General features: G+C 39.1%; 3 protein-coding genes and 1 long non-coding RNA gene across 8 annotated transcripts in view; 2 read left to right on the plus strand and 2 right to left on the minus strand.

The window, feature by feature from the left end:
- Positions 1-40,295: 40,295 nt before the first annotated feature.
- PDK4 (pyruvate dehydrogenase kinase 4) lies at positions 40,296-52,960 on the minus strand. Its single transcript, XM_008526347.2, has 11 exons — positions 52,494-52,960; positions 51,354-51,495; positions 50,083-50,154; positions 49,147-49,331; positions 48,914-49,000; positions 48,377-48,454; positions 46,518-46,594; positions 44,632-44,730; positions 44,321-44,431; positions 43,904-44,017; positions 40,296-42,508 (listed from the first exon to the last, which is right to left on the minus strand). Exons 1-11 carry the CDS (start codon positions 52,621-52,623, stop codon positions 42,365-42,367), a joined length of 1,239 nt encoding a protein of 412 aa, XP_008524569.1. The 5' UTR covers positions 52,624-52,960; the 3' UTR covers positions 40,296-42,364.
- Positions 52,961-188,676: 135,716 nt separating this feature from the next.
- Positions 188,677-471,237, plus strand: DYNC1I1 (dynein cytoplasmic 1 intermediate chain 1). Of its 4 annotated transcripts, none has more exons than XM_070615670.1 (17): positions 188,677-188,943; positions 218,629-218,745; positions 225,352-225,466; positions 228,149-228,290; positions 240,081-240,140; positions 258,892-259,007; positions 356,421-356,510; positions 362,614-362,776; positions 365,028-365,127; positions 372,439-372,564; positions 406,713-406,859; positions 410,830-410,943; positions 413,445-413,578; positions 417,263-417,407; positions 449,537-449,677; positions 453,814-453,939; positions 470,298-471,237. In XM_070615670.1, the coding sequence occupies exons 2-17, from the start codon at positions 218,638-218,640 to the stop codon at positions 470,406-470,408; spliced, it is 1,938 nt and encodes a 645-aa protein (XP_070471771.1). In that variant the 5' UTR covers positions 188,677-188,943; positions 218,629-218,637; the 3' UTR covers positions 470,409-471,237. The 4 variants fall into 4 exon arrangements, with proteins under 4 accessions (XP_070471771.1, XP_070471770.1, XP_070471767.1 ...); XM_070615666.1 differs by having other exon boundaries at positions 188,728-188,943; positions 228,200-228,290; XM_070615669.1 differs by lacking the exon at positions 240,081-240,140 and having other exon boundaries at positions 188,705-188,943; positions 228,200-228,290.
- Positions 377,968-381,070, plus strand: LOC139082790 (uncharacterized). Its single transcript, XR_011539033.1, has 2 exons — positions 377,968-379,739; positions 380,660-381,070. It is a non-coding gene; the product is annotated as an uncharacterized lncRNA (long non-coding RNA).
- Positions 471,238-494,780: 23,543 nt separating the features above from the next.
- SLC25A13 (solute carrier family 25 member 13) overlaps positions 494,781-576,716 on the minus strand; it is a 195,349-nt gene continuing 113,413 nt past the window's right edge. Inside the window, exons 6-18 of one of the 2 annotated variants that reach the window (XM_070615671.1) lie at positions 574,291-574,437; positions 572,298-572,436; positions 571,433-571,526; positions 571,140-571,224; positions 567,345-567,429; positions 566,692-566,850; positions 553,832-553,884; positions 552,371-552,451; positions 526,013-526,153; positions 506,377-506,515; positions 496,643-496,801; positions 496,458-496,548; positions 494,781-495,928 (exon numbers count right to left, since the gene is read on the minus strand). In XM_070615671.1, the coding sequence (XP_070471772.1) occupies positions 495,742-495,928; positions 496,458-496,548; positions 496,643-496,801; positions 506,377-506,515; positions 526,013-526,153; positions 552,371-552,451; positions 553,832-553,884; positions 566,692-566,850; positions 567,345-567,429; positions 571,140-571,224; positions 571,433-571,526; positions 572,298-572,436; positions 574,291-574,437 (1,560 nt within the window). In that variant the 3' untranslated portion in view covers positions 494,781-495,741. The remainder of the gene's footprint in view (positions 495,929-496,457; positions 496,549-496,642; positions 496,802-506,376; positions 506,516-526,012; positions 526,154-552,370; positions 552,452-553,831; positions 553,885-566,691; positions 566,851-567,344; positions 567,430-571,139; positions 571,225-571,432; positions 571,527-572,297; positions 572,437-574,290; positions 574,438-576,716) is intronic. The other variant, XM_070615672.1, reaches the window with a different exon arrangement.

A 576,716-nucleotide genomic window follows, 5' to 3' on the forward strand; every position in this document is an offset into this window, starting at 1 on the left:
CCTTGGGCTATTCATTCATGTCATTTATTTATTCAGTAAATATTTACTGAGCCCTATTACGTGCCAAGCATTACATGAGGTGACAGAAATTTCCCTGCCCTGGTAGCATTGCGTTAATTATTCTTTGAGCTTCACTTTCCTAAGGCATAAGACTATGTATCTTGCGGAGTTGTGTGGAATTCATATACACTATATGTGTGATAAGATACAGAGTGGAACTTTTCTTATTGTCTCAGAACTGGCAACTTGGCTTCAAAGTTGGGAACAAACAGATGATAATTAGAGGATAAACAGATGATTGGGATTTATTAAGTGGCAAATTCCTTCTGCTGCCCCAGTTTTCAGTCTCTACTCACTAATCTAATCTTGAGGGAACTATTGAATTGTAAATCTTCAGCCTCAGAAAGAGTTCCATGTTTTTTCCTTCCACTCTTGGGAAGTGCCCCTTCTAAAATAAGCCAATGGGGTGTTCTAAGAGAATGACTTGTAGAGATTCGGGGGAGGGGTTCCAGCAAGAAGTTGAGCCCGGAATCTCATTTTTCAGTTGGATACCTACCTGTGCCATGGATTTGCTGAACTGCCCTTTGTGCCTATTTGAGCAACGGGAAAGAGATTTAGGGAGAGAACTCAGGGTAGAGAAAATGAGTGGTAGGGGAACAGGGCACACTCCCATTGTCTGGTAGAAGAAAGTTGCTTGAGTCTTGTGGACACCATGGAAGGCTTGAACTATTGAGATGGAACCCCCACCCTTAACTGTGACTCGCTAAGAGAAGAGACCCCAGGAGCGAAAGTCTGTAGGGTGGATTATGTGGGGCTGGGAGCTGAGGGAGATTGGAGCTGCTTTCCTATGAGAGGTGGCCACGCAGTGAAGAGGCCTTCCAAAGAATCATCAGGTGTCTCTCAAGAGGTGCAGCATTGGGGTGGGTGGCTGCCATGGGTGAGGGCAGAGATCACAACAGCACCTGGTAAGTAAAACCCTTTCTGCTCCCTTTGCGAATTCTGTCTCCCTGTCCTCAACAGGAAGAGGGACCTAGAAGATATGAGTCAGGGATCATGGAGAGAAACTTTCTCTCCTTGCCTCCATCCATGCCTCACGCCTGTTCCTGGGTCTAGGGGAGGAGATGGATATTTAAATTGGGTGAAAAACTGAAGTGGACAGCACTGGATTATATCTTTTACAACCTGAAATGGTCAGAAAACTGGCATCTGCTGGAGTTGCCATAAAATCTTGGGTAGGGGAGATTTGATGAAGCATGTTTTAAAGCAATGATTGGAGAAAAATAAAACCTTATGGAGTTTGAACCCTGCTGAGTTCACAGTGTTCAATAAACTGCTGACAAGCGCAAAGTGCTTAGCAAACAGTAGGAGCTACACAAATGGAAGATGTTATTATTCCTAGTCACCTAAAGGGAATAAACATTCAGAAAATGTCTATGTATGTTGCAATATCAAAGTGCAAGTAAGATGTTTCGATTTGTGTTTTTGGTTTAGGAGAAAGCATAATGGGTTCATTGTGTCTTCAGGTTTCCATTTTCCTCATGAGGAGCTTCTCAGAATTTTTTCTGAGCTGTTTCACTACATTTCTTTGCTGTTCTAGGCATTTGCCTTCTTTGTCATTTTGTAGATCCCTATCCCCAGGGATTGAGGAGATCATAAAGGTCATTTATTTTCACCTCCAATTTACTTGAAGATAAAATACTATTTAATTATTGATAAAATACTTTCAGTTCTTAAAAACAATGTATCTTGTGTAGATGTGTTAGCAAATCAATTTCCGCAGGCTCATTACGCAAGGAGTAGACCAAGAGTCCCACTGTGGTGAAGCAGAAAGGAGAGGACGTTGGACTTGGCGCAGAGGAGCCAGATGACTCCCAGCAATGTGATATTTCATGTGTTATTTAACCCCGTTTAGCATCCATTTCCTCAGCTGTAAAATGGGGCATTTGACAAGCACCACACTGAGCAATTGTGAAGATGAAGCGAGATGATTATGTAAAGCATGTGCGCAGTGTTAGCACAGATGATGCTCAAGAAACAGCTCTTTTCCCTTTTCCAAGGTTGCAGGGACAGAAGATGCCCCCAGGAAGAAGAGGTAAGGCGTAGGTCAGAAGAGAGCCACTGGGGTGGGGAGCATCAGAAAAATGCACTGAACATTCATTGGCACACCCAACTGACTAGAGCTGGTGGTCATTTATGTGGCATTGTTAAGAAGAGACACAGAAAATCATGACATATTGGAGCAGAATCACATATGGGTGTTTTTGTATTTATTTCATAATGTATTGATATCATGGTATTAATATCCATGCTTTATTTAAAAACAGTGTTCAGAATTCTGAAAATTTTAAAAAATCATTGAAACTACATATTTGGTATATTTCACATGTAAAATATATAAACATATTACGTAACATTGAATGAAACAACTTTCAAAAACATAAATATTAAACATATATTATCTTTCTAATTTGAATTAACAGCAGGGGAAAAAACAATAAAAATAAGTATACAAACTAAACGTAACATCAAGTGAAGAAAATTAATCCTGAATATTGAAAATGAATTAAATTATTTGATTTTTTTGCCAGTATGATCTTAAGAAAAATGTATATCAATGGTGTTATCTTTTATGGTGAACCTAGTTTGGGGGCAAATTTTTCCAGCCACTAGAAAAGTTTTTTCATATTTTATACTAGTCAGAGGAATAGTGAAGAGATAAATATAAACTAAATCCAAATATCTTTCTCTGGATCTTTTATTTACAAATAATCTCATCTCCGTGTGATAATATAAAGATAACCTTTTACAAATTTTATTTTTATTGAAGACTTCAATATTGACAGTGGGCTAGTTTTTGTTACTAATGCTCAGCAGTCAGTTTGCAAGGTGCCTGGTTCTTAGTTTCTGCTATGAAACAACCTTTGTTCAAACAAACAAAATGAGTCAATCAGCTAGATAAGGGGTTTCCACCATTAAACATGGATTGTTTTCCCTATCAATCTGATCCCATTCGAAGTGCTGAGATCTTGAGTTGAAGATTGAGTCTTTGTTCCTCATACTTTTCTTTTAGGGAGGCTCTCATTCTTTACCTATTTAAGGAAAGCTAAAAGGAAAAAAAAATACTTTCAAGAAGTGGAACTGGAGTGAGTGTTTCAGTGTTTTTTTATTTACTAGCCCCGAAACTTTGAGAGATCATAAGGCCTCTCTGTTTTTTTTTTTTAAAGATTTAATTTTTTTCCTTTTTCTCCCCAAAGCCCCCCAGTACATAGTTGTATATTCTTCGTTGTGAATCCTTCTAGTTGTGGCACGTGGGACGCTGCCTCAGCTTGGTTTGATGAGCAGTGCCATGTTCGCGCCCAGGATTCGAACCAACAAAACACTGGGCCGCCTGCAACGGTGTGTGCAAACTTAACCACTCGGCCACGGGGCCAGCCCCATAAGGCCTCTCTTTTAATGCTGAATTTAACTCTCTGGGTACTTCTCAAAGCATAAATAATTCAGATTTCAGATTTTTAAACTACTGAAATAACGATAGCACACCAACAAAAATCCTGGTGCTTTGGTACTTAACAGTGAAGCATGAGGTCAAGAATGTCGAAGGCTGACACTGTAATCACTAATTAAAATCATCTTGCCCAGGGGCTGGCCCAGTGGTAAGCGGTTAAGTTCGCATGTTCTGCTTCTTGGTGGCCCGGGGTTTGCCGGTTCAGATCCCAGGTGTGGACATGGCACCACTTGTCAAGCCATGCTGTGGTAGGTATCCCACGTATAAAGTAGAGGAAGATGGGCACGGATGTTAGCTCAGGACCAGGCTTCCTCAGCAAAAAAGAGGAGGACTGGCAGTACTTAGCTCAGGGCTAATCTTCCTCCAAAAAAAAATCATCTTCCCTAGAAAGTTTTCCTCCATTAAGCTACTTTAGTGTCTAGGTTCCATTTTTAGAAGTCCATGTTGATTTAAGACAACTGTTATAGGATATCCTTAAATATATGAATACATCCAAGGTATTCTCCCTTTAGTCGTTAATAACTTGGCATAAATTGTTTATCAGCCACGTAGTCAAGAATAGGAACCAGAAGATGCCTATTGTTTTTTGAGGCTGAGGAGGAGAAAGAGAACTACATGCAAGGAGGATAACTACAGCTGTAGGGGAGGATCCAGCAAGGGAGTACAGTAGATTGTTCCTGGAAAGCCTGGGGTTGACTCAGGAAGGTAACGTGGGCTTGGAAGAAATGCTGATGGAGGTGGGGCAGGGGCCAGAGGATAGACAGACACCTCATCTCCACCACCACATCTGCACTGGATACTCTCTTCTTCTTTTTTTTTGTTTTTTGAGGAAGATTAGCCCCGAGCTAACATCCAGTGCCAATCCCCCTCTTTTTGCTGAGGAAGATTGGCCCTGAGCTAACATCCATGCCCATCTTCCTCCACTTTATATGTGGGACGCCTGTCATAGCCTGGCCTCCTGAGCGGTGCATAGGTCTGCACCCAGGATCCGAACCAGTGAACCCCAGGGGCCGAAGCAGAACATGGGAACTTAACTGCTGCACCACTGGGCTGGCCCCTGGATATTCTCTTCTTGAACAGCCCTTGAATTAAGTTCGACCAAGAAGATATATCTTAAAAAAGAGACAGCCCATGTTCTTAACAACTTGAGGAAGGGGGAAGATCATACATAGGATGTGCAAAATAAGTGAAGAAAAGCACAAGTTAATATAGTCACAGAAAATACTCAGGAAAAAAATAGAGTGAATGAGGTGAGATAAGAAGAAATGAAATGATTAGTGAAGTATGGAGTCCTATGGAGAGAGATATTTTGAGCCGGATTTTGAGGAGAAGTTGGATGTGGGTTGATAAAGAGTCAATGTCTTTCCACACTGAGAGAATGCTATGTGCAAAGGTATTGTCTTAGCCTGGGTTCCTGAGAAGAGAGTCTGATTTTAATTTTATGAGCGCATGCTGTCTTGTGGAGTGCAATCCTAGAGAAGCAAGAGTGAGGAAGAAGGAGGGATAGAAACAAATGAAAGATCGTGTTACTGAGCTTTACTTACAAGAAATTAGAAAGCTTGCTCAGTAAGACAGAATATCTCCAGAGGGACTTCATAAATTCACAGTCCTTTGGTGGAAAGAAGAGTGAATAATCTATCTACTGACTTCTTTCTGTCTCCAGTTTCTTATCTCCGGTTAGCCCAGGTGTTAACTGTCCCATCTTCCCTCCAGACAGCTGCTGGGATTGGACTTAGTCACTGGAGCTGCTGTGCTTTCTGCCATTACCACAGTGATGGAAGCCAGGTCAAAACCTAACCTTTTTTCCCTAAAATTTGCGGGGGAGACTGAGATAACCAGAGTGTTAAACAATGTCTTCAGGGTGTTATGACCATTGGAACAGCATGAGTCTGTCAATCATTGCTGGCCTGCTCTTATGAGGAATCAGGGCAAGCAGCACTCTTGGATGGTGGTCAGGTGAATCCTAGTGGCCCTGAGGAGGCTTATGAGGTAGGTCTATACAGGGATGAAAATGGATAGGGAAAAACTAAACATGTCTAGAGGAAATGGAGCCTAGACAAATGTGTGACTTAGTGTATCACTTGGGTGACAGTCCATGAAGGGCCAAAATCTAGGATTTCATAGGTCGATTTGAGTGAATTTGAAATTTGTGCCCAATTTGTTGTGCTTCTTATGGCTAATATTATGGTTTTGCCTTTTCAATAATCTTTTGAACCTCCTTCCTAAACTTCAGAGGCTGGAGCTGAAAGTAACACTTTTCAGACTCCAGTGCACTGGAATTCTGGAAATGTTTCAGGTTCTGCCAAAGAGATGCACTCATGAGAAACCTGAATTCAGAACTGAAGCAAGTGGGGAAAGAGGCTTAAGATGCAATTGTAGCAGCCGCTGGGTGTGTAGTGTGTAGCCATGAGGACACTTCCTATCACGGCAGAGCCTACAGCACCCAGGTGGCCCGATTGTTTGGTGTGGCTCTGGAGATTTCTCCTGGATGCTCAACCTAGAGGCTGCTTTTCTCTCTCAATTAATTTGTAAGCCTTGTAATGCTCTATTTAAGAAAAAAACTACGTTCTTTTGCTTAAACCAGCTGGAGTGAATCCTGTTGTGAGGAAATGACTATTGACATACTTATAATATTTTTTAAGTCGTTAGGAGAGAAAGAGAGAGGAAGAGAGAAAGAAAGCGAGAGAGAGAGAGAGAGAGAGATGGGGGCCGGGGAGATATCACACTGACAGGTAGAGATTCAACATATGAATCTGGGGGTCACACAAATATTCAGTCCTTGACACACAGACAGAAAAAGAGATTAATTCTGGCTCTTAGGTACTGTGCAATTCAGTGTCCATAGTGATTAAATCTGTCGCTTTCAGCACCTGCTCATATAGATACTACCCATGAAGAAACACAGGACCTTGAAGGTATCTAAATGCATTTGACTCCTCAATCAACATCTGACATTAAGAGAACCTTAATAAAATGTGCACCGTCCCTGGTACTTGAGACTGAAGCTACGTGAAAGAAGCAAAAGTAATGCTTATGACAACTAACCATTTAAAATCATCTTTATTAACATTCCGGGGGCAAATCTTTATTTTTCTCATCAAAAGCAAGGATGATTATTTGCAAAAATCTCAACCAATAGTAAACTTCATACAGACCCATACTGAAATAATTAAAAAGATATGAATTATTTTCTAGATCCTTTTTATTCAAAGCACGGCTCCTGGATCAGAGCCACTAGCACTACCTGAGAAATTGTTAGAAATTCAGTTCCTGGCCCCACCCCCAGCTACTGAAACAGAAATCTACATTTTAACAATGTTCTGGTGCATAGATCCCCACCTGGGATCGGAACCGGCAAACCCCAGGCCACTGAAGCGGAACCTACGAACTTAACCTCTGGGCCACAAGGCTGGCTCCTCAAAATCCCATTCTTGATATTACAAAATTGTTCATTGAGCTACTTGTTGAAATGATTCCACTCAGCATGTAAATGTGTTATGGCAAATGTCCATTAAGGATCAGCAAATTCTTATGTGTGTGTGTCTCTATCGATGCTACTGTTACGTGGGTTATGTGTTACGTGGCTTATTAATTTAGTCAATGTTTCTTGTTAGCATAAGGACCCTGATTTTATCCAGTGGTATTTCTTGTGCTTCCTAAAGTGATAAATAGTCCCTATTTTTCCTTATTTGTTCTTGCAGCTAATTGTTTTATTCATCTTTTTTGTTGTTTTTCAGTCTCCATTGATGGGTTATCATTTAGGGATTCTCAAAAGCTTTCTGACATACCCTGCTAGGTTGTTCCGGCAGACCCAATGCTCATTTCTCCATTCTTCCTTGCTTACAGAACCATGATTTGGTTCAGTGTCAATCTTTTTAACCCTAGTCTAAGCAAATCATGATGATCTATTTACCTTTACCATATACTCAATTTCCTATCCTCATTTATAACCAAGGGTGGCAATGTGATTGAAATCTGACCAAAAGGGATAAGCTGGAGGCTTATGAGAAAGTCTTTGCTACCCTGTAAAAACAACAGACATGAAAAGGCAGCTCACTGGCCCCTGTGATTCCTTCTTTCAGCTCAAACAGACAGGAGACCTGGTGCTGTGAGAGCCATCTTGAAACCGTGAAGTGATAAAAATAAGGAACCGAAAAAGTCAACTTGCTGAGAATGGTAGAGAAGAAGAGTAGAAAGAGCTCAGTTCCTAATGACAAGATGGAATCACCAGGCTATTTCCAGAGTTCAGGGTATGGAAAAACAAAGCAAAACAAAAAAGAAAAGAAAGCAAAAACTACTCCTCGCCTTTGCAAACCTATCTATTTACAGATATTGTTAATCTACTTTATTGGTATTTGCTATTGAAAGTATTCCTAGCTGGTATGTAAGAAGGGCTTATTAGAGTCCAAGAATTACTCTGTAAGTTCGAGTGGTTTTAGCACGAAGTAGTGAGGCCACATACAATGGTAGAGACCTGGATTCCATATTGACCTCTATTCCTCTTAGCTGTGCAAAATCGCAAACCTTGCTGTACAGCAACTTTGGCTCCTCTATGTACAAGGTAAGTGTCTACTTTTCTGGCAAAAAAGAGGAAAATGAGCTAAGTTCTAGAGATTTTCCTTTATGTAAGTATAGAGATTTCCTAAAACTTTCTAGGAAGTCAGATGTTTTCCTAGCTGCTGTTTCCTATAAATTAGGTTTAATTATGGTCTCTTCCCAATAGCATATTTTTGATGAATACAGTGATTTTTCTTTCGCTTTTGAGGATTAAAAAGATTAAGGCTTTAACAAGATTTTCTTTTGAAGCAATGACCTTCTTTTTCAAGGTAAACAAAATCTTATGCTGAATTAAGATCAATTTCCTTATACTGTATTTTAAATAAAGGATTAAAGAAAAGTCACATGTAGGTCCTGTGAGGAAAATAGGAACGTTACAAGAGAAATATTGAATTAACATTCATAGTATTTTAGGTCTGGTAGATTTGAGGCAAAATTTGGCGCAGACTTTTCAAGCTGGTGGGCTTTGATAGTCCATAGATATCCAGCAAATGATTTTATTCCACTCAATGTTTTCAAAAATCGGAATTTGTTGCCAGCAATTCCTCCGTTCCTATTCCACCTTACACTGCTCCCACACTTGGATTTGCTCCACATCAGAAGCACTGAACTCTTTTGGCGCTAAAGTTGAACTACAGAGAGTGGTGAGGTCAGTGACGGTGGGTGTTAAGGGCTGAGTTGTGTCCCCCCAAAAGATGTTGAAGGCCTAACTCCAAGTACCTATGAATGTCACCTTATTTGGAAAGAAGGTCTTTGCAGATGATTACATTAAGAAGTCGTTAGAGTGAGTCCTAATCCAATAAGACTGCGTCCTTATAAAAACAGGAAGTGTGAACATAGAAACAGAGGGAAGACAATGTGAAGACATAGAGATAATGCCATCTATAAGCCCGGAAAACCCCAAGGAGGCAAGGGACAGAATCTCCCTCACATCCCTCAGAAAGAATCAACATTTCTGACACCATGATTTTGGACTTCTAGCTTTCAGAACTGTGAGACAATCAGTTTTTGTTGCTGAAGCCACCAAATTGTGGTACCTTCTTACAGCAGACCCGGAAACTCCTACAGTGGGGGAGAACTTTCATGGTTATATTCTGAGAGAGAGTTCCAGAGCAGTGCGGCATGGAACCCAGTGCTTAAAAGCTGAAGTCAAAGCAGTCATAGTATTTTTTAATATTAATCTTTAAAAAATATATTTGTAGGAACTGAGCTAGAAAGCAAATCTGAGTGACAGCAAACATACTCAAAATTTCAAACATGTCTTCCCTTTACTGCAATTCCTTACTCCTGAACTGACGTGTTACACCTGGATTCATCCTGAAGAATATGTTTTTCTGATGTCCACCTCATCAGCCTGCCAGTCACTCCCTGATAACTTTGAGTCTTTCTTAAATGTAAAGCTCAAAAGTTATTTTACTTTAAATATTAAAATATCTATTTTAATATTTATAGATACATGCTTTAATATTTCTTTAACCCTAATTTCCCTAGGCTTCTGCTGCCCCTACATATAACATGTTTGAAGCTCACCTAAACTCAAATTGGACCTCCACAACCTTAGCAAAACTCTTCTAGAAAGATCTATAACTTACCTTAATAATCTGCTCCAGTGTATCATTTACCATAAGAAAATTCTGTTTGGGTTCCCCTTGAAACCATAGTTCAAAACAAATGTATTTGTTCTTGCATTATCTTTAGTAGAGATAAAAACTACGTGATAAGATAAAACTTTGCCTATTGAGGGAAAAAGTTTTAAGTTATTCACTAGTCTTCACTAAATAATGCTAGTAATTCTAATCTTAGAGATTTTAGCTTTTAACTTTTAGCCATTTGGATTTTTAAGGAGGGATCCCTCATCGGTTTCTCCATGTTAAGATATAAATCACCAAACTGGAAATGAATTTTTAATGTATCAAGTAAAAATGACTAGTGTGCACGTTGAAAGGAAAACTTCGCACAATAAAATTTCTAAATAGAAGTTGCAGTCCCCGTACACTGAGTTCCTCAGATTAAGAGAGCATAGCAATTCTTTAATATTCCTTTTAAAAAGAAAGGACAAAGACATGGTGAAACTATTTTGCTTGCCATATCAACATTCCTTTGAAAGGAAAGAAAGAAAATGATACATTGCTGAGAGTTCTTCAATTTAGCTCTACAAAGACATAAAAATGTTTTGACTTTCGAAGGTACTTTTACAGAGCTGTACAACTGCCTGTCTCCTCTCCAGACTATCCTGGATGCAAATACAGTTCTAATTTTTATAGAATGCTACTTTGATCATTCAGCTCCTTGGTCAAGTGGATTATGGCTTCCCACTCTGTGTCAGGTCATGTCTACACTTTTCAAGATCCTTGATAATCTGTATCCACCTGGTCTATCCCAAATTTTGTTTCATATCTTCCTATCATAAAATTATTGCTTTTATTTTGTTGCCTTTTTTTCTCTAGTCAACTCCAACACATATGGGGTTACACACACAATACTCACTCAAAACACACACACACACACACACACATGCACTATACATATTTTGATCCTGAGATTTTTACTTACATTTTTTCTCTTTTCTGCTATCTGTTGATATCTTTTTCTCCTAGCTAGATTCTAAACTTCTTTAAAATCTCCATTTCCTTCTAGGAAGTATCATCTCCTTCTATGAAGCTCCCCTGATGACTTCACCTACATTATCTATCCATTGTCGTATCCCTGATACTTATTCAGTATGACACTATCTGGCTCTTGGTTAAATACCATTTTATAGTGCTTTCTAATTTTTGCTATGAGCACATAGGTTGTGTTATAATTCTTTTCCTTTTTTGTATTTTTTGAGGAAGATTAGCCCTGAGATAACATCCACTAACAATACTCCCCTTTTTGCTGAGGAAGACTGTGCCTGAGCTAACATCCGTGCCCATCTTCCTCTACTTTATATGTGGGACGCCTACCACAGCATGGCTTGACAAGCGGTGCATAGGTCTGCACCCGGAATCTGAACCAGTGAACCCCAGGCCGCCAAAGTGGAACGGGCGAACTTAACTGCAGTGCCACTGGGCTGGCCCCTCCATTTTTTTTTACGCTTCAACTTTTTAATCTATAAATGGAAATAACATCTACCTTGCTTAACTGTTTTTTTTTAATTGCAGTAACATTGGATTATAATATTATATAGCTTTCAGGTGTACATCATAATATATTTCGAATTCTGTGTAGATTACATCATGTTCACCACCCAAAGACTAATTATAATTAGGCACATGTGAGCCTAATGACCCCTTTCGCCCTCCTCCCTCCCGCCTTTCCTTCTGGTGATCACCAATCCAATCTCTGTTGCTATGTGTTTGTTTGTGGTTGTGTTTATCTTCCATTTATGAGCGAGATCATATAGTATTTGCCTTTCTCCCCCTGACATTTCACTTAGCATAATACCCTCCAGGTCCATCCATGTTGTCACAAATGGCTGGATTTCATCATTTCTTATGGCTGAGTAGTATTCCATCGTGTATAAATACCACATCTTCTTTATCCATTTGTCCCTTCATGGGCACTTAGGTTGCTTCCAAGTCTTGGCTATTGTGAATAATGCTGCAATGAACATAGGGGTGCATGTATCTTTATGCTTTTGTGTTTTCAAGTTCTTTGGGTAAATACCAAGCAGTGGGATAGCTGGATCATATGGTAGATCTATCCTTAATTTTCTGAGGAGACTCTGTGCTGTTTTCCGTAGTGGCTGCACCAGTTGGCACTCCCACCAGCAGTGTACGAGGGTTCCCTTCTCTCCACATCCTCTTCAACATTTGTTGTCTCCTGTCTTGTTAATTATAGCCGTTCTGAGTGGAGTGAGGTGATACCTCATTGTAGTTTTGATTTGCATTTCCCTGATAGTTAATGATGTTGAACATGTTTCATGTGCCTTCTGGCCGTCCGTATATCATCTTTGGAGAAATCTCTGTTCGGATCTTTTGCCCATCTTTTAATTGAGTTGTTGGTTTTATTGTTGTTGAGATGTTTGAGCTCTTTGTATATTTTGTTCATTGTGGCATTATACACAATAGCCAAGATGTGGAAGCAACCTAGGTGCCCATCAAGGGATAAATGGATAAAGAAGATGTGGTATTTATACACGTTGGACTACTACTCAGCCATAAGAAATGATGAAATCCGGCCATTTGTGACAACATGGATGGACCTTGAGGGTATTATGCTGAGTGAAATAAGTCAGAGGGAGAAAGTCAATTACCATATGATCTCACTCATAAGTAGAAGATAAAAACGACAATAAAAAACACACATAGCATTGGAGATTGGATGCTATATCTTGTCAAATGCTTTCTCTGCATCTATTGAGATGATCATGTGATTTTTATTCTTCATTTTGTTAATGTGGTGTATCACGTTGATTGATTTGTGGATGTTGAACCAGCCCTGTATCCCTGGAATAAAACCCACTTGATCATGATGTATGATCTTTTTAATGTATTGTTGTATTCAATTTGCTAGTATTTTGTTGAGGACTTTTACATCTATGTTCATCAGTGATATTGGTCTGTAATTTTCTTTTTTTGTGTTGTCCTTGTCTGGTTTTGGTATCAAGATAATGTTGGCTTTGTGGAATGAGCTAGGAAGCCTCCTTTCCTCTTCAATTTTTTGGAACAGTTTGAGAAGGATAAGTATTATCTTCTTTGAATGTTTGGCAGAATTCACCAGAGAAGCCATCTGGTCCTGGACTTTTATTTTTGGGGAGGTTTTTCTTTTTTGGAGGGGGAGAAGATTAACCCTGAGCTAACATCTGTCACCAATCCTCCTCTTTGTGCTGAGGAAGACTGGCCCTGAGCTAACATCTGTGCCCATCTTCCTCTACTTTATATGTGGAATGCCTGCCGCAGCATGGCTTGCCAAGTGGTGCATAGGTCCTCACCTGGGATCCAAACTAGCAAACACTGGGCGCCAAAGCAGAATGTGCAAACTTAACTGCTCTGCTACCAGACCAGCCCCTTATTTTTTGAGAGGTTTTTGATTATTGTTTCTATCTCCTTACTGGCGATTGGTCTATTCAAATTCTCTACTTCTTCTTGATCCAGTTTTGGAAGGTTGTATGATTCTAAGAATTTATCTGTTTCTTCTAGATTATCCAATTTCTTGGCATATAACTTTTCACCGTATTCTCTATAATCTTTTGTATTTCTGAGGTGTCTGTTGTAATTTCTCCTCTTTCATTTCTAATTTTATTTATTTGAGCCTTCTTTCTTTTTTTCCTGGTGAGTCTAGCTAAGGGTTTGTCAATTTCGTTTATCTTTTCAAAGAACCAGCTCTTGGTTCCATTAATTTTTTCTTGTTTTTTAGTCTCTATTTTGTTTTATTTCTGCTCTGATTTTTATTATTTCCTTCCTTCTGCTGATTTGGGGCTCTGTTTGTTCTTCTTTTTCCAGTTCCTTTAGGTGCACTGTTAGATTGTTTATATGGGATTTTTATTGTTTGTTGAGGTAGGCCTGAATTGCTATAAACTTCCCTCTTAGAACTGCTTTTGCTGTATCTCATAGATTTTGGCATGTCATATTTTCATTTTCACTTGTCTTGAGGTAGTTTTTGACTTCTCCTTTGATTTCTTCATTGACCCAATCGTTGTTCAGTAGCATTTTGTTTGATCTCCACATTTTTGTGGCTTTTCTGATTTTCTTCCTGTAGTTGATTTCTAGTTTTATACCTTTGTGGTCAGAAAAGATGCTTGGTATTATTTCAATCCTCTTAAATTTATTGAAACTTGTTTTGCGGCCTAATACGTGATCAATCCTGGAGAATGTTCCATGTGCATTTGAAAAGGATGTGTATTCTGTGGTTTTTGGGTGGAATGTTCTGTATGTATCTACTAAGTCCATCTGGTCTAATGTGTCATTTAAGGCCATGTTTCCTTATTGATCTTTCTTTGGGTGATCTATTCGTTGGTGTAAGTAGAGTGTTAAAGTCCCCTACTATATTGTGCAACTGTCTATTTCTCCTTTTATGTCTGTTAATAATTGCTTTATATATTTAGGTACTCCTATGTTGGGTGTATAGATATTTACAAGTGTTACATCTTCTTGTTGGTTTGTTCCCTTTACCATTAGGTAGTGCCCTTTTTGTCTCTTGTTACAGTTTTTGTTTTAAATTCTATTTTGTTTGATATAAGTATTGATACCCCTACTTTCTTTCCTATGCTATTTGCGTGGAGTATCTTTATCTATCTTTTCACTTTCAGTTTGTAAGTGTCTTTAGGTCTGAAATGTGTCTGTCGTATGCAGCATATATATGGATCTCATTTTTCTATCCAATTGGCCACCCTATGTCTTTTGATTGGAGCATTTAGTCCATTGACATTTAAAGTAACTATTCATAAATATGTATTTATTGCCATTTTCTTACTTTTTTTCTGGGTGTTTTGGTAGTTCTTCTCTGTTCCTTTCTTCTTCTCTTGTTCTCTTACTTTGTGTTTTGATGGCTTTCTTTAGCAATATGTTTGATTTCTTTCCTCTTACTTGTTTGTTTACTTATTACAGATTTCTGGTTTGTGATTACCATGACGCTCCTATATAAGATTCTACATATATAGCAATCTGTATTGAGTTGATAGTCTCTTTAGCTTGACCTCTTTATAAAAGCACTCCCCCTTTTCTCCCCTCCTCTCACATTTTATGTTTTTGAAATCATATCTAATCTCTCATTTTGTGTGTGTCTATCCATTACCCTCTTATCTTTGAAATAGGTAATATTAATACTTTTGTCTTTTAACCTACATGTTATCTTCGTAGGTGGTTGATCTGCTACCTTTATTGTATTTTTGCCTTTACCAGTGATTTTATTGCCTGGTGTGTTGTGGGGTTTTTTAAGATAATTTTCTTATCCCTATTTGTGGTTTTCTCTTTTCCACTTAACTAAGTCCCTTCAGCATTTCTTGTAAAACTGGTTTCTTAGTGATAAACTCTTTTAATTTTTGCTTGTTTTGGAAAGTCTTTATCTCTCCTTCCATTCTGAATGATAACTTTGCTGGATAGAGTATTCTTGGCTGTAGATTTTTTCCTTTAAGCACTTTAAATACATCATGCCACTCTCTTCAAACCTGTAGGGCTTTGGCTGAGAAGTCTGCCAATAGTTTGTGGGCTTTCCTTTGTATGTCACTTGTTGCCCTTTTCTCGCTGCTCTTAGGATTCTCTGTTTATCTTTAATTTTGGACATTTTAATTATAATGTGTCTTGGTCTGGGTCTGTTGGTGTTCATCTTGATTGGTGCTGTCTGTGCTTCCTGTACTTGGATGTCTCTTTCCTTCCTTAGGTTAGGAAAGTTTTCAGCTATTATTTCTTTAAATAGATTCTCTGCCCCTTTGTCTCTCTCTTCTCCTTCTGGGACACCTATAATATGAATGTTAGTGCACTTGATATTGTCCCAGAGTTCCCTTAGACTGTTCTCATGCTGTCTAATTCTTTTTTCGTTTATCTGTTCAGCTTGGGTGATTTCCTGTAGTCTTTCTTCCAGCTCACTGATCCATTCTACTCTGTCATCTACTCTGCTATTGAGTCGCTGTAGTGAATTTTTCATTTCCAGTACTGTATTCTTCATTTCTGATTGGTTCTTTTTTTATATTTTCCAATTGTTTGTTGATGTTCTCGCTGTGTTCATCCCGTCTTCCCTGAATATCAGTGAGCATCCTTATGAGTTTTTGTTTGAGCTCTTTGTCAGGTAGATTGCTTATTTCTGTTTCATTGAGTTCTTTTTCTGGAGTTTTGTCCTGTTCCCTTGCTTGGAATATATTACTTTGCCTCCTCATTATTCCTTTTTCTCTGTGCTTATATCTGTGTATTAGGTGGGTCAGCTATGTCTCTTGATCTTGGAGAACTGGCCTTATGTAAGAGATGCCTTTTGAGGCCCAGCAGTGTGCTCGTTATCAGCCGAAATGATCCAGGAGTGACACCTGTGTGGGCTACTCATGTCCTTCTGCTGTGGGAGGGTTGCTCTTACTGCAGATACCCAGGCAGTCTAGTCTTTTCCTCCCTGGCTGGCTGTTTGTAAATCACATTTGGGGAGTCCCAGCACCATTGGCTACAAGGCCTAATAGCACACTCCTGTTTTAGTTTTTTTGTTAATTGAGTATGTAGCCAGTGTAGCTGGTTGCTAGGCTCAGGGGCTTACCATTGCTGTAGGCCTCAGGCCTGCAAGGCTTAAGTCAGCTCTCTTAGGATTGCACCTGAGTGGGGCTAGCCCTAAGCACAGGAGCACTCAATTGTTTCAGGCTTTGGAAGGTGGGGCCAATCCTCTTTGTGGCTGTTTGTGAAACACAGGTCTTCTGCCACTGATAAGCTCCACCCCCCCACCAGTTCACACACACCGTCAACACAGCCCTGGTCTGCCCAAACTTCCTGACCCCCTGGAGCATACCCAGGCACCCCACTGCAGAGGCCCTCACCTCTCCACCAACACCCCCCACAGTTCACCTTGTCCTCACACGGGCCCTGCCCACAGAGGTGGACTCAATTGCCTGCCTGTAGAGGATCAAGGCACCCAGTCTATGCAGGCAGACAAGTAGCCTGAGAGCTTGCTGTTGGGTGGGGCTGGCTCCTGCCCTGGTTCAGCTGGGTTAAATCTGCACTCTAGCGGGTGTGGCAGACCCCTGGGCTATCAGGCCAGGGTAAGAACTTCAATGATGTCTGCCAGCGTCTATGTCACCACACCTGTGCTAGGTCACAGCAATGGTGGCCACCAATGTCTCAGTCTCTGGAGAGGTCTCACCTCTCACTGAGATGCACCCAGAGCCTACCAAGTGAGTCTCTTTTCACCAAAGGACTGTGCAGCTTTCTTTTTGGTGATTTTATGTTGCTCTCTGAGACAGGTGAATTTGTGCATGGGTCCTTTAAGAGCCAGGGTTTTTTGGCTTTTATCCCATAGCTTTTCCAAGAATATTCCCCCATTGCAGTTAGTAGCCAGTGAAGGCACATACTAGAACACTCATCTCAGTTGTGCTGAGTCTGAAGCATGCTTATAGTGGTAATGTGCCCCCACTAAGGTCGCCACTTCTCCAGGGAAGGCTGTGTACCTTAGGGTATCTCCCTCCTGGCCAGCTGTGAAGCTCTGCTGCTCACTATGGTGGATTTTTTTTTCTCTCCAGAAGGAATTTCTTCCTCTTCTACCTCAGTCAAGACTGTCCCTTGTTGTGGGAGTTCTTTTTATCCAGTTTTCAATTCTCTCTTCAGGGTAATTTTTCCAAGAATAGTTGTAACCTGGTTGTGTTTGTGGGAAGGAGTGAGTTCAGAGTCTGCCTATGGTGCCATCTTGACGAGATCTCTTTTTTCAGTTTGCTTGTGGTTTTTGGGGTATTATTTTATTTATCGAAGTATAGTTGATATATAAAATTGTATTAGTTTTAGGTGTGCAACTTAGTGATTTGACATTTAATTATATTATAAGATGATTACCCTGATAAGACTAGCTACCATCTGTCATCATGTAAAGTTATTACAAGATCATTGACTATGTTCCCTATGCTGTACATTACATCCCTATGGCATTTATTTTATAACTGGAAGATTGTACCTTTTAATTCCCTTCACTTGTTTTGACCTTGCCTCCTCTCCTTTCCTTTCTGGCAACCACCAGTTTGTTCTCTGCATCTATGAGTCTATTTCTGTTTTGTTTTAGTTTGTTTTTTTCTTTTTTTCAGATACCACCTATAAGTGAAATCATATCGTATTCTTCTTTCTCTGTCTGGCTTATTTCACTTAGCATAATACCTTCTTGATCCATCCATGTTGTTGCAAATGGGAGAATTTCATTTTTTTATGGCTTAATAATATTCCATTGTATATAAAATATATATACCACATCTTCTTTATCCATTAATCTAACAATGGACGCTTACATTACTTTCATATCTTGTTTATTGTAACTAATGCTGTAATGAACATGGGGTGCAGATATTTTTTCAAATTAGTATTTTTGAATACTTAGAGGTGGTATTGCTAGATCATATGGTAGTTCTATTTTTAATTTTTTGAGGAACCTCCATATTGTTTTCCATAGTGGTTGTATCAATTTACATTCCTACTAACAGTATACAATGGTTCTCTTTTCTCCACAACCTCATCAAAACTTGTTATTTTTTATCTTTTTGGTAATAGCCATTCTTATTGATGTGAGGTGATATCTCATTGTGGTTTTGATTTGCAATTCCCTGATGATTAGTGATGTTGAGAATCTTTTCATGTGCTTGTTGGCCATCTGTATATCATCTTTGGAAAAATGTCTACTTAGTTCCTATGCTCATTTTTTTAATCAAGTTCTTGTTCTGATATTGAGTTGTAGAAAGTCCTTATATATTTTGGATATTAATTTCTTATCAGATATCTGATTTTCAAATATCTTCTCCCATTTGGTAGGTTGCCTTTTTGTTTGGTTGATGGTTTCCTTTGCTATGCAAGTTTGATGTAGTCCCATTTGTTTATTTTTACTTTTGTTTTCCTTGCCTGGGGAGACATATCCCAAAAAATATTACTAAGACCAATGTCAAAGAGCATGCTGCCTATGTTTTCTTCTAAGAGTTTTATGGTTTCAGGTCTTACATTCAAACCTTTAATGCGTTTTTAATTTAAATTTGTATATGGTCTAAGATAGTGGTCCTGTTTCATTCATGAGTTCATTTCTGGGCTTTCTATTATGACATTGATCTATGTGTCTGTTTTCATGTCAGTATCATACTGTTTTGATTACTATAGCTTTGTAGTATAGTTTGAAATCAGGGAGCATGATACCTCCAGCTTTGTTCTTCTTTCTCAAGATTGCTTTTGCTATTTGGGGTCTTTTGTGGTTTCATACAAATTTTAGGATTGTTTTCTCTAGTTCTGTGGAAAATGCCATTGGTATTTTGATAGAGATTGCACTGAATTTGTAGATTGCTTTGGTATTATGGACGTTTTAACAATATTAATTCTTCCAATCCATGAGGATAGTATGTCTTTTCATTTATTTGTATCATCTTCCATTTTTTTCATGAATGTCTTATAGTTTTCAGAGTATAGGTCTTTCATCTTTTTGGTTAAAGTTATTTCTAAGTATTTTATTCTTTTTGATGCAGTTATAAATGGGATTACTTTCTTAATTTCTCTTTTTAATAGCTTGTTATTAGTGTATAGAAATGCAACTAATTTCTGTATATTAATTTTGTATCCTGCAACTTTACTGAATTCATTTATTACTTCAAATATTTTTTGGTGGAGTCTTTAGGGTTTTCTATATTTAGTATCAAATCATCTGCAAATAGCAACAGTTTTACTTCATCCTTTCCAATTTGGATGCCTTTTATTTCTTTTTGTTGCCTAGTTGCTGTGGCTAGGACTTCCAATACTATATTGAATAAAAGTGGTGATAGTGGGCATCCTTGTCTTGTTCCTGATCTTAGAGGAAAAGCTTTCATCTTTTCATCGTTGATTATGATATTAGCTGTGGTCTTGTCATATATGACCTTTATTATGTCAAGATAAGTTCCCTCTATACCCATTTTGTTGAGTTTTTATCATAAATGGGTGTTGAATTTTGTCAAATGCTTTTTCTGCTCCTGTTGAGATGATCACGATTTTTATCCTTTGTGTTGTTAATGTGGTGTATCACATTGATTGGTGTTGAACCATCCTTTATCTCTGAGATAAATCCCACTTGATTATGGTATATGGTCATTTGATGCATTGTTGGATTTGGTTTGCTAATATTTTGTTGAGGATTTTTGGATCTATGTTCATCAGATATATTGGTCTGTGATTTTCTTTTCATGTAGTGTCCTTGTCTGGCTTTGGTAATGCTGAGGGTAATGCTGGCCTCATAAAATGAGTTTGGAAGCATTCCTTCCTCTTTAATTTTTTTGAATAATTTGAGGGATATTAACTTTTCTTTAAATGTTTGAGAGAGTTCACCTGTGAAGCTCTCTGGTCCTGGACTTTTGTTTTTTAGTTTTGAAATTACTGATTCAATTTCATTACCAGTAATCGATCTAGACATATTTTCTATTTCTTCATAATTCAGTCTGGAAGATTTCTTCTAAGTTGTCCAAATTTGTTGATGCATAATTGTTTATGGTAGTCCTTGTGATTCTTCATATTTCTATGGTATCAGTTGTAACTTCTCTTTCATTTCTGATTTTTCTTTTTAAAGATTGGCACTTGTGCTAACATCTGTTGCCAATCTTGTTTTCTTCTTCTTCTCCCTAAAGTCCCCCAGTACATAGTTGTATATTCTAGTTGTGAGTGCCTCTGGCTGTACTATATGGGATGCTGCCTCAACTTGATCTGATGAGCGGTGCCATGTCTGTGCCCAGGATCTGAACAGGTGAAACCTGGGCTGCCAAAGGGGAGCACATGAACTTAACCACTTGGCCATGGGGTCTGCCCCCTCATTTCCGATTTTATTTATTTGGGCCCTCTTTTTCTCTTGATGAATCTGGCTAAAGGTTTATCAATCTTGTTTATCTTTTCAAAGAACCAGTTCTTTAGTTTCATTGATCTTTTCTATTGTTTTTTAGTCTCTATTTCATTTAGTCCCACTCTGATCTTTATTATTTCCTTCCTTCTACTAACTTTCGTCTTTGTCATTCTTTTTTTCTAGTTCCTTTAGGTGTAAAGTTAGATTGTTTATTTGAGATTTTTCTTGTTTCTTGATGTAGGCCTGGATCACTGTGAATTTTCCTCTTAGAACTGCTTTTGCTGCATCCCACAGATTTTGGAAAGTTGTGTTTCCATTTTCACTTGTCTCAAGGTATTTTTTTATTTCTTCTTTGATTTCTTCATTGACCCATTTGTTGTTTAGTAGCATGTTGTTTAGCCTACATGTGTTTGTGTTTTTTCCAGTTTTCTTCTTGCAATTGACTTCTAGTTTCATGCTATTGTGGTTGGGAAAGCTGCTTGATGTGATTTCAATCTTCTTAAATCTATTAAGACTTGTTTTGTGGCCTAACATGTGATCTATCCTCTAGAATGTTTCATGTGCACAAAAGAAACTATATTCTACAGTTTTGGGAAAGAATATTCTGCATACATCTATTAAGTCCAACTGGTCTAGTATGTCACTTAGGGCCAACGTTTCCTTATTGACTTTCTGTCTGGATGATCTATCCTCTGATGTAAGTGGGCTGTTAAAGTCTACTACTATTATTGTATTCTATTACTGTCAATTTCTCCCTTTATGTCTGTTAATATTTGCTTTATATATTTAAGTGCCCCATTTTGGGTGCATAAATATTTATGAATGTTATATCTTCTAAGATTGACTACTTTATCATTATGTAATGCCCTTCTTTGTCTTTTGTTACAGTCTTTGTTTCAAAATCTATTTTGCCTGATGATCTATTGTATGTTTTTGGTTTGCAGTTGCCATCAGGTTCATATATAACAATCTATATATATAGCAGCCTATTTTAAGTTGAAAGTTGCTTAGTTTGAATGAATTATAAAGGTTCTATATTTGGACTTTTCCCTCCCACATTTTATCTTTTTGACATCATATTTTACACCTTTTTATTTTGTGTATCCCTTATCTACTTATTGTAGTTGATTTTACTACTTTTGCCTTTTAACCTTTATATTAGTTTTAAAAGTGATTGATCTACTACCTTTACTATATAATTGTTTTTACCAGTGAGATTTCCTCTTTCATATCTTTTCTTATTTCTAATTTTGGCCTTTTTTTTCTGCTTAAAGAAGTCCCTTTAACATTTCTTGTAAGGCCAGTTTATGGGTGATGAACTTCTTTAGTTTTTTCTTCTCTAGGAAACTCTTTATTTCTCCTTCAATTCTGAAGGATAACCTTGTCAGGAAGAGTATCTCAGTTGTAAGTTTTTTCTTTTTAGTGCTTTGAATATAAGCCATTTCCTTCTGACCTGTGAAGTTTCTGCTGAAACATCAGCTCGTAGCCTTATGGGGGTTTCCTTGTACATGACTAGTTGTTTTACTCTTGCTGCTTTTAAGATGCTCTCTTTATCTTTAACTTTTGACATTTTAATTATAAACTATCTTGGTGTGGATCTTCTTTAGTTCATCTTATTTGGGACTCTGTGTTCATCCCAGACCTGGATATCTGTTTCCTTCCCCAGGTTAGGGAAGTTTTCTGCCATTATTTCTTCAAATAGGTTTTCTACTCCTTTCTCTCTTTTTTCTCCTTCTGGGACCCCTATAATGAGAATGTTAGCACACTTGATTTTGTCCCAGAGGTCCCTTAAATTATACTCACTTTTTAACATTCCTTTTTTTTCTTTTTGCTGTTCTGATTTGGGGATTTCTACTATTTTGTCTCCAGCTTGCTGATCTGTACTTTTGTATCATCTAATCTGTTGTGGGCTCCTCCTTGTATATTTTTTCATTTCAGTTGTGTATTCTTCATCTCTGATTGGTTCTTTCTTATATTTTCTAAATTTTGTTGAATTTATCACTGTATTTATCCATTCTTCTCCCACATTCAGTGAGCATCCTTATGACCATTACTTTGAACTCCTAATCAGGTAGATTACTTATCTCCATATCATGAGATCTTTTTCTGAGGTTTTGTTTTATTCCTTCATTTGGAGTATATTTCTTTGTTTTTTCATTTTGCTTGGCTCTCTGTTTATTTCTATGTATTAGGGGAAACTGCTACCTCTCTCAGTCTTGAAGGAGTGGCCTTGTGTAGGTGATGATCCTTCTCATTCAACCCTTTCTTAGTTCTTGGTTGTCTCTCAAACCTTTGTGGCTATCTACACCTTCTGATTTATTTTTTATTGCCCCTGTTGTTGAAGGTGCATCAAGAGCTGTCAGTGCTCCAAAGGGAGGAATCTCATTTAGTACCTAGTTTCAGACTGATTGGAAGCCAGCCCCTCAGGCAGCAGATTTTAAAGTATGCAAATATATATAGTCCTGTGGGGCCTCAATCATAATCCCTGCTGGCTTCCAGACCAGGAGATCTAGAGGTGTCCCCTGAGTGATAATTGCAAATATCTAGGCTCCTGATGACTGTATAAGCTTTTTTCTGGAGAGTTTCATTGAGCTATAGCGAGGCCAAGGAGTGCAATGTTGGTGTCTCCCTGCTCATATTCCCTAGGAACACCTCCTTAGCCTCTAGATATGTGGGAACCTGAAGCATGTCCCTCAGGGTGAAGCTCCAAGCTAAATGAAGAGGTCTTTTTCACAGGGTTGTTTTTTGGTCTTGTTGTCTGTACAGTGTGCTGGGCTGGTGGCCTGAGATGAACTGTCTTTCTGATTGTTACAGTCCTGCTGAGCTCAGGAACACCAGCCCCTTTGGCCACCGGGGCCAGCAATCAAGGGGTGTCCCCTGTGTGCATTGCATGTGCAGCTGGCTTTAGCTAGGCAGTTCGAGAGTGTGTGTGTGTGTGGGGTGGGGGGTGACTTGAATGCATGCACCAGTGGGCTTCAGCAGTGCAGCAAGAGAGTGCCTTGTCTCTGAGCTTGTGTCAGTTTTAGGCTGAGAGAGGGAAAATGTCATGACTGCTCATGCTCAACCAGGTGGCAAGGGTTTTAGGCTAGGAGTCAGGTCATGCCACTACTGCTCACTCTCCAGCCCCAGCCAGAGGGAGGAGTGTTGCAGCCACCTGTGCTCTCAGATTTTAGCTAGGAAACAATAGAATGCTGCATAGGTTCATGCCAGCCTGCTCCAGCCAGACTGCAGGGGTGTGCTGCAACTACAGGGTTTCTCTGGGTTCAGCAAAGTGGGCAGTGGGATAGTGCCAGAGTTGCTGGCCCCAGCATCTGAGCTCACTGGCTGGTACTGGCAGGTTAAGTGGGTAGAACAACAACAGCGTCCACCACGGACTCCGTCCTGGGGAGTGTTTTCACCATCCCCTGCCCCTCCAGCCAAAGCTTTTAGAATAACAAATAATTTTCCTTCACATATAGTCTTGGCACTTTTCAAGCTGCATTATTTCCCTGGATGTCTGGGCAATGAGACTACATGCAGGTCCTTTAAGAAAGGAATCTCAGTTTCCTATAGCACTTTGGGACCGTTGGCCATCAGCTCAGTTCGTTTTTAATCCAGATGTTTTGGGGGCTCTTCTCTAGTAAAGATCCCAGGGGCTGGGGCACCTGATGTGGGGTGCAAACCCTAGCTCCTCCAGGAGAAGCACCCATATGATGAGATCCCCCCTGTTGTGTGCCACCACACCTGGAGGGGTGGTATTGGCAGCATTTATCTGCCTCTCCTACCCATTTTGATGTGGTCCTTTTAATCCTTTATTGTGGAGTAGATGTTCAGATAGCTCTCAGTTTCTTTTCAGAGGGAATTAATCCATAAGTAGCTGTATAGTTGTTGTGGCCATGGGAGAAGCTAAGTTCAGGCTCTTCCTGCAGTCCCCCATGAACACCTTCAGCTGTGTTATAATTTTTAAGCTTCCTTTGCATCTCTCACAGTCCTAGGCACTTGCTGGAGCCTAATAAACAAACATTCCATTTCAACAGCCCCTTTCCACCTCTCTGTAGCATGCTGCAGCAATGACTTGAAGCAAAGCATTCATATATGAGGAACCCTAGTTGCCAAAATGCCTACCAATTCCCTTCTGCTAGGTAGGCAGTCAGGCCCACTGGCAGCCACCATAGCCATCACCACCCCCAGGGATCAAGAAGAGAAGAAATAATCTCCCCCACCTTTGTATCTTTAATAATGCATTAGCTTTATAAAATAATAATTATTCATATCCTTATTCTCCTCTGTCATCCTTTAATGCAAAACCTTCAATTTATCATGTTCTGTGTTCTGACCTTAATACTACTCAGCTCTTTTGACACTATCATTCCTTTCCCTTCTTTTCCAAGCTCTTTCATTGTGTTGTCTGAAACTCAGCCCAACACACTGACTAACTGAACATTCCTTTACTTCTTTACATTCATATAAACTTGAGTATTTCCAAATTACTTTTCCTAAAGGTCTCATAACACAGATACCTCAGGGTTAGAATGCTGGGTGCATGGTTCATCTCCTTCTTATTTCCCAATGGCACAGCTCCACCCTTTCATGAAAAAGCCCTATATCTTTGCTGCTTATATGCCATTCTCTTTTTTTTTCTCTCTTCTGTCAATCTCTGGGAAACCCCTCTCTGTCATTATAAGGACATGCTCATTATATTCCTCTCCACCATAAATCTAGCATCATGTTATCCCAAACATAACTTATAATCTTCATTCTCATTCTTAGAACTTCCAAAGATTCTATTCCATTCATTCTTATTTCGGAAATGGTTCCATCATTCAGTTGGATGTATAAGCCAGATTCCCTGAGTGGGAAACAAACAGGGCACCACATCACCTGCCTATGGTTGTCAGACTGTGGTGACGATGTGTTGCTGTGCTGCTGAAAGCTATGCCACCAGTATTTCAGATACCAGCAGGATCACCCATGGTGGACAGTTTTCAGCAGAGATTCCAGACTAAGAGTCTAGAAAGAAGAACCTGGCCACCCACTCTGAAAAACTCCCTATTCTCATCAATTGATTTATTTGTCTGTCTTGATGCCAAAACCACATGGTCTTTACTATTATAGCTTTGTAATAAGTCAAAGTCAAATACTGTTAGTCCTTTAAATGTGTTCTCCTTTTTCAAGTTTGTTTTGGCTATTTTAGATCCCTTGTATTTCCATGTGAATTGTACTTGTCAATTTTCACTAAAAAGCTTACTAGAATTTTGATTAGGGTTGCACTGAATCTATAGATCAATTTGGAGAGAATTGACTCCTTAAAAATATATAGGTTTTTGAGCTATAAACATATCTCTCTGTTTATTTGGGTCATGTTTATTTTATCTCAGCAATGTTTTATAGTTTTCAATGTACAGATCTTGTACATTTTTTCATCAAAGTTATCCTGAAGTAGTTTGTATTTCTTGATGCTATTTAAACTGTATTTTTAAAAATTTTAATTTCTGATTGTTCATTGACCATAGAAATACAATTGATCTTTATATGTTGATTTTGTTTTCTGCAACATTGTTAAACTCACTTATTAGTTCCAAAAGATTTATTTTGTAGATTCCATTGGGTTTCCTATATACATAATCATGTCATCTGTGAAGAAAGACAGTTTTATTTCTTCCTTTCCAATTGTATGCCCTTTTAATGTTTTTTGTGATGCATTGCACTGGTAGGAGCACACAGCACCATATTAAATAGAAGTGGTAAAAGTACACCTCCTAGCCTTCCTCCTGATCTTAAGTCCTTTCAATTTTAACTCCTAAATAGCCATTGAATCCTTCATTTTCCTCCATAGTTATCACTGCTATCCTATTTCAAGTCACCATATTCTGTCATCAGGAGCACTTTAAACTAACCTCCTAATGCTTCGCCTGGCCCAGCTCCAATTCCTTCTCTGTGGTGCAGCCAGGGTGCTATCTTCCAAACTCAAAATGGATCATGTCATTCTCCCTCCTTAAAACCCATAAATGGATTCCTATTGCTTTTCTGGTAAAGACCATTGCTGAATTTGGTCAACTCAGCCACATAGGATTGGGTCTCTGCTTAAAATGTCTCAGGCTCCCATCCTGCCCTACTTTGCATTTTAGCCACACTGTCCACAGTTAAGTACCTCTGAGTTACCGCGATTCTTCCTAATTCTACCTCAGATGTGTGCTCTCCCCTTATACCAGGAACACTTTCCCCAAGCCCTGCTTTTCCTGGTTAACTTCTGTTCATACGTTCTTAGGGAAGCCTTCCCTGGCCACCAATGACTAGGTTAGGAGCCCCTTCAGGCAAGATCAGAGAAAAGTGCACTTTTTGCTTTGTAGCTAAAGGCAGAAAAATATATTAACAATGTTTGTGTTACTCTTATGTCTATAGGGATTTCTCACCCTGTCTCAATCCAGAACATGGTCAAACTTCTGGGACTTTTATATTGCTGAATTAAGAGGGGAGTTACCAGGCTGGAGAACTTAAGCTTCCTCTAGTTTTATTTTATTTTGTGTTAAGTAGACTCTTTTGTTTAGGGCAATTTTATGTTCACAGCAAAATTGAGAGGAAGGTACAGAGAGTTCCGGTATTTTATTTTTTAAGTAACCTTTTTATGTTGCAGTGTTTTAGATTTACAGAAAGGTTTTGAGGTGCACACCTAGTTCCCATACCTCACACTCAGTTTCTCCCCAGTTATGAACATTTTACATTATTACGGTACATTCCTCACCACTGAACCGATGTTAATATATTGGTACATTATTACTAACTAAAATCCGATTACAAACGAAGATTTTGAGGCCAGCCTGGTGGCACGGTGGTCAAGTTCGTGTGCTCCACTTTGGTGGCCTGGGGTTCACGGGTTCGTATTCCAGGTGTGGACCTATACACTGCTGATTAAGCCATCCTGTGATGGTGTCCCACATGGAAGATAGAGGAAGATTGGCACAGATGTTAACTCAGGGCCAATCTTCCTCACCAAAAAGAAGAAGAAGAAGAAGAAGAAAGAAAGTAAGTAAGATTTGGGTGCTAGGAGTGCTCATTGCTATTGGAGTGGCATTAATTCTAGGCCCTCATAGCTGACTGAGCAAGGAAATATGTGTGTATACTCACATGTATCTATTGACACATATATGAATATTTCTATATGTATCCATCTGTATCTATATTACACTAATTATGAGTTCATATTTCTGTCTTCAACTCTAATCCTAATTTTCTTCCCTTGCTTATCTGTAACTTCCTACAGCAACAGTGAGAAATGTCTCCCACCATCTGTCATCCATTTACTCAATTGTTTAATTTCACTGGACACGTAGAGTGGTTTCAGAATTGAAATAACTTTATCACCTAGAGTGCAGTGCTTATATTCCATTCTTTTTGCCTTTGGTCTTACAGACTCTCCTCATATCCAAAGTCATGTAGGTCAGCACCTTTTCCTCCACCCTCTTCAGTGAGGTTGTTCCAGACATTAGTAATGCAGTTAGATTCTTCTGTCATATTCTGCATTCCATCCTGGGATTCCTCTGACCTTCTAAATGATTTTTTAAATTTGCCTACAATAAAGATCCACTCTTTGTGTTATAAAGTTCTATGGTCTTTGCCAAATGCATTGTCATGTGTCCATCATTACACTATCATACAAAGTAGTTTCATTACCCTAAAAAGTCCTGTGCTTCACTTATTCAACTCTCCCTGCCCTCACCCCCAAATCCCTGGCAATCACTGATCTGTTTACTGTCTCTAAAGTTTTGCCTTTTACAGATGTCATCTAAATAGAACCATATAGTATGCTGACTTTTCAAACTGACTTCTTTCACTTTGCGATATGCATTTGAGTCATCCACGTCTTGAGAACTCACTCCTTTTCACTGCTTAGTAGTATTCCATCTTATAAATGTACCACAGTTTGTTTATTCATTCACCTATTGAAAGACATTTTGGCAACTTTCAATTTTTGGCAGTCATCAATAAAGCTGTTATAAACATTCACAAACAGGTTTTTGTGCAGCCATAGTTTTCAAATCAGTTGGTTTAATACCTAGGAGCATGATTGCTGGATCATATGGTTAGATTATGTTTAGCTTTGTAAGAAATTGCTCTCTGTCTTTCAAAGTGACTGTACCATGAGAGGTGCTGTTGCTCTACATTGTTGTCAGCACATAGTATTGTCAGTGTTTTGGACTTTAGCCATTCTAATAAGCATACAGTGGTATCTTATTTTAATTTGCATTTCCCTCATGACAAATAATGTTGAGTATCTTTTCATATGCTTATTTGTCATTTGTGTATCTTCTTTGATGAAGTGTCTGTTCATGTATGTTACCTATTTTTAAATGTATTTGTTTTCTTATTATTGAATTTTAAGGGTTCCTTGTATATTTTGAATTTAAGTCCTTTATCAAATATGTGTTTTGCAAGCACACTCTTCCAGTCTATGACGTCTTTTCTTTCTCTTAACATTGTCTTGCACAGAACCAAAGTTTTAATTTTAATAAAGTCTGGCTTTTCAGTTTTATTCCTTCAGAGGTCATATTTTTTGTGTTATATTTAAAAACTCACCACCAAACCCAAGGCCACCAAGATTTTCTTTTATGTTTTCTTTTAAAAATATTTACAATTTTGTGTTTTACATTTAGGTCTATGATCCACTTTGAATTATTTTTTGTGAAAGGCATAAGATCTGTGTCTTAGTTAATCTTGGGGTTTTTTTTTGCATATAGATGTTTAATTATTCCAGCATTAATTGTTGAAAAGACTATCTTTTCTCCATGGAATTGCTTTTACACATTTGTCAAAAATCAGTTAATATATTTATTTGGGTCTGTTTTGAGGGCTCTCTATTATCAATTGATGTGTGTGTCTGTGCTTTTACCAATATCACACTGTCTTGCTTACTGTAGCTTTAGAGTCTTACAGTCTTGAAATCAAGTAGTATAAGTCCTTCAACTTTGTTCTTCTTCAATCAGTTGATATGATTACATGAGTTTTTCTTCTTTAGTGTGTTGGTATGGTAGATGACATTGATTGATTTTTGAGTGTTGTACCAGCTTTGCATGCCTAGAGAGTATCTCACTTGGCTGTGGTTATAGTTCTTTTTATACGTGATTGAATACAACTTGGTAATATTTTATTGATGATCTTTGCATTTATATTCATGACAGATATTAGACTGTTTTCTTTTCTTATAATGCTTTTGTCTCGTTTTGGTTATAGGTTAATACTGCTCTCACAGAATGAATTAGAAAGAGTTCCCTCTGCTTCTAACTTATGAAAGAGGTTGTTTGACAATTGATGCTGTTTTTTTCTTAGGTGTTTGGTGGAATGCACTAGTAAAATCATGTGCACTTGGTGCATTCTTTTTTGAAAAGTTATTAAGTAGGTTGTTAATTATCCAATTTCTTTACTGGATGTAGAGCTATCAGATTATCTATTTCAACTAGTATGAATTTTGGTAATTTTTGTCTTTCAAAGAATTGGTCAATTTCCTCTTAGTTATCAAATTTGATGGCATAGTGTTGTTTCCTCCTGTTGTTTTCCATTTAAGAAATATTTGACTATTGATTTGACTTATGTGGCACTGTACCAGAGTTGGGTATGGTGGAAACAAGAACTGAAGTTTCTGAGATAGAAACAGCTGACTTCTTGGCCAGATTCAGTAGAGGTAGACAATTCTTGAGTGACTAAACATTTGTACCTAGGAAATTGCTATGAGATCACTAGCAAAGATGTCCAAGTTCAAGCTTTGCATAGCAGGCACAGATCTCTTCCATCCAAAATTCTCTCTCTTTTACAGTCATCAGTCTGTAAAAGGTTTGGAAAGCAGATAGAACAGCAGTTACTTGTGTAATCCAAAGGCCTAAGGGCTGTAGTTGACTGTTTTGGAATGTGAAAGACTCCTGGATCATTGTACAACCCTAAAGAAATAGGAACTCATAATGATTTGGGATAAAATTTGACATAGTATTGGGACTTAGAGCAAGTTAAATTTGATTTGGAAGAGTGGAATAATGTTATATTTCTTGAATTTCTTATGATGCAAAATTTGTACACACTATACACTGATCAATATATAATTATATTTTTATTTGTGTTATTTTAAAACCAATCTCTGTATTTGCCCACTATATGCTAAGCCCCATGAGAATAGAGACCAGTTTTGCTTTTGATTACCATTGTATTCCCAGAGCCTAGCTTTGTATTTGGCACATGATGGACACCTAACCAGTGTTAATTGAATTTATTTATAAAGAATGAATGATTGATGACTTCAGTGTCTAGTAGACTCTGTTGCAATCAGTTCTTCACAATACTCTAAACTTTATTGTCTCTTTTTACTTTTATCTTACCTACTGGATGAATCCACACCTTAGATAAGTGTTACTTTTCATGCTTTCCCTGCCTGCTTGTAGACGAGGGGTCAGAAAACTACAGTCCAGTCAAGGAGCTAAGAAAAGTTTTTACATTTTTAAAGAGTTGTTAAAAAGCCAAGAAAAATATGTGAAAAAGACCACATATGGTGCACAAAGCCTAAAATATTTGCTATCTGGCCTTTTACAAAAATAATAAAAATTTGCTGACCTCTAATTCAGACTATTGAGTACATAATGGGGAAAATCACACAATTGAGCAGATTAATCAACAACCACTCTCGTCTCCCCACTGAACCAACTATATGTTCTCTTACCAGCTTATCCTCCTACTCTCTGACATTATTTCCAAGCTATTCTCTGTCCTCAAACCTCTGATCCTCTCATCTTTCCCCTTCTCTACAGATAAGTTTTATAGCCAAAAATATGATCTATCTACAACTCAAAGCATTTCCTCTTGTTATAATGGAGAACATGTTTCTCTCCCTAGCTAGTAAACGTCCCTCCACCTGTGCTCTGACCTCATCCTTTCCTGCTGGAGTGGACATATTGATGAGGATTATTTGGGGCTGGTTACTTTTGAAAGCTGCAGACAGGAAAGAGACTCTGAAAGGTGGAATTTGCTTGCCCTTTGATGAGAGACATTTCCATTTGTGAAGGAAGTCTCCATCTGTGGGAGTGCCTCCCTCTCTGCACCAGGAAGAAGGGGGTATGAACTTATCTCTAGAAACTCTTAATGGAGACGACTGTGCTTGTCTGGTAACCTCATGTAACTGACCCCTCCTCCCCCCAATATCCTTCTTTGTCTTTAGCTGAAGATGATATTTAAGGAGGTGGCTTCAGCCATTTACTTAATCTGATCTGATTCTTATCTAAAGTTATAGGACCACCCAATAACCAGACCCCATCTGCAGTGATACCATTTTAATGACTTTTTTCTACATATTCTTTCCTTTGTCTTGTAAAGAGATAACTCACATACCTATGCCTTAAATTTAGCCCTACCCTCAATCCATGTTGGCAGCAGCTCTTACTGCCCATGGGTCCTGTCCCTCTGCTGTTCCATACTATTCCCTAAATAAAAGAGCACTACTGCCAGACCTTGAGAGTCCAAGAAATCTTTCTTTCGACTCCTTGGCTCACTAAGCCTGCATCAATATGACTTGGTTTGCTACCATCCTTTTCTTTGGGATGTTATCCATGTTATCCTGCTCCATCTATCTGGTTCAAATTGGGCCCACTGTCACCACACTCCCATTCTTCTAGCCCCATGGGGAGGCACATGAGCCAGCTTAGGCAATTCAAATATTCCACCCTCATCTTTACAATGATTGATTTCAAAAAAGGTGTCTGACCAAAGCTGGGCCTGGTCTCTTTCCTGGGGAAGATGGCGCTATCTTTTCCTCTTGAAGGGCCTCTCTGAAGAGCAAATACCAGAAGGAAGTGAAGAAGCACCACATGAAGTTCTGGAGAAGGACATTCCAAGGCAGAAGAGACCTGCAAAGGTGGGAACAAATGTGGCCAACTCAAGAAGCAGCAAGAAAGCCAGTGTGGCTGGAGTGGAAAGAGTCAGGGGAGAGTGCTGGGGATGAGTCTGAAGAGGGAGACGTGGGTTAGATCTTGAAAACAGCAAAGAGTTTTGATTTTATTCCAAGAAAAGTGGGAAAGAATTGTCGGGTTTTTGCTAGCAAGAAATGTGATCTGATTTACATCATTGACTCCACTATCCTTCTTGAAATACTCTCTCTTCTTGGATTCTTCTGATTTTTCCTCTTAACTTTGTGACTACTGCTTGTCAGTCTCACTCAAAGCCTCCTACTCAACCACTAACTACAAGTCCTTTTTGGTTTCTATCCCTCCTCTTTTCATTCCGAACTTTTTCTCAGACCCACACCCCTGGGGCTTCTGTGGCCATCTTTACTCTGACACTCCCAAGTTTAGATCCTGAGCAAGGTCTCTCTTCTGAGTTTTAGCTTTCACCTATGTGATTGCCTCTTTGACATGCCCACCTAGATGTTTCTTAAGCACTTCAAAACCAACATGAAAGTAACTGATTTTAAACCTCCGCCCTGAAACCTGCCTCTCCTCAGGGTATCGGCCTCTCAGTGAATGGGACAACTATCCACCCATGTGCTCAGATTATTGCAATACTCTTTCCCAACTTTTCTTTCTTATCTAGTCAATTACCAAACTCTGTTTAGTCTAGTTCTCATACATTTCTCAAATCTGGCTGCATTTCTTTATTCTCACTTTATTCCACAAGTGTACTGCTGCTAACTGCCCCCTACCTCTACAGATTTTTCTCTCTGTTTTCTCTCAAATCCACTCTACACAATGTAGCTCCAAGTGACTTTTTACAGTAACCAGAAATCATGCCACTATCCCCACCTAAATGCTTTTCACGACCTGTTGTTGACAGACTATAAAAGAAATGTTTGAGGCTTACTAGGCCTTTCACGGTTTGGTCTCTACTAATGTCTCCAATGTCGTCACCTGCCAATTTCACTTCTATTCCAGATTTCAGCACAGTCCTTCTTTCATTTCACTGAAACCACCAATTAGTTATCTGCCTTAATCACCCCACTGGCTGCACCCTTGGTGCTGCACTCCCCTCACCCCACCACCACTAGCTCTGCTTTTTGCCAGACTGCCTCTAATTTCTTCTCCACGCCTCAGGCTAAATGTCATTCTTCTGGGATGTCTTCCATGACTCACCTCTCTCCCACCACAGAGTAGATTAGGTCTTTTTTTGCCCTTCTAGATCACTTTGAGTGTCTCATTTGTGCTGGTCATTATCCTCATAATTGTCAAAGAGTGAATATTTTATGTCTCTGCATAGTTAGGGCTCTTGGGGCAAATTTTGCTGCGACTTGGGTTAAAGGGCATATCTTGAAACTTAAAGATAACTGAATAGATAGTAAGAGACATGCTTACCTTGAGAGGAGAGATGATAAGATCGGGAACCACGGAGTTGTTTTGGAATGAGACCTTGTGTGAAGTTCATTTCAGAGAAACTTGTCTTATGTCTCCCCTGGAAGCATGTATTTACATTCCAAAGAGTAACTCAGGATCCTTCCTATTCTCTCTCAAAGGTGAATTTGTGTATATTAGGGAGCAAAGTTTTCTCTTACTATCTCACGAGGGGAAAGAGGGGAACAGCCATCCCTCTTCTACATAAACTCTCAGATTCTTTTGGGGCTCTTCACCTATAGTACAGATCCCGGTATGTGTAAGGTGACATCTGGCTCTAATTCTATCATCTGAAAAGGGAGGAAGATTGGGGCCAGGGGAGCTGATGCAGTTCTTACTACAAGTACAAATAGTTCATCCCTACCCCAGAAGTCTTGTGTCTAACTCTCAGGATAATATTTGCAACTATAGATACTAAAACCTATCAATATTTACAAATTTAATTTCTATGTTCACAAATAAACTATAATGTCCTCGAGCATAGGAATCCTTGTGATTCATCATGGTATTCCTAGTGCCTGGCAGCATGCGGTGCTTAAGAAATCTTTGTTGATTGCTTGTTGAATAAATAAGTGAATTGCCTCATGCCTGAGGAATGGTTAAGTGTCATTTAGTAGAAAGTGAGGGCTGGCCTAACAATTCAAAGCTTTTGATGGCTCTGCAAGTAGATGGGTCTTCTGGTAACATTGTCTGAAGAAATCCAGGAGCCTGCAGCTGATCAGTTAGGCTCAGTGCTGATGAGACCAGGGGCAGTGTCGCTCTCCCCTGTAGATGAGTTATGGGTTATTCATTTGCATGACCTCAGAAGTCACCCTGATTTGCTGCTGTGCTGGGTGTATTCCTCGACGAGGGACTGTTTCCTCAGAGCAAAGGCTCTGGAGTATACAACACCTGGAATCAAATCCCAGCTCTGTCCCTTAATAGAGGCAACTTGCTAGCCTTCTTTGTGGCTCAGTTTCTTATCAGTAAAATGGTTGGATAATAATGTGACAGATGTTGTGAGGATAAAAAAGTCCATTTATGCAAAGGAGTTACTAATATAATGGGTTGTTGTGAGGGAAAAAATGAATTAATTAATGTAAAATCCTTAGAAAAATACCCGCCACATAATAAATTCTATAGACTTTATTTTCCTATTTAATATTCAATTTAAAAAGGGTTCAGAGAGAGAAGAAAGAAGTCTACTGAAACCAATTTCTATTCTAATACATGAAATAAATATTTTTGGCCAATGACAGATACAGTTTCAGAAAATCAAGTCAACATTATAACCTATAGATTATCTTCGGTTAGGAAATCATTTCCTCAACTTCAGTGGCAAGTTTTATCCCTAAAATAATTTCCCCCAAATTAGTGTGTGGTAAGTAAAACCTGCCCAGAGCTATCTGGCTTATGTAAAAATAGGAATCACATCTGACTCTATACAAAATGCAGGATATATTTTCAGTTCCAAACAAAGAACTATTGTCAGACATTCTAGGGAAAAAAAATTAGAAAATATTTTCTACTTCCCAAAATGCCAGGAAAGTGTTTTCAAAGGGTTTTTCAAAAACTATATTTTATGCTTTTTTTTTTTATTTGGAGATCTGCTTTCTCAAGATGAAATGTGATATTTAGAAGGGGAAGGAGGTGGCCTAGCAAAAAACTGAAGCCTAATTGTCACTCTAATGGTTTAAGTCTCTCTTCATCAATTTGACAAACAACTATGGAGAGTGTGCTTGGGGCACAGCGCTGTGTTAGGCCTTTGATGTGTTTATTTATAATGTGTAGCAAGCTGACTTCTCCTCGGTGTTCAGGGAGGCGCAGCCTTATGCAGGGCTCTCAAAGGGACCTGGAAGAGTTAATAGCTCTCATGAGGTAACGCATGGCACCACCATCCACCCAGTTTTTGGTTGGACGGCATTACCAAAGAGGTCAAAGTCTGGGTTTGATCCCTGCCTAAACAGCTTTCAGACTTGCTCAGCAGTTTCAAGTCACAGACTATACTTTGACCTGAAAATCTAACCCCAGGGTCATAATCGGACAAAAGAACCTTATTATGAGAGCAAATTTGTTGCTATCATTGATATTGCATGCTCATACTGTATGACTTCATATCTGAAGGACAGTACTTTATTTTTATTGCTATCAACTCATTTGTATAGGAACTTAATATAAGGATCCAGTATCTAATACTTAAATAACATTATTGATAAAATAGCTAAAATCTATATAAATTTTATTATGTGCCTAGGACTGTAATAAATGCTTTACATATATTAACTCACTTTAATTTTCACAGCATCCCCATAAGGAAGATACTATAATACTATCTGTATTTCACAGATCAGAAAACTGAGGCAGAGAGAAGTTATGCAACTTCTCATGGCTGTTAAGTAGCAGAAGTGGGATGAAAATCTAATCAGTCTGGTTCCAGAGTCTACATCCCTGGCCACTCTGACACTTGGGTGAAAACCCACTGTTTTCACTCATCAACAAATATACCACAAATGCTCTATCTTATTTATTTGAATATTAAATTAATTTCTCACAAGAAAACTGTGCTGATTGCTTCATTGTATTTTGTAAATAAACTGACAGTGAAACACATAATCTTAAGATTTAGTCAACAGAACTCTTTTGATCCTTTTACTGTCCTGGCAAATGGCTCCTTGATGCCCCAGGTACCACATCCAGACATTGAAACTATCGCCAGTTGAGCTCCAACTTACCTTTCCCACCTTCTCTCCAGACACTTTCTTCATGGTCTTATTTTCACTTCCTCCACATAAATTGTCCTCTTTCCATCTAGTCACTTTAGCTTGAAATCACCTTTCCCTCTTTAACTTTGTACAGCAATTAATGTCAGTGCATTTGCCTGGCTATGTGTGTTAGGAATTATGACATCTCCTTTGTTGTTGACTGTTATTAAAATCTTTGGTCATGATTTAACTTCTTATGCATTTGTGTCTCTTTAACTCTTCAGAGGATCCTAAGCTCTTTGAAGGCAAATGCCTAGTTTTAAAGCTAAAATAAAAGGTTTAAGTTAGTTTATATGTCTATGTTACAGCCATGATCCATCTGGAAGTAAACATGGATCCTTCTCAGATTAAGAAGAAATGCTGAGAGGCATTAAAAATATTAACATGAGTGGTTTTAGATCAATAGAATAATCGTTCAAATAGGAGTAGTTCTGTTGCTTTTCATCGTCTTCCTTCCCAACTCATCAGAAATATACTAATCCAGAAATATTTTTTGATGTCTACCGTACATGAGACAGGCTTAACATCATGGTGTTTATACAGGTCTGTGTAATTCATGGTCCTGGATGGCAGGGAACACACAATCTAGTTGGGTTTCTGGATTTTATATCTCTCTACAACATTTAACTAACAACCTTAGGTATTATGTGATAAATACTAAAATGGTCCTGACCATGTGAGAATTTAGAGGAGGAAGTTGAGAGAAGAGGGCACTTTGGACTGGGATGCTCAGTCCATGGAGGTGGGATTTGAGTTGAGTCTAGAAGGTTGAGCAGCATTTAGGGAAAAAAAGAGAAAAGAGAAAGGGCCTTTCAGGTAGGCATATTTACAATGAACAAAAGGAAATATGTTTGTTGTATATTTAGAAGATAATATACTGAGTAGTGATGGAAGATGTAAGTTGTAAGGTTGGTCATGTAGGTTGGATTGTAGAAAGCTATGAATATCAAATTCTTAGGCACTGGGAAGCCACTAAAGGATTTTGAGCTTGACAGCAATATTATGAGAAGCCTAGTTTGGACTGAAGAGAGATTGGGAGCAGGGTATTCAGTAAAGAATTGTTAGAAAATATAGATTCAAAGCCTTCAGAATTAGAAGTGCCTTCCTTAAACAGCTAGATCTCATTTAGGTAGAAGAGAAAACTCGGACTCAAAGAGAGAAAAAGAATTACCTAAGAACATGGCATAAGGTTTTTGTTTTTGTTCTCAAATTATTTTTATTTCACTTTCAGATTACAAATCTATAATTTCAAACAAACTTTGTTATGCTTAAAAATGAATGTGAAGAAAAAGACTGAGTTAAGGGCAATTGTATCAAATATCAAGGTATATGTGGGGGCTAGAAACACATTAAAGGGCATAGTTTTAATGGAATTGATAAAAAACTCAAGACTTTGCCATTCAATAGATTATTTGTCTTAGATATTAAAGCATCCTTTTATATTTATGGAAAACAGTATGCTAGTAAATAATTCCCAGCTATATTGCATTATTTGACAATCAGTCCTGTGTTATTTTCACTACATTAAATGGTAGCAGTAAACATGAAAATGATGTCTGATAATCCGTTGATAAATTTTATTATTTTGTTGCTGGATTTATCACTAAGACAGCTCACATCATTTTCACATCATTTAGTAGATTCAACATGTTTTCAAGGCTACTGACATTTCTGTTGATTTTGAGTGGCTTTTAATGTTTATTTGCACTAGGGTAGGAACTGAAAAATCTCATTAAAAGACAGTTGCTCATTTCCATTAAGGGATCATGAAATATGGATGGTAATATTTTTTATCTGAGTCCAAGGTGAACAAGAAGGAAGAACATCATAAAATCTGAAACACTGACGTATTTGCTCAAGAAATTTTCTTAGTAGTAATAACTTTTACTCATTATTTAATTTCTTTTGAAATCTGTGATAATTTCCAATGGCCAAAGGCCACCAATATAGAGCAACATTAAGCAAAGATCAGTTGCAATTTAACTGGTTTGGAAAAGTATTCCCGAGTTTATGCAATGTTGTAAAACTTCTTAAGTATCAGTTAAAGCATAAAATCTTATAAAATTTGATGTACATTTATTTAACATAGAGTTCCAATCTGCCATTAATGCAGGAATGGTGTTCTACAGGCAGAAGGTTGTTTATGTGTTTATTCATGTATTTATCTAGGGAGTGTTTATTGAGTGCCTAAGTATCTGTGATGTAAGGTAAAAAGTGAAAAACCCAAAAGAAGGGATGTGTGGACAGAATGCTAATGGAGATAGAATCCTACTGCTCTAAGTATCCATGGTGGGGGCTTAGGGGCTTCTTACATAAGCTCCTGTGAAATTATGAAAGTCCTCAGTTCTTCCACCAAGAGAGACCAAAGTGACCTGGGGATTCCATGTACATTTGCAGTGTGGGTACACAACTAAGTGTAAGCGCAGTACCTTAAAGTGCAGTAGGAGAATAAGGAAATTATCAAGGTCAATGCCCAAGCTACTGGCTCACAATGATCTCTCTCTCTGCACATGTCACGTCATTGTAGTGAAGATCAAATACTCTTACTATTTTTATGCAAATTTGAAATTTGGAAGAAATGGTATAAAGATAGTTTTGATGAAAATTCAGCTCACTTTGTTGAACTTGAAAATTGGTATTCTTTGGAGTACACTGACTTGAGTTAAAGATGTAGGTGTGCATACATGAAGAATTGTGGGACTTGAAGTTTTGCAGCTTCTGTGAAAACGTAGATGAAGATGATGAGCCTGGGGAGCGCACTAACTCCCCGCCCTCAAAGCAGCTTAATCCATGGAAATTGTACAGCAAAATCTGATGTGTGTGTACGTTCCCACGTGTGTATGCTTGTGTGTGTGTGTGCACGCACTTCTTTTAGACACATGGTGCAATACCTCCCTAACAGAAGAAGAAATGAACATAGTCAAGTAAAGGAGAGTGTCACTGATGAAGGGCTTTCCTATAGCTTCTTCAGGGCCTAATGCCTTGGGTTGATGGCATTTTTGATTCAAATATGATTATCCTGTCAAGATTTTAGAATTTAATTATGGCAAACTCATTCCACTAATTTTATTTTATTCTAATTTCCCCTTTCTTTCTTCCTTCCTTCTTTCCTCCTTTCTTCCTTCCCTTGCTCCCTTCTTTTTTTTTTATTTGCAAAATCTTGCCCATGAAGGCATTCTGGAGGTGGGCAAAGCATAGTCTAAAGATTAAGTATGATTAAAGTAGTTAAGAAAGACAGTGTGAAGATAGCAAAGATAAAACATGTCACCACTCAATTTGGTAATTTCTATCCAATTATTACTGACACATTTAATCCAGAAGTTGTTTGGGAACCCAAGTTATCTAAGTAATTATTTTGGTACTCTATTTGTTACTCAAATGTAAATACAGTCACTAAGTGAAACTTTAAAGTAAATTTACCCAAAAAATGTAGAGAACATATGCATTGCAAAAATGATTATTGAATATATTTATGCAGATAAACACACATTGTACTATGTGTTATTGAGGCATACATGAAAAGCATAGGACAATCAGAAATTTCTGGACTGCTGTAAAGTACTTATCTGTTATTTAAACATTAAGATGTTAACTTGCTTTCCATCCTTTTAAAAGTCTATACCAAATATGTAGATAAGTTAGACTTGAATGTAAAGGGAAGAAAAATTTTATCTCAAATTCTTCTTAGTACTTTGCCAGTAATTTGAGTAAAGAAGTTTAAAAGACAACGTCTACCATTATAATAAAAAATATTTATTATAAAAATTATCACATTTCTTTGTACATAGCTTGGAGATAAAAACACAATTTATACATTAATAATTTAAATGTGCCTGAACATTCAGTATCTGTCCACTAGAATCCTAAAGCTCTTCACAGATTTTGCAAATACCAATGTAGACGGTTTCTATTTTACAGAACTCCATTTACATAGCTGATGTTATTGAGATACCAACTTTTCTTTTTCTCTAGTGTTTTAAAGATAGTTCACAGTGTTTGGGTTAATTAATCAACTGCTTTAAATCTTTGGTAAATACAAGTATTTACACGCAAAAAAGTTTAAATTTGAGTAAAAACTGAAAAGTCAAATAACCTATTGCAAATAGTTTTGTGTAATCAATTAATGGATGAGCCAGAGTCCCACCATCAAGAAAAGTCACTGTCTAGGACTTCTGAAATCCACAACAAGCAATTTGAGGCTTCTCTGGCCACTACCAGAAGCATCACAACACCAGGCCGTGATAAAATTAAACACAAACGTTAAATTCAATATATAGACAGGACTGATTATCCTACAATGCAGACAATTCTAATTTTTTCTGTACTCCCGTCTAATTATTAATTTGAAATAGATGAGTTCATTATCTCACAAAAGCCTATTATCTTGCAAGAGCGAGAGAGTCATTCAAAGAAGACATACTGTTTTGAAAGACACCAATTCATCCTCTTGCCAATAATTTATCCATGAAAATATGGATCATTTCTTGAAGTAATTTGTGGGGAATATAGCAAGATGCCTGCCTTCTGCTTCTCTCCCTCTCTTCTTCCTTCTTCTTTCATTCCTTCCGCTTTCCTTCTTTTGTTTTCCCATTCCTTCTCTAAGAGTAATGTGCTAGACTGGCCTGTCAACCTGCATATTATTCCTCAACTTCCCAAAAGTTGCATAGACATTACAGCTTTCATTCATCAGCTCTCAATCTCAATGATTCACAAATGAAAGCATCCTGGCATGAAACCTCTTGCTCCCAGGCTGTTTTTCAAAAATACTCCAAGAAGTATTTAAATTCTAATGTTCTTCAGCCATTTGATAATTAGGAATTTTCTTTACAGACATGTTAATGCTGGAGTGTAGCAAATATAATTAAATATATAAAAACACATCTTTTTAAGCCTAGAAAATGGATGCCTTTAGATTACCACCACTGTAAGGTAGAGAAAGGTCCTTTCTACTGAGTTAGGTTTTAAATGCATGATTTCTTTTCCTAACATTGGTTTTTCCAATTTATAGACAAAACAAGGTGAGAGATATTTTTTCTATCATTTTGGCAATTCCTCTCTCCCTACAACCACAGCTTTCTGAATTCAGTGCATATTTTAAAATTCACCAAGACTAGGCACCTGGCAATCAGTGTTCACGTATCATGTGAAGTGTGAACAGGAAAAGCAGCATAATAAAGGCACTTTATTTATCAGAAGAGGCTTTCTTCTGAGTTTTTACATAGGCCCAATGCCTTGGCTGCAACTTCGAATAAAACGTTTTGACTCCTTCCTCCTCATTCAAACGGAATGTTCCTTTAATCACCAGCTTTTCCTCCCTAAAGTGCACAGATATATACAGGATGTACATTTCTAACCATATAGTGCAAACCAAGTCCCCATCCTTTGACTGTCGGAAAATACAGCTATACTGACACTTGATATTCAATAAATATCAGTATCTTATGATACCAACCAGAGGCCTAAAATATCAGTCTATTGAAACTGCTACTGTACATCTTCATTTCACTCCTTTTCTCATTCTTTTTGATAAACAAATGGAAAACAGGCTTATTTCTTCTTCAGGATTTGATATAAACTTGAGTTATTCTAAGTTAAAGAATAAAGAGGCAGCCATCTGTAAATCCCGCAATATGCTCTCCTGGGTCATAGAAACGAGCTGTTCCTCTTCTCATCAATGTACTGATCAAGGAGATTTTGCTGCTGTTTGTTTTCGAGGAGACAAAAGTACACACGCAAACATTCAGGAAGCAGCACTGGCATGGACCCACTTTGATCCCTTAAAGTGTCCAGTGTGCCCCTCTTTACATGGCCACTTTTTCCTTCGCCAGGTTCCTTGGTTCCTTGCTTGGGACACACCAGTCGTCAGCCTCACTACTCATCTGATAATGTTTGAAGGCTGATTTGTTAAAGACTGGGAGTTTTTCCACAGACTCAGAAGACAAAGCCTGAAAGAAGAGGAAGAGAAAAAAAATCAAACCAAAGAAATTATTCATGGCATAATTTGTACTTGAAGTGATTACTCAAAATAAACTCAGAGGTTAAGCATTCAAACATTCAAATATATTCTTTTAATTGATTTAGTAATAAGAGCACATCAGAGCCCAAAACATGCTAGGCATTGTGTAAAAGAAAACTAAAAAATAAATATTATCTCCACCCTATAGGGGTTGAAATAGTACACACAGGATTCTAAATTAGGGGACAGAATTTGCATTCAACATTTGCACATGTCCCTTGTTTGGATATTGCTGATACGATGGAGTTGAATAGCAGAGCTGTTCTTTGTATCTTTGCTAAAGAGAGAATCCTAATCTGATACTATTAATGTATTAAAATCTGATATTATAAATCTATAATCTATCAATATTTCTCAATACTTTGAAGACTTTTGCTTATTTAAGAATCGAATACATTAACTATTTCAGATGGTCAAAGGCCATTTGGCAAATTCCTTTGCACAAAATGGGAGTCTAGAAGCTTAATGTTCTAGTTCCTAATATCTGTAAATATATTTTCAGTCAAAATAGTTGACAAATGAATAACAGAATCAGGACAGTGACCTTAACAAATAAACTGAGGCTGTACCAGAAATAAAAAAAAAGGTAAAACATGCACCAAATTTTAAAGTTGAAACAGGAAATTCTAAATGGGTTTCCTTTCCCCGGATTTCTAAAAAGGTCAGCTTAAGGTCTTGAGTATCTTGATAGCAGTTATTTTTCTAGGCTAGAATATTATTAGCATATATTCCCCACAAGTTTAAATAAAACAAAAGTACAGCTATTCTCACAGATGCCAAAAGCAGTTGCCTTAAAAAATTCACTGGAGGGCTGGCCCCGTGGCCGAGTGGTTAAGTTCGCGCGCTCCGCTGCAGGCGGCCCAGTGTTTCGTTGGTTCGAATCCTGGGCGCGGACATGACACTGCTCATCAAGCCACGCTGGGGCAGCGTCCCACATACCACAACTAGAAGGACCCACAATGAAGAATATACAACTATGTACCGGGGGGGCTTTGAGGAGAAAAAGGAAAAAAGAAAATCTTAAAAAAATATATATAAAAAAAAAAAATTCACTGGAGCTTCTCCTGACTCAGAAACTAATATGCTTCTTGAGAAACAGTTTTGCCACTGGAGGCAGGTAGCCTTGCACCACTTCCTTTCTGGTAAGTTACCATATTAAATATTAAATTGTATATCTACGCACACCATCAGAAAACAGACTGACTTGTGTTCATTATTTGCATTAACTCAGTTTGGGGTATTCGCTGTGGACCATAGAACTCAGGGCTGTAAGAGAAGCAATCTTTCCAGAAATAGGGTTTTTTCTATTGAATTTAAAGGTTACCTTTAAGTAGATGATAGCATCTGTTCCATATCCCGACAAAGAGTAGAGATTCAGATCTCCTTGAAAGTACTTGGCATAGAGACGAGAAATTGGCAAGCCATAACCAAAACCAGCCTAGAGGGGAAAGACCAGTTATTGGTAAAGAGGTGGACACGATCGTTGGAATACAAAATATAGGAAGGAGTTATTATTTTCCCTGATACTGATGTCCTAGAACCTAGATAAATATTTTCTGCTTCCATTCAGAGACTCTGTAGAATTGTTTCACCATTTTTAGCTTGCTTTATCGTTCTTTCTCACAGCCTCCATGCCCAATTTAACTAAATTGATTAACTTGCCTAAATACTTTCTTGTAATCTTTCCTCTACATTTAGAACTAGGCGGCTGGGATGAATTTAGCTATATAATTGGTCTTACCAAAGGAGCATTCCGGGAATTATCCATCACAGGCGTTGGTGCCGTGGAGTATGTGTAACTAAAGAGGCGGTCAATGATCCTCAGGGGAACACCACCTCCTCTGTCTGAAATCTTAAACAAAAAAACAAGTCATTAGAGCTACATATTAAAAACAACGTGAATTTGTCTACATAAAAATGTCTTTCCTTCATTTAAAAGTCACCCGGTATACATGACTTTTGATCTTCTGCTCAAAGCAGAGAGCTTTACTATTACTGACTCTTTTTTAATTCTCTCAAGAAAGACTCGAAAGAAAAACAGAGAATGGTTACCTTAATTGTAAGATCTTCGTTTCCCAAGACAACAATCACCTCAATTGGTGTCAGGGAAGGCCAATTTTCCTGGTGTTCAACTGTTGCCCTCATTGCATTCTAAAGAAAACAAAACCATAGGAATTCAATGGCGGAAGGCGGAGGGACAATAAATAACTGTTTTTTATGTTTAAAATCAAAGCAGCATGGAGGGCAATTCAACGTTCCTATTTTTTCAAGTTCGTAGTAAAACAGCTCTGCAAATAGCCATTTATGAATGCGTCATCCAGGATGTATAATGAAAAATATTCATTTACCATGTAATATAGCTCCTGGGAGTAATGTCTAATGGGAAAACAATTCTGCTGGCTGTCAAGTTCTTATTTGTAAGCTTAATTTAAATGTAGAAATTGGTCGTTATAGTCCATTTCCTGGCTCTCTCTTTTCTGTCCTTCTATTACATTTTACATCCAAGCACTAAAGACTATTACATAACAAATGAACAGTGAATCATTGAACCAATTTATTGGCTTTTATAAAATTTGCGGGAAAAGGCTGTTACTATTTAAAAGGATAGCAAATAATTCTAAATTAAATTTCAATTTGCATTTTATTATCATCTTAGCTTTTACCAATGATGGCAAAATAACTCCATGAGTTGGACTATTCAATTAAAAAATAAATCAAATCCACAAAAAAGTATCGTTTGTTCTTTAACAGAGAAGAAAATTCAAACACGTTTTCAGACAACTTGATGAATCTCATACAAAGTTTTGGTTTATTTCACCCATTTTCCTCTCTAACCTTCTTCTGGTAGGTTATCTGCTTTCTGGTTTCTGTATAATATTAAGTACTAATCATTAGCTGAAGTGAAATAAAACAGATCAGACGTTTTTGGTACAATCAATACCTCTTTGCACTAACATTAGAATATGTTAGGAAACAGTAAGTTTTGAGAAAGTTTTATCAGAATTAGAGGTAGATTTCACTTTTTTTACACTTCTCCTCTCCAGTCCAGGAGACTCTTGGGAAGCATCATAAAGTTTCAGGTGTTTTTCTATCTTTTGGTGTAAGTGCAGAGTTTTAGTTTGGTCTGAGAGTCCAGGACAGGGTTTCATTCTTAGCACCCATGTACCCCAGATCAGTAACATCCACATCCTCTAAGAGCTTGTTAGAAATGCAAATTCTCAGACCTAGAGTATCAAAGTCTCTGGGGCAGAGCCTAAGAATCTGCATTTTAACATGCCTTCCAGGTGATTCTAATGCACACTGAAGTTTGAGAAGCACTGCCCTACAGTCTTGCTACAGAAAAGTGTGGCCTGTGGTCCAGTAGCATCACCTTTTGGCTTATTAGAAATTCAAAATCTCAAGCCCTACTCCTGAACTACTGAATCAGAATTTGCATTTTAACAAAACCCCCAGCTGATTCATATGCACATTAAAGCAGATCATTGAAGGAACCTACAGTCCTCCAAGTATATTATAGACTCAGGTTAGGGCCCTGCCACCTACAGTAATTCTGGACTTGAACCTCTGGATTTGGAGTTGGATCTGCCTGTGGGGGTGGAGGTAACAACGCCTCATGGCCTGAAGCATCCATCCCGTGACCTTCCTTAACGAATGCATGAATGACTAGTGCTTTGTTGCACACTTGAAAAATAATGGGAACAGGGAACACCGAGACATCATGAATCGTACTGTGCATTCTCAAATTTGTGTTGATGCTACAAAGAACTGCATGTACCCTTTCAAACATTAACTGTAGCTTCTTTCTGTTAGAAGCACAGAAGTGTGCTTGGGAGAAGATAGTAAGGCTCCTGTTCAGTGGGAAATAATGAAGGAAAATAAAAGTAACCAAGGAACATTTTTTAAAAAAACTAAATTGCAACTATTTTGCAGTGTCATACCTTGAACAGTTCAAAGAGCATATGATGAAGGTGAGAGGGGACGTACACAATGTGAATTGGTTGGCCTGGAAATTTCCCTAGAACAAATTAAACCCACTTAGAATTGGTAAACAAACATATCATTAAAATAAACTTCCATATCTATTTGATTAACATTTTTGACTTAAACAGTACTGGAATACCCCTCATCCTCCTCGCTCCAAAATTCTACCCTAGAATCTACCTCTTAAAGAGTGAACGCAACTGGCTGATTTTCAGAATGCTACTACCATTGCTACCTAGTGCTCTGTGATTAATTTTTGCATTTCTCTACAAATGTACAAACTCAAATGAAGTGGCCAACAAGAGTGCTCTAAACTAGATTAGATGGGCTATTTGTTTCTATTTCCAAAACTTTTGTACTGGACAACTTCAGAGTTAAAATTATATGCATTTTAAGAAGGAAGAAAAAATAAATATAGTGTTTATAGTGTAACATCAAAATTAATGCTAGCTATAACTTTCATATTTTTAATGTATGGGGAAAATACATCTAATTATTCTTGATTTCTATGACCCAAACATTATAGGCTAAACATGCTTAAATTTCACCAAACGGCTAAAGAAAACAGAAACAAAAACCTCATAATACTGTTTGAAAAGAAAAATAAAAGTATTATTCTTTTGTGTCCCAGGCGTTGGCCAAGTTTGAATCAGAGAACACAAGGTCTGGCACAATTCCCTCTTTATTTTATCAGAGTTCAAGCAGTCTATCTACAAGTATTATGCAACCACGCTGTTATTGCTTAGAGATGTTTTTCAATCTTTATTTGTACTTCTATTTTAGTTTAACAATTAATTATATTTGCATCTTCCCAATCCATGAGTTAGGCTACTCTCAACTTGAGCAACTTAATTTTAACTTTCATCACCAACAAACATTATTCCTGAATAACTATTACTTGGAATAGATGTTTACTTTGAATTGAAAGGAGAATGTTATTCCAATTGAAGTACACTGTCTGGCTTTGAGACGCAACTGTGGGAGAAGATAAAAATAGTGCCTTGCATTCATCATATAATCACTTCAGTCCATGTGGGAAGACTTCATCTTTTCATACACCCTAGAGTTGAAGCTATTGAAGTACGCTCTGCTTTCAGAACAGTGGTACATACTGACAGTATAATTTTTAAAAACTTTTGGTAAGAACATTTAACATGAAATCTATCCTCTTAAATACTTAAGTGTACAATATAGTATTGTTAACTATAGGCATGATGGTGTACAGCAGATCTCTAGAACTTATTCACCGTGAATAACTGAAATTTTACACTCATTGAATAGCAACTCCTCATTTTCCCCTCCCCCTAGGCTCTGGCAACCACCATTCGACTCTATGCTTCTATGAGTCTATTTTAGATACCTCATAGAAGAGGAATCACACAATATTTGTCCTTCTGTGACTGGTTTACGTCTTACAGTATAATTTAAGGTATTTTTCTTTCCAGGTCTTATGAGTGACCTCTTAAGGCGGAGAGCTCCACTACCAAGTGGTTTCTCCTGCTTCTGGCCTCCCTATCCCCTATATTCTGTAGTAAGCAAACTTTCTTTCATTTAAGATATTGGAACTTAGGTGCTCCACTAAATCCCAAATTATTTGTTTAAACCATTCTTCTTTATGAATCGTCATTAGCAACTAAATATGCTCAATTGGAACTTTCCAGTTGAGATAAAGAGAACTTTGGCTTCAAAAAGAAATTGTGTGCAAGTTCAGAAGGGAAAAAAGGAACACAAAAGGTGCTTTGTATTTACAAGAAGCAATCATACTGTGAGAACACTGAATTTTCCATAGATTAAAACATATTAATTTATAGCTTACCATTCACTTGAGTGAGCTTTAATTCTGGAGATGTTAAATAATACTGATCACAAAGCATCTTTGAACACTCAAAGGCATCTGGAATAGAAAATTTTTTTAATAATGATGAAATGAATTTATGCCAAGTAAAATTTTCAAGTGATCTTCAGTGTGTATACTACCCTTAATCTAAAATATTCATTAGAGTACAGGTTTATGAATATGAAAAAAAGCTTTTAAAATATTTTATTGAAGAAAAAGTTAAGACAGTGTTTAAGTTATAGCTGTAGCAATGGAAATATGCACACTTCAGAGATCAAATACAATATATAAGAATACAGCACATTAGCCGTTGATGTTTGGATTTTTTCTTTAATATTATAAATGAACGCTTAAACCGCTGACTCTCAAAAGCAAAGGACCTTCATGACACTATTTATAAAAATATAAATGGAACACTCTGAATACAAATTCATTCACAAAGTCACCCCAACTATAGATATATCAATCATATAGTGTATATTTTCAATAAGGCAAATGCAGAAATCTAAAAATTACCTTGGACCACTGCTGACACGTCACAGTTTGGATCAATGCTTCCAATGTGGGTTGGGTTTCCTGTCTGTGAGTCACTAAATATAAGAACTGTTGAAAAATAAAAAGAAAAAATACTGTTATAGAAATCACAATAAGAAAGAACGTGACCCACCGAACAGCGAAACATCTAGTTTGAGTATGGCTTATATTCTACACTCGTGTCTGGATAACACGACCATGATGAGCTAACTTACTGTGCTGGTTCATCAGCATCCGAGTAGAAATACGGTTCATGTAAAATCGATCCAAGAAATACTGAAGATTTTGATTGGTGACTGGGTCAACTGTACAGCCATCTTTATACTCTATGATTCCTTGCGCCATTGTAGGAACTACATTATGGTGTCTGTTTCGAACTTTGATGAGAGTATCTACAAAACTAATCCAAAATATGTTTACAGTTAGTGAAAGTTCAAGTAAGTTTCATTCACATACATTCCTTAGATTACTTCAAAGAAGGCCAAAGCTTTTTCTAAGTATCCATTTAAACAAATCAAATGATAAAATGTTTGGATGAAGCCTTATTAAGGCTCTCATCAGTCTCTTTGACTATAGTAGAAGAGATCATTTCATAAACAGATTTATTTTCCTTTTAGCTTACATGTTAAAATACCAGCTCTATGACTGGTGTATTCATTCTAGGTGTTCAATAAGCCTTCTCTTTAAAAAAATAGTAATTAAAAATAATTAAAATTGAAAATGACTCTAGAATGCCATGGTGAAAAAAACTTTCCAAATTTCTTGTCAGATTCAGGAAATATTCTTATTTCTTATTCTTACAGACAGAAACTGTCAGTTACTCTGAAAGGAAATGTTTAGTCTCCAATGCATTAATATGAGGTAATAGTAAATCCTCCTACAAATCTAATCACTGGACCAAATTTACAGTAAAGATAGATTTCCTTAAAAAAAAAGTCCTCTACCCTTGTTCCTACTCAGCATCATTTTTCAATGCCATAATTGATTATCACCTTTAAGAAAGCAACAAGACAGAACTTGTCATTTCTAAGGGGGTAGTTATTTATTATTCAGGGTTGGAAGCTCCTTTAATTTAGGTCTAAAAAATATCTTAGGAGTATGTCTGGAAATAGCCAAAGTTTTAGACACTCAGTCTAATTCACAGAACTTACTCTGACAATGCTTTCTGGTCCTCTGGGCTTTTCTCATGGAATTCCACCAAATCCATCAGGCTCTGGATATACCTGCAAAGCAATAGGTGTGCTTTAAGTTTGAAAATTAAATAGTCAGATCCAAGTGGCTGAAAACAGACTGCCTTTTTAAAATGATTTGAAAAGATAAAGCATTATGTTTAAAATGACAAATTTCCTCCAAGACATTTGGAAAACAATATATCTAAAAAAAAGGAAAGATGCAACTTTAACCCTCAACTTTCTAACTTAAAATTTATGTTTAACTATTCCAGAGCAATATTCAGTTTTATTTGGCAAATGTTTTCATTTTTTATAGCAAAAGTATTTAGAAATTTTTAAGAAAGATTTCATATTTCTTTCTACTTCATTCATTCATGTGTGGGTAGAAGTCTCGAAAGCAGCAGTAAAGACTATGGATTGAATGTGTGTTTCAGATTGTCATTGTTTAATGGGTATGGAATGCATATATTTCTTGAATCAATGAACAAAACGCTGTATAGTCAGCAGATTAGGGTGAGGCTCTGGTGCATATCTGCTGCAGTGCATATCCTGGCTCTATTCTCTGAAAATCTGCTCTTGTGGGTCATCTACCCTCTCTAAGCTTCAGCACCCTTATTTGTTAAATGAGATGATAAAACTGAAACTGAGTGCTGGCTGTGTGCCAGGTACTGTTCTAAGTGCTTTTTTTACCTCTTACTTCAGTCACTTACACTCAAATATCCCTTGGAGGCATATACTTTATTCCCCTCAATAAGAGAAGGGGGAATTGAGGCATAGAGAATTGAAGACACTTGCCAAGGATTCCACAGCTAGGAAAAGGCAGAGGCAGGATTTGAACCCACAGCCTGCTCTGTTAATTTGCTTGTTAGTAACACAAATTAGGGCCTCTCTAAATAGTACTCATTTGTATTGATTTCTAGGGTAGGATTCCTTTTGAAATATGAAACTGTCTTTTATTATTTAAAATACAAAACTAAAATTGCAAGTGTCAATTATTTCTCATATTTCCTCTAGAAGTAAAAATTGTATTGTGAAAGTATGTACTTTTTCAGAGTAAAAAATGTCTGTTTATAGCCTTATAACTGCCCTTATGATGACTTACTCTAAGTTAATAAAACATTCTTTACATCTTTCAAAAGCATTTACTGTTCAGACCACCTGTTTTCCAATTATGTTAATATATTATAAGAATTCATACTCAGATAACTGTCTTGAAACTAGAGACTGGTTTAGAACGCTTCACCACTTACCAGCTTTTAACTAATTGCACTGAAGATGTATTCACTAATGGATCAGGGAGAATATCAATTTCCTTCAGGATATTGGCTAGCCTCACAGGCAATTCTTGTCGCAAAAATGCAAAAGAAGTTTTTTCACATGCGTTTTCGGAACCTGTGATAAATAACATTTATTTAGTTTTTGGAAAAAAAGTATGTCTAAATGATATTTGAATAGAATTACTCATCCAATACTGAACACATGCACATACATTATAAAATTACATTTCACCATCAGTTGGATTACTGCTTATAGATAATTCAGGACTAAGTATTTTCGTCTTCATTGTCTCTTTCTTTCTTTTTTCTTTTAAAGTGACCAATATGAGAATTCTTATTTTCTCTTTTTGAAAAGGATTCACTTCCAAGAAGTCAGAATATCCTACAGCTCTCAGTACTTATAAGAGAGTGCAGAATTCAGTCAACACCACAATGTCAATGAGATAATATCGTTCACAGAGTTCTAGATCTGAAATTGGAGGGGGCATAAGCGAGTGGGATGGGAGCCATGATGTTTCTAGACTAGTGATAAATTACATCACATTTAAATCCTTCAAATTTTCTTTATAAGATTACTACAGAAAGTTTGTAAATATTTTCAGCAGTAATGCAAACATATGGAAAACTATAATGGTAAAGAAACAAAGAAATTTGTTAGGAATGCAGAGATGTACCCTGTGGACGGGTGGAGAGTGGCTAAGGGATAAAACCTTAATTAATTTGAGGCTACTTTATAGCACTAGGAATTTTCTTCAAGGAGTATTATGCCATGAAGGAGGGGACAAAGTTTCTAGTTCATTGTTAAATGGTGACTGAAGGCAAAAAGTATTTTGACCGCATGCTTTGGACAGAAAGAGGAGGAAAGGTGAGCTCAAACCATCCAGCCTCAGCGAGGCTGTAAGTGGCCTTGATCTGTTGGCAAAAACTGTCAGAAAGAAGGCAGATCCAGGAAAAGGCAAGGTGCGCTGGCCTCGAGGCCCCAGGGTTCAGCACGAAAGCGGATCTCAGTTGTCTTAAGCCAAGAGCCCAGGCCTCCCTGCACTGGGGCACAAAGTTATGCCAACTCCCCAGCCCCAAACCCCTCACCCCGCCCGGCCCTACGTCCCCGCTCACCGAAGTCCAGCAGCTGCTTCATGGACAGCGGGGACGGGCTGTAGCGCGAGAAATGCTCGACCTCGCGGGGGACCAGACCGGCGCCGCTCAGCGAGCCGGCGCCGCGCATCACGAAGCGGGCCGCCTTCATCTCGATGCCCACGTCTCTGGCAGGGGCTGCGTCTGACTTGAGGGGAGAAAGCCGCGGGGAGCAGAACCTGGGATCGACGAGAGGCGGAGCGCACAGATGTGCTGGCGGGCTCGAGCACCCTGCCCTGCGCTGAGCTTCGGGGGGCCTTCGGGGCGGAGGAGCCCGGCAGTGAGTCGCAGGGGCAGTGAATGGCTCTAGAATCAAATTCGCGTCTTGCCACCACCGGCCGCCTCCCGCGGCTTTATTTGTTTCCCCGCACCTCCCCCCCGCCCCCCCCCCCCCCCCCCCCCCCCCCCCCGGCCAACTCCAGCGGGGAGGAGTCAGTGGGACGTACAGTCCCGTCCTGAACTTGGGGCCGCGCCAATCAGCTCAGATAAAGAACTGTGGGCCCCTCCCCCGGCCGCGGGCCCCGCGGTGAGGCTTGGCACCAGTGCCCGAGACTGTGAGGTACGGTAAGGAGGTAGGAGGAAGCCAAAGCGGACATCTAGAGGTACGTGGGCTCAAGACCAGCCATTTGGGACAGGGCCCGGTATCGCGTGGGCTGGGGTCCCGCCCAGACTCGTCCTTGTTTACGAGTACAGGCTGTTTCAATGTCACGCATTCCCGGCCAGAAACTATTTCCAAGAATCGGGGCTCCGGGATGTAATTGGTCCTTGCTCAGAGCGGGGCTTTTACAGTAACCAATAAGTGCGTCCAAAAGTATGGGTTTCTCTCCCATTGGACAACGAAAGGAGTAAATCGCCCAAAGAGCTCTTCCAGCATTTTCTCCAGGAGAGAACACCACATGTCAGGAACTAGAAGTTCCTTTTGCTGAGACTTGAGGTACTGCCCAAAATACATTTACCTTTTCTTGTGGTGATAAAAGGCCATCAATTTGTTTCTCTCCAGTAATGTGAATGTGTATTCTCTCCATTAGGTTTAACTCTGTTAATTAAAAATGAAATTTAAAAGGGATCCATTTGTCAGTTTGACTCCCCTTTTTCTCCCTTCAAGTAATTTGCTCACTCTGTTCCCTTTGTACAAAATGTCCTTAATCCAAAGCTTTGCCTAAGACATTCAGTTCTCCCCGTAAATGTCGGGCACAAACTGTGCTGTGGGAGATCTTTCCTGACTGCCTCTGCCTTCTCCTCCTTCCAAGTATGGCTTTTGACACTATGACGTTACAGTGTATTGTAGTTCTTTATGTTCTTATATTGTCCCTCTCTGAGCCCCCTCCTCTGAAAAAGATCAGGGTTGGGACCATATCTGATGCATCTTGTGATTTATACCCTGCATTGTTGCTGCTCAAGCTTAAAGAGTTGTGGAAACATGGAGGAAAGTTCCAAATTGCATCTCCACTTGGAGATAGGTGGGGTTTTTTTGGAAGAAGATCAGCCCTGAGCTAACATCCACCACCAATCCTCCTCTTTTTGCTGAGGAAGATGGGCCCTGAGCTAACATCCGTGCCCATTTTCCTCTACTTTATATGTGGGACACTGCCACAGCATGGCTTGCCAAGCGTTTCATAGGTCCGCACCTGGGATCCCAACTGGGAACCCTGGGCCGCTAAGGTGCAACGTGTGAACTTAACCACTGCGCTACCTGCTGGCCCCTTGGAGATAGGTTTTCGTGCCACTATGATGTACTTGTTTGTACTCTGAATCCTTTATTATTTACATAGCTGTGAATTTGCGTAACTTGATGAAGCAAAAACAAAACAAAAAATGTATTCAAGAAGCCAAAAGACAAAATAAAACTCTGTCTCTTGAAGCAAGTAAATTTAAGGTAAAAAGCCCTTCTTTTTCGTGGATTACATCCTAAGAACAGAAGTAGAAGAAAAACATGCATTTATTTTTCTTACCGTGTGTGTATGATCTGGAATAGGCAAAAATATGTCTTATAAAGAATTATACTCTTTAATTTTCAGAGGAAAGGTGATGGAAATGATGCATTACAGGCAGGTCTAATTTAGGAAAGCCCCATTGAGTGCTGACCTGGCTTACCCAGAACTACTCCCTGTGTGTTGGAGGATGATTAAAGATCAGTTGAAGTCATTTGATGTTCACAGAGATGGCTAAGGGCTGAATGTGAACTGAGGTCACCAAACTTTTTGTCTCCATGTCATCTCATTCAATAATATTTACCAAGTTCCTTTCACAGTACATTACATTCTTCTATGTCATTTCTCTATGATGGGGCCTGTTATAATTGGCAACGATTATGATAGCTGGGCTGGAATAGCCAGGTCAAGTTGTTTAGCCAGTTGGCTAAGACACTATGTGTTACCATGATTAGAGAGTGACCTAGAAAGAGAGTGACACTTCTACTCTCAGAATGACCACAATCTTGGAGGTGATCTAGTTGCTACAGAAGTAAAGCAAAGGTAATTATTTGAGGGAAATGGGTATGGACAAATCTGTGCATTCATTTGAATAAAGGTAAACCGTGAGAGAGGACTATCAAATGATTCAGTGCTAATGGGTCAGGGAGGGGGGCAGGTACTGAAGTTTGCCCCTTGTACACAATGTTAAACACAGCATCCCTGCTTGAGGCTACTGATTCCTGAAATTTTCATGCGTGCTTACCTAGCATTAAATGAATTCTGTCCAGCTTGCCTGGCAAAATCTAATACCATAAGGCTGCTAGAGCTTTAAGAATGCAAGTCTCACTTTTGTCAGAGGGCTGGGCGTGTCCAATTTGACAAAATGCATCAAGACCCTTAAAGAAATGTCTATTCAATTTTTCCACCTCTAGGGACATATTCCACGGAAGGAGTTTAAAATATACATAACAGGAACTTCAAAAGCAATGATGGAAAGATGAACAAATTTGACTGCAGAATATTTAAAGTTAAAAAATGAACAACACAGTTGGAGAAAATATTTACAAAATATGTAACAGACAAATGATTATTTAAGAAATAGCTGTTTCTATAGGGAACAAAATACTCATGATCTGTTCCCTCATGGAGATTATAGACTTGTGGGGAAAACAGGCATTACGCAAGAAAAGGACAGTAAGCGTATGCATTAAATTAAGACTAGGGCTATGAGGAAAATGCACCTGAAGGATATAATCGTCTGGAACTACCTTAGATTTGGTGGGCAAGGAAGGTCTCTCTGAGAAAGTGACTATTATAAGAAATGGAGCAGCCTTCTTTTGGGAATGAGAAGGGAATATTGGGGAGGAGATTGGGAAAAGCAAGGCCTAAATCTCTATTTGTTTTTTAGAGGATACTAGGTGCCCAGAGCTGGACTAGACACCTTCGTGGATGCAAACACATCTTCTCTCAAGTACGTCAGACTAATAGTTGGTGATGGGAAACAATGGTCAATTATTATATTTTTAATTTACGAGACTTTCATTTAATCCTCAGGGCAAAAAGCTTACAATTAAATGCATGTAAAAACAGTTCATAAGAGAGATTTGATCAATTTGTCATGTGGGTGGTGATAGTTACAGTGCTGAACGGTGGTGATGTTAATGGTGCTCACGGGTATTTGGAGGAAGAGCTATGTTGGGGATTCAGGAATGCTTCCTCTGAGAACTGGCTTTTGCGATGACCTTAAAATGATGAGCAAGATTTTAGCAAATTATTGGTAGACAGTGAGGAAGGATGTCTAAGACTGAGCAAAAATCCAGAAGTAGGAGCGAGGGATATAGTGGAGAAATAATGACTAATTTAGCCTGGAGTACCCGATGGGAGGAGCAAATGGAACGTTAGGGTTATATCATGAAAGCTTTCGATGCTAGTAAGAGGACTTTTAGATTCTTGGAGCAGGCAACATGGAACTGTTGAAGCCATGTTGAAGCTACTATGATGGGTGCTGGGGACATAAAGATGAAAAAGGCATAGTCCCTGTCTTCAAAGATGGAAGAAAGACATGTAAATAATCCAAAGAAAAAAGCAGTTAGGAAAGACTTCCTTGGAGGAGGTGACATGTCTGAGTTGTAAAGGTTGAACAAAGGTTCATAGGCAGACAAAGAGGAAAGGTGTTGGGGCAATGGGGAGAGAGCATTGAAAGGGCCATTTTGTTAGTAAGATCTCTAGGCTTTGTCAAAGCCGAGAAGGAAGGCAAAAAAAAGTTCTCTGATGTTCTAAGCCTGTGCTACTGGGTGGGGATGATTTCATTAACAGAAGCAGGGAAGTTAAAAAGAGCCAGAAGAAAATGGTAAGTTGACTGAGGAGGGAACACAAATGATGAGTTTGTGTGAGAACACTTTGAATTAATGAGAAACCACCAGGGAAACAGTCATGGCTGTAATTATGAGTGAAGGGAGGGTGAGAACTCAAGGGCTATTAAGCCATTGCTGGGAAATGAAGCTAGATGGTGAGACTCTCTCCCCAGTTTCTTCACACAAGGGCCCCTCTCCTGTTAGCCTACAGCTACATCTCGCCTCTGTCCATGCACAACGCTTCCCTCTGGAGCAGTCCTTCCTTTCATTCTTGGCCTCTTTATTCTTATCAAGGCCCCAGTCCTTCCCCTCACTAAAGCAACACCAAAGCAAAAAGGTTTTTTTTTGCACCTGTAGCTCCAATGTTATCCGAAAAAACCAAGTGAATCCTAAAGCTAACACATCTTGACTTTTTGTGGTAAGACAAGAAGAATTTTTGTCTCAGCTTCAAATACAAGTTTAGCATTCTTTTTCCCCAAAGAAATTTCTCAATTGTGTTTCATGTTTGCTTTTAAAAACAAAGCAATAAGCGAAGGTGAGCAAAGGAAATGAAAAATAAGGAAGAAAACCAACAGCGTCATAAACACATAGAAACATGCCTAAACTAATGAGTGAGTAGGAAAGGAAAAAGTAAAAAGATAATTAGACATCATTGTTCTACCATTAGATTGGCAAGTAACAAAAAAGGCTAATAACATCTCATGTTGGCAAGTCCTGGGGAAATGAGCCCTCTACTCTACTATTTGTGGGAGTGTAAAATTGGCAAAAATGTTTTGGAAGGCAATTGATGAAATCCATAAAAATTTTAAGAATAGTTACGTGATGTTTTAGCCATTCCACTTCTAGAAACTTATTCTACAGTTTTGCCAACAGAGAGCCTAAAGATATGTACAAGATTGTTCATTGCAGTATTACCTGTAAGAACAATAATTTGAAAACAAACAGCTTGGGGAAATGAATAAATAACTAATACATGCATGCACTAAAATCCTTGGTGTCAGTTGGAAGGAGTGCAGTTAGCTGACAGCGTCCCACTGCAGCACCTTTGGGATCCACACGGCATTTGAACCAAGGTGACTCTCCTCCCAAGCAGCCCCCAGTGATGGATAAGCACCTGGGGCTAGCTATTTCTCCTCAATGTGAAACTCTGCCAATGGGAATTCTTTGCTCTGAGGACCTCTCCTTGTTGGCTGAGGCTTTGTCAAATTTCAATGTGGTCTGAGTCCGTCCCTGCTCCATTCTGCTTCCCATGCTCCCTTTCCTTTCACAGGTATCATATATGCACCACAGTCTGAAAGCTTTCCCGACCCCATACTGCGTTCTCCCCCTTAGTCTCCCACAGGTCATTTCTCAGCCAACCCAGCTGAGAGCTCCAGAGTAAACATTTCCCATTAAAACAGTCCTATGCTGGGCAGAGACAGAGGTCATTTCCCTGGTCCTTGAATGAGTAACTGTGATTTATATGCTTGGCAATTGGCATTTAGAATAATCCCACATTAGGTCCTTGGCCTTTGGGGTTAGAGCTGTCACAGTGGGGAAGGCCAAGTATAAGCCTCTGAAACTGCCTCTAAGATAACAATACAAAGCAATATGGCATCCTGGTGGGAATGATGGAGATCAATTCCATCCTTATACGTATCTCAAGGGTGGTAGTTCCATCATATCTCCATTGAATTCATGGGGAAACTGGATGGTTTCTTGTGAATGACTATAGATTACTATAAATAAATGAAGTAGTATCCCTTATGGAAACTGCTTTGCTGGACGTGGTCTTTTTCCTAGAGCAGATTGTTATGGTCCCAGGTACGTGTTATACAGCCACTGATTTAGTAAATGTATGTTTTTGTTTCTACCAAAAAAACCCAAAAACCACCCCAAATCTTCTGCACTCCTGTCTCAGCATTTGCTTACCAGAGGACCTAGACTGACACTGTCTATATGTTAGAATATGGCCCTCTATATTTTATTAATTGTAAAAAGCATGTCACAGACCAATGTGTATACAGTATGGTCCAATTTTTCTTTAAGAAAGAAAGAAAAAGTAAAACTGTTTATGTGAATATGGGTTGATATATGCATGGTAGATTCTGGAAAGGAACACCGCCAAACACTCAATCATAGTGTTTGAGATGTGTGGAGGGAGGAACTCTCACTTCTTATTTTAATACCTCCTTATTATATTCTCCATGGTGCATGGCTCAGTGCTTTATACTAAAGCCAGTAATAGTTCTTGACCAAATGAACAGTGTATACATTGCTCTGGGAAAGGTTGTTCTCTGTCACTTATTTGTCCTTATGTTTTTCCTTGTCCCATGGGATTATGGGATGAAACATCAGTGGATTGAGCCAGCTAGGAACTAGACCACTGCTATTGCTAACTGTGCCACTGATAGTTCCAGTGGTCCTGTATGACTCCATTTTGCCTGAATGCAAAGGATTGGGAGGGTAAAGTGAAGATAGCGTTTCTAGAAATAAATGCTGAGCAATGAGTGATAATGGTCCAGCCATGGTTATCTTGGCCTACTGCCACTGGATTGAAAGGTTGATCTGGGGCTCTGAAGAACGGTATAATCCTGGACAACTTCAAAAGCCAGGTGGATGAATTATCTAACTCTCTGTCCTCATATTTCCTTGAACTCCTTGATCCCAATGACCTTGACACCCATTGCATTTCTGTTACCCACTCCTGTGGCCACTTCGCATGCCTGATTATCAGTCAGGACTGTCTTACCTCTGAAAACATGAAGGCTAGTGATTCCCTTCTCCTTGATCCCAACCCACTGTCTCCTCTTTTTCCATTGGCTCATTCCCACTCTCTCTCTAACCCTGTTGTGGCATTCATAAAGATCTTCTGGCCTTGGCTATCCCTTTTGCTAATGATATATCATTCATCTTCTGTTTTCCGTTTCTTCCCTATCCAACCTAGATTCCTTGCTTCCTTACTTCCTTCATTCTCACCTTTATCCCTTTCTTCTTCTTTTGCTGCTCTTACTATTAACCAAGGAACAAGCATCTTTACTTCCCTGTGAGATATTTTTCCCGTCTACCATAACACTGCAGGAGATAATAAGTGCTCAGGCCTTTTCGCAGCCTTGTGTTCCTGGTGGGATCCCTCTCCCCCAGCTGCCGTAACACATTTAGGTGCAGGAGTGAACAGTGGACATTTGGTTCCACATAGTGCTGCTAAATGGTTCTCTGGATTCTATATTGTACTGTTGGACCTCAGGGTCTACCTGGACCAGATTTATCATGCCTCAAGTCCTGATTTAACTCAGGTACCACTTGACATTTCTTCCCTTCAGTTCCATCTTTGACTAGTCTCTTCTCCAGGTTGTTTTGTGTGTCTCCTAACCTGACCTAGTCTCTCACTCTTTGCTCTTCTTCCAAACACTTCCATTTTGCCTTCTGGAACTCAGCATTTGTCTTCAAATTTCCTACATTCCCAATTTCTTCTCTGAATATTCCCTTTATATTCTTGCTACAACTTGAAGACACCATGTCTCAATGCAACCTCTTAAGTGGATGTGGCTTTTCCCTTCAACGCAAAATATTTCATGGCCTGAAGGCAAGATGGGTGTCCTCCTCCTTCCAAACCTTGTTTGTTACCTTTCAGCACTCAAAACATCACTCCTTCATTCTCCTTTACAATCACAGGACCTTTGAAGACAAGGCATCAGACGATACCACCAACTACCTTTGTGGAGAACCTGGCTGCTACCTTGCCAGTATGATTCCTGTCATCATTCTTGTTGGTTTCAACAGTACTGTGGATGATCCATCTACACTTTCACCCCTCAATTCATCAATCTCTTTACTTTATTAAAATCTATCTACAGCCCACCTCAGGTAGAACTTGTCTTGACAAATAATACCACCAGATCCAAAATATCACAAGCAAGTATCCCACTCCCCGCAGACCACTTCCTATGCTCCTGGAGTATTTGACTCAACTATTATCTCAAGTACAGTACCTCAGACTCACTGAGACTCCCATTTTGCCTTCCTTATTGTTCTTATGTCTTCTCTTCTCCTCTCACCCAGTGTGGTCTCCAGGGTCCAACACCATAATTATACTCTTAGGGAAACTCCTGACTCACTCTCTCTCTGTTTCACTCACTGAGTGAACCAATCCTAGTTAAGCCATTCAAAATATAGAGAGTGGGTACAAATTTCAGTCCATAAATGCCAAATGTGAAAGTGCCAACATTTTTTTTTTTTTTTTGCCTTCCTGTAAGTCAGTTTAATGTCTATTATAAGGCCCTTTGGTTAATGTGAGATTTTACCATTCTTTCCTTCAGGGCCGCATCCATGTTCCCAGGAGCTCATATAGGCCCAAGGTATCAGGGCAGATGGACATCTAGTGCTTGGTGTCATCTAGCCATGATAGCTTCCATTAAGATGTTTCTCATTAAATCAGGTCCTAGATTATTGGTTCATGCAAATTGCTGCTCCATCGTCCCTCATTCTCATCCAAAAGACCTCTTTGGGTCTGGTTCTTTTACTGTGGCCTCTGTTTGCTCTTGGGTACATGAGCAGCATTTCATTCTGCTGTTCCTGAAATGTACTGCACGGTAGTCTCACACCCCATCCTCCTCAGTGACCCTCTGTCGTGACTGTACCACACTGGCCTACAGGAAGCTCTAGAAGGTTGATTCAGTCCTGTCTGCCTAATCCCTCATGCAGCCATTTCTACTCTTGCCATGTTTTGGGTCTTGGTGCAGAAAATGAGTTTCAAAGACCAAGGCCTTGAAGGAATTTGGAGCATAGTAAATGTGCAATAAATCACATCAAGGTTCCCACTATTACCTCTCAAACTAGAAGAGATTCTCCGGTTTTGGGGGTGCAGAAGAGAATAAAAGTTGAGAGAAACTTGACAACAGCTCAAATGAATCCTAAGAGGGGCTTAGTGGAAGGATCCTAGAAACCATACATAGGTTTTTGTGGATCTGAGAAAGAAAAACAAAACATGTATCTCTATTCCTTAGTAAAGCAGAGCTCCCAAACTTGTGTAAGTATTTTTGGCTCTTTTTGTGAGTCATGGTCCAACTGCCCAAATGAGAGAGGGGGTCATGGGATAATAAAAATGTTGGTGGAAAACATACATGGATAATATTTTGAGTATTATATGCACAAACATATGCATAAACATATGTATAAAGAAAACACCTCAGAACGTCCATAATGGTTATTTTTGGGTGGCAGAATTATTTTTATTTGCCTTTTTGGTGCTTTTCCAAATGTTAAACAATGAAACATGTTACTTCTTAATTATAGGGAAAATAAATGTTGTTTCAAAAGTTAAAATGAAAATAGGTGTAGAAAAAGAAAAGGCAGAAGAATTTGGCAGATATCTGTTCAAAATAGGCTTTTGACCAAATTGGAAGGCAGAATGGGGACAAGGAATTGGGTCTGTCACTCTCCTGCCTTCTACTTCTAACCCCCTTGGACATCTGTTCCAAGAGGCTTGGAGATTCCAGACCTGAGGAGCCAGCAGTCAGCTCTTTCTCTCCCTTATCATTCCTTTCCATTGTCTTCTGTGCACTGGTATTGAGCTGCTGTCAGCTGAAACTTTGCTTCCAGTTCTGTGACTTGTTCCTTTTCTCTGATTGCTGATCATTGTCTGAATTTCCTAAGACTATCACCAAACAGGACATGTCTTCTCCCCCTAACCCCCACACACCCACACCACAGAGTCCAAATAGAAATCTTTTACTTGGAAAACTCTAAGTTTTGCTAAAGTCCAGCCTTGGTTTGTGTAGCACTGACTGGCTGCCTTAGACAAACTTTTCTGATGTTCTAGATAATGTAAGGAACACAATCAGGCACCAGGTCATCAGGGAGACAAATTTTAGGTCACTTCCTTTTTTGATCTCTCTGCTTAACCCAGTGCAGAGGGTGGTCAAAACTGTATCAACATCTCACTGAATAGCCACTTAAAAATAGGAAAATTTAATCAGTTATACAAACACTCTTTTAGTCCCTGGTTAATTCAATCCATTCATTTGTATTGGCCTATTAGTAATGTGCAATGCATTATATACGTATATGCTTAGCAGGAAAAGGACAGACACCCAGATGTCAAACTAAAATTTTCTGTTTTTGAAAATACTAGTTTAAGAAAGTACATGTTGCGCAAGCAGGTAGTCCCTCCCTCTCCAAGTGTGGCTGACACCACCAATAATAGATCATAACATCCTTAGGATTCTTCTCAACACAGCACTCTAGAGATCAGAGAATCAGTGAATCAGTTTTGGGAGATGCAACGGCTTGTTGTTCCTGGGCTGGGGGTCCGAGCAGCCTCCACATTTTGGCCTGCAGCACCCCTGCCCCCGCCCTCCCCTTTCCATTTGGAAGAAATGCCCCTTAATGAGACTGTCAAAGGCATGATGAAAATCATTCATTTAATCCAGCACTTTCACTTGCAGAGGAAAAACTGAGGCAGAGGAGACAATAAGTCACCTAAGTCACATAGCTGGTAGGAAACATGGGTTTTCTAAACGTCAGCTTAAACAGAAATCTTTGCACACTCTTCTGGGGCTTGAGAATCTGAAGGTTTTTTAAACCTTTCTGACACTTTAGAACTAAGACTGGCTGTTTGTCCTCTTGGCCAAAACCAGGCAACTGTGTGAAACTGAGTTTGAAAACAAACCAAAAAGATGCTGGAAACTCAACAGTTTGTTTCTTCAAGGACACTGATTTTTTTTTTTTCTAGTCTCCACTCATGTCTAGAGCATTGGTTAGACTTTGCCAGAGAGAAAACTAGACCGTCGTTAGCTTTAACAGTAATAACACAGACACACACCCCTTTCCTGTTTTGGTCCTTCTGTTTTGGAAATAAATTTATGGATCCGGCACTGCTGAGCTTGGGCAGCATGTTTATGTTCTTGATTGATGCAAGGGGCCTGGCTGCGTTTCAACAGTCAGTGCTGAGTGCAAAGAGGAAAGGTGTGGGGCTCCCCATCTTTCTTCTTCCTTTTACCCCTTTTACAGTAGGCTTCTCCCACCTCTTCTTTCAACAAATAGGCACCTCAAAATGCACTGTGTTTTGGAGCAAAGGGATTGTTTTCCTTTGCTACGGCACTAATTCATAGATTCATTTCTTGCTTAAAAATAAAGATCAAGCTACTCTCTGTCACACACAATTTTCATCAACATTGTGTTGGAAGGAAGAAACATAACCCATTTTGTTGAAGCTAAGCAGATGCCTGGCCTCTCTCTGGCTAAGTGGGTGAGAGGTCAGTCCCACCCCCACAGCCTGGGCTGCACTGCCTGGCTGCCTGGCGCTGGAGTCAACAAGGGGAAGTTTAGTAGGTGAAGGGTCACTGCCGTGGAGCAGCAGTCACTTTCCGTGCATCAGCTCTCAGGCATCTAGTTTCTGTTCATGGAAATAAAGCTCACTAGAGGAAAGGTCACACGGACAAAGATGGCTCTGAAATAACCCGTGCCTTCCTTGACACGGTGTCCAAGGCAAGAGGCCAAGTGGTCAGGCCTCTTGGCCTTTGGGAATTCTCCTGGTCAAGTGGGAAAAGATGTAAAAGTGCTTTAAAGATCATCCTGTACTGAATATGGCAAAATGATAAACAACTTGTTGATTGGCAAATTTATATCATGTAGAATAACTTTACAAGGAGAGATTCTTTTAAAAAGTGTATTGTGAAGCTGGCCTGGTAGTGTAGTGGTTCAGTTTGCGTGCTCTGCTCCGGGGGCCCAGGGTTTGCAGGTTCGGATCCTGGGTGCAGACTGAGCACCGCTGGTCAAGCCATGCTGAGGCGGCATCCCACATAAAATACAGGAAGATTGGCGTAGAGTTAGCTCAGGGCCAGTCTTCCTCACACACACACAAAAAGTGTATTGCAATAATGGGTTTTCTTATTAGTTGCTTTCGACTAGAACAATGGTTTCTAATCCTGGCCACACATGAGAATTACCTGGAGAACTTTTGCATATGACTGATGCTTGGCACCAATTGAATCAGAATCTCTAGCTTGGGGATCCAGACATCTGCGTTTTTATAGAGCATCTCAGGTGGCTCTAATGTGCAGCATTGCTTTAGAATCTTTAAAACATTGCCGCCTGAAATGACTTCAGATTAGGAGAGAAATTCTCCATGTTCTAGAGCAGTGGTTTTTAGATTGTGGGTTGTGACCAATGAATTGGTCATGAAATCAGTTTAATGGGTCACAACCTGCATTAAATGAAATAGAATAAAGAAAAAAAGCATGCTTTCATAAGTGAGATTGATTGGGGGGTCAAACTTTTTGTTTCAGATCCATCTGGATTATGATTTAAGAAGACCACTATTCTAGATTCTAGGAATAAAAACTTTGCTGCCCTGGGCCCCTGCAGAATTGTTCTAATTCAAAGCAGTTGTTGGCTTTTTAAACAATTTTGCTGTTTCCACAGGATGCTATGGCTGAGAATTGGGAAGCTTGCCACAATATTATTTTGAAAAGTGCTGTGCAAACAGTGTTCCTCCTGCATGATTCCCAGAGTTAGTTCACTATGAGCACCTCCTCTTGAAACATCAGGGATGTAAAGCGAGGTCATGACCAAAATCCCGAGGTGAATTATGAAATTTGAGTGAGAAAGAAGTCGATTGCTGCACGGGAGCTTGCCCAGTGGGAGCTCCACTCTAAGAAAACTGAGCCAGCTCAGAAGAAACAATGATTACCCTCTGACCTGTGGTGTTATGGGTGGTGAACAGGCTGTCACCAACAATGTCTAAATCAGCCAAATGGTAGGATTCATACTCTGAGAGGAAGCGGTGTCTCCACTGGAGCTGCTGAGCAGCAGAAGAGAGGACCTTCTAGTTGTTATTAAGGAAGGCACTGTAGGGGAAGAAGACATTTCCTCTACCCACCGTGGGTTCTTCTGGCTGGAGAACGAATTAAATTCGCATGAGACAGAATAGCAGGAGAAAATTAAACAAAGCTTTATAACATGTATACATGGGAGAGGCTCACACAACCTGAGCAACTCGCCAAAATGGCTGAAGCTACCACCTTAAATATCATCTTCAGCTAACGATAAAGGAGGATGTTGGGGGTGGAGGGGGAGGCGATCATGGGAGATTACCACACGAGCACAGTAAACAAATGCAGATTTAAGTCCTTCCCTTTGGCATTGATTAAGAGTTTCTAGAGATAAGGTCATCCCCGCCTTCTTCCTGGTACAGAAAGGGAGACACCTTTACAGATGGCGATTTCCTTTACAATGTAAATGTCTCCTAACAAAGAGCAAGCAAGTTCCACTCCTCAGAGCCTCCTTCCCGACTGCAGTTTATTAAGAGTAGCCAGCCCCAAATAATCCTCATGCCAAAGAGACATATCTTGAGGTGGTCAATGCCAGTCCCCCACAGCACCCAGAAATTTTATGGAGAGAATGGTGATGAAGGGCCCCAATTTTTGGATGACCTCTCCTTCCCAGTCCCTTAATGTCCCTTCTTCTTTCTTATTTTTCTTTTAATTTTCTTTCAAATGAATGCTTCTGGATTATGCTACTTCCTTGGCTGCTAATGGACACTATGTTTCAGGGTGGGAACAGTTGGAGAATCTATACCTTATATGAATTTGAAAAGAAGTGGGAGGCCACAGAGTTATTAGGCATATACATGAAGTCTCTGAATGATTGAGATTTTCACGTTTTATCTTGATATTTTGACACAACGCTTAAGGAAACCCTTATATTTTTTCTGCCTCTACATTGAGGAGGAAGAATTAATATGAGGTACTCTGTCCTTCAGAGAAAGCTGTCTAATGGTTTAATCTGCTAGTTTCAAAATTTTGATTTATGAAAGAATTGCTCAAAACCAGTAACTAGTAGTGTTTGCCCCTCTTTCTCAAGAAAGGAAGATTTGCTATCTTCTGGCAACCAAAGGAATAATTAAAGCTAATTTCTCTGTGGATCTTGGAAAAAGTGGCAACAAATAATGGATTTGTCCTTCAAAAAATGTTTGAAGCAAACATCTTATCAGTCACTTATCAGCTACAAATCTGTTTAAGGCAGTGTCAGACTAGCCATGGGCGATTTTTCTCATTAAAGTAGTGTTTAAACTGTTGTTTCCAGATGACATAGGAGACGTATCAGACAAACGACACCTGCAAGAAGAATTGGTAAAGTATTGATTTTTCCTCAGTCAAAAAGTTTACTAAGCAGATGAAAAATAATTTGCCTTCACAGTGACATTTTCCTAAGGTCTTGCTAGTAGTCAAAGGCTTTGTTTCTCCTTAAACACTCAAACTTTAATTACCAGAAAAAGTTGGCACCAAAACCATTAGCATCAAAACCAAGGACATGTTTGTAAATTAGAGGTCATATCAGAAAAATTAATTCTTTTAAGTTTGAATGGATTTTTTTATCTTGTCTCCATCTCTCCCCACAACCTCCTCCTTCTCCACATGACCATACTTTCCTGTGTTCACATTAATTCTATTAACAAAAATGAGTAGATTTGGAGATCTTAATAAATTTTACATTTCCATAACTGAGATTGTTCAGTTGAAAAAGGCAGCAGTATTTTATAACAGATAAGGATGGGTTGAAGGAACGGAGATCTTGGGTCCATGTTTATTTTGATATGCACTCATTGAGAGTCCCTGAAAAAAAATCAGTTGATCTCCCTAGGTCCCAGTTTCCATGTAGAAAAAGATTAAATGATGTTGTAGATGACCTGTAAGGTGCATTCTATTCCTCAAATCTCCTTGTTTGTTCATTATTGATTTTAAAGTTTTCACTGAATGAGTCTAAGTAATTGTTGCCTTTCCCACATTGAGAAAGAATCTTTGATAAGAGTTCATTTAGTACAAACTCTTTCTCTGAGCAGGGACATCCTTACGGTGTCCCAGACGCTGTCTCATTGCTACTAGTTCTGTTCTCTGGAAGAACTCAACATAACTCCAGCCAGGGCCAGGCACGTGATTTTGGTTTAACTCATTGACTGTTCTCTAATGGGGTTTTGAATCTTGAGTGAGTGCTGTAACTGCAAGAACCTGGGGGCAGGGGCTGGTCATTCATCATTAGTGACAGTGTTGGAGGTGTGTGCACCAGATTTCTCCTGTATCTTACTCCTGTTGGGGTTCTGGCTACCCTGTCCCAGAGCTCCCTCCATACTTTCTGAACCTGACCCTTCCAGATCCTGTGGATTTTGTGAACAAATTTTCATTCTGGTTAAGATAGTCCTAGTTAGGTACAATCACAGCTTTTAAAAATAGGCCTATGGCCCAGTGGCGCAGCGGTTAAGTTCGCACGTTCCACTTCTCAGTGGCCTGGGGTTCGCCAGTTTGGATCCCAGGTGCGGACATGGGGCCGCTTAGCAAAAGCCATGCTGTGGTAGGCATCCTACATATAAAGTAGAGGAAGATGGGCACGGATGTTAGCTCAGGACTAATCTTCCTCAGCAAAAAGAGGAGGATTGGCAGCAGTTAGCTCAGGGCTAATCTTCCTCAAAAAATAAATAAATAAATAAATAAATAAATAAATAAAACTAGGCCTAGAAGCTGGCAATCAAGATGCCTGAATGACATTTATGAAATTTCCCCATGTATTCAGAGGCAAATACTATTATCCCTGTGTATTTTTTTCCCCCAGATTTTGAACACTCATCCTTGGACGTCGTTCCCAGACCTTTCACCGTCTTGTGATCTACAGTGGTACTTATCTACAATGCTCTTTTACTTCTTATTTCTTGGCACCATTCTCTTAACAGTGGAGACTACAGCTGAATTGGCTTTTGATGCCACAACATTATACTTTTGGTTGAGTTTATTATCAACTAAAATGCCAAAGCAAGCTCTCCTCTGTCCCCTACAAAACATATGCACTCAACTAATTGATTCTTCAAACCCAAAGGAGATTTTTACAAAACAATTTCATCAATCTTGCCTATCCAGATCTTAGTGAATTCAAATTCTATAGTGTTGCCTATCTTAAAAAAAAAGTTTGTATCATCTGGAAATTTGACAATCTTGTTTTTGCCATTTGGCCAAATTGTTTATAAGGATAGAGTCAAGGACCAAGATCTTTGGAAGAACCCTAGAAAAATGATTTTGGAAGAAAATGGAAAGGAACAGCAACTTTGCAAGTTGCTGCTGGAAAAAGAGTACCGTGCTCAAATACATGTGCAAAATGCTACATACTAAATTGCTCTCTTTTGAGATTTAAAATACATATTGGTGATTAAAAACTCTAAGACACTTCCTTCCAGATTGAAATTGATCAACTAATTTAGCGTTTCCCAAACTGTATTCCACTAGGAATTCCTTGATCAAATAAGTTAAGAAAGGCTGGCATAAGTAGATATTTATTTACTGTAGGACTTTCAGAACCATATTTATGGTAATGTATAATGTGAATCTATAGATAGAATATTCGATCTTTCTGCAGTCTATTGGACCAGCTAGAGACTTTTTTTTTTCACAGAGCATTTTTCAAGACTGATGTGATAAATTTGGTAAACTCTGCCTGCGAATATTTTGGGGCTGTGGTGGTGATCTTGGCTCCATGTCTGCCTAGCTTTCCAATTTCAAATTCTGTGAATTGATCTGATAAACAACACACCTATGCCAGTGCTATGAAAAAACATTAAGACTACTTTTTGAAAGAAGCTAATTTTTAAAAATCAACTTCATTGAGTTAAAATCAACTTTATTATTATTTACATACAATAAAATGTGATCTTTTTACGTGTACATTTTTAGAGTTTTGACAAATGTATACATCTGTGCAACCACCATCACAGTTAAGATATAGAACATTTCCATCACCCCTAAAATTTCCTTCGTGTCCTTTTGCAGTCAGTTTCCTCTGACCCCGGCCCCAGGCAACCACTGATCTGCTTATCACTTATAGAGGGGATTTCCTTTTTTCTAGAATCTCATATAAATGATACCATACAGCATGTACTTTTGTGCCTGGCTTATTTTTCTCAGCATGTTTTTGAGATTCATCCATGTTGTTGTATGTATGAATAGTTCATTCATTTTATTACTGATTAGCATTCCACCCTATGGATACAACACTACTTGTTTATCCATTCACCTGTGATGGGCAGTAGGACTGTTTCTAGTTTTTGGCTATTGTAAATAAAGCTTTTATGAACATTGTATACAAGTTTGTGTGTGCTATCAGCAGTATATGAGAGTTTTTCCACATCCTTACCATCACTTGGTATGGGTCCTCTTTTTCACTTTACCCATTCTAGTGGGTATGAAGAGATATCTCACTGTGGTTTTAATTTGTACTTCTCTAATGACTAATGGTGCTGAGTACCTTTTCATGTGATATTGGCCATTTATGTATCCTCTTTTGTGAAGTTCCTGTTCACATCTTTTGTCTAGTTAAAAACTGGGTTGTTTGCCTTCTTATTATTGCTGTCTGAGAGTTCTTTCTATGTTCTTTATGTGTCCTTTTCCAGGTACATATGACGTGATACATACATATGTCATATATGTTATATTTACACATACAGATATATATTGGATACATATACACATAATATTTTGGATATACATTAAATATTTTCTTCCAATCTGTGATCTGCCTTTTCATTTCTTAAATGGTGTCTTTCTAAGAGCAAAAGCTTTGAATTTTGATGAAATCCAATTTTTCAATTTTTTTTTAGTATTCTTGGTTTGCTAGCCTCTCTCAGGAATTTTTGCCTATACCATGATCATAAAGGAAGAAGTGGGTTTTCTCCTTGTATTCTTGTGTTGGCTCATTTCAGCCATTCTGCTAAGGCTCCCCCCGCACCCCTCAATTCCCTTCCTTTCCCTTTCTTTCCACAGACTCGTCATGAGTTGGCTGGAAAAGAGAGTAAGCTTCCAGTGCTTGGGAGTCCACATCAATTAATGTGACAGGAACATGATTAGACTGATTTAAAAAGAACACAGAAAACATTTGTAACATAAAACCTTATGCCAGAAGAATACTCTGATCTTTCCTAACCACTCTATTAAATAAGGCTTCTCAAGTTACTCTCTATCACATCACCTTGACAGTTTTTTTAAGACAAACTTATCTTTGACTATCTTGTTTATTTGTGTACCTGTTTCTCATCTGACCTCCACATTAGACTGTAAGCTTTTCTTTCTTATTCACAGGTGATGAATGAATGGACGAGCCAGTAGAGGCCAGCTTGCAATGTGGCTAACAGTATTCACATCAATTTAGGGTTTGTGGCTCTACCAGTCTCTGGAAGACTTCCTTTTCTGTCACTTTCACCCACTACATTTGTAAATTACTATAGGGGTTAGGGCTTAGCATGGAATTGCTAAGCCCGATTCCTTTAAGGAGGCAATCTCTCTCTTTCCCCACTTTAATGAGAACTAGGATTCTCTGAAACTTCTCTGTTCACTGTTTGGTGGATAAGAGATAATTCAGGATGGAGTAATGGGGGAATTACTAAGCAGATTACTTCTTTCTGTAATTTCCTCTCTAGCCTTTTAGATGAGTAATTAGCAACAGAATACTGGTTTTCTTAGATTGTTGCCTGGTAGCATAAACTTGGTTAAAGCAGTCCTGCTGGCATTCCAGAAAAAGGTTTCTTTTACTGGTGTTTATCATACAGCTGCTGAAATTCACACTGGGTGAAACTTGGCGTGACAGCTCTCAGCTCAGTTGCAATTTAGAAGAAAACAGATTCTGTTTTGCTTAAATTGTTTTCAATTGACTGGGTAAGAATAAATTAAAGGTTCTTGTAGGTAATAGCTTCTGAATTCAATTAAAAATATCATCAGGCAGCTGCTTTTTTTCCCCTGAAAGTACAGAAATGATTTTGAGCTACTTAATTGATTTTCTTATGAAGTTTTTTGACTGACAGATTTAGCTTAATTCTTCATCAATGTTTTTCACTCATGCCAATATAGGAATAGAAAATTGGAGTCAGAAAAAAATTCTAATGATTCTGCTACGGTAAGAATCTCAGAGCTCTAAAATCTTAAAGGTCAGTCAATCCATCTCTTTATTTGTTCATTCATTCAAACATTGATTCATTGATCAAAAACATTTATCTCTTAATTTGGGCCAGGTTCACTGCACAAGCTTTTAATACTTAGCACACTTGGGATCTTTTGTTTACAAATGACCCCAGTTTGCTAGCCTGTAAGTTTCAAGCAGGCTAGGGCCATGTCTGTTTTATTTACTGCTGGATAATAAGTACCAAGAATAGTGGATGGTGCATAGTAGACTTTCAATAAGCATTTGGTGGAAGGAAGGAAGAAAGAAAGGAAAGAGAGAAGGAAGGGTGGAAGGAAGGAAGGAAGGAGGGGAGGAAAGAAGGAAGGGAAAACAGGAAGTCAGCAAGGGCAGGAGATTATGAGATGTTCTGTGCACTGCACTGCTTGGGTAGGAGGAGGCTGGGAACACACATACCCAGAGGCTGAAGTTATCCAAACTCTTCTCTTCTTTGTTCAGTACAGGTCAAGGGAGATTCCAGATGTTTTCCCTCTTAGCCATGTAGCAAATCATGCTTTCTAAATCAAAAAGGAAATTTGTTGGGTGTCACACTATGTCATAGAGGGTCAAGCTGTATTCTTCATATGTGAGAGGACAGTAGCTGTGTATATTTTTCTCTAGCTGGTGGTAAGGGATCTAGACTCCAGGAATGGGAGCCTGGAATCCTATTCTATCTCCACCTACAATTCAGTGTGAGACTGTGGGCAACTTGCCTAGTCTCCCTGTGTCTCTGTTTTCTCACCTTACAAAATGAGGATAGTGATGACAGGAATATTTGCTTCACTGAATTTTGTGAGGCTTAAATGTGCATCTATGTGAATGCACTTGACAAAAATGAAAGTAACGTGTGCTGATTCTGTGAGGAAGAATTGAAACAGTTCTGCCTCCTTCAACCCCAAAAAGACTGTATCTAATTGACAGAAGGAAGCATTGTGAAAGAAGCTAAACCCAAAGTTGTACTTATTATGTGATTTTATTTATCTCAATATCAAAACCAGGCAAAACTAACCTTTAGTGCTAGCAGTCAAGATATGAGCGGTGGAAGGAGTTTGCATGAGGGGCTTTTGGGGTGCTGGTAGCTTCTATTTCTTCACCTGGTTGGTGGTTACCTGGGTAGTTATATGTGATAATTAATTGACCTGTACGTTTATGTTTTGCATCTTTCTTTGTGCACGTTGTGCTTCAATAAAAAAGTTTAAAATATAATACAGAAAATGATTTTTAAAAATTTAACCACGTAGATATAACCACGGTTAATATTTTGGTTTCTCCTCTTCTAATTTTTTTTTCTTTTTATAAACAGGTACATCTCCATAGACATTGACCTTCTCCCCCTGCCAAAACAAAACCTCACCAAAACATTTATAAATATAGAGACACACAGGTACACACAGGTTTTATATTTTTATATAAAAACAGGATTTTGCTACATATATAGTACATATACATAGTTTTGTAACATGTTTTTAAAAAATGAGTATGAAAATGGTTTTGGTATTTTCCCTAATTACTAAAAATGCTCTGTAAAAATATAAATAATACAGAATGTATGCAAAGAAGGAAGTACAATTTACTTTTAACCTCACTACTCAGAGAAAAATGGTCTTACGAATTTTGTAACAGATAAGACATCATCAGTCTTTTCCAAAGTACCTTAACAAAATAGAGTATCTGATTTTGTTTTTCAGATCCAATTCTTCAAATTACTGTAGTAAAGATGTTGTTTTAAAAAAATAGAAAGCTCTTTCTGTGGGACCTAATGGGGTGTCTGCATCTTGGTCCGGTCAACAAGGCATGCCTGAATTGACTCTTGGCTTTATAGGTTCCCAAGGTTAATAAGTTAACAAGCATCCGAGAATCAAATTCTAAAGACTCCAACTTGCCAGACACAAACTTGTATCTAAAATACCAAACATGCTTTCACCTTTGCACCTGCTGGAACCTTCTGCCTGGAACTCTCTTTCTCCGGTTACCTGTGTGACTTTCTCCCTCTTCATTCAGGTATCTACTTGAATGTCACTTTAGTGGCAGTCTTCCCTGACCATACCCCACTGCTCTGACACTGTGAATCCCCTCTTTTATGTTTCCTGTCAGCAGTGACCATTATCTGACATTATCTTAAGCGTTGGATTTGAGAATATTAGTCATTAGATTTTAGTCATTAGTTATTTAGAATATTAGTCATTAGTCGTTAGATTTAGCATATTAGGCCTCTTTGTTTTGTTCACTCATGTCTGGCACACAGTATACAGTTAATCAGTTTTTTTGAATGAATGAAGTGTCTTCCCAAATGTGACACAACAAGTTAATTGCCCTCTTTGCTCATTTTCTACCTCTAGCAAAGTTTTTTGGCAAATGTGATCAAGAACAGGAGGTATTGTATTGCCGTAATGGTATCGCCATGAAGGATGCACTGATTGATAATGTAGGCTTTTGTTCTGTTGATGTGACTTTAGAGACACCTTAGTCTACCAGTTACCAACTTGGGGCTCATGAGGCAAGAAAGATTCTTGGAGCTCTTCTTAATATTTCAAAAAGGCTAATGAAACCCATACAGTTGTCCTTAATAAAGGTATAGGGGAAAACTAAGATAGGTAAACTAGAGATTGTAAAACTTTCTCAGGTCACAGTGATTTGGCAATTTTTTCATAGCATTCCCAGGCCAAAAAAAATTCCTAGCAGTTCTGTTTATTAAATATTTACATTCACACAACTTGATAGTAATAGTTTATGTGGTATCTGAGAGCTGTTGCTGTTTCCCTGAAAAATTTAAAATATCCTGCAGTATTCTTGTGAATTGGCTGCAGTACTGTGGTGTGCCTTGGCACACAGTTTGGGAATCATTGAGCTGAGCAGAGCTTCTAAACAGTGTGTGTTTATCTTATTACTAAGACCAAGTTACTATAATTTCAGTTTAATTTGGCCATTGAGGACATCATAGGAAATTCTGGGACAAGAGTGCTGAGCCAAATGCAGCTCTTAGAGCACAGGTCAAGTAGTTAGAGTGTTTGACTTGAATGGGTTGAATCCTGCCACTGTGACAGTCAATATTAAGCAAACAAGAGTTCTATGTTCTAAGGGACTAGATTCTTACTTAATCTTATTTATTAGTAGTCTTACAGTCCTGATAGCAATTGATGTGATTTCATAATACTATCATAAACTTTGCTGCTAATAAATCATTTTCTATCTGGATTAACATTCACCAAAAAATCATGATAGTATGCCATGACGAATAGTCTATTATTGCTTGCTATAAATGCAGCTTATTTGGTAGACAAAATCTTTTAAAGACTCTGCTGATACGGGGGTGGCACAGGTGAAGTAAATTTTTAAAAGTCACACTGGTGGTAAAAAGTTTGGGAACAATTGCTCTAGTCCTTTGGTTAGATGGAATGCATCTTAGTTTGGTTAGTGAAGCATTTATAAGTTCACTTTAGGGAGAGAAAAAGGGTAGAGCCTATCTGTGCAGACGACTATCTGATTTCATTGTGTGATTTTGATGAGGAGTACTGTCAGAGGGTGACATTTTTTGATTCTCCTCTCAGACTTTGGATTCCAGATTCTTATACACTTAAACCAACTTCTGTTGTGGGCACTTGTGCTTGAGGGTGTGGGGATGGTTTGAAGCAATAATTAATTCCCTATAGTATGAGTTTGTGGCTTTGCTTATTTTCATTTGTAAGACCGAATAATGGAAAAGATAGCTTATGCTTCCCTTCTCATTTTTATGCTGTAATAACGATTACAGCAGAAATTAATGAAATAGATAGGAGACAAACAAAATAGAAAAATCAATGAAATACAAAATTGATCTTTGAAAAATGAACAAAACTGGCAAAACTTAGGCTAGATTAACAAAGCAAAAAAAGAGACAACTCAACTTATCAAAATCAGGAATGAAAGTGGGGACATGACTACTAGCCTTACAGAAATAAAAAAGAATTGAAAGGAAATAATGTGAACATTTGTGTGCCAATAAATTAGATAATTTAGATAAAATGGACCCACTCTTAGAAAGGCACAAGCTACCAAACTGACTCAATAAGAAATGTAAAATCTGAATAGACCTATGACAAGAAAATAAATTTAATCAGTAATAAAAAAAACTGTGGTTACTAACTGTCCAGGCCTGGACAGTTTCACTAGTGAATTCAACCGTACATTTAAAAAATTAATGCCAATTCTTTATAAGCTCTTCTAAAAAAATGGAAGAAGAGGGGAAATTCCCAACTCATTCTATCAGACTCTTATTATGCTGATACCAAATCCAGAGAAAAACGTCGGAAGAAAGGAAAACTATGGACGAATATCTCTTAAGAAATAGATGCAAGTCCTCAACAAAATGGTAGCAAACAGAATCCAGCGACATATGAAAAGCATTATACACCTTGACCCAGTGGGATTAATGCAAGTTGGTTTTTACACCCCCAAGTCAATTAATGTAATGCACCATGCTAATAGAATAAAGGACAAAATCCCAAGTGATCTTTGAATAGATGCAGCAGAACCGTTTGACAAAATGCAATATCCTTTCATGATAAAGACAGTTAAAATATTAGGAATAGAAGGGAACTTTCTCAACTCCAGAAAGGGCATCGAGGCAAAGTCCATAGCTAACTTCACACTTAATGATGAAAGACTGAATGCTTTCCCCTAAAATCAGGAACAAGACAAAGATGTCTGCTCATCATTTCTAGTCCACATTGTGCTGAAGTTTCCAGCCAGTGCATTTAACTAAGAGAGTGAAATAAAAGGCATGGAGATTAGAGAGGGAGAAGTAAAACTGTCTCTATTTGTAGATGACATGATCTTGTGTTTAGAAAACCCTGAGGAATCCACTAAGAAAACTATTAGAAATAGTAAGTTCGTCAAGATTTCAGAATACAAGATCGATGTACAAAAATCAATTGTCTTTCTATACACCAGCAATGAATAATCTTAAAATTAAATTTAAAAAATTTTATTTACAATAGCATAAAAAAGAATAAAATACTTAGGATAAGTGTTACAGAAGAAGTGTAAAGTTTATACTTTGCAACCTATAAAACATTGTTGAAAACAATTAATGAAGACTAAAATAAATGGAAAGACATCCTACGTGCATGGTCACAAGACTCACTGTTTGCAAAATGGTGATACTCCCCAAATAAATCCACAGAGTCAGTGCAGTCCCTATCAACCTCCCACCTGTAAACAATACAGTCACTTTGGAAAACAATCTAGAAATTCCTCAAAAGGTTAAACACGGGCTGGCCCCGTGGCCGAGTGGTTAAGTTCCCGTGCTCCACTGCAGGCGGCCCAGTGTTTCGTTGGTTCGAATCCTGGGCGTGGACATGGCACTGCTCATCAAACCACGCTGAGGCAGCGTCCCACATGCCACAACTAGAATGACCCACAACGAAGAATATACAACTATGTACCGGGGGGCTTTGGGGAGACAAAGGAAAAAAATAAAATCTTAAAAAAAAAAAAAGGTTAAACACATAGTTACCTTATGACCCACAATTCCATTCATAAGTATATATCCAAGAGAAATAAAAATATGTCTACACAGAAAAATTGTACATGAATGATTGTGGCAGCCAAAAAGCAGAGTAAAACCAAATGTCCACCAACTAATGAATGGATAAGTAATGTGTGGGATAATGACACAATGGACCATTATTTGGCAATAAAAAGGAATGAAGTACTGACATATGTGACAACATGATGAATCTTGAAAACATTATATTAAATGAAAGAAGCCATTCAGAAAAGAACACATGTTTTATGATTCATATGAAAGGTCCAGAATAGGAAAACCCATAGAGACAGATGTAGATGTTATCTAGGGTGAGGAGAAATTTGGGGGTGATAGCTTAAAAGTACATGGATTCTTTTGGAGTAATGAAAGTGTGATAAAATTGTGCTAATGTTCACACAACCCTGTGAATATACTAAAAGTGCTGAATTGTACACTTTATTTATTTATTCTTCTTAAAGATTGGCATCTGAACTATAACATCTGTTGTCAATCTTCTTTTCTTCCTCTTCTTCTTCTTCTCCTCAAAGCCCCCTGGTACATAGTTGTATATTCTAGTTATGAGTGCCTCTGGTTGTGCTATGTGGAACACCATCTCAGCATGGCCTGATGGGCAGTGCCATGTCTGTGCCTGGGATTCTAAGCAGTAAAACCCTGGGCCACTGAAGCGGAGGGCACAAACTTAACTACTCGGCCATGGGGCTGGCCCTGAATTGTATACTTTAAATGAGTGAATTGTATGGTATGTGAATTACATCTTAATAAAATTTCTATAAAAAAGGACAATAATGTATTAACAGTAGACTACACTCATTGAAGAGGAAATTGGTGAATTGGAAGACAGATCTGAGAAAAATCACTCTGAATGCAGCACAAAAACATCAAGAAATAGAGAATATGAAAGAGATATATAGTTTGAGAATCTCTGTCATATGTCTAGTGAAGTTCCAGAAAGAGAGGATATAAAGAAGTAGAGGAAAATAAGATATTGAAAGGAATCATCGCTAAGTATTTTCCATAATTTGAGATATATCAAAAGCTAAGTCTGAAGGAGCTCATGTTGAAATTGCAGAATAGGCAAAAAGGAAACCTTAAATACTAACCAAGAAAAAAGTAATATTGCTTACAAAGGAATGATATTTGGGCTGATAGACAATTCCGTTCAGCATCAATAGACATAAAACAATGAAACATCTTTAAAGTGCTGAGGGAAAATAAAGTTTTACCTGAAACTTTATATCCATTTAACCTACCATTAAAGAATTAAAATAGAGACATTTCAAGAGTAAATTTTACTACCTATAGATCTTTGCTTTACAAACTACTAGTTGATGTAATTCAGTCACAAGGAAACTAAACCTAGAAGAAAGCTTTGGAGTCAAGAAGCAAAGAAATTTTAAGCATGCTGAATAAAGTAAGAATGCTGCTGAGCTCCACCCAACCACTGTATATTTCATGTCAAGGTATTGAATAATATGATCAAACTTGATGTTGAACAGATCTGGGGTCTTAGGTTATATTAAGAATCCTTTTCTGGCTTGAAAAGACTGAATTTTTCCAGGTGAAACTGAGATATACTTTAAATGTTCTTCGGGTGTGTGTGTGTGTGTGTGTGTGTCTTGGGGGGAGAAGCATGTCCAGTTTGCTGACAAGTTTTCCCTCTTCCACTCAGGGAATTTGTGGTTGACAGAAGAACCAATGATTGACATGCAGCCATCAGGGCTCTCAGTCCTGTTTATTCCTATGGTTCTTTATCCCCTCCCTCCATTATCCAGGTCTTACACTTCGCTCCTCTCCCTCCCCTTCCCTGCCTTCTATCCCTCGAGGTAGTGACTTCTTCACTGATTGCTAGATCCTGAGTGAGGAGCCAAAAACCTATTCAGTATGTGAATATTGGGGAACCATTTGACGGTTAGTTGCATCTAATGTAGAGTCATTGACAACTATTAAACATGGATTTTTGCATCTATTTAAAATCATAGTATGTTCAATATGTAGCTCGAATATGAGATGAAATGGCCAAATGTTTGCCAGACTTTAGAGAAGCAGATCTCCTGTAAATTACACAATGTATGTAGCTCAAAGGCTCAGAGAATACATGGGTCATTGCTCTTCTGATATTAATATGATACTGCTAAGTACCTCTTCATACCATCCACCAAGTTCTCCTGCAATTCCCTTTCAGGAAAACCCACTCAACCAGGGTTCAAGAGGGGCCTCACTGGATGGTGAGTATTGATACAGTGAAGTGTTGTTCTTGCCTCAGTGACCTAAGATATTGCCTCGAGCCTCATCCTCTTCTTCAGGTCACACTGTTTACTTTCCCTTTTATCTTGTGAGGGACTACTGCTTTCATAGCACACCCCATTCTGAGCATTGACGTCAATGATCTGATGGCTTCCATACAGTTGGCGGAGATCAGCTCTCAGCTCTATCACTCATCCGCTTGAACAATCACAAACAGAAAACCAAGCAGACCCCTTTCCTCTCTTGTGCTATATTTATTCTTGGCACTCTACTGAGACTTGGCAACAGCCAGTGGAACGAGGAGATATTTGTTTGGATTAGGTCAACAGTCATCCTCTGAGATTTTCATCTACCTTGTTTGTTATGGTGCAGTAGTCTCTGTTCCAACATTCCATTTGAATCATGAATGGCTTGGATAAATCCATCTTGATAAATGACATGGAGAGCTGAGTCAGTGGTATTTACTTACTTTTCAAATTCATATTTAAATCAATCATTATTAATAAAATGGCATTGATATATGCCTCCCTTTATCATTATTTTTTTTAGTTAATAGAATATAGATGCAAACTCTCAAAGAATTCCAGTTTCCCTGAACTATCTAGAGATGTGTAAATACATGGATGCTTAGAAAGACCATTCTCACTGCTCTTATAGTTTCAGTTATTCTGAAGGTGTTATTCTTTTTTTGTGTGATGTACTACTTTTTTTAAAAGAAAAAGGTTAGGGAAATGGGGTATACTCTGCAGAATGAATCTAGGCTCCTGTTAGTAAAGTTCCTGTGTAGATCTCTAACCATACTTTGTATTTTAACTTTCTTGTTTTGTCTCTTTAAAAATATAGTTTTCCTATCTCAGCTATTCAGACTCTTTCATGAGTTCTAGTGCCTTTGCAATATACCCCTCATTCCAACATCACATCATCCACCTCACCTTACTGCACAGCACTTCACGGATTTTAACCTCTGGCATCTACTTTGGTCTTCACAACAATCCTGTGAAGTAGGCACATAGATATTGTGTGCTTTTCCATTTTACCTGTAGTGTGAAACATTTTTATTCCTATTAGTGTAATTGTAATAAAATTAGTTATGCTTCAAGAATTTCACGATGCCCGGTGAAATACCAGGAGAAATGGTAAGGTGTTATAAAAACAGCTTGAGGAATTTCTGGCTGAAGAGTCAGAGCCACCCTGCATGAACAGTGAAATAAACCTGGAACCAAGTTGATGAGAAAGAGGGTGGATGTGGTAACTTCCACAAAAACCTGGAGCTTTTGTTTTATGGAAAGCCATAAAACAATGCCATTTTTGGCTTCTTGGCCTCTTCCATGTTTTTCACGCATGCTTCTCAGGCCACATGTTGATCTTTAATTACATTCTTTTCCTCCGTCCTGCCCCCGCCTCCACCTCCCAAAAATTGTGTGTGTTATTTTTTTAAAAATTTACCTACATAAAACATTTGAGATATCAGGTGTGGAGGAGTTTGAGTACTATATAAGTCAGGGCAAGTAACTGCTAGCTGCTTTAACAGCAAACTTCAAAATCTCATTTGCTTAATACAACAAAGAATTGTTTCTTACTCTTGTCACAGTCAAATGCAGGCCAGGAAGATTTTCTCCAGTGATATCTCAGAGATCCAGATTGCTTCAATATTGCAACAAAGCTGTCTTAAAAATTCTTTGCTTTCAGTTTAACTGATGAAAGCAAGAGAGAGTGAGAGAGAGAGAATGTGGAGAATTCACAGTGGCTCATGACTACCCTGGACACGGAGAAGTACATCATTCACACCACATTCCATTGGCCAGAACTAGTTATGAGGCCCCAAGTAACTAAAATGCTTGGAAATGAAGAGGAGCATATAGAGTGTTTGGTGAGTACTAATTATCACTGCAATGAATATACAGAATGATTTTGATTTCTAGAAAATTATAGCTGAAAAAATTTTAGAGAACGTCTAGTCTAGTCTATTTCCTTATCGAATAGAGGTTAGAGAGGTTGAATGGCTTGGTCAGAATTGCATGTCCAAGAAGTGGTAGAGTGAAGAGGTTCTGTCATAATAATTAGTATTTATTACACTCTCATTATGTGCCAGGCACTGTGCTAACACATCTGTGTGCCTCAAGTCCCTGGAACCTCACACTAACTCAATGAGACAGACACTGTTCTTGTCTTCATTTTACAGATGAGAAAATTAAAGCTTAGAGAAGACAGGTAAAGCATCTAAGGTCACACAGTCAACAAATGGCAGAAAGGAGATTCAAACACAGACTGCTTATCATCAAAATGCCAGCAAGCAATCTATTGCTTGATGGTCACTTTTTGCTCTGGTCCCCAAATTCTCCTTCTGATCATACAAACAGACTTCATGGCTTTGGGGTTAAATATAAAAGTCCTCATCAAAGAATGATGCTATAGGAACTTTAAGACTGAAACAGCTCTAATATCCTTACTTGTCTAGAAGACAGGTTGAAGTCACTTGTGAGAGCAGAGAGAAAGCGATGGCATAAGCATAGGCAGATTGCACTGGTTTACCATGGTGAAATTTGCCCCAAGCAGGAACAAGATTTTTCTTGTAAAGCATATGAGTACTTTGTGTCACATGAGAAGTTGCCAAGACAAAGCACCAAGTAACAAACATTAACTTAAACCTGCAACTTCTGAAATTATGACATAAAATTAACCATCCATTTATTTAACTAAAATGACTGCATGCTTGATCAAATTTACTAAACTAGGTTGTTTTAGACCCAGCTTGCAATTGGAGTCCACCAAATATGGAAGACATGGGCCCACATAGTTCTAAAACATGTGGACATTGGCCAGGTAAAATATGAGATAATTAACTGAGTACCAGTCCAAATAAGTGTTTTGGAGGAAAAATAAGTTTCTACTGTCTAGTCTTGATGAGGTCTCCTGGGGAATGAAGCATACCCTCCAGGAAATATTAGTACAATTGCCATCAGGAGAACTGATAGGAGTTTCAACTCTTGGTACTAATTTGTTAAGTCCCTTACTTTCTTCAGAAATGTCTGTTTGTTTGTTTTTTCCCCTGTTAAATGGGGTGATTGTTCTAAGAGTCCAATGACATGATACGTTAAAGAACTTTAAAAATCATTCCATATTCATATAAACTCTACCATTAACATGACAAGTGAGATCTAAAAATTCAGTTGTGTAACATGTGGTCATTTTATTGCATGATTAATAAAATGCAGGAAGTTCCAGGGTCCAAGTGTGCCATCTACATCTGTCGAGAATCTTCTGAAGTTTAAAGTTGTGATGTATCCCAGTTAGTTGGCCAGTTTAGGTCAAGAGAATATTCAGGATTCAGGGATCCATCTTCCTCTCCCTGCATTCCCTAAATGGTTTGAGATTGTTTACTTTTTTCCCTTCTAGCTTTTTCTCTTTTTCTCCCACCTAAATAAACTTCAGCTTTTCCTCATTGAGAAGGGGCTGATCAGAGGATGGAGGTCCTTGCCAGTCATGTTATATCACCTTATGGGGGGATTTCCATTGTATGTCTTTAGAGAGGTTAAAGAAGTTACCCATGGTCAATGTGTAATGGAATAGAGAAACATTTGGTCTCCTGATTGTTCTTAGGGAAATCTCTGCATTTATTTGAGGAAATAAAATAAAATACATTGGTACATTGTAATCCATGTTATGCATGAAGTAAGAAGAGGAATTGGCATTGCTGCAGAGGGGATAGTGTGGCTTGGGGAGAGGAGTAGGGTGGAGAAAACACAAAAAGGAGAAATCAAGAAAAGAGAAAGAAGCTGTGCGCTGGGCTCTTAGTAATCTCCAGATCATCAGTGTATGCACAAATCCAAATGTATACTTGAAATCATTGCATTTCTTGTGGAAATCTGGGAAGAGGATGAATTCTGAATCTGGATTTCTACTTGGCTAATATGAAAAGAGCATAGATGAACACAGGCATATAGGCCCCCTCTGGCATCCGAGTTACTTGTGAAAGGGCTCAATACTACTTAGTAAGACAGTTACTCATATCCAGGTTACTTAATATATGTACTAAAATTTCTGTGAAATGGTCTCAATTTAACATCAACTTTTGAATCTGGGTCCATATAATCCATAGAAAGCTAAATTTATGTCTTGTGTTTGATCTAACACTAGAATATGGTGAAGTTTTGAGACTTAGGGCTGAAAATAACACTTTCCTTAAATTCTTTTAGATTGGAAACTAAGCCAAAATCCATGACTGGTTCTTCCACTGCACATAAATAAGCAGGGCTCTGCTGAGTAGCATCTTGGAAATTTTAGAATTCTTCACATGAAATTGAAACTGCAGAGAATGCCATTTTATGGAAATAAATCCACCCCATGGCCATTACGTGTAAATTTTCTACTTTGTTCTCAAGTCATAACAGGAATATTATTTTCAACCTTTCATCTACATGTAGTTGATATGTGGAACAAAAGCTCACTTTACTGGCATATTAAAATATTTATTATCTAGGTTATTAAAACATTACCCAAAACCAGTGGTTTCTGGCTTTGTCCAACACCCCCTGAAAGATATCACACAGTCTCATCAGTAACAGTGGCTTCCTAAAGCAAGACACTCCCTTAGGGAATGGGGCAGGGAGGGGAAGCAAGAGAGGGCACCTGTCCATTTGTAAGAAATCTGTGAGGAGCATATCAAAATTTCCAGGGCTTTGTGTGCAGTTAGAAAGAGCTCGTCTTGCTCATCTTGAGGATCTGACTGTTATGTGTTGAATTGTGCCCCCCCCCCACCTCAAATTCATGCGTTAAAGTCCTAACTCCTCATGACCTCAGAATGTGACCTTATTTGAAGATGGGGTCTTGACAGGGGTAATCAAGTTAAAATGAGATCGTTAGTGTGGACCCTAATTCAATATGACTGGTCTCCTTATAAAAAGGGAAAATTAGAAGACGGAGGTAAGACAATGTGAAGATATAAGGAGAAGGCCGTGGGAACATGAAAATGGTCATCTACAAACCAGGGAGAGGTGTCTGGGACAGATCCCTCCCTCACAGCCCTCAGAAGGAACCAACTCTGCCAACGTCTTAGTTTTGAACTTCTAGCCTCCAGAACTGGGAGACAATAAATTTTTGTTGTTTAAGCCACCCAGTCCATGGTGCTTTGTTACGGCAGCCCTAACAAATGAAAACACAGACCTTCCATCACTGAGAAAGACAAGAGGTACAAAGCTAACCATGTTTCCGTATCATAACTCTGAGACTGGGAACCTGCTGGAAGGTAAATCATGGAATTTGTTCTAGGTGACTGAAATCCAATGGGTAGGCTTTACTAGGACTAAAGAAAACAAATTACTAAAATATGCTCTTAACCAAACCATTCATTTTATTACAAAAATAATACAATTGTAATATTCTGTTACTCCAATTCTGGTATTTTTCTCTACAAATTTTTATTTATTGAGAATTTATATTCCTAATCAGAATTTATATTCTGAATTTTTATTCAGAATACCACCACCTGATAAATAAATGTTGTGATTTTTGTGTTTACTCTTTGTTCTGATCTCGGTGCATACTTCATTTCTCTTAGATGTCATCATAATATAGAAGCAATTTTGTAGTTTGATTTTCCCCTTTAACAGAAGTTCTCAACCAGGAACGTTTTCCCCACCCCCACGCACAGCCTGGCACTTTCAGCAGTGTCTGAAGACATTTTTGGTTGCCACAGCTGAGCCATCTAGTGGGTAGAGACCAACGCAGGACAGTCCTCCACCCCCTTAACAGTGATCTGGCCTGAAATGTCAACAGTGCTGAGGTTGAGAAACCTTGCCTTCTAATAAAGGTATCAGAAATGTTTTCCATGGTGTTGGTATATAGTCTTCATAATCTTTACTTTTATGGCTGCAAAATATTCCATTGAATTGATGTGTTATAATATGTTTAACCAATAAATGTGTGATGTGTTATTCAGATGGTTTCGAACTTTTCACTATTATAAATAATGGTGCAAGTATCTTTTTATTTATATAGCTTTTTAGATGGTATTGAAGAAAAATTCCAATAGTGCAATTTAGATTAAAGGCTATGAATAAGCCAAATATCAGTTATTTCACTTAATATTTCACTTATTACTGAGAAACTGCTGTAAGCTTCACTTGCATATATATATGTGTATATGCTTTCCTTTCTATGGAAACGCTTTCGTTTTTCTCATTCCGGGCTGCCTCAAGACTCAGTAATCTTATCAGAATTTGTCTGTTTCCTAAGACCATTAATTACTAATTACTTCACTTTAGAAGTTACCTTCGCCTGCTTTTCACCGCTTCAATCCTGTAATCATCACTGTTCCTTGGTTCTGAGCAGCCTTTCTCAGAATGGAACCAGAGAACGTCTGCTTCATCCCTGTGCTCTCCTACCTCACTCATAAAGTCAAGAGATAACTTACCACAAGTTATCACAAGCTAACTTCCTAAAGGGGCTTCTCCCTTTGCCTTTGAAATGGTGTAAAGATTATTTTACATTACAAAAGAATAAGACAATAAGCTATAAAGAGGTGAAATTCTTAAGAGCGTATTAAAAAGTGAATAGGTTATTAGGTCAAGAGAAACAAATGAGGACTTCATCCTTTATTTATGCTACTCAAGACTACTCTCCAGTCACTTGGATGTTCATTCCTTCAAAGATAAGACAAATAGTTAAAGATGATAAAAGCTGATTCTCCCATGGCCCCGAGAAACAAAAGACCACTTCACACCCTGTCTCCATTCTCAGACACTCCTAACTAGGTGGAAGATTGTGATGCCAGCTTCCCGGGCAGGTGGTACCCAGCACCACAGTGAAAATATATCCTTCTCAGTGCCGTAATGAAACGGGGATGCAGATAGCTGCTAAATGATGAACATGAGACTGAACAAAGGTGGAGTGATCAAACAGAAGAAACTCGCCTTCACCGGCCAGATGGAGGGGCATTATTCTAATCATAAGACTTGGAATTGGAGTGTTGTAGATATTTGCTACCTATTTGCCTTGCCCTCATCACAACTGTCCACTGAGGTATATCATAATTACTTACTTTTGACCCTCTAACTCCCATTTCCATGAACTTCTAGAAACCAGGCAGCAACATCAGAGAACAAACCTCAAGTCTTGATTGTCCTGAGGCACCTCAGATCCCTCCTTTTTGTTTTAAAGCGTAAGGAGGACAGGACACTCATTAACAGCCAGAATTTCCAAGAGGGCAGGGACAATGTCGGTAAATCTGACATCAGGTTCTATCAAAACTATCTCATATAACTCACAAAAATAAGTGCCAAGTGTAAAAATAAGTCAATATACTAAATAGGAATAAATATAAAGGTAGCTCTAAAGTAAAATTAAAAGATACATGGAAAGTTCTGTTTACTTTAAATTGTCAGTAATAAAACTAAGTGCAAATATTTCAAACATCTATAGATTATTTTTAAAATGCAAACATGAAATAATTAGAGATTAAATTAATCTACATGACAATATTTTATGTCATGCAATGAAGAGGTGTAAAGGACAATTTGTCATGCCATATGTTTAAATCCTTTCTGGATTTCTTGAGGGAGAGACTATAAAAGAATCATAACAACGTAAAAATCAAATTATTTTATTTATAAAACTGACTCATTTCACTAGTTGTGGTATAGTTTACTAGGCCTGGTTTTCCCCTCAAAGAGCTTGCATGCAGGTATTTCATTTTGGGAAGCAGTCCCAAGAATAAGGAGCAGAAGACAGTGGAGAGAGAAGGAGGGCAAGAGGGAAAATTGACACCAGGGTGCATTCTTGAGTTGGTCACTGCTGTAGGCAACTGGGATTCTCTGACAAGCAGTGTAGACTGTGCCTCAGAGTGGGCCACCCGGGGGATGGAAAAGAGGGCAGTTAGTTCTTATCCACTGGCTCCCATCCCCCATTGGTCAAGAGTTGCCCTAAAGGCACAAGCTCTCTTGTGCTTCCAGGCTGCACATGTGAGGGAGTGTGACAGATTCCCAAAGGGTCCTTCAAGAGAGTGACAGAAAAGCCCTACCTCAGAAAGCAAGAGACAAGTGGTGAAGTTAATCTGAAGTGTTATCAGGATGCACCTGCAAGCAGAGGCACTGGCGGCAGCAATGTCTGTAGTGAAAGGTGAGCTAAGAGGAAGAGACAGGGCACAGAGGTGTCCATTACATCTCACATGCCAGTTCCAACTGACCCCTAGTGGCTGCCAGGAGTCTGGTTTTGAGATGAATCCAGGAGCTGATTCTGGACTTATCAGCAAAGAACCCAGTGTCTGCGAGGTTCATCCTCGTTTTATGTCATCTGTCTATAGAGAGTCATAACTTTGTCTCCTTGCTTCCATTGCTTCTTTGAAAGCAATGAAGTTGAGGAGGATTGTGGTTAGTGGAGCAGCCAGAAACCAACGTGACTTAGCTGCAAATGCTCTCCTCACAGGAATGTTTGAATACCACTATAAGACATAAAATAGAACAAGGGTCTTTTGTCCTAGCCTAACAAAACAAGTCTTCTGTTAGTTGGATTGTCAGAGAACAACCAGTTCCTTTGGATTTGTTTGCTTTGGACTGAAGAGAGTAGACCATAAGAATATGGCAATGAGCTTTTTTCCACATAAATGTCATTATAAGGTGAAATGATATTGACTTTTTAAAGAGAAAAAAAGAAGTTTGTATGTTATACGTAATTGATAGGTGTCTGAGTCTTCTAGTGTTCTGGGAACATGTCTTGCTTCAGCTCCTTCCCCATGCCATGCAGCTTTAGGAAGGTCAGCTCCTTCTCTAATGCTTGTAGGGCTCCTGGAATGGGAGAAGTGTACATTCTTCTGGTTGCCATTTGTCATCTGTCCCTCAGAACTCCCGGCCTTGCCTCAGTCACCCATACATGTTTTTCATCACTCTTGCTGCCTGCTCTCTCCTTTCTTCATCTTTGTCCCAAATGTGCATAAGCTACCCTCTCCTTCATTCCCAAGGTAAATATACCACAAAGCAGCTATTGTCACCGGATTTTAATAAAGATTTGGGGATAATAGAGGGATCATAGCAGAGGTGAAGAAGCTAATTGGATGGCTGATTTCAATATTTCTGAAGAACTTGGCCAATCCATACACACAGGAATCCATTAGGGGCCATCTTTCTCTTCAGATGCTAATGCCTCAGGTTGCTGGGGTCTGCAATTTCCCGTCTTCCCACTTCCTCACATTTCCTGGGGTCCTTAATACTTTATTCTCCTCTAGCTGCCAGGGAACAAGCCAAGAATCCCTGTAACTTTATTAAGCAACACAATTTAGCTCCTGCTTTTTCTCAAGTTCTTTCTTCCAGACATGCCCACGGGTGGTTCTCTAACAGAATCACAATAAGACCCAGAAACAAATCTTCCCAAATAAAAGTGATAAGTCCTGCTCCTCATTCAGAACACAGCTCCAGCATGTCTACTTAAAAAAAAAAAAAGCAATTTTATTTTCCTCGTATGTAAACAAAAGTCCAATTCCCCAAAATAGGCTTGAAGCTAGTTTAAGTTGGAAACTTAAGGAGTTCCAGTTAAAGAGCTGACATTCCAGAGAAAGGTCAGCAGTTTGGATGGCCACAGAGGCTGAGGCTGGTAGAAACAGACTTTTTAATGGAGGAATATTTAAATTCCTCTCCAAGCCAGAACAGAGGAAAGGCATAAGGACTTTTCCCCCTAGAGTACTGAAGAGAACCAAGCACCAGAAATGACAATTGTGATGTCTTCACTGATGAATCTTGTATTTTTAGAGATGTCATGTGCAGTGAAATAGTAGACATTTTAGAATAAACAAATAATAAATATTTACTAGAATTAATAAATTGATATTTAACCAAGTAAAAGGGTGAATAGAAGAACCAGAGAACAGTATTATTATTAATTAAAATTCTTGAGTTGTGAACTAAGACATTAAACCTTTTACATTGGGATTAGAAAGTCCAGTTATTTCCCTAAGTCTGCTTTTCGCTCTAACTTCAGATGGAATAAACCCCCCTGGTGTGGGAGGTAGAATTTGTGGGGATTTATTTCTTCTCAAGTTGGAGGGCATTTGGAAAAAGCAGACTTTTGTCATTAATGCTCAAAAGCATCCAGGCAATTTTTTTGGCAAAGCTGATGATTAATAAAAGAGATTATTAGTAACAGAGGAAGGAACTACCTGTCCTACCAAACATAAAATCAAAGCACTCTTTGGTGCCCTGAGTAGGGAATCATGTTTAAGCCAAGTGACACTCCGCAGCCCAAACCATAATGCATGTGCTGAAATTAATTTTAGCTATAAAGTAAACCTAGGCAGCTGCAAGCAAGTATCTACTGTATTAGAACACTTCTCCAGTCCTCAGTGAGAGGGCAACTAGGAAGAAAAATTGTCTTGAAAAAGTTATTCTGAAACTAGATTAGCTTCCCATTCAAGAAATACAATTGTATTCCCTTCAAAGTAATTTTCCAAGTCAACTATATTTATAGAACTCTTCATAGTACTTTGAAATGACACACTCTTCTATAGAGTTCTCTCAGGAAATTGATTTTTATTCTTCAAACACCAAGTTTGCATCCAGCATAGCCAGGAACTCAGGGGCAGATATCTTTGTGAGGAGCATTTTGCTCTGTCATTCCTAAGAACTAGCAGAGATGGCTCAAGCTAAGAAGCGTGGGTTTGGGATTGGGTCATGCGATGGGCATCAGCTCCACAGTAGGCCCTTTTTGCCAATCTCAGCCATTCTGAAAATGGGATGTGCTTGGCTCCTTACAGATAAAACCCCCTCACCTTTGCAACTGAGACGTGTAGACACCTGCACAGTTGTGTCAAGCAAATTCTGTGCCTTTGATTGTTCCCATCCACATGTTATTTCTCAAGCCCTCACACATCATATAAAATGCCATCTGTAGAAACTTTTGCTAGCACAGGTTACTCCAGGTTTCAAGCCTGCCTTCCATCCTGATGACTAGGACTCTGCCTGGCCTTGTTCTGGATGATGTGGCTGGCCAGCATCTAGCTTTTGTCCAGCATCTTGCTTCACAGAACTTTCCCTCTGTTCTGTGTAATATAGCCCCAGGTTAAGTAATATTCTATCCCCTTGCCACGATGAGTTCCCCAGACACTACACCCTAGAGCTCCTGAACATTCCTTTCTCAGAGGAGAGAATGATTACTTTAGCCTGGTTAGAATATTTAAGAAGCCAAAGCCAGCTCTGCATCTGTCAGCCTTGCTGTGATCTTGTGGACTCTTGCTTTGAATATGTGATTAATACTGTGACTTATGCCACAGTTCCACCACCTAATTCCCCATCTTATGTCTGTCAACTACATCTGGGTCAGAATCCTTATCTCGATTACCCATCTGCTACCCACGTTCCTCTGGGACTGACTGGCGGGACTCCTTTCCAGTCTCCTTTCCAGTGAATAGATATTTGTCTTTGAGTAGAAGCCCCATATCTGAATCACTGATGCCATGATCAGACCAACCTAAGGCCAGTTTCCTTCCTGCTTGGTGCTTCCTCCTTAGTTTACCATAGCCAGCCCCATGTAGCTATTGACTACTATTTCTTCTCTTTGCCCTCCTGCCTCAGCTCATGCTGATGGCCTATCAGTGTAACTACACCTTCTCCTTGTCCCCAGAGTCTCTCCACTTCCATGTCCTAGCCATGTCTGATCTTGCTTTTTTAATAACAAATCAACATCCAGTAACAATAATATTATGTAAGCTTTGTTGAACACTTTGCAAGTGTCAATACTGGGCTCATTATCTCTAAGTCTCATGACATCCCCAAGGTAGGTCTCATTACCCTATTTTATAGATGAGAAAAATGAGTCTTGGAGACTATAAAACTAGAAGGTAGTGGAGCCAGAATCAGGCTGGAGTCTGGCATCAAAACCCAAGCCCCTCTATGTTACCAAATTGCCTTCCTTTGAGAAGAGCTGCAGTATATTATCTTTATTCGTCACCAGTATTATTATCTTCATTTACAGATAAATATACTGAGACTTACAGAGCTCAGGATTGAGGAAGCCAGTACACAAGCCAAATTTGACTCTGAAAACTTTGTTCTTTCCACTACAGGATACTGTCTTCTGTGATGGCACTACTTTATAAGTTGTGTATTTGCTTTGTAAACACTCATGTTTCCGCATGCAACCAGTTTAAGTGCCCTATAATAAAGTCTCTTGTTATTGTATCTGATTTATGGCTTTCTCCCCTTCTGCCTCCTTCTCAGCTTCCCCTTCCACTTGTCCTTGGAATGATTCATCTTTCCTTCTTCTCTTCAGCAGGCATAGATTGTCCCTGAGGATGCTTATAGAATTTAAAATATCAGCCAGAATGCCAGCTTTAAATTACAGTGAGGAATGGAGCTATCAAGCTCTCTGGTGACTCATGTTTGTTGATCGGTACCCGCTCTCCCTGTGGGCAAATTGATGTGGGATGTAAAATTTATAATTGGGAGATGGGTTGGCAAAAGAAGAATTGGAACAAGAGAAGTGAGATGAGGTGACTGGGTGTGACAGGCTACAGTGGTCTGATGCATTCATTTCTGCATTTGGGATTTTGCTCCCATAGGATTCAGCTGATTGGATCCTTTGACCAGAGCACAGACTCTCTCAGATTGTGCTAATGCAGAGTGTTGAAAAGTTGTTATTATGCTTGAGATACTTAAACAACTTTTAAGAATTTAAAAACTGAGACCCATGCAAAAATATTTATGGAACATGTGTAAGATGTAAGGGATAAATACAATGAACATTCACTTATCCACTGTCCAGTCCAGAAACAGGACATGACCAACAATATTAAAGTTTCTTGTGTGTCCCTTTCTTACCTCATTCCATTTTCTGTCTCAGATAACTATGCTCCAGCATTTTGTGTTTATAATTTCATTTCTTCCTATAATAGCATTACCTTTTCCTTGAATCGCTCAACAACATATTAGCTTTATATGAAACGGATCATACCATATATATTTTTAATAAAATTTTTTAAAATTCATGTTGTTTTGTGTAGCTGAAATCTGTTAAATTTTACTAGTGCACAGTAATCCATGGCAGTAACACACAACTTATTTGTTGGTCCTATTGTTGATGGGCATTTGGGTCATTTAGAATTTGTTGAGATAATAAATAGTGCTACTATATACTTTCTCGGGTATTTCTCTTGCTGCATATGCACGTGGATTTCCAGGAGTGGAATTCCTGGGTCATGGGGTATTGATACTCATGTCAGCGGTATAAAATCCATCCTTTTCCCACATCCTCACCAGCATGTAATGTTGCCAGACTTTATCTTCCATTTGGGGTGTGATATTATCTCATTATATTTTGAATTTACATTTCAGCATTTCTAATAAAGTTGAGCATCTTTTCCTGTGTTTATGTCCACTTATGATTATTCATCTGTGAAATTCTCATTCAAGATTTTGCCCCTTTTTGTCGAATTGTTTTCTCTCTTTTAATTCATTTGCAGGAAATGTTTTTATTTTTGTTTGATTTTTAAACATATTTTGGATATTAATCTTTTTCAGTTTTGTGTGTTAAAAATCTCTTCTCATAGCTTGTGTATTTTCTTTTAACTATTTTTATGTCTTTTGAATTAAATCATAGAATTTAACTTTTCCTTTATGGTTTTTGTATTTTAAGAAATCCTTCCCTATATGGAGATCAAAAGAATATTCTATGTTGTTAGCTTTGCCTTTCTCATCTAAAACTTAATTTAATGGATTGGTTTTTAAACATAGTGTATGGTAGGGATATGATTTTATATTTTCACCCGTGGATACTCAAGTGTGCCAGGATAATTTATTGCAAAGAACATTCTTTCTCCAATGACCTCTACATACCTTTGGTCATATATCAAAGATCCACATTTGAGTGGATCACTTTTTGGACTTTCTGTTGTGTTTCATTTGACTATCCCATGATAGAGCCCCTTGGTCTTAACTATTAGAGCATTATAATAATTCTATGTGATAAAGTAAGCACTCCTTTTTCTTTTTCTTCTTCTTGGGCCCTTGCTCTTCCATATACATTTTTAAATCAGCTTGTCAAGTGCCACAAAATACCTACTGGGATTTTGATGGGAAAAACATTGAAATTACAGGTCAGTTTGGGAAGGATTGGTGTTTCTATGATGTCAAGTCTTCTTATCCATGTATACGATGTGTATACATATGTTTATGTAGGTTTTCTTTGTCTTTCAATAAAGTTTTATAATTTTTTTCATGACGATCTTGAACAATTTTCTTATATTTATTCCTATACATTTTATAAGTTTGATGTTATTGTAAATATATTTTTTAAACTTCATTTTATGTTTGTTGAAATTTATTTTTGTATATTGAGGTTTATATCCTACAACTATGCTAAATTACCTTATTAATTTTAATAATTTATTTGTAGCTCCTTTTGGATTTCCCACATAAAGTTTACATCCACAAGTAATGATGTGTGATGATATGTAATGACAGCTTTCTTTCCAATCCTCATACCGTTTATTACTTTTTCCTGCTTGATTACTGGCTAAGCCTTCCAGTACAATATTACACACATGGTGGTAGCAGATACACTTGTCTTGTTCATAACCTCAAAAGGAATGCTTTAAATATTTTACTGTTAAATATAATGCTGGATGTAGGCTTTCTGTAGCTACCCTTTCTCAATTTAAGGAAGGCCTCTTTTATTTCTAATTTATTTTCTTTTAATTTAGAAAAGGATGTGGAATTTTATCAATTGCTCTTTCTATTTCTATTGAGATGATTATACAATTTCTCCTTTTGTCAGTCAATATGGTGATATATGTTAATTTATTTCTTACATAAAATCAGACTTGCACTGCTGGGGTCAACCAAATGATGCATTATCTTAAAACATACATACACACACACACAAACTTCTGGATTCTGTTTCTTAAGTTTCTAATTTTGTGTCTGTGTTCATGAGCAAGATTGATCTGCAATTTTGTTCTCATGTTTCACTGGGTTTTGTATCAAAGTTACACTAGCCTAGTAAAGCTAGCTAGTAATATTCCCACTTTCTATACACTGAGATAGCTGTGTGAGATTGGAGTTATTTTTCCTTGAATGTTTGAAGACTTATTTTTTCCTTGACTATTTGTTGGAAATTGCTGGCAACACTGTCTGTAAAAAGTAGTGTCTGAAAAAAATTCTTAACTTCTGATTCAATTTCCCTTATGGTTATATGACTTTAAATTTTCCATTTCTTCCTAAATAAATTTTGACGTCATATTTTTTTCTAGAGGTTTATCCATTTCATTTGAGTTTTCAAATGCATCATGTAAAGTTGTTCATAATACCTACTTGTTACCTTTTTAATCTTTGAAGCATCGTTGATTGTTTTATTCCTAATCTTGCTGATTAGTGTCTTCTCACATTTTCAAAAATTTATCTTCAGAGATGTTTGTCCATTTTATTTCTTCTGTCAAAGAAGCTTGGTTTGTTTTTTACTTTGGTATTTTTCTAGGAAATTTTTCTATTCTCTTATAAAATCATTTCCTCTGTCAAGTGATGGCATTCAGGATTTGATGTTATACTGGACGCTTGAAAAATCACCTTTTCTCTCGAAAGTACTTTAAATGCTTCTTAAGTATAAATTTAGTTAAAATTTCACTAGGAAAAATAATTATGAAACCATTTTAATTGAGGATTTAGGATATTAAATGTTCCCTTGTACAGTGTTAGGCAGGATGCTCATACAAACCTTTCACTCCTTTACCTCTATAAGCTTTTGCAGACAGGCCTGAACAGGTTGGTTTTCAAATCCTCTAAGCAATCCAACATTACGAAACACAGCAACCATCAGCAAAGGACAAACAGAACCCTGGATATTTCAGCCAGGAGGCAAAGATGAAGAGTGGGATTAGGTCTGAAGGTCATAGAATCTGTGTTTCCAACCTTGTTTTGCATTGCATTCCTGCATTATCCCTGCTAGCTAAACAGAATCATATATTGGCATCCACGCAGGACCTGCACTTGCTTGCTTTGCTTCAGTTCTGTCCTCTGCTTGGAATTCTTTACCAATATCTCTTTTGCCCAAAACATACCTATCATGAAAATATATGATGGACACCTGTCAGGATTTCTGCCTACCCTACACCCCTCCTTCTTTGAGTTCCTTTCACTCTCTGGCCACAGTAGAGGCTTCTGCTGCTTTATTTGTTATAAACGACCCCTCTACCTTTACAGTTGCTAATATGGCCAGAATTGATACCTGATCAAAGTTGAGATACTCAGATCCTCTCTTCTGGTTATTTGGAACTGGGATTCAGAAGTTTTAGTGAGTTTCTGATGATCCCCCTTGGACCTAGATGATGTAGGCTTTGGGGCTGAGAATGTCATTCTGTAGGAACCATGCTCAGAAGTAGAGAAAGCCATTCTATAAATAGTAGTAAAGGTAGATGAAAAAGGAAAAGCAAAGATCATAGACCTTGTGATTCTGAAGGGGTAGATATAGTAACCCTTGTTCCATTTGGCACGAGATTCCCAGTTCCAGTCCCTCACTAGGCATTAGCTGTACTTTCCATACTTAAGTTCCAGGAACTACCCTTGTATCTTTATAGTAAACCACCCCCCCCCCCCCCGCCGCTCCCTTTTCTTTCTTTCTTTCTTTTTTGCTTTGGCAGGTCAGGTGAGATTCTGTTTCTTGCAACCAAAAGAAATTTGATAAAGACCTCTCCTCTATGAAGTCATTCTTTATTTCTCCTGCTAAAGAAAAATCTTTCCATAAATGGCTACTCAACTTTATTCCTCCACCCACTCATAATATATCATGTTTATAAAACAGCACTCCTACACTGCTACTTTGTATTTTTCAGTTTTAGACTTATACACTGACTTCCTGATAAGGAAGATGATGACTTTCCTCTTTTACTGTCCTCTCTTCTCTTTCTTTCTTTTTCTTTTTTAAATTTATTTGTTGACTCATAGCAAAATGTGACAGTTTCACATTTGTAAAAAGCATCCTAATCAAACTCTTTTCATTCTGTCTATGGTTCCTGTCTTCTGGAATTTCTATTCATGGGATGCTGGTCTGCCCAAAGCCTCCTCAGCCCATCTTTGAGATAACTTGAATGCTAATGCACAAGCAGAAGCAGACTCAGACTTCTCTATTTACCAAAGCTATTGAGGCCAGTCATTTGGATTACTGGTCTATCTTCTATAATGGAAACCATTTGACTCCATTCTTAATAATTATCTTATTTTCCAAGTCAATCTTTTTTACTGTCGTGGTAAGAACACATAACATGAGATCTACTCTCCTAACAAATGTTTAAGTGTAGAACACAGTAATGTACAGTCATGTTAACTATAAGCACAATGCTGTGCAGCGGATCTCTAGAACTTATTCATCTTGCATGACTGAAACCTTGTATTTATTTTTGTTTTCAGATTAGCCCGGAACTAATATCTGTTGCCAACCTTCCTCTTTTTTTCTGTTCCTACTCAAAGCCCCAGTACATAGTTGCCTATCCTAGCTGTAAGTCATTCTAGTTCTTCAATGTGGGATGCCGCAGCACAGCCTGATGAGCAGTGCGTAGGTCTGCACCCAGGATCCGAACCCAGGAACCCTGGGCCACTGAAGTGGAGCATGCGAACTTAATCACTTGGCCATGGGGCCGGCCCCACAAACCTTATATTTGTTGAACAACTCCCCATTTCCCCCTTCTCCTAGATCCTGTCAACCACCATTCACTCTCTGCTTCTACGAGTTTGACTATTTTAGATACTTTGTATAAATGAGATCTTGCAGTATTTGTCCTTCTGTGACAGGCTTCTTTCACTAAGCATAATGTCCACCAGGTTCATCAATGTTGCTGCAAATGGCAGGACCTCTTTCTCTTTTTACGGCTGAATAATATTTCATTGTATATACATATACATATATATACATATGTATATACCACATTTTCTTTGTGTGTGTGTGTGTGTGTGTGTGTGTGTGAAGACTGGCCCTGAGCTAACATCTGTGCCAATCTTCTATTTTATATATGGGACGCCACCACAGCATGGCTTGATGAGCAGCGTGTAGTTCTACACCCTGCATCCAAATCTGTGCACCCTGGGCCACTCAAGCAGAGTGCACAAACTTAACCAGTATACCATCGGGCCAGCCCCAACACATTTCTTTATCCATTCATCTGTCAATAGACACTTAGGTTGTTTCCACATTTTGGCTATTGTCAATAGCTGCAATGTGTTCTCCCTCTTCGTTTTCCCCTTCTTCTACTTTGGTTATGTCATAGTTTTGGTTAGATCATTGTTCTATATTTACATTTTAAAATATATGTAAATATTGTAATAGTTGAACTACATGCTGTAGAGTGACTGTATTTCCTTTCTTTGTTTTGTTTCCCTAAGGTTAATAATTGTTTTTTAAAAAATTTCCTTACTTTTATATGCACCTATTATTAATTCAGCCACAAATTTTCTCACAGAACTTTAAAACTCTGCTAAATATGGCTAACATATCAGCTACTCTGTAAGTCCGTTTTTCTTTCTTGGCAATGTCCCAGTGAAGCCTCGTCTCTTCCCCTTCCATCTGCACAACTGTTGTCGTGAAATTTTCCTTCATCTCTCTCCTGTCTGTAATTTTATTGTTTCCTTGGTATCAAGTTTTCTTCATTCTTGGTTTTCTCTCTGATAGTTTGCAGAATATTCTCTTTAACTACAGTGTTCAAAAGTTTCATGATAATGTGCCTAAATATGGATTTTTTCATCCATTATGCAGGATGAGTCTTTTCAATCTGCTAAATCATGACCTTCGCTTTTGGAAATTTTATCCTATTACTTCTTTGATAGTGCCTTCTTTTCCTTTTTCTCTGTTCTTTCATGGATTTCCTAGTAATTCAAGTTTGGATCTTGTGAACTGATCCTATAGTTTTCCTTTCTCTCTGTTTTCTACCCCTTTATCTTCTACTTCAGCTTTCTCAGAGACATCCTCATCTTTATCCTCCAACACTTTTATTGAATTTTTAAAACTTTCTGTTCTCTCCATCTTTTTGGAATTTCCATGGCTTCTTTTTTATTTATTGAGGGTTCCTTTTTATAGTATCTTATTCTTATTTCATGGGTTAATATTTTCTCTTAGCTAAGAATATTGCTTATAGTTGGGTTTTTGTGTACAGATGTGTAGTATAAGTGTGAAGTGTTTTTGTATATAATTCTTCTTAGTTGAGATTTCCCTAATCTATCTGATGATCCTGCATTTATGTATTCAGGAGCATGTTACTAAAAAGCTGATTGATGATTAGAAGTTCTGTGTGAGGGGAAAGGCTTGCTGACTAATGGGCCACTTAGGGTGATTAAGCAAAAACTTGACTGTGTTTTGAGAGCATACCTCAAATTTTCTCTTGGGCTGGTCAGTTCTTCCAGGGAGAAATCTCCCAATTTCCTGCTTGGGGGTATAAACCTGATTGGCAATATTCTGGTAGAAATACAAGATTTCCCTGAAAACTTCTGTTTTCCATTTCAGAGCCTTATTCTTGCCTTCAGTTATACCTGGAGTTTCATATTCAGAGCCTTCTGCTCTTTCTCACGAAAGTGAGAGCCTTCTGCTGAGGTGGGGAACAAAGGAATTTGGGTTTTGGAAGCCCATCGTTTTTTATGCAATCCTTCAACCACTTCTTCTGTTTTCAGTCCTCCACACCCAGGCTCATTTTTTATCTGCATTCTCTTTTTATTATTGAGTTATAAGGCTTCTTTTTATGTTCTAGATATGAGTCCCTTATCAGATATGATTTGAAAATATTTTCTCTCATTCTGTAGGTTGTCTTTTCACTTCCTTGATGAGGTTATTTGAGGCAGAAAAGTTTAATTTTGATAAAGACCAATTAGCTATTTTTTCTTTTTTGTTGCTTGTGCTTTTTTGTCATATCTAAGAATCCATTACCAAAACCAAGGTCATGAAAATTTACACTTAACATCTATCTTTCTTCTAAGAGTTTTGTGGTTTTGGCTCTTACACTTATGTCTTTGACCCATTTTGAGTGAATTTTTTTATGTAGTGTAAGGTAAGGGTCGCACTTCATTCTTTTGCATCCAGGTGTCTCTGCACCATTTGTTGGAAAGACGATTCTTTCCCCATTGAATAGTCTTTGTTGAAAATCAGTTGGTCATAGATAGGCTTATTTCTGGGCTAACTTAGTTCTATCCCATTGATCTTTATTTCTATACTTATGCCAATGCACACCGTCTTGATTATTGCTTTGTACTAAGTTTTGAAATCGGGAATTGCTAGCCCTCCTACTTTGTTCTTCTTTTTCAAGATTGTTTTGGCTATTCTGGGGCCCTTGAATTTCATATGAATTTTAATATGAGCTTGTCAATTTCTGCAAAGAAGCCAGGTAGAATTCTGATAGATTGCATTGAATTTGTAGATCAATTTAGAGAGTTCCTCAACTCCCTCTTCCATTTCCTCCATGAAATGTCTCTTGTCTAGGGTGATATTTATGCCTCATTTCATAAGATATTTTGGAATGAAGATAGAAAAAAATCAAGTTCTGTGGCTGCAAAATGTAAAATCTTTGTACAGAGGAGAAAACTGTAGAAACAGGAAGATACATATTTCAAAAAATCTCATTTTATAAATTAAAAAGATATTATTACATGATATTTTTCCAGAATCTTCAGTTATTCCTAGGGACCAGAATATGCAGCACAAAATTTGAAACAGAGAAATTACCATACTTAAGATATACAAATCCTTTTCTTTTGGGGGGGGGTGGGAAATAAAAGCTTTATATACGGAAGGAGGACATAGGTAGTTTATAATTCAGTTTATCTTCTGAATGAAGATTAAATAAAATTTAAAATTTTCTTTCCACTGGAGTGGAATCCTAGAAACTCCATAAAGCTTGGCAAAAGGAATAATTTTCAAGAGGTAGTAAATATTATTATTTACACTAATATTGTTGCTTGTGATAACAGTAACATCATTATTTACATAACCATTTTACACTTTACAAACTAAGTTTACATCCATTATCTCTCTTCATTATATCTCTTCTCTATCTATTTTAAATTAATTTTATTTCGCCACCACAACAAGTAGGCCCTTTTGTGTTGATGTCACTAAACTTCTGTAAATGAGTGTTTGGAGCTTTGTCTTTTGTTTGACCTCTAGTATCCCAGCATGTGGAGCAAGAGTTATTAACCTATTTTGTGCCATGGACTCTTTAGCAGCATGAGACGGACTGCTAATCAGAAAAATATATTTAAATGCATAAAGTAAAACACACAGGATTGCAAAGAACACCAATTATATTCAAATATAGCTATTAAAATATTAAAAATTATATTTGCAGTATAGTAATATATGAGTGCAAACCTAGAAAATTATCTTTAAACATGTCTCATATTGCTGGTTGAAGCACACTATTCAAATCTTTGCCAATTTCTTACCCTTTCCCTTTTTGTTAAGGTACAGACAAATTTTGCACTAAATAACTATTGTTTATTAACTAGGACAACACTTAGTGTTGCCTGAGGATTTCAGAATCCAAATTCAAGTTTAAAATCAGGATGGCCTTGATTGAGATAAAGAAAAATGAAAGGGAGGCAAGGGGCTAGTGGGCAAGAAACAAAATAATCAAAAATAAATTTAAACCTTTTCCCAGAGGCCTTTATGGACAGTGCTTAAAAGACACAGAAAATGCTGAAATTTGGAATAGATCATGTTTTCCAGGCAAAAACTTAATTCCAATTGGAATTCACTTACAAACAAGCAAAGAAATTAACTGAAGAAGTGTAATTTTGTTGTATTAAGACTCTGAAATTAAGTGTGTCATTGAGAACATTATGAAGGATGTCTTTGTAGGGTCAGGATTAGAACCTGCATGTGACATTAACAGATAAATAAAATTTTGTTTTGCTTCCCATCCTTCCCATGTGTGTGAATACATACATTAATCAACAGAGGACTTTTGAAAATGTGACTTCAAGGAAGCATTGAGTGGGGTTTCCTGACCAAACACATGAACCCTGCCAATTTATCCTTTGACCTTTATAATTTCGTTCCTTTGGATCCTGAAGGTTTTTAAAAAAACTGCCATTTTCCAGACTTTAAGTGTCCTAGGAAGCATTGTCTAAGCACTATCATTAGTTATCATATAAATACTGGTGGAATAATTGATAGGTAGCTGACAGCTAGATTCTAAGAGATAGCAGAGAAAAGTCTGATAGGAAAGATACAGGACATGTCTGTATTCAGATAACTTGGACCAAATTCCTGGCTGCACTCCTTTCTCTGAGCATCAGTTTCTCAATCTTTGAAGGGGTATTGATTATAATGTCTGCCGTACATATATTATAAGGATGTTATGTAAAATTGCACTGTAATTAATAAATGCTACCATGTTCTTCAACGCTTTTGTGTGAATCAAAGAGCCAAGAAGATGAGTAAGAGGTCAAGTGAAAAAGAATTTAATTTTTTATGATTTTGCCCAACATTGGCCTGCAGGGCCAATTTGGGGCTCAAAAGTGCAAGAGATATTTAAGATATAATTTCTACAGGAAGTTTACACTTGGAGTGTGTCACTTTAAATTTATCCACCCATCTAACCAACCACCAGCAAACAGTTACCAAGCACCCATTCCATGCCAGATACGAAAAGAGCAGAGACTGATGAAAAACCTGTCACACTCCCACCTCCCTCGTCTAGTTTTAGGAGCCCCAGAGTTATACATTATCCTCATTTATTGAGTTTTCTTCCATTCAACACTTTCAAACACTATTTCTCAAAATGTACAGGCCCCTAACTGAAGAGATCCTTCTCTGTCGAAAAGCTTACGGTTTCTTCAAGTCAGGAAGGAGACAATATTTGCTAAAGAATCTAGAAAATTATCTGACCAATTATAAATTCTTAACGCATGCATACATGCATTATTTATTTATTTATTTGGTGGGAGTGCCATGGAAAGCAGTATGAGTATGTGACATGTGGAGGGAGGTATGGCAATGTGGCAGGAGGCATCCAGATTATTGGGAAATCATTAAAAATGAACAACTGATACTTTTCATTTCAGAGCATCTTAAGGTGCCTACACAAAGGTTACAGTAAAATTATCAAAATCAAATTAATTTCAGTTACAGAAAAAAATCCAGTGAATGCCACATGCTGCTGTTAGATGGCTATTTCAAAACCAAATGTATGAGCATAATACATTACTTTTTTTTTTTTTTTTTGGTGAAGAAGATTGGCCCTGAGTTAACATCTGTTACCAATCTTCCTCTTTTTGTGTGAGAAAGATTGCCACTGAGCTAACGTCCGCACCAATCTTCCTCTGCTTTGTATGTGGGACACTACCACTGCATAGCTTGATGAGTGGTGTGTAGGTTGTCCCCTGGGATTTGAACCGGTAAACCCCAGGCTGCCCAAGCAGAGTCTGTGAACTTAACCACTACACCACCAGGCCAGCCCCAATACATTAGAATTTTGTGCAGTTTGAAGAATACCGTTTTTATGTTTTCTTCTTGTCTCTCCTTTCCCTTTTCACATTACCTCCACCTAGTCACAAACTCCATTGGAGAAGGTGAGAAACAAAAATTTAATAAAGCAACATAATCGGTGGAATGTTTCTTGTCTGCCTTTTGCATAATCAGAAATGTTAGAAAGAGAGCTGTAGTAGGAATCATAAAATTTCTGTGAGCTCGGACAAGTCACTTAACCCCTCTCACTGTCTGTAAAAATGGCAGTAAATGTAATTTGCCTACCTACCGCATGAAGCTGTTGTGAAAATCAAATAAAATCATCCATGAGAAGGCTCTGTTTCTGTTTTGTTTTTTTACCAAAAAAGTGTCATACAAGTGTAAGATATTACTATTTTATCATTGGTTTGATTGATATCATCTGTGCTTCTTGGTCTGCTATGTTGTTCAATGTATATCTTACTCATTGTGCACCTTTTAGAAGCTGCTCCACAGAATAAAAATAGATCTTCTTTTATTGATCGTTACATCTAACTGTCTAGTGGAAATGCAGTACCATGTATGCTGGAGACACCATCATCACACGGAGGACAGAGTGGCGTAGCCTTGTTATAAAGAGTGTCACTGTTCACAGATTACCTGAGGATCCAACCTGCCTTCTGCCTGCAGAATGATTTACCATGCATGCTGTAATGGGAGATTACAATGCTGCAATCAGAGAACAGAGCTCCCACTTGCATTACAGAATAGGTCATACATAATTCTGTTCACAGGGCGCACCATTTTCCCTTAATGGTCTGAATAATAGTAGCAGAACAGCAAAAGAAAGTATTTGGGGAAATAAAGCCAACCTTTTATTAAGTGATGCATAGCACTCACGGTTCCTAAAGTATTCTTTGTTCTCATTACATTGTTATCTTTCTGTGAGAGAAATTAACAACAGTAATACCTTATGGATGCATGCTATATTGCACCTCATAGAGTTTTTATGAAATATACTTTAATCCCTACAGCATCTTAATAAAGTAAGAAGTGCATAGTCTCATTTTAATTTTATAGAAAGGAAGAAAAGGTTAAAAAAAATAGGTTAAAGACTTGCTCAAGATTATACACCTCATTGGTAGTAACTGTGAATCAAACTCAGGTCGTTGATTCAGTGTTTTTGTTTTGACTTTTCCCCAGCAAACATGCTTTATAAGCTTACGCAACACTGCAACCATCCTGGATGGCCATTAACTATACATCTGAGAGCTCTTCTGGTTTGAAATAGAGCAGATGCTAGAGTTTCTCCACCAATAGTACAACCAAACCCATACAATCCTAAGCAAATTAAAAGGAAAGTAACCACAACATTGCACAAAAATGAAAACATCGCCATAAATATTTTTAAAAATTATTCCGTCAAAAAGCAAGATTCTTGATTTCCTAGTTGGATACATATCAGTTCATTGAGAAAAGTATCAAGTTGTATTCATGTTTTTCAGCTTATTGCTTAATTATTCCTGTTCTGCAGGTGGTACAAAATGTACTCATTTTAAGAGGGAGAGTTGCAAAGGTTGGCACTGAGCTCAAGGTACATTCTTTGTTTCCCTGGTGATAAAAAGCTGTAAGGACAGCTCTGTGAAGTGAAGTAGCCAATTCAGCAAATGGAGGAGGATTTTTCCTTTCAGCTCAGCGTCTTTATTACAGGTACTGCTAAGGAAATCTTGGCGGAGTCCCATTCATATTTATCTGTGAACTCTGTCCTTCATTACACAAGAGGGCAAAGAGGAGACATTGTTTTTATGACATCAGAGAAGTCCTTGTTAATGGACTTCCATGCTTATGTAATACAAAGCAGTTCTAACTAACAATGGACATGGCAGAGAGGATTCTTGTGAAAACAGTACATTAGGCATCAAAATACATTGTCCCCAGGGGCTGGCCTGGTGGCAGAGTGGTTAAGTTCATGCACTCCACTTTGGCAGCCCAGGGTTCAGAGGTTTGGAGCCCAGGTGCAGACCTACACACCATTCATCAAGTTGTGCTGTGGCAGTGTCCCACATACAATATAGAGGAAGTTTGGCACAGATGTTAGCTCAGCGACAATCTTCCTCACCCAAAAAAAAGAAAAAAAGAAAGACACATTGTCTTCACTTTCACATTATGCTGCATTCACACAGCATAAGTAAGATCGAGACCTGGAAATTATCTAGCTAATGTGATCAATGTTAATGGACAATCTGGTTAATTTGGCTTTTAAAAGTAGATTTTTAGCAACAAGAAGTGAAATGCCAAGAGAGCTCTTAAATGAATTTCCTTTAATTTTTAAGTTAAATTGCAGTTCCTGACTTTATTTTCCAATTACCACATGATGTTTTCAATAGTATTGTTGCAATAATAACACTTTGTTCTTAAAGAGTCCCTTGCATTCAATTAGTTCAAAGTAGATTTGGGTACATGTAGCTTATCAGTTTCCATTGAGCCTTATGAAGTGAGTATGAGCTGCAAACATGGGTAATTCTGCTACTTTTGCTATGCTTATTCTTCTCTGAATTCCAGCCATAGTGATTTCTGATTTCCTTGGGCAATTTCACTTACTGTATGTGTATATGAATGTACACTGACAATACTTCATACATTTAGGGGAGTAAAATTTCAATTCTCCTTATTCTGAAAGTATTAAATTAGACTTATCTTCCTTCATTGTTGGACTGTATTGCTTATTTTTGTCAAAATGTTCCTTCACTCATTTAAGTGAATACTTATTATGCACGTGTTAATTTTACATAAAGCACTGAGCTAGGTTTTAGGTCAACTCAAATGAAATTGCCAATTTTGACCTATCAAAGCTTCAATCTCATATGATTCAATCTGATATATAAGAGATTCTATGGGTATTAGAAAAAAAGGCTAGGGTGAAGACGGAAGATATTTTTAGAGGTAGCAACATTTAGAATTCGACCTAGCATGATTAGATTTCAAGAGAGATACATGAAGGAGATTATTCCAGAATGCAAATGGAATGTACAAGAGTATAGAAATAGAAAAATATACAGTGTTTTCAGAGATTTGCAAGTTGTCGAGTTGGCCTAATGCCTATGTATAGTGGGGTACAAGCCTGAAAAGAAAGCCTAGAAGAAGATCATGTAGGGCTCACATGACAACTGGTTAAGGAGTCTGGGCTTTTTTGATTGAGAAATGTAAACCCATGAAGCGTTTCGTAAAAAGGGCATTCACTACTGGAGGAAATGCCCAGAATGGGCCAGAGGTGGAAGATTACAGAGAAAGGGAGCCCAGGTAAAAGTTAGCAATGGCTCGATGAGACGTGACCAAGTTGGACGATAGCAAGCCTGTGGGAGAACTGTGAGGCACTGCTTACACAGGATGAAGAAGAATCAATTGTGACTTTACATATTGAGAACGATGCCTGGGAAAATAGTGTTGTTTCACAGATGAATATGACAGGAGGAACTGGTTCATGAGAAAAGATTCTGACTTGAGGGTGCAGGCAAATACATCCACATGGAAATGTCCAACTCAGAGTAGAAGACAGGAATGTAGCAATCAACCCATGCCAGTGGATGTCACCAAACCAAGGGAGAACATACACAAATAGAAAAGAATACAAGGATGGAAACCTGGATAATAGCAAGTTTTCAGGGTAAGAGGGGAGCTAAAGGATATGGGAGGATCCAGAAGACATGAAGGAGACTTCTATTTCTGTGATGAAGGCGGATCAATTTGTTGGGACCAATCCCTCGCTGAACCATGCATTCTGTATCAAATACCAAAACCTCCCACAACTAAAAGTTCTGCATCAAATAATAATAATAAAAAGATCTTAAAGGCATCAAAGAGCTGATAAGAAAGTAAGCAACTATGAAGCCTAAGAGGAAAATGAAGGCTCAGAAATTCGATGCTATTGTCCTCAGGGCCTTTGCCAATTTCTGAAAACTTGAACTTTCTTTTTTGACTTTGGATATTATTTCTTTTAAATTTTTTTATTTCAGTAACATTGGGTTATAACATTATATAGCTTTCAGATGTACATAGTAATATATTTCAAATTCTGTGTAGATAATATCATGTTCACCACCCAAAAACTAATTACAGTCCATCACCACCCATGTGAGCCTAATCCCCCCTTTTGCCCTCCCCCTGCCCCCCTTGCCCTAAGGTAACCACCAACCCAATCTCTGTTGCTATGTCAAACTTGAACTTTGATTTTCGCATCAAGTTCCAGGGCATACTCAATGGAAGGGAGTCAACTAGGACCCCTCCCCACGTTAAGCTGAGATTCCAAAGGACTGCAGCATTGTGGTAAGGATGACAAGAGATAAACTCATCCCCCTACACCACCTAAAATAACCCCAAGTGTCTGTATTGGTGCTGAGCAGAGCAGAGGAAAAATAAAATCTTTCCCTTAGAAGCTGTGTTTACAAACTGGTCCTAGTGAAAATTTGCAGTCCACATTCATATCATTTAAGTAGTTGAAAAAATATCAAGCCCATGAATTTAATTTTAATCTAAATTGGTCTTAGACTAGTAATGCCTCTAGGCTCCTGACATAAATACAAATAAAAATGCTTTCTGAAAGAAGGTAGCTTTATTCAAGGCATCAAAATTCTCCACAAATAATGTTTCAAGGACAATATGCAGCCCACAGTGTAGAATCACAAAGTATATAAGAAAACAAGGTACTATACATAAGTAAAGGTGGAAAAATAGCAGAAACAGAACTATAAGACAACAGATGAGAATTATCAGAAAATATTCTACAAGAATTATGTTTTATAAGTTTAAATAAATGAAGTAAAAGCTTGCACATACTTGCAGGGAATAAGAAACTACAAAAAAATTAGCATAGTAGATTTTTTAAAGAATCAAATATGGCTTTTAGAATAGAAATTATAATAGCATCTATTAAAAAGTAAATGGACAGGTCTTCTAGGCAGAGCAAAATGGCGGGGTGAGCTGACCCGGGATTCTCTCCCCTCCAAAATACAACAAAGGATTGGAAAAACTGAATTTCAGAGAATAAATCTAATGCCAACACATTAGAGACCTACAATACCAAGAAGGCAGAGACCATAAACCTGCTGATGGCCTCAGAGGCGCTGGAATGGTAGGAGAGCAAGTGGCTCCCTCCTCTAGAGTCTGTGATCCCTGCTGCGCTGGTTGGGAAGGAGCGGTGGAGGGGCTGCGTGACCGGGGGATCATCCAGGACTCCTGCTGCTGGTTCAGTGGAAACCCGCTAGGGGGGAAAGCTTCGGTGCACAGGGACCCCATAAACCCAGGGCCTCAGGAGACCAGAGAACAGAACTGATCTGAATCCAGATCGGCTGCAAGAATAGCAGCCCCTCCCTCGTGGAAAAGCGCACTGGGTGCCGCCATCTTGCCCGAAGGCGAGAGCTCAGAACACGTGGCTCTCGACCCCCATCTAGTGGCAACAGGCTGTAACTGCAACCAAATTCTACCACCATGTGGAAAAAATGCTCCTCTACCATCCAGCAATTTATAAAAGTCCCAGACCAGAAGGAAAACAATAAAAACATAGAATTAAGTCCTGAGGACTTGGAATTAGGTAAACTAAGTGATAATGAGTTCAGAGCAGCTATAATAAAAAAACTCAATGAGGGACAGAGAAAGATAGAGAAACAAGCCAATGAGTTCTGGAGTTACTTCACAAAAGAGATTGAAATTATAAAGAAGAATCAAACAGAATTACTCGAGATGAAAAACACAATGGACCAGACAAAACAGAATACGGATTCCCTGAATGCCCATGTAGACACCATAGAAGAGCAAATTAACATAATTGAAGATAGACAGGCTGAATGGCTCCAGACAGAGGAAGAAAGAGAACTATGAATTAAAAAAAAAACGAGGAAAATCTCCGAGAGATAGTGGATTCAATGAGGAGTAAGAATTTAAGGATCATAGGAATTCCCGAGAACGTGGAAAAGGAAAATGGAGCAGAAAGTGTACTTAACGAAATTATTGAAGAGAACTTCCCAAATCTGGGATTGACAGAGAAATGTGTGTAGAGGAAGCTTTCAGATCTCCTAGATTTGTCAATGTAAAAAGACCTACTGCAAGGCACGTAGTAGTACAATTGGCAAGAAGGAAAGATAAAGAAAGAATACTCAGGGAAGTAAGAAAAAAGAAAAGAATAACCTATCAAAGGAGCTCCTATCAGACTTTCAGTGGATTTCTCTACAGAAACCTTACAAGCTAGGAGAGAATGGAGTGACATAATCAAAGCTTTAAAAGATAAAAATCTTCAGCCAAGAATACTCTATCCAGCAAGAATTTCCTTCAGATATGAGGGAGAAATTAAATCTTTTCTAGACAAGCAAAAGTTAAGGGAATTTGTAACTAAAAGCCCTCCACTACAAGAAATCCTCAAGAAGGCTCTCATACCTGAAAAAAGAAAAAAGGGAGAAAGGGGTCACAATCCACAAACTAGGGAGACCGATGGATAGAACCAGAACAGGATAGCAAATATTCAACTATAGCATTAGGGTAAAGGTAAGGAAACTACCAAAGCAAGGACGATCTTATCACTGTAACTACAAATTCATAACATGAGTTGGAATAAGAAATGAAAATAATTATTTAGGAGGGGAAGAGCAAAGGGTCTAAATCAGTATTGGCCAAGTAAGTAAGAGACCACCAGAGAATAGATTATATTATACACGAGATTCTAAATACAAACTTCAGGGTAGACACTAAAATAAAATACAGAACAGAGTCACAAATCATAAATAAGGAAAAATCTAAGAAACCCAGCATAAGAAATTGCAGTATTAAATGGGTAGGCTAAAGCACACAGGAAAAGAAACACAGGAAAACAAGATAATGAGCGACAGATTGACAGCATTAAGTCCACATGCATCAATAATCACTCTCAATGTAAACGGATTGAACTCTCCAATAAAAAGACACAGAGTGGCAAAATGGATTAAAGAACAAGATCCAACAATTTGTTGCCTCCAGGAAACACACCTCAGCCCCAAGGACAAACACAGGCTCAGAGTGAAGGGGTGGAGGACAATACTTCAAGCTAATAGCAAGCAAAAAAAGGCAGGTGTTGCAATTCTCATATCAGACCAAGTGGATTTCAAAATAAGACAGGTAAAGAGAGACACAGAGGGACAATATATAATGATCAAAGGGACACTTCATCAAGAAGAAATAACACTTATAAATATCTATGCACCCAACACAGGAGCACCAAGATTCATAAAGCAACTATTAACAGACCTAAAGGAAGATGTTAAAAACAACACAATAATAGTAGGGGACCTCAACACCCCACTCACATCAATTGACAGATCATCCAGACAGAAAATCAACAAGGAAATAGTGGAGCTGAATGAAAAACTAAAACAATTGGACTTAATAGACATATATAGATCACTTCACCCTAAAACAGCTGAATACACATTCTTCTCAAGTGCACATGGAACATTCTCAAGGATAGACCATATGTTGGGAAACAAGGCAAGCCTCTACAAATTAAAAAAAATTGAAATAATAACAAGCATCTTCTCCCATCATAATGCTATAAGGCTAGAAATTAATTACAAGAAGAAAGCTGAGAAAGGCACAAAGATGTGGAGACTAAACAACACACTACTGAACAAGCAATGGATCATTGAAGAAATTAAAGAAGAAATAAAAAAATACCTGGAAACAAATGAAAATGGTAGCATGCCATACCAACTCATATGGGATACAGCAAAAGCTGTATTAAGAGGAAAATTCATCACAATACAGGCACATCATAACAAACAAGAAAAATCCCAAATAAGCAATTTTAAATTACACCTAACTGAACTAGAGAAAAAAGAACACATAAAGCCCAAAGTCAGCAGAAGGAGAGAAATAATAAAAATCAGAGCAGAAATAAATACTATTGAAACGAAAAAGGCAGTAGAAAGGATCAATGAAACAAAGAGCTGGTTTTTTGAGAAGATAAATAAAATTGACAAACCCCTAGCCAGACTTACAAAGAAAAAAAGGGAGAAAGCTCAAATAAACAAAATCAGAAGTGAAAGAGGAGAAATAACAACAGACTCTGCAGAAATACAATGGATTATAAGAGAATACTACGAAAAACTATATGCCAACAGAATGGATAACCTAGAGGAAATGGATAAATTCTTGGACTCCTACAATCTCCCAAAGCTCACGCAAGAAGAGGCAGACAGTTTGAACAGACCAATCACAAGGAAAGAGATTGAAACAGCAATCAAAAACATCCCAAAGAATAAAACCCCAGGACCAGATGGCTTTCTTGGGGAATTCTACCAAACTTTCAGAGAGGATTAAATACCTATCCTTTTCAAACTATTCCAAAAAATTAGGGAAGATGGCACACTTCCTAACACATTCTACGAGGCCAACATCATGCTGATACCAAAACCTGACAAGGACACCACGAAAAAAGACAGCTACAGGCCAATATCATTGATGAACATAGATGCAAAAATTCTAAACAAAATTTGGCAACCAGAATTCAGCAATTCATCAAAAGGATCATACATCATGATCAGATGGGATTCATACCAGGGACACAGGGATGGTTCAACATCCGCAAATCAATCAACGTGATACACCACATCAACAAACTGAGGAATAAAAACCACATGATCATCTCAATAGATGCAGAGAAGGCATTTGACAAGATCCAACAGCCATTTATGATAAAAACTCTGAACAAAATGGGCATAGAAGGAAACTACGGCAACATAATAAAGGCCATATATGACAAACCCATAGCCAACATCATACTCAATGGGCAAAAACTGAACGCCATCCCCCTGAAAACAGGAACGAGACAAGGATGCCCTCTATTGCCACTCTTATTTGACATAGTACTGGAGGTCCTGGCCAGAGCAATCAGGCAAGAAAAAGGAATAAAAGGAATCCAAATAGGGAGGGAAGAAGTGAAACCCTCGCTGTTTGCAGACGACATAATCTTATACATAGAAAACCCCAAAGAATCCATTGGAAAGCTCTTAGAAGTAATCGCAACTACAGCAAAGTTGCAGGGTACAAAATCAATTTGCATAAATCAGTAGCATTTTTATACTCTAATAACGAACTAACAGAAAAAGAACTCAAGAACACAATACCATTCACAATCACAACAAAAAGGATAAAATACCTTGGGGTAAATTTAACTAAGGAAGTGAAGGACCTATATAATGAAAATTACAAGGCCTTTCTGAGAGAATTGGATGACGACCTAAGTCATAATATTTGCTAAGACGAAGGGTTCTTATCTATAGAACATCTTAGCAGGATGACCTTGCTAAGGACTACTTAGTAAAGAAACTCACATAAGTTTCGTAACGCTCTGTAGTATATAATGAAGATATTTCATAACTTAAGCACTCCTCTTGCTATGTGAGGTAAGCCTGCCAAACCTTATCTGAAATCTCATCTATTATTCTGGGTCATAAGGTACATATCTGATGTGGGGAGAAGGGACGCATGAAGCTGCCTTTGATGTCCCAGACCTCTGTCTGCTTTGTCCGTGCCTCTTGGTTGCCCGTGTCCAGAAATTATTAATAAAGTTTGTTACTGCGTAAGCACTCTTCGAGAGAGTCTGATTTGACGATCTGATCTTGTGTATTGGCCCACTCATGAAATCAGTAAAGGGAGTTTTTAAATTAAATGCATGGAGTATAGAGTACTTTATTCTGTTGAACCACATGGGTAGACTAAGGTGAAATGAAACACGCAGCAAATTATTAGCCCTCAGAAATGATTCTGTGACATTCTAGGATCTGTGAATATCTGTGTTAACTCTGCTATAAAACCAATATGTATGATATAGTATAACAACTTAAGAAAATACTCCAAAAAAAGATTGTAAGAACATATGCCAAAATATTAGAAGGTATCTGTGGGTAGTGACATATGGGGTAATACTCATTTTTTTCCTTTATCTATTTTCCCAAAATATTTTATAATTGCAGGCATATTTCCTTTTATAAATCATAAAAGATAAACTCTAAAAACTATAATCAATCTTGTTTGATACAAATTTACTGCAGTTATGTTAAAAAGATACCCAGCAAAAAGACTGAACAGAAATACACCATATGTTACCTAAGATTTTCTTGAAATTGTTGTGATTTGAATGATTTATTTATATTTTTCTGTTTCTAAAATTTCTATAATGAGCATGAATTATCTTTGTAATGAAAAAAAGCTATTTTTTATGAGAGAGTTTGCAATATGAAATTGATTTTGAACAGGGCATTTCTCCCTTCCTGTCTGCCCCACTTCCACACACTCATTCCTATAAAATAATAATGTTTAACATGCATAGAAAAAGTGCAAAGCTCATAGACTTCAGCATTAAGAATTAATGACCTCAAAGACACCAATGCTTTTTTGTTCCTACCAGATTCTCTAAAAATGTTGTTGATTCTATAATCCTATATATTTATTTAATCCTACCTATACATATTTTAATTTTGGCTATTTGCAACAATGAAGAAATCAGTCTAAGAATTTAAAAAATATCTTCTTCATCACCATCTTCAGAATAGACACTTTCTTTAACCGTTGTGGTCAGTGTTGAAGAAATGTGACATTTCCACTTTGCAGCTCCAAAAATATAAGGCAGAGTCTCCCCTCTCTTGTCTTCCATCTTGCTCTAAGCTCTACAGCAACTTCCTGGGAATAGTCGGTCCTATGCTTATGTTTGTTTTCTTGAATAGCAGTTTCAAGGAAATGGCTCAGGAATAAACTGAAACATTCAGTCTAGCACCAGAGCCAAGAGCATAGACTGAAACCCATGCACTCATATAGCTTTGCTCGGTTTCATGGATACAGACTAACCTTAGCTGGCATCTGCTTGAAAAGACAATGGAGCTTCATAAATCTATCACTATTCATTTAATCAATAAATAATTCCTAGCAACAAATATGGGGTGGGAGGATTCAGAAATGTTCAGTGGTGAATAAGACCAACTCAGTCCCAGAGATACCTGAATCTTACATTTTAGTGATATGGGGACACATTAAAGAAATAATCACAAAATTAAGTATATATTTATAACCTGTGATAATGGACCACAAAGGGCCCTATAGAAAAACAGTATAGGAGGATCTGGTGTAGGTTGGAGAGTCAAGAAGGCCTCTTTGTAAATGACATTTAATTGAAGCTGGAGGTATGTGTAGGAGCAGAGTGAATGTTTGAGTTCGAGAGAAGAAGATAGAAGAAAGCCATGAGGAAAGAAACTGTGTGGAGTATTGGAAAATGCGTAGGAGGCCAGAGTGGTTGAACCAAGTAAGTGAAGGAGCCTGGAATGGAGGACAGTCTAAGTGTCCAGAAACTCAGAGACTTTGGAATTTTTATCCAAGAGCAATGGAAATTAACTCAAGGATGTTGAGCAGGGGGATAACCCTCTTGGAGGAATAAGTAAAAATGAACGCCATCTTCATGTTCAAAGTACCCTCATGTCAGAATTGAAACACTAGGTTCCATCTCTTTGAGGACATAGTCTGTACAAACTTTAGCATTAAAATTTGAGTCCGTGGAATCAATTACTTCTTGTAGCATAGTGGTTAAGACTTCAGGCTTTGAAGTCAGACTGTCCTGCCTCTGCCCTTTCCTAGGTGCATGACTCTAGGTAAGCTTTTAAATATGTAAATGGGGATAATAATTTGTTGTTGTGAGAACTAAATGAATAATGCATATCAAAGGTGAACAAGGTGTCTGGTACATAGTAATTCATCAAAAATAATAGCTATTATTTCCTGACTCACTGCCATAGGAAAAGAATAAAATCATCACACTGTAGATCTTTGTGCTCCTTACATAAGATAACGCTGGATGCACATTTTATGAGTTAAATTGTACTCAGTGTTTTCAGAGTAATGAGCCAAATACATTAACTGTTCTGAAAACAGATGAAGCCAGACTATTTCAACTAAATATAGAGCTAATTGGAGTCTAGACTCTATCTGCTGATAGGGCTTAGGGAAGCATAATGAGAATCATCATGCCATCATAGAATAATACGCAAGGCTAAAACAAATCGGAAATTTCACAACACAGACAAAAAACAACTAATTTTATTGATGTCAGAAATACATTATTAGCTGAATCTTCTTACGATCTTATGATGTTTGTTTCATGTTGTAACAGCTTCCGAATAGTATAATCAATTATGCCTTTCTGTTTTGCTACTGAAACCATTTCTTTCCTCCACAAATAGCTTGGTAAAAAGTGTCAGATAAAACTCTTTTTCTCTAGTTTTATAATATGCCTTAGAAGCACTCATTCTTTGATGTAGTTGAGGATAGAGATGAAAGGCCCTTATAGGCACTTTTTAGTCAAAGCCAGAGAAATATTTTCTATAGGAAACATATGTATTGGCTATTTTGCCTGGTATCAAGGCCTGACTACATATTTGCATATTATTAGTGGAGCAATCCATGTGACCAGGAAAGCTCCAATATTATTGGATAATACACACGCAAATAAATGTGCAATGCCAATGTGTTGCATGGAAAGGAGAAAAGGACAGGCTATAAAATGTTGGTCTCTGTTCAGCCTCAAGACAGAGAACCAGATATACATGTTAGAACTGCAGGGCTCCTGTTCATTTCCAGCGGTGAGGGAGGAAGTGATAGGACGTCACCAATGCTAAGACTGTCTTCATTTTACACTTTAGGGTCAGGGTGCAGTCCAGGGTCTGGAACATAAAACAAAACTGTGAAGCAAATGAAACAACTGAATTTCATTAGGGCTAAGCTTGGAAACCGATTAGTGTAGGGAACACAGTGCAGGTTCGCAAATATCACCAATCACTACCCATCCATAGTTAATTTCTCACTAGTCCTTGGTAAAATGAGAAATAGAAAGACAGTATAGTGAATTTTCATAAGATAAATTCTCTAGGGGATTTTATTCTCAATTTGTGTCCTTCTGCTCTTGCTTACATAGCATAGTGATGGCAGAAGATGATTTTTTAAAATTAATGTTCTTTACCTGGCAAGATAGAAATTTGATAAGATTATGTCAATTTGCAAAATATTTAAATATTGATTTATTTGTTTATTTAATCTGTGAAATGCAAAAGTCTAGGATCCACTGGTATTGTTTACTGAGAACATTCAGCAATGATGTCCAGGAAGAAAGGAGTCAAAATGGGCCCTTTTGCCAAAGTCTAGGGCCCCCATAAAATCAGACTGTTAAGATACATAAAAATACATATCTAAAAAGGGGCTGAGTGGCCAGGGCACTTTGGACACCAAGGAAAGTTGCTTTTTACCAACTGCTATAGAGGTCTTTCCATATTTTAGCAACTGGTATGGCCTTATAGTTGGCTGACTATTATCCCTAGGTATTTAGAACCGAGACAAGTCCCCAAAATACTAGCAGGGAGAATGCCTGAAGGCTTTAATGAGCTGGCCTTAAAATTAGGTATGACTTCCTTTCCTAGCCTAAGTTTGGTGAACTAATCTTTAATCTTGAGCCTTACCTGTTTCTAAAGAGAGGTCTGGCTTGAGTTTGAACTAATTCCTACTCTGGAAGATACCATGAAAGCCAGTTTGATTCCATGATTTTCAGGCTTGTCCTTTGAATGATTACCCTTACCACAGATCTAAACCTCCAAATAGAATCTGCCTTTGTACATTACCAAGAAGGCCAGCTCAGCTTCTCCATTCAGCTTCTTCTCCAAGTACATTAGGATTGACCTCATGGTTAACAGCAAATAATCTTTTCAATGAATCTTGTTGCTCTTTATTTCTAGAGGAAAAAGGGAAGGCACAGGGAGAATATGATCTGTCTCAGAGCCATTGGGATATAGCAAGACAATAAAGAGACTCCTGGGTCCCCAATTCCCAATGTTTATACTTTCTCCAACCAAGATTACTTGTATATTTAACTCCTTCTCACTCTTCTCAGAACTGTTCACCCTGTAGGACTCATCTTTGAAATAAACCACTATAATTATTCAACTTATGTCCTGAGAAAAATGCCCTTTTCTGCACCAATAACATAACATTCTAGAAATTGTACTTATAATCTTTAAAAAGGGAATCAATAATATTTAATTTACAATCAAATTTCAATGGTCTTTTATTGTTCTATGGTTGCTGGGTTGGAAACATTCATGGTCTCTTCAAGGAATTATAATGTACTTATAAGACACTTTAATATCCTCAGATAAAATGTGTTATATTAATGCATTATAATTAAAATGCATTATTAGGGAGTCTGTATTTGTTTTTGCTATATTTAACATTTTTAATTTGCAGCATATTGCTATCTCTAATTGCTCTTTCTCAGAATGAATATGATACTTGTGTACATCATCTTTTTTTAATAGGAAAGGAATGGAAATTCAGACTAGTTTAGGCCACACAAATTAAAGATAAAAGCCATGTGTGAGATACGTCTGCTTCTGGCAATAAGGTAACACTAGAAGACCTGAAAACGCTTTGGCACGCTGCATACTTGATCCAAAGAAAGGAAATGAAGTCCTTAGGTTCCAGAAATATAGTGGGAATGGAAGACCAGAGCACTAAGGGTGTGAGCTGATGCTGCAACAGAGTGTGTGGTGAGTGAGGGCCTCACTTTTGGTAAACCAGAAGTCTGGCTTTCATATCCTCAAGGGGACAATAGACAAAGGATTGGACCTGTTACGGACTGAACATTTGTGTCCCCCGGAAATTCGTATGTTGAAGCTCTAACCCCCAATATGATGGTATTTGGAGATGGGGCATTTGGAGGTATTTATGGTTAGATGAGGTTATGAGGATCAGGCCTTGGTTTAATGGTTAGTGCCCTTATAAGAAGAGACACAAGAGAACTCACGTTCTCTCTCTCTCCCTGCTGTACAAAGACACAGTAAGAAAGTGGCCATCTGCAAGCCAGAAGGGAGCCTTCGCCAGAACCCAACCATACTGACACCATGATCTCGCACTTCCAGGCTCCTCAACTGAGAAAAAATGAATTTCTGTTGTTTAAGCCACGTGACCTATGGTATTTTGTTATGGCAGCCTGAGCAGACTAATACAGGGCCCAAATGAGGAAGAAAGTTGGAACTGTTTCCCACATAAAGCTGATGGCCTGAAAGGACTACACCTTCAGTGAAAAGGTGGACTAAGAAATAAATTTGTTCCCCAGCAAGAGAGACAACAGATATGTTTATATACGTTTCTGCCTGGGTTCTGGGTAGAGAATTAACAACAAATAAGTTGTTCCCGATAATTTAATACCACAGATTTGTGCCTCAAACAGATTCAGGGTTTGAACTTAGCCTACCCAAGTAGGTTAAACCCTCAACTCCGGGTTTAGAAATTAATATAATAATTGGCCCTAAGCCAAAAATACCCTCAACTTCTGCCCCAAACCAAGTACTCTGGAGGGATAGTCCCACAATGCAGGCCATATGGAGTTCTTATAGGAAACAATAGTCATGCTGAAGAAGAGAGCTCATGATAAAAAATTACAAACCACACAAGGAACACGTTCACTGAGTGAGAGTGAGAAAAAAACAGCAGAATTATCAACCCAAAACTTAAGATAGTGGAATGAAAATCTGAAGTAAAATATAAATTATGTTTAAAATCATTAAGACACGATCTAACTGAAACCCCAAGAAGGAACAAGAAAATATGAAAAAGAAATAGTAGGCACATCAGAAAAAAGAACAGGAAAGAAAAATATACTAGATAATTTTTTTAATTGATGAATGAACAGTAGATTAGACATTCAAAGAACTAGCGAACTAGAAGTTCTCATTGAAGATATCAGATAGAATTCAGCACTGGGAAATTATGAGATAGAAAAGGGAGCAGATTATGGTTTAAGAAACATGGAATGAAGAATCAGAAGGTCCCCACACCCTTAATAGGAGTTCTGGAAGGAAAGAATAGAAAAAATGGGGGAGAAGCACTCTTGACAGGCTGTGAGAATTTTCCAGAAGTGACAAAACAGATGAACCCATACAATCAAGACACATGATTTCCAAGGATGACAAATAAAAAGAAATCTACACCTAAATACACCACAGTGAAGCTATAAAACCTAAAATTTTAAAAGCAACAACAAACAAAAGACACTTAATCAACAAAGGCACAACAATTGGACAAAATCCAAAAAGTTGTAAACAGCAAAAACAAAGACCAGAAAACAGTCAAATAATACACTCAAAGTGCTAAGGGAAAGTAACTATCAACCTAGATTTGTACGCTCAGCTAAATTGTTATTTGAGAATGTGTCTCAAGCAAAGAACTAGAAATTTCATTGCTCAAAGACCCTTGCTAAAAATAACTACTAAATGATATACTTCATAAGGAAGGAAATTGAAATCATGCAGAAGGAGTAGGATAAAAGACAGCGATGAGCAATCACGTTCATAAACATGTGGATATATCTAAGCATTAGCAACGACAATAGTGACAATTTGAGGATATAAAAACAAAATGAAACAAAAATACTAGAAAACTATAGAATGTAAAAAAATCAAATTTGGAGTTAAAGCATTCTAAAATCCTTCTAATTTTCAGGAAGGAGTAAACTATTGATTGAGTTTAGACATTATGTTAAGGATTTGTGTTAAAACTTTAAAGATACCACTAAAGAGAGAGAAATAGAATGTAAAATTTTAAAAAATTGTTGTCCATTGATTAATTTCAAATACAATAATTTTAATAATATCTTATATTACGTTTTGTTGTTGTCAATCTTTCCTTTTTTTATTGAGGTAACATTGGTTTAAAACAGTATATAAGTTTCAGGAGTACAACATTATAATTTGATATCTATGTACATTATTTGTGCTCACCACCAAAATCTAGTTTCCATTCATCACCATATAATTGGCCCTCTTTACCCATCTCGTCCTCCCTCCACCCCCATCCCCTCTGGTAACCACCAGTCTGTTGTCTGCTTCCATGAGTTTGTTTTTGTTTGTCTTGTTTGTTTGTTTTCTTTTGTTTTTTATATTCCATATATGAGTGAAATAATATAGTATTTGTCTTTCCCCATCTGACTTATTTCACTTACCGTAATATCCTCAAGATCCTAGAATGTATAACTTTTGAACTAGGGGCAGTGATCGATAAAGAAAACTATCAATTAAGTAGAATCCTGAAAAAGAAACAAAAAAATATGCTAAATAGAATGCATAAGATGTCATAAATCAATCCATGTATATCCATAATGATAATAATCTAAATAAACTTAGTTCACTGTTTAAAAAATAGAATTAGAATGGATTTTTTAAAAATCAGCTCTACTACTTAGGAGAGATATATTCAAAACATGACACAAAAAAGTTAAAACCTAAGGGGATGGAAAAGTCACTCTGGAAAAATGCTAACCAAAAGAAAGCTGGTACAGCTAAAACCTGTCTGATGAAATAGTCTTTAAATAAAATTTAAAATGTTTGTATTAGGGGAAAAGCACACGATACAGTGATAAGGAACAAAATCACCAAGGAGATACAAAAATTCTAAACTTAAAAATAATAAACCCAAAATAATAAAAACAATTGACAAAATTACAATGAAAATTTGACAAACCCATAATCACATTGTAAGACTTTAATACAGTTCCTTCCGTAATTCATGAATCAAGCAAATAAAAAACTGCAAAGATTTAGACTATGTTTCAGGAAAATTAACGTTTGATTTAATATACTTAAGTAAAATCTTATACCCAATGGTTAAAGAACACACATTCTTTTTTAATACATATACATCATTTACAAAAACTAACCACACAATGGTTCCAAAACAAGTCTGAAGAAACACCCGTGGATCTCTTCCCACATCTGCAGTCCTGGCAAGTACAGCTCAGCTCCTGCCTGAACCAGTGAACGATGATGGGGGCTCTGGGGACCTGGCATGGCCTGGAGCGCCTGCTGGGTCTCTACTTCCTCTCCCAACACACCATCAAAAACAGATTTCTAAATGATTTATGGGTCAACGAAGAGATTATTATATCAGACCTGTGGGTTGGAGCTAACACAGTCTGGAAATGCATCAATTATATACGTTAGGGAAAAAAGATTGAAAATTAAGAATCAGTGTAATTTAAGAAGTTAGGGAAAGGAGTATTTACAAATGAGCCGGCAATACAGGAAAGATGAACTTCCCTTGTTTTGTAAATTTGTGGTACCCCTAACTGATAACTAGAAGTACCTGACCCACCCTTGCACTGCTTAGCAGTTAAGCGCTACGTCAGACTCTTCAAATTCTGATCCTATTACTTATGAGCTGTATGGCCATGGGCACAGTGTTTGACTTCCATGGGCCTCCATTTTCTCATCTGCAAAATGGGAACCATAAAACACAGGAACTCTCATCATCCCGGTATGTATTATTCAAGCTTTTATAGGGAAATAAAACATCATAATATGAAAATATTGACTAACAAATTGGCCTCTTCAATTGACACCCCACTCAAGTGCCTTGATCCTGTCTATCAATGTTTGTATTGGTCAGATTCTCACTGAATGTTGGAACTTTCTTCATTTCAGATAATAGTAATGACCATTAAGAATATAATGCAGGGGCCGGCTCTGTGGCCGAGTGGTTAAGTTCACGCGCTCTGCTGCGGTGGCCCAGGGAAAGCAGAAAAAAACAAAAAAAAGATTGGCAAACAGTTTTTTCCAAGTGCCAATCTTTAAAAAAAAAAAAAAGAATACAATGCAAATGATTGTAAAACAAAAAATGCAAATGGCATAAATGTTGCAGGATGTCATGAAGTCAATAAAAGTGGAAAACTATTTGAATTACACACAGCCATTGACAAATATTTGAAGAGTTAAATATGTTAACACTCATGAAAAAAATCAACCAGAACAATGACATGATAGGCATTTCAAAGGAGAATAATTTTGATATCAAAGTTCTGAGGAAATTCATGAAGAACTCAAATAATTTTGCAAAATCAGTCCTCTTTATGATCACATTGAAAATAGAAATGTAAGTGAAGAATATCGCACTATGCAATCCTTGGAAAAAATATGCCCCTCCCTAAAAAAAAACCCACTTTGAATTATTCTTTATTATTTTTAAGAATTAGCACAAAGTTGCAATCATAATATATATGTGTTGTTAATGAAAGATAAACTAAAAGTTTGTCATAATGTTAATAATTTTTTAAAGATGATGTTCTAATCAAACATATTCCCCCAGTAATTTACCATGAAATCATGGATTCCATTTCAAGGGGGATCTTTTGACTAGTCTTTCCTAGCATCAATTATATTCTAATAAGAAGGACCTCATGAACCTATATATGGGGTTATTGGGAACATTAGTGAGATAATTTATGTAATTAAAATGTGCCTGGCCCAGAATAAGCATTTAATAAATATTAGCAGTTAATCATCCTGTTTTAAGTCATAGATCTAAAACTTAAAAAGACCTCCGTACAAACTCTAAATGTACTTTTCCAACATTGTTGCCCAAACTGATCCTTCATAAACTCCAGATCTTGTCCAAATTAAACTCTTCTCCATCATCCACACATCTCCAACAGTCCACCTCATGATCTTTCTTTGCCCCAAATGTCTTTTCTGAAATCTGCACATCCAGATTCTTCAAGATTCGACTTAAACATAACTTCCTACTAAGTTCTTCTCTAGCACTCCAGTTGGGAATAATTCCTTCTTTCCTTGTATTCGCTATTTCATAGTAAAATGTATAAGTATGGTGGCACTTATCACATTTTCCTCAAAAAGGGTTATTTATGTCTTGTTTTCCTTTTTAAATTGCAGTCTCTATTAAGAGCAGGTCCCATTTTTGAGTTATGTGATTGTCCTCATAACACCTTGCACTTTGATTGACATATTATATCCATTCATCCACCCATTCATTTATCTTTACGGAATGCCAAAAATAGTTTTTAATTACTGTGTATTCATTGAGTTAATGAATTCAAGATAGGGCAGTTTATTAAGTGAGCGTAACAGGAAGTTTTCTTTTGGCTTGCCTGCAAGATCTCCTCCCAATCTTTTCTAAACTATGAGAACATACAGGATCCTGGATGTGTGCTGTTCCAGAGATGTGCTTGAGCGAGTAGCATGTGTTATTCATTACATCACACACAACCTTTTCAAGTTTACAATCAATCTGGCTTAGAAGGCTGGTGTCATTTAAAGAGTACAGCAGTATGCCGGAAGGAGAGACAATCGAAGCTGGCTACAGTCCGTGAATCCAAATTCCCTATTTAAAGGTCCAAACATGAAGAAGTAGGATGTACTAAACACATCATTTTCCTTCCAAGTGATTGAAAAGGGACGGTACATTGAAGCTTTGTTGGGTTTCAATGCACTGATTTTCTCACTATGCATTTTTCTCAGGTTTGTCAGGTACTTAAGAGTCTATTTCAAGCTACCTGCAGACTCTTTTTCTCATGTTTCCTAAAACTATTTGTGATTAAGTCACCCACATTGTCTTCCAGGCTCTAATGATTCTCTTCCTGCTAAACCTGGTTTTTTCTTTACTTTATTCTGTTTCTCACATCTTTCTTTTCCCATGCACTGCTTGCTTTTGGTATCCCCATCAATTTTTCGGTTTCTCGAGTCTCTGTGTACATTCTCATATTTGCTCACCTATCTGTTTACTCATTCAGCATACAGTTACTGGGCACCTTCCAGAGTCAAACAGTGCTCTGGTCAGAGGCAAGGTCCCTACACTTAGGGAGACTGCAGTCTAAAGTGGTATAGGAGATGGGAAATGTAAGGTTACATGACGTAATGAGCAAGCACAGAATACCACCATGCATGTAATCATCTAGGGATAGCTATCAAAATACTGAAGAAGTACATTAATTATGGAGTAAAATTGATAGTTAAGGATTCTTGGAAGAAATTAGTATTAAACTGGGATTTTAAATCAACAATGGGCAAAAAGAAGAATTCCATGTGCACCAAGTAGAATAGCAAAGGTGGAAGGATGTTAATTGCAAAGAGGCCTGATAAGGGCAGTATTTTTCAGTGCTGTCTATGGACCAACTGCATAATGATCCTCTAGAATGTTTTAAAAATCACAGATATGTGGACTTGACCTCCAAATCTATTGAGCTGCAATCTCTGGGAGTAGGTAAAAATCTATCTTTACCAAGGACCTCAAGTAATTTATAGGCATGGCAAAGTTAAAAAGCATTATGCAGTGATAAGAGAGCATGGACAGGTAACAGGCGTGTTGACTTGACTGACATAAATGAAAAGGGTATGTAAGTAAAAGGGTAGCTGGGGATGCCCCTGACCATTATTAATATTATTTCATTTCTTATATTGTTTCCAGTTGAGAGGTGGATATTAACATTTTGGTGGGCCTAGAAGGTGCCAGGCATGGTGGTAGCTATTCTCCAAATGAAATCAAATTCATTTTTCAAAACAGTTAATCCATCTTCTACGTTTCTACACCTGGGCTGCCGAGTACTGTTAGAGAAAACCATATAACCATGCAGATTGGTTTCACTACCAGTAGGTGGTCTTTGCCCTCATTTAAACCCTCAGTGTTGCCTGACCATCTTATATTTCTCTAGTCATCCTTTTTCATTCTTTATCACAGCTTACAAACTTTCTCCATTCTCCTCAAACACCCTACTGTACTACCTCTATTCTAATTTTTTTGTTTTTGTTTACTAGATTATCAGTTCATTCTGAAAGGATGTAACTCAGGAACTGCCAGATGGAAGAGATGCATAGGGCAAGATATGTGAGAAGGGGTGTGGAGTTTGCATGCTCTCTGAGCCCACCACTCTTCCCAGATCTCCACATGTTCACCAACCTGGAAGCTCAATCCTAGTTCTTAGTAGATAAACTCATGACTACTTCACTGAGAGAAGGAAACTCTGAAGATAGGACCCCTCAACTTCTTCCTGCCCTCCTTACAAAATAGCTGTATCTTCCCCCAGTCTCATTACCCACCTGTTCTCCTGCCTGGAGTTAACCCCTTCAAACTGAGGTTTAGGACAGCAGCAGCAGACTTGTTAGAAATGCAGAACCTCAGACCCCACACAGACCTACTGAGTCAGAATTTGCACTTTGACAAGATTATCAAAAGTTTGAGAAGCTCGGCTCAAAAAAGGAAGCCCACCCCTCCCTGCCTCTTCAGCTGCCTGGCTTCATCAATTTTTCCTGTGTCTTCTCTAATTGCAAACTCTCTCTTTCTGTTGGGACCTCTCATAACTTTTAATCACGTTTTAGTCGCTCCCATTGTAAATCAATGAACATTCGAATCATTTTTTTAAAACTGCACTGTGACCTCTTGTCCCCAGGTAGAGAATGTCGGATGCTCTTTTCCTCTACCAAGCCAAAATCTTCAAAGACTTTCTCATATTCTGTTTCTATTTTGCTCCCATTTTTCAACCCACTTTTAAAAGATACAATTAGTTGTCCCCATAATCCAGTTGCCCCATTTTCCATGGTAATAACACTCCAATATTTAGCTGGGCACCAGAATGCCTAGAATAGAGATTATATTTCCCAGTTTCCCTTGCGCTTCTGTGCATCCGTGTGTCTAGGTTCTGACTGATGGGATGCTAATGGAAATGATATGTGCATCTTTGGAGGAATGTTCTAAAAAGGAGACAGTATGCCCTTCTTATTTTTTATCTCCTTCCTGCTGGTGGAATGTGGATAAAATGGCTCAAAAACTGTAAGCTGACTTGGACCATGAGATAAATTTGGGAATGGAAATCACGTATGATAAGGGAACAGGATAGAAGGCTCTGGGGGAATTGAAACAATGGAATTCAATTCCAGACTGAACTGACTATCCACAGACTTCTTGGACTTGAATGAGAAATATACTTCTGTTTCATTTAAGCCATTGCTATTGAAGGCTTTTAGCATGAGAATCCTAACTAATATTCTACAGCAATCTGACAATCCTCCTTCATTCTGGATGGTGTTCAAGCTATCAGTGACATATTTTTGCTACTTCTCAAGGCACATAACACTGCTGACCACTCTTCTTCTTTTAATTTTTGGGAGTTGTTTTTGGTGAAGAAGAGTGACCCTGAGCTAACATCTGTGCCAATCTTCCTCTATTTTGTATGTGGGACTTTGCCACAGCATGGCTTAACAAACAGTGTATAGGTCTGCACCCAGGATCTGAACCTGCAAATCCCAGGCCGTCAAAGCGGAGCTCACAAACTTAACCACTATGCCTCTGGGCTGGCCCCACTCTTCTTCTTTTAAATACTCTCTTCTTTGGACTTCCATGATGCCATACTGCCCAGGTTTTTATCCAAACTCTCCTCTGCTTCTACTTATTCTGTAAGCTAGAGCTCTCAACCATGCTGGATGTTACATCACCTGGGAAGCTTTGAAAAAATGCTGATGCCTGGGCCCCAGCCCCAGAGATTCTGATTTAATTGGTCTAGGGGATAAGGTCCCGGAATCACTATTCTTTACAAGCTCCCCAGTGCCTCTACCATGTAATCGTGGTTCACAGCCATCGCCTAAAATATTGTTGGGCCCAAGGCCATCATAGACTCTAGACTCATATTTTGCTCTGCACATTCATCCTGACAATATTATCTGCTCCTAGTTTCAGTTAGCATCTACATGCTGATGACTTTCAAACTGGTGTCTCCTAGATCTCTCTCTTGAGCTTCAGACCTGTATGTGTAACAGCCAATTAGATAGCTCCAATGGTTATGCCATTGACATCTCATGATTATCATATGCATTTTTTTATCATTTCTCTCCATTCCCTCTAAAAATTTTTGTTCCTCTTTCTGTGTTTACTATCTGTGTGAATAGCACCACTATCCACACAGCTGTAAGAGCTAGAAATTTCTGCTTTTTCCCCAAAACCCCTCATTCCTTCAGTGTCTCAGTCTAATCAATTATTATACTTAGTTTCTACATTTTAATGTTTCTCACATTCATTCCTTTCTCCCCATCTCGACTGCCATTTCCTGGTTGAAATGACCATTATTTCTTGCCTATCCTAATTTCTCTACAGAGTCTTGCTTCCTTCCAGTCTTTTCTCTGCACAACAGCTGGAGTGAAGATTTTAAGACACACATCCATTCACAACACTTCTTTGCTTAGAACCCTTCAGGACTTCCCCTCTGCTTTGGGATGGAAGCCAAACGCTTTTGCCAGGCCCACGAGATCCTTCATAATATGCCCCTGCAAATATACCCCTTCATAATATACTCTTATAATTACCTCTCCAAATTCATGGCTCGTTATTCCTCCCCACCCTTATGCTACTGTATAGGTATAGGGAACTGTTGGTAGGTTCTCAAATTTCTGTTCTTCCCTGCACCCACCTCTAGTTGGACAAAATGTCCTGCTTTCTTATCTGGTTGACCAAATAGTTCCTAAACTTCCCTGAGTGCAGGGAATTGTGTCTTGATCACTATCTGTACATGAAGGCTTTTACCCAACATCTGGGATATAGTCGACTCTACAACAAATATTATTGTCAATCTACTATGTTCCAAATGTCACGGAATTTATATTATTATTTTAATATAATTAAACAATTAATATGACTCAGATTATGAAATTCAAATGTTCAGTAACATACTATGTTAAACAAACTGTGAGGAAGTAAGCACCCTCATACATTGCTGATGAAATATGAGTTGGTTGCAATGTTTATGAAGGGCAATGTGGAACTATTTGTTAAAATAAAAAATGTGGAACCTTTTGCCCCAGCAAATTCCCTTCTTGAAATTTGTTCTAAAAATGTACTTACACATGTGAAAAATGTCCTATGTATAAGATTAGTCATTACAGTACTGTATACAACAATAAGAGATATGAATCAACCTCTTGAGAGATATGAATAAGTCCATCAAAAAGTTAAATGAAGGAGGCCAGCCCAGGGGCGCAGAGGTTAAGTTCTCATGTTCCACTTTGGTGGCCCGGGGTTCGCCGGTTTGGATCCTGGGTGTAACCTACATACTGCTTGTCAAGCCATGCTGTGGTAGGCATCTCACATAAAATAGAGGAAGACGGGCATGGATGTTAGCTCAGGGCCAGTCTTCCTCAGCAAAAAGAGGAGGATTGGTGGCAGATGTTAGCTCAGAGCTGATCTTCCTAGGGAAAAAAAAAAGAAGTTAAATGAAGTATGGTATATCCATATGGTAAAATACTATAAAGATGTTAAAAAAAGATTCAAGAATTTTTATTTTGACATATATTATTCCTAAGATATGTTGTTTTGTGAACCAATTAATGTTATGCTACCACTTGTATAAAAACAGAAGAATATATATTCATATGTATGTAAATCTCTGGAAGGACATGCAAGAAACTAATGAGTCATTACATATTTGTGGAGCAGACATGGGAACTTAGCAGATGGAGGACAAGTTTGGAAAGGAGAATTTATTTTTTTACTGAATATCCCTTTATTCTTTTTATTTTGGAGCCATATAAATGAATTACTTATTCAAAAATTTGATAAATTCATTAAAAAAAATAATAGAGTTCTAACTAATTCATTAGAACCAAGCATGCGTGTAGGGATCCTGGCACTGAACTGTTCTTGACCTATATTGACCTATCAGGCTTCTTCCACCTTCTAGAATTTCTGGTCTATTGCAGTTCTGAAAGATCAGAGCTGCGTGCTCAAAAGAAATATTCCATGATCAAAGTGGCCCCTACAGGACAAATTGAGAATTTTTTGTTACTTCGTTCCCTCCTTTAAAGGCAGAAGAGTTTAGAACATATGGTTGGAGATTGTGACCATAAGTTTCCCTTTGCTATTGCTAGAATTAAAAGCCTAGATCTGACCAAGAATGCCTATCGCCTAGATTTACCAGTTTTGAAGACTAGGTTGTCTCCCTGTGGAAAGAGGGTGAGTGATTTTTAAATTTTTCTGTAGACATGAGCATTTCTTAAGATGTGTATATGAGAAGAAGGATAAGCATGGAAACTGCATATCCACTTCAGTACTCATTCATTTTCCTTTAGGTTGTACAACTGTAATTCTCCTCAAGAAAGCCCTAACCCTAATATCTGAACCTTACCCCAATCCTCAATCCACATAGTGTGGGTAAAGTTGACTCTATCCCTGGCTCAATAAGAGAGACAATAAATGGAGAGATGCTTAACCTCACTTAAAATAGGGAAATAAAAATAAAACCACACTGGCATACCATTTTTTAACTATTAGAATTGCAAATATCCAATATCTTGATAACTCACTATACTGACCAACTTATGGAGTAAGAGGAATTATCATACTTTGCTGGTAAGAGTGTGAAGATGGTACAATCTGTGTGGTAGATAATTTGGAAATCTTTATAAAAATTACAAATACATTTACTTTTTAGCTCAACAATGTCACTTCTAGGATTTATTCTACAGATAACTGTACATGTGCATATAAAATGAAGGAATATTTATTCATTACAGCATTATTTGTAACAGTAAAACATCACTGTAAACGTCTATCAATAAGGGTCTGGACAAATGAAAAATTATGGTATATCCGTATAAGGGAATATGTAAAGCTGTAAAAAAAAAAAAAAAACTGAGGAATTTCTTTTTGTGCTAATAGAACATAACTTTCAAACACATCGTTAAGAGAAAATTTTTTTTTTGGTGAGGAAATTTGGCCCTGAGCTAACATCTGCTGCCAATCTTCCTCTTTTTGCTTGAGGAAAACTGTCCCTGAGCTACCACCTGTGGCAATCTTTCTCTACTTTGTATGTGGGACACTGCCACAGCATGGCTTGATGAGCAGTGTGTAGGTCCACACCTGGGATCCCAGCCTGCAAACCCGGGCTGCCTAAGTGGAGCACATGAACTTACCCACTACGCCACTGGGCTGGCCCCATGAAATATTTTAACATACAGATTTTTGTGTAAAATATTTGTATAAAAGTAGAGGGACAAAGAAAATATCATCATATTTGCTTGTATGTGTATGAATATTTTAGGAAAGATGGAAAAGAAGCTCAGAGGAGTAATTATCCATGGAGTTGGGCTGGGACATGAGATTTAAAGCATAAGACTGAGAGAGAGAATTTTCACTGTATACCTTTTATTTTACCGTGTTTTTAAATTTTTGGAACTACATAAACTCTTCACAAGTATTTTCAATGTATATTTTTTAAAAAGAAAGATACAATAACAACGGTGGGGTTCTAGAATTCTGAGTTATATGTGGAATGCTGGTGTGGAAATAGCCGCATAAATTGAACAAGGAGGCTTTCTTCCATCTTCTAGAATTTCAAAAAGATTTGTGCTACGCAGCTGAAAAGAGATATCCCGTGGCAATGGTGGCACCTACAGGACACATTGAGAATCTTCTGTTTGGTCCTTTTCCTATTTTTATTTTTCTGAGAGTTGGCCGTAGGGCATGAGATACGAGAAGGTGGTGATTGCTTTTCTATGGGAGTTCCTAGACAAACGCATTTTGCTAATCGCTGTGGAATTACTGTCAGATACACCTACGTACAAATACTTTCCCTATCATTTACTGTCTATGTAGCTCTAGGCAAAGGCATTTATATCTTTTAAAAGCCATAGTTTCTTTACTTGTAAAATGTCGATGGTATCTACCTTATCGTATTGTTGCTTACTAACATTTTAAGTGAATTGTGTCGCCTAAGGAATACCAGTGCTGCCCCCACAAAATGGCCTGTGATCGCTCAATGCCTCTGGCAACCCCAGTCCTCCGAAGCTGCGTCAGTAGACGTGAGATGCTAAATAAATGCAGCCCACAGAAAGGGCTATGAGCATGCGTCCTGGGGCTTCCGGGTCAGCAAGTGAAAGCAGACAGGGCAGAGAAAGAGAGAGAAAGAGAAAGCAAACAGGGCTGGAGAGCATCGTTTGAACCTTGTATCCAGGCGTACCGGAAGCTCTGAATTCATCCTTGAATTTTCAGTTGTAAAGACAGTAAATCCCCTTTTCTAAAGCCAGATCAAGGGAGGTTTTTTTGCTTGCAATTGAAAGGCCCCTAACCATTTCTAATGCTGCATATTAAAAGTCACTCAACCTTGCTCACAGTAAAACTATGAATTAAAACTGAGATAGCATTTCCCACCTATTATATTGACAAAAAATAAAATTAAAATTGATCACAGACTACGTTGGCCAAACTATGGGGAAATATATTTTACTGGTGAGAGTGTGAACTAACTATCCCTAAAGAAGGCAAATGAGACATATTTGTTAAATTGCAAATACATGTATCCTTTGACCTGGCAATTACGCGTTTGTGTGATTTGTCCCACAGATTATACAGACATGCAAAATGAGGCATAGTCACGGTGATTCAGTGCAGCGTTGTTTGGAAGCTCAAACAATAGGAATCAACCCAACTGTTCATCACTGGGGGAATTGGTTTCGTTCACACGTGGACGACTCTAAATCCCTTATAAGGAATGAATTTCTTCAGGAACTGATAATGGAAAGGTCTCCATAATATGTAGCTATGTAGAGAAAAAGGGAAGGAACAGGGCAATGCGAATAGCTGGCTATTTCTGGCTTAAAAAGGCATGGGGGAAGGAATCTCTGATCATATTTGGTTGCATAGGTATTAAAATCTCTAGAAGAATGGAAAAAATGAATTACCATCGTAAAGGCTATGTAGAGGAAATTGGTGAATAAGGGACAGAACAGAGGGATATTTTTTCAAATAAGACCTTTTTTGTACATTCTAATTTTTAAACTCTGTAACTGTATAACCTATTCAAAGTGAACTAAATAAAATTTCAGGAGAAAAGAGTCCTAACTTGAATGATGCAGCTATGAAACTCTGAACTCATGAGTGGGGGTCCTTAGACTGAATTGTATGTAGACTGACCCCATCTTCTAGAATTTCTGATCCTTTCCAGCCTTGAGAGATCAGGCCGCAGAGCTGGAAAGAAATATCTTGTGGTTACAGCGGCACCTACAGGGTAAACTGAGAACATTTCAGTTTGATTCTTTGTGCTTTCCATGGGGAGATGGGAGGCGGCATCTGAGGAGTTTGGCAGGGCATAGATGAGGAATGGAGAGTTTCCCCATTTGAGTTGCTAGTTATTGCAAACATTATTTTTCATATAAACAGATTGGAGATTTAGATCTTAGAGCTAAACACCTCTGGTTACAAATGTGGCTTTGTCATTCACTCTTTGTTGTTCCCCAGCTATGTGGCTTTAGGTAAAGGAACTTAACAGTTTTGAGCTATAGTGTCTATTCTTGTAAAAGGTGAAATATGCTATCCATATTGTAGGTTCATGCTTCACAGTGTTTTAAGAGACTTATCTTGCTAGAGAAACCCCAAATCTGGCAAACAACAACCTGTAATTATTCAACCCTAAGGCAATCCTGAATACCCCAAGTCCACTCCAACATGAAGAGAGCTGCTATGCTAAAGAGACACAGCCCCCAGAAGGGGCCTGCCTGTCCATAACCTCTGGCTCAGAGGGACCATAGAAGATACAGGACAAAGGAGATCCTCCGGAGAACAGACCAGAGCAGCCAGGTTGGCTAAAGAACTCACATCACCACCAGGTCAGGGATGCCTTGCTCCTCCTGTCCTGTGTGTCATGGAAAGTGCTGTGGACCAGAGACCATGTTGTGCTGTTTCCCATTTTCCTCCTTACCAAAGGGATGTTTTTTATAATTATCCTGTTTTTTCTCTGTCCCTTCATGTGCACATTATGGTTATATAGGTTCCAGTGGCTGGAACTTTGGCTTCATTGCAGTTGAGGCATGGGTGTTTTTTAAGAATTACGTGAGACTAGAAGGATATGTGTGTGGATGTTGAGCTGTCAAAGGCGTGGGTTACAGCACAAATCTGTGGTCTTCTCCAGCCAGGGCTTATCACACTACTTTGATCTTTCACTGGATAGCCGGAATCCCGAACTGTCACCCAATCCATCTAAGTTTGGGGGATTGTGACTTTATCATACTACTCAGGCCTGGCCAAGCAGAGCGCTGCCTCCCCTGTTCAGTGCAGTCAGTGAGAATGAGGGCAAGCAGAGGCTGTCTGAGGATCGGACCAAGATGGGAGGAAGCTGGAGCAAGAGAGTGAGAGGGAGAGTGAGTGAGCAACTGAGCAAGATAGAGAGAGAGAAAAAGAGAAAGCGAGAGAGAAATCACAGGCCTTGGTGACACTTAAACCTTTGGATTAAGTCCCATTGGAAATTCTGCATCTACCTCCAGACTTTTTAATCATGAGAAAACAAGCGTCTTGCTTATGGTATGGAGTGGGACTCACTATCATTTGAAATCAAAAAGATTCTAACTCATTCAGATGGCTTTTAAACCAAAAGATGCTCAAACTCACTAAGTAATAACGGATAGAAAAAATAAAATTGAAAGACCATTTTATTTTACTCTCAGATTAATTGGCAAAAATTCAAAACACACTGTGTTGACCAAACTGTGGGGAAACAGTTTCATACATGGCTGGCCAGAGCCTAAGCCAGTACAAGCCCTGTGGAGGGCAATTTGGAAATACCTATAAACATTGCAAATGTAAGCATCCCCAAATACTTTCAGATATATTTACACATATGCAAAATGAACTATATGCAAGGCTTATTAATTTAGCATGTTTTTAAAAGCAAAAATTCAGCTTACATGTTCATCAATAGAAAACTGAGACCATACATTTACTTGTAGCCATACAATGGGAACATTCTGAAGCTATTAAAAAATGAGAAAAATTTTGATGGACTGATATACAAAGATTTCCAAGATATAGTGTTTTATGGAATAATAAAGATAGAGAGAAAATGTTATTGTACACTATCATCCAAAATAAAAGAAGGCAGTTTTTTAAAAAAATGGTCTTGAATATGAATAAAAAGCACTCTGGAAGAAACTAGTAACATTGGTATGAACTTGATAAAACGGAAATTTTTTTCACTATATTCTTTTTGTAGTTTTTATTTGTTTTTGAACCATAGAAACACCTTACCTATTCAAACATTAAATAAGTTAAAAATTGAAAATGTTCTAACTAGTACCTAGGAGCTACCGAACAATAAAACAGGTTATAGATGATGGCGTTAAAGGGCATGAATTGGATGAGCCAGCTTCTTACATCTTCTAGAATGTCTGGTCTGTTGCAGCCCTGCAAGATGCATGCTGCAAACGAGAAATAGATATTCTATGATGAGGGTGGCACCTGCAGGACAAAGTGAAAATTTTTCTTTCTTTTTTTTTTTTTTTTGTCTGACAGAGGAATTTAGTAGGGCATGGAGGAGGGGTCGTGAGCAAGAATTTCCCACTAGTGTTGCTAGATATGAAAGGTTTTGCTAATAATAATAGAGATGTTGCAAACAAAACTATTTTTATATAAGGTACACAGGGAAGCAGTGTGGAATGGAGAGGTAAAGGTGGACACCTCTGGTTATAAATATTCGCTTTCTCACTCCCCAGTTGCATGGCTTGAGGCAAAGCCACTTAACATTTCTGAGCTGTAGAATCTACACTTATTAAATGAGGATAATAATACTTAACTTCCAGGGTTGTTGTCTTCTCATGTTTTAAGGGAGATTCACAGCTAGGGAAACCTTAAACCCAACAAATAGTAGCCTGCAATTGTTCAATCTTTGAGGCTATTCCAGGCCCCCAAACCTACTCCTTCAGGAAGTGAGATGTTAAACAGATGCAACCCATAGAAAGAGCATCCTCACAGAAGCTCCCTATCTCAAATGGGGCCATGGAAGATAAAGAGGAGAGAGAACCTTCCAGGGTGCCCACATCATATGAATAATGAGCTCCCTTCACCTCAGGGTCAGGTGCCTTGGTAATTGTGCGAGGTCAGTGACCACTGTGTGCTGTTTCTCCTCCTTTTTTCCAAATGAAAGGTTTTATTTCAATTAATATTATCACTCCTATAAGTGTATAATGTGAGGTATGGTTTTCATTTAATTGTAGTTTGCTGGACTATGCGAATCCTTATTAGGACTCAACCGAGAAAAATACTCTTCACCTAGAGATTCCGGATTGGAGCAATAACTATTTATGAGTTTGGGATTGTTTACTCCATCTCCTTCTGGGATGTGGATGAGCACAGTTTTTATTGTGAGTAGTATTCCTGCGTTATGTTGACATGGACATCTTTCAAGACATTTGCGTGAGTAGAAAGGTATATGACCCTGTGACTCAGTCCTGGGCAAATGGAGCAATACATCCCCCTGTCTGCAGTGATGGTTCAAGGACAGGCACCTAACACAATTGAAATCCGTGAAAGTCAGGGCTGGGTCTTTGTGTCAAACTAGGAACTGTGAAGATGAAAGCCTCGTGCTGCTTTGGGCCACTACAAAATGTGCGTCTATCTGAGAATAGAGCCAAGCAAAGAGAAAGTAGAGCAAGAGAGAGACAGAGACTGATAGGGAGCAGAGGTGGGCTTGATGACATCCCTTGAGTCCTTGGATCATAGTGTGTTTCTAGATATACTCACTGACTTTTCATTTATGTAAATCTTATTTCTTCTCTGTTGCTTAAACCAGATTACGTTGAGTTTTCTACCATTTGTAATTGAATGAGTTCTTATTAATTTATATAAAAAGATGTTACACTCCCTCATAAAAAAGAAAAATACGTAATAAAACTACACAGAGATGACATTTCTTACCTACCCTATTGAGAAAAATCCAAATGTATGATAACACGTGGTTGGACAAGCTGTGGGGTAAAATACATTTACATACAAGACCAAAGGGAATGTAAATTTCTACGATCCTAAGTAGGGGAAGCTTGGAAATTTTATAAAAATTACAAATGCCTCTACCTTTGACCCAGAAAGTTTGCTTCTATAAATTCAGTGTAGATATATATTTGTACCAGAGAAAGACCAGTGTTCTGGTTATTCTCTCTTTGCTTCTCCACTCCATTTCCATTTTCGGTCCTTTTTGTGTCATACTTTGTGGTCCAGGAGGCTGAACTCTATCAACTGCATCGCACAAGCTCCTCTGCCCTCTGACTTCTTTTTAGGTTGGGTTAATGCAGAGGTGAGTCATCAGCAGGAAATTGCAAGGGGAAGGAAAAGAGAGATCAAGATATTTATTCCACTGACTCCTGCCTTGGCAAGTGTGATTATGGAAGAGATTTTGTTTCTCTATCACCACAGCTAATGTCAAATGGCCCCTTCCGTGGCTACAGATTCTAACACCAATTCTTCCTCATTGTTCCTGCAGGCCAAATGCTGATAAAAGATTTATCCTGCAGCTAATCCCTGAGTATTCATCATCCATTCTCAGTTCCCTTAACCGAACTCATCTGTGATGGTTAATTTTATGTTACAACTTGCCTGGGCCATGCAGTGCCCAGATATTTGGTCAAACATTATTTTGGGTCTTTCTGTGAAGATGTTTTTGGATGAAACTGACATTTAATCAGTTGGCTGAGTAAAGCAGATTGCCCTCCATAGTGTGAGTGAACTTCATCCAACCAGCTGAAGGCATGAGCAGAACAAAAGGCTGACCCTCTACCCTGGATAAGAGACAATTCTCCTACTGAGGTCTTCAAACTGGAAGATCATCTCTTCCTGGTTCCACAGCAGCTACTGAACTTCAACCTTAAGCTGGGACTTTGGGTTTGCAGATTTTGGATTTGCCAGCCTCCGTAATCGGGTGAGCCAACTCCTTATGATAAATCTCTCTCTATATATATCCTACCTATTGGTTCTGTTTCTCTGGAGAACCCTGACTAATACACCATCCCTCTTAAACTATTTCTTTCATTAAATTCTCTTCAGTTAAACCCCTTGAAATGCCACTTGTTTCCTGTGGGAGCCCTGACTGATGTAGTAATTCATATGAAGAATGACCCAAGGAAACAAACACTCAAAATGGAATTCTGGGATTCTGTTGCCCATATCTTTGATAAGTTCACAGATATCCTCTGCCAGGGGGAAGGAGGATACTAATAATCCATAGCATGTAGCAATATCATGATTACTCAAGTTACCACTGGTGCAAAATGCAGTAGAAGTGGATGGCAAGGCATGATCAAATTACTATGGCTCTTAATTGCTCTGGCAACAATGGTGATTACAATTTGTGGCCTGGCTGCTCCTGATTGCACTGCAGAACTTATGAAAAGGAAAAAAATATTTAAGCCTAAATACTTGAACTTTCAACTCAAGGAGCAAGAAGAGAATGAAAAAACCTCAACGGTAGCTTTAAAAAAATTCTTATGCAGAGGGCACACGTGGCTGAAAATTAGGTCCAAAGGCTAACTGTATGTGTTGCAGAGAAACATTTGAAAGGTCAACCTCTCCAGATATCATATGCCAGTTAAGGCACTAGTTAATGAGGGTGAGATCCTGAGAGTTGTAATGGGAACACTGGGTAACTATACATGAGGCTAAGAAATTTGAACGCTGAAATCTGGCTGAATCTTCCTTGCCTGAGTAAGCAGACCATCCTTTACCCATCTTTCCCATGGGAAATTGACTTCCCCTTCATAACTTTCCTTTGTTGGCTTAACCTAGGACAGTCACCTCATAAGGGGAGCCACTGTTTCCCCCACTCAGCCTCACCATCCCTTATTTACCTCCAGACTCATAATGAGAGTTAAACACCAGCATAGCCCAAAGGTAGAAGTTCAAGGTCTTCTCTGGGAGGAGATAAAGTTTACTCTGAAGAAGTAAACTTGCCCATCTGTATTGGCAGGAGTCTAGGGAACAAACACGAACATTGATTCTAAGTGTGTTAGGTGAAACATAAAGTTGTATCAGGGAAAATGTATTGATATGAATCCTCACAAAGGATTTGTGGTTTAATGTGTTAGCTAGTGCATCTGGATGTGGTTACCTGAAGCTTGGGCACTGGGCCTACAGTTAAGGAGGCTGTCATGCTGGAAGTTTTTGAGCAAGCTGTATGGGGCAGACTTGGAAGACTTACGTTGATAGGAATGTTGAAATGGATCTATCTATACATAGGTTGCATAGCCAACTCCCATCCCAATTGATAACCAGCAAGAGGACCAGAAGACATTTTATTTATCAAGGCATGAAGGGAGCACCAGCATCCTTAAAAAGCACTATTAAAAAAGCTAGATTTAGTAGGTATGTGATAATAACGGGATTCGCCTCCATAGAATTGGTCCTGATTTCACTGCGAATGAGAGGATCCTGGAATGGTAGGTGCCACGTGGCTTTGCTTGACCGTCAGAGATAAAATGAGAGTGATTATTTTAATAAGTCACAGGGTCCAGGTGGTAATCAGAGTATTTTGACTCATGGTTCCATTAAATTGACATTATACTAATTGGAGCTGGTAAACAGGAAGTAGCAAGCACTATGGGTGCCTTAGTAAGATACGTGCTTGCCACACAGTAGGAGATAAACCCTGTGAAAGCACAGAACCCTGCTCTATTGATGAAGTTTCTAGGGGCTCAATGGTCCGGGCATCTGTGTGAGAGAGAAGTTGCTACACCTGGCGAGTTCATTACAAATATAAGGACAGTGTATAATGAGCTTCTGTGGAACGTAGAGCCAAGATATTCCATGTTTGGCTGCATCGCCCCTTTATTGGGTAACTCATAAGACAACTAGTTTTATTGGAACCTAGAGCAAGAGATGGTGAAGGCCGGTGGCATACTGGTAAATGTTTAACAATCAGTTCTGTAGAAAGGCAAAAAAGCCTGATTTGTAGCATTTGCTACCTTTTATTGTATAAGCACGCCCATCCTGGTTAGTTCCAAGCTAACGATGTGACATCAACTAACTCACAAAAGTCCTGAAAATTTAACGGTCAGTTCTCGTCAGCCAGTATGAGCTCTATCCAGCACACCATGGATCAAGGCTAAGGTGCAACTGCCTTACTCTTAGGGCTTATGGCCCAGCAGATCCAGTGGAACTTGACAATGGCAGATATGGATGCTATATGAATGTTTTGCAAGCCCAACATCACAAGGCAGATCTGGAGGGTTTTAAACTAAAGCTTATTTGGTAAGTACCTGTTATCCATTTTAGAAGCATTCCTGTCTTGCAACTGGACCCTGGTTAACATTGAATTTCTGACCACAGGACATCAAGACACTATGTGATCCAAACTTCTCACTCATAACCATTCTCTACTCGTCTTTGCTTTACTCTGAGCCCCAGCACTTAACTTTAGAGAGTGCATCACCCAGTCTTCTTGGCCCTCTGGCTTCCATTTGGGACTAAGTAATGCAGGGAGACCAGAATAATGCAGACCTATGCAGGAGGAGAGAGAGGCCAGGGACTTAGGCTTGCCTTCCCTCACTCCCTCCTTGCCTAACTGTGATTCTGGCAATGGCTGTATTCCTCTCTGGTCATAGCTCCTGGCACAGAAGCCATCTTCCACAGCTCCAGTTCATGTGAGCCTCTTTGTGCCCTTTCACTTCAAGCCTAGGGATGGTAAAATCACCCTCTTCAGATTTTAGCTAATCTCTGATCTTTACCACCCGTCATGGATTCCCTTAATCTTGCCCATCTCTCTGTAAATAATTGCTTCAATATACTCTCTTCAGTTAAACCCTTTTGAATATACTCTCTGTTTCCTGCAGGACTCTGGTGGATGTGGTGACTAATGTAAAGAATTATTCATTGCAACTCCATTTGCAACAAGCAGTAGAGGGAAGTGCTCAGGAGCACAGGTTTGGGGACAGAGTGCCTACATTTGGCTCCTGGCTCCGTACTCACAGTTTTGTGATGATAGACAAGTTATTTATCCTCCCTGTGTCTCAGATTATTCATCTGTAAAATGGAAGTAACAACTGAATTTAATTGGTTGTAGTGAGGATTATGTGAGCTAATATAAATAAAGCACTTAGAAAAATGCTCTAAGTGCAAGATGAGTGATAGGGTGGTAAGCAGAATTTCTAAAAAATAAGGAGATTATCTGGGTGGGTCTGATCCAATCATATTTCTTCTTAAAATCAGAGAGCCTTCTCCTGCTGATGGCAGAAAGGGAAGTCAGAGAGATTCCAAGTGTAAGAAGGACTTGATGCAGTGCCCTTGCTGGTTGGAAGATAAAGGGGCTGTGTGAGAGGAACACAGGCTGCCTCTGGGGTCAGAGAGTGGCTCCTGGCTGAAAGCCAGCAGGGAAACAGGAACCTCAGTCCCACAACCCCATGGAACTGAATTCTGCCAACAACCTGAATGAGACTAGAAGCAGAGCCTCCAGATAAAAGCCTAACTGGGCCAACAACTTAACTTCATCCTTACTGGTTCCTGAGCAGGGAACCCAGTCAAACTCACCTGGACTTCTGATCTACAGAACCGTGGAATAATAAATGGGATTGTTTAAGCCACTAGGTTTGTAGTGATTTGTTATGCCAGCAGTAGAAAACTAATATAGATTGCTATGTTTTATTATTATTAATAAATAATAATAATGAAATTGGAATTGACATAAACGTCCATCAATAAGTAATTATACATTCATGCAATGGAATACTATGCAGTTGTTTAGGAAACGTAAGGAAGTTCTTTATGCATTGCTTTAGAAAGCTCTCATATAGATTTTTGTGTGGGGAAAAAACAAAGTACAGAATAGTCTGTATAATATGCTTCCATTTTTGTAATAAAGGGAGGCAAGATGATGTATTTATATTTTTATGTATATATGCATTAAAACTCTCCGGAATGATATGGGAGGCTAATAACTGTGGTTACCTGTTTTGAAGGGTCATGAATAAGAACTGGGCAGATGGGAATAGCAGTGGGAGGGAAATTATTATATACCTTTTAGTATTTTCTGATCTTTGCATCATGTAAATATTCTCTATTCAAAAAATTAGAAATGCTTTTTTAAAAAAGGAAAAATATAATCTTAATATATATATTGCAGCTACAAAACTCAAACACACGAGTGGGTTTACCCATATGAACCATCAGCTAAATAATTTGGCTTCTTTTATCTTCTGGAATTTCTGGTCTAGCACAGCCCTGAGAGATCAGAGCAGAAGAGCAATAAGGAGATGCTCTATGGTTATGGTGGCACCTGCAGGACAAACTGAGAATCTTTGTTAGTTGATTTCAGTTTTTCCTGAGACGTGTATCAGAAGGAGTGAATATTGAGTCCCTACTAGAATAGCTAAGCAGGAATGTCTTACCAACAACTGATGAAATTGTGCCAAAGACAGATTTACACAGGTCCCACTGGGTAGGAGGGCTGAGTGGTGAGATCAGTGTAGGTTGCGTAGCTTCGTACATTTGGCTTCACATTTTCTCCTGTCACTTTGGGTAAATGAACTGTAACCTCTCTGAGCATTAGTTTCTTCACCTATTAGTTTCTTCATAGGCACAAACCTTCCCCGTTTGCAGAGTTGGTGTGATATTATAAAGAGTACACCTAATGTGCTGAATTTGGGGCCCAGCACAGTGGTTTTTCAGTAACCAGTAGCCAGCATCTTCTTGTGCTCTACGTATCCTTCAGCATCGCTGCACTCCCAAGGCTGATGGCTGTTTCAGCCCAACCCCCACCTTGATGCATGTTCAGCTTTTCTCAACTTTCTGCAAGTAAACTCCTCACATGGAGCACAATTTAGCTTTTGTGAATCTCTTAATATCAAATCCCAGCATAGCCCCATCTCCCCACTCTTCTCTGTGCTCATGATTGGGGGCCATTTTTCAAAACTCTTGGTGACTCAAGGGAACATATCACAAATTATGTTTATACCTTTTTTAACTGAACTGACACTAACATGTATTTATTCACATAATGACATGACATTTTCTCCTCCGGGATGGTGATTAAACTTGAGCCTGACCTTTCCCCACCTTCAGAACATAAAAGTTCTTCTGAGTCTCTGTTGGCCTTATGCATATATGCACAGCATTACATTTCTAGAGTGATATGCTCCTATATGTGTATAAGACTAAAGCTAAATAGAATTTGAGGTCAAGAGCTGAAAGAAATTCATTAGTAATTTTAAACCATGAATAAATTTAAAAGGTTTTGTAACTCAGTGAAAGGAATATTTACTGGGGTAACCAACTAGGCAGGAATGATTATTTAGAGAAAATAAACATGGAGTTATGTTTAAGCCTAAAATAGAAGGAAGGTTTATTCTCTGTTCCCATAATGTATGGAACAACAAGTGAAGAGAAAACTAGACTGTAAGAGGATGTGATGACTACGATTCAAAGTAGTGCAGGATCTAGACAGAATTAGGAAAAAACAAGGGAAGAAAGAACCCTGTGCTTCCAAGCAGATGGCGCTGCACATCGTAAATATTGTGATGAAGACAATGACCAGGGGGTTCTGGGCTGGTCAAATGACACTCTGCTGGGACATTTCAACAATCTGGATGACAGGAATTACAGAGAGTGACTAGTTATGATTACTAAAAATTCTATGCCGTAGTGGCCATAAGATAGGCTCAACTACAGAATAATGAATACATAATATGGCAAGAATAGTGGTAATATGTAATATTGATAATTACAAAATATTGCTAAAGAATTCAGACATCAGGTTGGAGAATTATAAACCACATGACAATATATGGATATATGGATGTCATATTGATATTACTAAACCAAAGCTAAAAACAAAGGGTGGGTTGACATTCAGATACCAGGAAGGTCATAGGCCAGAGACAGTCTTCACTGAAATGGATATTTACAGTATGGGAAATTGAATGGCCAACTCCAAACAACAGTTTAAAAGCTAAATTACAAAAAGATTATAGAAAAGCAAAACAATACTGACTAAACTAGAAGAATTATCATGGGCATAATGCACAAATATAAGACAAATTGTTGTTCAGATAAGTTTAGATGAAAGGAAGATTAGAATATTTACAAGGCAAGATCTCTCTAGGAAAAAAATTACAATTACGGAAGCAACTGAAAGTACAGGTGGGATGTAATGATGTCCCAGTTGAGAAAAACACAATTAGGAGATGGTTAGACTACTGAAAGATATGGAGAAGACTAATGCATACCAGAGTGGAATTGAGAGAAATAGAGAAAAAAAAGCATATCAAGAAATCTAATAGAAAAGAAAAAAAAAAAGAAATATCCCTCATTTATTATGGACATGAAAAGCATTATATCCATCTTGTGGACAGGCAACTTCCAAGAGTTAGAACAATAGACCACATAGGGACAAATGACCTTCATGGAGCCCCAAACCAAAGAATCTCGACCATTCCAACAAAAACAGAAAAAGAATGGACTGTCACAACCAAAAAGAACAGAGAAAAACTCTGACCAAAAATCAGAGAAAACCTGGAGCTCCAAACTAGAAATTTGGCATTCTTTTATCTTCCCAGATCAGAAGATTTTCTCTATATTATCTATTAAAATGTAATTGAATTGAAAATGTTAGGATTACTAGATACAGGATCACATATATCAATAGTTTCAGGAAAGATGCCCAAGTACATATAAAGGAAATAGAAATTTAAGATTTAAGATGTTAGGAAGAACCACATCAATAGGAGTCCTGGTAAAATGAGAGTTATGATCAGCTAGTTGCTTTATCAGAATTTATGAAGTATCCTTGATACCAAACTCTGAGTGAATCATTGGAATAGAGATAATCTAAAAGTTACAAGATATTGGAGAAAATAAAATCGATTTAACAGTATATGTTTCTATTGTAGAGGAAAACTTGGCACAGATGACATTACTCACGTGGCTTGTGAAATGTCGCATCTTTATTCCCTTGGATGACGTTTACTCTTGAAAGTTTTGTAGAATTTATTTGGTGTTTTTATTGTGGGAAATTTTATTATAACTTTGATTTTTTTTCTTTAATGTGTGTAGATGAGCTATTTAGATTTTCTTAAGTCAGTTTTGGTAAGTAGTATTTTTCTAGAAATTCACTCATTTCATCTAGGTTTTCAAGTTCATTGGCATAAAATTGCTGTTGAGGTGGCAGTAGAAGTGGCAGCTCAGTAGTTCCTTTTGAAATAACTATAGATTCACAAGAAGTTGCAAAAATAGTGCCAAAACGTCCTGTGTACCCTTCATCTGACTTCCCCCAATGCTAATATTGTACAATATGTTGACTAGGAAGTTGACATTGGCACAATTCTATTGACTAGATACAGACTTTACTTGGATTCCACCAGTCTTTACATGCACTGATTTTTTGCATGTGTGTATAGTTCTATGAAATTTTGTCGTTTGTCTGGATTCAGGTAGCTGCCATCACTATCAAGATATGGAATTGTTCGATCAACACGAAGGCTCTCCTTTGTGCTGCACTTTTATAGTCATACCCTCTCACCATGTATCTCCCTGACCCCTGACAACCACTGATCTGTTCTCCATCTCTATAATTATGTCATTTCAAAATTATGTAAGTGGAGTCATATGGTATGTAATCCTTAGATATTGGCTTTTCTTCACTCAGCATGGTTAATGACATTGAACGTCTCTTTATATGCTTATTTGAAACCCGTATTCCCTCTTTGGTTAGGTGTCTGCTTCAATCTTTCGCATTGTTCAATCTAATTGTGTTGTTTGTGTTCTTACCGTTAAACTCAGAGAGTTCTCTACATCTTTTAGATACAAGTCCTTTGTCAGATATGTGATTTGCAAATATACTTTCCCAATCTGTGGCTTGTCTCTTTAACCTCTTAGCATGGCTTTTCACAGAGCAAAAGTTTCTAATTTTGATGAAGTCCAGTTTATCGGTTTGTCTTTTATGAATTGTACTTTTGATGTCATGTCTAAGAAATCTTTGCTTAGCCCTAGGTCACAAAGATTTTTTCTGAAAGTTTTCTTCTGAAAATATTATAGTTTTACATTTTACATGTAGACTTATGTTCCATTTTGAGTTAATTTTGACATGGTGTTAGGTTTACATCAAAGTTTATTTTTCTTGCTGTGAATGTCCAATTATTCCAGCACCATGTGTTAGAAATACTATCCTTCTAATGGTTAAGTTCACGTGCTCTGCTTCGGCGGCCTAGGATTTCGCCGGTTCAGACCCTGGGTGCAGACATGGCACCACTCATCAAGCCATGCTGAGATGGCATCCCACAAAGCACAACCAGAAGGATCTACAACTAGAATATAAAACTATGTACTGGGGGGCTTTGTCGAGAAGAAGAAAAAAACAACAAAAAAAAGATTGGCTATAGACACTGGCTTAGGTGCAAATCTTTAAAAAACAAAACAAAAAAACTATCCTCCTTCATTAAATTGCTTTTGCACCTTTGTCAAACATCTGCTGGCCATCCATCTGTAGGTCTATTTCTGTGCTCTCTATTCTGTTCCATTGATCCATGTATCTTTATCTCCATAAACCTGTCTTGATTATTGCAGCTATATAGCAAGTCTTAAAACAAAGTGGTCTGACTCCTCCAACTTTATTCTTCTTTTTCAAAAACATTTTAGTCTATTTTATTGGCCATTCCATATGAATTTTAGATTAAGATGGACTATATCTACAAAAAAAATTACAAGAATTTTGACATGAATTGCATCAAATCCATAGACAAATTTAGGAAGAACTGATATTTTTACTATGTCAAGGCTTCCAATTTATGAGCATAGTGTTTCTCTCCATTTTATTGGTGTTTCTTTTACTTATTTTATCAACATTTTGTACTTTGCAGCACATAGCTTTGTAAATCTTTTGTCAGACTTATGCCTGGTATTTCATTCTTTGAGAGATTTTAATTAGTTTTGTCTTTTTAATTTTGGTTCCCAATTGTTCGTTATCAGTATATAGAAATATGATTGGATTTTGGGTGTTGACCTTGTACCCAGTGATCCTGCTAAACTCACTTCTTAGTTCTAGGGTGTGTTTTTGAGGGTGGGGTATTTTTTAATGTAGACTAGGGCTCTAAAGACTATGGCCTGTGTGACAAATTCAGGCCATTGTCTAGTTTTGTAATTAAACCCTCTTAAGAATATGTTAATTTGTTTATGTTTTGCCTGTGGCTGCTTTCATACTAGAATAGCAAAGTTGAATAGTTGTGACGGAGACCATAGTGCCTACAAAGCTGAAAATATTTACCATCTAGCCTCTTTCAGAAGAAGGTGGCTGACAACTGAGGTGGACAATCGTATCCTATGCATATAGGGACAATTTTGATTCTTCCTTTACTATCTGTCTGGCTTTGATATCCTTTTCTTGCCTTATTGCACTGCCTAGGACTTTGGCACTATGTTGAATAGGAGTGGTAAGAGTGAGCATTCTCTCCTCATTCTTAATTTTAGAGGGAAAGCATTTAGTTGTTCACCATTAACTGTGATGTTAGCTGTAGATTTTTGTAGACACTCTTTATGAGGTTGAGGAAATGCCCCTTTCTTCCTAGTTTTCTGAGAGTTTCATCATGAATGGGTCTTGAACATTTTTTCAATGCTTTTCTGTGACAATTTTTATAATTGTGGATTTTCTTCTTTACCTGTTAATATGTTGAATTACATTGATTTTCAAATATTGAGCTAGCCTTTTATTTCTGAAATTGAATCTCACTTAGTTGTGACATGTAATTCTTACATACATAAACTATACATATCCTATAAATACGTATCTTATATACATAATTCATGTATATTACTGGATATAATTTACTAATATTTTGTTGAGGATTTTTGTGTTTGTAGTTTTCTTATTTTGTCCCAGCTGTCTAAGTCTGGTTTGAGGGTAATACTAGCATCATAAAATGAGTTGGGAGATGTGTCCTCCTCTTTTATTTTCCGGAAACGATTGCACAGACTTGGTGTTAATTCTTGTTTAAATGTTAGGGAGAAATGTCCACTGAAACCCTCTTGGCCTGCAGGTTTCTTTTTCCTTAATTTCTAAATCAATTTAATTGGTAATTATGGGACTATTCAGATTATCTGTTTCATCTTTGGTGAGTTTTGATAGGCTGTGGTTTCCCAGGAATTAATTCATTTCGTCTAAGTGGTCAAATTTATGTGTATACAGTTAATGGTAGTGTTCCCTTCATATCCTTTTAGTATCTGCAGACTTTGTAGTGATATTCCTTTTTCCATGCCTGATATTGGTAATTTGCGTCTTCTCTCTTTTTTTCTGTGTCAGTCCTTTTAGAAGTTTGTCAATTCCCTTGGTATTTTAAAGCAACTAGCTTTTGATTTGATCAGTTGATATTCTCTATTGTTTCCTGTTTTCAATCCATTGATTTCTATTGTTTTAATTATTTCCTTCTTTCTGCTCGCTTTAAGTTAATTTTCTTCTTCCTTTCTAGCTTCCTGAGGTGAAAGCTAAGGTTATTGATTTGAGGTTTTTCTTTTTTTCTAATATTAACATTTAGTGCTAAAAATTTCCTTCTAAGCACTATTTAGCTGCATCTCACACATTCATTCTGATATATTTATATTTATTTTAATTTTTATTTAGTTCAATGTAATTTTATATTTCCCTTTGGAGTTCTTCTTTGTCTCATGGATGATTTAGAAGTGTGTGGTTAAATTTGCAACTATTTGATGATATTTCTATTTTCTTTCTAATTGATTTCTAGTTTGATTCCATTTTGGCCAGAGAACATATTTTGTATGATTTCAGTTCTTTTAACTTTGTTGAGGCTTGTTTTAAGACCAAAGGTATGGTCTTGGTGAATATTCATGTGCAACTGAAAAGAATTTCTATTCTTCTGTTGTTGGGTGGAAGGTACTATAAATATTAATTAGGTCCTATTGATTGATAGTATTTCTTTAGTTCTGCTATATCCTTGCTGATTTTCTTTCTGTTAGTTATATCAATCACTGAGAGAAGAGTGTTGAAGTCTCCAGTTGTAGTTGTAAATTTGTCTATTTCTCTTTTTTAGTTCTGTTGGATTTTGCTTCATATATTTTGAAGCTTGGTTGTGTGCTGTATATACATTGAGAATTGTGATGTCTTTTTGGTGGATTAACCCTTGCTATTATGTAATGTACTGCTTCTTTCTTCTTTGCTCTGAAGTAGACTGTACCTGATATTAATATAGCCACTCCCTTTTTTATTTGCATTTGAATGGTATACTTTTTCTACCCTTTAGATTACTTTTTTCTACCCTCTAGATTACTTTTAATCTAGCAACATCATTATATTTAAAATGAATTTCCCTCTATTAGCATATAGTTTGGTCATAGCTTTTATCCATTCTGTTAATATATTATTTAATTATATATGTACATATTAGTCAGTATTATGATGTGCTTTCAATTGCCTAATAATAATAATTTTTAAAACTCATAAGGAGAATGAGATTCTATTATATTTATCCATTCCATTGCTCTTTCTTTATTCCTAATGTTCTAGGTTTCTTTCTATTATTATTTCCTTTCTGTGGAATAACTTACTTAAGCAATTTTTTAAGTCAGGTCTGCTGACAACAAATTCTTTTATTTTTTTCTTCATCTTAGAATGTCCTCATTTTACCTTTATTCTTAAAAGATATTTTTGCTGGATATAGAATTCTGGATTGATAGCACTTTTCTTCCAATTGAATATATTTTTCCACTCTCTTCTGACCCCTATGGTTTCTGTTGAGAATTTCACTGTTATTTGAATTGTGTTGTTTCTCTCTGGATCTTTTAGGATTTTTTTCTTTCTGTTTAGTTTTCAGAAGTTTGATTATGATGTGGCTGGGAATGGACTTTTTTGAGTTTATCTTGTTTGTGGTTCTCTTAGTTTCTTGAGTCTGTAGTTTATGTCTATCATCAGTTTGGGGAATATTTTTCACCATTTCTGGTTCAAAAACTTTTTCAGCCCCACCAGCTCTCCACTCTTCTTCTGGGACTCTGATGACACAAATGTCGTATCTTATGTTATTGTCCCATAGATACCTAAGGTTCTGTTCATTTTTTTTTCAATTGTCTTTTTGCCTGTTGTTCAGACTATGTAATTCCTACTGATCTGTCTTCAAGTTTACTGAAGATTTTTACATCTATGCGTATAAGAGATATTGGTCTGTAATTTCCCTGTTTCATAATGTTTGTCTACTTTGGTATTAGAAAATGTTGGCCTTAAAAAATGTTAGAAAGTATTCCTTTGCTTCTATCTTCTGAAAGAGATTGTATTAGTGTAATTTCTTTCTTAAATGTTTGATAGAATTCACCAGTGAACCTATCTATCCCTGGTGCTTTCTCTTTTGGAAGGTGATCAATTCTGATTCAATTTCTTTAATAGGTATACACCTATTTAGATTGTCTATTTCTTCTTGTGTGAGTTTTGGCAGTTTGTAGCTTTCAAAGAATTCATCCCTTTCATCTAGGCTATCACATTTATGGGAATAGACTTGTTCATAGTATTCTTTTGTTATCCTTTCAGTGTCAATGCAATCTGTAGCAGTCTCCTCTTTCATTCTAATATTAGTAATTTGTGTCCTTTCTCCTTTTTCTTAGCAAAGCTGGCCAGAAGCTTGCCAATTTCATTGAACTTTTCAAAGAGCCAGCTATTTGTTTGTTTTCTCTATAGTTTTCGTGTTTTCAATTTCATTGATTTCTATTCTAATTTTAAATTACTTCTTTTTTCTTCTTATTTTGTATTTAATTTGCTCCTCTTTTTCTTAAATATACAGCCAGATTTAGAACTCTAATTTTGTAATATGATGATATGTAAGCCATTTAACTGTAGAATAAAGGTTAAAGGAAAAGAGTATTAAGAACAACCATAGCTACTATAATTTGTTGATGAATACACAATATAAAAAGTAAATTGTGACATCAAAAACACAAAAGAGGAAGGAAGAAAAGGGTATTTTTTGTATAAAATTGAAGTTAAGGTGCTATCACAGTAAAACAGACTGTTATTCTATAAGGTGTTTTATGTAAGCATCATGATAACCACAAAGCAAAAACTTATAGTAGATTCACAAAAGATCAAGAGAAAGGAATCAGAGCATATCATTATGGGAACTCACCAATTCACAAAAGTAAGCAGAAGAGAGGAAAAAGACACAATGAAATTACAAAACAACCAGAAAGCAAGTAATAATATGTCATTAGTAAGTCTTCATTTATCTTACCTATAATAACTCTAAACATAATCTAATCAAAAGGCACAAAGTGGCTGAATGGATTGACAAACAAGCCCAACTATAAGCTGCCTATAAGAGACTCATTTCAGCTTTAAAGACACACTGTAGGCTCAAAGTGAAGGGGTACAAAAAGATTGTCCATGTAAGTGGAAAACAAAAGAAAGTGGAGGTAGCTATACTTATACGACAGAAAATAGACTTTAAGCCAAAAATGATAAGAAGAAGCAAAGGAGGTCGTTATATAGTGATAAAGGAGTTAATTCATGTAGAAGATATAAAAATTGTAAACATATATGCACCCACCATTGGAGCACCTAAATATGTTAAGCAAATACTAACAGATCTAACAGAGAAAGAGACAGTAATACAATAGCAGTAGGAGACCTTGATGTCTCACTTTTAGCAATGGACAGGTCATCCAGACAGAAAATCAATAAGAAAACATTGGACTTGAACTATATTTCACACCAAGTGGACCAAACACACATACACAGAGCATGTCACCCAACAGCAGTAGAATACACATTCTTCTCAAGTGCACATGGAACATTCTCCAAGATAGATCATACAACAGGTCACAAAACAAGTCTTAAGAAATTTAAGAATATTGATAACCAAGTATCTTTTCTGACCAAAATGGTATAAAAATAGAAATCAATAAGAAGAAGAAAACTGAAAAATTCACAAATATGTGGAAATTAAACAACACACTCCTAAACAAACAATGAGTCAAAGAAAACAATCAGAAGGAAGTCAAAAAAATATCTTGAAACAAACAAAATGGAGACACAAATTATCAAAACCTATAGCATGTGCCAAAAGCAGTATTAAGCGGGAAGTTTATAGTGATAAATGACTACATTAAGAAAAAATGAAGGATCTCAAATAAATAACCTAACTTTATACCTCAAGGAACTATAAAAGAAGAATAAAGTAAGCCCAAATTAGCAGAAGGGAGGAAGTGTCAAAGATCAGAGCAGAAATAAGTGAAATAGAGATCAGAAAAAGAAATAGAAAAGATCAACAAAATTAAGAGCTGGTTTTTTTGAAAAGGTAAACAAAATTAACAAACTTCTATCCAGACTAAGAAAAAAAGAGAGAAGGCTCAAATAAATAAAGTGAAAAATGAGAGAGGAGACGTTATAACTGATACCACAGAAATACAGAGGGTCATAAGAGACTACAATGAACAATTATAAACCAACAAATTGGATAACTTAGAAGAAATGGATAAATTCTTAGAAACGTACAACCTACCAAGACTAAATCATGAAGAAATAGAAAAATCTGAACAATAACAAGTAAGGAGACTGAATCTGTAATGAAAAAAAAACTCCCAACAAAGAAAAGCTCAGAACCAAATAGTTTCCCTAGTAAATTGTACCAAACATTTAAAGAAGAATTAATATCAATCTGCTCAAACTCATCCGTAAAATTGAAGAGAATAGAATACTCCTAAACTTATTTTACAAGGCCAGCATTACCCCAACACCAAAACCAGATAAGGACACTACAAAAGAGAGAAAACTACAGGCCAATATCTCTGATGAATGCAGATTTAAAAATTCTCAACAAAATAGTAAGAAGTTAAATTCAATAGCACATTCAAAGGATCATACACCATGATCAAGTAGAATTTATCCCTGGAGTGCAAGGATGGTTCAACATACACAAATCAATAAATGTGATACACCCCATTAATAGAATGAAAGATAAAAATCATAAGATATCTCAATAAATGCAGAAAAAGTATTTGAAAAAATATAACATCTTTTCATGATAAAAACTCTCAACAAATTGGGAATAGAAAGAACATAGCTCAAAGTAATAAAGGCCATAAATGACAAGGCCACAGCTAACATCATACTCAACAGTGAAAGTTTGAAAAAGCTTTTCCTCTAAGATTAGGAACAAGAGAAGGATGTCCACTCTCACCACACTTATTCAACATAGTACTAGATGTCCTAGCCAGAGCAATCAAGCGAGTTAAAGAAATAAAAGGCATCGAAATTGGAAAGGAAGTAGTAAAATTGTCTTTATTTGCAGATGGCATGAACTTATATAGAGAAAAATCCTAAAGACTCCATCAAAAAACTCCTCAACCATTCACAGAAATTAACTTGAAATGGATTACAGATTTAAACATAAGACCTGAAACAACAAAACTCCTAGAAGAAAACAGGAAAAAGCTCCTTGACATTGGTCTTGGCAACAAATTTTTAGGTATGACTCCAAAAGCACAAGCAACAAAAGCAAAAATCAACAAGTGGGACTAGATAAAGCTAAAAGCTTCTTCACAGCAAAAGAAACCAGCAACAAAATGGAGAGGCAATCAATGAAATGGAGAAAATATTTGCAAACCGTATGTCTGATAAGGGGTTAATATCTAAAATGTATAAAGAACTCATACTACTCAATAACAAAGAACCAAATAATCCAATTATAAAATGATCAGAGGAGCCAAAAGGATGATCTCCAAAGAAGATGTCCAAAAGGCCAAAATGTACATGAAAAGATGCCCAACAACACTAATCATCAGGGAAATGCAAATAAAACCACGAGATATCATCTCACACCTCCACGAGTGGCTATCATCAAGAAGACAAGAGATAAAAAGTGTTGGTGAGGATGTGGAGAAAAGGGAGCCTTTGTTCACTGTTGGTGAGAGTATAAATTTGTTCAGTCGATGGAAAACAGTATGGAAGTTTCTCAAAAAATTTACAATAGATCTACCGTATGATCCAGGAATGCCACTTCTGGGTACATATCCAAAGGAAATGAAAATAGGATATTGAAAATATATCTGCCCTCCCATGTTTACTTGAGCACTATTTGCAATAGCCCAGATATGGAAACAACTTAAGTGTTCAGCAATAGATGAATGGGTAAAGAAGATGTGGTTCATATATACAATGGAATATTATTAGCCACAAAAAAGAAGGAAATCTTGCCATTTGTGACAACATGGATGGACCTTGAGGGTTTTTGTAAGTGAGAAGTCAGACAGAGAAAGACCAATACTGTATGATATCACTTATATGTGGAATCTACAAAAGCCAAACTAGTATAAATAGAAAGTAGAATGGTGATTATCGGGGGTTAAGGGGTGGAGGAGTTGGGGAGGTGTTGGTCAAAGGGTAAAAACTGGCAGGTAGGGGCTGACTCTGTGGCCGAGTGGTTAAGTTTGCGTGCTCCACTGCAGGCAGCCCAGTGTTTCGTTGGTTCGAATCCTGGGCACGGACATGGCACTGCTCATCAAACCACGCTGAGGCAGCGTCCCACATGCCACAACTAGAAGGCCCCACAACGAAGAATATACAACTGTGCACTGGGGGGCTTTGGGGAGAAAAAGGAAAAAAATAAAATCTTAAAAAAGAAAACGAACCAAAAAAAAACTGGCAGGTAGATGAATAAGTTTTGGAGATCTAATGCACAACATTGTGGTTATAGTCAACAATACTGTATTATATGTTTCAAAATTGTAGAAATATCTTATTTGTTCTTACTGTAAAATGATAATTATGTGATGTGATGGAGGTGTTAGCTAACACTACAGTGGTAATCATATTGCAATATATAAATGCATTAAATCAACACATTGTTGCACACCTTAAGCTTACACAAAGTTATATGTCAATTATATCTCTAATTCAAAAATGAGAAAAAAAAAGAAATAGACCCAGGCTTACACATTCAGCTGATTTTTTTGATAAAGATTTCAAAACAATTCAATGGAGAAAGCATAGTCTTTTCAGTAAATCATGATGGAACAATTGGACATCATATATAGAGAGGAGAAAAAAAGAAAGAACTTTGACTTATACCTTGTACCATATACAAAAATCAACTCAAAATGGAGGCCAGCCTGGTGGTCTAGTGGTTAAGTTTGTGTGTTTCACTTTGGCGGCCCAGGGTTCACATGTTTGGATCCTCGGCACAGACCTACACACTGCTCATCAAGCCATACTGTGGCAGCATGCCATACACAAAATAGAGGAAGATTGCCATGGGTTCTAGCTCAGCAAAAATCTTCCTCAAGCAAAAAGAGGAAGATTGGCAACAGATGTTAGCTCAGGGCCAATCTTCCTCACCAAAAATAAATAAATAAATAAATAAATAAATAAATAAATAAATAAATAAATAACTCAAAATGGATTGCAGACCTATGTGAAACCTAAAGCTATAAAACCTGTAGAAGAAAAGATTAGCTAAATTTTTTGTATTCTTGAATTACACAGAGATTTTTTCAACATGCTACATGAAAAGCATCATCTGTAAGAGAAAAAATTGATTAATTGAACTTCATGACAATTTAAAACTTCTGCTATCTGAAAGGGCTTGTTAGCTGATTTCAAGAATTGTTATAAAGCTATGATAATCAAAATAGCATGGTACTTGTGCAAGAGTAGATAAATAGATCAATGGGACAGTATAGAGCAAGAGTTTGCAAACTTTTCTTAAGGGGCCACGTAAGTTAAATGTTTTAGGCTTAGTGACCAAGAACCAAAATTGAAGCTCTTATGTAGGTATTTACATAACCATTTGGAATGAGGCCATTTAAAAACATAAAAGTCATTCTTAGCCTACGGACACTTAAAATATAGGTGGTCATTCAGATTTGGCCCACAGGCCGTAGTTTGCCAACCCCTGATATAAAGAGCAGAGAAATAAACCCACATACATATGGACAACCGACTTTTTTTTTTCCCACAAAGGCAGAAAGGCAATGCGGTGGAGAAAGAATAGCCTTTTAAACAAATGGTGCTGAAACAGTTGGCTATCTATATGCAAAATCATGAACTTAGATCCATATCTCACACAAATACAAAAATTAACTCAGAAAAGATCATAGATCTAAAGGTAAAACTTAAAAGTATAAAACTATGAAAAGAAAACATAGAAGAAAATCTTTGTGACCTTGGATTAGGCAAAATTTTCTTAGATAAGATATCAAGAGCATAATCCATTAAAGAACATAGTAATAAATTGGACTTCTCCAAAATAAAAATCCTTCCACCCTTTAAAAAGTAAAGACAACGAAAAGACAGTCTTAAGAGTAGGAGAAAATATTTGCAAAACGTATATCTGAGGAAGGACTTGTATCCAGAATATATAAATAACTCTCAAAACTCAACAATAAGAAAAAATTAACCTGATAGAAATGGCAAAATATTTTAACAGAAACTTCACCAAATATGATACATGAATAGTAAATAAGCACATAAACAGATGCTCAGTATCATTAGTCATTGGGTAAATACAAATTAAAATTACCATGAGATACCACTACACATCTATTAGAATGACTAAAATTAAGAAGACTGTCCAATCCAAGTGTTGCCAGTTACATGGAGGAACTGAAACTCCCACACAGTGCTGGTGGGAATTTTGAGAAAGAGTTTGACAGTATCCAAAACACTTAAATATTCACCTCCCATGTGATCTAGCCATTCTCTTTTCCTCAAAAGAAAAGAAATATATGTTTATACAAAGACTTGTATACAAATGTTCACTGCAGCTTTATTTGTAATAACCAAAACTGGAAAACAAACCAAATGTCTCAACAGGGGAATGGATAAATTGTAACATATCCATACAATGGAATACTGCTCAGCAATAAAACAGAATGAGTTATTGATAGATCTCAAAATGATCATGCTTGAAGAAAGAAGGCAGAAAAAAAAGTATGTACCATATGATGCTATATATATAAAATTCTAGAAAATGCGAAATAATCTATAGCGACAGTGTGTCCATATTGCAGTGCAATCTGTAGCAGTTAGTGTAATCTGTAGCAATAATGGTTGCTTGGGTGTGGGGAAGCAGGCAGGAGTGGGAAGGAGGGATTAAAAAGGAAAAGAAGATTTTTGAGGATGATGAATATGTTCACTTTCTTGATGGAGATGTTTAACGAGTATGTACATGTATCAAAACTTATCAAATTGTAAATTTAAATATGTGCAGTTTACTCTATGTCACTTTTACCTCAAGTAAGTTGTTTAAAAATTCTGCTCTCCAAAAGACATGGTTAAGCACACATCATAGATTGGGGGAAAATATTTGCAACAAGTACACATTCATGTGCTGCATAATGACATTTTGGTCAACAATGAGCCACATATATGACGGTGATTTCATAAGATTGGTACCAAATAGCCTAGGTGTGTAGTAGGCTATACCATCTGGGTTTGTGTAAGTACATTCTATGACGTTCACATAACGACAAAATCACCTAATGACGAATTTCTCAGAATGTATCTCCATCGTTAAGCAACGTGTGACTGTATAATCACTTCTACTTCCAGAGAGATAGAGTAGATATACTTTCTTCTATTTCTCCAATAAGGATAACTAAAAATCCTAAACAGTAAACATAAAAGAACCTAGAAGACTCTGAAAGGTGGAAAGAAGAATGCAGATAAGCCAGGGACCTTGAGACCTGAGGAACAACACAGTAGAGTTCCCTGGGTTTTTGGTTTTTGTTTTTTGTTTGCCTTATACCTTGCAGACTCAGAGATAAAGAGATAGTAAGCCAGAAACTCCCATGGGAGCAGGCAAAAATAGCCACACTAAAAGCCTGCTCTCTCTAGCTAAGAACCAGAAAAGGAGCAAACTAGCAAGACAAGAAACTTTTAGACAATAGCTACTCTGCCCCAGCCAAACACCACAGAAAAATACTGTAAATCCACTTCTATTCATGCCAGCAAAGGCCAAGAGGGAGCATAGACTTCTACCCTGGAGAAGCTGTAACAAGACCCTCAACACACCCACCAAAGTGACGTCAGAGAAGGCCAAGCAGAGAGCTGGCACTTTCATTCCCGCAAGTCTGTAATGAAGCCCCCTCCACCATGGTGTCAATGGACTTCCACTGCCACCTGGGAATAAGAAGGCACCCTTCTCCTCCTCCATTGTGGTGTCAGAGGAGGCCTGGCAGTGAGTCAGGACCTTCACATTGCCCAGTGGTAACAAAGCCAACTCCACCACAGCATCAGTGAAGGCCACAGGGGGAGCTGGAACGCTTGCTACTGCCCAGCAGTAACTATAAGCACTTGTGGGTGATTTGAGTGAGTAACCTGTATTTCTACCTCCATGTTGCGGTAATGAGTCATCCCCCACCCTCCTGATGAAGTAATGTCAGAAAAAAGCCAGTTAATACAGATGGTTTAAATGAGATCCAGGATCTCATAATTTAATATGAAAGTGTTCTGGTTTAAATAGAAAATCTCTTGTCATGCAAGAATCAGGAAAATCTCAAACCAAATGAAAAGAAGACAATAAATAGGTGTCAACACCAATATGACAGTAGTGTTAAAATTGTCTGAAAAAGCTTTTAAAGAAGCCATGATAAAAATGCTTCAATAAGCAATCATGAGCCTTCTTAAGATAAATTTTAAAAAATAGGAAGCTTTGGGGCTGGCCCAATGGCGCAGCGGTTAAGTTTGCACGTTCTGCTTCTCGGCCGCCCGAGGTTCACCAGTTCGGATCCTGGGTGCGGACATGGCACTGCTTGGCAAAAGCCATGCTGTAGTAGGCGTCCCACATCTAAAAATAGAGGAAGATGGGCACGGATGTTAGCTCAGGGCCAGTCTTCCTCAGCAAAAAGAGGAAGATTGGCAGTAGTTAGCTCAGGGCTGATCTTCCTCAAAAACAAACAAACAAAAATAAATAGAAAGCTTCAGGAAAGAAATAGAAAGTCTCAGCAAAGAAATAGAAGATGCTAAGAAGAGGCATTTTATAATATCAGAACTAAAAAATGCAATACTGAAATAAAAAGCTCAGTGGATGAACTTGACACCAGAATGGAGGGGAGAGAGGAAAGAATCTGTGAATTGAAAATAGAACAATTGAAATTAACCCAACTAAATAAAAGAGAAAAATGGTCTGAAACAAATGAACAAAGCCAAAACCTGTGGGACTATAAGAAAAGAGTTAACATTTCTGTCAATAGAGTTCCATATGGAGAAGATAAAGAGGACAGGGTTAAAAAAAGTACTTAAAGAAACAATGGCTGAAAAAATCCCAAATTTGGCAAGAAACATAAATCTATAGATTCAAGAAGTTCAGTGAACCCCAAATAGGATAAACCCTAAAGAAAGCCACACCAATGCACATCATAAATAAAATTCTAAAAACTAGAGACAAAGAAAAATATCTTGAAAACAGCCAGAGAATAGTGATACCATATCTATAGGAGGAAAACAATCCAAATGGTAGCAAATTTTTCATCAGAAACTGTGGAGGCCAGAAGGAAGTGACATCATATTTTTCAAGTGCTGAAAGAAAAGAATTTCTAACCCCAAATTTTATATCAAGCAAAAATATCCTTCAAATGAAGAGGAAATCAAGACATTCTCAAAAGAAGGAAAACTGAAAGGATTTGCCACCAGCAAACCTATCCTAAAAGAAAAGATAAATTAATTTCTCTAAATAGAAAGGAGATGATGGAAAAAAACCTTGAAACATCAGGAAAGGGGAAAAAACGTGGTAAGCAAATATATGGGAAAATATAATAGGCGTTCCTTTTCCACTTGAGTTTTCTAAATTATGTTCAATGGTTAAAGGAAAAATTATAACACTGTCTGATATGTACAATATAACACTCTAGGTACAGAAAACATTTTAAAAATTACATTATAAATGGGAGAGAAAAAAGGAACACAAAAGGAGGTAAGGTTTCTATACTTCACTTGAACTAGTAAAATAATGACATCAGTACACTATGAAGGGTTTTGTATGTATAACATAATATCTAGAAGAACTACTTCAAAAAGTATACAAAAAAGATGCACTCAAAAATAATGACAAATAAAATAGAATTCTAAAAATTTTTCTGCTTATCCACAGAAAGGCCGGGACAAAATAGAGAAATAAAAACAGAAAGAAGAAAAAAAGGAAATAAAAAATAAACTGCAGACTTTAACCTCAACATATCAATAATTACATTGTGTAAATAGTATAAATATATCAATTAACAGACAGAAATTGGAAGTGTGGACTATAAAACATGACCCACTGTAGTCCGTCTACAAAAAACTCCAAGTATAATGATACAGACCAGTTGAAGGCAAAAACTTGGCAGAAGATGTATTATGCAAACATTAATCAAAGGAAAACAGGAATGGTTATATACAGTATAATACCAGATAAAGTAGACTTCAGAGCAAAGAACATTACCAGAGATGGAGGGGGCAGTTACATAGCCATAAAAGGGTCAACCCACTAAAAAGAGATCCAAATGGGTATGCACCAGACAACAGCGCTGAAAAATATATGAAACAGAAACTGACAGAACTCAAAGGAGAAATAGACAAATCCACAATTATAGTTGGAGACTGTAATACCCCTTTCTCAACAACTGATAGAACAACTAGGCAGAAAAATCAACAGGATATAGAACTCAACTCCACCATCAACTAACAGGATCTAATGGACATTTAAAGAGCACTCTATGCAACAAAAGCAGAATACAAATTGTTTCAAATGCCCATGGAATATATACCAAGATAGACCATATCCTGACTCATCAAACTTCATTTATAGCACTAAACGCATACATTATAAAGTAGAAAAAATTCTTAAGTCAATGATCTAAGCTCCCTCCTCAAGAAGTTAGAAAATAAAAGGAGAAAAATAAACCCAAACAAGCAGAAGAAAGGAAGTAATAAAGAGCAGAAATCAGTAAAATTGAAAAAAACAATAGAGAAAATGAAACAAAAGTAGCAACTATTAATACGTGAAACAACTTGGATAAATGTCCAGAGAATTATACAAAGTGAAAAAAAGCAAATCCCAAAAGTTTATATAATATATTACTTCATTTGTATAACATTATTGAAATGACAAAACTTTAGAAATGAAGAACAGATTAGCTGTCATCAGGGGTTAAGCAGAGGGTACAGGCAAGGGGGAAGGAGATGTGGCTATGAAAGAGCAATATGAAGGACCCCTTTGCTGATGGAAATGTTCCATATTTTGACTGTATCAGTCTCAGTATCCTGGTTACTATATTATACTATAGTTTTGCAAGACATTATAATAGGGGGAAATTGAGTAAAGGACACGTAGGTTCTCTATCACTTTTTTTACAACTGCATGTGAATCTACAATGATGTAAAAATGAAAAGTTTAACTAAAAGTCGTATATAATCACAATTCTCAAAACTCAATAGTAGTTAAACAAATTCCCCAATCAAAAATGATTAAAAGATTTGAATATACAGTTCACCAAGAAAAGATTAAAAGTACATGAAAAAAGGTTCAGCATCATTAGTCCTCAGGGAAGTACAAATTAAAAGCACAAGGAGATACCACTGCACTTACCAGAATGGCTAAAATTTGAAAAATGACAATACCCACACGTTGAGGAGGAGTGAGAGCAACTTGGAGTCTCACGACTGTTGGTGAGAATGCAAAATGGCACAGCCACTTTGGAAAACATTTTAGTAGTTTATTATAAAGTTTAATATCCTTGTCATAAAACTCAACAATCCTACTCATGTGCACACAAAAATTAATCATGAATCTTCATAACAGTTTAATTTACAGACACCAAAAAACTGGAAACAACCCAAATATCCTTCAGTTTGTGACTGGATAATCAAACCATGTTCCATCCATACAATGGGATACTACGCAGCAATAAAAAGAAAAATACAACAATGTGGATGTATCTCAAAGGCATTATGGTAAGTGAAAAAAGTTTACTAAAAAAATTACAGTAGGGGCCGGCCCGGTGGCACAGTGGTTAAGTTCGCACCTTCCGCTTTGTTGGCCCGGGGTTCACCGGTTCGGATCCCGGGTGCGGATACAGCGCCGCTTGGCACACCATGCTGTGGTAGGCATCCCACGTATGAAGTAGAGGAAGATGGGCATGGATGTTAGCCCAGGGTCAGTCTCCCTCAGCAAAAAGAGGAGGATTGGCAGCAGATGTTAGCTCAGGGCTAATCTTCCTCAAAAAAAAAAAAAGCTACAGTACTCTATGATTCCATTTACATGACATTTTTGAGAAGGCAAAACTGTGGGAACAGAAAAATTAGCAGTTGTAGAGGCTGGATGTGGGAAGAGGTTTGACCACAAAGTGACACAAGGGAATTTTGGGGGTGGTGGAACTGTCCTACATCTTGACTAAGGTAGTGGTTACACGAGTGTAGGCATTTGTCACGTTGATGGATTTTCGAATTCACCCTTCCAACTGAGGGTTTATTCCATTGGGGTCCCAGTGCGATCCCATCTGAATTTCCATGTTTTGGAGGTCTAAATTTCCATGTTTTTCTTCCTACTCTACTGTCCTGTGAGACCACCAGAGAGAAAGCTAGGGGTCACCATAATTCTAAGATGCCCTTTGAGCAGTCTATAGCCTCTGAATTCCTCACCTCTTTGATTACTCTGTTCATTCCTTTTTGTCCACTGAAATTTTCTACTTTCCCGCCTTCACTTAAAAAAATTTCAACTTCCTATTTCAGGAAATTAACTTTCCTGAACTAAAAATCTGTTTTTAAATATTTTATCTAGAATTTTTAGGGTTTTTTTTCTAAGAAGTGATTTCTTCTTTTTTAAAAACCATTCTGTTATATTTAGTCCTTCCACATTGTTGTTAAGTAGGATGCATTTAGTCTCATGTGGCATAACTGAAACAGCTGAGGATTAAAAACCATGAGACAGGAATGCTAACCTTGACTCTGCTCTTTACTAGCTATGTGACCCCAGACAATTTGTCTCCTTTCTGTGTCTCTTTTTTCCCCACTTAGGAATGAAGAAAATGGACTAAATGATCTCTAAGTCATCTTCACTAAAAAGGTGCAGTATTTTAATATTATAGTAATTGGAACGATGGCTGGCCTAGGAATTTGGAGTCCTAAGTTTTAGATTCGGCTCTCTTACTTCCTAGCTTTCTGTTTTTAGCCACATCGCTTCACTTCCTGAGTCTTCATTTCTTCATCTGTGAAATGAAAGTGAATAATATGCCATTGTATATATATGCCACATTTTCTTTATCCATTCATCCCTCAAGGGATACTTAGGTTGTTTCTAGGTCTCGGCTGTTGTAAATAACGCTGCAGTGAGCACGGGAGTGCAGACATCTCGTTGAGATCCTGATTTCACTTGCTTTGCTTATATACCCAGAAGTGGGATTGCTGGATGATATGGTAGCTCTATTTTTAATTTTCTGAGGAACTTCCCTTCTGTTCCCGTAGTGGCTACACCAATTTCATTCCCGTCAAGAGCACACAAGGATTCCCTTTCCTCTACGTCTTCACCAGCTCTTGTTATCTCTTGTCTTTTTGATAATAACCATTTACGGCTATATGGATGAACCTGGAAAACATTATAAGTGAAATAAGCCAGACACAGAAAGACAAAGACTGTATGATGTCACTTATATACAGAATCTAAAAACGTTGAACTTATAGAGCCAGAGGGTAAAACAGTTGTTGCCAGGAGGTGGGGGAAATGGGGTGATGTTCGTCACAGGGCACAAATTTTTGTTATGAGATGATAAGTCTGGAGATCTTATGTCCATCACGGTGAGTACAGTTAATAGTACTGTATTGTATACTTGAAATTTACTATGAGTAGACCTTAAGTGTTCTCACTTCACAAAAGGTAACTATGTAAGGTGATGGATGTGTTAATTAATTTGATTGTGTTAATTAACTTGATCACAATATATATGTATATTAAATCATCACATTATACACTTAAAAAAAATCACAATGTACAACCTAAATATACACAATTTTTATTAGCTCATACCTGAATCATACCTCAATAAAGCTAGAAAAAATAAAAATAAATTTAAAAAAATGAAAGTGATAATATTTACCTCACAGAATTGTTGAGAAAACCAAATTCAATATTATTTATAAAAGTGCTTGGTATATAAAAGGTGAGTAATAAGTCTTAGGAGGATCCAAGAATACGGAATTAAATGATCTCTAAGTTTCTTTAGTGTTTCAAACGTCTATGTGTCAACCAAAGTCAGCCCTTAAAAGTGAAAAAAAAAAGTTTTTGCTGCAATTCTAACATGAGCTCTCTAGAGGTCTCCATCACCAAACAAATCAGCACAGGCTGTGGCCTTTCAGGAACTGAATCAATTAATGTCTTCAAATTCAACATTCTCCAAAGAGATTTTTTTTGGCTATTTTGAGGCTACATCATTTGATTTTTCAGATCGTATCAACCTTTTCTCATTCAGGTTACTGAAGAAGAATCTTCTCCTAATGCTCACTAGCAACTTTGGACTGAGAATAGATAAGATACTATTTATAATCGTATTACGATTTTTTTTAAAGGTGAGTTTAATTGTTTCTCTCTCACTCCTTCTATTTCAAAAACCACTAACCCCAGGTAGTATTATCCTATTCCTTTTACTTCAAAAACCATTAACCCCATGTATTATTCTATTATTTTCAAAACTCAGGTTACCTGTCAAAATGAACGACCAAACAAGAAAATGGAAGGAAGGTAGTGGAAGAAAGAAGAAAAAAAAAGAAAAAAAAAATCCCAAGGCAATGTTTTTCTTACCCACTGTTACCCACAGTAAGCTGTGTATTTCAGGCTGTGCCAGAGGCACCCACATGCGTTTATCTAAAACAAACGTTTCACAAAGCAAAAGTTATCCTTACAAAGTGAGGTGCACTTTTCTATTTTCTATTCTATTCTATTCTTTTTGATTGTGCCTTTGACACACTAGTTAATTTTATGAACCACTGAGGGATGTCACCAGTGGTTTGAAAAATGCTACCTTAATGGGATGCAAAAACTAAAAAGAGGTAGTTTGGTCTAGAATACAATATGTACTGACTGACCTCAAAAGACTTTGTGAAGTGACAGGTGCAAGAGGTTAACAATCTGAACAAAGTGATTCCATTTCAACAAAGTATGTGAGTACACATATATACATATTTATTTAAAGAGTTTCAGGAGGATGCTGGGCTGGACTGTGCTTTCTTTTCCAATCCAGGTTAGAGTTGGCCAAAAGAGAACTTGTATAAGATTTGGAAGTCAGAAGTAAAACAGCAGCTATTACTCTCAGAAGGTCACCATAGTCACATATGGTGATGGACACTGGATCAAAGCTCCCTATCCATCTGGTCTTTCTAATCTTTGGCCCTGATGTCCAGTAGCAGCCTGGGGCTCCTCAGAAAACGCTTGGCTGTGGATCTACAGAGAGGAAGTTATGCAGAGGGAATAGCTTCCACTAGCTCCTGCTCCAGAGCCCACATTGCTGGTTGGACACACACGGCTTCCCAGCTTTTCCTGCAAGCTCCCGGACTTGACTCCCTTCCAGACTTTCACTTCCCCACCTCCAGCAGTTTTGTAAGGTTTAATTCCTACAGTGAATGGCTTCTTTCCATCATCTTCACCATGGTTCTTCTTCCCTGACTGAACCCTGAATGGTACAGATAAATATAAATTAGTTGACAGTAGCTACATCTTAAGAGGAGAATAAAAGTGATGGGAAATATAAAGGCAGACGTAGACTTTTCTTTGTAAGACGCCTAAATCATGTAAAGTTTTACAATAGGGTGCATTCATATATTACTTATATGATCAAAAGAAAGATGGAAGGAAAAGGAAAAAGATGCTGTTAAGATACCAAAGCGTGCTCAGACACAGAAAAGTGCACAGTAGAAAATAAACTGCCATTTTCCAAACATTCTAGAATGGGTGTAAGAGACTTTTACATTCATAAGTGACTATAAAAGTGGTAGTGAACAAAAAGGCAACTGTTCTAGACATTTTAAAAGTCCAATATCATGAGGACAAGTGAAAACACTGCTGGAGCAGCACTTAGACCTCAAGGTGCATCGAGTCACCTGGGAAGCACATTTAAAAGTTGCTTCTGATTCAGTGGGCCTGGGCAGGGCCTGACATTCTGCATTTCAAACCCACTTCCAGGTGATATTGACAATACTGATTTGTGGACCATGCTTTGATTAGCAAAGGTCAGGAAAACCAGTATGACATAAAATTCAATGCTGTGTGAACTTATATTGGATATTGTTTCAAGTGGGGGAGAAAGCAATAAAAGTCACTTGGAGGACAATTAGGAAAATAGAATGTGGACTAGGTATCAGAAGATATTATAAAATTGATATTAATTTTTAGGTAGGATAATGTTATTGTGGTTATTTGGGAGAATGTTAGTCTTAGGAAAGGCATCCTGAAGTATATCAGGTAACATATAAGACACGTGCAAAGTTCTATGATTGCATAGATAAATTTCTCTGCTGTCAGTAAAATATGTATATATGCATATGTAGAGTAATTTATAATTTAGTAATTCTTTTGCTTGGAAAATACAGATAGGTGAAGAAATGCAGACAGAGAGTGGTGAGCAAATAGCCCCAAATTACCAGCAGTAGAGGTGCGACATGATGTGCTAGTTTGGAAATGACCATGTTGAACTTTCCCTGAGCCTGTGCTCCTGGAAAATTGCAATGGTTGAGAAATCTTCTCATCCTCTTGTGTTCCAGGAAAAGGCTTGCTGCAAAGAATCAAGAATCATCCTTCCCTCATATGACTTAAATACGACGCGCAGATGATCCCCTTGGTTACTTAGGACAAAGACAGACACAGACCCGTCCCCACCCCCCACCAAATTCCTATTTGTCATAAAAGGTTAGCTGAAATATCCACTAACTTACCCTGAGCAAACTTCAGGCAGGTTTCTCTCCTTCCCGCAGAGCACAGAACTTTGGCCGCAGAGGTTAAGCAAGCATTAGAAGGTGGAATGAGTCCTCCTTAACAACCCCTCTGGATCACTGACCTCAAAGAAAGACATTTCCTGTTCAACTGGCTGATCATGCCACCTGCTCATCCCACTCCTCACTTCTGGTTTACTCCTCCCCGTAAAACGAAAGTCCTCTGCCTCATCATTGAGATGCTCATAGATCTTACGGTCGGGAGCTTTGTCCTCCCTATTGCAAAGTCTTCCTCTCCTTTCACAATAGTCTTTTTGAATAAAGTCTCTGCTTACTTAAGTCCAAATTTGTTTTTTATTTGACAGAAGTGTAAAGTGGGAGAGAGACGCTGCTCTGCACAAGTAAGAAGTGAGGGAGACAAGGAGGCGCGGGCAGGGAGTTGCTGGGTCAGGGAAATCTTGAAGCAAGGACACAGGAGTCCCAGAAACCAAGTGCTACAAGGGAGAAGGACCCTGAGTGGGACCCTGATCACTGCTTAGGTGGCTGGGCTTTGTGACTCTGCAGTATAACCTCAAAAATTACCTTGTGCTTGGTGTGACTGGATCCATCTGAAAGGTGGTAAATGGGCTGATTTGCAGCAAGCTGGGCTTTGGGCTGAATGAATCAGTGGACAGTGGCTGTTAACAATGCCCATAGCTACTAGTTATTGAACTCCTAGATGTGCCAGGAGCTGAAAAATGAACTTCACACAACTTATTTTATGCACATACAGCTCTGAAAAATCAGCCTCATTCTCCGTATTTTACACCTGATGAACATGTCTCTGAGGCTGTTAAATGCCTTTGTTGAACAACACAACTAGTGAGTGGGAAGCGCTTACCTGCATGTCCTACATGAAACATGCCTTTGTTTGCAGTATTTCCATCAGCGCTTATTCAAACTTCTTTGTCTAGCAATTCTGGTGGGTAACCCATGGTCGCCCTCCTTAAGCCATGCCCCATTAGCTCTTCTGCTCAGCAAGGGTAAATAAATCAATAAGTTCTCAGTTTGTCCTGCAGGTGCCACTCTCACCATGAGACAGGTCTTTTGAGATCTCAGGACTCATCTCGCAGTATTGTAATTGATTAGAAATTCTCAAAGAAGAAAAAAGACTGATCCTGTACTTCATGCAACCTAGATTTCAGGAGCATGACTCTTGCACATGGATTTAGAGTTCCTTAGCTCCAGTGAATTAGTTAGAATTTTTCCTTTTATGTTTTCATTTTTAAGGCATTTCCTGTATTTTTGAATAGATAATATATTTACATGATTCTTAAATTGAAAAGTGTAAAAACGTACAGTGGAAGATCTCTCTTCCCCCACTGTCACTCATCTGTCAAATTTTTATGCCCCAAATAGAAAAGCTACTATTACTATCTTCTTGTGTATCTTCCCTGAGCAATTTTAGGCATATATAAGCACATATAAGTGTATATTACTTTGCCATATTGTTTTACACATATATTATAAAAGCTGTTCTGCAGTTTCTCCAAATTAATATATTTATAAGTCTTCATTTTTAAACAACTTCATGGAATTCCATTTTATGGCTGTATTATAATTCATTTAATCAATTCTCTATATTTTAGGCTGATTTGAATCTTTGCCATTAAATAATAATACTGATAATAATAATAATAATAGCAAGCACTTACTCTAGCTCTGGCACTATTTGCAACACTTTACTTATGTTAACCCATTTAGGCCAAACCACAGCCCTATAAAGTACATATTTTTATTATCACCATTTTATAGATGAAGAAGTGGAAGCAAAGGAAGGTCAGAAGATTGGCCCATGTTTCCCTGACCAGTAAGTGACGGATCCAGGATAAGGAGAAGACAAAGGGGGTTCGCAATACTGGGGAATTGGAGCCCAGTAAATCTTCAGATGAGGGCAGGGCTGGGAAGGGGAGGCAGTAGGGCACCTCCCACCACCACACAGGAGAGGACAAGCTACCTTCCAAAGGTGATGTTCCCGTAGGCAAGGGACTCCAGCTCTTAGGACCCAGCCTGTGGTCTGGACCTAGATGTGCTTGGTTGCGTCAAAGAAGAAGGACAAATAAGAGCCTATTCTTTGGGATTCAAAGTAGCATCCTGGGATTCAAAGTAGAAGAACAAAAAACAGAATGCCTCAGAGGGTCCAGGGAGATCTCATCCATAAACAGATAGGGATGCTGTTGGAAAATGTATGCCAGGCACTAGCAGCCACTCTCATTAAGGACACCACCTTTATACCATTATCCCTATCTTCTACTCCATGCCAGGGCCCATGCCTCTGTGTGGCCCAGGTTTCTCCTCTGCCGTGTCCCACTACCAACCTTAATTACTCTGGTATCTAGTTCCATGACTGTCTTAGCCTTTTCAGGCTACTATAATAAAAATACCACTGACTGGGAGGTTTAAACAGCAAAGAGTTATTTCTCACAGTTCTGGAGGATGGGAAGTCCAAGAACAAGGTGCTGGCAAATTTGGTGTCTGGTGAGAGCTGGCTTCCTTGTTCACAGACAGCCTTCTTCTCTCATGTCCTCTTGTGGAAGGAGGGAGAGAGCTCTCCAAGGTCTCTTTTAAAGGGCACTAATTGCTCTCACAAGAGTTGCACCCTCATGACTTAACCACTTCACAGAGGTCCACTTCCTAATACCATGACATTGGGGGCTTAGATTTCAACATATGAATTCTGGAGGGACAAACATTCAGTCCATAGCAATGGCCCTTCCAGCACCTTGAACCCTTGCCTTCTTGACCCCACTAACCTCCCTTATGCCACCCCAGCGGAACTGGTGCTAGGATGTATGGCACCTTTGTGTGAATTAGAAAGAGTCACAACTGGATGCATTATAGATCTGGGATCCAGAAAAAGAAAGCCTTTTCTCTTCGTCCCATTGGGTCTTCATTTTTATAGAGTGAACACGAGAATAACTTCGACTCCGGCCTCTTCTTACATGTGCAGCCTGGCGGCACCTTGCCTCAGGCCTTCCCATCACACCTAATTGTTTCCTGCCCTAGGGCTTTTTTATTGATGCTGTGTTGTGGGAAGGTGCTGGGAAACTGTTGGATCCTCATGCATGCATAACTCAAAAGTGGAAGTAACCTTCACTAATGTGAGATGGGAATGAACAGATAAATGTTTCTTTATTTTCCTACGCATATAGTCCTGAATTGCATTTTAGCCAGCAAATTTTATTCATTTTCTGTTGGTACTGTAACAAATTGCCACAAATTCAGTGACTTAAAACATGAACTTCTTGTCTCAAGCTCCGTAGGTCACGAGTCCAGGCTGGCTTGATGAGCTTCTCTGCTCTGGGTTTCACAAGACCAAAATCAAGGTGTCTGCTGATCAAGACTCTTCTCTGGATGCTCTGGGATTCAATCATGAATTCAATCACGAGCTCATTCAAGTTGTTGGAAGAATCCAGTTCCTCATGGCCGTAGGACCAAAGTTCTCATTTCTTTGCAGGCTGTCAGTTGGAGGATGCCTTTAGCTCCTAGGGGCCTCTCTCCAGTCCTTGCATGTGGGCCCTTACATTTCAGAGATGGTAATAGCATGTCGAATCCTTCTCACGCTTAGAATCTCTCTGACTTCTCCTTTTGCCCCATCTCTAACCTCTTCTCTTCTGTTTCCAGCCGAGAAATTTCTCTGCCTCTAAGGGCACATGTGATTAGAATAGGTCCACCTGCATAACCCAAAATAATCTCCCTATTTTAAGATCAACTGATTAGTAACCTTAACTACATCTGGAAAGTCCTTTCATAGTAGTACCTAGATTGGTGTTTGGTTGAATAACCAGGGGGTGGGTATCTTGGGGGAACAGATTTAGAATTCTGACTGTCACATAACCAGTCATCCATAGTGGTTACTAACTTGATAATCCATCTTTGTATTAGTCCTCTATCCTTACCTGTTTTGCTCTCACTATCTCTCACTTTTGCTTCCTAGATCATACTCCCAGTGAAGTACTGGCATTTAAGCTTTGTCTCAGATTCTGTATATTAGGGATCCAGTGTACGGTACTAGCAGCGGCCCTTGAAAGCTGGCCTTCAGGATGGGATTCTGCAACTGGTTCGCTCACAAGTCAGATGGCAAGAAGGAAGCCATTCATGGAGTTATGTAGCATGGTGATAACCTCTGTCATGCAGTGCATTTCAATTACTAAGGTTCTCATCTGTGGTTTAATGGAGTCAGATGCAGGTGAAAGGTAAGATTTGGGGGTTATACTTTGGTTTTAGCACTTGAATGGTGGTGAAATAATGATAACCGTATGTATGGTGGAGAGGACTTTTTCTCATTTCTTTAAATTGAGATTTTTATTTTGAGGTCACTATAGATTCACATGAAGTAAGAAATACAGAGAGATCCCATGTACACTTTACTCCTCAATGGTAATATCTTATAAAGTAGCCAAAATACTGACATTGATACCGTCAAGTTACAGAAAATCCATCACCACAGGGATACCTCGTGTTGCTCTCTTACAGTCACACGCACTTCTCTCCCTCACTCACAGACTCCTTATCTCCTGGCAACCACTAATCTGTTCTCCATTTCTCTAATTTTGTCATTTCAAGAATGTTACATAAATGGAATCATGCAGTACATAAAATTTGGGACTGTTTTTTCACTTAGCATAATTATCCAGAGAGTCATCTGAGCTGCTGTGCATGTCAATAGTCTGTTTCTTTTCATTGCTAAGTAGTATTCTGTTGCTAAGTATTCCATTCCGTTCCATTTTTGTCGCCTTTGTCACATTCCCTAATAAGGTGTTGGCAGATAAGCCTTTTCCTCAGGCTCTGCTTTCTGGCAAACCCAGGCTAAGACAGGTGTTACTGAGTGGTACCCTCTTCTGGTTGTTACCATAATCTCAGAACATATTCCGTGTACTCATGCCCACAGTCATTTAGAAGGTTGGTAGAAGCAGGGAAGCTGTGGAGGGGCTTCAGACATTAATTTAGATTGTCCTTGGTAATTCTTTGGGGCCCAAAGAATATAGAGAATTATTAAAGGTAAACCTATAATCTAGGAGAAAAGCTATATGAATTTATAGAATAGGGCACCATAATGGGGCATATGTTTTAGAAAAATTACCCTGAGATAAATGATTTAAGAGCTCATATTTAGAAATTCTTAATTAAAGACAGAAAGTTCATTTCATGGAATGCTTAGGAGGAGATAATCATCATGGTATGCGTGGACTCCAGAGAAATTAGGATTTGGTGAGTATTGTGAACTGAACAAAAGTTTCATCAATAAATTGTACTTTAAATTCAGAATATTGTAGACTGTCTGGCTAGGATCTGTGATTTTATGTCGGATAATCATGAATGCGGAGAATAACAAGAAGAGAGATAATCCTGTCTGGTAGAATTTTTCCAGTCTTAAGAGAGTGACCTAGGGTATTTCCAAGGTCCAGCTACCTTTTAACAGCAGGAGGGGATATGAACTATTTGAAAGTTCTGATGTCCTCAGAAGGGCTTTGGAGGAGCCTGAGTATATAGACTTCTGAAGGAGGCAGGGCTGGAACTGAGCTGGTTAAGGGTTGGCACTTCTGCAACTTTGTGACGTATGAGGAACACATTGTTTCTCAACAGGGGATAAGCCCAGAGCCAGAAAGCATTTCTGATTTTAGAGTATTGAGGGCCTCGAGATCCTTCAGAGAGAAAGCTGGAAGAAGCCTGGGAGCAGCCATGCTGAGCATTTGCATTATATATTGAATTTTCTCGACCCTAATAATATTTCACACAAATGCCAACTTGGAAGGCTTGAAGTGGTATTATAACAGGAGTACCCTCAAGTAAAGAAACGTATGGAATTAGCTAGACTGATTCAGTCTGACAATTAGATCTGTTACCACGTTCATAAATTAAAATTCTTAGATGTGAAGAAGGATATGGTAGTTAAACTTTAAGTTGTATATAAACTGCAGTACTCTTTATAGTGTAGACCTATATCAAACCACCACCAATGTCCTTACCAGTACTAAATTGGGCATCAATAAGCAGCAGTGAATAGTAGCTCTAGAAACTGTACTTTTTGCTTTTACGATTGGTCTAGGCTGAGAAATAAAAATGTAGATGCTCTCTTACATTGCCAGGTTCAAACCTCTGATACTATCTCTACTGAGGGAATGCTTGCCATTTGGGATGGGAAAAGGCCCGCATCCTGAAGACTGTACTATCTTTCAGCAGTCATAAATTAAGTAACCTAAAACTCTCAGAGTCATCCTAAATGAGAGTGGAAAGTGTGGGAAACAGCCCAGTGGAAAGATTCAAGGTGACAGAAAGTAGCAGAGTCTTCAAGTGGGGAAAGGATGTCTTCTCTAAAGGCCAGAACCTTACTCTGGGAATGGCAGAAATTAACGCTAATTAGTTCAGGTTTCTAGAAGGTACTGCAATGTCTCATCAATGGGCTGTGAAAGGAGCTACTACTTTCTCAGCAATATCACCCCAGGGTATATGGAAATGCGTGAAGATTTACCTCTGAACTCTGGCTAAGCTAAGGAGAAAAGAAATTCATTACAAAGCTATTTTGTAGCTCACAGATTTGACAGGAAAGTTAAAGACTGGCTCATAAATGGGTAGGATTTCAGCACAAGTGGGAAGCAGACAACATATCCACGGTCCTGCCACAGGAAGAGTCTGTTAGGATCCAACTGTGGTGTCTGGGTGCCATACTGACTCACCACTGAATTTTCTCTAACCTTCTCTGTCTTTGTGTTTCTTCCTCCACATTCAAAAATCCTAGATAAGGAAGGAAACTTCGGGTATTCTTTAGGTTTCATAGTGGGATAAAGTCTCTGCCTCTTACAAAGACATATGTGCTGTGAGTTTTATTTTTTTAAAAGAAATATAAATGGGGTTTATTTGCCAGGCAGTCAGAGATCCTGGCAAATGACAGTTCTCTATCACTCCATTGCTGCCCAGTATCCCACATGCATTATCCCTCCCAAAATTGTACTCTACTGGAAAAGCTTGTGAAGTATTGGCGTTATTTCTTATTTATTTATTTATTTATTTATTTTTGCTGAGGAAGATTCGCCCTGAGCTAACATCTGTTGCCAATCTTCCTCTTTTTTTGCTTGAGGAAGATTAGTCTTAAGAAAACATCCATGCCAGTCTTCCTCTATTTTGTGTGTCGGATGCTGTCACAGCATGGCTGACGAGTGGTGTAGGTCCACGCCCAGGATCCGAACTCGTGAACCTGGGCCATCAAGGTGGAGCGTTGGAACTTCACTACACCATAGGGCTGGCCCCCTTCTTACTTAGTTTTAAAAAAATAAAACTTGTTTGTGTATCTTTCAGAGCCTGGAGTTTTCTTCTTGGGAAGGTTTTATATTAAAGATTTAGTTTCTTTAATATTAGTCTGCATTATAGAAATTGTGAATACTTGATTATTATAGGTCTATTTAGATATCTATTTCTTCTGTAGGTTTTGATAAGTGATATTTTCTACAGGTATATCCATACCATCTACATTTTCATATTTATTGGCATAAAATTGTTTATAATATCTTAATATATTCTTACTTTCAACGCCTGGAAGATCTCTAGTGAGACACACCCCTTTCAGCCTTGATATTCTTATGCTTGTGATTCTCTCTTATCTTGATTAGTCCTGTTAGATGTTTCTCAGTTTTCAACAAACCAATATTTTTTCTTTTGCTGATTTTCAGTATCAGAAAGCTTGTCATCTGCTTCATTAATTTCTGCCCTCATTTTTCTTATTTCCTTCCTTGTGCTTCTTTGAGTTTATTTTACAGGTTTTTATCTTAACTTCCTGACACTTCTCGTTTCATCTGTGACATATAAAGAGCTTGGAAGTCATTATTCTTGTCCTTACATCAAGAAAAAGGACACAGAAGGTTGAACCACACTAACCACCAACTTAACCTAATTAACAATTTCTACTAAACTCCAACCAACAATAGCAAAACATGCATTCTTTTCAAATGCACATGGAATTTACAAAGAAAGACCACATGCTGGCCCACAAAACAAATCTCAATACATTTAAAAGGATTGAAGTAGTTTAGATATCTTCTAATTTATGGATTATCAAAAAAATCTAAGACTAGACTTCATTACCCAAAACGTCTCCAAATCCAAAAAACTGCAGTATTTCTCTATTCAGAGAAAAAGACAAATTCATAATGCTACTAAGAAGCTATTTCTCTAGTCTCCTTTTCATCATCTTACAGTTGCACCAGCTTTCCTGCAAACTCTGTTTATGACAAGAGAACAAAATAATTTCACTCCCATATATCACTAAATTAAAAAACTTCAAGAAGCTTAAAGGTTGCCTGGTTCTCTAGGACTACGTAACACTGAAAACCAAGCACCTGCTCACACAGCAACAGTGCCAATATCTCAAGTAGGCATACCTGACTGCTAGGAGACAGCCCTGACAAGAAACAAATTAGAATCTGCGTTACCAAATAGAGACTGAAGTGCCATCTGTTAGGCGGAAGCTTCCTACTCCTGAGAAGGCTGATGGGGGAGGGGAAACCTGGCTTCAGGACACTGACACCAACATCCATGACAGAATTAATAGACTCTGAGGGAGGCCAAAGAAGAGCCTCTCTCACCTCCATGAGAAGTTAGGAGATGAATGTTACAGAGGAGCAAGATAAGAGGGATGTGGTGGGGGAGTGGTCATCAATCTTCAACCTTGGATAGGCATGGTGTAACTACCACCCCAACAAAGAAAGAGGCCAGGCCTCCTCCATAGATTAAAATTTCATGCTGTTAAAATGTAAGCTTGTTGGACCTAATCAGTGTGATGCAGAAAACACTAAGAAATAGGTTGGAAAGGGTTGAAAAGGTGAAAAGGATGGTTGGGGATGGGGGGTGGTTCAGATTCTGAAGTGGAAGACAAAGGACAGCTCCCTGTAGGGGCAAGAGGAAATATAGCCCAGACCTTATCTGACCCAAGCTAAGCTGGAGAAGCCTATGGAGATCACCCTGCACCCTTTATTTCTAAACATTCAGTAGGACTTAAGGCAGAGGAAGAAAAGGAAAAGTCCTTTTTTTCTTTTCTTCTTCTTCTTCTTCTTTTTTTTTCAGCATGACAAATAAAAATGGCAAGTAATAGGATATATTGGAGTATATGAGGAAGCCATTTTGTGTAAACCTAATTTGGCCTGACCTTGTCTTTCCAAAAGGGCCTGACCGAGGCCATTGAGCATGCATTGTATATCTGCTTTAGAGATTCCCTATGGCAAGAGCAAAAGGCCCTTGAGATAAAGGTGCAACTGCTCTCCCCCTCCCAACGTTGGCATCTCCTTAAAGATTAAGCATCTTTCTCTAGGCTGGGAACCGATTGCAGCGCTCATCTGTGACCGCCCAGCCTGAGGCAACACACCTGCCACCCTGCGGCGTTCACTGAGACAGCAGACCTATCTGCCGTTTCCATCAATCGCTGTGCTGACAGAGCAGCCTCGTGACTATTGTAAAAGGGACATTTCAATTATATGTGAAACATACTCTTTGAGGGTATATAACCACCCTATGTACCCCCACTTCTTTGGAGTGCTCTGTTCCTTTGTGGAAAGACTCTCCCGGGTTATAATCCTAAAATTTAAGCTCAGAATAAACTCACCCAAATTTTCGTTTATAGATTGGTTATGGATTATTTTCGTCCACAAGCAAAACCATGAACAAGAGTTACACTAAGAGGAGGTCACTGTGGCAGGATGAAGACATTGATTTTTCTTGGACACTCCATTTGCAGTGCTTCACCCAGCAGCCTCCCCCCTACCAGAACGGATCTGGATGAATCCAAATGATTAACACCCTGCTTTGCTAAAGGAAGCAGATTCTGGGGAAAGGTGTCAAAAAGGTAAAAAATTACAGATTGCCGATTGGGGCAGGGTAGGAGAGATTTTCCCCAAGGATTATGAAGGCTTGGGCATACGGATAGCCTTGTCAGCCTGGACAGATGGACATAAATATTCCAAGGACAAATTGAAGAGAGTAAAGGAGCCACTTCCAAACCCCTGCACTACTCTGGATTCATTTTGTGCTGGAGGATGTGGCTCTCTTCTGAAATACGAAATATTTCTTTACATTCTGTGTGTGTGCTTGACAACCAAACAGCAAGGCTGTGTAATAACTGACTGTACCAGCCCTACTTCCGCTATGAAGGATGTTGTACTGGGCTCGCTACTAAACATCCCCCAGAAAGATAATGAACATGCATATCCTTGAGAGTGTATGAGATTGTCTGTTTATCTACCTCCTGCCATCCTACATCCTACACTCAGTATTATTTTTTCCAAAACAAGTTATTGATCCTATTTTTGGATACTTAAAAATAGGATCAAGAATATCGAGAACTTTACCAAAGTCCAGATTGGGGTACTAAGGGGATGTGACAGAGACAGTTGGCTGTCCGCCAGACTTGGCTCTCCCTTTCCTGGAGAGGCTCCTGGAGGCTCTACTAGAGACGACGTTTCCCCGCCCCAATTTTAGCAGGGTGGTCATGTGACCAAGTTCTTCTCAGTGAGGCGTGCGTAGAAGTGATCTCTGCTGCTTCAGCATCTGGACCATGAGACAGTGGGCTTGCACACCCGTTTTCCACTTCCTGCAAGCTATACACGCCTTGCCTGTGATCTGGCTTCCACCACGCAGATGAAGACCTGGCTCTGACAAAGTAACAGGGTGCAAGGAGGCTGAGTCTCTGAGTGAGCACCGTGAGCAGAGCTACCTGCACCCGCCAGCCTGGATGCCCACTGCAGGGATCTAACAAGAAAATAGTACGCTTCCACTGTCTTTAAACAACCATATTTTGGAACCAATTGGTTACACTGCCTCAGCCTTTGACCAAGCTTATAAAGCAGATTTTAGTAAAAAGTAGAATGTCTTGGCAGGTGGGAGTTTTACTTTCCTCTGATTTTCCTTTCATAAATTAATAACTTAAATGATTACTTTTTTCAGTTTAACAAGGGCATTACAATTTTTTCATAGTTAGAAACTGAGTAGACCACTTTTGTGAACCACGAGGTCAATTCTTATCAAATCACAGAACCATCAAATTATATAAGTTTGCTTCTGGAAGTGATAAAATAAGTGCAGTGCCCTCGTTGAGGAAGTGACCTAGCCAAGGTCTCAAAAACATGTATTACAGTGTCATTACCTTCCTACCTGCCCCTACCAAGTGATGTACGAGCAGAAGCGCGCGCACACACACACACACGCACATTCACACACAGGAAGGAAAGGCCCTATTTAGGATTCTTAAGGAGAAAGGTCAAAACCAGAAACAGAAAGTCAAAGCTTATCACATAAATGAAAAGAATGAAAACTGAAAAAAGAAATGCAGACTTGAAGTTAAAAGAAGCCGTCTCCTAAGAGGTCATTTTTAAAGGGTTTATTTTCCCCTGACTCCAGAGACTCTAAGCACATTCTCCACTGGCTTTGTAATGGTTAATCATTTACAGCCAGTCTCATGCAATTTGCTGCTAGAATTGATAGGTTTTTCTTCCTTACCACCCACTGCTACAAAAAAGTCCATTAAAATTATTGGCAAGGCTGATCATGTTTAGGGTTCAGAGAATTCCTCATGATTTTGAATACCTCCATTGGTAGGAACAACAAACTTCAGCACTGGTGCCTGGTTAAAAGCTTAAAAGGGCCAGTGTGTAGCAAAGGCTGCAGGTGGAGTTAGATAGAGGGGGGAGGGCAGCTGCACGTGGCATATAGAGACGGTAGTGGGAAGCCAGAGACGCAGCTAACCATAGCCCTCAACATGGCTGCCTCAGGGACAGGAGCAGGTGGCAGAGAGAAAACAGCTGGGAACAAGTGAGGGGGAGGCCTCTGAGGATGTGACTGTTATTATATCCTGCTCATTTTGCCCTACCACTCGTATTTATTGTCTTACATTTAATGTGCTGGTTAGTACCATCAACTCCCCCGGTTTTGGTTTCTAAAGAGATGATTATCAGGACGTGCGTGCATGTGTGTGTGTTACTCTAGAGTAGCTTTTACAAACCCTCCTTCTGACATGGAATATTATTCTCTTATTTTCTTCCTTTCGGTATCTCTTGAAGTAATTATGTTTTCCCACCGCCTTTTTGTGCAGCTTTCTTCCTTTAACACCAACAGTTGAACAGCTGCTACTATTTGTCTTACTCTCCATCCTCCAACATCACAAGTAGAGAACTAAAAACAGAACAAAAACCGAATATTCCTGGGGAACTGAAAATCTATAAGAACACAATTCTAAATAATACATTGTTCACAAGATTTAATAATACTCTTCACTATGCATGTGACATTTTTCTAATGCTTCATAAACGCTAACTCATTTAATTCTCAGGGCAACCCGGTGAGGTAGTGTTGGTTCACAAACTTGGAAGCTTCTGGATGAAATCTGAAACTGGCCTCTGTACATGGAGTGCCTGGGAGAGACCAAAGAAGGAGGCAGACCACTCCAGATGGGTAGGTGGCGGGTTTCATAAGCAAGGGAACTATATATGAGGTTTGTCTTGGGTGAGTGCAAGATGAATAGATCTCTGTACCTGCCTGGCAGCATCTTAAAAAAGGCCTTATTGTGGTTCAGTCCCGTATACTGTCGCCATGGTCTCAATGAACCTTGTTCTCTTAAGGTTGTGTCCTTGAAATGGCTCCTGCTAACAGAATAGTGGGCAGAACATACATTCCAAGGATGGAGGGGGAGGGTAAGGAGCCTCCAATTGCCCCAGTCCAGCTTGCAGGTCAACATCCTCTTGAAGACCTCCTCCAACAGGTAGGTATTATTAATATCCTCCTTTTACAAATGAAGAACCCGAGGCACAGAGAAGTTAAGTAACTAGCTCAAGGTTAAGTAAATATTATCTGAGTAGATATCCTGGCCCAAATTCTAATTCTTTTTTTTATACTATAAAAATATAATCATTTCTTATTTGGTGGTTTCACATCTTAGATCAATATAGACGTAATTCCTAACTACAGCTATTTTCCACATCATGATGCGTGAAATAGCAGGCCATACATATCTACCCCTTTCCTCTCTTGAGAGAAAAAGAAATAATTCTTGCATAACTGAATAGCATCATTATTTCTTTTTCTTAAAACTTTTTATTAAGATTATGATAGTTTACAACCTTGTGAAATTTCAGTTGTACATAATTGTTAGTCATGTTGTAGTTGTACCACTTCACCATTTGTGCCCTCCCCCCCCCGCCTTTTCCCTGGTAACCACCAATCAGTTCTCTTTGTCTCTATGTTTAACTTCCACCTATGAGTGGAGTCATACAGAGTTCGTCTTTCTCTATCTGACTTATTTCACTTAACATAATACCCTCAAGGTCCATCCATGTTGTTGTGAATGGGATGATTTTATCCTTTTTTATGGCTGAGTAGTATTCCATTGTATATATATACCATATCTTCTTTATCCAATCATCAGTTGATGGGCACTTAGGTTGCTTCCACATCTTGGCTATTGTAAATAATGCTGCAATGAACATAGGGGTGCATGGGACTTTTGGAATTGCTGATTTCAAGTTCTTTGGATAGATACCCAGTAGTGGGATGGCTGGGTCATAAGGCATTTCTATTTTTAATTTTTTGAGAAATCTCCGTACTGTTTTCCATAGTGGCTGCACCAGTTTGCATTCCCACCAACAGTGTATGAGGGTTCCTTTTTCTCCACAACCTCTCCAACATTTGTCACTTTTTGTTTTGGTTATTTTGCCATTCTAACAGGTGTAAGGTGATATCTTAGTGTAGTTTTGATTTGCATTTCCCTGATGATTAGTGATGATGAGCATCTTTTTATGTGCCTATTGGCCATCTGTATATCTTCTTTGGAGAAATGTCTGTTCATGTCCCCTGCCCATTTTCTGATCGGGTTGTTTGACTTTTTGTTGTTGAACTGTGTGAGTTCTTTATATATTATGGAGATTAACTCTTTGTCAGATAAATAACTTGTAAATATTTTTTCCCAACTAGTGGGTTGTGTTTTTTGTTTCAACCCTGTTTTCCCTTGCCTTGAAGAAGCTCTTTAGCCTGATGAAGTCCCAATTGTTTATTCTTTCTATTGTTTCCCTTGTCTGAGGAGTTATGGTGTCTGAAAAGATCCTTTTGATACCCATGTCAAAGAGTGTACTGCCTATATTCTCTTCTAGAAGACTTATTGTTTCAGGTCTAATCTTTAGGTCTTTGATCCATTTTGAGCTTATTTTTGTGAATGATGAAAAAGAATTGTCACTTTTCATTCTTTTACATGTGGCTTTCCCAGCACCATATGTTGAAGAGACTTTCTTTTCTCCATTGTATGCCCTCAGCTCCTTTGTCGAAGATTAGTTGTCCAAAGATGTGTGGTTTTATTTCTGGGCTTTCAATTCTGTTCCATTGATTTGTGCACCTATTTTTGTGCCAGTACCATGCTGTTTTGATTATTGTAGCTTTGTAGTATGCTTTGAAGTCAGGCATTGTGATGCCTCCGGCTTTGTTCTTCTTTTTCAGGATTGCTTTAGCAATTCTGGGTCTTTTGTTGCCCCATGTGAATTTTAGGATTCTTTGTTCAATTTCTGTAAAGAATGTCATTGGGATTCTGATTGAGATAGCCCAAAATCTAATTCTGAGAAGTCTGTGTGCAAAATCTGGTTAATAGCAGACTGAATGAAACCCCAAAGTTAGATATGCATGGTCGTATAGCAAGTGAAGCACTAGGATTCTGGCTTCAAACATCCTGATCTAGAGTCCAGGAATTACTCTTTACAAGCTGTGCGAGCTTGAGCAAGTTACTTGACTCTCTGTCTCAGCTTCCCCTTGCATCAGTCATGGGGATAATGATGATGATATCTAACAGATGGGAAAGAGCTTAGCACATAGTAGGAAGCTGCATCCCTGGTACCCAGCACATAGTTGGTGCTTAAAAAAATATTTGTTAAATGTCGGTTGTTATAATAGAAGAACATATGTTGACAAGAGTAGCAAAATTGTCATTTATTAAAGCTAGACCCAACTGCCTTTCTATTCTTTCAAAAGCCTCTCATTTTGCTAAGACTTCAGGTGTACTATGGATGGATCATATCCATAAAGCATAAACCATACTGATATGGCTTTATGATGATGTTACAACCAGTAAAAAAATAGGTCCCCCTTGCTCTCTTCTCCTGCCACTCTGGCATGCTCACTTACAGGATATCCAAAGGTTTAAAGAATAATTGGCAATTTGTGAACGGTGGTTAAAATATTGATTTCCCCCATTTTTTTCCTGCCTTAAATAATGTTTGTTGATAAATTATGCCTGATAGAATATTTGTAGAACAAAAATCTGTATCTGATTTGAAGAAAATGGCTCAAAAAATAGAGTCTGATTTTGACTTTAGGCACTGTAGAAGGAGGTGGCTATGATTTCACACAGAAAAAAAAAGGTAATCCAAGGAGCTGTGAAATTCTAAGGGCCACTGAGGCTATGTATCTAGTAAATTCACGAACAGGACACTTTTAGGAGTTGAGTGAATATGTCAACTCTAAGTTATGGCTTCATGCATGGATAAAATTCTTTGAATTCCATTGGAAAATAATTCTTTAAAAATAATCATTAATGTTTGAAAATAAAAGCAAACCATATGCTTCCCAAGGAGATGGGAATATTTTAAAACTGTTAGTAAGCCAATTAACATTGAACCAAGGTTCAAAATATTTAAAGTAATACATGACAGGAGCACTTTATCTTACATTAGGGCTAATCTTAGAGTTTACTGACTCCTTCTCTCTCTTTTTTCTTTTGTTTTATTTCTGTTTCTTTGGAGCTTTTTCAAAACTTCCAACTTCTTTGGAACTTTCTCTCTCTTTCCTCAACTCTACTGTAGAAATGAAACAAAACATATTCTTATTTGTTGGTTTTGTTGAACAAAAGTTGGATTTTTATTAATCTGTTGACCTGAAATGTTTCAAAATGATTACTCAAAATACACATATTGGGGCTGGCCCCGTGGCGGAGTGGTTAAGTTCTCGTGCTCCGTTGCAGGTGGCCCAGTGTTTCGTTGGTTCGAATCCTGGGCACGGACATGGCACTGCTCATCAAGCCACGCTGGGACAGCGTCCCATATGCCACAACTAGAAGGACCCACAACGAAGAATATACAACTATGTACCGGGGGGCTTTGGGGAGAAAAAGGAAAAAAAAAAATCTTTAAAAAAAAAAAGTAGAGAAGATAATTATAAAAAAATACACATATTTATTTGTATTTGTAGTTCTTTTACTGTAAAGAAAAAACAAAGATTTTCAGACTTTTAATGGTGGTTAATCATCCCATTTAACATGATCTTGTATGACCTTATTCTTGTTTGACAAGTTAGAATGTTAAAAAACTATTTGAGTAGTTCAGCAATTTATCTCTGTCAACATGAGCCTTTAGTGAGGGGAGAAGTTTGATTTAAAACCATGACATAGTATTAAAGATGTCAAAATAATGAAAGAAATACAATAGCTTTAGGCAGCTTATGATATTTTATCTTCTATTACTTTTAGTCCATATGGTAACAAAACCTTAACCAGAAAAAGTATTTAAAAAAGAGACTGTTAAATATAATTTCACAAACAAAAGATGAAAAATTAAAGTTGAAGTTTAAAAATACCCAGAAAAAAGTTTTATTCACTACTGTTATTAAATAGTTTCACGTAAAGTGAGAAAAGCAAAGCAAAAAACGACCTCAAGGCCCAATGACAAATGGACATATGGCTAACTTTTAAAAATATTTATGAATCATCTCTATCAACTTCAGACCATTATTCAAAATTTGAATACACATACACATATATTTGCAACGAGTTCAATCTAAAATATCAATTAGGAAATCTTTCAAAATATGGTAGACACATCCAAGAGGCAAAGAAACAGTCCAAGGGAAACTTAAGATCTTGTTTTTATAGAAAAGCATCAGAATATTAATGGCTTTCTCGTGTGTTAATTGGTTTTCATGCTAAAATCTTAAATGTACAGATAATCTCTTTCCATAAACTATTTAAACTTATATTTTACAGGAAGGCCATATTTCTAGAAATAATTTGGTCAATAATGTGAGTTGTACCACCCTGTGGGTTTGCAAACTGGCCCCTTCACACGGAGGGTAAGGAGAGACTGAAGAAAGAGACAGACCACTCCAGAAGTAGGTGCCAGGTTTCATAAGCAAGGGAATTTATATACAGGCTTATCTTGGGCTGCTGAAAGACAAATAGATCTGCACACCCACCTGCCAGAATCTTATACGTTTACACAGAAGCCTTGACCAGGTTCGATCATGTATCCAGTCCAGATGGCCTCAACAACACATTGCTCCCTCAAGGCTGCATCCTTGAAAACAGCTCCCACTGTGGGAACAGTGGGCAGAACGTACATTCTGGGGACTGAGGAGGGAGAGAGGAGCCTTGGAATGCCAGGGTCCAGCTTGAGGGTCAACCAGAGGACACGTCCTCTCAATGACCTCCTCCAACATACACTTCACAAAGAATTTCATCTGAATACTTAGCAAATGTAGGAGAACAAGGACCTGGAGGCTGCAAGGGCACCGCTGGCCATATGGCTCTATCCTCTCATCACTAGTATGAAGGGCACCTCCCTGGAGGATAGACAGGGGCAGCATATATTTCTAGTTGCAGAGAAGACTGTAGCATATCATAATAAGATCCCTGGGGAGAGAATCCTCCATGGCTCGTCGCATCTCAATGGAACCAGAGTGGCGCAATAACACCTAAGTGATATGTGCTGGAAGTGGTGTGCAGGAAGAGCACGATACTTGGTATATACCCAGGAAATTACAGGGCACAATCATCTTCTTTCAGCCTGGTTCCATCTTTATCCTGACTCCCCTTCTAACAAGGATGTACAGCACTTCATCTATCCACAGCTTATTGTTTCTAATGTCTAAAATTTATATCATAGGGCCGGCCCGGTGGCACATTCCGCTTTTCGGCGGCCTGGGGTTCGCTGGTTCGGATCTCAGGTGTAGACATGGCACCGCTTGGCAAAAGCCATGCTGTGGTCGGCATCCCACGTACAAAGTAGTGGAAGATGGGCATGCATGTTAGCTCAGGGCCAGTCTTCCTCAGCAAAGAGAGGAGGATTGGCAGTAGTTAGCTCAGGGCTAATCTTCCTCAAAATAAATAAATAAATAAATAAAATAAAATATATACCATAACCACTGCCAAGTGATAAGACTTACTGTATGTTTAGGGAGTTTTGAAAGGAAGAAGCTTATAATATACATTACTATTGTTTTTAAGTGACTTAACGCTGTTCCTGGAATATCCCTGGTATCTTACAGGCTTGTTGGAACGCATAGTGCATATTCATCATAGAACAGTTAGAAAATAAGGGTAAGCTCAAAAGAAAAAACATTCATAATCTAATCACCCAACATAGCCACCATTAACATTTTTGTGTAATCTTTCAGTCTTTTTTCTATGCATATCCACATAACAATAACAATGTCTAACATTCATTTAGTGTTTACTTGATGCCAATCACTATGCCAGGTTCTTTATAAGCATTATCTCATTTAATCCTTATTGCAGTCTTAAGAGATGGGTGCTATAATGCACATTTTACAAATGAAGATATTGAGGCTTCAAGGGTTTAAGTAATTTGCACAGAATTACAGAGTGAGTGGCTCATAGGAACTAGTTTTAACTCAGCTCTGCCTGACTCCAGAGTCTGTGTTCTTAACCTCGATGTAATAATATTTCTGATTTATACATTCCCTCAATACTAGAAAATTGTTATTTTATTCAAACTGTTTTATAATTCTTCTTGAAGTATAACTCTACAATGAAGTAAGCATGAGAAGGAAGAGAAGTGAGAAACATATAATATATAAAATTTGTATACTAAAACATAAATTTAAATTTCACTTCTCAAATAGTCAAATGATATTAAGAGTTGGTACATGAGAAATAACAAATAATGAAGCCCCACAAAGAAAAATGCTCAGGCTTGCTGGTTAAAGGCACACACACAGTACCAACGTATATATTTTCTAATTACCTATAAATAAATACAGATGACTTTTTCATAGTGTTGGGAGAGCTATAGCAGACAGAGCTATTAAGATCAATCTTTCCGATGAGCAGTTACAAGGACTACGAAATATATTTCTAGGAAATAATCTACAGGAGTAATTTACCAAAAATGTGGTTTAATTTCTTTTGGCAAGGTAGGTTTATGTGATTCCTAGAAATATAAATTTGAAATAATAGGTAACGAGGCAGAACACAAAGAAGGATATAGACACTGATTTCACAGCTGGGAAAAATAAAGATCTATATTTAGACACTGATGGAAAGTGAATTTAAAACAACAAAAATAATTTATATTTTATAAGCATTGGATTTTTCCCCATAAATTTAAGTGCTTAAAATGTTTTTTTCAAGATCTAAAGATTTTTATTTTTGCTGTCTAGATATTTTCATGGTTGCATTTTATTACTGATTGTTAAAAACATATGCATTTTGGTTTAGCATCATCCTCGAAAGAAAAGCTGATCAAAGGAAATGTAAGGAGGAGGGGGAGGGGCAAAGACACAAGGAGGCAAAGGTGAAGGGGGTAGAAATATGGGTGATCATAACACAATTATATTACAAATATATGTAATTATAGTATAATTGGAGCTGCATTTGGAAGTTATCCAAAAAAATTTAGAAAAACCTAAAATTATACAGCAGACATTTCTGAATATATTCTTCCAAAACTGAAGGCAAATTTTGTGTGTGTGTATTTATTTACTGCATATTTTTTGCACCTACTATATGGAAACATAGGCAACGTTCCTTAATGAAAATTGTCCAGAAGACAAAAAGCAGGAGTTGCTTTAGACGTTAGGGTCATTGATTTTCCCACAAGTCACTCTTTGATTTCTAATAAATCTTCACACACTAATAATGAACCTTTCTCTGGACATCTATTATTGTTTTGATTTGGCACAAACAGACCAGCTTCAGTCACATAATAGAAAAATACATAAAACATATCCCACCTGAGATATAGCCCACACAAAACCATATAGGACATTGGGCAGTGGTTCAAATTAGTTTCTTCACCGGTTTTTATTCTGAGCATGATGTGGAGCACATGCCATCCTAAGTAGAGAATATATTGAAGCATTTTTTTTTTCTTGGGGCCCCTTACACGTTTAATAGCTGATTTGGTTGGCTCACATTTCTTTTCTTTGGTTGTTGAGGTCTTGCAGCACTGAGGTGAATTTTCAGTTTGATTTCTTGCAACCAAGACATAATGAACTGGGGAATAACCTCTAGAGCAGATTCGGGCAGATGTGCAGGGATCTGGTGTGTAAGAGTGTTGCTGGAACCTGTGTGAACCGGGGCTCTAGAAAAGTCAGTCGGACCAGGGAACCAGCTGTGGAGCCAGCCTGCATCCAGCACTGATGAACGATAGGTACGCGGAGGCAGAAGAATCTCTGTCTTGAAGCTAGTAGCGACCTCAAGGCCTGAGTGGTCCCTGAAGTCTAGTAAAGTCACAGATTAGACACTGAACTTAGAGGGTACAAAGCTCTACTTTTTGGACTTTTCATGTGGACTGGTTTAATAATAGCACACTACAGTTAACATTTACTGAAGGTTTCTAATTATATGCTGGGGGCTGTGGCAAGCGCTTCACAGGGATTCACTCACTGAGATATCACAGGAGACAAGTATCTTTATTGCCCCCTGTTGACTTCTAGGAGGCTTGAATCTCAGAGGAGTCCAGTAATGTGTGGAAATATACAAACCCAGTAAGCAGTAGACTGAAGTTCACACCCACAGAGTCTGACTCCAGAGCAGGGGGAATTCGCCCACCATTGTCTCTGGAGAGCTCTAAAGCAACTTTCTAATGGCCAGCAAGTTAGGAATTTGCCCAGTATGTTTCTTGGTAGCCATTTAATCTCTTCTTGAAGACCTTCTTCCAAACTTTGGGGAAGTAACCAGATTAAGAAGTGAAACAGGTATCTTTGCAATCAGCAGTTTATACTTTGTAGGGTATACATGGGAACTCTCTGCACTTTCTGCACAATTTTTTTGTAAACCTAGAATGCTCTAAAAAGAAAATGTCTATCAATAGAAATAAGGTCTATACCTCTTTTTCTGCCTGCTCTCTAACTCCATTCTCAAATGTGTATCACCATCTGTCAAAATTTGTATCTAACTATACACATACTGCCAGAGCCTCTTCAATAAGGCCTTCTGGATCTTAAAGATTCCCAATTGGAATGGATTTTCCTCTTCTTGATCTCCCATGGCAATGTCTTTGATTATTCTACTTTTCCCTGTCTGCTTGGTATTAAAGCTAGTTTTATCTTTTCATTAGATTTTGAGTCTCTGGAATATAGAACCCTTTCACTTCTTATTTATTTCCAGTCCCATACCCAATGTCTGTACTATGCCTGGGTACATGATAATGAAAATAATTATAACTACTTTTTATTGAGGGCTCAACTTGTGCCGGGCATATATTACAAGTTTTTCATGGGGAATACAGCTTACAAATTCAGGTCTTCTTAAACCTGGCCTGGATTCTTATAATGAACTTTGAACTGGTCTCTGCTTGTTCTAATCTTCTATCCATAGAACTATCTCCCCCTCCAGCCCTCTGATGACTCTTCCAAAGTGTCATTTCCTGCTCAAACATCTGTAATGGTGGTAGTCCATTTGTGCTCTTCTGCCTCCCTTAAGGACCCAGTCTGCTCCTCCATGAGTCTGTCATGCTCCAAAAAGCTGGCCCACTCGACATTTGCTGAGTACACGTTGTGCTTTCTCTTCTCTGGAGCTTTGTTTACACCTGAAACTGTTGTCCCCTCTTCATGTCTACTGTTAAAAGCTCTATCTATCCATTTCACGTATTATCCATATTCATAATTTTAATTTCCTCCTACCATCTCCGCCACTCCAACCATATGGGCTCTTATATGAGTTCTTTTAATGCACATTGTACTGCTTTGGCCATTTCCTTATTGTTTGCCTTTAATTACATGTTGCCTTTACCTCTCCTTCCACCTTCAACTGGATTTTAATCTCTTTATAAAAAGGATTATAATCTCCTAAATTTTGGACCATCTGAAACTCCTAGCACAATGCTTTGCAGGTATTGAGCATGTAACAACCCTATATTGGAGAGACAGTAATACCAGGTGGTAACTTTCCAGCTGCAAAGTCAGGTAGACGGGGATTCCATCTCAGCTAGATCATTCAGCAGCCGTGGAACTTGGGTGAGGTCATTAACTTCTTTGAGACTCAGATTCCTTTTCTATGGCCATGGCATTGTAACTACTATGTAGTCTTACTGAAAAATTTAAAAGAAAAATTTATGTAGAGTTTGACGTATATTACACAGAAGTGGCAAATATTTGTTTCATAGAGTTTTTCTGCTGGAATATCTTGAATTCCTTCTATCTAAACACATTTCACCTCTCTTTTCAAGCCATACTTATGGTCCCAATAATTTGCCATGAAGGCAAAATTGGAACAATGATAGCCATTTTATAGACAGGCATGATATTGTATTACAATCAGAACTATATTTATTTTGAAATTACTGTAGTGCTTGTTGACTAAATAGATTCATAAATATTTAATGAACACCTATTATGCATCAAACGCTGTTGTAGGTATTGGAGATACAGCGGAGAATAAGATACAGTCCTTGTCCTCTACTTTCATTCAAATGTGTAAGATGTCTCCACAGATATTCAAGAAACATGATGAAAAACTTACCTATAAAATGGTGCCAAACCTGCATTGATTAGAATCTCAAACTCCATTTCTGGGCCTTAAAACTTACCCGTATGGGAAGCTTTGGGGTAGTTCAAGAACGGTTATTAAAAGCTAGGACTTTAAAAAGCTTAAAAGCTAGGATTCTAAGAAATAATGGTGTGGAGGCAAGCTACATATATTTTCCTTATGGGAAAAGATAGGGATAAGTCAGACCTATAAGTCCTGGTGTGTAGTAGATGGATCTGAGCTTTCTCTATTTCTATTTAAATGACCTTAAAGTAGTTGTCTGGGAGTGAAAGTTGCTTAACGTTGGCATGTCAGCAGGAGCGCCCAAAACACTGAAGCTCTTCTGTTTGCCGCAACTTAGGAGTGAGTCCTGCCGACTTCAGAGAGCTAGACGGATCGACCTCCCTAGGTCCTCTGCCGGACACCAGCCTCTGGGCCGGCGCCACACCCTCCCTGCGAGACAGCGTGCGGGAGAGCGGGAGCGGAGGGCCCTCCCGCGGGAGGGGCGCGGGGCGTGGAGGGCGTGGGCCGGGGGCGGGGCGAGCCCCGCAGACTTGGTGCTTCGGGGGAGCTGTCAGTGTCAGGCTCGGGCAGAGAGAGGAAGTGATCGCGCCCGGAGGAGCGCGAGCCGAGCGGCCGGCGCAGCGTGAGACAGCACATCCTGCGCGCGCCGCCCGGGCCCGCCGCCCCCGGGAGCCGCTGGAGCGCCGCCGCCGCCGCCACCCGGGAGCAGCCGCCGCGCTCGCGGAGCCCAGGTCCGCCGCCGCCGCCGCCGCCGCCGCCGGGCGCGTCCAGGTAAACAGGAGGGCTGTCGCGACCCCGGCCGCCGCCTCCGCGGCCCTCCTCACCCCTCCACGCCCCGCTGGCGTCCTCGCCGGGACCCGGGCAGCAGTGCGGCCGCTGCATTGCAGCCGGACCCCTGCCTCGGCCCCTTCCCCAGGCTCCTGCCTGCTCCGCCGCTCCCCGAGGCGGCCAGAGCCCCCCAGCGGCAGCCCCCTGCGGCGGCTCCCTCGGCAGAGCCGACAGGCGAGGGCAGAGGAGGAGGGGTCGTGGTGTCATCACCTTGTCGTCCACCTTGTGGACTGGGAGGGGCGTCCCCGTGCGACCCCCCTCGGTCTTCTGGGGAGCCGAAGGCTAGCGGCAGTGCAGTTCGCACTCCTCTGGGCCACCAGCTGACGGCCCCGCGGGGAGGGGGAGCGGCAGAGGGAGGGGAGAGGATGCTGTTTGATTACATTTTCAGCTGTCTGCAAAGCTCTTAGATGCTGTTGCTACCCGCCAAGTCGGAGGGAGCGAATGCACTTCCAGCAGGGCATTAATTAAACACTCGCGCAAGAAGATGCCAGTTTCTCTCACTGCTGCAAAAAAAGTGTGGTTGGGGGATGTGTTTTCGTAAACACCTTCCCGGCCGCGTGGCTCTCCTTCCCCCACTCCCACTCCGGAATCGCTCTGGCCTTATAAATCTGTGCGTCGTCATCATAAGGCAGTGATCCTGGCAGCACTGATGGGAACTGAGTGTGCGGGAGTCTCATGACTTGTACCTCGGCTAATAAGGTTGAACAGAACGCCAGGATCAGGACAGGAAATTACTTAGCAAATCAGAGACTCAACAAAAATGAATATATTCGTTCTCCTGGTCTCTACCACATCTAGGTAAGGGGCAGGAGAAGTAGCCAGCCATTTTCTTGCCTGGAATGCCTTTCAAGTGGGCATTGTAGACTTACTGTAGTTGAGGGTTGTGAAAAATTGCTTCCAAATATTTCAGATTAGCAGAAAGCATAGCAAACGGTAAGGCAACTGTAACTGCAGAAGACATCATGTGGCTAATGTTAGCACGGATATGGGTAACTGTCTGTGAACGTATTTTCATTGTGTAAATTATGGAGAAAGACTTTGATCAGTGCTAGTAAACTTGAAATGGAGCATTCAGAACAAGTTGCATCTTGAGGGTACAAATGGGAAGGTGATTAATACTTCCTCTGATTATTTCAAATGCCGTATTTTCTCCAGAAGTTTTAGTGTGGAAAAAAAGGGCCCAAACTCTGCTCTTGTGATCGTGTTTCTAAATAAAATAAAATCAGACATTCCTACCACTAAGGCATCAGTTGTTCTCTTCATAGGAACAAATTCTCCAATATTTCTTAAGTTCTGAAAATCCAGTGCTCCAAGAGCCATTTCTCTCAAAACTCTTCTAGCACTGTTGTTGGGATGTTTGGACAATATGATTGGGAGCTCAGTGCAGGCTTTTTCTAGCCTGTCCAGCTCTGCACCTAGTTTTTGGCCCGGGACATCTCCCATCTCCCTCTTTTTCTTCCTTATCTCAGGCCTCATGCACTGATGCATTGGCTTCCTCTCCCCTTGGACCTCAGGGATGCTGCAGCCTCTGCTGTACAGTGCCCAGGAACAGAGGGATGGCTCAGCCCCTCCCCACACCCAGCTTTTCCTCTTCTCCCACTGAAAACATGTCTCAAAGCTCTTTTGGTGTCAAAAGTCTACATCTTTAGGTATAATCACCACTAGGGATATGGGCAGAGAAATAAACTCAAGCCACAAGAAAATAGGGCAGAGTTCTTACAGTGGTGGTCCCTGGTCCCTACTTTCTGACTAACTTCTGAGATGGTAAGAGAAAGTCACCCAGCATTTCTGTCATCATGTTTTATGTCTCAGATGGGGCTCTGTTAACTTTGTTCCCACCGCTCCTCCTTTCCCAAACACTCCTTCCTGAGTCTACATTTCATAAATAAGCCTTTCCTTCGACTCAAGTGCTGAGTCAAGTAATTATTGGGAATCCATCCTGAGTGCTGCTTTGTCTATACTCAGAACAGCCATGTAGACCAGTCTTGTAAAATAAATGCCAAGTCTTTAAACCCAGCTATTCTCTTAGCACAGACTGTGTGCACAGCATTCATCCACGGTTAGGTACCTAAATGGTCCACTCATTCTCTCCGGTCACCCTGTTTCTTTCTGTCACTTAACCTAGCATCAGATGAAAAGGTCACACAAATCTGTTGCAAACATAATCATCATTTTGTTCTCCCTACACTTTGCATCACCAAATAAAACAAGGTTGATAATATCTTGAGCACTTTAGCAGTGCTTGATACATTTGCTAAATGTATTATGTTACACTTACTAAATGTATGACATTACTAAAACTGAGCACTTGACCAGGCATTGTATTTTGAACTACTTTTCCATGTTAATACTTCTTTAATCCTCACAAAAATCTTATGAGGTATATATTGTTTGTAATCCTGTTTGACAGATGAGGAAACAAAGACACAAAGATGTCAAGTAACTTTCCGATAATGCCTCAGTTCATAAATTGTAAAGCCAGTTCATAAATTTGAACCTGGCAGTCTGAATCTTTTCTTCCGTACTACCGAACAATTTTGTTGGTTAATTTTCATATATTGACTACTAGGCTCTTTTCTTATGTTATCTCATTTTAATCTTTATATTAATCCTTTGAAGGCAACATTATTGTCCGTATTTTACAGATGATGAGACTGAGTTAAGTGACATACTCAAGGTCATAGTTAATAAACGGCAGAGGCAGGAGTCAAATTAGGTCTGTCTGATGACTCTGAACACAGAACTCATCCATTCTAGTTAGAGTCTTCTGTGAGAAACAAAGAAGGCTGAGCATGTCTTTCTTTCAGGTTTGCTGCCCGATTTCCCCATTAGCCAGTCTTATTTCCTTTAAGGCTCAAGTGTCGCCATACAGTTTGCCAGCTGATTGGCAGCTGTGGATGCTGTGGAATACTCGAAGTAGGACCATAGCTCTTTTGAGATCAAATATTGCCTTGGTTCTGTCTCCTCAATGAAACCAGCTAATTCCCCATAATAATTTGCGGATCTCGAATGCTGTATAAAGTTGTTCCCTTGATTGGGGATCCCTTTTACCAGAAACTATTGTGGCTTCTACATCCCCGAGAAAATGTAAGAAAATATGTTCCTTTGAGAACTTCCCCAGGACAATGAACTTCCATGGTTTACTTCTTTTAAGAATTAACTAAAGTTAATTCAACTCTTATTTTATTTCTTTGAAATGTATAAACGTTTGCTCAGATCCATGTAACAATTATTCCTCTTGACTGGGAACTTTTCATCGATATCCTGGACTTAGTTCCTTTGCTTCCTCTCTGCGGGAAGCCTGACACCAGAATGTCAGAGTGAAGCTTGCATTGTAACATAGACACCGCTGCGCGTGTCCCAACCCTGAGGAACCCACATGTTCATAAAGTATCTCCTGATTCTTTGTTACAGGAAGCTTCTTGAACATGAGCCATAGGTACTGTGGAGGGCAGGCATGTGGTAGTTTTCAGGTGGTGAATGAACCCGATAAAATTGATGCAAAATTTTATGCATTTGTGCATAAATGCAGCTTTCTAGGGAAAAACAGGGTATTTGTGACTACAAAGAGATTAAGAACCACTGGTTTAAGCACACTGTTTAGGAAAGAGGGGAGGCCACTTTGCAGAAATGTGTTGAAAACAAGGCAAAACTATGCTGCCAGAACCAGCCAAGTAAAAATGCTCTTGGCTCTCAGGACATTGTGGCATTTCGCTACTGAGGCACGCCCAGGTGCAGGTACAACACACACTGATGGACGCTGCAACCAAGTGAGGTCTCCAGCAGTGGCAGGCAGCCCTAACACTACTTACCATTCGTTGGACGCTTAACTCTGTTTGTATTCAGGGTTTCTCAGATCATCCCAACATTCCTGTAAGGTTGACTTGTTTTTTTAAAGGTTGGCCCTGAGCTAACATCTGTTGTCAATCTTTTTTTTTTTTCTTCTCCTCCTCCCCAAAGCTCCCCAGTACATAGTTGTATATCCAAGTAGTAGATTCTTCTAGCTCTACCCTGTGGGGCACTGCCTCAGCATGGCTTGATGAGCGGTGCTAGGTCTGCACCCAGGATCTGAACCAGTGAAACCCTGGGCCGCCGAAGTGGAGTGCGCAAACTTAGCCACTCAGCCACGGGGCTGGCCGGCCCCAAGGTTGACATTTTTATTTTCATTTGATAAACAAGGAATCTGATGCTTGGAAGCATTAATCCACTTGGTCAAGGCCACATGAGGCCAGTTAGTAGAAGGGCTGGATTTCAAATGCAGGTCGGCCCGATTCCAAAGTCTGTTTATTCTCTTCCCATCATATCTCCTTGTTTCTCTATGTGGGATGCCAAAAAGTACTGTTTAGTGTAGCTTTTTATTGTGCCAGGACAGACAGTCCCTCAAGAACAGGCTCACACACTGATAGGAAAAGCCTAAATGTGTTATCGGAGGGGAACAAGAAAAGTAGAGATCTCTCAGCGTGGTGGAGGAGACGCAGGCACTGCTTCCCTCGAGGTGATTCTAACACACATTTGATTCTAAAGTGTCACTGGGTATCTTGCTGAGCACCAAATGCATAACAATCTACAACTGAGATGGCCTGGAAAGTTGATTTTGCAAAAGTGGCTGCAAGTCAAGACTTTATTCATCACAAAGATGAATTTACTTCAAAGCTGATTTTGAAGCTGGTCAGTGTTCTGGGGTTTACCTGATACAATGGCTGCGTCGTGATCTGCCATACCAACCTGGTAGGAAATCGTGGGGGGGGCTCTGCCTCCCAGATGACCTGCGTGCCCTTTAGTTTTTAGTTCACATCAACCCTGAGATCCTCTCGAGCAGCTGGTCTTGCTTCCGGAATATTACTTAATCCCTTATATTTTTATGCACACCCATATTCTTGCTCTACTTCTATAGAAAAACCTATTGTTTCATTTTGGGTTACAGACCTGCTAATGCCATCAGTGTGGCAAACACACAAAGCAGAAATTTATGTTGGAGTCAAAGGCATTCTTTACAAGGAAAGTAATGAGCCTCAGGCCCTGTACGATGCTTGCGCTGGATCAACAGGTGCCCCTGGGAACAGACGCAGGGTACTTCATTATGCTTCAGTGGGTTTTCCTCTCTTATAAACTCTAAGGATTTTTTAATATCCTGCTGCCCCCTCACCCCTACACATTTTAGGTTGGCATCTGACAGTTTTCATCGTAAATTTAAAGAATCACAATGAATGTGATTCCCAGAATTATAAACTTTGATATTTAAAAATAAAATGATGACATCATTCTTTGAATCCAGTTAAAATCTAAATACTACACCAACCTCTATTTTAAAAGTACCTGAAGAAGTTCTTCAACAAAAGGGTATTTTTATATCTTGTGGTCAAGCATGATGATAAGATTCTAAGATTTGGGGTGTCATTTTTTTTTTCCTGATAATGTGGAAGAAGGGCTTTTGTGAAAAATGGAGGTGGGAAAGCAGGCCCTGAATGATTCTACAACTACAGGCACGTTCTCTGGCAGGTCAGTTTTGGAAAGCATCCAGACGGAAGCTCTGGATCTGGACATTACTGTCATTAGCTCTTGCCGTGCCTGTGCACTCTTTAGAAAGCCTTCATGGATGCCAGCAGCACACGGTGCCAGTTTGAGGAGCATGCATTTATCTAGCACAGGTGCTGCGTGTTACTGTCTTTGTGGGGCAGTGCTAGGAGTCAGGTCCATGGGCTTCAGTCTGTGTGGCTCAAACTCAAGGTGGGCAGGGCCAGAAGGAACCACAGAGCCTCTGGTCCCATCTTCTGCCCTCAGGCAGGTGACTGTGTGGATAGCTGTCTTTCCTCTATTTAGTGATTTACAGGAAGAGATTGGCCGATTCCAGTGTGTTTTTAGATGAGTGTTTCTCAGCCAGGAGTGATTGTCCTCCTCAGGGGACATGTGGCAATGTCTGGAAATATTTTGGGTTATCACTTTTAGGGAGAGAGGATGGCCACAGGCATCTAGTGGGTAGAGGTCAGGGCTGCCGCTGAACATCCTATAATGCACAGGACAGCCCCCAATGGCAAAGAATTATCCCATCCAAAATAATGCCAAAGTTAAGAAAGTCTGCTTTAGATTTCTGATTTTCTATTGAAATCTTCTCTGCTCTAATTTAAGTCTATTTCTTTGTTTGGTGGTTTACAAGATAATAAGAGCACAGCATCTAAGAGGCAGCATAAAGTAATGGAAAGAAGCAGCCGGATATCCCACTTATTGCCTGTGTGAACCTCAGTTTCTTCATCTGTAAAATGGAGATAAAGACACCTTGCTTGCAAAGTTGTTGTGAGGATTATAGATAATGAAAGAGTACAGGGTTCAGTACGTGGTACATACTCAAGGCATGGAAGATGCTTTTTATTATCCAACAAGAATTATATCACTCTCTAGCTGTCTCTTTTCAGTGATGTGCGTGATCTTGCCCTCCATGGAAGTAAAGATATGTTTTGAAAAATGTTTTTCTTGAATTATACTGACTTATGTACTTGCCTTCTTCCCCTTCTAGACTCTAGACTCCCTGAGGCATCCTTTCATCTTCCAACAGAGTCTTACACCTGGTAGATCTCAACAAGCTTTTGTTGACCTGAAATATTAGCCAGAATAATTCCACTTAGTTTTACCTTTATTTAAAGATTTAATCCTTTCCTTTTGGATCATTTTAATGTGTTTAGTAAAAAACATTCGCTTCCTGAAATGTAGCCCCCATTGCACGTCTGGCCCAATGTGAAGGTGGGCTTGGTAATGCCTAGACTTCTGGAAGCCTTGCCTTCCTGAATCAGGATCTCAGCGAGCATTTCTGCTGGGGGAAGGGAAGTCTTGAGGAGGACAACCTTTCATTCTAGAAGTGACAGGCAGGATGGTTGAGTCCTCTGGTTTCCTCTATGAGCCCCTTGGGCTAATTCTTTTGATCTGGCTTCTATCTGACACTCTCTGCTGAGCAGTAACGATGCTTTAGTTCCTTTCTCATGGGAGGAGGGGAAATTTTGATTCATTGGTCAGATTTCTGTTTTATACTAATGTCCAGAGTGAAGCCAAGAGTAATGTGTGTATTTTAAATAGCACTAATGAATAAATGATGACACAATATTTTATATCCTTTGCCTACAATCAGTTTCCCTTTTAGAATCCAGATTTTCTACTCTAACCCAAAATACTACCCATTTCTTTGTTTAACAAGCTGAAGATTTTAGTAATTGAAATGGAAAGAAGTCCTCTCCTTTTGAAAGTAGTTTAGATGCTGTAATGCACATATGGAAGCCTTTAAAAGTTTATTGAGTTGTTGAGTGTTACAGTGAGCCCATGTATAGAGGGTGACCACGGGATTCTGTCTCAGAATCAGCTTGTGGAATTTCAGTAGTTGGTGAGTTTGGGTGGCTGAAAGGGTGGCGGGCCCTGTGGGGAATGTGTGTTTTGACAGTGTCCCCTTTTAAAATGACAGCACATCTCCTGTTTCACCATCTGCCCCATTAGTATAGAAATTGCAAGGGGTTGTGGGAATTGGTGTGTGTTTTGTGGAAGAAAGAATAACAAAAAAACTTCTCTGCCTGTTTCCTTGGAAAGTGTGACTTTGTTCACTTTCAGGAGGTATAGGTTACCGCTGACTCCGAAAGAGGATCCTCCCTCTTTGAATGCTTTCAGGCTCTGAGGAAAGTGAGAATCTCTTTACATAAGTTAAAACGCCAAACTAAATCTCCCGATGCAAAGATGGACCACCCAGGGACATGTAAAGCCCCTGGGCTGAGGTCTTGAATACAGATTTTCTTGCTTCTTCTTTTAAGCTTTTTAATATTTTTCCAGTGCTGCTGAAAAGTAATTGGCATATCAAGCAACGATGAAATCCCGTCTCCTTTGCCGTAGATTTTAAAGAGAGGAACAGTACTCATTTCCCTTGAGAGCCCCTTGTTTTTCAAAATAAAGAAATATGAATTCCTAAAATTTAAAGGCCCACAAGTTGTAGATTTTAGTTTAAAGAGATAGAAAAGTCAGGTTACAAGACAGTCACAGGGAGAAGGAAGATACTGTCTTCAGATGTTCTCTTTCCCTGGTAACTTCTGCCCAGACAGAGACATTTACCTTGGTAAACTGGGCAGAACTTTGCTTCTGGGGATGGGCCAGGGTATTGGAAACATCACCCCGTAACATTGTCAGCAGCACCACTGCCTTCCCAAACCCTGGGAAGGGAGATCAGGGCGACACACAGAAAGAGTGTTTTCTAAGTTCTCTGGGGAGAATTCAGAATGAAAGTTGCTTTAACCAGGCCATATGTTCTGGTGACCGTGTAGTTAATAGTGACACTTAGTGCTTTCTTAGTCTTTACACCTGTTAAAGAAAAAGTTATTCATGACACTTGTTAAAGAAATGGTAAGGCAGGCTTTATTAGGGGGACTGTCGTGGTAGATGTAGGGACCACTGTAATGGAGTTTTGCAATAGGAGGGAGAGGTTGGGTTCAACTCTGAATACAGCAAGGAAAAGTGGGAATGTGCAGCCAAGGAGCAGGGCGGGGTCAGCGGATGGAAAGTTACTAAGAGGAAACATCAGGGGTCAGTGAAGAGATTCAGACTAAACTGATCTAACTGGATTCTTGCTGAAGGCAGGCCAGGTTAATCAGATATCACTTGGGAGAGGGCAGGGGATGAAGGACTTTATCAGATATCGGTAGTCAGCTGTGGAAGGTGGGATATTCTGGTGAAACTGACTTAGCAGGACTCTTACTAAAATTGATCTGTTGAGAACATGCTCATGGATGGGGCCTAGTTGAAAAAGAGCTTGGGGGAGCCTGACTGGAGTTGGGTCACAGGAGAAATCTTTGTCACACAGTGATGCTTCGGTGGGGATGATAAAGGAGAGGTACTTGCAGTTGCCAACACTAAATCAAGGAGGGTGAAGAGCAACCAGAATGCTGGATCATCTGAGTGGGTTTGGGCCATGGGAGTGTATTGATCAGGTTGGGCTGTGTCATGATGCAATAATAAACAAGTCCCAAACCCCAGGAGAGTGACACAACAAAAGATTTTTCTCACTCAGGTTCATGTCCAGTGTGGGTCAACGAGGGGCTCTGTTTACCATATTCACTCAGAGACCCCTGCGGAGAGAGCCTTCGTCTTGATGTATCCTGCCCCGATCTCTCACAGTACATTGGCCAAAGCAAATCAAATGGCCTTGCCTGACTACAAAGGAGTTGCTAAATATAGTGCTGGACGAGGGGAACAGGAATTTTCGTGATTAATCCAAATGACTATGGAGGGAGGGATTTACCTGAGTTCTGTGTATTCCTGCTGTTAACCACAGTTTCCAAAAGGCATCTCTAGGAAGCTAACTGAGATGCAACCACATGTGTAGTGGTTTCAAGATCCAACTTTTGTAGCACCTGAAAGAATGCCCATTTTGAATACAAAGTGCATTTGACGACTTGAACATCATGAGTAATAGTAGTGTTCTGAAATTAGTGATCTTAAAAATATAGATTTTACTGATAATGAATAAAAGAAATATGTGTAGGGGTGAATATTAGCTTCCTTGAGTAGTTTTTCAATTCTAGTCAAGAACATTTATTTCATATTTACAGGGTGCCAGCCATGAGCAAGACTGAGTGCTTCCAGGGCACATGAAGATGAACAAGGTCCAGATCTTAGGGACTGATGTGTAATCAGGGAAAAATAGACGTATGGTTACATGTTATCACATATATCACATGGTTATCACAGAAGGTAAAATGTGATAAAACCTAATAGAAGTGTAACAGGGTACAATGGGGGTTCAAACAAGGGAAATGATTATCAATTAAGTGAATAATCACTTCCTTGAATTTGCAGGCTGACCAGACATCAAGGCTAACCAGGCAAAACCATTTGTATTAATGTTGTATCTCCATCTTCCTCTTTTGTTCTTGGGCCTGATTTGATTCCAGAACAAATCATAACAGAGATTAAGAGGTAGTGGGAGAACATGACCTCCAGAGCTGGGTTTCCAATCCCAGTGTCACCACTTAACTAGCTATGTGACTGTGACAAGTTACTGTGTCTCCTTGTAGCTTGTTTTCTTCATCTGTAAAACAGGAGTAATAATAACAGTACCGCTTCCTATGTTGTGGTGAGAAATGAAAGAATAAATCCCACTTAATTTTCCATTTCTTATAGGATTTAAATTTTTTCCCTTGGATCATTTTGATGTGTTTAGTACAAACATTGACTTCCTGAAACGTGTTACCTGTTGGGTGTCTGGGCCCAAAATGAATGTGGGCTTGGTAATTCCTAGGATTCTGGAAGCCTTGCCTTCCCAAATCAGGATCACGTTGAGCATTTCTGTCTGCGCCCAATAGAGCAGTGCCGGCCTCAGGGTAAGTACATTGTAAGGGCCAGATGGTCACTTAGCATTTTCCTGGCTGGTGAGGCAACCTTAGTCTAGAGACCTCTAGAGTTTCAAGTTGGCCTCTGTTCTGATCTTGGAATTCAGGTCTGCTGAGGACACATTTCCTAGCCCCAGTACTCTTACATCTAGCCCCAGCACTCCAAAGTCATGTTAAATTAAAATCTAATGTGGTATAAATCTGTTGTGGCTAAATCATGGAGGCATTCTGTTTGTCTGAGTCCAGAAAGTTAAAAGCTCTGTGTACTTGGGATCAGCACCACAGGCTAAGGTTTGATGAGCTAGAGTCTGGTTATGATGGAAGGGAGGCCATGTGGCTCTTCTTTGGCTCTCCCCCGCCCCTACCACTCCTTGAATGCAAGGTAGGATGAACTTGAGGTGATGCTGCAGAGAGCTTGTGGGTAGTAAGCGGGTGAAGGGGTGGGCGTGAGGACTCTGTCTTTGGCAAATGGGTATGAGGACACTTATCTCTTATAGCCCAAACTTCTAAGAAAAAGGAGAGTTTGTATCAATACAATGGAGAAACGTTGGTTGATTCAAGCTATTCAAAAAATAAATTGGGCTGCCTTTAAAGTGGTAAGTTCCCAATGCCCAGGAGAGTTCAAGCATGCCACCACCAAGTCAGGATTGTTATAAAAGGATTATTGCACCAATGAGAGGTCAGATTAGAATTTGGTAATCTCTACATTATTTTTTCTCCAAATTTAAAGTCTGTGATTTTATGGACTAGAGAAAGCCTTGCATCACTCTTACCTCTGGCCAGGTTCTGCCATTCACTTGAGGCCGGCATAGGTAAGAGGGCACGTGCCAAACTAGAAAAATAAATGTGACAGTCTATGTCTACTTCCTTTCCCATGTAACTGTTGAAGTTGTACTCTTTCGTTCATTCATTCAATAAACACTCTTTAAACTCCTGCCCGACACTGGGAATGCTATAGCAGTGTTGGGCCAGGCTGAAGGAAATTTAACAGCTTGTGAGAGCCATTACAAACAAACAAACAAAAAATGCTTGCATCTAACTTCCCTCCAAACTGGCCACGTCATCATGCAGTTGAGGGCTCATTCGTTCATTTGTTCATTGAGTGATCTCTTAATGTGCACCAGTGATATTCGAATTCTGATCCGTCCTGCCAACAGCAGAGGCTAGACAAATATGTTGTTTCAAAGGCCTGTGCCAGAAACTTCAAGTCTCCTATTCTTTTTACATTGCAAAGAACAGAAAACTGCGAGATTACTTGGAGGACAGAGTTCCCACCCTGAATGCTTATCTTATGCAAAGGATTTGTTACAAGTGCTAAATTACCTATTTTGAGCTCTTAATTTCTCTCTTTTTCATTATATTCAGCAAAGGGGTGATATGTAAGAGGAGTGTTAATTCTAGTTGTTTGCATTGCTTAATTCATTTGAATAGATTGGATTGGTTTAATGTGGAAATAATTGGATTTTTTTTCAAGACCCTTACATGTTTTGAAAATAAATAGCTTTCTTCCGAAGTGAGGCAGGACCAACCAGCAGAAACAGTTAACCTGAGTTATGACCTGAGAGTGTAGCACCAAACATACACCTTTCCAGCCTGTACCCCATTGCACCCCTGCTACCTTGAACCCATTTGACCATACACTACAGTCCGGTTGAACTGTTTGTCATTTCCCAAACACAGGCTGCCACCTCTTGTCTCTGTCATTTCACTCAAGCTCACTCTTCTCCACAGGAAATGCTTCTCCAGTTCACATCCTACCCACATTTCCATGGCTGGCTCTTGTGGCCCCTCCTTCATGAAGCCCACTGCATGCTCCAGTTCCTGCATGCTCTCTTTCTGCTTTAAACCTTTATCATGTACTTATCCCATCCTCCCTTGCAATGGTGCTAGTGTTTTCAGACCCTACCATATTACAAGCTTTTTGAGACAGATGTTATCTTAATCATTTGTGTAAGTCTGACAGCACCCAGAACAGCACTTAGCACTTTGTAGGGGCTCAGTAAGCACTCATTAAATTGCATTAACATAAAGATAAATTTAGTATTGAGGAGCCAACTACTTGGGTTCCCTGGCTCTTAGTAAATTAGAAAAGTTGGTTGATGAGTGTGCCTCTCCCTCCTTTATGAGGGTATGGAGGACCTTACTCAGATATCCGAGGTATTCTCATATCTCCTTCCCTCAGGTAAGTCATCCCACCTTCCCTCCCTTCTGCCCACTGCTCCCTTCCTGCAAAGAGTCACTGTGCAGCAGGGGCTGGAGCACTGGGGAGAAGCACGTTCTGATCTGCTAAAGGAATTTGGGGTTAGGTGACTGTATGTTCATATGTGTGTGGATACACTCATGTGCTTAGAACTTGAACAGGTGACACTCTTGGGCATCAACATTCTTATCTGTAGTCAGCTGTCATATTGCAGCTGTGGCGACAGAGATGCGATCGGGGCCAGCCAGCAGTCTGCTATACAGATAGGCAGGATTAAGGTCTGAATCTTAGTTTTGAGGGTCTAGATATTAGATTATTCTTAAGTAGCCAAAATTCTCTAGCAACTTATTGGTGAATTCACACAACCCAATGCAAGTGTATGTCTTATATTGGGCCACAAACATTAAATGCCAACTTGCTGACTTGCCAGGAGAAACCTAACTTCCCATGGGATCACAGTGCCCTTGCTTATAGGTCAGTATTTTGAACTCTTCTGAGAACTTAGGTTATTTGGGGCTTTGTATCAGAGGTCTGAGCTGGGCACAGTTGGGACTGTACTAGCCTGATGGCATTAAGGGTAACCCTAAAGACTAACTCCAGAAGTAACATGGGCACTGAAAAATCAAGCAGGTGATCCAATTATGTAATAAATTCAAAATGGCCAGGAAGGGAGGCAGAATCTAGGTGTGGCAGTAATATGGCAATTGAGGACACCAGATCCCAGCAAAAGGGTTGAGAGGGTGGGTGAGGGAGCAGACCTAGGAGAATCCCAAAGCCCATGGAGCTTTGACCATTTTTATAGAGAACTAGGCTGAGGGAAGAGGAAGGGGCTCACTCAGGCACATTTTGAAGCCAGATTTGTTCATTCACTCGACAAACATTTATTGAGTATCTACTCTATACCAGTCACTATTCTAAGTATTGGCAATATATCCGTGAACAATATGGACAAAATCTCTGCCTTCAATGGAGCTTAAATTCTAGGAGGTGGGACAAACAATCAGAAATACTGAAATCTGTTATAGAACATGTTAGGTGAAGAAAAATAAGGCAGTGGAAAAGACCTGCTAATGCAGGTGCAGTGGGGAGAGTCGTTTGCCCTTTTAAAATAGGGTGGTCAAGGAAGGCCTCAATAAGAGGAAATTTCAACTGAGTTTTGAAGAAGCAAGTCATTCAGATATTTAGGGAAAAAAGTCTCTGAGGTGGGACTGTACCTGACGTGTTTGAGGTACAGCAAGGAAGCGTGTCTGGAGATGAGATCAGAAAAGTAATGGGGCTGGATCATGCGGGGCCACGGAGGCCAGTGTAGGACTTTGTCTTTTACTCTGAGATGGGAGCCATTGGAGAACTTTCTATAGAGAAATGACATGATTTGACTTGTGTTTTAAAGAATTACTGTTGCAGCTGAGAATAGACTGCAAGGGGGGCCAAGGGTAGAAATGAGGAGACCATTCAGGAGGCTTTTGCAATAATACAGATGAGAGATGATGGTGGCTTGGACAGGGTGATGGCAGGGGAGGTGGGGAAAAGTAGACAGATCCTGGAAATACTTGGAAAGTAGAGCATGAATAATTTGCTAACAGATCAGATGTAACAGAAACCAGGGATGACTCCAAGATGTTTGGCCTGAGTTAACTGGGATGCTGGAGTTGCCTTTAACTGAAGTGTGGGAGACTGAAGGTTGGATGTTCGTGGAGCCAGAGCATGGGGAGCAGTTGTCACAGCTGATGTTTCAAGATGGTGACTCTCCTAACAGATGTACAAGAAAGATGACGTCAGCTGGTCAGGCCGTCCTTTTCCCTGCACACAAAACCTGAAAAATTCACACCCCTTTTTTTGTCATTTCAGACTCCACTCTCCTTTAATTATAACAGTTTTTATAGTTGTTCACTACTAATTATGTGGTGGTTTTCCATTACATTTGGTCAATCCTAGCTGTGGTGTTTTGGTATTGTTGTCATCGTTTTGAAGTGGGAGATGTCGTGTGTTTTAAGATAAGGTCTATCTAGTTTAACTCTCAGAAAGTGATCATGCTATATTTCCATTACTTCCAAGTTTTTGGATAGTACCTACTATCCTCATCTCCCACCACCCCCTAATGTTGTCACTCAAATTGGGCAAATCACTTTTGTGTCTCCACTCTGCTACTTCCCGGGGCTGTGATTGGGTGGCAAAGCTTTAAATGCAGTGTTGTTCAATCAAGGAATGGTCAGGATTGGGGACAGCCTAACCAGAGTAGCAAAGGAGATGGATGTGTTCACGTAAGTTACTACTTACTTTGGATAATTTGTTACTCCTTAGCATGGTCTTGAAAATTGAAATGTAATTCTTCTTTCACTTCAATTCTTTCTGCCAAAATTGGTTTTCTTCCAAAGCTAATATATACAAGCCTATATCCTATTTTCACTCAAAGAGACAGATGGTTGAAACTGACTCTAGCTACATTTCTTTTTCAGTCTTGTTAAAAAATACACATGATTATCAGGAGAGTTTAAGCCTTTTAGGACTGGTTGAGAAATCTGTTCTGAATGCTACCTCATACCACTGAGTTATCCATTCATATACAGAATGCTGTGTGCTGGGCCAGGCTAGGGACCTTGCAGCCAAGCTTTTCAGATGGGTATTTGCTTTCTAAAAGGAATATAAAGGTTGTGCTGACGGGACAAATAGCAAATACCCAAATCCTAGGGTCAGTCAGCATTTTTGCTGACATGGGCTGCAGGAAATATATCATGGTCCTGCATTTTCTGGCAGTATTGATTTTCTACACCCTTATGGGCATACCAGGTAGCTGGAAAAGCACGTTAATCTTTGTAATTACATCCGCCTTGATGTGGTTGTGCCTTGAAGTATCCAGGGATTTATTTTGTGTTTTTTTCATTTTCTTTCTCTGGTAGGTTTAAACATAGAGCTGAGTTTGTTTTGGTCATTTACAGTAGAGCTTCCTGACCAGTGCTCTGCAAATGGATTATAGGTTACATGTATGCCCGAATGTTACCCTTTTTGCCCTCAGTGTAGTCAGAGCCCAGGTCAGTCTCCTGTGGTAGTGAACAGCTTTCTCTGTTCGCCCCAGCATGCTGTGCAAATATCATCGTGATCTATGGGTGTCATGTAATGCAAAATGTTGCCTGAGAAAGGACAAAGGTAGAGATAAATTTATAATTTAAAATTTACCAATTTTAGAATTGATGTACCCCAAGGTATTTCAAACTCTTTTAACTTCAACTAACAATAACAAATACTATTTAAACAAAACAACAAATATATGTATATCCAAAACAAGTTCTGTGAAACAATAGTTGCCCTTTCCATGTGCAGTGCATTTTAACAGTTCTAATCTGTCAATCACAAATATTGCTACTTGTGATACTAACTAACTTGATTTTGTAACTCACCAGTGGGTTGCAGCCCATGTTTAGAAAGACTGGTGTAGTGTGTATTACAAGCTAGGAATACATGATCTGGTCTCGTACTTGCTCAAATCCTTCCGTGTTTCCCTGTTGCTCACAAAGTTCAGACCCCTTTAAAGTATGGCCTAGCAGACCTTTGGCTGGAGGGCGACCAACCTGTCCAGGTTTGCCTGGGATTTTCCTGGTTTTAGCATTGGAAATCCTGCATCCAGAGAACCCCTTCACTTCTGTGCAAACTGGGATGGTCAGTCACCCAGCCTTTGGGATCTGATCTCTGGCTGCGTTTTCATCATCTTCCTCCATCTTCTTTGGTACTCAGTGCTCCATCAATATCAAATTACTTGTCCCACAGACTGTCCCTTCTCTTTCCTACCTCACCACCTTTGTCCATGCTTCCCTCTGCCTGGGATGCTATCTTCAGGTCTGATCTTCCTCCATGATGGTTTGTTAAGTCACCCACTCTGAGGAGCCTTCTCAGTGCCTTCTGGTGAGCACAGTAGTGTTCAGACTGCTTTGATTTATGGGATCTTTGGTAGCTCTTTGTTTTTCTCAGCTGTCTTCTTCTTCATCACCTGTAGAACAAACATGAGAAGGAAAGCTGCTGACATGAAGTGGGTGACTATGGCAAAGAAAGAATACAAAGGAAATGGAATAAACCAATATAAATGCTAAGGCCAATAGAGTGGGGTAAGGGAAGATGAGAAAAACGAAATACAGACATATGCACTGGTTAGGAGCAAGTGCTCCGGAGACTTGGGTTTGAATCTTGGCTTTTCATATGTCAAAGTTGTTGATTTGGGTATGAGTATAGAGCATGATGTTAGCAGGTCCCTTCTCTACATGTGTTTCTCTGCTCATCATAACTTCAACAGGAACTGCTGGTCCTTAAAATTAGGTAGGCTTAATTACAAATTCACAAGTATTTTGTAGTTAATTTGGGAGGATATTGAATTAAGTGGTTTTAAGATGTTGAGATATCTTAACATATTTTTAGAAGATTAAAACAAATCGACTATGTGAATATATTACTGATTTATATTGAGAAAATCTATTTTTATTTTATTGTTTAAGCATTAAAATTTTTCCTTTCCTTATTTTTGTTAATGTGCCTTGATTTTATCTCCTTTAGTATGATAGTTTAAATTTGCTCTTATTTGTGAGTCACAAAAAGGGCAGTTTGAATTTGCCTGTGTTCTTGATCAGGATAGAGGGCTCGCTTTAGGCAGGCCTGCTGTCCAGGGCTGACTTGATTTAACTTTGCTGCACAGAAAATCTGGCCCCTTTATAGAGAGAGCAGGCCTGGGACTCAGAGTCAAAGCTAAAAGTGGTCTTGTCTGAAGATTTGCTTGTTATCAGTCATTTTAAAGATCAGTCCCACAGGTTACCTGAGAGTTGTTTATTTTTAGACATGTTCATTTCTCATCTTAGCAACTCAGAGAAACAGCTTCAAGTGCAATAAATAGGTGGCTCTGTTCCAAAGCACTGATATTTTTATATCACTTTTAAAGAGAAAGCCCAGCTATCAGCATGATGATTTATCCTCAAGACATTTTGCACAGTAGATTCTAGATTGCTGAACTTGGTTGAGATAAACAAATTTGGTTGGTTGAGATAAACAATAGAGGCTGTCAATTATAAAGTGAACGGATTTTGCTAAATAATCCTTTTAGAGTCAGAAAACCAAGATTAAAAATGTAAACCAGGCAGGGAAAAATTATATGGTAGTGATTTAGGAAAAGATAGTTCAATGGATGAGGCAATGCTAGGATTACATGTTTTTTGCACATTTGTACTAATGGGTAAAACCATCAATTCCCACCCATGGGAATGGAAATAGATTGCATAATAAGAAAAGACGTCTCTGAGTTTGGTCATTTAAAAGCTTAGTGCACCAACATAATTTGTTGATAATTGGAAAATTCCTGACAGTGAAATTGTAGAAGATTTCACATTTCTATCTAATGGTTGTTTAGTAGTTCAAGAGACATTTCCCGAGTCCTCGCTCCCAGGCACTAGAAGTACAGAGATAGATTAGACCTAGTCCTTCCCTTTGAGGAGATTTCATCATAAAAGGAGGGAAGAATCACGTCAACAGAACATAGCCATGCAGTGAGGTACGTGTTCCAGCAGACATGCACAGGGTTCTCTAGGGCCAACAGGGAGGCATGCTCGGCCCAGGCTTGATGCCCTAGGAGGCCTTTCTGAAGGGGATGTGATTGAGCTGAGACAGAGAATAGGACTCATCAGGTAATGAATGGTGAGAAGAGCATTTCTGGAATTTGCAACGGTACAAAGGAAGGAAACAGCTTGATATATGCCAGTACCATGTGAATTAGGGAATGGAGGGATATGTGGATGGAGAGATGAGCAAGAAGAGCATTTATGTGCTTTGATAGGGAGTTGGGACAAATTTAGCAACTAAAAGGGAGTCACTGATGTGTTTTAGCAGGGGAATGTACTCATCAGGTTTGAGTGATGGAAGGCTCACACTGACAGTGTGGAGGATGTCGAGGATCAGTAGGGAGCAAGGTTAGCATGGAGACAAGAAGATCGGTTCAGAGAGTACTGCAGTGCTCAGATAAGCAATGTGAAGCCTGGCATTGGGCAGTGTGAATGGACATGGCTAGGCAAGGGCAAGCTTGGAAGTATTAGGTGGTAAAATTGAGAGGACTGGTGAAAATTGACTGGGAGGGTGTGGTGACTTCAAGGATTCTGGGGCTGATCAAGGAAAAGACAGGGCCACAGGTGGCAGCATTGCATGACATGCTTTATTGTGTGGTACTTGCATAGTATTGCGTGAGATGGGAGGTCTCTTACAGCAGGGGACCTTCCAGAGACAACAGCATGGGGCCACCACCCACGAAGGGAAGAGGGAATCAGAGAGCGAGGCCTTGTGTCTAAGTGATGCGGCAAGGCTCCCCGCTGGCTCTGGGTGAGAGAGCTCCAAAGGGCGGTGGCTTAAGGTCTCTTCTAGCCACAGGGTTTGTCTTATCTATAGTAGCAGATATTGGGTGCAGATTTGCAGGGTATGCAAAGCAGGTGGGCTCTAACTGGCTAAAAATATGCTTATTTGACCTATATTTAAAGCAACTGGATGGGTAGAAATTTGGTTTTGGCGCTGGAGAGCTTTGAGCTAATGGTCCTAGCCTGATGTGAAGAAGTAAACAACATGGGTGCCAATACACAGGGGCTGTCTTTAATCAATTTATATAACAGCAAGTGTTTATGGACTGCCCACTGTGTGCCCAATATGAGGCTGAGGAGCTACTGTGCAAGTTCCAAAGGAAGCTTATTGCATCACTGTCTGTGAAGAAGTCGTGCCTTTCCACGCGCTCCTTGAGAGTGCCCGTTTAGATGGAGAAGCTTCTTTCTCTTTGCCTCTAGGAGCACACGTGGGTAATCTCATACTATAAAAGGTGTGATGTGGTGGCCTTCTTTATTTGGCTTCTTTACCTCACACCTGGCTCAGGTGTAGCAAGTGCTAAATCCTTCCCGTCTGTTTTGGCCCAAGGTCAGATGTTTCTGTACGATCCTTTGTGCGAGGCCTCACTTCATTCTTCACTCCACTTTTCCTTGTGGTATTCCCCAGAGGCCTCCTGTCTCCTTTCTTCTGATTCTGCTTTCCAGTTCTTTTTCTGCCCTAATTCTTAGGAACTCAATGCCAAAATACTGCCCTCTAGTTGTCTACACTGTTCCATCTTTGGTTTTATGCACTTTCAAGGATACTGCTTGAAATGCTTATTTCCTGAGGACTCTTGATATCATCTAAGTGTTTTCTGGGGGAAGATACTTGAAGATATGAATGACTGCTTTCTCTTAATTGAGGAACAATTCCTTTTCCTAAGAGAAGTATGTTGAGTCTCTAAATTGGTGAAATGCACTGTAGGGGTCAGAAATAACTCAAAATTGTCCAGAACTTTTTGGCGAAGATGACAATGGCTTGTGTGTCCTTTAAGTTTTAAGGGCTCTCATCGCTAGTCTGTTAACTAGATGAGAGGGCAGATACTGTATGGATTGATTTTTCTCTCTAGCATAATGGGCCTCTGTGCTGAGTGCTTGAGAGTCTATCCTGTTTAATGTGCTGCAATTGCCAATGCTCGAGTTACAGCTTCAGCAGTACAGCTTGGGTAGCTCAGAATCAGGAAGCAGTGAAAGTAGGACTAGAGACAATATGCAGACACAACAATCTTAAATATAGCTCACACATCCAACAAGAGAGATACTGAAGGCTTAATTTAAAAATATTGCCTGATTTCCTAGTCAAGAACTAACCCAATATGAATAAAATTAAGAGGAGCCTGGAAAAATCAACATAGGTGTTTAACTGTATTCTGTACTGAGATTTTTTTCTCCCCTCAAACGTTAGTTCTCTATTGACATAAATAGGTCTTTCATATGCAGATGAAACTCTTTCAGGGCTTGTGACTCCCCAGTAGAACTGTATTGGCTTTGGTGGTGAGGTCGGAATTTCAGAGGTGAAGCCTTTTCTCCTGGTGTCAGCTCTCCCGTGCAATTTACGTTTACTGCCACCAGGTGGTGAGAGAGAGTGATTGCAAGATTGGACTGGAAGCAGACTGATCAGGATCCACCGTGAAAGCCTTTTGTTTAAGAGCTTTCTTTTGACTAAAAAGAGTAAAATCTTGAATAAGTAAACACTGAACGAGAAGATTATTTAGTAAAAGTATTCAAGGATAAGGAGATCTGGTGTTTCCGGTTCTGACCCCTCCACTTAATGGTTGCGAACTTAGATAAGTGCATCTCAGTTTCCTTATTTATGGGTAAAATACTGGTACTGGCTTATATAATCTTTGGAGTTCTTGTCCTGTAACAAACATGTTTAACTGTAATTGTTAATACAGCAAAATTAAAAGAACACAAGAATAACTTTTCACGTAACAGAGAAGTATCCATTTTATTAACAACCGTCAAAGGCCCGTTTTTGTGTGTGTGTGTAGAGCGGGAGAAGAAGAATGGGGGCTGAGAGGATTCTCAGTTTGTTTGGCAGAGGCGAGTGAGAAATGAGAAATCTTCCACATGTAGTTTTATAGAACCTTTTCTTCAATACCTCACTCTTTCCCCAACTCCAGTTTTCCTTATGCCAGATCCAGAAATCTTAGATCTTCCTGGTATTTCTAAATCATTACAGTTATATATTTCTAAATCATTATAGTTTCTTACTCAATCTGAATTTTCTGTGTGCAATGATTTTACTGCTGTGTCTTTTGCTTTTTCTTTCCTGCAAAAGAAAGAGCTCTAAGCCCCTCTGGTAAGATTACTTATCTAAACACTTAGCAAAATTTTGTTAAGTAAACGTCTCTATAGGCTTTAGTATCAACTCCGTCTTATCAGAAGTAGGTTAAGTGTGGTTTGAGGATCCCTGGGCATGCCAAGACGTGTTCAGGGATCTGTCAGGTCAAAACTATTTTCTTAATGATGCTTAAATGTTATTTGTCTTTTTCACCGTATTGACATTTGCAATGATGGTATGAAAGCAATGGTGGGTAAGACTGCCAGTACTTTAGCAAGAATTGGGACAGTGGCACCAAACTATGCTAGTAATGGCATCAAACTTCACTGCCACACACCCGCAGTTTAAAAAAACAATTTCACTTAAGAATGTCCTTCATGAAGCAGAAAAAAATATTAATTATATCAAGTCTGTACCCTTGAACATGTCTTTACTAAGTGGCAAATGGGAACACGTTTAAGGCACTTCTGCTGCCAACCAAAGTTCAGTGGTTGCCTCGAGGAGAGCATTTGTGCAATATTTTGAGTCTTGAGCTGACCTAGCTGTCTTTTTTCATGAAACACTATTTTTTATTTGAAAGGACAATTCATGGAAAACTATAGTTATTCAGTCTTGGGTATTTAGCAGAAATTTTCTCAAAAATTAATGCATGGGCTTGTCACTTCAAGAACACAGTTGACAATATTTGTTGCTAATGATAAAATTTGAGCTTTCAAGCAAAAATTGGAACTTTGGAAAACTTATGTCTGCACCATGAGCTTTACCATACTGAAAGACTTTTCTGAAGAGTATAGTAGTGATATTATGAAATTCTGTTTTTGGATATTGTACAGTAAAATGTGTCAGCGTTTGAGAAGTCTGCATAATTTTCTAAATAACCAAGGCATGATGTTTTAAAATCCTGCATGGATAGTCTTAGGTGCAGTGGCATGATGGATAAAATCGTACATACATAAAAGGTTCATTCGAACTTTGAGATAGACCAGTGGATTTTAATGTAGCAGCGTGCAAAAAGTTCATTGATTGATGTGGCTTCATATTCACATTGCAACTGAACTTTAAGAAACTGTCATTTGTTGATTTTGGTGTCATATCGAAGAATATCCAGTTACCTCAAGAGGCTATTCAAATACTACTCCTTTTTCAGAATATATATTTACGTGAGACCAGATTTTCTCACATGCTAAATAGCATATCCCAGCAGACTGACTGCAGAAACAGCTATAAGAATCCACTTGAATTCTATTAAGCTGGATATTGAAGAGATATGTGAAAATGTAGAAGAATTACGCTCTTCTTGCTGTTATTTTTGTCTTGGAAAGTATGGCTATTTTTTCATAAAAATTTTATGTTAACAAGTAAGAAGTTTATTGTTGTTATTTTAAAATGAATTATTAAATAAATATTTAAAGTTTTATCAGTTTTAATTTTTAATGTGGTTAATGTTAATAGATGTAGCCCATATAAACAAAGGCTCCTTGAGGTCACTGATAATTTTAAGAGTATCAAGGGATGCTGAGACCAAACATTTGAGAACTGCTCATCTAAAGTCTAAGTAGACAAAGCCAGGGTGCCTTCCTACTATGAGACAGATTTTATTTAAAATTTGTTTTCACATTGTACTGACAGCTGTAAAAATTTAGCACGTAACCCTCCCACATCTTTCACCAGCCATCTCCTTCCTGAAACTTCTATAACCCTCTTTTTGTTGACAGTGAGATGTAGGTGTAAAAATGGGCTAATGATTGTGGTCCATGTCATTCCTTGGCCTCCCATCCAAGTGAAAGGAGGCAGCTGTATTGTCTGAGAAGCAGGCAGGTGAACTGAGGTTGTGAAAGATCAGATTTCTTGTGCGTACCTAGTGGCAGATGAAAAGTTCAATAGCTGATAGTGAAGAGCTGACAAGAGCAATTGTTTCCAGGCAGGAAAAGAGAATTTGTTTCTGGGTATTTTTTTCAGTGAGTCTGGCAACAGCTGGGCAATGATTTAAATCTCCTAGAATTCTGACTTTAAGCTTAAAAATACATTTACATATGCCAGCATTAGAAATGGAATTTCCAGCTGCTGCCAACTTAGACAACTGAGAGGAAATAGAGATCTATATTGTTCAAAAGCTAAGCCTCAGGAGGGTCTATTACTTGGCAGCTGTGTAAACAGGACTAAGCCCTTTGTTTCGCCTCTGTTAGATACTTGCTTCTAAACAGGACCAAACCATGCCATGACAGTATGTACAGAAATGAAAATGTAGACAGTAGGTCTCATTGTTGGGTTCAAGAAAAGCTGCACATTTTCCTTTCTTTATGGATGTCTGTGGACATAGGAAACGTGAAGATGATGCAAGGTTAACTGAGAAGACAAGGGCAGGTGTGAAAATGACTTTTGTTTCTTTATTCCTCAGTGTCCATGTTTTTTTCTCTCAGGTTTTCCTCCTTCCTTCGTCTCCCCCATTCTTTCCTCTAAGATTAAGACTTAGGCCCATGAACCACTTCTATGATGGAAAAGCAGCAGTGACCCTCCTTGTAACTAACTTAACTAAAGAGGAAACCATTTCTCCCTGTGCCTCTCCATCCTCTGGAGGAAGTGGGTAAGGTTGGGGAAGATGCCTACCTGGGACAGCTTGATATGTAATTCCTATGTTCAACAGAAACTTGAGAAGAATTTTACTACTAATAAGTGACCACACTTAATTTTTTACAATATTTTTTTCTTTGAGCCACACCTTTTTTTAACCATATGCCTTCTATTTTATAACCCATTTAGACTGAGAAGCTCCTTCTGTTCGCTGTGAGGTACGTTAAAATCTCGAGGAGCACAGATTGGGTTTTCTCTCTCTGCTTGTATTGCCATTGAATCAGTAACATGCTATACTTAATGTATTTCTCACTGTAACTTTTTTTATGTCTTATTTATTTATTTTATTGAGGTATAATTGATACACAACATTATTTTAGTTTCAAGTTTACAACATAATGATCTGATGTTTGTATATATTGCAAAATGATCACTGCAATGTCTAGTTACCATTTGTCACCCTACATAGTTACAGAATTTTTTTTTTCTTGTGATGAGAACTTTTAAGACCTACTCTCTGAGTAACTTTCAAATATGCAATCCGGTATTATTAACTATAGTTGCCATACTGTGCATGCATCCCCATGATGTATACATTTTATAACTGAAAGTTTGTACACTTTGACTCTCTTTACCCATTTTACCTATCCCCTACCCCCACTTCTGGTGACCACCAGTCTGTTCTCTCTATCTATGAGCTTGGGTGGTTTTTTTCTTTTTAGGTTTAGATCATTTTTAAGTGATTATACTGAACTCTGATGACTTCAGTTATTGAATTAGGGTAGAAGTAGTGAAGGGGGAAAGACTTGCAGGGTGAAAAATAACAGTAATAATAATAATAGTAGAAAAAGAGGAGGAGGAGGAAGTGGGGGTGGGGAGAAAGAGGAGGACGAAGAGAAACAATTTTCTTAGCTGTTTAATATACGCCAGGCACGATTCTAAGCTCTTTATTTATATTGAGTTGCTTACTTGGATCAAAAGGATGGTAGTTTACTGGGATCAGAGATGGACTGAAACAAAAGTTGTGAGAACTGGGACATTGGGAAGATGGGGGGAGATGAGTTGTGAAACAAAGGGATAAAGGGTAAACCAGGGATAAAAGGAGAAATCAGAAGTAGGGAGTTGAAATTTGAAAAAAGTTATGGGGGTTGGGGATTGGTGTGTGGAATCCACGGTGAATGGAGTAGGTGATTTGAATTTTGGGATATCTGTTGTCAGGTGGGGGTAATTTGGAAGACAAGGAAAGAAAGGAGGTGAAATGGAATCGTGCTCAGTGAGAATAAAATTGGAGAATTTGCAGGAGAGCAAGAGCTCAGGATGCAGACGTCAGAGGAGGTAGGAGGCATGAACTGGGCAAATTAAGGTGGGTTGTAAGAGAGTGCGGGCAAGAGGAATCCCACCAATGGAACACTAATTCAGAATACGGGTCTCTGCTATGAGGAGAGGTGAGCAGGCATCATAAACATTCATCAACTGACCCTGGAAGGGATGGAGCTGGGGTGAGCCTGAGCTGTAATTATTCCTAAGCCAGGGTAGAGTTAAGCCATGATTGGCTGGTGGGTGGTTGATGATCAGACAGGGAGGAGTAGGTTGATGACCAGACAGGCAGGAGACTTACACTCAGAGGCACTTTGGATTTATCTACTTTACTCCTTACCATTTTTACATGAAAGAGACCAACTTTTTATGTGTATGAAGTAAGTGGGCAATAATTAGCAGCAGGTGGCTCTGACTCTTATTTTCTAAACTGAGAGCATCAGAATAGCCTTTGCAGTGACCTACATTAGCCACAGGAAGCTCTATAACTCATGTTCCCCATGCTTTGCTCCTCAATTTGCTTTGTTTGATGTCCAGGGAGATTTAGTGGGTCAGACTGGCAAACCCCTTGGGAAAGCCTGTGGAGTTCAGTGCTGCCTCTGCATTTAATGCCACCATTTCAGCCATGTCACTATGTGTAGAGGCCCATTCATTTACTCTAATGGGTACTTTCCAAACCCTTTATGAGGCATTCTCTTGAGATTTCTTATTCTCCTAGGGGTTGATGCAAAGTGTCTATTTTGGAGTAGATCCAAAAAATCAATAAGTGGAACGTACTCTACAGCTGTCTTTTACCATTGTGGCTCTGCTACTTTTAAAAAGCGAAGTGTGTTATTTGAAACATCACAACTTAATATATATATTTGAAAGTTTCCTTGGTGTTTTTTTTGTTTATTTCAAAAATATTGGCTCTATGGCTTGTAACACAAACTTAAATGACCAACATTGTCAGACATATTTATCAGTTGTTGGAAGAACTTTGCCCTTTGCAGAAACATACTGAGAATACACCTTACTTCTCTCTTGTGAATGAACTTCTTCATGAGAAAATCACAACAAATACAGGTTGTTCTCATTACATGCTTTGCTCCTTCGTGACAGCAATATATAGCTGAAGTTGTGCCAGGCCCTTTTGATAGACTGGGGAAAGGTAGGAAAAAATTGAGGAAATGTGGAGGAGAGGGAACCTTTTCAGAGTTTTCTGCCTGCTTTCAGCATGGAATGACACAATTATTGCTTTAACAGTGATTTTTCTGATTGGACGTTTCCTTTTTTAGTGAATATTTTCCCTTATATTATTTTTGAAAAATCGTGTCTTAACATTGAATGTCAGCAAAGAATATACTGTCAACCTAATGAAGAGCCCCCTTCTTACATGAGCCCTCTCCAATACCCTTGGAAGGATCCTAGAAATGTGTTCACATGGTCATTTAGTTTTTGACAGAAGAAAAATGTCAAAAACATAAATCAGATTGGCCCCCATTGGGGAAGAGTATATGTAACTTCTCAGATGGCTTCTGGAATTAGGTTGTTATTTTCTCCTGCCAGGATTTTTGCTCATTGGTGTTGAAAATTATTGGCAAACAGTATTTTAGTGATAAACTTGACTTTTGTCAGTTCTATGGCTTCTCTTTAAAAAGAAAATCAGAAGGTCTAACTGCTTAGATTCATATTCTTCCATGTCAGCTGTCAGGTGGAGCTGAGGAGAGCTGCCTCCTTCAAGAATGATGTTTCTTCCCTGGCTGGCCTCAGTCACTGCTTTGCTCCCTCGTGTTATCTGCCTGGTTCCTGTGGGACTTTGAATTTGTGACTCAGGTTTAAACAGTCCTTTCTAAGTGGATGACTCTGAACTCTATCCACAGCTCCAGTCCCCATCCAACTTCTCATCCTGTCTGTAGTATTGTACCTATGCATTCTTTCTTCCCAGAAGTCCCGTTGACGTCCAAATTATGACATGCTGGAAGTTTTTGCATTGTCTCCTCCTTTGCCTTCTCTTCCCAACTTCACTGCCATCCTCTTTACTCTCTCAAAGTTGAATTGTTACTGAATCTTTCTCTTTTGCTTCCATATCTAAAGGCTACCAAGAGTTATTTCTTCCTTCTTGACTGTGCTTTTGTTAGTCCACATTCCGTACATTCTGTCTCTACAGTCACCCGCCATCCCAGTGCAGGTGCAGTCGATCCAGATAGATGGTGGCACCAGCCTCCCAGCAGCTTGCCTTATTTCTAGTTTCTGCTTCTATCTGTTTTCTAGGCAGGGACAAGAATAGGCTTAAGCAAATTCCGTTTTCATTTTGTCACTTCCCCTTTTAGAAAGCTGCTATGATTTCCCATCCTTCAGTATACCAAGTGGAACTCACTTTTCTGTTTTCCAAAGGCTTCACCAATTGCCTCCACATATGCATTCTTACCAACTAATGTTTATATTTCTTGACTTCATTTCATTCACATCTCTTGTACTCAGCCTGCTGGTTCCCTCTTCGACAGGTCTTTGCTTAGCCGTATCTTTGCTTCCTTTGTTAGTTCCTGACCTCATTTGATATCCAGTTCAAATTCCACCCCTTGCTCAAAGCTCACAGTCACCCACCCAAGTACCAGATCTTGGTTATTCTTTTGCTCTGCATTCCTTCTGAACTTGTACATTGGGGATCAGCAGAGTGTAGTAGTTCAGAGCATGAACATGCTTGAATTTAGGTTCTGCCAGGTATTGACTATGCAGTTGTAGGTATTGCTGAGCCTCCTTTATCTGCATTGCAAAAAAGACATTAATATTAATACCAGTCTCCTTGTGTTGTTGTGATTAAATGCAAAAATAAATGTAAAGTGACTGGCATTCAGTAATCAATATACCAATATCTTAGAGAACATCTCTGGCCACACCACCATGCCCACAAAGTTGCGTTATACACTCCTTGAAGGAAAGAATTTGGTTTTGCTCGTATTTGTACTCTGATGTCTAGGAGACTGCTTAGCACAGATTAAATATTCAACAAATATTTGTTGAAAAATTAAGACACAGTGTGGCCCTGAATGGCAGAGATTGATTATTGTGGTTATTGTTGTTATTATTTCACAAATCTTTGCCATTACACTGTGAGCAGGAATATGCATAGTAGAAACAGTACACTTCCCAACTGTGTATTCATCTGAAAGTGTGTCTTAGGATGACTATAGGGTCTTGATTACCTTCTAAAGACAATGGCAGGAAGTTTAAGGGATTTTCATTATTTTGTATTTTTTGGTTCTTTTTTGCCTTCACTCTATCATCTACTTAGGGATACATTATATGTTTATCATAGTTGCAGACAAATAACATGCAAATGAATACTCATGACATATGTGGTTAGTTTTGGGTTTTGTTTTTTTTACTTTATTTTAGGAATTTAGATCAGAAGGAATTCTTTATTTCTCAATGTTTCAATTTTCTTAGTTTCTAGTTGGGAACATAAAAGAGACAAATATAGTCATTGGTAATTGGTGAAAGTCTTCTCCAAACTCATTTTATTTGAAAATATTTCCCTCACCATTAACATTAAAATTAAATCTCATTCTTTGGGGCTGGCTTGGTGGTGCAGCAGTTAAGTGTGCACATTCCGCCTCAGGTGGCCTGGGGTTCACCAGTTTGGATCCTGCATGCAGGCCTACGCACCACTTGGCAAAAACCATGCTGTGGCAGACGTCCCACATATAAAGTAGAGGAAGATGGGCACGGATGTTAGCTCAGGGCCAGTCTTCCTCAGAAAAAAAGAAAGAAAGAAAGAAATTAAATCTCATTCAGATAAATTTTCCCAAGAACTTGCTATGGTGTTATCTTCTATTTTATTTGTTCACAAGCATCTTTTGCTTTGAAAAGGGGAAGTGCAAGGATAAGCAATATTGCATTCAGTATGCAAATGAAAGTTTTATAGAAATAGGGTTTTACTGGAGATGAAATTAATTGTGACAGTTCAGGAGGAGTTTTACAGAAAAAGAAGATTAACATGTTATGTCTTCAGTGGCTGTCTTCCCTGATGTATATAATGAAATGAAATCTCTATGTGCTCAAGCTTAGTGGAGGAATGTTTTTTGAGTCCATAGAAATTTAAGCAAGTTATGTCTCTAAGGGTTTATGACAGCGTATTTTCTTTTCTCAGTATGATGAGAAATTGGTCCATTATCATCTAAATTGGAAGTCATGATGATGGTTCTTTTTTGACTCTCTTATTTATTTTTTGTTTGTTTGTTAAAACAACTTCTACAGAAAATGAGTTGCTTGTTCTGAAGTAGGTTGCTATTATTCTTCAGACCAAAATAGACTATAATGTGATGTTTCTTCAAGTATTTATGTGTACCTAAAAGGCGATGATTTCATATAGCATGAGACCAGATGTAACTTAATTTGTTTCTTTGATTCTTTGACATAGGCTAACTAATGCAACTTGTTATTGCCAAAAAGTCATACTTTCAAGCTAGATTCCTTTTGAATGATTCTTGCAATGCTAATACAAAAAGGTTATTTTTATATATTCACTTTTTTTTCTTTTCCTCCAAGGAAACCAACATGTCTGACAAAAGTGACTTAAAAGCTGAGCTAGAGCGCAAAAAGCAGCGCTTAGCACAGATAAGAGAAGAGAAGAAACGGAAGGAAGAGGAGAGGAAAAGGAAAGAGGTAAATCCTGAGTGCTGGGGTGTTGTGGGAAAAAAGGAAAATCAGTTGTTTCTGAGGGGCTGGTCACATGGATAAAGAGATCCTCTAAAAGCATCCTTTTATGACACCTGAATAAAATGAGTGGATATCTACATACTTGGAGTGATAAGGTCATTGCCATCTGCTATGTGCTGGTCAGGCACCACCTAAATGGCACATAGCACTTGGTTCAGAGGTCCCCAAACCCACGTTCATCCCAAACTGGAATAGAATCCTGAAAGTGGTCTCTGCTATCTCTATTGTTAGAAATTCCTTAACTTTTCTGTCTCAATTTCCTACCCTTAATATAGGCGTAGTAATATGTTTATTTTGTGGGGTTATGAGGATTAAAAGAGTTAATCTTTTAAGCACTTAGTAGTACCTCGGCTATAGTTGATGCTTAATGTGTTAATTTTAAGAAAAAGTTTTTTAAAAAACTACCAGCCAGAATATTTTAGGAGAAAAATAGAAAATGATGCCAATGGATTTCCATGGTTTCCTATGTGGTTTATATTTTTCAGGTAAATAAGAATCCTAGGTCTGGTGAGGGGAAAGCTTCATTTCCCTCCCTTGTTGAGAGGGTGGATGGTGTAATAGTCTCTGGTCCATGGACATAGAATTATGACGTATTAAAGCCAGAAGAGATTCTAGAGACCTTCCATCAAAACCCCTCTTTATGCCAACAAAGCATCGGAAACCCAGAGGTGAAATATAGCTTTTCTGCCTGTCAGACCCAGGATCCAGGACTCGATTCCCAATTCAGTGTCTTGCTGTCATATCATGTTTTCTTCTACTATCTCAATCCAATAAATAATTTATTTTTAATTCTCCAATTTGTTGTGGAAATATAGAAATAGCTCACATCTTGTACAAAAACCAGATTCCAAAGATAGTTTTGAATAGTTTTCTAAGAAGGAAACTTTGCATATTGTGATATGCTTGTGTGTATTTTATAGAAACCAGAACTGCTTCCCTACTCAGAGTTTTTCTTTAAGGAAAAAGAGAATGTATTTTGATGCCTTACAATCTAAATATGTGTGTTTCATACTATAAGGGGGGGGGGACCAAAGTAACAGGTTTATAGCAATTATTTTCCAACAAAGTAAAGCATAATTGCAGTTGCATTTTCGCCTTCTGGCGTCTTGCATCTCTCCGTTCCATTACACTTTGATTGATGCTGTGGTTTATGTGTCCTTGTCAGGACACATAATGTTTTTGCCTTAGAGATCTTTGCTGTTCTATATGCAGCCTTTAAGTGAAGTGGAGGTGAGAACTGACAAGGAATGGTTATTCATTTCCATGCAAAGCCAAAAAAAGCATTAAGTTGTTATGCTTCCTTTCCTTCAAATGTCAACACTTACTGTAGTTTTAAAGCACCTGTTATCCTTTACTAATAACCAGTTTCCTTTTAAACTGACATTCTAATATCCAACTTGAATTTCATAGAATTACCACAAGATGCGATGTGATATGGGAAATTTGGTTCCAAATTATGCTGTCTGCTTCATCTTTGTCATTTTACACATTTGGGGGGAAATTACAGGCAAACAAGACTGATCGAAATAGGCCACCCTTTTTGCTTCTAAACCAAGCAGCTTTGCCTGATGGAGATTTGGCTTGTTACACAGCAGACAGACCCTGGGAGACTGGGGGCGGCAGGGGGTGGGGAATGTGGAACACCCGGACTCTAGACATTTCTGGGCCTCTACCTAATTCAGAATTAAAGTCGCATAGTCTTAGTTTCTTCATTTCTGACCTGACAGAGTGATTTAAGCCTGTGATATCCTGACCCTGCTCCATGGAATCCCATGGCAATGCAGAGTTCTAGTCTCTCATCTCAAAGTTTTTTATTCAAAAGACTCAAATGGGGCCAGATTTTGGGATCCACTGGACTACTCATCTTTGAGGTCTCTCCTGGCTTTCAGTCCTGACTCTCTGCAACCCATCTCCCCCCAAAAGATCTTTCCTCAGTTCAGTCTAAGCACCTTTTGTAGACTGCAATGGCTTGGTTTGTTTTGAGCACCCAGCGCTATAAAACACAGGGCAGTAAACTCAGCCATTATGGGCAGAGGCTTTTGAGTGGAACGTGGCTGGGAAACCTGGCTCTGCCCTTCGCAGAATGGCCTTGAGAGAGTATGGGACCTCTCTGAACCTGTTTTCCCGTCTGTAAAACGGGGAAAAGAGTGGTGCCTTCCTCGCGGAGTTCTGTGAGGATCAAAGGAAGTACTGTGGAACAGAGAAAGACACAAAGGAACTGGTCAGTAAGAAACAGCTGTTATTCTGCACCTGAGACTGGCTCCCAGGGTGGGAGAATGTGGCCCCTTAGAACGGCTACTTAGGTTTGTCAGGATCACTACCAGAAGGCCATTTTCCAAAAATGCCCCATTGTTGGAAGGGTTTTATAATTTAATGTCCTTAGTTTCCTAGGATTATAGCATTGTGTAGCTGAAAGAAACCTGGAAGTAAACTATTCTGATCCCTCTTTTTCAAATGCTGTTAGGCCCCAGAGTTCTAAGCCTTCCAGGTAGCCCCCTTTATCTCCAGTCACAGGAAGGACCCCGCTCTTCCAGCCAGTTATCCAAAGCAGAAACCTGCAGTCATTCTTTTACCACCCACTTCCCCAACTTACAATGATCATCAAGTCCTGGACAGACACATCAGCACTCTCTTTTCTCCCCCATTAAATCCACATTCCAGCCAGACTTAGCTACATATCGCGTTATGGGCCACAGTCTCTCTTGACGGGGAGTTTATGAATGTTCCCTTCCCTCTGCTTTCACTATTCTGTTAACTATGTGTCTGTCAGTTCTCATCTCAAATGTCGCTTCCCCCAGAAAGCCTTCTCTGATATCTTTCTCCACCCATAACTAGGTTAGTCTTGCACCCTATCCTTGACCTTGTCAAACTATTTCGCACCATTTACCTCTTCACTTGTCTTTCTCTCCTAATAGAGTGCAAGCTTTTGAAGACACAGTTATATGTTTTTCATTACTGAGTCAATGTCTAGCACAGATCCTGCCATGTAGTGGGCCTGCAATAAAGGATTATAGAATGAATGAATGAGTGAAAGAGTGAACACATGAACTAGTTAGGGCATGTCTAAGATGCTGGTCACAGACACCCTTTCCAAGAATCTGTAATTCTTTTCTGCAAATTTCCTTGGAAGATTCTGACTCTGAGTCTATCAGATGCTCCAGTCAACTGGCTACTGTCATTGACTCCTGAGTTTAAGATTTTCTAGTTTTTGTATTGTTTATAGAGAGTTAGAAATAGCCTTAACCTTATAGGTTTGATTTTTAACTTTATTTAGGCTTATATTTTAAATAAAACAAATTTAGAATAAAAAGGAAACAAAATGCTCTTTACTGTTAATCTGAGTGAGTGTTTTTGCTGGGGCTGAAAACTAGGGGGAATTAGGACCACCCAGGTTGATTGTCTCTACAGAATCCAGAAAACTGTGTACATGTATAAAATTACCACTCTCTGCTCCTTTGGATGTGAACTGCTTTTTGGTTGTGGTATTATGGATGAAATCTGATTATAAAATAAATATAGTGGCCACTATTTAAGACACAGACCCAATTTCATGAAAAATTGGCTTTAATGCAATGAGGTGTGCTTAATGGGGCCACCCTGAAGTTTCGTCCTGTTCTTGGCCTTCTGCCGAATTGCTGCAAGGTAGGATGGACAGAGGTTTCCTGGCCTGTCCTCACTTGTTCCTCTAATAACCATGGAACCATCTTTGGAAAAGTGAGTGACAGTTCTCAGCTGACAGGTTTTCTTTCTTTGATTATCCTCTCTGGGTCTCGGCTGTGACTACTCTTCACAAACAGAAATACCACTTGCTAGGAAAGACACCTAGCATCGTTTTAATTACTAGTACTGCAAAATCCCTCCTTATTGAATCGTTAAACTGTATTAGGATTCTGTAGTATTTACATGGGGAAAATAACAAGTTCCCTGTCTAGTACACTTGGTGTAACTGTCTTGGATGAGGTAACACTTTGTTTAGTTTAAGGTGCTAATTAGTAACAGGTAGGAACCCCTTTCATTTCCAACAAGCCCCAGTTACCTAATTTTGCATTTTTCATGGTCAACTTTGAGTGTTGATAGCTTTCCTAAGCTTCTGTTATGTCTAGGTGGACATTTGTCCTTATTAATATATGTCATTATATTGCCTGTTTCCTTAAGAATTAAAAAAGACGTAAGGCAGAGAATGAATTACAGAGGCACCTCATACTGTGGGCATGAAATTTTGGAGGTGGAGTTCAGGTGCACTATTTTTGCGCAATATCTGGTTATGCATGTTGATGTATAATTTACCTGCTAGTCTGTTTCTTGACTGCTTAATGATTGAAGTTAGAATACATTGAAAAATAACGAACAGATTCTGTGTCTTTCTGCATAGAACCTGCATGACAGAAAGTTTTAGAAAATGTGCCCTAAGTTATTTGAAAGGATAAGATTAGGCAGGTCTTTTTCTGTTCACTCTATTGAAGCTCCACTAGAACTCAGTTTCCTTACCGCTGGCACTCTGTTGTCCTTCAATAAGTTTTTGTTGAAAGAATGAGGAAAGGTTAAATATCTTTTTGTTGTTGCTAGACTGTAGAAATGGCTTTGTTGTGAGCAGTGGGTCACTGGAAGTTTAGGTGACTCCTTCCAACAGGGATGTTGTAAAGGGGTTTCCTGATGGGGTACAGTCGGTGGAAATTGGCCTGAGTGATGTGTAATTCTAAGATTCTATAGCTGTGGAATAGCAGTTACCAAAGGCAGATATTCCTTCATTCATGCAACACATGTTTTATTGAGCATCTACTATGTGTCAGGCCGTGATCTAGATGTCAGGAAATAGTGGTGAACAAAATAAACATGGATCTCCTCTCCATAAAGCTGACAGTCCAGTTACGGCTTAACTCGTCACGTAAAACCCTACTACTCCACATGGCTCCCTAGGGGGAATTTTGCTTATGTTAGTTTCTTCATTTGTATTTCAGCTGCTGCTATGGTAATTCTCTTTTCTTTCGTGTCTCCTCTTTTCCTTCCATCCTTCTTTTAACTTTACGATATGTGGATGTTAATGGAGATCCTCATTCTGCTGGTTTCATTTTTCTCATCTTGGTTCTATCTTTCCCTCTGTTGTACGCATAAACTTTGGAACTTGTTTTAGTAGCTTAAATGTTAAAATTGGAAAAGAACGTGAACTTTGCTCTCTTCACTGAAAGAGATTAAACTGCCATTTCAGAATTTTGGGTTACGTGAGAGTGCCTGAAATCCTCTAGTACTCTCTAATGGTTCTTATCAACCCCCATCACGGCAGTTTTCCCTCTAATGACAGATACACGTCAAAAATATGAGTGCGTATTAAGCCCAAGGAGAATAGTAACAGAAGTGTCAAGCCTAGAACTATGTGCATTTTACTTAGAATCAGTGTGTAGGTTACCATCTGGGAGTGAGTCAAAAGTTGCATGAACTCTGTCTGCTTTAGACGCCATGAAGTAAATTATGCTTCACTGCTTTGAAATGTACTCTGCGCTGCTGAAGGAGGTAATATGCCTCTTAGGGTGCCCAACTTGTCCCTGGGGAGGAAGGTATGTCTGTTAACTGGATAATTGGTTTTTGACAAGCTTTAAGAGAGCTTCGCTTCTGCAATCTCACAAAGCTTTGTCGTGAGGTAGCTTGCACACCAAATAGGACGTTATCATGTTTCAGATGTGAGGCAAATGTCTCAAGTAGAAAGTGTGTTCTGAAAGAAACCTGAATGTTTAACTCCCCCAGGATCCCACCACAGACCTTCTTTAACCCTTATTTTGACTTGTCACCATCCTGTAAAAACACAAACTGGGCTTAGGATCTGACTCTAAGAGGCTCACGCAAGATGTATTTTTTTAATAGAATTTGGGAAAAGAACTTCTCCTAAATGATGTTTTGTTCTATATTTCTCTACACAATAATTTTCTCCTTTGAATTAATATGTATAATGGAAACCTTTGGAAATCAAAATTAAGTAACAGCACTTACACAATATTGTTCAGATGCCTTAGTAAACATTTTAACATGATTTATTTTAAACTATGGTAAACTTAGGTTACTGATAGAAGTAGTGTATTCTACACTTACAGATTTTCATATCTAATTTAATTTTTGAGCCAGACTCCAGTAATTCCGTGTTTGCATAGTCCCAAACATGGGGCATGAATGTTACAAACATACACACATCAGGCACTGATAGTATGTCTTTCCAGAAGGGACAAAGAGGTCTAAAAAAGCAGGCATAATTTTTTAAAAAATCCATATCCCAGTTAGAAATATTTTGCCCTTGATGGTTTCTTCCAAACCTGGGTGAGAGAAACTTTCATACGGTGTGATAGAGGCAGGAAAAAGCCTTCATCCAAAAGAGAAAGCACTGAGTTAGTAATTATTAAATGGAGCAGTTCCAGTGTTTCTTCATCCTTTGTACACATGATTATATCTATTGAGGGCTTTTGCCTGGTCTTCGCTGCTGTGCATTTACCATTTTCAGTTTCAGTCGGGAAAAGCATGCATTTAGTTCTGTTGTTAACTTTTCTTACTGGTGTCAACTTTTTTTAGGCTGATATGCAGCAGAAGAAAGAACCTGTTCAGGATGACTCTGACCTGGATCGCAAACGCCGAGAGACAGAAGCTCTGCTGCAAAGCATTGGTATATCGCCGGAGCCCCCACTAGGTACTTAAAAGTGCTTCCTGTGACTCTTTCCTTGCATGGGATATACCATGTCCAGCGTTTACTGTTCTTTTACGTCTTTTTTTTTTTTTTTTTAATTTTTTTAAACAATTCTGTGGCTTATGGTTCAGGTGTATTTATTTTTGGAATTGAGGGGGCTGGAAGGAGACAGGAGGACAGGTTGTGAAGTTAGCAGTTTGCTGCTTACTGACTGATTATATGGTCAACCTTCTCCAATGTGTTACTATTAGATTATTTTATCCTTGTTAAATGAGTTGCCAGATGGTAAATACAGGAAATCTTGGAATTTTTTCTTAAATTTTCTTCATTTTCATTGCTGAATCCCAGCCTCTCTCTGCCAACCTAAATACTGTGAATCTGGTTATGAACTTCATAACCACCACAGGCATAGAGTTACTCCATGATGAAAATAGAATACTCAGTGAGAAACTTGAAGGAAAACTTACAATGGTGACAAATTAGCAGCTAATTAACAAGTTTATTTGACTTTGTTGTATATCTTGCTTTCATCGCTAACTGGCATTTTCACTGCAATACCCCTCCTCCAACTCATTCATTCCTAGTTAATTGTCATGATCTCATTTTATGACTAGGGTTTGGATATTAAACTGTTTTATTTGTGCTGAAAGTAACTTGTACATAATGTGTTTATTCTGCCACTTAACTATATATCTCTCATGTGATAAGTTATTTTATTTTTCTTTATCCACTTGCTTTCCATACGTTTCAGAGTAATCCTAAGGTGTCTGTAAAACTACATGATATCCAATATAGTAAAAAAAAAAACTTAAAAATAATACATATAAATAAATACAATATCAGATCTCTTTTTAAAAATGGTTTGTTTTCTTTTAATTCCATCATTGACTTTTATCTTAAAATAAATTTTCATTTATTTCCATAGTCACTTAAACTAAGAATAAAAATGATCCCATGTACAATAAAATGATAAATATTTATATCAATATAAATAAGAAAAAAAGCAACATATAATAAGCCTTCAAATTATTAAGTAATACTGGATAGAGTTTAATACATACACACAAAACTAAAACACTATGAAAAAGCATTTTATACTCAACTTCAATTTGTAGTAGGTAAATCATATGTAACACAATGATATAATAAGCCCCAATAAGATATTGATTGCTTTGTTTAGCTTCTTTATGCTATGGAAGATGTAAACTATGGGAGATGCGGCGATGGACCTTCTTTGAGGAGATTGACAAACTTATTTGTACTTAGTTGACAGGGATATAAATTAGATACTTTGCAATCAATTATATCTTTTGCTTCAAAATAGCCTTTGAAATTCTGGTGCAATGTGAACACTAGTTAAACACAACAGCAGTGTGTCCTATTCTCCCCTACCCTACATAACGTCCGCAATTAAACTGTAAGAACAAATCAGTTCAATATCCCTAAACCGTGACCAAATTCTGACCTATCCCTGCATCCCTGCCAAGGGGCCCCTGCAAGGGTGGACCGCATTTTCAATTTTCATCCGTCTCTCTGACTTACCCTCCAACTTCCTGCAGAGGATAATCAGTGAATTAATTGTAGGACCACATGAAAATTCCTAGTTTCTTGACAGATATGCCATTGTGTTATAGGATTTGGACAAAATAGTTAAACCCTTTACCCTATTAGATAAATAAAAGGAAATTGCACATGATTGAAACCAAATGGGAATCTACACTTATGTATTGAAGTTTCTTTCTGCCCATCTGGCTTCTTTGGCATGTGTGATATTGAGAACCCGTTGAACTGGTCTGGCCTGGAGCCATCTTGGCTATTTGGTGCAGCTTCTATCTGAAGGACATTTGGCTTGTATCTGAAGGATAGAGAAAAAATACATTTACATTTCCTTTAGCTTTTTTCTTTTACTATTCTTGCTCTGAGATTTTCAGCTCGCGCTGACCTCAATCTTTGAACTTGTTTCTCCTGTCATCAGAATGCAGTTTACTTATGTGCACCTGGCAGCACCTTCTAGAGCTGCCAGAGGCAAAGGAACACAAGTCCCAAACACAGTAAACAGCACAATGGGATGAAACTATTAATTAAATGTAAAAATAAAGCAGCCTGGCATTTTCCCTTGTTTTGAAAGAGATTTTTAAATTACCAGGTTCAACATTTACCCTTTCCCTATGTGTCACTTAGTCTCTCATAGCAAATGCAATTTGTACTCCACGGGCCGTAGATTTCCCTCCAAATGCAGACTTAAAACAGACTTGGTGACTCTCCTTGAATATTTGAAATTATTCAGAATCACTTATTTCATACAATCTTTGAAAGTTTTATAGACACCCCATTTTATTTTTTAATAGGTCACATCTATACTAACAAAGTAAAGTGGAAAATTAGAATTATCTAGATAGTTCATACTAGAGAGATGTTTGACTTGAATTATCTAGATAACTATTTTGATTCTCCATTCTATTTTGTTAAGGTGGACATGGCCTTAGAATCCCTAAGTTAATTCTATCTAAATTCATTTCAAGTTTTAATTTCCAAAATATGAAAAATTCACTTGACTTTCTTTTTTTCTTTCCTTTTTTTTCTTTTTTTTTTTTTTTACTTGTCCCATCTCAATCTCTCCTGGCCATAAAACCATTTTAATTTGGGCCCGTTTGTTTTGATTTGTCTGACACTGCTCTTCTCCAGTGCAGCCACTGCATTTTTTAACATGGGATACCTGTTATTTTCATTATTTAGTCCCAACCCCTATGTCTCCCTCCTCGAAATCAGTGAGCACTCCCAGTGAAGCTGGAAGCCAAGACTCAGGCGACCTGGGACCATTAACAAGGTAAGAACTGTCCCTTTATAAGGCCACGGTGGGATGTCAATAATACAAAGAAACAAAGGCCTGAAAAGCCATACCACTCCCATGTACGCTGTTAAATGTGTGGCATCTGCATGTAGACTCAGTCATTTGATGTTTCAGTTTATAGTGGCTTGCTGTTTTTAGTGGCATAGCAATGCTTTTGAACACTAGAAATGATAAACTTATTTATCATCCGTCCTTGAATAGACTAATTTAGTACCAGGTGTCTTGTTTGACAAACACAAAGATGTCCATTAGCTTAGGCCTAAAAGAAAGCAGAGAAGGACTGAAGACAAATGGAATCTACATCCTGCTTCTCATTATTCTACTTAGGTTTTGGTTTCCATGAAAGTGTTTGTGAGTAGAATGCCGAGATGTTCTAGCCCTAAATTTAATTTTTCAAGTGTCCTGTTTATTTTCTTAATAGAGTTGACTAATTTGAGAACTCAGTCCCCAAAGTGCTTTTATTATTATTATTACTAATGATTATGATCATCAGGGTTGAAGGCTGTTTTGTGAGTTAATTGCCAAATTTTTATTACACTATGTCTATTCAAAGATTATGTAACTTCTGAAAGCAGATACAGACATTCTCTAATTTGATCACTGAAGGGGTATCCAAAAGATAAAGATCTGAAGAGGGCAAAGAAAAGGCTCATTAATATGCACAGAGGAGGCACGATAAGTTTCTTAATCCAGTTACCTTCACCGGGACTCCCACATGCGGGTGCCCATAGGCAGGCGATATAAATAAGTGGTAAGTGGCAACCGGTTAGCAAGCACCCATTTATAAAGGCCAGATGGTCTCCTCGCAGCTCAGGCTGGTTGAGTTTATGTGGGAATATGGACCCAGTTTTTTCACATCTTTCAATTTTTCTCAAGAAGCTAAAAACTGAAGTATTTATGCAATAATCTTCTAAATGTTAAATGTTAACAACTTTATTAAAAGTAGTTGTGGGCCAGATTTGGCTTATAAGCTGGCACTTTGTGATCTCTGTGTGAGACTCTGACTTAAAAAAAAAACAAACATAAAATACTTTAATAAAGCTTCAAATAAAAGAAGAAACAATCATCCGCAGCACTGCTGTTCTAATAAAGCAGCCTTTGCCTTGTCTATGTACCTTTCAATCCTTATCTACCTGTGTACTTATCTTGCTCCCATATGTGTTACTGGGGGAGGGGTACAAAATTTTGCATTTTTCTTCTTTTTACTTAACACATTATCATAAGCATTATCTTCTGAAAGTACATTGTTTCCATATAGGTCTAGGCAATTTTGATAGAAAAAAATACGGAAATGAGAATAGTCTAGTATTAGCCTGAGCTGTAGGGTTTTTTGCTTTCTGAAACTAAAATGTAAGACTGGAATTATCTCACCCCTATCTGCCTGTTGGTGTGTTTCAGACTTGAGTATTTTATTTTGATAGGGCCTTTTGAAACCAGTGGACACTGCTTTCAATTTGAGAAAAATGAAAGTAGAGGTTTTTGTGGGCACCAGGCTGGTTTATTTTAGCAAATCGCCTTTGTGATTTGGGGCAGCACACGTCTTCTCTCATCTTTTGCTTTGAACACTTCAAAAGGTCTTCGAGAGGGAAAAAAGGTAATAATAACACAGTTATGTAAGATCTGACATTTATACAAGAGCTGGCACAATATAGTCACGTTCCTTAGGGGGTCCATCGGCCTATCGTTAAGTTAATATGTTTGCCTGTTCCTATACAATGCTGGTGTTGTGTCATTAGTGCTTAGCTTCCAGGGGTGCTGTCGGCAGCGTTAAATTCTTTTACCGACTTCACAGCTGATGAGCCCTTTGAAAACCTTCCGGAGAAAGCTGACCTACACCGTTAGCACTCTGGGACAGCAGCAATTATTCCTTCTCAGAACACATCACTCTTCATGTCTTCCCCCTTCTCACATGATTTATTTTTTAACTTAATGAATCACTTTGAAAGAGGTGCTGTCCACTCCCACCGCACACAAGTTCCAACCAGTGTCAGTTCTTTATAGGAATGTTCTCGCAAGAATAGGCAACTGGAAGTCAATGAGTAAATCCCTTGCTAAGTGCAGGTTTCATAGGAATACAAGAAAACTGGCATTGAGGAAATGATTTTCAGAAAAACTGAGCACAAAGTTTGCTTGAGGAGAAGGCATTAGGAATCACTACCCAAGTTTATGTTTTTGCTTCCATAAAATAGATATGAGAGTTAAATTTCAGAAGAAGGTTATATTTCAGTTTTCAAAACTCCACTTGGAATGTCTTTTTCCGTAGAAGAAACATCTTTGAAAACAATTACTATTAACTTTACACTTCATAAAATGTGAGACTGGGAAAAGAGCTTGGTAATTCCTAAGAAAACTCTATAGTCATAAATTTGCCTATTTGTGTGGAATTTGGACTCTTCAAAAAATGGAAAAATCTTTCAGAAGATAACTTAGGAATCAAATTAACACATCTGATCCTACCAAGAGGTGCACATAAATTCTGTCGTTCATCTGCCAAAATTTCAAACCAAAACTAAAATTTTCTTCACAGAGCAAAAATTGGCAAACATTTCTTATGTAATCCTTGTAAGTGGCTTAAGCTGAAAGTTGGCATACTTAATATACCTTATTATAAAGAAAAGGTAATAATGGTGGTTTCAAAAGTCAAATATAACAAAAATTCCTCTTATTGATTTTCTAAGAGTGGTTGAATAAATTGTTAAAGATGAGTGAATAGAGAGTAGAAATATATAATAATTTTTCAGTTGTATTAATATGACAATTTTTTTTCACTTAAAGTATCACAATTTGTTTTGAAAGTTCTGTTTCTGTTGTTATAGCCTACTTCTAGTTTACAATTTACATCTGTGGTATTTTTCTCTTTCTCTTAATCAGTTTTGGTAGAACCGATTAATCATTCCTCAGTTAATCATATTGAGCAAAGAATGAGCTGCTGGATTTAAAAAAAGCAATTTTATTAAGAAGACATTTGAAAGACTAGTTTTACTTAGAGAGGAAAAGTCTCAAGTATATGCAACTGGCATCTAACACAGTATTAAGAGGAGACTATGCTATGATTAATTAGGACTGATTCAGAAATTCAAGGATATTTTAGTATAGGAAAAAGTGTTACCATAATTCAACAAATAAAAAAGTCAAAGAGGGAAAAGTAATCATTACAGTATGTACTTAAATAATACTTGAGAAATTTAAACATCTATTCCCATATTTTAAAATTTAGTAAACAAGGAATAGAAATATTTTTTCTCACTATGATAAAGAATATTAATCTCAAACCAACATCCTACATCTTTCATACACAGGAGTGAATCATGTAGTACTTTATAGCCCTTAAAGAGGAATGACTTATATTTCGTTGAATACATTTCTCTCTTCCTCAGGAAATGACTTCCTTAGGAAGTACCTTGAGGGCAGGGAGTAGGTGACATTTGATTTGTATCCATAGAATAGGTATTTGATAAATGTTTGCTGAATGAATCAACTATCATCCTATATTTGGTGGATGAGGACACTGAGTCACAGAGAGAATAAGTACTTTTCTCAAGTTCACACATAGCTACACTTGCAACCTAGGCGTGTTGATACAAATTTCCACAGTCTATACCTGTCCCTTACATGATATCTAATAACAATTGATATAAGTGATACACAACCTACTCCGTAAGGTTATTGCAAGGATTAAACAAATTAATACCTGTCAAACACTTGAAAAGAAGTCTGGCATATATTAATTATATGTGAGTTTTAGCTTATTATTGTTTTCACACTTTGATTTAGCCACATTTATCCAATGGTAAGAGATCTTTTTAGATTCGCTCATAAAATATGTTGGTGTCATTTTCGAATTTGATAAGCATGCCTATACCATCATCCAAGTAACTATGTAAAAATGTTGAACATGACAAGTCCATGTCCCTGGAGAACACTTTCTGGGTTGCCCACTCCTTATTCCCTAACCTTCAGAGATTCAACCAGAAATGAATCTAAGCGATCATCGTTCAGCCCACATTTATTCTTCTCATTCACATAGATAGCTCACAAGGGACTTTGCACTAGAACTCTTCTCGTGTGTAGCTGACATTCCTTAGAGTTCTCAGTGACAATGCTAAATTAGAGGCGGTACCAGCCTGCAGAAACCTAGGAAAGTGTAATGACCTCATAAGGTCCGTCTGGACATCAGGCCACAGGCTACACCCTGTCCCAAACCTGATTCAAGGAAGAAAACTTTCAAAATGATTACGGAGATAAAGTATGTCTCAGTGTGATCACATGCTGTGCAATCTCCTATTATAATAAGAACACGTATCCCATAACATTCTTAACAAAATAGTCAGAAGGGCAAATTTCTGCTGTTTGTATTTGGTGAGAAGTGGCATGGGGGTGGCGGTGTAACAAAATTAATTTATATCTTCTTTTTTGACCATCTATGGTCTTAACACCATCATTAAGTTCTACTTTCCAATTGATCAGTACATTCAAGTCCTCCCACATTTTATTTTTAATAATATCTTATTATTACAGAAGCAATACCAGTGCATGTTATATAGTTAGAAATCATAGACAAGAAAAATAAGAAAAAGATCATATTCCTACCACCAGAGACTAGCATGCTTAACACCTTGTATTCTTTTACACAATATATGTATCATATATATGATAAATGATCTTATACTGTACGAACTGTTTAACTTTCTTTTCTAATCAAATATTTCTATTTTCCTATTTCAATACATTTTCATCTTATCTAATATCTTCAAATTTCCCCAGTTGCCTCCAACATAATCCCATTGTATTTAAAATCGTTGCCTGTCCTCTAAGCTATCAGCATCTATTAATCAAAACCCTTATATCCATAGATTTTCTCTAGGGAGCGATGTCCCCAAGGGGACCTAAATGCAGTAGAGGAAGAAATGTCTTCTGAAGCACTTAGAAGGAGAATTCGGGGACAAAGGGACAGCTGTCTGCAGATCCCCCACTGTTCAGTTTGAACATTAGGCCTCCATATAGTTAATATTAAGTTTCATGTTGACAGAATACTGTGGTAAAATTCAGATACTTGATAAGCTCTGCCTTTCCCTGATCTATTGCCTACTGAACTCTCAAATAAGGAAATTAGAATAATTTGTTTGTGGTCAACTTGTGCTGGCTGCACCTGGTCACCACTTTTCTCAGTGATCTCAGGAGAGGAAAATGTGCTTAGGGGCCACCTGGGCCTAATGCCCAACAGAAAACCCTCAGGACTTTCATCTTTATCCACAACTGCATTTCCTAGGATTCTCTGAAACTACCTCAGCTTCAAAGGACTTTTAATCCTTTTTTGGTGAAAATATCACCGTCTTCTAAGGTGCTCTGGTGAATGAGAAGCTAAACGGAAGACATTAAGGAAGTTTTAGTAAAGGTGTAAAGGACAATAAAATAATGCAAAACCTTGGAGAAAATTTAATAAGACCATTATAATTTTGTATATACAAAATTCTTTAAATTATCATTATGTAAAGAGAAGTTGACAGGATGCTACTAGCTAATTGGACTTCAGGGAGACTGAAATCAGTGATTCAAGGCTGGTTAAAAGTAGTCTCTTTGGAATTTGAAATAAAATGTATACTACAGGGTTTTCTCTTTATGTAGCACATTAAGTGATTAAACGTTTTTGATATCTTATTACCCTGTCTTCAGGAGAGCGTACTGAATGTTCCCATATGGTTATAGTAACACATAAGCGTCTGTTTTAGCAAAGGCTTGCTGAGTTTTCTTCTAGAGAAACTGCTTGCTTGACAGCAGATTCTCTGTGTAAGATTTGGGGGAAACATGTCCTTGCTTTGTGATGGGAATCTTAACATTTCTTTTTGAATCCAACTCAGATGGACTTCCTCTGTGGCTTAGTGCGGCCCATATTGGAGCTCCATGTTAGGACTTTGATGTTAGCCAGCAAGGGAAGATTTCTACGCAGTAAATTAAGAAAAAGGCTTTTTAGAAGGAGCCTGATATAAGTATGTATTGCACTGTTCCAATTTTATTCCTGACAGAAAATCTTCATCATCATCATTGCCAGTCCTAAGTAAGGAAATAATTGAGACTGGGGAGGAAAACATTAACTCATTATTTAAATGCCATCCTTAATTAATTGACATCATGTTAATGACTGTGACAGATTGAGTGATATGATGGATTTTAAAATGTCCTTACTATTCAGTGTATTACTTTTGGAAATGGCACTTAGAAAAATAGATATTTAGGGATGACATTGACTGGAGATTTTCTGTTTGGCACTTTGCTCACATTGGCCCCAACTGTTTTCTTTATCTGATTAGTGACTAGTAATTTGTTTGACAGAGAAGACATGTGAAACAAGAGTCCAGAGAACCTGTGTGACTCAGAGGAGCTCTGTATTCTGCCTTTGAGCTGTCTCTTCATCTTAGAGAGAAAGAAGAAATGTGAAAAGTTGAGTTCCAATGCAATTGATTCAGGGACTAAGTTGCTAAGTCCATTTGATAGAGAAGAAAGCTGGACTTCTTTTGATTCTCAGCACAAACCAGCATTATGGTCAGCATTTTCAAGATAGGCTTTCCTTCTTCAATGTGGAAATGAGTCTGAATACTCTCCTGGGACCATGTGGTGACATCATGCTGGACAAGACTGAGTTGCTTGTAAGTGTCTTGGTAGGAATTAAGGGAGTCAGGCAGACATGCCCTGATTCATTGCTTCATTTTTTAATAAAGAATGTAAAAACAATTTCTTTGGGAATCAACTTGCCCTCACACTTCATACCCATCTGCAGAAAAGGCAAGTAAAGACCATTCATTCATCTGTGTGTTCAATAAATAGTTGTGTGTCTTATAAATTTATTGTTGTGTCTTACACACAATAAATGCCAGATCTGCAAGGACTATAAAGGTAAGAAATTCTTACTTCTGAAGAGCCTGCTTCTAGTAAATTGACACATTTAATTTGAAGCCATCTAAGGAAATGTTGCTATTTAGTTACGGCTCTCAAATATTTGTACTCATAAAGATGAACAATAATATCCTAAACCATTATTCCCAAACCATCTATAATTAATTCATAGTATATTCATATGGGACAAGTGATTTTGATTTATTACTACGTTACCTGGAGTCTTCACACATATTAGGTACTTGGTAAAGATGTTTATTGACTTGTGAGTGTATGCACGTGCATGCATAGCTGGCAAAAAACTGCATGGTTGGGTATAGCATGAGTGGAAGGATGGGGATGCAGGTAAAAGAAAGGTAGTTTAAGGTCTCTGGGCAAGTTTCCCAAAATTGGACTTTAGGGGAACTACAGGCAGAGGTTATGGGATGACTGAGGTACCAGGCGAGGACTTCGTCACAGAAACAAGGCAGAAATCCAATTACTGGGCTTAGGGCAAAAAATCAGAGTGGGACTAACAGTGTGTTTGACTTGATGCTGAGGCCCTTGGCTTTTGTAACCAGGTCAAATGGAATCTGATCTTTTCAAGATTTTGGAGGGTGCCTTCCTACTCTGGTTTTCAAAGGATAATGAAAGTACAATCCAGTTCCTGGCTAGCTTGTACAGAATAAATACTCATTGAAAGGAAATGATAACTATCATTATTATTAATCTTTATTATGGCATTTATTAATTTTTTCAGCTAATATTGATTGCAACTTTAAACTGTGCCAGGCCCTGGGCAAGTGACAAGAAGTACTTTTTTCCTTGTGTACCTTATCAGTATATCATTAGGTATATATATTCATTTGTCTCGTTCCTTTACTAAAATGTAAGATTCTTAAGTTTCAAGTCCCATGTCCCACAGCATACCTATGGTGCCACTTAGATGGCATGTTTTACTTTCTGCCTTGTTCAACTAAACTATTTATATATGTTTTATCTCCCCATAAGAGTTGTAGGTTCCTTGAGAATTCTTTTAATCCACTATCACAGAATTTTACATGTCAGGTCCTTAATAGTTGTTTATTGAATAAGTAATGAATTTTCTAATCAAAAATACTCTTTACCTGCATGCATTGATTGGTCCATTCCAGAAATGACTGAAAACCAGAACTAATTACTATAGTAAACAGGGTGATTTCTCTAAGAAAATATTTTGCGATAGTATATCACGTTCACATATATTTACTTAACAATTTCACTACTTCTTTCATTTTAAAAGTAAACTACTTGGTAAGATTTCAAACTGCCCAAGAAGCTGTGAGGAAACCATCAGTTCATTTTCAATGATGCAGTAACTTGATGATAAGATGTTTGGAAAGTACGACCTATGTCAATTGGTTAAATAAAAGTATACCAATCGGAGAAGAGAAAGATGAAAGGTGGTTTAATAATCATTCAATGTGTTAAAATATCAGGCAGAAAAGAGCTTTAAAGGGCCTCTAGACTGCCTCCTCATCTTGCTGAGAACAGAGGAGCCTTTCCTGGTGACGCATAGTGGAGCCTCGCCCGGGACACAGCCCCCACCGCCCAGGCAGGGCTCTCTCCAAGAGGTTGCTATTTATGGAAGCTTTTCTGCAAGTTTGTACAGGAAGAATTCAGTGAATGTTTAATACACATTCCTAGGCTACATTAAGAAACACAAACAACCTTTGCCCATTTAATGTATTGGCTTCAAGTTCTTTTTCAAAGAAAAATTGCATTCTGTGCAAGTCTGACCACCCCACAGATAATAACGAGAAAAATCAAAAGAAAATAAAACTAGCACACTTGATAGCATCCTTGGCTTAACTCCTTACCCCACTGCTCATTACTGATGATAACTGTGATTTCTTTTACTGAGTAATCCATATGTGACTGGGGGGCAAGACTGTTGTGGGTTAGTTACATAGACCACAGGTGTTCTGAGTAAATGCAAACTCCAGACTGCTAAGGTGTGGACGTCTGAAGTGAGTGATTCCGATGGAATCATCATTTTTACTTGTTAAGGATACAGTGAGTTCAGGTGAGCTGTCAGGCGACAGAACAGCTGGACCACCTGGGAGCTGCTGCATCCTTCACCTGCCCTGGACAAGTGGAAAAGGTTGATAAAGCTTGTCTCATCAGAAACCTCAAAGCAAATTGAAGGCAAAGTAGGGGATCCCACTCCTTACAAGGGAATGCTTCTCACAGTCTGCCAGAGCAGAGGCTGCTGTTCTGTCTGCAGCCAAAGAAATGACCGTAAAGATAAAAGATCCTCAGAGATATGTGAACAGCAGTATGAATCACTGGGACGGAATCCATTACTTGTACCATTCGAAACAAGGTGAAGGAATCAGTGTCCAGAACCAGGAAGGGCTGCTTACCTTGAGCGGAGAATGAGCCCACAGCAGTGGTTCTCACCCCTGGCTGCACATTAAAATCACCTGGAGAGTTTTCAAAACCACCGATGCTTGGGTCTCACCCCACACGTTCAGATTTAATTGTTCTGACAGTGACCTGGGCCTTAGGCCAGGTTTGAGTTAATCACATGGTTAAATGCTGGCATATTTGAGGATCAATGATGCTTTCTGCCTGCTGATTAATGAAAGCAGTAGTCTAGCCCAGTCATTCTCCAAAGGTGGTTCCAGGGTCAGCTGTAAGCATTACCTGGGAACTCATTAGAATACAAATTCTCGGGCCCCACCCAAAATCTACTGAATCAGAATTTCTGAGGTTAGAGATGAGCATTTTGTATTTTAGTAAGGCTTCCCGGTCATTCTGATCACACCAGTTTGAGAACCACTGATCTAAGTCAAGACTGTGCTACTCAAAGTGTGGTCTGCACACTGGCTGCATCAGTATCCCCTGGAGCCTGTCAGAAATGCCACAGATCTACTGAATCAGAATCCGCATTTTAACAATATTCCCAGGCATCTATATGTGCATTAAAGTTTGAGAAGTACTGGTCTAAGAAACAGTGGCCAATTAGGGTTCTCATTGGACTTCACTTGTCATCTTTTGGAGCCTTCAGATAAGAAGAGAAGAACGCAGCCAGAGCTAATAAGGGAAGCTATGAAACTGCATTCTGATACCTCTGCAGGAGCAGCTTGTGTGGGATCCGTCACATAGGTAGGGTATTGACTCACAGAAACATTGGTGGTAGGTGTAGTGGATGTGGCAGTAGAACAGCTACTGTTGGTCAGGTAGTGACTCTGTGCTTTATAGGAATGATTGCATGTAATCCCTCTAGAAAACCAGAGATCATCCATCCAACCATTCATTCCTTCAACTAATATTGTAGCCTATGAGCACGTATGCCAGGCTCAGTTCTAGGCAAATCCCTGTAATCTAGGAATATAGCTGCTCCTACCATTATGAGGTTTTAGTCCAGGTCAACAAACAATAATAATAAACTGACGTATAATAAAATCATAGGTAAAGATAAGTGCTGTGAAGAAAGTAAAGCAGGAAAAGGAAAGGGGATGAAGAGTGACTTGAGATAGGGTGGTGAAAGGAAAGCTTCTCTGAGCAGGTGACATTTGAACCAAGACATGGACAAAGCAAAGGCGTGAGTTACACAGGTCTTTGGGGAAAGAACATCAAGGAGGACAGAGGACACAAGAAGGACACCGTGAAGGAGGAGGACAGTGGTTAGAGATAAGTTTGGAAGATAGCTGCAGGCCAGGTCATAAATTGTGTCATAAGTCATGGTAAATCTTTACGGACAAGGAAACTGAGCAGGGCTTCTGAAACTTTAAGATGCCCGTGAATCGCCTGGGACCTTATTAAACCGTAGTGTAGAGTCAGTGAGTCTGGGGTACCACCCAAGTCTCTGCATTTCCAACAAACTCCCAAAAGATGCTGATGCTTCTAGTCTGTGGGCCATGCTTAGAGTAAGCAAAAGGGAACTGGGGTTGAGAATGTAAGTGACATGCCCAGTGTCACACAGCTGGTAAGTCTCAGAGGCAAGATTTGAATCTCAGATGCCTGACTCTGAAGTCCCTGCTGTCTGTCAGTTGCCTACCAGACAGCCTCATGCCTGATTCACCTGTAACCACTTATGGGCAGGAAATTGACAGGGCCTGCCTGAGAAAGGTCCTTGCGTGCACTCTGTTTATAGAAGAGCTGTTCGTCCTCTTTTATTGTGAAGAGGAATAACAAGGGAAATTGAATGCCTTGGTAACTGTTTCTGCTTTGTGCTGTCTCTTGTGAAACATTTAAAAGATATAAGGTATCCCTGGCATCTCAGACAAATGATATTGTTGGTGACCATCTTGTGTGTAATATATAAATAAAAAAATACCAAAATACCCATGAGCCATGAAATCTAATGCATTATATTTGCAGTAACTGACCCAAAGAAGCCAGGTATTCACTGGGCCCTGCCGTCATGCTCCATCTGGCCCGACCTCCCCAGATGCTCCTGCATGTTTGCATTTGGTTCTTTCTCTTCACCGCTTGGGAGATGCTTGGTGCTACCAGATGTGGCTGGGCGCTGGGGTGTCAGTGATACGTGAAGCAGTTTACATGCTCAAATCAGTCAGGCTTCTGTACAAAACAAAATAAAACAAAAATGGATCGGGTGGTACGGAGTTTGAATATTTGGCTCTGGGCTTCCTTCTGTGAATACAACCGTGGCTTCCAATATCAAACAGATGTTCAAAGGAAAGGATGGCTTCTTGCTTTCTCTTGTCACTTGATATTCGTGGGTCTTCCTTGCACCTGGGGGTGGAAGGGAGGTGAAGAAGTGGGGAGATGTTCCATGTATGTGTTGTATATGCCATTGCCTTGATGAATGACTTGGTTTGGTTTGGTTTGTTTCCCTCCCCTTTTGTTAATTCTCTGTGTTCTTTTTCCTTTGTGCTGCACGATTAGGACCCTGCAGTGGGACACAGACCCCTCAGTGCTCCAGCTGCAGTCAGACTCAGAACTTGGGTATATGTCTGCTCTTTTGTTCTTCCTTTTATTATTTCTTTGCTACGGTTGTGTTGAAATGCTGGAGCTCTTGTTGCTCTTGTTTTTCCCCCCTTTTGTTGAACTTCCAGTTTAATAAGTTTATTTCCTTCTGTTAGCTTTCCTTCGAAAGTTAAGCTTTGAAGAAAGTTTCTCTTTGTGGAAAATACCACAAAAAGATGACTTTTAATCTCCCCTTCTTAGTTCCTATTATTGCAAAACAACACTCCGCCAAACAAAGATACAAACACATACTCACACCTTCGAGGTGGGGCACACAAGTTCTATGATGGGAGATACGTTTGACTTTGTCCTAACCATCCTCCCCCTTTACTAACAAGTTGCATTAGGTTAATTTTTGTCTAAAATCAGTATTAAAATGTTGTCTTGTTTGTTTTCTTTCCTTATCACTTTTTTGGGGGCTACAATAAGCATTTAATATGAATGAAGTTTGAGCATATAAAGATTCCTGTTAAAGAAAAAGCAAACTTGTTGACTTCCTCAATATTAAGAAATCTCAAATATTTAATGATGGGTAATGTCTCCTACAGCCTAAACATCATTTTTGTTCAGATGGAAATTTATTGTCACGGGTTAAAAGATAGCTTCAGAATTGAAAAATTCGTCCACAAAGAATAAAAGACACAGGCATATCCTAGAAACTTAGTTCTATTTCTCTTATAGGATTGGCGTTAGCTGTTGTCACACGTGAGACATTTATTTCCAGTGGGGTGCTTGTACTAGCTCGTGTGCAAGCTCAGGAGAGCTGACTGTGTGCTTCTCATCCCAATTTTGCCTTCAGTGAAATCAGCTTAAAATCAGCCAGGGTGGCAGTATTTACACCACAAAAATTGGCAAATGCTACATACCAGGGCTTGCTCCTTTTCCCTTAGGCCAGTTATTAAACATTTACCAACATGTCACTAGGTACCTCAATATGTGAACAGAAAATCTTATTACAGTATTGTTTTTTCTTTCTGCAAAAAGCCAATGAATCCCAAAGTGGGCGTTTATTTATTTATCTTTATTTTGAATTCCTGATATTCCAGGCATGTATCTGTGGGTTTCTATCAATTTCAGTGCCTGTAGCTATACAAGATGGTTGGAGGGTTGTAAGGTTAGATGCTATCTGCTCGAGTCCCTTTTTATACGCAAAAGTTCTTGACAGAAGCAGCAATACTAAACCAAGGAAATATCCTAACACCTCAGGTAATTGACAGACTATTTTTTTAACGTTACTAAATTCTTGGCTATTTAGTTATATAGTTCATTCTATGTGATATTTCAATTTGTATTATTTAAGTAACCAACAAATATGGTTTAAATCAGGCAGAGAAACAATGAATATACAGTATGTTATGCTCAGGGGAACTTCAGAGTGCAGCTCTTCAATATATCATTGTGCTTAAAAAAAATGAAGATGGAACTGGCAGAGACTCTACGCTATCTATGCACTTAAATTAACAGATTTTTAGACAGATTGTGGCATTGCTAAATTACATTTGCTCATGTGGAACAGTTAGGAATTTTTCCATTTATATCTGTTTTCTAAGCAAAAACCCGGTCGACTATGTAGATTACAACATGTGTCTTATTCTAGGGAGATGGCATATCTGTGGCTCCCATCTTGCCTGCCACAGTTTACTTCAGAGTGGACCCAGTGAGTCAGAGAGAGGAGAAGATGAGACTGTTCACTGAGAGGTTTATCTCAGAGAGTTTGGAAGGAACATTCTGAGAATACTTGAGAGAGGAGATTTTATTTTATTGTATTTTAGCCATGTTACAATTTCAAGCATTGATTTAATGAAAATCTTCTCTTTTTGATAGTCCTTATGTGCAGAGCAGTCTTTCTGTCATACATAATTTTATGAAATATACCTCAGGCAACAAGATTTTTCTAGGGACAATTTTATTTCCTCTTCTTGATGCTTGGCATGGGATTGACCGTAGCCCATAGCTGCTTCTATCACTTGATTTTTTTTTAAATGGCTTTATTGAAGCATAATTGACATTAAAAAAAAAAAAAAACAACTGCATTCATTGAAAGTATTCAAATTGATAAGTTTTTTGTGTTTTTTCCTGAGGAAGATTCGCCCTGAGCTAACATCTGTGCCAATCCTCCTCTGTTTTCTTGTGGGTGGGACACCTCCACAGCATGGCTGGTGAGTGGAGTAGGTCCATGCCAGGCATCCAAACCCACAGATCCGGGCTGCTGAAGTGGAGTGTGCAGAACTTTAACCACTTGGCCACAGGGCCAGGCCCCAAATTGATAAGTTTTGACAGGTACACACATCCATGAAACCATCATCACAATCAAGATAATGACTATATTCATCATCCCCCAAAGTTTCCTCATGCCCTGTTGTACTCCTCACTCTTGCTTTTCCCCAGCCCCCCAAATAATTGGTCTGCTTTCTGTCACTATACATGAGCTTACATTTCCTAGAATGTTACATAAATGAAATCATGCAGGTACTCTTTGGACTGACTTCTTGCACCCAGAATAATTATTTTGTGATACATTCGTTCATGGTAGGTGTGTATCAATAGTTCATTCCTCTTTATAGCTGAGTGGTATTCCCTTGTATGGACATACCACCGTTTGTTTATCTGGTCACTTTTTGAGGTACACTGAGTTGTTTCCAGTTTTTACCCATTACAAATAAAACTGCAATGAACATTCATGTACAAATCTTTTTATGGACATATGCTTTCATTGCTTTTGGGTAAATACCATGAAGTAGAATAACTGAATCATAGAGTAAATGTGCGTTTAACTTAAAAAGCTGTCAAACTGTCTTCAAAGTGGTTTTATCATTATACAGTCTCACCAGCAGTGTATGAGAGCCTCAGTTTCTCCACATTCTTGGCAATACTTAGTTTGGACTTAAAAAAATATTATTATTATTTTTTTTTAATGAATAGAGCTCTTCTTTTTAATTTGATGAGCAGGGAACTTTCCAACTCTAGCCTTCTCTTTACAATCTGTCTTCAATTTGCAAAATTTTTCAGACATAAAACTATTTAATGGATTTTTTTGGATTCGCTAATTCTCTAGTCATCATGGGTTATTGTGAAATTCAACGTATACCATTTAATAGATTTCAATCTCCTTTTCTCATTTGTACAATTACATTTACTAGTTTGATATTAGAAAATAATTAGATGCCATCTCACCTTAGTCCTCCTTAAATAATATACAATTGCAGCTGTTAGACTGCTTTTAAAAAAAATTATTATTTTTTAACCATTATTAAAGAAGTGTGATAATATCTCATGGTGGTTTATTTATTTATTTATTTTTTAAGATTTTATTTTTCCTTTTTCTCCCCAAAGCCCCCCAGTAGATAGTTGTATGTTTTTTTTAGTTGTGGGTCCTTCTAGTTGTGGCATGTGGGATGCCACCTCAGCATGGCTTGATGAGTGCTGCCATGTCCTCGCCCAGGATCCGAACCAGTGAAACCCTGGGCCGCTGAAGCGGAGTGTGTGAACTTAACTACTTGGTCATGGGGCCGGCCCCTCTCATGGTGGTTTTAGTTTGAATTTCGTTAGTGACTAATGATGTTGACTATCTCTTTATGTGCTTATTTGCCATTTGATTATTTTCTCTGATAAAATGTCTGCTTAAATCTTTTGCCCTTAATGTTTTTGAATTGGGCTGTTGGTTTTCTCATTATTTTGGAGTTTTGAGAATTCTTTATATATTCAGGATACAATCCCTTATCTGATATGTAATTTGTAAATATTTTCTGCAAATCTGTGACTTGTACTTTTCATTTTCTTAGCAGTGTTTTTAGGACACTTTTAGTTTTGACAAATTCCAGTTTACAGATTTGTTCTTTTATGGATCATGCTTTTGTTGAAGTAATCTGTATATCTGTATATTTTGTTGAAGTTATCTGTATATTCCCTTATCATCTTTTAAATATCTGCAAAATCTGTAGATATAATCACCTCTCTCATTACTGATATTGGCAAATTTTGTCTTCTTTTTCTCCTCATAAGAGGTTTATCAATTTTATTGTTCTTCTCAAAGAACCAGCATTTGGTTTCATTGATTTTCTCTATTTTTCTATTTCATTGATTTCTACTCAGATCTTAATTTTTTCTCTTCTTCTGCTTACTTTGTGTTTAATTTTTCTTTTTCTACTTTCTTAAAGTGGAAGCAGAGGTCATTGACTTGAGACCTTTCTTCATTTCTAATATAGGTGTGTTGTGCATAAATTCCCCTTAATTACTGTTTAGCAGCATCTTGAAAATTTTGACATATTTTTTGTCATTTTCATTCAGGTCAAAATACTTTGTAATTTCCCTTTCTATTTCATCTAACTAAGTTATTTGGAAGTGTGTTATTTAGTTTCCAAATATTTGGGCATTTTCCGGAGTTTTTTTTCTTATTGATTTCTAATTTAATTCTATTGTGGTTAGAGAATGTACATTGTATTATTTGTACCCTTTTAAATTTGTTGAGATTTATTTTATGGTCCATGGTGTGATGTGTCTTAGTGATTGCCTTATGTGCCCTGAAAAGCCTGTTGTTGGGTGAAATGTTCTATAAATGTCAATTAGGTCAAGTTGGTTGATTGTGTTGTTCAAATATTCTATATCCATTACTGATTTTCTCTTTTTTGGTTCTATCAATTATTAGGAGAGAGATGTTGAAGTTTCCAACTATAATTTTAGTGTTTCTATTTTTCCTTGCAATTCTATCAGGTTTTGCTTTACATATTTTGAAATTTTGTTATTAAGTGCATAAATATTTAGGATTCTTATGTCTTTTTTGATGAATATATCCCTTTATCATTATGAAATGACCGTCTTTATCCCTGGTAATATATTTTGTTCTGAAATCTCCTTTGTCTAATATAAATATAGCCACTCCAGCTTTCTTTTACTGGTGTTAGCACCATATAATCTTTTTCCATCCTTTTACTTTTTAACCTGTTTGTCTCTTTACATTTAAAGTGCATTTCTTATTGGCAGCATATAATTGGGTCCTTTAATGTTTTCAAAACCAAAGATATAATAAAGACTTTTAAGACATAAAAAGCTGAAAGAATGCCTTATCAGAAGGCCTTCAGTATAAGAAACATTGAGGGATATCCACCAGGCAGAAGTGTTTTTCTTTCAGTACTTTAAAAGTGTTGCTTCATTGTCTTCTCTCTTGCATTATTTATGACCAGAAATTTGCTGTCATACTTGTCTTTATTCTTCTGTATGTAACGTCTTTTTTGGGCTACTTTTACAATGTTCTCTTTTTGTGAGAACATTTGTAATAGTCTTGTAATAGTATAGAAATAATGTAATAGTATCTCATGGTGTTTAATTTGGATTTTCTGCCTTGATCTTCCTGGACTCTCAGCTCTGTCTCCTCAACTTAGAGAGTCTGCCAGATTTCATCTGGGTTCCCTCCCTGTGCCATGGTCTGGAAACTCTCTTAATGAAGTAAGCTGGGGAAATTGTAGGGCTCATCTTTGTTTCTCCTCTCTCATGTATCACTGTCCTTCATTGCCTGACCTCCAGTGTCCTACAAACTGTTGTTTCATTCCAACTGCTATCCAATTTTTGGTTGTTTCAGGCCAAGGGTAAGGCTGGTCACTATTACTCCATCTTGACTGGAAGCACAAATGTTGTGTCACTTTATTCTGGTTTATATGTTAACTATGTGGTCAGCAAAGCAAATGGCAACATAGAGAAGTAAGGGAGATGATGTGGCATTCAGCAAAAGAATAGCTTCAAGAAAACTGCAAATAAAAAAGTGCGACTCAGCTTGTTTATTACCAGGCAACTACTCGTGAAAGAACCAAAATCTTAGGCTATTATAATAGATTAATGAATTGAAGATGGTAGAAGTGAAAAATGAAATAAAATAGGATAAAAAGAGTAAGTTAGAAGATCACAGGATAGAAAAAGCCTGTTTAGACTGGGAAGTGAATAAATGTCTCATTGAAATTTGGGGTTGCAATGGGCAAATTTCAGGATGGATTATATTTTAAATGCTTTTTGTTGTCTTATGAAGGAAACATACTCCCATGAGATCACCTGTCTTAGGGAGAGGTGCTGAGTCAGTATAAGGGCAGTGGGGCTGGGAGGGAGGCAGAGATTCTCAATGATGAGCAGACGTCAACAAGTAATGAGGGTATTCTGTGTCCCCTCAGTCCCAATTGTTAAACCCAATAACGTGTAGCAATGTTTAATGGCTTCTGATTTCATTGAAGCCTCACAATTATATTTCCACTATGTATTAGTAAATTAAACTTTTAATAGTGTTTTTTAAAATATTTGGAAGCAAAGTGAGAAGGAAGAAAAAATGAAGCTGTGAGCAAGGATTTGGCTGCTGCTTCCCTGAAGGAGGAACTTAGAGGTTATTTCAGTCCTTGAGAGACCTTGTTAGAAGGTTGGGACCTCCTCTTTCTCTCAACTTTCTCTTCATTCTCGGCTGAAAGAGAAGGTGAGTATTACTCCAGAATCCACCAGGCAGCATCCCCATCTGCTGTGGTGAAATAGAGAGATCACTCTGTCAAGAATAGAAGTGACACCAACTAGACACTAGAAAAACATATTTTTCAAGATGGCAGTATGTGTTAGAGAAAATCTAGCCAGGCAGTTCTAGAGGTCTTTTCATGTTTTGAAGTTGTTTCCATTTGCCCAACAGAACAGCAATAACCTCATTTCCTTTGATGAAGTAACCCTCTTTTGGCTTATTCTCCAAGTTTTGTCAAATGTTCTTATGCATTATGTTTAGATCTCTAGTTTGAATTAATCATTAAGGTTTCTCATGTGTCAATGCCTGGTGTTTTCTTGAGAATGATGTGCTTTGTGTCCTTGAGCAAACTGACAACCTCTGAGTCTTCAGTAACACCTGAGCTCACTTTCTACAGAAACTGAAGTATGGAACAGCATCTTGTAACGTGTGTGTGTGTATCAAAAGGTAATAGTAAAATGCTTTTTTGGAATCTGTAAATATAGAATGAATTCTAACCCGTGAAAAACTTCAAATAATTGTTTTGAACAGATCCAATCAAAATTTTGTCACGAGAGGGAGAAAGCACTTTGCCCACCTCTTATAATTCTCATGTATTCAGTCCCCAAACATTTCTTGAGAAGTTGCCAACTGCCAGTCTCTGTTCTCTGCCCTCATGAATCTTGAGAAAGCAATTATGGGATGTTTTCTGTTCCACACTAGCAACCTGATTTTCAAAAAACAATGTTCCTTTTTTATTCCACTTCAGAAGAATAAATATGGCCAGTTGGTAAGGATGTGTGCTTATACTTTGGTACTCAGTGACTTGAATAATTCCATAATTTTATAGTTTTATGTTACAAGTTCTGTAGAAGGTTGTTAATAAACATTAAGTCAATAAAAGGCCATTCATATAAAATTTTTATATCATCATTGTTGTTTGTGTGTAATATCGAAGGAAACACACTTCTGTACCTTGTGTTCTTAGAATTCTGAACTCTCGCTTTCTGTTGTACAACGGGCGCTTGTTAGCAGGTCCTCCACCAATACTGCCAACCTTCATTAAAACCATGACTGTTTTGACTCTTCTTTCATCCCAGAAATTTGCAAGATTTGCTTGTGTTATGCAATTCAAGGCAAACCCTTCGGCTATGCCTGTTGACTGAGCCAGACTTGACATTTGCTTCTGTTCGGGAAAAATGCTTTAGCTGCCAAACTAATCTCTCTGCACAGTAAGAAGCAAATATCATGGAAACAAAATAAGTACTTTCTCAAGTGATGTTTTAAATGTGAACATAGAAAATGGAAATTCATCCTTCTTGAAGTAATCAGAAAAGGTCAGCCATCAAGCTGCTTCTCTGTCCTTGGAGGAAAACACCCACTCTGAACATCAATGATAAATTGAATGTACGGAGGGGGCTGCAATGCCAGGGTCACTTCCTCTCTGTCATGCCCCATCCTCCTCTTTCCTCCATGTTGTGTCCCATTCCCAGCTCTAGGAATCAGTCCTTAGGTGTCACACCTTGATACCTCATTATGCTAGAGTACAGTGTTTGGAAAACAAATGAACCTTTTGTTATTTTTTAAAACTTCTTTCATATCCTGTGAGCTTCTATACCCTTGGTTCCTATATTCTCTTTTTCTATGGATGCAGCATTTTCTCATGTGATTCTCAGTGCGTGGCTCCCAGGGCCACATTTTCTGTTTGTCCTCTTTTCTGAGCTTTGGTCTTACATCTCATGCAATTGGAAAACCCCTCACACAAACTCATCCACTGAGGTATTCATTTTTACCCCAAAGCAGATCTTTCTCTGGATTCCCCTACATCTTCTAGTTACACCACTCGCTTTTCTTCCGTAAGGCATAAAGCCTTGAAATAATCTCCAGTCTATTCCTTTCTCTTCACCCTCCATATCAAGTAAACTGCTAAGGTCTACCCTTAATTCTTTTCCAGAGTCACCAAACTAGAGCATTTCCTTTTCATTTCCAGGCCCATGACCACTGAGTGCTTTCTTGTCACCCCCCAGACCAAGTTTCTGCATCTGTTAGACTGTTCGTCACAAATCCAGTAATCATTCCTCTGGCTGCCCGCTTTGAATTAATCCTTTGCCTGGATCCTCTGTTTGGTTACTGAACCCACACACCCTTTGCTTATAGATCCTTCCTGAATTCCTCCTTTTCTCTACACTTAGCTTCTAGGGTCCTTCCTATACATAGCCTCTGGTCCCTCATTGTTCCAAGAGGAAGATTTAGAGTCCATTCTTCACATAGTTGCTATACTGACATATTTTAAATGTCTCTTTGCAGCTGTTGATTTCTTACTAACTTTGAGTAATTCCTCACTGTCTACAGCTTAAAGTCCAAGTTGTTTAGCCTGAGAGTTAAAGCCCTCAAATCATCTGGCCTCTATGTACCTCTCTAAATGTTTCCCCCATTGCTCTTCAACTTAAAACTTCTATTCTGAAAAACTGGTCTTTCAGGCATAAAGTGTGAACTCAGAATCGAGATCTTTGCATATGCAGGGCCACCTCCCCAGAACACCCTTCTCGCCCCTTTCCACTTGACTGAGTCCTCCTATCCTTCAAGACTCACATTAGGCCTTCTATTCTTAGTGAAACTTGCTTCATTTACCCGAACACATAGTAATCTACCCATTATACTCTCCTGTCCCACCTTTTATGTGAATCACTCATATTGGCTCTTATTATTTGCTACCTTTCATGCTTATTAGCCTTTTGATGTATATGTTTGATCTCCCCATTCTCTCTGTGTTGGAAAGATCTGGCATAGTGCCATGCTTCAAAAATTGTTTATGGTTGCTGATAATGATGTTGGCTGAAGTAGTTACTTTGTCAGTTGTCAAGGACACTGTCTGTACCCACATAAGATTTTTGAACAAGAAAGAAAATGGCACAATTATCATTCTCACGGACTTAGGGGGCTCTTCTTTAAGAAATCTTAAGGAATTTTACAAGCAGCAGTAGGAAAAAAATCTTTGACAACACAATTAATGTATCTTGGGGATGAAATACTCACATGCAAATAAGCAGGAACAAAACCCAGCAGGACTGAGTCTGGGGCCAATGCAGACATTCTTTTCTTCCCTGGCCTTGACCTACTTTGGCATCCGGCCCAATAACTCCTTGTCTCTGACAACATCTGTTCCTGGTTTTATCTGCTTGACTTCCAGGTCCCTTCCCTGCTTCACAGACTGCCCATTATTGCAATGACCCCTTTTGGTTTCCTAGCTTCTGAGTGCCACACACTGGCTTCTGACACAAGCTGCTGACTCTGCCGCCTTATCTACCCTCGCGCCTCTCCTTCCACTAGGTCTAAGCAATATATCCTCAGCATTATAATTTCCAGTCATCAAACATTCTGAGGCTGCTATTCAAAGATCGTTATTGAGAGTCTTTTGTGATTCACAATTTGTAAAATTTGAAGAGTTTCCTAAATGCCTGCGGTATATTTTTATTCTGGCTTTTCTGTGTCTTCACACTGTGACATTAAAAAATAAAAACCCTGCAAAGGTCAGACTCAGTCTTTCTTGCAGCTTTACCTCCCAATATTGGTGATGGGTCAGCAAATCAATCATCCACTCTGATCTAAGTGTGTCTTGGAGGATTAGCTGATAGCGTCTGTGAAATTCTTATGGCAGCCATCTTGCTTAAAGTTTCAGTTGTTTGAAGCCAGTTCTGATATTGTTGAGTTCCTTTATGAGTTCAATAGAGATAGTACAGCAATATTTATGCAGTTTTCTTCACTGATCTTGGATATGAAATAAAGAACATCAACTTTTGCTGTATATAATTCACTGTGGTCTGAAATTAGAGCATCAGAATATGAGTTGTATCATATCTGACTCAGGGAGAATTTGATGATGCTCATGCCAGTGATGGAAGGCATGCTCAGGTGCTCTGAGAGCTTTTGTGAGCCCTGGGAAGCTTTTAAGTGATGAGGGCCTTCCTCTTGAATCCATCTGTCCACAGTCAGATTTGGCTACTGCTTGGAACCAATGGGCATCAACAAAGATCAGTATTCATGACAAAGACTTCCTCTGCTTCCCTGCTCATCTTGCCTCTGAACATTAAGAAAAATTATGCATGGAGCAACTGGATATCCACATGCAAAAGAATGAAGGTGGACCCTACCTTACACCGTATACAAAATTAACTCAGAATAGATCAAAGATCTAAATATAAGAGCTAAAACTATAAAAACTCTTAGGAGAAAACATAGGTGTAAATAAATCTTTGTGACCTTGGATTTGGCAATGGTTTCTTAGACATGACACCAAAAGCCCAAGCGGCAAATGAAAAAATCGATCAGTTGGTCTTCAATAAAATTGAACGCTTTCGTGCTTCAAAATACACTATCAAGAAAGTGAAAAGGCAACCCACAGAATGGGAGAAAATATTTGCAAATCATATATCTGATAAGGGTCTGGTATCCAGATTATATAAAAAATCTCTTACAAACTAACAATAAAAAGACAATCCAATTTTAAAATGGGCAAAGAATTTGAATAGGCATTTCTTCAACGAAAGCATACAAATAGCCAATAAACCCATGAATAGATTCTCAACGTTGTTAGCCGTCAGGGAAATACAGCTCAAAATCACAATGAGATACCACTTTCTACTCACTAGGATGGCTATAGTAAAAAAGACAGATAATAGTAAGTGTTGATAAGGATGTGGAGAAATTGGAACCCTTGTACACTGCGAGGGAGAATGTAAAATGGTGCAGCTGCTTTGGAAAACAGTTTGGCATATCCTCAAAAGGCTAAACATAGAATTAACGTGTGACCCAGAAATTCTGCTCCTAGGTATATACCAATTCCAGGAGAATTCAATTCAATTCCAAGAGAATTGAAACCCACATATATATAAAAACTTGTACATGAATGTTCATAGTGACAATATTCATAATAGACAAAAGTGGAAACAACCCAAATGTCCACCAACTGGTGAAGGGATTAAAAGTAAGTGTTATATCCATGCAATGGAATATTATTCATCAATAAAAAGTAATGACATTCTGATACATGCTGTTACATGGATGAACCTTACAAACGTTAAACTAAGTGAAAGAAGAGAGACAGAGAAGACATAGTGTATTATTCCTTTTGAAGGGAGAGAGGGAGGGGTGGTTGGGGAGTGACTGCCAATGGGTACAGGATTTCTTTTAGGGATAATGAAAAAGTTGCATACTTATATAGCAGTGAGGCAACACAGCTTTGTGAATATGCTAAAACTCTCTAAATTGTGTACCTTAAAGAATTTTATAGTATGTGTATTTTATTTCAATAAAATAAATTAAGGCAACCTAGACCTTAAGTCTGTCATCAAAGAGCTCTGCTTCCCCTTGCCATCCATAATCAACCCTTCATCACCCAGATCCTTGACATGTCAAAATTATTTTTCCCATTTAAATTTTTTACTTTTATTCTTAAAGGAAACTAGATAGTAGTTTCTGTGAAATCTAGTGGGTTGTTGTTAGTGTTCCATATGTAGGCACAACACAGTGACTCTCTATGTTTGTGTCCCAGATGCAATGGCTTTAGAAGCTGAAGTTCTGTAGTTTATGACTTTGAAAGGAATGGAGATCTTTTAAAAAAATAGGGACAAAGCCAGGATATCCTGCTTTGGTAGATAACTCCATGCTTTACAAGCATTTATTGTTTATAGTATTAAAAATAATGCTTAAAAGTATTAGTCACATTTTTCAGTAAGGTTCTTCTTGAAATTTTCTTCATCTTTGAAATGGGAGAAGAGCCACATAGTGTATATTTAGTAGAATTCCAATGGCAATGTGCATGTTTCTCATGCTGTTAATGATAGGACAGAATCCTTTTATTTAAGAGTAAGTCTGGGGCCAGCCTGGTGGTGCAGCGGTTAAGTGTGCATGTTCCGCTTTGGTGGCCCAGGGTTCGCTGATTCGGGTCCCAGGTGTGAACATGGCACCGTGTGGCAAAAGCCATGCTGTGGTAGGCGTCCCACGTATAAAGTAGAGGAAGATGGGCACGATGTTAGCTCAGGGCCAGTCTTCCTTAGAAAAAAGAGGAGGATTGGCAGATGTTAGCTCAGTGCTAATCTTCCTCAGAAAAAAAAAAGGGTAAGTCTGCATAACCCTAACTTTCTTCAGCTTTGGTAGATATTATAAACCATGCTTAAGTCACACTTTGGGCTTCATCTTCCTTGGATAATGAAACTTTGTTAGTAGCCAGCAAAGCCGTGCTAACCTTATTGTGAGTGGATAGACAAAGACATCTCAACTGAACCAGAAACAGAAGTGGAATGGGGCAGTGATTCATGCAAGAGAGTAGTTTTCTTCTTGTGATTCATAATGTCCAACCAAGGACAAAGGGACAGAACCTGGGCACATTGGACTTATGCTGGTGGTGAACTGGACATCTTTATACCCCAAACATTGGCAAATAACCTTCTCAAACTTCAGATAGCTTCAATTTTTATTCTTTAATGAGATCTGATATTTCTTTCCAGTAGAAACATTTCAACTTTGGTGCAATATGGCTTTGCTCAGCTAGCTTGCTCTGCCAAGTTGACAGGACCAGGTGGAGAGGAAGCTCTAGGACTTTTAGTTGGAAGTCCAACCCTAGCCCTGGGGAGATGTGAGCCCCGTGCCACTTTAGGACCATACCAAGTTAGCTTGTGAGGGATCCGTGGTTTCATTGCCCAACATCTCTGGCATCCCCTGCCTGACTTTTTAGTTTTGGATCTAGGATCAACTCTTGCACTGGTGTCTTAATATTTTATACACTGCAACATCCTTTGTCTGACTCTCATCCTCTCACTCATCTTTGTTCATCTCTGCACCTGGCCCATCTCATAGAGCTCCAAAGGCTTGGTCCAGAGACGTCTCCCTGTGCAGTGGGACTAAGGCCTCATCCTCCAGCATTTGGCTGCAGGGTGGGGAGGCCCAAGTGAATCTGGTTAAACAGTGAAGTCTGTCTCTACATTGTAATATTTCTAAGTCAGTAGTACCCAGCCTTTAGTGAGCATCAGAATCACCGGAGAGGGGGGAGGGGAAGCACGGGGAAGGCAGGGTATTAAAACACAGATTGCTGGACCTACCCCCAGAATTTCTGGTTCAGTAGGTTTGGGGTGGGGCCTTTGAGTTTGCATTCTAACCTGTCCCCAGGTAGTGGCGTTGCTGCTGGTCAGGGGCCACACTTTGGGAACCACTGCTCTAGGACTTCTCCCATTTAGGTTTTCTCTATGTTTGTTAATTGTGGTCACAATACATCCAAATATGTGAGACTTTATTGTACTTCTTAAGTGATTTTGAATTGTTTTCTTACAATTATTTAGAACGTGATATAAATTTAATGCAACATATTTAAAACTTTATTAGAGCTTTTTTTTTAGAATAAATTACCAAGGCAAAAATACACAATAAGATTTAATAGTAATGCCATATCCACCATGGCATAGATCATTGAAATCTCAATGCACATTTCTGTATCATACCTTCTGCCTTTTCCTCCTTCTATTCTTCTCTTCTTCCCTCCTTTCCTTCTTTAAACATTTATTTAGTGCCTGTTCTGTATACTGAGCTAAACCCCAGGGTACAGAGATAAATCAGTTGGGAGTAAATAAGTAAGGTTGCAGACAAGTCAGACATGAAAAGAGAACAGTGACGTGTAACAGGGGCTGCTGGAAGTATCTGTGTGTCCAGTATTGAGGGGATGAGCTTTGCAGGAGGTAGGTAGGATGGCGGGTAAGGTACCCCAGAGTCCAAACTGAGGAGCCAGCATGGAATTTATAGCCAAATTAGAGGGAAAAGGAATTCTAGTAGCATTAACATTATAATGTATTTTTTTTTCCTCCTTTGCTAAGTAGTTTAATTTGCATCTTTGAATTCAAAAATTATGAGCCAGTAAGACCTTGAACAACAGTGAAAAACAAGATGCTCAATGTTCATACTTTTAAAGAAAATAACTACTGGGGCTGGCCCAGTGGTGCAGCAGTTAAGTTTGCACGTTCCACTTCGGCCCAGGGTTCGCTGGTTTGGATCCCGAGTGCGGACATGGCACCTCTAGTTCAAGCCATGCTGTGGTAGGCGTCCGACATGTAAAGTAGAGGAAGATGGACACGGATGTTAGCTCAGGGCCAGTCTTCCTCAGCAAAAAGAGGAGGATTGGCAGCAGATGTTAGGTCAGGGCTAATCTTCCTCAAAAAAAAAAAAAAAGAAAAGAACTACTGTATACTTTATCTCTTAGACATAGTTATATACAGCTGATAAAACTGTAGAAACATTTTAGGGAAGTTGAAAAAGGCCTCTATCACAGGGTTGTATAAATGGATGGATTCTGGGTCCGCTGAGACGTGCAGACCCTACGACTGGTCGGGAGAGACTCAGAAGTGAGAACTCAGTTGGAGAATACACCAAGAGGCAGGTCTTTGCTGTGGAAGGGCGCCACCTGCTGGCCAGCCTTTCTGAACTGGCTAGGGCTGGGTGCAATTGTGTATTACTCACCTTGGAAAACATGATCCTTCCATTATGTCCTAATAATCTAGGCTAGCTACTTCTCAAGAATCCTTTCTATTCTATAAAATGAACACATGTGTTTGGACTTCTACTATATTAGGTTGTAAGAATGTGCCTCAGTGAGCAGATGGTCATAAGGCATTAGGAAAAAAGCAGGAGAACAAGGTCAACAAAGCCCAGTTTTTAAGTACATGGCCCTTAGACTTACTGTTGGACAGAACCAGGGCCTGTCTCTGTAACTTACTAGCTTTGTGATTTTGAGCAAATTACTTAGCATCGCTGAGCTTTCATTTTCTCATCTGTAAAATTGGAATATGATATAAAATTTTAATGAGGATAAAATAAGGTAAAAATAAACAAAAACTGAGATAATGAAAAGTGTTTTGCGTATTATAAGTACACGATTACTAAAACAACAGCAAAAAAGCCACAAAGAATCAAAGCATTTGATATAAATGTAGCTTAATCCATCTGGAGATTGCATGAAAAGATATAGTAACCTGCCAGTACACCCTAAGAAGTGTTACAAGGAGTTGCTTTAAAATTATAAATCATTTCAGACAGATTTACCCTCAGGCCAGGAGAACCACAAGTTTATCAGTGCGTCAGTCAGTCAGTACACTGGGGGAATCACATGATCGAGGCTCAGCTCTTGTTTATTTTTGATGGCTTGGGTTGAGTTGAAGCCATGAACTTGCAAACACAGCATCAGTGAGGAAATGGCCAAAAGTTTTCAATAATCATTGAGAAAAGAAAACATTTTGTTTAGTGGGATAAACTCACTTATTTAAGCTAAATTCTGAAATCTGAGAAGTTTCGTGGTGATGATACATTTAGTTAAAGGAAAAGCAGATGCCCTGTCCCAGGCAGCCGTAACCTTTCCGTGTGCTCGTACAAAGAAGCTAGAGTGTGATAATTGTGTTTTATTGGCAGAGGTAATCTTCGAATCTACTATCTTAAAGAATCTTTAATGTAGAAACATTCATAACTCTGCCTTCTCTGATTTTTTAAAACATATATAAGCATTATTATAATGAGTCAAAAAGATCAGTTAGAGATGCTAGAGCCAGGAACTGCTTAGTATGTGCCAGACATTAAGTGCTTACGAGTACTAGCTTGATTTAATCTTCACAAGAACTGAATGATACGTACCCATTTTACAGATAAGAAACATGAGGCTTAAAGGGATTTGTCACTTGTCCTAAGCTTTCATCTATCATTCGGCTGGTGAGTGACGAAGCAGAGATTTGAACCCAAATTTCTGTTTCTGTATGAGTACATGACTTAACCATTATGTTATACTGTCTCACCAGTCGGTTTCGATTTGCCATGGTAGATTATCACTTTACAGATCAGCTTCCTATTGCCCAATGCCTGCTGCTGGTCACCCAACAAGATAGATCTGCAGCTTTTGTCCTGTCAGCAAGATGCCCTGGCATCCCTGCCTGCAGATGTAGATACCTCTTAATGGGAGTGTGGAGATCTCTGGGCCTCACACAGATGCCCAAGGACATGTAAGGTCCAGGGTGATCTCTCTTTGCCAGGAGTGACCCTGATTTGAAGTGGTGGGGTGCATTACCAGTCCATGTTTCTTTTCTGTCTCTTTGCCTGTGATGAACACTGACCCCTTGGGGCCTCAGAAAGATGCTCTGGGCTATTCAACAGTGGGAGGGGCTTTGCCCCAAGCACCCTGGGGTGTCTATTCATGTTTTCCTCTTTAGATACTTCAAGAAAGACCCATTTCTGGAAGTAAGACGTCCTTCTCTGACCCGAGAAGGCTTTAAAATAATACCTGAATTTCTTACTTTGAGACTTTGAGCCTTTGGTAATTTGGTTTGGTAATTTTGTTTCTAGTACACTTTGTGTGTTTTCCCCTAAGTCTGTGTAAGAAGGTTGCACGGAAATGCTGGGGACCCAGCCTGACCTTTCTTTACATTCTGGTCCAGACTTCTGAGTGCATGAGGCCCATGCAGCCCAGGCCTGTGTGGAGCTTGGGCTCCAAGCTGGTTGGGCTGCAGAGTTGCCTGGCTAGGCCTGTTCTCTAAACCTGCCTGGGTTTGTTTGTATCTACTTCATGCACATCTTAGATCTCTCTTTAATTGTTTTAGCAATTCATAGAAAAGAAAAAATTTTTGTTTTCCTAGAATGCTTGGGAGATTGTACATGGAAATTGATAGCTGTTGTATGCATTTTCTTTCATTTTATTAGTAGTAGTACTAAAAAAAAAATACAATGAGGCTGTGCCATCTGCTGGTAATCATTGAAAGTGATGATATGAATAGGTGTGCTTCTACTTCTTTATTTCAGAATAAATATTCTGAAAGGACTCTTTACGTGGTCAGTTTGGGGAGTCCAAAATCCCAATGTGGGATTTTGCCTAAATCGTTATTTCATCTTTCTCTCTTTTTCTATCTCAGAGACACACACATACTCTATGCCTGGAAAATTTTAGAAAATATAGTAGAATATGTCCAACACTATTCTAAATCTGTATATTAAAAGTAGTGTTCCAGAAATATTTTAAGATATACGTATATGTATATAATATATGTGGTATATGTACTATATTTGTAATATAATGTAATATCTATACATAATACATATAATATGGTACATCTACGTTACCCGTAACAATCCTAATAATAAGTAGTAGTAATATCTCCATTTTACAAATGAGGAAACTGAGGCACAGAGAGGTCAGGTAACTTGTTCGAGATCACACACAGCTGTTAAGTGGTGGGACTCAAGTGACGAGCTTAACCACCAGACTTTGACTCTTCCATGATTGGAAGTTTCCTGGATGACTCAGGAGGCACTTCAGATTTGGGGGGTAACAGAACTCACCGTTGAGAACCTTGGGTAGGAGTTTGGCTTGGTGGAAAAAGCACTGGACCAGGACTGAGGCTGACAGTATTTTAGTGCTGGCTCCACCTTTATGAGCTGTATATACTTGCATGTCTCTCAAACTGAATCTCACTTTCCTCGTCTGTAAAATGGAGATGACGGTGACATCAGCCCATAAGCTTCACAGAGGAGTTGTGAAGACAGATGATAGAATGAATGTGAAAGACACTTGAAAACACTTCAAGTGCTCCATAAATATTCTGAAAGGACTCTTTACGTGATCAGTTTGGGAAGTCCAAGCTAAGATTTCATCACTCTCAGTCGAGTATCTTCCTCACTCATCTGTGCTGTATCATCAATGTGTCTTTAAAAAAATTCGCATGCTGATCTGTGTCAGTTCCTTTTCGGGAGAAGTGAGAAGTGTTACCCCTCTCCCCTTGGAATGTGATCCTCTCGCTGATGTCACAGAGAGCGTTTTGCTCCACTAGGGAATCGTCTCTCTTTTTTTCACATTTAAGAAGCATTGCTTTTCTTTTGTCCTTCTCACCTAAGAGACTAGAATCCTGTATTGCAAGTGAAAATTGCCTTTATAAATTTTAATGAAGCAAAATCACACATACTAGAATGAAAGAGGTCTTATCTGAGCTGGACCAAGCCTTTGTTTTACAGATAGAGACGCCGAGGGTCAGCATGAGGGACCTGTCTATATCACCAACAGATTTAGGCCAAAGTGAGGCAAGAACCCAAGTGTCCCAATTTCCTGCCCAGGGCCAGTTCTCCTCCATGACCCTGCCCCTTGTGCTGGGAAGCCAAGGGTGTTTGGGGTTTGTTTGAGTCCTTTGTTTTATTACTGATAGCTCTTCTACAAGGAATGCCTTCCCTCTCTAAGCATTTGTCCTCTGTTACTTACAGACGAAGACTGCATAAGCTGGGCGTGTCGAAGGTGACCCAGGTGGATTTCCTGCCCAGGGAAGTGGTGTCCTACTCCAAGGAGACCCAGACTCCTCTGGCTACACATCAGTCTGAAGGTGAACTATGTCTTTCGTTTACTTTCCACATTATCTCTGGAGAAATCGGCAGGGAGTCACGTCCTTCCTGTTGATTTCATATCTTACCATAAGAGATTTCACAGGATACAAACGTAATGACACACCGAAGGCTTAAGTAAGGCTCCTTCAGCTCTGATTTTGAAAGCCCTGGAGAGGGAACCCAGTGGTATTCCTACAAAGGACCTATGAACTTAAAAAGCGATAACTTAGTGAGGTCACACTTTGTCAAAACTGTGTGAGGAGGGGGGAAAATCATCAAAGGGTGATGTAATAGAAACTTTTCAGAATTTTGTCAATAAGAAGAGTGTGTACATTAGGATTCATCATTTGCAGGTGTCAGCAAACTATAGCACACCACCTGTTCCTCAAAATAAAGTGTTTTAGCGTAGAACCACACCCAACCATTTCTGTCTATATGGCTGCTTTCCTGCTACAGTGGTAGGGTTGAGTAGTTGTGACAGAGAACTTATGGCTCACATAGCCTAAAATCTTTACTGTAATCTGGTGCTTTATAGAAAAATTTTGCTGACCTCTGATACTCTTTGCCAATTCAGATGACAGCACACTAGAGTTTCTTACCATAATTTTAAAAGATTTTCTGTGCAAGCTCCACATAGGTGAATGGGAATTGAACTCCATGCCTCCATCCTGCATACCAGAAAACATCAAGTGGAAAATTAACATGCAAATCCCAGTGAATCAAAAAAATACACTAATACGTTGAAGCTGATAAATCGGAATGCTTCCTAGACGTCAAAAATTACGCCAAAGCAGAAGAGAGATATGTGTGCACTTAGAATAGAGTAAGTGAAGGTTGCGTTGTTAGAGAATAGCATTATTGTTATAGCTAAGAAACTTCTCTTTTTTAGCTTATGTTATTTTATTGTTTGATGTGGTGAGGAAGATGGTAGAATTCTGGGTTCATTGTCGTTATGCAGGAAATATTGAACACAAGCCATGGGAAGGAAACATGATTTTCATTCCCTGCTTGGTTTACAGCAGATACATAATCAGTGCAGTTTGGTTTGTGCAAGCTACAGAGATTTTCAGTTTGGGTTCTAAATACATGATGTCAGAAGCAAAGGGAAGTGTGATTCCCGGAAGTAGAGCGCTGCCTGCAGGCCTCGGAAACCTTTCCCGGGCGGTGCTGGCTGCTGCGACAATTCTTTGGCGGCAGGGCCTCCATTTTTCAAGTCTGATGTTGAAACGAGTTTTAGACGCAAACAAGGAGCACCCTCTGGTGGTGAAAGTTTAAACCAACCACTCCAACCAACCTGAGAGCTGTGTATTACTGTGGCAGAAAACACAAAGTTAGAAAAGCCTGTGGGAGTTCACTAGTCTGTCCTTGGGCCTCCAGGCAGATCAGGAAGATCATTAAAAACCAACCTTGCCTCCCAACCCAAACATTTGTTTGAGTTAATTTGCTGCCAGAGGTATTTCCAGAGCTGTAGCCTGAGGTATGTTTATTCAGCCCCAAATTTGACCCATAACATAAAGTTATACAACTGAAATAGGAGAAGGAGTGAATTATTTTTTGAAAATGTGTCGACTTAAGATATTGGAAATGGTACAGAAATATTTACAAGGTAAGATAAATAAAGGATGAAAAGGCATCAACTCTAAACTTTTAAACGGGAACACATCAAAAGGAAAAGCTTATGCATTCCATTTTATGACTGCAAAGAGAGCTTGGGAGCCCTCATTATGCTGTGGTCCAAGCAGCAGGAAAGAAGGAATTTATTTCTCAGCTATTGGCAGAAGTTCTTTCTGTTTTGTTAACAAGACTTCTAGAGTTTTTTGCGGTGATGGGTGTTTCTACGGTTCAAATTCCACAATACAGATTTGAACTCAAAGCTTGCTACTGTAGCTCTAGACATTAAAGCAATTCCTCATGGGTTTAGGCAGGAAGAACTTTAGATTTGGGTTCAGCAAATTGTCCTCTCACTACAGGCGATTCCTTGACCTCTGGCTGCCCAGAGCCGCCCAGCTGTCTGGCTGTCGAGGTGCCTGGTGCTTGCCTTTCACCTGCGTGTGAAGGGAGCTGGCAGAGGGAGAGCTGGGAGGTGGCAGCAGGCAGTCAGCAGCAAGGGTCTACCAAACAGCAGGTTTGAGTTGGCTTCCAATATGGGGCTTGAGCCATGGCAATGTTTTCATGACAGCTGCAGCCATTCGGAGGCAGGAAACAATGAACTACTGGGTTTTATGATACATTGTGGCTCTTGGATGGATAATATTTAAAGCTGTGGTGGATATAAGATCCATTTTAGCTCATTTTTGCCCATAGTGTATGAAGGAATGCTGATTATTTTTTAAGTCATTATTTGACTATGGAGACTGTAAGAATATTCAAACTAATGATCTCAGAGCACTGATCTGTTCTACAGCTAATGGAGTTCTAGTGCATTCTGTTTTTCACATGTTCCCACTTTACTCTATAAAATAAAGGGGAAGGTACTTCAGATTTGCCCAAGCTTAAGCCTCTTTTCTCCACTATGTAATTTAATGAACAGTCTCTTAATTTGTGATCATAATGACTTGTTATGAGAAACACTCCAGAGAATGAGTTAAACCAGGAAGATTTAGAAATGACGTCTGCATGAATACTGTTTTTTCACTACAAGTTGAGACCTTTCCTGTCTGCTTAGGTCATCAGTTGCAGAGAAATGTGGCTGAGAATAAGAAACAGTGATTTGGGGAGTAAGATGTCTCTACCCCCAAAACATTTGAAGCACATGCTTTTTATTCTGAAGTGGTAAGAAAGGAGAAAATTATAGTTTCCTGCCAAATTCCCTCTGCCTCACTTTCCTGTTATTATTGTCTCCCTGGACTGACCGTGAGGTCCTGAGGTTAGTTAGGAAGCCAATCTTCTGTGTATTTATTATAGCGGATAAGTGATGGCTCATAATAGCCACCCAACAAATGCTGTGCAATGACAAAGATCTTGGAAACTGCAAGTTCTATAATGATCCCTGGGAGAATGTGAATTTCTTAACTTCCTGGAAAGATGTAAGCCAACTGGAGGGAGTAGGAGGAAACATACAACCTGTTGATAGTTTTGAAGAGTTCTCTGATCTTTGTCTCCTCTTCATGATGCCTTATAAACAGGGACTTAGTGGCCTCAGGTTGGCCACCCCGCTCCCTCGTCTTCCCTCCAATGCCTTGTCTGTTATATCCAAGAAAGACCAATCTGCTTTCATTTTCCAAGGTGCCGCACAGCCTCATGCCTCCATATGCTTGCACATACTGTCTCCCTGCCTGGAATGCCATCTCTCCTTTTTGCCTTCCTTCAGGACCACAATCAAGGGTCAGCTCCTTGGTAATTTGAATTCTGGTTGACATCACTCCTCCTACTGCGAGCAGCGTCCATTTTCCCCTTATCACGCTGAATTTATTATTTAAATGTCTACCTTTTAGACTGTGATCTCCTTGAGGGAAGGGTGTGTGTTCTTTACCTCCATGCCCAACACAGTGCCTGGCACAAAGAAAGGGGTCAATAGATATCAATGGAAGAAATGAAGAATGAGATGATTCTAGAGGAATAAGAAAGAAAGAAGAGAAAATGTTTATTATAATTTGGGGAGGATGGAATATGACCCATACAGTAAGGCTACATGGGTCTTATGGAGTTTTTAAGGAAAAGGCATGACAGTGAGATTGTGTGGAGAGGGGACAACTTCAGTGTTTCTATTTCAGTCCCCAGGCTGGTGTAGACATTAACTACCGTGAACGTGACACAGTCATGAGAACTGAAGGTGAAAATCACTGGGGCAGCCTGGGTTGGCCCAGGGTAGAGCACAGCAGTGATCAGGTTTTTACTGTGCAGAGATACTATTTAAAGGACTTTGAGTTTGGAACTGGGGTTCAGGAATGTGGCTAAGGAAGGCTCTTGGTTCATCTTTGCATTTTTTAAAAACTATTTTTTTGGTTTGTTAAGGAAAATCTACCTTGGCTTCCCATCTTCTCTAGTATATCCTCAGCACAGAAGCTGAAAATAGGGAGAGAGTTGCCCAGATAGTCTAGTCTAGCACTGTCCAATAGAAACATAATGAGCCATTATTAATTTTAATAATATGTTTTATTTAACCCAATATGTTAATACCATTATCATTTCAACATGTAATCAATATAAAAAGTATCAGTGAGCTGTTGTACATTTTTTATATTAAATCTTCAAACTCTGGTTTGTATTTCATACTTACAGCATATCCTAATGCAAACACTAAATTTTCATTGGAAATGCTTGAACTGTGAGAAGATTTCATAAAATTTACAATGAAAAAATAGATTCATATACCACTGTCATTCCAAACATATTTAAAAGCTTTTCAATAATTTAATCAAATACTTGTTTTTACATTTAAACTTAAATTAATTGAAGTTACACAAAAGTAAAAATACAGTTCCTTAGTTGCATTAGCCACATCTCATGTGCTCAATAGCTGCATGGAGCTAGTGGCTCCTGTATTGGACAGCTCAGGTCTACAACAACCCGTCATTACACAGGTGCAGAGGCTGAGACCAACAAAGCCAGCCTTATCTTCACTTCCCCATGGCTGGACAGAGGGGTTTGGGTGAGAAGACCTCCCTGACCTCCTTGTTAGTTATCTGCAACTCTGCTGCTCCCTCCTCCCTCTCCTTCTATGTGAAGTGGTGAGAGATCAGAATTACGATTTGGGTTCTAAACTACTGACAGCTGAGTTCTAAATCTTCTACACCTTGTGGCCTCAGGAGCATAATTCTTTGATACAAAATTGCCGAATAAAGTCATTCTACAGAGAATCTAAGTGGAAATATTTATTTGGAACCTCAAATCTGAAATCAGGCAGTTCTTAGTGATATAATTTCCTGATGGAAGCCAATCCTAAAACACCTGGAGATGACTTGGGAGAAAACAGGCTTTGGTGTTATAACCTTGCCTCAAGCTCTTCAACTGGACCTTACACTTTTTCTCTGAACTTATTATTTTAAGAACAGCCATGTGTTTAGTGACAAACCATGGTAGCATTGGGATGCAAATTAAAAATCCCTAGTGAAAATGATACACACTAATCTTGTTTTTAGCTTCTGTTCCTTAGGTAAGAACTGACACTATTCGAGAGAGATATTGATATCTGCCATGTTTGCTTCCTTCAAATATCCCTGCTATTTCCCTCTGACACTTGATTAAAGTGCAAATCCTCTTTTAGAACAAACTGCAGAGCCTCCAGGCTCGTTGTTAACAAGGTCAGGGATTGAGGGATCCTCTCTTGGGATATTAGTTTTCTTTAACAATATTAATCTCATATCATCTTGGCAAGTCTCTTCGTGAAAGACAAAAAAATGATGAGTTATCTGAAGAACATAGGCATTTCAGACGTTATTTTTTAAATATTATTTATATTGAATAGTCAAAATTTTGTGGTTAAAAAAAGATAATTCTTTTCCCTATCTCTGAACCACCTTCTCAGCTATGGGTCAGGAGAGCTTTGATGGTTTCGTTCTTGATTTAGATTAGATATTAGAATAGATATTGGCTTAGATGCAAGCCAGTCTTCATATTCTAAAGGAGAAGCCTCATGCTAAAAGTTAACATGGTTTTTAAAGCACCTAATGAGAGTCCATAGATGGTACTATCAAATCTTGGTCAGATAAACTCATTTATCCAAAACACTCCTTCCAGTGAAAAACAGAAGGGTGCTAAGTGACAACTAAAAATGAAACCAGAAATGTAATAAAAAAGACAAAATGCAGAGCAGGACTTGGTACCAGCAGACACTGTCTTATTTCCTATACTTCTGTAATCTATAGGTCAATGAAGGAGGAGGGACATTGAGAAGAATGGCCCTAGAGCATCGTGTGAACTTTAGATTCAAAATAAGATTACATCTGGGTTACAGTATTGTACTGGAAAATGAACATTATATCTTAGGAAGATAGTCTGGGAAGTTCCTGTTTGACTGAGTTAGCCACTTAATTAACCAGCATATCGCTTTCTCTAGGTCAAAGGTTAATGTGCTTTGTTAAATTTCTGGAGTTCAGAAGTAAAAGATTTTCCATGAAATAAAACATTGGTCCTTGAGGGTATTATACTGAGTGAAATTAGTCAGAGGGAGAAAGTCAAATACCTATGATCTCACTCGTAAGTAGAAGATAAAAACAATGACAAACAAACACATAGCAATGGAGATTGGATGGGTGGTTACTATAGGGGAAGGGAGCAGGAGGGCAAAAGGGGTGATTAGGCTCACATGTGAGGGGATGGGCTATAATTAGTTTTTTGGTGGTAAACATGATGTAATCACAGAATTTGAAATATAATGTACATCTGAAAGCTATGTAATGTTATAATCCAATATTACTGCAATTAAAAAATTAAAAATTAAAAAATAAATTAAAAAATTTTTTTAAAAGTATGGAGGAAAAAAAAGAAACATTGTCCTTTTAATGTTGTTATGGTGGATCCATCCCTTTAGTATTTCATACAACCTGAAGGTACCTTAAAGAGCCTCTTCATTGCGGGAAGTTGAATAATGAAACTCAACTGAGGCTAAGGGCCTGGAAGCTCATGTTAAGAACACAAAAGCAGTTCTGAGATTTTTTTTTCTGACTCCAAGGCTCCCACATTGCAGGTAGATGGTCTAAGTACACTTCACTGAAAAAAATACCTAATATACAAATTATAGACCTGATATCAAGTAAATATGTAACCGTAGATCACTAATTGCTTCTCCCAGGTCCATTTACCAATCCAATCCCTTTGATCCCTCAAGGCATCCCCTCTCATAAGTCCTCATTCCTGATAATGGACATTAATTCTATGTATCACTAGTGCCTAGCATGGTGCTTAATATGTGGTGTGGGAATGGATGGATGATCTGGCTCAGCTCATAGGGTAACCTCAACTGTCTGCCTCATGAGCCAGATGATGGAAGAAATAAAGGAGAGGTAGGTCAAAGGGTAGGAGGTGGGAAGTGGTGTTCTAGAATTCATAGTTTCAAACACTAGAAACGATGGTTAATTTAAATTGGAAAGAGCTTGAATGGAAGGCTATTCTGTAACTCACAGAATCAACATGAAGATTGAAAAAGTAGGTTCAGAAATCAAGAGAAGCTAATTATTAAAAAGAGCCAAAACCCATAACATAGGAGATTTTCAGTAAGTATGTGACCAGTGAACCTAGGGGAGGCCTGACAAGCAGGGGGGAAAGTCCAAAATAAGTCGTCAAGCTAGTGAAAAGAAGTTGATTTCCCCCTCCATGATAGAAAAGGTCCAAAGTGATCAACCTGGGTGATTCTTCTTTCAAGATATGGTCCAACAGTGGGGGTTTAGGTTCATCTCTGGTTGGGCTGTAGTCAAGGCAGCCTGAGTCAAGGCAACCTAGTTCTTGTAATAGCCTCTATTCTTGCCACCGTAGACTCTTTATGAGCCCCCTGAGGAGCACTTGTGCAGCTGGACACAGCAGAATGACTGGCCTTATAGAACATATCATCTCTTCCACCTGATTATTAAGAGCCTCCTTCACAGTGCATAACTTTTGACTGTACATAAATAAATATTGTGTCACCCTAAATCTATTTTGAAAGGTCCCTCCAAATACCTCTTCCATAAATCTTTTGCCACTTATATCCTCTAATTGTGACCATCAGTCAAGACATTAGTCATTTCTCATGGGTTGTTTTAGACAGTCTTCTCTTATACAATCTATTCTTCCAACTAAAGTGGGCAATAAGATGTGCTAAGCAAAGCTCTTTTCATCCAAGTGGAATTGTAACGGTTTTCCTCCTCCACTGAACTTCAGACCTACCCCTAAATGGGGTTGTACTTTCAGTCATCCATTTCTGAATTGTGCCAGCATATCACTTACAATTTCCCAGAGTCCAGGTTCAAATGCTTTCTCTTAAGACAGACACAGGGCATTTCTCATTAGGCTGGAGGAGGAGTGACAGTGTAGCAGAAGTAAGAACACTGGGGAGTGTGAGCAACTGACTCATGGAGATTGTTTGGTACAACCCAGTAATTAACACTTGCCCGTGCTGATGAGGTAACAGTGGAGCCATTTGACTTTATGGCTAGATGGATCAGATAACACTCCAATTCATAATGCATGGTCACCTGGTACCTCATGGTCAGACTTTTATCTCTTCTTGGGCCCGGTGGCAATCCAACACTTGTCTCTTAAAAGGATAGTAATGAAGAGACTACACTATTACTCTAAAATCTAAGGACCTCTTCTGTGATTCCCTTTTAGAGCTATTTGTTTGATTTGCCACAGACACTTTGAGCATCATTGGATCGTCCAGACCATGATTTCTAAGTAATATAGCCACTTAAAAGTAGAAGCCTTTTGAGTCACCTGGTAAATGAAATGAATAAGTACATGCAAATGTTGAATATGTTGCCTACAAAAGCCAGAATGACCCATAAAGCAGTAAGACTCTTAGAATTAGAGAAACAGGTATTTGCCTTATACATTGGAGTTTACCATATCACTGGCCCCACAGAAACTTTCCTGAAATAGCAGCTCCTATATTTTCAAAAATTTTTCCCCATTCTCTAGTCTACATATGTCTTAACAAGGTGTTGAAAGTACCAGTCCAACTTACTCTCCAGATCCTGCTGGCGTGATGTCCTGTGTTGAAGGTGAGATGATCAGGTCTATATATAGAGTCAGAGAGCTGGTCCAGATCTGATGTAAGATGACGAAGATGCAAAGAGAAATGAGATGGGTCTTCTTTGGCTGCCAAGCAAAGCTTAGTGTAGAATGTGGTGTAGGGATACTCCCAGGCCTCCATATTCTCCCCTATATTCAATTTTCCATTATTTATTGGTCAGCACAGTTGCTTTCACATGAGTGTGACCTGCTGAGGCTGGCCATTCAATGGACTTTATTTAGGAACCCACAGAATTTAAAATTTATGTTTGATTTTTGTAGACATTTATCCCAACCAGAGAAATTCCCTGGGTCTATGTTGTGAGCTAAAATATAGAGGTTTGAGCTTGTCATCTATTGTTTAAGCTGTCCAGTCCTGTTAGAAGCGGCTACCTCATCCTAGCATCTTTAAATGCTTCATGCCATTCACACTATTCAATGGCAGTGACAATTTGATCCTTTAAATCTTTCTTTTCAATGGACACTTCAGTAAAGAAGACCAGAGAAGAAAAATTATCTAGCTTTTTTTTTTATGGCTGACAGGTTCCCATTTCTGAACTCTCACTGAATTTTCATTTTCTTTAGCCCGTATTAGGGCAAATAACCAACACCAGTTCCCCAGGCGACTATCTTCTGACACCAATTTCTGTACCAGTTTGGGTTCATGGTTGCCAACAATAGAAATTAACTCTGGTTAACTTACACTGAAAAGGGATTTATTGGAAAGATATAAGATACTTGATAGAATTGAAAAAGTCAGAGAATTAGGTCAGAAATAGAAAGAAATAAGACAGCCCTAATCCCTAATGTGACTTTATTTGTAAATAGGGCTTTTAGGAGGTAAAGTTAAATGAGATCAGCAGGGTAGAATCCTAATCTGATAGGATTGGTGGCCTTATAGGAGGAGGAAGAGAGAAAGATCTGTCTTTCTCCGTGTGCATGCACTGAGGGAAGGCCATGTGAGGACACAGTGAGGAGGCGTCTGCAAGCCAGGAAGATCGCTCTCACGAGAAACTCAATCAGCTGGTAACTTGATCTTGGACTTCCCAGCTTCTAGAACTGTGAGAAATAAATTTCTGTTGTTTAAGCCGCTCAGTCTATGGTATTTTGCTGTGGCAGCCTAAGCCAACTGAGACAGCAGCTAACACAGGAAGGTCATGCCGCTGAACCTGTTCAGCCGGATAAGAAGATCTGAGCTCTGGACTTCCTATCACTAGCCATTCACTGTTATGCTCAGGGTTAAAACTCTGTAGTCACTGCTGCCTCGAGAACCTCTACTTCTCCCTCTTCTTTTGCAGTGTTCCCTCGGGACTTAAAGCGTAGTAATGAGGTCTGCCAGTTGGGCCTAGGTTACATGCCCTGCATTAGCTGTGAGGGGCCAGGCAGAGGAATAACTGCCCTAGCCCAGCTCCCGTAACGTTAGGGAGGCCATGGCTCCACTTTGTTGTCTTTCAGTATACTCCCCTCTAACAAAGGGTGTTTGGATGCTGGACAGCCAAAAATACATACTTTAAAAATGCCCACTGTAGTGTGAGAAGAAAAAAGGGGTGGTATAGAGAAAAGTTATATTTATTATGTGCCCAGCACACTTATATTCCTTACTGCACTTGTATGCTGCTACAGAATTTACTCACCTTATAAATCAGAAGTGCAGAGAGAACGCAGCTCCTTTATTTTGTCTTCAGCTGTCTATTATATAACTGGCTGTTAGGGTAAAATGCAGAAAATGTACAAAATAAACTACCTGATTCAGTCTCTTATTTTAAATAGTCTCAGCTGGCGTGTTCAGTTAAAATTGGGTGGAAATGCTCAAACTCTCATAGACCCTCACTCTCACCTGCTTTTCTCCCTAAAATCATGGCCAACAGTAGAGGGGAGAGAGGTGAGGTTTACATGATTTCATGGTCTTGGTGGAGTGGGGAGGGGTAAGAGGGCCTGTGGCCTTGTGCCAGTCCTTGACAGTCTGCTGGCTGACTGTTGCTGCTCTCCGACGTGACGTTCTTTGCCCACCTGGGCACTAGCACCCAGTGCTGCAGCATGCAGCTGGTGAACTTGATCTGCTTTTTCGGCTTGGCAAGTCCCTAGGGAGCATGGGCCATCTCCCTCTTGATGACTTGGTCTCCTCTCAGGTTTCATTGTCTCAAACCATGAGTCAACTCCCTGTCCTCTATCTAGCCTCTGGCCTAGAAGTCCATCCCCAGCCCAAACCTTGTAGCTTCTTTATCCATCACAGCAGACCCCATAGCACACTGCTTCTCAATTTAGTCCATGTCTCAGATGATCTGAGAGAGGTTGGGGAGCACGCCTCAGTTCTTCCCTCTGTCTTATCATACCAGCGACCCCGAAAGAGGCTGGGTTGCCTTGTGGTGAATGAGACCTGTTGCATAATGATCTCCTTCTGGATTCCAAAACAAGGAATGTGGGTCAAGAGTCCCTGTGCTCATTCCTCTTCTCAGTTTATGTAACACTCCACCCCTCCCAATGCTCCTTCCCAGAAAGTCGAAATCCAGATACATCTGAACATTTCTCTCTTCTTCTTATCCCTAAATTCTCCTTTTCTTGCCACTTATCTGGAAATAAATTCCCATGTTTAACCTCCCCCGTAGATTGGGGGAAGGAGTGGACAGAAGGAATGATCGGCAGTTTTTGATATCTAAATGGTAAGGGAAAGGGTTTTCTCCCTCTGTTAAACCTGGCTCTCATCCTACTGTGGGGTTCCAAAATCCAGTTTTTTGAGAAGGGAGCTGAATCTTGCCTTAGCCATTTTATTTTCATTCCTCTGTATAAGGGGAAGACAGCAGTACAGACAAGCAAATTATAACCAAAAGAGATAATGCAATGGCCTATAGAGAGATTTCTAAGAGTGGAATATGGTGTCAAGAGGATAATGTAGTTTGCAGTGAAAAAAAAAGATTTTGGGAAAGCAGTGGAAAAAAATGGAGAAAATCCTAAGGTGGCAGAAAATGTGGCATGTGAAAGTAGCATAGTGTCAAGAACCTCTGGTGGTAGGTGATAAAATTTTTTTTAAGTGAAAGTATGAGGTTATCCAAAATTGAAATATGTTATATCTTGAGGATCAACTGAAATCTGTTGGTACTAACTATCTAGATTACTGTATTGAGAAGAATTCTGAGACTCCATTCTACCTTTTCTCAATTAAAGATGTTCATGGGCATGAGATGGGAAACAAGCATGCCTTTTATTAGCAAACACTGGTTTAAACCGTCTCTGAGGAGAGTCAGGCCAAGGGCAATGAGAATCTCGGAGTTATCATTTACATTGTATTATAGATAGACTATGGAATAATTCTTTTGAGTACTTTGTTATTTAAAGAAATTCTCCTATGTCCATTATTTTTATTTGCTGATTTTCTCTAGTCTACAGTAACTAGCATTAAAACTCTTCAATGAAAAGGAGACATATTTTGGGGATAGTAAGGAAGCAAAGAACAAACAATTTCAGGGAAAAAGAACTGCAAAATTAGAGTAAGTGACCCAAAAATAAAAAGAGAAGCATGGTCAGCTCCTGTGGCATAAAGCAAGAAAGAAAGTTGTAAACAAATAAGTAGCCCAGGACGTGGAAATGGGGGCAGGAGAACTCCACGTGGTCTCCATATATTGTAGACAGGCAAGGGGTTTAAATCTGGGACATCCAGTCGAAGGCATTGGAAATTCAACCATATGACCTGGGCTTCATTGGGAGGGGTACAGTATAAAACAAGTGCCTACCTTTCCTTTCTTCTGGTTTCCAGGAAGAAAGAGCTTCCCTCAAAACTCCTGATTCTTGTGCCTTTCTTTTCTTCTCCTAATAGAGGTTGAATTGTAGGAAATTTGGTGAACAATAATTATTGGCCAACATTTCTTGATTGGATGTAACTAATGTATCAGTGGTCTTGCTTTGGGAAATTTGGTCTCTTTATACTAGTGTCATCCCCAGACCAGTTAGAGGTCATGACATAAGTAAGAGTGTTTGCTCTGCCACGCATGAGCTGTCCCAGGGGCTAGAATATGGAGGAAAGGTGCAGTAAGTCCAGCTTTGCTTTCACAGTAAGTTACAATTGCCAGCCTGTCCCTTATCAGTAGTAACAACGATAGTTTGACCTTTTTTGTTTTATTCCTAATCTTATTTCTCAGTTAATTCAGAACTTGGACAGGAAAGAGTGGTGCTATTAATTTGACCCTTCAAAACCCCAACATCTTGGTACATAGCCTGGAAATCCATCAACTGAATGCACATCCTGCCCACATCTGATGTTTCCTTCAATATGAAGCCGAGTTAGTGTAATACTTCTGGGCTCTTGCAACCCCTTTGCTCACTCCACCCTACTCCCGAGCCTTTATCTGCAGTGGAGGTACAATGACTTATCTCAGGTCAGCTCCACTCTTTTCTTGGGGGAGCGAGTATACCTGTAGCATACAAGTTACCTTCTGCTCCTCTGTGCCATTAGTCATACTCAGGTCACACTCAGCTGGAGAGGCCTGTCAAGTCTGGCCTTACCTGTGAGTGGGTAGGTAAATCTGCCTAATTCAGGACAGCAATTACCAAGTCCATTTGGCTTTCTCAATAAGCTAAGTTCTCAATCTTTATCAACAATGAAAGTGTTATTTTGGCCTTGTTCTATTTTTGTCTTTGTCTTATTTCTCACTTGGGTGCTATTTATTTGGTCCCCTAAGAATATCAACAAGTATTAGGAAAATCCTGGCAAGATATCACTTCTGGAGAGATCAGAATACTGAAAATAATATTAAAGACCCTAGGTAATTAGACAAAAAAGAGTAACTGACGTCAAAGGGAGAGTCTTACATTCTAGCTTCAAGGGAAAAGCTCATTTATAGAAGTGCATCTCACGGTCAGAGTGGAATCAGTAATAAAGTCAACTTGATGCTGAGCCCTGAACTCCTTTTAATTCTGCATAAATGTGTGTCAGTGCTGGACCTGTGTGTGGCAGGACCAAGTGTGCAAATGAGATAGTGGCTTGTGAGGGCGGGGATCCAGGGAGGTTGTTATATTTGGTGACTTCTTAAAAAAGAAACAAACAAAAAAACCCTGGTCACTATTATCATAGAGCCCAAACGTGGAATAAGATTTCCTATAAAATTACCAGTGCGGGATTCCAGTTTTGGTAACAATTCGGATAATTTTGTCGCAGGAAAACGTATATCTGACTGAGAAGCTTTCCTTTTCATAAAACAAAGGAGTTTTTGAACTCTGGCAGAAGAGTTGATTTCATTTAACAGCCCCAAACTTGTAGTGTGAAATTTGTTTCCTTGAGGTCAATAGGGCAAGTGGTCCTTTTTCGCTGTGTGTGGTATACTGAAGGCTCAGGTTGTTGCTAATGGCTTTTGGGTATGGGAGGAAGGATTGAGCTGATGTCTCAAAGAAGGAGAATAGCTTTTAATTCCCTCTCCCTGGGAATTAAATGGCCCTGGCAGCCCATTCACATTTCTTGATTGAGTAAGCAGTTGGGGTCAGGCATATGGTCATTTAGGGAATGGTACTCTGGATATTATTAGTTCCAAGGCAAGAAGCAAAATATGATGAAATGTGTATAAATATGAATAAATGTGTATGAGTTTATAATTTATTCACTGTTCACAGAGGGTTGGGTTTGTTTTATGTATCACTATTCTCATAATTCCCATTGGTTCCATACATGCTCTGGTTGACGCCCACTTTCATGTGTTTTTCTATCTTTAGAGTTCCATTTAAAATTTCTTTCCATTCCTATTTTCTCCACTGTAGCCTCAACTTACAAAACCATCATCCTTCTCTTGAACAACCATTTTGATTTGTTTTGACATCTCAAAATTCATCTCTCCTTTCAACCCTTTCCTTAAGAGAATATTATGAAGATAAAATGAGAAAATGATTGGAAAATGCCTTTGCTTAAACTGTTATTTCAATGGTGGGGGTTGATTTTGCTGCTGGAGGACTGAGGAAATATATATGTAATACCAATTTTCCATCATAAAATGGATCGGGACAATGTTCTTGCCAAAACTGGGGGTTTCTTAGTAATGATGAGTTTGGGGATGTGCCTATTTTCCCAAGAAAAAGAGGATAGAGAGATATACCATATTTCTTAAAGTACCTGGATAGAGAGTTTGAGCAGCTCTTTCTTTCTCCCCTTAGTTTGTGCACAATGGTAACCTCAGCAGAGTCATCTAGCAGAGCTGAATAGTGTCCCAATCATCTTTAGGTGCTCTGGACAAGCAGTGATTTTGGCTGCCAGAGGGATTCTTGGGTGGGCTGGTGGTGATGCATCTTCCAATCACCATTGCTGGAAATGTCAGCCTAGGTAAATTTATGTTCATTTGGGTCCATTTTATCTTATTTTGTTTTAATTTAACCCAGATCTTGAGATCCAAGTGTTATGTTGAGCATTACTTTAGTGAAGTATGGTGAAATTTGAAGAGGAGGGAAAAAAATGTTCCTTGCCACCCTTACAGAGACACACACTGAGGAAATAGGACTTTTCCCCTCCCTCTCTATTTTGGTAATCCTTGGCTTGGCCTATTTGGGTAAGAAAATGAAAGGTTTGCCTACATAGTTGAAATCTCTCGTCACATTATATCATCTGAAGCCTATTTGTACGTTGGGATCATTTTATTTGGTTTTGGTTAGACATAAAAGTGTTCTGTGGTCTCTTCTTTTTTCAAGGTCTTCTAGCTTTTTGGAAAATTGAGTGATTTCATCCCTGTCCGGGTTTCCTAGTGAAATCTTGTATTTTTACTCAAATTACTTGATCAATTAGTTATGTCAGCTGCCCAAAATGTGCCTTTTTATTAATAGCACCTTTTATCAACTCATTGGAATTAGACATTGCAGCCATGCTCTGAGGCTGGTAACATCTTGCAATAATTTATAAATATTACTTTAAAAAATAGCACCACAATTGCTCGTTCGTGAACCTTTTGGATGTGTCCCTGTGTGAGAAATTGCATTTGTATTATTATTAGTTGTGACAAACTGGATTAGGTCTTGACTGTTGTTAAATGGTTCTATCTGCCCTCAAATCTACTGAGAGACACAGCATTTTTAATGAATTTAATTAAAACTGCATGCGGTTTATAGAGTTGCTTCCAGCCAGTGTACCATTCTTCTGGACTGAATGGAGTTTCTGCTAATGTGTAATGATGTTTTACAGGAGAGATGTTTGAAACTCCTTCGTAGTAGCCCCAAGGCAGTTTCCGTGGAATGACATGGTGATGAAATATTAAAATTTCAAGAAACCCTTTCTACTTAAGTGAGTCATGTTTACACTGACTAATGTATGCATAAATGTGTTAAATATGTTTGTTGAAGCTGTGAGAGACATGGGTTGTATTTCAACACCAGCAATATGTTGGCAGTGAAAGATTTTTAGGAAATTCAAATCTGGCAACACTTTGGAAGACCTGCTATATGTATTATTCTTTGAAGTATAAAAGAAAATAGGCCATTATGGAATTTCCTGTTAAAATTCAGTTCATTTGGCCAAGTAGTTTCAACAATTCTTCCCTAACAAACAGGAATTATATATAAAGATGGTTCTCAGCATCAATTTTAAATGTAGTCTTGGAAGCTGTCAATGATAGAACTTAATGTCTTTTTAAAAAATGAAGACCTCTGCTGCATTTTCTGAATGTTTTTAGAGAATGAATAGTTTAATAAAATTTTATGGAGGGAGTCAGTGAAGGCCTCTGATTGAGTAGACTCAAATTCTGATTCTGGAAATTGATCTTTGAAGGTAATGGTAAGAGAAGGCAGGGAAGTAACACTCATCTTGACCCATTTTCCCACCATATTTAGTCTTTTAAAGTGGTAAAGCACTACTGAGGAATGCAGTCTTTTGTATCATCTTTATTAAGTACATAACAGAGTGTCTATTGATTTGTAGAAGCCAGCAGGGCCGTGGTTAGAAGACTGTAAGATTGCAGAGAGGAAGTACTTCAATGGTCATGGGAATCTAGGACTGACTTCTTGAGAAGTCATTGAGATGGACAACAGGCATGAACAATGAAGAGAGGTTAAAGGGATGAAAGAGGCAAAAACAACTTGCAGGCTGCATACACAGCAGTGTTCTCTGTTACTTCTCTGAGCCTCAGTTTCTTCAAATGAAGAAACATCATAGGGTTGTAGTGAAGATCAAATGTACTCCATGTAAAAATAAAATTCCACGTAAAATGCGAAGTACAGTACTACTTATCAGTACTCATAAATTTTAGCTTAAAATTGCCATTTACTCGTATTCTAACTAGATGCCTTGATATTTCCATAAAATATTCCACATTTTGATTCAAAACCACCAAATATATTCTCACTTCTAGAAACCTTTTCTTTTCTCCAGATCCGAATGGCATGTTATTTTAGTATTTTTATTGTGAGATATATACCTGGTCTTGGCTTTTTAAAACTGGAATTGTTTTAGGTAGCAATATCTCTTTCAAAAATGCCCTTGAGCAGCAAGAAGAGAGACATTAAAAGAAATTTTATTCCTTGAACCTCGTATTTTGTCCCCTATTTTTGGGACATGAAAAGAATTTTCTGAAGAAAAGGTGAGCTAGCAAAGGTCATATTATGAATCCTACTTTTAAGATTTGAGTGACATTAATTAATAACAGCAGCTACCCCTTATTGAGCTCCTATTACTTTCCCAGTGTGGCATGCTATCCACATATTTTCTCTACGACCCTCACTCCTATGCCAGACAGATTGCATTATTCCACATTTTATAAAGAAACTACGATTCAGAGAGCTTAAGTTGCTGACAAATAGCCAAACCAGGATTCACACTCTGTACTTCCTGACTTCAAGTTTCTTCCTGTGATACCACTCTGACTCAAACCAGACAGCCTGTTTCCTTTAGAAGAAAACACATTTTTTCAAAGCATTCTCAGGGTTGTCTTATTTTGACGTTAGTGAATTGACCAACTATGCTGCCTGACTGACTGTGCTAGGAGGCAAAGTAGAAAAAAAAGTTGAGGAAATTCCAGATAATCGAGATACAATAGGCAAAAAGAGACCTCGGTTTCATTGAAGACATATGGAAGAGAGCAGCAATCACAAAGAACAAGTTGGAAACATGCCCTTTCTGAGTGATGGTATTCTGTTTCCGTGGTAACTAGACATGGAAGAGAGTCAATGCCACATTTCTATTTACTCAATCTGTATGTGTTTAATGTATATGACAGAACAGCTTTCAACAAAAATAATTCAAAAAGACAGCTCTGATCATGTCACTGCCCTGCCTAAAAACTTCCCGTGACGTCTGGCTACTTGCAGAATCCCATGTGAGCAAGAGCATAGGAGGCCCTCCAGTGTATGACGCTAACCTACCTAGCCGGTCTCATCTCCCATCCTCTACAACTCAGCCTCTGTGCCCTGGTCCGGTGGTTCCTAACCCTGGCTGCATATTAGAATCACATGGAAAGCTTTACAAATATATAGATGTCTGGGCATTATCACCAGGAATACTGATTTAATTGGTCTGGGGTAGGGTCTTAAAATCTCTCCAGGTAATTAGAAGGCACAGCCAGGATTAAGGATCACTGCTTTAGTAAAGGAGACTCTGAAAACTACTTCAGTCTCCTCAGTCTGTTGTTTTTGCTGAGGTTCTTCCTTTCTCCTGAAATACCTTTCCTTTCTCCTCCCCTTCTACCTCTTCTGGCCAACTGCATCTTTTAAATTCTTCCCATCCTGTAAGGCCGTTCTCTAATGCCTTGAAGCTTTTCTTACTCCACACATGCCTCCACCCCCACCCCATTTAGTGGAATGTTATCTTTCTCATTTAAACTCTTACAAAATATCTTCATGCCTCTATTACAGCATCTATATCTCCTGACACGACCTCCTATCATCCTTCACAATGAGCAGCAGACACGAGGTTTTATACTGATTTCTTTGTACAGTGAAGTATCAATGAAAAATTACATACATATATTTCAAATGTTGCAAAAAATCTTTACATAGATCCTTGGAGAAAAGAGTTAACATCATTCTCCATTTCTGATGATGGCTGAATTGAGTCCAAGACTAGAACTCAACAATGAGAGTTCTTATTTTAGGGTCTGCGAGCCCCCTGATATTGTATTTAGAATGGTGTATGGGCCTGGGTGTGCTATTCTCAGGAGAGGATCTGTAGTTTTACTCAGAGTCTCAGAGGTACCCATCTATTATCCACTGACTTTTCAAGAGTTACTGTCCTAGAGAATAAATCTCTATAACTCAGCATGCAGTGATGACAGTGGCCCTGTTTTCTGATCGCTAATGTTCCATTTCTTTCTGCCTTTCTAGCATAGCTTTAAAACACACCATCTCCATTCAGGTTCAATGCCTCCGTGAAAGTATTATTAGTCTAAAGACTAATCAAACGGCAACATCTATCATTTGGATGATTAAATATTTTTTAAATGAAAAATAAAATTGGATTAAAGATGCTTTTGTTATTGCTTCAGAAAAGGTGTAAATTCTCAGCTTAACTAGATAATAAATGTATAGTAGCCCTGCCATTGTCCTCCAGTAACTCACAGGAGAAAAATGCTCACGTACATGTAGGAGTGAGTCTGTGTGTGTGTCTGTATTTTGTGTGAGTGTTTTACCAAAATGCAATTTTTCTTAGACAGAAATTGCCAAAGGTCTGCTTGTCTGCAAAAGGAATAAAATTCATTTCGGTGGGCCACCTCTGAGTTTCTTATGTTTCATTATTTGCTGCTGAAATATTTAGGACTAAAACAACAACAATCAAAACATGACTTAGTAGCTGTTAGAAGTAATTTTTCTAATCCTGGGCACAAAATAGCCAGAAAAGCATCTGTCTTCTCAATTGGACTGATTTGTAATTCTAGAATGTAAGAGGAAAAAATTTGAAGGACCTCCATTTAAATCTGTAATTTTGGTAATTCTTAAGTAATGTGACATAAGGAATTTTGATCGGTGCTCAGTTCAGCATGGGAGATCTCCTTTCAAGGCATGAGAAGTGCTTGGGAGAATCAGTTGGAGGGAGCTGCAATTGGGATTTGACCTGAATAAACTGAAACAGAACACGAGAGACAGTAACTAGTGAACCTAGTAAAAATTAATAAGTTAAAGATATGGGTTAGCAATATATGTATTCACATACATATATGTATATATACTTCAAAATAATTGCCAAGAATCAACATCAGACTTAGTCAAGTGAAATACTGAGGTGCCTTCCTATGAATAAAGGCTAACATTAAAATTCAGAATTTCTAAAATATAAAAATTAGGAAGTGATTATTCACATTTTTCAAAGAGCTCTTGGCTTTACAAAGAATCTACTACAGTATTCCATTTAAAATACCTCTTATAGTATGTTAAAATTGCCATTTGGTTAATTCCAGTGGTTGTCAAACTTTAGCATTCATTAGAATCACCTGGAGGGTATGTTAAAACACAGGTTACTCAGTCCTTAACCCCTTCAGAATTTCTGATTCAGAAGGTTTGAGGTGTGCCCCCAAAATTTGTATTTCTCACAGGTTCTCTGGTGAAGTTCATGCCGCTTTTCTGGGCCCCTCAGTTGAGAACTGCTTGTTTGTTAAAATTCCACCAAACATAGCTTTAAGAAACAAATCTCTGATATGATAGAAGGCACGCCTTCAAAGGATTTTTTGGTGGGTGTTATGGGCTGAATGTGTCACCTCAAAAATTCATATGTTGAAGTCCTAACCCCCAGGACCTCAGAATGTGCCTATATTTGGAGATAGGGTATTTACAAAGGTAATTAAGTTAAAATGAGGTCATTAGGGTGGGCCCTGCTCCAATACGACTGGTCTGCTTATAAGAGGAAATTTGGACACAGACACACAGAGGGAAGACCATGTGAAGACACAGGGAGACAATTACAATCTGCAAGCCAAGAAGGGAAGCCTTCAGAAGAAACCAACCATGAAAACATCTCGATCTTGGACTGCTAGCCTCTAGAACTGTGAGGAAATAAATTTCTGATGTTTAAGCCACCAGTCTGTGGTACTCTGATAGGGCAGCCCTAGCAAACTAATACAGATTGTGGCTTCAAAAGGAAATAACTATTTAGAAAGCTTATTTTGCTGTTTTGCATTTGCTGTAAGTAAAAAATCAAAGCCAGTAGTAAAGTAAGAGAAGCAAACAGAGAGAAATGCATTCTTAGCCTCTGTTTTCTGTCCAATTTTGCCTTTGTGGGTGTCTCTGGGCTTAGAGGTGATATCTGAGCTTATATTTTAATAGGGAATGCTCATGATCTCTTATGTTGGTGCAAAGTGTGGGAGAATGAGAAAGTTTCTTGGAAAGAAAGAGGCCATGGGACCAGAATGAATTGAGTGGACTGGGGAGAATTTTTGCGTTCTTGGATATTCAGTCTCGTTAAGAATGGTGTACTGAATATGCAGAGCTTATAAATTACGGGGAGTGATGAATGTGTTCTATTTGGTCTGCTCATTGTTTTCAGAATTTGAAGTTAAATGACTTGGGTAGATACTCGGTCCAGTTAAAAAATAACTTCCTGGTTTTGCCTACTAAATACTAGCATGTTTTGAACACTCACAACAGGCTAATTTCCAAAGTAACATACCTTTATTCAAGCCGAAGGGCTGTGATATTGAGAAGTCAAAGGAGAAGTTCAACTATCATATGAATATAATTTGAGAAATATAAATAAGGGGGTGCTTCGCTCAGCACTTGCAGTGCAGACTTGTGCAGTATGGTCTTGTTCATACATTTCTTGATCCTTTTCTCTGGGTTTTTATAATCAAAGAAGGGAAGGATAGGGAAGTATATGATGCCTGTTTAGCAAAAATATCAATGATACTATATGAGAGGGCCCTTTGGGTGTCATACAATTTGGTTTGTAAATGTCTAGTTCTTTTGTTTAAGACTCTAAAAATGACAAATATGAAACATCACTCCCAAAACTCCCTTAAAGTTCATGTAATAAGAAATTTTGTCTGGGCTTTAGAGTCTCATGAATTGCTTAGCTGAGAACATGAGCTTTACTCCTGTTTCTTTCCAGAGTCCATCACATTGCTGGCACTCTGTGAATGTCAGCTACCAAACATACAGATGTAGGAATCAAACCCTGCTGATTGTGCAAAACCTAGACATCTAGGAAATACTGAAGAATAGCACAGCCAGACTCAAAGGATTTGTTTCTTTGAGCTGCCAAAGCTAGTAATGTCAATGGAAAATATAGTTAGTATGGACAGATGTCAAACAAAGCCAAGAGGCAAGAACAGGAAACAAAAATATTAAATGAAACATCAGTGTGCTGACGGGGTTGGGACTTGGAGAATTGGGTTTGGAATCTCTTGAAGCAGTCTGTTCTGTGAGAGTTTGAAACAGATTTTGAAGTGAAATGAAAATTTACTTGGTCTCTCAGTGGATAACCATTTCTCAAACAGTATAGAATGTCTGATGAAGCCTGGAGTTTTGTCCTCTGCTATTGGGTATGTAGAAATTTGCTAACTATTTAATATGTTGGTATTTTACTGCTATCATGTGATATTGTAGTTACCTGCCTGTTCATCATCCATCCAAACCCAGCATCCTTGGAGATCCAAAATTATTAGCTTTACAGGCATAGGGTGTAAGAGTGTGTATCTTCTTCTAAACGTAGGTACTGACCCTTTCTTCATAGATTCCTCTAGGTAATAATAGTATAAGAGGCCTGTCTTATGCCAGTTATGACCTAAGGGATTCATAATTGAAGTAGGGCTGGCTGGACCTGAATAAAGACCCTGAGTTCAAGGTCAGCTAGAGTGGGAGGCCAGAGCAACCATCCTCTCCACTTTCCCCTTCTTGGGGCAGTTATTTGCAAGAAGAGCCATCAGAAGGCACTAAGCCTCTGTGAAGTCTTGGCTGCTGGGCTAATAATTATGGCAGAAGCTGGGCTGCCGCAGAGAAACTAGTGTTGGCAATAGCTTGCTTACTGAAGAAGGCTGCTTTCTCAGGCAATTCCAGACACAGCATAGAGGGGATTTAGATGGGCCTAGAACAGGAAGACCATCTGCTAAGGCTTAGCCAGTGAAGAACCCTGAGCCCTGACCTGGTGTCAATTGAGTTAAAAGGAAGGTCTTCGTGGGGAGATGTACCAGGCTTGAGAGCATCGTAAACATTACAGCAAAATATGAGGCAAACAGGTCAACTGGAGAGGATTATTAATATCAACATGAATAATAACAAATATATTATATTATCTAATTCCTATTACATACCTGCTATATGTCGTCTTATACTGAGTACTTTAAATTCAATGTTTCATTTAATCCTCTCAGCACCCTTACGGGTTAAATACTGTTATTATTCCCACTTTTAAATGAGATAGCTGACAAAGAGAGAATAAGAAATTTGCCTAAAGTTACACAGCAACTAATCACTTGGAATTGGGTTTGCACACAGCTCGGTCTGAATCAGAATCTCATACTCTTTCCACTAAGTTATGTGGCCTGAAAACAAACACAGGAGAAGCCAGTGAGAAATCAGAAGGCAAGTTGCTTATTACTTCCTGGTGTTGCTGCATGTTGTAGGAACTGCATGCAGCTGTAAATTAGTGTCCCTACCATACAGGGGCCTGGGATGTCAGTCCGTGATCTTTCTTGTCAGCTCTGTTTGTGTTCTGTTTAGCCTCGTATAAAAGCTAAAAAGTAAAATTTTCTTTGTTTGTATCCAACTGAAGGGCTTATTTTTAAATTTATAAAACCCAACATATATCAAATGTTAGTAAATATGGCCTAGACGTACTGACCTATTGTGTAACATACTGATAATAGTGAAAACTACTTAGAAGTTGGATTTTTAAGTATGTGTTCAAGGCCATTGCTTCTAACTTGTAAGACCAACAGTGAAAATCTGTCTCTGTTTTATCAATGGAGGTTGATAAACCAGGATTTTATCAGTTAAAAAGGGAGGGATATGCCAGGGTCCTTGGAATTTTAGGAGAAAAAAGGAAGCCTTTAATTGGGTGAGGAAAAGTGGAATTTGAGTTATAACCTCTTCCACGGGCCGTTTATGAGCACACGGTCATTAACATCTATCCCCAGGTTCCTAAGCAGGAAGCAGGAAAGGTAACAAACCAGAGAAAGTTCTGACTCCCCTTTGAACTTTATAGAAAGGCACTTTATAAATCTTAGGAAAATGAATTTATGTTATAATTTGTTTAGAGTGACTCCGAGTTAAAACTCTTTTGAAGGTATAGTCTGTTCGATATACCATGTAGAAAAATCACCTCTCCCCTCCCTGCCAACAGAGGGGACCATTCTGTGTTTATTTGTTTTGCCCATGATTTCTCTTCAACATCCTTTTCTTTGGACCTAGACTAAAAGTATTAAGAAATATACTGTAAAGGGAAAGAGCCTGTACAACAGGAGGCCTAAAGGACAGGAAAGAAGAATCTAGGCCTTTGTCATGAAATAGAAGGAATGCTCATCCCCAAGTGTTGATTAAACAAGATTTTAATTAGCTTGTGGATAGTCGTGACTTAATTGGCAGGCAGATCTGCTTTCTGTGCCGAGGAGTATATTTGTATGTGTTCATTTTTTTTTTAATGCGTTCCAAACCCCTACAGTCAAGTTGATTTTTTTTCCTGTAATAATGATATGCTTTCAGTAGCGTGTCATTTTCTTTACCCTTGTAGAGAGATAACATGCAATTAGGGAGTGATGTCAGCCTATAACATTTTGGTGTAAAATTTTGGTCACACCAAAATACCGGGCTCCTTAACAAAGCTGGCAGACACATCTTTTGGCAGCAGCTGCTCACCATGTGATTTAAAACTTCCTGTCACTATAATTGATGTGTTTTTATTCTTTCCATTTCCTGAAGCCTGATCAGAATTAAAATTGCTCTTGGAATTTCCTGTCAAAGCAACTCATTTATTTGCCGAGCTCTGCGCTTTGATTGGACATCGCCTTCAGCCACAGTCAGGTGGAGATTGCTGGGCATTATCCTCTCCACACAGGTTTGATGGCCACGCACACCACGTCTGCAAATATACACAGATTGTCCATCATGTGGTAAACTTGTCCTAATGAAAACTCCACATGCAAAATGTTAATGATTTGAATATCAAACTTGGCCACCTGCTGGGGGCTCTGGGTTTTGTGTTAATTTAGGAAGTCTCACAGAGTTTTCAACTGATTGTCTCACTGTTGAATTTGGATTCTTGTTCCAAGACTCTCTTGTATTTCTGATCTGTCCCTGGTTTAGATAACATGACTCAGATTTTGAATTTTCCTAAGCCCATTCCTCCATCCTTTCTGTGCCTCATATGCTATTTACATATAACATCTCGGGGTGATTGGGAATGAAGGACGAGTGGTTCTGAACTATGCCCTAGAAGGCACTTACTCACAGACCTGTGGACCAAGTCAGCTACAAAAATTCAGGATGAGGGTAAAATAGTAGACAGTGAAAGCATCTACATTCTATTTTGTTGTTGTTCTGTTTTTATAACTGAAAGAAAAATCCATAAAATGACTGCTTTTGCAAAGGAAAGAATCTCTTTCCTCAGTCTTTCTGAGATTACACAAAGGAATTAGTTACTTCTAAATTGTGAGTTTATCTTCTGTTTCAAGTGACTATTTTCAGGTTGAGGCAGGTAAAAGAGAAAAACTTTTATGGACTTGAAGAGATTGATTGAATTCAATGCCCTGAACAATGGGGGCTGTTTTTACTTATTCCAGTGATTAGGTCCTAAGATTTCTTCTTGGGAATGGGAATCCTTTTAAAAAAAATGATTCCTTATTGAAAACAATCTGGGTATGATATGCATTTTTTTTGTCCCGAAGTAAAGGTGGGCTTTTTAATTTGAGATTCTTCAAGTACTTTTAAAATATTTTATCTTCCGAGAATGTAAACTATATGAGTCTTGGACTTTGTTTTGTTCATTGCTTATCCCTATCACCTAGGACAGTGCCTTATAAATTATAGACACTCGATATTCATTAAATAAATGAATGAACTCCTTTAGACTTCTAAAGTGTCAAAGTAATGTAGAGGGGACTGTATTATACCTGGAGGCAGAGTCCCTAAGCATAGCCATGTTTCTCAGAATAAAGGATTCCAACTCTGCTTGTACTTTAGAATTCCCAAGGGAGCTTTAAAAATAAAAACTTGATGACTGGATACCTCTGTGGGCTATTAAATCAGAATCTTCTGTTGGTCACTTTTGAGCTGAAATGATGTGAACGTCAGAGGTCAGCCTCTCTACATACCAGGCATCCTTGAGATTTAAACCTAGGCTCATTCCACTGCAGACTGCCAGGTCTGATCTGTTGGTCCCACCAAGCCAGAAATCATCCAGGACATTTTTGCTTTGTTAATTTAAGGCTCTCAGCCAATACTTGAAAAATGGAGATGGGAATAGCAGTTGTTGGGGAGAGCAAAACTGTTCCCTTAGACACACTGTGGGATGAAACAACAAACCAGTTGAAAATCACAAGTAAAGCAAGGATGGTTCAACATCTACAAACTGGTCAATGTGATACATCACTTTAACAAAATGAAGTATAAAAGTCATAGGATCATCTCAATAGACACAGAAAAAGCATTTGACAGAATTCAGCATCCACTTATGATAAAAACTCTCAACAAAGTGGGTATAGAGGAAATGAACCTCAACATAATAAAGGCCATATATGGCAAGCCGGCAGCTAACATATTACTCAATTGTGAAAAGCTGAAAGATTTTCCTCTGAGATTAGGAAGAAGACAAGGAGGCCCACTCTCCTGACTCTTATTCAATATAGTATTAGAAGTTCTAGCCAGAGCAGTAGGCAAGAAAAAGAGATAAAAGGCATCCAAATAGGAAAGAGAGAAGTAAAACTATCATCTACAGATAGCATGGTATTATATATAGAAAACCCTAAAGACTCCATCAAAAACCTCTTCAAACTAATAAATGAATTCAGTAAAGTTGCAGGATGCAAAATCAAGACACAAAAATCTGTTGCATTTCTGTACACTAATAATGAACTATCAGAAAGAGAAATTAAGAAAATAATCCCATTTACAATTGCATCAAAAAGAATGCAATGCCTAGGAATAAATTTAACCAAGGAGTTGAAAGACCTGTATAGTAATAACTACAAGACATTAATGAAAGAAATTGAAGAAGACACAAATAAATGGAAAGACATTCCATGCTCATGGATTGAAAGAATCAATATTGTTAAAATGTCCATACAACCAAAAGCAATCTACAGATTCAATGCAATCCCTATCAAAATTCCAATGATGTTTTCACAGAAGTAGAATAATCCTAAAATTTTTATGGAACCACAAGAGACCCTGAATAGCCAAAGCAATTTTGAGAACGAAGAACAAAGCTAGAGGCATCATGCTCCTTGATTTCAAACTATATTACAAAGCTATAGTAATTAAAACACTGTGATATTGGCATAAAAACAGACACATACGGGGCCACTGGGTGGCATAGTGGTTGAGTTTGTGCACCCTGCCTTGGCAGCCTGGCATTCATGAATTTGGATCCTGGGCACTGACCTACCCACCACTCATCAAGCCATGCTGTGGTGGCATCCCACATATAGATTGGAGGAGGATTGGCACAGATGTTAACTCAGTGACAATCTTCATCAAGCAAAAAGAGGAATATTCACAACAGATGTTAGCTCAGGGACAATCTTCCTCACCAAAAAAACAAAACAAACAAACAAAAAACAGACACATAGATCAATGGAACAGAATAGAGAGCCCAGAAATAAACACATGCATATATGGTCAATTAGAAGAAAACATAGGCAGTAAGCTCCTTGACATAGGTCTTGGTGATGATTTTTTGAATCTGACACCAAAAACAACAAAAGCAAAAGTAAGCAAGTGGGACTATTTCAAACTAAAAAGCTTCAGCACGGCAAAGGAAACCAACAACGAAATGAAAAGGCAGCCTACTGAATGGGATAAAATATTTGCAAATTATGTATCTGATAAGGGGTTAATATTCCAAAATATATAAATAACTCAAACAACTCATTAGCAAAAAACCAAACAATCTGATTAAAAAATGGACAGAAGATCTGAATAGACATTTTTCCAAAGAAGATATACAGATGGCCAACAGGGACCAGGAAAAGATCCTCAATATTGTTAATCATCAGGGAAATGCAAATCAAAACTGCAATGAGATATCACCTCACACCTGTTAGAATGGTTATTATCAAAAAGACAAGAAATAGGGGCTGGCCCCGTGGCCGAGTGGTTAAGTTCGCGCACTCTGCTGCAGGCGGCCCAGTGTTTCGTTGGTTCGAATCCTGGGCGCGGACATGGCACTGCTCATCAAACCATGCTGAGGCAGCGTGCCACATGCCACAACTAGAAGGACCCACAACAAAGAATATACAACTATGTGCTGGGGGGCTTTGGGGAGAAAAAGGAAAAAAATAAAATCTTTAAAACAAAAAAAGGTTGGGATTTAAAAAAAAATACAAGGAATAAGTGTTGGTGAGGATGTGGAGAAAAGGGAACCTTTGTGCACTGTTAAGGGGAATGGAACTTGGTGCAGCCATTATGGAAAACAGCGTGGAGGTTCCTCAAAAAATTAAAAATAGTACTACCATGTGATCCAGCAATTCCACTTCTGGATATTTATCAGAAAAAAATAAAAACACTAACTCGAAAAGATTTATGCACCTGCATGTTCATTGCAGGGTTATTTGCAATAGCCAAGATTTGGAAACAACTTAAGTGTCCACTGATGGCTGAATGGATAAAGAAATTGTGATATATATATATATATATATATATATATATATATATACAGTGAAATATTACTCAGCCATAAACAAAGAATGAAATCTTGCCATTTGTCACAACGTTGATGGACGTAAAGGGCATTATGCTAAGTGAAATAAGTCAGTCAGAGAATACCATATGATCTCTCTTATATTGGAATCTAGAAAAACAAAACAAACAGAAAACAAACTCATAGATACAAAGAACACGTGGTGGTTGCCAGAGGTAGGAGGTTGTGGGAGAAATGGGTGAAGGAGGTCAAAAGGTAAAAAGAAAATATGTTTTTCTCTTTTTTCCTAAAAATTGATCTCCATCATAAAATAACTTGATAGTATACTATTTGGATCATGTACAATGTATATTAAATGTTAACAAGGATAGCTTATCTAAGCTTTTTAATTATTTTATTCTGTCCTAAAATATCAGTCATCTCTGAAAAGTGATATATAATAATCTAAACAAAATACACTTCAAATTTAAAATAATCTAGTAAAAGAAGAGCAAACGAAATCACTGGCTAGGAGTTAGATGATGACATCATCCGGGATGTGTGCTTGGTATCTGCTTCCATTTACTACATACTTAAGGCATTTCTCCTCACTTGATAGTTCACTTCTGAGAGAATAGGAAAAAAGCTTATTTTAGCCTGCATGTTTTCTATCAGTTTCTGCAAAAGTATGTCATAAGAAATATACAGAGTATTCTTTAAAATCCATTGAAAAGTGTTTTATGTCCACTATCAATAAATATGGAATATAAATTTTTTTTTAAATCACAGATGAAGGTAACCCAACATGTGGAGTGCGTTAGAAACTACCACTTTCATTCAAGATCCCCAGCATGTTAAGATGTTCAGAGCAGGGGAAAGAAAAACTATACCACTAGCTTTTTTTTCTTATCTTAGAGCAAGTTTTGAATATTCTATTTTTTCTATGACTATCCTCCAGGTATTTCTAACTCCTATTATTATCTGATCTCTTTTCCTCTGTATCTCTCTTACTTTCTTATTCCCCAAAGCCTCTGATTTTAGAGATGGCAGGCATAGCAGGTAAATAATATACTTATTATCATTTTAGGGGCTCATCTGTATTATGTACACAAGGATACATCTGTTCCATAGAGCACGTGGTTTTGCCCTGACAATGATCTGGAAAGAGTTTGCATATGTATTTCTGTTGCCTTCTCTGGCCACAAGCTTGGGGAATTCATCCATAGAGGGCGCCTGAGGCTACGTGGACTGGGACACTCATCCTACTTTATTTCCAGTAGTGCTCGATGGCCTGTGTTCAGCATACCACTGGAAAGGAATCCCAGTTTGTGTTTTTCTTCAAATTTGCCTTCCCTTTTAATTCTTGTTTCCTTCTTATGACATTCTGCTGTTCTTTGCCGCAAACTGTTGCGAAACAACCCATACAAGAATCTTGCCTCCTTCTTGGCTAGGGTCAAAGGCTCTTGGGAAACCACAAGGCCACATCTCCAGGGAACAGTAGCTTTATTAGTGTAATAATCACCATCATCATGGACCAGTTACAATACACACTTTGCTTTAGAAAGCAAAATAAGGACAACCTGGGGTTTGCCGGAGAAGCTGCACTTGAGGTTAGATGTGTACCGTTAAATTTGGAGTCAAGCTGAGGTCATTGCTAAGGAGATTTGGAATTGGAAATCTGCGTGGAAAATGGTTGCCCCATGGAAGCTATCCACTCACCATTGAAACTCATTTTGAATGATATCAGAGCAGGAAAATACAAGGGTTTCATCCCAAAACAGACTTGGGCTTTTCTTAAAGTCGTGGTTTATTTGGAAAAGAGGTTCTGTGGTATTTAATCTTAGCCATTCATCATCCATTTCTAAAAGAAATCCTAGTAAAATTGAATGAAAAGTTTTATTGGGAAGATACATACCATGTATCTTCCATGGGATTTTTATCGTAAATAATATGTAGGGAGGGAGCTGTACATTGTTAAAAGGATATCAAACAGTTCACTCTGGGTCCCTCCAAAGAAGCTGAGTGTATTTAATATTTTCCCCATTTTAAATGAGTATAAAAAGAAAATATTAAATATTAGAAGAGTCTTTCGTTCCATCTTTGGTTGTTTCTTGGATGTAGAGGAGGGAGAAAAAGAAATAAAGTGTGACAAACACACTTGACATCCTGTTTTTTTAAGCAACCACGTAAGCTTGGATGCTAATGGCCGGTGACAAAAGAGCCAGACGAAGTGTGCTGGAGCCTCTGGGAAAGGCAGACTGCTGACATGGCAGCAATGAAGCTTCCAGCTGATTTTAGGCCTAGATAACTATCCCTTTCGGCTGAAGTGGTGCCCTGCAGTAATTCACCAATGCCCAGCTGGGTTGGAGCAGAGTTCTTTTGGAACCTGTTCAGACCAATTTTGACTGCCTGCGAGTGCTGGGCCAAGATCAGACTGGTTTCCTGGAGCCTGAGGTATTATACAGGCTGTAGTCAAAGGGACAGAGTTCTCTGAATGTTTAATAGAATGTATCATTGCATCTGTTTGCTACATTTACCATACTAAAGAATAGTTAATAACAAGTGAATGAGAGCTATGCTGTAATCTTCAGGCTCAAGCAGGGTGTACATTAAAACATCAGTCCTAATAGTCTTTAAGTTCAACGGGTCATTTCCTTTTAAAAATAGTTTGTACTCTTTTCCAGCCACCCCCGCTCCCCAAGCAGTTGCTCTTGAACTGTTTTCAATGTGTTTCCTTTTTATGGACCCTAAATCTTCCTTTTAATATGAATCTGGCTTTAATTGACAAAAGATACCATTTTCAAGATGTTCAATTCTCTGCAACAAAGTTGCTTACTGATAGTGCTTACTGTTGGAGGCCTTGGAATCTGGAGGACATGAATGGATGGATGAATGGATGAAGCCTTGCTTGGTTAGATGAGGGCCGCCATCTCCTTAAAGGTTGGCCAAACACCTAGATAATTTGGGCTAAAATTTCTTCATTCTGAATTTATACCTGAATTCTTCATTCTGAATTTCTGCTATATAGCAGAAATTACTGCGATATAGATTTGGCCTCAGTCAACAAGAAGAACTGATTTCCCTGGTGAGCGTTTAGGAGAGGAAGAAGTGAGATCCCATACTCGTCCCCCAGCTCTAGTGGACCAGTGCCTAAAATGGCCAGGTTTCCTGAATCCACACAAGCTGCCACGTGGTTTGTTTAGAATAAGTAGTGCATCTTTTGTTTCTTTAGCTGCTGTCTGAAAATATTGGTGTTTAAAAGTGGCCCTAACGTGACCAGAGAAAGTTGGTAAAATTCAGGTGGCTGCCTTTTACCTTTCCCCCCAAAATAATCATGTTTAGAATATGAGTCTAGGAGGTAATTGCATGCTGACGTCTTGTTCCCTAACAGAATATTTTTCTGCCATTGAGAAGAACCAAAATGGATAGCATGTAGAAAAATACATGGAATATTAAACTAAAATATGTCTGTCTAGGGATCCATTTAGTTCCCCCCAAATAGCTGCTTTCTTTGTGAATGCCAGTATGTTTATATATATTTAAATGCCCCATTTGCTACACTGGTTTTAGCTTCTTGTTAGCATCACTTCTTGTTAGCATGATGTTCTACAGCACAAGGCAGCTGGAGAAATGAAACATGTGTCGAAGAATTTATGCAGTGTCCTTAGTTTCTTTCATTAAGAGAACCAAGAATAATAGGTGCGTATTATAAGTTTGGTGTGTTAAGCAATATGTTATAGCTATGCTTGACAGACATCTTGTTTACATTCATGTTATATATTGGGGAAACCATAGCATTTTAAGAAACATGGCCTTTCTTAAAGTAATATTTATACCATGGCTCCATGCAAGGGAAACTTAGTCATCTAAAAACATGATATGTTTTAAATCCACTTGTCTCCTCCTCCTAACGAAATATTTCAAGTGCTTTCTCCCCAAAGTAGGGAGTTCAACATGTTCTTGATTTAGGCTGTTATAATTACTGCCAAAGAAAAATCCAGGTGCATGCCCTCAATTTATTAAAACAATGGGCCATCTTATTTCAGTTCAGTTTAATTCACATGTGAAAACTTTATCCTGCCTTTCCTCCATAGACAACAGTATGAAAGCTATCTTTCTAGTTGGTTCAATGTTTTTGTTTTTTAAAAAAGCATTGACTGTTTCTAGGCTGATTTGGGGACCTTCCTTAATGCCGCTGAGCATTGTGAAATTGTTAGTTGTCATGAGATCTCCCAGTGGTGAGGCCCCATCTGTAGTGTACAATATTAAAGTACTCACAGCCGTATCTTGGTAGCAAGTATTCTTTGCTATGTGTACCTCCACTGGGAAGAAACTTGAAGTGTGGGACAATTTAATATAGTGTTTTGATAATAAGCATATTGAAGATGGGAAAGAAGAACATATCTACCTTCTCCCATTTTTCACATTTTTTGAGCTTAGGTGAAACTCTACTCTCCAAAGTGTTTTACCCTGTTTTACCATGATGTTTCAAGCCTGTGCGGAAAATTATTCATTTTGAAGAGTGAGGCACCTTGTGTTTTCTGAAACATTCTTATTTATCTCCATCAGAAAGTGGCAATTCTAGTCATACGTGGTTCTAGCTGAGTAGTAACCCATGTCAAGGACTAGAACCCAGATGAATTAGAAATGAAGAAAAGATACAGAGGTGTGACAAAAGGTGGAACCACACACAAGGAGGCAGACGAGAGGAGAGACTAGAAGTTTGAAGTGTTTCAGCCCCTGGAAAACTGGCTTTCATGTGAATATTCTGTCAGAACAGAAATGATGTAATATCATCATTTCGTTACCACCAAAATGCAGAGTTTATTGAATGCTTCCTTTTTCTAGACTAAGTGCTATGTAACCCTTACATAATTTTATCCTTACAACAACTCTATGAGGTAAGGCTAATCATTGCCCTTTGAGAGATAATGAACCTGAGGCTTAGAGAGGTTGCACGATTTGTCCAAGAGCACAGCTAATAACTAGTAGAGGCAGAATTTGAATCCTTCTTTGTTTGACTCCAAAGAAGGGAATGTTCATCAGTGGCAAGGTACAGTTAGTTGAAAGCAAGAATGCTAGGAAATAGTGGCTGCACTTGTGGGAGAACTTGGCTTAGGGCAGAAAGTGACTACCAAACAGCGCCTAGAGACAAAGGCAGTTGGAGAGCAGCAGCAGTGTCCTGAGAATGTGACAATTTGGCAACATTTTGTGGCTAGAATAAAAGATTTCAAGTCCAGTTTTGCCTTTCTGTATTGGAGATGTAGATACTATTCAACTGATAACTGGGCTTTGTTAGCCCTTTATTTTACAGGTATATATAGGACTTAAACTGCCCCAAATCTGGCAACTACCTATGGTACAGGGTCATCAGCATCATAGACTCAACAACTACCTCACTTCCAGAGTCTTGTTAGCAAGGGCCTGGCTAACAAGACCTCAGGCTGTTGATCCCCGGTTCCTCTTTCTTTGGCCCTCTATGGAAGATGGAGGCAGCAGGGTTTCAGAGCAACTGCTGGATGAATGGCTGGACAGAGGAAGAAGCTATGTGTCAAGAACACACAGCAGTGAGCCATAAGAGATGTGCTTTACCTGGGGAAATTTGGAAAAAGAGTAGTGATATTCAGCATTGAGAATTTGTTCAGATTATTTATGACAAAAACAGCAGGAGACTGGGAGATGAAAAGATGCATTATCAGTCAATGACAGGCATTGGATACAACAGGAGAACATTTTCTTGATTTACAAGTTAATTAAATCTAACTAGATTTAGATTCAGGAATATACTTTTTGTACATAGAAGAATGGAATGTGATCTTCAATTCTTGGAAAATCCTTTTCTTGAAATCCTAAATCCCTGAAAAGGTTTTTTCAGTTAAAGATCCATATTCTAAAAAGTGTTGTAGTCCAAAGAAGGAGCTATCTGTGTACCTCTTGAATCTTTCCTCTTTAATCCATTGGCATGACATTTCCACATTGATTTCCCAGCTCTTTTTCCTATTCAATAACTTTCATAACTTTGAAATTGCCTATTGCATAAAGTCAAAATTCTCATTGTTGAAATTAAGACTTTTTCATAAGCCAGTTTCAACCTACATTTCAAGGCTCATTTCTACAGTTTCCCTATAGAAGTAACTGGTTTAAACAAATGGGTCAATTTATTGTTTCTGACCTTTGTTAAAAATTTTGTTTTCACCTATAATGCCTCCACCAGTTTCTTTACCTAGTGGAATGCCAATTGGAGTGTAAAGTTGATGGCCTAGAATTGTAAACTATAGCAGGCAACAGATAAGGTGTAAGTTGGCTTGGAAAGTAATTGACATAATAAATAGCAGTTAGCTTTAGAGTGGTTGAAGTAAAGAGGTTCATGTGTTGCTTGTGCAGAAACACTAGGACAGACCTTGGTCCACTGGGTCAGAAATTGGGATGGAATCAGTCAGTACCTTGGATAGCTCCCAGGAATAAAAATCTGAGTGCTGACAGCGGTCTATACTTTGAGTTGTAGACCTACTCAGCTACAGACTCATACTCTCTGGGCCCTTTTTCTTAAAGAGGCCACTTTCTTTTCCCCCCAAGCTTATCAACTATGGATTCAGAGATTCATTTCAATATTGGCCCTTCTTCTAATCTGACTTGTGCCCCACTCATTCACATGGGGTCCCTGATCATGCTAAAGAATGTGTCTTCTACTTTATTGCCTGAGTCATTCTCTGGGGGCTTTCTCTCTCTTGGAGCAGAGATAGAAACTGGGTTCCTCATAACACTCTGTTGGGTCCAGGATTTTTCTTTTTCATAGATGACATTTCATTATCACACCAACATTGTGAGCAGGTTAAAATTTTGTCCATACTCCAAGGTTAAACCCTAATCTCACTTTTGCTTTGACCTCTCCACTGACCATACCAGTGTAAAAGGAACTCTCCTTCATCTCAACTAGATCACTTTGTAGTCTTCCCTACTCATTTCAATATTAGTGATTTACTCTCTTATATAAGGTGTCTTTTAATCTGCTGATGTCTTAATCTGTCTGTGTCTAAGCTCTCTAGTTGGCTTGTATGCTTCTTGGGGGCATACTTCTTATCAACAAGGCTTCCCACTGAGGGTGCATTTCAGATTATTACATGAAACAAACTTTTTTATAGGAAAGAGAACAATTTTAAGTTTTCTGACAGACATGTCCAATCAGTAGCCCTTTTCAATTATGTAGTGAAGTTTCTATTATTTCTGGAAACCTTCTCCTTGATGTGGTGTAATGAATACAGTGCAGGCTGTTGTGAGCCAGAAACACCTGGTTTCACCACTTATAACTGTGAACCTTGAGCAAGTTACTTAATATCCTTCCTTGAGCTATAGTTTCCACATTTGTAAATGGGAAAACTTCATATGATAACCAACAAAATTCAGTGAAATGTACGTAAAGGCTCTTGATCACTTGATACAGAGAGGCTCAATTATTATTGATGCCTTTTCCTGTTTTTAATATATATATAGCTCTTTTTTAAAAAAATATCAGACTTTTCTGATGGTTTTAAAAACACTGCCTTTAGAGGTTTTCCACCATATGCTCACAATGGGTCCCTGATCATGGTGAGGACTTATCTGTACTTCCACTTATTCCCAGAATGGGTTTTTTTTCTTTAGTATAAAATTGAGAATTAGGGTTGCTATATTCAACATATAAGAAATAGACCTTTAGCTTTATGCTTATATTTTGGGGGGCGGGGTAACATTAATCTTTGTGGAAGTCAGGGTGAAGTGAATTTACTCTTGCCTCTTTGTTTATAGAAAGCCACCTTATCAAGTAACCTGAAAGAGTACAGTCCACTAGGTTGCCAAGAAAATAAGACTCATGTGCCAAACACAGAGCCCTCAAGACGTACAGTGGGCAGCCCAGTCTTTTCATCACTTGCAAGGGGCTGTTCTCAGAGACTGCTAATAGGGGGAAAATGTCTCAGTAGAATAAACCTGAATATTTATGAAAGAAAACCAAAGCATTTTAGCTGGGCTTCCATCCCTTTAAACAATACCAGTCACAGAAATGTGGTTTCCTAGTCATTTAAAATACAGTTTACAGAGGAATTAAGCTAAATCACTTAAGCTCTCCAGGCAGCTGCACTTCCCAGCTTCCTTACTGAGATCTGCTTGCAGAGCATCTCCTTTGAAATCTGCAGCTCAGTCAGAGACAGGGCTGTTGATCTCTGAGCTACTTGCTTTTTCTTGTCCCATTCTCCTCAGATAATGCAAAAACAGTGGAAAATGTTTGGATACAGGCACATATTCTAGCCCCATGTTTTAGCATTTGAAGGAGCATTATTGTCCTGAGTTTAAGTGAGTATCTGAAAATGAGTTAAGGTCATGCAATGAGTGCTCTTGTAAGCCATCATGTAATTCCCAGAAAGACTCTATGCATTTTGGGAAGAAACATCAGGGCTACTGTCTTCTAGGAGAGTAAGCTGGCACTCAAAACCTTCTACAGGTTAATTGCCTAACCTCCCCTTAGTTCCCATACAAGAGTCCTTGGCTCCAGCTAGTCTGGTCTCTCCACTTTCTACTAAAGTCAACATACATTTCCTGTCCCTGTACCTGTGGTCTTGCCATTCCCTACTCCTCAAATGCTTTTCCTTCTACTGTTTAATCATCTCAACCCTACGCATTTCATTGCTCAAAGCCCAAGACCCTCTCCTCACAAAGATTTCCTAGCCCTCCTCAGGCCAAGTTCACGTCCCCACTCTCTGACTTTTGCCGTGACTGAATCAGTCAGGTTGGTCCTTGTCCTGTGAATTCTTAACTAGAATTCAGTCTTCTTGAGGGAAAATGTGTCCTATTCAACTTTTGCCCCAGAAAATGTTTTATATGTTCAACACTCAGTACATATTGTTTAACAGAATTAGCACATGGAAAATTAGGAAAGCATAGGCAAATTGAGTTCAATCTTTTAAAAACAAAATGTGCTAAATACGAGGGCTAAGAGATAAAAGAATGAAAACAGTCTTTGAAAAATATGCAAATAAAAACTTCAACTAAATGTGATATTTGGAAATTTTGGTAGTTGTTGAATAGGTTTTACTTTCTATAATTTATATTTTAATAAATATAACATGGTGTTAAGGTGTTGGTAAATTCAGTTAAGCAGTCTGTGAGTCTCTTATTTAAGGAAGAAAATCAGGAAATGTTCTCTTTAACCTTGTTAATTAACCACGGAGGGAGATGGTGTTTCCTACAAGATTTCTGAAGTTTAATATAAGTATACACTTTTGTGTATAGTTTCACGAAACAACACAAGTATTTGTTTATGGAACTATATCATGGAGAACTCTAGTTTAGCAAGTAAGTTATTTTTGCACATTTCAGTCTAGAAGCAAGCATTTAGCACCTGAATAGTGATTTGTAAATAGATCGAGTATCTATTATGTTATCCCCTTAAATATCTAATATTTTTAAAGTATTGATCGGCACTACTGATGAGATCATTAAAAGAGTTTTGGGGAAAATAATGCAGCCTTTTATGTCAGAAAGCAATAAAAAATAAAAATTACCCATGGTGTTCCTTCTAAAGGCATTAATATACCAAATGGCTAAATATTACTGGTTGGACAACTCTTCAATTCTCCGATATCCTCAGCAATTTTCCAGGCGATCTGTAGGATTTAGGCCAGCGGCCTGGCATCTTTTGGGGGGTGAATTGTTTTCTTCAGTACCCAGGTGCAGGAGGGCATCCACAGCTCTTGAGGGTTCATAAGCAGCCCTGGAATCTAGGATTCCCGGATGTGATTTTCCCTGGCGTCTGGCTTAGAAAGAGTCTGCCAGGCTTATGTCCATAGTGAGCAGAGCTTCCTGCAAGGCACTCCCAGTGGAGCAGTGCTGGGGAGCTAGCATTCTCCATTATCAAGAGTCAGTAGTAAAATGCACCTTGTTAAATGTGATCTTGACCTCTTTAAAAAATCTGTACTTTCAAGATAAGACATAAACTGCATTACAAGACAGGGAGGAGGGGTTGATGGAAGGTCTGAGGGACTGCAGAGGGAGAAAATTAAAGAGTAAGACATAGCTCTCCAGACAGTGTCTGGACTGGGGCTGTTGCTGGGACAGAAAGAAAAGGGAGGAGGTAAGGAATTGATGAAATGCCCGAGAGAGACTTGGGATACAAACAATTATAAATGAAAGGGAAAGAATGGCAGGACAAGAGTTCATGGGGAGAAGAGGAGATCAGTAACACAATAGCAAAGTGAGCATGGCTGAAGTTCTGGAGGAACTCGGGGAAAAGTTGAGCTCTAGAAATACCCAAGTTGTATTTTCTACTAGGAATGAGGATGTTTTCTAACCACATCTTTGGTTGTAAGAACCTTGTTATTGCAGATTTCATGTAAAACAAAGATATGTTCAGATTTGTTTTTTCACTTATTCACCATGTGTTTATTGAGCATCTTTGTGCCTCCCTTGTGCTGGAGCTGGGGACGCAGGGTAGACAACACTGACATGCTCACGCTCTAGTCTCTCCCAGAATGTCAAGGAGTTTTGGATCCTGGACCATAAAAAAGAAGAGAGGAAGGAGAAAGACCAGGAACTGGTAGAAGAAGGACCAGTGAAGCTGAGTGATTTTTATAAAATATAAATAAAATCACACCACTTTCTTACTTAAAACCCCTTCATAGCTTCTAACTGCCCTTGAAATAAGATCTAAACTCTGTACCATGTCCTTCAAATCCTGCGTTATCTGATCTGAGCCTTGCCCTCTATCCTTATTTCATATCACTCTCTCTGTTGCTCACTGTCATCCATCTTCACTGGTTTCTTTTCTGTTCCTTCTGAAAGCACTGAGTCCTTTCCTAACCCAGCTTCACCCCACCCGACATACCCCTTTCCCAGCCCTCAGCATGGGCCACTGATTTTCATCCTTCAACTCTCAGTCCATATGTAACCTCCTTATCATGTCTTCTCAACCCAGCATTGCACCCACTTCCCCTGCACCCCCTACCACCTAATGACTTCTAGTCACATCATCCTATTTTATTTTTTCATAGCATTTATCATAACCTATAATTACCATATTTGGTTATTCATCTGTAAGCTCCCTGAACTCAGGAAGTCTGTCTATCTTGCAGACACAGCACAGCACCTGCTATCTAGCAGGTCCTCAATAAATCACTGTTGATAAAGAAATGTTTTCCCACACTTTAGCTTCTCTCCCTTCCTAGTGAGACATATTGTGAGTTCCCGAAATGGAGGCCTGCGTCACTGTCTCTCTGAGCCTCTCCTTATGGTCATTGGCAGAGGAAGACCCTGGCTGAATCTGTACTTGACCGAGACTATTCATTCCCTCCCCAAGGTGGGTACCAAGATGCATGGACCAGCACTGCAACCTCCTTCTCGGCTCAGCTGGTAAGACCCTGAATCTTGGACAGTCTTGTAGAAAGTGCTCTTTCCCTCAGGCACTGCAAGCGCTCATGTTTTGCAAACGCTCATGTTTTCATGCTCTCTTAGCGTTGCCATATCCCTCAACTTCTGTTAATTTCATTGTCGTGGTACCAAAATTCAGCAGTTTTTCCAGATGTAATATTAATTAGTCAATTAAGTAATCATCTGAAAACCTTACAGGTAATTCCAGGTATTCTCCCTCACTCCCAGCCAGAATTAGAGTTGATTTACCTTCCACCCAATTGCAGTTCCTTCTCTGTGCAAACACAGCCGCAGGATAGCTACACACAGTCATCAGTCTCTGTTGGCATAAAAAGCACAGGATACTATCTGCAAGATGAGCTCCAGGTGCCAGCTCCCTGATCCTCCCAGGCTCCTGGAATCCAGACCCCTTCCTGCCAGGGCCTGAGTCCCAATCACTCTGCTTTATACTCAATCACCTCCTGGCTTCCAGACTCATGCTTTGCATTAAACGGCCAAGTACTACAACCTGAGGACCGCTTCTGCCTGCATTCCTAGCTTCTCAGCCCTTGACTTGTCCCAGCCTTGTCTTCTCCTGCTTACCTACAACTCCCACCCATCTGACCACAGTCACCAGAGAGCACCTGTGGCAATGTTCAGAGTCTCTCTTGCAGCACCCTGATCTGTTCACTCTTGACACGTGCCTCAGTTTCTAATCACATTTTTATTGTGGACTTCTCAGTTGAGAGCCTATCCTCACGCCAGCCCCCTTCCCCAGAGATTACTAGTTCCATGAAGAACTGTTTTTATTGCTGCTGTAACAATTTATCACAATTTACTCAGAAATTTTGTGTAAAATAACACAAATGTATGGTCTTACCATTCTGGAGGTCAAAAGCTTGATACGAGCCTCATTAGGCTAAACTCAAGCATTCCTATCTGCTGGCTCTCGGAGGAATCTGCTTTCTGGTTTTATCCAGCTTCTAGAGGCCACTGCATTTCTTTGCTTGTGACTCTCCTCCATCTTCAAAGCCAGAAACAGCCGGTCAAGTCTTTCTCACATTGCTTCACTCTAACACTGTCTCTCGCTTTTAAAGACTCCCCCTTGTGATTACTTTGGGTCCACCTGGATAATCCAGACTGCTCTCTTTATCTGAAATCAGCTAAATAGCAACCTTATTTCTATTTGCAACCTTATTTCCCCCTTGCCGTGTAACAGAACAGGATTAGAACGTCGACATCTTTGGGGTACTATTATTCCTCCTGCCTTAGGAACCCTTTCAGTTTTGTGCAGTGTCTATTCTGCACCCAATACGAGGCTTGGTACAGAGGAAGTGTCAGTGTATCAATTAATTAAACAGTTGACTGATGAAGGATAGGAAGTGCACATGGGCCCAGAGGGAGTAGTGTTACTATACAGCCATGACAAATAAAATCACATATTATCTCTTTGAAGTAGTTCTATTAAATAACATTAGTAGTAAATGTTTTGGTGATTCTCTAACAAATGGGCAGTTCTGGGGTGCACTTGTGGTGTCAGGGGCACTCCAAAGTGAGAGAGTCAGGAGACTGGTTGCAGGGCTAACTCTGGGCTGTTAAGTCACTATGACTTTCCCTGGTCTTTTTCTTGCCTTGTCCCTACCTTGTCATCCCAGTAGGGAGGCTGGAAAGTTGAAAGCTTTGTTGCTTGCTTTGTTTGACCTATCAAAATTTGATTGAGCTACTCAGAATTCTTCTCCCTCCTTTCATTTCCATCCAAAACTGAGTCCATCCCAAGGCCTGTAAATTCTTTCTTTATATTTTTAGGTTCCTGTCCCTTTCTTGTCACTCCTAGAGCTAAAACTCTTAACTCTAGCCATTATTGCCTCACACCTGAAACAGTACATGGCTTCCTAAATTGACTCCTGCCCTCCCATTACCCAGTCTGTTCCCACTTCCCACTTGAACTGGCATTCAAGACTTCTGTGTCCAGGAGCCATACATTTTGTATTTCCTGTTATGTTATCTGACAGTCCTAGTCCTTCATCCATGGCTGTATGATCCACATAGAGGGGACATTTAGCTGTGGAAGTGGTAAAACTTGAGCAGGGCTCTGAGGATGGATTAAGACTTAGAGAGGCTCAAGGAAAGGGCAGGGCCTTCAGGCAGAGGGCCCAGCATTAGCAAGGATTTGGAGGCAGGTGTATTGGGTTAAGTAGAGCAGGGTGTCCCCAGAAAAGAATAGCAGGAAATGAGGTTGTGTTGGGCTTTGGGTCTCTTGTTAAGTATTTGGAAGTTTAGGGATCAGTATTAGGATTATGAACATTTATAGGTTAGAGACTGGGTTCGAGTTCTGTCTCTACCACTGGTTAGCTCCATGGACTTGGAAAAGCACCCAGATTTCCCACCTGTAGAATAGAGGTAATAATGGCGCTTCTCACAGGGTTGTTTTGAAGATGAAATAAGATAATGCACACAATGCACACTGCACGTGACTAGCATATAATCGACGACAGCCATCCTGATAATGGCCATCATCATCGTCATCATCTCTGTGTTTGCCTTGATCATTATTCCTCTGGACAGTGGTGAATATTAAAGATTTGTAATCTTTTAACATGGGAGATGAGAAGGGCTAGCATGATGAAAGCTGTGCTTGCAGGCCATGACTCTTTCAGCAGATTGGCTTGGATGAGTTCAAGACAGGCGATCTCACCCAGGTATGGGTACAGCTGGAATTCAGCCAAAAGCTAGAATTGTGGGTGCCAGACACAGTATAAAAAGCAGGCACACAAGACTGGATAATCCCACAGTTGTTAAAAATTACGACAGGGCAGGGGTCTTGAAGCCAGGGAAAGCTCACAGATTTGGAGGTTTGAACTTGCCAGTGGCCAAATCAAAGTCATCTGAAGCCAGAAGGGAAACAGGAAAGAAAACTCTGAAGGAAATTTAAGCGAGCATCAGAATCGCCTGGAGCCCTTGTTGGAACCAGATTGCTGGCCCCATCCTTTGACTTTCCTGCTCAGTGAGTCTGGGTGAAGCCTGAGAATCTGCACAGGTAAGTTCCCGGGTGGTGCTGATGCTGCTGGTCTAGGGACATCGTTTGAGACCCACTGCTCTAAAGGGGGCGCTACTACCATTAAGAGAAATTTGAATGTCTATATATATAGCTAACGTCCCAAGGCCACTGCAGCTAGTTACAAATTGTCTGTAAGAAAACTTCATATGTTCATCTTCTCATCTATAGGACAAATTCCCAAACACTCCAATCTATGAACATGTAATCCAAACTATTTTTAAGTCTCCTCGTTTAGCACTAATCGTTTGAAAATCCTGGTGCTGAGAAAGGTGGGGAAAGGCAGTTTTTGAGAGATAGAGTGACTTTGGTTTGCTCCCTGCTCCACAACATGAGGACATTTTCCTATGGATGACATCAAATCCCTCCTGTTTAGGCTGTGCCATGCATGTGGCTCAGGTTGGAAAGTGTGTCTTTCCTGCTCTTTGATTTGCATACAAGTGTATAATTAATAATGAGACTAATTCTGTTTTGATCATGTGAAGATTCTCCCACCAGAAGGATCTCCCTCAAGGCAACTCTCTGGCGGAAGGGACTATCCTAACCAAGCATGCTGTCTTGCCCTCTCTTTGGACCACTGTGAGGCGAGGTGCCAGACAGCTTTGGACACTGGAGCAGGAATTGCTGCCTTTGTCTGTGTCAAGACCTTCCTTAGCACTGGCCCTGATCAGGGGCTAATATCTCACAGCTGTTGTCCTTCCTCTGCCTTTGGATCAGCTTCTAAACAGTGGGAGGATCCTCCTAAGGGCAGGAGATCTGCATGGCACAAACTAGGGTGGACTTCCTGTGTGTTAGTATTGTGGCCATGGGTTGGTTTCATGCATCCTTGGAAATAGCTACTCCCCCATGCTCCCAAATTGAGAACCAGCTTTTGCAAGTTGATAGAAAAGAAAGCTAATTAAATTCCCTCGTTCATGCTCTATCTCCGTTGGCAAAGATGGTCTATTAATATTTTTATGCAGACCTTTTCATTTGGTTTGTTTGCTTAAGGCGAGCTAGCTTCTCTTTCATGATTTGCATCTCTATTTAGGAGCCAGAGCCTGGCTCATGGCTCTCTCCTGGGTGGGGAAAAACAGATGTGAATATGGTTGTAACATTAGATTCATAGATAGATATTATTTGTGAGTTCTCTTGAAATGAAATTGAACCTTGACCCTTCTTCCATAGACTGACCCTTGCCTCCAAGTAAGGCAGACATGATGTGAGAACTTGAAAGGAAGGGAAGTCAAGTAATGAAAAAGGGCTTGATGGGGGATGCCAAGCATGGACACACACAGAATTAAGGAAGCAGTATCCTTAACGATGTTTGGGGTTATGAGTTTGGCTTTCAGGCTCTTCACTGATAAAGCTATGGCTTGTTAGTTTTGTTGTCTAGAGTTGTGCTTCCCAATATTCCTCACATCAAAATTACCATATTTGTGTGGCACCCTGAGCTAAATGGGGGAGGTAGCCCTATCCTCATCTCAAGCTAAGGAGATCAGTAGTTCATGACACACATGTGGCCCCTTAGTCACACATCAGTCAAGAAGCTCTGATCTTGGTCAGAATTGTACATTTAATCCACTTGCCAGTCTTTTGGCTTTGACCTATTTCATGGCCATAACTATATACAGGAGGCCAAGGAGGCACTGGGTTGATAAGCAACTGCAAATGCCAGGTAAGAAGCCCTGATAGAAGCAGCCAACCTGTCACTCCTGGAAAAAACAAGTCAAGGCACATTTTATCTCATGGCTGCCATGAATCATGTTTTATTTCCTTAACCTGTGAGGAAGCTCCTAGCCACTTCCAGCAGCTGGACAGGAGGGGGCTGGCATTCTTGTCCATGGCTTCATTATTTCCCTTTATCAGAACTTCCTTCATTATTTATTTTATCCTGTTGTATTTTGGTTCTTTTCATAAGCCACTTGAAATCCTTTTTGTGGGTTGTGGATAAGGGAGGGAGCAAATAATTTAAAAAGAAAACTCAGACACACGCCTTGCCCATATTGGGTCAGTCGTGTCATTTTTGTATGCAGACAGAATAGTTTCACCCTTTAATAACATTGGCAAGTGAATATGATATTAGTCATAATATGAAATGATGCTCCTTTTTAAATGTGATGATCATCCTGCTTTATTTCCCCATCTGCAAGATGAGAATGATAATTATCCCTCTGAAAATATCATATGGTCAAATTAGTTAATGTCGGACAAGCATTTCAAAATGAAGATACCTAATAATTTATTAGTGGCTCCACTGGTGTGCAATTTGAGGATGAATTCTGCCTGTGAGGAACTTCTGTTTGCAGCCATTCCTGTTTTCCTTGAATTCCTTACCAGGTCTTCTCTGTGTTTCCTCCTCTGAGTGCCAGCTGTGCCCGCCTGTGGCACATGGTTTTGTAGCCTTTGCCCAAAGTGGTCTTGCTCAAGCAGCCAGAGATCTGGTGATCATGTCCTAAAAGGGAAGCTGAGCAAATAACCTTGCCCATGTAGTTCTTTTGAATTGACTCACTTGTTTTTAATCAAAATGAGATTTTTGATTCAAGAGAAAATCTGGCAGCATTTTATTTTTTACCCTACACCCTTCAAAATACATTGTTTGACCCTGAAATGAATGATCTCCGTTATATCTTAAGTGAGCCAGTGAATGAGCTGTTTAATGTGCTATCATTTTCTTCATTGGTAGATAATGAAGCTCTTCCTAATTCAGAAAGCACGAGATTTTTGTATGGTCACAAAGAGAGCCAAGGACACACAATAATGATAAATCTAGTAATAGCTATCATTCATTGAACACTTATGTGCGAGAAGCCTTCACATATTATCTCCAAGACAACAACTCTGAAAAGTATTTACAGACCAGGCAGCAGAGGATCAGAAAGGGTTAACGAACATGCATGAAGTCACATAACTATAAAAATGTAATGAACCAAAATCCTTAATGAGTATTTATGTTTTATTTCTATACACTGCCGAAAAAGTTGTTTTTCGAAACAATGTATTGGCGACTAAGAGGAGCCACATCCTGATGGAGCAGGGTGAGACCGAATGATCCCCCTGTCCCTCATGACTGTAAAAGGACGCAAAATCAACCTGTGTGAGAAGCTGTCAAAATGTTCTCTGTATTTTCTTGAGTGCCTACTGTCTGCCAGACTCTGGCAAATTGCAGTCAAGTAAAATCCGTAAATTCACAGATTAGAATTTCTCTTTGTCGATGAAATGAAATTAGAAATGTTCACTTTTCACTTTAAAGGGTTGTAAACTTATATGATACACATCCCCACATTAACAAAGTCAGAATATTTTACTTGTCTGCTTTTCAATTAGGTTAGAATATTTCTTCTAAGTTGGGATGTGTCAATAAAAAGGGTTCCCCATTCCAGCTCACAGGCAGAGAAACTGAAACTGTGCTTGATGGCGTATTCATTAGTATGCGTTCAACAACAGAAAAAAGTGAACTCACCAAAAGGGAAGGAGGTTGATTTGCCTCAGGGTAAATAGCCAGTTATCCCCACTCTCAGAATCTCTGGGCTTGCGAAGCTTTGAGAATTGCTTTGTCTCTGGGAGTGTATGCTCAGTACCATAACATTGTGTCTGAAATGCCTGACGAAGAACATTTAGAAGTCATTCTGGTCCCCGTATTTAAAATATTTATTTAAAAGAAACTAACCACAGATGGAAATGTTTCTAACTAAAAATTATCTTTCTCAAGTATAAAAACATTTCTCAAAATCAAATATTTCCCATATAAAGTCAGTTAGCTGTGGGCTTTGGGACTTTATTTTCCATTGCCAGTAAAAGCCTTTGATTGGCAAGCTTTCCTTTGCCTTAAACTTGAAACTGCAGTATGTAAGCAGAGCTTGGATATGAGTGGAAAAACTGGCTTAACTTATGTGAATTTCAGAAATATCACTATGTGTTTATTTGTGCAGTTTCCTCTAAAGGGGAAAATTTTGTTTAATATTTGAATATGTTTGTTAAAATGATGGAATGATCAGTAGACACTTGTATTCTATTAGAAATACGTTGTTCTCCATTTTCTTTGTGTATTTTCTATTTTGAGCCTAGTTTTCATATGTCTTATAGCAAAGTACTTTCCTGAACATTTAGGAATGGCTACGATTTCACAGTTAATTTTTAATATGTGAGTATTGATATTTTTCTGTGACATACACAATCTTTTCTTGGACGTTTTTTCTGTGTCTCTTAAACCCAGCCTTGCTGTTTTGCCCTATTTTAGATCCTGCATGCTACAGAAAAATAGCCAGTAGAGGGCACTGCTGGCTTACTTTTAAGAAAACTCAGTGATTTCAGCACTTTTAAAAACATACATGGAAATTATTTTTATTCAGTCAAAGCAATCAGAATGAGAAAACTGTCTTAAGTTTGTCAAAATTGTTTCTTCATGTCTTTTGCCATCTTGTCTCCCCAGAGGCATTGGTAAAACTGGGTGGTTCACTTTCCTTCACCCATCTGCAGAGCCCTTAGCTGACCCCCTGGGAGGATGAGTTCAGGGCAACCGGGTGTGATTATCTAATTTTTCCATCAGCTTGAGGTTCTTCTGTGAAAGTTCTATTCATGCAGAGCCAAAAGAAGGGGAAAATAAAAACCTGTGTACACTTTCACTTTCCAACTAGCCTTGCCAGTTATCCCCTGACCTGGTACAATGACGAGAAAATATCTCTGCAACCTTGGCCATCTGGGGTATGGACTGGGGAGGGGATGTCGGGGGCCTTGATAGGGAGAAGTCGGTGGGAGGTGGGCGTGGTCTTATAGACTCAGAAGCATTCTCTCTTCTCATGCAGGCGTTTCTCTTACAGACAGTGGCAATGTTAAGAAGTACTCTGAGGAGGAACTCTTACATCTCTACCAGACCTCCATTCTTTGAGATGAACTGACAGTCCCTTAATATTTTATAAACTGCTATGCAAACACAGTTTCAAGTCAAAATTCTAGCCAACTCTCTCCCTAGTCTCCTTCCAAAGAAAATGCTATACCTAAGCCCTTGCTACAGAGAAATTCTAGAACCTCCACCACGCACATGGGTATCTTCTGCAGGACTCCCCCACCCCTCCAGTCACACAGGAACACTGGTGAAATAGAAAGCACCAAAATACTACGGTAATCAAACTGCAATTCATCTTTATGGGGGTGTCAGGGAGTGCCAAAAACATCATGATAAAGTTCTCGGTGAATCTGAACTTTGCTTAATGTGGTTTTCCTTCGCCATGTGGGCACTGGGCACTCGCCGTCCTTCATAGCCGGTAGGTGCCACTTTTGGCTGGCCCTGTAGCTGGCTGCAGTCGTCTGTCCTTCCACAGGATGAAAAATGTCTTCCATTAGCTAATGGCTGTGTTCTCCCTGAAACATTCTGCCCCTTGGCCTGGGGCTGCAGGAGAGCATCAATCAAGTCTCTTAGATGAGGCCTCAGAGGACCAAGGGAAATTTGTATAATCCTGAACTGTAAACATGGGGACCAGTGGTTGAGGTTTTGGATTTGCACAGCATTTTAAAATGTCTATTTGAGTATCTAAAGTAAACCTTTATTTTAAAGAGAAGCTGAAGCCCAAGAGGCTCTCTGGGTGGCCTTCAGAAGGTCAGTTGACCTGTCTGCCTCTGTTTCCCTTTCTTCAAATTAAGAAAAAAAAATGGCAAAAACCCCCATAGTTTTCTGTTTCACAGGAGAATCAATTTAATTTTATTCCCAGTGAAAGGTCACCCAACTAGTTTTAATTTTCACGAGCCAGGTTTTCTTTACGCCGCTGCCCACCTTATAGACCGTGTCAGAAACCCTCTGCCCCAAGGTGGACCCTAGTGAGTCCTCCCTGGGCTTAGTTTTTGGCTGTGGGTTTGTAGTTTTCCTTTTGGTTGTTTCCTTTCCCACCTACTAACCAAGGAAGACGGGCTGGAGTGCTCCCACCCTTCCCGGTGGAGGCGACACAGCTTCTGGTTCACGAGCGAGATTTTGAAGGTGCGGAGGGAGAGAGGTGGGAGCAGGGATGTGTGTGTCTGCGTCTGGGTGCACGACTGTTAGCAGTTGGCCTTTTTGTCGTGGCTTGTTGCTGTTGGTACCTTCAAAAGCAGTCAGGCTGAAGAAATTCCTCAGGGAAAGGAGTGAACTGACTTCCTCGAGGTGAACAGAGGTTTGCTGAGGCCTTGGGGCACATTTATGCAGAGCCCACTGTTCCCCGCGCCCCTATGTATCGTTTATTTTAAATTCTTTATTGTTAGGACAAATGTTTTGTTTGCCATTTCCCCATACTCCCATTTTTTCCTTTAAACAAATATCATAAATATTTTCATTTGGGGGACAGCCTAGAATTCCCTGAATTCAGGCCTTTTCCTTTTTAATAGGCAATGTATCAGAACTTAAATCTTGTGAGACCTTCTTAAGGAGTACTGCTCAACAGTCTTAGAAACTCTTTTTATTCTACTCTTGAAACATGGGAGAGAGGGACCCCGAGAGAGCTGTTTCTTCTGCACAGTACAGGCAACCCAGAATATTCGGGAAATGAAAATTTAATTGCACCAGGTTGATATTTTTCTCAATAGAAAACTCAGAATTTTGCTATGTATTCTTATATATGTGTATATATATGTACATCTTATATATGTATATTCTTATATATTTATATAAGCTCATTCATTCCTGCTTAAATTAGCAATTCTACTGAAATATCTATCTAAATAATGTTTTCTATAAGTTACACCATATCCCAAAGAAGTAAAATAAAATCCAGGCATGGAATGTGATTGCTGATCCAATGTCACTGAACTAGAGGTTTTTTCAAAGAGTAGGAAAAAAGCTAGTTCTGGATTGTCTAGTTAGAAATATAACATGCTAATTCCAGCTCTAAATGTCATGTGATTTCCATTCTGTTTTCACAAATAGAGGTTAATTTCACAGACGTAGGGTTAATTAGGTTTGATATTTAGTTTCCTATTTGTAATCATTTAAAAGTCAGCTTTGCATAGCCAACACTTCATAGAAGAACATATAAAATGAAGTAAAGGAGAAAAAATTATGACAGTTTCTGAAAAAAAGCTGGAATGATCCATTGTCTTCATTCTGAGGAATGGCTGGACTCCAGGCAAGGACCTATAGTCCATCAACTAAGAAAGGAACTTGGCCTGCTGACCTCCCTGTGTGAGCCATTGCACACCAAAGTTAAGAATCTGGGTTTGACATTTAAAACGGTACAAAATCAACATGAATATTGGCATGTTCTTCTCATATATAATTTGGGGAAAAACATTAAGTGAGAACAGGAAAGATGTAGTTATCTTTTAAAAAAGTAATATTTGGGAGCAGACGGAAAAATCTCCCAATGGCCAAAGCTGGAACCACTTGAGCAGCAAAATAAGTAGGAAATCATGGGATTGGATTGGATTGGATTCATAACTCAAGGATGAGTATTGGATTATAATTCAAAGCGTAAAATACATATCCATGAGTCTATAATGATGTAAATAAATGACAGAATAGCTAAATAAATCAGGGAGAATAGACAAATCTCCCATACAAAAGAATCCCAAATAACTTATTCAGGTACTGTGTTTTCAATGATGTGGAGCCTAACTCTCTGATCATTAAGTGTGGGTTATGCATAGTAACTTCCTTCCATGGAGTATAGTATGGAAGGAGGGGGTGGAGAGTAACTTTAAGATGGGGAAACTGGACAGACACTGCCTCAAAGTAGTCAAGGTCCACATCAATAGTAACAAATCATATTGATAGCATGTACCCTTAGTATGATATGTTGGGAATGGCACTTTACTTCTATAGTCTTCTTTCCCCAAACCCATAACCCCAGCCTAATCATGAGAAAAACATCAGACAAATTCCAGTAGAGGGGCATCACACTAAGTACCAGACCAGTATTCCACCAAACTTTCAAGGTTATCAAAAACAAGGAAAGTCTGAGAAACTGTCACAGTCTAGAGGAGCCTAAGGAGATGCAATGACTAAATGTAATGCAGTACTCTGGGGGCTCCTGGGACAGAAAAAAGGCACACAAGTAAAAACTAAGGAAATCTGGATAAAGGATGGACTTTAGATAATAACACTGTATCAAGATTAGTTCATTAGTTGTGACAAATGACATAGTAATGTCAGATGTCACAAGGAAGAAGGACCTGGCCACCCACTTGCCAAAAAATTGGCCATGAAAACCCCGTGAATAGCAGCAGGTTTCCACTCTGCTATACCCAGGTCACGAGGAGTCAGAATCAACTTGATGGCACTAACAACAATAAATGTAAGGTGTTAACGTAGGGAAACTGATGCTGAGGGTGTACAAGAAGACTCTGTACTATCTTTGCAACTTTTCTGTAAAACTAAAGCCATTCTAAATTAGTGAAAGAGGACTTTTTAAAGTAATCTTTATTATCATATATTTGCCTTACATCTCAAAGTAATTATTTTCCGAAATCTTGGTTGATTTTTAAGAGATTACTTTAAATTGAATAAAAGAAAACATGTTCTCCAAGCTTTACTATTTAATATATTTATAATTGTTAAAGGTGCCACTTTTGGAGTTATGAATATCATGACTGCCTTTGCTTATAAATAGACTCAATATTCTACTTTATGAAAAGTGTTTATTAGGATCCAAGGTGTGAGAAAGTTTGCTCGTCATATTTAGGACTCCCGTGACCACTCACAGAGGAGGAAACTTGAGTAACTTAGTGGTGAGTGGCCACTTTAGCATTCAGTCAAGAATTATATAATTTTCAGTGGATGGTTAGGAAATAGTAATAATCAGATGGTCTCTCTCCTTTTCTGTGCACAATCCCTGCTAAGATGATAGCTACCTTCATAAAATCAAGTTTATTGTAGTCTTTATCAAAATGACATTGTATTTTCTTGCATTAATAAGTACAGTGTTTTTAAAAAGAAGTTCAAAAATATTACAAATCTCGAAACATTCCATACATCTGTAGGACAAAGAGACATTTTCTGAGAGTGCCCTTTTTTACCGCCATTATTTCTTTTGTTTCAAAGGCTGACTCGTTTCACTTTTTCCATTTTAGCATTCAGCTATAGTCTGGGACAGATTTTTCCTACAGTAAGAAACATATGGTCTGGGCTTCATCATCAAAAATCTTAGTGTGATCTGGGGGTCTTTGAGGAGTCAGTGGGTTCCCTGGTTGCTCTCTTGTCTGCAAACACCCTGGTCATCTTTAAAAATGAAATCCTGGGAGGTGAATGTGCACCATATTTATGAGTGTGTTGACTGACCGGTGCCTCATGAGACTATCACACCACAACTGATGATGAATATGTCATTTTCATTCTCTAAAATGACTCCTGTCACAATATGGTTATGAGCAGTATGATCCTACAGTCTCCTTTCCTTTAACCCAGTAAACCTTTGCTGTCTTATTCTTTGAAGCAATTATTTTAGTCATTTTGAGAGAACTGAGAGTGAGCAAGTGCTGTATGCAATTACTGCATATTGTATCTAGCCTTGAGATAAAATAATGTCCCAGTAGATTTTGCTTCATCTTTTAAACACACACAATAATTTAAATTCTTAACTAGAACACATTTGAATTTTCCCATGTTTAATCATTAAGAAGGCAAAACTTAATTTCATCAAGTGCAATCAAAGAATTTTTCATAGTAGCAATTAAAAAATATGAAACTAGAATTTCAATGACATAAAATTGGACAGCTGCTGTATTATATTTTTAAACTTCATTCAAATCAATGACAAATCAAATTTTTCTTTGGGATTTTTTTCTTTTCTTTTTTAATATCAATGAGTTGAAAGGTGGCTTCAGTAATTCAAAAACCTCCTTAAACATACTCCAGTATATTTTGAAATGTATTTCAAATGTTACTCCAAAGTGAGTGACCTTCGTATTTCTATAAGACACAGAAAACAAAACTCTCCAGAGAAGGGCTGATTGGTTAACTTGCTTTGGCATGAGGGGACTTCAACTCTACTGAGCTGTTTAACTAAGGAAACCAAAACCTGTTTTGCTCGGTTTGCTATTCTTACTATACTCCATGTGTGGCATTTACAGTAAGAGAAAGTAAAACCACACATGAAGCTCAGGTCCTTCTTCTCATTCCTTCCTATTTCCATTCTGGGGGGAAGGACTATTTTTACGATACCCAGACTTCCCCACACTTTTAAGTGTAAGACAGCGAGCTGGGACATATGTAGCAGATATATAATTAGCCCAATGGTATATTTTTCTCTCCATGCACAAACATGTTTCCTCCAATTTTCCTCCTTGACTTTTAGGTGTAGATACCAAGGATAAGCAGCGCCTAGCCAAGCTAGGACTCCAGGTTTTGAAAAATGTTTAAATTCTTTGAAAAAGTACAGCTATTTAATTCCGTATTTTATAATTTCAAAAGCCTTCTTAGTTTCCTTACATTTTTTTTTTCTGAAAATGGGACTTGAGTTATCTGATCTTGAGCACTGTCATATCTAAAGACTCCTATTTCCTTATTTCTTCTCATCAAACCTCTCTCCTGACTCTATTCTTGTAGCAAATTCTTCTTAAAATCTAAAGTCAGTCTTTTGACTTCAGAGTTTTAATTTTTTCAGGGGCCTTTTGTTTTCACGCCTTTTTTCTTGGTGAGGACCGTAGGGGACAACTGTTCAGAGGCTCAGCTGTTCCCATACCAGGCAGGACTACACGTAAAGTGTCTTAAACCGTAAATCAGTCTCTGGGTCAAGACTTCAGCCAACCATTTTTTAAAATTAGGATTAACTGAATAATAAAGGAATTGCTTTGGCTAGTAGAATTTATTTGACCAGGATTGAGTAGGACAGGAACTTTGACTTATTCAGTGTGAAAACCAAGTGACCATGAGGACGTAGTTTATCAAGCAACCTGAAAGATTCATTAATAGTAATTTTTAAAAAACAGAGACCGCCTACATTGACCTTGTAAATAGTCAGTGTGCCCAAAGGAAGTAAATTGTTGGAAGAAAGCCAGTGACAAAGAACTTGTATTTTGCTTATTTTGCCATCTCTGCCTCACGAGGTTTCTTGTGAAGCTTAATGAGACAGTGTAAGCCATGCTTTGTAAACAGTAAAGGACTATCCACTTTGTGAAGTGTTATTATTATTACTAAATTATAGATTGTGTTATATGAGGGAAGACTGTACTCGAAAAATCATTTTTGTGGGATAGCAACATTTTCTAGCTTATTTGCAAAAGTTCTCTACGTAATTGAAACAAAGATATGTCATTGGGGGAAGCAATTTCAACTCTCTCATAATATCTGTTCATCATTCTTTTCATTGCTTTGAGCAAGATGCACACATTTGGAAATTACATAACTTCATCATGCATGATTTGCATCATTTGCATGAAAGGGAAAGTTATAATAAGGTATTACTAACACATTTTTAAAATTCAGGCCCTGCATGACAGTTACTTACAAGAACTTAATGTTGGCATGATGCTAACAAAAATTGGCACCATGATGGCGTGAAAACAATTTTGTGTGTTCTTCACATTGGGCACCTCTTTACAGCTGTGTTGTTTGCCAAGGAATAACAGGAGAGGCTCATGGCTTTGTATTTAAGGGCTACTGTTGAGAACAGTTTTCCCCCATTGAAATGTGATGTCATCAAGCTTGTTGGAAAGCACACATAGGCATTGAATGGATGATTTGCAGAGAATCTCCCCGTGTTTCTTTGCATCAGTAGGTTTACAAAGTGAGCACAGTGGTCATGAGATTCCACTTCTGTGTTTTGCATCTTGAATTGTCCTTCTATTGCTTTGGTAGTCCTGAGCTACATTCTAATCTCTAGATCTGTGTTCCTTTCAATACAGTAACCACTAGGCACATGGGGCTATTGAGCACCTGAAACGTGGCTCATCCAGATTGAGAGGTGCTGTAAGTATAAAATGTACACTGGATTTTAAAAACTTGGAGTGAAAAAAATGGAAACTACCTTAATGACTTTTATATTGGTTATATGTTGAAATTATAACGTGTTGGATGCATTAGGTTAAACAGAATATATTCTTAAAATTAATTTCATCTTTTTCTTTTTAAATGTGGCTACTAGAAAATTTAAAATTAGATATGTGATTCACGTTATATTTCCATGGGATGTTGCTGGGCTGTATAGTAGATGGCATTTTTCTGCTTGTGATGAGAATGGGGAATGAAGAAACACATTAGGTCACACCTTAGAAAAAACTTTCATTGTTCATTAGATTTCAGCTAATTTTGATGGCAGGCTTAGATTTAGATCAAGCGCTATTTGTTCATAGACAAAGCTTGGAGCTAGAACATGTGGGAAGCTAATATGGCTCAGTGGTTCAGCTCATAGTGGCTGGAGCCAGAGTATCTGGCCTATCCTGTTTTGTGGCAGAGACAACTTAGACTGCGTGAGCAGGGATGGAGCCTATGTCTTTGACCTATCCCAAAGCTCGCTCTCCGGTAGAGTCCCTCAGCTGCTCTAACAAGGTCTTAGCCAAACCTGTGTAACCATTGCAGACTCTTATACATCACAAGCGAACAACTCTGATCTCCCAGTCAGAATGCAGTTCAACATAGACTTGGGCAACTGAAAATCTCAAACCTAATCCTTGGTGACTTAAGGTTTCTATTGGTATTCACAAAAATGCCCTTTGCTTGTCAAATATGGATTGCAATATTTGCCTTATATCTGCTTACCATCCCCTCTTTCTGAACATGTTCATCACCATTAGGATATTCTGGGTGGCTGGTATGATTCACATAAGTGGGGACAAGAACTTGCCAATATGTTATCAATGCCTTGAGCTTAAAAATACATGTTTGGATTTTCACCAGAGTGAAAATTTGTGTCTAATCACCCCCTTTCCACCTCCCTTTTGATGAAAATCATCAAAATGGGAGATGAAAGGATCTAATGGGTTGTCTGAATGTTTTTCCCAGCCCTGTTGGAAATGATTGAGGCATTGGCTCTTCAACGTTTCCTCTGAGAAAGCAATTCCAAAGGTTGGTGTCAGCTTACAGCTTAGTAATGGACTAATACACATTATCCTGTATGCAACTCTAAATTATAGCCTGCCAGCTGTTATTCTGGAAGTTTGGAATAGGTTCCTTCCCAAGATTCTAAACAGAAATGGCTTTGAATGTTGCAGGCATGAGTCTGTCTAACCCTTTGAAAGGCGGCACGAATGCTAGAACATTTCTATTGATTTTTAACATTCAGCTCCCTAGAAAATACAAAATAGCCAAAATCTGACAGGCACTTTACAAAATGATCTGATCCTTCATAGCAGCAGAGCAAGAGCAATGTTCACAAGTGACATTTGTGCTTAAACTTGGAACAAATGTTCCTTGTTTCTTCTTATGCCTGTTTTATTATGTGGAGTGGAATTAGATTTTACTGGATTTGAAATAATGCTTTAAATACTATTTCATCTTCTTTAGTTTTTCTTTTTATCATTTAAATATTTATAGCCTCAAACCATAAAAGGAGAGTACAAATTTCCAATTAAGTTATTTAGTGTTTAATCTGATATATAAATCAAAGAAATCCAAATTTAAACAAGGAGCCCTGTTGCACATATTTAATTGTCAAAGTTAATGCCCAAGGGTACAGGTAAAGAGGTGCTCTCTGGCATTGCAACAGGAGTTAAAATTGTCACAATATTGCTAAAAGGCAGTTGGGCAATACTTAATATCAGGAGCTTTAAAACCAAGGAATTTTCATTTCTAGGAGTTATTCCTGTGGGAACTAATGAAGAATGAGAGAAAAGATTTAACTAAACTACAAGACTTCTCATTGCAGCATTGTTTAAAATATTAACAATAGAGGAATCTGGGTGAAGGGTCTGCAGTGTTCTTCATACTGTTTTTACTTTTTCAGCTTATCTGCTTACTTGAAATCACTTCCCATTAAAAAATTTTTAAAAAGCCAACTCTCAGCTAAGAGGCAACAGAGATTAGCCATCCTTATTTGCTACCTTCTGAAGACCAGAACGGATGCCATCTGCTTTTTTATTTCCTAATTGCAAAATAAAAACCTAGAAATATCTATCACTGGGAGACTAGTTATATAAATTTAGATGCAGCTATACAATGAAACCCTATTTAGCCATTGAAAATGACAGCTTATGATATACTTTTAAGTGAAGAAAAAAATAAAGCAAATTACAAAATAAATGTGTTACAAAAATGTATGAATGTGATTTGATACTGATAAAATAACATCTATTTTATACATATGCGTGGGGAAGACTGAAATGATTATACCAAAGTATTAATGGTAGTTATCTCTGGATGTTAGAATTATGAGGGTTCTTTTAAAAAAAAAATCTATTCCTTCTGTGTGAGAAGGTACAACAATTTGGACTTCATGGACAGCGTTCTGAAATGCTTTGAGGACATTCAAGTTTCCCTCGTCCTTGTCTATGTGGTTAAATGAATAAAAGGTGCATAAAATGGTAGTAAGGATGAAACACAAGAGAGGGATTAAAGGAGTGACATTGTGATTCAAACCAACTTTTCTGTCTAGTAGTTGCCTTAGTAGCTGCCTTGTTGACCCTGGTCTTTTATAATCATAATGATCTCCCCACCCACTCCTGAGACTCTTTTGATACAGACACTACTTGTCATCATTCCCATGTCCTATTATCTTTAGTGCTTAGTGCCTAGCCAGATATGGACTATGTTGTTCAAACTACTTCTCTCGTGTGTTAAAGTGCTTCGGAATTGTAATTTACCCTCTCATATGCTCAAAATAAATGACAATACTATGTAAAAATATTTCAGCAAATTCACCTACTGAGCAAAGACTGTTGTAGTTTAATAGTTTTCTTTAAAGGTTATTATAGTATATGAATCTTCTTAGGCTAAGAGGGAAAAGTATTCATTTTTTTTAATGACACCATGGAAATCTTAAAACATCTGATACAAATTAATTAACTCTATAGCCATTTTTATATATATGTCTACATACAAACATAGATACACCCAGCAATTCATCCAACAGATATTTGCCCTGCCTTTCAGAAGCTTGCAGTCTGGTAGAGGAGTAAATGGCCATACGGTGCAAGGCAGGACATAATAACAGTCACAAGAGAAGTAAATCTAAGTACTAATGGAAAAGAGAAATGTTAGGGTAAGATCATGACAAAGGTAGGTTTGTGTTGGGCTGGAAGGACATTATTGGGCTGACTGACAAAACTACATATGAATGATAGATTCGTTAAAAATATATCAGTGTTAAATACACTGAAGTAGATAACTGTTCTGTGGTTATGTACAAGTATATCCCTATAATTAGGAAATACACAAAGAAGTGTGTCGGGGAGGAGGGAAGAGAGAGAGAAAGCATGTGATAAAGTAAATGGGGCAAAATATTAACAATAGATGAATCTAGGTAAAAGGCATGTGGGTGTTCTTTGTGCTCTTTTCATTTCAGCAACTTACATATTTATTTGAAATCCTTTCCCAATAAAAAGTCTTTAAAAAGCCAACTCTCAGATAAGAGGCAACAGAGGATAGCTGTCCTCATTTACTGCCTCTGAAGACCAGAACTGATGCCAGCTGCTTTTCTATTTCCCAAAATGTGGTTCATTCTAGTTATTTGTTGACTTCACCAAACCACCGCATAATTTCGCACAACCCAGGATGGAGGGCAGCGGCGTCTGTTTCACAGAACCCGAGGCCTGAAATAGCAGGCCGGCTGTGTTGTGGGGCGGGTGGGCGCCTGCGCCTGGCCAGCCACATTTGGCGTGGTTTGAGCAGTTTGCTATCAGACCCTTCATTGTGGAATCAACGGCCAGGACAAATAAAACGGAGAGTCTGACTTAGAAAACAAAGCTCTCTGCCTTCCATGTGAATGTTGCCTTGCCTCCTCCCTCAGGATAGCACACATTTCTTTAAAGACATTTCCCAGATGGCACTCCAGTCTCTTCCCTCTCATCATTGTTAAATTGGAGCTTCAGCAAGAGGCTGCCAAGTCCTCATTTCTAGTCTCCAGATCACCTCCTCCAAGTATTTTCTAGACCTCAGCTGTTTCACATACTGCATCTTTTAAGACCACCTCTAGTCAAGAAACACATTTTCCAGAATGCTACCAGTTTTAGGGATCCCTCAACAGTGTGAGAAGGCTGAGAGTGAGAGTGCTCCTGGAGAGGAAGTCAGCCCCCGTCGTAGCCTGGGGACGGCTGAGAGCTGGAGCCAGAAGATCTGTGTACAGTCCGCGTCGTTCGCCCCTTCCCCCCAGTAGCTCCCAGAAGCAGAATTAGCAACAGTGAAGTTGCTTCTCCTCTTCAGGCTGGGAAGGTTGGAAATGGAGGGTGTGGAGGGAAAGAGATCATCCACCAGCCTCTCCCAGTGTCTTCAGGGTGATCACTTGGTCACTCGGATGCCATAGGCCTAGAGGAGCTGCAGTCCTGACTGTGGTGGGTTGTGTTTGTCTGGAGCCGGCCCACCACATAGGCTCCTGCTGCTGCCTAGGCTGCAAGGAGAGAGCTGATGCCTGACAGTCAAGGGCCGTGTGCAGCGCGGTGCATTCACTGAGCAGACAACCTAAGAGGCACACCCACCAGGTGCCAGCAGCCGCTCTGCTGCTTACTGGCTATATGGCCTTAGGCAGTTAGTGAGCCTCACTAAACCTCAGTTTTGGCATCCAGCAAATGGAGATAATAGTAGTCCCACGCTCCTAGAATTGGTGTGAGGATTCAATGCATCAGACACTGCATATCAAGTATGAAGCATAAATGGTGGTTATGGCCATTGCTGTTGTGCTGCTCATGAGTATTAACGTCTGCAGCCTGGCTTCTGTCCTTTCTCCCTCCCTTCCTGCACCACGCTTGTTGGTGCTGCATAGTCCATTTAACTGTATATACAGATACTTGTCTTTGAAGATGAGAACCTTGCAATTGGATATGAGTAAAGTGCTCTTTGAAAAACTGTGAAGTACTCAACAAATACATAAAGACGAACACTTCTTAATTGTCCACGCCCGCCCTAGATGCGTGATTTTCATTTTCTAACACGATGTGTATCCTGCTTTTCCATGGTGCCTCACCCTAAGTACCAGTGGTACCCATACCTAGAATGCCCATTTCCTTTATGCTTATTGAACTCGTTGCTCAAGGCTTGGCTCAGGGTCACCTTCTGTGGACTTCCCTCACCATCATGGTCGAAGAAACTGCTCCCACAGTGCCTTTTACCTAATTCTTTAGTAGCCCATGCCATATAAAATAATATATTTTGTTTGTTTGTTTGTTTTTGGTGAGGAATATTGGCCCTGAGCTAACGTCTGTTGCCAATCTTCTTCTATTTTGTATGTAGGACACCAACACAGCGTGGCTTGACAAGTGGTGTGTAGTTCTGTTCCCCGGGATCCGTACCTGCGAATCCCAGGCTGCCAAAACAGAGCACATGAATTTAACCACTACACCATCAGGCTGGCCCCTGGTTTTGCTTTTTTAATTCATCTCTCCTATTTGACTATAAATTTCTGGAGGATAAAGATTATCCTATTTGTCCTGGTTCCAGCATAGAGCCTGGCAGATAGGCTGCTCAACAACGGTTGAATTGGGGTTGTTTGGAGTTGTTGTTTGTAAATTCCTGGAAAATATGATAAGTATGCCTAATAGTATTCAAATCAGGAGTATACAGCTTGATATTTTTACAAAGTGAACAACGCTTGAAACCAGCCCCCAGATCAAGTACTAGAAGAAATATCAGGAGACTATTAGGAGAAACCTAGATGTACACCTTCAGTCTCTACTCCACACAAGGGTAACCACTGTCCCACTTTCTAATGTCATAGATTAGTTTTGCCGTTATTGAACGTTCTGCAAACGTAATCATACAGTATGTAATATTTAATGGCTAGCATCTTTCGTTTAACATTCTGTTTGAGATTCATTCATACTGTTGCATTTAGTTGTAGTTCACTTACTTTCGTGGCTATATAGTATTCCACTGTGTGAATGTATCATTTGTTTATCCATTCTGCTGCCAGTGTTACACTGGAGAGTTACTGTTTTGTGAAGTGAATTGAATACTAAGGTCTAGCTCTTAAGAAACACTTCCTAAGGAAAAGGTGACAGGACAGGCTAAATTCATGAATGCTAGAAAGGCAGCCCTGATTTCTCACCCTTTGAAAAGAGCGGTGACTGAAGGCTCCAGATACCCAGAGCTGGCAGGGTTTTTCAGAATCAGGGCACCTCGGTTTTGCAGCCCGCAATCTCTTTGTTCTGCTCTAGCCTGGCTGGTTGCTAAATTGGTAAAAATCAGATAGAGAGCTTTTGGGCCTGGTGGCATTCCCAGGATTCTGTTTTGCTGTTAAATATTGGCATACAAATATATAACTAAATGTGTTTTGTTAGTGATTGTGGTGGCATTAATTGTAATTACTTGTCAATCGAACTTGCTGCCGGTGTCTTCATTTCCAATATGTCTGAAAAGGTTCTTAAAGGATTTCACTAGCAGTCTTGTAAGTCATCTGTCAATAAATGATGAAAAGGTTTGGCTGTTTATATTTCGATGTTATCATTTTAATAGGCAACTGTGGGCTGCCACCCACCACAGAAATGCTTTTTCCTCCCTTTTTTTTTGAAGAAGGTGTCTAAGGTGGAAGGAGGTCTGGTTGCTATGGATATCTGAAATTTCATGTTTACATTTTAAGAGGTAAGCTGAAACCCTCACTGTTTGGTCTCCACCTGAGTGGCGTTCACATTTAGAAATTACAAGATTGTTATTGGCTATCTCGAGCTCAAGGATGTGGCTGAGTACTGGCAGTTAATTAAACCTAGGCTGGCTTTCAATATCAAAATTATGCAGCCTGTTTTTGTAGGATGCTCCCGAAGTCTTCACTACTCCGCAATGTGTTTTTGATGTTAAAAAAAATATTTGAAAAGGAAACATAACACAAGGCCGCTTGTCCTCATTTACTGCAGCGGTTGGTTGCTCCCTGAGCTTTTCAGAGTGGGATTCGTCCCAGTGTTCTTCGCCCTTTAGCTGTGCAGGCTCTGGGCTGCCATACCTTAATGTGCCTGGGGGAGCTGATAGAAGGAGAAGGAAGCCCTGGCAGAAGATTGCTTCAATTGCTTCATGGGATGCATTTTGGAAAGACCTTAGAAAAGTTTGTCAAATCAGAATATTGCTATTTTAAGTGGCAGGAAATAGTTTTTAGTTATTCTTTTAAACATGTTTTAATTATACAAGCAATTCATGAATACATTCTAAATGTAAAAGCAAAACCTAGCAATGCAGATAAAGAGAAAAATCCCCTTGACTATCCCTCCTCCATTCTGCTTTTCTCCTTTCATCACTTAGTATGTATTATGCTAGACCAGGGGCCAGCAAACTATCGCCCAAGGGCCAATCCAGCTCTCTGCCTGTTTTTACAAATAAAGTTTTATTGGAACACAGCCATGCTCATTTATTTACATATTGTTTCTGGCTGCTTTCACGCTACAATAGCTGGGTCATGTAGTTACAACAGAGACCATGTGGCCCACAAAGTCTAAAATATTTATTAACTGGCCCTTTACAGAAAAAGTTTGCTGACCCGCTGTATTAGATCTTTTTTTCTTTGTGATTTTGTGTGTTTAAAGTAATATGTAATTTTATGTATATATAATTTCATTTATTTTTATGTAAATGGTATCATATAGTACATATTGTTCTGTACCTTGCATTTTTTCATTTAGCAATTTGCTTTCTTGGTCTGTCATCCATATCGAGACATGTTGCTCTACCTCATTGTATTTATTTATGTTGCATATTGCCCATAGTAGGACTGAGTTAAACTTATTTTTTCATCCTCTGTTGGTGAACACATAGCTTACCCTCAGCTTTTACTGTTAAAAAGAATGAAGCAATAAAAACTGACAAGATCTATATTTTTCTCTACTAGTATTAGAAAATCGTACATACAATGTGCTGGCACATTTTCACAACAGAGAAGTTGCATGATGGTTATGCATTCCAATCATGGTTTATATGAAGGAAATAGAAGTTAATTAACTTGGTCAGCGACTTAGAACATGACAGTGGGCAGTACTCAGGACCTTTTATTCTTCTCATTGCTAGGCCGTGCCCACTCCGGGAAAAGGCCTGAGTGGAACTGAAAGTCTCTTTGCCTAAAGGAAGTAAGAGGGAATTAAAAGTGTCCTTAGGTAGGGTATTTGTAGGCTTGCCTTCACTTGAGCTGTGGCCTTAGAAAATGTCATTATTACAGTGTTTATGTTAGAAATATGAAACCATTGAATGTCAAGCTTCTAGGAACTTCCACAATGATCAAGTGCAGTCCCTTTAGTTTTTAGATGATAACATCAAGCCTCACAAAGGTTAAGTGATTTATTCAAGATCACAATAGCAGAGGTTTTTTTTCCTCTTTTCTTCTTCTTCTCCTCCCCAAAGCACCCCAGTACAGAGATGTATATTCTATTTGTAGGTCCCTGTGGCTGTGCTATGTGGGACACCATCTCAATGTGGCCTGATGAATGGTGCCACATCTGTGCCCAGGATCCGAACCAGTAAAACCCTGGGCCGAAGAAGCAGAGCACGTGAACTCAACCACCCGGCCACGGGGCTGACCCTACAGTGGCAGGTTTTGATCATGACTTATCCTGTCAACTGCCTCCAACTCCAGTGGCCTAGAATTGAAATACCTGATTTCTGTAACTCAGGAGGAATAAGAGTTACAGTAGCACATCATTTATAAGTTTTGTAGTTTGTCGGAATATTTGTATTTGTAGGCTTTTAAAATACGATTGAAGTATGAAAATTCAGAGAGTAGTTTTGTTTCCGATAAAATATTAGTGTCATACCTTCAGCAATCACAGCAAAGAAGAGTCCAAACTGATCAATGGTCTGAGCAGCCTGGAAGTTCTCGTTGCTGACAATGGCAAGCCATTTGTTTGTGTACATTAAAGTATCATTGCCATAGAAATAGACAACTTCAGCTGAAGTTATTTTAGCACATTGATGTCACTCAAAGGGTTAATCTAATATAGAAATATAACATTTCTAGAATTGTAAGGAAATTTTTGCTTCTGGTAAAGCAAAAATAATAATCGATGCTTGTGTGAATTAATATTTTTGTCAGCTTAGCAATGACACCAACGATTGGCAAAACCTACATTTGCACAAAGAAATGCCTTTTAAACATGTCACAGTTTTTGTTCATGAGAGGTACACCATTTGAATCCAAACTCTTGCAGAGGTGACATGAAATTGCAGTAAAGGCAGTGACATGTTTTTTTAAACCTTACATAAAATCAGGTAAATATTTAATGTTAATGAGACTTTTGCCTTTAAGTTCCTTTTGCTATGCTTCCCACAGTCTTTTCTCCTTCACTGTTCTTAGCTAGATTTATTTTGAGCCAGTAATAGTAAAAGAAGTAACATAAAATGAAACCCAATACTCAGAACTACCTATTTCTTAATTTATAAGTTCAGTATGGGGTCTCCACTGGTGCTGATGAAAGATTTATCTAGAAAACAATCACAGTCCGTATTCTTTACAGCAGAATATAAGAGATTTTTGCCACTGATAATTATCTTTATTTATGTGCCAGCAATAATTGCCTGGTGGTCTTGGAACTGAGAAAAAAAAGGAAGTGACTAGAGCAAACTCTGCTATTCAATTTCTCGGCCTAGAAAACCATGTGGAGACAGAGAAAACAGCCTGAAAACAATCCCCCATGGCTAGTCTCAATGACTGGAAGACGTGAAACAATGTGGGACATTTTGTCAGATTAATAGATGGTCACCGAGTATTTCTAGAGTTCCTGTAAGGTACATTATTAGGTATTAGGGGGCACATATTAAATTACAGACAAGAGCTTTATTTCCTAAATTATAGCCCTTGCTAGGAGAAGCAAGGCAAACAAACCATAATCAACATCCAAGTTGGAATTTCTTCTTAGTAGACATAGGAGCAAGACTCTTAAGGCTCGCATTATTTAAAACTGTGGCTGAACATATAAAATAATGGAACAGCTCGCTGAAAACCCATCAGTTATATTTCCACAAACAAAATGGTGTGATAAATAGTTCTTTCCTATGGACACAATTATGTTGTTGTTTTGGCTTCATGTAGACAGAGAATGAAGGCAGCCATTCATAGAATAAAACCATGGTTATAGAATAAAACACCAAAGTCGTAGAAGAACCCCCAGAACTGAAAGGGACTTTAAGGTCACATAGTCAAATGCCAATATCATCAAAAGTGTTATCCACCTGGTGGATTTTGCTTGTAAATTTTTAAAATTCCAGCCTGACTTCCTCTTACTTCTCCTCAGATTTTAAAGCCGCCTCCTCACTCTATCACTAGAGAATGTAAACTCTTTCTAATATTAGCATAAAGAATATATAAGAAGATAAATACACATGAAACTTCAATTTAAAAAAAGCTACATGTAGCATCTCAACGTTAAAAAAAACTGAAGCTTTTCGTTTGTTTGCTTTTTGGTTTTTTGGTTTTTTTTAATCTTAGTTGAAGTATACAATAGCACAGATAACCTGCTTCCTCCTCTCCGTTGGGGGAGCTAATCAAATGTGACCACATATAGCTCAAATTTACTGCAATACTCTCCTCCAGCTACCAAACAGGCAAGCAAATATTAAAGTCAGGAGTGGTGTGTATGTAATAAGAATAGTTATTATAGGGAAGTCATTATTGAGAAAGTAATGAAATGTATGTTTACCATATAAAATAAGGAACCTAAAAGGATTTAAGTATATACGTGGCTGACATGCTGAGGGAAAAGGAAATGATTGGGAAGTCTAACGCCAAAATGGTAGCTAAGTTGTTAGCATTGAATTATTTCCCTGGTCTTGCATCAATGATAGTCACAAACAGAATAGCTACAAGTGAAACAGTTCTTCTTAAAAGTAAGATCTTGGAATGTTCACAGACTCTGGGAAGTTGATATTAAGATAGCATCATAAAAAAAATAAAAAGATATGTGTGGGAGGAGTGAGGCGAAGATTGGGGATAGGGCTTTATTAGGTTAAAAGATTCTAAGGAGGCATAACAACCAAATTCAATGTGTGAACCCTAACTGGATCCTGGTTCCAAAAGAAAGCAGCTATGAAAGACATTTGAGGGACAGCTAAAGAGATGTGCATATGGATTGGATATTAGGTAATATTGGGATATTGTCATGAATTTTCTTGGTGTGATAATGGCATTGTGATTAGTAGAAGAATGTGCTTGTTTTATGAGATGCTTGCTGAAGTACTTAGGAATGAAGTGTCATGATGTCTGAAACATTCTAAATGGTTAAGCAAAATATTAAAACAAAAAATATGCAAAAATTTCATTACATTTTACTTTTTCTTGTGACCGCAATCCATTTTCAATGTAGAATAAATACAAAATACAGAATGACAAAAAAAAGAATGTTTACAAGCAATCATAAATACAGCTCATCCCAGCATTGCTAACACTTTGGTGTTGTGTGTGCGTATAGTATTTATAATGTACATTAGGTACTAATATATTTATAACGTATATAAGCTTTATTACATATATGTGTACATACATAACACATATATATATACCCACATACCTAACACATATTTTTCTTTTGATAATATAAGTATCTTTTCACGTTAAAAATGTTAATCATATTAATATAACATAAAATGTTATAAAAATATGACATAAAAATGTTAATCATTTCAATGGTTGAACATGCATTGTACTGTATGCATGAACCCTAATTTATGGTGCCCAGCTTCTCCAGTGAAAGGAGTTTTACTTGTTATTACTCAGGTCCTTCTTGTGCCTGAGGCTTTCCTTAGTGTGCATAACTTGGAGTGCTTCTGACTTCCCTCTTGGTGAGACCTTAGCAGTTTGTTATGTTTTCTTATCATCCATTCTGTCAATAACATTTTTCTCTCATTTACGTTAGCCCAGAAGGGCAAAGAGCATTTTTATCTAGATGGGTAAATCTTATATATAACAAATTGGTTACATATCTTTGCTCACTGATACTTTATTTAGCAGGCTAATCTGATAAACTACCTATTTCTTAAGTAATAATAACATTCATGGCAGTGGTGAACTTGATAAGGTTTCTGCGTCCCCAAAGACAGAAGCCAATTGCTTGCAGCTACATTGCGTTTTAGCTAATGCAATAAAGGATTGCTTTTTATCTTGAAAAGATAAAGACTAGGGGTAAAAGAGGTGGTTAGTGTATTAGGGAGAATGCAGAATAATCATATATGGCAATGTTATTGCTTTGGAATGTAGAGTCTTTTTGTTGTAATATCCTCATTTTGAAAATGGCCACTTGGCATCAAATGGACCCAGCTCCAAATAATGGCTCTGCTACTTTTTAACCTTGGCCAAGTTATGATTGTGTCTGCCGAGTTTTCTCGTCTGTAATATGGATGGTGAGGTATGTATGGAAATCTCACAGATCTGTTACAAGGATTTAATGAGGTTATGTATTGAAAGCTGTCTGTAAACTGTAAAGTGCCAGTGATGGTGTTGGAGGGGGATGTGGGTAGTAGGAGTAGCAAGAATTAGTAGCAGTAGCATAAATAGTAATAGTAGTAGGAGAAATATTAGTAATGAGTAACTTTCCTGAGATATTTATATTTTAAGATAAGTTTCCATGGATAAAAGTCTGATCTTAGTCAGATACATTTATGATAGTGTCTTTTTAGGCACTTCCAAGACCACTGTAAAATAAATAATTTGTATATATTTGGAAGTAGAGGGGGAAAAAAGAGGTATTACTTGCCCCTAAAATTTTGTAAAGAAAATTAATGTTTGTTTTATATTTTATTATCTCCAGAAAGGGTTTTATTTTATTGTAAATTACAATAGCAATTTAATAATAAAGTCTTCTAAATAAAGTATTTCTACTAAATTTATAGCATCTTCGATCTCTGCTCAAGATTCCTAATTTTGCATGACTATTCCTTCAATTTGAAGTTGTATTTGTTGTCATTCTTGAGTCTTGATTACAAAGGAGAAAATATACAAAGGAGAAAATAAATGATATGAAATATCCGTATGTGAGATTAGCTATCTCATACAATAAATTCACTTCAGAATACCCTTGTTTCTTTATTTTAAAAGATACTCTTGAAAAATGGACAAATTTCTAAAGCATTAACACCATTCATTTTGTTAACATTAAGCATCAGGGATTTTTTGTGACCCAACAGACACGTAATACAAAAGAAATGAACACCAGTCTTTTATAGTGGAGGATTAGCAGAGTAGATGTTTGCTTTGTTGTTTTTAGTGAAGAATTGGTGAGATGGTTGTTTAAAAAAGCAGCAATACAGAGGCCAGCCCAGCGGCATAGTGGTTGAGTTCATGCACTTCACTTTGGTGGCCTGGGGTTCACAGGTTTGGATCCCAGGCAGGGACCTAGCACTGCTCATCAAGCCATGCTGTTGCAGCGTCCCACATAAAATAGAGGAAGATTGGCATGTATGTTAGCTCAGTGACAATCTTCCTCAAGCAAAAAGAGAAAGATTAGCAACAGATGTTAGCTCAGGGCCAATGTTCCTCATGAAAAGAAAAAAGCACTAATATATCAAAATATAGATATTTAAGGCAAAGAAAGATATTCTTTCTACCAACTAGGATTGTTTCATCTTAAATTAGAGTGTTTAGAAAAGCAGATAAGCATGATGATATGAGTGCTGAAATAAACATATAGATAGATGTAACTCTTAAAATCTCATCTCCTCCACATAATCTTCATCAGAACCCTAGAAGAAAATGTGATTCTTGTCACTCACAATCCACTATATATTCAAACATGTAAGTAATATACACCTAAGCACAGAGCCTCATTCGTAGAGTACGAGGGTACCATTTGAAAATTAGAGTTGAGCAGAAAAAGTCACAGTCCGTGCTATTTACAGTTCATTCATCAATTCATTCATTGGTTCAACAAATATTTAATAAGTATCTACCCTGAGCCAGGCCTTATTCTAGGTGCTAAGAACACTATAGTGAACCAGGCAGGTGTACTCTCTGTCCTCGTGGAACTTACATTTTGGTTGGGGAGGAGGGGGGAGAAATACAGTAAACTGAACAAGTAGATACAGAGTATGGCCGATGGTGGTGTGTACCATAAAAGAGAAAAGAGCAGAGTAAACGAGGTGGAAAAAGCCAGGGGAACGGTGGGTGCTCTTTTGTATAGGATGGTCAGCAAAGACCTCACTGATCTTCTGATGCACGAACAGAGGCATTAAGAAAGGAACAAAGACAGCCCTGGATTACTGGGGGGAATGATTCCAAGCAGAGGTGATGCACAGGCCCAGGTACAGGGAGCAATCTTAGTATCTTTGAGGGACAGCCCAAGTTAACTAACTTCTCTGAGTTGCAATTTCCTCTCTTGTCAAAATGAAAACGACATTACTACAGTAAAGGATAGTTTATGAGGATTAAATGAAACAGCGTGTGCAAAAAGCCCAGAACACAGTGAGTGCTCTGTTAATCTTCAGTGCATTTCTTCTGTAAATATCTGTTCATGTTGGCGTATGTGCTTATCTGCCTCATTACAGTCTCTCTCCCTTGAAAGCGATGTCCTTTTAAACACAAAGGCCAAAATCATTACCAAATTGTTTTACAGAAAACACAAAGGCAACCAACTGTGTTATACAGTTTAAAGATGTCCATGAACCACTTCATGAGGCATGTCTTTATGCTTTACTGTCTTTCTCAGGTCCTCCTACCAGTGGTCTGCCCCAGAACCTCCTGCTGATGAGGTCTTCTTCTATAGATGCCAGGTTGAGGGGTGAGATATACCCAACATAGCTCCAGAGCAGCTATCTTCCATCTATGTTACTCCATCCCAGGAAAACTCATGCCCCATGAAGGGGTTGAATAGATTCCACAAGCCCCAATCCTCTAAACCCTGATGTCTCTTTCCAGTTTCTTCTTTTCTAGCTTAGGCAGGCACAGGAGCTGAGACAGCTGAAATGCTCTGCATGAAAGAATGGGAGAAATTTAGGAGCAGGGTGGAGGTTTGTACCTGAGAGGGAGAGAAGAGAGAAAAGAGAGGAGAAAAACACTTCTCCAAGCATCATGGCAGAGTGGCTGAGAAGCTTTTAAGAATAGAAAGACCAATGAGCATTTCTAAGTGGTTTGCCTTGCTGCATTGTAAATTCTTTCCATCTCCTCAAACCTTTGATAAAGTCTGCTACAAAAATGGGTCATTGTATATGGCTTCTTTTGGGTAGCAGTTAAAGAAAAGGGGTGAGTTCTATTTGGGAGTCAACATCAGGGCAGAAAGGAATGAAAAGCCCTGTGATCAACAGTGAGGAGTAAGAATTCTGCAGAGGTGGGAAGCAGGAGCCAGAGATGACCATGTCTCCATCCCAGAGAAATCCTCAAAAGTCTTTTAAGGCCATTGAGCATTTCAAGCCAATAGTATATTGATCTATAGGAGCAGGATAACCTCAGTTGGCATGGACATGTGCATGACACTTGCTTTGGCAACATCTCAAACAAAGACTCTGAACTCTCTGGGATGGTAACATGAAAGTCAAGCTGAAGCTGAACATCTGAAAGTGCCTTTGGGCTTGCCAGAAAATGAATACAACAGACAGGAGACATCCACACTTGTTGATGTCGTTGAATGGACCTGAGCTCCTATCATTCAGTGTATTCTCAGGCTGCACTGTTGAGGTCCCAAGTCCACGTTCGGAAGTGGCACTGTGGGAATGGCTCCATTAACCTCAGCAGTTTGCTAACTTGGTGTTGAGTCAATACCTTTGATTCCTTAGAACAAAGAGGGAGTAGATTTGGGGTAGCTGCCCTCCACCGTTATGTGTCCAGGGCTGTACATAAGGTAGCTATAACATTAAAGTTGATATTTATTGAGTACCTAGTGTGAGGAAAGGCTTGTACCAGGCTTTTATATGGATTGACTCATCTAGTTCTTATAACAACTCTGTGAGGTAAGTATTGTGATTGTTATTGTTCCATGAGGAGGCATGATTTGACCCAGGTACAGGTTTTGGGAAACTGGAACATGTGGAACAAATAAGAGTACTGAGGGGTAATGTTATAAGGAGAAGTGGGAGTTGAAGAAGCAACCAATTCAGCAATTCTTTAATAGCATATGACCTGTTAACTTTGACAGAAGCCTAATGTCTTGTCAGGCTTATACGATGATGACGTAATTTCATTTACATTTATCTGATGTTTCCTTTTAGACCATAAAGTGTCCCAGGCCAGGTCTTCTCAGGTCGTAGGTCTTCGTCTGTGCAACTCCACTCTGCGTGGGAGCGTATGTGGCCTGTTGAAAGCAAGAGTGGGAAACGATGATGATGAAAGTAGGAAAAACTTGGGCTATGTGGAGAAATAAATGAGGTTTGAGTTTGAGCAAAGATTAAATTGAAGTGAATAAAAAAAAGAATTGGTCAAGGTAAAAAGAATTTGTGTTAAAAGCAGATGTTTGTATATGAACTTAGTCAAAAATGTAGCTCTGGAGATCCATTTCAGAGTCTAGTCCTATAGTGTGCATATACATCTTCTTTGGAATTTATTCATTTACTCATGTAAGTGCACCCATCCTTAGAACACCTGGCTACCCATTAGTGCCCTGGGTGAGGCCGCTGAGGGGTGGGGGAAAGTGATGCATATACCTTCTGGAAACCCCATCTTTGGAGAAAGCTCCTTTACTGCACATGAGAATGTTTGGCTTTCAGTGGCCATTAACTTAAGCCTGACACATCAGAGTAGATGACTTTTTATGAGAAATTGTTTTCCTGCAAGAAAAATTCTTAAGATTATTGGAAAAGGAAAAGGTTAATCCCAGGAGATTGTTAGAACTGGTAGATGAGGCCCATTCACTAGCCTGCCTGGATTTCCTTTAAACACGAAGATGAAAGTCATTCAGCATGGAGCTCTCACCAGTGCGGATTTAAGAGGTCTCTTCTTGTTCTATACTACTGCCAGGAACTATAATTAACAGGTAAATGTAAGAGATGGAGACGTATTTTTTTTCCAACTAATTTAAATACCCTCCTCCTTTAAAAACCCACATCCGTCGTAACCAACGTGGACCTGCATAGCGGAAGTTCAAATGGACAGATGTCTTCTGGAGATCCACAAAAACAGGGTAGCTGTTAGTTTTTCTTTTGGCCTGAGGATTAATAAGGGGCCTTGGACTAGTTTGCTATTTATCTCTCATCTTTATTTTTTAAGTAATCTTATCTACAAAATGCCTTAAGTGGTATATTACAAATTCTTGATTTTTAGGTGTATTCACTTTGAATTATTTCCCTTTTTTCCCCTTGGTAAATGTTTATCATCCTGCTAGACAACTTCGTATTTCTTTTATATAGAGAACGTGCCATCAAGGAAATGGGAATAATGGTTGTTTAGAAAGTGTAAGGGCCCTGTGAGACTTTTATATTCCTGAAAGAATTCTTATTAAAAGAGCATTAAGGACATATGTTGATAAAAACTTGCCATCCTCAGAATATGAAGATGTCACTAATTACCATTTTTCAGGCACATTTTGAAAGTTTTGTTTTGCTTTGGGTTTTTTGGTGTTTGGTTTTGTTTTTGTGCTTACTTGCTTTTTCCATGAACATAAATGGATTTGCATTTACTCATCCACATCTATTTCTCCTTCCCCTTTTGACCAAAAATATACTTTATTGTGGGAAAATCATTGTATCTATTCAATATGTGTCATTGAGTCTTACATAAATAAGTAGCTTATGTTGCTAGTAAGGAATGATGAACTGTGAGTTTCCTTTATCGTTGTCCTGTTTTGACATCTGCAGCTTTCACGGCAGAGCTTGGCACTCCTGAACTGAGAGTCATGACCAGAGAGTCAGTAGGTCAGATTTAGTCCCAGAGATGAGGGAAGGATGGAGAAGCAATGCTGTGGTCATTGGGGAAAGGGGAATAAAACAGAAGAGAAAATCAGGACCAATATCAGCCTAGAAACACCAACAAAAGCATACCAATAAAATAGCCAGTGACAAAGCTCATAGAAATTAACCTAATAGAGAAGAGTCATGACACAGTAAAGTTTCAGATCACCTCTACTTCAGGGTATGTGAAAAATTCATTACGTTGCAAAACATCACTGTTTCCTTTGGTCTTTCTCTCCCTGAAACTAGTCTTACAATTCTTCAAAATAAAATAGTCTGTTGAGTTAAGAAAGAACAGGGTTGAATAAAATAGACCAGGGTATTTTGGTGACAATGATTATACCTTTTAAAGTTTTCATAAATAGCACTTTGCTATCATCATTATTTTCTGCTCAGTAGACAGCACCAGTTCCAGAAGTTTTTTGATATAATTGAAATTGATTTTTTTGCTAGGCAGCATATTTGATATTTCTTCAATGAGGCTCCAGCTATCCTCCCATGCCCGCCCCCAAATCTATGATGAAGAAAACATGGCTTCACTCCATCTTGTCCATAACATAGCTTTGGCCTTCCTCTTCACAAAACTCTTAAGGCCTTAAAGGTCATGGGCAATATTTACGAAGGCTGGGATGTGCCATGGGAGAGGCAGTGGTCCTTATGTTCTGACAGTTGTGATAAAACATGGAGTGGTCCAACTGAGGATGAATTTGGGGCAGCCTTCTCTGGCTCTGGTTTTTGAAAGCTTACTTGGAACCTGAGAAGGTTTTCTTTTCTTTTCTTTTCTTCATTACCAGTACCTGTCTGTTATAGTTTTAAACAATACATCCAGTACAACTTTTTTATTAGAGGTGAAGGTTAAAGTATATTTTGTTACGCAAAATCCTGAGCTCACACTTTACTCACTTTTCAAATGCCTCCAGCTAACAAAATGAGAAGGAAAATCTTTCTGTGACACAACACTATCACCATCTCTCTTCCAGGGGGAGGATTTCCACGCCTGCACAGCAGATTTTCTGTGTTGTGGTATTCGTGCAGCAAAGAGCTGCACGTCTGAAGGGTTCCTTGTGTAAGCGCTTTCGTGCTTCTGGCCCTGGAGACTTCAGCCAGGCTCTTAGCCAAGGGGAGGTCGGGAAGGACCCACCCTGATGCTTCTTTTCTGTATATATTTCTCTGTGGTTCTCCACAGCCTCATGGAATGTATTCCTTTCAGTCTCCCTCAGAATCATTTATGCTTCATTATTTACAGATGGGAAAAAAAAGCAAATTGACATACAAGGAAAGGTCTTTTTATTTAATAAGCCTTTGGTCGCCTGCTTGATTCCGAAAAGTGTGCTCTGGGCTCCAGCTGAATGAGTCTGATAATAGAGCGTAAGAATCTTTCTTACCGTTTCCTCCCTTTTTCCTTTTTCCCTTTCTCTCTTTCCTTTTCTTCTCCCCTCCTTTCATGCTCTATCTGTTTTAAGGCCAGTTTGCCCCCAGTTTGCCCACTTATGTTCTTTTCCTCATGATGGAATCTTTTCATCCTTCTGAATCTCAGATTTGTTCCAAATTGCTGTTAATGCATTTATCACTTTTGACATAAGGTGGTAGATTTTTTTAGCTTATATTTTCCTCCCCTTTGCAACTCCCTTCCTTCACTAATGGCAGAGAGTGACAACTAGTGATTACAGGAATCTTGAAAATGCCACTGGGAACTCAGCAACCAGAGGTGGCTCATCAAGATGAAGACGTGCATTCAAGCCCAGATCCCCAGATGTCCCCCCCCACCCCTTTTATCCCCACTTTACTAGCAAAACCTCAGTAACCTCTTTCTACTTCCTGACCTGGAGGTTCTAGCTGAAAACCTCAACAAGCCAAGGGTACCTGCGGCCCTGCTCAGGGCTTTTACGCTCCCCTCCCACACGCCGTCTATTTTGAAATGAGCACTATGTTATTTCTGTACCAGGCAAAAAACCTTCTTGTGTAAATGGAGATATAAAATTTATTGGTGCTGCATAATAAGCTTAAAGAAAAAACAAGCGTTTCAATGTATTTCCACTTTACCATCCTATTTCCTCTTTTTCATCCTCCTTCTGCCCTTTTTACTCATCACCTTGACCCTTGTCTCTTCCCTTCTTTGTTTTTTGGACTTCCTGAGGTGTGTGGCTGAGTTCAGAGTGGAGCTTAGGGAAGCACTGATCACATCTGCTTGTCAGGCCGAGCTCCGCTGAAAGTCAGACAGCAAAACGACTCTGGTCTCCGTGGAACAGTCTTATACTGGTCAGAGCAGCTAATGGTGGTCATCAAGCACAGTTACAAATTCTGTGCAATGGCAGGTCCATATGTTAACAAGATCTGGCATTTGTTCAGCAAATATTTGTTTTGCACCTACCACGTGCCTGGCTGTCCCAGCTCTAGGATACTGTGGAGAACAAAACAGGCAAGTGTCCCTTCATACATACCTTCACGTGTTGGAATATATTTTCATCATCTCTCAGGGAATAGCAGTTTTTATAAGTGACTCTAGCATCTTTTAGAAATAAAATCCCCAACGTTTTAATGGCTGTATGCAGCTTGCTCAGTTTTATACATCTTTTTTTTTTTTTGAAAGAAACTGATGCTGCAAAACCCAAGTGCAATATTTGTGTCTCTTTCTGTGAGGGAACAGCCTTTTGCAGGACATGTCTCACTTTCTCTCCCCCATTCCCTTGCCCCTATCGAAAAAAAAGAAAGACAGAAAGAAAGAAAAGAAAAAGAGAAAAGGAATATGTTTGGATTTTCACCACCTGGTTATGGTTAGTTCTTTATTTTAAAATCGCTTTCAAAACAGATCAGACATTACACTGTTAAAAACAATTTTCACTGTTGGTATTGAATATCACACTGTGCTTGTAGTAATAACTGATAGATATCTAGAATAATCTTCAATAGGACTGAGACTATAAAGAACTGTCAATCACTGAGTTTAACTTTAAACACAGATGATTTGAATTCGTGTTAGCAGCGTGAGGAAGCCAGGAAGATGGAGCAGTGCTGGTTGGAGAGAAGATGAGAGGATTTCCTCTGCAGTTTTCCTTTCTTGCTGGTCGTTTGAGTCACTAAATCAAGGCAAAGTTTATGAAAAGCCTGTGGCTGGGGTCTCCAACTCTTCGTTCCTGCTGAGATTTTCCTATTATAAATCTGCTGTCAGAAATAAGTGCTTTACTTCTGACTTAATTCTATGCAGGCACAAACACCTTAGTTCAACACTTTGGCCAGGCAGCCTTGACTGTCTTGAGAGCAGCAGAGATCTCATTAACTTGAGCTGTTACAAAGAAAAGGGGTTCACATGCTCTCTGGTTGTCATTCACTGCTCTGGCAACAGCTCCGTGCATGCAGAAAACCATGAACTCCCAGGCAGTCGTAGAAGGGGGCAGCAGATTAGGGAGGAGGGAGTGGGAGGGTTTGTGGCTTTAAAAGCATTATCCGTCTAGAAAGAGGCAATTCCACTTTTTAATGTTTTCCATGCCACTTTTTAAAAAAATTGGTTACTTAAAAACATTACTGCTACAATCATAATTAGCTGGACTTGCACTGTCCATATAGGAGCTACTAGCCACATGAGGCTATTTAAATTTAAAATAATTAAAATCAAATAAAATTTCAAATCCAGTTCCTTAATTTGCACTAACCTCATTTCAAGTGCCCAAAGGCCACATGTGGCTCCGGGCAACTGTATTGGACAACACAGATAGAATGCTTCCTTCATCACGGAAAGTTCTGTTGGACAGTGCTGATGTAGATGGTGTTTGTGAAATATCTCTTGGGTTTTAGCTGCTTGGCACTGTTACATTGATCAGGCATTTAAAAGGAAAAGGCAATAAGAGCTGAATCCTAAAATTTAAGCATATCTCCATTTTGAGTGTTGACTTTGTATTACTTGTCTTCCTGTTAAAATATATGGTGATTACTTTCTTTGCTCGGCTTTTAAATGTCTTTGGGGGCCGCCCTGGTGGTGCAGTGGTTAAGTTCACACTTTCCGCTTTGGCGTCCAGGAGTTCACCAGTTTGGATCCCAGGTGTGGTCCTAGGCACCGCTTGTCAAGCCATGATGTGGTAGGCGTCCCACATATAAAGTGGAGGAGGATGGGCACGGATGTTAGCTCAGGGCCAGTCTTCCTCAGCTAAAAGAGGAGGCTTGGCAGCAGATGTTAGCTCAGGGCTAATCTTCCTCAAATAAATAAATAAATAAATAAATAAATAAATAAATAAATAAATGTCTTTGAAATCACATATGTCAGTGCTATGCAACATTGCTTCCCAGAGGGTCCAGACCATAAACAGTTAGTTACCAGTCTATAATGAAGTAAGAAGTTGAGAGTAAGCATTTAGACATTTTTATAGGGATTCAGCGTTGCTGTGACTTCCAGTCATTCATATTGATTGTATTTTATGAAAAGATTAGTCTGTGACAGATTAGAAATTTTTTAAAAAGAGAGAAACTGGCCCTTCACCACAGAGAGTTAAGAAGCAAAGGTATATGAAAATTTTCACCTTTGGAAACACATTAATCTGTTCACCTAAAAATTTCAGGTAGAACCAGCTTATATAAAAGGAACAAAAGCTCAGTTCAGAGTAAAAAATTCTATTAAATGTATAATTATTTGGCATGACTGTGAACATATTCTGCAGTAGTTTCTTCATTCACTCTTCAATGTCTGTTAAGGATGTTAGTGCTGTGTACTCTTTCCTATAAATCTAGCTCCACTTTTATGGAACATTCTCTATCTCAGGGATCTTTGACCAGAGTAAGGGGAACGGGTGCCTGTTCTGAAGAGTAACATGGGGCTTGTTTGTTACACTTGGCCGCATTGGAAAGATTGGTGCTTTAGCTAATAAAAGTCGCTACTTTTTGAAAAGTAGTACCATGTTTGAACTGAAGATGATATGCGTTACTGTATCTCAGCTCCAAGGAGATGTTTTCCCAGGATGGGAACTGATACCTTATAACATGAGTATCCTTAGCCGCCTTCCAGTTCCATCCCTGGGTAGCTGGCCAATTTCAGTGCACTCAGCGCAAGAACCAGAGTCTACATGGCACGTGCATATTGAGTTGCTAAATAAATAATATGTAGTATTAAATGCTTATTTGCTAGCTTCTCTGACTAAACTGAGCTCTCCAAGGGCAGGAGCTGTATTTAGCCACCTTTATCTTCCTCAGCTTGCACAGTGGATGCTCAATAAGACTCTTCATTCAACTGGCTGTTGGAACTGCAAGATGCTATTAAAACAAACACATTTAATGATCAAGTGAGTCAGTCATTCAGTTCATTAAATACCATACCAAATCACTGCTCTGACATTTACTTCATCTGGCTGTTCTATAGTCCTGGTATGTTCAATTTAAACTCCAGCTAGATCAATGACTTGTTGCACAAGGGGAAAACCCTGTTCTGAGTTATTGCCATTCTTTACCTCTGAAATGATGATATTAGTTTGTATGAGAGGCAATAGAATGAACAAATGATTATGAAATACTTTACTATGAACTGAGGCTAAAACATTCATTACATGAACTATTACTACCAGAAATTAACCAGTATTCATTGGGACTTTTTGTAAAACTTCCAAGTGTCAGAGGAAGTTGAGAGTTGCTGTTTAGAATTTCAGAATCAGTGGCATCTTCATAAAACCTGGCATTTGGAAAGTGAATGTCAGGGCAATCTGCTTTCCCCACCCCCCTCCTCTATTTCTTTGCCTCACATAAATGCCCCTAAAATCAGTACTCTTTCCCAAATAAATAAATTGTTCAAGCTGTTTACTGCCCGCTGCTGCTTCCTCGTTGATCTTCCTCGGGATCTCAGAGTTACTCATTCTCCAGAAGTTCCCAATTTCTGGTCTTGTCTGGGAGTCTTGACTGGAGGCCCCATCAATCTGAGGAAGGAGCAGCTGAGGCCCTGCAGACTTGTGGGTGTTCTCTCTGCCCACCAGCTTGCGTGAGCTGCAGGTGTCAGGATCAGGGAAATGACTCCTGCAGCTCCTGATGCCTTCATCTGGAGGCAGCAGTCAGGAACTAGGAGGCTCATTTGGAGCAACAAAATGTTTTGCCAATCATGGGATTTATAGGAAAGGACACATACAGAAGTGGGCTCTAAAAGGAGTGAAGTTCTCCATCCTCAAGACCACAGAGCTCATCCTTCTAGCCTTGGTCTCTACACCACATTAACACCCACAAGAAATACTGCCACTCATGAGAGCTTCCACTGGGAGAAAGAAGGATAGGCTGAGTCTTACCTAGTTTATCACAATTGCAGATGAATGTCTTCAGAGAGTCAGTGGATCTGATATACCAGAAACGAGAGTTTTTCAACCCTGGCATTTTGGGTTGGTTAAGTCTTTGCTTGGGGGAAGGGGGCTGTCCTATACATTATAGAATGTTTAGCAGCATCTCTGACTTCTACCCACTAAATTCCAGTAGCAGCCACCCCCAGGTATGACAACCAAAAGCATCTCCAGACATTGTCAAATGTCTCCTGGGGGGCAAAATCGCCCTGGGTTGAGAGCCGTTACCATATGGAGACTCTCATAGGGTTCCAGATGTGCTACCATTTCTCAGAAAGATCCAGTGACTTTCTTCTAGGAGTCTCTGGGAAAATGATTAAGGATTGTGTACTTTATGTCATAACCAAAAAGTATGTATAACAGGCCAGCCCGGTGGCATAGTGGTTAAGTTCATGTGCTCCACTTCAGTGGCCCAGGGTTTGCTGGTTCGGATCCCGGGTGCAGACCTAGCACTGCTCATCAAGCCATGCTGAGGCGGCACCCCACATAAAATAGAGGAAGATTGGCACAGATATAAGCTCAGCGACAATCTTCCCCCAGCAAAAAGAGGAACATTGGCAACAGATGTTAGCTCAAGGCCAATCTTCCTCACAAGAAAATTTAAGAAGTATGTGTAAGCACCCACGTGTATTAGAGACAATTGAGTTCTAAACAAAGAAATCGAAACTTTTTTCTCCAGACATGAATTTTCTAAGCCAGTCAAATGACAATTGTTGCCATTTAGAGAATCTGAAGATAAATCACATTCAAATACATCAGTAGAAATTTGCATTGACTCTGTCCTAAAATTTCCCTTAAAGAACTTGTCTCTTAATTCAACATGCAGAACTATTTATTAAGCATCTACTGTGTGCCAGGCATTTGACCAAGCATTGGCCATGAGGAACAATTAAAACATGATTACTGCCAAGAAAGTTCAGGTGAAGACATGGCAGGAAGGCAGCCAACTGAAAGCCAAGGAGAGAGGCCTCAGGAGAAACCAACCCTGCCGATGCCTTGATCTTGGACTTCCAGTATCCAGAACTGTTAGAAAATAAATTTCTGTAGTTTAAAAAAAAAAAAAACACATGATTACTGCCTTTAGGAGTTCAGAGCATATAAGAATGACAAATGGGGCGAGGGTTAAATCACAGGAGATTGTCTATGCCTGGCGAGGGATTTTAGTCTTTATCCTGTATGAATAATGAGCAAATGCTGAAGTTTTCAGCAAGGAGATGACATATCCCAATTTTCATTTTAGAATCATCACTTCAACAGCAGTGTGGAAGGAATGAACTAACACCATAGGAAGGGGTTTGTGGGAAAGTTCCCAGCAGCCTTCCTTGATCTTGTTTCCTTTCTAAGTATATGGAAGACTCAGTTTCCCAACTTGATTTGCTTGTTTCCAAGTATAGGGGAAGTAAAGCAGTGATAGAAACTTGAGGTGTTCCAAGTATTTCAGCACAAAATATCCTTTCTCTCAGTTGGTCCCTACAGCTGCAGATAATGTGGATCCAGAAGTTTTCACTTTGCCTTAAAAAGCCAATATTCTACACTGTGCAAAGCAGGGAAGGAAGTGCCTTTGCAGATGGATAGGAGCGGCCAAGCCCATGGGACCACAGTAGGCTCCAATCCAGATACTAAACCCTGTTCAGCATCGTCTAGACCTGTGTGAGTGATTTGGCATAATTAGCCTGTCCAAAAAAGAACCGTTGAATTTTAATGGTACTTGCACACTTCCCTCTGCCAAGCATGGGCTCTAGAATGAAGGGTTGGATAGCCTGCATTGGCTTGGCCAGAAGCCATGGGGGTGCTTTAATGACTTTGTATAATTTAATGACTTCATTCAGAAAGAAAAATTTGGATTAGAGAAGGGGAATAAATAAATGAGGTAGTAGCCATCTTGACAGGTGAAGCTTGCTGAGAGTGTGTCAGATAATCCTCTGCTGAGACACGTTTCTCCTTCAAATCTGATTGCAGTTGGGGCTTTCTTTGTCTCTGTGACGGTCTTGCTGTACAGCATGACGTGTGGGAAGAGCACTGCAGAGTGGCAGATCTGAGTTCCAGTCCAAGCTCTGCTACTTGCTGGCTGTGTGGACTTGGGGGGCCTTCAACTGCGTGGATGGCAACAGCCTATCCATTAGGTGAAAAGACTAAACTAGATCATTAGGAAGGAGGAGAAAGAGGAGAAGGAGGAGAGGGTGAAGGAAGAGGAGGAAAAGAAGAAATTTCCACTTACCTAGTTTTTGATCTAGTTTTCTGAGCATCAGGCTATGTGGTTTCCATACTTCATCCTTAAATCTCACGATACTTCCATAGCTGTCTCTATGGATCTTTTCAGCTGTATGTTTTTGTGATTCTGTATGTGTTTACGTGAAAGTTCAAAGAATAACGTGGACTGGCAGAAGATGAGGACAAAGCCTTCCTATATAAGAGGAGGTGACAGTTTCAAGCCTTGAGGCTGCCTCAACAGTGACCAAGGGCAGAAGTGGGGATTGGCATATGTGGTAGAAAAAATAAATTTTACTAGAGTACCATGATCAAATCATGGCAGCTGTGATGGTCTTGGTTCTTTCTCCCTTGCTGGTCTAACCTGAAGACTGCATTACAGCTAGTGTTGAAGCTGTAGCCTTCTGTATGTGGTTACCAGATAATACTTATTTTAAATTTAGTTGTTTCTCTGCTCTCTCTGCTCCATCAACACTCAAGCCTTAGCCTAGCTTCCAAGCCATCTCATAGGTCCCAGCCTTACTGCTAGCCTTGGCCTTGCTCCCTTCCCACATGGCTCTTCTTCCCTTGCCCTTGAATGTGTTCTCATTCTCTCCTGACTTCACACCTTCCTTCATCATGTACCTAGATTGACTCAGCACACAAGCAAGGAGTCCTTTTATGGGCCAGGCATTGGACTGAGAGCTGGGAGTACAGTGAGAAGCTGATACTTAATTTAATGCCCATATTTATGTGCCCTTAAAGAGGAAAGTGTAGGGTATGACAGGAGCTCAGAATATCTATTTTCTAGGTGATAATAGATACTAACACCCTTTCTCCTGCCCATCCCACTCTTACCTGTCCTTTAAAGCCAAGTTCATGCTGTCACTAAGCCCCCGCTCTACCAGAATGCTTGTCTAATGACCCACAGCTGACACGCTTTCTCTAGTCTCTACAGGAACTAGAGTCTGTCTCACACAACTTGAACCCTTATTTTGTATTCTGTTGTTTGAAGTGTGCTAGGTGCTTTACACTCCTCATCCCCAAATCCTGCCACAACCCAACAATAGCTGTCTCGTGGGTCTTTCTAGCCCTTTGTTTCTATGATGAATCCATGTCTCTCGTCTCTTTCCTATTGTATAACCTTCTTCCTACCTTGCACGTTTTTGTCGCTGAGTGGACATTGGACATCAAGAAGCTGTAATTATTGTTACAACTACCTACCTTAATAACCAACCCCTTATAGCCCTTTACCACTGACAAAGCATCTCTATCTCCATATTCTCATTGTTTCACACGACAACTTTATTATGTAAGTAGCACAGAAATTAGCACCCCTGCTTTACAGATGAGAAAATAAATTTTAAAGGAGATAAGAAAAGTATCTTTTACATATCATACAACAAAAGGTCATGAATAAGACCATGTTTTCCCTGTGCTCTCTCTGGGGTGAAAAAATATGTAGATAATTTACCCACTGCAAAATTTCTGATGGGAAAACTGTTCTCCTGGGTTATGGCACTGCTAAGTACCTAGGGATCCTTAAAACCCTCTTTTGACATCAGTTGAAGTAATGTGGATTTACAGTGCTTCTTCTCAACAGAGCTGAGTGGACCAAATAGCAAATGTGTATGATCCTGCTTATCCTGGTAGTTAAGTCCTTCCATGATTTCCTCTACTGAACTACCTGTCACTGTACACGTCTTTCCATTGTTATGCATGAGTATATGCTCTTTCCTCTTCATGGAATGATACTCTGCATTCCCATCTCTACATCCTTGTCTAGATCCTACCACTCCTCAAGACCCCCAACTCAATTAAACTCCTTAAAAAATCTGCTTCCTTTTCTTCTCTCCCTGTTCATACTCTCCCTATGAGAAGTTGACGTTACCCCTACTGAATCCCCATTGCACATCTCCAGGCTTCCTTCCTTTCAGTATAGATATTTACACACAGTTGCCATTTCCCTGCCCACGTGCCAAACCCTTCGAGTTCAAGCATCTCTCTTGGCTCATTTCTGTGCCCCCCATACAATGTGGCTTATGCCTTACACATAGCAGGTTCTCAAGAACGTGTGTCCAATTATAATGAATAGAAGAATTATTAGGTTGGGGGAGGACACCCAGCATGAATCTGAAATAGCTGAGAACAGGCCAAAAATTCAGTACTGCGTGCTCTAACCACTAGAATATTTTTCCATTCCGAATAGGACAATAGTGGTCATTATTTCTGTTGTCGGAGTTTAATTCTCACACTCACACTGACCCTTTGAAGTGAAGTCTCTCCTTAGCACCACTGAGGTTGTTCTTCTGTTTGGAGGGATATTCAATAGAAAGTTATGAAGTCTTGGTGAAGTGCTGCTCAGTTTATTCTCTAGAGATTTAGATTCTTTTGACCAACTTGATGTTTCAACAGCTTGAAAAATGAAGGAAAGAACCATGTCTGTCTAGACTGACCAGAAAGTAAAAACAAGGGGCACTTTGAAATCTGTGAATCTGACCACAACTGAGAGTTGTACTTAGTCCAAGTAACTGGAAAATCAGTTTCTTGGATTAGACAAATGCTTCCCTTAAGACTCTCAAACTGCTGGCTTTCTTCTTTTATAATTAATAGAAAATTATTACATTGACAGACAAGGGACTCCATAGTTGAGCCAATGGGAAAACTTGATGTTGAAACCAGGGGAAATAATTTAGCCCCAAATAGAGTTGTTAATGCCAGGATGAAAGCAAACAAATGTGCTAATGATCTTCTCTGAGAATTGGACTGTGATGAATTTTGATGTATTTCCAGATGGCAAATGTATCAGTTCTCTCTGGGCTGGGGATTGGACACCAGAATGAGAAAATGCTGGAATGGAAGTCAGCAGAAAGCACTCAGATCTCATTGCACTTTCAAGAGAATAAGATTGCAAAAGAGATAGATAATTCCCATTTCAAGGAACCAGAACTGAGGGTTTATAAGCACCTCTGACAAGGTGGGGGGTCCTGATTTCCATGACAGGCACTGCCATCCCTCTGCTGGCTTTTGGAATTGTGGGGGTGTGCTGGTTTCAAGACACAGCACTACCTTGTGCGTTCAGTCATCTTATCATCCAACAAATATTTATTGCCACATGCCCAGCTGTCTTCAAGGTGCTTTGGATACAGCAAAGAAGAGACAGTCAGTGACATTGTAGAATTCCCATTCTAGTGGTGGGACGGTAAATACATAAATCAGATAGTTGTCAGTGCTATGAAATAAGAAAAAATCAGGGTAAGGGGCAAAGAAGTGCCATGTGCCAGGGCAGAATGGGCTTAGGTATGTGGCTATATTCTGTAGGTTGACTAGGAAAGCCTCACAAATAATATGACATTTGAACAGGGACCCTAAAAACATCATGAGAAGGACATCTGACTATTTGGATAAAGAGTGTTCCAGACAGAGGAAATAGCAAATGCAAAAGCTGTGAGATGAGAGAATTCTTGGCAAGATCAAGAAAAGGCTAGGAAGCTAGCTTGGTTGAAGCAAGGTCAGCAGAGGGGAGCGTATGAGCCACGTAGTAGGAGAGGGAGCGGGGCACATCCTGCAGGCTCGGTCTTGTACTGGAGAAGACTAGGCTGTCCAAGTGGACCTCCTGCAGTGTGTCGGAACGCTTCTGAATCTATGCTGGATTGCGAGGCAGCCCACACATCCTGCTGAACCTATACTGAAACTGGAATAGACAAGGAAAGAGGAACTGGGATCTGTTTGATAGAATATAGGTGGCAGCTTTCTCTTCAACTGTACTCTCAAACGTCTTTTCCCCTTCCACGGTCTTTCCTCACTGCTGGCCATGTCTATTCTCAACTCCAAACCATTGAGGCGTCTCCATCCTTCACAGCCTGATTCAAGCAACCAGGAGATTGTGGACATAGTTTAAACAGAGTGGAATTTGGAGCCTCAAAACCTGGGTTCAAAAATCTGCCTTTATAATTTAGTAGTTGTCTGACTTAGAACAATTTAATTAACCTCTTTAAGTCTCAATTTTCTCATCAATAATAATAAAATATTTTTAAGTGTATTAAGCAATTAAAGAATTACTATTATATAAGTATAGGAAGGCAATTCTGTAATCAACAGCCTAGGAAACTGAGGCACAAGGGGTTAAGTAAGTAGCCCAAGTTTACTACTAAATGAGAGAACCAGAATTTGAACTGAGCAGTGTGGCATCAGGACTCATGCATTCAACCCTCTGCTCCCTTGCAGGGTATTGTGCCTGCCAGAAGAGATTATGTGGAGAAAACACAGAGCACAAAGTAGGGACTCCATCATTATTAGTTCCTGACCATTTGTACTTTTTTGGCTACAAGTGACAGAGAAACTAACCCAAAATTACTCAAGCCAAAAGAAAGTTTGTTGGCTCTTACAATTAAAATCTAGGCCCTAGATTCTAGGGGCATGCTGGCTTCGGCTACTGCCCAATTTAGGTTTCAAACTATTACTACTATCCCTCTTTGGCCCTGCTTTATCTATTGATTCTTTCTCAAGCTCCCTATGGAGATGCAGGACAGCTTCAGTTCCACATTAGTGTAACACCTAATCCAATGGAGGAGAGGGATCCGTTTCCCTGAGAGTTGAGGTAACCTTGTGTCTTGGTTTAACCAGAAAAGTTACACAGTCCAATATAAGAGAGGAGTCCACTTCCCTGTTATAAGGGGTGACCACACGTTCTGGACTGCACAGGATAGTCACCTTGTCCAAAGGAGGAGAGGAGTCACTTTCCTGATGGTTAGTCTAACTGGGCGAACACATCCTGGTTTGCCCAGACAGTCCACATTCACGCCTGCCAGCCCTGCTTAAATATTAATTGCACTCCATTGCCTCTCAGAAGTATTCCAGTTTGGACAGTAGATTATATGGTCACTCTTCTGATAGTCCAAAGAAAGATCCTGAGACCTAGTTTCGTTGGCCATTGCCTCAGATACAAAGTTTTGCCCTAAATCTGAAGAAGAATTTGTTTAGCTGAGAGTGGGTAGGGATGGGTCCACCAAACAAGAATAGAGGGACTGTCATTCCAAGGAGTAGGGTTCTATATTCTTGGTGGTCAAAGCCACAAATGTCCATTCCAGTTCCCTCTTCTTCCTTTGTACTATTTGGTATGATTTAGCAGTACATTCAGGGAGTTTTCGGGTTGGAAAAACATGGGTTTGAATCTTGGCTCCATTGCTTCCTTTAGCTCTGTGACCTCAGTCAGATCATCTTCGTTTCTAAGCCAGTTTCTTCACATATAGAGAGAACTAATTGTGTCTACCTCTGTGAGTTATTATGAGGATTAAATATGCTAATGGACGTAAAACATTTACCACAAAACTTGACATGGATAATTCAGTAAATTGATACCTGTTGTTTTTCCATGATGACTGGAACAGATCTGAGCACACATTAGGTGGTGAGTAAAGACCTAGTGACCAGTGACCAGGACAGGAAACAAAATAAAGGGCCGTGAAGCTCACAGTGAGTGTAGGGAGTCTCTGGGTAAGTTTAGGCAAGTTGCTCTCAATGAATGCAAGACTAGTGAGCAAGGAAAGGAAGCTTGAAATTTGAAATTGAGTGAAGGGATTTGTGATCCAGCTAAAACATTGGGGAAACCACTGAGAAAATGTGCTTTTTAGAACTACTGGGGAAATAAGGTTAACATTTAAAACAGTCAAAAATATTTATTTAAACCCGTATTTGGGGCAAATAATGAATAATTAATGCATTCTACTTCCAAGAAATTTAGGATCTTGGATGGAGAAGAAAATTCATAAATGTACAGGGATGTGTTCTACCTAATACAAATACATAGTGGATAAGGTGGAGAGTGATAAATGCCGGTGTCTTAAACAGAAGAGTTCTTTGATTGGATGAAAAAAAGTTGTTAAGAGATACCCCACTGAAGTGCTATGAAGGGTTAAATGAGGAAAAAATTTCTTCCAACAAGGGAGAACAGGAGAGATTTGGAGATCTGGGGGGTCGTTTGAATCAGATCTTGAAGTATAGCTGGATTTTGCATGTGCGGAAGATACCAAGGTGTTCGAGGCCTTGAACGCTCCCGGCAAAATCCTGCCTTTGTGCTTTTGTTCTCTCTACCTAACATGCTTTCCCCAGGTATCCACATGGCCGGATCCCTCAGTTCCTGGAGTTTTTATTCAAAGGCCACCTCTTAGTAAGGACCTGTCTTTACCAACATAAGGTGATCCCACCACTTCCCCTCCCTTCCCTGCTTTCCTTTTCTCTTCGGCACTTGCAGCTGTCTAACCTGCTGTGTACTTTACGGTTTAACTGGTCTGTTATCTGTCTCCCCCACTAGAGTGCAAGCTCCATGGAGGCAGGAGGTTTTGTCTGTTTTGTTCACTGCTGTATCTCCAGCACCTGGAACAGTGCCTGACACACATATTAGGTGCTCATATTTTCCAAAAGGAAGGGAGGCAGAGTCTCGCTGAGGGAGCCACATGAACCAAAGGACAGATGAATGTGGAAGTTTGCACAGCAAACACGCTATTAGTGTAGACAGACTGGAGTGTCTGTGTGGGCAGGTGTGAGGGGCATGAACAGGTAGAGGAAATTCAGGCAGGAAACACATGTTGGGGCCAGACCCTGGAGGACTTGAAGACCAGGCCACAGAATCCAGCTTTTATTCTGCATGTCGTGGGAACTATCAAGGGCTGTCACTGGGAAATTTGTATGAAAAGAGTCCTGTTTTAAGAGGATTCTTCTGACAGTGTTGTTTGTAGCAAGGGTAGGTATAGAGAGAGGCTGGAGGTAAGAATGCCAGCTAGGAGACAGAAAGCTACATAAAAGGCCGCGGCAGCCTTAACCAAAGAGAAGGAGGGGGAAGTGCAGAGGACAAAGCGACTCATGTAAGTGGAGGGGATAGAAAGAGACAGAGTTAACAAGATTTGGTCCTATTAACAAAAATACTAGAGAAGATGTAACAGTGGGATGACCTCTACGTGCACTGATTGAGTGACAGCTGCTCTAACATTAATAGTCAGAGTTGATGCGTCTTAGGGATGGGAAGCACCACTTTCTCCTTAGGGACAATTTCTTTACAGGTAAAATAATGTTTCTAAATGGTCTCTATTTATTTTACTCTATTTTTACTAATTAACATAACATAATAACCATTTTAGTACCTAGAGACCCTGAGGTTTACCTTCCTGTGGGACATATCTACAGTGACTGCTGAAAGTTCGATCTGATGACATCTCTGTCCCTATGACCTCTGTTTTCTTTTTCACAAGCAATGCTCCCACTAAGAGGAAGTGCAGATTGGCGCATTTGGAAGGAATGATAGAGGAAACAAAGAGTAGTCTATGGGATTGCCCAAAATCCAAAATAGACAGCAAAGGGATTTATGTCTGAAAAGAGAGCTAGGAGTCCTTTCTCCTTTTCCAAGCAGCCAAGGATTACCTTCTCAGATGTTTTAAATTACTGCCCAGAATGTGTGTGTGTGTATGTATGTGTGCATGTATGTGTGTATGTGTATGTGTGCATGTGTGTGTCTATGTGTAGACATCTATACAAACAAGGCTGCCAAGGATAGACATAGAACCTGTACCCTATACAACTCACAGCCCTATTCACATGGAGTACAATGGGAGTGCTGCTTTCTGGAGTTGTGCAATGGATGGTTCTGCTTCCAAGGGGACTGATTTGAGGGGTAGACCTGCTCTCTCAAGGTCTGTCTCCCTCCCAGGACCTGCAAGAACTGCAGTTTGCCATTAGAGATTAATTTATTTGTATGTTTCCTAATCCATTAGTATAAATTAGTTCATCCAACTGATCTCTTCTGTGGCTGAAGGCTCCATGACTTCCTGAGAAAGCTTAAGAGACGGAGGCCTGAAAAATATAAAAGACTAAAGAGAGGAAAGATGGATGAGTTTCTGATTACAAAGTTGGCCTATTTCATACACAGTTGAGTCAAGGGCTGTTCTCCTCTGAGCAATGCTCACAGAATTAAATTGGGGTCAGATGGTGATGGACCTTAAATGCTGAGCTAATCTAGGAAATAGAGAATCATTAAAGGTTTTTAAGGAGGAAAATTTATGGAAATATGGATCAATCAAGCCCTCCCGCATGCAAATATCAAATGCTGAAGTTACCCACGGACTCCTGCCTGGACACCTCTGAGAAAGACATTCCCTTCTGGTCTCTGCCCTTCCATGCGGGCTGAGTAATCCACATCAACTCAATTCGACACACATTTACTGCCCACATACAGTACTGCACAGTTACAAGTTTCAGAAACAGCTGCTAAAAAGTACTATTCTCTGGCTTCCTCTCTCATTTTGAATATTTTCTTTCATTTCCTCCTATTTCCAATACCTTGGGTGACATTCCATCAGGAAGTAAACTTTCCAAGTACTGTCATGTTAGAACCTTAGGAGAGAACTGATGTGGCCTGGAGTGTTAACAGGAGCGCTCTGTACGATGAGAAATGTATGTTTTCTTTACTCTGGCCAGATTTTTCTAGACCAGAAAGTGAAGGTTTTTTAAATATTAGCATGTAGTATATTTAACAAAGTGCTTACTGAAAATCCCACAAAATATGTCTCTCCTGCATATTTTTAAAGCACAGAGGCGCTCACCTTGGTTTGTGTAAGCATTCAGTGGTGCATGTTATACTTTATTTTGGCCGCTGTGATACGTATCGGGAGGGTGGCTCTCTTTGGACTCCTGGAAAAGTTGGCAAACTGTACACAAAGCTGATCCAAGGATAGGGTGACTTGAGTGAGTTCTGTACGAGAGCTCTCACTGTCTGCTGTACAAACACATGTCTGCATTCACAGTCCAGTTCATCACGCCCACTGGCAACGGAACCATCCTGGGTCAAGTTCTCATCATCTGTTGCTAGGACTATGGCTTTAACTCACCTTCTAATGGTCTTCCTCATTCCAGGCTTTCCCACTCCCCTCCAGCCTCCGTATTGCCTCTCTATTCTGAAACAAAATCATACCTTGTCTCTCGCATTTTTAAAAGGCTCTGGTTTCTTTGCAGGGCTGGTTGGCAGCAATACTTTGGATCATGATCCATGCTGCTCCTTAGAGAGATATATCAGAATGTGCATAAAGGGCAGGCTGGGAAGGAGATAAGTGAGGTTTCAAAAGCCTTATGTAGCATCATCAATGACTTGAATTCCTTTTGAAATTTTAAATAATACTTATAGACTAAATGAGATTTGTGTCTATTAAAAGAGGGATAATGATCTTCAGAAAGAAGTCCAAACTCGTTCTGCCATTCAAGGTCCTACACAGTGTGGTTCATGACTACCTTTCCAGAACAATCATCTGTCTTGATATTGCTATTTTCAGTACTTTTCATTGATGATACTAATAAGAGTAAGGCTTTGAGGGACTTCCATTCAGTTATGGAGATGGATGCATAAACCTAATGTTAAGTGGTCTGAGATGTGTTAGCATAGAGATATACACAAGGTAGGGTGGTGGAACAGTGGGGGTGGTCACAAAATCTGCTTGGGAGGAAGTGTTGAAGCTCTGGAGCTGCATCACAAAGGCTAGTAATAATCACCTCCTGGACATTGGAGGGAAGGCAAACACATGCATAAAAAATACTGTGCAATGCCTTTGGGGCATGAACCTGCTGGGACGCTGTGTGATTGTGCATTGTCCAAAATAGAAGATGAGGTAGAAGAGACAAGAATAAGTTATGGGGCTTTATGGTGAAATTTGTAGGGAGATATAGAAGGTTTTTTGGCAGAGAAAGGACTCATAGATGTGTTTTTTAAATAAAAAAATGAAACTACCAGAAATATAGAGCAAGACTGGTAGTGATCGAAAGACCAATCAAACAGCTATTGTAATACTCCAGGCAAGAGATGATAATAGCCTAGACTCAGGCAGTGCAATAAAGACAGAGGTGAATTTGAGACAGATTTGGGAGGAAGAATTGAAAGGACTTAGAGACCCCTTCTTATAGGCCCTGAGGGAAAAGAGGAATTGAAGGTGGTACTCTGGTGTCCAACTGTGAACCCATGTAAATGATGGTACCATTAGCAGGATGGAGAATGCAATGAAAGGAGCATATCTTAGCAGAAGGTAGGAGTTCTGCTTTGACCGTGTAGAGTGTAAGGTGCCTGTGAGACATTCATGTTGGCATGTACAGTACAGAATCTGGAGCCTACAAGGGATATCTTGGCTGGAGATATCAATTTGTGGGTGATGATGAAAGACATAGGGGTAAGTATTATCCAGAGTGGCGTTTGATATGAGAAAAAGTAAGGCCAAAGACAGAACTATGAAGAGTATCTTTATTAAAGTAAATTATCTTTTAATTCAAAAATAAATTTTAATTTAAGAGATTAATTCACTGTTTTTCTATTTAATTTAATTTAATTTAATTTATTTATTTAATTTTTATTCTAAAAATTTAAAATATGTTACAAAAAGAATCACCATCTGAAATATCCATACATAGAATTATATGAAAGTGGCTAGGGCATTTGTTCTTAAGTTGAGAGCCATACATCTAACAGGCAAAAAACAAAAAAATGCCTTTGTTTCTCTCCAGGTCTGTTCACCAACAGTAGCATGGTAGTGAGCTTGGTTTAGAATTAATTCTGCGTTCTTGCCCTCCCTTTTATCCTTTGGAAGCTAGTTTCTATTCATTTCTAAGCCACAAATTATTTTATCAATTCCAACATTCACAATTTTTCGCGTTGGAATTGATGATGTGTTATAGTTTAATTAGCAGTAACCCTTTTTCTTAGTGGTACATAAAGTAATTGTGCATCTTACAGTCGCTGGCCTGCTCAGTTCAAAGTCCTGTGGTAATTGCTTTGTGCTTCCCCCTTTTGGCGGCAGCAAGATGTGCTTTGGAGTCAAGAAGGATGGAGTGGAATGGCCTGCTCTGCTCCCTGTCACCCGTCTCCACCTGACCAGACTTAGTGGTCTTCCATGAGCTGGTGAATGGTGGGACCATGAATGGAGGGACCATGGCCCCCTCATGAAAAGCAGAGAACAGGCAGCTGGGCACTCTGACCCTCTTCTCCGGGGTTTTGCATGCCCTGAGAGAGCAGGGGAAAGCGAGAACCCATTGCCCTCATAAAACACAAGCCCTTCTCTTCACAGAGGGCCGCCTGTGTCGCTGAGTGTTCTGGTTGCAAGCAGCAGGCACCAAGTCCAGGGATTTATTGGAGGAAATCTGGTGCTCCCAGAGTCAACAGGAGGCAGAAGGAACAGGCTTGAGAAAGGGCAGGGGCCGAGGGAACGCAGACCATGGACCTCTGGAACAATCTGGCCAGGATGCTGAATACCACTGCTACTATGGCACATTGGCCAAAATGAATCCTAAAGGTCCCCTAGGCTTTGCCTCCTGCTCCAAAGACAAAGCCCCAGTTAGGAGCATCCAGTGTGACTGCCCAGATCCTGCCTGTGTCCTGGTCACCAGGAGACAGAAAACAGGAAAATGTCTTTCCTTGGGCTTCAGGAGAAGAAAGTAGGGTCCAGAATGTCACCCATCCAACAGTACTACAAGGGAAATAACCCCTAGACAGAAAGGGGTTTTGATACTGTATTGCCAAACAGTGGCAAACGTTTACTGCACTCCCTTTCCAATGGCTCCAATTTGTGAGGCCATCAGAGCAGGTCAACAATCAGAAGACTGTGGCATATTCAAATTGACTACACTGGCTTCATTCTGAGCCACAGACTGGTAAAGGAGGCTAACCCTTCCGGAACTCACGCAGAGGTCAGGCCTTGTGCTAAGTGTGTTCTATGTGATTGCTGCCGAACATGCACTTATTCATTCCTAGACCTTCAGAAAACCTGAAGGAAGGAGCACGGTGGTTACCAAAGACTTTTGCAACCAGAGGGAATGAATCCAGCAAATGCAGACAGCAGAATTTGGGTGCTAAATAACATAATGTGTCTAAAAGATGCCATTGTTTGAAATTAGCCCCTTGGACTGACAGGTAATTAACTCTGCCACGAGTTTAATTTCTTGTGTAGACCTGGTACAGGAAACCATACATGGGTGGTAATTTTTTTTTTTCCTGCAATCTCAGAGGAAATGTAACCGGGTATGAACTAGTGGCACAACTCATATATCAGTAATCTAGCGGGTCTACATAAATCCTTTTCTTTAAAGTTATTTAACTGTTTTGGAAATGGTTTCAACAGAAGTAATTCCAATTGCACCAGAAAGGAAACCAGAGTCTTAAAGAAAAATAGACTCTCTTTGCTGAGCAAGGCAAACATCTCAGAATGCAGAGAAACAAACCAGTCTCTTGTGTTTTATTTCCTAACAAATCCACTGAAACACTTACTTTATGTCTTTAAAAGGCTGATAGACAAAGAATTCTATGGCCACTAAAAATTAAGCGTTGCAACTGGTTTGTAACCACTTCAAACCGGCAGGTACTATTTTTTAAATTCATTTCTTTGTGATTCACAGTATCTCATTATGGGACTTTGTACATGTTATAAACACAATAAATATTTGTTGGGTTTTTTTAGAAAAAAATCATTGAAAACCTATTCTCTGTGGAAGGATTTTCTATTTAAAGAATTAGATAACCTGCTATTTTCCCACACGCTTCATCCACAAACGAACACACTGCTATCACGAACCTAGCCCTTTTCATAGCCAAGCCCTTACAAAATAATATTTTTCCAATCAGCTCTAAGTTACACTTTCTGTCATGATGTTGCTTCTTGACTCTTCCAGGAATAAATGTTTAAAATAAAAACCCTTATACTGTGTGAGAGGTGAGAACTTGATAGTATCTAAAGCTGACTAATTCATTTGGTGAAACCAGCTTCGTTTTCAGAACCAGGTGGTATGAATGTACAAACTAGGTGGCTCTGATAAGAGCCCAGTTGTTTTCCATAGTCAATGGAACTGACAGTAAATTAATTTAGACTTTGACTCCTTCCACCCCTGGGGTCCACAAAATGTGATGGAAGAATCTGTTTATTAGTCTAAGATCTTCACACAGCTCACTCCCTTAACTCCTTGAAATTTTTGCTCAAATGTCACCTCATTGTGGCTTTTCCTGAGCACGCTGTTTTAAATTTCAGCTCTTCCTCCCCTTACCAGCATGCCCAATCCCCCTTTCTGGCTTTCTATTTCCCCATAGCACCTATCTGACACAGTATATGTTTTGCTTATTTATTTGTTTGCCATTCTCTCCCCTAACTCAAATGGAAGCTCCAAGAGCTCAGAGATTTTTTTGTCTTTCTTGTGCCTGTCATATGCCCAGCACCTGGCACACAGTAAGTGCTCAATAAGTATTTGTGGACATACAAGCTAAAGCAACGTTGTTTGAAGGTTTCTGTGTATGTATGGGAATTCACAACTCCCTTGGTGGTTTACGAAGCAGTTTCACTTCAATTATTTTATTTGGTCATTCTTACAACAGCATTGTGTTTTAAGAAAGGATATTATCCCAGTGCAGCAGACAAGGAAACAGGGCCTCAGAGAGTTTCTATGAATTGTGTACAATTAAGGGGCTAGCAAGTGGTAGACTCCAGCTTGGAACCCACGTCAATGTCTTCTCTCTCTATGCTGCTCCCGCCCACATTGTGGATCCATCTGACCAGAGGAATTAATGCTTTGTATTAAGCACTGCTGGTCAGGTCTCAGGGCAGTGGATTCCAAAATGTAAATAAGAACAGAATTTGGATATAGCATGTATATTCTTGGTAAATTAAGCAATCCCTATATATAGCTCTCAAGGATATGAAACCTAACTTCTGCTAGGCTGAGCCTTACATGTGCTTACCTCTTGGAAGTAGAAGAGTGATCCGTTTCGAGGCCATGTGATGTCCACCTCAAAGAACCTCCACAAACCCCTCCTGACACTGCAACTGGACATCGCACCTGCTTGTACCTTAGGCCTTTCTCCACAGCATTTCTGTTTCATGTCATGCTGTGGGTAGGGAGGCAGTACACATAATGGCTAAAGATCGTAGACCCAAAAGCAGGCAGAATCAGACAGAATTTGAAGCTCGACGTGGTTGGGAGTTTCTTTGGGGAAAATTTCTCTGTCTCCTCATCTATAAAAACTGGGCTAATGGTACCAAGTTCTGATAAATTAGATTGTACAAGTAGAGCATTCATCACTGCCTTGGGTATTGTTATATTTCCTGTATCTCTTCCCCTAGGTTATAAGATCATAGAAGGTAAGGCACTTCACTGGCTTTATTGGTTTGCTAGGGCTGCTGTAACAAAGTGCCACAAACTAGGCGGTTTAAACAATAGCAATTGAATGTCTCACAGTTCTGGAAACTAGAATTCCAAGGTCAAGGTCTTGGCAGGGTAGTTCCTTCTGAGGGCTGTGAGGAAGAATCTATTCTGGTCTCTTCCTTAGCTTCTGGCGGTTTACTGGCAGTCTTCCGCATCCTTGGCTTGTAGAGGCATCCCCCTAGTCTTTACCTTCATGTTCACGTGGCATTCTCCCTGTGTGTGAGTCTGCGTCTGGATTCTGAAGTACTGGGGGTTAGGACTTCAACATATCAGTTTGTGGGGGGGAACACAATTCAAACCATAAAATGGGTCTCATCGCCTTTGTATTTGTTGTATTTACTTGTATTTAGTAGGTGTCAGGGCATGGCTACTGAATCTATTAGATTTAAAGAAATGTCTCTAGAAGGTTCGGAAATGGAGCCACTTCCCAGCAGATTTTGAAAATTGCCTCTCCATCCAAGGTATACCGGAAGAGGAAACTTCCCTCCAGCTGGTGCCTCACTGGGCTTTGTGTTAGGACTTTGGGTCAGAAAGATACATCATGTTGAGGGGAATATTTTTTTCAGGACTTTCCAAGCAGGTTTTTAATGGGTAGGGGGCAGTTATATCTTTATATGTGAATAACCCCATGTGTTATTCAATACTTACCATTTTAAGGGTGTATTTATCTAAAAATCTGGATAACTCAGTGTTCTTTTCACAGTTTTAAGTGCAGATTTTTACCTCATAGGAATGTGTTAATAATATTGTGTTAATGAATGTGTTAATAATAAGTGACAATTCTCCTTAAAAGTATGTATATAGTGTGGTTATAAAGTAATGAAGTTTGATCCACAGTCTACACACGTGTGTGTACAGTACTGAATTTCAATGAAAATTGATATTTTAAAAATTTTAATATCTAAATTACAATGTTATACTTTATACATCCATATTTTTAAAATTAATATTCCTTCCACAAATCACTTGCTTAATATGGTCAAAACTTTCGGAGTTGCTTTTCAGGCTATACATATTTATTTGGACATTTATAATGCATTCTCTAAGTGGTTGGTGCTGAAATTTTGAGTTGATGTAAATCTTAGGATTTATTGTGATGGAAATGGGACTCTCCGTTGAGCTTGAGATCTTATAGAAGTCTGTGAATATTTGTTGAATGAATAAATACATCAATGAATGTATGGGAGGGGGAGGTGAAGTTATTTCTTTTAAACTCCATTTGAACCAATGAAATCAATAACCTACGGTGAATATAATACTTAAGAGTGAAGGTAATGTATTTAAAAACTGTGAAATCAAGTTTTAATGTTTTAGATCATTTTATTTCTGTCAGTTGCGTTTTCTTGTGACACCTTGACTCGCCCTACATTTACATTGTGACTGGTAATTTCAAGTGCTCTGCAATGAAAGAGGCCTCTAAGAAGGACAGGTTGACAGCGGAGAGAGAGGGAGCACACGTTTGCATAGGGCGGGAAGGGCACTCTAGCATCTGGCGGTGGGAGCCAGCTGGGTCCATTTGTTCATGCTCATTAAATTTACATTAATGCATGAGCTGGTCTGAATGGGAAAATGCCATTTCAGGTTGGTTGCTCTCTCCCTGGCCAATGGCAATGACTTTGGGGGCCAAACCCCTGGTTGTTTACTTGCCAGTGGCGTTTGACCTGGGGTCAGACGTGTATTTAACCCTTTCCTGTAGGTCAAAAACAAATTAATTTGGTGAGAATTAAATTGGAAGAGTCGTCTGTACAGCAGGTGTCCCCTGTGGAGAATGTACCCCAGGTGGAACCATTTTCAGATCTATTCCTGGGCCATCTCCAAAGAAGTTTCAGAGGTCAGAGAGGCAATTCCAAGACATCCCATGTGGTGAGGGCCTGAGGTGGATGCAGCAGGTGCCGACTCGGGGCGGTTTTCTCAGCAACTTGGAGGGACTTTCAAAGAGGCCCCTTTGGGAGATAATTTATTCATATATTCATTAGCATATATCTTGGACATTCGTTGTGGACTGATTTACTTAGAAGTTGCCCTAAATGATTGGAACTTTACCCTTTGCCCCTACCTCCCACCTTCAACCAGAGACTTTGATTTAAAGGAAAGAAAATAATGCATTTTTCTCTTTCTTTTTTCTAGAGGATGAGGAAGATGAGGAAATGGTGGAACCTAAAGTTGGCAACGATTCAGAACTGGAAAATCAAGACAAAAAACAGGAGGTGAAGGAAGGTATGGTGTGGAAGATAAATTGAGTCATCCTTTTATGGTTGCTATTTTTTTTTACCAACATAAGAGACTATAGGGGTAAGTAAAAAATAAATGTACACTCCCTATGTGGAAGATTTTTTATGATTGTTTAATACATTACATTTAGCAGCATAAACTGTAATCTCCAAAGCAAGAGTCATTTATTTTTTGACTGATAGAAGCAAATAAAATACAAACCATCCACAATTCCAGCAACAAGTCCAGTCACGATTCCAGTAAAACTATTAGTAAACAGTGATAAAATAAGACACTTGTTATCAAATGTCGTGTTATCCAGTTCACTCCGTCGTATAGTCCCGATGATAACAGTAAAGGAAAAGAGCAGATATAATTATTTTGTCAATAAATTCTAAAGTTTATTTGTGTGATCTATGTAGAAACATTAACAGTGATCGTTATTATTACCTGTACTGTTAAAGGGCTTCTCTCACATCTCTGCCTGTGTAAGGAAGAGCCATCTTTACATGTTCTAGTGATAATAATGACTAACGTTGATTAAGGGCTTACTGTGTCCTTGGCTCTCTCCTAAGTACTCTAAGTGCTCTGCTCACAACATCCTTTTGAAGCAGATATTATTATTTCCCCTATTTTATAGATAGAGACCTAGAAAGAGAGAGGTTTAAAAATTTACCCAAGGATACGTGATGTATAAGTACATGAGCCAGAAAGGGGAAGACAAGAAAAACTGCAGGTGATGTTTCCCTAAAAACCTAATTTTGTATCCCTTTGAGACTCTCAGCCCATGGAGACAAAAGAGAATTTTGAAATTGTCATTCTTACTGACAAATGGAGTGTTGGTGAGAGTGGAGTACATTAAAAAGATTCTTCCATATTTCCTACTAAGTGTCCCAAATAAGGATCAACACAACTTTAATTAGAAGCTCATTTGAGTTTTACATGTTAAAGATGCCTATGGCTCTGGCACAGTGCATGGCACATAGTTGTCACTGGGGACTTATAGAAATGGGTACATATTGGTCATATGTACTCACTTCAGCCTGCTCAGGCCTTGCCTGAGGTTGACTACTGTCAGGTTCTGGGGTATGACTGAAGGCAGGGTATAAATTCAGCATCTTTAACAGAGGTATCCACGAAAGGCACAAGAGTTACTTTTTCCAAGAGATTCTAAGTGGATTTGACTGAAGAGATTTCATATTTACAACTCTAATAAGAACATATTGTTTTTCAAAAGCTGGTGACTAGAATATCATTAACACAGGTGTAGCAAGAGACTAAATAAGTCAAGATTTATTAAAATACTCTCTTTTTCCTTTTGCAAAATGTCCTTAAGATATACTGGGGGATAAGGAGCCAGGGTATCTTCTGTGAGTCTTGGCACAGATTCCCTGCCGCCCCCCAACCCCAATCGCCAAATTATCTTCTCTGGCAAAGCACTCCGACCTCCTTCTTAAGTTCTGAATAGAAACACCCTCCAGTTTTAACTGTTACTCATGCTTCATGGAATTGATTAAGGTCCTGTTAAAAGTCAAAAAGAAGTTTGAAAGTACATTTCCTGTTACTGCCGTGCTATGTGCCTCATTCTCTATTAATGGCCTTTCTGCAAATTAGCACATAATGGGTTAAAAGCATGTTTATGTTGGCATCAGGCTCTCTCTAGCTTTTTTTAAAGCAAGACAGTATTTTGCAAACTTTTTAAAGCATCTCCAGCAGATATCATCGTGGCGCCATTCACACGGCTGCATGGTAGTTAGGGCTGTGTCAGCACTTCCATTAGGAGCCCTGAGTTTCAGGGATTTATTACTCAGCCATAAAAATTCGCTCTGGGCTGAAACTTGACGTACACAGTTTCAAACCAGGGAACACATTTTTGAGAAATCTGGACTTTTTTGGAGTTTAAAAAAAAAAAAAGGTGGTGAGGGGGAGATGGGAAAAAAATCTGTGCTCACTAGCTTTTGACGTTTTTGCTCATGTGACATCAAAATGCATTAAACAGTGAGGAAATATGGGTTCAATTTATTGCTGTTTTCACTCTTTTTTCCACAACAGAGTAGGGAAAAACAGCAGGTACATTTTAGCTTTTAATCAAATTTTAGGAAACTTCTATATGTGAGTGTCGTTGTATCTTCATGTTTAGAGATTTAAAACAACAGAATTGGAAACCTAACTCTTGTAAATGTGCATTAACTCAGAAACCTCACATTAACTTCAGAGGAGTTCCTTCTTTATTGATTTGGTTTGGTTTGCTTATTCTTGTTTATCAACTGATTCCTCTGTAAAATTCCCTTAAAAGCCACTGTCCCTATTTAATCTGATTTAATATTTAAGCTATTTGGGTTTACGTATATATTTTTTATCTTTTAAATTGAAAAATATTTTTAAATGTAATTTTTTATATTAAAATTTAACATCATTGGAACAAGGCAAGACATTTCTGAAGTGGATATTTTAAAAATGACTTTTGACCTAAAAATGAAATTGTAAAATGCTCAGTGTAAATTGTGGATTTCATTATGAATTTTTACAGAGAAAAAAGTCCCAAGAACCCTAGAAACCAAAAGATATATACTAAATAGAGTAAATTAAAAAGAAAATTGTAAAAGTAGACATTAAGGTCAACGTGAAGACTCAAGAAAGCATAACAAATAGGATAGAATCGTTATGGAAAACACATCACACATCAAAAAGTATTTTTATATACAAAACCAAGAGAAATGAAAATTTCGATAGTAAAAAGAATAAAAAGTAGACCCTAAAATAAAATTTATAACTAGATTTTAATTTTGCAGGCCACAAATTCATAAAATTAGACAGTCTTCTAAACTTTGAATTTCATGAATTTAGTATGTTGTTTTCATACTTGTTATTCAAGCTAAATATAACTGTGCAGTTAAATTTTGGTAAGTTTGTCATTTAGATCGTATGTAAGTCATATCCATGTTTTCTACTTTTCATAATGAATTTTTATTTTTAGAAAAATGTCATTTTAAATGCATAAAGTATTGTTAGCTCCTGGCAGAAATATTCCATGTTTTGTGTTGCAAAAATAAACAAACCTGCTACTATAATATTTTCTGCTTAACTTATAAGAAAAATCAAATATTATGAATGCCCACGTTTTGCTCTGATATGCCTTTTGCTATTAAATTAATTCCTACCTTTTTATACAGTGAACATGTGGAAAATAATTAATTAGGTTCCAGGGATAGGGAAAAGCTACAGAAACAGATATTTCAGGGAGAATTTGGGGTCTATCCTGGAGTAATACAATTCCGATTCTAATTGTTTATGCTTGTATTTTGAACCTTGTGGGTTCCATTAATCAACCACTTTTCTTTCGTGAAATATAATGTCTGGAGAGGTTTTATCTCTGAGCACAGCTTTTGGTTGTGGTTCCTAGATACTCCATTATGCTTTCATTACATCGTAACAACACTTACCAATTTAAAGATTTTTAAATATGGGAGGTTTTGAGTTTTTATCGAAAATAACTCTGGCCTTATTTGACTCCTAATGTGAATATTGTTTATGACTTTAAAAGAGTACTTGTCTGCACATGCATCTTATTATTTTGTGCTAACAAATCATGTCATTTGATCCCTGTTAGACATCAAAGCTTAATATAAAGCATCTCCTTTGTTTTGCTTCAGTAGCAATTTAATTTCAAGCCAAATATTGTATTGTCAAACATAATATCTGGAGAGGCTACTGCTTCACCTACCTGAACTTGGCCTCTGCAAATACACTTTGATCAGCCATTTATGTTTCTCTTAGAAAAGAAGTTGTATGTCTCGAAAGCTGAGATCAAAGTGACAATAAGATACACGGAAGAAAAAATTACAGAAAATTACTACAGACACTATTTTTTATTCAAGGTAATGGACCTGTAAGGAAGGATACAGGTGAACTAGAAGTAGCTAAAAAAGGTAAACAGAGAATAGAATAGATATTTTTTAATATCATAAAGAAAGGGAAAAAATCTGATTTCTCTGCTTAATTTCAGGTATATCTCAAGTTATCCATCAACAGTGACTAAGGCTGAAGGAGACTTTTAAAAAAAAACTTTCTTCTTGGCTCTATAGTATCCTTGTTTAATGAAGTTTATTTATTTATGTAACAATACTAACCAAAACAAAATGAACCTAGCATTTTGTAGGGATTTTTTTTCCTTTTGCCTAGTTACAGCTAATAGTTTTACTGTTTTCTTTCACTTCCTTACATAAGGGTGAAAAAATTCAAATGCCTCATTTATGGGAGTTTTAGAAAGTAGACTAATAAATTACTCCTCAGTTACTAATTATTGAATACTTAACTATTTGCCCAATATATTTATTTTTAACCCTTAAACCAGATTTAAAGATTAGATATCATTACTCCATTTTATAGATAAAACTGCTGCTTAGAGGCTTTAATTGATTAAAGAACCAAAGGCAGCAAATGGCAGAGTCACTGTTGGGTTTGTAGAGTTCTTCTTATGGTTTATGGTCTACGTACTGCCCCCTCATCATTTCTCAAACTAGTGTCTGGTCGACACTGCTCAGCAGATGTTGATGGAGGTTCTTGGAGAGTCCCAGGACACATGGGCATATCTAGGGTTCTGGAGACTTCAGCAACAAAGAAATATTTCTAACTCTATTTAGGGCTGCTAGAAACTACTGGGTGAACTATTTTTGGAGACGAGCTTCTGCTGTAGTAGATCAATCATGTTTTGTTATAATATTACCTAGAGAGCATTTCTCAAGGTGTGAACCAACTAAATTATAATCATTCTAGTTTCTTATACAAATACAGGTTCTGGAGTCCCTCCAGACCCCTGTGTCGTGTTCTGGGGCAGAGAAGGGGAGGCCAGAATGAAAGAGACGTTGGGAACATTAAAAACTTGAGATGCACTGTCGTGGCTCTGCAGGAGGCTTCTGGATGGTTCAGATTTCTCAGGACAATAAATTTGAGCTACCATTAATCGAATCAAATAACACTTCCCTAAAACATACTACGGGTGACTGCACTTAAGTGATTTCTCGGACCATGTGGCCAGATACAAGTTGGTCCTGGTTATGGGGATGGTTGTGAAAGTGTTTGGAAAAACCTGTGCGTGAGTGGTTCCACCAGGGACTCCTCCTGGGCTTGTAACCGACTACCCTCTTCCTGTAGCTTAAACTTCAAGAGCTTCTGGTCCTGCTGAAAGAGTAATCAATCAAATGTTCGTTGAAAGCTCTGTGCGCAGGAGCTGAGCTGGCGTTCTTGAAGAACCACAAAGATTCAGCTGGCAGTTTCTGCCCTGGAGGGTTTCTCAGCCTGGGGAGTCCCTAATCATTTCTCTACAGTTTTATGTAAACCCTACTATAGAAGCAACAGTTTACGTAATCATGACTCGGAGGTGAGCTAACTCTCAGACACTGACACACTACTAGTTAAGCCTCATTTTCGAGCTCATCTTCAAATTTAGTTTGATAAGATTAATCATGCTAGAAAAATAAGGTATAAAAACAGTTGTGAGGTATCTTAGAGAAGACGTGTTCCACGTGTTTGGTTAAAAGCAGACGATGTCTTAGGTGAAGGCAGGTTTGGAGGCACATGTTTCAGTTTTTAAGGGGAATCTATGTGGCAATCAGTCAGCCTTTCCAACTGACCATCTAAAATAAAATGAGTATATCCAATGGAAAGAGGAAAGGTGTTGTCTGGATCATTTTATAGATAGCTCTTAATTATTCAACATGTACAGCTTTACAGTAGTATCTAATATACATAGTTTTATAGATTTCTCTATTATGTACCATTTGAGCTGTTTTTCAAGTTCAATTCTAAAGAAAACATTCAGTACTGATTTCTAAAAAACACCAATCTATTTTCATCTGTAATCTTTTTCAATTCTTCAAAATAGTAATTAGTCCAGATATGAAATCTTTTTGTAAAACTGGTGGTGGAGACATCTGCAAAAACCTTTGGTGTGAATTTAGGAGTAATTTAGAATTGATATTAACAATGGTTTATTTCACTGTATCTTATCATGCTCTTGCTAAGCAGTATCTTTCAAGAGTTGGTTTCTTCCTGAAATGTTTTCATTGTTTTTTTTCTCCTTTCCTAACAATCTCTTTTACATAAAAAGCCCCTCCAAGGGAACTGACAGAGGAAGAAAAACAGCAGATCCTTCATTCAGAGGAATTTCTCATCTTTTTTGATCGGACAATACGGGTAATTGAGAGAGCACTGGCAGAAGACTCCGACATCTTCTTTGACTATAGCGGTCGAGAGTTAGAGGAAAAAGATGGGTTAGTTTCTTGTGTGCATTTAAAAAAGAAAATTTGTGATAAGTTATCTGTTGATTCTAAATTCATTTATGTATTGACTAGGCAAACCCCAAACTAACAAATCAGAGGAGGATGAAATTCCAGGGTTGATCTTGCTGAATAGCTTTGACTAAGGGCTTTGGTTATAACTTCTGGCTTAGAGTTTCCCTGTAATTATCATGCACTTCCGTGAAATGCTTTTGAACTTGATATCTGGGGAACAGTCCAGGTGATAGAGACTGGCAGAGTCATGTACATTGTCCTTTGAGAAAACATTCTTATAAACAGCATAAGGAGATTTGTGTTATATCCAGTAGATATATTTTTGATGTCTAAGCAAACAGGAAGCTGAAGAAAATAAACATGAGATACAGGAAACCTTAACTGGTCTGGGAGACAGACAACAGAGACTGAAAACTTTTTCCTCTTTTGAGACCAAAAGATTATGTGTGCATGCCTTTTAGGAAACACATCTGCAGGGATATATTTACAGATAAAACAAAAAAAACTAAAAGCAAATGGTCTCAAATGACTTTCTTCGTGACTACAACATGTGTATTATGAAAGGCAGTGGCTGGAAACCATCGTAATGGGGATAGTAGGAGACACTTGATGATGTTTGTAAGAAGAAGATATAGCTGGGTTTTAGCCACAGATTCCTTTTGGCCAAAAGCAATATGAAAAGGTGAGGTCACCTGCCTTTTTCATCAGACCTGACTTTTTATAATTTCTACAATTCAAATACATTCCCAAAGGGCAATGTATTGTGACTGGGGACGCTCAGAGAAACGTAATAGAGGCTCTCAAAACAGTTTCAAAAGGGAATTCTGAAAAGCTTCTAAACAGTTGACAGCATTGTTAGACTACTTCAAAGAGACAACGATATTTTGAATATTCATGTTATGGATGTTTGTTTTCTTTGAAAAAGCCATTATTCTGTGATTCAGTTGATTTTCTAGGCCCTATTTCCCTCTGAGTGCCTGGCCCATTGTTACCCTGGGTTCCTGGCAGTTACTTGGGTGCATGTACCTCTTGCCTGAGTTTACAACAGTGGAGCTGAGGAAGGGTTAGCAGGAAAAAAAGGTCATAAGTCAGCTGATTAGAGCCCAAGTAAATAGTTTGCAGCCAAGTCACCCAGTCTGAACAGAAGCTATATAAGACAAGTGATGCAGGTGCAAGCCAATGGAATGAATCAAATGAAGAGGAAAAAAAGGTGAGTGTGGAGGAATTCCTGAACTGAAGCCTGGGAAAGTTAGGCAGGTTTCCATGCAGGTCCAAAAGCTGCTGGCACAGAACAAGCATTACTCAATTTAAACACTCAGTCTTGTGGAGCAAATGCAGCGTTCTTCGAAGGAGGTTTTGTGGCCAGTTGAATATCAGCCAAATGTAATCCTTCTAGATTGGTCTGTGTTTTGGTCTGTGTTAAGTATCTAATACATTTGGTGAATCCCCCACTCTCCACCATGCCTGTCTCATGGTACAACTTATCACTTGCCATTGAGCAGGGAGGCATCCACTACAGTCAATCAGCAATTACAGGTAAATAGAAACATGCATATCATCTCTGGTCAAAGGCTACATAAGGTGGTATTAAGATCAAGGAATCTCCGAGTGCTCTCTTGCTGCTGGGAGATTTCCAGTAAACTCTGCTTCAAGATAGAACTTAGCAGGAGGAGGAGAATGCTTTAGGCTGGTCCAGATGAGAACCTGAAACAAATTTGACATTTCATACCAGGCTTAGAACAACATGTGGACACCTTTTCTGCACCAGGTTAGAGAGGAATTTTCATAAAAGAGACCGTCATTAGTTCATTTATTTATGATCAATGTTTGCTGTCTAAATTAATGCTTTGGGGGCCGGCCCTGTAGCCGAGTGGTTAAGTTTGGCATTCTGCTTCAGTGGCTCAGGGTTTGCAGGTTCGGATCTGGCGCGGCCTATGCACTGCTCATCAAGCCATGCTGTGGCAGGCAACCCACATATAAAATAGAGGAAGATGGGCACAGATGTTAGCTCAGGACCAGTCCTCCTCAGGAAAAAGAGGAGGATTGGCAACAGATGTTAGCTGAGGGCTAATCTTCCTCAAAAATAAATAAATAAATGATAAATTGGTGCTTTGGCTTCAGAGAGTATTGTGTGCCATGCTCTAGCCATTTCGTTCCTTCAATATGAGTGGCAGAGATGAAGCCCCATTCTGAAGCATCATATTTTTCTTTGATGTTTAAACCCTCCTAGGGATGTCCAGGCTGGAGCCAACCTTTCTTTCAATCGTCAATTCTATGATGAGCATTGGTCCAAGCATCGAGTAGTCACTTGTATGGACTGGTCTCTCCAGGTAAGAATTGTTACTGGGATGGGACAAACTGGGCTTGTGTTCTCATGGCATTTGCATAAAAAAATAAGAGACATTTGCTCCACTACTTTGGATATGTTCACTAACCTACAATGTTCTTCTGTGCCTGTTGGTTTTCTCATTTTACTGAGGCTTCAGTTTACGTTTTGTCCTCTGTTATTCACATACATTGAGTACTCACTATGTGCTGGATACCAGACAAGGAGCCAGGCCATTCTGTCCATGAGACTGCTCTCATTAAGGTCACCTATGATTTGCCATTTGTCAAGTTCTGTGCATATTTTTAAGCTTTCATCTGCCCTGACCTCTCTTTATCATCTGCCTTAGTTGACTTCCTGGTACTTCTAAAAACAGTATCCTTCCACTGAGTTCCACAATTCTACTCTCTTCTAGTCCTCACGCTTCTCCAAGACTTCTTTTCCCTTTATTACCCTGGGGATCCTCGTGGTCATGTCCTCAACCTTTACTCTTCTTTCTGATAACGTTCTCTGTGGGAGATCAACCACCACATGGGCAGCCTGTTTATATCTCACACCCAATATCACTCCTGATTTCCGGTTTACACACCAGGTAGATCCACTCAGGTGTCCCACAGAATCTGAAACTAATCACTAACTCACTATTTCCACATATCTGACGTCCTTTTTTGCCTACTGCATTCTTTCTATGATAAAGCCATTGTAATACACCCAAGGGCCTAAAGCAGAACTTTCATCACTAACATTAGCAACTTCCTCTCCCTTATCCCCCAGACCTAGTCTGTCACCAAGACTGTCCATTTCTCCACTCATATATTCATCATCTTACATCTGTAATATTGCTAATCTTCTAACTTGTCTTTCTCAATCCACACTTGTCCACTTATAGATTTCCCTCTGGACATCTGGCCAAATAATCTTTCTAAAATGCAAATCTAATCACTTTACTCCCTGGATTAAAACTCCACATTGCCTGTAAGAAAAAGTCTAAACTCCATAGTGGAGCATTCAGAGTAAAAGCAGGTAGATTTACCAAAAGCCAGTTTGCTGAATCTCCAACTCAATTAGTTGACAATTTATGCAGCACTGAGCAGTTAAATAACATGCACAAAGGCACACAGCCTAGTTGTGGTGAGGCCAGAATTTGAACCCAGGTGGTCTGACCCCCGAGCCCATGTTCTTGACAACTATGCTATTTCCCTCTTGCGATGACAATGAAATAATAGCAATGAAGGAAAAGAAATGATTAGTCCTGGGCATTTATGCACAGCACAGTTTCTGCTTTCTTGTATTCTATGCTTTTATGGGGAATAATAATCATGGCTAGCTTTTAATTTGTGTTTCTTACGTGCTAAGCACAGTGCCAAGTGCTCTGAAGGCATTATCTTATTTCACCCTCATAACATCATATGAGGCAGCCACTATGACTATTTCCATTTTATAGCTGAAGAAATTGAGGCTCAGAGAAGCTAAGTAACTTGCTAAAAATTAACTAGGATATGGTAGAATAGTGATTTGAACCCAAGTCTTTTAGCACTTCAAGGCATATTCTGTTTACCACTGCCTCCTGCAGAAGGCCTGTGAATCTGGAACCAGGAGAGGTTATAAGTGCTGAATGATATGGGCAGGTAGCAAGTGCTTTCAGAGTTAGTGGGCATTGGGATCTGTCTCTGGTCAGACAGGGCTTCTCGGAAGACTGGGATTTAGACCAGTGGAGGGGAGAAGAGTGCGTTGTAGGCAGAGCAGCAAAAAAGACGATGTGAAGAGCCCCATTTAATTCTACTGGGGAACAGGAGAACTGAAGAGGAAGGTAATCCCCCACAACTGGACTGTCATCAGCCACCAAGTGGGTGAGTGTTCTCTCCTCTTGAATCTCCTTTCCCATGCAAACAACAGAGCACACAGTGCATGATCGTGCCGAGACTAATACAAGCAGAGTTTGCCCAGCCTCTTTCTGCCAGTGCGTGGGTGGTCTGTGAGCACTCTTGGGTGTGTGCACAGAAATCAGATCCAAGCCTGAGGATACACTTAGCTTGGCTTGTTCACTTGTTCAGAGTCTGGAAATTATACAGGAACCTTACCTGACACATTCCTCAGAGGCACTTTTACTGTGTTCCCGGGTCAGCTGATAATGCTTCCTGAGGAGGCAGCAGGGCCGGCATCAGCGGGGCTGGTCCCTGCCTGGCCTCAGCTTGCAATGGGCCATATTGCTCATGGATGGATTTGTTTCCACGTAGGGTTCTGTGTGATGTTTTTGTTGCAGGAAGTGAAACTGTAAAGGGCAGGAACTCCACCATGGAGGGACCAGTTTTGTGTAACCTGCTCATCTACACTGTAGGGAAGAGGTTTGCAGTTCTGAAAAATGTGTTTCATATGGAGCATGAGAAAGAAAGAATTGGAACCCTCAGCTCCTATATCATAACACTTTTGTGGGGTTCAAAAGACCAGGTTTACATGCTTATGGGATGGAGACTTCCTAAATGGATCTAGAATCAATCTAATTATGTTAAGAAACAAAAGAAGGATAAAGGCACAGCTTGGAGTCTAATGGTTACATGTACACCTAGGATAATTACCTGAATGGGACAGGAGGGAGCAGACGGGAAAAAAAGGAAGGAACTATAAGGTTTCTGCATAGCTTTGCTTTGATCTCCTGGGCTTCTTAAAGAAGAACACTTTAACTTTGCAACATTTACAAAATATCCACCAAACATTATTCCCTGGAAGAAATTTGGGCACTTGAGGAATTATGTCAACTTTGTCACTCATTGAACATTGTGTAGCAGAGGGGGTCAATAATGCTATCCACATACCACATAACAGATTTCCCAGACTTGCACAAAACCAGACTCATGATCTTTCTTCCACCATAGATACTCCTTTCACATGTAAATTGCATCCTCCAACATTGCAATCATCCAAGATACAAACCCAAGTGATGTCTGACAGCTCACTTGCTGCCAAATCCAATCGAATTTACAGTAGCAATGACTACCACTGACACCGATTCAAATACACTAACATGTAGATTTGGCATCTACTTTATGTCATGCCCTCTACTTCTTGCTTTTATTAGGAAATAGCTTCCTAACTGGTCATCCTACCTCAAGTCTCTACACTGTTGAGTCATTATAAGTACTTTTACCACATTGGTATTTGCACAGATTACTTATATGCTCTCAATATTACCTTGGACAAGTTGCCTGACTTCTTTTGGCTTAAGTTTCCTCATTCATAAAATTATGATAATACCTAGCTCACATGTTTACTGTGAGTATTAAGTGAGCTAATGTATTTAAAGCACTTAACATTTAAGAAGTATCTAGTACAGAAAAAGTACTCAATAAATATGACCTAGTAGTGAGAGTAGTACTAGCAGTAGTTGTGGAATGTGACTCCTACTGTCCCCAGAGTAAAGTCTCAAATCGTTAGCCTGTACTCAGTGACTTCTGTGAGGATGCCCTGGGGCATTTCCAGTCCTTTCTTCTTTTTCACCTCTTCATATAACCTGCCTCCCAGCCAAATGCTACCATCTGATGTCTCCTGAACATGTTCTTCAACTCTGCGTTAGTTAAGAAAACTTTACCTCTGGCTAGCTTAAGCAAAAAGGGGAATTTATTGGAGAACCTCTGGTGTACTTAGGGAATCCGTGGAAACGATGAAGAACTGGGACTCAAGAAGAGTGGAAACCTGGGCAGCTTGAGGGACCTCACCAATAGGATGCTGTCATAACCTGACTCATTTGCCAGCCCATAGGTTCTGTGTCTCAGTTCAAAATTTACAATAGCTAGCTTAGAGAATGTGATTTGCCTAGCTGGGTCAAGTATCAACCCTGCAATGAATTAGTTGTCCCTGGGAAGTTAGACACCTGTATATTGAGATAATCTCCAAAGATGGGAGAGTCACTGTGAAACAGGCGGATATCCAAGAGAAATCTCCTGCACCCATATTCGTGCCCTTGTCCATACTCTCTCTCTTCTCTGCTAATAACGTACTCATCTGTCAAGGCCCAACTCGAGTCTCATTTCTTCTCACAAGTCCATTCGAATTTCTCTCCCTGCCACAAGCCATGCCATCTAAAATGGTTATTTTCTCCTCTCGCTTGCTTACCTTGCTTACAACTCCCTCTTAGCACATATCGTGTTCTGCTTTTATGTTTGTGTTATAGATATTCATACATGTGTCTTACCTCCCTCTACTGAATGGTGAGTTCCCACAGAGCAAAGCATGTTATTGTTGACATTCTTGTTCCACATTTCACCGGGCACAATGCCTAACATATGCATAGGAGGCACGTGACACATGCCACAGTGGACTGGAAGGGACATGGCCTTTGAAGCCAAACAGACTTCAAGCAGGGTTCTCACTTCTTGGTTTATTAGCAAAAACCCTCAGAACAAGTTACTTACCTGGGGACTCTCGGCTTCTTCATCTGTAGGAAGGGGAAAACTGTTGCCTACTTTAGAGGATTGCAAGGACCAAATGAGTTAACTCATTATCCAGCTCAGTGTCTGGCACGTAATGGGCACTTAAAACATGTTGGTTCCCTCCTCTCCAATAAATGTCAGATTTTATTTCTCTCTAAGAACAAACAGCTTGAGAGAAGATCTGATAATTTCCGGGTAAAATTCTCCTAGGTTAAACATTGGATAATCCATTGCCATGAATAATCACAAACTTCATAATTGTTCATATTCTTTTTAAAATCATAATTTTAACATTTAAGCTTTAAATAATTGTTCAGAGATTTACATTTTATTGGAGAATAAGAAAATACAACCAGTTATGTTCAAACAAACAACAGAAAAATGCATGCTAGAGGAGACTTTGAAATCATAGAAATTTACATGAGATAAGAGTGAAGTCAGTATCTTTAGGACTTATGATCCCAGTTATAGAAATTACGCCTGAGGCACTTCACTGATATTTTATTAAAACTCTCCCTGTTTTCTAAAGGAGTTTTAAAGCCAAATAATTTAAAACATTTTTTAATGGAAAAAAGAAAAGCTATAAGTAGGAGCCAGCGATGAGACCCAGATGTGAAGCTGTGCGATATTATTCCAGACACATCTGGCTGCTCATTGGCTGCTATGGTAGTGGTGTTGATGTTTATAAAGTTGCCTTTTCACATGTGACATAGTTAAACTTCAGATGGACAGTCTGGAGACTTCTGTGTTTATCTGGATGTTAGTTTCTTTGAATGGGCTTTGAATCAAAGGCCTTTCCTAATAGGCCTTTGATTCAGCCACTGAGGAATGTTTTCTAATAAAGAATGATTACATCTCCTGGTGGCCACATTCATGTGTATCGTTGTAGGCTTAGACTTCCTCTGCATCAACCAGCAAGTTGCAACGCTCTGCAGCTTTCTTAAGTTGAGGGCGCTGAAAGAATGAAGAAAGCCACATTGAAGACTTAGGTTTAATTATTTTTGATAGGAAAAAAAGTTGATATTCAAATGTATAAGAACAGTCTTCTGTTAAATATATACACAGCATAGTGGAAAAGAAGGAAAAATTAAATTATCTGTGATCAAAGAGTGCTATGATCTGCCATAATCCTGATGCTATTTTTAATGGAGGTGCCTTATGGGAATCCCAGGTAGGAATGGCATTTTCATGAAATGTATTCTAACTCATAATTACTTCCCACAAGATTCATCCTCAGTTTGTTTAATAACACACAGCACAGAGTTCACATAGGGTGAGTAGGTGTTTCTACTCAAGGTAGAGTCCTTGCTATTTTACTGCTTGTGTTTCTTGCACTTATGTCTGTAACTGTTGGCATTATTTGACAACAAAGGATTAAATATAAGGTCTTTCCATGGAGTATAGAGTTACTAAAATAAAAAATAACATTTGTAATTCAATAGATTTTGGCACAAGTTTGTTATGTGCTGGGATTTACTAGACCCTAAATTCAGAGGTCAATAAAGCCAGTCCCTATGCTCAAAGAGCTTACAAACTAATAGGAGACACAAGTAGGAAAAAATCATAATATAATTTGACAAGTGCTTTACTTGGGGAACACATATAATGCCGAGGGAGCCAATGAGAGGCAAGGAGGGGTGATGGATGATTAGTTAGGATTGTCTGGAGAACTTGATGCCTGCATTGAGTCTTACAAGTTAATGATGTAAACCACACAGAAGAGGCATTCCAATGAGAATGAGTATCAGACTCATAAGTACAGAGGCCTTACCTATGAACCTCAGAACTAGCCCAGTGAGCCTGGGTCATGGGGTGTAGGGGTAGGATGGGGAAGGGGAAGTTGTAAGAGCTTAAGCAGAGGAAGAACAAAGTGACGGATCGTGAAAGATTCTATATGACTAAATTTTATCTTGAAAGTAATGATAAGCCATTGAAGTGTTTTAAGCAGAGGAGTGACTTGGCCAAATGTATGTTTTATAAAGTTGTATTGACAAAAAATGGAGAGTGGAGTAGGTGAGGGTGGGAACTGGGAAGTCTGGAAGCAGGAAGTCATTAGGCAGTTGTTGCCTTCACTCAGACAAGAAATTAGTTTAGGAGGCTCTCACCTTAAGGATGGAAAGAAAACATCCATTTGAAAAGTATTGAGGAAGAAGTGAAACACAGTATGTGGGATGAGAAAGAGGAGGGAGTGAAAATGAATGTGGAGTGTCTGGCCTGGGGAGCTAAGTGAATGTTAGTGAAAGGCACCAAAAGAAGGAACATTGAAGAGCAGCAGGTTTTTGTAGAAGGCAGTAAGCTCATTTTTCTATGCAGTGTATTTGATGTGTCTATGGACAGCCCTGAGAAATCCCCAGTAGGCAGTCAGCTCTAAGATCTGCAGCTCAGAGACAAATCAAGCCTAGAGATATAGATTTGAACATTGTCAGCATATTAATGCTTATTAAGGCCTTTGGAGTAGATGAGAACACCCAGGGAGAACGTGTAGACAAAGATAAAAAAGAGGGCAAACAGCAGCCCCTCTTGGAATTTGTAACAGAAGGAGAACCTGTAGGGACTGAAAAAGAGTGGTCAGGAAGAAAATGAGGAGAGAATGATGTAATGGAAGGCAAGGTAGGAGAAAGGAGGGAGTAACCAAATGTCCGATAATATAGAGAGGGCCAGCCACGTGTGCAGTTTGGTATTTTTTGACTCCAGCAAGCGCCTGTGGAACATTGGAGGCAGAAACCAGATTGCAGTAGGTCCAGTCTGTAGTTGGTATTAAATATGCCGCAACTTAAAAAGGAAGTGCCATTTTAAGTATGTAATATAGCATGCGTATGTAGGAATAAGAAAGTTTTCCTTGTGTTGTCATCTTGGCCTAATTCCTCCTTGTTATCTCTTCCATTCAGTACCCTGAGCTGATGGTCGCTTCCTACAACAACAATGAAGATGCTCCCCATGAACCAGATGGAGTGGCCTTGGTTTGGAACATGAAGTTTAAGAAAACCACACCAGAATACGTCTTCCACTGTCAGGTAGGAGTCAGCATAGTAAAAATAACTTACATCCCCCTCTAGACCAAATATAGTTCATGCTGCATTGCATCTGTCTTATGTGGAGAGGACGAACTGAGTTTAAAAATGGAATTGTTGACAATTTTGGAAAATTCCCCCACAGTAACCTAATGTTTTGGGAAAGTGGCAACCCTCTCCAAACAGTTAGGAAGCCTGGTTGGGGACTGTGTGTCATTTTCTTTCTATTTAAAACAGCCCCCATGAGGATGAGTTTATAAAGACCTCGCACTTATGAAGAAATCCTGGTACACCACTTCCTCTGCTTAGCAGCAACATGTGCTTGCCCACCCACGTGGACATCGTCAGAATACTACCATTTCAAGCTCCCTCCTCTTTCTTAAATGCAGCTGAGTGGGATTTTGCCAATTTTAAGTTTATGGGCGCCATCTTGCTTACAGATAATATTTTTGTAGCCAGTTTAGGGGAATACTTATCACAAACATTTCTTGAATTGTTGAGAAATATAGATGCTATTTCCAGTTTGCAAGTGCAGAGATCATTCCACATCGTTTTGGATATTTTACTCCTTGTGTCTGCTGACACATTTGTCTTCTCTTCCATTCAATACAATAAAGGCCGAAATTATGTTACACTTGCACACATTCGGCTTTGCCTCTGCCTAAATAATAGGCCTCAGAAGTGGCCAGTACCCCAACCCCTTTATTAATACCCCTATCCTGTGATTATGCACAGGAAAGTGCAAAACAAACATTCCAGCTTATAGTTTCAGTTCCTCAAATATTATGATTCAGAGGAACTGAGAGGCAGATTACTCCAAATACAAATACATCGGCTGGAGCGGGTGGGAAACCTGTTGATACTTGGAAGCTTAGTGCCATTTTCTATCTAAGAGCTGAGTATCTTTTTGAACTAAACTATGTTTAGACTTTAGAACATTATCAGATATAATTTGAGGAACAGGAGCTGCTGGAATAAAAGTCCCAGCTTCAACCTGATTGAGTAACCTCTAACTCTGGCCATGTTTTTCTAATTTGCTATCTTAAAAACAACAAGAAGTCTAGGTCTGCATAGTAAATAACCTTTATTTTTTGAACCTTTGAAATAAGAACAGTTTTTTCTTTCTTTTTTTTTAAGATTATCAAATTTGTCAGCTTGATATGCTCTTTCTGTAAACATAGAAGCACAAAATCCTAATTTTGTTCAGTCACAAGAGGTTTGATGAATTACCAGGAAAATACTAAAAGGATTATAGGATAAGCAGAAGCACATTTTTGAAAAACAGTGCCATTTAAATTATTTTGATATTACAGAATGCATATCTTGAATTTTAAAAAATATAAGGGGTAACATATTATATTGTTTTAGTCAATGTACATGATGTTAATCATAATTAAAATCTTTTTATTATATTAACTGACTATTGGTGGCCTGTGATAACAGTTTGGTAATGTGCTTAATATTCACAACATTGCATAGTAAAGAGGTCAGTAGGAGCATAATAATGCTGAGTGAAGAAGCAAATTCCAAAGGTCTTTGTAATTAACTGGAATTTTAAAATTACTTGTTTTATTACAGAATAGGCAATACCAATACTGATTGAAAAGAGCATCGTTTCTTTCCTCTCCTAGTATCTTTGGGATCATTTACTAAAGATTTTACCAACAAGGATTTAGTTTCACTTTTAGATTCTCCCTTAAATGATCCAGTATATGTATTTTAGAAGAAAATATACTCTTGATTTTTTTTTTTTTTAAGTCAGAAGTACTCTGAATACCAAAAGATGCTGACTAAAATTTCTCTGTATTTTCCAAATTCCTGCTACCACCTTCACTTCATCTGGTGACCAGAAACAAACGGGGGTTCTAAACTCTACCTGGCATCCTCCCTGAGAAAATGAGCATTCTAATACTTTTAAACTTTGGGCTTGATTAAATGACATGTGTGAAAGACCATGAAGACCCTCAGACTCGAGGTATCAAATAGAAGCTACTCAGTTTAACCAAACACATATTCAAAGATATCGAAAATCATGATTGTGCTACTCAGATATAAATAATAAGTAGTTCCTATAAATGACCCTCAATATTTATGAAAAACATGTTTAGAAAAGCTTATGAAAACCTAAATTACTGAATACCACTATAGTACCTAGTTTCTGTTATTCAATTATTTCTCTTAAACTGATCTAGCTGTAGGAGACGGAATGTATCACCAGCTTTGGGAAGGTGAAAAAGGGGATAACTTTGATTCTTCTCCAGAGAGAAGGAGAAGGAAGAAGTGGGCAGAGCAAAAGTAATTATCAAGCCCTTCTGAGGACCACTCGTGTATTAGTCAGGGTTTTCCAGAGAAACAGAACCAATAGTATAGAGAGAGATAGAGAAAGAGAGTGACAGAGACATATACAAACACAGACCCACAGAGACACACTCTGTCTGTCTATATTTATAGAGAGAGAGAGGGAGGGAGGGAGACAGAGACGGTGGCAGAGACAGAGAGATTTAGAATTTGGTACTTCTTCGGAAGCCTGTCTTTGCTCTTAAGGCCTTCAGCTGATTGGATGAGGCCTACCCACATTATGGAGGATAATCTACTTTACTCAAAATCTACTGATTTAAATGTTAATCACATCTAAAACATACCTTCACACTAACATTTGGACTTGTATTTGACCAAAAACCTAGGTACCATAGCCTAGCCAAGTTGACGCATAAAATTAACCATCATCCCTGGATTTCATCTAAGAGCAATCCAGGAAACCAATATCTTTCACAACTCCTAAAGTCCTACTAATTTCAGATCACTTTGGGCTAATAGCAAATGTACCTAGAGTGACCAACTTTGAAATTGTTAGACAGTAAGTGAATGGGACCTTTCCTAAGAGGTAAGAAAAAAACAGTAATCTGAGGACATAGGGAATGTCTCTGTGACATTGAATCTATTAAAAAGCAAAAGATACTAATATGTATTGAGAATGTACCCTTTACATTCATTGTTGTAAGTTCCTCTCACCACCTGTGGCTTAGAGAAGTCATGAAACTAGGGCGGGTGCCTGTGACTAGCGAAGCCTGGTTGGAAGTCAGCTCGAAGCCCATGTAGTGCCTCATGCTGCATTAGGAGCGGATTCAGCCAGGTGACACCATGCAGGTGTGTGGTGTGGCATGGGGCAGGGGGAGGGATGAATAGAAAAAAATGGAACAGAGCTGTGTTTTCCATCTTAGCTGATCATTGCAATCACCAGGGCAACCTTAAGAATTACTCATGCCTGCATTCTGCCACAGAGACTGATTTAACTAGTCTGGGGTTCAGCCTGGGCAGTTTTAAACGCTCCCAAGTGATTTGAATATGCAGTAATAGTTGAACACCACTGGAAAGTAGAGGAGAGATGAAGAAAGGGGATGATAAGGTGGCAAAACTAGTCAGCATCTTTATTGGAAATGTGGGACTTTTATTTTTGTCCCACAGTTCCATTTTCCTCTTTGACCCAAACTAGAGAGGCATTTCTTGCCTTTATTGCTCTGATGCTGATCTCCTAGCTGACCGTATCTGAGAAATTCCCTAACCGACTCGCCTGCCCCTTCCCACTCCACGTCTCCCCACTCTCACAAACACACTCACTTTCTCTAGCTCACTCGTTGCTGGGATCTGCTTTTGCAGTGGGTAGTCAGAAGACCCCAAGTTGTTTTTCCGGGAATGGGCCTAAGACCACATTGAACATGACATTAGGGACGCTGTGCATGGGAGAGTACTGTTTGGGATAGTGGGATAGTTACACACCTTGCCACAGTCGATATCCATGACGTTAGGGTAAAAGCCAGGTAAATATCAATGGCTACCAAAAGAAAACAAAAGTGCTCTGATACTGTGTATGACTGAGCTGATAAGAGACCAAACCAGAGTAACTTGGGCACCCAGGGAAGTCATAGATGAATTAGTGGATGGAGGTGAGGTGGGGAGAAAAATGATACGGGCGGTTTGGTTACCATGCACTGAACTCTAATAGCTATAGATAACTACATTTGTCTTTTATTTTACATTTTCCTAGCACTTCTGCCTTCATAATCTCATTGATCCTTATAACAGGGAAGCAGAAAAGATGTTATTAATCTCCTTTTCCAATTGAGAGATTTTGCACTTTAGGACTTCCCCAGCTAGTAAGCAGTAGAACCGGATCCAAGGCTCATTCTACGTCTACATGATGCCGTCTCCTGGGCTGTGTCCAATGATGGGACACTGTGGGGCTTGACAGCAAAGGCTGCACGGTTCATTGGAGGTGTATTTTTGGTGGCCTGCCACTTATAAGATATTGGTTAGACGTGGTCCCAGAGGTGGCTCTCTTTACCATCTTCTAAACCTAGAGGGGAATTTGGAGAGCCCACAGAATTAAAATCCATGTGAGAAAAACGAAGACCCACCCCTCACTGACCTATCACTCTCCTTCTACCTCCTGTCTGATGTTTGGTAAAGCTTATTTATTTACAACTGGTACCTTTTAGACACTCTCTCACTGAGATCAGGTAGTTGGAATGTGTTTCCACACTCTCCTGTGATGTTGCAATAACTTCAAATTGAGACAGTTTGCTTGGTCAGAACCTCTTTCCTGCGGATAGGGAGAAGCAGCGGGTGCCTTATGATGATTGTACTTTTATCATTTTGGAATAATCACATTAGCCATCGATTTTTTGCTGATCTCTGCAGATTCTTCATGTTTTTCACAAGGATGTAATTGCAAATTAATTCAATGGCTCAGAAAAGCATCATTTCAGGCACTAGAAAGTAAAGGCATAAGAAGAAGACATCAGGTTCAGTGTTCTTTAGCAAAGACTGACAGGCTTTTAGCCTAATCATAAAAAGATTACAGAATGAAGGCTCATTTCTCTCTGTTAAGAATAGTAAGGCCAAGTACCTTCTACTTCTGTGGGCAGTTTCATGTCTTTGCTAAACTGAATTTTTCGTGTGGGCTCTGGTCCTGCATTTTCTCTTTTCATTTCAATAAGAGCTGTCCATACTTGGAAAATATCGGTGGACTCTGCATAGAAATCAGCCACTCAGCCCCACCACACAGTCTGGCAGCTCTCCTGCCGTCTTCTGTAGTGGCTTCCACACACTGTCATTAGATTATGCCTTCTGACCACCCTGCGTTGCTTACCCTGGTGTGGTCTTTCTCTTTTAAATGGAATGAATAGAATCAGAAATATATATCTTAGAATTATCTGCATTGAGGTAAGTGGAGAAGCTATATTTAGAGGCTTGGTCAGAGGTTTTTATTTTTACTTTTATTTTTTCCCGATTTAATTTCTTTGTTCTTGGCATTCTCTTTTTAAGCATTATCTGACAATGACATGAAACTGACGATGACCTAAAACCCTCACTGTTTCAGGCGGAAAGTAGAATGTAAAGTGAGGTGATACCAACTAACCTCATTTGTTCCAGTGTTTAAAATCCTCAGCTGACTTTTTTCTCATATGTGGCTTCACTTCTCACGAAGATGAGATTGCAGCTCACGGCTTTAGCCATCCAGCATTTGGTTCTGCGTGAGGTTCCCACTGACCTTGAAGAGAGTTCCCCCATGAGGAGTGATGGTAACACAGGAGGGAATGTGGGCTGGTGGTTAGAAGAAGGGATGGAAAGTCAGGACTTGCAGCTTTGCTCCTAGCTGACCACACTGCAGAGGGACCTGGGGGGTTGTCGAGGCTTTGTTGTCATGTCGTGGAAAGCAGACTTCCTCCAGTCTCTGGTGGAACTATGGTTTATTGTACTAAACTTGATTTCTTCTCCCATCATTTTTGTCCCTCCCCCAGCCCAGATGATGGTACATAATCCAAATCGACAAAACAGCGATGGACACAAAGATATAAATTAATTTAAATGCATTTTCCAAGGTATATTACGACCAGAGAAGTGTTATAATTTGACTTGAGGATTTTTATTTTATTTTAATTAAAGGAAGGGTAACATTTTTATGGCCTTGCTGATAAAAGAAAATAAAGGCATTTTCTAAGCTTTTCTCTTGGATGTGGCAAGGAGTGGTTACTCAGTAGAAGTCAAAAAGAGAAGGAGATGAAAGAAAAGAAAGTTCTTTGACAACTAGGGCTAGATATTCAAAATGAGTTCCTGGGATGACAAAATGAAAGCATGTAATAGGTGCTTAGTAATTGGAGAACAGAGTCCCTGGACAAGAACGTGCTAACTAATGTAAGTAAGACTCAAACAGTTTTCAAATGCAATTCTGGATGTACTGCAGGCTGGAGAAACCCAGAAGAGGAAATAGCAACCATTGCTGCATAGACTGTAATACACATTTCCAAGTAAACAGTTATGGAAAATTAAAGAATACCTATGACATAGAGGTAAAATTAAGCTCTTATATTAAAGATTCAAATTATATGGATCAGACAAGAGAAACAGCAGCACAGCAGTGCTATGTTGTGCCTTTAGGAAAAGACATAAGAGAGTTTAAATATACCTGCTGAAGTGAAAAGCAGACATTTGGAGACACTTCTTTTATGCCAATTGCGTATGACTGGTCTGACAATCATGGCTTGAACTAGACACTGACACTTATTAAATGAAACAGCAGGAACTTCTTTTTCGGTTTTGGCCCAGGAAGCTGGAAGCAGAAAATCTGCCTTGCCAGCTTTCATTCTTTATCTGCCCTCTTTCTGGAATCTTCTCCAAAAAGTAACACAAGAAGAAGCAGAATTGATCAGTGGGATTCATCTAGGGAAATTAGAATTATCACCAGGATTATAGCGAACAGCTTGTATTACTGACGATTCCTTATCTGAAAATAGCAGTGGAGGAGACTATGTACGGTACCAGCGACCGAGTGAGCTGCGTGATGCAGAGGATGCCGTGAGAATACACCTCCAAACAAATTGCTTTTAAATTGTTTTCTTTGTCTAACCATGTCCTATCGCAAGCGATCAAACTGAAGTTTAATATTCTTACGAAAACTCAGACTTGCTAGCATTTGTTCTGCCCCATTAATGTGCATATGTGTTAGAGGCACAAAACCCCAACATTGAAGATTTTGTTCAGTTCCCTACATGTCCTTCTTTTTCTTCTAACGCTGTATGCTATAACTGTCTGAACTGGGCTTTCTGCAGTCGTGCTTCATGAAGGAATTGCCCCAGGAATTATTGATGCTGTGTAATGAAAACCAAATGGCAATATGAGTAAGTTTTCTGCCTGTCACTACCCTTGTCCTCACCACCCTCCCACCCAGCCATTCCCTGAGGTCAGAGGACCTTTGGTCTAAGGGAAATGGGTGTTCTCAGGGGTCTGGGCTGAATACTGATGGGGTTCTACCTACTTCTTAGGACTATTGTGAGGATACAAGAGGCAATAGAATATAGATATATTAGTCTGGTCAGGATGCCATAGCAAAACATCACAGACTGTGTAGCTTATATAACAGAAAATAATTTTCCCACAGTTCTGGAGACTGGTAAGTCCAAGATGAAGGTACCAGCCATTTTGGTTTCTGGTGAGGACTCTCTTCCTGGCTTGCAGACAACTGCCTTCTCGATATGTCCTCACATGGCAGAGAGAGAGAGAGAGAGAGAGAGGGAAAGCAAGCTCTTCTAGTGTCTAATACATCATGACCTCATCTAAACCTGATTACCTCTCAAAGGCCCTATCTGCAAATTCCATCACACTGGGGGTTAGGGCTTCAGCAATGAGAATTTGGGGGGGTACATAATTCAGTCTATAGCAATAGGTAAACCTGCTTTGAAAAGATTAAAGTATTCTCCTGGGCCAGCCCCAGTGGCCTAGTGGTTAAGTTTGGTGCACTCTGCTTCAGTGGTCTGGGTTCAGTTCCTGGGCCTGGACCTACGGCACTCGTCAGTGACCATGGTGTGGCAGCGGCCCACATACAAAATAGAGGAAGATCAGCAACAGATGTTAGGTCAAGGTGAATCTTCCTCAGCTGAAAAAAGGATAAAAGTATTCTCTTTACAATTGGTTGTTTCACTATGACTGCATGGTAGTCACTTGGGAGGAAGCTTAAAACTTGGCATTCTTTTTTTTTTTTCGCTTGTATATATTCCTAAAGAAATTTCACCTAACTTAGATTCATTCATTCATTCAACAGATATTTATGGGATATCCACCATGACCAGGTCCTCACAGCAACACTTGGCTGGAGCCGAGAGAGGCTGTTCCCTCTCCACAAGAACTCTTCAATTTGCCCCAATCCCCACCACGCCTTATTTTCCATCACCTTGCCAGCTCCTCTCACGTTCGTCAGATCCCTATATGTGCTTTTTATGTACAAATGCCAAATGAAGAGGGAGCGTGAGACAATTCCAAAGTTCTCTCATCCCAATCATTTAAACATTTGTTTCATAACTAAATGATGATGAGATATTTACTGAATCCTGGGAGGCAGTTTAGCACATAGTGGTTAAGAGTGGGCTATATGCCCATACAGCCTGGGATTATAATTCAGCTCCCACCACTTAGAAGTTCTGTGACCTTGGGCAAGTCATACATGAAAGAAAAATAGTAAATGAGTACATATAAATCACTTAGTTTCAGGCACAGAGTAGGTACTCAGTGAACATCAGTTACAATTATTATCTAATGTGCAGGAATGAAATTCAAAATATCTGTATGGCACTGTCCAAATGCATGGATGTGCGCCCCCATTTGTGTCGAGCATTCCATCTTTAGCTGATGAATTTCGGAGGTGGTGACTGAGGGGCACAGGAGGGAGGGACCAGGATGGCCAGGCAGTGGGGGAGCCCTGGGAGACCATGGGGGAAAGTATCTTACCAACAAGTACAGAATGATCTCATTATTTTAATAACTGGTGGTGTACTGGCTTGAATATCATCTCTGCTCCTCCGCTTCTGCCGTGTGCTAGGTACAGGTGCCTTTGCTTCCTTGGCTTCGTTCTTCACACTGATTGCCTCAGGCACAGGCTTCGTAAAGGAACCCTCTGGTCTCTACATAGTCATATGGCTGCACTGAAGTCTTTACAAACTAGCTGGCCATTTGCCATGTTGAACCCACTCCACAGACCCTGGAGCAACAGTAAGGAAGGTGGGGTTGACCAATGTTCTGCTTTCATCTAAGACCAGATTAGTGTCTCTTTTAATAGCTGTCCCTCCTGAAGACACATGATCCAGGGCCACCCTGGGTGGGGCCTCCATTCTCCGAAATATCAGATTGTGCTTTTCCTTGATCCTGCCACATTTAATAAGGGCAGAAGCAGGTTTAAAAGAATACCAGGTGGTCTAAAAGGAAAGAGAAATCTCAGTAGGGCAACCTGTTCTCTCAGAAGTGTGGGTAAGAAGAACCCCATTCCAGGAAAGGACACAGTGAGCAGCAGAGGCGTGGACTGTGGTGCTGCCCTCGGTCAGGTAAGCATCTGCCAAGACTGTTCTAGACGTCTACCAGCTCCGAGGGGGCCTGCACGTTGCTTTGGTATCTTTATATTCTAGGCCCGGACCTCCCTCTGGACTTTAGGGCATCTATTTCTAAAAAATAGACCTTTTTCTCCCCCTCTACAAACTTAACTAAAACCTTCTGGTCTGTCTGAGTATCTTCAAGTTGCCTAATATCATCAGATGAAAAGGGTTGTTTGAACATGCCGTGTTATTAATGAATACAGAGATGTTCGTATGTCCCAGTAGTCACATTATTAATTTAATTCATTTCAGATGGTAGCTCTCAGAAAAGGGCTATTCTTCCAATTTTTGTGGTTAATTTTTGAAATTATTTGAAAGCATTATTATCACAGAGAATTTGTGATGTTGAGTCATCATCCTTACTTCCGGGGAAAGTTTTCTAACCTTTATCGTAAGAAGCAGTCTATACTTTGCTTTATCATGCTTATATTTGATTTATTTTAAAATGATATCTTCATTGTTAGCCAAAAAATCAAAAAGATGTTGCTTTTCTTAGGCAAAAGATTTAGCTTAGTCGATTTTTAATTGTCATCTCCCCATAGATGTACTGAGTTTATATCTTACATGCTTCAAATCATTGTTGCCATAATCATTTTCTCTCTACACTTTTTTTGTCATTGTTCTCTAAAGCTGATGTTTTCTCCTTTTCTACTTGTTTAAAAAGTGTTTCCAGCACCCGTGTACCATAAGGTGTGTTATTTAACAGTGCTTCTTTGCTTCTTGATAACTTGGCCTGGTGTTATATTGAGTTGTTGAAATTGAATTTATTCCTTATATACAACAAAAACCTTTATTTCTTTAAAATAAGTTTGTTCGAAGTGTGGTCTTCTGAAAAGAGAAAGGGACAGGAGCAAAAATTGTACACAAGTGCCCACACTCATATAAATGCACACACACACCCATGACTCTCAAATCCTAGTCAAAAGCTATATTTCATAAAAGAGAATTATAGTAATGTTGATGGTTTGCCAAAACCTCAAGCAGTGACAAAATCCACAGAGTGTCCTGAAAGGGATGCCTTTGCAAAACCATGCCTCTCCAGATGGTTTAGATTAGAGATGTTTAAAAACACATGGCAGCGTTAGTTTGGTTTAGAATTCATAGTTAATTCAGTAGATAAAATAATGCAAATTTGAAACCCTAGCCTGTGTATCAGAAAAATCATCAAATCTTATGATTGCTCTTAGGGGAGGCTGGTATGCGATGTGTTGATTTTTAAATGATCTAATTGAAATAATAAAATTAAGCAAGAAGGAGTAAAAAAGGATTGAAAATACAAGAGAATAAGTAAAAACTTTCTTCTCTGCAGAATATTTATTCCTTTGAGCTGTCACATCCAATCAATTTGTGTGGGATTCGACAGCCAATTGTCATTTCCTGAGATAAACTATGTAAAGAGGTTGTGTTACAGAGACAGCATGAAGAAATGGACAAAAATAATTCCAGAGCATGAAGTGGTGAGGCCAGAATGTTCTGAAAGCCCACGAAGTGTCGCCAGGACCCCCTCACCTTGCTAAGAACAGCAGATAAGCAACTTAGGCACAAGTTTTCCCTTTGGCTTATTCAGCTTTGCCCCTGCACATACTATTTCTAAAAGAGAGTGCCCTTGGTCTACATTTTAGTAAATTATTTTGCCTTATGTGGTTTTTTAGTCTTGGGGCAGGGGGCGTTCTGTGTGAACGGTGATGTCGCACACTGTGTTCTCTGGCACAAGATGCATAACAGTTAGCCTGGGGCCCGGAAAGGCTCCATCCCTAAAAGCCTGGCTCCCACTGTCCCCTTCCTTGTGTCTAAAATCAAAAGTATCCCACCCTCTGGTCCTACAGCTGGGCAGCGGCAAACAGCTCCTGGAAAAGACCTTCTGTATTAATATAATGATGTATATTATCATGTGCTACCTGCGGCACAAATAAAAGCATTCAGCTATGTTCAAATTGCCACTAGAAGAATGTTCACCCAATGGCTCAAAGCCTTTCAGAAAATATGGGACAAAGATTCTACAAGCATAAATCAGAAGGTTTCAAACAGCAGTTGATGGCCTTCAAAGGTGGCACAGAATTTAGTTCCCTGAGAAAGGAACACATTTTGAGTACTTTCCATGTATGAAAACTAGTATTGTGGCTTTTAATTTCTGGAAAGAGCTCCACAATAAGAGCAAATGGGCTCCTTTAGCTGCAAAGTGCATGCACATACACACACACACACACACACACACACACAAACACAAAGAAAAATGGTGGGGAGAGCAGGCAAACCCTGTGCACAGAATTCGTGCGGACTCATGGTGATTTCCATTATAGATCTAATTAAGTTTGTTTTAGCGACAGAGACATTGTGTTAGTCGATCGTAACTACTGATCCATGGTTCTGCATCCATACCCACTTAATATCTGTCATCAGAGATTGTGTCTTTTGTTCATCTTATCATTTTTTTAAAAGTAAATGAAATGTAAACCCCAGCTAAGTCAAATGACCATTTTAAGATAGTTTAACCATGTTCTACTATCTGGGGAGTTGGGAGAGATTGTTTTTTGCTCTGAATTTGTTTTTCATGTTTTTGTGTATTTGTATGAGTTGATAACTTTTTTTATGAGACCTATTAATATATAGAATTGTGGAATCTCAGGGTTTGAAGAAACTTTCATGGTTTTCTGGACCAATTGCTTATTCAATCCCTGAGTTCTCTCAAATGATTTCGTCTTCCTTTGCCAAGCCATCATCTTGCCTTGCTTGAATGTCGCTCATGCTCCTGTTCCAAGGCAAACTATCCCATCCCTGGCCTCTGCAGGAGTTTGCATTCCATCCTGAAGGATTGCTCATCACAGACAGAGGCAAAGTCACCTTGGAATGTCAAGGGAAGCGAGTCTGAGAGCAGGGTAGCTGGCTTTGGGTTGCTGCAGGAGTGAGAATGAGCACGTCAATACAGTACCGCCTGCCGTCCCCCACCACCTTCCTCATGTGTCTCATCATCTTTGTCCTCACCTGGCTTCCTTTAACATCATTTCATCAAAGGCATAACGACATGAGTTACTATTGTCATTAAAATTGTTGAAAAGACTTCACTCTGGGGAAGGTGCTCAGGGAAGGCTAGTTCTACCTGTACTCTGCCTGCCATCCCTCTGCCTCCAAAACCACACTTCTGAACATGCCCCCTCTGGGTTTCATGGCATTTCCTTTAATACCCTTGGTCAAATTGTGAGGACTTGCTACATTTTGGAACTGGATTTCACTGGATTTTCCCCTCTAAATATTGAAAGCTACTGAGACAGGCTTAACACAAACCTCCTGCCTTTAGAACATTACAATATGTTCTCCCTTTTGTAAGCGGGACATTTGAGCCAAGTTCTTTAAAACATCACAAATTCAGACAACATGGAGAAAGAAGGCCAGTTCTTAAATCAGATATGGCTCACTAGAGGAGACCTTGATAACTAAATGAATTTTTTTGAAAAGTAAATATTCACATGCTCCAAACTATCCTTTATATAAATAGAAATTTTCAGTTTTAGGGGCCGGCCCCACGGCCAAGTGGTTAAGTTCGTGCACTAGGCTTCGGCGGCCCAGGGTTTCACCAGTTTGAATCCTGGGCACGGACATAGCACCACTCATCAGGCCATGCTGAGGCTGCGTCCCACATGCCACAACTAGAAGGACCCACAACTGAAATACACAACTATGTACCGGGGGGCTTTGGGAGAAAAAGGAAAAAATAAAATCTTTAGAAAAAGAAATTTTCCTATATCACGTCCTCTGATATATCTGCTGATTTTGAACCTTGTTACTGAAATGAAAATATATTAACACCAAGAGTATGTGATAACCTGGACTCGTAATCAAATATCGAGGGCCTGATTACTTTAATGAAGAGTTAAGAATGTTGTTGTTTGTATACTATTGTTCATGAGCGGACATTTATGAAATGCTTGAGGGAGTTAGAAACTGTTTATTCCCCAATGCTACTCATTTAGTTAGCAAATAGACAGTGTAAAGGGAAACCAGTTACCCGTTATTAATCTGTAATAAGTTCACAGCTGGTTAGCTGGTTCTTGTGTTCTAGGAATAATATCAAACTAAATGAAAAAGGAGCCTCTTGAGCTTCTCAAACCCGTATTATTTTAAAATCAAGTTAAAAATATTCCCCTCAAAACCCTTAGGGATTTTTTAATGTTGTCCATATCATGGATACTTATCCTGAGAGACCCAAGACCATTGAATCCTGCCTATCAGTGGAATGAATTCAACCCATAAATGTATTACTGCTCTCAACCTCAGAATTCCTCTAAAGCAAGGAAAGATATGAATGAGCAAATAAATCATATATTGCTATTCTACATAGCTCCTACTGAAAACCTTTAATGGTATAGGTGTGACTAGTTCATATTAATAATGTTGGTGCCTAATTCTGGGATAGCAGAGAGCTGCAAAGCATAATGCCTTGCGAAGAACAAAAGTGCAGAAATAGGGCAAGGCTTTTCATTTTTACTTACAGAACACAACTTACCATACCCTTAGGTTGATGGCAGATTGGCCCAAAGAAAAACACTCTAAGCTTCTGTATGGAATGTTTTCAAAAAGACCAATGGATTTTTACTGCCTGGTTCACATGTATCAAGATGAGAAAGATGATGCCTTGGAAAATAGGCAATATCAGTTAAAACAAAGTTAGGTATAAATGCCAAGACCTATATTAGAATTTATATTTGCCTAAAGCCTGATTACTTGGAGCCTGACTTCTGTTCTCTCTGGCGCTGAGCCTGAGGGGCCACGATCCATTTCACTAGCTCAGCTGGTTCAGTTACCACCTGTGTTCCAACGGTGAGGTCAGACCGAGAGGAAAGGAGGCTCTCGGCGCTGCTCAGATCCGTATCCACTCACGCCGCCCGATTTATTATTCCACCAGGGAACGCTCTGCCCTTGAAGGCTGATCCGACAAGGGTGGGATTGCAGGCGGCAGGTATGCCATGAACAACAAACCCATATTCTTAACATATGTTTAATTTGAGTAACTCTCCTCCTTTAAAATACCTCTTGATTTTAAATCCACATCCTGATTTGCCCACTCTTGTTACCATTTTCTGCTGCCTGTTCTGAATTAATCCTTTGAGGTGGTCATTCTCCGGAAAGAAAAAAGGAAAATGAGAAGAGAGATGCAAAGTTGGGAATGTGAATGAAAGAGAATGAGAACGCAGAGGAAAAGGGATCATTAAGTAGAGTCTGTTTTCATGAGCTAGTTTTTCTTTGAGCTGTGTAAGACAGGAGAGGAGAGGAAGAAGAGAAATACAAGGAGAAGGCCCTCGAAAGGTTATCTGTTAATATCCTTACCGAAGAATGGAAATCATTTTTTGCAATAGAGCTCAATTTACAAAGATTATTTTGATTCTCCATCATACTTCAGCTCAAAGAATTGATATAATCTAAAAAGTTTAATGAAAAGATTAAAATCATTTCCATAGTAGAAAATTAAATGATTTTACTAACTGTCAAAGTCAGTGTTTAAACTGAGATAATTTGAATTATGTTTTATATAGTGATCATGTCACTGGGATGTCTAAACATTCTTTGTAAAGTAGTAATCCCTGATTCTGATTTTTCATCAACAGAAAACTGACTAAAGGTTAGAAATATTAGCCACAAATTGCTGTTATTTGTAAAACCTACAGAGAAGGCTGGTTTTCTTGAAGAATTCTGAGTTAAAATACATTCTTCACCTTGGAACTGTTAACCCCTTAGGAGACTTTCTGCATTTTTCTTAGGTATATTTTCAGTTCAGCGGATCATGGAACTGCTTCAAATACTTGATTTAGAATATATGTAAAGGGGCCGGCCCGGTGGCTCAGCGGTTAAGTTCGCACCTTGCACTGTGGCAGCCTGGGGTTCACCAGTTCGGATCTCGGGTGCGGATGTGGCACCGCTTGGCAAGCCATGCTGTGGTAGGCGTCCCACATATAAAGGAGAGGAAGATGGGCATGGATGTTAGCTTAGGGCCAACCTTCCTCAGCAAAAAGAGGAGGATTGGCAGCAGATGTTAGCTCAGGGCTAATCTTCCTCAAAAAAAAAAAAAAAAGGAATATATTTAAAAGTGAAATAGCAATTATCTTATGCTATTAAACATATTATAAAATAGAAAGAATGTTACACTGCTTGATGTCATCAAATTCATTTTCCCTATTTCTATCTATTTGTTAATCCATCTATCTATCTATCCAATCCAGGTTTTCTTAGGCCACACCAGACTGGTTATTGAGGTCTCGTTGAACAGCATAAACCGTATTTCTGTAGTTCTCACCCCATCTACAATTCAGGATTTCTGGCTTCTTCAAGTTTTCCCACTTTTTTGTGGGAGCTCTCAAAGGAGGTTGCAAGCATGTGCCTGAATAAGGTTCCAAGGACCACCTGTGACACTAAAGGCAGCTTGCTGGGACTCCAGCGCCCAAGCCCCACTGCCTTCTGCTATGCCCTACCTCATCAGCCACTCCTTGCTCACCTCCAGAGAAAGCTTCACAACCGTGTGCTGGTTTCCATTGATGCAGCGCCATTGTTGTTGGTCATGCTTCAGAACCCTGAACAGCCAGTGACTTCTAGAACTGAAGCCAGTCAGGTCAGGGCATGTTCCATGAAGAAGGAGACAGAGTGATTCTATCCCCTAAGTGTTTATTTTTTGTATCAAGGAAGCTTAAATAGGGTAAGCTGGTACTCCACTGTCTCCAAAGTTCATGATACATATGGTCTTTACATTTTACCGGTAGCACCCTAATGCAAGGAGAGTTCTGGCAGACCTCCCCACTAATCTGCTATTCATAACTATCCAAATTTTGAACGCTGCTTAGGCTCAAACCTGACTACCTGTTTAATTTTATTTCTAGTTTGAAATGTGGTGATGTTTACTTCAACACTGGGGCAGACTTCATTTTGTTCAGAACATTTCAATAGACATTTATTGTGCCTAGCACCATGCTAGGTGTCAAGGCCACAATAATGAATATAGTCTAGACCCTGCCTATGTGGAATTTATCCCTCTTCCCCAGGTCGAAAGCAAGAATGAGTGATCTGCAAGAGATTGCAAGCTACAAAACTCAAATAATTAGTGCATATTTTACACACAACACCTCCCACTGTGGTGTCATCTGACTTACAAATTATGTGAAAGGTTGAAAGTGGAGTAGAGATAGGGATGGTTAGGTTAGTTTGCGGAAAAGGCCTTTGGACGTCTGAGCTAGCTCTCATGAGGAGGGAGGCGACCTCACATGAAGAATACCTACCTCCTACCTCAAGATCCTGCAAATGGTTTGGGGGTGGTTGGTGAACCACAGGTATTCCTAGGGCTGGTTCCTATTAGACAGGGAAAACTAGAAGCCTTGCTTTTCCTCATCCTTGCTGTGGAATGAAACCAATAAAGTCAGTTACTATTTAGACAAGTGAGTGAGTGCTGTTCGTTTGGGAGAGAATGTTCCTGGGGAGGGACTGACCAATAGGGGCCACTGAAGGGCTTTTGGGGGCAGGGAGAGAGCACAGATAGAGGGTAGTTCAAGTAATGCAAGAATCAATGGCAACTCTGTTAACATCATTAAGTTAAATCTACTTAAACCAAAATCACAAGGAAAACCATACCTTTGCATATATACTTTTTTCATTCCACAAATAAAACATGTAGTTCAAAATCTGGCACAGACTGACTACACAAGACTGAATTCTATGGAAGAAAAATACCTAAGAGAAGGTTGTATTGCCAGATGCTTGGCATCCTGTAGTCAAAACATTTTGAATGTTTTAAAATAGTCTTCCAGATGTGTGACAACTCATAGCTAGCTATAGCCCTTGTCTACGTTTTGGAAGGGAGGGGTGAAAACTGAGGTAGTTATTCAAATTATACAGGAAAATGAAACTGTTATTGCCTTCCTGATCTGATTGTCTTGGAAAAAGTAGTTTAATTTTTTTTTTTTTTTTTTTTTTTTTTTGCCTTTTGACTAATTTCTTCAACTCTGCATTTGACCTGGCAAATAAAGACAGAGAAAGAACTTCCCGCAGTACTTGCCATATGGAACACATTATTGCCACCAAGTTATGACATTTTCTGACTCCAGAAGTAGTTATTTAGAAATTCAACTTTATTTTGTGTTTGTCCTGCTTCTTGATATTAAATATTATTAATTCCATATATGTCAATTTGCCCAGTTTCTTTTCATTTTAAGGCTCGTGTTCAAGAGTATGGAATTAAATAAGGAAAAAAAGAAAACATATTGGATATTTGTTTACTTTGGGCTAAATTTTCCCATAGAAATTCACGTTCTTCAGTGAGAGTTATATGCTGTGTTAAACCACCGTGGGAGGTTTCTATGCGCAAACAGTAGGTGCTAACTATTTAATGACCTACTAGAACTGCAAGAAAAACTGCTCAGGAGAATTTACACCTTGTGAGTCTTGCAGTTATTTCCTCTAGACCACAGAGAGAGATTCTGTTTGTGCTTAGGACACTCAGTAAGTAAATCTGTGGGCTTTGCTGTTGGTATACTGTGGTATTGTTGCCAATTTTAAAAGAAGAGAATGCCTCAGGTATTGAATTCTAAAGTGCTGTTGGGTGTCATCTAGTTCTCAATACTTATGTCTTTCTGTCAACATACTTAAGCAAGTGTTTAATTAATTTCCAATTATTCCCAATTACTCTTTGACGCCAGTTATAAGTGATGCATTGATAGAACCAGCCTTGGGCAATTATAATAGGTTGTCATTCCTTTCCGAATGCTACCGTTCCGTTAAAGATAAAACAGGCTTTCTGTGATTATTTTGACTGAGAACTAGTAGCCGTTTGCCCAAGTAATGCAAACTAACAGGTGTAAAATGTCAGTTGCTTCAGAACAAGTGAAAAACTTCAAAATGAAAATATATATGGAATTGTCCATCACTAAAGTTCCTGTAGATTGTCTGCCAAAATCATCCTGAAACTGTACCTGCATTGGTGGGAGGAAGGTTGAGGGGCAGTTGGAAGTAGCATATTGTCATATATTGTTAATGCCGTGAGGACAAATTTGAAAAAGTTTTGACAGAAGGTACATGGGTGTTGATTGATTTGATGGTTGGTAGCACCTCTAGTGGGAGAGTAGTTTGGTGATTGTGACTTAGATTTGAAGGATTTATTTTAGAGGGAGGGAGAAGGTACGTGACTCAGAGGTTGTTCCTAATGGCAGAGCCTGGGTTTTCACTGGTAGGATTCCCGTATGCTCTGTGCATCTTTACTCCTGCCTGAAGATTACCACCCCCTCTCTTTTGTCAGTTGATCTGTTTGAAATGACAATTGGAAAAGGAGTTTTGTATGAGATGGAATGCAAGGAAAGTGGAAAGAAGTTTTAAATCACTATTCTGGCTGTATCTTTGTCTCTATGTGACAGAGAACAATTCACTTAACTTGGTTAGGAAAATCTGTCACAACAGATTATATTCTGTCTACCAGGGGAGATAAAGTAGAATAGAGCCAGAGTGCAATTTTTAAGCCAAAGTAAAGTCAGGTGAACATGAGCTTCAATGAGTATGAAGGTTGTGTGTCTGGGACGGATGGGAAGTATACATTATACATGAGATCATGACTTTGGCTAGTGATGCGCTATGGGAATTATCTAACTTTACAAATAATTGAAAGTGTTTGGCTTACCATTTTCTCGGAATACTTACAAGTTGATCAAATATTTATTGAACACTGTGGTAGGCAGAATAATGGCCACGTCCTAAGGCCAGGAACCAGTGAATATGTTCCCTCACATGGCAAAAGGGACTCTGAAGGTGTGATTAAGGATCTTGAGATGGGGAGTTTATCCCAGATTATCTGGGTGGGCCCAGTGTATTCACAAGGGTTCTTATAAGTGAAAGAGGGAGATAGGAGCGTCAGACTCAGAAGGAAATGTGATGATGGACGCAGAATCAGTGATGTGATATGAGAAAGACTCAACCAGCAATTGCTATTTTGAAGATGGAAGGTGGCCATGAGCCAAGGAATAAGGCTGGGCTCTAGAAGCTGGAAAGAAGGCAAGGAAATTGATTCTCCCCTACAACCTCCAGAAAGGAATGCAGTCATGCCTACCTGTCGAATTTAGTCCTTCTAACCTCAGAACTCTAGTATAATAAATGTGTATTGTTTTAAGATGCTCAGTGTGTGAGAATTTGTTACAGCAGCAATAAGAAACAAATACAAATATCTACTAGTTCTCAGGAACTGTCTTACATACAGAGCACAACACAGAGTCAAGAGAAGCACATCCCCTGCTTGTGTGAAGCTTCCAAGTGCAACATGCCCATCTTGTTTTGCCCAGGAGGAAATTAAGCCTGATGGAATTATGTGATTTTCACACAGAAAATCAGTCTTGATTACCAGCCCATGGATCTTTACACAACAACATCTGTATCCTATGAATAGGAAAAAAAAATCCCATCCTGTGCTTCCGACACAAATTCTGTGTTATGCTAAAGGCCACTGTCCTCTGACCAGCACAAGAAACAGCTTAACCCCTATGCAATCACTTTTATTTATGAAGTGTTTTATTTATGAAGAATCATCTATAGAATGACTGTCTTGCTTTTGCATTCTGAGGAGTTGGAGCTACCTGAAGCCATTAAATGAAAAGGAGGTGGCCTTTTCTCTAAGGCCGTGGTCCTTAACCTAAATGAAGAAACTCATCTTAAAGAAGTTGTCACGTGAACAGTCACACAGCTGTAGTAACAGGCCCTGCTAGAACTTGAGTCTCCTGACCCCCTTTTCAGTTTCTGCCCATTTCCCCTGCAGACAGTAGGGTGCCTGGATCTAGCTGCTTTTTCAGAGGCTGAAATAGGAATTGAGTTCATTTCACTAACTTTACTTCCCAGCACACCACGTGGATTACAAAAGGAAATTAACATGTAAAGAAACCCTTTGGAAACTAAAGGAGCCATGTTAGTTCTCTTGCTGTATTATTTGGCTGGTCTCACTGTTGGTGTCATTTTCAAGTGTGGGACTTGATTTAATAGAGACAGCCACTGTGGATCTATCAAATGGAGCTCAAAGCACATAACTTTCAGTGTAGGGGAGCTATAAGAAACATTTTCAAGTTTTGGAGTGGTCTGACAGGAATAAGGTGAAAAGTGTTCAAAGGGAGCTGTAAGATCAAGTTTAGGGATCTTGTTTTTCAGGTCTGTTATAGTCACTTTGTGAAGTATTGCAGACAATTCATTATAATTTATCACACTGATACTCTCAGATTGGATGAAGCCCAAACGCAACTGAGTTAGATGCATATTAAATTACCTCTTACTTAAAAGGAGGGTGGTCTCACCAGGGCCGGATGGAGTTCGTTAGCAGGCTGCGAAGTTTTTCTTAACTCTTCATTATCTGGTTTCATATTGTTTCTGATCCCCAGGAACATCAGACATCTTTCTTTTTTCAACTCTTGGAGAAGTACACTGGGCGCTTTGTGAACCACAGTAGCCACCAAGTCCAAAGATAAAGTACTCAACATCACAGCCTATAAACAAAACTCAGATTACTAAGAAAATTGCTCCTATTCTTTACATAAAATCGTTTCCTTTTTTTCTTAGGGAAAAGGAGGAATAATGTTCTTGTTGTATATTTTTATTTAGATCTACACAAAGCAAAATATTCCACTCCATTATGATAATTGACTGACACGCATATGGGGTGTCCTCTAACGTTTGTGTTTAGGAATTTATGATCACATTTCTTCTAGCTGACCATCACCATCGCTCATATCATTCAACGAAAGACATGGCTCAGACAGGAATCCATTGATAGATGGCCTTTAATACACCTCCAGATTCTTCTTCCAGAATTGGGAACTTCAAACTCCATGTACATGGCCTTTAATTTATGCATTCTGTCTTATGAGATAGGTTTTTTCCCTAGGGGCCAAAAAGGACAGAGAAAAGTCCCTGAAGTGCTGTAAATTTAATCATTTGATCCCAAAGGAATTTTTATCCATACATTTTTATTTGTCTCTAGGTTTGTTTATTAATTTGTCCTTTTAAGAACTAGCTCGGGTTGAACATTGGGGAATTTGATACCCATTTATCCATTGGTCTCCCAAGTATACATAAATGTTATGTTAAGGGAGGATTTATCTCAGCTTAGAAATGAACCCCCAGGACATAGTTCTATCCCTTTCCACACTCTAGTCACTTCAGTCTGTGAGTCTCTTGTTAAACATCAAAGAATCTTCAATGGAAAAGCATTGGTGTAGAAATTGGGGGATGGGTGAGCCTTGGGATTGGGTGACAATCGCAAAAATCAGTTTACCCTTGTCTCTTGCATCGATCTTGTAGCAAGCACTTAAACCCAGTTTTTTCTAGTCCTTTTCAGTACTTCAAAGTAGCAGTTTATCAATAGACCCACCAAGCTAGACACAGTCCTAAGAGGTCATCTGGTTCATCTCTGTGCCTTAGGCATAAGCATATCTAAGTAATTCCAGGCAGATAAAAAGAGACAGGGACAGCTTCTGCCTGTGTGCCACACGGCTTCTTGGCTGTAGGATCTCAGTTCCTCTTTGCTTCCCTGAGATCTGTATTCACCACATAGTTTTAATGTGAGGAAGGACCTATTCTTGCCTAATTCTTTTATTTTCTTGCTAAATTTAGAATAATCCAACTGATTCCATGCACTGTCACAGCTGGCAAAACCGCCACAGTAACTCAAAAAAACCACGTGAAGAGCCTATGCATAGTGGAACATTTTAGATTTTTTTTTTTAATGGTTCCCCCTGTAATTTCTGACCTAAGTGGCTTGGTAATGATCTAATGTGGGATATTCCATGACTCTTTGGGTGGATCCTCCAAATGTAGATTGATTTTATCAGCAGGGGGTTGTTGCGTGACATATGGAGAGTGCATTTTCTTCCTTCTTTTTCAACCTCCTCAAGCACAAAACCTGAATCCTACCGATTCAGAAAGAAGTTGCCCACAAAGCAAGACACAGATCTATCCTGCAATTATTTTTAGATATTCTTGCCAATACTGCACTTTTGAATCTGATTAGTCTATTATTGTGTTTGGAAAAATGAATACCTGATAACCGAATTCTATTGGATTGTATAGCTGAAAGTTGTTAGTGCCTTTTTTACATGGCCAAGGAAGGATGCACAGGCTAAGAAGCTACTCCTTTTTTACATAGTTACTCTATCAAGGGGGGTGGGCAGTGGGGGTGGGGAGGACCTATACTGCTGAATGCTCTGTTTGCCTCCTGTGCAAGGAGTTAGTACTTTTTCAATAAAAAACAAATTTAATTTGTGGCTACACTTTAAGTAAGATGGTTTGATGGTGAAAGTGGAGCAGTCCCAGCCCTGGATTTAGAGAAGTCGTGTGGCTGAATCCCTTAGCGTCACTTTCATGTGGTTGGGTGAGCCGTTCTCAGAAACCCCAGGCATTTTTGAAGATCCTAAACTGGAGACATTCGCAATTCTTCCCTCCCCTTTTGCTATTAATTCTTCATGTTTTAACAAGCTCTGAAGTTAATGCTGCCTACACTCTCCCGTCAAACTGGAACTCTTTTTCTTCTCTCTTGAATAAAGTAATCTCTTCTCTCTAGTTCATACATAAATCGAAGGGGTGGATGCCAACACATGCCATATCCAAATATCAACTTCCTTTTTTTTTTAATTAAGCTGGATTTAGACATTTGATTTGAAGAAAGCTGGTGCTTTTTAACATGTAAAACAATCCATATATTTATGTCTCTTCCTATTCTTTTTGTCTTTTTCGTGAAGCAAAAGTTTGCTTTTGGCTTGCATCATATCCCTATTCCAACCTAGGCATAGCAACCAGGGTTTCATAGTCTCTAAAAAGGAGACAGTAAACGGTTAGTAAATGATTAGAAAGTCTATACTGAAAAAGCATCTTTGATAAGCATGTTTCAGTGAGCATTATTGTCAGATATGATGGCATATCCCTACCTTGCTTTAGCCATAGTAAAGTTTTTGAATAAAAAACTTATAAAAAACTAAACATATTGTGTGTATATACATTATTATTTTATATGTTATACAATATATATTATATATACAATATGTATATAAACACTCTATTGTGTTATAATGCCCTTTTACCAACTGACCTCAAACTCTTGGATTTTTTTTTTTTTTGGTACAAATGTCTTGTATGACCTAAAAATATCATTGTCTAGGCCTAATTATAAAAAAAAAAAAATCAAACCCAAATTGAGGGACATTCTACAAAATACCTGACCAATACTCTTCAAAACAGTTAAGATCATCAAAAACAAGAGAAGTCTGAGAAACTGTCACAGCCCAGAGGAGCGTAGGTAGATACGATGACTAGATGTAATGTGGTGTTCTGGATGGGATCCTGGAACTGGAAAAGGACATGGGGTAAAAACTAAGAACATCTGAATAAAGTATTGCCTGGTGTATCAATGTTTGTTCATTAGTTATGACGAATGTACTACACTGGTGTAACAATAGGGAAGACGTTAACAAGAGGGAAGACGTTAACAACAGGGAAGACAGGGTGTGAGGTGTATGGGAACGGTACTATCTTCACAGCTTTTCTGCACCTCTAAGCTATTACCAAAAGCTTAGTATAAAATTAAAAATAATTTTTATGCTGATTTCTCTACAGAACTCTCACTGGCTTTGAGGATTGAAAGGGAAACAAGCTTTCGTTTTACAGTCAAGGAAAGAGAAACTTCCTAGTTGCTCTGCAGTGTAGCACTGGGGTGGGTCGTATCCGGTTTGACATATGGCACAACGAAGGTTTCCAACGCATTGAGTGGTTGATGGTCTGATCAGTTGCTTTGTAAGAATGGCTTTGCATTTTAAAGAACTCATTGCCAAGATTCTCCACTTCGCCATTGAGTAGTTTTTAGCTGGAATGTCCAAAAAAATTTTGTGTAAAGGGCTCATTTTAACCTTGAATTTTTGATGTGCGTCGTGCATTTTAAGGCTCAGTAGAGACTCTCCAAGTACAGGTGAGAATGAATGCGGCTCAAGTTTTCACTGATGGTTGTTTTTGAACGTTTTCCTAAACATAAGCCATTCTTTAATTTCCAAAATGTGACCATTTTGCCCAAGATTCTATCTCCTAATGAAGCGCTTATTTTTAAAAAGTGTATGCTCATTATTTATATTTTTTGAGTTCGGAAGAATGTTCACCAGGTCCTGTGTCTGTATCTCTAAGTAAGAAGTTTCTCTTGTTAAAGCACATAAGGGCACTCCTTGTTTTCACAGTAATTAATAACAATTCACATAATTATTTTGGAGGAAAAACACTCATTTGAGAAGAACTGGTTGTATTGAAATGACATTTTTGGTTTGCTTGCATAGTGACAAGATGAAAACAAAGCATTTTCTCCCAAAGCAGTGACAGTAAATGCAGAGCTCGTCAGGAGTTACCCGATTGGTTTCCACCTGCTAGCTGTTCGGTAGACTCCCCTGAAACGATTAATTGGTCTCAATCAGTTCCCAGCAGGAAGTACCCACCTCATGGTAAATATCACCACAATTGGTATTAATTAGCTCTGTTGTCACCTGTCGCAACCGTAGGCTAGGAGCTGTGTCAGGTGATCAATCTCTACACCAGCAACAGAAGTCCAACTGGAGAGGGCTCAGAGACTCAATGCCAAGGCCACTGTAGCACGCAGGGAGCCCAAAAGTTCTGCCACGTGGGGATGCATGAGGTTCTGTCTGTGATTACCAGTCCCACGTCGTGAAGTCGTAAGTGTGGCACTCAGGAGTGGGGATTGTGTATCTCAAAGAGAAAATGCACCTGCATTCAATTGATGCAAGGTTTCCTGCTGTACTGGCTTCTAAGTCAGCTAGGCCATAGTTCACATCTGGGCTTTGCCACTTACTATTCATTTGATTTTAAGCCAGTGGATTTATTTGCCTGAGCCTAGGTTTCCTAATCTGAAAAAATGGAGGCAAAATTACCCACTAATGGGACTGATATAACGATGGATATGACATTTGGCACTTAGTAGGTGCTCAAAAATTTTGGAATGCCCCCATAAGCGAATAACCATGTAACCTTGTGTGACAGTGATAATGTTCATTAGCCCTCCTAATAATAAACAGGAAAACTCTCACGTGTTCAGTGCCAGCATAGAGAGTGATGCCAAAGGGACCTAAAACTTCACTCGTCTTTTCACTCGTCATTTTCTAAGAACCTAATCATTTAGACAGGGAGGGGAAGCAAGAAGAGATGTAAAAACTAGCAAATAAAATTGAAGGACATTAAGCAATGACATTCTAACAGGGGAGCATTTATTGTATCATATGTGTCTCCGTTGGGCAAATTGTGAAAATGGCACACAACCCGCTGAAGGAGATATCCCAGACATGGCCTACATTCATGCAAAAGGAAATTCATCCCACAGTAACTTTGGGCCATAGTCTGATAATTCATTGTTTTTGAACTGGGTTTTCCAAATTTCTCAATGATACAAAGCACCTGGGTGATTGTTAAATACACAGACCAACAGGCCTCTTTGAAATTCTGATTCAGTAGATGCAGACTGGGACCCAGGAATCTGTGTTTTTAATAAACTAAGTGCTTCTCATGTTCAGATAATTTTGAGAACCATTGATTTAAAACAGTAATTTTCACTTGACTGCACATGGGAATTTCCTGTGGAATATTTTTAAATATTGATGGCTGGATCCTACCCCCAGAAATTTAATTGGTATGGGATGTGGCTTGAGCATCGGGGATTTTTTAAAGCTCTTCAGATGATGCTGAGGTACAGGCAAATTTGGAGTAGCACTGATTTAGAAGATAGCTTGAGGGCTCCACCCATCTATAAATGATGAATAAGTAATAATCAGATGTAAAGTCACATCACAGATGAGTAGTCTCCAGCTCTGATTCAGGTATGAAATATGGTAAAAAAAAAAAAAAAATCCCATTTCAGAGAATTTTCTGGGAGTAGTGTGCAAACTATCCCATTGCCCTAGAATTTTGTTGTATTCAAAAGTACTTCCACTGACGGGACTACCAATTACAATTTAGAGCCTAAATTCCCCTAAGTTGGCAGTGCTTGCAGTATGAGTATGTGTGTGAATAAGATTGTGATATAAATCGAATCTTGGCTTTCACTGCAGAGTTATCTCTGGTACTAACACTGTACTGTGTCCTCTTCCTCATTATCCAAACTCAGTAAATGCCAGGACTTGAAATTGCCATCAACAATAGGAGCTGTAACCAGGCGTGAGGATCCGTGAAACCAGAGAGAGAATCAGTGTCCCAGACAGAGGGGAGGGTTGTCAAAAGTAAGGACTCCGAAGAGTTAAACCGTGTAATGAAAGGTGTAGTAACACTTCTAGGAGACAGTTTCTCAACCTGGATCATCAAGGCAGGACCAAGTGTTACGATCAGAATTGTTTAGGAAAAGATTTGTTGAGTAAAATGAGGAGTCCTCTGGATCTTCGTTTTCTCTGGAAATGTTTCTTCAAATCATGAAGTGGTCATTTCCAACTCTCTGTGGGGCACGTTGTTTGTCAGTCTTTAAACTGCATTACTTAATTCAAATTTTCCAACAGCCCCAGGGAAGAGAGGCAGAGAAAATGCCCTGTTTGTAGGCAGGGCAAGAACTATCATGCTCCTGTTATGAAGTGAAAATTCAGACTTAGATGCCTCACTCCAATTAGGAAGGCTACTATAAAAAACAAATAAAAAAAAGCAGAAAATGAAAAGTGTCAACAAAGATGTGGAGAAATTGGAACTTTTGTGCATTGCTGATAGGAATGTAAAATGGTGCAGCCACTACAGAAAATGGTGTAACAGTTCCTCAAAAAATTAAAAATAGAATATGATCCAGCAATTCCACTTATAGGTATATACACGAAAGAACTGAAAGCCATATTAAGTAACATTATTCACAATAGCCAAGAGGTGGAAGCAACCCAAATGTCCCTTGACAGATGAATGGACAAACAAAATGTAGTATATGCATATGATGGAATATTATTCAGCCTTAAAGAGGGAGGAAATTTTGATACATGCTACAACATGGATGTAGTAACACTTGTACTACATGGATATAGTAGCACCTTTAGGACATTATGCCACTGAACTGCACACTTAAAAATGGTTTAGATGGGAGGCCAGCCCAGTGGCGTAGTAGTTAAGTTCACAGACTCCGCTTCAGCGGTCCAGGGTTCGCAGGTTCAGATCCCTAGCACTGCTCATCAAGCCACACTGTGGCAGCATCCCACATAAAATAGAGGAAGATTGGCACAGATGTGAGCCCAGGGACAATCTTCCTCACACACACACAAAAAACATTAAGATGGTAAATTTTATGTTATGTGTATTTCACCACAGTGTTTTTAAATAAATAAATAATTTGAAAATGTGCAAAAAAAATCTAAGGCTTAGAGAATCCACATGGCCAGTAGTTGTGAGAGCTGGACGTTGGCTCTAGGGACTCCTTGTGTGTCAACCCTCCCTTCTCACCTCAGTGCTTCTCGGAAGAGAAGCTGAAGATGTTCAGGGAGAAGTAAAGAGGATCCAATAATTGTTTGAGGAAAGAGTGATCGAAATAATCCAGACAGTTGTCCTGAAGTTAGTAATAAGGTTGGTAAGCTCTATGATATTAGGACTATGTCTGCACACTGTTTTAAAAAATTGAAGTATAATTCGCATAGCAGAAAATTCACCCTTTTAAAGTGTACACTTCAATGTTTTTAGCGTACTCACAAAGTTGTGCAACCATCACCACTATCTAATTCCAGAACATTTTTATCACCCCAAAAATAAATCCCATGCCCATTAATAGTCATTTCCCATTCTTGCCCTGACCCTCACCCCTCAACAACCACTAATCTACTTTCTGCCTCTATGGATTTGCCTATTCTGGACATTTCATATAAATGGAATCATATAATATGTGGTCTTTTCTGACTTGTTTCACTTAGTATAATGTTTTTAAGGTTCATCCATGTTATAGCAGGTATCAGTAATGCATTCTTTTTTATTGACAAATAATATTCCATTGTATGGATTTATCACATTTTATCTATTCCTATGTTGATTGTGATGTTTTCTTTGTGTTGTTTCTCCTTTTTGGCTATTGTAAGTAATGCTGTTATGAACATTCATGTACAAGTTTTTGTGTGGTCGTGTTTTCATATGTTGGGTATTTACCTAGGAGTGGAATTGCTGGGTCACATGTTAACTCTATGTTTAATTTTTTCAGGAACTGCCAGACTGCTTTCCAGAGTGGCTGCCTCATTTTACATTCCTACCAGCATTGTAGGAGTGTTCCAATTTCTCCATAGCCTCACCAACACTTGCTATTTTCCTTTTTTTCCTTTGTTTTTTTCCCCTAGCTTTCTTGAGGTATAACTGACATGTAAACACTTTAAAATTATAGCCATCCTGGTGGGTGTGACATGGCGTCTCATTGTGGTTTGTGCACTAACCTTTGTATTCTCAGCACACAGCCCGGGTCTAGGCACGTGACAGAGTCTCAGTCCTGCAAGGCCTGAAAATCCCAAGGGATTCTGAGGAAGCTCATCAGAATGATTGGCTTCTAATCTTTGGGAAATCAAATTTTAGAATCAGCTGCTTTTCATTTTTCAATACAAACTGAGTCAAGAAGTAGCAAGCAAACTAATTCAATCTTTGGTCCTGGGCACCCCATTCCTAATGAGGTGATACCTCTCAGTAGATGGTCCTCCTTGTGAGAGTTCAGTTTGCACCCTGGGATGGAGACAGGAAAGGAAAAGAGAGCTCTGAAGGAAAAAAGTCTTTCCTTTATCTTAATTAAAGTGAAGTGCCCAACTCATGACTCACATCTTGGCTTTACTACCTTCACACCTTGCACGTTGTCAGATGCCTGGTGCTACATGATTGCCTATAAGAGGGGTTTTCGACAGCAGTGTTCTCCAATTACCTGTGTTTCCATTAACAAAAAGAAATATCTTTGTGGGTTTCTTAGGTACTTACAGAAATATATCCTAGCTCACTGGTAGCCAGAAGCATCTGATCTCTGCCTCACAGCCCTCTGACAGTTAAGCATTTGCTTTTAGGCAAATAAAATGTCAGCCACCATTAAACAGCATATGGCAACAATATGGCCTTTCCCTCTCTAGGGACCAACCATTCCCCAGAAGAGATGGTACTTGAAATGGGAGATGCTTTTGAATGCACGACCCTTATCCCTCCCACCCAGGCATGCTGGCTAGGGAGCTAGCAGAGTGCCACACACAGAAGAACGTGGGCAACCAGATCAGATGTGAACACAGGCCAGCAGTGACCAAAGGCTATTCGCCCTGGGCATCTGGGTCTGTGGTTAGGGGGAAGTACCATCCCTAAACTAGTCTGGATTAGCTCTATAAAATAGAAAACAGTCCCTACAGCCTCTTAAAGAGGAGTTGGGGCCAACTGGAACTGAATGCTGTGGTGTGCAGCGAGCAGAGGGAGACACTGAAAGTGAAGTCCCCACCCCTCTTGTCTCTGTGGAGTTCCCTCGGAGGATGGGGAACAATAAACTGCTTTGTCTGGAAATAGATGATGAGGGTGTGGCACGCTGTTTAGAGGATCAGCTCGTGTGCAAGCGGACGTATGGCAATACGGATAAGCAGAAGGCTGCCTTTGCAGGGGCAGCCGGTAACGGGGCAGTCTGCTCAAGATTAAAAAATAAACTGTTTCCTCAGCAGCCTCTGGGCTACCGCGTCTGCGGAGGACACCAGAGATTGTCAATAGAAGTGGCCTGATCCACAAATATAGTCTCAAAACCTCGCTGGTCCTGATTTGGGGGAACTATAAATATGCAGACAATCAAAATGTGGTCCTCGCCCTGTTGGAAACTGTGGTTCCTCACGTAGTACCGTCTCTGTGTTACTTACGTTGGAATATAGTCGATCAGGCTCATCCGTTTTACATCAAGCTTTTAACATATGAGCCTATCCTATTTCTGGGCTCTAATTTGGCCAACAACATGGCCACATCAATGAAATCACTAGCCTGGGGAAAGCAGAGTTCAACTATAGTGTCTGGAAAGCTCGCTCTGATAGACAGTGAACATTGTCTGAAAATTCTCGTCATCTTTATCATTATTTTTCCACTCCTGTAAACTACTTGATTTGAATGTCTAAGGGCCATACGTTATTTCTCAAAATAATTCCAATGCTCTAATATTTTAAAGAATAAAATAAAGGAGGAAAAAAGTTAAAAGTACCAAAATATCTATATAGATATATATTCTCAGAGAGCCAAGAATACCCAGGTAGGGAAGCTTTTTCTTTCCAACTAATTTTGTTTGTTTAAATTGTATTAGTCATATAATTTGATAATGCTTTATGATGACACCAAATAACTGAATTAATACAAAATTTTAAATGTTTAATAAATTGATGAATTTTAAAAAATAACATTAATATTAATAATGTTTTCCATAGAGTATATCTTCAGAAAATGTACTATTAAAAATGAGAACAAAAAAAAAAACGTGTTTTCGTAGTGTCAATCAATTTATCTGGAATGTTTTTTTACTCTTTACCGAATAGATATAACTGACAAGATTATCTCATCCTTTGCTTTTTATATTGACAGTCAATAAATCCCATGACAACTGGTAACAACAGCCAGATCAGTAGCTGTATAAACAACAAAAGGTTACAGGGGTTTTCCAAGACATTTTATTCATAGGGGATTGATGCAGACTCTCCATATTAGAAGAGAAGCTTTCTGTGTCAGAGCTGTAGATGGGTGAGTGTTCCCATGTGTCTAAAGGGAACTAAACATTTGGATGAAAAATTAAAAATTCAGCCAATCACCCGAATGCTGGCCACTGTTATATCAAGCATCAGAGTATTTAAAAACATCTCGAGAAATGACTAAATTCTCAACTTTACGTCTAGATAATTGAGATCATACTGCCTTAGTGTTTCCGTATGAATGATAATATGTCAAATGTGGCCTACCCTGGAGATCTGTTTTGAACCTTTATATATATTGTATAGTAAATGGAATATATATTATAATTAATGTATTGAGCTTAAAAAAATAAGTGAAATTGGCAAATCACGAAACTACTCCATTTTTAATCTTCTCAACATAAAATGAAAATAAGTACACCTTGTTTTCCTCAAGGAGATATTGTCAAGATTGATTCGCAGCAAAACAAAGTAGGCTGACGGCAGAACACTGGTCCTCCAACATGATATTACTCTCTTTTAGCATTAATTTGACTTTTTGTCACTTATAAATAGAATTCTGAATTCGTGATGGGGGACTTCTGCAACATTTAAAATTTTTTGAAATGAGTTAGCTAGTGCTTAGTGGGTACTGTGTGTTTGAGGAATGAATGAATGGAGAGTGAACAAATGAATGAATGAAAAAGTAGAAATTAGGTAGAGTTCTCACCCTGTGGGATTGGAGTCCAGTTGATTGCTGACTATGTGTTTCAATTTCGTAGAAATGCCACCACTGTTTATTTTTCTCTAGTTTAATCTCTCAACAAACTGAGCAAGTCTTGACATGGTATTTGCTGGGATTTAACTGAAACACAGAAGCAATCAAGTGGTTGAATTCTGGATTTTTAAAATTTAATGACATTCCTTTATCCATATTGATTGGAGCTTTGGTAAATTCAATTGTTGATACCACCTGGATAATTTTAAGTCTTTCTGAAGCTTTAAAAAAATGTTTCCAACATAGCTCAAGCAACATAAGAATTTCATCAATTGAAAACTAAGAATCATTTCTGTGGGATGTGTAAAACAAGAAGCTGACCAGCACTATTTGCTTTTTCTTTAATTTGGTATCATTATTGAGAGTTATTCTTGAACTTTATGAAAACCAGATTGGGGCACGAGCACGTTCTCCATCTAATCGTGTTCAGGGAATTGGAACTGAAAATCATTCAAACTAGGAAAACATGGCATTGAAAAATAGTCTACATTCTTTATTCTACCTCAGAATATCTGAGATGTTTTCTCCCAAGGAAGCCTTAGGCTGATAGTAGATCTGATCTTTTTAGAAATGCACTGTTAGCTTCCCAGTCAGAAAGAGATCGTAGTTTTGTTCTTCAATCACTTCTTTGCTGACTTATCACTTACAACCTTTGACCCTTCCACTTTTTTGCTCAGAAAGCTGTGATTTCTTACCATTGCCCACAGAAAAAGATCCAAACAGCGCCTGCCATTCACAGCCCCCTCTTGTGTGGCCCAGGTGACCTCGTCAGCCACATTTCCTACTACCTGCCTCTTCCATGCAAGCTCCTTCCCAGCCAACCCAGACTGTGGGCTGTTCACCAGCCTCTGTTTTGCTGCCTCTAGTCCTTTCTTCTCATTACCCTATCTCTCAGGAATGCCTGTGTTTTTCCCTTTCCACTTGCTGAATGTTCCACACATACTTCAAGGGGTGATACATTCCCTTTCATGAGGTCTTTCTAACCATCCCTTTCCTCTCTCCTCTTCCTCCCCTCTCCTAGATAAAACAAATCTTCCCCACCAGCTCCTTCATGCATGCAAAGACACATACACAGACACACACCACACGTGCTCCTGGGATTTAGTCATGGCATGTATCACATTCAAGGCTGCTACTTGTGTGTGCAAGTTCTGCCCTGCACAAGGATATCAAACCCATGGGACAAGTGGGCATGAAAATCCATCTTACTTTCCACTTCCCAAGGCGTGCACCTGCCCACAGGACTCCGTCTGGGCAGAGAGGCACCTTTTTCTGTTTCATACAAAGGCACTGCATAGACTGGCAGCACCTCTGCTCCTCTGTGTGCATGCTTTATGGTTGCCTTTGCCAGGGCACAAGTTTGTTGAGGGCCATGGCAACCTTTGTATCCCCACTATGCTGGCTACAGTGCTCTTCTTACACATAGGATCATTCATTGAATTTGCTTGAAGGATGAAATGCATTTATTAAAAACAATCACTTCTGCATATAAATGCAGACATGGAAAGCGCTGCAAGAATCAAAATGGACTTCTTAGCAGATGTGGAACAACTGACTTGTCTGATTTTAAGTATATCGTGGTTCTGTCTCAGCTAAGTAATTTCCTATAAAATGTAGGGCCCTGTAGTCTTTTTGTGGAATTTCAGAAACCACATTTGTGATGCTATGACAGGCCATGACAAGAGTTGGACTGAAATCCATTTCTGACTGTTAGTTAAAATAGGCAAAGAATAACATTAAGAATTGTCTGAAGTGGGCAAGCTAAAGGTCGGGACAATGCCCATGGGAGGCGAGGGAATCTGGGGAGGAACCAGTTGGATCGGTCTGAGGTCAGTATGCTTCCTAGAAGTCTACATGAAGCCAAAAACAAAAAACAAAAAAAGCACCCCATTTCAAAGTCCTTGAAGCCTTGCCAACACTGCACATAGTATAACTTGATGTGGCCATGCCCTCAAAGTAAAGAATTGCTTTGTAAAGACTTCAGTAGAGAGTTAGTATTAGCTCTGATACAATTTTATCGGTATATGGGAAATGTCCATAAACCAAGCTTTACAGACCACAAAACAATGATGTACCTAAGACAGGTTTTATGCCTATTTGATGATATGGCCAGGACTTCAAATGTCAAGTTTCAAGGGGTAACCATTGGCCAGCCTTTCAAGGGAAAGTCCTGCGTCTGTATACAAACTTTCCTCCTAGCTGCGCACTTAACAATTGCTTTATGTTTTCCAGGACGTGTTGAGTTTACACGATGAACTCTTCTCTCTTCGGGAAGAAGCAAGCCTTCCCCACCCATTTCACAGCGCCTTTCTCTCCCCCTTTTCTTCACAGTCCTCTGTGATGTCAGTCTGCTTCGCTCGTTTCCATCCCAACTTGGTGGTGGGTGGGACTTACTCGGGCCAGATTGTCCTGTGGGATAATCGCAGTCACCGAAGGACGCCAGTGCAGCGGACCCCCTTGTCAGCTGCTGCACACACAGTAAGTCAAGCTTTTGTCATATCCCTGTCAGCCATCCAGGCCCTGAAAGAGAGGATAACTGGCAAGAATACACGTTATCAGTAACTCCAAGTTAGAAGTATCTAATTTATAGTGATTGTATCTTGACTGGCTAGAATAAAGTTGAGTGAAAAGTAGATGAAGGAAACACTGAGTTTAGAGAAATCTCTTAATAATCTACAAGTTTTAACACATAGAAAGGATCTCTTTGACTGTCCTAAAGGCCACCAGTGAAGATAGATTAAAATTTAAAAAGGACATAGGGAGAAACTTTGGAAGAGGCAGCTGTGAAATTGTTTTTCTAAAGAAATCCTTCACATTTACATTAGAAGGTGGAAACTCATATTTTCAAATAGACCATGAAGAGTAAGCATTTTCTGTCCTGGAGTGGTGTATGGGGCTCTTGCCAACAGGCCTTTCCATTCGCAGTTTGAGGGAGTGCTATGACTTTAAATTCTGGAATGCGTGGTGTGAGTCTCAATGGTAAAGTCCACAGTGACAGTATAATCCCTAGGGTTAAAAGTCAACATCTCAAAACCATTACCCATAATTTGGCAGGAGAGGTTCAGTATAGTGTTCATAAGACAACTACTCTGTCATTTCCTTTAAGAGAATGACAGGTGTGTATAGCAATTGTTAGAAGGAATGAGAAGACAGGCATGTCTCCACCAATCCCTGCTACCTTGACATCCAGGGTAACTGATGTTCTTTCTCTGAAATGCCCAAATTATGCCCAAACATACAGCTCTACTATTCTTTCAATTTCCTTAATGTGGTTGCCTCATTTGTTTCATCTGCTGACCTCAAAACCATTCTAGTTTTTAAAAAGACCATGAAGAGGAAAATTCTCCCACTCTCGTAAGATTGACAATGGGAAATGACAAATACCAAGTCAGCCTTAATTCTGATTGACTTGGGCCTAAGACACATGCAGGTGAAACCAGTTCTTGGGAATCTTAGAAAATTGCTCTTGCCTACCCCATTTCTCCAAACTAATAACAGAAAATTGTGACCCAGGAGAAGATGGGTTTGATGCAGGTGCATGCTCAAGAAGCATGAAACCACTTCTTGGCTCTATGTGGATATCTGGTGTGTTTGTGAGCATATCTTCCAAAATGTCAAAAAATTATTAATCCAAATGTTAGAACATTTAGCAGTAAGCTTTTGGGGAGAATCGAAATCCAGCAGCTCTTCCAAAGAGTTAATGTTTCTTTTTCAAGTAACTTAGGATGAGATCATTACAACGAAAATACTAGTATTGTCAAACAGAATAATATCTGATAACAAATATTATCAGACATCATTTCTGTAAGAAAATAAAAACAAATTTTTTTCTCTTTTGCTGTGTTTTGATGAATCCATACTTAACGGTGCACAGTTAATTTTGTGACTGTCTTTCAACTTCCACTAATGCCTGGCTGATTGGTACCAAGATCAAAAAAGAAAAAGAGGCCCACCACAGATTACTAACTAATTTCCTTTCACACCCACTACACATATGCATTTGGGACAACAGGAAATCCTAATTAAAACAAAGTCCTCTGCCACACAGTAAGTTTATCCCTAACATAAATAAAAACAATCTGGCATCTATACTGGAAAAATGAGCTGTACTGTTGCTTTTTTCTTTCCATTAAGTAGAGTTGTGTGTGTTTGTGTGTGTGTATGAGTAGGCATGCCCACGTGTCTGCTTCTGTTCTGGTTTCTTTACATCTCTCCCTTTTCTTTTAAACTGAGTTTTATTACTCATGAAAGCACAGGCCAGTAAACTGATTAAAGCCAGGGAGGGGCTACCACAAGCATTCCTTCTCTACACATTCTTCTAGATGCCTTCCTTCCCCACTTCGTACACCCTTAGGGTCTCAGTCCATTAGGATTTTGATGGTTTGTGTTGATGCTTGGTGGTTAACAAAAGAAACTCCACTGGACTCTTGCTGAAAAACACTGGGTAGATTTCAGGTTCATAGCAATGTCCGGACCTTGCTTTCCTATTCTTCAGTTTTGCTAAGTCTGCTGTTTGTAGGTGAGAGCTTGTTTCATCCCTTCTTCCACTTGATTTCCACACAAAGCTTCATGTTTTGTGGCTTGAGTTTCGCACTGCTGCAGGCTCCACATCCACCACAGACTTGACCACGAGCATTGTCCACAGGGCCACAACCAGTCAGTCCTCTTGATATTTAAAGACCTGATCAGGATAACATTTAGTTCCAGATCTCTGCTGTACTTACCACTGTCCAGATCCACTAAAGCTGATTCATTTGAAAGTTTCTATAGGAATAGCGTGTGAAAAAGACATAGGAACTCAGTTGATTGTCCATCAGCATGAGTGAAAGAAGTGATGCAATTGCAAAAAAAGCAAATCTTAGTTTAGAATGCATTAATACAGGCATTTTTTTTTATCACATGAGAAGTGACAATTCAATGCTCCCTGGATTTCTATATTCTGCTGGTCAGAATAAGACAGACACTTGTGTTTCATTCTCGGAACTTCACTGTAAGAGGAGAGCAGACAAAATACAGCACATGCAAAAGAGAGTAACCAGGATGGGGAAGGTGTTGAAAACGAGGTACTCAAGGAGCAGTTGGGGGAACTGGGGATGATTAGTCTGAGTAAGACGAGATTGGAGGTGAGGGTGGGGGGTGGATAATATAACAGCAATTTATAAATATGCAAAAACAGCTGTATTCTTTTGACTTGATCTGTATGATTCCAGAGGGCACTGCGTTAAAAGTATCTCCTTGGGCTTTCTTTATCCCCATTGGCGGAAGGACGAACTCCCCAGAAATTAGTGCTAAAAACTGGATCCCCTTGAGAAAGGTATTTAAGCAGAGTTTGGACCACCTCTTGGTAGAGGCAGATTCGTAACTTCACTAGATGATTATTACAGTTCCTTCTGACCAGGAGTTTATATGATAATAATAGTTTGGGAACCACCCCTTATATAATATCAACTTTCCAGTATTAAAGATTGTTTCATTGTTGTTGTGGCTAGGTATTATGGACAGTAACTCATCAAGAGAAAGACTTAGACCATCAGCTATTTGCACAGAGAAGCATCAGCTAAGTTGTGGTTTGGCCACCGATAGCTAAGCTCCCTGAAATCTAACCCAAATTACTACTACGTTCTGCTTATGCTAACCTTCCATTTAGTATTTAATGTGCAGCTGCAAATGATTTTAGCCTACCATTTAGGATTCTACAGAGTGGGATAAACTACTAGAGTTATGACAGAAGGTTAGAGCATCTTGCTTGGATGTATAAATGACCTTTCTCAAGGCCCTGGCTGAACCTAAGCCTCCATACTACCCCAAACGGTATTTTGAAAAATAAATCTATCATTATCTTAGATTTTGCAGTAACATTTGTAGTAAAAGAACCTAATTTTATCTTACTAGGTGCACTGTGCCAATAATTTCCACCACCAGTATGTCTCTCAAATTAAAGAGGCCGATGAGTATTAACCACTTTTTAAAGGAATGTTAACAAATGTTTGGCACTGTGACTATAATGCATTAAACTTCAGATTTAGTAACACTTATTCCTTCAAGAAGTCAATGGTTCTACCCTTTTGAAGACTGTCTCTTCCCATCACTCATTGTGAGCTTAGAAGCCAAACTATGCAGTGGAGACTCATTCAAGTAATCCACATTCACCTCCCTGTGCTGCTTCTGCCCTGTCAACCCTCATTTGCTCCAGCTTCCTTGAGCTCTGTTGCATTGCATCTGACTGAGCAAGGTGGAGCTTTGTAAATATTTCCACTGCTATGTGTTGCTGCCAGAGCTTTTAGAGAGAAGTCAGGTTCAAATCAAAAGTGGCAAATGACCTTAGGCTTGTATTATTGTAGGATTATGTCACTCTTTAATCCATGTTTTAGAGTAATGTGTTTGACACTCAAATGTAAGCATTTCCTCTTGGATCAGTGTCTGATCCTCTGTGTTTATGTTTTTGCAGCATCCCGTGTACTGTGTAAATGTTGTTGGGACCCAGAATGCTCATAACCTTATCACTGTCTCTACTGATGGTAAAATGTGCTCCTGGAGCCTGGACATGCTCTCAACTCCACAGGTGGGTTTGTTTTCCCCTACACATAAGAGCATCCTGGTTAAAAGAGATACCTGCCTAATGGAACATAGTTTCTAAAAGCCAAACCCTCACATCCTATAGGAGCTAAAACCAATGGATGCACTTGAAAGAGTAGGGCCTGCTTTCAGCAGTCTCCTCCTGAAGCCAAAACCCATTTCCTTTACCACAAATCATGTAATTATTGTAATACGTTAATCCTTAGGTCAGTTTCAAGTGAAAATGAGATAATCCATTTAAAGCATAGTAATTATGGAAGTTGCCTGTGGTAGGAATTGTACTTACCCTACAGCATTGTTAAACAAATGCAAACGAGGTTGGAGCTCCCCAGAGCAATCCCTTATGGGTACTTGCCTTGGAGAAAAGGTATTCCAGCAAAACAGAAATCCAAGCCCTTGCTTGTATCCGTAGCCTAGACTACCGCCCGTGTGTATGAAGAATTTGTTGAACCGTCTGTTTTCTCCTCTGGAATGTTTGCTGGTATGGCTCTTGCCATTCTTTGCTCAACAAATGAGAAGTCAAAAATGAGAATGTTCCAAAGTTTCCAAACCACTCCTGATTGCAGTGATGGGAACCAAACAAAGGAGCAGAAAGAGACCATTGGGAGGAGGCATCTAAATGCAACTTTCAGAATATACGTATGTATACATACACACAAGAAGACACACACATTCGCACATAAACACACACATATACACGCTCTTTCCACATTTCTTTGTGGAGGAAAAAGTACTTCACTGTCCTTCAACTAAAAATGCAGAGAAGAGTTCATTGTTATAGCCTTTGACAAAAATGTGAAGAAACATCAAGAAAATTGTAAAAGATACGTGGGAGATAATTCTCAATTTTAACATTCCTGTTCCCTTTCCTGGAATAACGACCCTAGAATGTCTCTCTCACAATTTTAGAAGACATTAAAATTTCAAAGTGCATAGGGAAATATGGAAACCATAAAGCACCTTCCATAAGTCTCCACAAAATGCAGATGTAGAGAATACTAAGACTAAATGAGTTCTTTTTATTATTTTAGGGGGAAAAAAGAGAGAGAGAGAAAAAAGCTAATAAGCTCCTTACAATTTAAGTTCCTCTATTTTTGCTGACCTTAACATTGTACAAGTCAGGAGTTGTGTGTGGGTATTTTATGGCTTTGTCTTAAAATTCTCAGCAATATGTTGTTTTGCTTTAAAAGCATGGAGATTACAAACAGATATTAGAGTGAACCCTCTAATTAGGAATTTTTAATTGCCCATTTTGCTGATTAAACGTGTATTTGTTTAGGTTAAAACCAGTCGTACAGAGGCTACAAGACCCTTTTTATTAGTTTCAGCATGCCCACAGACTCCTGTCTCCATACAAAGATTGAGAGTTTCATGGCACAGCCGTGGATGGCAGGCAGACGTGGGAGCATCCAGCAGTTGCCCTGGACCCCGTCTCTCCCAAGTGGACAACCAAGAGACTGTACCTTCCTCTCTGCTAATTTTAGCAATGGAGCAAACCATTGGATGGTTCAGTTTTCTGCTTATATTGTCATAGCCTCCCCTCACAGATGCGCTTGCTGTATGTGGATCTCACGCGCTGCCAGCATGTCACATGACCATATGGTCTGCACTACCCAGACGGTTAGCATGTGCTTCAGATTTATGGACTCCTTGGCTGAGATGGCCTGGTTTATTTGTTTCCACAAAAAAGGCTAAACTCTCAAGCAACTATAATGACGTGATCCCCTAGAATGATTTTTTAAAATTATTTCAGGTACACAAAGTAGGCTGTTCGATGTAAATAGCCAGAAATATTCAGGGATGTTAGTGATACTCTTCATTGTCTTTAAACTTAACTCTGCAGAATGTCTTTTCAAATACATTTTAATTCCTGATTTTGAAAATCATTTTAGATAAAGACTCTCATTTCCTATTTTAAAGACTTATTAAAACACCATTCTTTGCAGGCTTAAAGCCTGTACCCCCAACAGCCGCCCTTCATGAAATCTGGTCCCTGTTGAAATCTGGTTTTTATGACCTGAGTGACAACTTTCTGGTTTTAGTCCATGGAGGACACACACTCCTGCTTTGACAAATATGTTTAGTACATGTGATATTAATACATGTGTATTCTCATGAACAATTGATTGTGAAAATGTTTGTAAATAAAAGGGTATTGTGTGTTTTATTAAAGCCTGGGGCTGACAAGTGTAACCATTACAGTATTATCTTTAGTTTCTGCACCATTAGTTTCAAAATTCTCACCTGTCACGTCTGCCTGACTTAAGAAGCAGCAGCACACACTGATGAAATCCAGCCGGCCTGAAACCATAGATACACAGAAGCATGAATGTCAGGGGCAGTAAAGCGTGGTTTCTGGCACAGCCGGGGTCTTTTGTAACGCTGTGTGAAAAGCAAACAGACGATTTAGCCAAATGATTTTTCCGTGCTATCTTTGGCATGGCAAGGAGTTGACAGAGGGAATGTAACCATGCCGTGTTTTGGTAGGAGAGCATGGAGCTGGTGTACAATAAGTCCAAGCCTGTGGCTGTTACCGGAATGGCTTTCCCGACGGGAGACGTCAATAACTTCGTGGTTGGCAGTGAGGAGGGCACAGTCTACACAGCCTGTCGTCATGGAAGGTGATTTTCTGTTTTCTTACCAATGACGTGTTCCTCATTTCCCAAAGTCTGTTATCACTTTCTGGATTATAACCACCTTGCATTATGAGAAAGGCATTTCGGAAGAAATGCAAAGCACAGCCTCAAGTCTTCATTCTCTTGTAGATCCATCTGCTCTGGTCATTATCCATTTGTAAACCTTTACTCATGAGGAAAAATGTCAAAGCTTCTTAGCATATCATATGAGACCCTTGACTACCTGCCCCTTCCCAGCCTCAGCCTTCAGGTTTCAGCTGTGGACCCATCAGTGATAACAATCCCCAAATATTGCTTATCCCACCATACCTCCATGAGTTTGTACATTTGATTTCTTCTGCTGGGTCTGGTATTTCTTGCTTCCTGGCCTGGTTAATTCCGCCTTATCCTTTAAGAGCCAGCACAAAGGTCACTCCACACTGAAGCCTCTCTTGACTCTCTTGGGCAAAGAAAACTATTCTCTTCTCTATGGTTTTATAGAATTTTCATTCCTTTTATTCATTCATTCTTTCAAGGAATGTTTACTAAGAACCTACTGTGGGCCAGGCACCATCACATCATAGGGTGCTGTAAGAAACAAAACAGACTGGGAGTTCATATTCTGGTTGAGGGTTAAAGACAATCAACTAACAAAGAAGTAAATATATGGTTTAAGGTGACAATTACTATGGTGAAAATTCAAGTAGACTAAATGGAATAGCACTACAGGCTGTTAGATTTGCTATTTTATATATTTTTATATATGCATCTACAATAGCATTAATCACATTTCACCTCAACTATTCATTTATCTGCCATTTTTCTCTTACCAAACTATTTCCATTTCATCATTGATTCCCTTACCAGTGCCTGGCACATAGTAAATGAAGAGCTAAAAATCTATATGGGGATTAAAAAAATGACAATATCCAAATAATCTAGGGAAGTGGGTTAGGGCCCTTCCTCCCTATCGGAGAGGCTGGAATCCTATGAGATGTACAAGCCACCATGAAGTTTCCAGGTGATAAGAACTCTGCCTTGATTGAAAGATTGGCAAATGCCCCTGTAAAAACATCAGGATAAAGTGGAATCCAATAATTTAGACTAGATTATACAATTGCATGCAATAATTAACTAATGGCCTCACATCTTTTGAAAGGCTCACTGTGTTCATCTTGGTGCTTAGTTTCTCTTTCTCTTTAGTAGTTCTAATTCAAATGATTCTTCATCTCTTGCACTCATCCCAGGCTGTTTAGATTTAATTAGGAACCAGAAATTGTTTCAAGTTCACGCTCCTGTGTTTTTGTGTTTTGTAGAAGTAACAAGCATCCATGGTCCAGGTCATACAGTATGCGCAGTGGTGTTCCTACTGTTCTGCATGTAGGAACAAGCAGTATTTTCCCTGCTCATGTAATTTAAAGATGACTAGGAAGATACGCCTCATAGTTCCATGCCCAATGGTCCTACTTCATAAAAACTTGCTAAAACCACATGTTAACGTTTTGTGAAAGCATAAAAAGATCTAATTAAGTTCTTCATTCATGCAAACAGTCACTGCACACCTACTTTGAGCAAAGGGCATTCCTAGATGCTGCCAGGCATGCCATCATTTAAACCTGGTTCCTGTCTTCAAGGAACTGATGATGGTGGGAAAGGTAAGCACACAAATATCTGCACTGCGGGTAGAATGCCATAGGTGTGACAGAGGCACAGAGAGTGCAGTGGGCCAAACAGGGAGTCTCAGCTTTCTCTTCACATTTATTAGAATCACAGGACATAGGTTCAATTGACTTAATCCAGGACCTTAATTATCTGTGAAGACTACAGAATATTTTGATTGACAACTTTCAGATTTTTTTTTCAGTTTCTCTAATGTAAATAACCTTTTACTTGATGAATATTTTTGATCTGTGGCTCTTATCCTTTTCAAGCACCATCAGAATATGCTCTGTGGTTCAAAAGAAGGGTACCTAAGGTACAAACCACAAAACTTTTTACAACGAGCTTGGTTTTGCTTTTTATATTGGTCCATCCATCTGAAATATAAAATACAGATCTGAGTAAAGTTGTAAAGTAGCAGCACTTGACTTCGTAGTAATTTTAAATGGGTCATATAGGGCTATAGGGGAGGGGTGGGGGATTTCTGTTTTTCACCTAATGTAGAGAAGGTGCAAATCCACTTCCATAAATTAAACAAGGTCCTCATTTTGCACCCTATAAACCCTTTCAGGATGCTGTTAAGAGCAAGTGGAGTCTCACCAGGGGCCACTTCAAAGATCAGTTCCTCGTGTTCATTAGAACAAATTTAAATGATCACGTGTGGAACCGCTGTTAGCAGTTTCACTGGGCATAATTTTTGAGTGCCTGTTACACGGAGCACACGCTGCAGCAGTTCGCTCATGATTTCAAATTTCGCTCAGCTCATCAACACATTGGTGCTCCAGAAGCCCAAAGGTTTTAATAACCTAATTCATTTTTGCTCTTAGTGACATAATATTTAGATTCCACAATCTCTATGTATTTGTAATATTTATAACCTCATGCACACAGATTTTTAAAATATAGCATTTTGGTATATTTCCTAATTGGGTATGATCATGTGTGGACTATTATGTGATAATAGGGGGCTGGAAATAATCCCAGCTTAGTTAAATATGTGACATACGTCTGTGGATAACTTTCAAAATGTGTATCACTATTTCTCAAATGCACTTCTGTGGGGAAAAAAAAGGCAGAAGTTTGTCTCTTTTCCTTTGCTCTTTGTTTCAATAAATATTTATTGAGCATATGCTAAGGACTTGGCAACAAGAAAAGGCACCAGCCCTTATGGAATTTACATTTAGTGGATTTGTAAATTTCTCCTCTGCTTTCAGTCAAAACATCATTTTCTCCATATTACACTTAAGTTATGCATATTATTTTGTGGTGGCAAGGGTTTCCACAAAGTACTACATTTTCAGGTAGGTCAACTTATTTTAAGACATTTCCTTGAGGGGCCGGCCCAGTGGCATAGTGGTTAAGTTTGCACACTCTACTTTGGCAGCCCCAGGTTTGTGAGGTCGGATCCTGGGTGCAGACCTACACACCACTCATCAAGCCATGCTGTAGCGGCATCCCATATACAAAACAGAGGAAGACTGGCACAGATGTTAGCTCAGGGACAATCTTCCTCAAGCGAAAAACAGGAAGATTGGCAACAGATGTTAGCTCAAGGCCAATCTTCCTCACCAAAAAAAAAAAAAAAAGATGTATGTATGTAAAGATGTATGGAGTTTTATAGCCAATAGGCTCCCCAAAAGGAATTAAAATGGAACATGTGCCAAATGTCATCACAAGAATAAAATAGTCTTATGAAAGCTTCTGCTATCTAAGTATATATGTTTTTTATCAAAGTAGCTACATCAACAATGATGGGATTTGGGTAACTCCTGAAAAATGGATTAAATGGTAAAACTTGATATTCAATTCTGAAGATTAAAAAGATTATATTGCCCCATATTGTTTTTTAATCACCAAAAGTAGTCTAGCATTATTTCTCTCAAGGTAAATATGAAAGTGATTTCATTTTTGGTAGGCAATCGTTGTTCTAAATTACGGAGAAGTCATCATGCAGCAACAAGTATTTTTTTTAAAGCCATCAGTGCTTTGCAAAGGTTACTGAAATTCTGCTCACATGTGGTCTTCATGCAGCAAAGCAGGTATCGGTGAGGTCTTCGAAGGTCACCAAGGGCCAGTGACAGGAATTAACTGCCACATGGCAGTGGGCGCAATCGATTTTTCACACCTGTTTGTCACGTCGTCGTTTGACTGGACCGTCAAACTGTGGACCACAAAGGTAAGAATACCCTGATTGAAATTCTCAGGTATTACAAAGGCAAAGAGGACCATTTTTGTTCCCTGGGGAGAGTTGTAGAGAATCTGAAATCTCTTCCAGGGGACCTGGCTTTGGGAATTCATACAGACTGCTGGTGATCCCGGTCTGCCTCACAGCTAGTCAAGCCTCGCTTTCTTAGTACATTTTGTTTTAAAATATATAGGTAATACTTGAAAACATTCTAATTGTAAAAATTTCAAATAATGATGAAACGGAAGTCCTCCCTCACCAACACTAACTCTACCCATGACATCCACTTCACTGCCTACCACCCCAGGCCTCTGCCCAGAGGTGACCTCTGTTATCAGTTTAGTATTGATTGTCTGGACCTTGTAGCACTTACTTACATACATAGGTACCTATCGAAATATATGACTTGGGACTTGGATGTTTTGGTTTTTGGGTGGTTCTTTTTATTTGGTTTGATTTTTTTAAATTTTTTTTTTTTAGCCTTTGAATGTTTTTAAGCTAGTAAATGGCACTATATTATTTGTATTTTCAAAGGTAATTCTGACCATGTTTGGGAGCAAGAAAAGGAAAGACCACCTAGAAGGAAGGTACAGTGGTCCAGAGGAGAAATGACAGTGTCTTAGACCAGTAGTCAGAATAGAGGGTAGCAGATGCATTTGAGAATCATTTAAGAGATAAAAGCCATAGAAACTGCTGATTGATTTGATATAAGGAAGGTGAAAAAGGAAGTCACCAGGTGGCCAACCCCATGGCCTGGTGGTTAAGTTTGGCACACTCGGCTTTGGCGGCCCAGGGTTCGATTCCCGGGCACAGAGCTACACCACGTTCAGTGGCTGTGTTGTGGCGGCACCCCACATACAAAATGGAGGAAGATTGGCACAGATGTTAGCTCAGGGCAAATCTTCCTCAAGCGAAAAGAGGAAGATTGGCAACAGATGTTGGCTCAGGACAAATCTTCCTCGGGGCAGGGGGTGGGGGGGCAGGAAGTCACTAGGAAAAACTCAGGTTTATGACTAGAGCAACTGGTAATTTGTGGTAGCATTCACTACACTGGAGAACACCAAAGACAGGACATGTTGGGGAAGTGTGTTGTGCACCTTGAGTTTAAGGTGCCCAGGAAGCACAATCCATGATCTCCGCTGGCAGTTTAATATGTGGGACAGAAGCAGAGGAAGAGCTCTGGGCTGCAGGTATGCACTTAGTAGCAGTCCGAATAGCAATGATTGTTACAGTCAAAGGAGTGGATTTTAAAAGAAATGCTAAGACACAATCCAGAGAAAGAGGAATGTTTAGGAAATAAACAGGAGAAATGGAACTAGAAAAGGAGATTAAGTGTAACAACCCAAGAAATAGGAAAAAAATTAGAATTTTTGTGTATGTGGCTTCTGGGTATTAATGGAGAGGAAATGTGTCAAGAGGACAGAATTAGCTCTTAACTGTATGAAAAACAACCTCACTTATATGAGAAAGGCAGACTAAAACCAAGTTGAGAAACCTCTTTTCAACTATTAGATTGACAAAAATCTAAAAGATAACATACTCTGTGATGAGACTGAAAGAAACCGACCATTCTCAAGCATTGCTGTAGGAAATGCAAAATGGTACAACACTATGGAGGAGAATTTGGCAATATCTAAAAATAATACATGCATATTTGCTCATTGGCAGAGCAGTTCCCACTTCTAGAATCTATGCCAAAGGCATACTAGCAAAAATAGATACTAGAAATATACCAGAAAAAAAAACATAAGCAGAAGGATATTCATTGAAAGACTACTTGGAATAGCAAAAGACTGGAAACAACCCAAAATTCCATCAATAGAGCACTGGACAAATCAAAAGTATGATCCATCCATGCAAAGGAGTGCTATTCAAGTGTAGGAAGAAATGAAAAAGACGTCTACATACTATTATGGAGTGATCTCTAGGATATATCTTTAAATGAGGAAAGCAAAGTGGAGAAAAGTGTAAAGAGTACACTGCCGCTGTTTAATATTTATTTATGTATTTTTAAAATTTGGAAAGATAAACCACACACACAAAAATATTACTTATAAGGAGACAGGAGGCTAAAAGAAACAAAGATAATAGCCATACTTTTTTGAATATACCTTGTTTGTATATTTGGTTTGGGAACCATGTAAAGATTACATAGTTATAAAACAAAATAAAATAAATTTAAAATTGCTCCCTAAAATATTTGAAGTAATATGAAACAAATCAACCTTAATGTGGTTCAAATTGGAGGCAAAAGTTTAGTATGGAATGATTCTAAGTGACTTTAAAACCCTGTATTTTGACTATATATTCCAAAAGGGATATATTTTAAGGATGAGAAGGACTACAAAAAAAAAGCTTTAACTTCTTTTAGTACTCATATTGCTGGTGGTCATATTGTTACTGTTATTCTGATACTGTTGTGTCTTTATCATGAGATAAGTTAAACGGCTGTGTTGGTGTCACTGAGAATTGATATTATCATGAGGGTTGAAAAGAGATACAAATGCACAAAGTTAAGTAAAAACTCTGTAATGACTCTGCATTTGAATTGAAAGTATTAGTAAGAACTCATGGTGTGTGTTACCTTTACTTGTAAAAGAATACATTTTCACAGCTCTAACAAAAAGGTCTCAAAACCACGGCCAATCTAGTAGCAATGACATTCCTGGTGTCCAAGATTGTGCCCTCTAAATACCAATTTTACTAAAAGAAACCAAAATTACTAATTCTAGATCTGGAGCAGGAAATGTACAAAATGAACCTGGAATACTTTGTCATAATAGAAAGCAAGAAAGCTACCAAACACTGCAAATTTCTTGTCAAAGGACTTGGAAGCCAAGTTCAATAAGCTTCTACTGGCGAAAGAATATCAATAAGGGTAATAGATTCATGAGTTCATAATGATACTGAAAAAAGACAAAGCCCTCACCAGTCATCTTTGGAGAATACTAGCGAGACTAACTCATTATTTTGAAAACTGACAAGTAAAAGAAAGAATTGATCAATCATTTATTCTGAAAGAATCAAACATTTATTCTGTCTTTTCTATATGATATGTACTTCAGGGTTATTAAATAGTTGATGAAGGGAAGTTTTTCTTTATAGAAATAGTCCAGCTACTATAGGAAGAAGAAATGATGGGGTTTGGATATCAATCATTTTGCAATCCCTAATGATCCAGGTAGTAATTGTTGCTGAAAACATTGTAGAATTAGAAACAACCTTGATAACTACGGAGGTATACAATACCACCTTTGAAGCAAGTTTGCCCCCTAAATCCAAACCTAATCTTATCAGTCTATCAGATCTCTGAATTTAGAGGCAATAGGAGATCGGGATGCAAAATGTTAAATGATTCCACAAGATGGAATCAGCCAAATCCAGACTATTGGGAAATCTATAGGACAGTTGATCTCATTTCTGCCACAAAACCAAAAGATTTTTCCAAAGGAAAAAAAGAAATGGAGGTGGAAACTATATATCAAAACAAACTAGGACAAAACAAAACTTGAGACATTTCAACCAATCTCAAAATATGGATACTAGACAGATGTTGATTCAAACAAACTATTAAAAAAATTAGATGGCTGTTAGGAAAATGTGAATATTGGCTGGATATTTGATATTTATGAATTATTATTTTTAGATGTGATAATGATGTGATCATTTTAAGTGGTTTTATTGTTTTAGAGATGCCCACTGAAGTATTTATAGAAGAAATCATGATGTCAGGGATTTACTTCAAAATAATCACTTGGCAATTGAGAGCTTGTGGATATAAATGAATAAGATTGGCTATGGATTAATAAATATTGAAGCTGGATATTGATATTATTCTACTTCTGAATATGTTTGAAATTTTCTATACTAAAAGACTAAAAAACAAAAGAGGGGAGAGTAATCAACAGTAACAACTACTTTAGAGAAATAATATCAAGACTGAAATATGTCCATAGTATTTAGCAACTCAAAGCCACTGCTGCCCATGGCAAGTACAGTCTCACTGAAGTGTGTGGAGAATGGGTTACAGATTACAATGGGTTAGGAAGTAAGTGAAAGGCAAAGAAGCACTGGAGAAAAATTGAGAAGTTTGGCTTTGAGGAGAGGAAGATGGGAGGTGGAGAGAGGGATTTTCTTCTTTTTTTCTCTTTTATTCTTTTATCTCTGTTTTGGTTTTTTTAAAAAGTTTTAGAGACTCTTGAGGATATTGCGGTTGTAGAAGAGCCAGTAAAGAAAAAGAATGGAAAATCTATAAGTGTAAAGCGGAGAAAGGCCCTGAAAATGTTGGAGTGCATGGGACACATAGCATGGGCGGGGGGTGAGTTTTAAATTTGGGCAATGGCATTTCTTATGTTGTAACAAAAGAACAGGAAGGGATGGGGAAAAATACTTGGAAGTATGTAGGTTTGGTGAATGGAAGCAGAGAGAACTGTCATGTGATGCTGTTTTCTCAGTGGAGTAGGAGATGACATATGCTCCTGAGTGAGAAGTGGAGATCCTGAAGGGAGAGGTTTCAGCTGGTCACAGAAGAGAACAGGAAGAGCTGATTAGGGAAACAAAGATGGACTCTGGGCAGTGTGGAGGACCCAGCTGGGTTGGAGACTAGAATGTTTTAGTGGCATCAATCTTCAGGCCTGATTTCCTCAAAGAGAGCTTAGCAGCACAAATATGGACATGGATGAGGGGGATAATTAGGTGGATCCTGGACTGGAGCTTTCCCAGAACGTGGTGGGGGGATAATAGAACATGAGATTTGGAGATAAGGATGAGAGAGCGTTTGATGTTAGAAACCAAGGATTCTCAACTGGAGCAGAAAGAAAATGAAAACAGGGGAAAGTAAAGGGAATGAGGGGTTGGAAGCCCCTGTAAGATCAAAGAAGAGGTATGAAGGAAGTAATAGGATAAGAGTATTAGTAAAATAAGAGACTATTGTTAGAAAGTGAGATGTTTTGGATTTAGCAATTCACAACTGAAATAATTCCAAGTGATTTAAAAAAAAAGATCTAGGATGTGGTCATGTCTGTAGCTGACATCAAGTGAAGGTGAAGTTCACTGGAGTTGAAGGGGTCATAGAAGTAAAAGGTCTAGGTGCTAGTGTGCTGTGTGCTTTGAAGTGGGCCAGGAAAAAGGCAAGACTGAGACAGAAAAGGAGATGATGATCCCAGTGCTAAAGTCTTCAATGAAGTAGGAAGAGAGATCCAAAGAGTTAAAGGATGGAACACAAAAATGGCCTGAGCTTTAAAGAAGCAGGGCTTTTCACAGGAGGGCTGAGGAGCCATGAAACAGCCCTGGAGAGCAAATAGGAAGCTGGCCCTCTCGCTGTTCTGAAATTGGATATGAGCTAATGAACAACTTCTACTTGAGGAGACGGCAGGGGAGGTGGTGAGCTTGTGGGAGAGGGAGGATTCCACTGAGACAGCAGAAGAGAGAGGTTTCCATGAGAGGCCAAGGATGGAGGCACATGAGTTTATCACGGAATGGGAGACACTGAGGCATGGTAGAAACATCTGGGAAGGAGGAGAGCAGCCAGTGGTTGGTTCAGGTGAAATAAGTACTAATAGCAACTTCTAGAAAATGCTATGAGACAACCAAGAATGAGGAGGGGAGATGCAAAAGAGGGGCTTGCCAAACAAGATGCTAATTTCTGCAATTTTAGTGAGGACACCAGAGAGGGAGAGAGGATTAAAACACATTACACTGCCCTCTCTCCATCCCTCAGCTCCCCACCATACCGAATTTCATCATTAAACCATGGTCAGGGAAGGCTTCACACTGAAGCAGGAACTTTGTTGTAGTAGTTTGCCTGGCTAACAGAGGACCAGGCTGCATTCCAGCAGCTGAATCAACAAACGAGCGGCCATTTTCATCTAAATGGCTGAAAGGTAGAGATCCAGTTAGGGAATGGCGTGCAATGAGGCTGGAAAGATAGGTCTATACCTGATTATGTAGATTTACTTTTATTTTATAAATGGTAACAAGTCATTTTAGGAATGAATTAATCAAAATTTAATTTTAGAGAGTTTTCTATGGAAGATGAATTTGCAGGGGTGGGGGCGAGAGCAACATTTATTGAGGTTATACCATGTGCCAGGCATTACACTAAATGTGTTACATACATTAGTCCATTAAGTCCTCATGGTAACCTTATGAGTAGATAGTATTATCCCATTTTATATAATGAGAAATAGGCATAAGAGAGCTTAAATAACTTGCCTGATGTGCTCAATGAGAAAGAAGGGAAACTGGGATTTGAACCCAGATATATGTGGCCCAAAACTGTGTTCTTTTCCACGCCAGCATGCTAAACCTAGAGACAGGAAATCCAGTTATAAGGCTAATTTGATCATCTAGGTGAAAGCCAGAACTTTGGAGGTGGCGGAGATGGTGAGCTTGTGGAGGAGAACTCAAGTGTGAGAGAGAAAACCCAGCAGGCGTTGTGACCAACTGACTTGATTTGAGAGCAGAGTCAAAGACGGTTCTGATATTTCTTACCTTATGCATCTGAGTGAAAGATTGGTGATGCCAGCGACTAGGACGGAAAATAGAGGAGGAGGAGCAGGCTTGGGTTGGGGGTAGAAAATTAGCAGTCTGGGGCTTGCTCCAAGTGAGGGCCTGGAAATTCCTAAAAGGTAATTGAAAATACTGGAGCTCAGGGCCAAGAATGGAGTTAAAAATATAGATATGATAGTGATCAGCATATAGTAAGTCATTTGTTCCAAGGGAGAAAATTATAAATAGAATGCGAATTAAAGAGGACAAGAGTGCAACCTTGGAGCCCCTGATGCTGCAGGATGAGGAAGAGAAGGAATCCACAGATCAAAAAGGCAAGAAGGGTGAGGGGCGCTGACTTCAGTGAGAGCAATTTCAGTGGAGCGGTGGGGACAGATTGCGGGTGGTTACAGAGAGAGGTGGGAAGAGAGTGGACACAGAAAATATAGCCTACTCCTTCAGACAACTGAAGGAGACAAAGCGGTGGCTAGCAGGGAAAGCCGAGCCAAGGAAGGATTTGATTATTATACTTTTTGAGAGATTTGAGCATGTTTGTGGCCTGAAGAGAAGGAGCCAATGAAAAGTGTCGATTGATAGTGGGTGGTCTGAAAAATTGAGAAAGACGGTATCAGGTGCCCATGTAAGATTGAGATGGCGAGAAGAGGCAGGACACTGCCAAGAGTGCAAAAAGGGTTTATGGGTAGATTTAGGTAAATGGAAGTGGCAGGGGAAGCAGAGAATGAAAGAAGTTCCGTATTTTCTGATGAAGTCAGAGGCACACTTATCTGCTGACAGTGATGGGAACTGGGATGTGGGAGGGAGACCGGGGAGGTTTGGATCAGGTCCTGCAAGAGATGGGACAGGGCCCTGACTCTGGAGGATGTCTGACCTGCACCAATCTGAGGGCCAGCTGGGGCTAAGTATCAAAGATGCATGTCCTAAGTGATGTCTAATTTAAGTTTTACAAGAGTGCCAGCAATTGTGTAAAACTGCCATTGTTTAATCTCTTAGCTCTTCAGAAACCTCCTGAATCTGACATTGAAAGCTGTCCATAACCTGTCCTCAACTTACTATAGCAGGTCGACAAATTCAGGTGTGAGAGATAGACCACTTCTCTACAGCTCTAAATAAAGGGTTCTCAAAGCGTGGCCCTTTGATCACCATGGGCAGCATTACCTGGGACTTATTAGAAATGCAGATTCTTGGGCCCCATCCCAGACCTTCTGCATCAAAAACCCTGGGAGTGTGGCCTGGCAGTCTGTGTTTTAATAAGTCCTCTGAGTGATGCCGATGCCGCTAGACTTTGAAGAGCAATGCTCAAAACCAGCGTGAAGTTCTATTCAAACTCCCCATCCTACAGAGCTGGTGGGCAGTTCAGTTGTTTTGAGGGGTCTCTCCTTTCTTCTCAGGGTTGTGTGAGGGAACTGGGGAGCTATTTCAGGATGCAGGCAGGGGAATGAAACCAATGTCCCACTCCCAATCAGGGTTCCTGATATAATTAATACCCTACTTATTCTGGCCAGGGGCTTGTACCTGAATATATTTGAAACCTCAAATTCATCATTATCTTTTGTAGTGATGTACTGGGAACAATGCTTATTCTTGACTCTTGACAAGATTGGCTAGAGTCTCCTCTTCTTAATCTGAACACACATAAAATTTAAAAGAAATGGTAGCAACAGCTCCTAAAATTACTAGTCACTTTTTCAAGACTATTACTGAAAATAAACTTCTTTGTCTTAATAAAAAAGGCAAAGTGATAATATAAATATGGTTTTGAAAATACTGGAAACCAAGGCTTTTGGTTTTTTTCATTCTTATTGACAATGAGAATTTTCAGATAGGTGTAGAGCAGAGAAAAAAATGAGATGAGTGATTCTTTTTTAGTCCCTTTTGACAATAATGGTTGCCTTAGTGACCTTTATTTCAAATTCATTGGGTAACTTGGAATATTTGATCATTTAAACAAAAGTGAAGAAGGTTGTGGTGGAGCCATACTCGAGAATCGAGTTAGTGATGCTCTTACACTTAGTCCGTTCAGGTGGGTATAACAAAGTGCCACAGACTGGGTGGCTTATAAACAACAAAAATTTATTTCTTGTAATTCTGGATGCTGGAAAACCCAAGAGCATGGTCAAATTCTGATGAGGTCCTTCCTTCTGGTTCATAGCCGGCACCTTCTCGCTGTGCCCTCACATGGTGGAAGGGGCTAGGACGCTCTGTGGGGTCTCTTTTATAAGAACACTAGTCCCATTCATGAGGGCTCCACCTCATGACCCAGTCACCTCCCAAAGGCCCCACCTCCTAATACCATCATCTTTGGGGATTAGGATTTCAACGTATGAATTTTGGGGGGACACATTTAGACCACAGCAGATTGTAAATTAAATAACATAAAGAGGAGCCCTTCAAATTGTAGAAAGAGTTGATGCCAAGAATAATATTTGAACCACTCAGAAGTCAAGTTTAAAAAGTGGCTTCAATATAATACTTTGTACATAAAAATAAGTATAGCTCAAAAAGATAACCAAAGAAAAAAGTTTAAGGGCAAACCAAACACCAGGAAAATTTGGCAACACAGACACGCATTTTATACATTCTACTGATCCAGAATTCACATTTCTAACACAAAGATAAAATATTAGGAAAGAAAATCTGTATTCTAGGGGAGAATGTTATGCTAGAATTAGCACACTGAGCAAAATGAATCTAATCTTGAAGCCTGTAGCAAAGTCCACATCCATTCACTTTGCATAAGTAATGTGATTGCCAGAGACAATAGCACTTCACACACTTTACACAGAGGGGAGCTATGATTTTAAAGATCAAGACTAAAAAATAAGATTTCTCGACACAGGATTTTAGAAGTATTGCAGTTAAGTGAAAAAGTATATTTGGAGAAAATGCAGTCATTGTCAATTCTCTTTACGATTTAAAAAATTAATATTCTCTTTAACTTTATATATGGTTTTATTTAAACTTTCCATGAAGATTGGGCGGGTAAAATTTTTGAATTGGGAAAGGCTAATGGAAGAACATAATACTGCGTGATTTTGGAGATTTGGGCTTCTCAACAGTCCCCAAAAGTGTGCTTTGGTCCGTGAACACCAAACAGCCACATTGATTATAGGTGGAAAAATAAACTTCCTAATAGTATTATGGAATCGTGAAATTTTTAAAATGATTCTTTCTGGTTTCATTAGCTTTGTTGACTAAATAAGTAATTGTATGTTAGTGACAGAGGCAGATTCCTATTTTTTTTTTCGTCAGAAACTTAAGGCAATATAATTAAGGGCATACTTTTTTTTTTAGCATAGTAATGTAACCATTTTAGAGTGAGAGGAGCTTTGTTCATCACCTTAATTATCGACATATTTTAACTCCATGCAAGGAAGGTAAAGGAAGTAAGCCCTGTGCCCCTTGCATCAGTGGATAAAGAGTAAAAATATAACCACGTGTAGAAAATAGTAATGTTATGGTTGGTTACCATCCAGGCAATGTAGGGAAGAGTCCAAAGGCATAGTAGAGAATCAATGAGATGGGTGCTAATTGGGGTGTGCGGGGAGGGTGTGGAAGATAGAGAGTGTGGGTCCTCCACCTTCCCACGTGGAGGCCTCCCTCGGGAGAGCTTCCCTTGTGAATTCCCACATTAAGCATCGTCTGTCTTTTCTTTATATGCCCGACTTCCCCTTCCCTCCAACTTATTGAAAAGAAAACAAACACAGACACCCACTCTTGACCTTGCTCCCCGTTTCCCATCCTGTTTATCTTCTGCCTTTTTCCACCAAACTGCAGTTTTCCCTCCTACAATGTCTTTATCTCCGTGATCACTACTGGACCTGCTCCTTCAAAAATTGCCCTGCCCTTCTTCTTGTCTGTTCCAAGGTCATTTTGCCATTTTCATTTCCTTTCATGACTTTGCTGTTTCAATAATGTTGATTAGTCTCTTGGAACACCCTTCTTTAAATATATCAGTGAAACTGTTTTTAAGAGAACAGTAAAAAGCTGCCTACTTAAAAGTCTAGCTTTGATGATCCTTTTGAAACAAAAAAATGTCTTGCCTGAATAAATTCTATTGAGTACCAACTCTTACCTTTCACTATATCTTAGCACATTAAATTTCCCATCCATCAAGAAATGCTGGCATTGATGCCTAGAAATAAAGTATGAACTCTTGGCTGGATTAAAATATTCATTATTCCACTCAGCTTTTCTGTTTGCTGAGGTTTTGGATAATTTTTTTCCTGTACTGTAGGTTAGCTTAGTGGCTAGACAAGTTATGAGTCTTTGGACTTTTTATCATTGCATCCAGTTTGGAAACTTTCGGTGGATTCCAATTAAACATTGGGTTAGTATTTGTTTTGGTCCTAGTACAGCTTCATAAGGACTTAGGTTCTTGATACTGTTCATGTATTTGCCAGCTCAATCCCTTCTTTAGGCTTCAAAGGGCTTGAGTTTCTTCTGCTTATATTGATAATATCCTCCAAATCCTTTCTGCATTAGAACTTTTGGGCCCTAAAATTCAATTCCTTTATGTTGACTGCCCAGATATATGGCCTGACTTAACCCCTGTGTTGGTGTTTGCTGTGGATCCTGGAGAGCACCCTGAGGTGCTGTCATCTAAGAGCCTTTCATGACGCACCTTTGATTGGTGGAAATCACTGACTTCTGAATGTATCTTGATATTTGTATAATCTGTTCTAGTGGTTAACATACATCTCAGTCCTCTAATCTTTTAACAAAGCAGTGAATCTGAGAACAAAATTTTCTACATGACTGAAGGTTGATGACTTTGCACAAGTTAGAAAGATAATCTTCAATTTTCGGGCAACTACTGTGAAATCAATAAATATTACCTATTTCATGTTTACATCCTGTGCCAGGGTTAAAATATAAGATGACTATCTTAGCTGATTTTTTTCCCTCTTAGCTACTAAAAGAGAATGATAATTTGAACTTTTTTATGAATAAAAGAAATTGGAAAGTTTTTGCTTTTAAGGAAAAACATTGGTTATTGCCTTTAAAATGGATTCATTAAAATTATTATGTATTGTAATAAATTTAAATGTGGCTCTGTTATAGATAATCCAATAATAAAAATGCTTTTGTCTTGCCCACCGAATCGCATTTATTATGTGTAGAATTTCCACCCCTTTCCTGTAAGCCCATGAGCTCCTTGAGAGGAGGCCCATATTGTTTTGTCTGTATCCCCAGTACCTGGCAGAGTGCTTGGCACCTGGTAGGTAGTCAATAAATCGTTGAGTTAGTACATGAACGAATAATCCCTGGGTTTTTAAAAGATGTACGTTAAAGACATACTGTAGTGAATATTTAGTTAGCAGTGGTTTTGAGCCGTAAAATTCATAGCCATAATTTAGAAATATAATAAATAGAAGACTGAGGTTAAGCTTTAAAAATCCTATTAGGAAATATTTAAGAAACTATAATTTGGGGAAAAAATATCTAAAGCAACCATTCCAGGAGTAGAGTGGCCTCATAAATATTTTTCTTACAAAGTAGATGAGTAGAAGTCCAATTAGTCTGTAAGAATGATCTGAGGGGCTGGGCAACCAGTGTGTCCTTAGCCACTCGTAATACTTGACCAAGCGAGCAAGGGAAGAGGTTCCCCAACGGGCCTGACAATCACCTTTGGGGCCCTGTAGCTCAGTTACATGCAGGAAGCCTCTTTCTAAAGATAGCCCTGGGAAAGTCTGACTCTTGTGGGGTGTGGCTCCCTCCAGAAAAAGAGAGTTCAACTCTTCTCTAAGTCATAGTTTATAAGAGAAATTCCTAACTAGAACTGAAGCATGGAGAGAAAAACATGCCAAAGAAGCTTCTCAAAGTAGGTGACATCCAATGTGAGGTTTGAGGGACTGACTTAGGTAAAGAAGAAAGGGAAGAGCATTCAAGAAAAAAAATAGAGAATTCAAAAACAGAAGCGTGGGATAGTTGACACTCTAGCTGTGTGACTTTAGGAAAGTTACTTAAGCTCTCTGTGCTGCAGTTTATTCATCTATATAATGAGGATTAAAACACTACCTATCTCATAGGGTACACTTGGAGATTGAATGAGTTAATACATTAAATGAGTTAATGTGAACTTTAACATATGTAAAGTTCTTAGAAGAGTGCCAGGCACAGAGTCAGCACTGTGAAAGAAGAAGCAATATTATTATTACTATTAAATATCATTGTTGCTGTTGTTGTTATCTGGATATTGAAGTAGTTTAGTTGGGCGGGAGCAGTGGGTACAAGGTGACCTGAAGGGGATAATGAAAGGACGACTCCGGAGGCAAAAAGGGACCAGATGATGAGAGGCAGTCTGGGATACCATGTGATGGAGCATAGACTTTCTTCTGAAGATGACAAGGGCGATAGCTTATGATAAAGTGGGGCCTTGTTGCCTCTTCCTTGATGTCATGCAGAGTGAGACTGGACAGTGAAGACTCACCTTCCCCTCAGGATTCTGAGCCACAGCGTCAGCATAACATTTTACCTCTGACGACTGCTTCGTCAGCTTACCAGCAATGCTTGTGTTCCATGTCAACCCGTCAGTAGGTCCCAAAGATCCCTCCTATCTCAGCATGAGGTAGCTGGATTGTTAAGGAACACTCTCTCAATGCTCCCATCTTCAGTGACAACATCTTGATTGAATAGAATGTTTACTTTTGCAACCCTTCATGAGGCTTCCCTCCCAATTCGCTCCTATACTTAAATTTTCAGAAGAAGCCCAGTTGTGATGGTAAAGACTGTAGTGATAATAATCCTCATCATAATAGAAGCTGCATTCGGCCGAATACTTCTATGTGACTGGCAGCATAGCAGTAACGTCGCATAATTCTAAGTGTACTTTTGTAAATATACTGCCACGTGGCCCCATCTTGAACGGGTTGTTGCAGAATTGTCTCATCTGACCTTTCTGCTAGCTTTTTGTTTACTTGTTCCTCCACAGATCTTCAATTGGACTTTTCTTTTTATCAACTTATAATTGTTTTTAAATTTTTGAGCCAAATATATATTCTCCTCCTCATCCTTCTTAGCTCCAACAAACTTCTGTCACTAGTATCTAAGCCTCGCCAGAGCCCCATTAGTCTTTTCACGCCTGTCCCCACACCCAAGTCCTGACTTCTCAAAGGGATTTAAATATAGCAAGACAAGAAGACGAACATACTCTTATTTGTCTTAGACCAAAAGAAAGCACATGTAAGGATTTTTTTTCTTAGTATATTCTAATATCAATTACTTTCACAATTTCTACATATTTCACTAACTCGTTTGACTACTTAGTACATATTTACACACTGTTTTTTTCAGAGTAGGAGATGCTTTGTTCATCTTTATCATATGTCTAATACATGTTAACTTGCCAGTATTACACCCAGTATAGAATGAGTAGAGTTGGACCATTAAGGCAAATTACTATTTTATCAACTTGGAGGAATAAAAATTGGGAGATTGCCCTCATTCTTCTAGTACTTTGTAAAGAATAAATAAGAGTTTTGCAGAGGAAAAATAAATATAATTGATCTTTGAAAACTCTCATTTTTCCTTCCAAAGTAGAGTAGCAGGCCCTCCCATAAATTCTGGGGAAACAGACCTCAGTGTTTACTACTGGAAGCTCACCAGCTCTGTGGAAGCTTCTGGAGAGGAATGTTGTGGAATTGGCGGTGGAGTGAAATAGTTTTCTCTCCTGTCCTTGGTTCATTGGCTTGAACTAAACCCAAGTCAAAAGTAAGAAGAAGTCTCTTATAAGTTGTCAGTTTCCTTCTCACTTAGGGACCTTCCTTAATGATTAAAAACTTAACTTTTAAACCAGATTTCCCCTTTACCTCTCTGCCAGGGCCAGCTGCATTAAGAGGTGTTACGGGTCACCAATCGAGGGGGGTGATGCTTGAGACTCTTGGCTTCTACCCACCTGTGGAACTTAATTTATGCCCCATTGCTTTGATTTTTCTCTCCCTCGATTGCCCTCCTTTAACAAAATTCAGCAAATGAGCTGAGTTTTGCTATTCTTTTGCTATTGAGACTGTTTTTTTTTTTAAATATATCAATCCATGGACCATCAAAATGAAGTGTGTCTTTATATCTGTGAGTGTGCACATGTGTGTGTTTTTATTTCTTCTTTTTACAGCATTTTGTGTTAATCTAGATCTATAATAACTTAGAACAGTCATGCTCTTCTCTAAGAATGCCCTCCACCAAAAAGTCTACCCATTTGGAAAAATAGTTCCTAAAGAGCAGAGAATGACCATGTCTTTTTTGTCAGGTTTATGACAAATTTATTTCCAATTTCTCTGAAGTGGGTGTCTCTTCATGCTCATTCTTCCTACATAATCCTCTTACATACTCTTCCTAAAATACGCCTTTCATTATGCAATCTCCTTGTACTACAGCATATGACAGAGTTTGTATTCTGTGGAATCTTAACAGGTATTTTTTAAAGGTAGAAGGAGTTCCGTGATGTAAAGACAACAGAAAGAGTTAAACAATGTGGACGAGTATCTTTAGGAGGGAGACCTTACTTATTCTTCAGGGCTAGATGTATGGCATGCAGAGATCCCCGCCCTTATCTGGGGATGGAGCTCGTTTTTACCCAAGCATACTGAGAGAACAGTATTCCTTGGAACGCACCTCTGGAAACTCTGACTGACACTGCTCTGCTTACTTTCCTAATCATTTCAAACACCTCAACCTGCTTTTCATGGTTTTCCACCCTTTTGGACAAACGTCCAACCATTAGTCCCACAAGTTCTGAATACCATCTTTCCAATTTGCATTTCCAGTAATAATGTCAAACAAGTAAACAAAAAATATTAGTAAGAATAGAGATGATTAATGAACTTGAATACATCTAGAGAGAAAATAGAAAGAGACTAAAAGGAAGGAAGAATTAGCTGTCCAGAAATAGTCTTTAGAGATGGAGGCATGACGGGACTCCGAAAGCCATAGAAGGAGCTTTCCATAAAGACAGGTATGATGCCAGCACCACATGGAATAGTGATTAAATGAATTTATCACTTATTTTTTTGTAAACAGTCATTATGTCCTTTGTAGAATCGAAGTCTATGTGTGGGAAACAAGAAAGAAGGACAACAAGAAAATCTGATTTAAGTCATAGAAATCAGTCCTGAGGAGTACTTTATAGATTCCTTATTTAATTCCCTAATTTTACAGAAAAGAAAACCAACGTCTAGGGAGGGGTGATTTAGATACCTTTTTCATCCCATATTTTTTCCATCTCATCTTGATTGTAATCGAGTCCATTAGAAATCGGTGTCGAAAAAAAAAAGGTTTTAATGTTTTGAACTGTCCACCTATTTTTATTTGCCAGTTAGTAGTGGACTGAGATGCTGGAATAACTTGCCGTTTTGTCTGGTTTAATAATACGTCACTCTATAGTCATAAAACTATTCTTATGATAATTTTTATCAACACCAAAAAATCCAGCACTTGAATATAATGTAAATATGGTTTATTGTATTTATTTGTTAATTGTTTCCCTCTTTCCACTGAACTATGAGCTTCTTGAGGTCAGTGGCCATATTTCACATCGATTCTATATTCCACACAGCTTTCAGTCAGAGGAGTGAATGGTTAACGCATAATATAAGCTGATTATCTTATTGAGCAATTACATATAAATTAAATTAAGCCAAGGGCGGTTGGTTAATGATAAGATAAACTCTGAAGTTTTATATTTATTTCAAATTTATTTCAGTCCTCATTCAGGAACCCCAGTGACTGCAACGCAACTGCACTTCATGGACCAGCAAAGACGCTTCTGTTCATTCTTTATTGATATTTCTGACAACTGCATTCTCCATTTATCACCTTTTTTCTACTCTATTGATCTTTTACCCGCCTCTGTCCAATCAGTTGTGCACAGATGTGAACACAGAAATGTTTATATATCAACCTATGTGTTGTCATTGCAAAATATGCAAGAACATCATAGCAGTGCATTTTTTTAAATCACCAAGTTCGTAGTTTACATTAAGGTTCACTCTTAGTGTTGTACATTCTATGGGTTTGGACAAATGTAGACTGACATGTCCATCATGATAATATCATACAGAATGTTTTCACTGCCCTAAAAGTCCCCCGTGCTCTGCCTGTTCATCCCTACCCCTCTCCCCAACCCCTGGCAACCACTGATCTTTTTCCTGTCTTCATAGTTTTGCCTTTTCCAGAATGTCATATAGTTGGATTCATACAATATGTAGCCTTTTCAGATTGGCTTCTTTCACTTAGTAAAATGCATTTAAGATTTCTCCATGTCTTTTCATGGCTCAATAGCTCATTTCTTTTTAGCCCTGAATACTATTCCATTGTCTGGATGTACCATCATTTATTTATCTTTTCACCTGCTGAAAGACATCTTGGTTGCTCCCAAGTTTTGACAGTTATGACTAAAGCTGCTATAAACACTCATGTACAGGTTTTTGTATGGACATAACTTTTCAGCTCCTTTGAGTAAATACCAATGAGTGTGATTGCTGGATAGTATGGTAAGCGTATGTTTAGTTTTGTAAGAAACTGCCAAACTGGCCCCAAAGTGGCTGTACAATTTTGCATTCCCACCAGCAGTGAATGAGAGTTCCTGTTGCTCCACATCCTGGTCAGCATTTGGTGTTGTCAGTGTTCGGATTTTGGTCATTCTAATAGGTGTATAGTGGTATCCCATTGTTGTTTTAATTCCCTGATGATATACGATGTGGCGTACATTTTCATATGCTTATGTGCCATCTGTGTATCTTCTTTGGTGAGGTGTCTGTTGAAGTCTTTGGCCCATTTTTTAATTAAGTTGTTTTTTTTCTTATATTTGAGTTTTAAAAGTTATTTATATATTTTGAATAATAGTCCTTTATCAAATGTGTCTGTTGCAAATATTTTCTCCCAGTCTGTGGTTTGATAAACAGTGCAAATTTAATTAAGATTCTGCTACTAAGTAAAGGCAAGTATTGCCTTCTTTATCTTTCTAGTTGGAAAAAAATACTACATTTTATCAAATGTTCATGCACTAAACCAACAGTCAAGAAGAACTTTATGTGTTTTTAACCTCATACCAAGGACTTTGAGAATAGAAATGAGACATGTTCCCTGCTACCAATGGGTCCATAATACACATCCTTTTACTTAAACTTGAGTAAAGAGTGGAACTTCTTTAAAGCATAAAATTCTTGTCAAGCTCCAGCACTGCCTTAAATTATTTTCATTATAATATAATTGGAACATATATGGACAAAAAACAAGGTATACACTCCTTGTCCTTATCCATTTAATACATAACTATTGAGGGCTTATTATGGTTCAGGCACTGGGAATAAAATAGTGACAAAGATAGACAAAGTCCCTGACTGTGTAGGCATGTTCATGCTGGACGGAAAGAAAAAAATCTGGAAACCAAAAGAAACAAATACAGTCATGCTCCGTGTAACAACATTTTGGTCAACAACAGACCAGATATATGATGATGGTCCCGTAAGATTAGTACCACACAGCCTAGGTGTGTAGTAGGCTCTACCCTCTAGATTTGTGTCAGTATACTCTGATGTTTGCAGGACACATCTCAGAACATAGCCCCTTTGTTAAGCTACACATGACTGTGTAATTGATTCTCTTTATTCACAGCTGTTGTGTTCCATGAAGTTGCCACAATGAATTGGCAAATACCTAAACATTGCTTCTAGTGCAAGTGCAGAATTAGGTTCCTGAGAGCCTCTGGTCATCACATTTCCATCAACAGATCAATGCATGATCTTGTTTTATGTGTATTTCTGTTTAAAGACACCTTACTTGATATGTATTGTTGATTCATTAACACTGAATTCCAGCCAACAGCCCATCCCTGAGGGAAGCTTATCAAACACGTATTTTCTCAGTAAGGCACAGCAGAGCCTTCTTGCACTCAGGAACACTAGACAGCACTTCAACACTGTGCTTTCGGGGGTCATTTTAAACAGTGAAATCATCAACAAAAAACCCCACAAAAATCCAAAATATATGGCACCAAATAGACCACAAAACATTTTTTATATTATGAGAGCTGAAACAAGATGGCAGAGCTTCATCTTGTTTGACTTCAGCTGGCAATGTGCATGTCAGGTAACTCAAGTTTTTCTCTGCTCTGTTCTTGCCTATGAATGACTTCGAAATACTGATTTGGGGGTTACAAATAACTTTTAGAGAGCAGATGAATGGGAAAATATGGAATCCACAAATAATGAAGATCAACGGTACATAAAAAATTTCAGACAAGGGCTGGCCCTGTGGTGCAGCGGTTAAGTTCTCATGTTCCACTTTGGCAGCCCAGGGTTCGCCATTTCAGATCCCGGGTGTGGACCTACACACCGCTCATCAAGCCATACTGTGGCACATGTCCCACATATAAAGTAGAGGAAGATGGACACGCATGTTAGCTCAGGGCCAGTCTTCCTCAGCAAAAAGAGGAGGATTGGCAGTGGATGTTAGCTCAGGGCTAATTTTTCTCAAAAAACAAAAGAGAAAAGAAAAATTTCAGACAGTGATAGGTGCTAGAAAGCAAATGAAGCAGGGTTAGGAGTAGAGGGTGACTGTACATTGGGGAAAATATTTTAGATGAGTGACTAGGGCAGTGTTCTCTGAGGACAGAACACCTGGGTAGGCATGAATAATAAAAAGAAGTTAGCTTTGTGAAGGTGGAGGGGCAGGCAGTGTTGTAGGTGGAGGGCACAGTCTGTGAAGCAGAAGCAAGCTTGACTTGGCTTGTGTGAGGAACGGGACAAAGGCTTTCATGTCTGCAGCAAAAATAGGACAGCAGGAGATGAGGTTGAAAAGGTAATCAGAGGTCAGGTGACGCATGGCCTTGTTGGCCTTAAAAAGAGCTTGGATTCTGTTCTAAAAGGTAATGAGAAGCCACTGAGGGTTTTAAAATATATACAAGCTATAGCTTATAACTCTTAAATAATTTTACAGCTCCCCCAAAATTACAAATTAAATTTACCCCCCAAAATACCATTTAAATGAACCACATTAACTGGATGTGACAGGTAAGGTTTCCCTGAAACTAGTGTTCACAGTGTGACGACCAGGCTGACTTCAGTGGTACCCTGTGCTGTGTGATAACTCCAACAGTGACCTCAGCTCACAGATGGGTCATTTCCTGTTCATGGTTCCTCGGGAGGTTTTTTCCCCCCTAGTCTGCCAAAACTGTAGCGAAAACACTCCTGTAGGCCTGGGCTCCGACATACACAGTTGTAAGGCAGCAGCATCAAGATGATCCAGGGCAGGTTTATATAATTTTTTTGACTCTCACCTAAAGGAAAATATAAAAATAATATTTCTCCTAGAGAACGCCTAAGGTCTCCCTCGGCCCAAGATTTAAACCCACAGCCCTGCAGGATTGTTTGAAAAACCTTGCTCTAACAGGATTTCTAGGGCAGTGAAACTACATTGTATCTACTACAGTGGTGGATACATGTCATTATACATTTGTCCCAACCCACAGAATGGGTCCCAAGACCAAGAGTGAACCCTAATGTAAGCTATGGACTTTGGGTGATACTGGCGATGTGTCAAGGTCATAACAGATGTGCCCCTCTGGGGGAGATGCTGATAATGGGGAGGCGGGGGGTGTGTGGGTCAGGGAGTGCATGGGGACTCTGTTCCTTCCACTCAGTTTTGCTGTGAACCTAAAACTGCTCTAAAAAATAAAGTTTACCAAAATAACAAGAATGTGAAAACTACAGACAACCTCGCTCTACATGGAAAACTAAACAACACTTCAGGAATGAAGTAAGAGTATATTTAAATATAACTGCCTAAGCCAGATTCCAAGGCAGCCCCAGACCAGACGGAGGACCTAAAGAACAGTCAGCAAGCAATGGCTGAGGCCTGGGGAAAAGAGAGCTCCTGGTGCCTGTGTAGGTGTTGAGAGGGAATTAAGGGGTCAGGCAGGGCTTGATCAGGATCATAAGACTGGACAGTTTGCGAGAAGGAGAGAGTAGTAACATTCTCAACGGGTAGAAAGCAGCGCGAACAGAGGCTTGAAGGCCAGAAGGGATTCCGTGTGCGGCAGGATCGTGAACGCAGTCGACTGGCTTGAGCAGAGGGTTTTGATTAGTGGACCAGGGGGAAAACACATTGGAACGCCTGGTCCTGCCATTTCAGCACCAATCTGCCCCAGTGGGATCAGATGGCGGTACTCACAGCCAGGACTGTCTTGTTAGAGCCCTGGCCGTGGGATCTGTGGCATGGAGGTACTTTCTCAATGTAGCTATTTGTACTGAGCCTGTCACTAGCTCTGCAGGAGGTAAAAATCACTTGACAGTCTCTCCTGGCTCTCACCCATCCAAAGCGTGAGAGAGAGTGGGGGTGGCAGAGTGGGTGGGCGTTGGGGAGAGTGAGTCCTTAAGAACTGAAGGAGAGTGAAGGGCAGTGAGAGGCTTACCCACAGGCTGGGGGCACCCGTGCCAGGCAAGCAGGCCCCACAATGGAGTCCCTGTACCCTCTCATCCTCCCTGGAGTTAGCCTTTCCCTCTCAAAGTGCTTGGTTCACTATGGAAATCTCTCTTCTTCTCGCTCTCTTTCTTGCACACAAGTATGAGAGTGCACACACACATACACATGCACACACAATTATTGTCAAAAATCACTTTGGAATTTAAACTCTTAGCTAAGGATCCTTCTAAATGAAAAGCTACATTTTACTACAGTTCTGTTGGTTCCCTAGTACACTGCGAATGCAAACTTCTCAGCACATGCAGTACAGTCGTTTAAGACCATTTGACTTCTTAAGGCGAAGGTGATAACATTTTGGATTTCATTTTTGTTTGTCCTATAAGAGTCTTGAGTTTTGGCCAAAAATCCAGGCCCTGGATGAATGTGCTTTAGACCTCGCTTTTTGTCACGGGGCCAAGTGGACTTGGGAGAGAGGGTGGAGCTGTCTGTTCAGACATGATTTTTAGTTTTGCCCTTTGCCTCTGGAGCCAGGGCCCTGGCCCACATCCAGCCGCACGAAGAGAAGATTATGGTATTTTCTAGGTAATTTTAAGGAGCACAAACCCAAAGTAAAGTCAGGTGGCTTCAAGTCTGCACTGAATTTTTCATGTTAGGGATTTGTCATGATTTGGGTTTTCAGCAGAGCTGTATTTTACTTGATGAAGGGAGCTGTATTCTTCTGGAGACAGGCATGTTTTGGTTGTTTGCTAATGACCTCTGGTTTTGCTTATGGGGAGTTTTGTTAACAAATGGAAATGTAGCAAAATAAAACACTCTCTTTCGTACTTTCTTTTTTCTCTTTTTCTTCTTATTTAAACAATGGGAACCCTTGTGATAAACTGTCAAAACCAGGCTATAGATATTGGTTATTGTAGCATCATTAATATTGTGTAAAAATAAATTAGTCACTTCGGCAATCAAACACATTCTTCTGATCCCCTGTCGGTGCTTTTAAACAGAGCCTTCCCCTCGCTGTTTGATAGATCCTATTGTTAAGAGAAGAGAACTGTAGCGATGTATTCAACAACTCTTTGAAAATTTTCCAACCTCAGGAACCCATTCAGCAGTAATTAGCCTTTATGGAGGCTGATAAGGAGAGCCCAGCAGGGGCCTGCCTGCTCTTGAGTTTACAGGTTAACCCCAGCCCCCGGAGGAGAGGGTTCAGCTTTAGGACCACGTCTTGCTCAGTCTGCCCTGCCTGCTTGCTTTGCCTTTTCCTGCCCTCTCACCCATCCCCTATCTCACCCTCTGACTATCTTTTCCAAATAAAAAGAAGTCAAGACTGAGCCTGCAGAGGGTGACAAAATCCAACCAAATAAACTCTAATCTCAAGCACAGAAGACTTCTGGTTCAGGGAAAAATAACTCTGTCTGGCAATAACTCTGTTCAGGCAAAAGTGACTGAATTAACAGATTGTAATTTCTGGTTCTAGTTTCACTGGGTCCTTGCAATGGTTTGATCCATTTGTATTGGGTTAGCACTGAATTCCACGTAGCTTTCCACTCTCCACCCTCACTTGCCCCGGTTGCCTCAACAATATCACAGAACTATAGGTGTGATTTAAAGCTAAGTTGAAAGTTCAAAGAGGCTCTGCTGTCTTCAGAGAGGGACACACTTTTATATTCACTATAGGCCCCTTTCAATGGAAGGCACAGGGGTAGAGGTGCCGTCATTGATTGCAAAGAGACATGTTCAGGAAAACACCTGAAAAGCTGAGAAGACTCACATGAGTATTAGACAGCTCTGAATTGGTTTATTGCGTAGCACAATACTCTGCACATTTATCAATACATGTTTAATAAATTAGTAGCTTAGTGCATCAAAAAGGCTTAACTCTATACTCAAGACCATTCATAACATGTCCTCCACCCCCTACTCTACCCAAACCAAAATTATTTTCTATTATTCCTGAGGAAAAGTCCTCAGAGTCCACCAGGCTGTCCTGGCTTTCCCATCTGGGAATTCCATGCTGATTTACATGGCCAGGTCTTTGCCTGTTCTGCTTTCCTCTCCTTGACTGGCTCCCTTGCCATCTATCAAAGTCAATGCATCTTTCAAGGCGGGTCCCATCACCTGTCCTAGATAATACCTTCCTTGACCACATCAGACCATGGTAACCACCAGCACACCACCCTGCCCACCCCCCGCTCCGATCTCTGAATTCCTTTGGCACCTAACATCTGTACTGTAGAATTTAGCACCTGGCTACATCCTTGTTCTCTTTCTTTCGTATAAACAAGACAGAAAGCCAGTTTCTTTTCCAGAGATTCACAAACACAGTAAATTCCTCTTTTAGTTTTTCCCAAGAAGGTGTCTTTGAGAAGGAATTTATATTCTTCCTTTCTTCAGACGGTGAAATTTATGTACCTCCTTGTGATACGATGTGTTTTCCCGTTTGTCTTAGTTATCAGGAAATTTAGAGATGTTTGAGTACTAGATTGTAATAATCAGCTTATCTCAGGATCCTACTAATAGCTATCTATTCTACCTGCCTCTGTTGGTGATTATTCTTAATTGTGCAGTATATTAAACTTGTAAGACACCAGAAATCCTTTTGAAACAAAGCGAGAAAATAGACTCCCAAGTAAAGAACATTCTTCTCTTATTATTTCATAATTTTCTCTTTTCTACCCGGGATTGTGAGTCCTTGAGAACAGAGTCACATCCTGTATTTCTATTGATTGCCCAAAGTAGAAAGCATATGGTAGGTCCTTAATAAGTTATTATTGACAGATTAATACTTTTGGATATCCTACGTGAAATAACCTGCTCTGTAAAAGTAGGTTGGATTATTTTAAACTGAGATGGAAGCATCTCCTAAAAATTGCATTATTCTAACAAGGGGCCTTGAGCATATCTATTTCTGTTAGCATTTTGTTAAATGTTTAAAATATCAGAAGTACACAATAAAAATCAAAAGTTAAAGTTTTAGCTGTTACAGTATCTAAGCATAACACTTAACACAGGCGAGAAGATTAACAAAATCAATAGTTGACTGCCAGGAACACTTGCCGGATGACAGTGCATTTTTTCCCCAACCCCACAGCCCTGCTGGCTGCCTTTCTGATAAACACAACATTCAGGTGGTGTCTGACTTATTTTTTTCTTCTCTTATCCTCATTTTCACTCCCCTTCCCCTCCCTGTGTAAAATAAGGTAGCAAGCAAGTTAAAATTGGCTTTCAATAAAACTACCTGTGTCAGTCATCAAATTCTTTTTTTACCTTCCTTTTTTGGGGGGAGGGAGTTCCTTTTTTAAGCTCACCCAGGGAGAATACTTTAACTTTGAAAGAAAACCACAAGAATGTAATCATCAAGTCATAGCCAGACTTAGCCTGTATTCATACTTCCTGTTCTTTCGCCCCCCACCCCAACCTTAAACCCCCCAAACATTTGCCCACCAACACATACCTATAGCTGTTAAATATTTATAGAGGCATGTGTGAATAATCCATATCAGTACAGACACTTTTGAGACTTAAAATGCACCCGGCTGACTGGGCTTTACCGTTGTGCAAGAAGTGAGGGCTCGGTGAATCCTTTCTTCTGCTCTTTTAACCAGAGCGGAAATGTTTGCCTTTTCGTTTCAATGATAGGCTGCAAGAGTTGCCTTCTCCAACCTTCTCCTTCTAAGCAATAATGTTTGAAGAGAGAATGAGAAGAACAAATAACACACACAACTATCTACATAATTATGAGATTCAAAGATACCTCCACCCCCCCACCTCCTGATCTAACCTGCATTTTATGTCTGATGTTGGAAGATAAGTTAAAACTCATCTTTATCCCCCAAAGTAGCTGTTCTTTTGGGCCAAACCAATGTGGATCCATCTTGGCCAGCCTCATGTGACCTCTTAACCTTGCAAATTGTCCAGGGCTCATAATTAATACTAAGTTATTTTCCCAGGGCCATTTCCAATGTTCGGAATCACTTCACCTCACATTTAGCTTGTATTTGCTTTTTGAATAGAAATTAATTTCAATTTGGCTTAGGCAAAACAGAATAAGGTAGGCAAATCTGTTGTAAAATAGGAAACATCAAATATATTCTACATTTGAGCAGAATATTTTGAACTGCTGCTGTGTGGCATCCTCCATGTCATTCCTCTCCACTGTTAAAATAAGTACAAGTATCAGTTATACTAATATTAGATATAGTGTAAGAAATTAACACCAGGAGACACAGGAATGCAGACCTACAAAAAACTTGCCTTGACCCTTCGAAAATGTACCCGTCACGTGTATATATATATATATATATATGAGATCTGGGTATTCATATCTTAAAAAGAAATGAAATTTGTCTAAATGTTATATTTACTAAATGTAGTGAGACCACTAATGTCAGATTAGCTCTGGGAACTGCCAAATGTTTACTTAGTAATTTAGGAATAAGACTGAATCAAAGTGTAAGCCATGGATCTAGGTTTATAATTTGATATTTTTAAAATCTTTCTTTAAGAATTATATACATACATATACAGTCATACGTTACATAATGACATTTTGGTGAACAACAAACCGCATATACAATGGTGGTCCCATAAGATTAGTACCGTAGAGCCTAGGTGTGTAGTAGGCGATCCCATCTAGGTTTGTGGAAGTACTCTGTATAATGTTCGCACCACAACAGTCATCTAACGATGCATTTCTCAGGATGATCCCATCATTAAGCAGGGCATGACTGTATATTTAGAAATTTATTTATATTGGTGAGACAGTTTGTAAGCCAGATGCTAGAGTGGAGGTTGACAGTTTAAGGACTAGAGTGGAAATGTTCTGCCACTTAACCTACCCACTAGTAAGTGAAATGCAGTTGTACAATTTGACATTAAGTAATAAATAAATAAACAAAACTGCTTGAGCCTGTAAATACCACTTTACTTGCTCATCCTTCTAACTTTTCGAGTCTTCGAGGCATGAATACAACCACACTTCTAGCTGCTTCTAGGTCCAGCCCATTATCATTCCTCTACACCTGCCTCCTAATACAGTCTCTAATCAACCTGACTGTTGTCTATATAGTGAAAGCGTCTTTCTCTAACTCCTATCATGTTGGACACGAATCCACTCAGCCATAGTAGAAATAGAATTGGGGCAGCAGCCGCCAAAGAGGGGCTCTTTTGACCTTGCTCGCTGCCTTCTACCTCTAAGTGGTCTTTCAGAGAGAGTATCAGTCCAGTGCCAACTCTCAGGAGCCGCCTTGGCTGACCCTGGTTTTGGCAAGACAGTGACCCTCTCTGCCAGCCTCCACTCAAATAAGCCAAAAGGCAAAACAGACCAAGAGAGCCCTAGCAGCTGAGATGAATGCAAATAGCAACTCAGAAGGGCACCCTCGTCTGCTTAATGTTTTCACAATGGTTCTGTACAGATTTGTGCTACTGAAACACCCGTTTTAAAGAAGAACCTTTCAGTGGAACTGATATTCATAAAAATCATGCCAGTGCCGGAAGTAGTCCTTTTATGAATTAGGCAAAGCTTGTAGTTTTTTCCATGGCTTTAAACACTGAAATACTAGTCAAAACCTGTGAATATGTAGACATTCTTTTATATGGATAATTATCCTCTTTATTGGTGGCGCCTCATGGATTAGCAGGATTCTACCATGCAAATAAGCAGTAGAGGAAGGTAGCGCAACAAAGAACACCTTTTATGTGGCTTCAGTACTTGTTTAGCAAAACTTCTGCGTTTATAGAGAAGCAAATGCTAAATTCCTGGATTATAACCTTCCTTCTAATCATTTTAAATTAACTAATGTAAATTAAAGTCCTTATGTATTTTTGATTAATACCCAGAAACAGCAAACAGACCCACCGTACATATTCTGTTAAGAATAGCTCACCCAAGTGCTTACGTCTAATTTTGAATTTCCAGCCATGATCAAAACAGGTAAAGAGATCATTTAGCTATCGTGAGTATTGTTTTAATAGTAGCCACAGAAAGATAGATACAGGAGACTTTGTGCTTTAGAAGGATCTCAAATTAAGTTGCAAATAATGTTTTCCAGTGACAGTACCAAATTCCCAACACCTCTTTTGGTCCAAGAGAGGTGGGTTTTTGGTTTGGTTTGTGAGTTTGGGTTTGTTTGTTTGTTTAAGCACTTTCTTTTTATGGTAGAGCTATCCATTTTTGTGTGAGCCTGAAGTTTTGGGGTCCTTTGGTGTTTTTTTAAAAGTGATATTGTGGTCTCACATTTTAATGTTTCCTGGAAGAACTGGCTGGCTATTTATTTTAATTACTTCATAGGAACCCACATGAAAATTTTTGAAGGACATTTTCTTATTACTCATTGTTTAGTATTTTGGTCATCATTTTTTTCCAGCAGGATATAGTTTTCAAGGTAAGCTTCCATTTGTTGTCCTTTTATTTCAGAATAAAAATATAGAAATTCTACTATTAGTTGTCTGCCCTCTTCTCCCACCTACCCCCGGATGACCCAACCCCCCCCCCCCCCCCCCGCCCTGCTTCTGCTCCACTCCAGAAGAAATTTTCATGGTTTTGGTAAACATTTCTACTAAGTCTGCTTTGAAAGCTAATCATTTAGAGGCAAATGCAACCTCAAGAACCACAGTATTTGGAGGTGTTAGGAGGCGTTTTAACACAAATCTTCCTATTCACCAACCTTCAAAATACTAAAGCCTATTGGGATGCCTAGAGGTGCCTGATAAGAGGAAAATAAGTAAAATAGAGAAAATAAAACAAACATGTTTTCTAGATGTGACTTTGGTACATTTCTAACATCGGAAATAGAAACTCATCTCTCATGAAATCATTTTGTAGTTAACTGATTAGAAAAATAAGCAGCTCCATTCACTGTCAGAAGTATACTTATAAAATCAAAGCTTAAATCTAGGGATCAAGTATTTATTGTAAAACGTTGATGGATGTTGTACAGTGTCATTTCTGAACAGAGTTCACTACCTGCCTCTCTTACGTAAATTTAATAGGCTTTATTCGTTCTCCAATGGTCAAATAGGAGGTCTAGTATTACTTTCATAATTTCAAATTTTTCATTGAAAACCACACTGGCACATTTTTATACATATATTTTAATAAAATACAAAGTAAACAACATCACTATGATATGCATTCCACAGAACATCAGGGAAGAGAGCTTTAATTATAATACTTAGCTTTGAATCACTCTTTGTAAAAACCTTTCACTTACTTTATTCCATTCAGTCCTCACCACAGAACAGAGTCATAGAATCACAAAGCCAATGGAAAGCCTTGAGGTCAGTTGCTCTGCCTTCTATCCTGAGATGAAAAATCTATGATCCAAGGATGCTAAGTTAAATTTCGCAAGATCTACAGTTTTTCCACTTTCTCCTATTGCCTTTTCTGCTCCATGTTCCCTGTGTTTTCGCCCACTTTCAGATAATAGAATTTTAGTTCCTAACTCCAAGTTTTATAGACATTCAGTGAAAAACAAGAGAACCAAATCCAACCGCACTACTTACAACCTTCGTGCTCTTGGAAAAGTTACTAACTTTCCTGAGCTATAATTTTCTTTTCTGTAAACACTGTCTACCTTATAGAGATTTTATGCAGATTAAATTCAACAACATATGCATGGAGTCAGGTACACAGCAAACACTCAGCAATTTACCCTTCCGTGCCCTTCATATCTGTCTGGGAGGTGACTGGGAACCTCCTTCTCCTCTCTGTTTGAGAGTCAGGGCATTAAAATCGAGCTGATCTGTGTCTGGATATTTTAGCATTTTTGGCACAGCCCTGGAAACTTTTATAAAACACAAGGTGTCGTGGCTTTATTCCGCTGGTATGTGTCACACGTACAGTAGGTTGCGTAACAATGCAATTTTCCTTTTTTCCTGAACTGTTCACTGATGCTAAACATGGCATTAGAAAAGGAAACACACAGGTGAGGGGGTTTTGTCTAGTGAAATCTGATTGTTTTGGAAAATGCTTTTTACAGTAACATGCTGCAGAATGATATTTAGTTTAGTAAATGACCTTGAGTATTTTGCAGAGTAAATATTTAAAATCATCAAGCTTCTGTAGCTTCAATATGTACAAATGATATTACAGGATCCTCCTCAAAAATCGTTGGTCAATTTCACCCCTCCTGCCTTTTCAAAACTCATAGTATTCTAAAACTGGTGATAATGCAATAGCAAGCTATAAAACTTTGTGGATCCAAACATTTATGTTTCAAAATTCAAAAACAGAATCTTTAGACCCCAAAGCTTTTGATATATTTTATGAAACTATTTCATGATATATGTGTTTACTATAAAATGTTTTACGTTAAGCATTTGAGACAAATTTTTAATGAGATTTTCAGATTAACTTTTGAGTCCCAAATAAAATAGAATGAAAAATTCCTTTGTCAAAAAAAGTACAATTAATATTCAAAATAGCACTGCTTCCCATTGTAAGAGTGACATTCGCCTATGCGCACACCATGTGCTGGGCTAAACTTGGGAACTAATGGTTTGTGGATGTCAGTCCATTTGGTACCCTGATAACAGGCTCAATCCTGACCAAGACTTTCCCAATCTGTGAATTTATCAAGGTTACAACAAAGCCTTTGAAAATATAAGCCCTTCTTCCTTCCCTCAAACATGCACAGACCGTAGCCTAGAATCTCTTTCACAGTGAATTTTGTAATGGTATGTTCAGTCTTGGAAGTGGGGGGTGATAAGGAAGTTGGAGAAAACCTCGAGAATAATAGCATTTCAATACAGTCTTATCAAACATGAGAAAACTGGGTTTTGGTAACATGAACAATAGCAGTTATTTCCAGATGGTTAAAAGGTGAAGTCTCCAGGATATACTACAGTTTTGTCTAAGTGTCTCAGAGAAGCAACTATTAAATGAGAAAAGGAAAGAAACAATGCTAGAGATTAACAGGATAATTTATTGAATTAATGTATCAAATAATATTGGCTCCTTAGAAAATGACTGTTTAAAGCTAGATGGTCTTGCAAATGATCAAAACAAGGACTGTAGATGTGTTATGTGTTTATTGTATGTCTGTATATGTATATGTATATCTAGACCTCTATGTACTCAGTTTTACTGTCAGCTAGATTACTGAGAGAGGATACAGAGAATTGCCTTTTTAAAGCATGTGTAAGTCTTTTCCACCCTTTGACTCTAGGAAAAATGTGTTCCTCATGTTCTGTAACAAATAGTGACTGGATAGCTATAACATCAAGAATTTGGGGTGGGAATAATCTTCTGCTAAAAGTCAGAATTTAATATTCACCAGTGGTCAGTGAAGGACCAGCTATTCCATGCTGCCTTTTTAAAAATATATATATATCAATAAGAAAAAATGATACAATCGTACTACTTTAAGGTATCATTGGCTATTCGGATTTTCTGGAGAAGGTAGTTTGAATTCCAAAGAATGAGAGGAAGAAAGAAGCTACATAAATAACAAATAGGCAAATAATTTTAACACCAAATCACACTGCAAACATGGTATATAATAAACATCTTGACATAAAAGAGTTATAGAATATTAAAATATAAAACTATAAGGCTAATGTCCATTTAATTCTTTTTGAGATCTGAATGTCATGTTGTTTTTCAAATTACTCCTACATTAGACACTTCTTGAATTACAAATAAGACATGTCTCACACATACACTCCCTACCCCAGACACACAATGGCCCATCTAAAATATGTGTTGCTTTAACAGCACTGCAATTCTGTTTACTTCTGAGCAGTTCCAGAGCAATATAATTAATGGCGCAAGAAATCGCTTATAGTTACTACCTTAGCAAAATTTTCCATTAGGTTTAGGTTTTTTGTCTCCTCACCGCTTTTTCTCACTCTGCTTTCAGCACCTGCATTTTGTGCATTTGACCTTCACTAACAGTACACTTTGGGAGTCTGCTGTAGTACTGGGAGCCGATTCCCTCCAGATACATTCTTTGAACATTCTGTGCAGAAAGGATTTGATTGTTCATATTGTATGTTATCCTTTTTTGATCTTATTACCCTGGCCTGTACAGGCATTTAGTTAAACCCATGAAGAGAGTACAGACAGCTGACTGGGTGAAGACGACGTTGGGAGAAAAAACTCCCATTGTTTAGATTTCTGTCAGAGGATATAAGAATACTTAATTTCTTTTATCTCTAGGGCTTTCATTATCATTTAAATTTCATTTTACATTAATTGATCAGGGATTAGTAAAGCCATTATGCAGAAATTAGAATAAGACAAGCCAGATGGAATGAATAATTCATGAAGTCCAATTACATTTTCTTTCTGGTGTACTTTCAAACTTGCCTCTGACTTCTGTGCTATTTTGATGTGACAATATTCACTGGAAATCAAGAGTGCCGTTTTAATTTATTGTATCCCTCCGGAGTGGAAGAATTTGTATGCACTGGAGGTGTGCTAATGGATTTCCCCCCAAAACACCAATTTCAGGGCTCTTGGAAATACTGGGGGATCTAGAAAATGTGATTCAGCTTGTATGAAAGTTCTGTGAAGGTACATTGAGCCACACCAGTCCACTGACTTGAGTGAACTGGTTTTAGGTAGAGAAACTAGGGTCTTAGAACCGCGAGATTTTTCACCTCCCAGAAAAGCTACAAATCCCTTTAAAATATGTGTCCCCATTCCCTAGGGCAAAGGAACAATTAAAGTATAAATTTGGCCTAGAGCTGGACTGGAAGCAGAGTTGCAGCTACAGACAAAGACCACGAGGTGGCAGGCGTTGCCTTCAATGCAAAGGGTTCGAGGCCGCCGGGGCTGCCGGGGCTGCCGGGGCTTCCAGAGCATCCCCGCGGTCTGATCCCGGCACAGACCACCATCGGGTTGGGGCACCGAGCGACTCGCAAAGCGCAGCCCGGCGAGAATTCCGAACTAATGGGTAGTCCCGTCCACCTGTCTGGAATGTCTCGTACGACCGTGTCTGAAACCGCCTCCCCCCGCCAGTCCCAGCCCCCAGCCCCCAGCCCCCAGCCCCTTAAGAGTCCCTCCTCCCCCCCGTATTTATTTATGCCACTGGACAGTTCTAGTAACATTAAAGCTGCGGTTCACCTTCTCGAGGACTTTCATCTCGGGAAGTTTTATGACACTTTGTGAATGTGCAAAGTTTTTAATTAGGCTCGCTAGACAGCCCGAGGCAGCAGCAGCGCCACAAAGTCTTCACGGTCTCTCTGCTTTACAGCACAACAAGCCGCTCTACTCCTTTGAAGACAATGCAGACTATGTGTACGATGTCATGTGGTCCCCCGTGCATCCCGCGCTCTTTGCCTGCGTGGACGGGATGGGGCGCTTGGACCTCTGGAACCTCAACAATGACACCGAGGTGAGCGGCGGCGCAGGCGCCCGGGCCGGGAGGGCTGGGAGGGGGGCGCAGTCGGCCTCTCTCCGTCTCCCTCTCTCTCTCCAAAATGGCCTTTTTTGGACAGACCCTCCAATTGCAGCTGGGCTGCCGACCCCCATTCTTGACTGCTCTGAAGGGAATTGGCAGATGCATTGGCCAAAAATCATTTAATCTCACTTTATCCCTAAACCGTGGCAGATTCTGAACAATTGACGACCCTTCTTTGCAAAGAGCAAAACGATACGTGTTCACGCCTTTCCCTACGGGAAAGGACACAGGCATATTTCAGAGCGGTGTTGAAATAACTCTGTTGGCAGACACTTGGAAAAGTACGCTTTTATGCACGCTGACTTGAGATTGTGCTTTTAAAAAGGGCTATTTGTCGGTGTTTGCTGTTTGTATGATTTCTATTTTAAATCCGTAAAAGATGATTCTGTTGACTGTTTCTAAGATCTAGCTTCCATTTGATTTTTATAAGGTAAATAATCCTTGTCTAAGCTATTGAACTCACAGGTGGACTTTTACAACAGTGTCTAACTCTGAACATGTATGTTAAACTCAGTATTTAAAAAAAATGAGATTTTAACATGTCACATTTAGAGTACTTCACGTGTGAAAAATAGCCAATTTTTTAAAAAGCAATTGACAATAAGGAAATATTCTTTTAAAAATTATGCTATATATATTTATGTTTTAAAAATTATGCCATGTGCATTTTTCCTTTTTTCTATTCTCTCAAAATCATTGAGGTGCTAATTCAGTCACTCAGGTTTTTAGTTGGCTTTCTTTTAACATGAATATTAAATGTCCTTCAAGTTAATAAAATAAAACGGTCTCTTCATCATTTCCCGGTTTCTGATTCGGGACAGTTCTTCATAAATAAGAAGGGACAGGTAAGAGGAGCGAGTGCTGCAAACTATATGTCAAGGAGAGAACAAGAGAAGGGTCTTTTGAAGTGTTTTGAGCAGGAAACAGCTCAGCCTTTTTAATTAGAAAGCCTACAGCTGGAGGATATGGGGAGTAGCAGACTCCTCTGGTATTTTTTTGTGGGAGGGCGTAGGGAAATATCCTTCAGGTGCTATTATTGAGTAGCATCCTGCAAGATTATATACACCTCTAACCACTGCCGAATAGTTATCTTTTTAAAATATTTCAACTGATGTCTCTTTTTCCTTTTGGCTATAAGAACTATGTGGCAAGGATAAGAATTATGTAATGAAGCATCTTTGAAAATAATCAAAAGACGTGAATACATGCAATGCCCATCATTTTGGATGTTGAAATGTTTACAACATTATTGCTTTTAATAGAAAGATGTTATTATTCTATGTTGTAACGCGTTCCCAAAGTCTTTCATCACTGTTGATTAAAATCACATTGCTTCTATCTGCTAGAATAAACTCATTCACTTAAAGCAACCAAAAAAACGCGCGTCTTCCAGGCTGACTCAAGAGACCCCCATATCAGAAATCAGATTTAGTAAAAGTGATGCTTAGGTGGTGCCCGACTATGAGGCAATGGAGCGAGTGTTCTACAAACTCCTTCATAATTTCTACGTAACTGTTTTTTGTTTTGTCTTTTAATCTGCTTTTTAGGTAAAATGAAATTAATGGCTCAACATTGCCAAAAGTAATTTTTTCCCTTCTCTCTCTCTAGGTATCAAGAGACAAGCACATAAGAGTTTTATAGCTAAATATTTTCAAAAATCATTACTGGGCATGCAAACCATTTAGTTTTGTGGTAAACATTATTCTGCTTTTATAATGATAATAGATATTTGGAGTCTGATTCAAATCCAGTAATGAACTGAACACTTCGTAAAGCCCTCAATCATTTTTGCCTTCTATCAGGTTGAACAAGATTTTTCAAATATTTGTCAGATTAGGAATGAAATTTGTTTTTTTAAAAAAAGAACCTGAATTCCCAGTTCCCAGGGTGTTTTGTTGTTCAAATCACTGTGCTTTTAGACCAAGTTATTCCAACCGCGCCTGTGCGCAGATAGTTCATATTCAACACCTCCATGGCACTGACCTCTGCACAATGTAGTAATTTATGCTGTATTTGCAATTAAAATGATTGAGGCTTAAAAAAGTGTGAAAATACTTGTGAAACTGAAGTAGAAGAGTAAGAGACACAGAAATAATATATGGATTATTTTCAGTATAGATTCATCAACTTTTGAAAGATCATTACCAGTCAAACTAATAAAATATATTTTGTCATTTTCTTCATGCATTTGATAATTGTTTTGCACATATTATAAGCCATGACAGTCTTTTATTTTTCTTTTTACCATTTATATCTATGAAAAGAAGGTATTTTTAAGTGGTTAAAATATTAATTGTTCTAGTTTGCTATATTACTTAATTCCCAATAAATAAAATGCTTTAAAATGTATTAAGTATGATTTAAAAGGTATAAAAAATCTGTTTCTTTTGAGTGATTATTTTTTTATCATATTCACGTTAAGATTAAACATTTCATTCAATTTTTGAAATTGTTCTTAGATAAAATCTGATATTGCATACAGTTGGATAAAGTATGATCTTGTATGATCTCTCTAAATTATAGAGTTAAAAATTAACTCTGTAAACTCTATAGCTGAGTCTCTCATTTGTTTTTCTGAGTCGCCCACTAATAATAAAGCGTATTGACAGAATATTGGCCCATCTAAATTCACACTGTTTTGGCCCTTGAAAAGTTTGGTAAAAATTCAGGATCCAGCCTGCACAGCAGGTACCTTTATTATAGAAATTGTGTATTTTTTAAGAAATAAATGGACTGGGGACTTTTGCTTTACATTTTTGCTCACAATTGACAGATAGTGATTTAAGCGGGCCAAAGAATTTTTATTGATTGCAAGATTAAGTTTAAACATACATTCTTACATGTGATGGAGTTTTTATTGCTATTTTAAAGATAGGTATGGGTCAATAATCTCTTATAAACAGATGGTTTCAATTCCTGAATAAGCGAACGCCGGGAGTGCTAAGGCACAGTACATGTCATGTTTCCATCCTGATACGATGTGTTTATTAGATACAGGTCTTAAACTGTGGTGTGAGATGATCTCGGTGGCCCTCTTTTCACTATTTTTTTTTCTTTTTCTTTTAACATTTACCTTTTTTTTTCAATGGTCTGTTGTCATTTCCTATTCAGCATTCTTGTGGAAGGCTCAGAGATCTGATGTTTATATCGGTTATAAACTTCCAACGTGAAAGACAAGAGTTTACAACTCATGATGGCAGAGGGATAGACCCACCAAAATTCTTTTTTCCAAATTCTACTAAAGTTCTTGTAACAAATACTGTAGGTTCCATTTCGGCAACTCGAGTTCACTTTAATAATAATTATTATTGTAATTATCAACGTTTTCAGACTTCAGGTGTTTATTAAAGGAGATGTAAGACGTTTTCTACAAATAGATGGCTACGTTCTATCAGGATATGACCCTGGGGACATTTCCAAAGTATGGATCACTTCCTACACCCTGGTACTGCCAGGAGGGAGAAAAAACAGAAAAAGAAAAAAGAAAAGAAGAGAAAAAAAAAGAAAAGGAGGAGAATTTGAGGTTTTAAAGTTTTTCTCCTGCATACTTTTCTTTCTTTTGATCGTCTTCTCCCCAGTGAGGTTTTGAGGAATCAATCCATATTTTTTTCCTGAAGACATGTATTAATATGACTTTTATTCCACCATACACCCCCCTTCTGCCTTGTATAGTATTCTTAATCTTGGTAAGTCCTGACATCTCTCTCTCCATCGATCCATAAATCATGACCTGATCACAAAGTATCACATTTAGCTGTTGTGTTTGTATGTTGGATGTACACCCTGCATAATCCAAAGAAATATTTGTGTCACTCACTGCCCATTGACTGTGGAAAAAAGACTCTCCCTCTTTTTCTTTTTTTTGTTAAAGTGTCTCCTCTCTACCCCTTAATTCAGTGGAGCATATGATTTAAGAACAATGAATCCTTTTTACCCCTGCACAAGGGATGTATATTACTTCATGCACATGAAGGCAGTGGTGACTCATCCAGTTAAACATATCATTGTAAATTTGTATATTTAAATTCATATTCAGAGATTCTTTGTTTCTGTCGTAACCCCTTTGGCAGGTTCCAACAGCAAGTGTGGCCATTGAGGGGGCGTCCGCCCTAAACCGTGTTCGTTGGGCTCAAGCTGGCAAAGAAGTTGCTGTTGGGGACTCAGAAGGCCGTATTTGGATCTATGATGTTGGAGAGGTACATATTTGGGGGGTTTTGTTTTATTTTTTGACTTATATATCTAGTTTAAAGACAGTGAAATTACTGACAAGATCTTGTGGGCCACAAGAGCCCTCTCAAGTGCTCTTGCAAATTTCCATTGCCTTCAGTGGGAGCTTGGCGAAACTTCCTCAGGGCCTAATTTGATCTTCTGTCTCCATGCACAGGACACTGGTTAATGATCCAATGTCCTTTCGGGGTGCTGGAGAATTCCTAGCTATCCTGTGATGAAGCGTGGCACTCTCCATCAATTTCATGAGAATGAAAAGTTTGCCAAATTCATCATGCCAACGTTCAATTTGGAATTTGTTGTTTGCTTTGAAAAGTCAGCTTGTAGGTGCTATGCTCAATTGAAGTGTTTACTATTACTCTTTGATTAAAGTGTAGCGAATTAAGAAGCCTGAGGTGAATCAGAATTTTATACCATTTTCATGGTTTTCAGTTATTTTATAAGATATATACCTCTCTGATATACCTTGTTACATGATATGTAAAGTATTCCTGAATATCATGGCACATATGAAAAGGAAAAAACTATATCTTTTATTTCAGATAAATCTCCTTGAATTTTTATACTACTTTTATTTAATATTACATTTTCAATCAGTTGTACTTAAACCTATGTTTATTTTTATTATATGAGAAAGTGTTAACAAAAACCTTCATTTCTGATGAGGTTAAAGAATTTTTTCCTTAAAGACAAAGAAATTATTGAACTTTCAAGCAAAGCAAAAAAAGGAGTGTTGTGTAATGCTATTTTGGCGTAATCCGAATCTAACATTTGCATTCCACTGGGAAAATATACCACATTTGTATGCATAATATCCTAGGCCTAGGAAGTGCTCTGTGAGTGCCCGGTGGATGGGCTTAGCTGATAGTACTGAGCAGGATTCTTTATGGTTTCATCAATCAGCATTCTCTAAATTTGGCACTGCTAGGTGGTTTGTTCGACAGTGGAGCTTTTGATGATGTATTATATTCTGCTATATGGTAGAGTTGATTGTGTTGAAACAAACTGGATGGTGTGTGTGTTTTTTTTTTAATTTAGCCAGAGACAGAAACTGAGTGACGTTAGAGATGAGAGTTTTCTATTTTGGGCTGTACAACTCTAAGTAAAACAACTAGAAGAATCTCTTGGTTTTACTGCGTGTTATCTATTTCGTTAGACACCCCTTTGACTACTCTTGATGCCACAAGCTGAGTCATAACAGCAACAAAGACTCTGTTAATATTCATCCCCAGTGGTGAAGATGCAAATGGTCGGGTGACTATTGACGTAGGTTGGAGTCTTTGGGAAAGAGAATACCCTCTGAATCGAAATGTTGCCATTAGTTTTACGGCAATATTTCTTTAGTGAGTATTCTTTATATTCAGTGCATCTTTTTCATGATCTTCATCAAAATAAAACTCAGCGACAACAAAAACAAATACTCTTCATTGGTTCATTTACTAAAAAATTAAAAAGCTAGCAAAGAAGGATTTCTTTATATTTATATAAAAAAATAGCAAACAAGATTTCTGTCTTTCTCTCTTCTTTCTTTCCTTTGTTTATAACAAGTGTAATTATGGAAGAGAAATAGATGTGGAGACATGCTCAGAAACAAAATAGTAGAAAATAGAGGAAATTTTAAAACTATTTTTCACCTTCCTTGCTTATACATAATGTCCCTTAACTCTCTTACAATGATGTGCTGCTTTGCTTTATACAAGAGGGCTGGAAAGCAGAATAGGTTAACAATCTGGTTTATTTAAAAAAAGGGCTTTTGAAAAGTGTATATGTTGACCGCAAATATTATGTGTATATATATAATATAATCTATATATACACATATACATATATAGATACACACACACCATCTCTTTGCAATAAGAAAACACAACATGACATATATACAGAATTTCCTGCAATAAAGTGATTTTATAGCCTGTGGATAGAATTACTTGAATATGACTCATATTTTGGGAGTATATACAATTTTACAAAAGTTGCTTTGGCTGATATGTGGCTGCTAAAACTTCTTTCAAGGTTGCTATTATCATTTCTAAATTGTAAAGTGTTGTTACACTCATATTTTTACTATCGTACTGGCAGGTCAGGCTGGTTTTCATTTTTGTATTATTGCACTTACTTTTCTAAGTGATATTACAGACTATAGAAATGTCTGCCACTATAGGCCAGTCTCGCCTATTGTCTGGAGTCTAGACAGGCTATAGAAAAATCTCTGTGACATATAATAGGCCAAACAATTTGTAGGGTTGTTTATCCCTACAAACTCACTACCAAGAAAAAAAAAGGATATACTCTTTTATTGAGAGTTGGTAATATTATAATCGTCTAGCCCTTCTCTGAATGACCAAAACTCAGGATAGGCTTATACATTTGAACACTTCTTTCTGTATTGTTTGATTATATACAAAGCAATCTATAGCTCAGAAAAACTTGGATAATTTTGCCTTCAACTATGAGTTTTTTTCTTTAGTATTTTTGTAAGGTATTTACAAATTTACCTCAGATTTATTTCTGAGGAAAAATAATAGGAGGGCTTTTCTGTTTCTCTTTGCTCAGCTCTCTGCCCTCTTCTCAATCTCTGAGGACCAACTGTGTAGGGGCTCCATGTACTAAAAGGGAAGATGACTTTCCTACAGCTGAGCTTAGCTGAAGCCCACCTCTGAGAGAGAGTAGATCGCTTCATGGGCAAATGCTGCCATTATTGTAATCCTGCCGACTTGTTCACCAGCCTAGAACTGACAGAGCATAACTGTACTTAGAGGAGAAGGGCGCCCTCTGAACAGTGCCTCCCCAGCCTTCCAAATCACCCAAACTGCAGAAAGCCAGAGTGCCTTCATGGCAAGCTGGCCCACTTAGAATTCAAGGTCAAATCTAAGCCTGGTGCATCGCTGACAAGAAGGAAGGGGTTTAAGCAGGAAGCGATTTAAAAAGGAAAAAATATAGAGGAAGAGAAAAAATATGGTATTGAGGATCAAATTGCCAGTACACTGTGCTACCATTATCCGTATTCAAAATTGGCCTCTGGTCCCCGTTAGAACTGAACCCCTCACCAGGGTCATGCTGGCCTTTGGATGGAAAACTTTGCTTTGTAGAACCCTCTAGGAAAGAAGATGCAACATTTTTATATAAGCCTTATAATATAATCTGTACAGGAAAGTGAATGTTAGTTTTTAGAGTCCACTTTGTCAATCCATTTTCCTTGGGAACATTGAATAGGTGTCTGTCTGCGGGAAGACACGTCACATTCATTCTCCCATGGTTGATTTCACTGAGACCTCTGTTAGGCTGAGGAGAAAAGAGAGGGCAGCAGGTGATCTTTTGCCAAGGTCCTATTCCAAGAACGATGCTGGCTTCATGATGGTGCAACCTGTGCAGTCTCACAGGGCCCTGTGCTTAGGGGAGCCCCGAGCTTGGTTTAAAGCTCTACTGTCATCATCTTGCAGTTGTTAAGAAATTTTTCAACACGGCACCCAAAGTTTCCATTTGCACTGAGCCCTGCAAATTAGGTAGCCAATTCTGTCCACAAGAGTATTGCTCTTAATATCACTCATGACTCAAATTAGAAATGAAAAATTTGGGCCTTGACCTAGACCATTAGGAAGAAGAAGAAATCTTTAGCAATGTGGTTAAATGTAGTACATGCAGTATGATCTTATGACTGCTGTTTCTTAAGACTATTTAAAAACGTTGAATGAGAATAGCAATGACTTTGCGTTATAAACATCATGAGGCCCGTAAATATAGAGCTGAAACTGTACTGGAGATTCTAACTCAACTCCCCAACTGCCCTATTTTGATCACATCGTAATTTTAACTGAAAGTGTAATAGAGTTTTGGGAAATATCTCTATGTTGCCTACTACAGTTGGGGTGGAGAGAGACAGCCTTTCTCTGTCCACCTTGTTGTCAAGAACTCTCTGATAAGAGACTTCTGTGATGACCAATGGAAACATCCTCATTCAAGTCCAGGTAGAGATGCCTTCCTGTGAGACCTGACACTCAACCAGAAGGGCACTGTAGAAAGGGACTCTGGTGTCACCAGTTGTTAACAATCGTCTGCCTCATCTCCCGTCCCAGCTGAGGCTGCAGCTGCCGCAGGGAGTCCCAGCACAGTGCCCCCTGATCATGCCCTCCTCTGTTACATCCAATTATCCTCCATGACTTTTAAGATGATGGTCGAGAGCAATGGCTTGAATCCAGGTTTACTGATGCAATTTATTATGAACTTCTGAAGGGGTAAACAGAGGATTGTGTATGAGCTCACTGAAATCACCAGATTGAGTTTGTCCATCTCTTTTTTTCTTTTTGTTACATCTAAATGGCAAAGGTGTGAGTAATATCTGAGGGCCCATAACTTAGGAAATATAAAATATAAAGTAGCAATGTTTTCAGGTAGGCCACATGATGCTTTGTTTATATAGCAAACATTTTTGGTTGTTTGATTTCAGCATTGTATCTGGAAAATATACTGTACACATTTATTTTCACAGATAGGGGTCTATTTTCTTTGCAGAGCAGGTGCTTAACGCCTATTAGCATAAATGGAAGTTATGTGAATTCAAGGAAAGACAGAGAAGACCTCTTTTATTATTTGGCTATAACTTTTATTCTATTTGTGCATCTTAAAATTTACTTAAGACAGTGGTTGCGTACACCACTTAAATTCTCAAAGATCTTAAATTAAAAATGAGCCTAGCTATTGAATAAGTTTCGAGAATTTTTCTCCTCAAACCATGGAATGCAATGTGTTTGTTTTGGAGCTGTACGATCCCATTCAATTAACTGAAACATGGGTAAGATAACAAGTCATAAATTAACTACAAATATAACCTGAAAATGTGGAGTGTATTCTGCTTCAGAATACACTCTTAGAGAGCTGTTAATCATTGTTGGATTTTTTTAATGATGTGCAAATACACGTGTTTTAAAGAATTAAAAATAAAAATTACTCACTGCCGTGGCTCCTTTACTGAATAGCAAGCTTTTCTATATATACGGAACTGATTTGAACAGCACATGGGCCAGTGAGTATAGAATTATTCACGTGTCCTGATGATTGATAGTCAGCCTATCTACCTGTCTTTCTTGCAGATGTGTTTTATAGAAAGCCCGTTGCCATTGTTAATGCTTCAGTGCTGTCACACAGATGCGGCTGTCATAAATATCCCCTAACAACTATGTTTGCTGCTTATCTGAATTAGTTAGAATGCTGTTTGCAGCTTCAGTTTTGAAAGAAGCAGTTTATCTTCCACCTCCTATTATTTCTTTTTCCATTAACCTCTTCCAGGGGAGATTTTGTTTTCAGTTGTGATAAATACACCTAAGTTTCAAATCCCTGATTATATTTCTAGAGTCGTCAAATGATAAAATTCCAAAATCATTTTCAGCTTAAAGCAGAATTTGAAAAGTAAAATGGCAACTTAAAAACTGTAATTTGGGAGATGAATAAGTCTTATCACCCTAACTTTGTTTGGTATCTCATTCGCTAATTACCTAAGAAAACGTGCATTCATCTTCAAATTTTAACCCTGAGCTGTGGCAGCATTTCAGATAGCTTGTTTGATGTGACTATTTTGGGGCTAAAAGAATAGCAGTCATTTTATTCCAATTTCAGTAAGTACAATAAACTTGACATTTGTTAATATATTCAAAGGCCTGGAAAAATAAGGAAAAATACAGGAGAGATCAAATGTAACTGCTGAAAACGTAGAGCATGATTTGAGTATATTTTAAAGCTAAAATGACAAATTAGAATGAAAAGTTTATTGGGGATCCCACCAGGAAAGATGACCTCCGTAACATACTTTAGAACAATGGTCAAGGTGTAATGTACAAAGACTATTAAAAAGCGCCTCAAAGAGTTTTCATAGCCACCTAGAATAAGAATAAAAGGAAAGAGATTCGATGAGCCATTTCTCTTGCACTTTACATAGCAGTTCAATGTAGTAGCATCTGATTAACTACAAGTTCTGGGAGTTAAAACAATTTGAGTGACACAAAATAAATACAATACATTTATGGCTTTTAAGTGGGTTACGCTCGGCAGTAATTGTTTGCTTTGTGAAACTACTTCATGTTTTCCAGTAGGACAGGGCCTACATCAATTTTGCATCAAAAATTTGGGCCCTGAATATCAATAACTCCCCTCCGTGGGGAAGGGGGTGTGCCACACACAAAATATGAAGTTAAACTGAGATTTGGGGGTTAATTCAAATAAGAGTTTCTTAATGAAACAGAACTGCATTTGAAATCAGTCAGTTTAATTATTGTGCTTTATGAAGGCCATTCTGCCCTGCTGGTGATGAACCTGACAGTGTGGCTAAGCTTTGGCAGCCTCCAGAAGAGCTGGGCTCAGCTTACCAAAGTCCAGTTATAATCACCCACAACAGTTGTGCTTCTCATTAAGTGACTGTGGCCATAAGTTGCTAGATTTCTGAAAGTCTTTGCAAGTACTGGCTTATTCTTCAATGGATAAACAATGTTATTTTCTTTAGCTGATGCAAAACATTTCTTTTGGTTTTCCTTCCATGGAAAAGAAAAGACTTTGGCATAAATTCTTCCATGGTGTCAAACGTCCAGATAAAAACTGAAAATCCAAATACCTACTTCTGTCAATAACATTTAGATCTTTGATGACATAAAAACAAAACATGTCGATTTTCAATTGGACGTTTCCATTTTTACCTGAGTTTTTATTGTCATAGCTACAACGCCATACACTTAAGTCAAAAGCACAAAGGCATATTTGTGTGGGCAGATTTGGGGTTACTAATAAATATAATTATATAGAATAAGCTACTTTAAAATAATATGTTAATTCATTTCCTAGTCATAATAAATTATATGTATTTGAAATAAAATAATTTGGTTAAATGTATGATTGTAATTTTAGTATTAACTTGATTTCTCCTAGGAAAAGTGCTTAATTTAAAAAAGAAAAGAAAAAGTGCTATTAATTCCAATTAATATTATAATTATTCATCTTATAGTGAATGTAGTAGCAATGGCTTTCATTTTGATAATTATATATGTAGAAGACCATGATTAAACTAATTATTATATAAATAGTGTGCTTATTCAGGTAGCATTAGTTTATAAAAATGGATTTATAGATTAATGTCTTTTCAAGCCACTTTTTTTCCTGAATTGGTAAGAAAATACTTATGACTTCTGTGTATTATGGAGTAGTTGATTCAATGAAAAGAAAACCCTAATATCTAATTTTATAAAAACCAAATTAATGTGTGTGTAGTAATTTGCAATATTCATATATTCACATTTTGGTGATAAATGATCTATGAATATAAACCTTCTGAAACAAGTACCAGTTTGTATAATTAATCATTTTTATGATTCTTCTGTGGTTTCAAACTGTCATCTTCAATAGCAGTTTGGATTCTGAAGCAGTCATTAATTATAGTGTTAATTTTTTTTATGGCTGACAAAATTGTGTTTAGTTTTAGAATTTCAAAACTGCTAAATTTCATCTTGAAAAATCACTGCTTAGAACAGTAGCCTCAAATCATAGCTTAGACCAGCCGAGCAGGAAGCTGCTCCAGTCATCTGTGAGTCGAGATTAACACTGGCCTATCTAGAAATGCAGAGTTATTTGTTTCTTATGTGTGTATGTGTGCTACTATTGGTGTATCTAAAATATAATATGAAATCAAATATCTGCTAATGTGTGCTTATGTGTAAATATTTATATGCCATATAGGTTGGACTTGCAAATTGAGGAAGTGAATGGATCATTATATTCTACTTCCAAGGAAGGTTTGCGTGAATTTTTGAGACTGTCAGCTATCAGAACATCTTTTACATTTTAAAACATGAATTATTTATCATTTAGGGAATATCAAAGCTTAACATTGTAGAAGAAATTTTGCACTCTTACTTTTTAGGCTGGTAGATAAATTGATCAGTGGTCCATTTCCTAAGATCTTTCTCCTCATGACCAGCCAATAGTTTCTCAACATTTAGATGAAATATTTTCTTTTTATTTGTCTTAGCATTAAAGATGCTTAGGCAAAAAGTGAACACCTTCTAGTATCCTAAAGACTAGCCACCCTTTTGACTTAGAAAAAAAAATTCAGTTTGGCCACCCTCCTTTGAGAGGTTTTTCTTATCATGTAGAAGTTTTCTAATCATTAGGGTGCCACAAACAGAAAAACATGCACAAAGCGGATACTTGACAGTTGTCTGTTTGGACAGGATAACCCAGCCTAACACAGTCCCTGACACATAGTAGGCACTCAATGAATATTTGAGTGAATGAATGTTTCACGTGTGAAGTTGAAGATTGAAGGAAAGTTTGTGTGGAGCGTTCAGAATGCAGCCTCCAAGTTGACTATAGATTGATGATCAGGAAGAAACAGTCCTAACATTTAACTATAAAATATATTTAGAAAAGAGTACTGTCCTTCCCCGTCAGTCTCCATCGCAGTTCCTCTCGCCTCCTGTGCTTTCAAAGGGAGCACTTGGCCAGTAGTGTACTGAAAGCCTAACAGTTGATTCAAATAGTTGTCAAACCACTGGAAAAATGCTTCCTCTTCATTGTGCTTTTTTTGGACACTATAGATATGGTAAATCGTGAGCTACATTATAAAAATACCTTTTATGCCCAAACATTCAGTAGGAGGGAATGACATTTCTTTTATCACCTTGGTAAATGTTTTTAAGGTGTTTAGCAATAAGCCTTCTTCTTGTCAAAACTGCTTAGATGCAATGGTTGCTAGGAATTTACTAGAAAAGCTATAGTTAATAATATCAGGAAGAGAAGGGGTGTGTGTTTAGTCAGCTAATATGACAGATCAGCTTGAGTAGCACATGCTTTTTCGTTTCTCTGTCATTTTTCTTGATCTTTTGTGTTATGGAAAAAGAGTGGTAATTGGAGTTTAAAAAGTTTATTTTCCATTATCTCCCGTCAGCCAATGTTTTTAGCATTTTTTTCCATCTTTTGGGCAGAGAAATAGATTGTTCCAAATAATAAGAAAAAACGGAGCTTAAAAGATTTCGGAAGAAAGGAGGACAAGATTTTAATACAAATGTGAACAAGGTCATCTTTAGGCCTTACTGAATTAACTCTTTCTTCAGCTGTTTGATTTTTTTTTTCTTCCACAGGTCAAAACTTCAGAATTTTGTCATGCTTCCTATAATGCTAAATTTTAACAGTAAGAATATTTTAAAATATTCATTTTTTAAGAATCGTGTTTAAAATAATTTCCTTCAGCATTTTCTGGCTTATTGAAATTAATATAGAGCCGTATTTGCTACTCTTTACTTTTGACTTTTATGTTCTACCTTTATTTCTTCCCTTCATTGGATAATAATGGATTTTTTTAAAGTTTTTCTAACGAACATTCTATAAAAGTCAACCACTCATTTAAAGATACTAGGAAAGAACTTTGGCAGAGAGATCTCAAACTTTGTGGGTGGATGAGGGTTCCCTTAGATTGGATTTTCAGATAAAAGAAATTCTTTCTTTACCAAAAATGGTTAGCTATCATCACACTACTATAGGTTAGCATGCTGCTAAATTTCACAGAAATTTTAACCTACTGTATGGTAATAGCAGATGTTACAGAATAGAGACTAATGTAACTCCTACTTTCTGGACTTCTCTAAAGCTGATGTAAATACTGTTCCCACACAGTATATCTTTTTGTGGGAGAACACTGTTGTATATTTACGCCCTCTGTGTACTGCATTCTGGCTTGGAATTTGGGTCCGTGGTTTCATCCATTGTTACCAGTGATGCTAGACTCTCCCGAGAGTTAAATACAGTGGAGCTGTATTTATGTGAAGCGAGTCCGCTTGCTCGTTCCAGTGGCTGTTGCATTGCTTGCTACCTCCCACTTTGCTTCCATCTGTGTGTGTGGCAACAGGAATTGTCCTAAAAAATATAGGCTTCCTCCGAACACAAACGTGTATTTATGTACTAGTAAATCCACAATCTCCTGAATTGGGGTGCCATTAATAATTGTACTTTTTAAAAGCTTTCAGAGCTTAGAGGGGTTTAGCAGGCCTTCTGTGGAAACTGACGTAGGCTTCCACGGTTTCTGTAAATGCATTAATAAAAAAAAGTCAATGCATATTAAAATAAAGAGGTAATTTGTAAGATATCTTTTTAACAGAAAACTTTAATTTGTAGGTTGATACAGGTGATGAATTGTCATGTATCTATTCAGAATCAATGGTTAACATAATCATCCCAGACTTTTTTTAATGACTCTGTTTAATTGAAAGATTACAAAGATGCTGATGAACCACACGTCCAGGGAATATTCATCCTGAAACCTAGAGTCCTACTCATTTTAATTTGTTTGCCATGCTTAACGTATCTGAGAAACCAAACTGAAATTACAGAATGCTTTTCTGTCTTAATTATTCAAGATTTTTTTTTAATTAACCTACTTTATACTATGTAATGCCTGAGACAAATATTTTTGCCATAAAAAATCCAGCATTGGGCTGGTAGGAGTTGCTGTAGCTAGTACAGCTCTTGAAATCGACTGCTAGGGCCTAGAAACCCTTTAAAATTACTAACAAATGAGGGAAGCTTGACTGAGGACTATTCAAAATGGTTAGCCGTGTGCTTATAAAAAGGGACACATAAATGATATTTGTGTGTTTAACCCTGGTTATAAAAAGTCATTTGATTTTTATAACAGCATGTTCAGCGGTTACAAAGCCTGACGACTTGAACTAAAAATGCAGGCTCCCACTGTGGAAAGTGCCGTAACAAGGAAACGGCGAGATAAAGCTGTAGTGGTCAGATTTGAAAAAGGAAAACTATTATGCGTATGTATACATATGTGTATATTTATAAGGAATACTTATACTTTAAATTTGGGTTTTTAGATGAGCAATAAAAAGAACTCTGACAGAATTTTTCTTGGGATCTGAGAGAACCCTTTCTGCACATTCGGCTCATGAAAGTTAGCTGTTTTTAAAAGTGTGACTATTTAGGAAATGATTTGTGTGGGTTTTTGAAAGCAAATGTGATAAGATATAAGGTATAATTCTAAAAAATATGTAGCTCTATCTAGGTGAAAAGAAGAAAATGAAAGAAAGAAAAAGGGAAGAAAGGAAAAAAAATTGGAGGAGAGGAGAATAAGCATTAAGAAGGAAGAAGAGGAAAAACAGTGTCATTCATTCAGGGTTTATAATGTGCCAAACTCGTTACACGTTTTTGTCTTATTTAACATTCACAACAGTCCTAGAAGTCGGGTCTCAAAATTCCTTTCTCACAAAGGAGGAAGTGAAGATCAGAGATGTTAAAACATACGTTTCCTAAGGATACACAGCAAATAGTGGCAGGCTGGGAGAAAAATCATGATCTGGCTGATATCTGAGTGGAAAAAAGTCAACCCTGCCTCCCTTCTCAAAATCTACTTATTCTGCAAACTACGCCTTCCTTAAAGTGCACAGGAAGCTAAGACACCCAGTGGTTAGACAGATGAGTTCTCCGGGGGTGGAGTGGGGCCGGGTCCAGAGGCAGCCTCAGTCCACTCAGGCACGGGGCAGGGGGCAGATCCAGGACACAGCCGCTGATGTGGGGGTGGGGAGAGGACTAGAATGGTTAATTTTCATGAATTTTTCCACAACTTTTGGACTTCTGCTTTTTATTTTTGACCTTTTGTCTCCCAAGAATCTTAGAAGATTAAAAACACAATCTTTAGAATCTTTTAGCAAGTGATTCAAAACACATTTCCCGCCTGCCATTCTGCCTTGGTATGTGGGCATTTCTTAAAGGGGCGAGGCTCTGATTGCCCCATACAAACGTGAAAGTTACATGGTCTTTAGCAAATCATTTAGCTCCCTGTACTTCTGTTTCCTACCTGCTCAAGAGAGATAGCCTGTTCCTTGATGTCCTCACATAGCAATCATCAGAATTAATTGTGAAAGAAAACAAAAACAAAACTACAAAAATGCAATAGAATTGATATGTATGCCACTTACGTATCGCTTTAAGGAAGGTGTTCCTTCCTTTAAAGAGGGAGAATGCGTGACTACTCCATGATGAGCTCACAGTGCTTCCTTCACTTAGATTACCTTTCTCATCCTCTGCATATCCCTCTTGATGGTCAGATACCATCATCCCCATTTTGCAACTGAGGCAATGAGAGGTTAAGTGCCTGACCATTGCGAGTAACCAAGATGAGAGCAGGACTTACGTCTCCTGTCCAAATCTGAGATTCATTTTACCTCCTCCATATGGCCAGATTGCTACCTCAGAAACTACCTTTGGCCTTATTTCCCTTGGCTGTAAAAAATAGGGCTATGTCATATCTGTAAAAGGCAGTCAATCTTAGAGCTAAGATTTTATCTCAACAATCAGAGGCCTGAGTCCTTTGGGCATAAAAATGCTTTAGATATTTAGCAAAAAATTAGAAAACAGTCATCTGACAGAGGGTGAACTGGCTATTGGTGAACTCTGTTTATGAAGCAGTGGGAAAATCTTTGTCATTCCTGACCTGGGATGTGGACTTTAGTGGATGAATATGAAGACAAAAAATGTTTCCAGGTCCACTTTGATTCAGTACAATACTGGACAATTTTTACAAGTCCTTCTTTCTAGCATTCTCTTAATACAACTATAGGCTGTTTCCTTCACAGTGCTTCTTATATATTTTTTAATTGATTGAAATTTTTCATCACCATTAGAAATTTGTGAATATTTTTCCTATCACAAATGTAAATTGTTTGAAAATTATTCCAAACTATTATTTTCAAGGGGAAAAAAAAATCCATGGTGATACTCTAGATTTAGCCTTTAATGCCTTGATAAAAACTTGAAGAGAGGCTACAGCCATGTCATTAACATGCCATTTGCTTCCCTGCTACTAGCTTGACATACAACACCAGGCAATGTTGCAGTTGTCACTGTAAGAAGGTAAATTTTAGGCTATTCACTTTTTGAACATCAGTGAAGCTAAAAAAAAAGAAAGAAAAAACTATGGCAGTACTCACACATTTTGACCTAAGGAAACGTGATAATTAATTTTCCTCTGTATTTCATATTCATCATGCGCCAAAATGATTCACTGCTGTATATTTAATCCCTAGCCTAGAGTCTGGCATACAGTTGGAACTCAGTCCCTACTGATTGAATAAATTTGCATGCTAGTTAGAGGATATGAGAGCAGTCTTTTTCTTTAACTAAGAAACATGAGCAAAGATTTTTGCTGCTTAATGATTAAGGTATTGTTGGATTAAAAGTCGCCCAGAGAAAGTCTCAGGTGCATTTATGCTCATGAGCCTCCTTTCGAGCCATTTCTATTCAGAGCATACCAGGTGAGAAGAGTTAGGAACTGCTAAGGGTAAGGACGGTTCTGTCCAAACAGGTGCTATTTACAGCCTAAGATGTCAAAGGCAAGAGTGGTCTTCTTGTTTGTTAGGGCACCTGCTTGGACTTACCTACAAGTAATTCAAATGCCAAAAATTATTACTTTGGGTGTGGAAACAGCCTGTGAATACACATTCACACATTCAAGCTAAGATTATACGTAAAGTGCTTCCTGATGGTGATATTTAATTCTAAAAATGGGGCAGTCTGCAGTTCACCTTCTAAATCTAACATTACAGTCATCTTGGGTTATTTTTATAGTCAACTAGATGAAAAAGTGTGTAATAGGATGAGGTGAGTGAATTGAAGTTTCTAGAAGCAATTGTGTTTTTATCGAGTTCTCTGGAATTTTTTTGAAGCAAGCAAACTAACATTTCTGTGAAGTTTATGGTATTCTGGTAAGGAAAATACTTGACAGAACAAATTTTTTAAAAAAACAAACTTCTAATATTTTTCCAACTGAAGCGAAACTTTCACAGATCTAAAAGAGGACAAGATATGTTAGAATACTGTGAAACCTTTTTGAGGGCAAATCTGTATTTTTAAGGACAAGTGTTGGTATTATAGTACTGTTACTCCCACCCCCATGGAAAAAGTCAAATGTAGTTCCATTGTGGGGTATTTTTGTTTGTTTATTAGAAATATTGAAACGTAATAAAATTTATTTTTGAAAAGTTAAATGTGCAATTTTATATGTCGTAAATGATACTCAATTCTGTCCCAAACTGTATCTGGGCAGATGTCCAAACCTTAATGTTTCACAATCTTTGTAAGTGTCGTTTCTTAACAGTCTTGCCATTACTACTACGTGAAACTACTACATGTAAACATATTTACCTCCTTTCTTGTTTTAGCATATAATTTCTGTATATTGCTAGCAATAAAACATTACATATGGCACTATATGTTAACTTAAACTTAACCATTTTAACCAATAATATAGCATTATGTTTAGGAGCAAAACTCCTAGAGTATATTGCTCTTTGTATATTATTGGTAAGACCTATTTTTTTCCAATATTTAAAGTTATATGAAGTTATGAGGTGCTTTAGCTTTAGCTTGAGTCTCACCTTATATGAGAAGAAGTTATAAATATGTTATCATGATTGGCTTTTGTTTCCTCTTGGGCTTTTGTTTTCTGGTTCTTTTTGGAAGGGCTTAGTCAGGAGTTGGAGGAGAGAAAAGGAATAGTGGACCTATTCTCTCATAAAACTATGATACCAACCCTTTGCTGCTTATGCTTCTTGTTAATTCTTTTGTATCACTTATTTTGAGGACTTCATTTTTCCAGGGCAGTATTTTCTAAAATTTAAGAAAAAAATGAAGACTACTGGAACATAGTGGAAGAGCTGAAAGTAGGGACAATGGACTGAGCAGAGGGGTAACAGTGTCATTCAATTCTATTGTGGACTTGTGTCATTGCCTGAAAAGAAATTTGAATTCATTTCAATAACTAGGAAGTATATAACCATTCAAAAACTCATTCATATGACTATAAGAGAATTCTTATTGGTACTGCATTTCTCAAAATCAGTAGAACTTACTTCCTCACCTTTTTTCATTTCCAGAATTATATTCTTGAAACATTTAACCTTAGTACTACAATGCTAATTGCAGGATAGACTTTGTAGAATGATAGTGCCACTCTCTAGTAAGTTGTCTTGGACAGATAGTATCTGAGAATATCATTTCCTGTAATAAAAATTTAAAGTGCTAATCATTTGGCTGTATGTAGTGGGTAATTTTTCAGCTGTAGAAGTAATCTCAAAGCTTAGATTTATTTGCCCCCTCTTTTTTTATTTTCAGAAATGTATATTGATTGGGATGGATGTGTGTTATTAATATTTATAGAATATGTGGGTAGCATGTGTAGCACTGGTACCCATGGGTGGATTATACCATCTTCTAGGGCAATCCTCCAAGAAAGTGGCTCCACAGTCTAAATCAGTCTTATTCTATATGAAAACCATTCAGACTTCTACTTCCTCCTGTTTCTCATCTTCAAATCCTTCTTTTTTTAATTCCAAACACTTGCATGATATCTTTAAGCAATTCATTTTTGGATGCTATGTAGAGAAATCATTATTCTTTAAATCAGCTAAAAAAAATTTATACATGCAATTTGTATTGAGTGGGGGTTAATTTTCTCCTCACTGAACTGTACACAAAAGAGGATATTATTTGGGAAATTTTATAAATCCCTTTTTTTGGTGAATCAGTATAGCATGCTGGCTGAGGAGGCAGATACTGGAACCAAATAACATTGGCACTGATGTTTGCTAGCTATACAACCTTGGTAAGATAATTTAATCTTTCTATGCCTTGATTTCTCCTTCGGTGCAATGGAAATACTAATATTACCCTACATAGGATTGTCGTGAAGAGTGAGTTAGTGCATGTAAAGTACTTAGAGCTCTTGGTAAATGTTAGCTACTATTACTATTATTCATAGGTGTCATCCTATAAGATCTTGCTGGAAAAGCCAAAGCATTATTTTGTAGTAGTAAAACTTCTTTGTATATGTAAGCTATACTTTTGCATACTGGCACATTAGCAACACTTTTTAAAGAGGATCAATAGCATTGACTTTGAAAGACAATACCACAGTTATTTCAAAATCCTAGCCAGTAATGCCATTTTTATTTGCTTTGCTGTGTTTACTCTAAGTCTGGTCTTCTTATGATGAATTTTCATTGCTGAAAGAACTTTAACGTGGCTCTTGTAATTGTACAGCTTACATTAAGTTTTAAAAGTTTTATAAATTCCACAAGTGAATTTGCTTCTGAGAATGACATTACGTGTTCTCCTAAGTTGTCAGTGTAAGAGCAACACTTCTGGGATCTGACTGATTCAAAGAAGATCTGGTTTCCTGTACATTCACAGGGAAACGTCTGTTTTGGGAGGAACAGTCATGTGGCCTTCAAAGCTTTCAGATGTAAAAGAGATTTTATTCACCATTTTCCAATAATTTGCTTTGCAGCTTGCAGTTCCCCACAATGATGAATGGACCCGATTTGCCAGGACCCTCGTGGAGATTCGTGCTAACAGAGCTGATAGCGAGGAGGAAGGCACCGTTGAGTTATCTGCCTAGTAAAAATGAGCTACCCCCACCCCCACCTTCACCTTCTAGAGCTCAGCGTCTGCAGTCGTCAATCCGCTTGTATTCGTGTGCATTCAGCATCAATATTGCCGTGACATTTTGGGTGCCATATTGTGCCAGCTTTGCTCCAAGTATTCAAGTGTATCCCACCCTACTCTCCAGTGACTTGAAATTCACCAGAGCATTTGTATCTTTATATTTCGGTCTCAAAAATGAGGGGGGGAACCTTTACGGGTTTAGTTGTTGCCTTTTAACTACTTAGAAGCTGTATTTAATAGCTGGAAACCTCTGGTTAAATTTGTGCTTACATGCACTTCTGGCATAGTCCTATTAAATCCATATGAAGCCAGATATGATTAGGTGCAGATGTGGTGTGCTTCATGATATGGTACAGGGCCAAAGACTTGAGATGTGGTGTTTTACATGGTGACTCACATTATGAATGGATTTACTAGAAGAACATTGCTGCTCCTTATTTATTGTGGTGTGCTGCATGGAACATATTTATTTGAAAGCATTAAAATAAACGATCCTAGAGCATGTGCGTAATGAGAGGACCGTATTGTCTCTCTGCTGCTGTTGAGGTTACATTAAGTTCCAAATAACAATTACAGTATGCCGGTTCCGCTGAGGACATGAAATCTTTAGAGGTTTGTTGCAGTGAATGGAATGAACTTTAATGCCTATTATTTCTAGGTACTTTAACAATATTTCAAATATAGTTGACCATTGATACTTGTCATTCAAGCTAACACAGTCTGACAAAAGTCTGTGGTTCCTAAATATGATACCAGTATTACCAATAAAATGTTCCAAACCAGGTCTGCATGAGTGTGGATAAATCCTTCGTTTGGGGAAAGCCTGATTGGAATTCCACTATCACAGAGGGTGGGAGAGAGACCTTAGGGTCATGTTAAAGATGATTGATAATGAATTTACAGACGGCCCACCTGGCTGGACTTAAACAAGACTGGGTTTTGGGAAGGCTCTCCCCTGCCTCCTTCATCAGAGCCGCTCGTGCCCAAAGACTCTCTCGAATTTTAGAGTAAGAAAAACTGGCTAAGGTGAACGAACACCAAACGCACTACACATTTTGGGGTTTTTTATTATTATTATTATTTACAACAGAAAATTATGTTTATTGCTACTGGACCAGGAAACATGTCTATAAACAACTTTAATAGAAAAATTTTAAGTCATTTCATGCCGGGAGAGAATTAAAATAAATAGTGGTTGAGTCATGAAAAACACTTGAAGACAGGCTTTCAGCTTTTTAGGAAGAGAATTTCCATGGTGCTTCCTTGGTAGGGATTCCTTGAATTGTGAGATTTCTGTTTTTAAAATAATGATATGCTTTTCTCTAAGTGGCCTAGGGTATATAGATATTGAAATTCTTTGCAAACAGAAGTTAAATTTTTAAAGATAAAATGTGGGTGTTTTAACTAGGTTTAAAAGCAATCTATTAAAAAGTTTCTTAAGCATACAGTAAGGGACCAAGAATAAATCAGTAACCCATGAGTTGTTATTATAGAGCAAATGCTGAGCGATTCAATGAGTGAGAACTGTGAAAACTGCAAAGGCCAGAGTCACTTGTAGTAAGCACATGAAGAATGACAAGATTTTATATGTGAATATATCCCACTGTGGGAGCTGGTCTCCATGACCGTCTCCCACTTCTTGAGTAGTCCCGACCCTCGTTGAATCTTGGCTGACCTTGTGTAACTGACAGGATATGGGGGCAGCAACGCTACGTGGGGTTCGGGACAAGGTCATGCCTCCTTATAGGTCTCTTGGTGCACTCACTCTTGGTCCCCAAGCCACTGTGTAAGAAGTACAACTACCCTGAGACCTCCATGCCATACAGAAGCCCAAGCTGAACAGGGACTGGCCATGTGGATAGAGAGATACCTAGTGAGTCCACAGCCGTTTAAGTCGTCCCAGCTGATATACCAGATGAAATGTGGTGGCCATGAAAATTTGCCTCTCAGATCTCCTATTGCAGAGAGCATAGCTGACTGACAGCTCCAGCTGCTTTACTCTGAAATCTGTCACCATGTTTGACCAAGGCCAGGCTTCCCACAGGCTGCTGCCAGCCAAGCCTGAGCATGGCAGGGATACTTAGGCAGGCTTGTTCCCGGGAAATGTGGGACTTCTCTGAGAGGTAACTGAATCAAGGACTCCCTGTCAGCATTGCTAAAACATTCTTAGAGCTGTACTGCAGTCCAAAACTAACTTCCTTCCTCCCTCCCTCCCTCCCTCCATCCCTTCTTTTCTTCCTCTCTCCCTCACTTCCTTCTTTTCTCCTACCTTTCCCTCTCTCTTTCTCAGGGTCAGACCAACATCACTGTAACCTGGCAGGAGACATGCTGCCCTGATAAGGCAGTAAAGAGACTACACACCAAAAGTGTTGCAAGAATTAGCATGTACCATTAGGGGTCAGGGGAGTAGCACTGGGACTGGATTTTGAGGAGTTTGATTAAGGGGGTCAGAATGTAAGACTGGATAAGCAAGAATTCATTGACTTTGAGGCACTTTTTTGGGATATGTGATTTTGTACTCTGGTAAAGGCCCCAGGGGATAGAGTGGCTGTTACAATGGCTCTTAGAAGTCTGTAAAAGCTGAAGCCTATGCTTAATGAAGTGAAAATGTCTGAGTTGCCCTGACTGATAGTATAGATAGGAATAAAGAGGTTGAGGGAAGTGGATATGTTAGAATGGATATATTATGTGAGGCTAGAAGACACATCCAAGACTTACATAGGAGCACCCAGAGTACACACCCTTCACCAAAGCCGTTAGCAACGAGCTAGTGAGAGAGGAATAAGCATCTCTAGGAATTTTAATGGTGGCCTCCTTTGCAGGCCAGGGCTGATAGTAGGAGAGTCACAGAACACGGCTTGTTAGTATCTATGTGGATGATGAGATCCAGAGTAATAGTGACTAGGTGGTAGCAGTTAACCACCAGAAGCCAGGAAGCCACAACTACTGTAATGGCCAGCTAGATCAGAGGGGCAGTCAAGGAGGCTTTACCCATAGGGAGTTATGGAAATCATTAACAGAATATGGCTTCCCTAAGGGCAAAACAGACAGGCAGCTAAATAGGTGTTTCTAAACATCTATAACAAAAAACATAAAAGCAAGAATGGAGGAGCAGGAGGCTGAAGGCAGTTACCTCAATAGAAAATCACGATCTTCTGCTGATACGCAGACCTGAGCCAGTTGTTCCATCCAGAACCCATTGACTGAAGAGGTGTCTAGCTTGCTAGGAGGAAGAACATCATGGCAAACACGTATGGTGATGATTCTGTCAGTCTTTTCCCAAGGGGACGTATGGCTGTTTATTCAGGTGAATGTACAGAGCAGGAGAAGAATCCAGATACTTTGAGGACTATTGGATATAGGGTCTGAATTCACATTGAAATCCAAAGCTGCATCATAGTCCCTCTGTTAGAGTGGTAACTTACGGTGACCAGGTAACATAATGAAGTACTTACTAGACTCTAGGTCACAATGGGCTCATTGTGTCTATGGACCCACACAGTGGACATTTCCCTTGTCATTGGGTCCCTGGCCTCTGAGGTAAGAGCTATACAGAAAGGAAGGCCAAGTGGAGATCTCTGAAACTGCCATACTCCCACCTTCTCCTACCAAGATGGTAAATAAAAAAAAATATTACACCTCAGAGGTAGGAGGATGGCAGAGATTAGTGACATTCTTAAAGTCCTAAAAGATGCAGCATGGTGGTCCCTAGAATATATCCATTTAATACACCAGTCTGGCCCCTTCATAAAGTAGCTGGATCTTGGAGAATAATTGAAGAGGACTGCAAGCTCGACCAAGTAGGAGCTCTATCATGGCCGCTGTGCCATATGTGATATCTTTCTTGGAACAGATTAACAAGGCCTCTGGTACATGATATGTGGCTGCTGATTGAGGAATGCATTCTTTTCCATTCCAACTACATAATAAGATCAGAAACAGTTTGCACTTGTGTGGGAAGGACAACAATATTCATTCACAGTTTGCCTCAGGGTTATGTTAACCTCTCATCCTCTGTCATACTCCAAAGAGGTCTGGACTCCCTGAACATCCACAGAACATTACACTAATCCATTACATCAACGGCATCACACTGATTAGGCAGGATAAGCAAGAGTGAACTAATGCACCAGAAGTTTTGGTAAAATATGTACACTCCAGAGAGTGGGAGATAAATTCAAGGAAGATTTGGGGATCTGCTACCTCAGTGGAATTTGTAGGAATCCAATGGTTAGGAGCATGCTGGGATATCCTCTCCAAAGTAAAAAGACAAATTGCTGGAGCTTAGAACTTTCAACGCAAAGAGAAAGCACAGCATCTGTTAGGCCTCTTTGGGTTCTGAAGGCAACACATTCCATATCTAAGAATACTGCTCTGTTCTCCATACCAGGGGGCATGCAAAGCTTTGGGTGGGGCTCAGAATGAGAAAGACTTTGCAGCAGGTCCAAACTGCAGTGCAAGGAGCTCTACTGCTTGGGCCATCCAATCAGCAGATGCTACAGTATTAGAGGTGTCAATGGTGGGGAAAAATGTGGTATGGAACTTGTGGCTAGCCCCAGTAGAGAAATTACAACAGCAGCCCATGGGGATCTGAAGGAAGGCCATGCTACCTGGAGCAAAGAATTGTGTGACTTTTGAGAAACAGCTCCTGGCATGTTACTGGGTCCTGGTAGAAAGAGAACTCTTCACCATGGGATACGAAGATACCAGACACCCAAACAGCCCGTTATAAGTTGAGTCCTGTCAGCTCAGCAAGTCATAAAGCTAGACAGATCCAGCAGAAACCCCTTGTAAGATGGAAATTGTGCATCCAGGATGTGCATCTGAGCAGGACCAGAGGGCAAGAGTCAGCTGCATGAGCAAGTAGCCCAGAAACCCAATGTCACCCAACAGGAATTTAGCAGCATCCCTTTCCCATGCTTGCCTATATGGTCATATGTGGGGAGGGTGGGTTCTTTACGGCTGGTTGAAAAAGGAGGAAAAGGTCAGAGCTTGGCTTCCATATGGATTGGCTCAGTTTGAGGTTGAAAGTTGAAAATAGATAACAGCTAAATTATACCCATATTCAAGGGTGACCTTGAAAGACAGTAAGAGGGAAAATCTTTCCAATAGACAGAGCTGTACACCTAGCACATCTAGTACACCTTGTACACCTAGTCTTCTACTTCATGTGGAAGAAGTAGCCAAGACTAAGTACATATACATGTTACCATCCTAGCCCAAGCCATCATCCTCTCTCTCGTGAATTCTTGCAATAATCTCATAATTGATCTCCCTGCTTCCATCTTTGACCTCTTCAGTCCCGTCTCAATATAGCCACTTGAATGATGCTGTAACAACATTGAACTTCTTAGCTCAGAAAACACCAATGGCTTTCACATTATTTGGAGTAAAAGTCAAAATCCTTATAGTGGCCCATAGGCCCTATATTATTTGACTCTATCTTCCTCTCTGATCTTATATCCTATTACCCTAATCTTTTTTTTTTTTTTTTTTGCTGAGGAAGATTCAACCTAAGCTAACATCAATTGCCAATCCTCCTCTTTTTTTTTTTTTTCCTTGAGGAAGATTAGTCCTGAGCTAACATCTGTGCCAATCTTCCTCTGTTTTGTATGTGGGTTGCCACCACAGCATGGCTGACGAGTGGTGTAGCTCCTTGCTCAGGATCTGAACCCAGACCCCCAGGCCACTGAAGTGGAGTGCTCCAAATTTAACCACTACACCATGGGCCAGCCCTCTATTACCCTATTATTAATCCACTTTAATCTTTATTAATCCACTCCAACTAATCCAATCTCTTCACTATTGCTTTGATACACCAAGCACATCCAGTCATAAGGCCTTTGTACTAATTGTTTCTTCTGTCCAGAATGCTAAAAGCTCTGAGTTTATAAACCCTCATTCATGTATTTAAAAAGTCCACCCTTTAATATGATTAAGGTCATTCCTCTGACTGACTGATTGTTTATTTGTGAAAGTAACATGTCCCCTAAAGGCCTAACATCAGTGTCAATATTAAGAAGCTATAGTTTAAAACACCACCACCAACCGAAGCTGAGCTTAAAAGCATCTGATGTTTCCCACTGGAGAAAACACTGAAGAAGGAAGAGGATTAAAAATTATAAGTAGAATTAAATTGAGAAAAAGTATGTTTTTGTGTTTTTATTGAGGTATAACTTCCATACAAGAAAATGCACAGATATTAAGTGTTTGACTCAACAGGTTTTAACAATTATGTACATTCATGTGACTACTAAACAAGTGACAGAACATTTTAATCAACACAGAAAATTCTCTCATGGCCCTTTCTAACAACTTTTTAAATTTCTATCAACAAAGATTAGTTTTGCCTCTTCTGTTCTTAAACTTCATATAAAAAAATCATACAGCATATTATGTCTGGATTATTTTTCTCAATATAATTTTTGTGCGTGTGTGTGAGGAAGATCAGCCCTGAGCTAACATCTGTTGCCAGTCTACCTCCTTTTTTCGCTTGAAGAGGATTGTCGCTGAGCCAGCGTCTGTGCCAATCTTCCTCTATTTTATGTGGGATGCTGCCACAGCATGGCTTGATCAGCACTGTGTAGGTCCACGCCCAGGATCTGAACCTGCAAACCCCAGGCCACCAAAGCAGAGCACATAAACTTAACCACTACGCCACGTGGCCGGCCCGTCAATATAATTTTTTTGACCTTCAAGCATATGCTGAATGTTTCAGTAATATGTTTCTTTTTATTGCTGCCTAGTGTTCCATTTTGTGCGTATACTGCAATTTGTTTATTCATTCACCAGTTGTTGAACATTAGTGTTATTGCCAGTTTTAGCCTTTTTGTCTAATGTTGCTATGAATATTCTTCTTCAGTTCTTTTGGAAGGCATATGTTTTCTTAGGTAAATAACTCTGAGTAGAATTTCTTGGTTATATGGTAAGTCTACGTTTAACTTTATAAGAAACTTGAAAAGTTCTGCAAAAGTGGTTGTACCATTTTGCATTCCCACCAGCAAAGCATCAGAGTTCCAGTTGCTCCACAATTTCTCCAGTATCTGATATTATTGATCTTTTTTATTTTAGCCATTTTGGAACAGTATCTAGTCGTGGTTTTAGTTTGTATATACACGATGACTAATGATTTTGAGCACCTTTTCATGTGCTTATTGGCCATTCTCGTGTGTCTTATTACATCTTCTTCTGTGGAATAGCTGTTCAAATATTTTGGCCATTTAAAAAAATTGAATTGCTTTTCTTTTTATTATTAATTTAATGAAGTTCCTTATATATTCTGGATATAAGTCCTTTGTCAGATATATGTGTTGCAAATGTTTTTCCGTCTGCGGCTTGGAACTTCATTTCCTTAATAGAGTATTTTGAGAGCCTAATTTTTGTGTGTAGAATGAGGTAGTAGTCAAAATGGATTTTTTCTTAACCTACGGATATTTAGCTGTTCTGACAATATTTGCTAAAAAGATTACTTTCTTTGTGACCATTAAATTGAATTAGAATTCTTGGTAAAAAGTTAATTGATGATCTACATATAGGTATATTTATGGACCCAATATTCTATTTCACTGAACAATTTGTCCTTATATAATACCACATTGTCTTGCTTGCCATGGCTTTTACTGAATCTTGAAACCAGGTGTTGTAATACTCCAACTTTATTATTCATTTTGCAAGATTGTTTTAGCTATTCTAAGTCTTTTGTGTTTCCACATAATTTTAGAATCATTATGAGCTTCTTAAAAGAAAACCTTGCTGCTTGGATTTCACTTGGGATTTCATTTAATCCATATATCTATTTTGGAGAATGGACATCTTAACAACTTTGAATCTGAGGAACAAACATGGTATAGCTTTCCATTTATTGAGCCTTCTTTAATTTACTTCTCTAAAGTTTTCAGTGCATAAGTTGTACACTCTTTTCTTAGGTTTATTCCTAGGTATTTAATTTTTTTATTCTAAGTATTACTGTTTTTATTTTTAAATTTTATTTTCCGAGTGGTTTTTTTTGCTAGTTTTCAGAAATAAAATTTATTTTTGTATATTGACGTTACATTTTGCAACCTTGCTAAATATGCTTATTACATCCAGTAAGTATATAGATTTTGTAGATCCCATTGGTTTCTACGTACACAATCACGCTAGGACTTCCAGTTCAGTGTTGTACTGAAAAGATGAGAGGAGGTAGTCTTAGTTTTTTCATGATCTTGGTATAAAAGAGTTTTAATGTTTCATTCTTATCAGATGAAGAAAATTCCATTCTGTTCTTAGAGTGCTAAGAAGCTGTGTCATGACTGGGTACTGAGTTTTATCATATGCTTCTGTTCTGCATATAGTGATATGGTCATATCATTTTTCTCATTTATTCTGCTAATGTGGTGAATTAGTACTAGGTGATTTTTTTGAATGTTAATCAAATCTTGTCATCCTGGGATAAACCTCATTTGGTCAAAATGTATTATCTTTTTAATATATTGCTAGATCCTATTTGCTAATAATTTCTTAAGGATTTTCCCATACTTGTTCCTTAGGGATACTAGTCTGTAATTTTCTTTCTTTTTTTTTGAGGAAGATTAGCCCTGAGCTAACTGCTTCCAATCCTCCTCTTTTTGCTGAGGAAGACTGGCCCTGACCTAACAGCCGTGCCCGTCTTCCTCTACTTTCTATGTGGGATGCCTACCACAGCATGGCTTGCCAAGCAGTGCCATGTCTGAACCCCGGATCCGAACCGGCGAACCCTGGGCCGCCAAAGCAGAATGTGCGAGCTTAACCGCTGCGCCACCGGGCCGGCCCCAGTAATTTTCTATTCTTGTAATATCTTTGTCAAGTTTTAGTAGCATGATTATTCTCATATGATGAGTCAAGAAGTGTTCAGACCTCCTTTATTTTGTGAAAGTATGTAATACTGATATTATTTCTTCCTTAAATGTTTCATAGAATTTACTAGTGAAGACATCTGGCCCTTGAGTTTTATTTGTGGGAAGGTTTTTGGTAACAAATTCATTTGTTTAGTAGAAAAAGGCTATTCAGATTTTCTAATTTTTTTGTTCCATTTTTGGTCTGTTGTTTTTTGTTCCATTCAAGAAATGTGTCCATTTCATTTAAGTTGTCAAATTTATTAAATAAAGTTGTTCATACCCCTTATTAACTTTTCATGAATAGAGAATCATAGTAATGTCACCTTTTTAATTCTTGATATATTGGCAATTTGTCTTTTTTTTTTTTTAGATAGTCTTGCCAGTTATCAACATTATTAATCTGTTCAAAGAAGCAGCTTTTGGAGTTGTTAATTTTCTCTGTTCTTGTTCTCTTTCCTTCCTTCTATTTTGGATTTAATTTGCTTTTCTTTCTTCTTACTTCCTAAAGTATAATCTTAGATCATTGGTTGTAAAACACTTCTTTTCTTCTAATTTAGGCCTTTAAAGTTATAAAACTCACTTTAAATATTGGCCTTTACTATATCCCACAAATTTTGATATGTTGTGTTTTCATTATCATTCTGTTCAAAATATTTTCTAATTTCCGTTGTGATATATTATTTGACCCATGGGTTTTTTAGAAATGTGTTTAATTTCCAAATATTTGGAAAGCTTTTCAGATATCTTTGTTTTTATTTCTAGTTTGATTCTGCTTGGTAAGAAAACATAGAGTGTAAGAAATACTCTGTATTTCAAATCCTTTGAAATCTATTAAGATTTATTTTATGGCCTAGCATATGGTCTAGCTTGGTCAATGTTCCATGTGCACTTAAAAAGAATGTGAATTCTTCAGATGTTGGCTATGTGGTTCTAAAAATGTCAAATAGATTAAAGTGGCTGAGAATATTGTTTTAATCTTCTCTAATCTTACTTATTATTTTCTATGTGTTCTATCAATTACTGAGAAGGGGATGTTAAAATATTCAACTATGGCTATGAATTTGTCTATTTATCCTTTAGTTCTTTCCGTTTTTTTTTTTCAGGACAATTAGCCTTGAGCTAACTGCTTCCATTCCTCCTCTTTTTGCTGAGGAAGACTGGCTCTGAGCTAACATGCGTGCCCATCTTCCTCTACTTTATATGTGGGATGCCTACCACGCATGGCTTGCCAAGCAGTACTATGTCCACACCCCAGATCTGAACTGGCAAACCCGGGGCCACCAAAGCGGAATGTGTGCACTTAACTGCTGCGCCACCAGGCTGGCCCCAAGTTCTTTCCATTTTAGCCATGCATTTTGAAGCTCTGGTACTAGATATATTTAGTTTACTAAGTTTTCTTGATAAATTACCCTTTTATTATTGTGAAATTTCCCTCTAGTATCCTTTCATTTCAGCCTGAAGGACTCCCTTTAGCATTTGTTGTAGGGCAGGTCTGCTGGTGACGAACTTTCACTTTTTGCCTATCTGGGAATGTCTTAACTTCTCCTTCATTTTTGAAGAATAATTGTGTCAGAAGTGGAATTTTTCCCTGAAGTTTTTTTTTTTTCTTCTTTCATCGCTTTGACTGTCTCGTCCTACTGCCTTTTGGTCTCTATGTTTCCAGACAAGATATCCGCTGTTAATTTTATTTAGGTTCACTTATATATGATAAGTTGCTTCTCTCTTAGAGCCTTCGAGATTCCTTCATTGGCTTTGACTTTTGACAGTTTGATTATGTGTTTAGGTGTGGATCTCTTTGAGTTTGGCCTACTTGGATTTCATGGAGCTTCTTGAATGTGTTTTTCATCAAATTTGGGAAATTTTCACCCATTATTTCTTCAAGTATTCTTTCCGCTTTTTCTGTCTCCTCTCCTTCTGGAACTTCCTTTCTGTGTATGTTGGCATGCATGATGGTGTCCCACAGGTCTCTGTTCAATTTTCTCCCATCTTCTACCTTTTTGTTCTTTGGAGTGCTTGATTTCAATTGACCCTTCTTCACATTTGCTTATTCTTTCTTCTGCCATTTCAAATCTGCTATTGAGTTCCTCTAGTGAAATTGTCATTTCAGTTATTGTGCTTTTCAACTCCAAAACTTCTAGTTTTTCAATGATTTCTATCTATTGATATTCTGTATTTGATGAGACACCATTCTGATACTTTCCTTAGTTCTTTATACATGGTTTCCTTTAATTCATTCAGCATATTTATAATAGCTGATTTAAAGTCTTTGTCTAGAAAATCCAATATCTGGGCTTTCTCAGATGTAGTTTCTATTGATTCCTTTTTTCTCTGTGTATATGCCATACTTTGTTGTTTCTTTGCATGTGTACTTTTTTTTGTTGTTGAGAACTGGGTATTATAATATACCCAGTAATTGTAGTATTAATTGGGAACCCAGTAATTATAATATTGTTATGTGCAACTTGGGAAATCAGATTTTCTCCCCTCCTCAGGATTTGTTGATGTTGCTGCTTTTTGCAATTGTTGTTTATTTCGTGAATTTTCTGAACTAATTCTGTACAATCTGTATTCTGTGTCATGTGTGGTCCCTGAAGTCTCTGTTAATTTGATATTTAGCTAATGATTGCACAGAGATTTACTTAAGTGCCCAGAATCAAAAAGCTCTTCCAGTTTTTGCCAAGGGGCTCATGTGCCTGTTGAAGTGCACCTTCACCATCCAGCCAGGCAGCTTGCAGTTCTGGATTTGCCTTTACTTCCTGTTTCTGCAGAGCCTCAAAGTCAGCAGGAGGTGAGAGCTTAAGGCCTCCTCAGGTCTTTCCTGAGCATGTGGACAGTTCTGAGTATGTGTGTTTGTTCTTTCAGGCTCCCAGAAATATGTCAGAGCTATTCAAAGCCCTTACGGACATCTCATTCCCTAGCCTGTCCTCTCAAGTTTTTGGTTAGTCTAATATTTGCCCTGTTATTTATTACCTCAAACAGTAGCAACTAAGATATTAGCCTGTAAATATTTTCAATGAATGCCCCCCCAGGAAGCAGCTTTAGCACTGTACCAGATCCAAGTTAGAGGAAATAAGGACAAGTATTTTGTGATAGTCTACCAAGGAGGCACCATATGAATCAAAACAAATAATTAGAATTCTTTGTGAATGAGCTGCTTTCTGCTTCCTGCAGCACCAGGAATGTGAGCTGTTATTTTCAGAGTTACTGCTGGACTAGGGAGGAGAGCTGGGACTGGCGTAAGTCAAAATGCCACAAAGTTCACTATTCCTTCTGAGAATAGCATTTTTCTTCAGTCAGTTTTTCCCTAGTAGCTGCTGGTCTTTGGTTAATTTCCTGAGTTCAAGAACAAGAGTTGATTTTGATAATTTTAGCCTGATTTTTATTGCTTTTATGGAGAGGCAGAAATTGGAGTTCCTTACTTTGCCATTTTGGCCAATTTCATCCTCACTCTTTTACTTTTAATCTGTCTACGTCTTTATATTTGAAGTGTGTTTCCTGTAAATATCTTAAAGTCAAGTCCTTCTTTTTGTTAATCTAGTGTAACAGTCTCTGTCTTTTAATTATGGGATTAGTCCATGTACAGTTAATGTAATTTTGGGCATGGTTGAATTTTTTATGTACTGGTATTTGTTTTTTTTGTTTGTTGCATTTTATTTTTTTATTTTTTATTTTTTTGAGGAAGATTAGCCCTGAGCTAACATCTGCTGCAAATCCTCCTCTTTTTGCTGAGGAAGACTGGCCCTGAGCTAACAGCCATGCCCATCTTCCTCCACTTTATATGTGGGACGCCTACCACAGCATGGCTTGCCAAGTGGTGGCATGTCTGCACCCAAGATCCAAACCGGTGAACCCTGGGCTGCTGAAGGGGAACATGTGCACTTAACTGCTGTCCCACCAGGCTGGCCCCATATTGGTATTTGTTTTTTATTGGTCCCATTCATTCTTTGTTCTTCTGTTCTTCCTCTCTTCTTTGTGATGGATAAAGTTATTTTTAGTTTCACATTACATCTTATTTGTTGACCTCTATTATTTTCAGTGGTTTCACAAAAATACAAAATGAAGTTTTAATCACAGACTACCTTCAACTGGTAGTATACTACTTCACACACACAAAAAAACATGTAACAGGAGCAATCCATTTACCCTCTGCCTGTCCTTTGTTCCCTTGTTGTCATGTATTTTACTTCTATATTTGCTATAAATTCCACAATACACTATTATTATTTTTGCTTCAGTGAATAGTCTTTTAAGGATTAAAACTGTTTATAAAGTAAAGATAATTTTTAAATGTTTTTAAAAATACTTACCCTCATATTTTTCTTTTCTGGTTCTCTTCATTTCTTTCTGGAGATCTGGGCTTTCCATCAAGTGTCATCTCTCTTCAGCCAATGAAATTCTTTTGGCATATCCAGTAATGAGGTTCTGCAAGAGAATAATTTCCTCAGTTTTTGTATGTCTAAGTATGGCTTTATTTTGCCTTCATTTATGAAACATTTCTTTTCTTTGGGATATAGAATTCCATTTGACAGTTTTTTCTTCTTTAAACATGATTTCTAAAATCATATCTTATCTAAGATATAGTTGCCTAATCCAAGGTCACAAGGACATTGTGTCTTTCACATAAAGTATGATATTAGCTATAGGTTTTTTGTAGATGCCTTTTATCAGGTTAGGTTTCCTTTTATTTCTAGTTTGTGAAATTTGTTTTAATGAGTGTTGAATTTTGCCAAATGATTTTTCAGAATCTAATTTAAATGCTCATGATTTTTCTTTTTTACCAGTATACTACATTAATTGTTCTTGAATGTTATGCTTAACTTACATTCCTTTGATGAACCTCATTTGGTCATAATGGATTATCCCTTTTATATGTTGCTGGATTCAAATTGCTAAATTTTTACAAGGATGTTTGTGTCTCTGTTCACAAAGGAATATTAGTGTGTGGTTTTTTGCCTTGTAATGTCCTTATGTGATTTTGATATTGTGGCAATGCTGTTCTCATAAAATGAGTTGGGAAGTGGTCCCTCCCCTTCTATTTTTGCTAAGAGTTTCTCGAAGTCTTATTATTTCTTGCATAAATATTTGGTAGAAATCAACAGTGAATGCATCTAGGCTTGGGTTTTTCTTTGGGACAAGATTTTTTTAACTAAGAATTTTATTACTGAAATAGGGATATTCACATTCTCTCTTTCTTCAGTGACTTTGCTAGTATGTATCCTTCAAGAAATCCATTTTACCTATGTAGTTTAATTTATTGGCATAAATTTGTTCATAGCATTCCCTTGTTATCACTTTAGTATCTGTAGAATCTGTAGTGATAGCCCTGCTTTAATTCCTGATATTGGTGATTCGTTTGTTCTCCCTTTTTTTATGATTAGTCTGACTAGTGGTTTTCAATTTTATTGATCATTTTAAAGAAACAGATTTTGGTTGCATTGCTTTTTTTCTATTGTTTTCATATCTTCTACTTCACTGGTTTCTGCTTTTTATTATTTTATATCTTCTGAATCTCTGGGATTTAATTTGCTCTTCTTTTTCTAGTTTGTTAAGATGGACGATTGGATAATTGATTTGAGAACTTCATCTTTTCTAATTTAAGCATTTAATAGTATATATTTCCCTCTAAGCACTGCTTTAAATGCATCATAAAAATCTGATATGTTGTGTTTTTGTTTTCATTCAGTTCAAAATATTTTCTAAGTGTCTTTGTGGTTTCTTCTTATACCCATGGGTTGTTAGGAAGTATAGTGTTTTTTTCTTCAGATATATGAAGAATTTCCAAATATCTTTCAGTTATTGATTTCCAGTTTGATTCTGTTGTGGCCAGAGAACATAACATGTACGATTTCAGTCTTAAGTTCATTGAGACTTGTTTTATGGCCCAGGTTATGGTTAACTTTGGTAAAATATATTTTGTACTTAAGAAGAATGTGTATTCTGCTGCTGTTGGGTGGAGTGTTCTATAAATGTGAATTAGGTCACTTATTTGGTAAATTTGTTTATGTGTTCTACATACCTACTGATTTTCTGTACTGGTTATGTCAAAAGAAGTGTGTTGAAATTGGGAAGTATAATTTTGGATTTCTTCTTCAGTTCTATTGGTTTTTTTTTTTTTTTTTTGAGGAAGATTAGCCATGAGCTAACTGCTGCCAATCCTCCTCTTTTTCGCTGAGGAAGACTGGCCCTGAGCTAACATCCATGCCCAGCTTCCTCTACTTTATATGTAGGATGCCTACCACAGCATGGTGTGCCAAGTGGTGCCATGTCCACACCCGGGATCCAAACCAGCGAATCCCCAGCTGCTGAAAGTGGAACGTGCGCACTTAACCACTGTGCCACCAGGCTGGCCCCTCTATTGGTTTTTCCTTCAAGTATCTGAAGTTCTGTTATTAGGTGTATACACATTTAGGATTTTATGTCTCTGTGATAAATTGACTTCTGTGATCAGTATGAAATGTTCCTCTTTATCCCTACTACTAGTTCTCTTTCTAAAATCTACTTTGGCTCATATCACCATAGCCAACTCGAGCTTTTTTGAAATTTGTGATTACATGATGTATCTTTTTCCATGAATTTACTTTCCATCTATCTATGTTTTTACATCTAATGTGAGTTTCTTTAGATAGCATATAGTTGGGCTTTGCTCTTTTTAAAAAAATCTAATCTGACGATCTTTGCCTTTTAATTGGGTTGTTTAGGCCATTTGAATTCAATTAGCAATGTAGTTAGGTTTAAGTCTCTCAGCTGCTCATTTCTATTTCCTACAACTTTTTCTTCTTGTTGTTGACTTTTTCTCTCTCTCTGTCTTCTTTGGAATTTTTTTTTTTTTAGTTTTCCACTAATGTCTTATTAGCTAAATCTCTTTTTTATTTTTTAGCATTTGCTCTAGGAGTTTACAACATATTTTACTTACTACATTTTACCCTCAGAAAATAATATACCGCTTTATGTGTAGTATAAGAACCTTTTGATAGTATACTTCCATTTCCCCCTCTGCTCTTTTGTGCTATTATTGTTGTACATTTTACTAATACATATGCCGTAAACCTCGCAATACGTCACTATTGATTTTGCTCTAAAGAGCCAATTATTTTTTTTTATTTTATTTTTTTAAGATTTTATTATTTCCTTTTTCTCCCCAAAGCCCCCTGGTACATAGTGTATATTCTTCGTTGTGGGTTCTTCTAGTTGTGGCATGTGGGACGCTGCCTCAGCGTGGTCTGATGAGCAGTGCCATGTCCGCGCCCAAGATTCGAACCAACGAAACACTGGGCTGCCTGCAGCGGAGCGCGCGAACTTAACCACTCGGCCACGGGGCCAGCCCCTAAAGAGCCAATTATTTTTTAAAAGAAGTTTTAAAAATAAGAAAAAGTTGTTTTTTAAAAATCACCCACTTATTTTCAATTCTGGAACTCTTTATTTCTTTGTATAAATCTAAACTTTCATCTGGTATTATTTTCCTTCTGCCAGATGTCCTATCTTTAACATTTCTTTTAGTGCAATTCCAGCAGCAACGTGAATTCTCTTAGCTTTTGCCTTTCTTGTTTTGCCTTTGTTTTTAAAAGATATTTTCACTGGGTATAGATTTCTAGGTTGGCAGTGTCTTTTAAATACCTTAAAGATGTCACTGTGTTGTTTTCTGCCTTAAATAGCTTCCAACTAGAAATCTTCTCTTACTGTCATCTTTCTCTGTAGGTTATGGGACTTTTTTCTCTGGCTGCTTTTAAGATTTTCTGTTTATCACCAGCTTTCATCATTTTCATTATGATGTACATTCGTGCAGTTTTCTTCAGGTGCTTGGGGTTTGTTTTGCTTGGGGTGTGATGAGCTTCATGGATTGTGACAATATAGTTTTCTTAAGTTGGGAAATATTTCATCTATTATTGCTTTAAATATTTTTTCTGCTCTCTTTCTGGGACCCCAGATACACGTATGTTACCCTAGTTGAAGTTGTCCAAAAAGTATTTTAAGAATATTTTTTTCTTTCTGCCTCATTTTGGAGAATTTCCTTTGCCATGCCAAATGTTCACAGATCTTAACTTCTGCAGTGTCTAATATATTCCCATTCCATTTATTTTTCATTTCAGATATTGTAATTTTTTATTGTACTTTTTTGTTCTTGTTGTTGCATCTTTTATATCTTCCATTTCTTTCACATTATGTACAAGTTTTCCCCTACCATTTTTTTGCCAGTTAAATATTTTTTATTGAACTTCGTATATAATTATGCCAGTAAAAAAGTTTTTTTTAATTCTTATTGAGATTATGATAGTTTACAACCTTGTGAAATTTCAGTTGTACATTACTGTTTGTCAGTCATGTTGTTGCCTACCTTCTTGACTTATGGATTACTTATAATAGCTGTCTTAATGGCCTTGCTGCTGGTTCCATCATTTGTCATTTCTGAGTATATTTCTATTGGTTGATTTTTCACTTTGTTATGGTTTATATTTTCCTTCTTGTTATGATTGGTGATTTTTTATTAGATTTTTTTATTGTGAATTTTACATCGTGGGTTGTGAGATTTTGTTATATTGTTTTAAATGATATCCAACTGTGTTCTAACAAGCAGTTAAGTTATTTGTGAATCAATTGGATCCTTGTGAGATCCACTTTTAAGCTTTGTTAAGGGTGGAACAGCCTGTATTGTAGGACTAAATTAGCTCTATTAATAATACAACATTCTTAGGATCCTACCTGATGTTCTATGTATTATGGAGGACTTTCTACTCTTGCTGGTGAAAACACAAACCATTTTCCCTCTGTGAGCTCCAAAATTTTTCTTTCTCCTTTCCAGTGGTTCTTTCCCAAGTCTTGTGTAGTTTCCTCTTACAGATGCACAGATCAGTGCTCAGTCAGAGATGTAGGAACTCTCTGCGAAACTCCAGAGCTGTGTTTCAGAGCAGCTCCCTCCTGTTTGGTACTTTGTCTTACGAATTCTAGCTGTCTTGGCCTCCCTGAGTTCTGATCTCCATTTCTTTAATTTGGGGAGACTTCTGAGCCCTGTTTGAGTTCCCCTTCCCTGCACAGTGGCTGAAAACTGCCTCCAGGCAGAAGCTGGTGCAATGGTAGGTCTCATCTTGTTTATTTCCTTTCTCTCAGAGTTCACAATCCTATTTTGCCTCATATTCAATGTTTTAAAATTATTGTATCGTATATTTTGCCAGGTTTTCTAGTTTTCCCTAATATTCCATCATGGCCAGAAGCAGAAGTCCCCCAAAGGTATAATTTTTAAGGTAGAAAAAAGTACACTAGAGTTCAGTGTCTACAGAGGCCAAAGTATTTACAGCTATGCGCTGCATAATAATGTTTTGGTCAACGACGGACTGCATATACAACAATGGTCCCATAAGATTAGTACCATATAGCCTAGGTGTGTAGTAGCCTATACCATCTAGATTTGTGTAAGTACACTCTGTGATGTCTGCACAACAATGAAATTGCCCAACGACGCATTTCTCAGAACATATCCCCATTGGTAAGTGATGCATGACTGCGTTTAATATTACTTCAGGGCTCTGATAATACATTAATGATTATTTTGAAATGTATTTTTAAAGACCTTCAATAAAAGACAGCAGTTATCCCTTACACCCAGCTTATGACAAATGCCATTATAATTTTTAATAACTTAGATATTTGTGGTGTTAAAAGGCTTAGTTATTAAACCAAAGCAAGATATTTTCTAAATTGAGTAAAAGGAAAGAACGCCATGCTTAACTTCAAGTACCAAAAAGACAGAATTGATGGTTTCCCTACAACTACTCTCACACAGAGAAACTATTTTAAAAAAGAAAGAAAGGAATCACTTACTCAATAAGTAATGGTCACAGGTAACTTGAAGTTCCAGGTCAAGTGTGACTTGCGTCTTCACTTAGGAAGACAGCGAGGCATACAGTGCATAGTAAACAGGACAAAGGCGAAGACTGAACGTGTGGCGATCTCTCTACTTTCCACAGTAATAAAATTCAATCAACAGCAGCAATCACTTCACTTCTGTCTTCAGAAGAAAGAAAGAATGGCTGTTTCAATTTTCTTCATCACCAATTTTTCATTTTTCTGATTTTACTCTGACAGTGTAAGCTTTTTATAACGCTAGAGCAGGCCCCAATGAAGAGGTTATCATAAAAAGCAGCCTCTTACATCGAGTGGCTAGTTGTCAGGAGACATCAGTTCTCAAACTGATAAACCATGTCTCTATACTTAGATAGGTAGGTAAATTCTGCTTCAAAACAGAAATTTGCACTTTGAAATATGTAAATATATCATCCTTTTGAGAAGAGAATGAAAATATGACATTTTAAAATATATATATACATATAATTATTTTTTCTTTTGCCCAGGAAGAAAATACTGTTAATTTTCAGTGTGGGTCAGTCAGTCATCTGATTTCATTTATGGCAGCATGGGGGAGGGGCAGCAAAAGGCAGTGGTAGATATCCTCTACTTTAACTTAGGGATAGCAGGAAACTTGTTAGGAATAGAGTAAGACTTTTCCACCATTAGTGGTGATGGAGATTTTATGTCTAAAACTAATTCCAGCAAATCCCACATTCTGTAAACTGTCTCCATTCCCTCCAGACACACTTTGAGGCCAAGTACCCATACATATTTACTTTTAATTTGGTTTTCCATTATTTCCAACTTTTGTTGAAGGACGGCATTTTCTAATTATAGTAGAGATTTTTAAGATGGTCCTATTCAGTCCGCTTCATATCGCGTTGCACTGTAACAGTTTGTAAATTTACCTCTGCTTTTTCCACATTGCCTTCCAATTTTAAACCCATGGGGCAAATGCTTCAAATTTACCTTAATCCTCTCTTTACTGACGTTAACAGGCTGTAAAATAGTTTAAGATGAACTCTAAAGGCTTGCAAGGATTCACCTGGTCCTCAGGCTCTGGAATTCTCTGACCTAGCAAATGCGCATACTATGGTAAGTAATCAGAGGTCGCCTTGCCCTTCTACTCTAAGCTGGGAATGATACATCTGATCCTGAGAACTGGGGACAATAAGAAATTCCGTGCAAAGAACTTTCTCTATTGAGAAACCCTTGTGGGTAAAGAACAGGGCTCGGGCTGCTATCAGACCTGGATCCAAATTGTAGCTTCCTCATGTGCTAGCTGAGAGACCGTAAGCAAGATACTCAACCTCTCTGAGTCTTGGCTTCCTCATTTGTAGCACAGGGAAGAGAACAGTACCTACTCTGAGAGTTGTGGGGAAGATTTTATGAAATCATATCGGGCAGGTAATACCTCGTATTCAATGAGTTTTTACTGGCCAAAGAACTCCAGAGTGGGGACAGAATTCCTTGTCCCTCTCTCATTTGAAAACAGCCCAGTAAGAGACCAGAGCAAGAGCTGGGTTGAGTAGCAAAGGATGGTGGAGGGGGGTGATGAGAGATAAGGAAGAGTGTTTTAATCAGTTTTGTTTCATTAAACTGTATTTGCATTTCTCTCCCATATAGGACAGACTATAGTGTGCTTGCACAAGTCTCTTCTGAGAGCTTGAATCCATTTTTAAATCACCATAAAACTGCTCCGCTGCAAAATCAAGCATCCTCCTAAAGGCAGGAGGCCTGACCGCTGGAATCAAAGCAGCCGTGGGCCGCGGAGCCCTGGTGGCCAGGCCAGTGTGCTGGGGGTGTGTCTGTGACCTAGGAGAAGCAAGCCTCAGACAGGCACAATTAGTGTGTCTTCTTAACTTTCCTTCTAAAGTTATTTGAGGGGACTGTGGTTTTGCCTTGAGCAAAACCCCCTTAACAGCCGGGAATCTAAAAACAAACAACGTTATTTTATTAGGTTACCCCAGCAGATGAAAGCAGACTGTTCCATTTGGACTCTTTTTGGAGTCAATTAATGCATTAGCTAAAAACAAACCCTTCTGAAAGAGAGTTCCCGTTGTCCTCAGCAGCTTCTAAAGGAGAGCTTGCCACTGTGCTTTTAAGGACACATAAATGTTAGGCAGGGAGAGGAACAGAATGACTTGTCAATAGTTAATATTCATTGATAAGAAAAACTATTTTAATAATATATCTCAACACTAATGTAACACTATCTCAAAGGATATGATTTTTTAAAGCTTTATTTTAAAACCATGATCAAGAAATTTAAATCTTATATCATTTATATGATAGTTCCTGACTCAAAGTAACCAACTAACTACAACTGATTTTAAATAGCTGTAGTTGCTTCAATAAAAGATGTATTTGACTTCTAAAGTAAGTAAACAACACATTGGACTGGGATTGTTTTTTTTTTTTAAAGACTTTATTTTTTTCCTTTTTCTCCCCAACTGGCCCCCCGGTACATAGTTGTATATTCTTCGTTGTGGATTCTTCTAGTTGTGGTATGTGGGACGCCGCCTCAGCGTGGTTTGATGAGCAGTGCCATGTCCGCGCCCAGGATTCGAACCAACGAAACACGGGGCCGCCTGCAGCGGAGCGCGCAAACTTAACCACTCAGCCACGGGGCCAGCCTGACTGGGATTGTTTTCAGTTATGGTTTTAGCTCCAGCAGCAGAAAGGCCTATAAAGTAGGAACGAGATTGCTCATTGGAAAAAATACTTCTCAAAAATACATCCCTCCATGCATCTTTCAAAATAATAACCAGGAGCTCAATAAGTTCCAGGCACTGTGGATCTAGAACCAGAGAGCCAGACAGATCCCCTCCTCATGACGCCCAATTTGGGCTTTTGAACTGAAGATTGCTGCTGTTTTAAGAGATGGAGGTGGGGACGCTTTCCGCTGCCTCAGATTTTGAAACGAAGCAGTGGACCACTGTGATCTTTGTCACATCGAAAAGGGAACTCTTTGGGAAGGGCTGGATTATTCCCAAAAGGTAAAACAAAAGGCACACCCCTCTGTGGGCAGTACCACGTGTGGAAAGAACATTTCACTGCTCTTACCAGGGAACGTGTCTTTTAAAAATCGTTGGAAAAATCCACATCCTGAAAGCATTTGATTACCCTGAATTTAAAATGGGATTTTGCTCAGTGGCAAAAATACAAATTCGTCCCCACAAGTATGGCTTCTGCGGTAAAAGGCCCATGATGACTTTTAGAGAGAGTTTATCTAGGAGGTTGATAAACAGGGCCACAAGACAGGATTCATCAAATTCCATTATTGGAGATTTCTCTCCGTCTACCTGAAAACTTCCAGCATGACTTGCCGAATACCTAGCTAGAGGAGGTTACAAATAGTTTCAAGCACAATTTGTTCCCGTTTTTATTCCCCGCTCACTAAGTTATGTGCTGTTAAATATTTCCATAAGACTGTCAAAATGTAAGCATCCTGAGGTTTACATAGGCCACACCATTAAATAACATATACGCACAACATTTTAAACATTGTTTTCCAGCAATGGTAAATATTTTAGCTAAGTAAAAACTGAAGCTTGAAATGCAATAAGCATTTAAATGACTCCTTTCTTTGCCAGAATTCTTATTTTCCTCTGTGCAACCCTGGCTGCTGGGATTAAGGCGACCCCAGGGAGCTCAGCAAATGGTTGTGGGTTATGAGGTGTAGCATGAGCTTGGCGACAGCGTGCCACCCAGCCTCAAGAAACCCAGCCACGACTGGAACCCAAGAATCAGTGTGTTCACTTTGTGGTCAGCTTCACATTTTTTCCCCTCCTTGAAAAAAAAGCTGCTACAAATGTCAGGCCTCCCCCACACCCCCCAGGCAATCACGAGGTGGACCAAGGGCAGAGCTGAGCGACTCCAGGGCTGGCATAGCAGCGGGAGGCTGGCCCCCTTGGGTGGGCAGGCAAGCATGTGGGAATTACACGTCTTCAGTTCCTCAACGTTAAGGAGGGGAACGACCAGCTGCAGGAGCAGCAGCCACAGCACTGGCGATGTATTGTGCTGTCACTTCAGGAAGGAGGAAAACCCAGAACAAATTTGACGTGGTTTTCACCACACGGTGATTGCAGTCCTATTCAAGGATGTCACAGTCACGCCACCCACTGAGCAGAGCTCAGACGGAAATCAGGCCTCCTTCAAAGTGTCTCAAGTCACTGCCTATCCCCGAACAGACTAAGCCAAGGGTTTTAAAGAAAAGCAGCCCTGTGGCCCCGTCTTATCTCAGCCCTATCAGGGCCTGAGAAAAAACCTTCAGCTACAGGTAAGTCGAAGTGAAGCCAAGATGCTCTCCCTGCAGAAATACAACCCCCTCCCCCCTTTTTTTTTTTTGAGGAAGATTAGCCATGAGCTAACATCTGCTGCCAATCCTCCTCTTTTTGCTGAGGAAGACTGGCCCTGAGCTAACATCCATGCCCATCTTCCTCTACTTTCTATGTGGGACCCCTTCTACGGCATGGCTTGCCAAGCAGTGCCACGTCCGCACCCGGGATCCGAACCAGCGAACCCCAGGCTGCTGAAGCAGAACGTGCGAACTTAACCGCTGCGCCACTGGGCCAGCCCCACAACCCCTCTTAAAGAAGCAGGCAGGGCAATGCACCATTTCTGAGATTTGGTTCAGTGTTTGTACCACGAAAATTTGATCTATAAAATTTCAAGCAAGTGCAGAAAAGGAATGCAGATTTACACTCAGGGACTTTTAGACTCTCCACATTCAAAAGATCAAAGCTTGAACGCTTTGTTATTATAACACCATCCAAATTTCTAAGATCTATTTGGAGCTTTGTGACTGGCTTTTGAGATTAAAATATAAATATCTATAAGTTATCATACTGAGTGGCGACTGGGGGTGAGGACAGGCAGAAGGGGCGGTTGTTTCTTTGGTTTTGCCAAACCAAAACCATGAAGGGAGCCATGTATGTATGTTTCCTATTTCTGGGGAGGATGGCAAAGCTTTGGTTCACTAAAGAAAAATTAGACTTGTGGATGGCAGGGACTCTAATTTTGAACAGTAACTTTGAATGTCAACCCGTTGACCTACAGCAAGACAGAGAATGAGAAATGGGCATCTCTTATGGAGGGGAATGTTCAAAATGACTACCAACAGACAGTAGCCTCTTCAGGAGCGTGACTGTTGACCAAGAAGAGCAGCCTGAAATTCTGTTCAAGACCAGCTACCTTCTCCAAAGCAATATATTGTTGGCCAAATATTATAGAACATCAGATACAGTGGTATATGGTTTTGGTATGAGGAAGAGTCAGAGAAGATTAGGAAATACAACTGCAATCGTTTCATACCGGTTTTCATGCCCAATTTCCAGTGAAACTTTGTATTATTTTAATTCTCATGATAAGAAACTGCTGGGGAAAAAAGCACTGGGGATGACTGGAATGAAAGTGTCAGTTTGCTACACATTCCATGCTCAACCAGGGTTAAGTGTAGTTTTGTCTTACTCACTCTGAAAATGGCATACTGAAAATGAGGGTGCATAGACCAGGAGGACATACCCATGCCAATATGAGTAAAATTCCCTTCAAACCAAATCCTATAAAGTCCAACAATGACAATTCTAGTCATTCACCAGGTGACATACAAAGAGCAGATAATTCAATAGCTTTAAAAATAGTTTATTTCGTTCTTCACAAACACATGAGCCTTCTGACCACAGGTACCACAAATTAAATAAAAATTTATATTAGAATACATTTGTCTTACATGATTCAAGATAAAGTGGATTTTAAAAGCAAATGGGTGCCAATTAAGGGAGTCAGGAGGGGATCAGGGTAGGTACTAGGAATAGGGCGCATGCGTTTTCGACAGTGTTTACTGAAAGAGGCAGTAATCAGCACATGTGCATCATATGAGCAGTTACCCAAAATCAGCACATCCAGGAGAGGTGCCGAGTCTCATAGTTCCTCTGTCTACATTATAAAATGCAACAAGTACTTCCCTAACATACAAAGACTTCTCCCCCAGTAGTCTTGGTACCAGCAACAGAATATGATTATTAAACATCTCCAATGTGGTTTTCATTACAAAAACATGTTTCACATAAAAGCTTCATAATACAACCCAGAGACAGAATTAGTGCATATTTAAAATCTGAAGCCAGGCTGGCTACTTCTGATAATTTTTCATTTCTTCCAGTGTTTTTAATTTTTATAAATATGCACTCAGTTTCCTATCAGTTTAAACATACACGAAACACTTTGCTCTGAGCACCATGATTGCCTTACAGTAGCCTCTTTGGGACTATAATCTTAATCCAAGGAAAACAGCTCTAATTTCTATTCAGACTTGCTCCTTCCCCCAAATCATGTTAGTGTTGACCAATCCCAGCAAATGTCAGATACAAAGAAAGGTTTGCGAGCAGAGGCCCAAAGAATTATGAATAATTTCACAACGATCTGGTTAAGAAAACACACAGAAAATGAATGATTTCACCTTATAAAAAGCCTTGGCTTGAATTAAACAAGAGATGGAAGTGAAAAGAATGAACCATTGGTCCAGTCTGAGATGAGGCACGTTTCACCACAGCAACAAAGCGACACAGTCTCCCAGGGGCGCTCAGCCTACGGGCCTCCACTGACAGCTGCCAAGGTAGATGCCGACGGCTTAAAGAGAGGTAGGTAAAGTCCAAATTTGTTTTCAATCCCTGCAAATGTGGCGACTGCCAGTTTGTAGCCCCCGACGTGATCAGGATTGGGAGCAGGCAGTGTGATCCTGGACTTAGGAACTGGCTCTGAGCCCGCAGGTTTCCTAAAAGAAGACAAAGTAGAGTGAGAATCTGAGTTTTGTTATTTTTTTTAACTTGGTAAAAACAACACTCAAAAACTGTTAAAATCTGGGGCCAGCCTGGTGGTGCAGCAGTTAAGTTTGCACATTCTGCTTTGGTGGCCCGGAGTTTGCCAGTTCAGATCCCGGGTGCGGACCTTGCACCGCTTATCAACCCATGCTGTGGCAGGGATCCCACATATGAAATGGAGGAAGATGGGCACGGATGTTAGCTCAGGGCCAGTCTTCCTCAGCAAAAAGAGGAGGATTGGCAGCAGATGTTAGCTCAGGGCTAATCTTCCTCAGAAAAACTGTTAAAATCTGCATCATAAAGGAGTTGTGGCATTCTATTAGGCTGTATGTTTCCCTTTGAAATGAGTCTGATCACATGATTTCACTATTTACATCCATCTTTTCTAGTTCATCACGGGGACTAGACTGAGGTTCCTGCCTCAAGGATGACTGAGTATTAGAAGCAGCTGGAATTCCCCTGCGGATTTAGTGTGATACTTACACTCCTCCAAAATCAATGTAGAACCATCGCTGTAGCAATTCGTATGTCAGGAGAGTTACGCCGAACTGGGGTGAGGATCGAAACACACGAGCTTCGAAAAAAATAGGGAAATAACAGATATAATTAGATTAAAAAAAATTTTACCTGATACCAAAGGTTTACTTAAGAACACATTATTTCCATACCTCCAGCTCCTTTCCATAAAGCCTTTGGGCCTTCTTCCCGCAGTATCTTTCTAAAGCAGTCTATCACTCCACTGTAAGTGGTTTGGCCAGCCCGGGCAGCCACCTGTAATCGTGTCTTGATAACATCAGCAGGGGTCACTAAAGATGCCGCAGGCATACCTGCAGGAAAGACAATGCCATTGCAGTCTGGTCACATTCTCACTATATAAAAATAACTGGGCTTTGAACTGCTGGCCCTGCAAGGAAAGTTAAGAATCCTGTGGAATCAAATGCCTCGTTCACTGTCCCCTCTCGGAAGCACAGCTGTGACTCCCGTCCGCAGAGATGGAGGCCCGGACTCACCTACAGACACTCTTTACCTCCCCCTCCCCACATCAGCCCATCTCTATTTGTTATGCTTATGCAGTAGTCTTAAATAGTTTTAAGGAATTATTTATCAATAACACTACTTCAAATGGCTGAGAACAAACGGAGAAAGTTGGGGTTTTTTTTTGGTGCTTTCCTGTTGAAATCAGAAACTCGCGAAGTTATTAAGGTCCGATTTTTCAGAGGTGAAGCTTGTTACGCGTTTCCTCTTCATGCTTTTCTGCGGCTGCTGGCACAGGAGGTGCCTCCTCGTACACACTCGACCACCCCTCACCCTGCAAACCCTAACCTCTCCAGTTACACCAGAAAAAGACTTTACTGATAGCTAAACAAACACTGTGTGTGCGTGTGTGTGTGTGTGTGTGGCGGGGTGGCCAGAGGGGGCGACTCCCACAGATAACACTTTAGGATTCCTTTTTCCTAAGACTGACATGGCCAGAAAAAATATTTGACAGAAAGCTGAAAATTTATACTGGCTGCTAATCAATGAAAAAGGAACAACAACAACAACAAAAACCCTCCCAAAATTACCAACGGGAAATTTTTCTACAGTCATTTTATCCAAAATGGGGCAGGCCATGTTTAGATTTTTTAAAAGCGAGACTGTACTCAGAAGACACTGTCTCTTATGGTTTTATTACTTTTCCATTATGAACCTATTCCAAACCAAATTGGTCAAATGCAGATGCATAAATCTCCTTTGCTTTTTTTAAGGCTTAATAATTCTGTAAGAATTTCTGTCCAAACCAGCGTGGTCTGGCTCCCAGCCCCATCTCATCCTTCCACCAGACAGCTTTAAAGCTACAGTGTGTGCGTGCATGTCTGGGGAAACCTGCAGAGGACACGTTTGCATTCATATTGCTGAGCTGCATCTCATCCTCTTCCATCTTTACTGGGCTCAAACACTCATCTTAGGGAATAGTTTCTATAAAACGCATCACATTTTTGCATGTGAAAAAGCTCACTTTATAGCCAATGCTTCACTGAGTAAGTCATACTGAATTTCCTATTAGCTTAGAGGAATTATTTTAACTTTGAGCCAGGAATTTATCCTCCAACATAATGGAAGGAAACATGAAAAATGCTTAGAAACCCTCTGTGTTCACACCACCGATTTTGTTTTACTTCCTGGTTTAGAAAGAGTTTAGCAAGGCTGTCTGCTTTAGACATGCAATAAAATCCTCCTTACAACGGTGGGCAAGTATGTTAGAGTGTGACTGTGAAAGTCATACAAGCAATAAAACGGGTAAAAAGATTCCTTCAGTTAGGGTAGTTTTCATAAATAGTTCCTTGTTATGAAAAAAGAGAGAAGTATGGGGGGCAGGGAGGAAAGATACTGATCAGTGGAATAAAAATGCCAGAAGAAAGGTGTAAGATGTTTAGTAAGTTGCCTGGCAAAACTGAGTGGTGTGGGGCCAGGAGGGAGGGTGCTTGAAATATGGGAGCCTGTACACCACTCTCACCCCTCCATCCCCAGCTCCCCTCTCTCCTGGGATGACAGCTGCTCGGGCCTTGGAGGAGCTGTGGACATCCCTGTAGACAGGGGATTTCTGGTGTGGAGATTTGCTAAATTAACCTGGAGAACAGCATCAGGCTGCTCCAAAGCAAGGGCAGGAAAGCAGTGTCGACCAGAAAGAGCTTGGTCACCAGACAGCTGTTGATTTTCGAGGCCAAGGTTGGCAAAGACTCCAAGCAAATTTGCCTGGTCTCTAGTGGCTTCCAAAAGGCTAAGCCAATGCTGATGAAGAGGTCAAGTTTTCTCTATTCCCAAAGATGGGAGAGCAAGAGGAGGCTAGGAAACAGAAAGGCTTTTTCTAGGTTCCTCAACAGGGAGGGGACTGGCAGCCTACCTGATGCTTCAGTGATGAGACAAATGACGAGCCCTTGGGGCCACTCGCTACCCACAGGACAGGAACAACTTGGGATGCTCTCCAGCCAACAAAAAAATTGTAACTTTTTAAGGGTGCCCCAAAACTACAGAGTAGAAGTTCATTTACGACAAAAGGAAAGCATGACTAGCAAAATACAACTGTGGAGTGACTCATCCTTTCTTTTCATAAACAGCTTGTTAGCATTTGTAGAGAATGGTTTCTCTGTTTATGGGATATGAAGTTAACGTTTATCTATTTTGGATCAAGGTTAAGAGTTTTCCAAATTCCCTTTGCCTCCTTATCTATACTATCTAGTTGATGTATCAGCTTCTAAGAGAAGTGTAAAGATTCTCATTTAGAATGAGAAAATATCACCTTCTTGTCATACTTTTAAGTTCAGGTTTTATAGGAAAATATTATGTTGATAATACAGAGAAGTTGATGACATATCTTCTTAGTGAATCTTAGCTTTTATAAGTGTGAAACATGCCTCTGTGCTTCTGAATGCTATTTTTAAACCCCGAATTCCATTTAGTTTGACATTAATATTGCTACACTTGCTTATTACTGGTATTTTCCTGGTACATATTTTTCAATCCTTTCTCTTTCCATCTTTTTATGTCACTGTTTTCTCAAACTTCAGTTGACCAGATCTTCCTTCACAACTCAGCTAAAAATGTTTGTATTTACCATGGCGTTGAATCCATTCAGTGTGGCTATTAGGTTTCTTTCTGCTATCCTGTAATATGGTTTATAATCTTCTCTGCTTCTAGTTGTTCCCCTTTTGATCCCTTTTCTAATTAAATTTATTGAAATATTATATGCATTTATTACATAAGTGTAATATTGACAATGTGTACATTAATTAGCATTTACCTCCTTCATATACACCAAAGTTAGCAGTCATTTAGACCGACTCTCAGGTTTAACTTTTATTTGCTCTGTTTCATATATCCCATATTTTCCTCTCTCTTAAATTCACTTTTTCTTTGGCCGCAGAGGGGTCTCTGCAGGGTAACCTTTGAGTCCTGGCACGGGAGAAACTAACTGGAGTTTCGCTCTGCCTCCTCAATGCCAGGAATGTAATGGAGGCTCACGACGTCCTCTGGCATTTTGAAGCAGCCAGTACTGCAAGGAGAAGCGATCGTCTATTACTGATTTCTTTTCTGTCCTTTCCTTATTACTGCTTCCTAGGGAACTCCCATTAAATACATGTTAGGCCTCCTGGATTAATCCTACACGTCTTCAGTTTTCTCTTATTTGTCATCTGTGTATTTTTGCTCCCTATTCCTGAGTTGGGTTTTTTTCCCATGACTTTATTTTCCAGATGTCTAATTTGGTCTTTGGTCATATCCATTCTGTCATTCAGATCATCTGTGGATTTTTCATTTTGGCAATCCTTTTACTAATTTTGAAGAGAGCTTCCTTAACGATGATTCCTTTCAAATCTCAGGACCCTAATTCTAGTTCTTAAAAGTTCTCCCCTGTTCCCTGAATTGCCTGTTTTCTCTGTAGTCCTTCTGTTTACCAACCTTATTGCTCCTTCTGGTCTGAGGACCCCTGGCTGGCTATTGATATTCAAGTTCAAAGGACAGGCTGATCAGTACTGTGGATGGCATCTATCATTGACAGGCCTCTCTCCTGAATGGGAAGGCCGTCTGTGGGCTCTGGGAAATGGGGGAGGCCTGTTAGCTGGATGCAGGGGCTAAGGGAGGCTGGCAGGGTGGGGACCTTCCAAATCGCTGAAATGTGGTGCACTTCACTCTGCGAGTATAAGGAATTAGTTCATACCCCTCTTGGGAAGAGCTGCCATTAGTTTATTTTTTTTTCTGCATCTGTGGTAAAGGTCTAGAATTACCTTAAGCCTTGCCCTGCTTTCTTTCAATTCCTTATAACTACCCTCCCCAGGCAGTGGTCTCTTTTTTTCAAATACAGCTCTGGGCTTTAAGCCTGAATTCAAGTATTGCCTGAAGCTCCACATACTGTAAAAAGGAGGAGAGAGGACCAGGCCCCACCTCCCTGAAGTGAATGCAGTTCTTTAACTCTTATTAATGATGTACCCTAAAACCTCCAGCCCTCACTCCGGGCATTCTAGTCTACACTGAGAGTTCACATTCTCTCGTTCTGCTCTTACATTAATAGAAGTGGTTTCTCCTGCCAGTGTTTTGGGCTGTGGCCTCTTTCAGTCCAGTTTCAGGGTCAACACGTTTCTGTTTCCTGTCTTCTGAGGGCCGGGGCTAATATTTTCTAGTGCCAAGAAGGAGTTTTTAAAAGCGTGTTTTCTGGTATTCGGGAGGAGAGGAGAGACTGATGAATATGCTCAGGCTGTTACCTTGATCCAACTTCTCCTTTTCTTTTTTGTAAGGATTTAAGAACTGCTTTTAAATTATCTTAAGCTTTATGTCCACAAAAGTAGCAAATTTGTGCCAATAGTACTTTTCTCCTCACTTAATTCTGACAATGTTTGTGAAAGTACCATAATCAGTCACAGACATCTAACACTTCCATATCTGTGCTGTGAACAGCTTTTGAAGATATTCATGAATCACGGCTCAGTCTAGGCTATTTAATTCAAAGACAAAACGGTCACCACAGCTTGACTTTTTCCTCTAGCTCATCATTCTGACAACTAAGATCATCTGGTCTGACTGATAGATCACTCTATGAAATGTGAGAAGTATTAGATAGACTTTATTTGATATTATCCATACACCATGTTGAAATGCCCCTCGTTAATCAAAATGTAACATGTTCACCAGAGGGAATTAGAATTTGGTTTCTTAATTTCAGGCTCCCTGCTTCAGCCCTCACCTTCTGACATACTGAGACCCTTTGGCAAATGAACATAAATTCAAATATCGGTTAATCTTACACGATCCTGTGAATTAATGGAGTAGATATTAGTATGTAAAGATATTCCCAGTTTATAACTAGATACATAAATCTAAAAAAAAATCAATATCCTCTAGGTTTTGAGATACCAACAATCATCTGTTTAAAAGCTGCTTATTACTAAAACAATCTAACTTCAAATCAAATTTTTGGAAAAAGACAGTACTTACTGAATAACTGAAATTACTATCAAAACATAGAAAGCATAATCATATTCATTTAATTGCAGATCCATCCTATTTATAATAAAATTGTTCAACAAAAATATATGTATGCTGTGTAAGAGATCAATTTAAATGTAAAATATAAAAAATATTTTTATATAAAAATCTATATTTTATATTAGATATAAAAAGACATACAAAATAGTCATGAGACATTTTTGTCTTACAATAAGTAAGTTAGTGGTCAACTATTATTCATCATAGCTTATTTTGAGATAAGCTTTTCTCCTTTCTCTTAATGACAGCAAAGATCACTTTGACCCTGGATGTGCTTCCTGGGATTCTGTGCATACTCCATCAGTATGTCCTCTCCCTAGGAAATGCCTTTGCTCTCACTGGTATCCGCAGAGGGAACGTGGGGGCCTGACCCATGTTCCACCCAACAGCCCATACAGTGTGGTGCATTTTTGTGCTTGCTGCCTTTTGTGGTGGTGTCGCACTGTGCATGCTTCTAAACAAAGGTCTTCTTGCCCTTCTCCACATTGAATTCTGCTCTCTGGTCGAGCATGCCAGCAAGGGTCTATGCTTAGCAGCCAGTTGCCTGCTTCCTCCCATGACATCAGTTAACTGCTTATCACTGTATATAGATTTTTTTTTTTTGAGGAAGATTAGCCCTGAGCTAACATCTGCTGCCAATCCTCCTCTTTTTTTTTGCTGAGGAAGACTGGCCCTGAGCTAACATCCATGCCCACCTTCCTCTACTTTATATGTGGGATGCCTACCACAGCATGGCTTGTCAAGCGGTGCCTTGTCCACACCCAGGATCCGAACTGGCGAAGTGGAATGTGCACACTTAACTGCTGTGCCCCTGGGCCGGCCCCTGTATATAGATTTTTATGTGCATCTTATAACAAAATACTAATCTTTCTTGTTAATTTTGATACATTTTTAGGATTTTAATTTGGATTTTCAGGTAAAAAAATCACTTGCAAATAATGATAGTTTCATTGCTTCTTTTCTAATATTTATGCCTCTCTTTTTTCTTATCTTACCACACTGACTGGAACTTCTAAAATAATAATGACAATGGTAATTATAACATTTGCCATTGGCTTCTAATATCTATTATTAAATTAAGAAAGTAGCTTAGTTCTCATTACATACTTTATACAGATTTGTAGAATATACAAAACCATCAAGCTCTGTAGCTGATCTGTTCTTTGAAGAAAAAAACAATATGACAAATTGTGTCTTCTATTTTCCCACCCCACAAGGAAGGGAAAGATAGACAACAAAATGAGAGTAAATGTTCTATAGTAAATGTGGGAGCTAGCTCCCAAAACAGCCCTCGATGATCTTCACCTCCTGGTATTCATATTTCTGCATCTGTATCAATTCCTTGCACATTACATAGGGCTGATCAGTATAACCGATAGGATAGTGTGTGAAAATGTACAAGTGTGACTTCCAAGACTAGTTCATAAAAGACATCACAGCTTCTGCTTTGCTTTCTCTCTCTCCCTCCCTTCCTCTGTGCCTCCCCACCGCGTTTCCTCTCCTTCTCTCTCTCTGATCTTGCTGGGGGTGGGGAGTGCAGGGTGGTGGGAAGCCAGCTGCCGTGTCAAGAGGACATCCAAGGTGACCAATGGAGAGGCCATATGGCAAGGAACTGAGGCCTCCTACCAAAAGCCATGTGATTGACCCATCTGGAAAGTGAATCTTCCAATTCCAGTCAAGGCATCTAGAGCCCTGGCTGACATCTGACTGCAACCTCATGACAGATCATGAGGCAAAAAACACTGTTTGGCTCAAGATAAGCTGATAACCCTGATAACTCAGATAAGCTGTTTCCAACCCAGAGAAACCATGAGATAATAAATGTTTGCTGTTTTAAGCTGGTTAAGTTTTGGGGTAATTTGTTATGCAGCAATAGGTAACTAATAGAGAAGGTATCTAGAAATCAACTCTGAAAGACAACAGGATGGCTATAGGGCCAAAATAACAACAGCTTGGGGATGTAAAATAGCTCAAACTTTCAAGAATAATGTGACAATGCCTTAAAAACAATCATACTTATTACCAGCAAACTCTTGTTAGAGAATCTATTTCTCCAAGGAAAATGATCCAAAATAGGGGAAAAGCCTTTAAGCACAAAGACGTTTATTGTACAATACCATGTATTTAAATATTTTTTAAAAGAATTTAAGTTATCTAAAATTGAGGATTAGATAAGTATGCAGCAATTAAAAACTATGTGTACAAAGTTTTAAATGACATGATAAAATTAATATTATCAAACATTTAAAAATACTTACTGTGTGCCAGGCACTTTCTTGGATCTTTATGTCTATTAATTCACTTAATCCTCATATATAGATGGAGAAACAAGCAGAGTGGGATTAAATAACTTGCACAGGTCACACAAGTATAAGAGGGCAAACAGCAGTTTGCTGGGTAGTCTGACCTCACAGCACACGCCATTAACCATTTTGCTGTGATGGCTAACAGTGCTTCAGATACGATACGAAGTGAAAACCACATATACACAGCGTGATCACAACTCCGTTCAAAACCATTCAAAGAAGGGAAATTAGCAAAAATGTTAAAGAGTGATTACCTTTGAGTAGTGGAGTAATGGATAATATTGTCTCATTTACCCTTTCTGGTACTTTCCAACTATTTTACAATAAGAAATATTACTTTCATAATCATAAAAAAAAGGGAAGAAAATAAACCTTAAAAGAGAAAAAAATCCTCTAGTAATTTCTACAGCTCTCATAGTATGGATTACCTAGGAAACTCCTTCCCAGAGATTAAATCACATCTGGGTAGCTATCTTCTCCAAGGAGGAGTTAAAGGTAATAATTTTGTGGTGTGAAGAAAACAAAGCTTGGAGAGAGTCCAAGACTTTGACCTGAGCTCTAACACTTACCTTCTGATTTCACAACTGATTTTTGGAGTGCCCTACGGACAGGTTCTTTTGGATTCAACATAACACTGGCTAACATGTCCTGAGGATTCACCATATGCTAGGCCCTAGCTAAGTCCTTCACATGGGGACTCTTACTTGAGTCTCACAACCACACTCTCTAGTGGGTACAATTATCATCTCCATCTATAGTTGAGGGAACCAAGGCTCAGGGGAGGTTAAGTCACTTCCTAGCATCACACACCAAGTGGTGCGGTGTGTCAGTTCTCCTCATTAGGTCCTACCTTATCTCAAATAAGTAATGTGAAGTGAATTATACTGTAAAAACTTTTCATTTATATATACGTAAATGACATATAATGGACACAGTGAATCAATGGCCAAGTTGGGGTTAAAAGTGGGAATTCTATATTCTAGTTTTGAAATCATGATTTCTTAAGATGGGCAGAGTGGTTTCATTGCTACTCATACTACTAGGGTTCCTGAGAACCAGGGAAGGACAATCCTGCCTCATCCGCCAATATCACCGCCTTTGAAGAAAAGGGATTAACTAATTAAAGGGGAGCTACATGGGTTCCTGCCTCCAGGGGCTCCCTAGGCTAGCGGCGGCGGCGGCGGGGGGGGGGGGGGGGGGGGGGTACACAACAAACAACTTCTCAAAAGCAGGGGCTTGTGCTCCAGAGACTCAAGCCACATATCTGATGAGAACACCTGTATCAAAACTGCCTGGACCCAGGCATGCCATGACTGCCTTAGGGTTTGTTAACTCATTAAATGTTTGTCACCACCTGGAGAGCTAATCCAGATCGTTCCAGCCTTTAGGGTCTCTGGAAAGGAGAAGCATCAAAGACTGAACTGATTCCTGCTGTGGCTATACTCAAATTTCCTCTAGGGATTTACTTTGGGATTGTAGAAACCAACCACCATATCTATTTTTTTCTATTGACATTTTTGCTATAGCACCAAAAAAAAAAAAAAACAACAGTCACTGCTCTCTGGGATTCAATGAACACACACACCCTGTTTCTACAACCTTACACAGCTAGGAGGAATCAGGTAACTAACAAGCCTAAATCATTTCTGGTTCTACTGCATTTCTTTTCTCTAAACGATAATAAGTACTGTTTAAATTCTGGACAAGCTTTTAGACACTATTTTGCTCAGACACCTTTAAGCCATAAGTATTTAGATTTTTAAAAACTTCCAACTCAAGAGTTCTCCTTCTTACACTATGAAGTAAAACTATGAAATAATGTGGAACTTGAATTGGAATCCAACACCACCACAAAATGCACCAGTTTTTAATGAGCTTTTTCTGGAGTTAAGAAATTAAGCTTGTCTAATAGTCTAATCTGCCAGAAGTAAGATTAATTTCTTTCCCTTTCTTTTCAGTAGCTCTTTAAAGCAGTCTATAGCCATCTCATTTGTGCGCTGTCAAGAACTGTAGGCAAAAATTCCAGTGCAGCGGCATGGGGGGTGGGATGGTAGCACAGCTCTGTGAGGGACACTCACCAGCTATGGCGCCAGCCAAGAGCAGGCTTCCGGGGCTAATCTGCCCATCTTCATTCGCAAAGGAAGCCTTCACATGAGCATAGCACGGGAAGTAGATGGCCGAGAAAGGAATGTCCCGCAGAAAGCAGGCTTTGGCACCCTGTACATTTGAAAAGGAAGAAAAACCACATGAAACACATATCCCATTGAGAAGATCAAGCTTCTCTGGAACTCACCTCAGAACAAAATATTCCTGGAGAAGACCAAATTTGTACTCACAAGTTGAAAGGGGAACAGAAAACAAAATAACCCCAATTCTGCAAGTAATAAATCTGAATTTTGTTTTTAAAAATAAAACAAATTTTATTGTGTGGTGTGAGGAAGAGGGGGCAGTTCTCATTTATGCTAACGGTAAGACTTCGACTGAAACAATTTTGGAACGCTGCCTGCGACATCCTTGTAAATCCCTGCTGATGGCAGGTCACTGGCATTTCCAGGAGGATCTGTTCTCAGAAGACAGTCAGCAACAATCAAGATGCCTCTGTTTACACACTAGGAAGTAGACAAATTATATAGGTGGCGGGGGAAGGGGTTTATTTTTCATACTGTTTGAGACTCTGATCAAAGTGTTGGACTCTTTCCCAGAAAAAATTACACATATGTAAAAAATTATATACCTTTTCAAGGGGTTCATGGATCCCCTAATTTATTCACATACTTACTCCTACCCCCCAGAGTTTATGAAACATTGATAAATGCCTGTTCTAAAGCCTTAAAATATTTACAATAATTCCTACGCATTTAAGAGCTGTGTGTAGAACAATTAGCCACCAGAGCAAAGTCTTCAAAATAATTTCTCATGCCAAAATAATGCCATGGGGAGGCCTTGAGAATTGATGTGTGCCAGAAATATGATATACTATTCTAATGAAAACCACAAGACGTATATTGTGCTTCAGGTAGGCTAAATGGGAAGGAAGTCACCTCTTTTCAACACTCAATGATTTAATACCATTTCTTTCACAGATTTTTTAATACCTAAATATTTCCACCAAATTTAGAGATCCTTCAAAGAAAATAATGAATCCATCCAGATTCAACAGATTTAGCCAAGCCCAGTGACATTTACTGAGGTCTAGTGATGTTGGAGCTTGGGCATTTTTGCCTGATGCTAGGCTCCAATCTGTCAAAGCTCCTGAAACTACACGTCTGTTATGGTAGCCCTAGCTTTTCTGACACCTGCATCATACTCTTGACTCAAACTGAGTTTGTGAGTAATAAAACCCTTAGTCTTTTGCATATGAACTACTATTAACCTATGTGTACGGTAACAATTAGTTGCTTTAAACAAGTAATATAAGCAGGACTTTATGTTTAATCCTGTTTAACTTCATCCCAGTTTGGCTCAATTGGAACAAATGCTTGGAATCTGGATTCTGTCACGTTGGCTATTCCTCAGTCAACTCACCCATGAAGGTGTTAAGATGCCTCTGTCCACTTTGAGTACAGAGATTCAAAAAAGGACAGATCCACATCATGTACTGCCAATCAGCCCATATTTCTGCATCTTGTCTACCCCCAAACTGTTAAATGCCTAACTGAAAAGAAGAACCACAAAATCCACCACACCCAAATTCCTCATTTTATACATGTGCAAACTGATGCTCAGGACAGTTAACCTATCAATTGCACGTTTATTAAAAGCCCTGCTGCTGGCTTGCTCAGGGGGACTTCCTTGGAGGCAGTGCCAGAGACTGGTCCAACACTCAGGACTCTCAAGTTCTTTGTACCTCCCCCAGTTTTTTCAAGGTGAAAAAGTACAGTATAATGCCAATATCCATGTGTAGCGTCCAATCCTTTCCATATGATTACTTTTTTAAAAAGTTATAATCCAGGTAGTTACTGTTTAAGGGTAACACTATCATCCATTTGTCTCTCTACTTTCACTTCCATTTCCTCATTTTTAATTTTTATTTTGTGAGGAAGATTGGCCCTGAGCTAACATCCCCCACCAATCCTCCTCTTTTTGCTGAGGAAGACTGGCCCTGAGCTAACATCCGTGCCCATCTTCCTCTACTTTATATGTGAGATGCCTGCCACAGCATGGCTTGATAAACAATGTGTAGGTCTGTGCCGGGGATCCAAACCAGCAAACCCCGGGCTGCTGAAGCAGAACATGTGAACTTAACCGCTACGCAACAGGGCTGGCCTCCATATCCTTATTTTGGATAAAATAAGGAAACCTTCCTGTAAGTTCTGCTAGCTATTTGCCCACATGCAGACTCTGTCCAGGAGATATTCAAGTTAGATACCAAAGAATCAATTCAAATTGAGATCAGTTAAATCTTCCTCATGTCTGGCTCCCTCCAGATAGTAAAAAACATTGCCATATTACTTACTGTCTTTCTAAACAAATTGCTTCGGAGTAATTTTTTAGGCTGATATAATTCCTCTTCCCACAAATCCTGCTTTTTACTAAATCTATGAGTTTTTACTTTTAACCTCATCTCCTAAATGTTCACATCTTAGAGCTAAACTTCAGTACACATGCTCTGTCCATTTTTTTGCTGGTAATATTTTCCCTGATTATGAATTATTAAGTGCTTATCGTAGACAATACAGAAATGTATTACAAATTTAAATTGCTCTTAATTTCCACCAGCCTGAGATCACCACCCCAACTATTGTACAGTGTATGTTTTGGAGCATTTACTTCAACAGTAATATTAACTACCATTCCACAGTTGGGATCATAATTCTGTGGTTCTGAGTTGCCTTTTCTTCTTCTTAAATTCATGGTGCATGTTTTTTTAGGGGGAGGCAGTATTGTCTAACATCTCTTTCATTCTTCAGCCATATTGTCTAAATTTCTTTTGCATTTGTTGTTTCAAAAACTCTACCACCATCTTTGGTCTTGGCTGTCCTGTGGATTAAGCCCAGTATTCTCACCCTTCTCAAAGCTTTGCAATGACTTCACTTTCCTATTTTCCTCTCCCTGGTCAGCCTGATTCCTCTCAGGTAAAGCTACTCAATGCCCTATTCACCTGATCAGTCAAGGTGCACCTATCACTCTGCATCTTTTTTGATGATTGCCAAGCTGGGAATGTCAACCTCTTAAATACCACCTCTTCATTCATCTAAACCCCAAACACCACCCTTTCCACTGAGGATAGGCAGGGAGTGGATTCCATATGGCTCCATGTCATCTACACTTTCTCACCGCTGTTCTGAGTTTTCCTCATGCTCTTACATCTGTCTCTGTCAGTGTTGCCTATTTCAGAGTGTAAGCAACCAGGTGCCAGGAACTACTGTCTGATTTAATTTAGAAAACACTTAGCAAAATCTTCGGCGGTCAGCTAGGGCCTGAGACATGTTCCTGGTGACCCTGATGTGGCTTTGCCAATTCCCATTAAAAAAACCACAACTAAAAAGAAAAGTGAGAGGCTTTGGGATACCCTGTCAGGTTTCTGCAAGGAAAACTAACTCATTTCTTGGAAAAATATATTAGAAACCAAAACTAAGCTGTTAGTTTTTCAAACAAAGATACAGAATTTGTTGGGGATACAACAGGGCTTAGGAGGAAGTAGGTGATAATTTTGTAATGGGATATTAAATTTTAAAAAAAGGAGAGAGAGGCAGTGATTAGCTCTCCTTATGGTATGTGGCTTCCATATGATCAGAAGGCCACGGGAAGACAGGATCTGATTTTAGAAACATTCCCGTGACACAAGAAGAGTAAGGCCATGGGAAGAAGCAGCTGGGTTTTCCCAAGAAGGAACTCTCCCTCCTCGCCTGAAATCACACGTTAGTGTGAGAACGAATCCTAGTAAGGGTGTGATGAGCTTTAAGAGATGTCTGAAAACAGCTCCAGACCACGGAGAAGGAAAATGGCTTGATCAAACAAACACGTAAAGAAGAACAAATCTAAGGAAAAGGTGGAGCTGTATTGTGAAACACAAGGAAACATGGTTAGGAACATGTTGTAGTTTCCCTACCAGGGATCAGACAGGGTGGTGAAATAATTTACGCATATGAGAGCGAATGTCAGACTGGGCAAGAACTTTTAGGTTTCTGATTATCCGAGAAAAAGGAAGAAAAGTCAAGGAAGAAAAATAACATGTGAAACAGCTACCATCTCTGCTCCACAGAGGCAGCACAGCCTTGCCAGCAAGTTAAAACATTTGAAAACTCAAATTTCCACTGATGGAGGTATGAAGAACCCCGGGCAGAACTCTCCCCATCACTGCGTAGCCGTGTGATGAACACTGGGAGAAACCGAGCTCTGAACCTTCCTCACTCGTCAGAAATACTGAAGCTTGCCTTCTTGGCTGGGGGAGGACCAGGGCTTTGAGAATAAATGAGGTATTAACTGTGAACGTCCCACGCAATGCGGCAGTTACAGTACAACGTAAGGCACAGCGGGGGTGAAGAGGTCTGCGTCTCCCTGGCTCTCCTGGGCCGGCATCCTTCCAGAGCCCAGCTCCTGCTCAGGCATCTCCCTGCAGGGATCACCTTCCTGAGCCAGGAGGTACCCCCCATTCTCACACCCCAGGCATCAAAGCCCCCTAAGGAAAGCTCACTTTGCAAAAGATTGGAGAAAAAGGCGCAGACTTATTAAATTTCTCTGGCCTCCTTTCCTCACGACTTCCTTCAGGTCTAAGGCACAAAGGCAGGTGCCAATTTGTAAGGCCGCCTCGGGCCATACCTGACCTGTTGCTCCCGCACAATGAAAAGGGAAGCAGGATGTGAAAAAGGCTTTTAAAGTTCCAACAGTGAGAATGTTTCGCTCCCAGATTCCTTGATAAATCCTTCACTTTGTGGTGAACACCCATTCCCCAGTCCTACATCAAAACACAAACCTGTTTGACTTGAATTCTACTTGCCCCATGTACAATTTTTACTAAATGATCAGCCATTCCGAACAGGCAACTTTATAATAAAAGGAAACATTCCGTGCTGCCCAAGAGCCTGCGTCAGCACACAAAAATAATTACCTTGGCTATTAAAAAATTAATAAATTACAAAGTGTGTGCCACCTAAAATAAATCTTTAAATGTTCTTGCCTTATAATAAAATCCCCACATTTTCCTGCTTTGAGTCTTTCTCCCTGGTTCTCTAGGCAGCCCTGCCCTCAGACATTCTCTGGTTGGCCCTGCATTTCCTTTGTACATGCAGTAAAATCACTTTGGGGAAATAAATAAATGCAAAATGCAATCATCTCTTACTATTCATTAAAGCACTCTTTCTCCAAAAAGGGGAAATTATTGTTTCTTTCTCCTTTTTAATAAAAGGCCCACTAATAACAGACAGGAACAATAAAAGGCATCTCAGGGGAGACATATATGTAAATACACTAGAATCAAAACTCAGATCTAGTTTAATTATCGAGTCTGGCTCTGTTCCAATTCTGTATCACTCTAAAGTCTCTCCGTTATCCTTCTATTAAGGTCTAGGAAAGATGCTTTAAGGGTAGGCTTCTCATAACTTCAAGTTAATAGTCCACAATCCACACAGGCCAATTAGACAGGCATAGAGATGCTGGCCACAGGATCGCCATGGCAAAGGAATGATTTATTTTGCTTCTCCTGCTTTTTTTCATGTGGACACTGTGTTGAAAGCCCAAGAAAGCTTTATTCAATTCTTAAGTTGCTGGAATCATCCACTCAAGTTTACTCTGGCAGCTGTGTCTGACATGAAATTGTGAAAAGATCTAACACAACAGGATCTATATCTTACACACACACACACACACACACACTCTCACTCTGCTATCTCCAATGTCTTGTTTCTTCTTTTAAAGTTCTTTGTCTTAGACAGTATTACACCTGCCCAATCAATCTGAGGAAAAAAAATCACTCCTGAAGGACGGTTGCTGATAAAGAAGTCAGGCCCAGGGCAGGTCTTTTCGCATGCTAATTCCTGCTTATTCTAGCTGTACCTGCAAATATTGCTCTAAACAGACTATTTCTAACACAGGGGAAGGTAATTACACTCACAAAGGCACCTCTGTGTCAGGGCTGGGCACCAGGAGCCAGCAGGTCTGGGAGACTCCTGCAGTGAATGCACATTGTCTAGCATGGGGGAAAACGACAGACTGGGGGACCCTACAGCATTCAAGACAACAGTGGTGCACCTTGTCTGAGAAGGTTATTTAATGCTTCTGGCACCTGTAGTCAGAGCCACCCTTCTTTTCCTCCCTTACAGGTTTAGAATTTATTTGGCATGTATAATTGTATATTTTGATCCCGGAGCTACAAACAATGGGCAGCATGTCATGTCTTGATCCCTTAGCATTCCTCTTGGTTCCTCCCAAGCTAGTTAACCCTGTACACACAGCCTGGCAGCTCCTGGCAGTCTGGGGACGGTTAGGCCCACGTGCCTGGGTTTTGAACAGGGTGAGTTTCAGTATCTTGCTGAGAAATATCACTGGTGCCAAGACTAATGTGATTGTGTCACAGGTATTAAAACCAAATAAACCAGCCAACAATAATATCAGTGACATCGAAATTACTTCAATTTGAATATAAAATATCCATGACTATTATTTGATTTCTTTAGTCCAGGGGCTCTTAGGATATTGGTTTCTCCTTAATTTCATTGCGATTCTAACAAAAATATCTTGGAAACTCAAGGCTTATTTGTAGGAAATGTCACTCCTGTGTCAGTTCTAGTTCTTTACGGTTCTTTGATCGTATCTTGCTTTGCCATCAATGATGCTCATCATTTAGATAGGCTGGAAATCCAATAAGTAGCACAGAATTTTATTACATGAAATTTCAGTCTCCAAGCTGCCAAGCAGTACAGAGTTTTACTACACGGAATTTTAGTCTCTAAGCATGTCACCTTCACAAAACTAATCTGTAAAACGTGTCCCTCTTTTCAATTTTTCTTTTTTCTTCTCTTTTCTTGCCTTCTTTCCCCCTGCTTCTTTCCATTACCTATTTGCAAGTTGCATAGTCTATTTCTAGTCTAAGGGTTTACACCCTGGAAATTTTAATATGCACGCTTAACTTACAGTCTTTGTTATCTTTATCTTCCTCATGTACAATTCATGCACTTTAGACTGCTTAAATTAGAAGCAACCTTCCCCCGTCTTATCATTGTTATATAATTTTAGCTTATAAACATTAAGCATTATACTTACTATTATATATATATGTATGTATGCATGTATATACATGTGTGTGCATATATATATCTATCTATGTATAGATAGATATACATTATTTTTAATTCAGGCAATGTTATTTAGACTAAACATTTACCACTTTCTTTGCTCTTCATTCCTTGTTGCATCTCAAAACTACCATCTGGAATCACTTTCCTTCTCCCTGAAATACATTCTAGAATTTCCTTTAGGAAGGGTCTACTGGTGACATAGTTTGAGTTTTGCTAGTCTAAAAAATGTCTTTATTTTACCCTTGTTCCTAGAAGATATTTTTCCAGGATATAGTATTGTATGTTGGCAGGTTTTTCATCCATGCACTGAAGATACCATTCAAATATCTTCCGGCTTCCACTGTTCTAAGTTAGCTGTCAGGTCAACTGTTCCCCCTTGAAGGCAATCTGCTTTTCTCTCTGGCCACCTAAGAGCTGCTCTTCAGCTTCAGTGTTGAGCAGTTTCACTCTGATGTGTCTAGTCTGGATTATTTTTATTTATCTTGCATGGGATTTGTTATACTTCTTGAGGCTATGGATAGCTTTCAATAGCTCTGGAGAATTTTCAGTCATCATCTCTCTTTTCCTTCTGGTTTGCTTTTGTACTTATTAGACCATCTCACACTTTCCTCTGTGTCTCAATCTATCTTTGCCTCTCTATTCTGAGGAATTCTCTTATTTTCCAGTTCACTAATTCTCTCTTCAGCTGTGTTTATTCTGGTGTTAAGGCCAGAATTTTGAAATGTTGAATCTTAAATTTTAATCATTATAAAATTTCACCCATTTAAATTTTTTAAAACAAATAAAAACATTCATTTTATATTTGGTAATTTTGAAATTTTAAATCTTTGTAGGTTTAAAATGCTTCCTGTTCTTTTTGCTATCTCTTTTTAAAGTGTCTTGTTTCCTTATGTGATTGGAGATTTTTTATTGTGAGCTGCTCATTTTCCTTGAAACATTATCTACGAAAATTCTTTGAGGTCTGGGCTGATGGTGGGTTCCCTTTGGGAGGACTTGTGTTTATTTCTGTCAGTAACCTGGGGGCAATACCAATTCAAGATTATCTAAAAGTAAATTCCCAGCTTGAGAGTTTTCTTATCACCCAAGAAATATAAATTCAGCCTGCAAGCCCATGTGAGACATGCTGGGAAATCCTGATTCTTAGGGGAGGATTTTCCCCTCCCCTTTCTCTCTCCCTCCACTCAGTACCAAAGCAATTTTCCTTGTAGTCCAGGATAGTAGAAGGGAGCATTTTCATTTTAACCTTACACTGAGGATGTAACCCTTTGAGGTCCCAGCTTTTTTGGGGAGGAACTTCTTCAGGACCAGGAATTGGATAAGGCAAGAGTGGTACCTAGAGTAGAGATTTGAAGGAGGCACTCACTATCAGGGTCATGCAAGTGCAAGGTTGGCACCTAGAAGTGCCTCCTTAAATTTTGTGACCTAGATGTCTCACCTTAGTCCCAGCCCTTTCCTTTACACTAAGTTGGGCAGTACTTGCTTGTCCTCTGAGACATCAAAAATTAACACTCAAGTTCAAGTGTTTGGCAAATGCTTTCAAGGCCAAAGCTAGCTTTAGGGTTCTACTTACCTCACTAAGTTTTATGCTTGAATATTCCTTAACAAGTCATGAATTTGAAAAGGCTTTTACAAAACATATTAAAATATATTATGTAACATTTTTAGTTGTTTTCAACAGGATGATCAGTTCAAATATCCTACCTGCCAATGGCTAGAAACCGTACAGAGAGAATTTCATGACTTACTGAGGAGATGCTTAAGCTGCTTTGCTTTTGACACATTCTCTTGACAAGTTTCCTTCAAAATGTGCAGTATTATGCTGGCAAAGCCCCTGATAATTCTTTTTTTTCTTTTCCTCCTTGATGTAGAGCTCAAAGCCCAGGGAGAAAGAAAAAAGCTCTTTATTCCAACCCCCTTCAGCACACTCCATGAAGGCCATTTCTCTACAATGTCCACCAATATTACTTATTGGCTAGCTGAGATGGGTGTTCTCTTCGTGTTTCACCTTTCTCTGTGCAAGCCTTCTTGAGGAGGATGACTTCTCAGAGAAGAAGGAGATTGCATTCAAAAAAATAGTCAAAATGCATCATCTAAAATATGAATCTATTTCTGAATTCTGCCACTCTACAACTGCAGCAGGGCACTGCAGCACCAAGAATATAGGCTTTGGAGTCAGAGACCTAGGCTCAGATCATTGCTCTGTCACTTAGCTATCTGATGTTAGATAAAGTTCTTAAAATCTTTGTACCTCAAGTTCCTCATCTATAAAATGTGAATAACATTTGTACCAACAAAAGAATTACATTTAAATCCAACGATTAATATAAAGTACCTAGCACAATACCTATTACAAGGATCTTCAATAAAAGGTGATGATATAAAGGTAATTGCTATTATCAGTGAAAAGCAAACTGCCCTGCTGGGGTGGAAAATGGAAATAGCTAATATATTCTTTAAACAACTGGCAGCTGGGGTATGACTCTTATGTGGTTTCACATCTGAATCCCAGCAGAGTTCTACATTTATCAGGCTAAGCGTCAATCTTTGATTTGGTGGAAGACCTAACCCTATCAAATAAGTTAATACTAGTTTGCTATATTCATTATACCCTACATGGGACTCTGGCTCACAAGACATAGTTCCTTAATTTTATAGTCAATGAACATTTCTTAAACTGGCCATCTTTTAAATGCATACCTTGGTCACAATTAGAACGCAGAGAAATGTAAGGATAGATCAGCAGAAATAGATCACTTCTGTAAAGCATATTCAGAGCACTCTATGAACAGTGGATTAATAGCATCATGTTCAATACTTTTAAACATGAAGGACAACGTATTATATTCCAAAAGCTTAGCTAAAAAAATGTTAAAACGAATCCTGCAGGCACTTAGTAAAAAAAACAAAAACAAAAGAAACAAACAACAACAAAACAAAACACTAACTTGATATAAATGTTTGCCTCTAGAAAGATAGGTTATCTGTGGCATGGGGCTAGGAAACTAATACTTTATTATTACGGACTCTTTTTATATCTGAATTTTCTTCCTTTAAAAACTATACTGCCTATGAAAATTAATTTTTAAAAGAACTTTATGACACTAGAATTATATGGTTATATTCTCTTACCTCCATTAACACTGATCACTTAGAAGGCAATGATACTGTATTCATCTTTGTAACTCCAGCACTTCCTAGAGTGTCTGTCCCCAACAAGTATTTGGTGAATGAATGAAAGAATGATAAAAAATTAATCATTTTCTAATATTTTTAAGAATCTTTTCTAGTATCCTTCAGCACACTCAATTCCTGTGGGTATTGTTTTATAAAAATAAAATTTTTCAAGGCTATTGACTACAGCACTTCAGAAACTACCCAGGACTGGGGCAGAGTGGAAGAAGCTGAGTATTTCTGCAAGAATCCATTAGTAGACACCAAATAACTTAAAATTAATAATAACTGACACATCATGCATACTATGTGGCAAGTTCTATCCTATGTCCTTTACATGCTTCATTTATTTATTTAGTGAGGAAGATTGGCCCTGAGCTTACATCTGTTGCCAATCTTCCTCTTTTTGCTTGAGCAACATTGTCCCTGAGCTAACATCTGTGCCCATCTTCCTCTATTTTGTATGTGGGACGCCACCACAGCACGGCTTGATGAGCGATGTGAAAGTCCACACCCAGCATACGAATCCATGAACCCTGGGCCACCAAAGCAGAGCACACGAACTTAACCACCACACCACTGGGCCAGCCCCTATGTGCCTCATTTTATTAAAGCCCCCACAACAATCCTATGAACATGTAGGTACTATTGCTAGCCTCTTTTTACAGATGATGCATCTGAAACACAGGAAGATAAAAAAACATGGTCTTTTTTGGTTTGTTTTCTTTTAAAGCAAACTCCAAGCAGAACATGGCCACTATCACATGACTTAGAATATTATTCACAAGTTCATACCATATTAGATACAAAACGTGGCCCCTTGAGGTACTTGATACCCTCTTTCTGTAATTTCTAAAATTCTGCCTTTTAGTAAGATAAAATTTCCGAAGTATTCATTTTGTGGCAGATACTGACAAAGCTATCAGGAAGGCACAAACTATTTTTCAATGAACACAAAGACATCATTTGGAATAGGAACATGGCTCCATTGGCAGGTTATGTGGTTCTCTGCATAGCATATGTGGCTTGTACTGGTATTCTAGTTAATATGAGTTAAGAAAATAAGAGGGCCCTCTTGCCTCACAATGGATAAAATAATTTTAATTTCTGTAATTTAAAGAGTTGATATAAGATCTAAGGTAACATGTTCTTATTCGAAAAAACAAAACAAAGCAAAATTGAGTCATTCTCCGGTAACATCTAACATTTTCTAATAGCCTTGGGTACTAAAAGCAATTGGACAATCATATAACCACCCTGGCTATGTTATCACATATTTATGATGCTTAGTGCCATTTCAATTGTCTTCACTTCCATTTCCCTAGCACGCTCACTGACAACAATGACACAAACCTGCCAACTGCTCTCTATCTATGGTTAGCATATAACCTTGTTTTTAAATTTCCTTGAATTATCAGGCATGTGCTTTCTCCTTCTGGCTCAATATATAGATATGTGATAGTTCAGGTTTCAAAGAGAGATTGGATTGAGTTTGAAACCCAGTCTCCCACTTACTTACAAGGTATGTGACCTTGGACAAATTACCTAAACCCATCAAGGCTTCCTTTCTTCAACTGTAACTTTGAGCTAAAAAAAAAAAAAAAAACGTATCTGCCTCCTAGGCTGTAGCGAGGATTAAATGATGTAAAGCACACACAGCTTCAAGCCTGGGGCCTAGCACAGGATAAGCTCTCCATAAACACCGGCTCTCAGGAGCTTACGATCACACGCCACCCCCAAGCCTGGACTCCTCTCTGTGTCCCTTCTGATAGTCCTAGCACCATATCTGATCTTGCCACCTTCAGATGCTTCAAATCCTTCCATCTTCAGTGACCCTTTTTCCTCTCCTCTTCAGACGGGCACGGTTCTCCCAACAAAATTAATACAAACAACAAATCTCTCAACCTCCACTTCCCCCTAACATTGTACCTCGGCTCTACTTTTTCTTCCAATTGCTGTACTCTGTCCCTTTTGTGGTTTCACAGTAAAACCTTTAGATTGAGTGGTTTGTATCTGCTATTATTTTCTCACGTAGGTTTCTACTTTTGCCATTCTACCTAAATTGGGATTTCTTAATGATAATCACCGACCTCCTCCTTTTCTTGGGCTTCATCCCCCTTGGTCTCTGCAGTACTTGATACCACTCAGCTCTTCTTCCTCCTCCTTATATCTCATCCTTCTACGAGCTCCCACAACACTGATCATTCCAGTTCTCCACCTGGCAGCTGCTTCTGCTATTTTCTCCACCCATATTTCTTTCTGCAACCAAAATGTAGGTGGTTTCTGAGTTCCACCCTTGGTGTCCCATCATGTGGAGATCTGACCCACTCTCACAGATTCATGCATGCAGACAAACCTTAAAAGGGCATCTATAGTCCCCATCCCTCTGAGAAAGCTCCAGTCCTACATTCAATACAGTAGAGTAAGAAAAACACTGGATAGGGAGTCAGGAGAAAGTCTCAGTTTTAGCCCTGCCTCTGCCTACCTAAGTCACCTAGCTAGATCTCATAAGATTTCTGGCTTTTATTTCTCAATTATCAAAGTAACACCAGAAGGTCTTTTAAGGTTTCTTGCAGCTTCTCAAATACTGCGAAATTCTAAAATTTACAGAATCATCATCCATCCAGGTGCTCAAGCCAGAAATCTGGGAGTTATCTTTTAATCCTCTTTTACTTTTTACCTTTTATCACTTTCTAAGACTTTCTGAGCCTAACTCTCAGATATCCCCTTCAAATATATGCCCCTCACTATCCCCACCATCATGGCCCTAAGTTTAGGCCAATGTCACCCCTCCTCCCCACTCATCCCCAGCATTCATACTCCCAACTGGCCTCTCAACCTTCAGTCTTGCTCTCCCACATGGCATTCTCCAGACTGAAGCTGAATTATTCTTCCTTAAATACAATCATGCCACTTATATTTGCCTTCTACCTTGTTAACCATGACTCATCTTTTAAGGCCATCTCCCCTTCAGAAAGCCTTCCTTGCTTTCTTGCTATGTGCCACCACTTAGAACCTTGTGCACACCACTCTGACAGCCCTTCTCAACTGCACATATGTTGTATTCCAAGAATCTGTTTACTTGTCTGACTGCCCCTACGAGATAGTACACTCCTTATAAAACCATGTATTTTGACTTATTTTCATATCCCTAGTGCCCAAGGCAGAGCTTGCTGGGTGAATGAATGGATGCCTTTGAAACTGGGAAAGTGACCTCTCATATAATTAGTTGCTTTCTTTACATATGACTTCCCCAATATCACAGTCCTCTTTGGTCATTACTTGACAATTCACTCACTTTCTGTCCTCCAATATCCTTGTTTATAACTTAGAAACACCTGGCTTTTGTTTACCATTCATTTATTCAATAGATATTTACCAAATGTCTATTTATGTGCCAGAAACTGTTGCAAGCAGCAGTGAACAAGATAGGCGTCTGGTATCAAAGTACTCTTGATAAGGGAGACACACACACACTCAGAGAAAATATCAGATGGTGATGGGTGCTCCGTAGAGAACTGGCAGAGGAGGATATGACAGCGAGTGACCTGGTTGTCTTTCTGAGCAGCTATCTGTTGAGCTAAGACGTGAGGAGGAAGAGAGCCTTCAGAAAGACTGGAAGGCAAGAGGGACTGAGCCTGATGAAAGGAAAGGCAGTCAGTGCAGCAGGCAGAGTAGGGGGTGGAACAAAAGGGAGGGTGGAGAAGACAGGCCAGCAGGGAAGGAGTTGGCATTCTCTTCTAAGCACGATAGGAAGCCGCTGGCTGGATTTTCACCAGGGAGACATAGTTTGTTTAGGGCACACTAGCTTCCCATTTCCTCTGGTTTCTGCTCAAATATCATCTCATAGTCAGAGAGGCTTTCCCTGCCCATCCTATTAAAATGCACCCCCCTCGCCGGCTGCCTGCATTCCATCCTGCCGGGGCCCTTTGCCATGCCCTCATTCTGCCTTCTTTTTCTTCAAGGTTCTTAGCACCACCTGATGACACCTGATGTCATCCATTTGTTTTCTTGATGGCTGACTTTTCTACCCACCAACCTATGGGCAGGGACTTGGCTTTTCACAGCCACACCTGCAATGGCTAGAATAGCACACAGTCAGCTCTCAGTGGAAGTGTGCTGAGTGAATGAATTTCTCTGACTGACATTTTAAATAGATCACTCTGGCTGCCGAGAGGACAATGGATTTGGGGAAGTCAAGAGTCAAAATAAAGAACCCCATGAGGAGACTTTCACAGAGGTGCAGATGAAAGTGGAACACAGGAGAAATAGGAGGGTGAGCACTGCTACTATGGTGGTTGTAAAGGCACATACTGTCCCTCAGTGTTAGAAAGCCAGCAGGGTACAACGTCCTCAAAGTAATGACTAAATGATTGTTTTCTTCCTATAGGGCCAAGAGCTCATAAAAACAGATATTTTTAAAAGCTCCTAAATGGAGAACTTATTCTTCTGTACTTATATGTTACCAAGATAACATTGATAAACTGATGCAACTTGACAAAATCTATTAACACTAAAAAATGCACATGCCCCTGGACCTAACAATTTCACTGCTAGGAATTTATCATTTGTGTATCCTCCCAAAAGTATGCCAAAATATACGCAGGGATGTTCACCCTGTCATTGCTTGTAATACCTCCAAACTGGAAACAGCATAAATACCCATCAATAGGAAACTACTTAATAAAAACTTAAAAAAATTTTAGACAGCTATTAAATAAAACGAGGAAAGAGCTTTAAGATATATTGTGTTTAGAAAGATTCTGTTTTTGTTAAAACACACACACAACATTGATATGGGTACTGATGTGGATTAAGGCTGCCCCAGGTAGAGAAGCCCAAGGTGACCTGGCCTATATGCCGAACTATATGACCCGGTGGATTTTTATGGTATGAATTAGGGCTGCCCCAGGGAGAGAAGCTCAGGTCATCCTCACCTACATGCCGATCTATATGACCAGATTCGTATCCAAAGTTATACGACCGCACAATAACCAGACACCATCTGCACTGAAATCATTTAATGACTTTTTACATCATCTTTTCTTTTTCCAGTAAAAATAAGTCACGTACCCATGCCTTATAAATTTAGCCCTAACCCTCAACTCAGGGCAGCAGCAGGAGCTCTGACTGCCCATGGGTCCTGTCCCCATGCAGCAGCTCTTTACTGCCCACGGGTCCTGTCCCCATGCTATTCCGTACTATTCTCTAAATAAAAGAGCACTACTGCCAGATCTTGAGAGTCCAAGAAATCTTTCTTTCGACTCCTCAGCTCACCGACCCCGCATCAGGTACAATTTGTAATATAGAGAGAAAGAAAGAGGGAAGGAGGAGAGATAAATATTGATGTAAGTAGAAAGGTTTTCTTTTCTTAAAGATATATGAAAACCACAAGTAGTGGTTATCCTTTGATGAGAGAATGGAGCAGGCAAGGAATAGAGAGAGAATTTTACTCTTTCAGAAATTTCTGAATTATTTGATTTTTTGAAACATAAACTTGTATTTTACTTAAAAAACAAACATCCCTTTGAGATAACTAGCAGAATAATCAAGAACATACATCATTACTTGCTTTCTGATTTTATGCACAGTAGCACCAATGATGCATTTATACACACACTATGAATGAACACACACACACAACATATACGTATGTGGATGAAAAATGTATCTGAATACTGTCAAATGCAGTGGGACAAAGGCCTTTGATTAGAACGCAGCAGATAGAGCCTATATTTCTAAATGACTTTCCTTGCTAGAGCCGATGTTTAATTTGTGATTACACAATCTGAAAACGACTTTCAACAATGCTTGATGGATCCTAGCTGTCATTGCTTTACTGACCATTTTTTGTTCTCAAAAGGAGACATAAACTGCTCCATTGCTTCTCAAGGAAGCATCTTTTAGCCTGTATTACTGTATGGCCATTAACTGTTAAAGGATAAGTTACATTCCATTCCTATGGTGTAATCCATCCCCTCATTACAGCTCTGTTGGCTCCTATGGAAAAGGTAACACTCAAAAGTAGATGCATACTGCTTTCTTTCCTATGACAGAATTTATTTTACTTATCTTATGCTTTACGGGCTTTTGTAATAAAACAAAAGTTACCTAGGGAAAGGGAACCACATCCTCATGTATTCTTAAGAAAAGTAGTATATGCTGCAGATTTTTAAAAACTGCATTATATTCAAGCTGCTCTTTCAAAGGCAATTCATTAGCCTGCCTTTACTTCAATCATCTACCTCCTCTGCACCATAACTAAATCTCTAAATGTTCCCAAAAGAGTGGGGGGCTTTGTTTATAGAGTTCACTATATCGGCTCTAAACTATTTCTAACCTCAGGAATGTGAAATGTTTACCACATCCACTTTTTTTCAGTTGTAAACGTATTTCTAAAGCAAGTATTCTAATTACCATTTACTGGGAAGTCACAGAATAGTTGGGTATTTTGCAAGTCAATTCAGGAGAAAAATAGAAAGCCCAGTTAAGTCCAATTTAGGTGAGGTTAAGCACTGCAGGCCTAAACACACAGACAGAGGCAACCACTCACCCCTTGCGGGTCCCACATTGTCATGTTAACAGCAGCAAACAAAAGGACCCAGGGAAGGAGAATGAAGATTACCTGTCCCAACTAGGACAGTAGTTCTCTTTTTAAAGATCCACCTGGAGGGACATATCTCAGGTTTAAAAGTTTTAGGTCACTCCAGCTCATTTGTATTTCTTTACCCAACCAAAACTAGAAACAGAGAAAAGCTTTATTACTAAAAAGTGCTATCCTGAAACCAAAACACATTAAACTACACAGCAACGCTAAAGCTTTGATGCCTCTAAAAGAATGGATCCTGAATTGCTAAAGTGATTTCTCACCATAGAGGGATGGGGTAAGGTGGGTGAGCCTGGAGAAGAGAGATTCACAAGAAACAAAACCCAAGGCTGGAAGTTGGGATAATATAAATGAGGATGCCCTTAGGGTGGTAATACAAGACCCATCAGACTGAACGGAGAGGTGAACTCTGTTGAGGCCAGTCCAGGCTCACAGGTGTCCCGGAATTTAGCTGATGATACCAGTGACCAGCAGAAAGGAGGAGACTGCCAGGTCACTCAATGAAATCACATTTCCAGAAGCTCAAAGTGTTAATGACTTCACTTAGTAATTACCCATACACCAAAAGCAGCGTTTTGTCGGCAGCACCAAGCCCTGTGGAATGCCTCTGAACTAGATGAAACCACCAGGCTAGTAATTAAACCAACTTTATATGGGAGAGGTCTCTTGCTCAAACTTGAGCAATCCTGCTCACTTCAGGAAAGCAATTTTAGCACAAAAGTGGAAACAAGAAACTTCTGAGCCTCAATTTCAGCTCAGATATCATCACTGGCAGTCTCTATTCTCCTAACTACAAAATCAGGAGACCAATTACTTCCAAGGGGTGTTAAAAGGGATTAAGATTATGAAATGTGAAGATGAAAAGGACTAAGTCTCTGACTTGTATCACTTGCAGGTATGCAGTTTAACAGTCTCCGTTTCTGTGTCAGCAAACAAGTTTTTACCATTTTATCCATCTAGACATTGCGATAGCAGTCACTGCCATTGCATCTAAGTGCTTTGTGCCAGACAACCCGTTGAAAGATGGCTTGGCATCTTGTCAAAGTGACACGCTGCTATATCATGTTATAGTCCGCAAGAGCCTAAAAATTTAGAAAGGAAGATCATTTTTCTTCAAATTGATCAATGCTATGCCTCCTGACAATACTGATTACTTCTTACAGCTGGATAATAATTTGGTAAGTGAAATAGCTATAACACTGTGTTCCATTGCACAGATTGAGCATTTTAAGTGCTACTTTAAAAAATCAGCATGTTCATTCCTAAATACCAGAGATGCCTAAATATAAGGCAAGCTTTCTCCCCTAAAACTAACCCCAGAAAAGAGAGTGTCACATTATATTTGATCTTTACAAAGTCTCAGATCATGGGGTACTCTTCTAATCACTTGACCTTGGGAAGTACAGAGTACCACGCGAGGAAGGGAGGTTTGCCTGAAACCACTTCAATTATTACTAACGCTGGATGTTTACTACGGTTATCTGCAAAAGTTGAGTTAAAAAGAAAAGCATAAAAAAGTGTTCCTGGGGTGGGAGCTCATAAATGCTGTGTTGAATGTCAAAACAAGGCATTTAAAGTTCACTCTAAAAAGCAATATGATAACTTGTTACATTATGGGACCGGTTGTATCCATTCAGGATGATCTGGGAATAGGAAAAAAGAAAACAATTGTCCTAATGCTGCGTGTCTGTGGGATGAAATTTCCAAGGATAACATTGCACACGTGGTCCAAGAGTCCTTCATCTTGCCAGCTTGAGATAAAAATGAAGATGATGTACTCTGCAAAATCACGTGAATGGCTGATTCAAAAAGTGGTGATCAAGATACTAATTCAAAATTCTTATGAAGAATTCAAACAAAATATTTCTTGATATATGTGTAACAGAAAAAAGCAATATTAATTTTCTACAATGCGATTTTATATATTTATAGGTAAATAAATGAAAACTATTTTAAGTAGACATTTGGCTTCTCCTCCTATATCCCTAAAGGTTTACTTATTCAAGTTGGCCATGAAATACTTTTTTTGATTCTTCTCATTTTGAAAAATGATGAACCCCATATGTTTGAGAAAACCTTATTACATATATATGACAATTCTAGTATATTCCAATACAATTTCTTTGGTAAAGGAACGTGAATAACAAATTTCAAGAATTTTCTAAAAGTTTGGCTTTGCAATCATTCTGAAAAACTATTTTCTAAATGAGAAATTCGAATTGAAAATAATTATGACAAAGCATATATGGATAGGTCTGGAATGTATAGGATCAGAAAATAAATTTCTGATCTGGTGTGGGCTTCTCCTTAAACTGAGCTCAGCCTATCTCCAGAAAGATGCTGCCCTGTGATCTTTGCATCTATCCTCCATGGAGGACAGCACTGAGAATTATGTTTTTGTATCAGTAACAAATCCAAATAAAGCTCTAGTCAGTGTTGCTGCAAAGAGCTGTGCACTGAACAACACTAGTGGGCGTCACTCACATCCTAGTCACCCTTGATTTGTGTATGTCTAAGGACAGTTTGTGGCACAGGGTAGCAAGGGGCACCTCCTTGTAATTGGCATGAATGTACCCTATGGGCTCCAGCAGAACGTCTTCACCAGGTATAGAAATGTGACAAATCGATTTCACGTTGATGAGCAGTTACTAGTTTAGGAGATGAGCAGATACTCAAATGAATGACTAAAAGGAAAGTTACCTTGTAGATCCCAAAAAACCCCAGGTCCCTTACGACAGACAGGGCACTGACTCGGGGACCAGTGGTGATCTCTCCAGCCACTTGCAAACGGATCTTGACGATTTCCAAAGGATTTGTGAAAATTACCTGTGAGCCTCCTGCCTAAAAAGGAGAAAAAGAAAAGATTCAGGATCAAAGCAGGGCAATGGTAAGGTGGTTCAGGAAGAGATGAGTGATTATCCTCAACGGAGCTTAGAATCTTCTATCCTCAAGAGACTGTGGGTTCAATCCTTGTCCCATCAATTGAAACAGTTAGTGACTACGACTTTGAATCAAAATACAGTTACTGCCTAGGAGGCCTCAGGTAAAGAGCCCCACCTCCTTCATGCAGAGGTTCAAAGAGGCAAAGGCCAGAAAGAGACTTTGGTTGCCTCACCAAAGTCTTCGCACTAAAATGACAAAGATTCCTTGAAGCACAACCGACTGCCACAACAAGGCTCAAAGCCAAGGGCATAAAGGCAGCAATAAAATGGAAAACAAATAGTGTCCAAATAAAGAGACATCTGCCTGTCAGAATAGGAGCGGACAGGGAGGACACAGCCTCTCCCATGAAGGACTTCACCATTCTGGCACTGACTCAAAAATTGCCAGAGGACACAGAAGCTTAGATGAAAGCTACTTTTTCTTCTCTTAAAAATCAGGTCAATCATCAAACACCATTTTATGGAGTTACATATTCTTATAATTTCACTTATGTATTACCTGTGTATAGAATTTCTCTTTTCATATAAGATAAATGTCAAAGCAGTAAAAATATGCATTACATCAATTATGGCCCAAACTCTGAACAATGCATGTTATTTCATTCCAGCAGTGGCTGGGCGCCACACCTCCAAGATCATCAGTGGAAATATTTAAAATGCACTATAAGGGAAATTTTAAGCTAGCTATTTTGAAACTAAGCCTATATTTATTTTAAGTCATTACATTCTTTCTTACTGTACTTCAACTTGTTACTCCTTGTCACAAATACACTAAATTTTTATATCATCCAAACTAAAGTTGACATGCAGTGTAGTTCAGAATCTTTATTATGTAGCGATGTCACCAAACCAGATCACAGACATGGTGCTGTCATTTTACAGCTTAGTAGATGCCATCATGGCAACAGGCACAGTTCGGGTCAATATCATACAAAACTACTTCTTGTAACATTCTCTGATCCTATTACCCAGTGTATGAGCCCTCACAAAACGGCCTGTGCTGATCAAAACTGGTCAAGAGAATGGACTTCGAAGAATTGTTTAAAATACCTGGAAATAAAAATTAGAAACATAACTATCCAGTGGTAAAGAATGGATTTGAGGTTTGAGTATGTTCATGCAATGTGATACTATGCAGCCAATAAAAAATATTGTGGAAAATGTTCAATATATACTGTTAAGTAAAAACTCTCCTATGTTCAAGTGCATATACACCTTTCCCTCTGCTATCCCTTACCATCATGTAGAAAACAGATACCACTGTTGTGCTTTTGAGGTGGTAAGACTACAAATGGTTTATTTTCTTTTCTGCTGTCTTTTAAAATTTCTTCTACATAGATCATTTGTTACTTCTATAAAGAAAAACAAATACTTCTGCATAATCTAATATACATAGTAATGTTAACCAAAAGAAAAAAAAAGGAAAATGTTCATCCATTAATTCTCTAAATCAAATTGTTTTTCCGTTTTTACCAACTTGATACCTTAGTCAAGACGCATTTGTTCTTAAAAACAGACCAAGACGTTCCCTCCCAACACATTAAAACTGTTTAGAAGGCACTGGTATTCTCCTGAGTCTAGACTACCACACAGAGCACCTCTCCTTACTTGCCTCTACCATGTTTTGCCCATCACCTTCATCCCTCCTTGGTGACTCTAAGGAGGTGGGCCAAACAATCTTGGTAGAAAAAACCTGGGTTGGATTCATCAAAAGGCCCTTCTAAAGTGGGAAGGAAAGCATGAGATGACACACCCAGAGGCTGGTGTGTTCTTCTAGTCCACACAAAGACTTCCTCTTCCCTCTGCTCCAGGGCTCAGAAAGCCACGCTTTGCTCCTGTGATGCTGCAACCTGCACGTAGACAGGAAGACCAACCCCTTGCCTATCTAGAGTCCTTGAGCATTTTGTGGGTTTGCACCTGCATCTTTCCACATGACACGGAGGGAGCTGTTTAAGGGTGGCAGGATGAGGAAATGAAATGGACCTGGCCTAGTAATAGTGCTAAGGGCACAGTAAGGACTACGTTTGGCCTTCTGGACCTGAGCTCCTGAGTTGCAAAAAATCAACAAAAATGAAAAATTTTAAAATCATTTTATGGGGGCAGAATTGCTGAGAAAGATTTGCTGATGAGCTGGAATTGCCTGCAGCTCATTTTTAGAAGCTCAAAAGTGGGTAAGGACCTTGTCTACCAAGGGTAAAATGGAAAGCAGTCAGCATACATCCAACTTCCTGAAGAATAGAGCAGGAACACAACGCAAATTCACCAAGCACCACCAACAGCGGGTAAGGAGGCTGTTGAGTATCACAGCAAAGACTGAGCCTCAGCCTCTATTTGTCAAACCGTCTCACTTACTGTGAGGACCAAAGAGATGGCAAGTGTACTGTGGCCGGCACAGTGCTCAAGACAGAGCAGTGACTCCAAACAAGCTGCTTTGTTTTCATCTAAAGCTCCTAAATTGATGGTTCTCCTGCCTGCCTGCATGTTACAACTGCTTGCAGAGCTCTTAAAAAGAAGTGATGTCTAGACCCTACTCCACACAAACTAAACCAGAATTTCTGCATCTGCCTTTTTAAAAAATTTTCCTATATATTTAAACTGTGCCGTGAGAGTTGAGAATCACTTTACTACGTCATCTCTAGGTTCCCTTTCAACAGAGAGGCTGCTTAACAGGCTTACTTAAAGCTATGATTTCCAATCTGTTTTCCACATTCTTTCAGAGAGTAACTTCTGTTTTACATTTGATCTCATAACAAACTTTTAATATATATCCAGTGTTACCATTATTAAACAGTACAGTTCTTAGGTAGTATAGAATTGCTGTCTTATTCATTATCTTAGATCCTTACTAATACTCATAAAAGTTAACATTATATACAATAAAAAAAGAACTTATATTCAACTCCCTGACTCCAAGCCAATGGATAGATACCAATTCTTTTAGCACAGCAAAATGAATTCTAGTCACTAAGGAGGGTGCAAAAGTCAAATCCACTTGAGAGCGGTAGGGAACAGCAGTAGTGGGAAGAAAGAGTATAGCGATACTAGAAAAAATAATGACACACTTGTGACCTCTGGTGGGTTCGGAAAGAAAGAACCTACAGTCTCCAAGTGGCACATTGTAGAGGTGACGAAGATGAATCAGTCCTTTGGAGTCAAGCTGCAAGGAAATGAGACTCCAAGGCACCAAGAGAAGATGCTTATCATCAGATGCACAGTGTCTGGGCATCACCACGACTTGATCACTGAGCAGCACACTGCCTGCTGCTCTTCTGGCTCATTCTGGTCTATTATTCATTCACAGTACCTCACCCAAGGCCTTCCTTTGCAGAGATCAAAGAGAGCCAAATCTGCAGACAGCAGACAGGAACACCTATTGTGCACAATGTCTTTGTGTCCCTCATGGCTTGAGAGCTCTGGCTGTGTGAAGATACTGTTTTTTGTGTGTGTGCAATTTTGTCACAAATCGTTTCCCTATGACTTTCTGGCATCTGTGGCAAGTAGGACAGGGGAAGATTTTCCATACTAGAACTGGCTCCATGTGGCCTAATATATTTACAGTGGAGACACCTGACTTCTCTACAGGTTTCTTGGTATATTCTTTCTTATTGAAATCTTCCTTACTATGCAGTATCTGAATCCATCTAAAGAGAATCACATACACTTATTGCTACTTGATCATTAAATCATATTTTTATTCGCCAAATATTTATAAGCAATCTTGTTCAAAGTTTGTCCTGGGAACTGCAAGGACACAAGATGAGTGAGAAAGTATTCCTGTTCTCAGGAGCTTGAAGTAGGGGTAGAGGTAATAAATATTCATCAAGTATACATACATTATGAGGTATTGCTTTGCATATATTACATATCTTCAGTCCATCCAAGAGGTATTTTTTCCAGATTTTACAAAGAAGAAATTGAGCCACAGAAAGATTAAAGCAAACGTTATGGGTGAATTGTGTTCCACCAAAATTCATACACTGAAGTCCTAAGCCCTAGTACCTTGTATTTGCAAATAGGTCCTTAAGTGAGGTAATTAAGGTAGAATGATGTCATGTGGGTGGACCCTAATCCAATGTGATGGAGTCCTTCTAGGAAGAGGGACCTGGGATACAGACACTTGTGAATATAAAGAAAAGGCTGTGTGAGGACACAGGGAGGTGGTGGCCATTTTCAAGCCAAGGAGAAAGGCCTTAGAAGAAACCAATCCTGGTGACACCTTGATCCTGGACTTCTAGCCTCCAGAAATGTGAGAAAATAAATTTCTGTTTAAGTCATACAGTCTGCAGCATTTTGTTATGGCAACTCTAGCAAACCAATGTAGCAATTTACCCACGGCTACACAGCCAGCATGCAAAGAAAGGGTGCTCTCCTGAGTTCAATAAATGTATGCCTTATGAATAGAGAAAATGGCACATGAGGAAACATAATTATAATATATGCTAAGAGCTAAGGTCCAGATAAATTGCCATGGCAATTCAAAGGAGGGCAAGATTTCTGCTAGCTGGGCTAATCTGGGGAGGTGGGAAGGCATATAAGAAGATAACACATCAGCTGGTGACTGAAGTGTAATTAGGATTTAGGTAATTCAGGTGGAGAATGGCACAAAGGCACAGTGACATGGACTGGCCACACTTACAGAGTAACAGACCAGCACCACATCTGTCCAGTGAAATTTTAATAAGGACGATAATTATGAGGTCAACGCTATCGTCCTCGAGCATTTACTGAGTGCTTACTATGGACCAGGCATTGTGCTGAGAGCTTTGTAAGAATTTTCTCTTTCAGTCTTAGCTAATCATAAGGTAGGTAATGGTATTATTCCAGTGTTATAAGTAAGCAAACAGAGGCTGCAAGGGGTGAAGGAGGTTATGTAACTAGCCTGCGGTCACACAGCCAGGAAGGCAGAGCCTGGATACAAAGCTAGACCACCTGGGGGACACTAGAGCCTGAGCACTTACACTGTTTAATGTGGCAGCAGAGAAGAATCGACTGGGCTGTTAGCTTCAGATGGCATGGAAGGGGTATGAAAGAGAATGGCTGAAAATAAGACTGCTGGGACCAAATCATGGAAGGTCTAGAATGCTACCCTGCAGAATGGGGTTGTATTCTGGAGATGGTGCCTCCACATGTGTGTCTGTGTGTGTGTGTGCGGGAAGGAGAGCTGGCAAATGAAGCTTAGGAGCTGGAGAGTGTCCTGACTAGTATCTATGTCTCTGAAAGATGACTGGGCAGCAGAGGGGAGGGACAGCCTTGTGAGGCAGGGATTACAATTAGGTTTTTAGCAGACTAGGTGAGAGAGGAAAAAAAAAGACCAGAATTAGAACAATGACATTGGTAATAAGGTAGGGGTGGGATGGGTGACTAATGGATGCAATAGAGATCAACAGGGCTTGACTGCTGGACGGGGCAAAAGGAGTGGGTAGGGTCAAAGACAGGATCCAATTTTTTGCATCTGTGTAACAGGAACAAAGGGACTTAAAGAGATACATGACACATCCAGAAGGCAATGCACAGGTGAGCTGGGAGTTAAGGACTGAGACAGAGATGAGGGCATCATCCTACATACGTGCTAACTGAAGGCAGGAGATTATACGGGCTGGAGTGAGACCTAAGAAGTGATGAGAAACCTCTGCTATATACCATAGTGTACAGTAATCCAGGTACAGATGTCAAGAAAGGGGCTTCTAGAAGGAGGCCAACAACAAAAAGGCCAACAACATCTGCTGACACAGGGAGGCGAAGTCTAGCATATGGGGTGATCCATGATTAGCAAGGTGGGAAATGGATGCAGGAGCCTTAGAGAGAGCTGGTGTAATCAACATTTTCAAAGGAAGGGAAAGAGAAAGAATGATAGTCATTTATGAAAGACAGTGAGGTAGAATGAAAATTTATTTGGGGTATTAAGGAGAGAAGTTCTAGGGGAGGCTGAAAAGATACAACAGAGCTGGGGATAGTTATACTATGCTTAAGCAAAACTGCACAAGTTCTGAGTAAAGTAGGGGTGGGGGGAGGGGGAGTAGGAGGAGGAGGAGGAAGGGGGGAGGGAAGGGGAGGAGGAGGAAGGGGGGAGGGAAGCGGGAGCAGGAGGGGGAGGGGAGGTAGACTTTTCATGAGGCCTGTAGATTTGCTTTGATGACACACAGGTTGCAGGATAATTTTGTTTCAGAGCAGAAACTGACAATTGGTAGTTGTCCTTACTATTTATGCTTCAAAGATAAAGAAAAATAGAATCAAATGGATCAGGATTTGACACAAGGAGATAGGACTGAAGTTCGGAAGCATAAACCAAAACAACATCAAAAGACCCCTCGGAATCAATAGTAAAATAATATTCCGGCTCTCCAGAAGAACTTACAGTGAAGTTAGTCTGATCTGCAACACAGACAAGAAGATGAAGTAGCAGATGACATGGAAAGATGAGCCCAATGCAATTGCTCACGCATTCTATCCCTCAGCTCAAAACAAACAGATTGGAAGACACATCAGATGGGGATGTTTTTAAATACTGCTTAGGGCTGCTTATCTGCACCTGCCCCAGGGGACCCAGAGCCCCAGAGAGCACCACAGCAGGTTCTCTACTAAGAGTCCACTGTGCTCACAGGACTGTAGACGAGGAATGATTCAGTTCAGTCCTATGTGGATTCTTACCCAGGTATTACTAGGTATTGAACGAGAACATTTTATTGCCCACAGTGCTAGTAAGGAATACCAGCCACAGTACTAGTATTGAATACCAGCATTGTTGTGACAAAAAATTTTTAAAAAGCATTTTTTTAAAAAAGGAATCTCCTATTCAAATGCATATATCTTTAGAGGAAAAACATGGAACTGCTACACCAAAAAATACACACTAACTTTTTTTCCCCCACAAGTGGTAGTAACGAGGAATAACCTAACATGAAATGTATAGAACTAAAATAAAGAAAAATAAAGATTTTTTTTTAAGATTGGCACCTGAGCTAACAACTGTTGCCAATCTTTTTTTCTCCCCAAATCCCCCCAGTACACAGTTGTTGTATATTTTTATTTTTTATTTATTTATTTTTTTTGAGGAAGATTAACCCTGAGCTAACATCTGCTGCTAATCCTCCTCTTTTTTTGCTGAGGAAGACTGGCCCTGAGCTAACATCTGTGCCCATCTTCCTCTACTTTATACGTGGGACGCCTACCACAGCATGGCTTTTGCCAAGCGGTCTGCACCCGGGATCCAAACCAGTGAACCCCGGGCCGCCAAGAAGCAGAACGTGCGCACTTAACCACTGAGCCACCAGGCTGGCCCCCACAGTTGTATATTTTTAGTTGTGGGTCCTTCTTGTTGTGGCACGTGGGATGCCGCCTCATCATGGCCTGACGGGTGGTGCCATGTCCGCACCAAGGATCCAAACCTGCAAAACCCTGGGCCGCCAAAGTGGAACGAGTGAACTTAACCACTTGGTCATGGGGCCGTCCCCCACATTTTTTTTCAAAGGGACATACAGGATTTGAATGTTAAAAAAAGAAGTTATTGTTCTTAGACTGGGAGGTTCAATGTTGTAAAGATGTCAATTTACCTGCAAATTAATTTAAAATGCAAATATAAAAAATGACAAGGTTCCTATAAATGAATTTAACAGTCAAATACAAAGGTGTTAATTTTTCCATAAGTTAAAATTCAAAACAATCCACCTAAATAAAACCTCAATAAGGTTTCCTGAATATATTTGGAGACAGGAATATTCTGAACAAAAAGTCAGGTGGAGAATTTTGTTCCTGTACACAGTAACAAACACTTACAGTATCAGTAATTTTTAAAATTTAGCCCAAGACCAGACAAATGAAAAGATGCAGATATGTAGGGTCACTGGGTCCCTTGAAAAGGTATATAAGAAGAGCTATTCAGTGGCACAGTCAATGGCAGAGCAGATCTCCTTCTACCTATAGCTAGGAGTTCCTCTCTGCCCAACTCACTTTTCTGGGAGCATGCTAATGAGTCACCATGGTTTCCTAATCTTTTTTCTTTAAAAGGAGAAGACTAGGAGGCTCGTTTTCATCCATCTCTGCATCAATCTCATGGACTATGAAGAGGAAGACAGTACACAATCTTTCTGGGGGAGTCTCCAGCTTCTATGTACACTTCCCAGAATTATCTTTTTACTCTTTATTTATAGTGTACATAGTTAACCAAGAGCTGATACAGGTTAGAAGAATTCAAGAGTCTGAAACTACATTCGTATGGGGAAGCCAAGATTTTGTTGCATAAAATTCAACGGCTGGTAAGGGAATTCTCTATCAGTTTTTTTTTTTTTTTTTGAGGAAGATTAGCCCGGAGCTAACTGCTGCCAATCCTCCTCTTTCGCTGAGGAAGAGTGGCCCTGAGTTAACATCCATGCCGATCTTCCTCTACTTTCTATGTGGGACGCCTACCACAGCACGGTGTGCCAAGCGGTGCCATGTCCGCACGCGGGATCTGAACCGGCAAACCCCAGGCTGCCAAGAAGTGGAATGTGCGAACTTAACCACTGTGCCATGGGGTCGGCCCTCTCTTATCAGTTTTGCAAGGGCTTTTAGCACCGTCTATATTTTTCAAACTGTGGTTCTCAATCTATGAGGTCTCTCCTGGCAGAAGGGACGATAATCCTGGTAGTGGACTCCACTGGATGCTTTCCTCCTCCCCCCTTCCTTTTGTTTTCACCTGCATTACCCACTCGTATCCTTCTGACCTTTATGGGATCCAGACACTGCAGCCTTTCCTCTAGAATGTGGCTCTCCTCATGTGATCTCTGCACTGATGACTGCCAGCCAGCCCTCCAATAATGGATGCTACAAATACGTCTGTCCTCCAGGTCCCTTTCTGGAAGGATGTGGTTTCCCTACTACCAGGTGGGGGTATTTGTCTTGAGACTCGCTTCTCAAGAATAAACTGCCCAAGAGAGTGACCAGAAAGAAGACAGAGTTCTCCGAACGACTATAGCCCTGCAAACCCTTTCTCCGCTTCTCCCAGAGAAGGCAGAGACAGACATTTGTCGGGCACTTCTGATATAGCAGGCACTGTGCCATGCTCTTCAGAGACATTATCTCCTGCATTCCTCCACTCATGCTGACACAGGCTATATTTCTGCTGTTCTAGAGATGAGGAAACAAAAGCACAGAATTCTGTCCAAAGCAGAGAGAAAATCTGAACTCAGGCTGGCCTGATTCCTCACCCATGCTCAGAATCACTAGGCTGATTTGCTGAGTGTTAAAAAGCCTGTGCTTTAAAATAGGTTCATTCTCAGTTTTCTCCTTCCTGTTTAAAGAGAGTATCTTCCTGAATCTTTGGTTAATCTGATCACATGAATTAGAATTCCCATGACTTGGAGAGCCTCTGTCTAGAAGAGATAAATAAATGATTCAGAGACATTAAAAGTGCACCAAGAAATATAGAAGAGTTTTTTTTCCCAGGTATAATATAATTTATTTTCATCAGATGCATTAAATTTTTCTTTGTAGATTAGACAACAAATCATGAAGAAGCCAGGCCAGCAGGTGATAAAATCCCCAAATCATGCCAAATCCAAACCTTTGAGGAATATTTAAGATTCAGAAATGTATAACTAATGACATGTTTTCAATTTTATTCAAATGGGCTTACAAAATAACCATACTAGTGAGGGTTTTACCTAAATATAGCACAGTGGCTCAGGATAGGAGCAACTGAGTTAGACAGACCTGGATTTTAATTCAGGCTTCATCATCTCCTTGTATGTGACCTCAGACAAGTTCCTCCAACTTACTAAGACTTAGATTTCTTATTTATACCACAGAGATGACACCATTTCACAGACTCACTGTGAGGACTAAAGACAGTAATATGGACCAGCTGTCTAGCATGGTGCTTGACACAGAACAATCAGGCAAGAAATGGGGGACACTGCTGGGAGTCAGTACGGCACCATGGTTGACAGCCTACGCTTTGGCAGACTTCCTATCCCACCCACTCCAAATTTACTTCATCTGTAAAATGGGCACATTGACATTAACGTTCTTCACGCTTTCAACAAATACCAACTGTAGGCCAACTCTACAGCAGGCGTATAGGAGAGAACAAACCTGACAAAGATCCCCACCCTCGTGGGGCACATATTGTAAATGTTATTTATAGGATTAAGTGAGGATTAAATGAAAACATGTACATAAAGCATTCAGCCCAGTGCCTAGCATATCACAGTGCTCAATTAATGGTATTGATTACCATAAATATATGACGGAACTCTGTTCAGGCGAATTTAGCTCACCAAACTCCTTCAGAGCCAGTACACATGCGTTCTCAAATTTTCTTTCCCTAGAAATCTGTAAACTAAACTTCCTTTTTGAGGAAAGTGCAGTAAGTATTGAGGACTGGTAGGAAGTAGCTATATCAAGTAAAAAAGGAAAAAAATCAAAGAACTCACGTAAGTAGGTGATGGGTGACACAGCAGAGCTTAACAGAACCAGATGGTTTTTATTTAAATTCATTTAATTTTTATTTAATTAAATTCAAGCCTACATTCAATAAATTGTGGGTATTTTTAATTTTGAAATACTTTTGTTATTGAGAAATGGCTAATCACGTCCTGCTACAGGAGCTGGCAAAATGACAATGGCTACAAGGATAACTAGTGGATTACCACACTGTTTGTGGGGCTGGTTCTGCTGTTCCATTCAGGTGTGGACTGCCCCCAGAGCTGGCCAATCACTTTGGAAATGTGCACCAGTGGTCGTGAAAGGGACCAAGAGAGAGACTAGACTGGGTGTGGCACAAAAGGTTCCCCACTGCTGAACACGATGCACAGTGCACATTCTTCTGACCAAGTAATATGGCTGCTAGAAGAAAGGCAACACAATGATCCTTAAGGGTCAAGATCAACTTCTAAGTTTTTGGACTTTTAAAGTGGATGCTGGATGCCTCATCGCTCCCAATACAAATGCAAGTTCACGTCTCCATATGACAGTTTCAGCTGCTGTGATTCCTGTCTCCAGTCCATGATCTTCACAAACTCACCTCTGCATCAAGGAGGCCTGAGAGCAACCAGAAAGGGAATGGGAGAGTGGAAGCTACAACTGTGTCAGCATGAAGCCCACACACCAAGCTTCTCAAGTGAATAGGGCTCCATCACCACAAAGCACCAGTATTCCCAAATGGTCTCATTTTTCACACAATATGGTTCTCAAGGCTCGAAGCAAAATATAGGTTTTTTCTTCTAATACCCCCTATCTGAAATGGGCTAGATAGATAGTCAGCAAAGAACCTGGAACGTGGCTTCTATGACAACTTTTGTTCAGGGCCCAGATGCTTCTGCAAATTTTATTTCTTTCTCACAATTTTGCCCCCCAAATTCCTCTTGCCATGTTATATAATAATTTACTTCATGGTTAACACTTCTGATTCCGCATTGGTAACTTTATCGTGGGAAGTGATTATCTCTTTCTTTGTTAAAAACAGAATTTCAAGAAATCAAATATTTAGAAAGGCAACAAAATCCAGAATCCTAATGTACTGCTCAATTTCTCTAAGTAGTCCAAGAACAGTGACCCTCACCAAACTGATCTTAACACACCTGAGGTCCAATAATTGTGAACAAATAGGTTTTAAAGTCACATGTGCCTTCAAAATGACTTGCTAAGGCTGTCTGGTCATTATTATAACCATAGGAAATAGCAGCAGCCTAAACACATTATCTAAAGGATCAGTTCAGGAACTCCACTTCACATTTGCCCATAATTCACTTTCTTTCACCTGTTGCAAACTAAACAAGCCTTCCTACAATCCTTTATTTATTCATTTACTTATTTATTACTGAGGTCACATTGGCTTATAACATTATATAATTTTCAGGTGTACATCATTACATTTTGACTTCTGTATAAACTACATTGTGTTCACCACCAAAAGTCTGGTTGTCATCCGTCAGCATACACATGTGCCCCTTTACCCTTTTTGCTTTCCCCCCAACCCCTTCCCCTCTGGTAACTACAAATCTGTTCTCTGTATCTATGTTTGTTTGTTGTTGTTGTTTTGTCTTCCACATGAGTGAAATCATACAGTATTTGGCTTTCTCCATCTGACTTATTTTGCTTAGCATAATACCCTCAAGGTCCATCATAAACTGGTACAGCCACTATGGAAAACAGTATGGAGATTCCTCAAAAAATTAAAAATCAAACTACCCTATGATCCAGCTATTCCACGTCTGGGTATTTATCCAAAGAACAGGAAAACATTAATTTGAAAAGCTACATGCACCCCTATGTTCATTGCAGCATTATTCACAACAGCCAAGACTTGGAAGCAAGCTAAATGTCCACCTCCAGTGTTTCTTTACTAACAGAGATAGTATCCTCGAACATTCTTTCTCAGGACCTGGAGAGTTGAGTCAAAAGAATGCATAAGATGAGAAAGCCTGCTTTCTTATGATTCCCCCAACCCTGTCCCAAACACTTCTAGGCAACAGTCTTTAGAATATTCAAAAAATATTGTCTTGCATTAAAAAAAATCAATTCTGTCATTAATCTGCTGTCCACAGAAAACATAGCAGTGTATTTTTCTTAACACAGTGTAATTCCTGCTATATTTTAAACTAAAAGCATTAAATAAACTGTAATCACTTCCCTTTCATCTGAATTCACATGGTAGATACTTACAGCTACTTAAAAAATTAAGTGGCAAAATGTATATGAAGAATATGTATCTTGATATTTTAATTATGCTCAATTGAATGTACTTAGATTTAAAGCGCTTTTCACAAATGACATGTGCTAAGAATATCTAATTGCACACTGACATTCTAAAATGTGTGCCTACATGTGTCAGAAATAGATTAATATGAAGTTATAGAATATGACTTTTTTAACTAAAACCCAAATACAGTATTTTGATTATTTGAATACAAATAAAATTGCACTACAAAAAAGGTCTACACTAGTAAATGTCTAATGATTTACATTATGTATAAAATGAATGCTCAAGTGATGACAGTATTTGATATTTGAATAAATTGGAAAAATAAAGATTTCTTAAGAAATCTAAGCTTCAACATATTTTCTATTTACTCTCTTCCTAACTCAATGTTAAGTGGAGACATGAAAATAATTTGTATGTGGTATAGGTGTTATCATTGTGCATAATGATCACAGGTACAAAACAGATACCCAGCAACAGCAGTGGATGAATTCAATTAAAGCACAGTGCCCAACAGCAGTCAGCTACTGTTCCCAAATACTGACGACAGGCCTTCAACAACGTCACAGAGAAGCTGGCAAATGTGAGGGGGCCTGAGGCCAAGAGGCCATTCGCCCTCTCCAGCTCTGAAGGGAAAATGTCGGACCCAGTGCACTTCAAGAGGGGTCATCACTCTGCTGCAGTCAGGAACTTGAGTCCATATTGCAAGCTGAGAAAAGAACCTTTATCTTAACCCCTAGTGTTTTAGGCTGAATTGTGTCCCTCCAAAATTCATGTGTTGAAGACCTAATCCTGTACCTCAGAATGTGACTGTATTTGGAGACAGGGCCTTTAAAGAGGTAATTAAGGCAAAGTGAGGTCATATGGGTGGGCCCTAATTAAAAATGACTGGAGTCCTTAAAAGAAGGGGAGAGGTAGGATACAGATAACACACAGCCTGAGGGGGTGACCAAGTGAGGACACAGTCAGAAAATGGCTGTCTGCCAGCAAAGAAGAGAGGCTTCAGAAGAAAATTAAACCTGCAGGCACCTTGGATCTGGGACTTCTAGCTTCCATAAGTGGGAGAAAATAAATTTCCATTGTTTGAACCACGCAGTCTGTGGCATTTTGTAATGGCAGCTCTACTCAACTAATATGCCTTATTAGACACCCTGACTAAATGCACATCTCTAAACATAAAGCAATATAGGATTTTCTCCTTTAATTTGGTGTGTAAATTAAGCTCTCAAGTAAAAAAAAAATCTGTAATGACTATTAAGAACTTTGAAAAGAGAACAGAATCTCACCTCTTAATTGTTTTTGAGACAGATAACAAATTGAAATTTCCTATTCACAATTTCTTAACTACATGGTAAGGCAGAAAAAGGCCATACAGTTTACAAGGTTTACAACTATTAAGTTTCATATTTTCAACTTCATAGGGTTTTCATGGGCCTTTAGAAGCCTGGCCAAGAAACCAAAGTAGAATCTGTTTGACTGACATTAAAAAGCAATTAAGTTGTAGATCTGTCAAATATGTTCACATTTGGACTCTGCCCGTTATACACGTCTATTTTGACTCCTACTACCAGAATCGCTTAATGATTTACAGACCTTCAACGTCTCAAGTACCTTAACTGTATGAAAGCTGTGACCCACTCTTTCTTTATATTTTCACATCATAACAAACCCCTCCCCTATTTATTAGAAAACTAGAAGGATGGCCCAACATTTGGACTGTGTTGAGTCAAACAACTCTGAGCCTTTCCCAAAGAAGAGAAAGGAAGGAAAATAGACATCTGGCTGGCTTAGCGTCTATCATGAGTTGGACTTTTCCCTAATAAGATGACATTTCTAAGCCACCAAAGGTAGCCCTTAGCCAGGTAGGCCATCCCTGTGAACCCTCAGCGTCATCAGATATCTCTTTTATTTTTGCCCAGAGTCCAAGTAGAAGTCTGGAGAAAGAGCTTTTCATAGAAGCAGGCAGGCAGCAGAATTCTTATTCCAGTCTAGTGCCTTAGTCCCATGCCCCAGAGGACTTTTTTGGGCAAACTGTGACGGAGGTGCCTCATCGGTTTCTCAGAAACCTCTAAATGTAGATAGTGCCTTGGTATAACATTTTTTGCTATTCACCGGCTCTTTTTTTTCAGACTTCATTTTTTTAAAGTAGTTTCAGGTTGACAAAAAATCGAGAGGTTCAACATAATAAAGGCCATATATGAGAAACCCACAGCCAACATCATATTCAATGGGCAAAAACTGAGCACCATCCCCCTGAGAACAGGAGTAAGACAAGGATGCCCACTATCCACTCTTATTCAACATAGTACTGGAGGTTTTGGCCAGAGCAATCAGGCAAGAGAAAGGAATAAAAGGACTCCAAATAGGGAGTGAAGAAGTGAAACTCTGGCTGTTTGCAGATGACATGATCTTATATACAGAAAACCCCAAAAAAATCCATCGGAAAACTAATAGAAATAATTAACAACAACAGTAAAGTTGCAGGGTATAGAATCAACTTACAAAAATCAGTTGCTTTTCTATACTCCCATAACGAACTTATAGAAAGAGAACTCAAGAATACAATTCTATTTGCAATCGCAACTAAAACAATAAAGTGCCTAGGAATAAATTTAACCAAGGAGGTGAAGGACTTATACAATGAAAACTATAAGACATACTGACAGAAACTGATAACGACATAAAGAGATGGAAAGAGATTCCTTGCTCGTGGATTGGAAGAATAAACATTGTTAAAATGTCCATGCTACCCAAAGCAATCTACAGATTCAATGCAATCCCTATCAGAATCCCAATGACATTCTTCATGGAAACAGAGCAAAGAATACTAAAATTCATATGGGGCAATCAAAGACCCCGAATTGCTAAGTCAATCCTGCGAAAAAAGAACAAAGCTGGAGGTATCATAATCCCTGACTTCAAAATGTACTACAAAGCCATAGTGATCAAAATGGCATGGTACTGGTACAAAAACAGGCACACAGATCAATGGAACAGAACTGAAAGCCCAGAAATAAAACCACACATCTACGGACAGCTAATCTTCGACAAAGGTGCCAAGAACATACAATGGAGGAAAGATAGTCTCTTCAATAAATGGTGTTGGGAAAACCAGACAGCCACATGCAAAAGAAAGAAGGTAGACCACTATCTCACACCATACACAAAAATAAATTCAAAATAGATCAAAGACTTGAAGATACGTCCTGAAACTATAAAACTCCTGGAAGATAATATCAGTAGTATACTCTTTGACATTGAACTAAAAACAATCTTTTCAAATACCGTGTCCTCTAAGACAAGGGAAACAAAAGAAAAAATAAGTGGGAATTCATCAGACTAAAGAGCTTCTACAAGGCAAAAGAAACTAGAATCTAAACAAAGAGACAACCCACCAATTGGGAGAAAATATTTGCAAATCATATATCTGACAAGGGGTTAACCTTCATAATTTATAAGGAACTCACACAACTGAACAATAAAAAAGCAAACAACCTGATCAAAAAATGTGCAAAGGAGATGAACAGACATTTTTCCAAAGAAGATATACAGATGGCCAATAAACACAAGAAAAGATGTTCAACACCACTAATCATTAGGGAAATGCAAATCAAAACTACACTAAGATGCCACTTATGCCTGTTAAAATGGCTATAATCACCAAGCCTAAAATTAACAAATGTTGGAGAGGGTGTGGAGAGAAGGGACCCCTCATACACTGCTGGTGGGAATGCAAACTGGTGCAGCTACAATAGAAAACAGTATGGAGATTCCTCAAAAAACTAAAAATAGAACCACTATATGACCCAGCTATCCCACTACTGAGTATCTACCCAAACGACTTGAAATCAATAATCCAAAGTAATATATGCACCCCTAAGTTCATTGCAGCACTATTCACAACAGCCAAGACATGGAAGCAACCCACATGCCCATCAACCGATGATTGGACAAACAAGATGTGGTATATACATACAATGGAATACTACTCAGGCAGAAAAAAGACAAATTCATCCCATTTGCAATAACATGGAAGGACCTAGAGGGAATTACGCTAAGCAAAATAAGTCAGTCTGAGAAAGACAAACACCAGATGATTTCATTCATATGTGGAATATAAACAATTACACGGACAAAGAAAACAGTTCAGTGGTTCCAGGGGAAGGGGGGTGGGGTGTGGGCACAGGGGGTGATGGGGAGCACTTATGTGGTGACAGTCAAGAAACAACGTACAACTTAAATCTCACATTGATATAAACTATTATGAACTCAATAAAAAAAAAATTGGAAAAAAAATTGAGAGGGAAGGTACAGAGATTCCCCATATACCACTCCCTGCCCCTACACATGCATAGCCTGCCCATTATTAACACCCCCCACCAGAGTGGTACATTTGTTACAACTGATGAACTTACAATGACACACCATAATCACCCAATATCCATAGCTTACCTTACGGTTCGCTCTTTGTACATTCTGTGGGTTAGGACAAATATACAATAACATATACCCATACTGTGACATCACACAGAGTATTTTCACTGCCCTAAAAATCCTCTGTCCTCTGCCTATTCATCTCTCCCTGCCTCAAACCCTGGCAACCACTGATCTTTTTGCTGTTATCATAGTTTTGCCTTTTCCAGAATGTTCTACAACTGGAATTACAGAGTATGTAGCCTTTCTAGATTGGCTTCTTTCAGTTAGTAATATGGATTTAAGGTTCCTCCAAGTCTTTTCATGGCTTGATAGCTCATATCTTTTTAGGGCTCAGTAACGTTCCTTTGGCTGTGCAAGTTTATTTGTTCAACTACTGAAGGATATCTTGGTTTCTTCCCAGTTTTGGCAGTTATAAATAAAGCTGCTAGGTTGTGCAGGTATTTGTTGAAAACATAAGTTTTCCACTCCTTTGGATAAATACTAAGGAGTGCAATTGCTGGATCTTACTGTAAGAGTATGTTTAGTTTTGTGAGAAATCTCCAAACTATCCTCTGAAGTGGCTGTAACATTTTGCATTCCTACCAGCAATATGAGAGTTCCTGTTGCTTCACATCCTCATCAGCATTTGCTGCTGTCAGTGTTCCAGATTTTAGGCATTCTATTAGGTGTGCAGTTGTTAGCCTCTCTCTTTTTGTTTTTTTTTGGTGAGGAAGATTGTCCCTGACCTAACATCTGTGCCAATCTTCCTCTATTTTGCATGTGGGATGCTGCCACAGCATGGCTTGATGAGCAGTGTGTAGGTCCATGCCCGGGATCCAAACCCACAAACTCCAGGCCACTGAAGAGGAGGAAGTGAACTCAACCACTATGCCATGGGGCTGGCCCACTTTCTCTTTTTTTAAAGCCACTCTTTTTTTTTTTTTTTGGTGAGTAAGATTGTCCTTGAGCTAACATCTATTGCCAAGCTCCCTCTTTTTGCTTGAGGAAGATTGTCCCTGAGCTAACACCATGCCAATCTTCCTATATTTTGTATGTGGGACACCACCACAGCATGGCTTGATGAGTGGTGTGTAGGTCTGCGCCTGGGATCTGAACCTGCCAACCCAGGGCCACTGAAGCAGAGCACACAAACTTAACCACTAAGCCACTGGGCTGGCCCCTAAAGCCACTCTTTGATATGATTCCTTCATGATTCTGACATGGTAATTTCACATGGTAACTATTCAATAAAATCTTTTTCTACTAAAAACATAAGCAACATTGAATAAGCTATGCCAAATACCCCAAGTTGTTTACCTTCATTCTGTTCTTAAGGTGCCGCATATATTTGGGGGTTAGTTGCCATTCTTAGAAATGAAGCCAAATAAAATAAATAGGAGCTTTTTAAAGGTTGGTTCCTTTACTGAGTTATTATGGAAAATGTTTCCTGTGGAACATCCTGGATATCTACATATGTAGGCATGTTATAGCTATTCCCTGAAGTCCATCAATTCCTTCACCCCCCTCCAACCCCCGGAGTCACTGCCTCTTCACTGGCCATCTGGATCTAAGTTAATAGCAACACGGTATATCAAACGACTACCCTACCTTTACCGCCCTCATCACCAACACCTTCTTGTCAAGCATTTATTCGTGCAGTAAATATTTTGAAGCCTCTCTCATATGTCAGACACAAGGCTCAGCACAGAGGCATAACAGTGAGACATGGGTCCTGTCTTCAGCATTTACAGATGTGTCAACTCATTCAACATTTACCCAAGGTCCCCAGGATGTAATTATCTGTCAGCACAAAGTTATAAAGGAAGAGCTTCTCAAGCGGCAAAGCAGGACCATATTTGACAAAGATAGGTCATAAGAATACCCGATATAGTCTCTAAGCCTTGGAGTCAACAGAGTTGGAGGACAGGGATGAAACATAAGTACAAATTAAGAAAACTTAAAATATGGAAATTGAAGAATTATGGGTAGTTTCTTTTGCTTTGTTTTCTACCTTAACTTTAACATGGTTATTTTTTTCATAATAAAAATCACAATTATCACATATGTTGAAATACAGAAAATGTTTGTGATATGATGTTCACTAAAATATGTATATTTGGTACAATTTTTTGAAGAAAAAGAAGATTGGCCCTGAGCTAACATCTATCGCAAATCTTCCTCTTTCTTTTTTTTTTGCTTGACGAAGGATGGTCCCTGAACTAACATCCATGCCAATCTTCCTCTGTGTTGTATATGGGACGCTGCCACAGCATGGCTTGATGAGTGGTGTGTACGTCCATGCCCAGGATCGGAACCTGTGAACGTTGGGTTGCCCACGCAGAGCACACAAACTTAACCACTACGCCACTGGACCAGCCCCTGTTTGGTATAATTTTAAGTTTGTAAAAATATGGAAATAAATGAAAAGTATTGTAAATAATGTAAAGCTTATGAAAGAAAGGATAATTTAATTCATTTTAATCTTGTTGGAAATCATCTATTAAACTAGGAAATACCACTGATGAACCAAAAAAAGAAAACTTACAATATGGCCTTACAGTTTGGGGAGTATGCAAAAAAATCTCCCAGAGAATATTGCAAATAATGACAATAATAAAATTTGAAAACAATGTAAGTAATTAGATTTTCATTAAACTACAAGTGAATTATAAAGATGTAAGCATTAAAAAAATAATAACCTCATTTCCATAGCATCATTATAATGCATCATAAATCTTGGCTACTTGACATGGTACTAGGAGCAATCCATAGAAATTCAACTTAATGATTGAGCCTCACATCATTCTACATTTATAAGTAGGATATGTGCAGAGACCTGCACAGAGAAATTAAAATTCTGCCTTAAGAAAACTACACTGTGAAGCCACATCTCCCAGAAAACCCTGGGAAGGGAAAGATCACAAAAATAGGACTTAAACCCACTTTAGGCAGTCCGACTCATCAGCTCTGATTGCCAGAGCATATGTGTTCATTACATGAGGAAATTTTCTCCCTGGTTTGATATGATTGAGTCTGAAATCTCAAGGGATTTCAAGCTCAATCATAAGGAATATGGCTTTTGGTATATTTTATGACAAAAGTACACACACTACTATTCAGGGGATACTTACAGAATTGAAGCTAAAACCAAAATGGTACAAGAAGGATTTGAACACATTTACAGATGGTTGAAACAAATGGATTTGTGAAGTAAAGTTACTAATACCTGGGTAAGGTCATGACTCAAAGCTGCTCTATGGCCTGGCATATAGCACGGATGCTTGCCTATCAAATTTCCTCTCTCAGTAATTAATGAAAAACAAAACAAAAGTGAGCAACGTCAGCTAATTAGCTGGGGCTGAGGATACAAAGAGGCTGAAGGTCATACCGTACGGTGAGAGGCCAGATGGGCAGAAAGAACGTGAAGGGAATTGTTGAGGAAGTCAACATGCTGAGGACGAGAAAAAATGAAACAGCAAAGCAAAAATACGTGCAGAACATTGACAACACCAAATGCTGAGGAGCAACAGAGCAACAGGAACTCTGATTCACTGCTGGCGGGCAGGCAAAATGGTATGCCATTTCAGAAGACACCTAAACATACTCTTACCATATGATTCAATAATTGCACTCCTTAGTATTTACCCAAAGGAGCTGAAAACCTATGTTTTCAAAAAAAAACCTGCACAAGGACATTTATAGCAGCTTTATTCATAACTGCCAAAACTTGGAAGAAACCAAGATGTCCTTCAGTAGGCGAATGGATAAAAAAGTGGTGATATATCTAGACAAAGGAATATTATTAAGTACTAAAAAGAAATGAGCTATCAAGCCATGAAAAGACATGGAAGAACCTTAAATGTACATTATTAAGTAAAAGAAGTCAATCTGGAAAAGTTATATACTGTATGATTTCAACTATAGGACATTCTGGAAAGGCAAAACTACGGAGACATAGTAAAAAGATCAGTGGTTGCTAGCAGTCGGGAGGGGGAGAGATGAATAGACAGCGCACAGAGGATTTTTAGGGCCGTGAAAATACTCTGTATGATATCATCATGATGGATATATGTCATTATACATTTGTCCAAACTCACAGAATGTATGACACCACGAAAGAACCCTAAGGTAAACTATGAACTTTGAATGATTGTGATGTGTCAATGTAGGATCATTAACTGTAACAAATGTAACACTCTGGTGGGAAATGTTGATAATAAGCGACTTTATGCATGTGTAGGGACAGGGGGTATATGGGAAATTTCTGTATCTTACCCTCAATTTTGTGAACCTAAATCTGTGTTAAAAAAATAAAGCCTCTAAAAAACAACGTGCAGAGAGATGCAAGGTCACTCTGAGAGAGACCAAGAAGGCCAAGAGGAGAAAATGGAGAAAGCAGCCAGGTTCCCAGAGCTGCCTCAATTCTTAAGAGCCTTCAATTTCATTTCATATACACCTGTTAAGGTCAATCTTCATTTAGTTAGTGCTACTTTAGAGACTTTCTGCCCTCTGCAACCAAGAACAATCTGGAGCAGGAATGGGTTCTAGAATCAGCAATAGATCCTCGGAGAAGACATGAAATTAACTACAAAATCTTCATAAAGTAGAGGGCAGCAAAGATGTTCCTGTCCCACAACACTGCTTACTGAACCCTCCAGTGGCCATTTAAAGATTTTTTGCCATTAGTCTCATTGAGAGGTAGAGTCTAATTTCTCTCCTCTTGAATCTGGGCTGGCATAAGTGGCTTGTTTAACCAACAGAATGCAGTGGAAGTGACATTCAAGGTTAGGTCATAAGAAGTTTTGCAGTACCTGGCCCAGACTCTTAGAATGCCTGCTTTTGAGAAGCTTCCTCTTAGAATCGAGCTGCCAAGGTTTGAAAAGCCCAAGCTACACAGAGAGCCACAGCAGGTGCTCTGGACAACAGCCCCGGCTGCTCCCAGCCAACAGTAAGCATAACTGCCAACCGCAAGTGGGAGCCATCTTCCATATCCATCCCAGCTGAGCTTTCAGATGGCTCCAGCCTCAACTGCTATCTGCCTATAACCACACAGAGAGCATAGTGAAAAGCGCCCTGTGGAACACAGTCAATCCACAGAACCATGAGAGATAACAATAATAGATTGCTGTCTGAGGCCACTACGTTTTAGGACGACTTGTTATACCACAATACAGGGACAGGCACATGAGGGCCTCCAGCTGCATTTGTCAAGACTGACATCTTAAGCTAAGTGGTACACACATGGGTACCTGTATCTTTTTGTTTTTCAAAATCATAAAAATTAACTGCAATTGAATGTGATGCAAAAAAAAAGATGAGTAATAAAAACTTGCCTTAAAAATGGTATCTGATACATGGCTATACAAACAGGCATAAAAATGTCATACATATGGGAATTACCACAATAATGGGAATATAGGTGACAACATTAGGGTCATACTTACTTGTAGGGGGGAGCAATTAAGGTTGCTCTTCATGCCATGTTTTTCTCAATGGTGATATTCTCACCAATCCCTTTTAGAACCAGTGACACGAACATATCTATTTTTCCCACGTCAAATGAATATAAACTCCCATAAGCATTAGATATATTTGCACATATATGCATACACACAAATATGCATGTATGTGTATGTATCTCAATGGAAAAATACCATGGACCCATTATCAAAAGACTATTAATCAAAAGCATGTTCACTTGTCTTCCCAGAATAGTATCATTTTTTATTGGCATGTCGACAATTTTTAGTAAATATAAGCTTCATAAGACAGAGGTTCTTATTTTTTTCCCACATATTTTTTTCTGATGAATATTATTTCTTTTCATTGCAATATAGGTTTTCATGGCAAATAAATTAATCATCATACTTATATCTTCCTTGAAACCAGTCATGGTACCATTTGTATTTCCTTATCTGACAACCTTAAGATCCAAGGATCAAAAACTAAAGATCCCAGCCCCCTCAGGAGTTCAACTCTCTATTCCACTAGATGCACAGAAGACAGTCAGTACACGCTTATTTTGCTGACTTAAGGACTACAACCTACAGACCACACGGTACTACGTATGTGTTTTCCTAAAATAGCAGAAATACAGCAATAACAACAATGTACTCAGACATAATATGTTAGTTTTTAAAGTCAGTGGGAATCTAATTGGAAATGAGTAGTGGTGACAAGCCTTCCTCTGCCCCATTTACTGAGAGCCTCTGCCGTCACTGACAGTGATCACCAATTATGTGTCTCTACAGGGCCTGAGCTTCTGACCCTAGAAGGGGAAGGATGCAAAGAAACAGAAGGTATATATATTTTGTGTAAGGACGCCTGAGGGTCCAGGTCTCTGTCAAAACTCCTACAACTTCTAGCCTAATTTAGAAAGTAGAAGACCAACTTAGGGAGAAAACACATATCACAAAGAACCTTTCAGACTTCGAGTTTGTAAACATCAGTCTCGGCATCTAGTTTAGTCTTGAACTGTGCTGAATACACCACTACTGTTAAGTGTGAATCTATAAAAATGCTCAGAAGAGTCAAGCCAAAATTTGAACACTGCTCTAAATTAATAGTGCAAAAGATGAGTTTAAAAACAAAGTTAGAGTCACCTTTTTGCATATGTCAGTGAAACATTATTTTCATCTGTTTTCAATTACAGATTTTATTACATCAAAAATATATTAATGAATAGGATTGGATTTATTTCCTTTTTCTTCCAAAATTCCCCTTAAATTTACTATTTTTTATTGTTTTTCTAAAAAAATATATATACATATAACAAAACAGATTGTTAAGCACTATGAATGTTATGAGACAAAGACCTCCCTGCAAATTTTTCCATCTTCAAAGAAATGAGCAGTTTTGGTTACAAGTGCAAAAGTTAGCCGTGTGTACTCATTCTCAGTAATAAAGAAGCAAGGTGAGCTCCCCAGGGCGTTACAAGTCAACACCTGGCAATGGTTGGGTGAACTAAGAAGGGGAACTGCTCATGTGACACAACCTCTCAAAACCCTTTGTGCTCCCAATGGGACAGATGAGGCTGTGGAACTCACAGTGACTGTCTAGGGCGTGTGACTGGCTCCGATGACAGGGAAAACTGTGTCAGACTGCAAAGAGAGATGCTGCTACTACTTCAAAAGACACATGGAAAACGGAATCATCCATCCCGCTACTCAGATCTAAAGGGGGCTGGATTGTTTGCTACCTACAGGATTGCTTATCTGGGGGGAAAAAAAAAAAGGCAAAATAGGGGACTTGAAACACTAAGGACCACTGTCTACCGCCTTTGAGATGAAGGATGGCAAACCTCATTTCACAGATATTTTAAGTAGCTGTAAAGCCCAAGTGGCTCCAATTTTAAGCCTGTGTTTAGATCAGGTTTGAAAAAGGGCTGCACCTCTTTACAGTAACTAGGCACCACTTCTGATGCCAATCTGTGCTTTGTGTCTGAAATGGGCGACCACATACAAGAAAGCAGGACCACCTACAGTAGGCAAGGCGTGCCACAACCGATCTCCTTGGCACCCAGACCCACGTGCGGGCAAAATGCTTTCATTGAAAAGAAAATAAACCTCAAGATTATTGCCAAAATCATGAGTGGTATCACATCATTAATTTTACATTTTAAATTCTTCCAGAGATATATAATCATGCCTTTCCAGCAAGTTTCGCACCTGACTTTTTTTTAAAAAACCAAACCCCCCTGAGTTAGTGAAACGCCCTGCTCTCTCAGGCCCCTTGCAACAGCTTGAAGAATGGGCTAGATACAGCTTATGGCTATGCCTCTTTAAAGTTAGAAAATCTAGTTACTCAAACGGAAACTACAGTTGTTTGAAATGAACAATACTTACCGGGAAGAGCAGTTTCTGCAACTCCTGATAATTCTTTTTGACTATTATTGTTTGCCCTTCTTATTTAGGACATTAAAGTCTCCCTTTTTCCATCCTGAATGCTCCTAAAGTTACAGAACAAGGGGATCCAACCTGGCTGTCTACGACGGGTCAGTGATCAAACAGAAAGTCAGGCAGCAGCCAGATTCCGCCCATCTCTTATGAATTACCAGGAGCTAGGACTCCTCAGCTCCTGCTACCTTCAGGGAACCCCTGTCCAATGTTAGACAGGACAATAAGTCCTTTCCAAACAAAGGTTTAATATTCTCAGGTGCTTGCCCAGCTTCTAAACTCAATGATTTTCAAAAAAAGGTTATTTTATGAATACCATTTCCTGCACAGAACAAGCAAATTAAAACAAAAAAAAAAGTGACCTCATCTTTCTTATAAGAAAAGAAACACAGGTTTAGATGGAAAATATACCAATATTGTATTGCCCTAGTGATCAAAGCCTGTTTATTTAACCAACCTTATCTTGAAATAGTACCAGTCTTTGTATGAGTTTAATTTACTTAAAGTATTTACATTCACATGAACAAACCTGTGCATGAGACAAAACAAGACACAATGCTTTGCTGAACTTCAGAACAAGATGCAAGTTGTTCATCCATATAAAGAAATACTCATTCCAAGCGCTTTTGACAATGCAGAGAGCACTCAGCCAGTTCTTTCCCAGCATCCTTCTCCCAGAGGCACTGGGAAGCTTGAACAGTTGGTGGCACTTATGAGGGAAAGCAAAGCAGAGAGCTACGGCTGCTGACTTCACACTACAAATTTTAGTGCCTGACCCAGCAGAGGGTGCCATGAGGAAAGAATGTACTAAAAATTAACTTTAGGAAAAGTTAGCAAAGATTTTTCAAGGGCCAAACACTTCTGCCACAAATGACTTCTATTGCAGAACCAACCGCAAGCAGTGACAAATTTAACAGGCATGACTTAACAGGCAATAAGATCAGAAACATTTACCCTTCCACCTCAGGAGTGGTTCGCCTGTCTAGGAAAAGCCGAGGTGCCCTAGTAGACTCTGTCCTTGTTCAGGACCTGTGGTTGAACAGAAACCTTAGTCCACACTGTTTACCAGGGTAATGATATGCATGCGAAACAAGTCTTTCCAATGCAGAGATCTGCAAAAGGTACTTACACAGCCTCCAGCAAGAATTTCTGCTGCAAGTGGGACCGAACCATCTTTATGCATAAATTTATCCCTCACAAAATCATTCACCTTGAAGAAAAACATTTATAGAAGCTGATGAAAAACATAAAGAAACTCATTAAACACATATAAAACATATCTATAAATGTTATTTTTTCCTGTCTATTAATTTTGAACTGCATAAATTAACAGATGTTAAAAGAGTTTGAGAAGCGCTCTTAATAGCATATATGTAAGTTTTTAAAAAAGTAAATAAATATATATGTATTCCTGATGTTTCAGAGAGAACAATATTAAAAGACAGATGACTGATAAGCCCTAAACTCAAATGTGTCCTGTAATTACAATAGCATAAGGAGAGAGACATATTGACAACAGAAACAAAATACATACTTTTCATAACTTAAAAACTATTTATAAGGTTTGATCAAAAATCACTTTCAAGTCTAACCAGATTTATTCTAAAATAGTATTTCCTCTCGATGATGAGTGCATCACTGAGACAAATTTGGCTGAGCAGATTTCCCAGCTTAGTAGAAACTCAGTATGTAAAAAAATGTCTCAAGGAACATCAATAGCATTAATCAATTAATTAATTATGATGTTCTCAAAATGGTATGCATCACAAGCAATTTTAAGGATCAATCATGTTTTTGGAAGATAAAAGCCAAATAAGATTAGCTGTCCCAAGATCACATAATAAGACAGTAAAAAAAAAGAATTTCAGGTGCCAAGGCTACACAGCCCAATCTAAAAAGTAGAGTTGAACTTTCTGGGGCTTTATGACCTTAGCGATATAAAGGCAATATCTGTCCACTCCACAAACACTTTCTGAATACCTTCCACCTGTCATATGGGAGCCAGGCACTGGAGAAACGATCTGACAGAGGACCAACTTCAACTAGAACTCAGATCCCTCAATATGTGGCTTTGGCAAAAGCTTATAGAATACACCCTAAAAAATGAATTCTATAAACAGCATGTGTAATTAAATGAGTTCATGCTTTGGAGTCAGAAAATTCTGATTCTGAATTCTAGTTTTCCTACCCACGAATTGTGTGAACACAGGTAAATACTTAAACCATGTGGGCCTCACTTTCCTTATCTATAAACTGTGGGTCACACTTTGCTTGAGATTGAAACTGTAACAGATAATACATGTAAGCACCTAACATGGTAGGTAGTGAAGGAAATCTAGCTGCTGCTGCTGCCATTACAACAATGATGATGATGATGGCGATCACCAAAAGTCTCGTTCAAATATATTATCACACTTTTGGATGTTCAGTGTTAAATGGCGAATAATGAAAAGTTGTGTATGGTGAGTGTCCTACATTCAAATGAGCACCTCTAAAGAAACACAAACCTGCTATTCACATAAGAATATCTGCTAGATTCTTGAGTGTCTGCAAACTCCCTTTATAAGAAGCATCAACACAAAAGACTTACTGTAAGTTTTATGGCCTTCTCTGGGGCGACTCCCAATAACTGTGGCAACAGACCTAAAAAACAACAAAAAGTAGAAGTTTATTAAATAAATTAGCATTAACTAAACAAATCAACAGCTCTAAAGAGGGGATCACCATCTAAAAACCAGGGCAATCTTCGCTGCAATTTTCTGCTATTACCTTTAATGGGAATACTCAAAATGGAATGTTTGAGTACTAATGCCTAACAGCCACATCAGGCCCAAGTAAATTCCCTCTCACATTCTGGATCGTTTGCACATCCGGTAAATCAACAGTATTAGTGATAGAGGAAATCTCATTATTTCACAACAAGTTTGCACTTTCTCTCCTGTCTCTTAAATAAGTGGACTTTAGTGAACGTATTATTTTTTTCTAACACTTTTCTCATTTCCCCACCCCCAAATGTCCACCGAGTTCAGCCATTCATTCACTTAGCAACTATGACGTGGTGACAAGTGCAAGACAAACTAGGTTCTTGCTCTGACTGGTCTCAGATGGAAGGAGGGAAGAGGCATTCCTAAAGAAGTGACAATTGGAGAAAAATGCATTCCGGGAAGGGGAACAGATAGGGCAAAGAAAGCAGAATAGGAAGAAGCCTGGTGTGCTCAAAAATGAGAGGAAACATCAGTGTGCCGCCTCGCATGAAGCAGGCACAGGGAGAGGCAGAGGCAGGAGCCAGATGCTGGAGTCACATTGTAGGCCAGGATCCTGAGCTTGATATGTTCCAAGTCAGATGAGAAAGAATTGGAGGATTTCAATCAGGAGAGTGACGTGCTAACTCAACTTTTAAAAGACCACTCCAACTGCTGCGTGGAAAATAGACAGGACATACTGATTTTGTGTGTGTGTCTGTGTGTATTGGGAGAGGAGACAAAGAGAAAGAAAAATGGGTTTGACTGCTGTTGCTGGATTTTTAGCATGAACACCTGGGTAGAGACAAGGACGCCTGTGGAGAGTAAGAGGTATGGGTGGAAAGCAAGGGGCTCTGTTTTGGACATGTTAGGTTAAGTGGGAATTAAGAATCAGAGCACAAGGGGCAGGTGTGGCCTTTGAGAGGAAGGGTCACTTCCAGGAAAGGCAGTCACAGCAGTATTGGGCCTACATTTCTGAACCAAAAAATGGTATCATTTTCATTTGTTCTTTCTAAGAAAATAAAAGCCTTTTCTTGGAAACACACAGTAAGCTCACCCCAAGAATCAGAATATATTGTTCCCTGTGTCATACTGCTGTCCTTGAGAGGGGCTTCACGGTGTCATCCTTTGTCAGTAAGTACAATTTTCTAATTCATCTATAGAAAAAGGTCCACTTGCAGCCTCTCCTGAGAGACCAGCCCTGTCTGTACCGTGTTCCTAAAGGAGCAGCTTGCAACCAAAAGTCACTAGCTTGAGGTCTGTACATATCCAACCTGCAGATGTGTTTTACTCAATAGCCTGCAGATGTGTTTTACTGAATAATTTGAACTTATTGTAAAGATAGATAGATAGATAGATTGATCTGACAGCCCTGGGCCTCTTTCTGACATCACAGCAATCTGCTCCAGTTGGACGGGGCTCTGCCCTTTAGACAGGACCTAAGCATCAATTCACCAAGGTCCCCACCATGGCCTAATGCTGACATGGCAATGAGGACAAGTGTCAGTTGTCATGCATCGTTTTTATTGCTCTGCTGATATCCTCACCATAGAGGAAATGTTTCTGTGTGCTGTGCCTCTACAGAAAGGGAAAACTAAATAGACCATGACAGTTTCGTGTTTCAGGAAAAATGGCAGAAAACTCATTTCACTGTGGAACTAAGTGATGAGGATGCTGATGCCAAGGAAAATTTTCTTAAAAAACATCTAACATACGGTTTATTATGTGTCAGGCACCATTTTAAGCACTTTACTAACTCACTAACCCTCATAACCACCCTGCAGAGAGGAAACTGAGGCATACAGAGATTAAGTAATTTGTTTTGAGTTATCCAGCTGATAAATGGTGAGATTGGGATCCAAACCTAAGCCCTCCGGCTTAAGAGTCTATGCCTTTAGACAACACTCAACTCTGTCCCGTGCCTAATATGCAAACGTGCATCTGCCTCTCACATCCGGCCTATTTGTTCACGTCGATATCCTGCCTGGATGCTATAAACATTTGAATTTGCAATGTCTTCTCTAGACAACCATATTTTTGAGCCCCTGGGCCACAGCTGACTGGACAAGGGGAAGACACCCAAAAGACATGCAGCCAGTGAGTTCAGCAACCTGGGCCCTATGACCTGGTACCAAAAGCAGAGCAAGCCAGTCAGGATCCTTCTCCCAAGAGCATGACAGAGTCCTCAGAGGTGAGGAGCAAGTTAGCACAGAGCCACAAACTGAGAAGATACCCTGTGGAATGGGGAAAGCAGCCAGCTGAAGCCATGTATGTGCTAACGCCATGAGGAAGCAGAAACCACAAAGAAGAAAAGGAAGTGGGTTGGCGGAGAGAAGAGAATGTGGAGCAAATGGACACCAAAGAGAGAGAACACACAGCCCATGAAAGATGCAGGGGTGGGAGAGCCAGCCTTGACCATACTCCAGTCCCTGCTGAGGCCAGGTTCTGGTGAAACCCCAACCTGGGATCCTTCTGAGATCTCTGCCTTCTCTCTCTCTCACATGAACTCTCATCAAAAGCTCCCCTATGTGAGTAGGGCTATGCTCTTTATAATCTAAACGAACCAAAGTGGCACAGAAAACCTGGCTATGGAGTCATCTGGGCAAAGCAAGTGCTCTTATACAAAATAAGCACTCTCTCCTCCCATACTAGACTCACTTATTAATCTTATATCATATAACATGAGATAATATGGTATCTGTAATATGAGAAGAAAGGCTTTATTTTTACTTTATGAAAGTACATTAATTTCTACTAGTAAAATGCAGGGCTAAGCTGTTTAAACTACATCTTAACATTTACAACATTTCATTTTATTCTCTGCATTCAGGTCAAGTACCAAAATGTTTAGCTACATATTTACTCGCTAGATGTATTTTTCTCATCATTAAATTGTAGACCAAAACCATGGATGGGCTGAAAGCACTGTGATTTAAATGATGATCTCTTGTCTCTGTAACTACCCTGTGACAGTCTTCTAAAATGACTAATAAAAAACAGCCCACGGAGCCAAATGACTACAGCATTAGATACAATCACTTCAGCCAGCCTTTTAAGCTATTGAGTTTTGTCTTTCTCACTATAAATTTAGTAATGCACTGTGAACAGCAAAAAACGAAAGAGAGAACCCTGTATTTAAGACTAAATATAGGGCAGCAAATATTTATTTGTTCCGCAAACATTTATCAAATGCCTTCTGTGTGCCTGGTACTGGAAGGAACGGGGAAGAATACAATAAGATCTGTGCCATCCCTTGGAGAAATTCTCGGTTTACCAGAAAAGGGAAACCTAGGTGTCTCCGTGTGCCAGAGGGGACAAATCACCTAAGAATAGAGTGGTGAGCGCCTCAGCCCAGGGATATCAAAGTACTTCGGGACCACAGTGGAGAGAGCTAGTTATTCTGCCTGCAGGAAGGAGGACAGCATCAAAGAGGACATGCTTGACCTGGACCTTTAAGAATAAGCAGAGGTTCAGTGGAGAGAAGAGACATGAGTAGAACAGAGGGCAAGGTGGTCCAGGCAGAGGGCACAGTACGTGAAAAGGCACCAAAACCTCAAGATCATGGCACTTTCAGGGTCAGGGCAAGATCACTGGAGGCTGTGGTTAGATCACAGACCTTGTAATAAATAACAGTAGTGTGATAATGACAACAGCCCATATTTGGGGGCATTTACCACACGCCAGGCACTACTCTATGTGCTTTATGTGAATCAACACATTTAATCCACGCAACAAGTCAACAATTCGGTGCATGTTACTTTTATCCCCATGAACAGATGAAGAAACTGAGGCAGGCTTCAAGGAGCCTGCCTAAGGTCACTCAGCTGTTAGATGGGGCAGTAGGTTCAACGCAGGCAGGCTGGCTCGGGGGTGCTCTCACCTGGTGCCCTGCACTGCTTCTCTCCCAGGCCGCACTAAGGAGCTTGGACCAAATTCTGTAGATGCACAGTGTGGCTTTTAAAGTACAGAGTAAAGTTCATAAAGGAAAAAGTTCCAGAGGCAGGTGAAGGACAGATGGTATGAGCAGAGACCCAAGGCAAGGAGAGTAATTAGGAGGTCAAAGTAACACAATCGAAGGCCCCAAGTTTCACTCTATTAAATGAATAACTTCAACTCACTAAGAATAAAACCGAAGTACAAATCCATTCCTAAGACCTGGGCCAGATGTCGGCCCTGAGGGAGGTCCTGGATAAGTACCATTCTTGCGGTGACTACCCTGGCCAAACAGGGAAACAAAGGTGGCTGTGGACTACCGTCACAGATGCAGGCCTTGACACCATTAGTCCTGGGTAAATATCCTTTGGGAGGTCTGATGCTCTGCGGGACAATGAAAAGTCACAGAGGAGGGAATTTCAATCACCCTCCTGGTTCCTTGACTTCAGAGAGAGGAGGGGTAACATGGCTCAGTAATGCCTAAAACAGCCAGGCTCGTTAAGGCCCTTCAACACGATCACACTGAAGTTTAAAGGACACGTGTGTTTGACATCTGGGTAACTCAGCAGAAAAACTAGGCTTCTAATACAAGATGCATCTGTTGAATTCTGGAAATTCATTGTACCATTAGAAACAGAGAATGGATGTGTGTGTTGTTTCTAACTTGTCAAAACAGCAGTCTATTTTCCAACTGCCTCAAATGAAATTTATTAGTGTGGTTAGTTTTCTAATCTTCTCATTTTAGTTCGGCTCCATCAGCACATATGGCAATGCTTCCTTGGCAAACTTTACCAGAAGGCTGCTAATGCGAGAAAAGATTTACAGGGTACAATATTAATATAGTATTTTGTCTTCAAATTTCATAGGGTTGAGATATAAATCACACTATCCCCTCTGATTCCAGTCCCTTTGCAACCCAGTGAGAACAGAGCTAGAGGTGTGGGAACTGAGCCCACATCAGGAACCTCCAACTTAAGCTTCATATGGGACCCCAAAAGGAGGTTCCTGTGAGTATGTGCTAGATCAGAGGATTACTATGCTATTCTTTACTTAAAAACTTTTCAGAAATTCTAGAATCTCAGAGTTGGAAGGGACTACACAAAACTCATTAATAATGCTGCCCTAATTAAAACTACTTAGGGGCCGGCCCCGTGGCCAAGTGGTTGAGTTCACGCGCTCTGCTTTGGTGGCCCAGGGTTTCGTTGGTTCGAGTCCTGGGCGCGGACATGGCACCACTCGTCAGGCCATGCTGAGGTGGTGTCCTGCATGCCACAAGTGGAGGGACTCACAACTAAGAATATACAACTATGTATTGGGTGGTTTTGGGGAGAAAAAGGAAATAAATAAAATCCTTAAAAAAAAAAAAACTATTTATTTCAATGGCATGGCAGCAAAATGAAGGGCTTGGCACATGGCCTTTAGAGGTAGACAGACCTGGGCTGGAACCCCACGTCTGCACCTCTTCCATGCTAAGTGACCTTGGGTACATTATTCTTTGAACGCCAGGTTCCTTACTGGTAAGCCAAGGATGCTAATTATGACTCACTAGTTTATTATGATAATTATATGAATACATGTACACAAAGAGCCAGACACTGTTCACAACCTATATTATGTATTCAAAAAAATGTGATGTTTCTTTCTACCTGACTCTTCAAGGCATATCCTTGATTCTCTTCTTGCTTACAAGAAGCAGTTCAGCCTGAATAATGTTCAAGCCCAGAGTTAGCTAACTAGTATAAGGCTGTTCCCATGGCTTTATGCCCATCCTTAGAACAGCAGTGAGGGCACATACGGTCTGACAGTGTCTAGTGGCCCCGCCCACTTTAGGCAAAGACAAGGGAGTAGTACAGACATAACAATACATCTTCAACTACATGTTTTGTTTTGTTTCTTTCCCTGAGGAAGATTTGCCCTGAGCTAACATCTGCTGCCAATCTTCCTCTTTTTTTTGCTTGAGGAAGATTCACCCTGAGCTAACATCCATGCCAATCTTCCTTATTTTGTATGTGGGTTGCTGCCACAGCATGACTGCTGACAAGTGGTGTAGATCCATGCCCAGGAACTGAACCCAGGTTGCCAAAGTGGAGTGCACTGAACTTAACCACTAGGCCATGGGGCTGGCCCCTCAACTACATTTTTACTGTAGTTAAGAACTTTAATTTAGTTAAGAACTTAAACATTTCTCAACCTCTGATGATAAGCAACTTTTTACAACATAATTTCTACTGAGTGGCAGGAGAGCCAGGTGATTAAGGGCATGGAGTCTGGAGCCAGGCTGGTCCAGAATTTGCATTCAGAATGTTATTTATTAGCTGTGTAATGGGCAAGTTATCCAATCTCTTTGTACCTTAGTTTCCACATCTGTAAAATGGGGATAAACACAGTACCATCTTCATGGGGTAGTTTTGAAGATGAAATGAGTTAATATACATAAAGCCCTTAGAACAGGGCCAAGCACACAGTAAGTACCACAGAAGTGGTTTTGGTTGGTTGTTTTTATCTTTATCAACATCACCATCATCATCACTATCCTCCTCTTCTTCCTTCATGGAAACTGGAATCTAGAGAGGGTAAGCAGCTTGTTCCAAGTCAGTAACTGCCTGGTGACCATGCAGTGGCACTCAGAGTCGAATTCAGGTCCCCACTATTTTCAATCACAGCTCCAGAACCCCTAACACTCAGCTCTTCCCTGTTCACTCTAGTGGACTTACGGCTCCAGCTTCTTTCTCTGCTCTACAAAGGCATTTCTTCTGGCCCAGACTGTTCTGAAACTTTTTTCTGGGCCCCGCTCACACTGGGCTGTCACCCTGTACTGACTGGCCCTTTCACACAACAAAAGGAGGGTGGCTACGTGACAGGCATCCACATCAGGCCTCCATCTCTTCCTCTCCAGCTCCTGAATGTTAGGTTCTTTAAACACTGGAAGCACCGAACAGCAGAGCCAAGTTGTAGGTTACGGCCTGGTGAATGAGTAAGTCAGGGAATAACTTGGGAATGGGGTTCAGGGAAAGCCAGTGGGGTCAGGAGCCAGGGTGACGTCCATGGACAACAGTAACCACATGTAGCAGGTGTCCCAAAAGACCACGCTGGACGAGACAACAGGAGCATAGATGTTGAGGGGCCACAATAAGGAAGAACCTCCACAACTAAGGCAGCGTTTCAAGCTCAGGTCAGACAAAAGCAAGTTCAAGAGTGCCCAGCCCAGCCCTGAGAAAGGTAGCTCAGAGCACATAAAATGGGGTAGAAGACACGCAGGGCAGAGACAAGCAGCAGAATTTTGTACAGGAAATTAATGCCTAAGAGACCCCTACTGCTATAGCTAAAGCCCCCTCCAGCACTTTTTTTGTGTTATCTAGTTTCAACCCAGAGGCAACCCCTCCGATGTTAAATTCTTACCCTCCTGACCTCACCATTGAGGCCACTACACTTGCCCCTATCTTCCCAGAGAACCTTCCTTGCTTTCAACATCAGATTAACCTTCATTCTGGAGCTATCAGCACTCTGCGCCCCTGTCCCACAGCTTTTATTCCTGCTCCTATTTCCATGGCCTTCTCTCTTCACTTGCTCAAGCATTCTTCCCTCCCTCCTCCCCTCCCATTTGTCTGTCGGCTTTTGACTCATATTGCCCCCAGGCATAAGGCATTTCCACCCTCCCAACTACACTATCCCCTTTCACAATCCTCATTACAATCCAGTTCTCTACCAGCTCTTGGGGTGCTATCCCAAGGGACTATACAGAGGAGCTGGGGAAATGGCAGGGGCAGGGGGCAATGGCAGATATTAAGATTTAGACGCTTGTTTATCTGGGTTAAATGTTTTACTCAAAATGTTAAGAACCATCTGCTATCTTAGCTATGGCTCAGGATTCCTTTGGGAGACTGAGTGTTACAGTAAGTGAATGATACTGATCATGGTCTAGAAAAAACTTGAGTTCCTTTGACTCTTCCTCTATGTTGGGGCTTTCCAGAAGTGAAGATCATTGGGAAGATGGATTATATCCACCCCTTTAGTTGTTCACTCTGGTATATGGCAACTTTCAGGGTTCCAGTTATCTTTTCTTGTATCTAAACTATTTCCTTGCTGCTGAGGTTTAATCTATTTCCCTTGTTTCAGTCTCAGCAATGACAGTAGCTCGTTATAAATCATCCTTCTTGAGGCCTGGAACTAATTTGTTTATTAATATTCTCTTCTCCAGGCTACGTCTAGTTTCACCTTTTTGTCATCTTTCCCAACTTTCCAAGCTCATCACTGCTCTCATCTGGCCCCCTCAGGCCTCTGATAACACCCCACCCACCTTAGCTGAAGTTTGTGTTACCTTAGTCTCCTATTTTAATGCCCTGTGCTCAGTACAGTTGGCTCACTGTAGATTTCTGGAGATTCAATTACCCAGCTCATGAACTGTTCAAGTCTTTCATTCATTTTTATTTGGTCTCCTATAACCAAATATCTGCCTTTTGATCTTTTCACAGCTTAATACCATAAGTGAAATTGGCCAAGAAAATAAGACTCAAACCCATCCATTTGCACTTATTAGATGTTTTGGTAGACGAGGATGGACACCCATGACTCAGCGAAGTTCATTGCGGTTTGCTCCAAGATGTGTGTTCTTAAGCTATGCAAAACAGAGTTGTAGGAACTCCTATCATCTTATTTTGGTGCTAGGATTTTTAAATTTATTTTTAGCCACAAGAGGAATCTCACTGGGCATCCATGTAACTTGGATACTCTCTTATATAGAACCATTAACCACAAGAAGAGACCTAGCTTAAACTAGCTGTCTGACAAAACTTCCTTCTAGAATGCAAACATATCAATAACTTCTGGAGATATCACCACAATATCCTCTAGATGTCACCTTGAGAACATTCCAGGATGGAAGATAACTGCTTTTGCACCACACAGACAACTTGAAACAGATACATTTAAAACTTTGCAAGCCTGGATCAATGCACTGATTAAAAAAGTTTTCTGGCAATTACCTAAAAGATTAAGTTGTGTTCCAAATTAAGTTTAATTCATAAAATGATCTAATTTCTCTTTCTGGCAGATTTTCTTTATGGCTTTTCCCATCGGCAGAAACAAAAACAAAAACCTTTCTTTAAGAAGTCTTTCTCATGGATCCTAATTCCTCCTGAATCCATCTTTCTCCCCAACATCCTCCCCAAATTATTTTCCCATTTCTAAGACTGCTCATCTCATTACTTGAAGCATTTGAGGGAGGAGAGAGTAGCAAAGTTTGAAGGCAGAAATCAGTTATTCCCGTAACATTAAGAGCATTTAAGTATGGATGATTACCCAATCAATTGTTTCTCTTTAATAGCCAAGTCTATAGCAGGCCAATAACTGACTTATTTGGTCATGCGATTCATGCAAACCAAATAAGCTGTCAGGTAATTCATTAAGGATTTTAAACACCTGAGTTGTCTCCAAACATCAATCTGGAGACAGGGGAGAAACAGACGAAGATTTTTTTACAGGGACTTCAGGGAGATCTGGATTATCTTGGTGTTATTTCAACCGGGGTTGTGATTTTCAAAAATTACAGAAAAACCTAGGAAAAGCAATCATTTTCTTGCAAAGAAAGCAGTCTGTATTATAGAGAAGGTTTGCAGAGTCAGTCTCATAGGATTTCTAACAACCAAAACTTACCCCCAAAATGAGAGACTCCCGAGACAAAGAAACAGAGTAAGACCTAACCAACTCACAATACCAAAGTGACTTGTGGCTGTCCGAGGCACAGGACTCGACGTCCACGGAAGACACGCGCTAACAATCCCACAGCGGTGGTATCAGTCTCCTCTGGACTACAGGGCAGTGACTCAAACCTGCTCCCTGACTACGACTGGGTAACCGCCAGAACTGCGTGCAGATGCTGGCACGTACCAGAGAAAAGAAAAAGCGATGGAGTGTTGAAAGTGTTCTTTAAAAATAACTTTCATTTTAGCAGTTCTACGAGGAATTACTTCTAAACACAAAAACAGCTTCCCTTTAGAGATCTGTATTCTTGTCACAAAAAGAAAAGCAGAGAGATGATTATTAACCTTATAATAAGGATACATGCTGTAAGCAACTTTTTTCAGGGCCAACTGCCAACTTTTTTCCAAAATATGCATAAAGATAATTTTAAAATAGGGGAGAGAACTTACTTATACAACATTTCCAAATTACACTATTCAGGAAATATTAGCAATTATATATGTCTTGATGCGGAAAAATTACATGTTAAGCAAAATTCCATAATAGGAAAAAATATGCTCAATATTTCAAAACATGTTTATAAATTAGAGATGTACACTGACATCTTCTCAAATACTGCCAGGTGAAGCATTAACAGTAGCAATTCTAAATTCTCAGAATTGAAATTTAAGTTTTCCCCGGGAATAATAAAATTTTTAAACAATAAAATTACATTTAATGAGAAATTTATAGTCAAAGAATCATGCATATCTTGACTTTGTATACAAAGGTTAGAATACTGATTCTTAGAAATACTTCAGGTTTTTTTTGTTTCTATTATAGTTTTTTGCTAGTAATAATGGTTTCCCATTTCATCTGATCTGTCTTACCCAATGATAAGCATTTACAAGTACGCAGTTATATACAATTATTAATTAATGACTTTGTGCAAGGCACTAAAGGGAATTAATTGGTCCCCAACCAATTAATAGAAATAAGTCATCTACGAAATTAGACTATAAACCATTTTTTTAAAAACGTGAACTGCCAATCATCTCTTTGCTCTCAAGATCCAAATTACAGAATGGAACTAAACAAAGTCTTACAGTAGATCTTCTGTTTTAAAATCGTCTACTAGAAAAGAGAAGAAATCAGGGAGAAATGAACACAGGTGACTCCCAGAACTGATCTTATATTCACACCCTACTTATCCTCTCACTGAGGACCCCTGAGGGTTAAGGCATTCAAAACAGGTTAGATAAATGGCTATTTCTAAACCAGAAAAAGGGTGAGGAGCCGCCTCTTTGGGGTTCAGAGTGAGCCTCCATTTCTCTCTAATAGGCCGGCACACTCCCCTTCCCTGAGGGGCTAACACCGGCCCCTTCCATCTCACAGAGGTAATAACTAAAGCAGCAAGAGGTCTGTGGGGTGGCGCATGCCAGCGCAGCCCTCAGCACTCAGGTGTGCTTTAAGCTGTTCTGTCCATGGGGTCAAAAGGACAGGTCAAGGAAAGAAATCCAGATGCAACCAAGAAGCAGGACCTGCTGGGTGTGGTCAAAGAGGAAAGAGAAGGGATTCCAGATTAAAACAAACTGGGTCAACACAAGCACATTAAAGACATTCAGCAGGACAAAAAAAGAAGAAAAAAATTTCTCACAATTCTAAGGGCATCCATGGCATTTAATTCAATACCAAAGGAAGCCCCTAACAGCAGTTTGTGAAGCAACGCCAAGGCTCAGACGTGTGTCCAACTTGAGGTTCAAAGCTCTCCCTGCAGAAAACAACCTGCGAGAACGGGGAAGGTGGTAGCCTTTGCCTGAATCACTGCAAAGCAGGAACGGTGACATTAACCTTGTAGTAGAGGGAGACATTTCATTTGCAAGGCTTGCTGTCACCAGGAGGGAAAAGTATTTCAAATGGAAGGCAGTGACCCTTGAAGGGTCATCATCAATCACCTGGGGTCAAAGACCTTCCCAATTGTAAGACGAGGTAGGGGGTGAGGGAAAGAGGGCAGAAAAAGATCAAAAGACCTTTGATGGGCGTTATCTACCTACACAATAGAACCTGCAAAATGGAACTTCTCTGGAGTTTGAAAGCTCCCAGTTTCTAAGGTGAGAGATTTCAAGAGGGGTCTTTGTTTTTCTTAACTTGGGTGCTTAAGGTAAAGACTAGAGTCAGCAGATGGCAGAAGAGGCCCAGAGGCACAGGTCCCCATGGCTGCCACTTCCAAGGTCTGTCGCCACCGAGTACGAAAGATTAATTTCTTCTTCTAGAGCAAGTACTAGTCGGAGCGGGGAAGGAAGATCCTGCCAGTTTTGCGGTTGCCAAATGGTAATGTGGCTCAGCTTCAACTGCCTTGAGATACTGTGTTTTCCTGGATGCAAATAAACTTACTTCTTTTCCCTTCGTAGAAGGCAATCACAAAGAGAGGGCTGGGAAGCAAAGTCCTGCCTCTTTAGGCCAATGCAGTGGAAAAGCAGGCAGGGTCTTGGGATCCTTTCTATCAGTGATGACATATTTTGCTACTGTTCTCGTTGCTTAATGAAACTTAGACGATGAAAGAAGCAGCAGGGCACAGAAGGACTGCCTGGCTAGAGTGGTGTGTCAATCAGCTCCACTGGGCACAGAGTCCGAGGAAAGGAAGGGGCACCCTGAACTCAAAAAGAGACAGTAGAGGAGAGCTCTCCTGAATCCTCAGTTACCCGTTTGATAGACTTTTTCCTGGTATATTCAAGGACGATCAATCCCCCAGGGGCTCTCTGTCCTGTCCCCAGGATGCTTGCCTCTATTAGCTGGTGATTGAAGTTGTTTCAAGAACATAAACAATACGAGCTTTTTAAAAACTCACTGAACACATTTATAAAAATAATTTTAAGAAACAAAACGTACGACAGAGCAATACAAAAGGCTTTCAGATTACGTGCTGTTCTGATTAGCCATGCCCTAGAAGCCTCCAGCCTACTTCCATTAGCATGGATAATTGAGAATCTGCTGCATTTCCATTTTAACGCAGTCTCTCTAACACATTTCAGGCATTCGGATGGAAAAACCTTTGAGTATTATTTCACCTTACATGAATTTAGCACATGGCACTAACCTCTATACAGTCCAAAGAAGCCTTCATAGCGTAGCACTTTCTTAAAACAGTCAAAGCTGTTTTTATACATAAGTTCTCCCACAAACGAGCCAGTTGATCGTTGGTTCTGCATGCGAGTTTTTACAAGATCAATAGGATACACGGCAGTAGCTCCGACAGCTAAAATCAAATAATACCAATATTTCAGAAGGAATTAAGGTCAGTTGGAGGAAAGGGGAAGCTTGTGAAAGTCAGAGAAGACTGATAAAAGGAGAGAAACAAATTTTGCATGGGCAGATTTTAAAACTGCACTAACTTTCTATACTCTTAATAAACAACTGTGGATGTTCATTCAAGTGTCTCCTTATAAAAGCACATCGTAGACAGTTCAAATTTAAAGAAGCACATCACTACAGCCTAACCTCATTACTAACCTGTCTTTAGAAAGCCGATCTGCAGATAAGCAAGAGAAAAAAAGCCATTCCCTCGTCCCTGGTCACATGCAGGGATGGGGAAGAAGTTCCCTTTGCTCTTGTCCCATCTCAGGTACAGACTAGTAACTGGCTTGGGGAAGACCAGAGAAGGCTTTGCCCTTTAATATTTCTAGGTGGAAAATCAGAGAAAAAATAAGAGGAACAAGAAAAATAAAAAGTTTGCATTCATCCGTGACTAACCTCCAGCAACAGAACCCAGACCAAACCTGTAGGCCGACTCTGCGACTTGTAGGAGAACTGGTCGAGATGAATTGACTGAGGACTTCTTTGCAAGCACAGCAATTGGAGAGCGGGAAGACAGGAGGTAGAAAGGATAGAACAAACAAGAGCACAAATTATTTTTAAAAATTACCCCTGGGTTCTAAATTCACGATACAACTAAAATGTCAAACAGGAAGGTAGGGCTAGATTCTCTAAGTTCTTAATACTGAAAAGTTATTACTGCTGTTAATGCTTAAAATCAAATTTAACAGAATGAAAGGCATTATGTACCCCCCAAAAATGTTATGAACCTATTTTCAAATGTTCAATTCTCATTAGTCACCGAAGAGATACAAATTTAAAAACATTAATGAGAGATCATTCTTCATCAATCAAATTGGCAGGTTTTGGGGTTTGTTTCTTTGTTTGCTTTTAATGGCAATACTCAGCCTGGCAAGAGTTGATGAAAACAGGGCTTCTCAAAACTGCCATTTAATCAAGTATAAACTGAAGGGAAACTTGGTAATATATACCCAAACCCTTAAAATGTATATGACCTTTGACCTTGCAATTCTACTTGTAAAACGTTAGGGTAGAAAATAATCATGTACGGAAACAAGGATCAAGCTACAAGAATGTTAAAAGAAAAAAAATGGGGCTGGCCCCACGGCCAAGTGGTTAAGTTCACGCGTTCTCTTTCAGTGGCCTGGGGTTTCACCAGTTCGAACCCTGGGCGTGGACACAGCACTGCTCATCAGGCCATGCTGAGGCGGCGTCCCACATAGCACAACCAGAGGCACTCACAACTAGAGTATACAACTATATACCAGGGGGCTTTGGGGAGAAGAAGAAGAAAAAAAGATTGACGACAGATGGCAGCGCAGGTGCCAATCTTTAAAAAAAAAAGAATGTTAAAAAAGATACTGTAAAAGAATATATGATATTAAGAAAAATGTTCATAAGGTATTATAAAGTGAAAACTGGTTAAAAATAATATGGCTGGGAGACAGGTATTCACGACACGATTCTACCTTTTTAAACATTTGAACTATTTCATGATAATCTTTTACAAACAATATTAAGGACTGTGTGCAATGTTATTTTTTAATACAATTATTTTTTTATGCATATAAAAATAATACTAACATGTTGGCTATCCTACCACCCAGAGACATTCAAAATATTTACAGTGGCCACAACTAGGTGGTTGTATTACAGGTGATGGTTACTTTCTTCTCTTTTTGTCTGTCTTTTCTAAATTCATAATTCAGGCCAGTCAGTTGTTATTTAATTGTTGTTCTTTTTTTTTTTTTTTGAGGAAGATTAGCCCTGAGCTAACATCTGCTGCCAATCCTCTTTTTGCTGAGGAAGACTGGCCCTGAGCTAACATCCATGCCCATCTTCCTCTACTTTCTATGTGGGACACCTACCACAGCATGGCTTTTGCCAAGCGCTGCCATGTCTACACCCGGGATCTGAACCGGCGAACCCCGAGCTGCTGAGAAGTAGAATGTGTGAACTTAACCGCTGTGCCACCAGGCCGGCCCTATTGTTTTCTTTTGACCTATTATCCTTACAGTGTTCTTGATGTCAGAACATTTCAGAGTATTGCATTTCTCTGTCTACATAAATAAAATAGTAATTTTATGTCACAGAGAGTTGTCAAATGAGGGTGGTATATAGTTATTGTTTAATAAATACCTGTTGAATGAATAAATACATTCAATAAAATTAGTTTTTTCAAAAGCCACAATAATTAAAATCCATGAACAATAAAAATAATTACCCACTCCAGCTATCAACCTACTAAATTTTAGTTGCTGTCAATGTAACACAATTCCAATACAACGAGATAATTTGGAAATTCCTTCAAAGTCATTTAACCGAAAATAGCTTTACATAGAAATAACGCATCTTTTAGAATGTAAAACATTTCTTCTGCAAATTCCATGGGGTGTTTTCAACTCTATCCCTGTATAGCTGGAAGTCAATAGTAACTTTATTTTGACAGATGCATCCATAAGACAGGCACTGTTTTATTTACATGGATATACATGCAATGCTTAGAGAGGTTCTGGAATCAAAATAATGAGTGAAAATACTATGAAAATAATGGTGGGCTGTGCCCTACCACTATCACTAATTCTTCATCTAAAAAACAAATAAATGAAATCCCAGACTTTTATTTAACTTTTCTGAAGCTAGAAATGTAGCATGCTCAAGAAATGAGACAAGAGAGATTCCTACTCTTGCACTCCTCTGTTGAGGATAACTGCTAGCACCGAGCCTGCCGGGTGGGTGACCTCCATTGCTTGAGTCTGTCAATGTTGTCAGGCCCAGTGGGGTTCATATAGTAAAGAATATTCCAGGCAAGGCCATTGTGAACTGCTCTAAACCTCTAAGCAGCAGCCAGTCACTTCCTGCTGTAAATCTCATCAATCTCATCTAACCCTTTCACGGCTGGTATCAACAAGCACCCATCATAAACTCTCAAAAGCTGCGGAGGGCATGAAGGAAAAATTGCGGGATACCACTGCCAGCTGGAGAACAGGAGGAATCTAAACAAAAACTTCTCTGCTTTTTCTTAATCCCCAAATTTCTACAATAGCTAGTACCACAGAGACGAAGAGATAATCATCTGGTAAGCAGTGTTTAAAAATCAAAGGGAGGGGAGAGCAATGTTGCTTCAACCTCTGCACGTGATTACACAATTCTCTCTCCCGCACTCGGGGAAATCAGCTTCCGCTTTTAACAGCAGCCAGCTGGTTTTCCAGAGGTGCCTAGTTAGGATTTACTGAGCACACACCCACCACTTCGAGTTACACCGTGCACACAAAACTCCCCACTGCATTGGGGTGGGAAAGCACTAAAGGGAGGGGGTCCTGGCTCGAGGCCTGCCAGTCCTAAAAATGTAGCCCGCATCAACCCATTGTGGTCAAACTGGCGTCTCTGTACAGACCCAGAGCTCCATGCCAAAAACTGTTAAGTCTCCCAGGATTCAGAGATGGCTTTGCCTTAAAGGAGGTATTTTTCTAAAACGATGCTCGTCTGTGAGTGGATTTACTTTACAAACATCATGTGAGCCCCACACAGGCCATGAAGGCTTTTATTCTCTAATCGTGATCTACAGAAAGTCGAGCAAGAGTTAAATGAGGAGGTCCCATGTCTTAAGTTTCTGACTCCCACAACTTCAAGAGATCGGTTTCTGTTAACCATAAAATAAAATTTAGCATTCCTCAAATTGTTTCCACATAACTTATGAATCCTTTCACAGAGAAAATAGGTCTAAAAGCCTTCAAACTATGACTCCAGACTAAACAAAATTATCTCATTTTGATATTCAGAAAAACGGAAGGCATGGCAGTTAGACAATGCACTGATGAAGTACCTCTCTGCGGAGCAAAGACGGCTTCCATTTGGCAATGCGCCGCTTCGCTGGGGACAGCGACACCAAAATAGGACGCCTTCCCCACATCTCTCACCATGAGATTTAGTGAAGAAGAAAAGCTCTTCTGCCTATTCATGGAGCATTAGGTTCCCAATATTTAGGAAATCATCCCATCTTCGAGAGAAATAAGCAAACACTAGTTATCTGTTAATCAGAACATCTCTAAGTAATTTCTCCTTTCAGCCTTTTGAAATTGTCTAGATCTTTGGTGCAAAGTGGAAAAATGGCAGGTCAGATACCAGTGCCAAAAAGGCAATTGCAAGTGAAAAGGGGTGGGGGGGGCCCACTCAAGAAACCCCAGGAAACACATTTGCTCCTGTGCCCACCTGCCTCTGGGCCTCAGCCAAGTTGAAAGGCAGAGTTCCCTCTTCCAGAGGAGCGATTCGTTCAATGTCTGCTAAGGTCATTCGTCTGGAGGGAAAACAAACACAAGCAATGACAAAATACAAATTTATTAAAATTTACATTATGGGACTTTAAAACGTTCCTTTTCTTGTTTCCCATATTTCAGTCGTCTTTAAATTGGCTTCTTTCTTTCTAGGTTTGCTTCCCTCCTCCCACTCCTACCTCCTAAACTTCTTTTATTAAGCTAATGAAGGAAAAAAAAAGGCCAACTTACCCCCGTGGCTCATATAAATCTGCTAACTGAAACAAGATGTCAACTTCCATGGGTGTAACCTGACCAAATTTCTGAGCTGCCAGAACAAACTCCTCTGTATGGAAAAAGAGTTAAAAGAGAAAGATTCAAGAAGGAATAGCCACTAAACGCAGCATTAACTCAAGGCACCGGAACAAGTGAACATCAGAAATTTCACTATCATCAGTCATAGAATTCAAGTCAAGACAAACAGGCTAAGAATTTTTGTAGTTCTTTCATTCATTAGGAAAGAGGGCGCAGCAGAGTTTCTCTGACACTGACTTTACAATCTTGGTGTCACCTGAGGGCTTTGAATAAATGACACAGGATCTTAATCAAATTGCAGGTCAGAGAAAACAAGGAAGCAGATATGAAACATCACATGCATAGGTTCCAGGAGGTTGCATTAGTGAAGCTGTGGAATTCCTAAGGGAATCCTCGGTTTAAAAAAAATCTCACTGAAATGCTGATGTCTTGCTCCAAAACTACAGATCAACACACACTGTCACCAGTATAAGTTTATGGAATTTCTCATGCATCTCTGAAGGCCATTTTAGAGGCTGCCAATTAAGCTCAGGTTCTAGTAAGATTTGAAAATATTTACGAAACTTTACATGGTTCCCTCATTCAAAGACTATCTTTGGTTTATTTAAAACTTGCCAAAGATTGCTTTGTTTGCTTTTGTTTGTCTGATCAAAGGATGGAGAACACACATGTACCATATGGTTAATGTGTGTCAGTGGGATAGAAAAACCTATAAAATAAACCCTTGGTTGCCTTCTTCATCCTAATAATAATAATACACCAAGATACTTGCAGGCAAGAATTCAGATTTATTCTCACTTACCCTTAGTCACCTCTACATCTTTCCTGTTGCCAGCCAGAGTGCTGTAGATCTTTCTAATGAGTTCCATGTTGTTAAGAAGCGAATTAAATCCATTAAAATAGGAGAAACTAACTTGATGGGACGTGGTACCTCCAGCAGCCTTAAGTAAGTTGAAAATAAGAAAGCAGAGAAGAAAAATGAACAAAGAATTTATAGAATGAAGAAGATTCAGAAGTACATATATAAAATGCTAGTTTTGGAAGTAATCAGGGAAGCGTGTATAAGAAATGGCCATAAGGATTTTTCTTTCACATTAAAAAAAAAAGCCATAAATGATTTTTAGAAGTAACTGCAACTAATCATGACCAGAACTTGTACTCTCCAAACAAGTCCTAGAAAACTAAATAAATACATGTGTAGGATTATAACAACAGGACCAGTAGTAATTTACCGAGTTCAAATTTCAATTGGAAATGTTTTATAAGTTTGTTTATTTCAACTAATGAGCAATTCTTAAAAGCTTAGACATGTAAAAGTATATTATACACATGCACACGTGTGTGCTTAAACATGCAAAACTATATTATACCAACACAAAACATGCTATGAAAAGTGGTCAATCTAACATTAATATCATGATTTGTCATGTTACTTATAAGTAGCAATAAATAATCATTTAAGTACAGACTTTACATTGGTGGGATTTCTGGCAAACAAGCATATTATGGTAAAATTATGAGATGTCATATGCTTTGATGGAGGTTAAGACCGGTCAGAATTCTGATAATCAGAATTTGTAAGAAACCATATTTCTTCACAGGGGCAAGGGAAACAGACAGCACGTCCATTATGAATGGAACTTCAATTTGAGGTTTCCAATTCTATCGTTCCCTAACAAGGCAAAATATTTTTATTAGGAAAGCACTTCTTTATAAGGTAACAACCATATAAATCTTCACTTAGTAATCATTTAAAATAGCTGACATGAGAGTTTAGAATGGAGAAGGGAAGGGGGGAACCAATAAACGGAGCTGGATTAACACAGTGCCAGAATGAGAAAGGCCTTGTCATAAGGCCATGTCTCCAAAAAGAGGCACCAGGAAGCAAAAAAAAAAAAAAAAAAAAACGAAAAATGACAAGCTACCCTGAGTTCCTGCCTATGGTAAGCATTGTGGGAAACTCAGATGATGGTGAAAATGCTCAAAAAGGCTTCTCCCTGGGATTAACAAGAGGAGAGTTATCATTGTTTAAGCGTCCCCAAATTTGAGAGATCATCAGAATTATCTAGGAAGCTTTAGAAACTAGGTTATAGGACCTCCCCACCTGTAGATGATGAATCGGTAGGCCTGGAAGAGACCTTAGGATCTGAATTTGTAATTATCATCCCTGGTGATTCTTATGGTCCATGATCAAGGCTTGGGAACCACCACCACAGAATGTTCCAGGACACTCTCTGGGACCTTGATGTGAAGAGAGTGGCTGCACAGCCACCAGGATGGAAGCTCTGTGACACAGAATAGTAGGGCTCCTCCTGTCACATGTGCCACTGTGGCCTCAACACACACGTTAAAAGAACAAGTGAATCTAAAGTTCAGGGTTCCCATTCTGCTGACTACTCAAACAAATATATCTGTAGGCATCAGTTTTTTAAAAAATTTTACCTTGGAGAATAGACAAAAGTGAAGATGAACATTCGACATACCTCAAAATATAAAGCAAAATTAGTATGTGATCATAAATTTCTTTTTCCTTTTTTTAAAAAAAAGAACCAGTTAATACATTTCTTTAAGATATTCCATATTATCCAGGTAACAAATTAACCTATCCACTAAAACTAGCCCAAACACACACTGTCTGTAAGTTTGGTCATATATATGATCACATTAAGAAAATGTTAGTGTTTTAAAGAGGAAAAAACTCTACATAATTTGTAAGAATTGTTCTTATAATCCCTTATTTACTGAGCTTACGCTAGGTAGAATAAACTACTTCATTAGAGCAAGTTACAACTTACAGCTACCAGACATTCTTCTACAAAAGGTGTCAAGACGTGGCGGCGGATGGTGACCATGATGTCTCTGAAGTCAATGGCTGTGACTTTTCCGGTCCTGGCATTGTCCCTTTGCACAAAGGCTTGCTTTGCATGCTCCAACTGTATTTCCTACAAAGAAAGAAGGTGAAATACTTAATTTATGTTTCTCAATCACTATAAATAACTTCTCAATTTCAAATTAGGGTGAAGAAATACAGATTATATCTTGATTTAACAGCTCCATCTGCTTGTTAAATAGCACCCACCTCAAGCTATTTTCTCTTTCCAAAGAGAGAACTTTGCTCAGACCAGTGAACATAAAGTGGAAAGTGCATTCCACCTTATATCTCCTACTCAAAGAAACCGAATCACTTCCATGCCCTGTTAGAGTCCAAGGACACAAAGAAAATAAAAACTGGAATGAAGTTTGGTAAGCTCAAAGATGTGGCCAAACCCAGCTTAGGTGATGCAGATGATCAAAGGAAAAACACCTACGGGGATATTAACCTCTCTCCACAGCGGAAAAATTCTTAATGGTAACCTGGTCCACAAACATGTGACATAACAACAGACTGAAAAGGGCGGTTCTCTTATGGAACATGCTACTCCTCTAACAGGGTTTCTTAGCCTTGACATTATTGCCATTTAGAGCAGGTTCTCCCTTTGTTATGCGAGGCTGTCCTGGGCATCCCTACCATCTCTCTTCCCATTAGATGCCAGTAGCTCCTTCAGCCCAAGGCCATTACAATAAAAAATGCCTCCAGAGAGGGCCATGTGTCCTAATTGAGGACCACTGCTTTAGAATTAGGAACTGGATGGTATGTGAGTCAGAAGTAGCTAAACCATGGCAGGACCAATGGATATTTGTTTTAATTCACATGGTCTAGAGGGGAAGCCCAATCTTAGACTTCTGTTGCTATTCCCAGGGGATAAGTGTACACACAAAAGAAAACACAGCCTCCTATCAAAACCCATCACATGCCATGAAGGAGAAGCACTCGTTCTGCAGAGAGCATTTTATTATCGTCCTCGGGCCACTCTGCCCATTTCCCAAATGGGCCTTGAGAGTGAGATCTAATCTCTACGGAATTAAAAAGCATCACTGATGTGGTTCTCAAGGACTTCAAATTATTCAAATAAAAATAAGTTTTTTCTTAACATTGGTGAGATACTAACTTATAGTTGAGTAAAAACATTTGTCCTTATGAAGTAGTGCAAACTAAACTATGGGAGAAATGACATGAGTTTGATAAGGCTTTAAAGCACTGCATCTCCCTTCTAGCCAGCCCTGGTGGTCTAGTGGTTAAGATTCGGCACTCTCATCTCCATGGACCTGATCATTTCCCGCTAAGGGAAACAGACCACCCGTCTGTCGGTTGTCACACTGTGGAGGCTGTGTGTTGCTGTGATGCTGAAAGCTATGCCACAGGTATGTCAAATACCAGCAGGGTCACCCATGGTAGACAGGTCTCAGCATAGCTTCTAGACTAAGATAGACTAGGAAGAAGGAACTGGCCACTTGCTTCTGAGAAACTGGCCATGAAAACCCTATGAATAGCCCTGGATCATTGTCTGATACAACGCCGGAAGATGAGAGGATGGCGCAAAAAAGACAAGCAGCGTTCTGCTCTGGTCTACACAGGGTCACTAGAATCGACGTTGACTCAATGGCACTAACAAACAAACTCTCCCTTCTCTTCCCCGAGAGAGGCAGGCAGATGAACGAAGACTGATAAAATATTAATGGTAATTAAAGGGTAATGGGGACATGGGGGTCATTATACTTTTCTACTTTTGTATAGTTTGAAAATGTCTACAATAAAAAATTTAAAAAGACAGTATAATAGAGAATCAGAGTTCCTATCCTACTCAAAAACCTCTTCTCAGTTACGGCATCTGCCAATTTGACCCAGCCAGTTCCTGCTGAAACTCTCTTCTGGGACCCTCATCTTTCTAGTGCCTCTTCCACTCACTCCTTAAATAGGAGGCATTTGTCAGACCTTTAGACTCAGGTCTTCTCACTCTACTCTCCTGGACAAAGACCTTCCCTCCCAAGGCCTCAAAGATTTCTTATAAGGCTTGACTCCCAGATCCGTTTTCTCTCACTCCTACCTGCTGGACCACAGAGAATATATCCACGTGGGTACCCTGTAAAGGCCAAAAAATCACACATTGCTGAACCCACTATTACATGTCCCCCATCCAGCCCTCAATCCTGGTGTCTCTCCTATGTCCAAAACAATTATTGGCATCTTGTTTCCTGGTTATCTAACATGGAAATCTGTCGCTTTCAATTCTCTAAGCTTCCTTTCCCCCAGAGTAAATCAGTTAACAAATTGTGTCACTTGGACCTTTGAAAGTTCACTCAAATGCATCTTTTCTTCTTCACTCCTGATGTCACTGGTTCA

Source organism: Equus przewalskii, chromosome 4 (assembly GCF_037783145.1).
Source record: "Equus przewalskii isolate Varuska chromosome 4, EquPr2, whole genome shotgun sequence".
In the NCBI taxonomy this organism is placed as follows: Eukaryota; Metazoa; Chordata; class Mammalia; order Perissodactyla; family Equidae; genus Equus; species Equus przewalskii.

Excerpts from the sequence above, each read along its gene's own strand:
- PDK4 (XM_008526347.2), bottom strand. The coding sequence starts at position 52,623 with ATGAAGGCGGCCCGCTTCGTGATGCGCGGCGCCGGCTCGCTGAGCGGC. Across the intron at positions 51,496-52,493 it reads GAAGCAGCTGCTGGACTTCG|GTTCCGAAAACGCATGTGAA; the intron begins GTGAGCGGGGAC and ends TATTTATCACAG. Across the intron at positions 44,432-44,631 it reads ACGAAGATCTTACAATTAAG|ATTTCAGACAGAGGAGGTGG; the intron begins GTAACCATTCTC and ends TTTTTGTTTAAG.
- DYNC1I1 (XM_070615670.1), top strand. The coding sequence starts at position 218,638 with ATGTCTGACAAAAGTGACTTAAAAGCTGAGCTAGAGCGCAAAAAGCAG. Across the intron at positions 259,008-356,420 it reads GGCTACACATCAGTCTGAAG|AGGATGAGGAAGATGAGGAA; the intron begins GTGAACTATGTC and ends TCTTTTTTCTAG. Across the intron at positions 406,860-410,829 it reads TGTCAGCTGCTGCACACACA|CATCCCGTGTACTGTGTAAA; the intron begins GTAAGTCAAGCT and ends ATGTTTTTGCAG.